Source organism: Drosophila albomicans, chromosome X (assembly GCF_009650485.2).
Source record: "Drosophila albomicans strain 15112-1751.03 chromosome X, ASM965048v2, whole genome shotgun sequence".
In the NCBI taxonomy this organism is placed as follows: domain Eukaryota; kingdom Metazoa; phylum Arthropoda; class Insecta; order Diptera; family Drosophilidae; genus Drosophila; species Drosophila albomicans.
Genome location: NC_047627.2, coordinates 5,993,274 through 6,553,239, shown reverse-complemented (window position 1 = coordinate 6,553,239; position 559,966 = coordinate 5,993,274). Strand labels below are relative to the sequence as shown.

At 37.3% G+C, this 559,966-nt stretch overlaps 31 protein-coding genes and 1 non-coding gene across 53 annotated transcripts; 18 read left to right on the top strand and 14 right to left on the bottom strand.

The window, feature by feature from the left end:
- The first annotated feature begins 63,773 nt into the window (after positions 1-63,773).
- Positions 63,774-102,230, top strand: LOC117578022 (lachesin). Its single transcript, XM_034263121.2, has 9 exons — positions 63,774-64,253; positions 78,104-78,213; positions 78,447-78,632; positions 82,371-82,471; positions 86,485-86,576; positions 88,499-88,627; positions 97,850-97,969; positions 101,004-101,174; positions 101,399-102,230. The coding sequence occupies exons 1-9, from the start codon at positions 64,148-64,150 to the stop codon at positions 102,151-102,153; spliced, it is 1,770 nt and encodes a 589-aa protein (XP_034119012.1). The 5' UTR covers positions 63,774-64,147; the 3' UTR covers positions 102,154-102,230.
- A 13,763-nt stretch (positions 102,231-115,993) lies between these two features.
- LOC117578024 (dynein regulatory complex subunit 4) lies at positions 115,994-123,116 on the top strand. The gene is made up of 5 exons (XM_034263124.2): positions 115,994-116,331; positions 117,535-117,577; positions 121,475-121,639; positions 121,705-122,008; positions 122,067-123,116. Exons 1-5 carry the CDS (start codon positions 116,329-116,331, stop codon positions 122,989-122,991), a joined length of 1,440 nt encoding a protein of 479 aa, XP_034119015.1. The 5' UTR covers positions 115,994-116,328; the 3' UTR covers positions 122,992-123,116.
- A 246-nt stretch (positions 123,117-123,362) lies between these two features.
- Positions 123,363-127,619, bottom strand: LOC117578023 (uncharacterized). The gene is made up of 6 exons (XM_034263122.2): positions 127,239-127,619; positions 126,240-127,174; positions 126,043-126,175; positions 125,794-125,984; positions 125,556-125,737; positions 123,363-125,482 (listed from the first exon to the last, which is right to left on the bottom strand). The coding sequence occupies exons 1-6, from the start codon at positions 127,381-127,383 to the stop codon at positions 125,341-125,343; spliced, it is 1,728 nt and encodes a 575-aa protein (XP_034119013.1). The 5' UTR covers positions 127,384-127,619; the 3' UTR covers positions 123,363-125,340.
- A 4,322-nt stretch (positions 127,620-131,941) lies between these two features.
- LOC117568128 (transcription initiation factor TFIID subunit 12-like) lies at positions 131,942-133,670 on the bottom strand. Its single transcript, XM_034248536.2, has one exon. The coding sequence runs from the start codon at positions 133,657-133,659 to the stop codon at positions 132,598-132,600; it is 1,062 nt and encodes a 353-aa protein (XP_034104427.2). The 5' UTR covers positions 133,660-133,670; the 3' UTR covers positions 131,942-132,597.
- Positions 133,671-133,761: 91 nt separating this feature from the next.
- On the bottom strand, positions 133,762-168,612 carry LOC117578020 (ras-interacting protein RIP3). 2 transcript variants are annotated; one of them, XM_052001886.1, is made up of 11 exons: positions 162,858-163,160; positions 159,612-159,709; positions 158,811-159,233; positions 158,429-158,697; positions 138,332-138,402; positions 137,196-137,514; positions 137,003-137,130; positions 135,469-135,809; positions 135,179-135,397; positions 133,874-133,980; positions 133,762-133,834 (listed from the first exon to the last, which is right to left on the bottom strand). In XM_052001886.1, exons 1-10 carry the CDS (start codon positions 163,012-163,014, stop codon positions 133,879-133,881), a joined length of 2,127 nt encoding a protein of 708 aa, XP_051857846.1. In that variant the 5' UTR covers positions 163,015-163,160; the 3' UTR covers positions 133,762-133,834; positions 133,874-133,878. The 2 variants fall into 2 exon arrangements, with proteins under 2 accessions (XP_051857846.1, XP_051857847.1); XM_052001887.1 differs by lacking the exons at positions 133,762-133,834; positions 133,874-133,980; positions 135,179-135,397; ... (1 more) ...; positions 137,003-137,130; positions 137,196-137,514 and adding exons at positions 138,183-138,281; positions 165,960-166,043; positions 167,770-167,872; positions 168,514-168,612 and having other exon boundaries at positions 138,356-138,402; positions 162,858-163,791.
- Positions 168,613-175,275: 6,663 nt separating this feature from the next.
- Positions 175,276-201,152, top strand: LOC117565933 (uncharacterized). Its single transcript, XM_034245322.2, has 2 exons — positions 175,276-177,303; positions 201,001-201,152. Exons 1-2 carry the CDS (start codon positions 175,714-175,716, stop codon positions 201,082-201,084), a joined length of 1,674 nt encoding a protein of 557 aa, XP_034101213.1. The 5' UTR covers positions 175,276-175,713; the 3' UTR covers positions 201,085-201,152.
- Positions 201,153-208,913: 7,761 nt separating this feature from the next.
- LOC117565923 (inositol-trisphosphate 3-kinase B) lies at positions 208,914-214,747 on the top strand. The gene is made up of 5 exons (XM_034245299.2): positions 208,914-210,177; positions 211,616-211,865; positions 212,646-212,914; positions 212,983-213,093; positions 213,689-214,747. The coding sequence occupies exons 1-5, from the start codon at positions 209,230-209,232 to the stop codon at positions 214,094-214,096; spliced, it is 1,986 nt and encodes a 661-aa protein (XP_034101190.1). The 5' UTR covers positions 208,914-209,229; the 3' UTR covers positions 214,097-214,747.
- A 1,504-nt stretch (positions 214,748-216,251) lies between these two features.
- On the top strand, positions 216,252-275,800 carry LOC117578212 (ras GTPase-activating protein raskol). Of its 6 annotated transcripts, XM_052001883.1 has the most exons (10): positions 216,252-216,684; positions 231,854-231,966; positions 232,183-232,215; positions 232,334-232,520; positions 257,057-257,128; positions 270,627-270,747; positions 270,807-270,934; positions 271,000-274,692; positions 274,762-275,056; positions 275,131-275,800. In XM_052001883.1, the coding sequence occupies exons 1-10, from the start codon at positions 216,606-216,608 to the stop codon at positions 275,369-275,371; spliced, it is 4,962 nt and encodes a 1,653-aa protein (XP_051857843.1). In that variant the 5' UTR covers positions 216,252-216,605; the 3' UTR covers positions 275,372-275,800. The 6 variants fall into 6 exon arrangements, with proteins under 6 accessions (XP_051857843.1, XP_051857844.1, XP_034119469.1 ...); XM_052001884.1 differs by lacking the exon at positions 232,183-232,215; XM_034263578.2 differs by lacking the exon at positions 257,057-257,128 and having other exon boundaries at positions 216,253-216,684.
- Positions 275,801-279,396: 3,596 nt separating this feature from the next.
- LOC117577737 (midnolin homolog) lies at positions 279,397-323,999 on the bottom strand. Its single transcript, XM_034262645.2, has 4 exons — positions 322,306-323,999; positions 303,399-303,486; positions 283,971-286,049; positions 279,397-282,285 (listed from the first exon to the last, which is right to left on the bottom strand). Exons 1-4 carry the CDS (start codon positions 322,788-322,790, stop codon positions 281,503-281,505), a joined length of 3,435 nt encoding a protein of 1,144 aa, XP_034118536.2. The 5' UTR covers positions 322,791-323,999; the 3' UTR covers positions 279,397-281,502.
- An 812-nt stretch (positions 324,000-324,811) lies between these two features.
- LOC117577740 (60S acidic ribosomal protein P2) lies at positions 324,812-326,028 on the top strand. The gene is made up of 3 exons (XM_034262651.2): positions 324,812-324,967; positions 325,158-325,597; positions 325,825-326,028. The coding sequence occupies exon 2, from the start codon at positions 325,159-325,161 to the stop codon at positions 325,501-325,503; it is 345 nt and encodes a 114-aa protein (XP_034118542.1). The 5' UTR covers positions 324,812-324,967; position 325,158; the 3' UTR covers positions 325,504-325,597; positions 325,825-326,028.
- Positions 325,655-325,736, top strand: LOC117578336 (small nucleolar RNA Me28S-Am982). Its single transcript, XR_004573370.1, has one exon. It is a non-coding gene; the product is annotated as a small nucleolar RNA Me28S-Am982 (small nucleolar RNA).
- Positions 326,029-327,069: 1,041 nt separating the features above from the next.
- Positions 327,070-328,403, bottom strand: LOC117577739 (uncharacterized). The gene has a single exon (XM_034262649.2). It carries the CDS (start codon positions 328,288-328,290, stop codon positions 327,172-327,174), a length of 1,119 nt encoding a protein of 372 aa, XP_034118540.1. The 5' UTR covers positions 328,291-328,403; the 3' UTR covers positions 327,070-327,171.
- A 1,463-nt stretch (positions 328,404-329,866) lies between these two features.
- On the bottom strand, positions 329,867-338,985 carry LOC117577738 (protein bric-a-brac 1). Of its 3 annotated transcripts, none has more exons than XM_034262646.2 (2): positions 338,477-338,985; positions 329,867-334,039 (listed from the first exon to the last, which is right to left on the bottom strand). In XM_034262646.2, the coding sequence occupies exon 2, from the start codon at positions 333,855-333,857 to the stop codon at positions 332,052-332,054; it is 1,806 nt and encodes a 601-aa protein (XP_034118537.1). In that variant the 5' UTR covers positions 333,858-334,039; positions 338,477-338,985; the 3' UTR covers positions 329,867-332,051. The 3 variants fall into 3 exon arrangements, with proteins under 3 accessions (XP_034118537.1, XP_034118538.1, XP_034118539.1); XM_034262647.2 differs by lacking the exon at positions 338,477-338,985 and adding an exon at positions 334,798-335,099; XM_034262648.2 differs by lacking the exon at positions 338,477-338,985 and adding an exon at positions 334,597-334,740.
- A 789-nt stretch (positions 338,986-339,774) lies between these two features.
- Positions 339,775-355,998, top strand: LOC117578156 (clathrin heavy chain). Of its 2 annotated transcripts, none has more exons than XR_007954409.1 (8): positions 339,775-339,920; positions 341,295-341,742; positions 348,089-348,296; positions 348,367-352,668; positions 352,745-352,911; positions 354,538-354,624; positions 354,686-355,340; positions 355,620-355,998. XR_007954409.1 is itself a non-coding variant. In XM_052001885.1 (8 exons), the coding sequence occupies exons 2-8, from the start codon at positions 341,701-341,703 to the stop codon at positions 355,633-355,635; spliced, it is 5,061 nt and encodes a 1,686-aa protein (XP_051857845.1). In that variant the 5' UTR covers positions 339,775-339,920; positions 341,295-341,700; the 3' UTR covers positions 355,636-355,998. The 2 variants fall into 2 exon arrangements, 1 of the variants encoding a protein (XP_051857845.1); XM_052001885.1 differs by having other exon boundaries at positions 354,686-354,924.
- Positions 355,999-358,447: 2,449 nt separating this feature from the next.
- LOC117578254 (rho GTPase-activating protein Graf) lies at positions 358,448-436,542 on the top strand. 4 transcript variants are annotated; one of them, XM_052004858.1, is made up of 13 exons: positions 358,448-358,665; positions 360,273-360,809; positions 416,097-416,254; positions 416,340-416,513; positions 430,498-430,713; positions 430,796-430,867; positions 430,953-431,004; positions 431,877-432,190; positions 432,253-432,583; positions 432,650-432,755; positions 432,830-434,362; positions 434,937-435,016; positions 435,086-436,542. In XM_052004858.1, exons 2-13 carry the CDS (start codon positions 360,632-360,634, stop codon positions 435,184-435,186), a joined length of 3,315 nt encoding a protein of 1,104 aa, XP_051860818.1. In that variant the 5' UTR covers positions 358,448-358,665; positions 360,273-360,631; the 3' UTR covers positions 435,187-436,542. The 4 variants fall into 4 exon arrangements, with proteins under 4 accessions (XP_051860818.1, XP_051860816.1, XP_034119565.2 ...); XM_052004856.1 differs by having other exon boundaries at positions 360,143-360,809; XM_034263674.2 differs by having other exon boundaries at positions 359,891-360,809; positions 431,904-432,190.
- A 1,517-nt stretch (positions 436,543-438,059) lies between these two features.
- On the top strand, positions 438,060-443,660 carry LOC117571576 (retinoblastoma family protein). Its single transcript, XM_034253792.2, has 9 exons — positions 438,060-438,778; positions 438,902-439,041; positions 439,122-439,310; positions 439,381-439,720; positions 439,801-440,138; positions 440,227-440,950; positions 441,963-442,172; positions 442,238-442,396; positions 442,468-443,660. Exons 1-9 carry the CDS (start codon positions 438,584-438,586, stop codon positions 442,588-442,590), a joined length of 2,418 nt encoding a protein of 805 aa, XP_034109683.1. The 5' UTR covers positions 438,060-438,583; the 3' UTR covers positions 442,591-443,660.
- Positions 443,661-444,962: 1,302 nt separating this feature from the next.
- LOC117571569 (HEAT repeat-containing protein 6) lies at positions 444,963-448,663 on the bottom strand. Its single transcript, XM_034253781.2, has one exon. It carries the CDS (start codon positions 448,552-448,554, stop codon positions 445,090-445,092), a length of 3,465 nt encoding a protein of 1,154 aa, XP_034109672.1. The 5' UTR covers positions 448,555-448,663; the 3' UTR covers positions 444,963-445,089.
- A 1,249-nt stretch (positions 448,664-449,912) lies between these two features.
- LOC117571621 (monocyte to macrophage differentiation factor) lies at positions 449,913-454,154 on the bottom strand. Of its 3 annotated transcripts, XM_052004871.1 has the most exons (6): positions 453,950-454,154; positions 451,713-451,921; positions 451,466-451,656; positions 451,162-451,381; positions 450,800-451,092; positions 449,913-450,641 (listed from the first exon to the last, which is right to left on the bottom strand). In XM_052004871.1, exons 2-5 carry the CDS (start codon positions 451,881-451,883, stop codon positions 450,805-450,807), a joined length of 870 nt encoding a protein of 289 aa, XP_051860831.1. In that variant the 5' UTR covers positions 451,884-451,921; positions 453,950-454,154; the 3' UTR covers positions 449,913-450,641; positions 450,800-450,804. The 3 variants fall into 3 exon arrangements, with proteins under 3 accessions (XP_051860831.1, XP_034109746.1, XP_034109754.1); XM_034253855.2 differs by having other exon boundaries at positions 449,913-451,092; positions 453,950-454,152; XM_034253863.2 differs by lacking the exon at positions 453,950-454,154 and adding an exon at positions 453,119-453,346 and having other exon boundaries at positions 449,913-451,092.
- A 2,668-nt stretch (positions 454,155-456,822) lies between these two features.
- LOC117571585 (insulin-like growth factor 2 mRNA-binding protein 1) lies at positions 456,823-494,277 on the bottom strand. Of its 5 annotated transcripts, none has more exons than XM_034253812.2 (7): positions 493,702-494,277; positions 483,776-484,911; positions 468,400-468,573; positions 467,387-467,761; positions 466,611-467,319; positions 465,819-465,974; positions 456,823-465,744 (listed from the first exon to the last, which is right to left on the bottom strand). In XM_034253812.2, exons 2-7 carry the CDS (start codon positions 483,886-483,888, stop codon positions 465,334-465,336), a joined length of 1,938 nt encoding a protein of 645 aa, XP_034109703.1. In that variant the 5' UTR covers positions 483,889-484,911; positions 493,702-494,277; the 3' UTR covers positions 456,823-465,333. The 5 variants fall into 5 exon arrangements, with proteins under 5 accessions (XP_034109703.1, XP_034109718.1, XP_051860827.1 ...); XM_034253827.2 differs by lacking the exons at positions 483,776-484,911; positions 493,702-494,277 and adding exons at positions 472,660-472,878; positions 475,146-475,195; XM_052004867.1 differs by lacking the exons at positions 483,776-484,911; positions 493,702-494,277 and adding exons at positions 472,660-472,878; positions 474,743-474,893.
- Positions 494,278-494,538: 261 nt separating this feature from the next.
- Positions 494,539-497,507, top strand: LOC127565595 (uncharacterized). The gene is made up of 2 exons (XM_052004872.1): positions 494,539-494,976; positions 496,929-497,507. The coding sequence occupies exons 1-2, from the start codon at positions 494,799-494,801 to the stop codon at positions 497,201-497,203; spliced, it is 453 nt and encodes a 150-aa protein (XP_051860832.1). The 5' UTR covers positions 494,539-494,798; the 3' UTR covers positions 497,204-497,507.
- Positions 497,508-513,815: 16,308 nt separating this feature from the next.
- LOC117578058 (nuclear RNA export factor 1) lies at positions 513,816-527,914 on the bottom strand. 2 transcript variants are annotated; one of them, XM_034263192.2, is made up of 10 exons: positions 527,385-527,914; positions 527,160-527,314; positions 526,990-527,085; positions 517,729-518,250; positions 517,529-517,638; positions 515,643-515,679; positions 515,371-515,579; positions 515,134-515,311; positions 514,560-515,014; positions 513,816-514,491 (listed from the first exon to the last, which is right to left on the bottom strand). In XM_034263192.2, the coding sequence occupies exons 1-10, from the start codon at positions 527,515-527,517 to the stop codon at positions 514,392-514,394; spliced, it is 1,995 nt and encodes a 664-aa protein (XP_034119083.1). In that variant the 5' UTR covers positions 527,518-527,914; the 3' UTR covers positions 513,816-514,391. The 2 variants fall into 2 exon arrangements, with proteins under 2 accessions (XP_034119083.1, XP_034119085.1); XM_034263194.2 differs by having other exon boundaries at positions 526,990-527,082.
- Positions 520,266-520,883, top strand: LOC117578062 (salivary glue protein Sgs-3). Its single transcript, XM_034263198.2, has 2 exons — positions 520,266-520,467; positions 520,576-520,883. The coding sequence occupies exons 1-2, from the start codon at positions 520,399-520,401 to the stop codon at positions 520,747-520,749; spliced, it is 243 nt and encodes an 80-aa protein (XP_034119089.2). The 5' UTR covers positions 520,266-520,398; the 3' UTR covers positions 520,750-520,883.
- On the top strand, positions 523,118-523,755 carry LOC117578061 (uncharacterized). The gene has a single exon (XM_034263197.2). The coding sequence runs from the start codon at positions 523,205-523,207 to the stop codon at positions 523,604-523,606; it is 402 nt and encodes a 133-aa protein (XP_034119088.1). The 5' UTR covers positions 523,118-523,204; the 3' UTR covers positions 523,607-523,755.
- Positions 523,778-526,178, bottom strand: LOC117578059 (putative sodium-dependent multivitamin transporter). The gene has a single exon (XM_034263195.2). It carries the CDS (start codon positions 525,548-525,550, stop codon positions 523,778-523,780), a length of 1,773 nt encoding a protein of 590 aa, XP_034119086.1. The 5' UTR covers positions 525,551-526,178.
- Positions 527,915-528,224: 310 nt separating the features above from the next.
- Positions 528,225-529,358, top strand: LOC117578060 (probable 6-phosphogluconolactonase). The gene is made up of 3 exons (XM_034263196.2): positions 528,225-528,478; positions 528,615-529,102; positions 529,182-529,358. The coding sequence occupies exons 1-3, from the start codon at positions 528,337-528,339 to the stop codon at positions 529,305-529,307; spliced, it is 756 nt and encodes a 251-aa protein (XP_034119087.1). The 5' UTR covers positions 528,225-528,336; the 3' UTR covers positions 529,308-529,358.
- Positions 529,359-529,689: 331 nt separating this feature from the next.
- Positions 529,690-533,184, top strand: LOC117578057 (zinc finger protein 768). The gene is made up of 4 exons (XM_034263191.2): positions 529,690-530,840; positions 530,905-531,898; positions 531,985-532,586; positions 532,655-533,184. The coding sequence occupies exons 1-4, from the start codon at positions 529,811-529,813 to the stop codon at positions 532,735-532,737; spliced, it is 2,709 nt and encodes a 902-aa protein (XP_034119082.1). The 5' UTR covers positions 529,690-529,810; the 3' UTR covers positions 532,738-533,184.
- Positions 533,185-533,529: 345 nt separating this feature from the next.
- Positions 533,530-536,149, bottom strand: LOC117572307 (protein regulator of cytokinesis 1-like). The gene has a single exon (XM_034255041.2). It carries the CDS (start codon positions 536,050-536,052, stop codon positions 533,890-533,892), a length of 2,163 nt encoding a protein of 720 aa, XP_034110932.1. The 5' UTR covers positions 536,053-536,149; the 3' UTR covers positions 533,530-533,889.
- Positions 536,150-536,502: 353 nt separating this feature from the next.
- On the top strand, positions 536,503-538,740 carry LOC117572317 (protein regulator of cytokinesis 1-like). Its single transcript, XM_034255053.2, has one exon. The coding sequence runs from the start codon at positions 536,608-536,610 to the stop codon at positions 538,600-538,602; it is 1,995 nt and encodes a 664-aa protein (XP_034110944.1). The 5' UTR covers positions 536,503-536,607; the 3' UTR covers positions 538,603-538,740.
- A 397-nt stretch (positions 538,741-539,137) lies between these two features.
- LOC117572325 (uncharacterized) lies at positions 539,138-539,689 on the top strand. The gene is made up of 2 exons (XM_034255063.2): positions 539,138-539,473; positions 539,542-539,689. The coding sequence occupies exons 1-2, from the start codon at positions 539,234-539,236 to the stop codon at positions 539,641-539,643; spliced, it is 342 nt and encodes a 113-aa protein (XP_034110954.2). The 5' UTR covers positions 539,138-539,233; the 3' UTR covers positions 539,644-539,689.
- LOC117572291 (ATP-binding cassette sub-family F member 1) lies at positions 539,683-543,019 on the bottom strand. Its single transcript, XM_034255004.2, has 3 exons — positions 542,703-543,019; positions 541,506-542,625; positions 539,683-541,409 (listed from the first exon to the last, which is right to left on the bottom strand). Exons 2-3 carry the CDS (start codon positions 542,614-542,616, stop codon positions 539,791-539,793), a joined length of 2,730 nt encoding a protein of 909 aa, XP_034110895.1. The 5' UTR covers positions 542,617-542,625; positions 542,703-543,019; the 3' UTR covers positions 539,683-539,790.
- Positions 543,020-543,214: 195 nt separating this feature from the next.
- Positions 543,215-548,952, top strand: LOC117572281 (uncharacterized). Of its 2 annotated transcripts, none has more exons than XM_052008253.1 (3): positions 543,215-544,036; positions 544,106-545,646; positions 547,097-548,952. In XM_052008253.1, exons 2-3 carry the CDS (start codon positions 544,201-544,203, stop codon positions 548,387-548,389), a joined length of 2,739 nt encoding a protein of 912 aa, XP_051864213.1. In that variant the 5' UTR covers positions 543,215-544,036; positions 544,106-544,200; the 3' UTR covers positions 548,390-548,952. The 2 variants fall into 2 exon arrangements, with proteins under 2 accessions (XP_051864213.1, XP_051864215.1); XM_052008255.1 differs by having other exon boundaries at positions 544,097-545,646.
- A 2,683-nt stretch (positions 548,953-551,635) lies between these two features.
- Positions 551,636-559,687, bottom strand: LOC117572301 (DNA-binding protein Ewg). Of its 2 annotated transcripts, XM_034255025.2 has the most exons (7): positions 558,704-559,687; positions 558,402-558,617; positions 556,844-557,371; positions 555,157-555,282; positions 554,952-555,084; positions 554,768-554,889; positions 551,636-552,431 (listed from the first exon to the last, which is right to left on the bottom strand). In XM_034255025.2, the coding sequence occupies exons 1-7, from the start codon at positions 559,391-559,393 to the stop codon at positions 552,234-552,236; spliced, it is 2,013 nt and encodes a 670-aa protein (XP_034110916.1). In that variant the 5' UTR covers positions 559,394-559,687; the 3' UTR covers positions 551,636-552,233. The 2 variants fall into 2 exon arrangements, with proteins under 2 accessions (XP_034110916.1, XP_034110907.1); XM_034255016.2 differs by lacking the exon at positions 551,636-552,431 and having other exon boundaries at positions 553,574-554,889.
- Between the last annotated feature and the right edge of the window lie 279 nt (positions 559,688-559,966).

Here is a 559,966-nt window from a genome sequence, read left to right as displayed (position 1 = left end):
GAAAAGAGAGTACTTGCTGCTGGGGCCTTCGTCTCTTAACTTTACTTTAAGGTTTGGATGAATTTTGACTTTGAAGTGGAAATATGCAAGTTTCGACACTCAAGTTTCAAGCAATAACCAAACTTATAACATATCTCTGAAGGTGTTCAGCTTAATTTGAACAAATAGTGAACTTAACTCAAAATATTGAAATCCCTTGAACTGAAAAGTTAAAAAGTTGAAGCAACTAGCAAAGTGTCTCCTGGTCGCAGTCGAAGTCTTATTGAACGCATGTGCTATAAATATTTATCGTATAATTCGGAATAACTGAGAATAAAGGGAAGACGTATAGGGAAGGGAAGGGAGGGGAAGGGGAAGGGGAGGGCGGGTGACGCATTGAAGTGAACGCATATCTATCATTAATATCGCTGCAGTCAGCTGCTGTTGTGTGCTACGAAAAAGGCTGCTGCAAAAAATATACTACACACACATACACACACACTGCATATGTGAGCAGCCATGAATGAACCTGCACACACACACACAGACACACACATGCAGATCGCTGGCATTGTGTGGCCTTCTCTCTAGTTCAGAGCAGAGCTTGGCTGAGGTTTACTGCAGGCTGCAGCAGCAGACGAAGCAGGCGAAGCAGCCCAACTCTGACTGCTCAACTACTGCCAACTGCAATTAATCATTTTTCTATCATTTTCAGATTTTTTATACATACAAACAGCCGGTGCCAATGGACACATACTACTACTACTACTATAAATGTACATATGCATCTACTACACACACACATTTATACGTCTATATATAGCGCATATAATGTTCGTATATGTTTACGACGACGGGTAAGTTATGATTTTTTGCGCATTTAAGTACTTCTACATACATACATACATACATATATGTATGCAATTTTCCCCCTTTTTTTTGAATTGCATTCAAATATGTTTCACTAGTCTGTGGAATTGAAATTTGCATTTATAAGTATGTACATACATACTTGAACATATACATATCTATGTTATATATCTTATGTAGAATACTGTTTATCGACAGTTTCATTTGTCGCAATTAAAATTTCTAGTTTTCTTATCGCAATGAAAAAGTGGAATTTTTTTTTTTTCTTGAAGTTGGTATTATTAGTTTTTGTTCTTTTTATTTAAATATGTTTCACTACTTTCGTTTGATAAACAAAAATTGTTTGAAGTTAGTATTTCATTTATTTCCTTTTCTACTTTATTTTACTACTACTTTATTTTATTTTTAATTCATTTGCCGTAGTTAGAAGTTTTCTTTGTTAAAAGTGCAGCTTTATTTTTATTTATTTTATTATTATTATTTTTGTAAGTCAGTATTTTAATGATTTTATTCTTAATTTAAATATATTTAACTACTCAATGTTATATGTAAATTTCGTTTGATTGCTTTTGGTCTTAGTTTTCGTGTTTATTTTACATTTATTTTATTGCATTATAATTATTATTATTATTTTATTTTCCACATTAAAATTTTTGAAAGAGTTTTCATTTTGTTATTTTCTCTTGTGTACTGCAAATTAAAAAGTGCATTTGATCTAAATTTATTTTTTATTTGCCGTTCGTAATATTGCTTTAATTTGATTGATTTGTTCTTTTTGTTTCTACAAAAAAAGTGTAAAATTTTTGATGTTTTCAAAAAAGTGGCAATCATTTTGGGTAGCTTCTCACGGTGGGTCACATATCATCATCAACTGATGATTTGATTTGTTTCACTTTTATCTTAAATTCCTATGAAGTGTTGAATATCATCCTTGATCGCTGTTGTTGTATTTCATCGAAGTCGGTTATAGTAGTTGTGTAAGTTGTTGTTGCAATATTTCATCAAAGTTTTGGTCCGCACAACTAGTCGGGGATGTGTGGCAACCCTTGACACCGCAGGAAGCTCGACTGCCGATTTCTCCACACAAAGTATGCCCCTTTTATACTAGACATTGCTTAATCGCAAGTTGGGAATTACAAGCAACACATTTGAAAAGTAATGAAAACTGACTGCAGCTGCGCCTGCTCTGATGACTACTGAATTGTAAGTCAAGTATATTATAATTTATTTATTATTTTTTTTTTTTAATTTTAACATTTTTTAAATACATTATATTTGTTTAAAGAGAAATTAAACGTTTTTTGTCAAATATGAAGGAGTTTCGTAGGTAAAAGCTTTTGTATTAACTAAATAAATTGGCTATGAATTTAATATAACTCTTACTCTTTTAGACAAACTCATTATTTACTCTTTTTAATTTTCGTTTAAAAAATAAAATAGCAAAAAGGCAGTCATTACCAGGAGAACGAATTGATCGCTCCCCAGGCGCATCTCACAAGCGGGTTGTGTGTTTGGTTTTTTATCCTCTAAGCAAGTTTTTGTTTGTTGTTCCAAGTGTAGTAGTTTTTCTTTTCTTGTTGTCCGTACAGCTATGAGCTAACTTCTATAATTTACTTTTCGAACGTGTTTTAATCCTTACTTATAGTAGATATAGTAGACTTTTTTTTTGCATTTCGTATATTTGATTTCTATTCCATACACAACACATCATATACATCATATATATATATATCATATAGTACTTTATATTATTCATAATGCCATTATATTCCATATATTAGTTGTTTGTTTTCCTCTCAAATACATTCATACAACATTATACATTTAATTGCTTAAACCTTGGGTATGCTTCTTTTTTTAGTCGCTCTCAAAGTTCACGTTTTTGTTGTTTTTCTCATTATCCATATGTGTTTTTGTTTGTATTGTTGTTGTTTTGCGTCGCATGTTTTCATTCAATTGTTGTTCCACACCAATTGGTCGGGGACGTGCGGCCAACCCTTTGCGCTGTGAGAAGCTCGACTGCCCATTGTACAGCGATGTCGCAGCGCATTTTATACACACAGTTCGCTGAATAAGTAGTTGGGAATTACAAGCAATAGTATTTCGCGAAAAAAAAGCTGACAAGTTCAGTCAGCTTGCGATGACGCCACGCCAGACGCCAGAGAGCCAAAGTGAGTCAGAGAGCGCCCGCAGAGAACCAGTTTAATGCTCTCCATACCAAGAGAGAGAGAGCCAGAGTGCATGATGCCCACGATGACGTGTTCGCTGTGTTGTGCACGCAAATGGACAGCGGCGGTTGCGCGGGTGCAATTGCTAGCTTGTGCTTTCACTCGCACTCACACGCTCATTGTGCCAATTGCTCTTTGATAAAAGAAAGGAAGAGAAGTGCGCAAAGCATGCTGCGCTGCTCCTTCACAAGGCAGCTGCCATTGATCTTGAATCCACAATTTTTGTTTCTTTCTAATTAGGACATCAGCAATTCAAATTATTTAAATTTGGGCAAATTTCAAGGTGTAATGTTTTTATTGTCCCTGATCTTGCATTTTCAACCTTTTTGTCCTTATAACTTTCTATAACTATATTTTTATTGCTCCCGATCTTCAATGAACAACTTTTTTCCTGCGATATAATGTAAACTTGCAATTCAAGTTTGAGGCTGCATAACGAATTTGCTAACTTTAGTCCTTACGGCTTTTGTGATAATTCTGGCTGTTCAAGCGGACAGGAGGAGAGACGGGCAGACAGAAAGACGGACCGACAGACAGCTGGACAAATAAAGTTGTTGAGGCGCAACTAGTTTGGTTTTTTCGTTTTTATGTGGGGTATTTGCAGGAAAAAAAATTAAAGTTGTATTAAGCAATGATTTCAGGCATGAATTATTTTTGTTGAGCAGAAGAAATTGAGTGGCCAGGTGGGTTAGATTTAGGAGCTTTTAAATAGAAAATGCTGATGCGTAGTCGAGTACACAAGCAGCTGTTTGTTTTGATAACGCCTTTGTGTCCTTTGTCAATGTGTGAATTCGAGTGTGCACACGCAGACACACACACACACACACACACACACACACACACTTGGGCATACACCTACATACAGACAGTTGTCCTGCCATGAGCTATAAGCATTCTGTTGGCCCAAAGCAAAGGACGTGTTGAATTTTGGCAATTGTTTTGCGAGTTTTTGTTTCGTGTTCGTTTCAATTGTCGCTTTCGCACAGTCCAAAGATATATACTTAGTACAAGTTGTACATATCAAAATTGTATATATATTGTATATATCTGTGTGTATATGTGTGTGTGTGCATTACAAATATTTGCATAGTGGAATTTAGTTGTTGTACGAAATGTATCTTTACTTAAGACTTTTCACATCTCCCAACTACAGTTTCAGTTTCAGCTTCAGTTTTGCCTACTCTCTCTTCTCTCTTCTCTTTTCGCTCTCCTCTCTTCCATCTCTTGCTTTCTCTGCTTTGCCATCCAACACTCGAGCGTATGCCTAAACCTAAATAAACGCACACATCTTTCTACGATTTCAGCTACAACAACAACAGAAATCATAATAAGTGAAACAATAGCTACTTACATAAGAGCAGCAAACTAAACGTGGCAAGCTTGAGCATATTTATTTAAAGGCAACAAGCACTTTACTTTACTCATCATTCGCCCAGCATATTAGAGCTCTTGCCTCCACACTAGAGATGCGCTTTTAGCGTGCTTTAATCGCGTGACACGAACTGATGTGGTTCTAAAATCAAACACGATTTCCACTTCTTTTATTGACTCGATAATTTCATATCGTATATCATATTGAAAACCACAAAATAGTATAAATTAAGAAATTATTACCATAGTTTGACTTTCCACGATTATTATTTCTATATACATATATATATATAATATATGACTTGAGGTCAATTGATAGAAAAGCGACATTTTAAAATCGAATGAGCCGAAGGCTTTTATAGTTGGTGCTTTAGTAATTGTGTTAGAGATAATATGCTATTACATTGCACTTTTTGAAAGAGAAAATTGTTGGATTTCCCTCGATTTATTCCTTAAAAAATCTATAATTATAATTTTTGTATAGTTAAGCGCAATTTAAGTTAATACATGAAATGTAAATGTTACTGCCTTGATATTTTCATTTTATTCTGTTCTGAAATGTCAACGTATTTATAGTATTTATAGCTTAACTTTTCCCGAATTTAAAAATTTTTTTTTTATTGTTTATCTCAGTTAAACTCGATTAATATCATATTTAAATTGAGTTTAAGAAAGATTTTGCAATGCAAATGTTTCAATAGTTATTTATTTCTGGAGACTACATTTCTATCACTTTAAATTGGTGTTGTTGGTTATAAATTCAGAAAAGTAAACGCAAAGGCTATCTAATATATGTTTCTATAGTATTAGATTTAGTTTTCCAAAAGAGAATTCTATTAAAATTAGGAGGAGTTTCAGCTGCTGCATCATTTTGTGGTTTTTTTGCTATAGCTTTTTGAAAATGGTACACTATACTTAGAGTTGCTATAGTTATTCATTTCTCGAGATCACATTAATTATGACAGTCAAACATCACTTTAATACGATTTTAACTTGATGTTGTTGATTATAAATTGAGAAAAGGGAACTCAAAGCCGCTTTAATATACACATTTCTATTTATATTTTACAATATCAAATTTAGGTTTACGAAACTGAATTCTATTAGTGGACTTTAGGAGTATAGAGTATATATCGTGAGCCGTAGCTGCAGCATCGTTTTGTGGCGCGTTGTCATCACTATTTGAAAATGGGTCCTTCGCTTACCTTATACTTAGAGTTTCTATAGTTATTCATTTCTCGAAATCACATTAATTATGGCAGTCAAACATCCCTTTAATACGATTTTAACTTGATGTTGTTGATTATAAATTGAGAAAAGCTAACGCAAAGCCGCTTTAATATACAAATTTCTATTTATATTTTACGATATCAGATTTAGGTTTACGAAACTGAATTCTATTAGTGGACTTTATAGTATATTATTATAGTATAGCATATCGTAATCCTTTAACTATCGTGAGCCTTAGCTGCAGCATCGTTTTGTGGCGCGTTGTCATCACTATTTGAAAATGGGTCCTTCGCTTACATTTTACCCAGAGTCGCAGCCGTCGACGATCCCGGCCATTGCAGCTACTTTGCCATTATTATGGCTATAAACTATTATTCTGGCAACTAGCTACAGCTCGCTCTCGCTCTCGCTCTCCCTTTTCCTTACTCTCTCTCTCTCGCTCTCTCGCTTGGCATGATGTTGATATTTTTCTAAATTTAATTGCATTTCTGGTAGCTGGCTGACAGCCGGACAAACGGACAGGCGGACTGTCTGTATCTCAGTCGCTGGCGTGGTGCAGGCCTGACTTGCTCTACTTACTGCCAGTGGCTGTGTGGGCACCGAGCTCTGGGATAGGAACGTCAACGACAACGACAACGGCAGCGACAACGGCAACGGCAACGGCAAGAAGACAACTCAATTTGATGGCAAATCACATCATATGCTTTCCAAACACGTCCTCCACAAACGCAAAAATTTAAGTCACGAAAACAATTTTGTGAATTGTTGGCGGCCAGTCGTCATTTTGGCTTCATCTCCTATCTCTATCTCTATGTTTAGGCCACCCCACTTCGCCTCCCTTTGCCATTCTTCCCATTCATTCAGTCAGTCAGTCAGTCAGCAAGCAGCAGCTAAACTGTTTGTGTCCTTTAAGCAGTCGTTGAGTGGATTACAGTGCTTTATTGTCCTGCTTCTGCCTTTGCCTTTGCCTGCTGACTGCGCTCAATCAGCTCGTTATCTGTCGCCGCGTCGCGTCAATAAATAATGCCAAATTCGTAGCTTCATTTGTTTTGGCTACCCCACAAAAAAAAAAAAAAAAAAAACGAGAATGAAAGAAAATACAAATTCAAAACAATTCGCGTCTTGAATTTGCATTAACTCAGTCGTTGACTCAAACGCAGACCAAACAACAATTCTTGGCTTAGACAGACAAACACGTCCTCTCTCTTGCACTCTTTAATTAGCATGTCCAGTTGTTTCAGGAAGTTTGCTGCCATTTGAAGTCGACAAAGTTTCACAGTACTATGTATAGCATAAAAGTTGTACAAGTTTAGATGCAACTAAGTGAGTTGTTGTCTGCATAAAACAACTTTAAAATAGTCGATTAATCTGAATAAATGTTACTTAGTAGTTGACTTTTGTTAAATTTTATAAATTGCTAACTTGTTTCCAATTATCTGCATTAGATTAATACTTTACTACTACATTTATCATGCAAATTGACTTAGCGGCATCAATTCTCGTTTAACGGCCACTCAAAAAACATACTATGTATAAGAAGAGGCACTTTTCTTAAGCCTATCTGTTTAAAGTGACATTACAATATAACCTAAAAGTCTCAGAAGCTTAGAGCAACACTGCAGCTAAGTCAAATGTTGCCATTATATGATTTCAATAGTTCAAGAGCGATTAGCTCACACATTAGTAATTAATTTTTGTCTGTGATTGATGTGTTTAAGTTAATAGCTCGCTTTCACTTAATGGCTTCATGATATGTGGTATCAAGTTAATGTGGTTTTAAGTTAACAGAATTGTTTAACTTAAGGTCCACTAAAAAAAGAGTAAAATGTCACTTTATGATTGCAACAACTTAAAAGTAGATCGATTTATTTGCAACAATATATTTTATGAAGCTGACTTTCAAAGATTTTTGATCAACTTATATATAGTATCAAATTGCACTTAGCGGCATATGTTATCACACTTAACGGCCACATTAAAACAAAAAAAAAGAATAGCTAGATGTAGTAAAAGGAGCAGCAAAATACTTTGACTTCGCTTAACGGCCTAATTTGTCGTTGCCAGCTGTGGCCGTTAAGCGAGGTTGGTGGCCGTATACACTAATAATAAGTGCTAAATCGATAGCAAACATCGAACTGCAGTTGACCCACATCCACAGTCGAGTAAAGTGGCCTAGAGGCTAAATTATGGTAAATCCTGTCACTTGGCAATACCTTTTTTGTCCACGGACATTTGCCTACTTTACGGGTATTTTACGTCGTTTCGTTTGCGAGACACTTGAACAGACAATTAATTACTGTTAGCTTCTGCTGCTGTTGCTGCTGCTGCTGCTGCTGCTGTGTGGCAGTGGAAGTGGCAACTGGTAAGGCTGCTGGTGACGCCACACCTACCAATTAATTTTGCATTTTTGAAGCGTTGTCGCCGCAGCGGTGAGTGCAGTCCAAGCCAAGCCGAAAGCCAACGCCAACGCCAACGCCAAAGCCCAAACTCAAATTGAAAGGATAATACAAAAAAAGAAAAGAAAAGGAGAGCAAAATATCGAAGACAGCTGCCAAAAAGGGCGTTGCGTCGCCCAGTTAAACTGAAGGGTTGTCCAGGGCACCCACTACTGCGGATGGGGAGGCGAAGGGGATGGGGAAGGGGAAGGGGTTGAGTCAAACTGTCCTCTGGCTGCTCTGGCAATTGAATCAACGTTTTGGCCGCATCGGTCGCATAGCAGAAGGGTTATCATTACTTCCACATAATTTAATTTCGGCAGGCAACGACCATTTGCATTTCAATACCAAAAGTAGTCGAAGTGCTACACACAAGGGGGCAGGCGAGAGGGGGAAGGGGGAGCTTTGCAGTTCTTACTACGACGATTCCGTTGGTCGTTTCACATTTTTCTTACCATTTTTCAAAGTTTTGCCCGGCTGCTCATTGCACAAACTGAATTGAATCACCACATTACGATGCCATACCCTTTTCATCCTCTAGCGGGGGCGGTGTCGTGGGGGGGGGGGAGGTGGCAGAGCATTTCATTTTAAATTTTTTGGCGGCCCAGTTGCTGGAGATGCTGCTGCCAGATTTTCCATCATCATTCATAACAAAAGCAGTTGGCAGTTGCAGCAGACTCAACTCGACTCGACTCAACTCAACTCGACACGACACGACTCAACTCGATTCGACTCGATTCAACTATGGTAACTGCCTCGCCGTTTAACCCCTTCCCCATCCCCTTCCCCTTCTCAACAATGAACTAGTCCGAATTTTTTTTTGTGTGTTGCGACATTTCCGTTTGCATTTGGCAAGCGGAAACGTCAGGCTGCCCATTGGAAAATCAAGCTTGCGGACACGGGACACGGGCACAAAACTCAAACCGAGTTCCACTTTCAGTTCTAGTTGCTGTCCGTTTGTCCGTCCTATTTGTTTGTTTGTTTGTTTGTCTGTTTGTTGTGGTTGTTGTTATCAACACAAAAGGCAATGGTTGGACATTGTTTGGTGTTGATAGCTGCTCATGAATAACAAATGCGCACGGCAGGTGGGTCGATCTATCTTTAACTTTCCCTCTATCTATCTATCTATCTGTTCTATCTTCCTCAAGTGTGTGTGTGTGTGTCTATGAGAAGCGCAGAGAGAGGCTGGAGGAAAGGAGGGAGGAAAGTAAGTGCTCGACCATTCCTAACTTGTTTATAAATTGTCAATTGATTTGTGGCGAACCGAAGCACAAATGGATCAGAGGCAACCAACCAATTTCACTTGCCAAAAAGTGCTAACCAATTAAATCATTTTTATAGCCAAATGCTGTACAAAATAAACCCCACTACCTCCCCGTTCCCCGTTCCCCGTCCCCGTCCCTCGTCTCTTTGTCCGTTGTTTAGTTGGCTGCATTGTGATTTTGATTGATTCGTTGCTTGAGTCTTGACTTTTGCCAGCCAAGCTGCAACGATAGGTCTCAATAATCAACAAAACCAAAATGTCAATTTCAGTTAACTGTGACTCCGAGTGAACAACAGAGAGAGAGAGAGAGAGAGAGAGAGGAAGAAAGAGCTACAGCTATGTGTTAGATAGAGATGGCAGGCAACCGCAGCGAGGTCGCCGTCAATGTCTCATTGAAATGTCAAATGCATTTTACAATTGCCATCATCGTTTCTCGCTTATCTCTCACATCTCTGCTCGTATATCTATCAATTCCATCAACTATTTGCTCTGCATTTTTTCGCTACATTTAAGCATTACTTTGAAGGTAAAGCGAGGTAGTTTCCATGTCGATAAATTACTTCTAAAAGTAGTCAAACCAATTTAAACTTAAATTTACTTGCATTTTTTGTATTACTAGCAATACTACTGATAAAAACATTCAAATTCAATTTAAATTTAATATGAGCATTGTTAAGGACTCCATGGCGTATGAGTAATATCGTGATTCTACATTAAAAGGTACACTTTTGTTTGGCACTTTGGCACTGAGGTCAATAAAAATGATTGCAACTATTGTAAGAATTAAAATAATTAAGGTTAGTTTTACGTATGAGTTATATTTGGTATATTTATCTCAAGTTCGGTAATTTGCTGTAGAAATCATATAAAATATAATATAATACATACATATATAGCTAATGAGAATCATGTTTATTAAAATTGTACTCTTAAAAATATTGTTTGAATACCTTTGAAGATTTTTAGAAAAGTTTCTCTTGAAAATCATTTCTGCTTTGAAGTGAATAAACAAAAATACCTAAATTTGTATTATATTCATTTTAAACATATGAAACGTTTAAGCTTCGAATGTTACTATGCTTAAATACTTTACTATGCGTATACGCAATTTTTACTTCTTAATGCCCGCTACGCATAGAAGGGTATTATAACTTTGTGCTCGCAGAAAATGTGTGAAACAGGCGGAAGGAGGCAAAACTGAACCTACTGTATATAGTGTGAATATTCTTGATCACCGTCAACTTCGAATGTAGAACCTTTGGCATATATGTACATATGTATGATCTTTGGTATATTTTAGTGTTTTGAGAAGTATTTTTGGTATATTTTACACTCTATGTTGTATTTTAAATGTAGCATTATAGTAATATACCAAATATAGCCCTTGGTCTTTGGTATATTTTAATTGTACTACTAAATTAATATACTAAATACAGCCTTTGTATTTTGTTGGTGAATTATTCGGTATATTTTAAAAATGATATCTCACTGCTTTGCTTTTGTATCGAGTATAACAGTCTAATAGTTAGCGCAATAGTAAAGTGAAATAGCCAAGTCAAAAAAAAACAAATTAAAGAACTCTTCAGCTTTTATATTGAACATTTTTTATAATATTCGTTCCATATTGCGTATACGCATTACGCATACGCATTATATAGTAAAGTTAAGAGTAGTTGTCAGGTTTTTAAATTTACAATTTTATAGTTGAAATGCAGCTGCTTTCAATAATGTGAGTGAGTGTTTTAAAGCCATGCATAATGACAATCAAATGCGCCTGATATTGATATGCCAGTGTGTTGTTTAGTCACAGCTCGCATTGGCCGCAACTCTCATTAGCCAGGATTTTCCGCTTCTCCTCCCCTTCCCTCTCCACCCGTTAAAACACTCGCTACACTCGACACGCGCGTTGCCATGACAATAAATGAAATATTTTGAGCCCGTTCGATGTAATAACTCGCGCGATTTGCTGTTTGTCATATTTCATGCCCGTGATTATAAGTCCAGCATGCGGCACGGTGCTCGCAGCTCGTTGTTCGTTGTTCGCTGTTCGCTGCTCGGCGCAATAAGCGTGCTGTGATAGATAAATAGCACATGGGGCAGCCAACAGCAGAGCAAGGAGTGGAAGGTGCAAGAGTAGCAAAAACAGGGGGACGACTCGGGTTAATTCGCATTTCTCGGCAACACTGTGGAATTGCATTGCAAATGCTAAGCCCTGATGGTGCTAAGTGCAAGCTGTGTGCAGCTCTATCTCTCTTGTTCTGTGTGTGTGTGAGTGTGGGTGTATGTGTGTGTGTGTAGACGAATTTGACGCATCGAAGAGCTTCATATTCTTTCAGTTTGATTAGAATTGTGAAGGGCAGCTTTGGCTTTAGCTAACAAATTCAAATTCAAGATCACTTTTCAAGACCTATTCAACCCATTTCAAAAGTAATGAAAATTAAAACATAATATATGTACAATTCAAAGCCAAACATTTCGAATAAAATAAATAAAATCTAGTGTTTGAATTTCTTACTTCATATAAATAATATAAGTAAAACGGATTTTAATAGAAAGTTTTAAGAGAAGTTTTAGGTAAAAATAACATAATATTACGTTAGACAATCATTTTTTTTTAACTAAAATTTTACTTAACTCAGTTAATCTAAAATTCTGCTTTTAAAATATTCCTAGCAGTAGTTTTTAATCAACTTTTTTAATATAGCAGATGGAAATAGAAAGCGTGTTTATACAATTGGTATTGTAAAAATAACAGAAAGTATTTCAAATATACCAAATAACTACTAACTTAATGTAGCACATATAAATAGAAAAGATTTAATCAATTGGTATTGTAAAAATAACATATAGTATGTAGATACACCAAATACAACTTTTTTAATATAGCAGATGTACATATATAGAAATTAACAATTGGTGTTGTACATATAACATATAGTATATAAAATATACCAAACAAAAAGATACAGATGATTACAAATAGTACTAAATATAATTTTTCAAATATTGCAATTATAAAATGCCAAAAGCTTACTAAATTTAATAGCTTCACTGTAAAATATTGATAATTGAAATATTTTCAAAAGATGAAACTTTCTTTTCATTGAGATTGTTTTAAACATGTAATAAGTTAATGACTGGTCGAAGTATTATACTATTATACCTATAAAAACTTTCTTCTTTCCAAGCCAAAGCCTTCGCTATAGTCAACATAACCCACCAAAGGAAAAGGGTATTTTGAAAAGAATCGACAAATCGTCTGAATTGAAATATGAAAAATGTGCGCTCAGCGTTTTGCTGCAATTGTCAAGTGCACTAATAAATTTCATTTTGGCCAGTTGGCAATACAGTGAAGCCTCTTCACACACACACTCACAGACATTCCCGGGGAGAGTCAGACAGCAGCTAACAATAGTTATTGATTATGCAGTGCGAACAGAAAAGAAAAAAAGTAATTACAATTTCTAAATTGCTTATTGAAATGTGCTCTATTCAGAATATTCAGATTTCAAGGTGTTCACTGTACTGGAAGCATCAGTTTTGCTCGGCTTATTAATCGCAGCGGTAAATCACATTCAAACTATTTCAAATTAATTAGTGCGTTTTGCGCAAACAAATAAAAAAGAAAGGAAAAAAAAAATTGGTGATAATTATAAATCATTGAGCACCAGAGGCTTGACATACTTGCAATAAGGAAACATATGCTGACCATCAATAGGCGCAGATGTTTATTATAGTCTAATTGGTTTAAAGTTGTATTCACACTTTGCAGTTTTCCAGTTTTAATTTTGCTAATTTTGTATCTAATTATTTGGTATATCTTTGAGGGAATTTAAATTGGTCTAAGATGATGAACTAAGCTAAGAAATTATGCTTTACATTTGCATTTGCATTTAGTTGTGTAATATGCATGTAAATTTATGATTTTAAGATCTTTTCGAACTTAAAAGATCATTTATTAATCCCAAAACAGTGATTGAAGAACGAAATCTTGCTTAAAGAATTTTCAAAATAGATTTTCTTTTTCTCAGTGCAGATGAAATTACGAAATTTATTGTTGTTTCAATAGTAATACAAGTTATTAAAATTATTTGAATAATTTGTTAAGCTACATTCATAAAGAAACGAAATCCTGAAAAAATATATTTAATAAATACACAATGGAGTGCATAAAATAGAATTTCAATTTTGATTTAATGCTGATAAAAATTGATTGAAAAATTAAAAATTTTGTTATGAAATCAAATGTTTTTTGTATTCATTTTGTTAATGCATATCATGAACATTCAATTTCTTTTTTTGATATGTTAAATGTTGAATAACATTTTGAAAATTGCAGATAGAATTTCTCTCTTTAATCAATTTAAAAAGTAATACACATTTTATTTTATTTATTTTTTATTCGAATTTGATATATATTTTGAGAAGATTATTCCAGAAATCTTAAAAGTAATATTAATAAGTGAGTGAATACAATTTGCATTAGCAAGTTAAGTTAGGATTAGCAGATAAAATGCAGATTTTATTATTTTATAAAGCAAATGATTATTTGAATAGTGATTTCAACTCCAATCTTTTAGCTTTTAAAGCAAGCTTCGAGCTTAGATTCACCAAACAAAAGGATTACGCCGCAAATCCTTAAAACAATGAGTGCATGAAAAACTTTTGAGTGTTTTTTGCAGAAATGACTAACGTTGTAATAAAGTTCTTTAAAAATGCCTAATTTGCTTCAAGTCAAGTTCTGCCTCGAGTGGCGAGTTGAGGAGGAGGAAGAACAGTGGAGGAGGAGGCTCGGCACATGAACTAATGCATATGAAGTGTCGAATTCAATACCAGCATGTAGTTGTAGTAGGTGGCACAGTCTGTGTGGCATCCACATTGCATGTGTGGCAGATAAACTAAATTGTGGATGAGGGGAAGAGAGAGGCGGGCGGTGGTCAGTTGATGTGATGTGCTGGGCTGCAGCTGGTCGAAAAGTTTTCAGAAATTCGAATCATGTAACAAAATACATGATGGCCAAATTCAAAAGATGCTCGGGCACAACATGTCTGCGCCTGTGTGTGCAAGTCTGTGCATGTCTATGCATGCCTATGCATGTCTATGTGCATGTGTGTATTTGTGGGTGGGCGCAACATGTGTTTATAATTATGTTCATACTGTGTGTGCTCACATTTTTGGACCACACACACACGGCACGTGCTCTGAGAGAGTGTGTGTGTGTGTGTACATGTGTGTGTGTGTGTGAGTGTGTGTGTGCATGCAAATTACAGCAACTGCAGCTGCAACCGGCAACAGCAACTGCAACTGCATCAAGCTCAAGGCCTCAAGCTGCAATTGTCAGCGCTTAATTTGAGGTCAGCTGCTAGCTGCTTTTTGGCCAGTTGCTGCCTTTGGCTTTACAGCTAACACACACACACACAGACACACACACACTCGCACATTTGTCTACTATCTTTCGTGCGAGTCGAGTCGCAGTTAAATAAGTTGATTCTTTCAATTTTCAAACTGCGACTGCGACAACAATTTACACGGTTTGTGCCATACGCAAAATGCTTGTCACTTGCAGTTGCAATGCCAACAAAAGCTCGCGTCCCTCGCTCTCCCCTCTCCCCTCTCCCCACATCTCTTCTCCTCTTTTCTGCTGCCCATTCAGCAGCGATTTTGTGCCAACTGTCGCCTGCCTTTGTCTTTTGTGTGCGCGCAGTGACCTGCAAAAATGGCAGACGCTGTTATTTTGGCTCTTGGCCTGCTCGCTTGCACCTGAGCCGCCTCCCATGCCCCCTCTTCTACTCCCTCCCCCCTCGCTTCACTTACCTTTTGTTCAGCCAGCTGGAGGAGAGCATGAGATTTTCCCTGCTGCTGCGGTCAGTGCATGTTGCATATAATTTCATTCATCACACGGCCACCAACAAGAGGAAGCACAAAAAAGTGAACACAAAAAAAAAGAAACCGCTCAAATCTAATCGGCAGCAGTTCAGTTTTTCTTTGCTAGCTTTTTTCCGTTTCTGCTTCTGCTTCCCTTCCTCTCCTCTCTTCTCTTCTGTCTCCTCACATTTTCTTGGCGGTTGCGTTTTTTATAAGCTTCACCCATTCAATACAACTTATTGGGTATATCGACTACAAATAGCTTGAGTTCTACGATGTTTGGTATACAAAAATAACTGCAGTATTTTTGCATATTGAATACTTTGTTGTTATTTAAGAAATAATTTTATATGGCAACTGTTTTGGCTGACAATGCGGTATATTTTGTATTTTATGGTATATTTTAAATGTAGTAGTACTTAATGGTATTATAAAAATGAAATAATATATCGATATACCAAATCTACATCTTAAATAGATGAAAATATACTAGAATATACTAAAGTCTTTCTTCGGTATATTTTTAGTATTTTTCGACGTATTTTGCATTTTTTGTATAACTTAAATGCAATAGTACTTTGAGGAATTTTGTTAATTTAAAATATACCAAATCAATATACTAAAAGCTAAAATATTCCAAAGTTTATCATTGGTATACTTTAGTATTTTTTCGGTTTTTGCTTTTATCTCATAGCTGTAGCTTTTTTACTTGTTAAACTATTATTTTATATTAATGAATTATATATTTCACTTATTATTTGTATTAGCTTATATCATGAATGCACATAGACATGATTGCCAACTACAAATAAGTGCTCTTTTATGTACAGGGTATTTTTTAGTCGTGCCATCAATTTTTAAGTGCAGCATTTTTAGCGCTTTTTCTTTGCGTTTTCTTTCAGAATTTCTGTCGCGTTTGCCATTTAATGCCACTGCAGTTAGGGCAGCTCCCTCTCTATCTCTTCCTCTTCCTCCTCCTCTCCCCCTCCCTCTCTCCACTCATTCTCTGCTGCATCTGCTTTTTGGCCATCTTATTTGAGTTTTTGTTTGCCACTGCCACTGCCTCTGCCACTTGGCCATTTTCATTTTGGCCCACTGTCTGGCTGTCGCTCCGTCTCGAATGTCTGCTGCGCTGCCGACAAGCAAATATTGTCTTTTGCCCAGTCGCATTTTTTAGCTGACATCTTCATCTCCATCTCCATTTCCATTTCCATTTCCATTGCCATTTCCATCCGCAGCGCCCGCTCGATTACGGCAAAAGTATTTTTGTCACGAATTCAATGAACGATTTTTAAGCACAACTTTATTACTTTTGCCCTTTGTGCACAATACTCGCATTTCAGCATTTCAGGCCTTGAGTCCTTCGCGTTTTATTTTTTTTTTTTTTTTTGTGTTGTGTGCAACCCCAAAAATATATATCGCTCGTATCGCTATTGACATTAAGCATTAATTTATAGATTTGTTGCGCTTCGATTGCCTGGTTAACTGCATGACTCATGCGCATACAACTGACGCTCACTGTAGTCGCAACAAAATATATCTATATATCGTATATTCCTCATATTCATGTACAAGAAAATGCACTTTGCTAATGAATCGAAGCGTTTTTCAATGCGCCAAGACCGCGATACACTCAGCGAAACATTTTAGAATTCAACTAGACAAATATTTATAGCATAGTTATTGAACAGACAATTTAGCTTTTTATACCCGCTACCCATAGGGTAGAAGGGTATTATAACTTTGTGCCGACAGGAAATGTATGTAACAGGTAAAAGGAGGCATCTCCGACCCTATAAAGTATATATATTCATGATCAGCGTCAACAGCCGAGACGATCTAGCCATGTCCGTCTGTCCGTCTGTGTGTCTGTGTGTCTGTGTGTCCGTCCGTCTGTCCGTATGAACACCTAGATCTCAGAGACTACGAGAGATAGAGCTATAATTTTTTTTCGACAGCATTTGTTATGTTTGCACGCAGATCAAGTTTGTTTCAAATTTTTGCCACGCCCACTTCCGCCCCCGCAAATCAAAAAAATCGAATACCAAGCGTAATTTTAAAGCTAGAGTTGCAAATTTTGGTATATATAATAATAACTATAGTAGTTATGATTCCTGAAAATTTGGTTGCGATCAGATAAAAATTGTCGAAGTTATAAAAGAAATACTTTTGTATGGGCAAAAACGCCTACTTATAAGGGTCTTAGTTACTTTGGCTGACAATCTGGTATATTGAGCCGTCTATGGTATATTTTGAATGCGGTACTATATTGATATACCAAACATATCATTTGGTATATTTTTAGTATTTTTTAAAGTATTTTCGGTATATTTTCAAAATGATACCGCAATATTTTGCCTTTATTAAAAATGGGTAGCGGGTATCTCACAGTCGAGCACACTCGACTGTAACTTTCTTACTTGTTTTTTATTTCATCAGTTTTTTTTTTATCGAAATGTCATTTAAAAATTATAGATAATTTTTTCAAAAATATTTTCAATTTTGAGAACAGATATTTGTAATAGTCGAAAGAATACGAAATAAAAATGCATTATTTAGAAAATTAAAAACAAATTTGTTTTTTCAAAATATATTATATTAAGTATTCTTTAATTCAAGTTAAATATTTTCTAAATTTCCTTTTCATGTGCTAACATTTTCTTTTAAATTAACCATTTCTTTAAGTGCATCTATTGTTGCTGCTTGTGGCAATTACTTTTTCTTTTATTTTTATTTTTTTCCTACTTTTTTTTTTGGAAGCTGCTTGCACTTTATTTAGTTGGCAATAATGTGGCTAAGATGCTTTGTTAGCCATTTTATTGGCGTTTTTGCCGGCTTGCCGAAGCAGCAGCTGTTTGTTGTTGTTACTATTGTTTGGCTTCAACTGCTTATGAGTCTACAATTGTTTTGGCTTTTGTAACTTCTAATTGTTACGATTGAGAAAATGAGAGAGTGTGGCAGTTAGAGATATCACACAGATTGAGAAAGAGCGTGTCTAATAAGCATTATGCTTTAATCAAACACTTTTGCGGGCATTGAAAGAACTTATTTCAAAATACTTCGCGCGTACTTAGATTTCATCCATGACATCAAAGCAATAAGCAATATTATATATTCTATCGATAGTATTATTGTTAGTATACCAATTGAAATTTAATATATGAGCTCTAAAAGAATGATAGTATTATTTAATATTTGAGTAATAGTCAATCAATGGCAACGCAATAGAATCTTAATATTATAACACTATTATTAGAATGTTCACACAATGTTTGTAGAGTACAGTATTCTCCGAAATATCGGTTACAAAATGTTGAATGTTGGATTATCTTCTTTTACGTTAGTATAAAGAGTTTAGTGCAGAATTATGTAGAATAATGATTATAGAATGGTAGCTTATCTCATTCTCTGATACTATAACGATAGTAGATTGCAGCATTCTCTATTAGTTACCTTCTGTGCCGATAGTATAGTGATAGTTAAGTTCAATTTTATTTAGAATTATGTTGAATGTTTGATTATCTGCTTATCCGATAGTAGAACAATAGAATGTGTGATTACATTATTATCTGCATCGATAGTATACCGATAGCTGAATGCAGTATTTGCAGTATGTTTGATTATCATACTAATTTGATAGTACAAATATCGATAGTAAAGTGCAGTATTCTCTAGAATAAATTTTTGAGAATGTTCGACTATCTTCTTGTACGATAGTGTAACCATAGAATCTTTGACTATTTGTTATCTGGTTCGATAGTATACCGATAGTATTCTCTAGAATCATTAATACTGTAGCGATAGTATAGTGATAGTTAAGTTTAATTTTGTTTAGGCTTATGTTGAATGTTTGAATATCTGCATGTTCGATAGTAGAACAATACGATGAGTGACTGCATTATTATCTGCTTCGATAGTATACCGAAAGCTGAATGCAGTATTTGCAGTATGTTTGATTATCATCCTAATTTGATAGTATAGCGATAGTAGAATGCAGCATTCTCTAGAATAAAGTTTTTAGAATGTTCGACTTTCTTCTTGTACGATAGTATAACCATAGAATCTTTGATTCTTTGTAATCTGGTTCGATAGTATAACGATAGTATTCTCTACAATCTTTAATGGTGTTTAGTTACCTTCTGTGCCGATAGTATAGTGATAGTTAAGTTTAATTTTATTTAGAATTATGTTGAATGTTTGATTATCTGCTTGTCCGATAGTAGGAACAATACAATGTGTGATTACATTATTATCTGCTTCGATACTAGCCCGATAGCTGAATTTGCAGTATGTTTGACTATCATACTGATTTCATAGTATATCGATAGTAGAGTGCAGTATTCTCTAGAATCCCGTTGTCGTTGGGGGAATCACATGCTGATTTGTGTGCCACAAACTACAAAGAAAAAAAGAACAAAACTATTAGGCAAGTTCAGTGAGTCATTTGCCTGGCTTCCATTAAGCCGATGCTAAGTTATTTTCAGCTTTTTTGTAGCTTAGAAGTGTGGTCTGCATCGCAGTAGAGGAGGGCAAAAGGTAGAGGGTAAAGGGGGGTGGGGGCATAGCGATGTCTGCATTGCAACTAAAATGCGGTGAAAATGCGAGGAGCACATTGAAGTTCGTTGGTTCGCTCGCTCGCTCGCTGAGAGCCCGTCAATAAATCATTGTGCAGACAACGGGCTCCGTTGTTAAAAGCACTCTTTCAATATCTATTGATGTATATACCGTGTGTATGTGTATGTGTGTGTGTGTGTGTCTGTCTGTGTATGTGTGTGAGGAGGATGAAGCATATCAATACTTCGCATAGACGGATTGTATTTTCAATATTTGCGCAGCGTAGATCATGCCGACGTCGTCGTCGTCGTCGTTGTCGTCTTCCTTTGCCTTCCCTTGGACCACAGCAGCAGCAACAGCATCACCAGCATCAACAGCAGCAGCAGTTTGAAGAGTACGCAATGGCTTTTGTTGGTTTTGTATTGCAATGATTTAGCAGTTTTTCGTCTGTGTTTACGTTGTGGATGAACAACGAGCCAAGCAGCAGCAGCAGCAGAGAATGAGAGAGAGAGAGAGCGGGTTGGGCAGCAAAAGGGTAGCGAGAAAGGGGAAAGAAGGAAAGAGGGGAAGCCATGGCGACGCTGCGGAGCTGCTGAATAAGAAATCAGTAAATTGTTGTGTTTTAATCGAGCCGCCGCGGCAGCATCGACACAACAGACATCGACATCAACATCGACATCGACACACAATCACAATCACAATGGCAATCGCAATCCCCAATCCCAATCACAATAACAAGCGCTTCTCCCTGCCACAATTGTCTGCAATAAGCCGCAGCCTGGCAGTAGAACGGGGGGAAGGAGGGGAGCTGCTGGCAGGATATGGCAGGAATATGCCAGGATATATGTACGTAGGGAAGCCGTCAGCTACTTGTGTAAATAACTGTCAGCCAATTGTTGTTTAATCGCCGGCTTAGTCATGTTGCGGTGCACTTTTGAGGTTAAGTGCCCAGCCCAGCCCAGCCCCAGCCACGCCCCTTCATCGACAGCACAAAAAAAAAAGAGAGAGGAAAAAAAAGGCAAGCGCAGCAACAGCTAAGCGTTAACAGGCAAACTGCCAGCTATCAGGTTATCAGAGCTATCTATCGGCTTCAAAGCTCTTTAAACTACGCCATCTCTCTCTTTTCTTTTTCTCTCTCTCTTTCTCTCTCTATCTCTCTCTCTCTCTTTATCTCTCTATCTCTATCTCTCTTGGCTAATTAGTTGCACATTTTACATTAATTAATTTTTATAGCATACTTTTTTTCTTTTCGTTTGTTTTTTTTTCGTGCGCTCGCTGCAAACTTTTGTCATAAGAAAGAAACGCCCGCATTTTGCCTATCAAAAGCTGCGGCGTTGGCTGCCATTAGCTGCACGTGCCACTGCCACAAAAACACACACACACACACACTTATAAAGTAAAATAGAAGAAGCAGCAACAGCAGCTCAGCAGCATTATTCGCTGCACTTTCGAATCACTAAATTGTGCTGTCCAGAACAACGCGTAGACGAAGGCAGTAGATAATTAAGCTCGACTAGCAGATACCCTAGCATATTGAATACATAATTATTTTAATTGAGTTTTGGCCTGAAGGAATTTTCTCTAAAATGGATTGTAATGATACTTTATTGCTGTATTGGTTCAATTACATCAATTAAAATCTAAATACAAATTTTATTTGTCGATTAAAATATTGTTATACTTTTAGGGAATATTAAAAAACTTATTGATTATTGAAAAATGTACTCAATTATTGATATTCAAAATAACCTTTTTCACAGCAATCAATTAGTTAGAGTAGTAATTAACTTATCTGTCAACTTAGCTGTCAAGGATTAGGTTAATATTTTAAAAAATTTAGTAAGGAAGGAAGTTTTTAAAGGATTGTAAATATCCTAAAAAATATGGCAACGAAATATTTTGAAATCTCTTTATATACATAGTTTATTATGAATGTTGTATAATGATGTAATATATAATTTTTAAATTTTTTTCAGAAAATTATTTAAAATAGATACTTCAATGTTGTTTTGAAGACTACTTAATGAAGAAGACATTTTATAAGCATTGAACATGTAAGTAAAGAAAATGTATGTATTATCTTACAGACTTAAATCAATTAGTAATATTATATAAACTGCACATTGTTTTTTTAGTTGAATATTTTAAAAATTTGATTGATTTAAAATGTAAATTGATTTATTTATTTGAAGACATCTAAAATTGAGAAGAGATTTATTTAAGAGAGTTTATTTTATGTTGACATTAATTGATATTAGTTATATTAATCTATTACTAAATATTGAATAAGAAATATTTATAAAATAAAATACAATTTCTTATTGAAAAGAAATATTTATAAAATAAAATATAATATCCTATTGAACAGTCAATCAGCTAGAAAGGTAAACAAATAATAGGTTGACTGCATTCAAAAGGAAACAATAATCGAGGGTATCAAAAAATGGCGAAAAAATTGCTGAAAAATGCTTTTGTAAAGAAATTGGTGTGTCTGCGCTTAAGTAAATTCCAGCGTGATGCGGCGTCTTTGATGCTGCTTCAGAGGCTGCTGTTAATGCTGACTAATTGGATTTGGCCTTAGAACTAATAAAAACGTTAGAAAAGTATTTCGTTTTTACTGCAAATTGGCCTAACAATAATTATTTTGCTTGCCAACAACGAACGACAACAAAAGCGAAAGCGAAGCGCTAAAGAATCATAAAAATCGACACAAGACACAAGTAAATGCTGTAAAGCTTTGAAAAAAGTGGAAAAACAACAACTAGGAAAGTTACAGTCGAGTGTGCTCGACTGTGAAATACCCGCTACACATTTTGAATAGAAGCAAACCAGTGCGGTATTATTCTTAATTATAGCAAATTAATATACCACAAAAATACTAAAAAATATACCAAAGACTATATTTGGTATATTCTTATAGTACTACATTCTAAATAATATTAATAAACTAGAGATGCGTGCAAACATAAGAAGTGCGGGTGAAAAAAATAATAAATTATACCAAAGACTATATTTAGTATATTGATATTGTAATATAATAATATAGTAGTAGAAATATACCGTATCAATATTTATCTGCGTGCAAACATAAGAAGTGCTGTCGAAAAAAAAACTAAAATATACAAAAGACTATATTTTGTATATCGATATAGTATTGCATTCAAAATATACTATATCAACAAACTTGATTTGAGAGAAAACATAACAAATGTTGTCGAAAAAATACTAAATTGTACCAAAGACTGTATTTGGTATATTGATATAGTATAACATTAAAAATATACCATATCAACAAGCTTGATTTGAGAGAAAACATAACAAGTGTTGTCAAAAAATACTAAATTGTACCAAAGACTGTATTTGGTATATTGATTAAACATATACCGTATCAGCAATCTTTATCTGCGTGCAAACATAAATAGTGCTGTCGAAAAAATTCTAAAATATAACAAAGACTATATATGGTATATTGATATAGTACTACATTCAAAATATACGGTATCAACATTCTCGATTTGAGAGAACACATAACAAATGTTGTCGAAAAAATACTACCATATCAACAAACTTTATCCGCAAACAAAACAAGTGCTGTCGAAATATGTATCTCAATCTCTAATCTAAGTCAGATGGACAGACCTTTTATCTTATGGGTAGCGGGTATAAAAAATGTCTACGCAACGCATCCTTGAGCTCAAGTTGGAGTTGCTAATGAAGTGAGTTCAGGAAGTAAACTCCATGTAACTCGACTGTGTTGCTGTTGTAATTGCATTTTGCCAGAGACTGAGAGTGAGAGAGTGAGAGAAGGGGCGTGGGAGTTGTTACAGCAGCCACGCCTTGGTCCACATACAAGCGAGGGGCGGGGTTATCCTGTTGGACTGAAGTGGACCTCAGACACAGACGCAGAGGACACAGCTGTCTGGGGGCTGTTGGCACGTCTTATCGACATATATCGATAAAAGAATTAGCTAAATCGTGACTGCCACTTAGAACATGTCGCTGCCATTAATTATGGCTGATGACAGGCCTACACACACACACACACACATACACAGGCACACACACACTTACACATGTATCTGCGCTTTATTGGTGTTGTTGCGTTGTGTAATTTTATTAGCTGCTTCGCTTTCGATTAAGGTCCGATCGCAGTTAATTAAAATCGACTTTTTGCCATTAATGCCCCAAAATCAAATTAGCTCACAAAAAAAAAAAAAAAAAAAAAATAGAAAAGAAAACTTTTGAGCCACATTTGTGATGCGTTGCCACAGCAGCGTTTTTTCGGCAATTAATACAATAAAGAAATTACAACGACAACAAAAAAAAAAAGGAAATGAAAGCGTAACAAAAATTTTGGCAAAACCTAATTTCATATTTGAAATTTGATAGCTTCAAATATTAATGCAACAGTTTCTAGCCAAAAGTCAAAGCAGCCAGCGCTAGTAAATTTACGCTAAGTTATAAATGAATGTATAATCTATGGCTTATAATAAATAAATAAATAAATAATGCAACAGTTTATGCGATAAATCACATGTAATATTAATGCAATTATAAAGAACAATAATAAATAATCAACAAATCAAATTAATGAAAGCAAAACAGTGCCTAAGATATACCAAATAATATTGTATAAAATACTAATATGTACCAAAGGCTATATTTGGTATTTAAGATTGCCAGGGAAAACAGATAAAATCTCTCTCGTTTTTGCCATAGGCAAGTATTTCTTGAATAACTTGGACAACTTTTATCATGAATACCGTAATTATTATTGTGTGTACTATATTTAAAACTACGCTTATATGCTTACATTTTTTTATTTATTAAAAAAAAATTTTTTTTAGTACCATTTTTTTGATGTAATAAATTTAAAGCTATTTATGATCAATTTAAATATTTTCCAATAGTAATAATAATAAAATTGATGTTAAGTTACTTTATAAGAAATTACGTTGATAATATTGATTAACAAAAGTTAGCTAAAAATTTAAGTATGCTAAATATTATATTGATTGCTCTATAATAATAAGCAAGTAATGACCAAATAAATCGACCGCAGAGATGTTAAAATTTCCAAAAGCTGGCGGCAACAATTCCGCAGCAATAACTTATGCATAGCTGATCTATAAGAGTGCTTTATAATAAAGAAAGAAGAAAAAAAAAATGAAAAAATTACTAAAAGTAATAACACTTTTGTTAAAAAATATTCAACTCAAGCCGTCAAATTTCATTTACGCGTAGCCTCGCGGCAAATAAAAAAAAAGAAGAAAAAAAAGCAAAGCAAAAAGTCAAAGCTACAAATTGACACAAATAGCAGACTATATGAATATGTATGTGTGTGTGTGTGTGTTGGAGTGTTTTAGAGGAGGGAGAGGGAGGGAAGGGGATTCCCCTGAAGGGCGCTGGGCCGCAGTTTATCATGTCCGCCAGGAATAATTCAACTTTGCTTATTTCACACTTCAATTTCGTAGGTAAACAAAGTTTTTTTTCCACTGCGCAGAGGGGAAAAGGCGAAGCAGCAAAAGAAAGCACAAACCCAAGCAAAGGGGGGCCAGAGAAGGGAGCGGGGGACGATGCCGAGTTAAATCAACAAAGTTACACTAAAGCCAAAGCCACAGAAGGAGCCGAAGCAGAAGTAGAAGTAGAAGAAGAGGAGAAGAGAGGCGGGGTATGCACAGCTCACCGGACACCCGGGAGGCCACCTTTGCCAGTCAAGTGAAAGCAAACAAATAAAAATGATGAGCAGCAATATTTGTGTGTGTGTGTGTGTGTGCTGGAGTCGGAGTCGAGTCCTTGGGGCGCATTTTGCTGATGTGTTGTTATTGTTATTGTTGACGCTTTTGTTATTGTAAAAAAGTTTCACTCGCTTTCGTTGTTGTGGTTGTTGTTGTTGCTGTGGCAAATTAAGGCGCAAATTGTGGCCAAGTTGTGAAAAATTCGGCAGCAAGTAGCCACCAGGGTAAATGGCAGGACTCAAGCACAGCACAAGGCAAGGCCCATAAGTGGCCCACTCGAAAGTGTCCTTGAGGAGTCGCATAAATATTATTATCATCGCTGAGTGCATGTTTAGTCTCTCTCTCTCTCTCTCTCTGTGTGTGTGTGTGTGTGTGTGTGTGTGTGTGTGTGTGTGTGTGTGTGTGTGTGTGTGTGTGTGTGTGTGTGTTTGTGCTTTGCTTTGACAGCTTAAGGCTGTCTTTTGACCAGGGCATTAGTGCACCTAAGACAGCCAACGTTCTAGCTCTCTCTCTCTCTCTACCACTCTCCCTCTCTCTCTCTCTCTCTTTCTAACTATATCATGCTCTCTCTCTCTTTCACTCTCCCTCTCACTCTTTCGAGTCGATATCCTTTGACAAGTGCGCTGCTAATTGGTCAGCGCCGTTGGCTTTGTTTGCAATTGCAAACACAGCATTTGAACACAGTTCTAAAGCGCTCTAATATCATTAAGTACTCATTATGCCCTGCATATCAACGTGTGATAGAGTGTTCTGACTTGATGACCTTGTATGTAACAGTCTGGTATATTTATTTATTTAAAAAGTTTAAATGAAATTCAAATTAATACTCACACTATTACTAAAGCTCTGGATGCAAAGGCTTAGTTCGGTATATTACTTCGGTATATTTTAGTATATACGGTATTTTAATAAGGTATACTTAATGTTATGAAAATTCTATACATTGTGGTATTAATAATTCAATGAAATAATTCGAGATCATATTATATATTGTTATTTTCCTTTATACACTATATTTTATTTTATTAAAGGAGTTTTCTGATTTCAATAAGGCTTTATAATTGTGAAAATAACTGTCAAATCGTAGTTTTAAGCAAAAGTAGAAAAATTTATTTATATATATATAGATAAAAATTAAACGAGAACTCTCAGTGAAGGGTGCGCTGGGTGAATTCTTGTATAATATGCTATGTCTATTTTACCAAGGAAAATTTGTATTTATTCATTTTTATATAAATTAATCTGTTGTGAAGGTTATAAGTATTCGAGATTGTACATTTGGAAATTATAAATTGTTAAAAAGCAAAAGAGAAGCAGGAACTTAGAAGGCAGATGCGATGAATGCAAAATATGAACAGCTCAATTGTGTGAACATTTTTTGTAGCATACTTATGTGCTGAAATATTTTATCAAATATAATATATTATATTTAGGTGTGTTTTATTAATACTAATTTATTGGATATATTCCTTTAAAATAATTGCATTAAATTCAAGAAGCTTAATATGGTACTACCAAAAAAATGTTGTACACTTACCAATTTTTCATATTAGTTTATTCCTATTCAATTGCTATATCCACTACGCGTAGGCAGAAGAGTATTAAAACGTTGTGCCGATAGAAAATGCATGTAATACATTTTTGGTATATAAACGGTGTATTACTTCGGTATATTTTAGTATATAATATACATTAATTCGGTATATTTTAGTATATGCGGTACCTAATTAACCTTATTAATAGGTATATGTATATATTAAGTATATCAATTGGCTACGATATATGAATTCGGTATATTTTAGTATATATGGTATATTCTTTTGGTATATTTGATTATATACGGCATATTAATTTGGTTAATGAATATAGTATGTATATTAAGTTGGGTATATTTTAGCATATGTAGTATATTAATTTGATATATTTTAGGTATTAAGCTTATGTTAGTATATATGCGATATTAATTAATAGACCGCTTTTGATATGTTTTGCATTCATTAACTCGACTCTTGCTTTCTGACATATTAATAAATTCATTCATTCATTCATTTGAACTGCATTTTGGGCTTCAAACTGTTCGAAGTTAAAAACAATTCAGTAATATATTAAACTTAACACAGAACTACAGACGTTTTGTGTTTTATAGGGATACATACAAAAGTTATGATTCAATTCTAGTAATTTCAAAAACGCAATAATTGTACTGTTATTATAGTAGCAATAAAGTCCATCAATCAGAGCTTAGTACGTTGATGTTGTACGCGTATTAGTTGAATTTACATCGTGTAGCATTACAAGAACGTAACACGCAACTTGCAACACAGTGTTGCCGACTGCGACAAAATAAGCATGGCTAAGTATGTAGCTGAGATTTAAGGGTTGTCAACGTGCACGTGCAGACAAGTAAGGCAACCATAAAGTTGACTACAATAAAACACACATACTTATTAGTACTTTTTATAGGTACAGGCAGTCTGATTTGTAATTCTCAAGGCTCTAAAGTTGGCCCCGGAATGTGGCAGTCGCCTCCTCCGCAGTCCCCTCGACTGCCTCGACTGTCAGACTGGATGCCTGCCTGCTGCCTCTTGGCTGAACAGAAGGGCAGAGCACAACCGAGCAGCTGGGCTCATAAAAAAGCACAATGCCACACACAGCCATGTTGAATTTTTAGAGTTGTGCATAAAAACAAAAATAACAGAAGCAAAAAGAAACCATAGAGCAGAAGTAAGCAGGACGTCGTCGTCGACGTCGTCGTCGTCGACCTCGTCGCAGTCTCGTGAGACAGTTGAATAGTTGGCACAAAAGCGAGCGAGTCGAACTTTTGTCCAAAGCAGCTCGTAAAAATGCCCAAGTGAATAATAATAATCAGCAGTGGGTCTGCCTTCCCCTCCTTCTCTCTTCTCTCTTCTCTTCCCTCTCTCCACTTCCAACACACATGTGGCACATGTGTGTAGCGTGAGTTAAACTGCCCGAGTCCGAGGCTGCAACATGGGGCACGACGAACGTCGAACGATGCCGCGTCTCCTTTTGAAAGTAACAGCAACAAAAACTAAACGAAACTTTTATTGTCTGTGTGAGCGAGCGAAATTCCTTACCAACTAGGAAATAATTAAGCGTAATTGAGTTAAGTTATTTCCGCTTGCCACTTGCCACTTGCCGCTTGCCACTTGCCACTTACAACTTACAACTTGCCTCAAGTGCCTCATAGTTACTCTAGCTAGTTGCCAGCTTTAAGCGATTTGCTTAAAACTCTTTAAATCGATAACAGCCTCGAACCAACAATTCTATTTCAAAGTATTTCTTCTAATGCGTTTTTCGCTTAAATAAATTTGCGACAGGAATTTCTTTTATTACTTTACTATGTTTTTTTTTTTTTAGCATTAACAAATAATCAACAGAAAAGATGGCTAATGAAATTAAACATTTATTTTTATCTATTACATTTAATGTAAGACTTCTAAAGTTTTATGTAATTATTACTGTATTTTATAAAAACTATATGTTTACTAATAATAAAATATAATTTATTATAAACATATATACATATGTATTTTTTGTGGTTTGTGGCTGTTCAAAAGTAAACTGAAAGGAAATACAGGCAAAGGATCTCAACGGTTTTCATTTAAAAACTAGGATATGATTTATTTGATAAACTAACTATCTTCACATTAATAGAATTTCTAAATGAAATGTTTGATTTTATTTTTGTACTCAAAAATATGTTCTATAACAATTTTGCAAATATTTAATCAAACCGAAATTACATTAAATCTTATCATAAATGATAAAATCTCAAATCGAAGCCTTAACTCTTGAATAATTATTGCTTTGTTATTCTTGAAATAAAAATATAAAAACAATCTGAATTCAAGAATACTTACATCAACAATACCTTTGAATTCAAGAATACTTTTGAATTAAGAGGAATAACAGATTAAAGGCTGAAGTCTTGTTTCAAGAACTTTTGAATGTAGATTGCAGTTTTGCTACAATAAAGTCGTATCTATCTCGATATATTATATACAGCTTTCGGAATATTTTAGAATTTTTGGAGTATATTAATTTGATATATTTTTGAAGATTTAGTTTTTGGTACGGGAATGTTTTACTATAACGATATACCACATATATGGCTTTGATTTTTTTTTAGTATTTTTGCGGTATATTAATTCGGTGTAATTTTTATTGATAAAAATGATATATTTTAGTATTTTTTTGGTATATTAATTTGGTTTATTTTTAGAATATAGTTTTATTGAAAATGGGTGGCGAGTAGCTTTCATACTTGCTATAATATCATTTATATCTATGGGTGCACTTTTTTCTTGTTTTTTAATATTAACTATAATATAAAATACTGTGTATTTGTAAAATTTCCAATTTCAGTAGCCTTACATTTCAAAGTGCTTCTGTTATCCGCAGCTGATAAACTGATGAAGCATAAACAAAAGTTGCTACAAAATGATGCAAGGAATATAATAAGAAGAATCATGACGTTGTTGCTCGAAGTGTGTGTGTTTCAGTGTGTGTGTGTGTGTGTGTGTGTGTTTGTGTGTGCTCGGCCTAAAATCCAAGCTCAATGCGCACTTATTAAAAGCTTTTGTATCGTCGAGTATTGTGGCTGTAGCCGCCGCCACTTCCTTCTTCCTTTTGCCTGCTGCTGTTGCTGTTGGCTTGCTTCCGCAGTTGCAGCTGTCAAATTGTACTTTCTTTTGCTGATGTCACAACAATAAGTTGAATGGCATGCTGGAAATGAACTGCAGCGGTAAGGGGAAAGGGAATGAGAGAGATAGAGATAGAGAGATACAACGGGACAACGGAAGCGGAAGCGGCCACAAAGGCGGCAACAGAAAACTTCATTACAGCCTTCGTGCGTTCGTTCATTCGTCTCTCTCAGTCTGTCCGTCTGTCTGTCCGTCTGTCTTTCTGTCTGTCTGTCTGTCTGTCTGACTGCTTGTAACCAAGCATGGCGCGCTTAACTCAAATTGAAAGCGAACAGCGAACAGCGGCTGACATTCAATGCAACTCGAGCGAGAGTTCGTCCTTCGTCGTTTGTGCAATTTATTGTTTTTATGCGTTTGTCGTGCACTTTTTAGTTTTGGCATTGGCATTATTAGATTGCAAACTTTTGCACAGCTCGTGCTGATTGGCACACACACACACACATACCCTCTACTCTTCTCCCCTGCTGTTGTCTCTCACTCGTTTGAAGCACTTTAACGGTCCTCGTTGCGACAACCAATTAAAGAAATTAGCCTTCGATGCGAAGCGACTTTGATAGTCGATTGGGAATAGTTGGGCAGCGATTGAGTTGAGAGAGAGAAGCATCGATTGTGGGGGGAGAGAGAAGTGTAGAGCAGAGAGCGTAGAGCTGTTCTCTCTTTCTCTCTCTCTCTCTCTCTATCTCTCTGTGTGTGTTCCACGTGCTGTTTGTCAAATACATCAACGCTTGTCGGTTGCCTGCTTGACTGCCTGACTGCCAGCACATTGACAAGTTGGCTTTAACACAGTCAGCAAGCAGTCAGGCTGTCCCTTCTCCCCCTCATCCCCCTCTTCCTCCACTTTCTGCCACCTCTTCCGCAGGCGACATGCGACTCTCGACTCTCGAATCTCGACTCGTCGTCGACAGGAGTTTGTTGCCCAGTCAGTAGTCAACCGACTGACTAACAAGCCAAACGCCAATGGCGCCCAGTTGTCAGCCCCTTTCCCCACCCCCTCCCTCTTCAACCACTTCTTCCACTCTGCCTCTGCCACACGTTGCTGCTTGTGGCTCGCTCGCTCGTTCGTTCGTTTCGTCCATTGCTGCTGCCTGTCAATGCAGTCAATGACTACACAAAAGCTATGCGCGTCCTTCATATGTGTCTCTGTGTGTGTGTCGATGTCGGTGTCTATGTGTGTGTGTGTGTGTGTGTGTGTGTGGTAGAAAATCTCTTTTAATTGCCAATCGTGTGGAAAAATGAATTTTCCATCGAATTAGTATTCTGTGGCTGAAATTCATTCATGGAGCACTCATTAGGAAATCCTCTGCTTGCAGCGCTGCCTCCGCCTGTGTCTTTCCCACTTGTTGTTGTTGTTGTTGTTGTTGCTTCTTTCTCTATTTTTTTTGCTGTGGAGTGCTCGCCCACGCAACCGTCGCTACGTTTTCTCTTCCCCTCTCTCTCTCTCGCACTCTTTATGTTATGAGTTGAGTCAACATATTTTGCAACACTTACAGGCTGCTTATGTGCCCCAACCCAACCCAAGCCCCCTCCCCGCCGCTCTCCCCCTCTACTCTGACGCTTTTGGCAGTACTCAAAATCAAAATCAAGGAAGTGACTATAATTTTGGTGTAGCATGTTGTCGGTACGTGTTTCAATATGTCAGCATCCGGTGATGAGTTTGTACGTACACTTGTTTGCCTTTGGCCTCCCATCGACTGCCTGCCCCACACCCACCTCTCTCTTCTCTTCCTCTCCCAGTCATGTTATACACGTGCCTGAATCACCCACCACCCAACCACCCACCACCCCCGTCTGACATTCACACAATGTTTTTTCCTCGTAGATTTTCCATGCTTCCTCCTTTCAGTTCGCTGCTGATTTTTGTTGAGCACTCTTCAGTTATTTTATTGATGTTGTAAATTTCTGGTAATTGAGCTTAATTTTTATACAGTAGTTGGCTCCGTCACCGCCCCCGCCCCCGCCCCCGTCTCTCTCTCCGCCCACAGTTCACACTTTTGTTTTAGATGTTGATTGTTTGACCATCCTTTGAGTAGTCATCTTGTGTGTTCGTGTTCGCTCTCGATGACCATTGAAATTTTTGCTTAGTATCTCGTGTTGAGCTGCAGAGCGAGACGAGAGTTGAGCTGAGCTTATCGAGTGCTTTGTGATTAGATTGAGCAACCTTTTGCATTGGCTCAAGTTTCGCTGTGAATGTGCATGAGTGTGCATGTGTGTGTGTGTGTGTGTGGTTAGTGTGGACAGTAATTGCCAAATTGCCAAATTGCTAAATTACCAAATTGCCATTTTGTAATTGAAATGAAATACTTTGGCTTAGCCAGTTCCAAGCTGCGTGGCAAAGGCAATTTCAATTAGGAACTTTTCACACACAGCGTCGCAGATATGAAATTAAAATTATTTGCAAACAGCTGTGTCTACCCACGCACACACACACACACACACACATCTATACATCTATATATGTATATATGTATGGATATTCTATATGTATTTGGAGAACACAACTGGACCACACACAATGGGCGACGGGACAGCGCTTGCTGCTGTCATTGAAAATGACAACAAGCTGAATAGCAAAAGAGATAAAAAGCAAAGTAGATGTAACGCACTTTTTCAGCTCAACGACTCACAGTTGTTCTCTCTTTCTTAATATGAACATGAAGCGTAAACAGACTGCATAAATTGATAGTAAAAATAGTATTTCAAAATTTGCTGTAAACATGTATTTTATAATTTTATTTATTCTTTATAATTCAATTCGAAACATTAAAATATTTATAGTGAATCCTTAAAAAATGAATGTCATAATTATTTGTAAAATTTGCTGCCAGAAAAATTCACAAAATTCTTTAAATGGTTGCGTCAATCGAACGAAAAGCTCATTTAACGACAAGCATAATAAAGCCATTACCTGTATAATGAAATATATGCTGCATTATCGAAATAGTTCAGTTTTTAATTGAAATTCAGCAGTTGCTTTGATAATTTCTTATAAAATTGAGTCAGAGAAAATGTCGTTCTGAAAATGCTCCAAAAAGTATGCTACAAAAAATTAAGTTTATTGCTTACACAAATTTGATTGCAATTATAAACTACAAAGTTGGTTTACTAGTTCGTGATGTTTAAAAAAATTATGAATAAGTAATAATTTGGCATATAAAAGGCAAAGAAAAAATTTTCCGGTATAATTCGAATTGTAATTATGAATTAATCAAATCAGTTTAAATTGCTCTAACACTTGGTAATAGTACATATTTAAAGAATGTAATGAATTTCTAAAGTTTAAATATTATGCAATGAAATCCAATGCATAAATTAAACTTAGAAAACCGATCGTACTCCAGTTGAGAGTATTTTGCCAACAAGCAGGAAATTATGCAAAAAAAAGGACTTAGAACTGAAGAGTATTTTGCCAAATGACAAATGAAAAAGGCACAAAAAGTAAAAAACAAAAAAAAACACAAAACTTAAAAAAAAGAAAAATAGATAACAAAAAAAGGAGAGAACAAAAAATTGTGCAACTTTTCGACGCCCTCGTCCGCAACTTTGGCAATTCCATTTTCACAATCATGCGTTGAACTCTGAACTTTTGCATGTGTAACTCTGTGAGTGTGTGTGTGTGTGTGAAGCGAGCATTTTGGAAAACTGGTTTTTCCAAAATATGCCAACACACTCGTAAAATGCCCCGGTGCGGGAAAAAACTTTTCCTTTTGCTCTCTTCATCGTCCTCATTGGTCATCGCCATCGCCATCGTCGGTTGCTGGCTGCTGGTTGCTGGCTGCTGGTTGCCCGTTGTCCGTGTTGCCGGTTGTCGGTTGTCGGTCACAGTTGTGTCTGGCACTATTCGTTCATTCAGCATTCAACTGGATTCAGTGTGTCCTTAGCTTGCAGCAGTGTCCTTCATCCTGGTGTTAGTTGCCACCACCACCATGGCGTTGGCATTTGGCGTTTAGTTGCGGCTATTGAATGTGTAAAAATTATTGTAAACTTTTCAGACACACATCACACACATCAATGGTCCGTCCGTCCGTCTGTCCGTCCATCCGCCTGGCCTGAGTTTGAGTTTGAGGGTCACTTCCATTGAGTGTTTATTCTCTACGAGGAGTCGAGGGAGGAGGAGGAGCAACCATTGGCGTGGAAATCAATTAAAAATGCTTGTTGCCCAACTTTGTTTTATGAGGTTTTGTATATTTAATGGCCGAAGAGCAGCGAGACAGTCGGATAGGGAAGGAGTGGAGAAAGTGTGAACAGAGAGAGAGAGAGAGAGAGAGAGAGAGAGAGAGATGTGGAATGCTTACTTTCACTGCTGTTGATGCACTCAGCAAACAGTATATGAATTGTAAATGAAGTTCTTCGCTATTTATGACAGCACAACAAAATATCTAGTTTGTAATTTAGTCCATTGTCATGGAAAATAACCGATATCAGCGGCTTCTAGTTCATTTAACCAAGTGCAGCTGCCATTGAAAATGCCACGAAATTAGTAAACATGTTATGCAACTTTAGTTTAAACAGAATCCACACGAATTACTCAATTATTTAAATATACTACAAGGTCTTAACATATAATAAAAAAGAATTTTTTAATTTGCTTATAATTATTTTATGTATTTTTATTAATTATTTGTTTTCTTTATAGCTGTATATAATCATATTAAATATGTTTAATCATTTTATCGGACTGCAAGAAGTTCAAGAAGAGACAAGCGTACGTCATTTAATTAAAGGATAATCGAGATATGCTCATTCATGTGGAAATACCTCAACAAATTGGAATTGTCAGAGTAAGTATATTTTCAAAATAATATCTAGTAAATTCAAATATGAACGATATAATCGGATGTGGTCGACTGTGAGATACCCGCAACCTATTTTTCATAAAAGCAAAACAATGCTGTAATTTTGTTAAAGTATACCGAATGAACATACCAAAAAGACTGAAATATGCCAAAGGTTATATTTGGTATATATGTATGTATGTATGTTTGGCATATTTTGAATGCAATAGTAGTATATACATATATTTATCGAAATTTTATTTCCAAACAATATCTAGCAGATACAAGTAAAAAAGATACAATCGGATGTGGTCGACTGTGAGATACCCGCTACTTATTTTTAATAAAAGCAAAACAGTACTGCTATTTTGATAGAATATATCAAATTAACATACTAAAAGATTGAAATATACCAAAGGTTGTATTATGTTTATATGTAGGTATGTATATTTGGTATATTTTGAACGTAATAATAGAATATATATGTAAAGCAATTTTGTTTTCAAATAATATCTAACAGATTCAAGTAAGAAAGATACAATCGCTACCCTTTTTTAATAAAAGCAATACAGTTCGATAATTTTCTTCAAATATACCAAATTAATGTACCAAAACTGAACTGTGATAATTTCGTTAAAATATTTTAAATTAATATACCAAAAAAGCAAAAATAAACTGAAGGCTATATTTGCATACATTCCAAATATACCACAGACTACAAAACATACCAAATTGTCAAGCAACCTTCTCTCTTAAGGGTAGCGGGCATAAAAATGTAATCAACCATAGTTGAAAAATATGCAAAAGCACTTTATAATTAATGCCTCATTTATAAATTTGTGTTTTTTGATGGAAGAGTACTGCATCCTATTTCAAATGAATCACAACTTTTCATTCTTATTCTTTTTGCCATTAATCTGATTCAGTTCTTCTGCTCTTCTTCGAATTGCAATTGGATTCGCTTTGTTTTCATTTTACCTTCAATTCAATTCGGCTTCTAGCGTAAATACAACCAACGAAATTTGTTGTTTGTTTCTTGTTTTATTGCAAAGTTGATACTTTGTCGTTTTCTTTTGCTTTTTCTTTATATTGTGTTTTGTTTTTTTTTTTTTGTTAGCCAATTTCGTGTTGACCCTTTTACTTGGATTTCTTTTCGTTTGGCTGATTGGTTTTTGGCCCTGCAGCACATGAGAATGACACAAAGAAATTTGCATATTCGAATAGCTGGTTTCAATCAATTTTAAAGAAAGTGCCACAAAGTTTAATTTGTATATATGCAACATATTTCGCACTTAATGCGAGTTGAAGCAAGGTAAATGGGAATATCAGGAAATTCAAGTAATACTAATATACGTTTTATCATTCGATTTATTAATGAGTGGTTAATTTGCAAATGTTTAGCTGTGGAGAGTTGGCAGCACATTTGTGAAAAGTTGACAGTTCACCTTGGAATAAGTTTGTATTATAATTGTTGTGATTGCTCAATTGTTTGTTACGTTGATAATGTTGATGTAAGTTGGCAGCACCTTTTTAATCAGTTTGCAGTTCACCTTGGACTAAGTTTGTATTATAATAGTTGTGTTTTTATGTTGATGTAAGTTGGCAGCACCTCTTTGATAAGTTGACAGATCTCCTTGAACTTATAGTTGTGTTTTATCAATTGTTGGTTACTTTTAAAATTTTGGAGCAAGTTGACATCACCGATTAAAGCAGTTGATAGTTTCTATAAACTCATTTTCGAATTTTGAAAATTAGATATTAATTTGATTTTGCTCATCTTTAAGTTAGTAACATTTATATGCGTTTATTTTAAGACCCTCCTTTAAAAATAATCCTGGTGTAGCGTTAGTTGTGTGGCCTGAGAGCCGTTTACCGCAGTGGCCCACTGTCATGGGGTGTTTGTTGATGCTGTGCAAAGGGTGCAGTGAGTGGGGTGCAGTGTGCACTCGTGCTCACAATGGCCTCATCAACTAACACACTGACAGAATGCGACGGCACCTCGACTCTCGCATAGAAATTAAAAGTGAAGCACGGACCGCGTCAACACTTAACTCCGTCAGCCTCAACAGCCAACCCCAACTCCAACTCTAAACTCCAACTGCAACTGCAACTCCTAACACCGGCATCAAACTCCCACTTCGAACCCCGCTCAACTCCAACTCCAACTCCAACTTCAACGTCGAACCGCTTGTGTCATTCATGTGCTGGCGCGTCGCACTTCAGTTGAAGGGTTGCTGCCTCTCTTTCCTCTGTTTTTTTTTTTTTTTGCTGTTGCTGTTGCTGTGTGTGATGATGCTGTTGGTGGTGACTGTTGCCGTTGCCACTTGAGGAAAGAGAGAGAGAGAGAGAGAGAGAGGGAAGTAGCGTCCGAAATCCACTTTGAGCTGGCGCTTAAACTTGCCCTTTTGCCTTTGTTTCTTAGTGCTTAAAGCAGCAGCAACAGCATAAGCAACAAGCGAAAACCGCGCTGAAAGTCAAAGGCAGGCAAAAAAAAGAGCACACACAAAAAAGGGGAAGACGAACATGCAACAATGTTGCTCTAATTGAGCCAGAGGAAGCGTCTCCTTGTCGCCATCGAGTGTAACTCCATTCTCATTCTGCTTTTGAGATTTCTTGCCACGTTTTTCACTACTCTCGCATTGAATTAAGCTAAATTATTTCTTTTGCCTGTGTTTTTGTGTTGCGCCATTTGGCGGCCTGGCACCAACTGCATTTGCCTGACTATCTTGCCACCGCCACCGCCACCGCCTCCTCCCCCTCTCTCACTCTCCAGCCTTGCAGTTGCTTAGTCCTTGGCCAAGTCTGCTTCAGTTACTTTGTAATGTGCGCGTCATAAACCCATTTGCAAGTCCTTTGGCATTTTTGCGACAGACGGCCAAAAACATTTATTTAATTGCAGCATTGTTGCTTCTGCTCTTGTTTTTGGTATTGTTGTTATTGTTATTACTATCGCTACTAACCCGTGCAACCCTTTCCCCTCTCTTTCTCTTTGCTTCTCCGCACACAATAAGCAAATGGGCAAATTGTCAGTTTGTCATTGTTTGCATTTAACCTAATTTGCCGAAAAGCAACAGCAGCTTTTTTGCATGGCGAACACGTTTCCAGACATAAATCCAGTCGGCAGCATATACAATTATTATAATACAAACAGCACAAATTTATATAGTAAAAGTATATATATGTATATGAATATATATTTTGTATATTTCACACTGCTGAAAGGGCGACACCAAATTGTGATTGTGAAATGGGTTTGTTGATATTTTAACTCGTTTTGAGTGGCTTCACATTGATAATCAGTTGTTTGTCTCGCTTCGTATTTTGCTTCTTTGTCAATATTAATAAAATACCATTTTTTGTATACAAAAATCAGGCAATAAATGTTACAAGTAAAAACAATATTTACTTTATGTCAAAGCCAACAATCATTGTTGCATATTTGTTTTTATGCATCATTATATAATATATTACTATTTGGACAACTACCATATTCAAAGTCTTGAATATATTATTATTCGTAATAATATTAATATATTTTTATTATTTTTTGTTTGAAAGACACTTCCGTGACTACTTTTTAGAGATTCTTGAGACTCTTCCACGACCTTTCTAAATGATTCTTTTCCAAGTCTTTCAGCTTTTTCCAAGAGACTCTCCTAAGAGATTCTTTCTTGAGACTCTTCCAAATGACTCTTCCAAAAGATTCTCCCAAGAGATTCTTCCTCGGGATTCTTCCTCGAGACTCGTCCAAGAGATTCTTCCAAGAGACTCTTCCTCGAGACTTTTCCTCGAGACTCTTCCAAGAGACTCTTCCAAGAGACTCTTCCAAGAGACTCTTCCAAGAGACTCTTCCAAGGGACTCTTCCAAGGAACTCTTCGAAGAGACTCTTCCAAGGGACTCTTCCAAGGGACTCTTCCAAGAGACTCTTCCAAGGGACTCTTCCAAGAGGCTCTTCCAAGGGACTCTTCCAAGGGACTCTTCGAAGAGACTCTTCCAAGGGACTCTTCCAAGGGACTCTTCCAAGAGACTCTTCCAAGGGACTCTTCCAAGAGACTCTTCCAAGGGACTCTTCCAAGGGACTCTTCCAAGGGACTCTTCGAAGAGACTCTTCCAAGGGACTCTTCCAAGGGACTCTTCCAAGAGACTCTTCCAAGGGACTCTTCCAAGAGGCTCTTCCAAGGGACTCTTCCAAGGGACTCTTCGAAGAGACTCTTCCAAGGGACTCTTCCAAGGGACTCTTCCAAGAGACTCTTCCAAGGGACTCTTCCAAGGGACTCTTCCAAGAGACTCTTCCAAGAGATTCTTCCAAGAGACTCTTTCAAGAGACTCTTCCAAGGGACTCTTCCAAGGGACTCTTCCAAGAGATTCTATGAGACTCCAAAAGATTTTCGCAAGAGACTCTTCTAACTGACCCTTCCAAGAGATTCTTCCAAGAGACTCTTCCAATAGACTCTTCTAACAGACTCTTCCAAGAAACTCTTCCAAGGGACTCTTCCTTGAGATACTTTCTTGAGACTCTTCCAAAAGATTCTCCCAAGAGATTCTTCCTCGACACTCTTCCATGAGACTCTTCCAAGAGACTCTTCCAACAGACTCTTCTAACAGACTCTTCCAACAGATTCTTCTAGGAGAGCCTTATTACAAATTCCCATGATTTATGTTAAACAGCAGAAATTATAAATATTTGTTATATGAACATAGATTAAATTTAGTATTTTGTCCGCAAATGTGAATTCCAAATAAATATTGTATGTATGCAAGTGTCGATGAACTATATACGATATATCTGCAGCTATAGATATACTATATATATATACTATTTGTTATTGGGCATTCAGTGAATGTTTGCCTTTATCTGTCTGTTTGTCTGTCTGTCTGTCTGTCCGTTCCATTGGCTTCATTTAGTCCAGTTCAGTGTTGGGATGCGTCGTGTCAAATTGGCTGCCCAATAACAATAAAAAGGGAAAATATAAACTCGCCACAATACCGTCGCCTCCACTTGCCACTCGTCACTTGCCACTTGCCACAGTGCTGCTTACATTTTATTGCTGTTAATAGAAAATGCTATGCACGGCCTCAGCATCTCTTTGCCCCTTCCCTTGCTCTCTTTGCTTTCGTCACTGCGGTTTTAATATGACAATGGACCACCAACAACAACAAAAACAGCAACAACAGCAACAACAACAATAATAACAAAACAAACAGCAACAACAACAACTACAACTGGGGAGCAACAACAATAAGCGGACACCATTAGCTCGTCAGGCGCGTCGGTTTAAATGAGTACGTGCCTCGGCCCGTCTGCCCTCATTTCCTCATTTCCCTTCCTCCATTTTCCCATTTCCCATTCCCTGTTCTCTCTCTTCCATTGGTGGTCAACATCCCCCTGCGGGCTGCGGGGATCTTGATCCGGTCGCAGTTTCCCTTAGCGCCAATAAAATGCGTTAAGAAAAATAGTTGTAAAACGTTTGATGCATACTAAAATCAGTTGCAATTGATTTGGACCCACAGTCCATCCACAGTCCACAGTGGGGCCATCGTTTGTGTTTTCAATGCGTTTCGCAGCTCATTACACGCCCCTTCCACTGTCTTCCGCTCTTGTCTCCCTCTCTCCCTCTCTCGCTCTCACATAATCTCTGGATGGACTTGTTAACTTGTAAGTCTGTTAATCTCGTAATGCAAAACAACGAAATATAATTTGTATGCACATAATGTTGAGAATGCGGTACATCGAATTTGTGTACTCTTTATAAAGCGTTAGACATGCAATACTCAATTTTATTACTCAACAATTATTCTTTTCATTTCAATATGTGTTCATAAATCATAATTTCTGCTAAAATATATTAGTAAAAGATTCACAAACATTTGAGATGTGCATCTAAATAAAATATATTTTATTCAATCAAAATATTATACAAATTTTTCATTTAGAAATTATTTCTTACTTTATAATACATTTTTAATTTGTATATTTCTATATTTTTATACCCGCTACCCATAGGGTAGAAGGGTATTATAACTTTGTGCCGGCAGGAAATGTATGTAACAGGTAGAAGGAGGCATCTCCGACCCTATAAAGTATATATATTCTTGATCAGCGTCAACAGCCGAGTCGATATAGCCATGTCCGTCTGTCCGTCTGTGTGTCTGTCCGTCTGTGTGTCTGTCCGTCTGTGTGTCTGTCCGTCTGTGTGTCTGTCCGTCTGTCCGTCTGTCCGTCCGTCCGTATGAAACACTGGATCTCAGAGACTATAAGAGATAGAGCTATAATTTTTTTTCGACAGCATTTGTTATGTTTGCACGCAGATCAAGTTTGTTTCAAATTTTTGCCACGCCCACTTCCGCCCCCGCAAATCAAAAAAATCGAATAACAAGCGTAATTTTAAAGCTAGAGTTGCGAATTTTGGTATATGCAATAATTACTGTAATAGTTATGATTCCTGAAAATTTGGTTGCGATCAGAGAAAAATTGTGGAAGTTATTAAAGAAATAATTTTGTATGGGCAAAAACTCCTACTTACTAGGGGTCTGAGTTGCTTTGGCCGACAATCTGGTACATTGTGCCGTGTATGGTATATTTTGAATGCGGTACTATATCGATATACCACATATACCATTTGGTATATTTTTAGTATTTTTTTAGTATTTTCGGTATATTTTGAAAATGATACCGCAATATTTTGCCTTTATTTAAAATGGGTAGCGGGTATCTCACAGTCGAGCACACTCGACTGTAACTTTCTTACTTGTTTAAAACAAATTTAACATTTCAAAGTAGTTCCTAAATGTACATACTTGTGTTTATCTTTTTATTCGTGCTAAATTTGATAATTACATTTGAAATTAGTTTCATTTTTATTTTAAAGTTAATTTCACCATAAAACATAATAACACTATACTTATGCAACAAATTAGTTTTTCAATAAAAATTAATAATTCCATAATATTTCATTTAATATTTTTTTTTTTTAACTTTTATTCATTAACTATAAAATACATGTCATACACGTCATACACGTCAAACATGTCATACATGTCATACACGTGATACACGTCATACATGTAATACACGTCATACACGTCATACACGTCATACATGTCATACATGTCATACACGTCATACACGTCATACACGTCATACATGTCATACATGTCATACATGTCATACACGTCATACATGTCATATTTTCGCGAATTACGTCTATATTATTTATATTACCTCAATTGAAGAGCTGGATATGACATGTATATTATATATATTACCTCAATTGCGTTGATAATTATTTACATTTATTTATTTAAAGAGATACCTACAGGTATCGCTATCCTGTTTATATTATTTATATTACGTGTATTATGTACCTTAATTGCGTTAATAATTATTTACAATTAAAGAGATACCAACAGGTATCGCTATCCCTCTTTCTATTTATAATAAACTTAATACGAGGGTTGGTATTTAAGTTTCTGGCCTAGGTCACTTCTAGCCATATTAGGACCAATTGGCTATTTCTCAAAAAAAAGTTTGGACTTTTATCGATAAAAGCTCCATAGAACTTTTTCATGTGCGACCACGTTTGATATCGATAAACGATTAATCAAAAACTTACCTCGGCAGAAAAATGGAATTAAGTCGAGAACATTTTCGAGCAATAATTTTTCACAACTTTTGACGAGGATTATCACGACAAAAGAGTATCGATGAACTTAAATCTTTGTATGGCGATGAAGCGCCATCCCATAGCCTTATGAAAAACTGAAAACTAGAAGAAATTAGCTTACTTAATACGTAGAATTCTGCAATATAAATATGTGTATTCCTTTTTATTTTTGATATTTGCGCTGCATCGCAATTGCTTCTCCTAGTTTGTCGTTGGTTTATCTTTTACGACTTGGCTAACGATACATCCTTAAGTTGACCAGCAGCTGAGCTGCACCCAGAGGTGCAATTAAAATGAGGCCAGCTTCAGCTCCTCTTGGGGACAAACACTTTTGGTAAGTACTTCGCAACAAGAGTATCGCATGGCTCTTGGCCAAGTTAACCGCAACAAGCTGTAAAACCGCAAACGCTGGCCATAATAAAGTTTTGAGCTTCGCTTTTTCTGCTTTTCTTTATTTTTAATTGCAGGAGTTGACTTAAAGTTGCTTTATTGTAATTAATAAAGTGTCATATTTACGAGGAGGCAAAGCAAAGCTTAAGACACACATGTGATTGCAGCGATTCCAGAGAGAGAGTGGTAGAGAAGGAGAGAGAGTTGCCACAGTTTGCGTAATTACTGCCCCGCCTCCTCCCCTCGCTCGGTTCCTTGCCCTTCGATGTGTTTTTTGTGCAACCAATAATTGGAATTAAAGAAAAGTAAATTATTGATAGCTTATGTTGGCTGATGCCAGCAAGAAAAACGTAAATTCATTTTTAAATATGACAAAACAATGGCAACAACACTGCCAGAGGGGGAGCGATGAGGGGGGGGGGGGGTAATGTTAGAGACGGGCAAAAGGACAAGCTGTCGTTTTGGGTTTGTGTTCGTTGTTCTCTGTTCTCCGTTCTCTCTCTGTGGGCTGTGGCGTCAGTCATTTATGACGAAGCAATGTGCTTGTAATAGTACTCGCTACTAATGAGCCACACACCCACACACACACATCTACACCCTAATACACACACACACACACCGAGTAAGAAGCGCGAAGCAGAGAAAAGCAGCACGGAAAGTGGAGCACAAAAACAAACTCCTACAAGGACGTTTCTTGCGCACAGTGGAGCAAAGCCAATGCGGGGTGAGTGAAAACTAAAAAGTACAAACTATTTATATTCAAAAGTATTTAACATACGTAATTGCAAAATTATGCAAAATAGTCAAACAATTAGTAATCGAAAACTTTGACTTATTATAAAGTTGCTTTAGGTATCTGCTAGAAGAAAAGAAATCTCTTCGATAGTCCTCTAAATATAATAGAGTAATAGACGTAAGTATTTGCAATGCGGAGAACTTAATTAAAATACCTCTTAAAAAATAATTCTTTAAACAATTATAAGTTTTATAAAATAGTTCGATTTATAGATTCAACTAGTTTTGTTGAGTTCTTTAATAGTTGAGAGCAACAAACAATGTGCATCCTTATACCATAGATTGGAGCTATTTATAATATATATATATATATTTTTTTTTTTTTCTGTTACCTTTGGAGCAACTTAATCTAGTTTTTTATTGAAATTTTTTTTTTGGAAATTGTATTCTCTCATATTTTTTTTTGTGTTTTTTTTTTTTTTTTTGCAATGCAGATAACAAAATAGATTGATTCATATGTAGATTGAAATATTTTTTTTTGCTTCTCTTCGTAAAAAAGAATTTTATTCATTGTTATATTTCGAACTTCTTTTTTTCTAAGCAACAATTGGGTTTGCGAATAATTTATTTCCTTATTTTGTGATTTGTAATTCTAACTTAAATATTTCATCTTCAATTTGAAACAAGATTATTAATTGTATTCAATCTATAATATATTTTCAATAATTTTTTTATTTTTATTTAAGCAACTTTTATTTGATTAAGTTTGATTTCCATATCTTCGCCATTTGTGCCACTGTGAAAGGGTCGCTAACTTTATTGCACTGCATGGGTAAATGGTGAAGTGGAGAGCGGTGAGTGGAGAGCGGAGAGTGGAGAGTGGAGAAATGGTAAATGGTAGTAGCTTTTGCGTATGAACATTTGAGCACATTCGTTTCAAATTATTTGCGCATTCGAGCAGCTGTAAACGATTACGTACACGCACACTCAAGCACACACTCACACACACATACAGTGACACACACACACACACACACAGAGATACGCTGGGAGAGGTTGTGTATTGACGTCGCTGTCGCGATTCAGGACGACACAAATACTTATCAGTCCCTCAGTGTGCGGGTGTTTGCAAGTGTGTGTGTGTGTGTGCCAAAATGTTGCCAATTGCCTCAATGTGTATGTGTGTGTGTGTTTGTTGCACATGTCCAAAGTAAAGTCTGCCCCTGGCTGGCACATTATTGAGCCGTCTATGCAACACATTGCCTCACACTTTGGGGTTGCCCCAGCTTGCCATTTTTCTTCTTCTTCTTCTTCCTCCGCTTTTCACTGACTCTGTGTGTGTATGGGTGTATGTGTGTGTGCTGCTGTTTGGTGCTTAAGTTCGACAACTCAATAAAATGTGCTTTATGGTGGAAAAAAAAAGCAGCGAACGAAAAAAATACAAGTGAAAATAAAAACAAAAACAAAAACAGAAGAAAAGCAAAAGGCAGACACAATTTAAGAGAGCGGCAAGGGTGGACAGGGAGGGGTAAGGGGTAAGGGACTTGGGGGGCACAACCCATTCCAAAATGGGGTAAAAGTAAATGTTTGTTGATACACCAAAAGGTCCCGAGCACAGCTGGTTTCACATCGACTCGCAGCCTTGCCACCGTCACCGCCACTTGCCACACAGCCTCTGCCACTTGCCACTTGCCACACTGGCTCTGACTCTCTCTGGTTATGTTTTCTTTACCGCTTTCCCGTGCAGCGGGCAACGGGCAACGAGCCACGGGCAAACTGGCAATGCCGCTGCCAATTGATTTGCCATAATTTAAGTTTTGCGTCTCTTGCCTTTTTTTTTGTTTTGTGGCACGTTCAAGGCTACACGTTGCCACACACACACACACACGCAGACACGGGGCAAGAAACGCTTTGTTTCTACTTACTTTATAAATGAGAAAATCGTTTTATGATAACGGCTAGCACACTGCCACACTTGCCTCATTGTTGCTGCCACTTCAAGAGGCATCTGGTTTTTCGGTTACGGTTTCTCCTCTCATTTTATTTTATTCTACGAGTATTCCCTTTTCTTTCTCCACACCTTTCTCTCTCCCATATTACATATTTGCCAGCACAGCTTTGCTTTAAATTCAATTACAATTTACTCAACCTGCGTTTGGGGTTTTTTTTTTTATTTGTTAAGTCAACATTTTTGCAAATTCCGAATTAAAGATAGCGAACCAATTATTAATTCTTATTGCATTGCAAATTGAGTGAGTCAAAAAGGCAAAATTAAAAATAAAAACATTTCTTTTGCAAGAATTTCTTTGCTAAGAAATATGTTAAATATAACTTCCCAATTTAAATGTAAATGCATTAAATAATAAGTAAGGTTCTTGACAATTTATTAAATTAACTATTAGTCACACAAAAAATATATAAATAATGTTTGGCGCAATGTTTGACTCACAATATTTCAAGCACTTCAAAATTCATTATATTTTCAGTTTTTCTTTACATGCTGCAACAATTTAAAATAAAAAAGATACAAATTAAAGTAATGTTGTTATTAGAATATAAAATAAGAAAGATACTCATTTAATCTAGTTCCAATTTTAATAAGAAAACTGAAAGTTGAAATCGTTTTAACTTAATTGTTTACCACAATATTTTATACTTAAAAATCAATTTAGTCATATTTTAATTAATTTTCTTGTACTGCACTCGATTCGCAATGCGATTTTCGCATATTTGAAATTTGCAATATTTAAATTAAATGAAAGCGTTTTAATATAATTTCCTATACGAAAGTTGCAAATTAAATCTTGATCTTTTTTTTAATAATATTATTTAATTGATTATCACAAAGTTTTGCACTTCAAATTGATTTCAATATTTCTAATTCGTTTTAGTTTATTCGGTTTGAATGAAATATAAGTATTAAATATTTAAATGAAATTGAGTAAAAATGAATATGAATACACTTTGAAACGGTTTCAATTTTCAGTTTTGTTATTGAAATTTAAATAATAATTTCATTATGATGATATTTCATAGTCAATTCAAGCATATTTCTTATTTTGCACTCAGCTGGAACATTTTAAATAAAGAGTGTTACTTAAAAATCAGTTCAAATCAGTTCAGTTACAAAAAACTTTATTTTCTTCAAAAGCAGTCGATTCTTACATTTTTATTGCGGATATAAAAAAGACGCAAATGAAATGTATCATAGTTAAACGTCTAGTTGGATTATGAATTGGTTATTCATCAGTTCATTTATCATCACATTATCTCCTACTATACGTATATTATTATTATTATTATTAATATATTGTAATAACGAATACAATTCCCTATTAAGATATGAGCTAGAGAGACTAAGACTTTCAAGCTTGTCTCTTATTTCGATTTGCACATTATTAACCATTTTTAAATTTGCTGTAATATAAAATGTGATAGATCAAATTTGAATTGAAAAGATTTGCTAGTATATAAAATATGAAAGATACTTAATTAATGAGATATTTAAAATAGCTTTTCTTGGTGCTAAAATTGCTGCAAAATGTTGTTGTTAATTTAAGCGCTGTTAATAAAATGTTAAACGTTGCACCCAGAAAGTTAATGAGAAATCTAAACAAGCAATTGAAATGAATTAAATAAATATTTACTAGGTAGTGGAAGGCTTTAATTAAATTCGAACTTATCAATTGGCAGCAAAAGATGCTTTGCTCGAATTTAAGCTGAAATGTGAATTAATCTGTGCGCTTTTTGTGTTCCGTGTTTTCTCTGTTCTCTTTTATGTGCTCTATTTTCTGTGTATTACTTTGTGATTTGGTTCGAAGCTGTGAAGCTGTGAAACAATCCTCGCATTTGAGGCCAGGCCAGGAAAGCGTCAAAACTACAAACTATGCAAATGTTGTGGCAAGCCAAACAAATGCCACACAGTTGCCCACTCTCCCCCCTCTCTCTCTCTCTCTCTGTCTCGCTCTGTGGCAACGGATTGAAACTGGAGTCGCCGCGTCGCGTAATTAAGGATTCGCGGACACTTTTGTCGTGATAAGCGCACAAGCTGCGATTTGGACACGTCTCTCCAAAAGGTGTCTAACTGTCTGTCTGTGTGTGTGTGCGTCTCTCTCCCTCTCTCTCTCTCTCTCTCTCTCTCTCTCTCTCTTTCGCTCTGTCTACTAAAGTACTTCGATGGCAACGCACAAAAAACTTGTTAGTTTTGCGCCGCTTTTGCTTTTGCCTTTTTTGCTTGTGGCGGCGATAAGAAAACTTGCAACGCGTTGTTGAACTTGCACTTAGCGCTTGCCACGTTGACGTGCCACACACACACACATACTTACAAATACTCTCTTATATATATATATATTGTCGCTTAAAGTCAACTGCTGCGACGCGTTGGCAATTAATCAAAAGGTGCGTGATTATCGCACGCTTCCCGTGCTTCGCTTTAGACGAGAGCCTCAAGATTGTTATTGCTACGTGTGACACACACACAGACAGAGTGTGTGTGAGTGTGTGTGAGAGAGTGTGCGTGTGTGTGTGTGTTACGCTCAAGTGTGAAGCAAGCAAATATTAAAACATATTTTAATCTAGCAAATGCAATGACTACCGCTCTCTCTCTCTCTCTCTCTCGCTCTCTCTCTCGCTCTCTCTTTCTCGCTCTATCTCTCTCTCTCTCTCTCTCTTGCTCTCTCTTTCTCGCTCTATCTCTGTTACTTTCCCTGTGTGCTGCTGGTAAATAATAAATTTATCATTTGTCAGCAGTTAAATGCTTTGGCGTAACGTGCACAACTCCGAGTGTGAGCTGAGAGAGAGCCAACAAACAACACACACACAAACACACACACACACATACACACACACACGGCAAAACACACGCGCACTATTGCAAATTCGACCTCTTTTTCTGGCTAAAAATCAAATCTCAAGAACGAAGCAAAATATTCTTTAGGGAGCTCAAATTTCTCTATAATAGATGTATTGATTATTCCATTTGGCACTTGCAAACACAAAATTAATACTCCACTAATTCGAACTAATAATTTCAAATATTTAACGGATTTGGATGAGATTTTTCACAACTTCAAGCTTAATATTCGCACAGCAAAAAAAAAACGTGCTGAAATCAAGAATAAAATCTTGAATCAAGATGGTTTGTATGTCAAAATTGAACCAAGAAGGTTTATTCAAAAATCAAGATTGGAAAAATACAAATATTCCTCATCTTGAAAATCTGGATTATAATATTGATTCAGGAATTTAAAAATCTTAAGATTAAGTCACTAAAGCAAAATCCTAAATCAAGGTTTGCATTCTACTTTTCAATCTAGAATAAAACATTATTGGATCAAGACTTTTATCCTAAAACACGATGTTTTTCATCTTAAAATGGAAATCTTAATTGAAGATTGTTTCAACCTGTCTCAAAATCTGATTTCAAGATTATTCTTTTTAAGCTCAAAAAAATCGTAAATCAAGATTGTTTCAATCTGGATTTTTTCTCTCTATGTAGTTTGCATATGCAAAGCGCTATGTTTATCAGCTAATATATTCTTTAGTGGTATACAACATTGAAGATTGGTCTATTGTGAATACATTGCACCTTAAAATTATTTCAATCTTCCAACTTTGGCCAGTAAAAGTGGTGAAATTTCCCATGGTGACACGGCACAACACACACGGACCCGGGCGACGAATTAATAATTCATTGCGTATACGACGCGTTGCCCACTAGACACAGCAAACTGTCATATTCGAGCATGACACACACACACACACACACTCTCATACACACACACACACACACACACACACAAGCACACTCAGTCACACATTCAGTCGCAATAAATCGTCAAGTTTATGTTTGAAGTGTTTATTGAATCCATGATATTCGACGCATTGCTGACTGCACGTTGCTCCCCCCTTTCTCTCCCCCTTTTCACCCCTCCTTCCCCCACACACTACCTTCCCCACCCACCCTCTTTTTGGCCATCGAACAGTCATTTTGTCATTTGTGCAAATATTTGCACAACGTTTGTTGTTTGCCTTGGCGTTTGGCCTCAACAGCGATCGGTCATCGCACAATATATATATATATATATATATATGTACATATATATAGCATGTGTATTTTTCTATATTTGTGTTATTGTTGCGACTGTTTTTATAGGCCGTCTTTTGCCAGCGTCGTGTTATTTTTTGTAAATCCTTTCGACGTGTCGTCGAAGTGTCGGAAATGTTAAAATATTTGCACATCGCCTGCCGGCCAAACGGAAGTCACACCTTCCCCTCCCCCCTTCCCCTGCCTTTTCTCCTCCTTCTCCTTCTTTCCTCATTGAGCCTTCGACCAGTCGTGTGCGGCATGTTCCACAGCAAGTTACGTGGGATTTGTTTGGCATTTGGGCGTGCGTGCTTTGCCAGCCAGTCGACTTCTCTGCTCTCTGCTCTCAGCTCACTGCTGTGATATGTCTTTGGCAAATATTGATACAAGCATTTCACACACACACACACACGCTGGCGATAGAGATACGCTGACAGACAGTTGGACAAATAGCAGGACAGACAGACAGACAGAGAGACCGACTGAGAGACAGTTGGACACTTTGGCTGCTTAAGTGTCACTGTTATTATTTGCTCAGGCAAGTGATTGCTGTTTGCTGCCTCCTCCGACTCTTTATCCTCCTTTTCGACTGGTTATGTGGGCATCAGCAACAGTTATCGAATCGATTCGCCGATCGTTCATTGCACAACAATCAGCAGCCAAAGCAGGTGCTCACAAACACTGACAGAAAATGTTGTGCGAGAAGCCGGCATTTTAGTAATCTAAATTTAAGGATTTAAGAGATTGAAAATATGCAAGTATTATTATTATTTAAAGGTTAGTTATAATTAAAACAAGTAAGAAAGCTACAGCCGAGTGTGCTCGACTGTGAGATACGCGCTACCCATTTTGAAAGAAAGCAAAATATTGCGGTATTATTTTCAAAATATACCAAAATACTACAAAATTACTAAAAATATACTAAGTGGTATATTTGGTATATCGATATAGTAACGCATTCAAAATATACCATAGACGGCACAATATACCAGATTGTCAGCCAAAGCCCCTAGTAGGAATCAGGAATCATAACTACTACAGTTATTATTGTATATACCAAAATTCGTAACTCTAGCTTTAAAATTACGCTTGTTATTCGATTTTTATGATTTGCGGTGGCGGAAGTGGGCGTGGGAAAAATTTGAAACAAACTTGATCTGCGTGCAAACATAAAAAATGCTGTCGAAAAAAGATTATAGCTCTATCTCTTATAGTCTCTGAGAGTCTTCATACGGACGGACGGACAGACACACAGACGGACAGACGGACATGGCTAGACCGTCTCGGCTGTTGACGCTGATCAAGAATATATACATATACTTTATAGTGTCGGAGATGCCTCCTTCTACCTGTTACATACATTTCCTGCCGGAAAGCAATTGCAGCGAAGGGGTTCAGCTTAGTATTAATATGCAAGTAATTACAGTTCGTTTTACAGTGGATCACAGCTTATTTCAACCACCACCAAACGTCAACTTTAAATCATTATTCTACCCCAACTAAGAGACACATTGAATTTATTTAATCGGAATTTAGCTTAATGCTTTAACATATTACGTCATTCATTTTCTTACTTGTTGTTTACTACATACAATAATTGAAAATAAAAATACCACAACTTATTTAAACCAACAATTTTGCAATAATTTGTTGTGTTCATTGTGTTCATAATTATTTTTCAAGTTAAAGTCTCTTTTATGCTCTTTACATAGTTTCAATACATCAATAAAAACTCTGAATTAAGCAAATAATATCAATCCATGATTTTGCCGTATAGGTTTTAGAGATAATCAGTAATAATAATAATATGAATAATATAAATATTTAACTAAATCTATTCCCAATTCAATTTGCAACTTTCATTCAATTGCATATTTTCTGCAACATTCTCATTAAAGAAAATTTGCATATAAACTAAGTAACAAGTAAATTTATCTCACTAGGCTTTAATTATTATTATTATTGGACTCTTAAGACGTCTGTCATTATCTCTCTCGTTAACATAGACTGCCCGACACTTTATTTAGCATCGTATTACATATGTATTAACAATTCTTCGTTCTAGTTGTGCTATAGTTTAGTTAATGTTACTATATCGCTAGCCTTGCCTGTTACATCTGTTAACGCAGTTAACTGTTGTTAACTATGCCTATAAAAACAACAAGCTACCAGCCAACAACTATTTTCTCACTTTCAATTAACTCTTATTTGGATTTAACTGAAGTTAAAAGCGGAGCAAAAGCTTATGGAACTTTTGCGCTTAAATGTATGCTACACTTTTTTACGCTGCTGATAAGTTGAACCTAATTGAGGCTGCTTGCAAAAAATGTTTGAATTCTCAGATGCAAAGTTACTATTTTTGGTTACATCAATTCTATCTGTGATAGTTTTTCCACATTATAAATTATTTTACTCATTTGCATTGAATTTGTTTCATATCTTATTAAGGTTTGATTTTCTTAAATAAAGGATTCTTTTTAAGCAGCACCTAGTATAATTTCATATAAGAGGAGATCACAAACTTGTATTTTAAACTAATATCTACTATTACCAACAACAATATTACGTATTTAATGTTATCCAAAATAAATGTAGTAACACTTTTTTATAACTTATAAATCATACTGTTTGAAAAGTCGAACAGTCCACTATGGGGCATTTTCCATTTTAGCTGGCATTTAATATTACGAGTAAACCATAAGAGATTTCTTACTGCAGTTTTTGGTATTATGTTACTATATTCACAAGGAATGTTTCATAGAAAAGTAGGCGTGGCAACACCTCTACCGCCCATAAAAATCTGAAAAAATTGAGCTAAAATGAATGCAGTAGCTTAAAATGTGATCATGATTAATCAATTGAAGAGCTTATTTAAGCAAATTCTGTTGATTATGTAATATGTAACATATGTATATATATATCAATATACTGTTAAATATATGACAGCACATATATTAATTTATTTTGATGTATTTTAGATCGGTCACAATTGCATGTGTTTCCTTCTTCATCTTGAAAACTTTAAGCATAAAAATAATATTGAATAACATAAAACAAAACATAATTTAATAAGTGCTTTTCCACTGAATAAATATAACATTTAGGCTTCATTTATAACACGATCCAAATAAATGTTGAAGTACTTATACCTATACTTACTACACAACTAATTTAACTAGTGTTTTAGTCCAGTGCATGACGTTGGCTTATCGTAAGTATAAATTGCTGTCGAGGTCAGTTGCATATGCAACCACTTGCACACTTTTACTTTCGAGTTGTGAGTGTGTGTGTTCTATGCTGTGGTGTGTGTGTTAGTCAACCACATAACTGAGTTTAGCTTTGCTGCATGCCAACATCTTTTGCTGGTCGCATGCGACGAGTCCATTAAACGAAACTTACTTCATATTGTTAGGCTCAACTCGCGAGTTGTTCTTGTTTTTGTTCTTGTTGTTGTTGTTTCTGTTGTTGTTGCTGTGTGTTTGCGTAGTAAATTAAATGATTTTTCACGCCAGCCGAGTCCAGTCGAGAGGCGAGAGAGTCGAAAGCAAAGCACAGACCACGCCATGCGGTGCTCAGCGTCCGCAACATTTTTATGTGTTTGTTTGCGGCAGGCAACAGGAGCCAGAGAGGACTCAAGCTGCCACACTCCGCACTCCGCACTCCACTCACTGACTCTGCTTTGGCTGCCTTTTTGGCAATGTTTTAACGTTAATTCATGGTCGTATTTTTATGTTGCACTCGTTGCGCGACGCGACTCTCGACGATGCGATGCCACGTCGCCTTTATTGGCCCAGCGGCAGCGCTAAAGTGTTTACTAAATAAGCAGATTTCTTTTGTCTCCACAACGGAGAGTGGAGAGAGGGAGGGAGAAGGGGGAGTGGGAGTGGGATGGATAACGGATCGCAGGTCGCGCGCTAATGGAATGGCTTTTGTATGGCTTACCTTCGGCCGTAGAAACATTCGGCCGGTTGACTTATTTAATTAAATCAGTTTGTGGCTTTAAAGCGACATCCGCTAGCATCCCTTCCCCTCCCTTCGCCCCTCTCCCCGCTCGTTACGCTACCTTATCAAGGCGCGCTAAGCTGAGTTAAGTAGACATTGTGTGCGCTGCGCCTTTCGCTTTTTGTTCTTGGCCCCTAACGAGAGTTTTGTGTTCGCAGAGTGAGGCCAAAGCCAGATTTTGCCTGTCGCACATAAAACTTGCAAATTGCACGGCAAAAATTGATGAAACCAAAATGGAAATGAAACGAAAAGCGCAATGTTAGACGGACGGATGGACGGACGGACGGAGAGATAGCCAAAGACTTGGCGAGGGAAATGTAACTGTAACTGTAACTGTTAACCGAAATGAGCACACGGATGTGGCAGACAAAGGACACGCCACGACATCAGAAGGAGGAGGAGGAGGTGAACAGGGGGAGAGGCAGGGGGAGGGAACACACTCGCTCTCGTATCACAGATATCATAAAAATGCTGCAACTTGCTGCAACAGTTGCCGCTTCGTTGACTGTTAACAAACAACAAGAACAACAACAAAAACGAGACGAGAGAACGAACTTTTGCAACGGATACAAGTACGTGGCATGCAACTTTGTGTGCCCCACAGTGTTGCACGCGTGTCGCCGTGCAACTTGCGCTGTTTACTTTATCAACATGCAAACAAAAAACGCAAAGCGAAAGAGAAAGAGAAAACCAACTAGACGAAAAGTAACATGTCCAAACTTGACAGCGAGGCGCAGTTTGAAGTGCGTGTTAGCTGTCGTATTAAGCATACGCAGCGTTGACTCTCTTCACACGAATATTGACAACCATTTAACATAGTATTAGTTCACTAAAATACAACTTATTCAATAGAGTAAGCTATAATACAAAATATATGCAGTTATATGGGATATACAAAAATGTATAATATGTTATATAATAATAGAATCTAGAATATTGAATACTATAACATTACATAATATAATTTAATAGAATATAGAATTTTTACATTATTAACATAAATTGCAGTTTCCATATTTCAAATATGAATTGTTAATTATATGTAATATAATAATAGAAATTAGAATCTAGAATATTGAATACTATAACATAATTTAATATATTTATACAATTTTTACATTATTTGTTCCAATAGTAAATAGTAATAGTAAACGTAAATTGCAGTTTCCATATTTCAAATCTTATAATTTAATTTTAACTTGCATGTTTAAGCAGTGATATTTCATTGTTATTTAGATATAATATTTATTTGTTATTACATGTAATTTAAAAGAAAAGTACAACATGGTCGTTTATACTAAAGCAAATAATTTACTGACACAAAAAATGAAGTTTGGAAAATATATATTTATTTTAAATTATGTTTCGAAATAATTATATGTATTTTAAAATATTCATATTACATATTTTTGTAATATTTCGATATCTTGAAATATTTGAAAACTATTTAAATTAATTTTTAGATATGCATATTCTATTAGTTTAGTATTTACGTAAATATCTTTAAATATTTAAGAAATAATTAAAATATGTTTGCATATTGTTAGATCAACAGCAGCGATAGTCAGTCGAAGTGAAATCAATAGTTAGCAACAATATTTATTTAAGTTATCAAAACTGTACATTATGAATGAATTATTAAATTATCTACCATAATTTGCTTGTTTGTTAGTAGGATTCAACATCCATTAATTTTCCATTGCAATTACATATTTTATAATTTATTTGTGTATTATTTGCATTGTTATTGAGAATTAACAGCAACTTTCAGTTTTATTTATTTTACGAATTATGTTTGTATTATTTTTATATAAAGTAATTTACATAATTTGGTAAAAATAAGTGAATTTCCATTGCAAAAACAACGAATATTAAGAGAGATAATCAGATTGTTTACGATATTAAGTATACGCACATAGAACTTAATAAATGTAAACTTGTTTTATTAAAGACTTGAATAAATACGATATTAAGTATATTGACTTTTTTAGCTGAACTTTGAAGTCTAGAGATTTTAATAAATACAATATTAAGTATACGAATATAGAACTTATTTAGTGAAAATCGGTATAATTAAAGATATAATTCAATTTTGTAATGTTAAGTAAATTTAATCAAACATTGCAATATTTGTTAAAATGAATATCAAACTTAATTGAAATATTTCAATGCTTAATAAATTTAATCAAACAATATTTGTTAAAATGAATTCAAAATGTATTTGAAATGCACTAATAAATAATAATTCACAGGACAGAAGCTAAGAACTTGCTTGCTTGATAAGATTGTGTGATGTGTTGAACTCGATTCGATGCGATTCGATTTTGGAAGTGCTCAGATAGAAGGGCACACGAAAGCATCTCTAATGTCAATACGCTTTGAATGGGGACAATGAAAATGGGTGTGGCAATAACTTAACGATGCCAGCCCAGCAGCGATGAAATCGAGGAGAAACCGAACACAGAAACAGAAACTGAAACTGGAACTGGAACTCAAACTGAAACTGAACTCAACTAACGTTAGTAGCTGTGGCTGTGGCAACGGCAACGGCCGAGAACTGAACTGTTAACCGAAAAGGAGGCTAAAATAAATCTTGCACAATAAGTTTGGCGATGGCGTCAAAACGCTCAAAGCGACCAGCAGCAACAGCAACAATAACAGCAACAAAGCCAAGTGGAAAAAGAGCAACGCAAATGACACGAGAGAGAGAGAGAGAGAGAGAGAAAGGAAGAGATGAAGGAGGTGAAGCGTCAACTGGCGGCTGCCAGGCAAAAATAGCCTTATCAGTTCCTGTTTCCTGTCGAAAGTTTTCATATTTTTGCGCGTGGGTGCAACAACAACAACAAGAACAATAGTAAAAGTAAACAGCGAGCTGACGACAAAGCAACACACGGAAAGTGTTGCCATTTTTTGTGCAGCTTTTGCCTTCGCATTGCCATCGTCTCCTTCTCTTCCTCTTCCTTCTCCTCCTTCTCCTTCTCCGGTTGCCTTTTGATTTTGCTGAAGCTTTGAACGAGGGAAGCGAGGAGGAGGGGGAACAGTAACCACAATAAAAAGCAGGAAATATTTAAACATTTTTCTTTTAGTTTTGCATGAAACGGCAACAGCAGCATCAGCAGCAGCGACGTTGACGTCGACGTCGACGCCAGCAGCGCAACCATTTTCACACTTATTGTCAGATTTTGCTTTGTGTTTTGCCTTCATCGTTGTCGTTGCTCGTTGTCGTCACCTCGTTGTTGTTGTTGCTGTTGCTGTTGCTGTGAAATGACGCACAGCCCGAGATAACACGTCGCACTGGCAAAAGCTGCAACAATTTTTATGTTGCAGCTGTAAATGTGGTAGCTGCCGCGCCATCGCCATCGTCATCGCTTGGGTAACAGCCAAAACCCAACTCGACAGTCAACGAACCACACACGCAGCATCTAAGAGAGAGAGAGAGGGAGATGGTAGAGAGAGAGAGGGAGAGGGAGAGGAGAGCCATCAACAGCCATGCCACCAGCAGTGGCAACAACCCATGTGGCACATATGTTGCGCATATGCCTGCCAAACGCTCAATTTGTTTTGCCTTTTGTCTGCCTCATGCCCCATGCGTGAGTCTCTCTCTCTCTCTGTCTCTGTATGTGTGTGTGTGTTGATGGCATCCTTAAATTCACAGGATATGTGCATAATTTTGAAGCGGACAATGCGCCTGTCACGTCTGCTTAGTGTCACACTCTCTTTGTCCCTTTCAACCTTCGCTCCTCTTTTTTCTCTCCCCTCTCCCCTCTCTCTTTCTCACCTGTCGATCGTTCAGTTTACGCTGCTGTCAAAGGTCCTGCGGCCCAGCAAGGAATATAGCGAGAAAAAATATACTGCCACTGTCAGCAACTTTATTGGGATGCCAATACCTGTAAGTTGTTGAGAATTATTTAAAGGAATCTATTGGAATTTAATAAGTTACTCATAAGTTGTTCATAGCAAAATATTACTAGCAATATTGTCAGCAATATGGATTCTTTTTTTCTCGTTTTGTGTGAAGCATTCTTCTTTTAATCACTCAAACTTATAGTAGCGAGAAGTTGTAAAGAAATAAAAATAAATTCAACATATATTTTAAATACTCAAGTATATATTAAGAAAGTTACAGTCAAATAATAGACTGACAAATATTGAATTGATAAGGTAATTTAATAATTAATAATATTAGCTAGTTATTGATAATGTTATTCAATAATTATTTATAATATTTACAATTTCTCTGTCTATTTATCATTTGCAAACAAAAACTTAGTAAAGCTTAGAGACGGATGTGGATGGAGATTGCGGAATTGGATGCAGAGTTAAAAGCAAAGTAGGATGTGAAGTTCAATGCAGAGTTGGATACGGAATAGACTAAAGCTGGATGTGATGTTAAAGTCTAATGGATGCAAATAAATGAGAATACAGATTGATACAACCGCAAAAATCTGTGTTAAACTTCGCATCCAGTTTCAGTTGGATGTATATTTGAATGAGTAAATTAATATAGTAGTAGAATGTAAAAGACAAAATTTCTCTTAAACAATCGAATGCGTATAATCACATATATATATATACATATATTATTAATAATCAATAAATTAAATTGATAAAATGTTTGGTTTTCATTTAGCCAAAGTAAGTATTTAACTCAAATTCACACCCTCTTACAATGTTCATCATACCAAGCTGCTGTCATAATCACTGTGAAAAGATGAGAAATTGAAATATTCTACCAGGCCAACAGAAGTGGACAGTAGGTGGCCATGAAGAAAGTCACTTGCTTAGAATCCACATAGGTTCCACAAGTGTGTGAGAGGATCATAGAATTCTCATCTGCTCTTCTCCTGTTAGCGGTTGTTGTTGTAGTCTCTGATATTGTTGTACTTGTTGTTGTAGTTATTGATATTGTTGTAATTTTTGTTGTTGTTGCTGGTCAGTTCGAGATGCCATGAACAGCCAAAAAGTGCTAAGTAAGCAGATGAAATACCAGGCGAACAGAGATTAGCAGTAAGCAAATATATCCAGAACAAATTTATTTTTTAAATTTATGTTGCATACTTTTACTGTCAGCTAAATCAAGAAAATTAATTTTTCATAAATTTGCGTTCTTAATATGTTGCATACTTTTAGGACCAACCAAAATGCCAAATCCAATTAGAGTACTGGGACTTTCGCTAGTAAAATAATGGTGCATACTTTTACCGCCACCGAAAAATGAAATTACATGTGGAATATTGCATACTTTTAGGGTCACATAAGAAAGTCAATTTTTAGCAAACTATTGCATACTTTTACAGCTAACCGAAAATCACATTATTTTTGGTAAGTAGCAAACTATTGCATACTTTTACAGCCAACTAAAAATCAGATTATTTTTGTTACGCACAAAACTATTGCATACTTTTAGGATGGCCAATTTGCAGGTAACATTTACATAAAAAGGAAATACAGCGTATATATCCGCCATATCCTGTCCGATTTTCAAAGGACACATATTGCTAGTATCGCAAGGACGAACTTTATCGATTGCCATCATAAAAATATGGGGTCATCTAAGAATCCAACACTTGAAATTTTTCAGCATGGAGGCCAAGGAAAATATGCGAAAATCATAAATTGTTGGATAAATAGAGAACCACAAGGACGATTTGAATGTCCTTTGGCAGAATGATAGCTCTTATCAAATGACTTTGTTTGAACCATAAACAACAAGGATCAGACAGGATACGGCTGAGATATACGCTATTTTCTGTATTTAAAAAAGTCCTTTTACCTCGGCTCCTGTAAGGACTTTCGTCCTTTTTCGTGTGCCAATCGATTTGTATTGAATAGCCTATTATACATGCCAAAGGACATCATGATCGTCCTTCAAATGGCTGAGATAAAGTGGACTTTTGGAATTTTCGGCCATTTTTCTATGCCAACCCCTTGTAAAAATTGTTGGAAAATTTTATGGAAAGAATTTAAAAGTCCTTTGATGCCAGTCGTTAGTCCTGAGTGTCCTGATCACAAAAAGGTATGTCCTTGGCAGATCCGCAGGATTTTTACCAAATTTACGGCAAGAAAACCAAAAATTTAAATTTTAAATTGGCGCTGAAAACAATTTCATATTTTATTGCATACTTTGAGGGTGCTACAAGAAAACGAACTTTTTTTTTTCAAACTATATTTCGGACATATTCTCTGCAGCATTTTCTAAGGATACAAATTCATTTTTATTTCCTTAGTTTACAAGAAAAAATACACAAGCAATATGTTTACAATAAAACATTTAATTCAAAATCCTTTTTTAATTTGAATTATTAATGATCATGATGATGATTGTAGAGCTTTTGAGTGTGTCCTTTGCCTTCTGTACATTGATAAGGGCAACGGAAAAAGTGAAGATATGCTGTAAAGTCAAAAAACATTTGTAAACAGAATTTAAATCAAAATTATTATGAGTTTGCAACAAGTTTAATAAAAATAGTATTCCAGATTAGTTTTATAGCATTCATTATTGTTACAATATTACAGATTACAAATTAATTTATAATCTAGCGTAAATTTAATAATTTTGTTAACACTTTTGATTTTGCTTAATAAAAGTAAATCATAAACAATAGAACTTCTTCATCATCAGCTTATTTGAGTTATTAGCAAAGTGTATTTAAAGTGTTTTCTACTATTTAAAACTCTTTCTTCGAATCGAATCGACTCGAATCGAAAGAGTTTTCTCATAAATGTTTGCTTCATTCATTTATTCAAATATTTCCGCAGATGATTTATTGTGCATTGTTTGTGCTGAGAATCAACATTTGATATTGTTTCTGTGACATTTCTTGTTCAATTCAATAGTTATAAAGGCGATGGCAAATGTGTCTCTCGTGTGATTTTCTTTTGTATTCTTCAATGTTTTTTAGTTTTTATTATTTTTTTTTGGTTTTGCGTTTTGTTTTCTTGTTTTGTTTTTTTTTTCTTCCAGTTTTTGGTGACTGTGTCACGTAGGGCCTAAAAGTAATTGTGGCAATATGCACTCGGGTTATTGATATATGAATGAGCGAGAAGGCAAACAACTGTTAGTGTGTGTGTGTGTGTGTAGAGTGTGTGTGTGTGTGTGTTTGCTGTACACTCGTACGTATGCTCGATGTCCCCTTGCCATATGAGAGCATTTGACAATAAGTTTCAATTTCTGCCAAGTGCGAGCTGAAGAGTGTGAGGGTGAATCTGTGTGTGTGTGTGAGTGTGTCTCTCTCTGTGTGTGTGTGTGTGTGTGTGTGTGTGTGTGTGTGTGTGTGTGTGTGCTTGTCTGTGTGCACGTGTAATTCGAGTAACACTTATCAAAAGTTTGTTGCTAACACATGCAAATTGAAATGTGTGACTACATACGGCACACCTACACACACACACTCGCACGCACACAGACAGACAAGCATTGGCACATTTGGCACACGTACTGAGTACATGACACAAAAACACACACACACACATACATAGAGAGAGAAGCACCTGCAGCAGCCGCTGAGTCTGGAGACTACGAGTGAAACGCTCTAAAGTGGTGGCTGAGGTAGTCAGAGAGGGGAAGAGGGAAGAGGGAAGAAGGGGACTACTACTAGTCGTCTTCCTTTTGGGAGTACATGGCCTCTAACTTCCGCCTGTTTTAACACCTAACAACCAAAGAAACCAACAACTTGACGCTGTCTCTGCCGCTGTCGTTGTTTCTCCCTCTCGTTGTTGTTGTTCTCATTGTTGTAGTTCTCATTGTTGTTGTTGTTGGCGTTGCATACTTATTATAGCTGCAGCATGTGTTTGTCTCACCTTCTTCTTCTGCTTCTTCAACTTCTTGTTGTTACTTTTTCAAAATCCAAAATTCACCCACAAGCCTTTCTCTCCCCCTCTCCCTCTCCCTCTCTATCTCTCTTTCTCTGTTTACGTGTGCGGATTTCAACATGAGTTTTAGAAACAAAAGTTTTTGATTTCTTTGTTCGCCCTGCGTCTAGTTGTGTGTGTGTGTGTGTGTTTTATTTTTGACAACTTTTTATTTAAAGCATATGCGGCGGCAGTTGTCGTCCTCAGTTGCATCCCCCCTCCTCCCCCCCTGCTCACCCTCTTCACCCTCTATCTCCTCCATTTCAGCGATTTTGTCAGGCATAATTGCAGCTTTTGAGTGTCGAAAAGTTTTTTGAGGGCTTTTTGTGCACTTTGATTCCTTCTTTTTAGGCCAGCTGCAATTAATTCAACCAAGAACAAGAAAAAAAAACAAGCCAGGCTGAAACTAGTGTTATAATTGCATAATTATGCGGCCAAAAAAGTTGTCAACTTGCTGCGCGTAATTGAATTACATTTATTACCAAATTTTGCAGCAAGTTTTGCGCTCTGATTTTTCGTGGGTGCCTCTTCTCGACTTTGACTAAATTCGTAATTTAATATGACTGACATTCGCATCGCTGTCTATGTGTGTGTGTGTGTGTGTGTGTGGGCGATGACAAGTTTAATACGCCAGCGAGAGCGGCATTCAGCAGCAGCGAGATGTCGTCTATCGTCTATTGGATAATTAAGCCACTTTGCGACAGGTTTGACAGCCTTACTTTGAATTGTCAGCAGAGAGACGTTGATACCACATTGGGAAGGAGAGCACAATCTCTCCGTCTCCCTCTCTCTGTCTTTCTTTGGGTTACTTCTCGCACGTTCTGCGCTCAATTTCATTTGAGAAGACAACTTGAGATGCCACTCGATTGGGCCACGGACATGAACATGTTTTTTGGCCCAAACTGAGCGATGACATCGACAACAACGACAACGAGAACCACAAACTTGAAGTTCAATTAAATTTCCACAGTTTTGAGTTCACTTCCGAGTTTAGCACTTTTGCTTATTTTTGGCATTTGTGGTTTCGATTTAGCTCTCAGCGGGAGAGACATTGAAAAATTATGATGCTGATGCTATCGATATGAATTGTTCCTTCCCTCTTCTCTCCCTCCTCGCTCTTGTCATGTTTTTTGTCTGCTGGCTGATTGCAAAATGCAATTCACATTAAAAACTTTCTGTTGGCCAAGTTGCGGGTGCACAGAAAGTTTTTTTTCGGGCTGCGATGATTGACGACTGGACAATTGCAGCTGCAACTGCAAGTTGCAAGTTGCGAGCTGATTACAGCCAAGTGCTGTCAGATTTGAGGAGCAGGGGAGTGGCAGGAGAGAAGGGAGAGGGGGCGGCAGTTAATCAACCACTAAATGGCAGGCTTTCATCTACAGTCTCGTACCTTTTTGGCGTGATGATTAGGCTTCAACTGTGTGCGTGTGTGTGTGAGGAACAGCAAGCAAAAAAAATGAAGAAGCAGCCGAAGACTGACGACGATGATGACGATGTGTATTAGCGACTAGAGCGAAGCAGAAGCAGCAGCAGCAGGCGCCCAACCGCGTTGCTGCTTGCCACAAACCCAGGCCGCCAAATGCCACCACAGCTTGTAGCAATTGTCGTACCATTTGTCAGACGGACACGACGACACTCCTCCCTCGCTGCGGGCTGCGCATGTGCCGAGCGGAGTTCGTTGGCTGCGCCTCGCTGCCCGCTTGCACGAACGATGCGTTCCACCACGTGCTAGGTGTGTGGATGCCATCTGGCACATGGTGGATGGCATTCGCCACGAAAATCCACTTCGACAATTGGCAACGACAATTCGTGTGCTGTGTGTTCGGCATTCGCGTTCGGCTCGCTGCCAGCATCCAGCATCCAACGGCTGACGTTAAAAGTGTTCGAACACGAACCCGACTGCACTTCGTGTGTTGCTTCGGGTTCGCCTTCGCCTTCGGGTTCGGCTGCCAGCTTCATTGCCTGCTGCTGCTGCTGCTGTGTGACGATGCTGAACTGCTTTCAGTTGATCATCAACGTCTCCATCGGCTGGTTGGCTTGACGCTTCACAGCCGACAATATTCACACACACACGCACACACACATACACACTCGAACATTCGCACACACGCAAACACAGTTTTTCGCGCGTGTTTCTTCTTGCGGGAATTGCTTTTTTTTTTGAAAGTGCATTCAAAATATCGAAAATTCAAGAGTGTCTCAATTTTTTTAATGTACTCAATAGTTTTGTGTCAGCATCTTGTGTGCAAATTATATTCAGAAATGTGCTGAAATGTCTCCGCAGCGCAGACAAATCATTTGAAAAACTTTCGAAAAAAACCAAAGAAAATCGAATATAAAAAGAAATTCAAATCAAATCAAATAAATTAATCGCATTAATCAGCAAAGACAAATGCGCATCACATCGAAGCTGCATCTCTATCGTTATTTTCTGCTGCTCATCAATCGCAATGACAAAATGCTGATCGTGCTCCTCTTGATTGTGGCGCTCTTCGAAGGTAACAAATGGTTTTCAAAAACACACTTTTGTTAACTTAACTTTAAAGTGCAGCCAATTTTGGACTAACATTTGTCTTATTGCAAGTTATTATTGAATATTAGGAAGTGTGTGAAAATTTAGTTAAACTAGAATATAAAAAGAATAAGCGTAAAGTTCCAAGAAACATTTCCAATATTCTACCAAAATTATTTCCATGTTAAGTACAATAAATTTCGACTTTAACTTATAATAAATAGTCAAAGTCAAAATATATAGTTCCTAAAAATGTTAGCTTAAAAACGTTTAAATACAATTTTAATATTCATATTGAATTGAATTTTTGCACTTTCTAGTTCTTACAAAAGTTAAAAAGTGTAAAAAGAGAAGATTATAAGCAACTAAAAAGAGATTAGAAAGGGCAACAATTTAATTCTATAAATGTACAAAATTTATAGAAACTTTTTCAACTGTTTCCTGGAAACAAATATATTTATAATAAGTTGTTACAGATCTATTTTTAAACAATTAAATACTTATTAAAAAACGAATGTTTAATTCTATTTTATAGTAAAAATTTCATGAATTAAAAGTTCTCTTTTCTAAATAAAATTAAATATTTAGTGATCAGGAAGAAGTCTTCTAATTAAAACTTAGAAATAATAAATATTTGAATAACATTTGAATTGAAGCTTCAAATAAATAATTTAAAACTGTGAATATTCTACTTGAAATAATTCAACAAATTTCGGCAACCAACAAAAAATTAACTGTGTTTAAAATTCTTTTAATAAACCTAATTCTAAAACATTTTAATTGCTATTTGCTAATTGTTTTAACTTGGAAAATATACAAACAATTATTTCGAATTATGAAAAATTATTTTGAGCCTGTGTTCACAAATTTCCATAAGGAATATTTCACTTTTTAAACAGATTATAAATTTACTTATTCGATGTGCTTTAATGAAAACCATTTCAAGACATTTTAATTGCAATTCGCAAATAGTTTTAACTTGGAAAATATGCAAAAAATTGTGTGTAGAAGTTTTAAATATTATTTTAAAGAAGTGTTTACAAATTATTCAACAAATATTTCGCTTTTTAAGCAGATTATAAATTCAGTTATTCGATTTGTTTGAATAAACATAATTTTAATATATTTTCATAGCTATTTGCAAATAGTTTTAACTTGGAAAATTTGCACAACAAACTTGTTGGGAAGCATGATTAATTATTTTTAACATGTGTCAAGAAAATTCCACAAGAAATATTTCTCATTTTAGACAGATAATAAATTTAGTTAGTTATATTTCTTGTAATAAACATAATTCGAAGACATTTTATCTCGAAAAATATGCGAATAAATTAATTTAGTGGAATATTTATAATATTTGAACTTATTGAAATTGAATCGATATCGAAAAGGTGATAAAAGTGCGCATCGATCATCGTAAACGAAATCGTAAATCGTAAATAAAAAAGGGCGTCGCGAATTGCGATTATTAAATCTTAGTGGAGACGTGTCATGAGTAATGTTAATGCTGCTGATTCAGCTGTTAAATCGAGGCGCATCGAACGACAACTGGATAATGGGCAAATGATAAACTTGTTGTGCAGTTGCCTTTTTTTAATGCAGTTCAGTTCAGTTGAGTTCAGTCTGAAGTCCTCAGTCCTCAGTCCGAAGTCCACAGTTCGGAGTTTCCATTGTTCAGTTTCAGTTTGTCATTTTGCATCGTTGCTATTGGCATTAAACAGTATAAATAACACATAAATAAATAAATAAAATAAGTTAATGGCAAAAACAGAAACAGAAACACAAGAATTCAAGCGGAATTGCAACTCCAACTGCAATTTAATTGACCAGGATTCGATGCTGTTGTTGTTGTTGTCGTTGTTGTTGTTGTTTTTTCCCCTCTGCTTCATCTGCTAACCGAACGATCCCGACTTATAGGCTTCCCAACTGTCTGTCTCTGTCTCTCTCCCTCTCTCTCTCTCTCTGACAACATATGGACAAACCAAATTATCTTTTGATTTAATTGCACAAAAATTCTGTTTTTACCTGATTTTTATTAATGCTTGCGGCTTCTGCTTCACTTTTTATTCTTTTTTTTTTTTTGCTGTTTTCTGCCACCATTCCAACTCGCATTTTATTCGTAATCATAACAAATGAGGTGCCAAATGGTCCACAGTCCAATGCTTGATTATTATTATTTTTCCTACATATTTGTTTTTATTATTCTTGTTTGCTTTTGCTTCTGGTTTTCCTTTTTTTTTTGCAATAAAATTTCTGCGTCGATTTCTCTCGAATTCACATTGAACTGATTAATTTTGTAATATTCTTACTTATAAATTACATATTTATTTTAAAATGTTCGTTGTATCTTGAGTTCAATTTATTTAAAGCTAATTCCTCATTAACTTTGAAGAATAATAATTTACAATTTTCCTTTGACACATGCTATTAATATTATGTTTCTTTCAATTAAGCAATTTTTTAAATTGATCAACAACATTTTCAAACATTCATATTTAGTACTTTAAAATATTTGACACATTCGAAAAGAATTCGAATATAAAATGCAAATATCTTACAGATTGAAGTAAAAGTTAATGTGAATAAAATTTGAAAATTAAATTCTTATTGCGATGTTTTGAAAATAAAGAGTTAAATATACAAGTAAAAAGTTAAAGAAAATAATAATTAAAAATTGTGGTTAAGTGATTGGAATTTTATATAACAAGAAGGAAAATTGTTCATATTTCTTTTTTTTCAAAATCAGTTTTAAATATTTCTTTTTCAATGCAGCAAAACTTAAACTGAGCTAAGAAATTGTCATTTACAAATTACTTTTCTGTTTAAAAGTTTGAGTTTGAATATATAATTTTATATATATATAATTTTTTACATAATATATATGTTATACTTATTCGCAGACTTCAAAATTAAAAGCTTTACTTGTTGGGTGAAATACAATGAATGTTTTCCTATACTTCCAATTGTAAATTGCTTTACTGGATTTTTGAGAGATCTATTGAAATATTTGAATTCATGATTTGATTTTTCTATAGTCGCAATTTAAAAATGTTCCAATATCAATTTAAGAACTGTCTAACAAAAAATAGTCACTTGATTTAGAATGCAATTTTAAATTAAAAAATTTTGAAAGTTTTGAAGTTTAATAAAGTTTTGAAAACAATAATAAAAATATAATTTATAAATTCTTAATAAGTTGAAAACTTGTTTCTAATTTAATTTTAAAGTTTATATTTATATCTTTAATACTAAAATACATATATATTAAAATTTAGTTCTATTTTCAATATAATTTCTACATTTTTAATAATTTGTTTAGTTGTTTTCAACATAATTTTGAAGTGTAAAATATTTCAAATGAACGAATTGTGTTAGTAAAATTTCTTTATCATTCTTTTCAATATTTGTAAAATAGGCTCACTTAGTTATGAATTAAATTTTAAACATTAAATACTTTCAAAATTTTTAAAACAATAAAAAGAATATAATTTATAAATTCTTAATAAGTTGAAAACTTGTTTCTAATTTAATTTTGAAGTTTATATTTATATCTTTAATACTAAAATATATCTATATTAAAAACTGGTTCTATTTCCAATATAATTTATAAATTCTTATTAAGTTACTTGGTTGTTTTTATCATAAGTATTGAACGTTCATTCAAATGAACGAATTGTGAAAAATAAGCTCACTTAGTTATGAATTTAATACTAAAATATATTTATATTTAAATTTAGTTCTATATTCAATATAATTTCTAATTTCTTAGTAAATTGTTCAATTCTTGTCAATAAAATTTTGAAGTTTAATTTTATATATCTAAAATATACCTCTATTTGAAATGAAAGTAAAAATGATGCAACATTCTTTTCAATATTTGAAAAGTGAGCAAAAATATTGATGTAATTGATTTCTAGGATTTTCATGTGGATACTGAGCTGGCTTTATCAATCAGCCATTTTTATTGACTACCTATAGATATGTGCGTGTATGATTTATTTGAATGAAAACACAACAATTTTAATTATATGTGGAATTTTAAGTGACGTCACTCAAGTAATGTTGTTGTTGTTCTTGTAGCTGTGATTGTTGTTGATATTGTTTTCCATATCACTTAACAAAAAGCCATTTAACGCTGTGCACTGTAATCAGCACTTTAATCATGTTCAATTAACTGCTCTTTTAGATATGTAAAAAAAGAGATGCGAATGCGAATGTGAATGTGAATAATTGGCAGACAGACAAGCTGAATAATATGCGATGGGGCAGTGCATAAATATTAAATGTGAGTGTATGAGTGTGCGAGTGTGTGTGTTGTAAATGATATAAAAAGGGCGCTTAAATCTCGGTAAACAATAATTCCCAGTGATAAAAATGCAATGCGCGCGAGTCGCGAGCGTCGAGTGAATGTGAATCTGAATGCGAATGTGAATGCGAATGTGAATGTGAATGCATTAAAAGCATACCCCAAAACGTGCCGCCGATGGCCATGGTCATTGCCGGTTGCAAGTTGTGTGTGTGTGTGTGTGTGTGTGTGTGGCGTGTTGCAAGTTGCCAGTTGGCAGTTGTAATGACCGCTGATAATGATAAACATAAAAGTGAAAATAATTTTCAATTACAGCAACATTAATAACCGATAATAATCCTAAACAAATATTGCAAAATGTGAGTGTGTGATAGTGTGTGTATCTCTCTCTCTCTTTCTCTCTCTCTCTCTCCTCCCCCCTCGCACTCTCTATGTGTGCGTGTGCATATCAATGAAATGCAAATTAATTGCCCAGCATGTGGCAGCAATTGGAAACGTGAACGAGAGCGAGACCATAAATGATAAGCTACTCGCCACACACACACACACACACACACACACTTACCATTAAACAAATACGCAGTGTGCATTCATAAATGTAAGCTAAACCACATGATTGTGCCAAACAGACAGTTAAAACACGCATAGACAACAACAACAACAGTCAAACCTTTGCCACTTTGTACATTCGATGCGCTATCTCTGTCTCTCTCTCGCTCTTTTGGTCCCTTGGGTCTTTCTTAATTGATACGACGAGGGTCATCAACACACACATATACACACACACACACACACACACACACACTCCGCAGCGGTTCTTTAGCTTTTAGAGCTTGCGACCACAGCCCAGCCACAAAAGCGGCAAGCGGCAAGAGGCAAGCGGCAAGCGGCGAGTTGCAACGCGTTGCATCCACATCAGCTGGCGCTTGCCACATATTCTCAGCTGCGGCAGCTTCGTCGGCTGACCGCCACTTTCGCAACCCACATACGAAAAACTGAAAAAATTAAATGAAAATAAATGTACAGCGTATAAAAAAGTTTAGCTAAAAGTGCACGCGAATTCGTTACTAAGTACTTAATTGCACACATTCACACACACACATGCACAGCACACTCTCACACACACACACACACACTCGCAACACTTGTGGGTGTTTACAAAAATGTGCAAAGTCAACGTGACTTTAAATTGCACTTGCGGCATCAACTAAAGCAAAGTTTGCATTACAAGCGACGCAACGTTATTCAAATCAATTAGCTTGATAGGATTCAATTGCACTCATTTAGACAGCTACAATTATTGTTCATTTTAAAAAACACATAAGCAAGAATATCCTATACAATAATCAACACAAATTTAGACAGTTAAAATTATTGTTAGATTCTTTTTTTTCTAAGCTTCAATTCAAATCTTTTTAAGCTAACATATCCTATGCAGTATTTGATTCAAATTATTTCTTGTCTGCAACTTAAACCTATTCTTAATGTACATAATAATAATTATATGCAAATAATCTACTTTTAAACAAAAACCATATTTACTGCACATAATCAGAAATATCCTTTGCAATAATTGAACTAATTTAGCTAGTTAACAAATATTTGAACTTAATAAGCTTTAGCTAGTTAAAATTATTTGTATTTGTTACTGCACATATTTAGAAATATTTGATGTACAATTTAAACTAATTTAGCCATCCAAGACTATTCAATTAATTTTATAAAAGCTCTATAAACAGCAACTAAAAACTTTTCTATCTGCAGTTAATCATACAAAGAAAATATTTTAACTTAATAAGCTAGCTAAAATTATTTGTAGGTTTCATTTCTTAAACAAAAACTTTTTTACTGCAAACAAAAATATCATATAAAATATTTAAACTAATTTAGCCAGCTAGGCTTTATTTTTTAAGCGCTCTTTAAACTGCAACTAAGTTAAAGATAATTATGATAATTATGCGCATTATTTAAATATATTATAATTTAGTTAGCTTCATTTATTTTTAGTTTACGTTTTTTAAAATAAAACCTATTATTTCCAATTTTTGAATAGCTCTTTAAAGATTTTACAATAGTCTAGCTTTTAAGGCCTAAATTTTTGAAATGAATATATTCATAAATATCTTTAAGATTATTTCCCACAACACATTGAATATAATTTTTGATGTACGACTCTTTTAGGTACTTAAGCGTTATTTTTTAATAGTTCTTGAAATTTTTACTAAATTATTTTTTAAGAATATTGTCTTAAATATCTTATAGAATATTTCCAGTAAGCCATTGAATAAAATTTTTAAGGTGCAACGGTACTTAAAATTAGTTTGTTCAAATGCAACTACAATTTTGTCTAATATTTGCATTAATTCTCAATTACACACAATTAATTATTTATGAATTAAAATAATAGTAATAATAATGTTGTGGAAACATATAGTGTCTAAAATAATTCAATGAACTTGTGCTTTATTAGAAATATTTGCTGAAATTTTTTCTAAGAGTATTTATTTGAAATACACAATTGAAAGAAATATGTACTGACAATGTTTTAAGAAAATTTAAAAATTTAAGATATTATTGCATTGTGATCAACATTATAAAATTCTGACTAACTCACAAATTAAACTGCTGCTCTACATTGCGTATACTTAACAGAAGCCTAAGCTAATAATTTCGTTGTTGCGATCATACACGCTCTTTGAGCATTGCTGAAGCATTCGACTGCGTTTGATGCAAACGTTCAACATGTCAGACGACAAAGTGTGTGTCCTTGATTTGTTCGAACTTTCTTTGCAGCGCGCTAACATACAACTTGTTCAAGGCGTTGCAACTGTTCGATGCATGTTCGATCAGTGAGTTGGATCAAACAAACTTCGAGCACTTGCATTGATCGTGTTCGTGTTCGATTCAAACAACAGCGATTTGAAGCGATTGAAATTATGATCAAACATGCACGTTGCAGATGAGTGAGAAAATTCTGAAATTCGAATTGAGTTTTTAATGAGTTAGGATTGGAATTTATAAAAATTAATAATTGAAATGAAAATTTACAGTTTCAAATTTCTAATCAAAGGAAAATATTTGTATTGCTTAAAATTGAATTACGTTATTATTACATTTAATGAACTTAATTGAAAATTTGCAAAAGAAAGAAATTTATATTTATAGAAAATATCAAAAATAACAAACAGTTAAGCTGATATTTTGCAAACACATTTCATGTAACTGATTAGACTAGATGAATTCTATTTTTTTGAATATTTGTAAATTAAATGCGTGTTCGTCTCGCGATGTTGATTTAAGATTGAAGGAAGAATAACACCCGCTTTTGGGAAAGTCAAGGCTCGTTGATATGCGGGGAGTGTGAAAAACTTTGGCAATTAAAAGCAACTCGTCGCTCATTTGCAATGCCTGCCCACTTGCTAGAAAAAGGGCTGCGAACCCATTTCAAAGTGTGAAACAAAAATCAAGACACAATTAATTGCAAGACGTTTGTTAAGGCCCAAGGAAAACCAACAACAACAACAATAACAACAATGGACTTCAATTGAATTTTTCTCTATTTTCTTGGTGTTTTTGTTGCTCTATTTTTTGTATTTTCTTTTTTTTTTGTCTTGTTGGACAGTGTAAATTCAATTGCGAGTGCTACAAGTTGTAGACGACGATTTGTAAAAATGCAAATTCCGCAAAAGTCTCAGTCGCAGTCGCAGTCAAAGTCTCGACTGGCCATTTTGGCCAGCTTGGCGATTTGGCCATTAGGCGCACTTGCCACCAACCGCGGAGGGCGTCGAAAACCACTCGCAGTCATCATTTGTTATTTTCTATTCTCTATTGCCATTTGGCATTTCTTTTTTTTTTTTTTTTGCTGCCCCCACTTTTAGCGCCAACAGACTAAAGACCAACTTGCCTATTCGATTATATGTATGTACATATATATAGTACTTTATATATAATATTGAAACTACAGTCACAAAGTTCACTAAGATTGCATGGTTCATGCCTTTCACTATAAACTTAAAGCATTGCAATTGTAAAGCAAATTCAAATTTAATGATAACCACTCAAGTTTTCAAGACTCACTACTTAAATAAACAAATATATAGCTGCGAACATAAAAATAGCAGCCATTTTTTACTGCCTTTTTTGTAAATCAGTTAATTTATGGTTTTCATATTAAACAATTTTGTATAATTATATTTTATATATGTAATAATGTACAATTTTGTATATTTATACAATATACAATTTGGATTCCTTAATGTAATTCGAAGTTAAATTGGCCTGCTTTATTTTTTAATGTGTCGCTACATTAAATTTCGAAACTGGATTTACAGCTGCAAGTTTCAAAATAATACGAACCACTTTCAAAAAATCTAACGCTAAATAAATTTCACAAAAATGAATTAATCTAACATCCTATTTTATTTATAAAAAACTAGCAGTTGGAATATTTAATACAAAAATCATTTCTTTTATGATCAAGAAAATGAAGTATAAATAAAAATTGCTGCTATTTGAAATCTCGCAAATGTATATGAAATTTATAAATTTAAAAATGTAAAGTTTAACTTACATGTTTCCAAAGCGTAATCCTTTGTAGATTGTTCTTTTTATTGTATCATCTAATTAACAAATTTCTCCATATTTATCTATCACAAATCTGAAAAAGAGTTTCAAAAATGAATTTGAAAAGTTGCTGGGAAACGTGCTGGTATATTTTGCACCCTACGGTATATTTCGAATATAGTACTTCAACGATATACCAAAAATGATATTCCTTATGGTGCATGCAGAGCTATATCAATATACCAATTATACCATTCGGTATATTTTTAGTATTTTTGGTATATTTTTAAAAGTATACTTCACTGTTTTGCTTTAATTCACAATGGGTAGCGGGTATCTCACAGTCGATCACTCTCGGCTGTAGTTTCCTTACTTGCTTAAATTTATTTACAACAAAGAACATTTTATGATGTATATTATTTAATAAAATGTGAACTTTAAAGATGTGCTTTAGTGATTTAGTGTAACTAAATTAATTAATATTACTTTCTTTTCTCACTGTACACTGCTTAGTTAAATTAAACATATATTTTTTTTTGTTTCTTAGCTATATTAAGTTGATTCAAAAAAGTACCATAACAACACATTATTTTACAAAAAATAAATAAATAGTTTCAGTTGCTGGAGTTAGTTTTAATTTGTGTGTTTTAAAAGCGAAATTAAAATTTTTGAAATTTAATATGTTTCCGAAAGGTTTACTTTTTAAAGCGAATTTTATTTTATCTTTTTGCCACTATTTAATTTCAATTTTCATTTACTATCTCAGTGTTGTAAATATACTTATCAAGTTGTACAGGTTATACATTTAACAAATTTAAAAAATAAAAAAAAAATGATAAGCTTTTTGACATAGTTTTATTTAAGTTAAGTTTGCTTTCAAATTGAATTTTTCTTTATCAATTTGTCGCGTAATTTGTTTATTTATTTTGTGCCTTAAAGTGCTTTAAGGTCTCGATTTGGACTTTACTTTATTTCGGTTGTTAATTCAAGTTTTGTTTTTCGGTTGAGCTTTGCTTCCCACTTCTTACCTCCCCCCTCTCTCTGCAGCGTCTCAAATTTGCCATTATCACCTATCATTGGCGCTTTGGCATCGGATTTGTGAGTGTGTGTGTGTGTGTATGTGTGTGTGCGGACCATAAAAAAAGGTGCCATGCAGATTGCAGATTGGCATCTTTGTATCTCTCTCTCTCTGTGTGTGTTTGGTCTACCTTCTACACAAACGAACGAACGAACGACAAACCGAATCGGGCCAAGCCATATATTTTGTTGTCTCACACACACACACACACACACTCGAGACACTTTATTAACACACACATGGAAACACACACACACGTACAGAGAGAGAGACTAGCTTAACTTTTGCCAATGTCCTTAACCATAAATTTGCTTTGGTAAATCCTCATTGTCGTTGTGTGATTTAAACTTTTGGGAGCGACATTTGCCGCACCTTGGCAAAGTGACAAGCCTGCTGCAGTCAGAGCCTTCAATAAGGAAACGCGAGAGAGTGGAGAGGGGAGAGAGGAAAAGTGGCTAAGAAAATTGAAATGGCCGTCGAGTCCCAGCGGAGACGCCAAAATTTATGATAACGTGCGAAAATTGTGAAAAACATGAAACCGGATCGAGGTAGCTGGCCGCTGGCTTAATTGACTCGCGACTTGCAAAGTGCTTAGGCCAGGAAGTAGAAAACAGGCAAAACAGGCAAAACAGGCAAAACAAAACTGAAGCCAGGTTCATTCTCATACACAGAACATGAAAATGGGAAACGCCTGGACTTGCAGCTGAGGGACAAGTTCATTGGAATTGGCACAATGCTGAAGTGAAGTCACCTCTCTCTCTCTCTCCGTCTCTTTCCCACTTGGTTTCTCCCTCTCTTTCGCACTCTCTCTCGCCATCTTTTGGCTGGTTTGGCATCCAGTTGAACAGATTGACAAACAAGCCGCAGCTCAGCCAAGCAGCAACTACATTTGACTGCAGTTTGTTTGGCCACTCTACACTCTCTGTCTATGTGTGTGTGTGTGTGTATTGGTGTACATGTGTATGTGTGTGTGGGTGTCCTTTTCGCATGTCTGAAGAGCTCCTTTTGTCCTGTGTGACTTTGCGTGTGCTGCTGTAATTTGCAGCCAAAGATTTGTAGTTGTTGTCTTGTTGCCTCTCTCTGAACTTTTAGATGTTGTTGATTTTGATACGAAATCTCAACGCCTCTTCCTCACCCAACCCTCCCTCCACCCACCTCATGTTAATGAAAAACTCTGTCGGTCAGTCAGTCAGTCCGTCGCTTGATTACTCGCTTCAAGAACTGCAACAACAACAACAACAACATCTATGCAAATAATTCAGAGCTGCAGCCAAAAGCCACAAACTCAACTCGAAAACTTCCATTTTGACCTCAGCTTCGTACTCCAAACATACTCTATACTATATTTATTTCGTTTTAGGCAAACTGCAAAATAAATGCAACTAGTTTTTATTTTTCGCCAGAGAATTAAGTAATATCCGGTTAACCAATCTGCGACTGCCATCTGCCGAAAATTTTGCTCAAATGCTCAAGTATTTCAGCACTGCAATTTAAGCAGCCCACAGATACTTTATTTCTAAGATACTTTACTCGCAAATTTGTCTCGTGTTAAGTGCTTTAAGTTGGCAATTCAATTATGCCATACAAATATGTATATTACTTTGCTTTCTAGCTAAGTTTTATAATTTAAACAGTTTTCAGCAATTGAACTTTCATTTCTTTTCCACATGTAATTCTTTATATATATTCAATATTTGTAATAAAATGTATTTTATATTATTATTAGTTTATATATTATAAATAAGCCATAAGCTGCAATAAACTGCAATTAAAGCAGCAATCAAATACTTTATTTCCAAAATACTTTACTGGCAAATTTAATTCTTGTTAGGTGCTTTAAATTGACAATTTAATAAAGTTTTGAAAATTATATAACTTTGCTTTTTAAACAAAATAAATGATTTGTTTAAATTATTTGTTTTATATTTAGCTTCAGTAATTGGCAGTAATTGAATTTTATTTGCTCTAGACTTTAACAATAATAACTACAGTATTTCTAATTTCTGAAAATTTGGTTGCAATCAGATAAAAATTTCTATTGAAGTTATAGAGGAAATACTTTTGTGTCTCAGCTGCTTTGGCTGACAATCTGGTATATTTAAACCTCAGTGGTATATTTCAAAAGTTGTCGATATACTATTTGTACGGTATACTTTAGTATTTTCATTATATGTTTTTGGTATACTTTGTACTCTATGGTATATAATATATTGCGAATGTATATACCAAACATGACCTGCGGAATATTTGAATATTTTTGTGGTATTTTGTTTCGTATATTTTTGGAATAATATATTGCGAATGTAGTACTTTATCGATATACCAAACATGATCTGCGGAATATTTTAGTATTTTTGTGGTATATTGTTTGGTATATTTTTGGAATAATACTTTATTTACTTTAATTAAAATTATAGTATATGAAAATTAAACAAAATTGAATTGCTTTACAAACTGTTGAACGCATCTAATTTGTTGAATATTCGAATTAAATAATGAGTATGATAGAGGAATAATTATTTCAAAAACAAAGAACTATTTAAGCACTTATCATGATTACGATTGTTTTCAGTCACTCTCCATAAACTTTGCAAATCGTTTGTCGAACAGTGTAAAAGAAGCAAATGAAAATGAACAGTTCATAACTGTGGCTCGGCAATTGATATCGATATCCTTTTCATGTTCTGCTTTTTTTTTTGTTAACAATAAAATTGAAAAAGCATTGAAAAGTACGAAATAAATCATGCCCTCGGCCAATTGCGTCAATTCAGCACATTCTTTCGCTTGCCACTTGCCACTTGCCCCCCGTTGTGACTCCCCCTTGTCACCCTCCCGCCTTGGCTGTCAGTCTCCGCTGTCAGTTGCTGTTATGGCCATAAGAGTGGAGTACAAGGCGGCTTCAGTCCGTTGCCAGTTGCTGCACACACACACATACTCACACACACACACACATTCAATACAAAAGCAAAAGCGCGTCGCTTGAGTCGTTCTCCGAGTTATGCGACGCAACGCAACGCGAAGCGACGCACTTGCCACTTGCCACCGCTGCTGCTGCTGCCGTTGCTGCTGTTGCTGCTGCCAGCGGCACTGTCTATAAATATTTAAATTTCAAGTTTGGCAAAAGTTTTTTGCATGCATTACCATCCACACAGAGCGAGAGGCGGCGGCTGCTGCTGTTGCTGCTGCTGCTGTTGGGGCACTTTGCTGTGGCAACAACGGGCAACGGCTGCTGTTCGTGCTCGGCTGTCTGGCAGTTGCCTCTCCCGCCTCTCTCTCCTCTCTTGGCTGCTCCCTTTTCACCTTTTTTTTTTGCTTTGCGTGGAGTATGAAAAAGTTTTTTGCAAAACTTGCAAGTGAAATGTTTGATTTTCAATGATTCAATAAATTATTTATATATTTGCGTATGTCGCCCTTCCACTCGCTGTTTCACCGTACCCCTCTCTCTCTCTCTCTCTCTCTCTCCCTCTCTTTACTAGCTCACTCATGAGTGTTGATCTATTCAATTAGCTCACTTTAAAATGCTCTATTCAGCGCTTAACTTGGGCCAAAGCGAGTTGTCGCTTGTTCTAGTTGTTGCTGCTCTAGTTGTTGTTGTTGTTGTTGTTGTACTTCCTCTTCTTCTTCTAGTTGTTGTTGCTCTACTTATTGTTGGAGGTAGCTTTGGCTTTGCTAGTTAGTTGGCAAGCGACGCGTCGCGCACATTTAAAAGCGATAAATCACCGACTTTTTGGCAGCAGTTGAAGTTGCAGTTGCAGCCACTTGCGGTGGCCACACTGCGATATCATTAACTTGCACAACTAACCACACACACACACACAGACACACACACTTGCACACCGCAAAACGCATTCTAATCTCAGCTTTTCCTCCCCGCTTCTCTCTTCCTCAGCGATTGGCGCCTTTCAACCCGAGTTTGTGGAAAGCATTTCGAATGTGTCCGTTGCCGTGGGTCGCGATGCCACCTTCACCTGCCACGTGCGTCACTTGGGTGGCTATCGGGTAAGTAAACAACACACACACACACAAACACTAACGAACACACATACACACACACATAAGAACCACTTAATACACTAAGCAACGCTTTGAGTTTCATTATGATAACAAGCACTAACTAAAAGCTGCTTCACTTTAACTTCACGTCGAGTGAAAGCAAAAGTTAATCACGCCAATTAAACAGCCACAACACAACACAGAACAAAAGCCATTTAATTGTTATTGTTCATCCACAGGTGGGTTGGCTCAAAGCAGACACAAAAGCGATACAGGCGATACACGAGAACGTGATTACGCACAATCCGCGGGTCACAGTCAGCCACCTGGATCAGAACACTTGGAATCTGCACATCAAGGCCGTCTCCGAGGAGGATCGAGGTGGCTACATGTGTCAGCTCAACACGGATCCCATGAAGAGTCAGGTGAGTGCAAAGAGTTAAGAATAGAGCTGAAATTAAGCTAAGCTCAACGAAAAGGGAAACAGTTTAAGTTGAGTGGCAAGTTTACTTCGCTAATTTCATTTGTGTTGTAATCGAACGAATCTAGAATCTTCATTTCATCCTAATATCTTTTAACAATACATTTTTGTTATTTAAATCTTGTTTAAATGAATTTGTTAGCTTTATATAAGAAAAAGAATAAAATAAACTTTATTTTTATTATAATTGTCAGGTTTTTTATATTTCTTTATTTCAGTTTATTTCACAACTTGTTCTCCCGTTTAAGTTCTTTTACATAGTGATCGCACTTTCGTCTCGTGCTCGACCGATACACCTATCGATCGGGCTTCTAACTCGATATATATTTAATCGATTAATTCTTAATGATACAATATTTACATTATGGAGAATTCAACGAAGTGCCTTACCAAAAAAAAATGTTGCAACTCAAATACCAACTAAAATTTTTGGTTTTGTCCCAAAAGCCATCGAATGTTAAGCTAAAAATTGATCAACAATTGTTGTTGACGCTCTCAAGAGCGTGTCACCAAAATTGTTTGAGGTTGCATTAAAAATGAGATGGAAATTAGTTGAATTCTTGCATTATCTAAACTATTGAGACATCAACACAATTGACTCGACTAAAAAGGAAGAATTCAAAGCAAAAATCAAATTGAAAACTATCAAAGACAGTAAAACAACCAGGTTAATATTGCGTATACGCAACGTTGATACAGCAAGCGTTATTTATTGTAAATAATTTGGAAATGTGATTTAATTCAGCCTCCTTAAAATTTTGAAATTAACGTTGTTGGATTCTATTAAGAATTAGACAAAACAAAACTAAGAACAGCTGAAATCACTCAAAAATTTGGTTGATCTTTTCTTAATTAATTTTCGCTAATTTAAAGCTAAACCGCACCTCATTAATATTACTATTACTATACTGATAAAATATAATTTGAGTAAACTACTACATCAATTTAATTATAATTATCCACTCTGATGCAAATGTGTAATAAATACTGCTCTAAGAATGAGCAAAAAGACGTGCGCTTTGAACTCAAAATAATTGCTACTCAAAAAGTGTTTAAATGTGAAAAAGAGCAACTAAAAATTTGCACTGCTTAAGCGTTATTAATATTGGCTTATAAAAGTGTCCGTCGACTTGAATTCACTTAATTAGCAACATTCACAAGCCAAGCTACAAAACTCAGCCTCATGACTTGCCAAGCTACACTGGCGCCATCTATATAAAGTAAACATCAACAAGCTAAGCTGCAAAACTCAGCCTCATTACTTGCGAAGCCGAGCTGGCGCCATCTATTGCTCGCGGATGTGAGGCAACTTGTTAATTGCATTTAACATGGAAACTACTTAGAAGGAAAGTGCGATAAATACGAGAACGCATAGGTGAACACCTATGAAATCAACAATGTGAACAAGTAGCTGATATTAAATTTGCACTGAGTGGCAATAGCAAACAGTTTACTGCTATTTGAAGGCTATTTAGTAGCATTTCAGTGCTCATTTGGCATGCAGCATGCGAGTTCAATGCGAGAGTTGGTTTTGCTTGGCATTTGAGCTGTACTTAGCATAAGTAGCACAAGAACAACGACGGCGAAAGGTTGCAAGGTTGCCATGAATAATGTGAAGCAGCAGCACAGCTAAGAAGACAATGAAAATGTTTATAAATATTTTGTGCTTGTGCTCTTGAAAGCAATTTCCCAAAGTGTCCAGGAAAATTTCATGCAGCATTTGCTTTGTTTTGTTGTCGGTCAAAAACAACAGCAAGCAAAAAAAAAAGAAGTAAAAATGGGGAATGCAACGCACTTGTCGTCGTCGCACTTATTGTACGTTTGTTGCCCCTCCTTCCCTACTCACTACCCTACTTTTCCCCCCTCACTTCTCTCGCTATCCGTTGCTAACTTTGCTTTGGAGTGCTGTTGCCCTTGTCTGCGTAAAGTGAAAGAAAGCGCAGCAAATCGAAAGCGAAAACTATGGCAAATAAGGCGAAAACGCACACACATACATACATGTGTGTGTGTGTGTGTGTGGCGGACGCACGTACACTCATGTGTCCAGCCAAGTGAAGTTTATGGCGCCAATAAAATGTATTTCATGCTTCCTTAATTTTTATTTTTACTTTAACGCTTCTCACAAGGACAACAGGCAGCAGCAGGGGAGGGGGGCTGAGGGGGGGCAGCTGGCACTGCAATGCATAGCATAAAGAGTGAGCGAAAAGGGGGCAAAAGAGGGGAAGGGAGAGAGAGGAAGGGAGCAAAAGCGAGTGCTGCAAACGCAGTTGTAGCCCAATTGTCTTATGCTTTGTTTTGCTTTCATTCGTGTGTTTGTGTGTGTGTGTATGAGTTTACTTGTCTTTTTCTTTATTTTGTTGTCTGTGTGTGTGTGTGTGTTTCTATTACCATTGCTTGCCCCCTCCACTCCCCGCTCTCTCCCTCTCTTCTTCTCTTCTACTGCTGTCACACAGTCCTAAACTATTTAGCGTTATTTCATTTGCTTCGCTTTCTACATGTGTAAGTGTGTGTGTGTCTCTCTCTCTCTCTCTGTATCTGTGTGTGTGTGAACAGTGCTTACTGCTTGCTGCTTTATGACCTCGCCTGCATAATCAGCAAATTTTCGCTGAGTGTATAGTAAATTTTAGCTAACCGGCCGCATTTACTGATGACTGTTTTATTTGCCATTTTCCCGCTCGTTACTCTTCCTCTTCCCCCACTTCTTCTTCTTCTTCTTCGTGTTATATGGCAACATTTATACCTGATCTGCACTTGCAACAACATTTTCTTATACTTTAAATAGTATTTCAATGATATCATAAGTGTTTCACTTACCACAACACAGAAAATTGAATTTTAGCTCGTTTTTTATAATTCTGAAATTTGTTGTTTACACTTCTGACATTTGCCATACTTTACTTTATGTTTATACTGCAAAAACAAAGAATTATAAGATAAACAATGATTAATCAAATTTGCTGCACAAAGAACTAAAAAAACAAATTAACAGTTCCACAAATATTTATAATCTGTGAAAGATTAAAATTGAGACGCATTTTATTGAAGTTATTTGTTTATGACTTTTGCTTTGTGAAATTTCGCTTATAGTAATAATAATAAAATAGCTTTTAGATATTATTTGTAAACAATTATGTTGGCATTAATGAAAACATCTCAACAATATAAATTATAGATGATAATTCTGTTTAATTCCTGAGTTGTTGTTAAATATTATCAAATTATTATTATTTTATTGAAATAACGAATACAATTACAAGTATAAAACTATTTCTGCTTAACTACTAAGATATTCATTTTGAGTATTGAAAACTTTTTAAGAACAAAATTTGATTTTTTGGCACCTAAATTCGTTTTTCAAATAGGCCTCAATATTCAAATGTTGTACTACAATTAAATAAATGATCAATTATCAACATATGAGGAAGCTTACTTAGTTTAACTAACGTCTTTTAATAGAGTGCTTTCTGATATTAAATTGTTTACTTTGAAGTTTATACATGAACCTGCATTAATTAGGTTTTTGTATAAATAGTTTTTCCTCTGCAAAATCTTTAATTATGTTTCTTTATATTTCGCTGCTTAGTTTTAAGTGGATCAGAACTAAAATGATGTTGCAACACATTCACGTTGCAAAATGTATTTCACTTCTACTCTAATAAAGTATTAAATTCTTTGCTTTCAGATTGGTTTCTTGGATGTCGTCATACCGCCAGATTTTATTAGCGAGGACACTTCATCCGATGTCATTGTGCCCGAGGGCAGTTCAGTGCGTTTAACATGTCGGTGAGTGTACGAAAGACACGCCTACATATTATTTATGTATTATTGAGTGCAGAGTCAAAGTTAGTTCGTTAAAGAGTGCTTTAAAATGTTGAGCATTCAATTGAGTTGAACACAAATTTGAATCAGTTTTAAAGCTGAAAAATGTTTAATGAACTGTTCAAAATGCCAATTTGAATATAAGTATTGATAACTAATATTAGAAGTGCATTAATATTAACATCGATATTATTAGTCGCGAATAAATAGTCAAAGCAGAACGACGTGTTTTATTTTACGCTTTCGCCAAGACTTCGTCCAAATTTAATATTACAAAGTATAAATAGAGAACCACATTATAAAAAATATCAATTTTTATTTATAATTTCAATGAAAGAATCTCCAAAAAGTTGAGATGATATAATAATATTTATAAATAGAAGGAATCTCCAAAAAGTGAAGTTAAGTGCAGATAAATTTATGTTCGCAAAGCAACTCTCAGGCTCAACTTAACTTTAACACCAAATCGAACTCAGTGAAAACTGACTACAAAATACGCATACGCAATGTGAGCCTCGTAACAAAAGCATTTACTATAATTATAGTACAAGCTTGAATGCAGTCAGCCCGTGTTTTCATTCTCAACATGCCCAACTCGAATTCTAAAACTGGTTTTCGCTTCTACTCGTAACTATTAGTTGATTTACACAGCGTGGATTTGTATGTTTTTGGGTTTTGAGTTCATTTAGAAGCTAATACGCGTGCTGTGGTCCTTTTAACTGGGCAGCCAACAACGAGGGGGAGGGGCAAAAACAACAGCAGCAGACGATGGACGGACGAATGAACGAATGAACTGAACTCTCCACCCGCATCATCATCATCATTTAATAATGTCAGCAAATTAAGCGACACTTCATTTCTCTTGATTTGGGTCGGCGCTTTCCATCTGCCCTTTTGCCTGGCCACACAAACACAAATACACAAACACACACACATACATACAAAAACACTCACACACACACACACACACACACACACAAAGAGAGCGAGTCCAACAGTTGTCACATGCGATTCGAGACGCAGACGTTATTTCTCATCCCTATCTCTACTCTCTCTCTCTTTCTTTCTCTCTCTGTCTTTCTCTCACTCCCACTCGAAGTGTTGGCAACGAGATTACAGGGTATCTATTGGCTTGGCTTAACGCGCCGTTTGCTCTCTTGGTTATTTGCAGCGGTTTTTTGCTTTTAGCTAACTGCGACAACGACTCGCCATTCGTTGATTTATGAACTTGACCACGACCACGAAGTAATTTTAACGATTTAACCGCAGAATGATGGAACCAAAGCGATAAACGCTAGTTTCTCTCTCTCCCTCTCTCTCTCTCTCTCACCATACACATACATGTGTGTGTGTGCGTGGAAAGCTATTAGAGACATCGTCTGCAATTTTTTCCATTTTAATACCACTTAGGGCAAAGTCCCATAAAACGAATTCAACTTTAAGCAGACGCGTGTATAGCAAAAAAACGACTGCTCTGGTCACACTTGCCCAGACACAACCACATTGTTTAAACGTTTTTCTTTTTCTTTTGCACTGTTTCTGTTACTGTTTTTGTTTTGCACATCTGGAAGCTGATGCTGAATGCGGTTTCAATGCCAATTTGTTAATTTCATTTGTTAATAGCCAAGCACACACACATGTGTGTGTGTGTGTGTGTGTGAGCCATGTGTGTGTGTGCTCTTGCCAACAAATGGAAATTGTTTTGGCTTTACATTTTATGGGCTTTAAATGGCAATGTTTTTTCAATCCTTCATAAAGAGACAAAAATATGGCTTTTGTCTATTACGTTTACAATTTCGCGTCATCTTTAAAGATATTTATTTTCGATTTTGTAAAGAGCATTAAAGTCTTTCAGCTCACTGTTATTGTATTGTTATAATTATGATTAGTATCAAATTCAGTATTATTATGCCAAGGCCATTTAAATTCTTTAGTTTAGAATACTTTCGAGTATACCAAAAAGTTTGGTTTACATTTTTTTTTTAATTGAAAGGAATTTGCCTTAAAATTGATTAAATTATTGGAATTGAAAAAAAAAAACACCTCTTTAAATATATGGGAGTATATAAAAATATAAATACAGCTGCTAAATTTAAAAAAGCCAACATTTTTATATCTTTCTTTTTTGTAACAAACACTCCAAAATTTATATATATAATTTTTTCTATACTTCTTAATGTAATAAGAGTTTAATTGAGAGTTTGCGATAAAATTTTTTTTGTGACATTTTTGTAAGCGGAAAAGTGTTTAATTTCGCAGTTGTATAAAAAACATTTAAAAATACTTAACAAATAATCTTAGCGCTTTAATTGGAGCTAAGACTGATATTGAAATTTTTTTCCATTTAAAAAATTAGCAAATATATATTTTATCGTAGCACAGAAAAAGTTCTTGAAATACATCTTAGTTCTCAATATATCATAGTTTTAATCCAGAGCAATAAGAAAAGGCTTTACTAATTTTTAAAATTTATTCACTTTATGTTTTTTTTACTTTCGAAAGTTTCCCAAATACATCTGTAAAATTCACAATAACACCAATTTTTATATCTATCTTTTTTTTTATAATTTGTTTAGGCGAAAAAATGGTTGAACGTGGTTTTAATTATAACCTTGCAGCTTTATATCTTCAAAGGGCGATTTATTTTAATTAAAATTTCTTTATTTAAAGAGATATTTCTTTACTCGTATTATAATCCTTACATAGTAGAAAAACTGCAGTAAACTGTAGTAGAACTGTCAAAGTTCTTTTTATCTTCTTGATTTTTGACACTTGTAAAATTTCTATTCATATTTCTATCATTAAGTGTTTTTATTCGTAAAAAAGAGACAGCAATGTATATAACAATATTAAATTCAATAAATTAACTTCAAAATGAACTTAATGTTGCCACTTTATTGCAGTAAGTGAAAGCAATTGTCAAAAATATTGCAATTTAGCATCAACAATAACAGTTCAACTTTTCAGCAGCTGCCTCTCGAAATTCTCGCCTAAATATATTTAATGCATTATGATTGCAGTAATTTAATTGGCAATGCAAATACATTTGAAATCATGCGTGTGCGCAATTTAATAACAAGTTGTAAAGCGGAAACGCATGGCCAACGCGTCGTATGCTTAATAATGCTTATTAGAATTACTTGCGACAAAACACATCTTTTGATGCATGTGCAAGTTTGCATGTGAATGCAGCTGTTTTTCATGAATAAACATGTTACTGAGAGAGAGTGAGAGAGTGAGAGGCAAACAATCAGCCAGGCTAGAAGACAAGGCAAAGTCGTTTAGTTTTGCTTTTGCTTTTGGTTTCGGTCTTAAACCAACTCTTAGCAACTCTGCTCGTGACTGGTGCCCAGGCGGTCGCTATTGTGTTGAACTCTGAATGTCTCAGGCTCTGCTCTACATATATATAAATATATATATATATATATATATATATATATATCTATGTGTGTGGGCGACTTTCTTTTACTTGGCTATTTTGCATCTGTTTGCGGCATCATAAAAATTTACCACACCCGTGTCTGCGCTGTTTAACTGCTGCCTCAACATGGCTCTATGGGTGTTGCCCCCCCTCCCCCTTCTCCACTCTCTACTCTACACCCCTCTCTAAAAAGACGACGCCATTCAAGAGAATCTCAGCCACAGACGGCGTCGTGTCTACATTACAAGAACTTGGCCAAAAACGCACACACACACATATACATACATACACACACACGCACACACACACACGCACACACACACACACACACACACACACACACACACACACACACACACACACACACACAATGGCCAACGCGGCGTATTAAATGCAATAGACAAAACTCGGCTTCGTTTTCAATTTTCCATTGCCTACTTTTGGGGGCATTTAAAGGCGCCTCGATGATGTTACGACTTTTCTACTTTCTGCTACTAATTTCGCACATTTCAATTAATTATAATTTGTATTTCTTTTTGTTGTGCTTTTTAAACAGCGCACGCGGCTATCCAGAGCCAATTGTCACTTGGCGACGCGAGGATGGCGGCGAAATCGTGCTTAAGGACAATCAAGGCACCAAGACGCTGGGTAAGTGATTATTCATTAAAATTAATATGAGAAATTTATATGAAATGCATTAAGCTATAGTCTAAACATGTGTGCACATAACAAGCATTGCAAATGTTGATCAATGGCTAAGTTTATATTCGGTTTATTAATATCGTAATACATTCAAAATACTATATAGAGTGATTTACCATCTCTGATATGTTTGGCACTCTATATCAATATACCAAATATCGGTATGTTTTAGCGTATATAAAAAGATTCGAAAAAAATGAAAAAAAAAAGAATGGAAGAAAGTGTTGCAAGCAAACATTTAAGTGAGTGAGGTCAGCTTTAATCAACAGCTACCTGCGATTAATGTTAAAATTCATTAATCATCTGAGCACTGTTGCTAATAAAATGCTAATAATAGTGTAGAATGATCACTGCAGCTAATAAGGAACTCAACAAATTAAGAAGTAGTCTATTAAATATATATTATATTCCTAATTTCGGATTATGAGTTGAATGCAAAATAAATAAATAAGTTACTAAAGTAAATAAATAAATTACTAAACAAATAAATACTTAATAACGAATCAATATACAGTATATTCCAGTTATAGCGACTTTCAAGAGACCGACGATTTTGCATCGTTATACCCCGAAGGAGCAAAACTAATTTTATTGTTGTTCTTTTTTATGGTTGCCATGTTCGTAATAGGTTTTTAATATAAAACAAATTCATTTTTAACCCTTTCATGCTCAAATTAAAATGGGGACATATAGAAAATATTATTTCCATAAATGATTAAAAGGAACCCCAAGTATCTTTCATTCCGATTTTCGATACTCTAAGACCCATGGTATGTCCTTACTGTAATATTGCCTTTTAGGCAACATTTCTCCATCCATAAACATAAATAAATACGAAAATGTAAATGTTAAATGTAAAGTCAATGTTGCATATATGCAACAGTGGGCATGAAAGGGTTAAACAAAACGAACAAATTTATATATATAATTTAATAGCATGGTTTTTCCATATTATGCATGTTCCTTAGCGTAAGCTAAGGCGTCAGCTAAAACTAACAGAGAGTAGTGAGAATGTAAGAACCTTCGTTAGGCTCCTACGAACACAAGCAAGAGTGCCGATCACTGATAAATGCATACATTTCTAACAGCGTCGTTTGATACTTAAATTTGTTGGCATTTGTTGCACTACTAAGCTTTTTTAGTAGCTTTATTTGCACGTCTATTGTTCGTAAATAAAACACGCGAATTTCAAATTAATTGTTTATTATTGGTACATATGTAAGTATATGTAACCACCACTTTAGACAATTTGGCTGTGACTTGAGTAGGTACAAGTTTCGCCACCGACACGATTACAAGCGTTTTTACAATTGAAGAGTCAAACAAGAGTAACAAACAATAAGCCGATCGAACTGCAAGCGATCGCTAACAGAGAGCATACAGCGCTGCTGGCAGACGCTGTCACAGCATTGCATTAACATGCGATGTCTGCTGCTCCCGACAGCATTATTTCCCCGAATTTTGTTCTTTCGTCGCAATATCCGGTTGAATTGTGAAAAATTTCGTCGCTAAAAGCGGAGACGTACTAGGCAAAGGCCCTTTCATTTAAGGTTGTATGGGGACCAACCAAGCCATCGAGTTTTCGTCGCAATAACCGGACGGACACTAAAAGCAGAGTCGTTATAACCGGATTCCACTGTACTTAATAACGAATCAATATATTATAAATGAATTCCGAAAGAAACAAGTGAATTACTAAATAAATATATAATAAATAATAATTCAAACTCTAATAATATGAGCAATCTATGAATTGTGCGCTAATTAAGAAGTCGAAACAATTTATGAATTAACTCATTTTGAAGCATGTTGCTAAGCAATTAATGTACTCACATGCTTTCCTTTGTTGTTTGTTTTATTCTATGCAGTTTCCTCGTACCGCGGTGAAGTGCTGAAGCTGACGAAAATCTCACGCAACGAGATGGGTTCGTATCTGTGCATCGCCTCGAATGGAGTGCCCCCATCGGTTTCAAAGCGCATCTCGCTGAGCATACACTGTAAGTACAACAACAACAACAAAGAGTGGAGTATAGTTTATAGTATTGTGGAGTGAAGCCGCAAACTCGTTGCATTAGTTAAGCCAGAGATAGGGAATGAGTCGAGATGATGGACAGACAGATGAACAGAGCTTGGCACCGGGAAATGGGTGGCATTAATTAGAGAGCTGTGGTTGGTCAACTTCAGCTAGCCGCTTTTTTTTTTGTTGTACGGTGTATGAGTGTGTGTGTCTAGTATATACATATCATTAGTCAGTTGTCGCCACAGCTCAGAGGTGGGTAAAGGGAGGGGGAGGGGCAACCTCAACCTCAGAGCAAGCGAACCTCAAAAACTGAAGCTCGAGCTCAACTCTCAGTTTTGAAGCTGGCCAAGCTTCGTGGTGTTTATCTAGTTTAGTGTGCTGGCTTCCCTTTCTCTCTCTCTCTCTTTCACTCACTGTTGCTGTCTCTGTCTGCAGTTTTAGCCACAGTTATCAACTGCACACACACACACAGAGATTCACAGACAGAGGCGCCCTCAGCTATGCTGCGAAAAAAGGCAAACTCAAAACACGCCATAGAATAGCGAGTGTGGAGAGGAGAGGGGAAGGTGTGGTAGCTGTGTGTGTGTGTGTGTGTGTGTGTGTGTGTGTGTGTGTGTGGCGCTAACTCGATTGTCGTGTTGTCGTTGTTGTAATCCGTTTAAATCCAGTCACTGATACTGGGCATTACCTGCTGCCTTGTGCATTGTGTTGTTGCTGTCTCTCACCTCTAAGCGAGCTTCCCTTTCTCTCTCTTCCTCTTTCTGCCACGCTGAGTTTTTTGTCAAACCTGTCTGCAGCACGTGCCTCTGTTTGGCTGTTGGCTGCGCTGCCAGCATGTGGCAGTTCACTCAATCATCACGACATCAGCAGCAGCAACAGCAACAACAGCAACAGAAGCAACAACAGCAGCAACTGCGCTTGTTTGAACACGTTGCAGGCAACGCAGTTCTGTCTGTAATAAACTGTTCGCCACTTTACTCCCCTCTCCACTTCTTTCTCTTCTCTATTCACCTTTCTCCACTCCTCATCTCTTCTTTGACCTTGCTTATTTCAGCTGCGAGCTCTTGCTCTTATTTTTAGCTGACAAAAATCACGCTTTTTAACATTTTGACATTTTGTTAATGTGGCCTTTAAGTGTCTGTGATTCTCCTCGTTTTTTTTTTTTTGGGCTTTAAGTTGTTTTGGTAAGCCATCACTATCTTTACATTGCCAGTTGTTACCTTTACTTTACTTCACTTTCCTTTCCTTTCCTTTCTTCAACCACATTTCATATTCGCTGTTGCAACTTATTCACAAATTTGTTTGTTGCCTCGTTGTGAAGTGCAAAACAAAGTTTGCGTACAGCTTGCGACGAGTTATCTGTATATATTTTTGTCACTGGCCTTGCCTCGTTTTGTGGCATCTTTCGAGTACGTGCTGCGTGTTGCACTGATAAAGTACGCCCTGCAACCGGTAACCAGCAACCGGCAACGAAACTGATGCTGAAACCGACACCGACAACGACACCGGCAATGACAGCAACAGCAACAGCAACATCGACAAGCAGACAGACAGACTCGAGAAATATAGACTGAGAAACATACTGAGAAACAGTCAGAGAATAGAGGAAGAGACAGACGGAGAGACAACTCGCATCCCGCTTGCGCGTTTCCGCGCCATTTGCTCAAGTTTCCTGCCTTGTTAGCCACCTTCCTGCACATGGCTAATTAAGAACGCTGCGATTGCTGCGTTGTTGCCGCTTCGCAGGAAACCAAACCAGGACGCGCTACAAACAATTAGGCCACAATTAGCTGCTGACTACCAACTGGCAACTGCTCAATGCTCAATGCTCACTATAAGCCTCAGCTTCTCTCTCTCTACCTCTACCTCTACCTCTACCTCTACCTCTACCTCTACCTCTACCTCTACCTCTTCCACACACACTCATTTCTTGCTGCCACTTGAAATCGCTGTAAACATGCTTTCATATTGCCAACGTTCAGCTAAGCTCTTCACTCACAATACCTTTTATTTACTTCTTGCATTTTTAATGCGGTTCAATTGTTCTCAATTATAACAAGTAAGAAAGTTACAGTCGAGTGTGCTCGACTGTGAGATACCCGCTACCCATTTTGAATAAAAGCAAAATATTGCGGTATTTTTTTTTAAATATACCAAAAATACTAAAAATATACAGAGCGGTATATTTGGTATATCGATATGATACCACATTCAAAATATACCATAGACGGCACAATATACCAGATTGTCGGCCAAAGCAACTCAGACCCCTAGAAAGTAGGCGTGTTTGCCCATACAAAAGTATTTATTTAATAGCTTCCACAATTTTTATCTGATCGCAATCAAATTTTCAGGAGTCACAACCACTATTATTGTTATTGTATAACAGCTCTAGCTTTAAAATAACGCTTGCTTTTGATTTGCGGGGGCGGAAGTGGGCGTGGAAAAAATTTGAAACAAACTTTATCTGCGTGCAAACATAACAAACGCTGTCGAAAATAAATTGTAGCTGTATCTCTTATAGTCTCTGAGATGTAAGTGTTCGTACGGACAGACGGACAGACAGACACACAGACGGACAGACGGACATGGCTTGATCGGCTCGGCTGTTGACGCTGATCAAGAATATATATACTTTATAGTCAAAGTCTTTTGAATATATTCTGTTTTTCATTTGGTTTTGAAATATATATTACTCATTTTAAATATTTTTAATTTTTTTTATTATTTGCCTATTATAACATATACTTTTTAATATTCCCTATTTCTACCCGCTGCTTAAAGAGTAGAATTTTAACTTTGTGTCTCCAGGAAATGTATGGAACAGACAAAAGAAGTTATCACCGACCCCATAATGTATATATAATCTTGATCAACAGCCGATCGATGTCTGTCTGTCTGTCTGTCTATCCGTATGAACACCTAGATCTCAGAGACAACACTTGTTATATTTGCAAGCAGATCAAGTTTGTTTCAAATGGCACGCTAACTTTCGGCTAAAAAACAAATAATAAACAAAAATTTTGAAGTGTCTCAAATTTTGGTATAGACAATAATAACTATATTAATCATGATTCTTGAGAATTTGATTGCGATCCGATACAAATTGTAGAAATTATTTAAGTTATACTTCTGAATGGCAAATTATGCCTACTTCAATCGGTTCTTAGCTATTTTTGTAGTATATTACTTGGTATATTGTAAGAATAATACCGCAATGTTTTACTGTTATTGAAAGTGGGTAGCAGGTATCTTAGAGTCGAGCACACTCGAATTTGAATTTATTTAATATAGATATTTTCCTCCTTTTTGATGCTCTTTTAAGTTTAAGTAACTTTGTATTTACTATAAATTACAAAAAATTGAAAATGGTAATTGGTGAATTTTCAGCAACACCCAAATGTTGAAGTTGTTTTTTTCTATCTAATTAGTTGAACCCACTGCGTATACGTAATTTGAAAACATAGGAATTATAATTTGTTGAAGTAAGCTATAACATTTTTAGCAACTTTAACTTTATTTAACAATGCCTATACAAAATAATCTAAATCGAAATCGAGAGAAAAAAAGTCATGCGTTGAGTTGAATTTGAATTTAAGGTAAACTACCTTAAAATGAACAGAGAGAGAGACAATGCGTAAGCTCGTTGTTGGTTCCGAATATTGCATTTTGCAGTGGGCAAATCGAACGCAAATAAATGCGACAAATCGCTAAAAATCACGTACGCCTAAGAGAACAACAACAGCAACTCCAACAACAACAACATAACAGACCCCAAGTGAGAAAGCAGACTAAGAGTAGAAATAGAACCGAAATCACTATCAGAAATGCACAAATGATACTAACACACACACACACACACACACACCTAACACACACATACACAGTGGCATCAATTTTCAATTTTTCATTTTTACCTTCTCGTTTTAGTTTTTGCTGTGTATTTTTTGCTTTAACCCCCATATGAATATTGTGCAGATGCCTTCAATCTATGTTGAGCTACGCTTCTAAGCCATAACACAGAACACAGAAAACAGACCGAAAAAAAAACGAGTAGAAAAAAGCACACACAGAAAATGAAGGAAAAACAAGGCAAGTGTGTGAAAGAAGGGGTAGAAAGGGGAAGGGGGCAAAGACAGGTTGGGTCTATTTGCGATGCCAATGAGGTGAAAAATACACGTCATTGGGTTTTTGTACTGGACTTTCTCTGTCTCTCTTACCTTTTAAACTCGCCGCTCAACAATGGCCTCCCAAATGTGATGAGGTGTCTCTGTATCCCTCTCCCTCTCTCTGTCTCCCTCTCTCTCTCTCTCCCTCTCTGTGTGTCTGTGTTGTAATTGTAGTTGCAGCTGGTGCTGTGCTCATTCATACTGCTGCTGCGACGACGTCATTAGTGCATATTTGTGGCTTTGTTTGCCACAAGTGAGTGGAGCACGAAACGGCCAAGCGGGGGAAAGGGCGGGGGGCGTGGTTGCTCGGCCAAGGCACATGCTCGGAATAATCATGGCAACATTTTAAATCGCAAGCGAAAGTGTTTGCCAGCCCCAATCCAACTGCCCAAAACTGCACTGCACTCTACCCCAAAAAAAACTTCCACTGCGTATACGTAATGTGTCCACATGTGTATGCGAGTGCATGAGTGTGTGTGTGTGTGTGTGTGTCTACATGCAGATTGAAAATAGACGCAGTCAACCAGCACTCATTAATTGGTCAAGCTGGCAGCAGGCAGACGCTTCTCTTCTCGAGTGCCACATGACAGGGGAGATTTTTATACTTGAGCGAAGTCCAGCAACGTCAGCTTCCCTCCCTCCCTCCTTCTCCTCCTCATCTTGCTGCTGTTGCTGCAACTTCAACTGCTGCTGCTGCTGCTACAGTTCCCAAGTGCGTGACTTACATGTCAATTTACAGCAGCAATTTACCAAATGACACGAGCTGCACTTCTTCTTCTTCTTCTTCTTCTATTCGTTGTTGTTTTCGCAGCATAATTACGGAATTAATCTGTGAAGTAAACAAAAAGTTGCAATGCAGTTATGTTATTATTATTAGTTATAATATAATAAGTATATATTATTTGTATATAACTTAATATGTAAAAAGACCATAATATAGTGTGCTCGACTGTGAGATAAAAGCAAAACAGTAAGGTATTATTCTTAAAATTTACCAAATTACTATACCATAAAAATACTACAAAAATACCAAATTACTATACCACAAAAATACTACAAATATACCAATTTGCTATACCACCAAAATACTACAAATAAACCAAATTACTATACCATAAAAATACTACAAATATACCAAATTACTATACCACAAAAATACTACAAATATACCAATTTGCTATACCACAAAAATACTACAAATATACCAAATTACTATACCACAAAAATACTACAAATATACCAAATTACTATACCACAAAAATATTACAAAAATACCAATTTGCTATACCACAAAAATACTACAAATATACCAAATTACTATACCATAAAAATACTACAAATATACCAAATTACTATACCACAAAAATACTACAAATATACCAAGGTTTATATTTAGTATATTGATATTATACTACATTTAGAATACCACATTTAGAGTACAAAATATACGAGATTGTCAGCCAAAGCAACCAAGAGCAGTAGTAAGAAGGCTATGGCTATGGCTGGATCTATGGCTGATCAAGAGTCTATATACTTTATAGAGTCGGGGATTTCTTCTTCAGCCTGTTACACAGTTATAATACCCTATAGGTAGCGAATCATTAAAAGAGCAGTTGTGAGTTAGCAAATGTTTAATAAACAACGAATATTTTATGCACACGAAAAACTATTAGTCTGGGCAGTGACAAAATTCATTAATAAACATTAAATTCTGGCGAATAAAAAACGATATGTTGCTTTCGTTCGAGAGTTTAAGATTCAACTGAATGTAAATAGAGTGTATCGATAAACTATCGGATAAGTATATAGATTTGTAAATGTAATTAACATAATTATGTTAAGCATCGGTACTAAAAGCTGATTAAAGCTTATACAAGCTTACCTAAGTTTATTTGAATATTGCTTGTTAATTTTCAGATTAAGCAGCGACTAACGCAGCACGTGTCATTAGCTCATGATTAAACGGTTAGTCGTGAGCTAAGGACTATAAAAGCTGCTTAAAGCTTATTCAAGTTATGTCAATTCCGCAGTTTAAATACAATTTATTTTGATTGAATTCAGCTTGTTGATTAATCAACAATTTAAACAGCACTCAGCGCAGCTTGTGTCATTACCTCTTAAATGTAAACAGTTGTGCTTGATTCAGATTAGATATGATTACAAGATTAATCGTGATTGATCGACAATAAAAGCAGTTTAAAGCTTATTAAAGTTTATGCAACTCCGCATTTTAAATGAAATGTATTTAAATTGTAGATTGCTTGTTGATTAATCAACAATATAAGCAGCAACGAACGCAGCTCGTGTCATTAGCTCATACCTTCGAACAGTTGTGCTTAATTGTGATTAGATATGATTAAAAGATTAATCGTGATTGATCGACAATAAAAGCAGTTTAAAGCTTATTAAAGTTAAGGCAACTCCGCATTTTAAATGAAATGTATTTAAATTGTAGATTGCTTGTTGATTAATCAACAATATAAGCAGCAACGAACGCAGCTCGTGTCATTAGCTCATACCTTCGAACAGTTGTGCTTAATTGTGATTAGATATGATTAAAAGATTAATCGTGATTGATCGACAATAAAAGCAGTTTAAAGCTTATTAAAGTTAAGGCAACTCCGCATTTTAAATGAAATGTATTTAATTTGTAGATTGCTTGTTGATTAATCAACAATTTAAGCAGCACCGAACGCAGCTCGTGTCATTAGCTTATACCTTCGAACAGTTGTGCTTAATTGTGATCATAGACTTGCACTCATAGACTTGAACTCACACAGGCTGATCGCTCTTTACACGTGTTTATCTTCGCAGGTGTGTCTGTGTCTCTATGTGTGTATGTGTTTGCCCAGCCAAAAGTTGTTCTTGCCAGCAAAATACATAGAGAAGAAGAGAGTGAGAGAGAGATAGTTGAGCTTAAGTCCATATGTGAGCAAATAGATAGTTGATAGATAAGACATATGCACTCGGCCATGGAAATCAATTAAAATCCAACGAACTTACAAAACTGGCAAGTGTGTGAGAGTGTGTGAGTGAGTGTGAGTGTAAGTGAGTGTGTGCAATCTGCACGCAAACAGACACACCTCAACACACACACACACACAGATGCAGAGAGGCAGACAGTTGAGGTCATTGTTGCAACCTGCTGCTGCTGCTGTTGCAATTGCTGCAATGCTGCTGCTGCATTGACTATCAATGCAATGTTGACTCGCACTAACGCTTACACACACACGCACACACTCTCACATGGACGGACAGACCTCAGCTGGCTGTGGGGTTAGCCATGTTGCAAGCAACGGCCTGTGGCGGCTTTGGCAGTTTTACAAAACCACCAATTTTGGTTATAGCTCGGTGGACGTCTGCTAGACACTACACACACTGGACTCTCCTTCCTCTCCTTCCTCTCCTGTCCCCCTCCCCCCTTCTCCCCTCTACCACGCTCCTGCTCTCACTCTAAGTGACAATAAACACGCACATGAATTGCAAAAGAGTTGCCATTGCGCTCCACAGAGAGACGTGCGCTGCATTTGCATTGCATTTTGATGACCACACCGAGTTATGCTACACCCAATTGGCCTTCTATCTACACACACACACACACACCGCACATACAGCTAAGTGTGTGTGTTGCCATGTGTGCACAAGTAGATGCTTAATACTGCAACTGCTTTTATTTAAAGTTGCACAATTTGAGCAGCACTCGCCTCGTTCAGTCGCCCATTGTTGTCGCACTCGTTCGCTTCGTTCTCTTCACTTCGCTCTCCGTTCGTCGACTTCTTTATCAACTATGCCGAACAAAAACCAAACAATTGCAATTGTATGCCACAACAATGGCTAGTTGAGCATTGATCGAGCCATGACAACAAAGCCAAAGTGCCACAACAATGGCCACAACTGTAACGAGTATCTAAACATAACAATGCTACTCGCCGCAATCGCTATCAGTGCGCTTCAACTAGTTAACTGACGAAAAACTAATAGTTACTCTAGTTTTTATCCCTGCTACCGGTTTTCATAAACTTGTTTGTAGCTTTAGCAATTACAGCGAGGAAATTTACTACTCGCTACAATTGTTCTTACTAATACCTTCAAATGTTCTCGTTATTTTGGTTACCCATAAAATTATTTATTTTTTGTTTAGAACTTTTACAAATTTTATAAAGTAGTGATGATAAATCGAATAAATACGAAAATATTTTTGAATACTAGTTAAATTTGTTAGACACTCGTTACAAAGCCTAAAAACACATCGCTATATTTTCTCTCGTTTTTTTACTTAAAAAAAAAAATGTTTTATAAATTGTAAGAATTTCATATATTAGCACTAGATAGCAATCCGCTGCATTTGTTGAAAAAACATCTCGCTACATTTGTGTTCGTTACTTTTGTTGACTAAGTAGTAATTAATAGTCTATTGGTTATAAGCCAGTTGACTATTCATCACCTCGCTAGATTTGCTTATTTGTAATAAATATTACTCCTGCTTAATTGCATAATATTAAAATGTATAAGAATATGTTGGCTACTCGCTACATTTGGTCTCGCTAATATACTTCAAAACATATCGCTATATTTGTACTCGTTGTATATGTAATTTCTTTATAAATTTTTACAAAGCTTAAAAGAATAGTTACTCGCTATATTTAGTTTCTGAAATGTATTTTTAAGTTTTGAGATTGCACTCGTCATTCGTCACTCGTTCCTCTTCTAATTAGTTCTTTACTATTATGACTTTAATGTCTACTCGTCACTTCGTTTGTTGCAAATCAATGTCAATTAAATTAGGCTAGTCAGCGTGCACTTCAATGCAAGGTATGTTTGGACCGTGTGACGAGTGCCGTGTGAGGAATGAGGAATGAGGAGTAACGAGTAAAGAGGTTGAGGATGTAGCATGCGTATTAAAAATGGTTTTATAATATGCTGCACTGCTGCGACAACATACGAGCATACAATGACTTTCTGTTCTCTCTCTTTCTCTCTCTATGTCACTCTCTCACTCGCTCTGTCTCTTACTCTCTATCTGCTTTCAGTCCACCCGGTCATCCAAGTGCCGAATCAATTAGTCGGAGCACCGCTTGGCACTGATGTTCAAATCGAGTGTCACGTTGAGGCCTCGCCCAAATCAATTAACTACTGGATTAAGGATACCGGTGAGTATAGCACATGCACATACTATATACACATATATACATATATATCGTATCCGTAACAAGTTCCAGCTGTGTGTGTGTGTGTGTGTGCGTGAATTCTACTCGTCGGCAGCTTTGGTCAAGCGCAAAGCATCACGACTTTTACATTTTATAGACATCTGGCAACACAAATACCATATATCAATCGAGTCTGTGTGTGTATGTATGTGTTTGTCTGCTGTGACATTGTCATTAGTCAGTTTTCGGATCGTCACGTTTAAGAGACACGACACACACACACACACATACATGCACACATGCACAGCCCATTGAACTTTGCGCTGCAAAGTAGGCTATCAAAAATTATTTACACTCACTTGCAGCAGTTGCCTTGCAGCAGTGAAACAACACGAACAAATTCTTAGCCTCTTTATGACATTCTCTTAAGAAATGGCAACTTGATTTGATTAACTTAATTATGCATTGCAATTGAAAGCAAACGAATTCAAGAACAAAATAGTTTGCAAATATTCTTAAATACATTTCTGAACATATTTACAAAGTTGCTGTAAAAATTCTTTTTTTTTTAAATGATTAACTTCATTTTGCCTTAAATTGAAAGCCAACGATTAGAACAACGAAATTATTGGTGGTATTACATTTTTCAAATACTTTTTGCGTCAAATATTAAAAAAAAAATATTTTCAAATACACTTTACTGAACCATATTATAAACTTAAGTTTGCAAGGCAATAAAATTAAATGCTAACGAGGGAAGTTATCAAAAATATTAGGAGATATTTTTAAATAGTCTTTCCTTAGATTGTGAGCAATTAGTTGAAAATACTTTTCGCGTAATGCATTTGCTTTTCTAAATTAACGAAGTGAATTTCAAATACATAAATGAATAACGAAAGACACGTAAAATTTGTTAAGAAAAATGTTCAAAAATTCTTTGCTTAAAGTAGTGAAAAGTATTGTCTACAACTTGATACTCAAATTGTTATAAACTAGTTTCTAATGCTGTTTGCTTAAACCGTTTATTTTGTAAGTTAATAAAATAAAAGTAGCTGCATAATCAGTGCGACAAAATTGCTTAAGACTTGGAATAAAACAGCTTTCACTATCCGAGCACTTAATTTGCTTTGAATCAAACATTGTTGTTGCTGCTTAGCTGCGTTGCACGCTTCTTGTTATAAATCTATTACATTTGCACAATACCCGTAAATATGTGTAACTATATAGTAGACATATCCTTGTGTGCGTGTGTGTGTGTGTGTGTGTGTGGAGTCATAAACAGTCGCGGCTACTGTGGCTGTTGTTTTCTCAATCATTAAGCATCAAATGTATTGCATGCTCATAAGTAGCGACAGTTGCCATCAATGTGCGACAACAGTGCGCTGCAAAAGTATACGAACACATACATATATTCATGCGTATGTGTGTGTCATGGCCAAGTGTGTCTCTGTGTCGTCTCTTTGTATTCAATGAAAAGGACCGTCAGTCTGTCCGTCTCTCAATCTGTCCGTCTGTCCGTCTGTGTGTCTTGGTGTTAATGTTGCGGTTGTCTTGGCTGCTCTCCCTCTCTTGCCACTTGCCGCTTGCCTCTTGCTTCGTGCCACTCTTGCCAGGGATTTTATCGACTGCATTATGCACATTGGGGAGCTTAATCTGTGCATTGGCACCATGCCCTGCCCCCTTCTCTCTCTCCCTCACTCTCTCAGTTGCCTCTGCTCGGCATCCATAAATCATATGCAATCCATTGACTTTTGTTAGGGGCTCTTTAATATACGCAATGAATTAATTTATAATTGACTTTTGCCATTCAACGAAGCGTTGTTCAATTGAATTCTAGCGCATTCTACACCATTGGACTTATTAACTATCCCATATACTATATTTAATTGAGCTGATGTGCGAAGCGGAGCTCAGTTTGAAATCAATTCAAGTCATTTGCTTTGAGCCAACTAATTTGTCTGTTTAACACAGTTTCTATGCATCTGGTTTATTGTGAGACAATTTCAATGCAAAATCATTAAGTGATTATTAATAGTAAATATGTATATCTCATATTTAGGACATTTTCATATTTCTCATCAATTCATAGAAAAAATATATCACGCATTTTTAATATTTTCATACTTTCCATCCATTTATAGTAAATGTTGTATTTGAGAGAATAAATTTATCATTTGTCCAACCTTTTTTTAAATTCTTTGTAATTTTTTTTAAATTTCTGTTTTGCGGTGGCAAAATTAAATTAAAAATTAAATTTAAATATGAAAACATGCTAAGCTAATTACAAGAAAGAAAGCTGAAGTAGAGTGTGGTCGACTATGAGATACCCGATACCCATTGTGAATTAAAGCAAAACAGTCCCGTATTATTAATAAAATATACTAAATAATATACCGAATGCTATATTTGGTATATTAGTATAGCACTACATTCAAAATATACCGTTCAGTGCAAAATATACTAGATTGTCAGCCAAAGCAACAAAGATGCGTAGTAAGAAGACGTTTTTGTCCATACAAAAGTATTTCTTAAACAACTTTTACAACTTTTTATCTGATCGCAGCAATATTTTGAAACAGCTACAGTATAAAAGTAGTGAATTCTTTTAGTTCTTTGTATGGCAAAGAAGCCTTTAATGCAATAGGGTCTTAGTTCTTTTGGTATATTTTGCACTCTATGGTATATTCTGAATATAATGCTATATTAATATAACAAATAAATTAATAGGTATATTTTAGTATTTCTATGGTATATATTACTATGATTGTAGGATATGGACAGTATATTTTTAGTATATTTGTTGAATATGGTTTCATTGAAGATGGAAATTGGATAGACATATTGCTTAGACATATTTCTAATATATATTTTTCAGCCCATTCCACTATTTGTATTGCTGACTTTTTCCTTACATTCTGCCTAAGACAAAGTCATAAAATAACAAAAAAAGAATCCTAAAGAAAAACCCACCTTGGTGGCTTAATGGAAAATACAATTTACAATTTACGATTTACGATTTTTGGTTGTCAATCAACAGGTGAAATGATTGTGTCCTCGAACAAATATTACGTGCAGGAGAATTCGCAGTCGATGTACGAGACGAAAATGTCGATGTTTGTGCGCAAATTTCAGAAGGACGATGTCGGCTCCTATCGCTGCATAGCGAAAAACTCGCTCGGTGAAGTTGACAGCAGTATCCGGTTGTACGGTAAGTTTGAACAGACGATGGCGGGGGGCGTGGCAGAGGCGTGTTTTATGGACAATAAACGCGAGGGGGGTTTTTTTTTTTATTTGGTTTGGTTTGTTGCTCGTCGGATGTGGGCGACTTTTTGGGCGATAGGTATTTGCACCTTTGTTTCAATTACTGTTACTGTTACCCGTTACCGTTAGCGTAAGCGTTACATTTCCGCCGTTTCTCTCGTTTCACGACAGAAATCCCCGGACCAAATCGTAAAAATCCCGCAAATACTAAAGGAAGCAATGGCGGTGGTGGAGGTGGCGGTGGCAATGGCGGTGGCGGTGGTGGCAACACAGCCGACACGGATGCCAATGACATTTTAAAAGTGAAACAACAAGTCAAAGTTACATACCAGCCGGACGATGAGGAGCTCTACGGTTCAGCGGAGGATTTCGAGGATGGCGAATTTGCCGCCGGTTTGCCGCCCTTATCGCCGCACCATTATTACACCAGCGGTGGCAATAAGCCGCCAACACATAAGCCCAACAACGGGGCAGGCGGTGGCGGTGGTGGCCATCAGCACCAGCATCAGCATCAGCACCACCATCATCCACAGCAAAATCAACTGGGTGGCGGTGCTGCTGGTGGAGCTGCTGGTGCTGGTGGCGGTGGCGGTGGCTCCTCGAGCAGCATCGAATTGGCTTTTGGCAACAACAACAACAACGCAGGCAATACACGTAAGCCGCCCTATTACGGAGGCGGTGGAGGAGGCGGAGGAGGAGGAGGAGCTGGCAACACCGAAGTGCGCGGCCCTTTGGACAACAACGAGCTGGGCTCGGGAGGTGCGACGACGATACGACAACTCTACTATCGACGAGCAGGGTTGTCGCTCTCGCTCTCGTTCTCGCTCTCGTTGTCGCTCTCAATCGCGCTCGCGACGTCGAGTCGACGACAGCCGCTCTTAATGGGTTTGTCCGGCTTAGTTGTTGGCACGCTCAGTCTGTTATAATAGATGCTGGCAGCAGTGCACTAGGCACACACACACACTCACAGTAGGTGCAAATGTTAAAGTAAACAAAAAAAAAGAAATGTTTTTTTTTTTTTTTTTTTTTTTTTTTTTGTGGCTTGCCACAACAAAGTGTGTGCAACATGCGTTCAACTGCGGATTCATTTACTCCTGAATCCCGAATTAATCCCCTTGTTCTAGTTTACTGTACCAAATTTGCAAGTTCTTTAACTAAATGTAAGCTCATAATTTTAACCCCCTCCCCCATAGATATATAAATATATGTTCTGTATGTGTTGGCAACATCTGCATTAAGTTTACAGAATTTATAAGAAAACAAAACCCAAAAATTATAATATATAATACCAAAAAAAGAAAATAATAACGAGTTGTATTACAAGATATATAACTACATATAAAGTGCGCTATCTGTATACTTCAAAATGCATATACATACATATATGTACATAAACACATACATACATATGTTGTATGTATATGTGTGTATTCACCTAACTGTAAGCGAATCCCAAGCATAAATATTGTTTTTTTTTGTTTTTCTCGCCGTTTTTTGTGGTGTCAACTTGAAAAGGCCTCAACGAACAAACTCTAGATTAAGACTAGTTACAAACTGTATTCATGGTCTTGTTAATAATAGTTTAGCGTGTTTACAATGTATAATCATTTGGAATTTAAAAAACACACACAAACAAACAAGAAAACTGGATAATAAACGAATAATTGAATTACAACAACAAAATATTATAAATAATAATCAAAAGAGCATAGTGAATTTTCCATAACAATTTCCATCAAAAAAAGGGGTTTCTTACACTTCAGATTAATAATCTCGCTAATCATTTGATTATTTTGCATTATTAATGACATTTCGCTGCGCTTGATTTGCTGTTCCAAGATAAGCAAACTCATTAAAAAGCATCCATCATTTGCACCTTTTCGTTTTTTTTTTTCAACCTTTTCACGATTTCTATTTCTACAATTGTCAAAAAAAAAAAATCAGCATCAAGTTAATTTCCTAACTCGATTTATTTTTAAACCTCAACTCAAGGACAACGAAAATGAAGTGTGTGAAAGAAAATACGAAAAAAGGGAAAGTCAATTAATAGAAAAGTGTCGAAACTTTTGATTTGACTTTTTATTTTCCGAATTTGATTGACATCAATCAAAGCTGGCTGGACTTTAAGGCAGGAAATAAAGCGGATTTACTTCAATAAATATGCCCAAACAAAACGAATTTCAACTTTAGTGCAAAGGGGGCAAAAGAATGTTGGGCAAACGCGCATAATTTATGCAAATTAAATGTCATATTTCTGCAGCACAAACACACACACACACACACTTGCTTGTACTTTGTAGTCAGCTCTTCCTCTCTCGCTCTCTCTTAGTTGCTTTGACTGCCTCATTGTTCCCAACTCTCACTCTCTCGCTCTCGCTCTCTCTTTCGTTGTCGCTGCTTATCTTGTCGCGTCGCTGCAGATCTGCTTCGCTGCCGACTGCAGCTCATTTTTCAGCGAAGCGGACAGCTCAACAAGCAACTAGTGTGCGTGTGCGTGTGTGTGTAAGCTCAAGAAGCTTTCATCATGCCTGCAAGCAAGGCAGCAGACGTTCAAGATGAAGAAGAAGAGGCAGAAGAAGTAGTGGAAGACGAAGCACAAGCCAAAAGCACGCTTCAACAACTTGAGCCATTTACTCGCTGCCCGTTTCGCCCGTTTACACCCGTTTCGCCCGCTTTGCCCGTTTGCCAGCGCATGCATATGCAAAAGGTTAAAAACTTTGCCCAAAATGCAGTTGTTGGCTGAGCTGCTAAGAACTGAGCCACTGTCTGGCCGAAAAGTGAAAGAGGAGAAGGGGCGGGGGAAAACATCTTTTGGCAGTTTTTCGTTGCGGCTACAGCTGAGAGAGACAGAGAGGAAGAGAGAGAGAGAGACGGAGTAGAATAAAGCCAAAGGCACTGGCGACTGCCTGTGCTGCCTGCTTTCATAGAGCTGTCAGTCCGTTAGTTTTGGCTTGGCATAAGATCTCACTCACACTACTCCACACACATGTGTGAGTGCATGTGTTTGTGTGTGGTGACTGAATTTGGTTTGATGAATTGCTTGGCTGCCAGTAAACGACACGCACACGCACACACACACACATGCAGACACTTTTTAATGAAATAAAAACTTTTTGGCAAAGTGAATTTTACTGTTTCGTCGACAAGACGCCCCGATGACAACACAACTTGCAACTCTACTACTAACTCTCACACACGCACAGCTGTTTGTGTTATGTCAGTCGTCAGCAGGCGACTTGTACTTGTATGTGTGTGTGTGTGTAAGTGTATGCATACAAAACCGCCGAAAGCTGCCACTGATGATGATAATAAGACGCTGACAACCGCAGCAACAACAACATCAACATCAAAACATGCCCCGTTTTTTGTTGGAATCTTTGCACACACCAACAGCAGCAACAACAACAACAATATAAACAAAAACAAGTAGCACAACTCGCGCACACATTGACACAAGTGTTTCAAATTACAAGCAACACACGCAGGGCGTCCATCAACAACAACAACAATAACAACTACTCGCTGTTGTAGTACAATGTGTAGTGCAGCTTTTCGCCTCATGCCCAAAAGTATGCAACACTTTTTGTCACTCCCACTGCTGCTGCTGTTTCTGCTGCTGCCTAGAAGTATGCAGCACTTTTTGTCGCTCCCTCAGCTGCTTGTCTGCTGCCACTTTGCTGCTTGTAAACGCGCGTCTTTTGTTATCATTGTGTGCGTGTGTGTGGGGCAAAGCACAAATATAATATGTGAATAGGTTTGAATACATGTGTGAGCCACACACAATACTATCTATACACAAGTGCCTATCTCTCTCCCTCTTTGTCTGTCTGTCTGTCTGTGGTTGTTGTACTTATGATTTTGCCTGGGCGGTTGCTTAAGTTGTTCCGGTTTTGTAATGAAGTTTGCTGTGTGTGTGTGTGTGTGTGTGTGTTCGAGTACTCAGTGCTCAGTACTCAGTACTTTTTGCCATTTATACGCCCTGTTTACGCATGTGTGTGTGTGCTGTAAGAAAAGGCCGCTTAATTGCTCTATTTGGTACTTTTAAATTGTATTTTAATTTCGAATTTCCTTGCAGACATTTATGCCTTGTGCGTTGTGTCTTGTCTTCAACTTTGTGTCTTTCGTTTTTTGAGTGTTCTTTTCTTTTTACTTTTCTTCTACTTTTTGTGTGCTTCATCTTGGTTTTCTTTTCTTTTTTGTTTTTTTTTTGTTGCTTTTGTTAAATTACTGCGGTTTATTGTTTTATGCGCTCACAAACTTGTATCTATTTAAATTTTGGTGTGTGGCAACATGTTTATTTTATAACCTTAAGGCAAAACAGTAGCAGCAGCAACAGCAACAGCAACATCAACGGCATCAAGCGGATGAATGACAGCAAGAGAGAGAGAGAGAGAGAGAGGAGAGGAAGCAAGCGGCAGGCAACAAGCGGCATGCGGCAAGCATCATGTTTGGCGGAAGTTTAATTGAATGCGTCACTTGCTGCCGCTCAATCTTGTATGTGTTAAGCAAGTGTGTGTGTGTGTGTGTGTGTGTGTGTGTGTGTGTGTGGTGTCCGCTTGTTATGTGCAGCCAGTTAGCCGCATAACATTTGCCGCACACTTACAGAGTTCGCTTAAAAACAAATGGCAATCAACTTGAATTTGTAACTCACGGGGACGACAAAAGGGGGGAGAAAAAAACATACAACTGGCATTTTGCATATTTGTTTGTGAAATTTACTCAACTTTTTTGATTTAATAATAAAATATACTCTCTTTCTCTTTCTCTGTATTTGTGTGCTTGTGTGTGTGTGTGTGTCGCCTTGAAAGTTTTGCCCTCAACAAAAGCAAGCAAAAAAAAAGGAGGTGGAAGAAAAACTTGCTGCCAGTTGCAGAGCAGAGCAAAGCAAAGCAAAGAGTGCTGTAATCTTATCGTCAGCTTGCTTGCTACAACACACACACACACACACGTACACACACACATACACCACAGACTATACAAATTAAATAAAGACATATAAAATTACAAGCAGCTCAGCAGCTCAAAACAAAATCTCGACACAAATTTTAATTCAAATTCAAATTCAATTACGCCGAAGCTTCTTCAGGTTTTTGCTTTTTGTATTACAATATGTTGCACTACGCATTTAATTGTCCAGTTGCTGCATATCTATCTATGTCTCTCCCTCTCTCTCTGTCTGTCTGTCTCTGTTTGCATTTGCAACTTGACATTTGAGACAGAGTTGTGTCACCTCGTTTAACAATTCTCGTTGCCATTTTCGGCGCATTTCTGTCGAGCATGTCTCAATAGAATTTAATTTCATTTCAATTTCATTTGCAAACTATAAATGATTTCAACTCAAATATTTTCTATCGCACTTGCCACACTTCTCCATCTCTTTATCTCTCTCTCTCTCTCTCTGTTTGTGTGTTTATTTACTTACTTATTTACATCTTGCTGCATTTCAATTAAGAACTTCTTTGTTTTGTCGGCTATGACAATAAACACAGCCAGCTCCAGAAATTGGTCATGTTCTCTCAATTTGCGTATCTTAAGGCGCAGCAAAAGCAACGCCTAAAAGTATGCAATTGTTTTTTTCTTTTCCTCAAACACTTTTCAATGTGCAGCAAAAGAATCGTAAGAATCGTAATCAATTTTGTAAAAAACAACAACAATATAGTATATATAAAATAGTTAAAGTAAATTAAACATAAAGTATTTAACAAGGTTGTTCGCAATGAAAATAATGTTAAACGGTTTGTACATCTTATAAACTTAAAACTTAAATCGTCGAGAACTATGCTTCAAAGAGTGTGTAATGAATGTGTTTTTGTTTTTTTTTTTTTTTTGTTTGTTTGTTGTTAGTGACAACGACTAAATTATGTATACATTTAAATGTAGTATATAAAACATATAGACGAAACTTTAAGGAGTTGCCAAACAATAATATTATGTGCCATTAAAGAAAACAAAACAAGTTCGGCCCAATGTCGAATTTTGTACTTCGATTTCAATCTAAAGAAATCTAACTTACAACAAAATTTCCTTCTAAAGAACTGAAATTGAAGCTACGCAAAATGGAAACTAAAATGTATACATGATGTATGTAATGTATCTAGCTAAATTGAGTAATAACTATCTGGTCAAAGATACAGATAACTATCTATAGATGTGTAGGCTCTAAGTATTATATAATGAATGTAAAATCAAAGGCGATTTGAATGTTACACACGACGAAATATGTTAAATATACTATGAAAATTGAATTGAACAAATTGAAAATAAACAGAGAACGCTATAGACAAGTGCTTCAAGTACTATAAAGAGAAATATATGCAGAAAATTTCCCAAAAACAAAAAAGAAAAGTATTTTCTGGTCATTCAGCTTAATCAAAATTTAATTTGTATATAGGGCAATCAACAGAAAGTTCGACAGAAAGTATAAAAAAAAAATAATGCAACTTGATAATATATTTATGTATGTACATATATATATATATAAAAGGGCGTAATCAATTAATTATTATTATATATAAAATAAATACTTATAGCATAAGCAAATGTATTTGGCAATTACAGTTTTATCGCTGAATACGTTGCGAGCATTAAAAACAAAAATAAAACCTAAAAAAAAAACAACAATTCAGAGTTCAACAAAAGAACATAAAATATAAACAACGGACATTAAAAACAAAAAACAAAAAAAAAGAAACAAAATAATTATACGATTATAATTGAAAAACAATACACGAAAAGCAAGCACAAAGAACATAATATACATGTATTAAATCAAATATATATATACATATATATATCTTATATATACATAATTGCATAGATATATACGAGCATATATACACACACACACAGACATATAGAGTACTACAACAACAATAAAGAAAGTATGACAAACACACACACAACAAACTAACGAACGAACGAACGAACAACAACAACAACAACGGCGCATAAGAAATTCTACAAATAAAGGACAAATATATTTATTACATTTAATTGCATTAATTATTTCCCCAAAGGTGCAAACCAACAACATCATCATCATCAGCATTAGCATCGCAGCATAACAACAATGATTGATAAGCGGGCGACATTGTCTCTTGTCTCTTTTATTTACGATATCAATCAATTAAATTTTCATTTATTTCGCTGAAGCTGGGCAACTTTTCTGTCAAACTGCTTAAAAGCTAGCCGAAAGAATATTTCAAACACAGCACGAACAAGTAAGAAAGTTACAGTCGAGTGTGCTCGACTGCGAGATACCCGCTACCCATTTTTAATAAAAGCAAAATATATACCGAAAATACTAAAAAAATACTAAAAATATACAAAATGGTATGTTTGCTATATCTATATAGTATATCATTCAAAATATACCATAGACAACTAAGACCCCTAGTAAGTAGGCGTTTTTGCCCATACAAAAGTATTTCTTTAATAACTTCCACAATTTTTATCTGATCGTAACCAAATTTTCAGGAATCATAAATACTATTGTTATTATTGTCTATACCAAAATTCGCAGCTCTAAAGTTAAGCTTGTTATTCGATTTTTTTTTATTTACGGGTCGGAGGTGGGCGTGGCAAAAATTTGAAACAAAATTGATCTGCGTGCAAACATAACAAATGCTGTCGAAAAAAAATTATAGTTCTATCTCTTCTAGTCTCTGAGATCCAGTGTTTCATACGGACTGACAGACGGACATGGCTATATCGTCTCGGCTGTTGACGCTGATCAAGAATATATATACTTTATAGGGTCGGAGATGCCTCCTTCTACCTGTTACATACATTTCCTGCCGGCACAAAGTTATAATACCCTTCTACCTTATGGGTAGCGGGTATAAAAATGTGGTGGAATATTATATATGACAAAATATATCTCAGATTTGTGCAATAATACCTCAAAAAAATATTATATATAATTTGTCCACAGAGAGAACAAAATTTAGATTGAAATCCTAAAAATAAGAAAGAAAATATGTAGAAGGGTATTACCGATGAAAACATTAAAAAAGCAAAACACAAAATTATTTTAAATGATCGTACATTGAATTAATGAAATAGCAGGCGCTTCAAAAATATCAACTGAGCTTGTTCATCATATCATTTAGGTGTTAGAAAACTTTTTGCGCTAGCTCACTTTCTACCAAAAACATCGACGAGTCGACGGTTCTGAGGACAAAGGTAAAAATCGTACAGCGAAAATGCTATCGAAAATTTGGAAGGGCGCTATAATTAATAGATCAATCTTGAATGGAATAACGTAATAGAGAAAATGAATTAAAAAAAAATAAAAATGTAGGCCATTTAAATATATAATTTTCCAAATAAAAGGTAGTTTAAAAATTTGCATAATAAATTTTCACACATTATTTTGCACACTTCATTATAATAATTCAATAGTTATTTTAATTTTTAAGCCTAGCCCTATTTGAAACCTCTAATTTAAAAATTGAAGCATAACTTTGATTTTGAAATAACGTTTTTAGAAATTCTATATTATACAAATTAAAACATACCTTTTATTTAAATATATTTATTCAAGAAGTCTACTGAAGTTCTGTTTTTTTTTTCTAAAAAAGAATCTTACTAATGTTAAAAAATCCCTTTCTAACGTTACTCATAATTTAAAGCAAAAATCACTTAATAATTATAAAGAAAAGGAAATCACAAACTTTAAGATATTTTAGCTTGTGACCTTTGCAATTCATATAATAAGTGTAGCACTCAAAAAAAGCAAGGAACAACTACTTCGCATCGCTTGGGTTGGTAAGTAAATATGCAAAAGTCAAACTTTGAATTGAGTAACAGCAAAAAACAAAAAGAAACAAAAAACAATAGTACAAAAAAAGAGAAATAACCTTAAAAATATCATCAAAAAAATCTGTGCCAAAGACTGTCAACGTTTGCCACACGAAATGCAACACTGTGAGACAGAGAGAGAGAGAGAGAGGGAAACAGAGAGCAGAAACAGAGAAACCCGTTAGTCCGCTAGTCCAAGCAGCTGCGCAAATTTAACTCTCAAACACAACAGGAAGTCCGTTTCTGAGCAAAGCGGAAACTGTTCTGAAAATAACACAGCAAATAACTTCTGCAACCGCATTCAGCACACTTGTCTCTGGCTTCACACAAACACGCAGAGACCAATACTCCTACACTCACACACACACACAAACATACATTCAGTGCAGTTAAAGTCCTTTCATATAGGCAGAGCTAAGCAACGCAATCAGAGTTACAACTGGCAAATAAAGATGAAACTTATGCTGGTCTAAAGTTCGAAATACTTGCACTCAAAGCAGATTTCACTAATAAGGTGGATCAAAAAAGAAATTCAGAATATTAATCGAAATTTTCTGCATGTTTATGTGCTGTAATTACTTAGTAGGGATCAGCATATAAGCATAATACTATACATTTTATAGTATAAACTGAATATTATTACTAAAACTACATATATAGTAATATACGAATTGACATACCATTGCTTTTTCTAATTGAAGACAAGGCTTTTTATGTTCTTCTTATGTTCCTCAATACTTTTTACGATCCTCTTAAACGTTTCTTTCTTATGTTCCTCAATCCTTTTACGTTACTCTTAAACGTTTTTATTATGTAGATCACAAATCAATAACTTAATTAGAATATCACCTGCAACTAGTTTAAAATTATTTAATTATTAGAGAAGTCAAATGGGAAATAGACTCAAAGTGGAGTATTTGAATAAAATAATGTAAAAATTGTCTTCAGCTTAGACTACTTCGACTACTAGATTAATAAAAATTGAATACAATAAAGCATTATATAGATAAAAGATTCCATTTTAAATATACGAAATTTTGATAAATAAAAGCTTCGAAGTGGAGACTTCAGTTTTTAAATAATTACAATAATTTATAGAAAATACCTTATGTGTGGACTATTCAATAAGTTCATATAATGTAGGAAATATTTAAAGTATAAGTAAGTCAGGGTTTTATTATAAGATTAATAATGGAGTGCAAGTCATTTAATTTACTGTTTCTACTGGGAAAATATAAGGTAAACATTTCGAACATACAACAAGCTTAAGTTACAAACTACACGAAAAAAATATTTAATTAAAAGCTATGCAAATGTTGCTGGAAAATAAAACAAGCGTCATTCTGACTAAACTAATTTAAATAAAGTAATGTCACAAATGAAATTTATATTCAATTGTATTAACCCTTAACTGCATTTTTCTATTGGCGTTTTTGGAAAATATGAAAAGTTTCATGAAATATATATATGGGTAATTCTCTGACGGATGTCTTTTCAGTGAACAAGAAAAACATAACCTGAAACAATTTTAAAAATAAGAAAAGCTTACTCTTATAGCTCTAGATTCGTACTTTAATTAGAGCTTGGAATGGCTTTGGAATTTTCTTTCTGTTTTGTTTTCTGTTCTGGTAATTGCACAAATTAACAAATTCGTACTTAAAACCAAAAAGTGAACGAATTTATACATTTTATCGTAAAACGGAACAAGTTTCTAAAATTAATCTTAGCTCTAAAAATAGTGTTAATCCAAAGCTTTAAGAATAACCTTCACTTATTTCTAAAATTGTTTTAGTTTATGTTTTTTTTTTTACCACCAGAGAATTACCCATATGAAGATAAACGTTCGACTAATAACTTATAAAACTTTAGGACAGGTTTAAAGTATTAAATTTTTTGCATAAATATAATAATGTAAATTAACTAAAAGTAAGTCATTACGTTTGCTACTTTCTAATGGCAAATGTAACACAAATTCGAAAATTCTAAAAACATAATTATGAAATTCGAACCAGATAGCTTCTTGCTAAAATTTACTTTTTACCCAACAGTCTATTTTGCTAATTAGAAGTATTTAACAAATGTTGGGTAAATCAGATAGTGAAATAAATTGAATGTAAAGCATATTTCGCAGAATCTTAAATCCTAATTAACTAAATACTTGTTGCCACTTAAATTACTTGCTTTGCTTTTTTTTCTAGGAGCGTTTATAATTTCCACGGTAAATAAAACAAGTGCCACCTGCAGCGTTTTAAGCCAGAATTATGCAGAGTTTAAAGATAGTAGAAAAGACAGAGAAAAAATAAAGGCAGACAAATGCGGCGCGGCTAACTCAATCAACATATTTAAAAGGCGAGTCTAGCTTTGTGCTTTGCATTAACTGAAATCAGCGTACTTAGTTTCACTTTCAATCAGTGGCAGGAAACAGAAAGTCGAAGCTAAAGCTGAAGCCACGTGACCCTTGGCAGCCGTTGCCTTTCGCTGTTCGCTGTTACCGTTAACAGTTAGCCGTGCAATGGGCCATGGCTAACAACAACAGCAACAACAACAACAACAACAAGCGTAGCATCTGCCAATACAAAATTATGCGGTATACCGTAAACGTAACGCCTTCTCTTCAGAGTCTCGAATCTTTTGGCCGCGGGGCATTTCAGCGCAAGCAAGTAAGAAAGCTAGAGTCGAGTGTGCTCGACTGTGAGATACCAGCTAGACATTTGGAATAAAACCAATTAAAAAAAATACCAATAAAATATATATACCAAAAAAATACTAAAATATGCCGAAGACCATACATTTGAAATATATACCGTATACATGAAAATATACTGAAAATATATTACAAAATACTGAAATATACTGAAGATCATATTGGTATATCATCGAAGTGCTAGAGTGAAATGTACCAAAAATGTATCAACCAAATACTAAATTATAATGCATATTTGGTGTATCTATAAAATACTACGGTTAGAATATACCAAAATACAAATACTGAAATATACCATCTGCTATATTTGGTATATTGACATTGTACTGCATTTTAAATATATCTTATATGTGGAAAAAATACTAAAATATACCAAAGGTCATATTGGTATATCGAAATTTGAAATATACAAAACATATATAACAAATATACTAAATTATACAGAAGGCCATATTTGGTATATCGATAGTGTGCTACATTTGAACCATGCTATGGAGTAAAAAACATTGCAAAAATATATGTAAAATATACTAAAATATACCAAAGGTCATATTGATAGATCGAAATTTGAAATATACATAATATACAAAACATATATAACAAATATACTAAAATATATCGAAGGCTATATTTGGTATATCGATATTGTGCTACATTTGAACCATGCTATGGAGTAAAAAATATATCAAAAATATATGTAAAATATACCAAACTATACAAAAGGTCATATTGATAGATCGAAATTTGAAGTATACCAGTATATACATATATATACAAAACATACATTTATGTCAAATATACAAAAATATACCGAAGGCCATATTTGGTATATCGTTATTGTGCTAAATTTAAAATACACCAGATTGTCAGCCAAAGTAAACATTACAAGTGTTGTCGAAAAACAATTATAGTTTTATAGTCTGAAAGATCTAGGTGTTTAAGCGAACGGACAGACAGACAGGAATATATACGAGTATACTTTATGGGGTCGGAGATGCTTCTTTCTGACTGTTTTACACATTTCCTGCCGGCTCTGAGCTAAAATACCCTTCTACCTTCTATGGGCGACGGGTATAAAAAGGGTTGAAAACTTGCCTTCGCCCCAAAAATTGACTTTTAATGAAAACAATTGAAAATTCTGCGCCACAGCACAGCTTCGATGCTGCGGTTATTAATTTCAATTAAAGCATTTAACCGGCAAGCACAAACAGCCAAACAGCCCCGGCAGAATATCCTTTTTATTTGCCGGGGCCTGGCTTCGCCTGTCTCTTCGTCTGTTTACACAACCGCCAAGAAAGCAGCGCATAATAATTTTGCCAACAACCACGCCCCCCGCCCCCCTCGGATGGGCCTCTTCTACAGCCTCTTCTCCACCTGCTACACGCTCAATTGCTCTTGCCCCAGTGCCACGTGAATTAAGGCGTGAAATATTCGCGCCAAACTTTCGCATTTAAAGTTCGCCGCCGTTCGCTTTAACAATTTGATTAAATAGATATTCTAGAGAATATTCCTGGGGACACAACCTGATTTAATTAATTAAAGCCGCTTCGCCTCGATGATGGCATAAATTATGATATTCAACATAAAGCAGTTAAATATAAAAAGCAAAGCGAAGGGGAGCACAATAATGACTGCAATTTGTTGTTAGATTTGCTGTCTGAAATGCGAAAAATGCATACGAAATGTGCAGCCAAAAAGCCAAAAGAAAAGCAGAGGCAAAGGCAAAGGCAAAGACTATTTAAGCGCCAGTTGTGTTGTGTGTGGCAAGTGTGAGGAAGTGGGGCAAAGTCGCCAACGCCAGTCGACAGTGCCACACACAGCAGAGATATTTATGCGACTCGACCCGCTTCGCTTTGCTTTGCCTTGGCAATTTTATCGGCCAGCCGTTAACTTCTTAAACGAGTATTTCAATTTCGTCCTGTTTTGCCCTGTTTCCTGGCCACTCTTCTGTTTGTTATACCCTCTAACTAGCTTGAAAGAGGGGTATGATTGCTGGCAAACTGATATTTAAATAGCAACACTCACCAAGCTTTAAGCAATCGTTTCTTATATTAGTTTCAATAATACATGAACGTAATATAAAAATACAACAAAAGTTCAAATTTTCGAAGATAGTTTTTGAATTTGTTTAACGCATTTGAATAGCAATACATTTCTTGTAATATATTGAAAACTTGCATTTGTCAATTTTAAATTATTTATAGGATAATAGAAAACTGCTTGGAAAATGCAGCAAAACTTGCAATTTACCTTTACGAGGGTAAGCAGATAAAAAGTCGGCCTAACAAAGAAAACATTTTTTTAAAATTTCGTAAGTATTTTATTCGATTAGTGTTTTCTATCAGCTGATTACTGTGAAAGTTTCATGCGGTTTTATCAACACTCGTACCTTCATATCAAAACTTACGAAGTTCTGCCAAATTCGTTCTTTTAGAATTTGGAATAATGAATTTCAAATATGTACATATAATGAAATATTTTAGATTACATCGCTTTTTTAAGAATTTTAAAATGTTCATTTGAAACTTAAATTATTACAAGCGAAAGTAAGAAGATTTTCACATAGCTTTTAAATAGTTATTTAAGAAAAACTTTTGTATGGCAAAAAACGCCAAATTAACTCGGGCTGAAAATTTGGCCTTCAGCAAATTTAAGTATTATTGTGGTATTTAGTATAATTTTACTTGTTTCAGATTGGTAAAAAAGTAAATAAAATAAATTCAGTGCTACATATAAAGTAAGTAATTCTCTCATCATTATAATATTCTATCAATAACGTAAAAACAAAAATAAAAGCTTGAAACTTATGGGTTTGAGAATACTCTTAGATTAATATCAATAACATTCTATTATCTATAGCTACCTAATAATATCATTAATAACATTCTATCGACAATTTTGAAATCTAAAAAAAACAAATTATTCAAAATTATTTTATGAAACTGATTTACATAAAAATGAACTAGCTGCAACTACCAAAAAATATGATTGATATTATTGATTATCATAAAAGAATCTACTACTTGCAATTACTATAAGAATCCCACTTAATAATATTCTAATAGTAGTATTAATATACAACTATTCATAGCTTTCAAAACTGACGAGTTGCACTTGCAATCAAACTTGCTACAGGGTTGCAAGTTGCCGCCTGTTGATGAAGATGGAGCATAAGTAGCATAGCCTGAAACTGACACAAAACTAAGTACTCAAAAAGAGGGGAGAAAAAAACTCAGTAATCCAATAATAAGTCGAATGTGAAGCACAAATTTCAGAATTCACACAAACACCGAATAAACAAATTGAATATAACACACCAAAAAAAAAACAGAGGATAAAATTCGCTGATAGCAGCTCAGCGGTTGCTTGGCAAAACAGCTGACTAAATAATCGCTTGGTAACGCATGTGGTTGCCCCAAGCAACCGATGCAACCGGCAACCAGCAACCGGCAACCGGCAACGTGCAACCGGCAACGTGCAACGAGCTTAATCAATAACAAACCACACGCATAGACGAAGAGACGTAGAAATTGGAAGACGCGAGAGAAGTTTTGGGAAGAAAGAACTCCATCGTAAATAGTTATCAACAAACACAATGGTAAGTTGTCTTTTTTTCATTTTTGTCGAAGATCTGTTGCGTTGAGCAAATAAGCAGCTTAAGCTGCAGCTGCTGTTGCAATAAAGACCGTTCACATTGTCGTTGTTGTGATAAGAGAGCGAAGCGAGAGTGCGAGAGTGTGTGTGTGGCAGAGGCAACTAACTGGACCCTTGCAACAACTCCTTCCATCGCTTTCTGGCATATTCAATTTTTCATGCCAAGCCAGGCTGTTGTTGTGCAGCAGCAGCAGCAGCATGCTGTGTGTATATATTTACATTTATAGGTATATACTTATATATATATATAGTATATCGGCGATGAAATGTATGCTCGCCGCGTGCTGCAGCGTGCCACACGCTGCATGCCGCATGCCTACGCTTGTTAAATTGCAAAAGAATTGTGCAGCAAGCATAAAAAAAAACGAAACGCGACACCCCCCGCTGCTGTTGCTTTTGTCCGCGTTTTTCGACAATTTGTATACGCACATATATATATAAATATACTATATATACTATATATATATACTATTATTATTTATGAAAATTTTACGCCTTTTACGCCGAGACACACACAGACGCAGCGAGGCCAGAGCACAGTAGCCGCCGCGGCTTCGAAAATTTTTGAATAATTTGCAGTCATAAAATATGCAATAAGCCAACAGCTGTTGTGAAATTGTTTTGAAAGCCGCGCCATCACATTATTTAAAACGGGCAAAGGCAACAGCCACGGCAACAGCAACAGCAATGGCAACAGCAACAGCAACGACAGCAGCAGCATCGTTGTTGCCACAACCAACGAGCGAGTGAGTCTCCAACTCTCTCTGGCTTTTATCGCTGGAGAGACTCGCGGACTCTCGACTCCAACTCCAACTCCAACTCCGTCTCCAACTGCGACTCTGATTTCCTGCGTTGCATTTTCGCAGTGTGAAAAACTGCGAGGACAACTTGAAATCGAATTAAGCCTTAGGCATGCAAGCATTTTACACTACTTGAAATATGCGAAAGACACACACACACACACACAAAAGTGGTTAGCATAATTATGCAGAAACAAGTGCGAACAATATTCGCATTAAACGCTGCAATCAAATTGAGCGCGACTTTACACACACAAACACTGATTCTTTACACAAATAATATATGAAAAACATTCATTATCGGCATATTTTTAAAATGCTTTTGTTTCGACTTTACTTTTTCACAGCCGCCAAAGGGTAAAAAAGGCAAGAAGGGCAAAAAAATGCCAGGTGAGTGTTAAGCAAATGATTATTATTATAATATATATTTTATGATGCTATGGGGGAACTCTTGAGAATATACAAGCAAAGAAAAAGAGAGCTTAGCTTTAATATTTTTAATCAAATATTTATAAACGATCATAATTTATTTTTATTTATTATTTGAACATTACTAAAAGAGTATTTAAAGTGAAAATGAGAATTTAGTGAACGTTTTCAAAAAAGGATGAGACAAAGAGGACCACTTAGACTTTTCTTTAGATATAAGAAATATAACATAAAATTTGTAGTGAAAACTATTTTCATATATATGTACATTTAATATAAATGAAAAATGTTTACAATTTAAAAGATATACTTTAACAACATAGTTTTGGAACTTAAATATGAACGATTACTGATAATCATCTAATGCTTGATTGACAAAATAATATAGTAAGTTGTTTCTTTTTAAATGACTGATGATGCATTAACTGTGCGATTGATAATTGAAGAGTGAAATTTATTTATTTAGCTAACTGCTAAAACTGCATTTTAAAATGTGACAAATTAGAGAATATCTTTACTTACTTATTTTTAACATTTAGAAGACTCTTTTAATATATTGTAATTGCAAATTAAATTTAACAAGCAAAACCTGTTTTGTATCACAAAATAAAAATGAACTCCGACCAATGTTATTCATCTCTACTTAAACAGATTATATGCAAGAAAATAATGTAAGGAAGCGAGTGAAAGTATTTACGAAAATCCCATTTAACTTATTTAAAACAGCAATTCAGTATTCTAAATGAAATTGTTTCTAAAATACTAAGTCTCAGTAGTAACATCGTAATAAACTAGAACATTAGCCATCGAAACCTGTATGAATTGAATGACTGACTGAAATGATTCATAATTGAGATGAAAGAGATTTCGATATTTAAACATGAACATTTGAGAACATTGAGATTGTCTTAGAATCACCTGCTTTTAGAACTTTAAGCAATGTGCTAATTGGAATCAAGCTTTAAATATATCAAGAAGTGTTTGGATTGAATGACTGATTAATATTATTGATGACAAAGGATTAACTAAAATAATTAAAACTGCATTTCACTAATACATATTTTCACATACGAGTATACATTTTAATTAAAACTGTTTTAGTATCAGTTGCTTTTAGAACTTTATATTATGAATTCACAGAATTCAATATATTATAATACTGATTGACTATGACTTTGATAACTAAAAGGATTATATAATAAACCATAATTAGTTTAACTATGTTTATTATGATGAATTTAGTAAATAATCATATAGCGAAAAAAGGGAATGCAATTTAAAGTTACTTCCCTGATGAGATCAACTTTACGCCAACCGAAAGCAAATGCACACACAATTCACAATTGGGCAGATAAAATGATTGCATCGATAATTTGTGTTTGCTGTGCAATTATTTTGCAGTGAAATTCAATACTTATTATTTAAATTGTTGACCAATCGATTATTCGTGTCAACTGCGGCAAACATTGAAGGCGAAGGCGAAGGCAAAGCTCAAATTCTATTGAAATACTAAGACTGTATTTAATTAGTAATTATTTTATAGACAGCTCGCAACGTATACGTAATTAATTTGTGTGGTGCACGTTGCAAGTAGCAAGTTGCAACAAATGCAGTCCGTCCGTCTATCGTGTCAGTTGGTTAGGAAAACAATTTGTCAAATAATGATAATCTGAGGCTTGGTCAGCACTCGGAGTAGCTGTAAAAGAAGCAAAAGTGTGGCAAGTGTTGTGCCTGCCACATGCTGCTCACTGCTTGCTGCGCTCTCGCATACAATTTAATTGTGCAACGGGCAGCTCTCTATGCTCTGCACTTGATGCTGCAACAACAACAACAACAACAAAACAAGTAAAAAAGCTATAGTCGAGAGTGCTCGACTGTTTAGATACGCGCTACGTAAAAAAATATATTAAATTAATATACCGCAAGAATACTAAAATATACCAAAGGCTATATAGTATACTGTTGATGTACCACATTCGAAATATACTATAAAAGTCAAAATATACCGAAAATTGTTATAAAAATACTAAAATACTACGAATGATATACAACAAAAATATTGAAAATATTCCGAATGTTATAATTAGTACATCGATATAGTTCTCCATATGAAATATACCATAGAGGTCAAAATATACCAACAATATATCACAAAAATACTAAAATATATCGAATTCTACATTTGGTATATCGATATAGTGCTACATTTCAAATATACCATGGACCTCAAAATATACCGAACATATATCGCAAAACTTCTAAATTATACCGAATGATGTATCACAAAAAACAAAAATATACCAAATTATATATACGTCAAGATGTACCAGATCGTCAGCTAAAGCAAATATTTCAAGTGGTGCCGAAAAAAAAATGATAAAGATATCTCTGAGATCCAGTATTTCATACGGATGGACAGACAAACAGAAATATATATATTCTTTATGGGGTCGGAGATGTCTTCTTATGCCTGTTATATGCATTTCCTGGATGCACAAAATTATAAAACCCTTCTTCCCTATGGGTAGCGGGTATAAAAACGAAATGTCCACTTAATTTCCACGAGCTTGGGCCTCTAACGCACATAATTGTTTCTCCTATGGCCAAAGTCCACTTTTGCCTGTCGCTATAAATGCTGTCCGTTGGAAAAAAGAGTGACTGAGAGGGGGGACAAGGGTATGGGTATGGAAAGGAGGTGCAAGGCAGAGTAGCAGCCGGCCAACGATGCCAATTACACAAACCAATTACAGCAGAGGCGCACATATGCCGATGCGAATGCGAATGCGGACAAGCGAGTGCACTCCTAAAATACAAAAACACACACACACAGAATCGAGGCGAAGGACAGAAAGGCAACCAACATTTCTTATTAAATTTTCATAATAGCAGTTGAGAATGCACAAAAACTTAAAGTGAGCTGGCAAACACACAGTTTGCCTATTAAGACAAAACAGTTTGTGAAAAAAAATGTAAAATGCGTCGATGAAATCAGAAACTATAAAAGATTGAGACACCGAACTTTATCAGTAACAAAATTCTAAAGGCACACGATTTTATTTTCTTCTTAATATGTTGGAAAAATGAATTAATATTTAGATGTACAATGCTGAACTTTGATTTAAGTGTAATTTGTATAACTTTCTACTTGACGAGTTGAAATATTACCTTTAAATTTCAATACCAATATAGTAGATTATTTTACCCATTATTTTACCCCAAATTTTATGGCAATCGGACCAAAAATATTAAATAATGACCAAAAATTCGTACTTTATAAAATGTAAGCTAAAGCAGATATTACATTTATACCCCAGATTTAATAATAGTTGGACCACAAATTAATCCGATTTAAAATAGGTCTGTAAAATAGAAGGGTATGTCACAGATAAAACTTAACTATTTAGTAGATATAAATTTAGTAGATATTGTAGAAAACAAATCTTAAAGGAAAGTTTCGTAGATTTCGTAGATAGTAAAACCACACTAAGCAAAGGGTCTATCATAGCCAAAACTTAATTATTTAGCAGACGACTCAAATGGAACATTTTATATGAATGCTTTAAATTTTGTAAGGATCGGATCATAAATTTAGTAGATATTGTAGAAAACAAATCATAAAGGGAAGTTTCGTAGATTTACAGTAAAATCACAATAAGCAAAAGGTCTATCACAGCCAAAACTTAATTATTTAGCAGACGGCTCAAAAGTGGCATTTTTTTATAATGATCGGACCAAAAATAATAAATATATGCAAATTCTAAAGGAGGGAATTTAAAATAAACCCACAAAAAATCAAAGGGTCTATCTCAGCCCAAACTTGACTGTAACTTTCTCTCATATTTTGATTTTGTGTTGCAGTGCTCATCGATGGCGTGGACACCTCATCGATGACACGCGATCAGCTGGAGGCGTTTGCGCTGCGCCTCAAAGCGGAAATGGATCGGGAGCGCGAGGAGCGCAATTACTTTCAGTTGGAGCGTGACAAGATACGTACCTTTTGGGAGATAACACGCCAGCAGCAGGGTAAATAATACACGAATGATTGCAATCACTTCAATTGATTTATGTTCCTTATGTTCGCTGTGCAGAGGAGTCCAAGTATGAGCTGCAGCAGAAGGATAAGGAGATTGAGGCCACGCAGGATCTCGCGGACATTGATACCAAGCACATTATGCAGCAGATGAAGCATTTGCAGTTCGAGAATCACAGCAAACTCGGCGAAGTGCGTGCCGAGGCGATGACACAGCTGAAAGTGGCACAGGAGCATCATGTGCTGCAGGAGATGGAGCTGCAGAATGACAAGCGGCAGCTGCGTCGCATTGTGCGCGAACGCATCGAGATGAGCGACATGCAACACCGTCAGCTGGAGGCGCATTTCAATCAGCAGCTGCTGTGAGTACAATCCAACTTCTTCTTCCATTATCGATGATTGTTTCTTTCGTTCTTCTAGTGAGCAGCGTTTGTTGTTCGAAAGCGAGCGCAAGGATAACGATCGCCTGCATGAGGAGAAGATGAAGGAGCAGCGCACCAAGCTCGAGCTGTTCTTCAACTCGCAAATGTTCGAGGTGGAGGAGCGCAAGAATCAACAGATCAAGGATCTTCAGGATCATCACGATCTCGCGTTCAACGACATGAAGAACTACTACAACGACATTACGCTCAACAACCTCGCTCTCATTGGCAGCATGAAGGAGCAGATCGAGCTGTTGCGTCGGCAGGCCGATCGCAGTGATCGCATCGCTGCCGAGGCGAGTGCAGAGACACGTCGCCTTAAGGAGCCGCTGGAGCAGGCGAAGACACAGATGAAGGAGCTGCAACGCAAGCTGGAGTTCTACGATCGCGACAAGCTGCAGCTGGGCCGACTGAAGAAGAGCAACGTCACACTTGAGAAGAAGGTGAAGAGTCTGATGTGGGAGTCCGAGACGCTGCTGTTGCGCAACGATGCGCTCGTCGGAGAGCGTGCGACGCTTAAGGCACGCTTCAACGAGGTGATCGTGGAGCTGCAGCAGAAGACGGGCCTGAAGAATGTGCTGCTCGAGCGCAAGATCGCGGCCCTAATGCGTGAGGATGAGAAACGCAGCATTGTGTTGCGCAAAACGATGGCCAGCTGTGCTCCCGAGTTTGCCAACAAGCTCGAAGATGTGGAGAAGACAGTTAGCGATGTGGTCGATACGAAGAATCAAACGATCATCGATCTGCGCTACGAACTGGCCAAGGCATGGAAGGCGCACGACGATCTCCTCGAGACATACGAGTGCAAGCTGAAGCAATATGGAATTCCGACCGATGAGCTCGGCTTCGATCCGATTCGTGATCGCGACAATCAGCAGCTGTATATCTGTGGACCCGCTGGCATCGTGACCCAGAATAAATGATCGAAAAATCCAAAAATATAGATACAAGTTGTTTCGCGCGATCAATTTTCGTTTTAAATTAATTTCAGTTTATTCAATTCTTGATGTCGTGTATATAAATATCAATAAAAAAAAAAGAAAGCGTATACCAAACATGTTTGTCTATGATTTCTCAACTTAATTTCACTCGAATTTCAATTTTCTAGAATTCAGTTGACAACGGAAAATCGGCAGCTTTCTCATTATAATGCTAAGTACTTGCAGTTTATAGTTTTGCAATTAAACATTTTATGCTATTTATGTTTTGTTAACAAACTGAAGTTAGGTGCAATTTGTTTAGGTTTGTAGTTGTTTTTGTTTTTTCTTCAATTTTTTCTATATTCTTGAATTAGTTTATTTTTGTTTTGTTTTTTTTTTTTGTTCAGTTTTGTTGTGGCTTGTTTTCGTTTTCACTTATTTTTCAAATAGATATCACAAAGTTTTGCTGCTGTATTTCATTTTTTTTTTTTGTATTTTTTTCTATATAGGTTTAGTTTATGTTTTAGTTTTACAAAACATTCTTTGAGCCTGTTTTCTTATTTGTTTAATTGTTTTTTTCGTTTAACAGTTCAGTTTGATGAATTCGTGCGTTTGACTTGTTTTTTCTTTTAGTTAAATAACGAATGAAGTAATTGCTTTAGGGTTTCTCTTTTCTTTTCATTATTTTCCAGCTACGAGTATATTTACATTATATGTAGTTAATACTATAAGAATACATGTGTGTGTGTTGTGTATGTGAGTATATATGTGTGTGTGTGTGTGTGTACTTTTAACTGTTGCGCTTGAGAGTGAAAAATGTTTGAGAGATGTTTTTTGTGTTTTTGTTGTATTCAAATTTTGCTCTTGAGTCTAGGTACTTTTTGGTTACGCTTTTCGTTTTACAATTATTTCGAAAATGATTTGCATTTTTTTAGTCGAACTTATAATTAATTAAATGTTTATCAGTTGCTTTTGAGTTTGCTCTAATTGTATTTTTTTCTTTCAGTTTCGTTTTCGTATTTGTTTTTGTTTCTCATTTTTTGTTTCACATTTGAAAACAAAGAATTCAAAGCGATCACAACGGTTTACTTCAAAGATCACAGAAAAACTGCCCCTAGAAATATTTTTGTTTTACTATATTATTTTCCTCTTTCTTTTGGAATTTGTTTAAGTTGCATTCGGTTTCCAAATTTGTTGTATATAAAATGTAAACATACTTAATTCATGTAGTCGAATTTAGTTCTCTTGCTGTCATCATTATTATTGTTCGGTTTTTAGAATCTTATATTTGTATAAGTCTGAATGTGAATATAGATGTGTATGTGTGTGTGTGTGTGTGTGTGTATGGCACATTGGAGGATTTCTTAGCCGTATATAAATTTTTCATATTGCTTGCAAATATATTTTCCCTTTTTGTTTTAGATTTAGTTTTGAGTTTTAAAAATGTCACAGTTTTCGGTTTTTGGGCAGTTTTCACTTGAATATGTTTCAACACAAAACTTAAATATTAAAAACGTAATCATATTTTGATGTCGTTTCTTCGTGTGTTAACTTATCATTTAGTTTGGACTATTTGTGTTTCTTTTTATATTTCTTTCATATATAGTTTTTTCTATTTGAATATTTTGTTTATCTAAATGCGTTGCGTTGCTTTGCTTTGCTTTTGTTTTTAGTTATTTTTTCAGTACTTTTTCGACCAAATTTCTTGTGTTTTGTTTTTTTCATTTTTTTCTTGTTTTTGTTTTTTGTTTGATTCATTTCTATGTTAAAGTTAAAATTAGGGATTGACTAACATTTTGTTTGTAAGGCAATTGAGTTTTTTTTATGTTATCAGATTTAACTTGGTATTGTTTTTCATCCAAATTTAATTTAGATTCAGTTCGTTCGTTTTATTTTTGTATTCGTTTTGAAATTGCAAATAAATGTGTATTAACTACGTTAAATACCAATTCAATTCAATTCAAATGCAATACAATTATAAATAAATTCAATTCAAAGGCGTACAAATATGGTACAGATCAGTAAACACAGTGAAAATCTTTTTCGATTCACTGCGGCGCTTCAAAAAAACTTGAAGTTTGAATTAATACTTGAATATGCTGTTGTTTGCTTCGCATGTGTGTGTGTGTGGGTGTTCATGTGTGTGTGTGTGTGTATGTCGTAGTGTGTGTTAATAGGTGTAATACTTATGTTTTAGTTAATATATGTATATGTTTCTATAATTATTAAGCATCATTGGCGCTAATTCTGTGTGTGCAAAAAGGCGCACGAGCACCAATCAATGTGAGAGAGAAAGATAGTTATCATGGGATGTGAGAAAGAGAGCGTGCGTATAAATTGGCTGCTTTGAAATTAGACGAATTTGCCAGTGGCAAATGCATTGATTACTTTTGGCATTTCCTCGCACATGCCGCATAGCTCCAAAATGTGCTCGTTGAGTTGCTTGGAGTAGCTCATGGAGCCAGAAGTTTGCCGCAGACTGATGATGATAAATCTACAGAGCAAATGAAAGAGAGAAAAAATCAAATTAAAGACATTGCAAAACGAATTAGAATATGCTTAAATACTTGGCATTTGGATTGCGATTCTCGCGATATGCGTTGAGACGCTGACACAGTCCGTTGGAGTTATTTTGCGGATTGCCACGTGTGGCACAAGGCACCACAACCAGAAACACATCGTAGACATGATCCAAGTCCAGCTCCGCATCATCGATGACATCAGTCAGCGTTTGCTTGATTTTAGCAATCTACAATTGAAGTGTTTAAGCACTAGGTGTTTATAGAGATATCAAATCGTTCATACGTTTTGCGAAAAACAATAATATTTGGCCTGATCGCATGTCATCGAGGCGGTCCAAGGCACCGTCTTCAGTTTGCCACTTTTATCATACCACATGCGCACATTCACCTGCGATTCGCTTTTGTAATAGGCAAATGCCAAGGCCACAATAGCGTCCAGATAACTGATTGCACGCCAGCGTCCATTAAGATATTCTATAGCGTATGTATAAGACATCAGTGAATGAAATCAGTTTCGATAAGCTTGACTTACTGTCTCTGTAGCACTTCTCGAGATTGAGTGTAATATGAAAACGGCAGTCGATAGCTTTGTTCTTGCCAAAGGAATACTTGTAGAGCTTTGCCATAAACGTGGGCGGTTTGATGCTTATCACGCCTCTGCGCAACTAGATCAAAAAAGTATAATTTAATTATATAATTGATTTAATATTTAATGTTAAGAGTACTCACATATTTCTTGCGCTTGACCATGCGCACTTCTTGCAACAGCAGACGCAGTGGCGCCACATTGGCCGCCGCCAGCTTGGACTCTACGTAAAACAGTTCGGTAAACTTGCGCCGCTCGGGGGCATGCAACTGCAACGAGTTGAGGAAACGCGGCCAGCTCTGCAGCAAGTGCTCGTAGCTCATCTTGGAGAGCAGCATGCCGATGAGCACCGGCTCAACGAGCAATGGTCGCGGTATCTGTTCGAAGGGGATCTGCAAACGCTTCACAATCGGCACAACATCCTTGGCCTTGGTGGCCACACGCACCTGCGCCACGCCCACAATATAATCTTTGATCACGTGCAGCGGCTGCAGGTAATCGGGCCAGGCAATCACCTCGTTGGGCGGCGTGAAGATCAAACGCAATGCGGCCATTACATCCTCATCGAACTTCTCATCGGTGTAGTGACAATGATACATCAGATCTCGGTGCGAGCTACGCTCGCAATCGTTGTGGAAATACATCTGCAGCAGCCGATCGACGGGTTGGATTTTGTACCATTCAATGATTGCCTTGCGTATGGTGCGATTGAACGGCGTATTGCGTTGCAAGATCTTTTGCACACGTCTCGCATACTTGCTCAACTGCAACAGATCCGCATCCTTGGTCACCATCATGGGAAACTCTTCACGGGCCGCAGTGCGCTGGCAGTCGTCATTGCAGGTGGATAGATAGACGGTGAGCACGAGCAGCGCTTCATCGCGACGCGGCAAATAGTCGGTATTCTTGTGGTGCAACAACGAGGCGAGGCAATCAGTCAGTTCCTTGGCTTTAACTTGTTCGCACAGCTGCTGCAAGTCGAGCACATAATTCTCGACGTTCAGATCGAGGCTGTTGCAGCACTTAAAGACGGGCTCATCGAGGGCGCCAATGTAGCAGAAGCGTTGCAATTTCTCAACTGTTTAGGGAAGATTCTAATTAATAAACTAATAATAACAATAATAAGCTAAAGTTTAACTTACGTGCGTTGAGAGCATTTTTAACTGGTATTGCGTTCTCTTTTACAGCGGCGGCAGTGACTTCATTTAATTTAACTTTAGCCTCTTCATCGGGTTTTGTTGTTGTTGTTGTTGTTGTTGCTGTCGCTGCTGCTGCTGCTGTTGACATTTTGTGGCGAGCTCAAGAGCTCCACTGTCCGGCCCTGCCCTGCAATCGAATTATGCACGCACTTCGTTGTATGCCTCGTATGTTGCACTTAGTTCACTGCACTTTCCTTTACCGCAAAACAAAATCACAATTAAACAATTAGCAAATGCAATTTGCTATGTGAAAAGAATTTAACAACAATTTGTATTTAGTGCAAGTGATGCGAACTGCGTCAGTCATCGCTGCTGCTGCTGCTGACATACTACTGCTGCTATCGATAGACGCGCTAGTGGCGGCTTGCGATAGTTCGATAATTGCGTTGGCCGCATGCACTGAGCACATGCGCACTTGCGCGTGACAGGTTGCGATGAACAAGAAGAAGAAGACGAGCACGTGTAGCCGCCATATTTGAATTTTAAAACAAAAGCAAGCAGTGCATGCAAAAGTTGATGAACTTATTTTGAGTTGTTGGTCACTTTGGAGAAATAAATAAATAAATAAAATGCTTATTTGCTGAAATTTAAATGTAAATATAAAACTTTATAATTCTTAATACGCATAAATCTTTAAAATAACTAAAATAACCAGTCAATCAAATTAACCTGTATTTTTATGCTTTATTATATTAATTTGCCGAAGGAAAGAAAATAAATACTCGAGTATTTTCAAGTTAATATACTTCGTATCATACTTACCATAATAAAACAAGTACAATTCATAGACGGAAATCAGAAGACATTTTTGATTGAAAGATAAGAGTTTGTATTTTTATATAAGTTCTCAGAATTTGAGCTGTGTTATTGCCGTTCTTGTTATAACCATTTCTGGGCTTTAGAATTATTAATATTAAATGTAGTTTTAAAGTGAAGTGTAAACGATTTGCTCTTTGCTTAATTATGCATTACATTTTTGTTTTTTACCATCGCCATTATTATAAAGCAAATATATGTAGATTTTTTTCAATAGCAACCGATTCATACGTATATAAAGTTGCTTCAGATTTTTTTTTATTTTTTTTTCGTTTTTCTTTTTTTATTATTATATAGTTTTTTGTTTGTGTAATAAAGTAACAAAAAAAAAAAAAACAGTGTTGTGATTACATCAGTTTACGTTGTTTTTGTTTCTGGTTACATTCTTGTTTAGTTTTTGTCTTTGTTTTTTTTTTTGTATTTTTGAAATGATGTCCGTTAATCGGAACTCGGAAAGTATTCTGGCTTAGCGTTTTTTTTGAAGCATGTCACATGCCTTTGATGGTCAGACCCGCCAAATTCACATTACCTACGGTTGCATATATGCATACTAGTATTAAAGATTTCGATCCATAGCGGATGCCCTTGAATTGTTTATTTGTTTTGATTTTCATATTGTGTGTTTTATTATTATTATTATTAATTATTATCGAAATGACTGTAAATGTGTGTATGTGTGTGTGTGAGTGTATTTGTGTATTATATTTATTAATTATTATTATAAAGTAGTATTATTTTAAGAGGCGTATGCAAATATTTATTGCTAGAATTATTATTGCCAGGTTCGATAAGAAAATAACTTTTTAGATACTCGTACTTATTAATCGATTTCTTCAATTATTGGCGTTATGTTTTCTTATATATGCTTTTTGTTTTTGTTTTTGTAATATACATTATATAATTGATGTATGCTTTTCATTGTTATACCTAATTATTTATTTATTTATTGTTATGCTTGAATATTTTAACATTCTGTTGTGTAAAGTAAAATTTGTTGACTAGATTATTCACTAGCGCTTTCTTTTGTTATTCGTATTAATTATTAAGTAATTTGTTATATTATTTGTAATGTTTTTCTGCCGTTTGTTGTTTTTGTTTAATACTTTTTGTTTCTTTGCTTGAACATGCTACAATTGGCATTTGTTATAAACGTTTTTCATTTGATTTCCTTTGTTATTTTATTATAATAATTATACTAGCTACAGGTTAATAATAATAATAATAATAACAACTGACAAAAAATAACATTTACAATGCACTTGCTAATTAGATCTGTGTTGATTTGTATGGTTGTTTGTTTTTGTTTGTTTTTTTTTTCGTTATTATTGCTTAATCTTTTTACTAATTAGTTGAACTTTTCACCGACACTTGCTATCGCTTGTTATTGCTTTCCATTGGCATCAATCCATTATCAACATACAATATCTATCCTATATAACGTATACCCTGTACCCTGTAATGGACTAAAAATTGGGGTTGGGTTGACTAACAGTTAAAATAGTATAACAATATTATACATATGTAGCTCTAGTTCAGCATCGAAAGTCAGAATCAGAATCAGAATCACATAAACCATAAGTTGTTACAGTCAGTAGGATTAAGTTTTTTTTTTTTCTTCTTAGGGGTACAGGGTATTTTTTTGTTTCTTCTTTTATTTTAGCTAGCTTCAGACCAGTTGTTTGCAATTGAAATTGCAGCGAAAGTGTTTTTCGGAACGGGCCTCGTTGTTGTTTTTTATTTTTGTTGCAGAAATAGACGTATCAGGCTCCATATTTTGTATATTATGTTTGTATTGATCGGCTTAATTATATACTTTTCTTTTGTTCTTTGTTTTTTTGTTGAGTCCATAAAGCTATTTCCGTCTATCCCATCGCCAGTCTAATTGCAATTGTTATTATTTTATTTCGCTTAGCTTCACTAAATTGTCTTTAATAAAATGTTGTGTATTTAATCTATTATAGTATATGGTTTTTCTTATTTTTGTATATAATTTATAATCATAATATATTTGAATGCACTACGTGTGTGTGTATGTGTGTGTGTTTATGTGTATTTTGTTATATTTTATAATTATTTCTTGCGGTTTATCAATATTTATTTTTATATTACGCCATACTACGAACTTTGAAGCTGCTGCTGATTGGGATGATCAAAATTGCTTGATTTCTTTATTTTATTTTTTTTTGTATTTTATTATTGGGGGAAAGGGAGTTGAGAATTGAGTCGAGAATTCTCGACTATTTGTGGCGAACGCACTTCCTAACTGTGTTGGCCGTTAACGAGGACGGATTAACTACAAAAAAATGCAAATGTTATTCTTAAGGTAATTTGTTTTCGAATAAAAAAATGTATCATTCTCTGCGTGTGTGTTTGTTTGTAACTAATTTCAATCACCAATTATGATGATGATGTTGTTTTGCAAATGCGACGTGCATTCTATTTTCTATTGTAGGCACGATTTCTCAAGCACCAGTTAGCATTACGGAAAGTATTAGATGAAGTATGAGGCGGAAGAAATAGCGGAGAGACAGCAATAGTTTCGGCAAAAGAGAGAGAAGATATAGAGTGAGCGAGTGAGCGATAGCGAGAGCGAGAGCGAGAGAATCAGGCAACAGCTCAATCGTAACTGAAGATTGAGGAAACCGGCCTGATTTTGCTACTTTGCATGAATCAACTCTGTTATACTGTTATACGTACTGCAATAACGGTTAAACTGTTATACATATGCAAGTGTTTAAGTATTTATGTAAGTAGTACATTATGTTAAATGTTTCTTTCTGTTTTTCGGTTTTTTAAGGCAAACGCAAACGCATTTTAATTGTGAATACATAAGTGACCATCAATCAATCAATCAATCAATCAATCAATGTGGCGTGCACTCTTTCTGGTCTACACAAAATGTTGGAGCTCAGTTAGTTGTATACGATATACATATAATATATATGTTCCTATGTACATCGGCTGAATCATATGTATATCAATATATTATATTGCCAACTCGCTCAGTTTGTTTTGTTTTTTTAACTAAATGTTTTACATTACATTTTATGCTCGTTATTCATTTTAATTGTAATTTAATTGTAATTATTTTTAAATATATATGTATATATATTTGTTTATATGTATATTTTACTTTACGTGAAATCACAGTCCGTATGTGAAAAGACTTTATGTACTTGAATGATAAATCATATACATACCATATATGCAATACATGTATGTATGTGTGTGTGTGTGTGTGTGTTGTATACATAACATACAACCATACCAAATACTTTAGCACATATTTCGTAACTAACATACATACATATGTATATACGTAGTTTGTGTCTAATTAATATCATTATCATTATATATGCATAAGTATGTCTCAAGGCTGACTGACAAAATCTCTTAACAAAATTGTATGTGTGTGTGTGTGTTTTGAGCGATGTGTGTGTGTGTGTGTGTGAGGCAATTATGTATTCATTATATTTTTGTTGTTTTTTCGATTTTTGCATATATGTAAATTGCTGCATTTTATGTTTAACAATCCAATTTCATATTATTATTATTATTACTTTTTATTACGCATGTATTTAAAATATATAAACTTTATTTCTTCTTCTCGTTCATCTTCTTTTTGTTGTTGTTGTTGTTGTTGTTGTTAATAAAAGGCATTTGTTTCTTAGAAAAAAAAAACATTCTTGATTTCTTTTTTTTGTTTTTTTTTGTTTTTGCTTGTTAAGTTCAAATTGATTTTTAACTACATAATAATGTTGTATGTCCTATATAAGATTTGATTCAAATTGTTCATTGTTCATTAGCTAAAATTGTTGTTATTTGATGAATTTGTTTTTGGTTGTTGTTGTTGTTCTTGTCGCTGTTCGCCCTCCAAGCTTAATATTAATTTCTTTATATTTATCAATTATATTTAGCTAATTTAATAAAAAAGCTTCGTTTCAAATTTTTTTTTCTTTATGTTTTCTTTGCTTGTTGTATTTGCTTTTGGTTTAAGTTGATATGAGCATTCACATAAGTTTTATGTTTTTAATATAATTTCTCGTCTTTTTTTTGTCGCTTTTCATTAAGTTTTTTGGTAATTTTGCATGTGTGTGTGTGTGTGTTGAAAGCATATTCAGCGAAAGCGCATTTGAAACAAGTCAAAATCAAAATTGTATTGAATAGTTAGGATCTAATATTGTCATCAAAAATGGTAGGGAGACAGCGGAAAAGAGGGATAGAGGATAGAGCGATAGAACAATAGACTAGCGTCTGGCCTTGTGATGCGTTAGCGAGAAAGAGATGGTTAGAGTCAGCGAGCGAGCGAAAGAATGTGAGGTTACGAAATGTTTTCTTTTGTGTGGTAAGGAAACTTTTCTTACTCACTGTTGTTGTTTCAGTTGTTGTCTTGTTCTTGTTGTTCTTGTTGTTGTTAGTTTTCTACATAGTGTAGTTAAAAATGTATGTATTCATAAGCGCCATTTTGTGTGTCAGCTGTGTCAGATTAGAACGCCATGCTAGTGCGTCTGCCACCCATGCAACCACCGCCCATACCACCGCCTCCTCCTCCACCTCCTCCAGACATGCTTCGCATTGTGCTGTGCGACACACTGCGTCCCATGCGCGCCTCACTGCCACGCCTCTCACGCGCCCGCCTCAACAGATCCGAAGTGCTTGGCCGGCGGCTGTTGCTCGCCGCACTCGCTGTGGAGCCGCGTCTGCGGCATGCCACAATGTCCGATGTGGAGGAGCGTCGAATGCCGGCAGCCACATCGCCAGGCGTTGCTGCCACACTGCTGCCACCTGCCCCACCCACGGCCGTGCCACCACCGCCAACCAACGCCATGTGTGGCGAGAGAAAGTACGGCGAGAGCTGCGAGCAAGAGTCACGAGTGTTCGGCAGCAGTTGAGTGCTGGAGTTGCGACGCGGCGTGAATGGCGATTGTGTGTAGTCGAGCAGCAGATTCATTCTCTCCGGATCGTGATCGGGATCGGGATCGTTGTCGACGCCTTCGATGCGCAAATGCGGCGGTATGCGACGTGCGGCTGTGCCACCACGCGATGTTGTTGCACCTCCTCCTGCTGATGCGCCACCTACGTCGAGGGATGAGGAACGCGATTGCGATTGCGAGGCAGAGGCCGAGGCCGAGGCAGATTTGTGGCCACTTGTGGCACGCAGGCCGCTGTATAAGGACTTGATGTGAAAGTCAAAGGACTTGAAGTTGAGCAGCGAGCGACGCTTGAGCACCTTTGTGGTTGCTGCTGTTGCTGTGGCTGTTGCTGTTCCGGTTGTTGTGTTGTTGTGGGCAGTGTCTGGGGCATCTTGGGCGGTGGCAATGGCGGTGACTGTGACTGTGGCAATGTCATTGTTGTTAAGCGTATCGAATTGTAGCTGCTGTTGCTCAGTGTTTGTTGTTGCTGTCACTGTTGATGCTGTTGCTGCTGTTGTTGTTGTTGCAGCTGTTGCAGCTGTTGTTGCTGTTATCATAGCATGTTGCTGCTGTGGCAACTGTGACTGCTGCTGCTGCTGCTGCTGCACCTCATGCTTGCTTATTGTTGTTGTCATAGTATTGCTACTTAGGCTAGTTTTACTGCTAATCACTTTCAAAAATTTATTATCATTATCTAAGGACTCCTTTCGTCACTGAATAACACAGAAACCCTGCTTGGCCGCCTCCTTGGCATCCGCCTCCTCAATGAACGCCTCCTCCTCGTGCTTCGGCGAATCGGCGCCGCAGGGTCCGCCGCCACTCAGGCTAAGCGGACCCTGCGGGCAGGCTGATTGTCACCGAAGCGCCAGTGTCGATATCATTGGCGGACGCACTGGTTTATTCTCTAAGATCCGCTCCAGCTCCAGCATCACGCTCGACGATAGTCGCGGCAAAAGCTAATCAAAAATTGATTGCGCATTAATTATTACTCTTAATATACAGTCGATAATGTCGAGAATTGCAACCAATTTAGATAACAAGAGTAATGTTCAGTTAAATTGATTTAGGTTTTTTCATCTTATTACATAACTGCCTTGCTCATAACTGCACATATTAGATTATTGCATCATATTGAATTCAAAAATTAACTGTCAAATTACTTAACGAGTGAGCAAATTACCTGCAAAGCTTATTTCATTTTTTTGTTAAGAGTGGTCAAAATTGCACTTAGAAGCATTGCTCATAAGTTCATATTTCAGATTAGTTGCAGTTTAATAGCATAGCAAATACATTTCTCAATAAGCAAACTTATTGCATAGCTCATTTCATTTTTCGTTAAGATTTGAAGAAAATGCACTTAAACGCATTACTCATAACTGCCTCATTTTAAAATCGAAAATTTGTAACTGCTAGTGATACTTTTTTACTTAGCAACATATTACATTAAGTTTATTTCATTTGTCGTTACGATTTCAAAAAGTTGCACTTAAACGCATTACTCATAACTGGATGTATTGGATTATTGACTCATTTTTAAATCGAAAATTTGTAACTGCTTTCGATACTTTTCTAGAACATTAAGTTTCTTTAATCTTTCGTTACGATTTGAAAAGTTGCATTTAAATGCATTACTCATAACGGCACATTAAGGATTTTTGCTTATTGTTTTTAATCGTGAATTTGCAGTGTAATAAAAACTGCTTTAAGAAGCAATACTTGTCAACATATTTTAGAGTTGATATATTATTTTAATGAAGCATTGCAGTTAAACGCATTACTTATAAGTGCACATTCGGGATTTTTATATACTTCTTGAGTCGAACAATTATAAGTTTCATATGAAATGTTTTCAGTTAAGGGCAGAGCAGCATAACGGTGACACCTACGCATAATTGCAGTTAAATGCATTGCTCCTAACTGCAAATCAAAGAATTTGGCAGTTAAACGCACAAAATGTTACATGTAAACTTTTCAATTTAATAAATATATTGTTGGGTTGGTTTTATTTGTATTTTAAGTGCACTTAATCGCAAAAAAAAAGTTTAGCTTACGTAGAAATAAAAATGAACCTAAACATATTAGTATTTGAATTGGCAATTATCGACACTAGACTGTATTCTATATCTAAGTATATATAGAGTATTCATAGGCTACCTGCAGCGATTGTAGACTCTGATGCAGTTGCTCCGCCGATGTGGCGCCCAGCAGAAGGCACTGAACGGGCTCATGCTTCAGCGACCAGGCAATGCTCAGCTGTGTGGGGCTGCAGCCAAGCTTCTCGGCCAGCGCAGCCAGATCACGCAAGCGATCACAATGCCGTCGTCCCTCCTCAATCCGATCCTTGCCCCAGCTGCCCTGCGGCGACAAAGCAGCCTGCCACAAAAGCCAAAAAGTCACATATGTAGATGAAATACCAAATTTGATAATACAATTTGTTGGCTTACATTGCGATTGATCTCGTCCTCGGTCCAGGAGAAGCTCTTCGTTTTGAACGATCCCTTGGGCAGAAAGAGCTTGTCCCCATTCTGTGTATCGCTCAGGGCCATCGAGAGTGGTCCCCAGGCCATCAATCCAACGCCAATCTTGTTGTACATCTCCGGCAAATACAGCTCGCACTTCTCGCGGCAGAACATGTGATACTCCGACTGCTCCACGATCGGTGTAATGCAGTTGAACTGCCGGCAATTGGTGTACGCCTCCATGATCTCCACCTGCGACCATCTCGCAGTGCCCCAGTACATGGCCCAGCCCTGTTGGATAACGTAGCTCATGGCGCGCACCACTTCTGCGGAGAGATATGAAAAAAGATGTGAAACATAAAATACAAGATATAACACATCATTTTATATTAAGGATACACGACTCTCAAGAAATGTTTCTTTTTATGTTGGCATATATTTCTTTTACTTTATATGATTTCGCACGCGAAACTTTGCCAGAGAATTATCTAAATTATGTTTTTTTCTTGTTATATTATATTGTAATTATTCTTCATCATTCGTATATTATATTATAACATAAACTGAACAGTTTTTAAAATAAGTAAGGGTTATTTCTATGGCTCTAAATGAGCACTATATTTAGGGTATAGATTGATCTTAGGAACCTTTTTCTGTTTTCCGATAAGATATATAAATTCATTTATTTATTGGTTTGCTTACGAACTCGTGCATTTTTGCAATTATCTTAAAACAGAAAAATAGTTCCAAGATCATTCTTAGTTCTAATTAAAGTGCTAATCCAAAGTTATAATATTAATCTTTACTCAAATAAAATAAAAAAAATGTTTTGGCTTATATTTCGTTCACTTCTCGAAATTTTGCCAGAATATTGTATTAATTTTATTTATCATATTATTTTAAATACACAGATATATGAATGTTTTCATGTCTTAGTCTATATCATAGAACTAAGCTAATATAATATATATACGATTTAAGTAAGATACTAGTTTAATTATTACATAAAATCTATTATATTTAGGATAATTGTATTTATATTTTTTTCCGCAATATATTTTTAACTGAATTTCGAATTTAGTTGTTTAAATATATAAAATATCTAAATAAGTTTTACGTATGTAGTTGTTTAATATGTTATACAGATTTGTGATTTCTCAAAACTAGGTATTACTTTCATACACAGATAGAAAAAACTGAAAATGAATAAAATATTGATTTAAGATTTTTTTGATCTTAAAAAGAATAATCTTGAAATAAGATTTTTAGCTTGAAACAATCTTCAATTAAGATGTTTATGCTAAATTTGCATTTTAAGATTAAAAAAATATTATTTTTGGATTAAAACCTTGATTCAAGCTAGTTTCATTTTAGATTGAAAAGAAGATTGCACATCTTGCTTTAAGAACTTTTAAAAACAAAATGAATTTGATTCCTGATTCTTATAATGTTGGAATTCCCTTTCTTTGTGTTTATAGACATATGTAGAAATACACATTCAAAATTAAAGTCTACACACCTTCCATGGGACACATGGGATCCGCCTTATGGATGATCACAATATCGATGTAGTTCAACTGCAGACGCTGCAAACTAGCTCGCACGCACTCGATGATGTGTTTGCGTGAAAGACCGCGCTCCTCTGACCTGAGTATAAATAAATACATAATCTTTATTTCATCTATATAATATATAGATAGATTTGTGCTCACTTGGTGCTCCAGTAAACCTTCGTGGTGATCACATAGGTGGTGCGCTTCCATCCGGTGCGCTGCAGTATTTTGCCAATCTCCGTCTCGGAATGCGCCTCAGAGATGTCAAAGAGATTGATGCCGCTATCGATGGCCAGCTTGAGTATGGCCTCGGCCTGATCATCGCTGACGCCCGGCGAGAAAACCGGCCAGGTGCCGAGGCCCACATTCGATATGCGCAGACCGCTCTTGCCGAGATTCTTGTACCTCAGTCCCGGTGTCGGTGTCGAGCCGTGCCGCAGCGGCAGCGCCGGATTGGAGCCGAGGCTTATCGAGCGGCCTGCAGGCGGTAACGGGAACAGTAACGGTAACGGTAACGGTGACGGTTGGCGGGCAAACAACGACAGTCCAACATATTGATATCAGTAGCGTCAGGGTTGGGTTGGATTTTTCATTCCATATATTGTTTTTTTTTCGATTTTGTTTGGATTTTCGGTAAGCATGCAATCGGGAAACAATTATTCAGTTCTGTTGTTAACGATTTCCATGACCAAGAACTTTGAAGTCTTTTTTGTATTTGTATTCCGGTCAGAAAAACGTGCAATAAACAACAAACAACGAAATCAAAATAATAAATGAGCAAAACAACCGCGGTAAACATTTTAAGCTACAAGTTTACCAACAACTAAATAAAAGAAATTTAAAAATTACCATTTAAATTTGAACTTTCTTCTTAGTGAAATTCATTTAAAATACTTTTGAAACTTTGGAATGTTTGAATCAAAACTAAATTCTCAATAAAATTGAATTCTTAAATAAAAGCAATAAGCATGCAATTGGTCATCAAAAACATGCAGGAGAATTGTCATTGGATGTTCATAGTTGACGAATTTCCAAATTAGGAGATTGTGTTACTTTTTTCATTGGAAATTTCATTTGAGGTGAGTCGAGAAAGTCGTATGAGGAATGTGTCGAGTTCGTTGTATAGCATAGTTTTGTATGTTTGTTTTTGTTTGCTTTGTATGCTTTATGTGATTATAGAAAAAGCTATGGAATATATATAGTATGTATATATAGAAAACAAGCCAAGCAATCGAAGAGTATTAACTAAAAGAACAAAAAATGATAAGGTTATATAATAGTGAGAAATTCGATACCGAAATCAAGATGACCGCCCGTACCACTGAACTCCTCCATGCAGTCGAGTGACGCTATCGGAGCCCGGCACCTGTAAAATAAATCAATTTCACCAGATTACTACAGATATAACCACTATATTATTAGCTTATGTAATAAATGGGGAAAGAACAAGGCATTAGAGTAGTAAATATGAAATAAGGTTGTATAGAATTTAATCATTTATATTACTATCGACAAATATTAATCGATAATCACATCGATAGTTTTGAATTAGGTTTTATTACAAAAATGTGTGTGGAACTTTAACTATTTCGTTCTGAAGATAATAACCATTAAGGATGGTTTATAGCTTTCCTTGCATTTGGGTCCGATAAACAGTAATAATGATGTGTTATCGATAACATATCGATACGTATTAAAAAAAAACAGGTACTAATTATGAAAACTTCTTTCATAAACTATGTCACAATCAGTGAGATAAATCAATAAGTTATCGATAACAAAATGCAAATGCTTGGATATCGATAACATTTAAATTACTCAATAGTCTGTTTGCGGTAAACATTGGCACTAAATACTATGGCTATTTCATGTAATTTTATGAGTTATCGATAACAGCAATGTATGTTTTCGATAATGTTAAAATTATTCAGTAATCATATAAGCTAACGATTACCTTCACTCAATACATGCTCTACTTTACGTTAGCACTGTCGCAATCAGTTCGATAACTCTATAAGTTATCGATAACTTTATTTATATTGATAACACCAAAATAATTCATTAATATGGTATATGTACATATATATAATATGTGGTAACGATTGCTGCAAACAAGCTACAAAATCAGTTGAAAACATTACTCGATAATTAATCGATTAATCGGAGTGTATCGCTGAGCGTGGCCTGTGGCTCAAGCCGTCGTTACCTGTATATTGTCACCGGGTTGGAGTCGTCGCTCGCATTGTCCATGTTGTTGTTGCTATCGTTGGCATTCGCGTGCGTCGTCGATGTGGCAGCGACGCCGCCAACGGCGCCAACCAATGCCGCATTGTTGGTCACCGTGGCGCCCATGACAAAATTCAGACCACCTGGCAATGCCAATGTGCCATTGTTCAGGCTCAACATGGTCTCTGTGGCAGCAGCGGCGTTTGTGTCAACAGTCGATGCCCCTGCGGCGGCAACGGATGCCGATGGCGCCTCAGCTGCATTGTTGGTCGGATAGTTGTTGTGTGCACCGCTTGTGGCATTCACTTCGGGCAGCGGCAGCGGCAGGGTCAGAGGCAGAGGCAGGGGCATGGACTCCACATGGCCGAGGAGCAGCGGGGTGCTGGCATTTGGGGCATCCACGATGCTTTGTTGCAGTTGCAGCTGCTGCTGCTGCTGCTGTTGCGTATAATCTGTTGCAGCACTCGAGTGTGGGGCAGTGGCTGTTGCAGTTGCAGTTCCAGTTGCAGTGGCAGTTGCATTGGTTGAATTGGGCGTTGCATTGGCTGCTGCCTGGCTGCTGCCATCGCTATTGAGACTGCATACCATGGACATCTTTGAGCAGAAGGATTCAACTTGAAGGACACGACTTTGGCTCTAAGCAGTTGATAACATTTTTATTTGCTGATTGATTTTTTTTTGTTTTTGTTTATTTTTTCTTATTTTTCTTTAGATTAATTGCATTATTTGTTACACTAAAATTTGACTAATAATCACAATTTGAATGTTGTTCACAGCTAGCTTTCAGCTAGTGCTGCTACTTTAAGGCAAGTCCAGTCAAAAATTTGTTGCTTTGGGGATACTAAAATCATATTTCACAGTTACGTATTGATTAACACCAACACAAACACACATACAGTTATTGTATGTTTATGTGTGTGTGTGCATTATTAATTGCTTTATTTATTTACAGAGTTTTCTTTCTCTCTTTCTTGTTTTTTTTTTGGGTTGTCTTTTCAATTTATTCGTTCGAAATACTGCGACAAGTTCGCGTTGCCGCATGCCACACACGTGCCACAAACACACACACACACACACATACACACAACGGGGCAACAATCAATTCACAATTGTGTGCGCACTGCGACAATGCAAACAAAAAGCACCAAAAAAAAAAGGAGAAACACAATATCAATAAACGAAATACGAGCACAATACTCCATCTTATACATATATATCCAATACAATACCCTGTAAATTTTGTAAAATTATATTCGATGAGGTCGAGCACTAAATCACTGGGTATGCTGTAGTCGTGTTAAATGTCTGAAATAATGGCACATCTTTGATCTTAAGAATGTGAACAAAAGGTTCATTCGATTGTCGAAATATGATTACTACATATTTCCATACAATACCCTGTAATATACTTAAATGGAATGCCAATAATTCCAGCATATCCACTAAAATACAAGGTATGTTGTAGTTGTGTTAAATGCCTTAGACAATGGCCCAATTTTGATCATAAGAAGGAAAAAAGCACATTAACAATTGACGAATTATGATCGCTATATGTACTCCATGGTATACCCTGTAATATAGCCAAATGACAAACCAATAATGCCCACAGGTCTACTAATTTACGGGGTATGCAGCAGTCGAGTTAAATAGCTAAAATAATATCATATATTTGATGTTAAGAATGCTTATAGAAGCACAAGCTAATGACGATATCAATAAACAAAATACGTTCGCTATATATATAATATATACTCCAAAAAATACCCTGTAACTTCTTCAATGAAACTGGCATAAAAATAACATAAAGAATATGATGCAGTTGAGTTAAGAGAATAAAATAATGGCTCAACTCTTTAGAACTCAAGCAAAAGGCAGACAAATAATTACAATATCAATAAACGAAATACGACAAATTTATATCCTCTAAATTGCAATACCCTGTAACTTATCAAAAGAAATAATATCAATAATTCGATAAATTCTAAGAAAAATACAGAAAATAATGACAATATCAAAATAAATTACAATGAAAGTTAATTATCCCCCATATTATACCCTGTATTATTCTCAAATGAAATGTCTTTATTTCGAGAAAGTTTCATTAAATCACAGGGTATGCTTTCGTTGAGCTAAATATACGTACATAAATATGATACACCCAAAAATCATTGCATATATAATTTTTTATCTTTCCAAGCTGAATTTTGCATAATGCTTTTTGAATAGGGTATTTCGCAAGTCGTTGAAAGCGTCGATCTTGAAGTTTGGGAAATTCCCCCAACTCGCGTTTTAGCCATTGTAATTGTGGCATTTGAATGGAAAACAATGGGTAACTGTAAACAGAGCCGCAACCACATCCAGGAACACAACACAACTTTCGACTATAACAAAAGCGGGCTTCAAGTAATGGGGTCAAAGTTCATGACACCCAACAACCCAGCACAACAACAACCAGAAACAGCAACATAAACTGTGAACTCAAGCCACGTCTGAGACGTGTGTCAAGTGAACAACAACAGTAAATGGGTGTATCAAACATTTGAATTACACAGTCCAACAAAGCAAATCAAACTAATTAGACTAAGTAGTTAAAATGACCGCAAAAAAAAGAGGAAAATAAATATTATATAGCATATGCTGCATACACATAAAAATATAATAACTGCGTAAAGTGTTTTATTTTCCTTTTTTCCTCCCATTTTTTTTTTTTTTTTTTTTTTTTGGAGAGGATTTTTGTGTGCTGTTCATTTTTTTTTTTTGTTTTTTTTTTTTTTTTTTTTTGAGGGTGAGGAGGAAACGTGTAAAACGTGACCTGAAAGCAAAGATTACCAAAGCTGGGGGCGACAAAAAAGGAGAAAAAAAAAGTAGAAAAAAGTAGAAAAAAAATAGGGAGCTCAGGGTTAGCCATATGCCACCTCAAACTCACGTGGCGAACGATGGTCACGCAACACAAATACAAACAGAGAACTCAAAATGAACATAGGAAAAAGCAGGCCCGAAATGCAAATTATTTGTGTGTGCCCGGTAAGCGCAAAACATTATATGACCCAGGCCCAGGCGCAGCATTGACTTTGGCTAAAATCCAATGACTACAATTTTTTTTTTCTATTTTTTTTTTCTGTTTTTCTGTTGTTGCCGACGGGACTTCCGAGCATGACCTTCGGACCGGCCTGGCCAGGCCCAAAACTCTAAAAACGTGCTGGCAACACGAACTCTCGCCCAGCAAAAGAAAAACTAAGTACATAATACTCGCAAAAAAAAAAAAACACTGAAAAACTAGGCTGATATTACCCACATTACTCGCTATTTATCGATTTTGTAGCAGGAGCCAGAACCACAGTCAGAGCGTCGTCAGGAAGTGCATTAAGTTTACCCACACTGGATTATGATCGGCGATAAGTTTATTATACAAAATAACACCGATTTAGTTTGACCCTTGACAACCTTTCACCAGCCATTTGGCATTGCTTGAACTCGTTTTTTATCCCCCTCCCCATTCCGCAAGCCCAGGACTACACAAAACTGTTTCAGTTCAAAGTTGACGCACTTTACAACACTTTAAATATTAAATGAATTTCGCATGAACTGGTTTGAAGTGTTTAAAGTTTCTTCGAGTTTAAAAGCTATGCTAGCCGACTGCAGCTATTCTGTCAGCATATTTTCCAACACTTCAACAAACTTACTATGCATTCATTTCTAGTTCATTATGCAACACTTTAAATACTAAATGATATTTGTATGAAGTTTAAAAGCAATTTTTGCAAATAAGAAGTGAACTAAACTTTAACACATTTTCCAACACTCTTTAAATTTTGAAATTCCTCAATTTTAATGCTTTTTACAACACTTTAAAGTGTTTAGAGTGTGTTATTTGTAGTGAAAAATTATTCCACCTAAACATTTATTTTGAGATTTACATTTTTGTCACCATTTTGACACATTTTACAACACTTTAAGTATTACGTAAAATGCAGATGATCATGTCATAATTGTATCTCATGCAGTTGAAATCTAAACTCTAACCAACAAATATATTTTCAGAAATTATGGTACATTTTCCAACACTGTCTTAGAAGTTGATGTCTAATGCATTTATTTTTAAGACACTTGCCTTAAAAAGAAAGCCAAATTTAAATATTCTGTGTATTAAAAACTAAAGTTAAGCTCAAATTTCATTTTTCGTTTCAGATTTCATTAGATAAATAAGTGCATTTTACAACACTGACAGCTATACTAGAGTAAAACTTGTGCTGCGTGTTTGTAAAGCCAAGTGCCATAAATAATTGAAAGTTAGCTGCACTTAAGCTGTCACAAAATGCAACTTAAATTAGTTTTAAAATGAAGAGTGCCTGCATTAGACAACACTGGATCATGAGAAAAGTGCTTAAAAACAACAACAACAAAAATACAAAACTTATTATGCATAGTTTAACTGGTGTCTGCTTTCAGTTCAGTTCAGCTCATTCAGAACTCACACACACACAAAAATGTTGTGGAAAACTTGAGCGTGCAGCATTATACAACACTGGCTGGCTGGCAGGCAGGCAGGCGTTTGGAAAGCGCTTAAAAGCAAACGAAATTTGCATATCAACTTCTCAACTAACACATACATACATTCAACATGTATGTTATGTTGATGCCATTGAAATATGTTTTTCTTTTTTCTTTTTTTTTTTGGGTTGTGTGTGTTTTTGTTGCTGAAACTTTGCAGCTGCTGAAACATATAAAACCCATTGAGCTCTCTCTCATTCTGTGGCGAACACGATTTTTATTGCAGTTAAGCACAACTTCTGACCACTTTTGTGTGCACCCCAACGGCAGTTTAAAATAATCATAAAAATAAATAAGGAATACAGTATATAGTATATATAATATACTGAGTTTTCTACACTTTGGCTAGTACATTTATTTAAATTTATTTCTAAAATAATCATAAGAGTAAATAAAAAATATAGTATATAATATACTGAGTTTTCAACACGTTTGCTAGTATTTTAATTGTTGGGGTAATAAATTACCAAAAATGTATAGTTTATAACTGGTTATCAACTTCTGATTACTTTCGTCTGGAATAATAATAGTATATATAATATACTGAGAAAATAAATTAAGAATGAATGTATATGGTATATATAATATACTGGGTTTTCTAACCAACATGTTAGTATTTTTTTCCGGTAATAAATTACTAAAAAATGTTAGCTGAATATCAACTTCTGACAACTTTTGTGCGTAGCTTAAAATAATCATACAAATAAATAAGGAATACAGTAGTATACATAATATACTGAGTTTTCAACACGTTTTCTAGTAGTTTTTTGGGGTAATAAATTACCAAAAATTCATAGTTTATAACTGGATATCAACTTCTGATCACTTTTGTGTGCACATCAACAGCAGTTTAAAATAATCACAAAACTAATTATGGAATGCAGTATATAGTATATATATATACTGAGAAAATAAATTAAGAATGAGTGTATATGGTATATATAATATATTGAGGTTTCAACATGTTGGCTAGTATTTTTTCCCCATGTAATAAATTACTAAAAAATTTTAGCTGAATATCAACTTCTGACCACTTTTGTGTGTAGCTTAAAATAATCATAAAAATAAATAAAAAATGCAGTAGTATACATAATATACTGAGTTTTCAACTTCTGACCACTTTTGTGTGGACATCAACAGCAGTTTAAGAGAATCATAAAACTAATTAAGAAATGCAGTATATAGCATATGTTATATAATATACTGAGAAAATAAATTAAGAATGAATGTTTATGGTATATATAATATACTGAGCTTTCAACATGTTGGCTAGTATTTTTTCGGGTAATAAATTGCTAAACTAAATTTAGCTGAATATCAAAATCTGACCACTTTTGTGTGTAGCTTAAAATAATCATAAAAATAGATACAGAAAGTACATATATATTATATACAATATACTGAGTTTTCAACTCGTTTACTAGTATTTTCCTTTTTTTTTTTTTGGTAATAAATTACCAAAAATGTATAGTTTATAGCCGAGTGTCAGCAGCTCGGGCAGCAAAATCACTGATACGCTGTGCAGTGTAAGTAATTATGTGCTGTCGAGCTGTCAAGTGTAATAAATGCCTCCTAGAATAAAGGCTTTTGTGTGTGTGTGTGTGTGTGAGTGCTTGCATGTGTGTATTATATATATAATTTATAGATTAGCTGCATTGTGTAATTTGTCCATTATATGCAATTATTTTCAGATTAAATCCTTTTGTAGCTGGCGCCCCAAAAAGTATGCTACAGAAAAAGGCAAATTGCCGATTAACGATTGCGGCTGCCAGATTTGTCGCCTGACTGCAAGTGTGTCAGTGTGTTACAAGTGTGAGTGTATTAGTGTGTGTGTTTGTGTGTTTGTATTGGCACTATTTAGACAAGTTCATTTATTGATTTTATTTAGCACTTAAATTGTCTCATTGGCGATTATCTGTTTAGCTCTGACCTTAAATGCACAAAGAGAGAGAGAGAGAGAAAGAGAGAGAGTCACTGTATGTTTGTGTGTGTGTGTGTGTGTACATAAAAGGCTGAGGGTAAGAGCATGCTGTTTTTGTTTGTTTGCTAGCTTATTACAACTGACCCGCAAAAGTCCGCTGAATTACATAAAAGCTGCTGCTTCTGCTTCTGCTGCTGCTGTTGTTTCTCTTTTGCTGCTGCTGCTGCTGCTGCCCTCGGCCCTTGATCTTAATAACAAGTATGGCACTTGCCTCCCTACTCTTGACTCGCCTGCAGCTGGCGCGCAGCTGCTGCTGTTGCTGCTGCTGTTATCCTTGCAGCCTAAAAACAACAAATAAATGCAATTTTATGTCTATGCACTTCGTTGCAGCTGCAGCTGCCAGCGTCTGTCGCTGTCGCTGTCGCACTCACACTTCGCCTTGACTGGATGCTGTAAATAGCGCGCACACACACACATACACATATCACGTATACGACTGAGTGTGTGTCGCTTTCTCTGTGTATATGCTTAAGTACTACGTATGCCATATTACGACACTCTCTTCGCGCATTCTTTGCAAATGTGCAGCATTAATTTCGTGTGCCATTGTATGGATTATAGATTCATAGAATCACGGTTTCACACGTTCTTTACCCTTCCCCTTACCCTCTCCGCCCGAAATGTCACGGACAGCTTGGGGAATGGTAGAGCTGTCCCAAGGGGAAAGCAGCTTAGACGCAGCACGTAGCTACCAACTGTGGTATAAATAATAAAATAAATACTATACACACAAACACACACACACACGAGACTCTTACTGTTTGAACGTTAACGGGCCTAACACAAGGTTTACTGGTCGATATGCCGCATTTTCCTATTTATTAGGCTGACCTACAGCCACACACACACACACATACATATATGGACAGTCATATATTTGCCGTGAACTTGTCAACAAATTGTCGACAATGTCTGTGGCAAACGTGAAGCGGTTAAGTGGACAGCGTTTTTGCATAAAGATTTCTTTTATTTAGCAACACTTTAACACTTTAGCTACAAACAACAGCAGTTGCATGTGAATTTATCAACATAAACATTACGAATTGCTGCTAAATTATTAACACTATAATTAGTTGCTGAGCTGAGCTGAGCTGAAGCACAGTCTGAATTATAATGAACAAATTATTTTGAACCTTTGTCAATTATAATTTAAGAAGTAGTCATAAATATAATTACAAATTATTAAGGAAATACATTTTAAAAATATATTTTATATACCATACATATACGTTCTTTATTTATTTTTATGATTATTTAAAAAGTTGCTAAAATCAATCTTTAGCTCGCAATAAATCTAAATAATCTTTACTTTCATTTCAAAATTGTTTCAGTTTATTTATTTTTTTCAGAGAATGTTTAGTTTAGTTTGTCTTTCTCTCAAACCAAAAAGCTAAATAATTATCCCTAGATGGATTGTAAACGAAGTAAGAAGTAAGCTTTACTTCATTTAATATAAAATAAGTGTATTCAGTAATTAGCAATAATATTGCATATATAGTACAAATGGTTAACAGCTCAGGGAATTTTCACACTACATTTAAACTGAGATAAATGGCTGTGATAAATTGTCATTACAACTTAATTTGCTGTTCATATCGATTATTGAATTTGCATGTTTAGAAACTATTCTAAGCAAAATATATTTGCTCAGGTGGATGGAATTATATAGTGAATTATATGTATATTGATTTATATGCTTTAGGCTGTAATTTCGTAATAATAAAATAATAATGCCAAAAAACAAATTTCAATTATATTTGTTATATCACTTTTACTTTATCATCAATGAATTCGTTATTTATAGTTTACTAAACTATTTTTTGAATGCATTTTAGCATCGAGAAAGAGACGTATAGAGTATTATTTGAAAAATAGCTTAACAGTTCTTTATTGTGCAAAAAGCACATCACATAATGAGTTGTTTCATCCGAACTATGACTTAATATATCAATGTTATATTGATTTATTTGAAGAGAGTAATCATTGCAAACCTCCGCGCAAAATTATCGTTACTATTGTATAAAAAGAAAACAATCGCAATTCATATTTTTCTTTTAGTTTAGTCAACTGTCTTTTGGACTTAATTTTAGCATTTATAAAGTATGGTATATATGATCTTAGTATTTTATTTAATATCACGTAGATATATATTGAAAAAAACCTTAAGAGTTGTGTATTTCATCAATTCAAAAAAGGCTCAACTTAGCGCACTCTGTAAGTCTTGTGATTACCTTCTCAATTTATATTCATCATTCTATATTCAACATAACATGATTTAATGCATAATGCATTTTTAAAGAGCAATCATTGCAAACCTTCTTTAATTTATCAACAGAAATTCTTAAAGCGATTTTTAACTTCATTCATAACCTGCTTAAAGTTTTAAGCAAGTGGACAGCACCATATTACAACGCATTGGCAGCGCTGTTGCCACAATTGCTTGTCAATTGGCAGCATTGTAATGTATGCAGTAATTAGCAAGTGGACAGCCCCATATTACAACGCATTGGCAGCGCTGTTGCCACAATTGCTTGTCAATTGGCAGCACTGTAATGCATGCAGTCATTAGCAAGTGGACAGCACCATATGACAACGAATTGGCAGCCCCGTTGCCACAATTCTTTGTCAATTGGCAGCACTGTAATGTATGCAGTAATTAGCAAGTGGACAGCGCCGAATTGCATCGAATTGGCAGCGCTGTTGCCACAATTGTTTGTCAATTGGCAGCACTGTAATGTATGCAGTTATTAGCAAGTGGACAGCGCCAAAATGCAACCTATTGGCAGCGGTGTTGCCACAGTTGTTTGTCAATTGGCAGCACTGTAATGCATGCAATCATTAGAAAGTGGACAGCACCATATTACAACGCATTGGCAGCGCTGTTGCCACAATTCTTTGTCGATTGGCAGCATTGAAATGCATGCCGTCATTAGCAAGTGGACAGCCCCATATTACAACGCGTTGGCAGCACCATTGCGGCAATTGGCTGCATTGAAATTAAATTGACTTGTCGCACTCGCTGCTCTGCGCTCCTCTCTCAATCAATTACAAATGTGTGTGTGTGCACAAATTGTGATGGAAATTGAAAGCAAATGATTAAGCTGCAATTACTTTAGAGACTCGCGCCATCGAATAAATTCAGTTGTACTATGAGCAAGGGAGTATTATAGCAATCGATAAACAAAAGCCCATTGAAGGCCTTCTGCAAAGTGCAGCTGTGTGAATTTACATTGAGTTAGTTTTCCTTATATTTTTTAGTGTTTTTTTGTTTTTTTTTTTTTTTTTTTTGTTCGTTGTTGATCGCGACACGCATATTTACGTGTGTGCGTCCACTGAATTTCGTTCGTCGTTGTTGTGGCACATTGTCGTGTGGCATGCAACATTTGAAATATTCCAACAAACGCTTGTCATGTTGCCAAGTAGTAAGTATAGGAGTATGACCAAAAGGATCAAATAACACGCGCCTAAGGCGCGCACGACAATCTAGACAGACAGATAGACACAATATGGGTAACAATAAAACAAGAACTGTATATAAACTCATTATAAACTCGATTATAAATGTAACTACTCATATAATCAAACTAATCCGATTCAACGCGATTCGATACACGAATTCTTTTTTTGTTTTCTGTTTCTGTTTTTTTTTTACTTATTCAATGCCAATGCCAATACCCAATAGTTGAGAGCAAACATTTCATGTGGGGTATGTTCGACTTTAGAGAAACATTTTTTAACATCTGAAAATTATTCCATCGGAGAGAAGAATTATAGAAAATATTCATATAATCTTGAGTTATGAAATATTCTTTGTTAACAACAATTCGGCAAATGACATCAAGTTATTACTAATTAATTTGTAACTATGAAATAAGTAAATGAATGAATTAAAATAAGCCTGATCATAGCAATCAAAAATTGTATTCTTTATTCCACGAAAAATAATAATAATAATATAAAAATGCATACCCCATTGACGTTGCTTTGTGTAGCTAAAAGTAAGGTCAGCTTAGCTCAAGTTTAACATCAAATTCTCAACGGATTTCCAAAAATAAATAACACATAAATTTGTAAATAGATCAGCTATAAAATAAATATAATTGGCTGACATTTTTGTTGCTGAGCAAGTTATTGAAGAAAGTGGAAAAAAGCATAAAGCGTTCATGAAAAGTTGATGAATTTGATGTGCAGCAAAACTTCATTCTTAGTTTGCCACAAAACCAAAAAAAGAAAGGAAAGCAAAGGAAAAGAACTCCATGAGATGAGCAGAAAGAAAACTGGAGCTAAGCCGGCTTACATTTGCAGGCGCTGGGAAGAAGATAAAGTTTATATAATAAGCAGACGTTCGGGCCAACAAAAAGACATTTGAATAGTTGGCGAATACTTGTGAATACCATTTGAATAATTGAATGAATACTGTACAACTTTTCCGCAAGAAAGAGAGAGAGAGAGAGGGAGAGAGAGAGGAAGAAGAGAATGAAAACAATGGGACACGAAACGAAATGAAACGCAGTGCAACAACGAAAATAAACATAAACATAAATAACAAGAGAATGCTGCAAAATGTAATACGGATGTTGCAACGTCCAACGTGCAACGTGCCACATGCGGCACAGGCGCATAACTTTTCCCACTCTGAGAAACACAACACAACACACAAAACACAAATATACGTAATTCTTTCAGCTTTGTTGTTTTGTTGTCTCCAATCTTGGTGCCAAGAAAAAAAAAAACAAAATCACAGTAAAAAAAACGAGACACGAGAAAAAAAATATTGGTATTTGCATTGATTTTCTTTTCTTTTTCTTTCTTTTTGTGTAGGATCATGAATATCCTTGATGATATTTTTCGTTGTTCAATTCACAGCCGGTTAAAAGTGGCAAAAACACGCAGCGAAGAGAAGACGCGACAGATCGTTTGGAAGCAGCTGCTTGTCGCCATGTGACAATAAATATATATATATAGAGCTATATAGCTAATATATATCTTGGATGTATATACTTTTGGCTATCAATGCGCTATCAAATAGAGGTCAAAATGTACGCACAACACGCCTCTGTGTGTGTGTGTGTGTGATTTATGATGAATTAAATATTGCTGCATTGTGCAGCAAAATGTAAATGTAAATAAATAAGCAAGACACTCAATCAGCTGCGACACTTGGGATATTGGATTGGATATATAGGAGATGGATGTTATAAACATACATAACACTAAGATGTGTTTGTGTGTGTGTGTGTGTGTGTGTCCATATACTTATGTTAAACACTATGCTACGATTTACGAATTTACGAATTTACGAATTTATGAAATTTGTTTTGTTCGTTGTTTAAAATTAGTATTTAAATGTTTTGTTCTTTTTGATGTTGTCGTTTCTTATGTTTTATTTATTTATTATTTTTGTTGTTATATTTTTTTGTTGTTTATTTGTTGTTGTTGTTGTTATTATTGCCGCTTTTGCCGCGCGACGTGGCACCGTCCGTTTTGGTTTTTGCGCTGCGTCTGACACGCGAAACACGTAACACCGCAATGAAGTCGACAGACGAAAGACAAAATATTTTGGCCCGCAAAGCCGAAAACAGCAAAAGCGAAAATGGCAAATACGTTCAACGTTCAACGTTGACAGAGGCAGCAGGCAAGCAAGCACAGCAAAGCAAAGCAAAGCAAAGCAAGAGCAGCAGCAGCAGTAAAAAGGCCAGAAAGCAGAGCACACACACACACACAGCGCCAAGGGAGACACGGTTAGTGCAAAAAAAAAAAATGGAAATGGAAATGTAAGAATAAAAAAAAAAACGAAAAAACAGAATCAACGAACTAAACTGTAAAAACTGGCGGCATCGCTCTCAGCACGTGTTATTTGTGCCAAAAGAGAAGGAAAATAAATAAATAAAATAAAAGCGAGACAGCAGCAAGCTGTGTGCAGGCAAGTGCAAGAGAGAGAGAGAGAGAGAGAGAGAGGGAGAGAGAGAGAGCGTTAAAGAGAACACAGGCGCAAAGAGAGAGAGAAGGACTGAGACTGAGAGAGAGAGAGAGCTTTTTGGGCGGCCGCTCTCTGTTTTTGTGGTGAATTTTGAGTGGCACACACGTGTTCCAGTTTTCAAGCGCAACAACAGCAAACCGCAGTGCAAGCGGTGCTCCTAGCCAACCCCCTAAAGAGAACCCCCTCACCTCCTCTTTCATTCCTGCCCTGCCACCCCCTGAGTTGCACCATGCCAAATTCCCTGTACTAAAGTACAACTGTGCGGCTGTTGTTTCTATGTTTTTGCTTCTTTTTTCGTTTTTGCCCAAAAATGTGCCTTCATAAGGGAAATGGAAATACACACCAACACACACACACAGCGACATGTGTGTACATATGTATTTATGTCTGTGTTCATACACAATTTGTGTCGAGCGCAAGTGGCCACAGTTTTTCTTTCATTTCTTGTTTGCTGCTTCTACTTCTCTCGGCATCGTTTTCCTTTTGCTTTTTGTTTTTTTTTTTTTTTTTTGGTGGCTCAAGCAAAGCGCAAGCTTAGTTTTTCAGCTGGTTTTTATTGTTGCCTCGTGTGTGTGCTTTTGTAACCACACACACACACACAAACACACACACAGTCAAGTGCACCATGACACACATGCAAACACACACAGAAGGATATTCATATCAAAAAATTGTGAATGCGATGCGATGCCCAAAAATAGCAAAGCATAATACTTGCACACTTCAGTTGTTTCAGTCACTCAGACGAAGATCGTTTGCTTTGTGTCACAGAAATTTGCAAACAATTAACTCAAATTACAAAGCACCTCAATCAATAACAGGCGACACATGTCGTATGCGCAATTTTTGTGCCGCTTGCGTAAGGAAAACGTCAAAATATTCAAGTTTTTCGTTTTCAGTGCTCACGAATATTCAGAGCAAATCGATTCCAACGATTTCATATTCGAGACGTATACTTAATTTTGTAAGTACATATATTACGTATACGCACTCGAAAACTATTTGCTTATCAACTGCCTTAAAATTAATTAATCAACATTTCGTTTTAAGAATTAATATGTTAAGATTTGATTTTAAGTACCACGAGTAGTATACGTAATTGAGTTTTAGTTACACATTAAGTATACGTATGACTCAAATTTGGAGTTTGAATATTATTTACTAATAAGCTGACTTCAAATACCATTATGAGCATTAAAAATTCCTATGCTATAGATATACCATACCTCAGGTCGTATACGTAATTGAGCTTCTATTAAACATTAAGTATACGTATGATGTTGATTTTGAATTTAAGCAATATTTGCTAATCAACAGATACTACGTATAACATTATCAGCATGTTGATTCAAGAATTTTGCTACTAACATAATGAGTACGACGTGTCGTATACGCAATTAAACTGCACTTAAACATTAAGTATACGTATACTTCGGATTTGGAGCTCGAGCACTATTAGCTAAGAATTTGTTTGCTTTAGATATAGCATTCCTCGTGTCGTATACGTAATTACATATATTTCACAAAAATCAAGTATACGTTCACGGTTGGAATGTAAGCGTAATAAAATAAAACTAATAGAATATTTCATTATCAATATTTGCTGCTTAAGAATTCTTTATCAAAGTTTAATATTTTACAACACGTGTCGTATACGCAATTGCATTGCACTGAAAAATTAAGTATACGTACGCTAAAGATTTTCAAATCGAATGTTATTTAACAATAAACAGACTTTAAATAACACTATCATCATGTATTAAAAATTCGCAATAAAACAAATTATCATGGTTATTGTGTCGTATACATAATTAAAAATTAATTATACGTTTACTAAAATTTTGGAATTCGTTAATTATTTACAATTAAAGAATTGAATCCATTCAGATGAATTATAAGCTGTATTATTAAAGTCAATATTGCATATTACGTATACGTAACTTCATTTCACTAAAAATTAAGTATACGTATTTTGTAAATTTTGAGCTGGCAATGGAATAAATAACTTAATATTTCGACACAAGAATTTTTTAAAACAATAACAAAGATTTCTTGTTGCACATATGACGTATACGTAATTCCATTACATATCAAATTAAGTATACGTAAGAATTAAATTTTGACGTCGAACATTATTTCTAACTCATCTGAATTCTTTACCAAAACAATAACTTTTGATTTAATGTTTAGCATACGCTACACGTCGTATACTTAACCTTATAAAATTCATTTTTTTTATGAATTTTATATCATATCTAATAATTCGAATTCAAAGTGAATAGCAATTATTGAACTTACTTGATATCAACTTCTAACACTCAAATCATTGAACAATTCCAATTTAATTGCAACTTTAGGCGAACTGCGATAAATGCCCACTGCAAAAAGTGCAATTGCAAATTTCACAGGCACAGTAACGAGGGCATTCATCAACGTTCATCAGTTTGCAAATTCACACATTAATAATTAAGGCGGCGTGAGAAATAAACACATTTGCATGTCAAATTATATGGCAGTAAAAATATCAATGCAACTTGATTGCAACGCCGCGAAAAAAAGTTGAAAACGAGAGATTTTGTGTAAAACTAAAATATAATTAATGCAAATAAAATTAAAATGATTACCTCTAAATTACTTATTAATATATTTAAAACATTTGGTGCAACAAAAGAGAGCTTAAATTATAATACTAGTAATTTGAAGAGATAATAATTATGCTATAATATTTTAATTATAATTATTAGAAATTCCATAATTACTTTTTAGTCTTCTAATTTTGAGTTCGTTTTTTAGATATTCCTTAAATACTTTACAGTTCTCTAATTTTGAGTTCATTTTTTTAATGTAGAAAATCTTTTGGTCACGTAATTATTAGTATTTCTCTATATGAATAATCAAAATATTAATTTGGAATCTAATGTAATTCATTTAATCTTAGTCATGCACGATATTCAAACTTTCGTTGTAATTTCTTTCATTATCGCTCTCTACATTATTCTACATTATTCGTTATTGCATTTAGTAAATTGCAATACTGTTTTTGAATGGTCCTAACTTCAAGGTGTTTATCTAACCGAATTGACCAAATTATTAAATTGGAGTTAAAATTTAAGATTATAATTATAATATTTATTAATATTTTCATTTGTACACTTGAAATGCATTTCAGTAATGTTCAATCTTTTCTTTGAATGCAGAAGTTATTGCAAGTATTTTGTTTTATGTGAATGGGTAAAATTTGTTACTTATAATTATTAAACCTAATCCTTTTCTAAATCAATTAGAGTAAACTATATTACTCATTATTTTTATTCCTCTCCTTCAATGTGTATTGAAATTATGAGTAATTCCTTGATAACTTCAAATTTACATTCTCCTTATTTAATATATAAATATGTATTTAAATTATAACCAATTTATTTCATACATTCTATATATTTCTTGAATGCAGGGTATCTGGCAGTTGGGCGCTCATTTCCATGCTCAATTGAGAAAGTCTGCAAAAGCTAGGCCAGAAAGTCGAACCACGAATGATTCGTGCTCATGCTTAATGCAAACAAATGCGACACAAAATGCAGAGCGTTGTGTGTTGTTTGATTTGCATTGTGTGACATTCGATTTGGAAGGTGCATGTCTCGGCTAATTAAGCATACGACATGTATGCCGCAAAGCCTTTCGGTCACACTGCACAAACAGTAGTAGAAAAGAACACCACACTAGAAAAGCTGGCTGACCAAAAGCTTCAAACACACACACACACACATGCATCTAGAAGCACGCCCCATTGAAATGACGCAGTCGAGGAAAAGCTCTCACCACACACACACACACACACACACACACACACACACACACACACACACACACAGAGCTCCTCTCTCTCTCCTGTGGCAAAGCGATTGCGCGTCCAAGCTAAAACTTAAGAGAAAAACAAGAAACGTTGTCGTGTGTTTTCCCATGTTTTCTCGATTAATTTATGCTCCTGTGTGCCATTAAGAATTTTATGTTTTTTCTCGAGACGCGAGCTGAAGAGAGACAGTGAGAGAAAGAGAGACAGAGAGAGAGACGATGCGATGCCGCTAATGATTCGCGCATTCGGGCAACGCGCTGCTTTTGGCTCCCCGCGGAGCCTATAAATAAATGAAAAGCGCAAAATGCGTTGCAAACACTGCCGCTAAGTGGATATCGAATTTTATCAGAGATCATCATAAATACACTTCACGATATGCTTATTAATGGGCTCACTCACTTGCCATCAAGTGGCCATTGATGATAGCGTCGAAGCGTCAACGAAAAATTCAACCAACGATGTTTTAATAGTTTCCAATGCAAAGCTTTTTCCTCTGACATCGAAGCTTACAACTGCATTTTTTTCGAAAGAGAAACTTTAATTGATAAGAAATGCGTTGACAACAAAATCATCTTCTCTAACTTAACTGACCTAATTGCAAAGTGAAACTTTTAAAGTTTCAATTTAGTCACTAAATAAGAACTCATTATTTTAGTGATATTTTACTATGATTTTGTCAACATCAAGTAAATAAATAAGTAAATAGTTTAATGAGTATTTAAATAAGTAAATGTAATAATTTCAGTTTCAATTTATTATTAGAATAATAGTCACAGCAACATTGTGCTTCAGACTCATTTCACTAATAATATTCTTCTGAATGCTGCCTCAAAATTTCACAACGATCGGATAATAAAGTTTAAAAATTTGTCAACAGCAAATTTTTAATTGTTTATTTGTTTTCGCCTGCAATTCTTTGTTTTATTATTTTGTCTATTTTCTTTTCTATGTCTTTCTTTCACTATAGTCAAATTAATTGCTTAAGAAATGAGAAAATAAATAAAATATATTTAAACAACTCAAAGCTAGAGTTGAGCGTGCTCAGCTCTGAGATACCCGTTAACCATCGTAAATAAAAGCAAAAGAGTGCTGTATTCATTTCAAAATATACTAAATTAATATACCACAAAAATACTAAAAATATACTGAAGGTCGTATTCGGCATATGCGGTATTATTCTTATAATATATCGCATGTATACCGAAAAAATACTAAAAATATACCAAAGGCCATATTTGGTATATGAATATTGTACTTCATTCAAAGCAAAAAAATGCGGTATTATTCTCAAAATATACCACATTAATATACCGCGAAAGTAATTAAATATACTAAAAACTATATTTGGTATATTTATATAATACGTCATTAAAATCAAAACAGTGCGGTATTATTCTGAAAATATACCGAACTAATATACTAAAATGATTCCAAATATTGATAAAATATAGACCAGATTGTCAGCCAAAGCAACTAACTAGGAAGTAGACGTTTTTCGACATAATTTCTTTCAAATTGAGGGGGCGGGAGTGGGCGTGGACAGAATTTGAAACAAATTTGATGTGCGTGAAACGTGTCCCAAAACATTTTAGGTCTATCTCTTATAGTCTCTGAGATTTAGGTGTTCAAACGGACGGACGGACAGACAGACAGACTATGTGTATAAACTTTATTAGCTCGGAGATGCCTTCATCTGTCTGTTACACACATTTCCTGCAGGCACAAACTTATAATACCCTTCTACGCTATGGATAGCGGGTATAAAAATAAATTTAATTGTTGCTTATATGCAACATTGTCTTTAATATTTAATATTTTCGCTTTGCTTTTGTTTTTGTTTGCTTAGTCAACAGTTCTTTTGTCTGCATTTTGGCATTGATAAATTGTTAAAAAGTTTTAGTCTTTCAATTCAATTTATTAAATGTATTTAATTAATTTTTGTTTGTTTATTTATTATTATTTTTATTTTAAATTCATTTCTTTAAAACATTTTCTCATTTTCTCACAGAATTCAAATATATTAATCATTAGCTTTAGCTTCAATGTTGCTAAACTAAGTTTGCAATTTTGTTATATGTATATATAAATCAGATTTTAAAATATATGTATATCAAAAATTAGCTGTAGCTTCATTGTTGAATATAAATAAATCTGATTTTAGAATATATGTATATATAGCATTAGCTTCAGCTTCATTGCTGTATATAAATAATTCCGCCTTTAAAATATACCATATATCAAGCATGAGATTGATATTCATTGTTGTTAAACCAAGTTTGCAATTTAGTCCTTTATATAAATTTGCTTTTAGAATATATATCAAGCATTATCTTTAGCGAAACCAAGTTTGCAATTTTGTTGTATATATAAATCTGATTTTAGAATATATTATATATCAAACATTAGCTTCAGCTTCATTGTTGAATATAAATAAATCTGATTTTAGAATATATAGTATATCAAACATTAGCTTCAACTTCAATGTTGTTAAACCAAGTTTGCAATTTAGATCTTTATATAAATCTGCTTTTAGAATATATATCAAACATTAGCTTCAGCTTCATTGTTGAATATAAATAAATCTGCTTTTAGAATATATTATATATCAAACATTAGCTTCAGCTTCAATGTTGTTAAAGCAAGTTTGCAATTTTGTTGTCTGTATATAGATAAATCTGATGTTTGTTGCTATTTGCTTGCAATAGATTGTGCTGACACTTTTTATAGGGGGGGAGCAAGGGCAATAAAAATGCAAAACAGTCGCAACGAGTGCGTATACGTAATATATCGATTGCTGTACTCACATGATGCGATGGTAGGCATCCGACTGGGTCTGGGCACATGTCACGGACTGCTCGGACTCCGTAGAATCATCGCGCAGCGTCGCAACGCCTAACGGTAAAATGGGTATTATAGCAGCTGTCGCAGCTGCCGCTGTTGCCGGGGGTCCCGCCAATGTCGCCGTGTAACCAGCTGCCGCTGACGATGATGGCGGCGTGCCGTTAAAGTTTCCCGTCTGCGTTTGCGTTTGCGTCTGCGTTTGCGATGGCGATGGTGTGGTGCTTAAGGCCTCCTAAACAACATGTTACAAATGTTAGAGAGCAAAGCGGAAAGTGTAATAAATTGACAGCTGTAAAAACAAAAATGGGCAATTTCAAGAGTTAAAGAGAAAGCATATTTGAACACCTTGAATTCGGCGGATTCCTGAATGGAGAAACGCTTGCGTTCGTAATGGATTTCCCGCTCGATCGAGCGACTCCGAAACGCTGGAGGCAACGAACGATCCGGCGGCGTTTGCAACTTCGGTGTGTCCGGTGTGTGAACTCGCTGCTGTTGCTGCTGCTGTTGTTGTTGGTGATGCAGTCCTGCCACACTCTGTTGCAACTGCAGCTGCTGGCGTTGCTGATGCTGCTGCGAAGTTGTCGGTGGACTTTTCTCCTGCTGCTGTTGTTGCTGCTGTTGCTGCTGTTGTTGCTGCTGCTGCTGTTGCTGTTGGTGATGCTGATGCAATTGCTGCTGCTGCTGACGCTGTTGATTCTGCTCCTCGCGCTTTTGCTGGCGCCGTATCTCAAAGTCCAGCAAACGCGCCTCTCGTTGCTCCTTGTCGCGCTGTTTACATGCAATTGTTGCAAAGTGCATTTTTTGTTTACTACTACAAATTCGTGAGCTCAACGGCCATTATTTAATTCGATACTTATACTTATGCAGTAAGTCATCATTATCATATACTTTTTTGACGCGATTGCGATTGCGATTTGCTTTAATTGAATTGGCATTTGATTAGAATTGGAATTTTCTTTTTTTCTTTTGGTAATTTTTTTTTTTTTTGTGGGGCTGAAGACGCGTCTGCTTGCACACACACACACGCACACATGAACACACACAGAACACGGCACTCGCAGCAGTTGTTGTAGTAGTAGTAGTAGTGGTAGTAGATGGTAGTGGAAGAAGAAGAAGAAGAAGTTGACTGCACACTGACACACTCACCTTGTAATTGATGGCGTCCTGTTCTTCCTTTTTGGCCTCACGCTCGTTGCGCTGTCGATCGCGTTGCTTTTCCTCGTCGGTTTGCGATGTTTTGCTGTCTGCATAGCGAGAAAGAGAAAGAAGAGTGGGCGAGAGAGAGAGAGAGAAGAAATGTTGCCAACAAATATTTGATTAATTCCAATTGCAGTTTTTTATATTCTCAGTATTTTCTTGTTGGCATGCAGCGAAAACAAATGTCAAAAGCAAGAGAAATTGGTTTTTGTTTTTTTCTTTTGTAGTTAAATCATAAAATATATATTTTATATATAGAGAACATTCGATAGTTTATGATCTAAAGAAGTAGAGTAAACATTTTCAAGTTTGTTCTTTCCTTATTTTAGAGTTTGTTTGTAGGACAGTTCAACATGCTGACAACTCGATAACACATTCCATTTCTATGCACAGGCAACAGGAAATGAAACGAAACAAACGAACGAACGAACAACTAACAAACAACAAAACCGAAAACCAAAACTGAAAACTTCAAATATACTTGTATATGGTGTATAGAAAGCAAAAAGTTCTACGCTCCAACATAATGTAGAGAAGGCTTCGCTAATTACAAAACTCTTTTAGTTTTCGCTACATATTTCCCTAAGGCATTCAAAGCTACAAAGATCTAGACTAAGTATTAAATATGCTACTAAATCTAATATTCCGTTTTCCATTTGCAATTAGCTGGCTCCGCCAAGTTTATATTCGATTTTGTCTTTGTCCCTAGATAGTTGCATTTTGTATATTTTGTTGTAATTATTACTCATACGTAGTGTGTGCACTTTCATTCAATTAATGCGTATTGTGTGTTCAATTATTGTGTCGAACTTTATTATTCATGTTCTACATTGTTGTTAAATGTAATATGCAAAAGTGCTCAAAGGCTATGCGTCTACTAATCAACTAATCTAATAATCTTCGAACCTGAAAGTTTGCAAGTTTTATTAGTATTTATTTAATTAAAAGCACATGAAGCAACAGCTTAAAGCATCTAATTGCTGATTTAAAGCTTCTAGCATGGCAAACTATCAAAAAAAATTCTGTTTTCCAAGTTCAAGTTTATAATTATCCAAGTGCGTTGCTAATTTTTTTAAATATTCTAACAATTTAATGATTACTTTTAATTTCAATGTAATATAAATTGCTGCATGAAGCGGCAAAGAGCTTATCACAGACATTGTTGTAATATGTGTCCTTATACTCAATTAACTGACAATCTCCAGTATTACTAAATATTGCTAAATAATACAACACAATTGGTCTAAATTAGTCAAAATAAATATTAATCAAATTTTATTAGTGACTTAATTATATAAAAAGCTTCTGAAAGCTCACTGCAGCTTTAAAAACTTCTAATTTATAAATATATGCATAAAAAAACTTTTTGAAAGCTCCAGCAGCTTTCTGTTTATTTAACATAACCACTCAAAATATATATCACGAATTAAACGATTTACATTAGTATTTTTACAGCATAACTTTAGCTAAATTGCGACTCTTTTCAGCATAGTTAATTAAAAAGAAAGCTGCTTAAAGCACTTAGCTAAACTTTGAAGCAATACTAGTTATGACATATTCTAAAAAAATATATATTGAAGTTCTACAAATGTAGTTTGGCTTGTGGCCCTTTTCATCGCACATAATTAATCGTAAGCTGCTAAAAGCTTTCAACTAGTCTAATTTTTAAATGCTAAACCAACAAACGGATACAACACAAATAAAATGTATTTATTCTTTTAAAAAAAAGTGCTACATATAAGCTTTAAATATTTTGTGCCCCTTTACATAACAGTTAATCAATAAGCTGTTGAAAGCTTTAAACTAGTCTAATTGTGTTCAGAATCTTTAAAATGCTAAACCAGCTGGTGAAAATGGCTTAAAAAGAAGTGCCACAGATAAGCCTTAAACCATTTGTTTCATCAATTCATCGCAGCAAATTAATCAGTAAACTGCTTAAACCTTTCATCAACTCTAATGTTATTTAGAAGCTTTAAAGTGCTAAACCAACTAATCAATTTTTGTTCTCAATTTATATCAATTTATTCCAGTTAATTAATCATTAAGCTGTTGAAAGCTTTTAGCTAGTCTAATTTTATTTATAAGCTTTAAAATGCTAAACCAGCTAAATGAAAATGGCTTAAAAAGAAATCTAGCTTTAAAATTAAGTGCCACAGATAAACCTTAAACATTTTGTTCATCAATTTTATTCAATTTTATCAATGCATTGCAACAAATTAATCAGAAAGCTGCTTAAAGCTTTCATCAACTCTAATGTTATTTAGAAGCTTTAAAGTGCTAAACCAACTAATCAATACAACTACAAAATCGCTTTTGAAATCTCCAAAAAGAAGTGCCATAGATAAGCTGCAAATATTTTGTAACCCCTTTCAGCCAGTGTCATTATCGGTTAGAAATCGAACATGAATGAAAGCTAAACTAGGCAAACTGACTGGCGGACATTAAAGCTTGTTATGCACTCAACCTCGCACACACAGAATACAAACACACACACGCACACACACATACACAGAGAGTATGCACCTTTCAGCCAGTGTCATTGCAGTGCAATTAGCATGTGGACAGTGAGCGGCAAAAATAAGGTGACATCTGTGCAAATGCTTTGACAGCATTTGAGTGTGTGTGCCATAATTGTATTAAGTACATGTGTGTGTGTGTGTGTGTGTGTTTGAGTACCGTAATAAGTATAACCTCCAAGAGGGGAGAATCAGTTAATTGAGATGCGAGGGGAGTGTGCGGGGTGAGGCAGGTGTTCAAGAAGAAGAAGAAGAAGGCAGAAGGCAGACACGTTATTCTACTTATGGACTTGTGTTGTTATTTTTTAGTGCTTACAATTATTTTTGTGTTTGGCAAAGCGAAAACGGAAGAAGACGAACACAAACAAAAATGGGAAAAGAAGACAAGAAAAGAGAAAAAGAAAAGAGGAAGGGGAGGTGGGGAAAACCGAAAGCGCTGTTTTTACAACCACATAACGGAACAATCTAATATATATTTAATAGAATAATAATCATAATAATAATCATAAGAAACAATAAACTATGCGATAAATTTCAAGTTCAAGCAGCTACAATAGAGCGAGTGAGAGAGAGAGAGAGAGCAAGAGCGAGAGCGAGGCAGCAAGCGCAAGCGAGCGAGCGAGACAGAGAGAGAGCGAGAGAGAGCGAGCAAAGTGAGTGAGACAGACTTACTCCTTACCTCTAGATGTGTCAGTTGGTTTTGTTGTTGATGATATTGTTGTTGTTGTTGTTGTTATAGTAGGAGATGTTGTTGTTGTTGTTGATGTAGTTGGCAATACTTGTAGTTGTTGTTGTTGTTGTTGTGGGTGTGTCGATTGTATGAGATTTTTGAGCATTTACATTTTTGCAACCTTTGAAGTGCGTGTGTTGCGTGTGGCCAAGCAGACGAAACTTTTCTTTTACTTTTTCTTATTCTGTTTTTTTTTTCTCTTTTTGTTTTTTGCTTTTCCTTACTCGGTTTTCTTTTGTTTTGTCGGTTTCTTGAGGGTTTTTTCTTTTGCGTTTTTTTTCTTTTATTTTGCTTTTATTATTTATTTATGCTTCCGCTGCTGCTTTGCATTTTTGGGTTTGTTTTTTTGCTTTTTGCTTTTTGCTTTTTGCTTTGCTTTGTTTTGTTTACATTGCTTTCTCAACAGCGGCGACGGCGTTTAACGGCGAAATTAGCAGCGTGTGAGTGTGTGTGTGAGTGGTTTGGTGTCAATGTGTGTGTCTGTGTGTGTGGTGGAGGAGGGGGTGGGGGGGCACAACAAAATGTCGAATAAATGGCCCCTGCGGCATGTGATGTGCAATGTGTGCTTGCCTCGAGGTCGAGCAAACACACTCAATCTACAAATTCCTCTTGCAGCAGCGTCTAACTATATATCTTTGTCTCTGTGTGTGTGTGAGTGTGTTGGTGTGTGTTCGTGTGTGTGAGTGTCACTTTGTGTGTGTGTGTGTGTGCTATGGGCATGTGTGTGCGTTTCTCTGGCTACGAATCATGTTCAATGATGCACATACATTTATATATATATAAAGATTTTGATACGATCTTGATCCAGTCTGAGATTAAGAAACTATATACTATATAGATATATATGCATGTATGTACGATGTCGATTAGAACATTAGCTGAGCTGTGGCGTTTACGTTACGTGGTCGGTGGGCGTGGTCGGTGGTCGGTGGTCGGTGGGCGTGGTGAAGGTGGCGTGTCAGGATTTAACGTGGTTTAAACGACATAATATCAAAGAAAAGATAAGAAACAACGAAATTGTGAATGATTATTAATAAATTTCGTTTTCGTTATGTTTTTTTTTTGTCTATTATTTCATTTTTTTTGCGCTTAACTTTTGGTCAATCGTAAACCAGTTAATCAAATCATTTAACTCAATAACAGTTTATTTAACTTTTTTTTGTTGTACAATATTTTTATACACTTGCAGAACAGTTTATAAATTAAGCTAAAGTTCCGAAATTTTAAATATCAAAAATTCACTAATTATATACTCGCAATATTTGCTACAAATTATATATATTTACTTTGAAAACATTTCCCAACAATTTCCGCAAAATCTGACGATTAATTTATAAAGTAAATTAAACTTCATAAAAATATAAAAATTTTAAGATCTTTAACTATTTTTTTTGGGGGAGATTATGAGCAAAAATATGAATTTCAGTATTTTATTTAGTATTTTAAAATATTGAAATTTCTAAATTTACTCAATAGCTTATTAACATTCTTCATTCATGAATTTCAACTTGGAAAGAAACTTTGCTATTGTTTTGTTGTAGTATTTTTGTTAGTGGTATTTAGTATATTTGGTATATTTACTAGGTACCACATTTAGCATATGCAAAGGAATGCTAGTTTAGAATTTAGAGATTGCCCAATATAAATGAAATTTGGTATTTTATTTAGTATTTTAAAATACTAAAATTTTCAGATTTGTTGAATAGCTAATTATATAGTAAACTTGGAAAGAAGTATTGAAATTGAATTGTTGTAGGATTTTTACTAGCAGTATATATTTAATATTCAGTATATTTGGTATTTTTTCTAAGTTAATAAACTAGTGAATTCAAAGGAATAATAGTTATAAGCTTCGAAATTTTTCACATCAGATGAAGTGTAATATGAATTTAAGTATTTTTTGTAGTATTTTAAAATACTGAAATTTTCAAACTATTTTGGTATTTTAGCTTTAGTGTAAGGAAACTTTGATAATGCATTGTTGTGGTATTTTTACGAGCAGTATTTAATATTGGGTATATTTCATAATTAGTATATTTGGTATTTTTACTAGACATCAACTAGCGTATACAGAAGACTACTACTATCTGCAAGGGTATTAAATAGTCGGCAAGCCGGCAATGTTTAAAAATTCGAATGATGTCCATAGCTTAAAAGTAGATACCAACTATACATATATAAATGAATGCAATAGGGAAAGGAGTTTTCTCAAAAAAAAACGAAAAAAATAACAAACGAAAAATGTGAAATCGAAGAAGAAGAAGAAGAAGAAGACAACTAAAAACCTAACTCTGTTCCTAGTTACGTATTTGAAACTCAGTATGATCCAAAGGCGTACCTGATCAGTTTTCTCTTCTCAAAGAATTGGTCTGTAAAATTCATAAGCTACATACATACAACATACGTAATATATATATAGAAATAGAGAGGTTTACAATATATATAATACCTAAGGGAATCAGGGAATTTCAGTTTCTTATATTTTGTTTTTTTTTTTTGTTAAATCAAAATAGAAAACTTAAGAATTTGATGGCATTGTGTCTCAGATACGTTGAAGAATACATAGTTGATATTTAAGATACATATATAGTATATTTTGCTGGTATATTATAGAGTATATATATATTAATTGTACATCTATAGTATAGAGTATAGTTTACGATTATACGATTCAGGTTCACTCAGTTACATCATACGTACATACGTATACAAAACGCAAGAATATATATATAGTATAGTTTAGTATAGTATAGTATAGTATAGTATAGTAGTAGTAGTTATAGTATTATAGTAATCGAACTGTAAACAGAGCAAGAGACTGGGTACATTTAGAGACTTGCCGTTAGAAGAAGGAAAACTCAAAAAAGAACAAAACCCAAAATCGAATCAAACTTAACTCAAAAAAAAAAAAGGAGAACTAAGTAACCAAAAATAAATGGGAAAAAATAATGCTTGTAGTACATATATATTTCATATGTGGAAGAAAAGAAATGAAGTAAAGAAATGTTGCAACACCCAGACGAAAACAGAAAACCCGTACATGCAACTCACTTGAGGAACCGCCGCCAGCGCCAGGTGGCGGATAGGAAAACCAAAATTGATGTGCCAGTTTGAAGTGGCCCAAAGATGGGCTTGCTGCCATGCAGAACGCGGGGGAGAGAAAGAGAAAAAAAGAGACAAAGAAATACATATAAATGAACAACATTTCGAATATACTAAATATACTTAAGAATACAAAGCAAACCCAATCCTAACCTTAGACAACTGCGGAAGCAAATACATTTCACACATTTTCTTTGTCTTTAGTTTGCCTTGTGATTTTCTTTAGTATTTTGCTCGAAACTAAATTCGTTTCATTGCAAAATAGTTGTTGACATTTATTGTCAACATTTGGCAAACACATTTTGATTTATTGATGTGCTAAATTATTATATACAACTATAAATTATCGAAATATTTCAAATGCATTCATCACAAAAGTAAATTCGTTTCTATACAAAATAGTTGCTGACATTTATTCACTTCGATGGAATAAACCTAAAAGCTTTGTATTATTATTGAAATTGTACTTAAAGGCATATAAATTGATTAAAAATTGCAAACTAGATTATGTAGTATTCAAAACTAATTCAAATCTTCAACATTCTATCAAATTTTTCTAGTGACTTAATTATTAAGAAAGCTTTTGGAAGCTCGCTACAGATTTAAGTTTTCAGCTATACAAAATTTCCAACTAGATTGCGTATATTTTTTTTTTTCTTGGTAATTATTTCTAATTTGTTTGGTTACGAACAAACAAACCTAATTTAATCGAAACATTTCAATAATATATAATACATTTTATTGATTAAAATCTAAAATTTATATAATATTTTATTATTATATTATCATATTCTATTGTTGTATTGTTATTTTATTTCAAACTAGATTATATAGTATTCAAAACTAATTTAAATCTTCAACATTCTATCAAATTTTTCTAGTGACTTAATTATTAAGAAAGCTTCTGAAAGCTCGCTACAGATTTAAGTTTTCAGCTATACAAAACTTCAAACTAGATTGCATATATTTTTTTTTTCTTAGTAATTATTTCTAATTTCTTTGGTTACGAACAAACAAACCTAATTTAATCCAAACATAAAAGCTGAAATTTATATTTTGTTATTATATTATCATATTTGTATTGTTATTTTATTTCAAACTAGATTATATAGTATTCGAAACTAATTAAAATCTTCAACATTCTATCAAATTTTTCTAGTGACTTTAATTATTAAGAAAGCTTCTGAAAGCTCGTTACAGATCTCAAACTAGATTGTATTTTTTTATTGGTAATTATTTCTAATTTGTTTGGTAGCGAATAAACAAACCTAATTTAATCGAAACATTTCAATAATATATAATATATTTTATTGATTAAATTATGAAATTTAAATTTTATTATTATATTGTCATATATGTAATATTGTATTGATATTTTATATTATTATTGTGTTATATTATTTATATGTATATTATATTATTACAAACGTATTTTTATTTTATTTCTTTCGCGTTGCTTTGCGGTTTAATACACAACTTTTGTAGACAGTTTAATCATTGAGAACAATTTGCATATTTTAATTACTTTTAAAAAGTTGAGAACCTCCCCAAAAACTATTTTATTGTGTGAGTGAACTTTTTGCAAACTGAATTCGAGCACAACATTACAATTCTTAAATTAAGGAAGTGCAACTGTTATTATGATGGAATACTATATAGTATATAATATGTAGGTGGTTTAGTTTGGGGATAGCACGTGACTTTCTGGGTTACCGGCTTTGGAGAAACTTTCTTTCTGTGGTCCTTGTTGAGTACTCACCAAATGGGCTAAAAGCGTGTATTTGTTTTTTTATTTTATCTTATTTGTTATTTTTTGTTCCAACTTTTGTTATTTTTGCTCAGTTTTCACTTTTCTCGCTTTGCTGTTTGGGTTATTTAAATTTTTCTTTGATTAAAAGTTTTCTGCTTCTGTGCTTATTGGGAATGGATCGAAGTTATGTGCTTGCAAATGTGTGTGTTTGTGTGAGTGAATGTGTGTGAGAGTCTCTGCGTATGTGTGTGTGTGTGTGTGCAGCTTTGCGTTGATTATAAAAGTTGAAATTGTTGAAACAGGAATTACACACACAGCAGCAAAATGCAACTAAGTTAATTAAAAGCACACACTCACACATACATACATACACTCAGACCCACTCTCACACACACACACACGCACTGACATAGTCACACACACACGCATACGCACATACACTTTCACACACAGCCTATGCAATGATAAGGAAGCAATTTGATGAGCTTTCTTTGCTTGCTCCACTTGCTTTTCTTACACATTTCTTTATCTTTATGTTTTTTTTTTTTTTTTGTTGCTTTGTGTCCTTTTGCAATTTGTAATTGATGAGCGCAATATGTCAAAATCAGATTTGTAACAAAATTTTTGTCGTTTGCAAAAGAAGAAGCAGCAGACAGACAATGGAGAAGAAGGAGGAGTAAGCGTGAAATGCGTGTAATTTAATATTGTGAATATTGTGATATGGAATTGAAATTGGAATACGCGGAATAATACACGAGACACTGCTGACGGAGAGGCAGCAAAAACAACGGGCAGCAAAGGCAGCGAGCCAGCAGCCGTTTGCCGTTAGCCGTTTATCGCGGACTCGAGGAGGGTTTCTGCAAGTGCCGACCGAAGCCAAAGTATCATACGCCAACGCCAACGCTAACGCTGACGCTGACGTTGACGCCAACGACGGCAGCATCAAATGTTTGTCGTTCGGCCTTCGCCAAATGCAAAAAAAAAAAAAAAAAACAAGAGGCGCCAGCTTACAAAAGTTCTTGCTCTCCTTAGTGTTGTTGTTGTTGCAGTTGCTGTTGCCGCTGCGCTGCTTTCGTATTTTGTTACACTGCAGTTTGCACCATAAGTGCGAGAGCGCACTAACTAAACGGCTCTCGCACTTTTTGCACTCTCCTAGGCGTTCGCTCTCTCACACTGTCTTTGCTCTCGCAGTGGGCTCTCTCTCACTCGGTCGGCGGTTATTAACGTCGCTTTTCTTTCATTTTGGCATTAACGATACACGAAACCAAAATAATAAGGTGCAAAACACACACACACTAGCACACCAGCACACACGCACGCATGCAGAAGAAGGTGGAAAGAGAAGAAACAACTAATTGCACATTATACACTCACTCACTCACTCTATGCACATTTTGTTTATCTATTTACACTGGCCAGCACAACATAACAACAACAAAAAATGTAGGCTGACATCATCAGCAGCAAAGGACCAAACTAAAAAGAATTCCCCCCCAGCACACACATAAATTTCCCACCCAGTTGAAAAAGTCCTGCACGCATGTGAGTGACTGCAGCAGATCTTGCAAAAGCTTATCGTGTATTTAGTATATACTAAAGGCAGATGCAGTGATTGATTTGCACCGACACTTTGGTCACTCCGAAATTGCAATTGAAATTTATGCGAAATTTGGCATCTTTAATTGTTATATAAGATTTAATTCATTAACATATGTATATATGTAATTGGTATGCTGAATATTTTGTGTGTAATTTTAGTATATTATTTCAACTCTAGATTATCGAGTGTTATATGATTTAACTGCATTTCTGCATGCGAATTTTTGCAATGAAATGCGATTCGATTGTGCAGCTAGCCATGATATAAAACTATTTATTCAAGGACTCACGCCTCTCACAGCTGGCAACAACCGACACACAAACGTACATACATATATATTTATATATATATATATATATATATATACTTGTACTATATAGATAGGCAGGCACACACATTGTATCTGATTAGCAAAGGGCGTCAGTTAAATTGTAACGCTTACAAGTACTACATACATATGTACAATATATTATCATTATAAATAATTAAAACGTGACACAGTCCATTGATAGTAGTAGAGCACTTGATTAATTTTAAAATGCGAGCACAGAAAATAATTTCATAGAAAAAAATAGACACTGTTTAATGTAATTTCTTCAAGTTTAAAGTTGTAATATATATAAATATATATTTATATATATATATATATACAGATATCCATTTGTGGCATTAAGTTTAGGCATTTACCATTGACTACACACGAGTAGCCAGAACCGGAACAAGCTAAACCAGGGCACGTTTTGGATGCGTGTGAAGTGCGACTTGTTGTCGGGGACTTGCAATGTGTGTGACGACTGTGGCTGCTGGACTTGATTGCGCGACTGGTGCTGCTCCCACATCGCCATCGCCATCGCCTCGTTGCTACATATATATGCAGCACACATTGTCTCATAATGGATGCCTGATTACAACCGAGCAACGAGCGCCCCAACCAAACACACATGGTTAAAACTCTAACGAGCCACGAAGGAGCCAACAACATCGACTCTCCCTTTGCTCCCGAACAGATAAAAGCGAGAGAGAACTAGAGACCGAAGCAGTAAGCGAGAGAAAAAAAAGCGAGAGCGCCTCCCATCACGTCTGCGTGAGAAAAATAGGGAATTCGGCTAAATGACCCAGCAGGAAATGTGAAGTGTGCATGAATCCTGATTCGGGTTTGTTCTCATTTCGCATTTGCTGCTCATCCTCAGCTCATCTCTGCTGTGTCCCAAATGTCATCTGTATTATTACCGGTTAAATGTCTCAACTGTCAGTGGGTCATTTATTCACTGCAAATGCATTAATTCTCAGAATATTACCACAACTCATTTGCATTATTTATTATTCAATGCGTTGTTTTTTTCAGCAGTAAAAGTCGAAGCATGTTTGGCGCTAAAATCTCCATTTAAATTCACTGCGTGTGCTTTCGATTTTAATGATTCAACTATCGAACGCTTTTTACAACTTCCCTGGTAAACAAATAATTATAAATATAATTGTACTATTATTCAAAAAGCACAAGCTAAAAACAGAAATGTTAAAGCTCAAATATAAATCTATTTAAAAAAATAATGCAATGCTAACAAATATTCATATCGATACTGCTGCGTATGCGTAATAATGTGCACATCGATACCACAAAGCTCAGCATAGTGCGCACATATCGATAGTTCAGCACGAGTCTGGTATCGTTTTGCCACCACTTTTCAACAGCTGTATTGATGCATGCGACAATAATAATAATAATAGGCTGCTTTGTGATTATGTTGTTAGTGAATTAAATTTAATTCGTTATTATTAATTTTGTAACTCATACTAGATTTATATATTGCATCGTATTTTATGGGCAGTTGTTAAAATTGCAATAACGATTTCGATATATACTTTTTTTGACTGTCGCCCTGCCACCACAACAAGCCCTACGCAATTGCAGTCGCTGCGCCGTCGCTGTCGTAACGGTACAATGCCTGTCATCTTGATGTGCTCTCTCACTCACGCCCACGCCCTTCAAACAAACACAATGGCTGAATGTAAACTGCATTTGTTGATTATTCTGCAAGATCTCAAAGAACAACATAAATTCCAGTATCTCCCATTTAAATGGATTCTTGTATAATCTGCATTCTTGTTTTTAAACAAGTAACATATATTTAAGTATAAATTTATTTTTATTTTTTATTTACCAGACTACCACATACAAATCAAATACAATTTAAGGGTAAATAATAGTAGACTAAAGTGTGTATAAACATTGCAAACAATTGTTGTTGAGTTTGCATTTGGCAGTTGAGTGCGAAGTGTGCGCGTCCAATGAATTAATGTTAATACATATTTAACTACCCGAAAAATGCGCGCCCAAAATAAACAAGATGTTAGCACTGTCTGTGTGTGAGAATGTGCGAGAGCTTCTCATGCACATACAAACATATGTACATACATACGTAAATATGTTTGTAGTCTAACTCACTCTCTCTCGTGTGTAGAATAACAAAGCCAGCCTAGATTACTAACTAGCAAAGCCCCCCAACGAAGAGCAAGAGAGTGACAGAAAGAGAGAGAGAGGCGTGGAGAGGAGAGCAGCTTAAACAGCAGCAACAGCACCAACAGCGACGGCGGGCAAGCCTCCAACGAGCCGTAGTAGCCGCCACTCCACCCCCTCTCTGTGCAAAAATAAACACGATGTGTGAGAATTTGAGTCAGTTTTTAGTTGAAGTCGAAACGAAAAAAATAAATAAAAAGAAAAAAAGAAAACAGTCGCTTGCGCACAGTGAAACGCGAAACAAGCGCTGCCAACGTCGTCGTCTCGACTCGACTCGACTCGTCTCGTTCTCTTGTCCGTTTTGTTTTTTTTTTTTTTTTTGCTTTTCGTCAACGTGTTTGCGTCGCGACCGTTACACGAAAAAACAACAAAGTAGCGAAAATAATAATAATAAAAAAAAAAAAAAAAAAAAAACACAAATACAAATTGAAAGAGAAATAAAAGCAGATTAAAGAGTTCAAATGTAATTTGCATGTGGTATTAAACAGCTGCTCACACACACACACACATACACAAAACAATAAGAGCGATTGACAGACATTTAAGTGTTTAAGCTTTTTGCAATTGATCCAATGTCAGCAGCAACAACAGGGTTGCAACACTTGTCTAAATTGCTGCGTTTGCGCTGCCTCTGTCAACCCTAAAAAACAACAACAACAAACCGATAACAGCGCGTGCGTGCGTCGACGTCGTCTATGGCGTCTGCGCATGCGCGAGAGAGCAAGAGAGCAAGTACAATAATAACAATAAATTTTTGCAAATTAAGCTGCGGCTAATAACACTAAGTGTGCCCCGCCCCTGCAAATTGAAAGTTTTGCTTTAACCAGTTGGAGTTATTTCGGTCACTGGGCCACTGTGCACACACACACACACACATGCACATACAAATCGTTGTAAGAGCAAAGCGCCAAAGAGAAACAGAAGACAAGAGAGCGCAAGATAGAGAGAGTGCTGTGCTGATTATCCTTCAGTAGTTGCCATCTCATCAATTGCATTGACGTAATGCCAGACACACAGACACAGAGTCACACACAAACGCACACACACATGCGAAAACAATCGTGTAAAGAATTTAGTGTCTATTGCAGGTGTGTAGCCTAAAGTGGTTTCAATTTCGCAACTAGCTGCATTGGTGCGCGGGGGATGGTGTGGGGAAGGGGTGTGTGCTATCAACTGCTTAACGTCATATCAGCGTCAGTGGCGACGTCAGTCAAAAATTGCATTTTTTGTTTTGTTGTTTGTTTTGTTTTTATTTTTTAATTATTGTTTGTTATTTATGCCGCTTGATGGGCGGTAATTTTTGCTGTCAACCATGTGTGCATGACTGATCATGATGGCATACTGTAAGTATCGCTCTCTCTCTCTCTCTCTCTCTCTCTCTCTCCCCCTCTCTTTCGCTGTCTCTCTTTCTCTCTGTCTGTGGCCACTGGCCGCTGTTGCGTCTGCGTCATGCTGTCGACGTCGGCCACACTGACGTCATAGCGACAATGGCGCGAACAAAGTGCGATCGCCTTGGTGGCTGTGACTGCGGCTGCTCATTGCACAGTGGGCCAACGCATCGTGAACATGCAATAAAATTATATTTACAATTATAAATTATAAAATATTCTATCAATATTTTATTTAATCAACAAAATAAATTACATTTTATTTGATATATTTAATAAAATAATTGTATTGCTTTGTCGCGAAAATTTTGACCAGATTTTAATAATATTTTGATATTTGTAAAGTGTTTTCCGTTAGAGTTCAAAAGCTTTTGGGATACAATTGATTGAATAATTACTGATCCATATTAACTGAGAATATTGAATTGACATCTCATTATCAATCATTGTAAAATTCAAAAGAGAACAACTAAGTTGCCTTTTGATTCATTTCAAATTCATTCACATCTTATTCACAGTTGTTTCTCAGCGCTTGCGAAACAATAATAAGTGCAATTGTAACTGGAATAATGTGAAAGCATCTGTGATAAGTGCTTATGTATATACTACTTTCAATATGTAAATATATAAATCATTTAAATACATTGACGTCAACAGAGCAACAGGCGCCTGACAGAAATTTCGTTTCTTTGTTATTATTATTTTTTTTTTTTTTTTTGTATGACTAAACAACTTATTTTTAAGCTAGAAGTTCTCGAAACTATCAACGTAAGAATGAATAACTCACAAAAGTGGATGCTAAAATTATTGCCATACAGTGAATTATGATGACAAGGGCAATTGTAAATGAAACAAAAAAATTCAATGATAAACACAATCGTGAATTTCACAGAATTCGAAATTGACGTATTCATGACATTCATGGAGTTCAAGATAAATGAATACATCTAGTCAGAGGTACAAAGGTAATTTAATTTTTTTAACAGTCACCGAAATTGACGTAACCCGCGTAGTGACGTACATTTACTTAAAAACTTCTCAGGCTGCTGAATTGTGTTTAAAGTTTATTAGTAATGAGTTTCTTTTTAATAGTGCAATATTTTTACTGTATAAATAGTAATGAATACTTTCAATTTATTAACTAAACATTCTTTTTAAATAAATTGAAATTATTTAAAAGTACAATTAATAAATTGGAGTGCACTTATTATTTTGTTCACAATTGTTTGGAACTGATCAACGAGCTTATCACTGCCTCAGCATAGTGGGGTTCTAAAATACACGCCTGCTATTGCGTATCGCTCACCTGCAAAAAAAAATATACTTAATTAAAGCACTTGCAATAATGTAATTCGTATAAATGCAATTTGATGGCGCTTATCGCGATTGCCGCTTTATAAATTATCTGATTAATTAAAAGTAGAAATACCAAAAAAGAAACAATTTTGGTGACTGATTAATAACAATAAATAAAATGTAGATAATTAATGCAAAAATTTGCCTTTCAATTGACATAAAATCGACACTGATGTGAACATAATATATTTTTATATACTTCTGATCTGTGATTATTCGTTCAAAAGAATTTAAAATTTAACAACTTTTATTTTTTCTGGTTTGATTTGATTTAAATCGTTATTATTATTTGCGGTTGATGCAAAAATAAATCATATGACGCCAGCAGATTTGCTCCACTGTGCGGTCAGCATACATAGAATACATGACGTCTGTCAGTCGCTCTCGCTGTCACCGTGTGTGTGTGAGTGCGTGTATGTGTGTGTGTGTGCTTAAATGCAATTACGCGCTCAAGTTAAGAAAAACTAGCAAAGCAATTGGAGCGCAGCTACATAAACGAAATACGAGTGTATAAATAAATAAATAAGCCAACGTTGTGCGTGTGTTAGTTTAGTGAGTGTGTGTGCGTGTGTGTGTACGTGCGGGATCATTGCACATTGCGTCAACGTTTCAAGATCACACACAATAATTCCAATTCCACAATTTTTTTTTTACGCTACGCGCAGCGTCAGCAGAGTGCGAGAGACGCCGCAGCCGCGGCGGTAGGCGGGCAATGAGCAATTACGAAAATTCAATAGAACAACAACAACAACGACAACAAAAGCAGCGCCATCATCATCAACAGCCACCTTCACCACCGCAAGCAATAATAAAAAGACCAGCAAAAAGAACGACGACAGCAGCAGAAGCAGCAGCATCACTCACTGCTAGCGTCGCGGCCAGCGTCGCCGTCTGCGTCGCTGTCGCAGCTGGAGACCGAGTTTACAGCCAAAGCGACAGTTAAGCGACGGTAGCGGCAGGTGTCATTTGAATTGTGAAAAGTGCGCGGACGCGTTTTGTTGAAGAAACAACAAAAACAGAATAAAACAACAAAATAAATATAGCACGCAAGTTTTGTGAACGGCAACGGCGACGTCGACGCCGACTGCGCGATGAGTGCGCGACGCGAAAAAGTCGAAAACGCAAACGAAACGCAGCAAAATAGAAATGTAAACGCAAACGCAAGCGAAACTGATTTCATGCTCAAGATAATGACGGCGACGCCGGCGTCGCCAGCGCAGCGCGCATCAGCAGCAGCAGCGACGCTGACAACGGTTAACGCTCAAAATAAATGCGCGACCGCAGCGCCAACGACTTTTAGTTATCAGAGAGCACCGAAGCGTGGCGCACGCCTCAAAGAGACAACAAGAGAAGCAGAAGCAGATCAAGAAGAACCAAAAGAAGAACAAGAAGAAGACGAAGCAGCAGCAGCAACAACAACAAAAGCTTGCGAACGTCAGCGTCAACTGGCAGAGCACAAGGCGCAATTGCGCGCTGCCTTCTTTAAGGATTTCAACGAACATCAGCAGCAGCATCAACCACAACAACAACAACAACAGAGCGAAAACGCAAGCCAAACTAAAGCTGATACACGCACACAAAAGCTGATTGCCAAGTTTCAAACCATGATTGTGCAGCAGTCGCAACAGCAATTAAAACCAATAACCACAACAACAACAACAACACTAAACAGTGCTGCCAACTCCGATGAGGGTTGCAATGCCGGCGGCTTGAGTCCCTGCAGCAGCGACAACGAATGCGATGCGCAATCGCCGAATGCGATCGGCATCGGCACCAACAAGCCGAAGGTGACACGAAGCGCCAGCAGCGATTCGGCACTCGGCTTGGAAGTGGACGAAGTAGAAGTGTCGCCGCCGACAGCGCCGCAGCAGCGACGCATGACTTTAACCGTTACCGATTTGCCGTTGCGCCCGGCTTTATTACCGCTAGCGGAGCCAACCGCTTTGCCCGATTCACCGCTCAACTCACCCACAACACAAATCGCAATCGCAACTGGAATAATCACAACAACAACCACAGCGGGGGGAGTGCCAAGCAAAGTGCTGCTGGAGGAACGTGTGGTGGCAGCGCAGTCGCGTCGCGAGTCCACACAGAGCTGCCTGAGTGAATTGGGTGGCGTTGGTGGGGGCGTGGTAAGCGGGGTGCGGTATGTGCGCACACCATCGGTCGTCGTTTCGGATTATTCAGATGATATAACCGCATGTGGGATTAGCATGGAGGAAATGGAGTATTTTCGCCTGCAACGCTCACGCGGTCAGCGTCGCTGTTCGCTGGAAGCGAGTGCTGCCGCCGCGGGCGCCGGCAGCGGCGTCGGCGCCAAGGATGAAGCTCAGTCGGATGTGAGCGCAGCGAGCAGCTGCAGCAATCTGTATTACTGCGGCTCAACGATTTCCGCCCTCGATGGCGGCGAATGCATTGTGAACGGCGTTCGTGTTGCTCTCGCACGCAAATCGAGTCACAGCAGCAGCGGCGGTGACTACGAAGAAGAGGATGAAGAAGAAGTGGAAGTGGAAGAGGACGACGTTGACTGCGATGAGTTGGCCGCAGCGCTGGCAGAGGTGGAGGTGGAGGTGGTGGAGAGAGAACGTGAGAGAGTAAGGCAACTGGAAGTGGAAAGGGAAAAGGAGAGACAGCTGAGCGAGCTTTTGGCTGCCACGCAGCTTGGCGAAGGCTTGAAGAAGGTAGGCGGCAGCGACGTCAGCAGCGGTAGCAGCAGTGGCAGCGGCAGCGACAGCAAGTCACAAATTATATAGGAAATCTCAATTAAGCTTAAAAGACAAAGACACAGAGCCGTGTGTATTATTACAATTACTATTATTAATATACGTATTTTTTTTTTTTGTTGTTTAATTTAAACTACGTCTAGATTATACAAGTACTATATACATATATATATATATATATACCTTATATCTGCCACATTCTTTACTTAATTTTTATTTTTATTTTTTTTTTGTGTTTTGTGGAAATTGTGCTGTGAGGCTAATTAATTTGTGCGCTTATCTTATCGCCAAATGAGATTCCGTTATGCCGCAAGGCAAACAGCAGACCAACCTGCCTTGCCACCCCCCTTCCCCCCTTCCCCTCTCCATCCCTCTTTGTATCTTATGACTCGGCGGGCGACGACAAAAAAATGATGATGTGGAAATTGGGTGGTGCTGATAAAACGGTGCTGTGTGTTATCTATCAGCGAGCTTATCTCAGTGATTAACCGTATATTGTATTATAGATATATATACTATATTGTATATATACCCCATATATACCATACACTATATACGAGAGCCAACTATTTGTTAGGTAAATAAAACACAACTGGCATTGCATATAAACAATAAAAAAAAAAACAAAATCATAATATAAATATTTATCACACACCATTGTGCAACAGAGACTCGTCTCGTCTCTTCCCCCTCCCCATATTTATGTATATAGCGGTATATTACGACTACGCACATTCCGCTTATCGTTTGATACCAGACGATATATACGTATGTGTGTATTTGGTATATGTTATATACTATTCTCTATGGCGTCTGGTATCTGTATCGCACCATTTTTGTTATTGTATTTTTATGTAATGCTCTCCCCAGTTCTTTTTTAATGGGCCCCGGGGAATTACTATTTCATAGTACGTGCATAAACAGCAAATTCACAAATTGCAACTTACGCACGAAATTTGTTTTAGGAATTCCAAACATAAAAACCATATAGAAATCGCTCAGAACTCGGTTTTACGAGTTCAATTGCAATTATTTGCTTTGGCTATAAATCAAAAATGGTTCAAATTATTTCAAAAGCTAACGCATCATGCTATATCTAAAGCTCAGTAAAGCTGGTTATATTAGAATTTTGAAATATTGAAAAAAAGATTAGATATATTTTAACTATCTATAATACTAACGGAATTCCCTAGCTTTGATTTATGAATAATAATAATAGATTGTTTAGTTTGGCTAATCTATTAAAGAATTTTGAAATATTGAAAAATAAAAAAAGATTAGATATATTTCATTTGATGCATTTCTAGAAGGAAAGTTTTATAATATTTATGGAATCCCCTATAATAATAATAATAGATTGTTTAGTTCAGATAATCTATTTAATAGCTGCATTTCAAGAATTTTAAAGTATTGAAAATGAATAAAAAATTAGCTATGTATATTTATTTTAACGCATTTCTCGAAGGTTCAATGCATAGAAAAGTTGTATAATTCTCTAATGGAATTCGCTTTGATTAATTTATGAATAATAATAATAATAATAGATAATTTAGTTGAGGTAATCTATTTTAAAGCTATATTTCAAGAATTTGGAAATATAATAATATAATATTAATATATTGTTTAGTTCAGCTAATTTAAAAGTATATTTAACGAATTTTGAAATATTGAAATCTAAAAAAGATAAGATATATTTTATCTTAAAGAAAAGTTGTATAATTCTCATGAAATTCCGTAGCATTGATAATAATAGATTGTTTAGTTGAGCTAATCTTTTTTAAAGCTATATTTAAGGTATTTTAAAATATTGAAAAATAAAAAAAGATTAGATATATAGGATATTATAATAATATAGTATAATACTAACGGAACTCCCTATCAATGATTTATGAATAATAATGTTAGATTGTTTAGTTGAGATAATCTATTTTAAAGCTATATATTTAATGCCTTTTTAGCAGTCTTTAGCAAAATTTATTATTTTTAGTCATGACAGTAAAGCTTTAAGCTTGTTTAGTTTTATGATATATGCCTAACATTAAATAATTGTTATAGACTTTGCTTTACTATTCTCCATATCAATATAGTATATGATTTATTAGATAATATCCATAATAGAAAATAAAGGGAACTAAATAATTAAACACAAATTTCGTTAGTAAAACTATTTGAAAATATTTCAAACTATTCAATTCTATTTCATAGGAATCTTTATATAGCTCAGTGATAATATTCGAGAGTTCCATAAGATATATGATTTATGATATGATATGAGTATATGATTTTTTACATAATAATATCCATAATAGAAAATAAAGGAAACTAAGTAATTTAACACATATTTCGTTAGTAAAAAATTTTTGAAAATATTTCCAACTATTCAATTCTATTCCCTTGGAATCTTTATATAGCTCAGTGATAATATTCGACAGTTCCATACTATACTATATAGTATAAACAATGAGTAACTGAGTAATTTGCTGTAGTTTACGCCTTTTCCCTTGGCAATTTCATCATTTTGACGTGTTAGAACTCGGAACACGTTTCTTTTGAGCGCTGCGTGTCGCTGGCTTAGAAAGCAAATCAATTTTGAAAGCGCATTCCTTAAGCCATATAGAATAGTATTATATGTTAGTATAGTACACTTAAAGTGTGTGGCATAGTAAACTATATCTATGAGAGAGCTGCGAGTGAACTAGTTACGCTTATCACAATCCAATGTCATATATTATATCTTTGGCTCGCTTTGCTTGTTACGAGTATTTTTTGATATTGTATTTCTGTCATATATTTATGCCATATGCCATAGAATGAATATTATTATTATTATTCTTTGGTTGGAAAACTTGAACGATAAGATAGAAAAGAGTTTTCCGCGTTTTCAATCGAAATGGAAAATTTCCCAGTAATGCGATTTAGCATGAAATTCTTTCATGATCATCTGTTGTTCGTTGTTGTTGTTTACGATCTCATCAAGTGGTCTGATTTATGATCCAACTGTGATATCAGTGTCTGCATCTTTTATTTCCTGGTATCCTAAGAAAGAGAGAGGGAGAAGGAGCAAGAGAGAGAGAGAGAGAGGGAGAGGGGAGGGAGGGAGATGATCGCGACGCTTTTTGCATTCCATTTTGGAGAAGCTGTCTCGAGATTGCGGCGTGGGTTTCATAGAAAACTCATACGACGATTACTTAAGATAACGCTTGTTGTCTCTCTCTCTCTCTCTCGCTTCCCCCCCTCTCTCTCTCTCTCTCGCTCACGCGCGCGCTTTGCTTGTGTGGGTGTCGCGACGTTCGTTGTGACGTCACTGGAGCTTATGACTTGAGGCTCCGGTCATTAATAATGGCAAATCTTGGGTCTGACTTGCCGGGCCCAAGGCCATAAAACTTTACAACAACACAACCCAAATAAAAACACACAACAACAACAGCAACAACAACAGCAAAACAATAAACAACAGCAATAACAACAACACGAAAAACAATAACATGTCCGATAAACAAATTTCACACAACGAAATTCAAATACTCTTGGATTATTCGCATTTTCAAATCTTTTATATTTTCACAACTTTTTCATTCTTTAGCGTCATCAAGCTTAAAGTTGTTATTTAATATTGTTTATAAGAAAATATTTATCTGCTGCTTTGAACTTTGCTCGTATTTTAAAGCGCAACAGTTGACAAAGAAAACTGATATCAGAAAATACACAATTATGACAAAATAAATATGTGTGTATATAGCTGATATATCTTCAACTTTACTGAGAATTACAATATCTTTGTTGTGGTTTGTTTACTTTACTTTGATATTTACAAATTTCATAATATATCTTTTTTTTTATATATCTACGATTCCTCTTACAATTTTTAAGAAAAATACTTTTTTAAAGTTGTTCAAACTTTTTATATTGTTTCATAATATATTTTTTATATAATTTTTTTACAAAAAAATACTTATTTAAAGTTGTTAAAACTTTAAATATTGTTTTGTAATATATTTTTTTATACATTCACGATTATTTCTTTACAAAGTTTTTCAAATTTTCAACCAAAATGCCAGTTGAAAGATTCTTTAACTTCGCAAAAAAGTTTTATTAACAATTATATAGTATATTATAATGTAGTAAAATATATCTTAATTTATTTTGTTTTTTATTGACGCTATAACTAATGAAGTAAATTCTTGATTTTCTAAACAAAAATTTGCTGAACCAATCTATAAATAAAAATATATAAATTTATTTCTAAAAATAACAAAAGGAAAAACAATGAAAAACATATTTTATATAATTAAATAATATATATTTTTTATCACTTTCAAACTTTAACATAAATTTACTAAGCCAATCTATAAATAAATTAATTTGTTTCTAAAAAATACCAAAAAAATAAATAATACAAATAAATAAACTAATTTTGGAGCTTCTAAACTTTGCGCACCCAAATTTATAAATAAAAATATATAAAAATTTCTTTCCAAATAAAAAATATATAAATTAATTTCTAAAATCTAACATGAAAAAATAATCTATATCTTATTTTATAAGGAAATTAAGTTATCTATAATAAATTGATAAGTTTCATTCGAAATAATTTCGCCGGTTTTTTCATTATTTCAATAGAAATTTGATAAATTTACGATATACAAAAATATATATATTAGATTTCATTTAACACTTAATTGGCAAGGAAATTAAATTAAACAAGTTGATTATGAAGCTTATCAGCAAAAAAAAATTGATAAGTTTCAGGCGAAATAATTTACAAATTGAAACTTGATAAAAGCATATAAAAAATATATATGTGTGTCTATACTATTTATTAGATTTCTAAATATATAAATTAGATTTCTAACAATAGCTTGCATCTTACACTTAATTTATGAGGAAATGAAATTAAACAAGTTTATCATGAAATTTGTCAAGAATGAATTGATAAAGAAATAATTGCGAAATGAAAATTTGATAAATCTACGAGTATATGGAAATATATATATTTGATTCTTTATATATATTATAAAGTTAATGATTACAATCAAAATATTGAAATTGGATTTCAATTAAAGAAATTGAATTATCCAAGTTTATGATGAAATTCAAGAAAGAATGAAACTAAAATTTGATAAATCTAGAAGTAAATAAATATATATTATTAGATTTTTAACATTTTATAAAGTTAATAACTACAAATAAAATATATATATTAGATTTTAATATTTAAAGAAAATAAAGTAAATGAGTTTCGGATGAATTGAGACTTAAAGTAAAACTTGATAAATTTGCAAATGTATAAAAATATATATATTATGGATATCCAACACTTACAAATCTTTAAGTATACGACAAAATTAAAAAAAATATATTCTTTTTATTATATAACATTTCAAAAAGTTAATAATTGCAAACAAAATATATCAATTGGATTTCAATATTTAAAGTAAATAAGTTTAGAATGAAGTTCCTCAAAAAGCAAATTAAAATTTTATAAATCTACACATCTAAAAAAATATATATATATATTCGATTTTTCACATTTTATGAAATTAATAACTACAAACAAAATTTAGAAATTAGATTATCCTTAATAATTCTATAAGTGTATAACAAAATATCGAAAACTAAAATTCTTATTATTATTTTACATTTCATTAAGTTAATAATTACAAACAAAAAATTTTAAAAATTGGATTTTTATCAAGAGTTTTCATCTCACACAGTTTTTAAGGCAATTAAATCAAATAAGTTTATGATAAAGTTCGAAAAATAATGAAACTAAAATTTTATAAATTTTGCAAGTATATTAAAATATATACAGAATTGATTTCTAACACTCAATAAATCTAGAAGTTATAACAAAATTTCGAAATTCGATTTCTATCAAGAGTTTTTACGGAAATGAAATTAAATAAGTTCATAAAGAATGAAACTAAAATTTCAAAATTCGATTTCTATCAACAGTTTTTAAGGAAATTAAATTAAATAAGTTTATAATGAATGAAACTAAAATTTCGAAATTCGATTTCTATCAACAGTTTTTAAGGAAATTAAATTATATAAGTTTATGATGAAGTTCATAAAGAATGAAACTAAAATTTCGAAATTAGAATTCTGTCAACAGTTTTTAAGGAAATTAAATTATATAAGTTTATTATGAACTTCATAAAAAATGAAACTAAAACAAATTTTCGAAATTCGATTTCTATCAGCAGCACACTTATAGTAATTAATCGTGTTAACTTAAGAGCAATATACAAGTCTCTGATTAGGCAGATCTTGAAATGAATTAGACGAAGTATTATATATAGATTTATTGATGTCTGATAAATGGAACTACTTTATATTATCTATGGCTGCATCTTTCACGTTTTGAAAATTTGCTGCTTGACGTTAATCGTTGATGACGATGATGACGATGACGATGATGATTCGCATAATGTTTGAAGCATTACGAGTTGTATTATGATTGAATGGTGTGTTGTCTACTCATTGTTGTTGTTGTCTACTCATTGTTGTTGTTGTTGTTGTTGTCTCGTTTATATGACAGATTGTCGCGGCCATCCATCCATCCATTCTTCCATCCGTCAGTTGTTGTGCAGCTCATAGAGTTGTGACAGCAATTCTTGCCGTCTTGCTCTCTCTCTCTCTCTGGCTCATATCTAATCAGCAGCCAGCGTCGCTGCCGTCGCTTTTGCTGCCGCGCTGTTCGCTGTTCGCAGTCGACGTCGACTTCGACGTCAACGTCGCTGCCAGCGGCGATTGACGCCAGTTGGGGGTGGAATTATGACGCCTGCAAATGGCGCGAGAAATCGATTGAGTCGAATGGATCAGACTCCATCTCTCTCTCTCACTCTCTCTCGCTCTCCCACAGTCACGGCTTTAGACAACAATAGACTGCGTCGGCGTCGGCGTCAGCGGCGACTGCGACTGCGACGCCGGCGGCAACTTCCGTTGACGTCATGCGACCCATCAACGGCCACCGTGTGATCGTCAAAGCAATTACATGATCGAGCGGGCGTCGCTTGTAAGCCACAAAAAAACCAACAAATATATAAATAAAAAAAATATATACATAAGTACATATATATAATTATATATATAAACCGCAAGTCAAGAGTAGCATAAGGCAAACAGCAACAGGAAAAAAAGAAAGAACTGTGTTGGGTATTCACGAAGCGCGATTTGCGTCATTTGCTCTTGTCGCTTTTTAGTTGTTGTTGTTGTTAATGTTGTTGTTGCTGTTGTTGGTGTTGCTGTTGCTGCTGCTGTTGTTGCTGTTGTTGTGATACCCAACCTCCAGAGCATTGCGACTAACTCGAGCTGCATGTGCAACAATCACTCAAAAAAAAAAAAATAACTTCACTGACCTTTGCTATTAATATTCGACGCTTCTCGGCATATTGTATAATTATAATTATATTCAATTAACTATTTTTTTCATTGACGCACTCTTCTGTATTATTAATTTTTTTTTAAATAACCTTTTCTCACTTGACGCAATCCTTAGTGTTATTATTTTTTTTTTAAACAACCACATTTTCAACTGACGCAATCTTTATCGTTATTTTTGTAATTTTTTTTTAAGCAATTCTTAGTATCAATATATTTTTTTTTTAAACACTCAATCTTCTCTGCTATTATTATTTTTTTTTAAATAACTTTTTCTCAATTGACGCAATCCTTAGTGTTATTATTTTTTTTTTAAGCAACCACATTTTCTATTGACGCAATCTTCATCGTTATTTTTGTAATTTTTTTAAGCAATTCTTAGTATTAATATATTTTTTTTAAACACTCAATCTTCTCTGCTATTATTATTATTTTTTTTAATAACCTTTTCTCACTTGACGCAATCCTCAGTGTTATTTTTGTAATTATTTTTTCTTTTAAAGCAATTCTTAGTACTAATAATAATAATAATATTTTGTATATAACCTTTTTTCTATTGACGCACTTTTAAGAGTTTTTTTTTTAACACAGCGTTATAATTTTGTCTTTAAATAACCTTTTCTCACTTGACGCAATCTTTAGTGTTATTAATTTTTTTTAAACAACCACATTTTCTATTGACGCAATCTTCATCATTATTTTTGTAACTATTTTTTTGTTTAAAGCAATTCTTTGTATTAATATATTTTTTTTAAATCACCACTTCTTTATTGACGCAATCTTAACTTTTTTTTTAAACATACAATCTTCAGTATTATTATTATTATTTTTTTTAAAATAATCTTTTCTCATTTGACGCAATTATGAATTTATTTTTAAATGACCACTTTTTCCATTGACGCAATATTCAGTGTTATTTTTGTAACTATTTTTTCTTTGAAAGCCCATTTTTAGTACTAATATAATTTATTTAAATAAAACCACTTTTTCTATTGACGCAATCCTAAGTGTTATTTTCAGTATTTATAATTTTCAGCCGCATTCTGCATATTGCATTTAGATTTTTGTAAATATTCGTCGTGGTTTATATTCTTATTAAACGTAACTAAATTTCCCTTTTTTATATATATTTATTACTTAACCACATTTCACTCTATTTTTTATTTACGTTGTTTATTTTTATTGATGTGGAACTGAAAATAGTTATTGTTTAATCAAATTTTCTATATTTTTCATGTAAATATTGACACTTCACTTATTGTTAGATCGGTTTATAAATAATTTACTCTTTGAGTACTTTTAATGAGTGATTTTATTGATAGATGTCTGCTATGTCAATATTAGTTATTTATTTATGTAATATTCAAACATGCTTTGAAGTTTAATTAAAGTTACTGCATTTAGCTACATAGCTTAGATCTTACTTTAAGAATTAATTGATTTAATGGTTGTTTAGCTTATTTTTCAAATCTCATTCCTTGGTTCAAAAGCTTTCTGCTGAATTATCTGCTTCCCAGGGGAAAGGAACAATTCAGCTGTTTGTATTATTTCATTGTTTTGTTAATGATTCAAAGCTTTACTTTATTATTTCTTTTATTCTATGTTCTTTATGTTGTAGTTTCTTTAATTTGAGGATTAAATTAGCGTATTTCTTAAATCTCATTGCTTGGTTTAAATGCTTTCTGCTGAATTATCTGCTTCCCAGGGGAAAGGAACAATTCAGCTGTTTGTATTATTTCATTGCTTTGCTAATGATTCAATGCTTTATTTAATTTATTATTTCTTTTATTCTGTGTTCTTTATGTTGTAGTTTCTTAAATTTGATGATTAAATTAAAGGCTTACTTGTACTTTAGAGCATTTTGTCGTCAGCTAGACAACGATGTCTCGTTACGAATTTTGTTTTGTTTTTTTTTTCGTTCTGCAATATTCAGTAAATCAAAGTCGAGTGCTTTTCGCTGCTGTTGCAGTTGCAGTTGCAGTAGCACTTCAAGTGGCAGTTGCAGTTGCAGTTTGTTGTTGTTGCTGCCGACGGCAGATCAAATGCAATCCGAGTGCTAAACGTGGAGTGTAGAGGAGTTGTTTTTGTGGCAACGTCTGCCTCCTTTGGGAGTTTGCGTGCCGATTGCCAGCAGCATTATTGTCATTCTTGCGGCCGCCTTGTTGCAAGCAGCAACAGCAGCAGCAGCAACAAAGTGGCAAAGCAACCAACTATGCCACTCTTGTTGCAGTTGCACTCGCTGCTCCGATTGCCTTAAAGGTTATGTCGCCTGTCGTGCGACACCCAAACACGACAACAACTCGCACACTCGCTCTCTGCTGCACTAAGGTAGGTGCATGCAACACACATACCCGCTATCTGCCACAGCTCTGTCTGTGGTTTGAATGCGCCATACACTGCAAAACACTTATTGCTGTTGGCCAAAGCAACTACTCCAAAGGTAGTAACTGTCAACAGAAGGAACTGAGAAAAGTAACTGTTAAATGCGTAACAGATATAATAGTAATGATTACAAAAGTAATTGTTAATGGAGGAACTGTTACAGAGGTGACTATTATAAAAATAATAGTTACAGAAGTAACTTTTTAAAGAGTTACTTTTCAAAAGTAACTGCTTCTCAAGTAACTGTTAAAAAAGTAACTGTTCAATAAGTAACAGATATAATAGTAACGATTACAAAAGTAATTGAGGTAACTATTTTAAAAATATTAGTAACAGAAGTAACTTTTACGTAACTAGTTGTTACATCGTAGCTGTTACAAAGTATCGACTACATAAATAACTGTTCAAAGTAACTGTTTCTTATGTAACTGTTAAAAAGTAACTGCTTCTTTAGTAACTGTTAAAAAAATAACTGCTACATAAGAAACTGCTGCAAAAGAAACTGTTAAGCAGTTTAATAGTAACGATTATAAAAGTAATCATTAAAGGAGGAACTATTACTGAGGTGACTATTATAAAAATAATAATAATAGTTACAGAAGTAACTTTTTAAAGAGTTACTTTTTAAAAGTAACTGCTTCTTAAGTAACTGTTAAAAAAGTAACTGATACATAAGAAACTGTTGCAAAAGTAATTTGAATACGTTACAGATATAATAGTAACGCTTATAAAAGTAATTGTTAAAAAATGAACTGTTACTAAGGTAACTATTTTAAAAATAGTAGTAACAGGAGTCCATTTTTCATAAGTAGTTGTTAAATGGTAACTCTTAATAAGTAACTGATACGTAAATAACTGTTAAAGTGTAACTACTACTTTTGTAACTGCTACATAAGAAACTGTTGGAAAAGTTGCTGTTAAATGCGTAAAAGACGCATTAGTAACGGTTACAAATGTAATTGTTAAAGAAGTAACTGCTACAGAGGAAACTGTTATAGAAGTTAAGGGTACATAAGTGACCTTAAGTAAAAGTAACAGTTACAGAAGTAACTTTTAGACAAGTAATTGTTAAAAAGTAACAGTTACAAAAGTAACTGCTAACTATTACATAAGTACCTGTTACACAAGTAACTGCCACCTAAGTAACTGTTACAAAAGTAACTGTTAAGAAATTGTTGCAAAAGTAGCTGTTGAATACGTTACAGATATAATAGTAACGATTATAAAAGTAATTGTTAAAGAAGGAACTGTAACTAGGGTAACTATTTTAAAAATAGTAGTAACAGAAGTCCCTTTTTCATAAGTAGTTGTTAAATTGTAACACTTAAAAAGTAACTAATACGTAAATAACTGTTGAAAAGTAACTGATTCATAAGTAACTGTTAAAAAAGTAACTGCCACATAAGAAACTGATGCAAAAGTAACTGTTGAATACGTAACAGATATAATAGTAATGATTATAAAAGCAATTGTTAATGGAGGAACTGTTACAGAGGTGACTATTATAAAAATAATAGTAATAATAGTAGTAATAGTAACTGATATAGAGGAAACGGTTATGAATGTTTTGGGTACATAAGTGAACTTTTATGAAAGTAACAGTTACAGAAGTAACTTTTAGACAAGTATTTGTTAAAGAGTAATAGCTTTAAAAGTAACTGCTACATAAGTAATTACTACATACGTAACTGTTACACAAGTCACTGCTTAAGTAACTGTTAAAAACGTGTCTCTTATAAATATAACTGTTACAAAGGTAACTATTTGAAAAATAAAAGCTTCAAGAATACTGTACAAGAAAAGTAACAGTTACAGAAGTAACTATTAAAAAATGAATTCTAAAAGAGTAGTTATTACAAAAGTAACATAGGTAACCGTTCCAAAAATAACTGTTTTAGAAGGAATTTTTACAAAAGTAATTGCTACATAAGTAATACTAAGTAACTGCTACATGAGCAACTGTCACAGAAGTAATTGTTAAAATAAAAAGCAGATAAAAGAAGTCACTATTAATAAAGTGAAACATTCAATACAATACATTTCAATTCAAATGAAAGCAGTAGCTGTGGCAAACGTAACTGCGAATTAATTTTAATAGAAGTAACACCTACAAAAGTAGCTGTTAAATGAAGTACCTGTTGCGAAAGTAATTATTACATAAGTCACAGTTATAGAAGCAACTTTTATAGAAGTAAATGCTACTGCAATAATTCTTAAAGGAGCAACAATTAAAATTGTATTGCTAATGTAATAATTAGTAACTGTTACTGCTATAATTATAACTGGAGACTATCATCACAGTTTTTCAGCTATAACTACTTCTAAACTGACTGCTGCTATTGTAATTTAGCTATCAACCTTTTAATGATTGACATTTCTTGCAATGTCCACCACACATAAAGTAGATAAGTAAGTGTTACAACAGTAACTTAACGATAAAATACGAGTATATAAGTGTGTGTGTGTGTGTGTGTGTGTGTAACTAGCGCCCACTGTCAATGTTATTTATGTGCTAACGCCATATAAACTCTGCAGTAAGCTTTTCGTGCCATAAAACTCAATGATTGATCTGTGATCATTGAGCAAACAATAGCAGTTACTTAGGCGTAACTTGTTTTTCTCGCAGTGTAAACGGGAAATTATGGCGACAACATTTTGTGGCATGTCGCAAACAAACACTGCGACAGGCGGGCAAACTTAGGGGGCAAGGGAAATGCAACACAGGAAATGCAACGTGTTCCTCAGTTTCAAAGAGATCTTTTGCCAGTTGGGCGCCAGTTGAGTGGGGACACAATATTTGTTAGAATCGACATGGGAAACAAGACCACATTGAATTACTCTTTCTTTCTTTGAAATACAATTGTTATTTATTTACAATAAATACTATATTTTCTAGAATATCATGTAATTTTTAAAATTGTGGGCATTTAATAGTGAATGAAGAATTAAAGATAGATAGATCATCATAATGAATGAAGAATTAAATATAATATTATATTAATGAAATATAAATAGAGTCGTAAATTTAAGTCACTTATTAAAAACTTCTAATAATTTCTTTTAATTCCTTAAACTTAAAAAAAAGACCAAGACATATTTATTTTATATATTTTGAAACGGAATTTGTCTTTATTTAAATTTCTTAAAACTATTTTCATTCCAACGAAATATTCACAATTTCTTTCATTTTCTTTAAGACTTGCAGAATTATAGAAATTTTCGATTTTTTTGTTTTTTTTTTAAATCCACAAAACTATTTTCGAATAAAATATTCCCATTTTTTTATTTTCTTTAATATTTTCAGAATTAAAACTTTAAAATCCTCAAATCTATTTTCCAATAAAATATTCTTTAAGATTGAATATTTTCTTAAATTGAAATTCAAGTATTTGTCTTTCTCAAATCCCTGAAATCCATTTTCGTGTCATCTCTTAAAACTAAGTATAGTTTTTTATATTTTTTAAAGTCTAATTGAAGGCCTCAATGAACTTAAAAATGTTTTGAATTTGTATAATTTTTTATAATTATATATATTATATATATTATATTTTCTTAATTTTCTAATTTAAGGCCGCAATGAACCTTAAAATGTTTTGTTTTAATTCCAACTCTTCGGAATGAAATATATTTATTAAATTCTGTTCTTTTTTTCCTTTTTGTTTGATACTAAATTGTTTATTTCAATAGCACATAAATCTTGCTTCATGATAAGTGCTTCAACATTATTAATTTTCTATGTTTGACTTGGAAAGAAAGAGTATCTGAAAGAAGCGCTGTAACTGCAACAAGATCCCTCTTCGTGCCTGAGCGTAGTTTTGTGGCACGGCCTCGAGAGTTTGTGTTTAGAAAAGTGGAAGAGACGCAGAATAATTTGATAGAACAGATAATTGAGAAGCCTTGTACGCATTGTACGACGATACACGTAATGTTCTACTACGTACGTGTATTGGGAACAAGTTCAGAAATAGCCAAAAAAAAAAAAAAAAAAAAAAAAGTTGAAAAGGAATGAAATAAAAGCGTGGAGATAAGATAGCAAACGTATCTGATTCGAATGGAGAACAAGAGTGGCTTCGATTGCCCCGCCAAGTGTACTCGCAATTTAGATAGATACCCCAATATGTCGTATCTATTGGTAATAGATCAATTTCCTCAACCCAAAAATAAATAAATAAAAAATGTTGTATACATTTTGTTTTTGCGAGTCGACAGTCGATATCTATGACAGCTATGAGCTATGTGCCCCAACTCTTGCTCTCTCTTTTCCCCCTCTCTCTCTCTCTCTCTCTCTCTCTCTCTCGCCCCACACTCTCTGCTATGTCTGCAGCTTATCGGGCTGCCCCATCTGCCTGACTTCATAAAACACTTAAACGAAGTCTGTGTGTGCCATGGGGCAGACTCTGAAGCCAGGCGTCAAGTGGGCAATTAATAGCGTACAAATATTGTGACAGCCGCCAGAGCCTGTCATAAAGTTGCTGGCCTGTGCCTGTGCCTGACTTGGCCTAGCCTAGCCTCGCTTCGCTTTGCTTGGCCTGGCCTGGCTGATCGCCAGCTCAAGATTAGGCCAAAGCCAATTTGCATTTGGCAAACGGAACTTTGTCTGTGTCTCTGCAATACTATAGTACAGTATAATGTCGATAATGACACCTGTATTTCATTTGCAACTGCAAAAATAGAAGAACAAGCTGAATTTAACTTAAATGCATTGCATCTATTTGCACATTTCCAATTATTGAATCATTCTTAAGGCATTCAAAGATCAGAATATGTTGTAGTTGGTCGTAAGAGGTTTTTGTATATGTATATTGTCGATAACGATACCTGTATTTCATTTGCATCTGCAATAATAGAAATAAAACTAAATTTAACTTAAATGCATTGCTTCTAAGTGCACATATCCAATTATTGAATCATTCTTAAGGCTTTCGAAGATTAGATGTTGTAGTTTGTCGTAAATTGTTTTTGTATATTTGTATTGTCATTTGCAACTATAACAATGTCATAAAAATAAGCTTTTAACTTAAATGCATTGCATATATGTAAGTGTACATTTCAAATTATTAAATCATTCCTGAAGCATTCGATGATATTTTATTGTAGAAGTTTTTGTATATGTATATTGTCGATAATGACATCTGTATTTCATTTGCATCTGCAATAATAGAAAAAAAACTGAATTTAACTTAAATGCATTGCATCTAAGTGCACATTTCGAATTATTAAATCATTCTGGAAGCATTCGAAGATTTTGTTATTGTTGATCGTAAGATGATTTTTCCAGCGCTAAATATTTGAAGTCTTACACTTAAACGCATTGCACTTAATTGCAAATTTGGAAATCTTTCGCAATTTATGTTTATTATACTTATGTTAATTGCCATGGCTTACATATAATAGCACTCTTGAAATTTTGAGGCATTTATAATAGCACTCTTGAAATTTGTTGGCATTTATTTATATTTCTTGAGCGCTGTTAAATGAAATTCATTGCATTTAAGTGCAAATTTGTAATTATTGCATCCTATTAGAAGCCATAGCTTCCTAATTTTGCATGAAATATGACAATAATAAATATTAAATTATCTAATTTTTGCATAAGAAACGTTTCATTTAAGCGCATTGCATTTCATTACACATTTAAAAATATCAATAAAATGCTTACTCTTGTAACTTAACTTATCGGCAAATAATGTACAAAAGAACCCAAAAATTGATTTTCTTACTCAATACGCAGTACAAAAGTTACGTGTGCAATTAGCGACACATTACTGTATATCTATGTATGTATGTTCGTCCCTGTCACACATTATGCAAATCAAATGCAGACCGGCAATTTGCCTTGTCGCAATTAGCAGCCTTGTTTTGAGGATCGAACGTGTGAGGTGAGATTAACAAAAAGAAAAACAACAACAATAACAACAACAACAAACGCAAGAGGATTGCGCTCTTTGCTGTTTGTTGTGTGTGGACAGTTTAGTTTTGTCGCTTGGCTTTTCATGTTTCAATCAGCGCCATTATTCCATCATGTTGTCTTCGTCTGCTTGTTGCTCTTGTTGTTGTTGTTGATTTATGCTGCCTAAGATTAACGATGTCGTGACGACGTCGCGCAAAAGCAAAACAAAAGACAAAGACAGCAGGCAAAACAAACACAGACGCACACACACAGTGCAAAAGCACAAAGCAATAGCAAAAAGGTAGCCAGCACTTCGGCTGTGATTGGAGCTTCGTTTTTTTTTTTTTTTTTTTTTTTTTTTGGCGACGACTCCTCGTTACTTCGGGCACTTCGGCTCCTCGGCCTCGGGCAACGACATCGGCAGCGAAAAGCTTGGAGCTTTGCTTGGCGCTGTCGGCGTCGCGCGTTGTTCAGTCGATCGTGCGCTGTGCCAAAGTCAACAAGCAGTGTTCGGCTAGCCACGCGAACGCGTCATCGTTGTGTCTTCGCTGTCGTTGTTCTTCGGGTTCCCCTCCCAAAAACTCCCGCCCCGTCACGCAAAGCCTGCATTTGCAACGCAGCACACACAAAAAAAAAAACAATTCGTTATTAAGCACTCTTTTTTTTTATTGTGGTCCCGCAGCATAATTGCTTGGTGTGAAATTGCAAAAACAAAAAAAAAAGAATAAAAAAAAGAAACAGCAGCAGCCGCAAACAGTGAGTATCAAAAATAAATAGTCAAAGTTATCGGTAAAGTTTTGTTTTTGTTTTGCTTTCATTGGTGTTGTTGTTATTGTTGTTGTTTGGTTTTCTTTGCGTTGCGGCACCAAATTGATTTTGTTGATTTTGCGACGCGGCTTGTTAATTAAAACTTACCATTTTTTTGCGCTGTTGTTTTTCATTTTTGTTTGTTGTTGTTGTTGTTGGTGTTGTGTTTTTTTGTTTTTGCGCCGCAAACGCCAATACTTTTTCACATCCATTAGATACTCTGTCAAACAGGCCGAGATACTTTTTACGGCCATCTATTACTTGGCATTCAAAAGACGCATTTTATAGCATTCAATGCCTATTTTCGTTGCTGTTGCTGTTTCTGCTGCCTTTTTACTTAAGTGCACTTGCAAGTCCATAAAACAGTTTTATATGCAAAAGATACTTTATTTATTTATGTTATTTTGTTTTTGCTTCTCTTGCGAGTAGCATTTACAATTCATAAAACTAAAACAGTTGCATTTAAATGCAATTGAAATGCTTTCAATATGGCAAATTTCATTGCGAAATTGACAGTTTTGTATGCGAAAGATACTTTGTTGACACCCGTCAGATACTTAATTTAATGACATTTTCTAAGTGCTTTTTATTGCATTCTCGCATAACACTTGCCAGCCACTTGGTAATTAATACGAAGAGGCGTGACAGCAAGAGGTTTTTTAACTGCATCTAGTCTCAGTGATTCAAATATTGTGCATAGAATTATGCAGCTCACAGATACTTTTCACTACTACGATTATTTACTTATCTGCGTATCTAATGATTGCATTCAAAAGCTAAGCAAACGATTTAGAGCTAATAAGATACTTTGCATTGTTGCGAAGATAGATAGCAATAAATGATACTCATCTTAAGCTTAAAGATACTTTGTTTGTTTTAAAATTTATTCATTTTTGTTATAGGTTTCATTTATGAAATACATTTTACATTAGTCGTTATTAGATGTACCTAAGTCATTTTATGTCTTTAATAATTTGAAAGATGTATCTTTAGTTGTTTCTGCTAATTCTTTCCTGATAATATGTTCTAAAATTTTTGTATCTATATTATAAATACCTCAATCTCACTAGACTTCAAATATTGCAGCCTCCTTGCTCTTACCGTTTTAAGAGATCATTCACTCAGTATAAACAACTTGATATGTAAAACTTATTTTAGAAATATACCATTATAAATCTTCTATTTTATCTATGTTAAGCTTTGCAGCCTCCTTGCTCTTACCATTTGAAAGTTCAGTGAGTAGATCAGTAAGTCAGGAATAACTGCTTTAAATGCGAAATATTAGAAATATATTATAATTAGAATCATACAATATATTAGAAACATACTATTATAAATGTACTATTTTGTCTTGTGCTAAAGTTGGCAGCCTCCTAGCTTCTACCGCTTGAGCTATGCATTAACAGATTAATCAGGACAAATAACTTGCTATGAAAAGTTAAATTCAATCTTAATCCTTTTCACTATATCTTACTTTATATATTCAATTTATTTTGTATCAGCCTCCTTGCTCTTACCATTTGAAAGTTCAGTCAATAGATCAATCAGTCAGGAAAAAAAACTTTATATATATAGATTAATATACAATTACAAATCTACTACTCCATTTTTGATGATGAGTTAAAATTTCAGCCTCCTAGCTCTTACCTTTTCAGTAGTACATCGACTGATCAGTTAGGACACATAGTTTGCGATGTGAAGATCAATTCAATTAAATAGTAGATACCCAATTTGCTATGTATCTAAGTTAGCTAGCTTAATCTGCAACATTCACTGCCTCCCAGCTCTTACCGTTTTTAACTTTTCATATATTATATATTATTGCGCTATTGATTCATTGACTGAATCTTTATTTTCAAAACTTCTATATCTATATTCGATTTATTTTGTGTCTAACTATAATCAACTTGTTCCGCCAGCCTCTTAGCTCTTACATTTTCTTGATAAGCATAGATAGTTGAGTCGTAATTATAAATATAGATTATATCTTTATCTTTTAGTCTCTTATCTGCTTGCGAAGTACAATTTACAGCCACCTAGCTTTAGATATAATAATCTTATATTGATTGATTGAATCTTCATCTTTTAAAACTTCTTACTCTATATTTAATTTATTTTGTGTCTAACTTTAATCAAGTTGATACGTAAGCCTCCTAGCTCTTACCTTTTTAAGCTAAGCGTAGATAGTTGAGTTGTAGTTATGTGTATACATAGCTTGTATCAGGGAGTGATCTTAAATTCTTAGTCTCTAGTCTTCTTTAGAAGTACAATTTGCAGCCTCCCAGCTCTTACCGCTTTGGTAACTTTGCATACATTAATCTTATATTCTAGCGCTATAGTTTCATTGACTCAATCTTCATCTTTTACAACTTTTTACTCTATATTCAATTTATATTATGTCTATATTAATCAATTTGCATCCGCAAGCATCCTAGATCTTACCTTCTAAAGTTAAGTGTCGATAGTTCAGTCCTAGTTATCTGAATCTCTTAGTCTTTAGTCTGCTTTTGAAGTGCAATTTTCAGCCTCCTAGCTCGTACTTTTTAAACCAAGCGTTGATAGTTCAGCTCAACTATTTCATACTCTAAGACAATCTGCACTTTTTAGATGTTTTATTAATTTTCTTTTACCTTTCGTTAGTCGCTGTCAATACACATCTTTCATCTTTCTATATAAAGTAGTTATATATACTCCACTCTTGAAGCTGCGTGTGGCAAATGCCTCGACTTGCAGACTTAAGATACTTATAGCTCAATAAGATACATTTCTAAGTGCACGATACAGGTTTGCGATGCATTTTGTTGTTGTTGTTGTTGTTACGAGGCAAACGCAAACGTTTTGACCCTTGCCAACTTGGCCAACTAACCAACTACCATAAACAGAGAGGCTGCTGTGGAAGAGTTGCAGACTTGCAGAGTTGCAGTTGCGCATTTATGGCAGCTTATCCAGACAGCGAGGTGGATACAGTGGGCAGCAGCAGCAGCGGCAGTTGCCACATTAATCATCGCAACGGCGGCGATAAACTTTGACATGGCTGCGTGCAACAGCAGCTGAAGCGGCGTCCAAATGAAGCGATCTTCATAAATCAAAATGCAAAAAAAACAGAGTAGAAGAAGAAGATGGAGGTGGAGACTAGCCTAGAGCCACAGAGATGCCACAAGTCTTGTGGGTTGCACGTTGCACGTTGCAAGCTGTGAGCTGCCTGCTGCTGCTGGCGGCGGCGTCATTTGATTTATCGGCCTGGCCAGCGGTCGCCAACAAGTTAATTGAAAACGAGGCGTGACAGTGAAATTTGCCGCCGCACAAAATAAATACACATATGCACATACATATATGAGACTCCCTCCAGAGAAGAGCAAAGAGGGGGGAGGAGGGAGGAGGAATGAGTCTGCACTTTACTGGTTAGCCGTTCAATTTTCCCCATTTTCCAAATGCGCCACTAAACTGACAGATTTGGCCATAATAAAAAACGAAAAATTGAATTGAAGCGAACGCAACGCGCAGCCGGGAAAATAAGTTGCCAACTTTAATTTATTGTGACATAACGGTATAATCTGACATAAATTATTGATAAGACGACCGACCATAAAAGTACAAGACAGTTGGCTTAACCACCACCAACAACAACAACAACAACGACATCAATTACAACAACTGCAATAAGAAACCAAACTCAAATTTATTGCCAAACCCGACTTCGAGTTGCTCTTACAAATCTTACAAATTGATCGTACGATCATTTATATTTCTTTGATTATTTATTTCGTTTTCTTTAAGCTGATTGATTGATTATTTAATTATTTATTTTGTATTCTTTAAGCTTATACTACAAGTATTTATATTGTTTTATAAGTTCCTCTTTCAAATCTTACAAATTGATCGTTTGAATGAATATTTATTCAGTATTCTACTTTTACTGAAAGTATTTATATTATTATATATTTTTGATTATTTATTTTGTATTCTTTAAGTTTATACTAAAAGTATTTATATATTTATTTAATATCCATTGTGTTTATAGTTAAAACTAAAGCCACGATCACTTCGTTATAAGTTTATCATACAATTTCTATGTTTTGAGTTAATTAATAACAATGAAATCTACTCTTAGAATTCATAAATAGACTAAAAAAAAAACATACGTGATCAGTTTTGATCTTCAGACATCTCGACATTATAAAAGTGGAAACAGAAATTAAAATTTCTAAAATTCCTTTATCAAATTAATCTACACTTCACAATGAAATAGAAGTTCAAATATCTACAACTCTTTTAGCAACATAAACAATGTGATCTACATTCCGATCTACAATCCCAAAAAAGATTAAAAAAATCATTTATAAATCGAAGTTTAAATAGAAATGTAAATTCATAAATGCATTTAGCAATTCAAGAAATGATAAATGATAAATGATAAAAAAATTTAAGCCACATTTTAAATAGAAATTGCAATTCCTACAATTCTTTTAGCTACTCGAATGATTAACAAATTGATCTCTAGAATTTCCAAATAATCTACTCCTGAAACTTTAGTTCTACTCTGCAACAAGTTCTTAAAAAAAAGGAAACAAAAAAGTACAAGTCGAATCGCCATCAGATCGCCTCAGTATCTTTTCAATTCAATCCCACAAAAAACTGATCGCACTGTCTAAATTTAAATTTAGTCTCGTTTATCAAAAGTCGAAGATCATTCAAGAACTTCAAATAGAAATTTAAATTCTTAAAATTCTTTTAGCTACTCGAACAAATAACAAATTGATCTCTAGAAATGCAAAATGATCTACTCTAAAAACTTTAGTTCGACTCTGCAACAAATTCTTAAAAAAAAAGTATAAATCGAATCACCAACGGATCGCCCCAGACTCTTTTCCATTAAATTCCACAAAAAAGTGATCGCAGTAACTAAATTTAAATTGTACTCGTTTATCAAAGTCAGCTAAGAAATAGGCTTAAAGCGCACTTGAGCTGACTCGAAGATCATTCAAAGTGTGCTTGCACAGATTTGCAGCTAAAAACAAATTAGTTTAATTTGCAATTTAGATTAAAGATCAGCTTAGCAAATGATTTACGATCTACGCTAAGAATAAGCAAATGCAATTACGATCGTTATGTGATCAGAGTGAAGTGATGAGCTCGATTGAATTGTGTGGTTCATCTTATGGTCAGAGTATGAGAGCAACAACGAATCTTTTGCAGTTCACTTACATATAAATCATTCGACTAACAACAACAACAACAACTGACTCCGTCCGTCTGTCTGTCCGTCCGTCTGTCCGTCCGTCCGTCTGCAACGAGTTGCGCTGCTGGCAAAGTATCTTTTGGATCTATTATTTGACTTTTATGTGCGCATAAATGCGGCGATATGACGACGACTGCAAACGATGCCAACATTCAGCATTCAAACAAACAAAAAACAACAACAACAGCAAATAAACGCCTGGCCAAGGAGTTTGCAGCCAGTTTGGTTGCCAGCTTGGACGAGTTTTCGCAGCCAACTTGCAACTTGCAACTTGCAGCAACGCGGCAACTGCAACTGCAACTGGATACTGACTGTGGTCAACAGTTGTTGCAACTTCTGCATCTGAGGACTTCGCATTGCACTTTCATGTTAATTAACAAGAAACTTTTATCAGCTGCGATTACAGCCCATGGCAGCACTCTATATAGTATAGTCTAGTATATATTATAGCCACGCCCCCCCGCCCCGCTGAATAGCGATAAGCTGCGACAGACAACAAATTGTGGGCCATCAATTTGAGGCAGTTTAACAAGACGACAGTCCTACTGATAGATGCTAAGATTGCGATAAACACAAGAAATGCATTCACTCAAAAAGAGATAGAGGTAACGAGAGAGAGAGAGAGAGAGAGAGAGAGAGAATGAGAGAATGAGATAGTGAGAGTGTAAAATCGCATAGACACTTTCATATGGAAGAAAAGAACTAACATAAATAAAGCTTCCTTCATATTCTTTGATAGCTTCTCATACAGAAGCTTCTCTTAGGCGGACAAATGATTGGCAGCGTGAAAAAGAGATAGAGACAAAGAGAGATAGAGACAGAGAGAGACGAAGAAGAATAGAAACGTTGAAGGCAGTCTCATAAGTGTGAAGGAAAGAAACTAATTAAAGCTTGACGCACATTCTTTAAAAGCTTCTCACACAAAAACTTCTTTGAAGTTGCCAAAAGTTAAACAGCCATTATTTTAAGAGCTTTTACCTAAACTTGAAACCATCGAAAAATTTTAATTTTATTTTAAATGTATTACTGATGATTAGATTATTAAATAATTAGTCGACTTCCTGTGTATATTATAGATACATTTTCTTTTATATAACGTTTTTCAATATTTAAATAATTTAAAAAAAAATTTTAAAATTATAAAAAAAAAATAAAATTATTTACAAACTAGTTTACAAAATAGTAGAATACCATTTTTTTGTGGAATATATGTAGTTATTCCTTAGTTTCATTTTTCAGAGTCGTGATATATTTAGGCTTAGTGCTTTATAAGATAATTGCATAGACGCTTAAAAAAATATACTGAAATTATTTACAGCATTCAGATAAATAGTTTATTAAGGTTCAATTTAAATTTTTCTTGGCTAGCGTCTTAAATACATATTTATGCTAGATTTATAATTAAAATTTAAGTGTATGTACATTAAAGTTTAGTTAGGCAAAAATGAAGGCAATTTTATTAATTTATTATTATTTATAAAATAAATTAAGTATTATATATTTTTATTTATTTTGTTATTTTAAGTGTAGCTATTAATTTTATTTTATTTTATATTTATTTATTTTATATTTATTTATTTATTTAATTATTTCAAATGAGCCTTAGAATTAAATGCTATAACGTAGCTAGAGCAATTTAGACAACTAAACAAATTAAAAATAAAATAAATTAAAAATTCTATATAAATTATAATATTATAATTAAACAAAATTAAGGTAGTTATTTGAAATTTAAATTTATATATTTTAATCTTAAGACAATAATATTTTATACGATAATATTATATTATTATGAAAACACGAAACAGCTAAGACTTGCATCAATTTTCTGCCGTTAGTCGTTGCCAGAGCTTTTTGCCGCTGCTTTTTGCGTTTGAGCTTTTTTTACCGTTGTCGTTGTCTCCGCTGTGATAACAGAAATACTAATGCTATGCATCTCTTTCTCTCCTTGCAGGTATGTTTGCAAAATAAGAAGAAGTCGCACGCTACAAATACGAAAGACTTAAGCAAAAAACTTGCAATAAATAAGAAAAACTAAAAAATACGAAAAGAAAGAAAGAGACGGAGGCATGGCATTGTTCCCCTCCTCGTCGCGTCCGCGCACGCTCATGGAGCAGCTGTTGGCACGCAAAATTGAGGCAGCTGCTTCCGCTGCCGGTGGAGGCAGCAGCACTTCCGGTGTTGCCACCGCCACTTCCGGTGCAAGTGCGCTGGGCACACTGGTCGCCGCGAGCACAACTGTTGCGGCAGGTGGCGCTGCCTCAATTGTGAGCCGACTGCGACGCACCGATTCACTCGATTCAACGAGCAGCCTCGGCTCGTTGGCATTCGGCGAGGACGTTTGTCGCTGCGACGATTGCTTGCTGGGCATCGTCGATTTGTACGTGATAAGTGCAGCCGAAGCGGCCAAAAAGAAGGTAGGTGAAGGCGAAAAGCTTGCGCATGGTTTGCAACCCGACTAAAATCGATCGAAAGCTTTTTGTGTGTGTGTGTGTGTGTCAGAGATAGGCAGAGCGAAGCGCTGACAGTTGACAGCTTTGACCAAGTCTCCCAGCTGCTGTTGTTGTGCTTGGTTCTCAGCTGCTCAGCTTCGGCTTCAGTCTCAGCCTCAGCTTCAGCTTTATTTAGCTGTTGTCACATTGAATTATTGGACTGTTGGACCGGTCCGAAAGCTGCTCTTTCTGTTGTTGTTGTTGGTGTTGCCAATTGACGTCACAGGCGTGTTATGATGCGACGTTGACGCGCGCGAGAGCGAGAGCAAGAGAGCGCGCCATTGAGCGCAGCTCATGCGTAAAGTGATAAAAATTAAATACATACATATTGGCGAGATGTGAAGCAAGGGAAAGTTCTGATGCAAATATACAAAATAAAACGAGCGAGCGAGAGAGAGAGAGAGAGAGGGAGAGAGTCAGTGTAACAACACAAAGATGCAAGATAACAAAGCAAACGCATCATTCAAAAGTGATAAATCGCTGTTTGCAGCTTTGCTCACAGCTTTGCTCACAGCTTCCCACATTCCACTAGAACATTCCTGAGCACACGATACTCTCTCGCTCTCTCTCTCTCTCGCGCACACGCCTTATCCTTTAGCACACGCGTTCTCGCACATGCACGCTTTGTGCTCTCTTCCAGCATACGTCACAGACAGCATGAGCTTTGCACTGTTAATGGAAGCTTCCCATGTCCATTGTCTTGTTCGTGTGTCGTGTGTCTGTCTGGCACTTGCCCTTCCATCTAATACTTGCACAGACACACACACGCACATGCAAGCAAGTACTCTCTCACTTTGCGCTCTCTCACGTGCTCGTACTCGCACTTGCACTCACACTTGCTCTCGCGCTCCATTCACACTCTCATTCTTTCTCTGTCGCTCTGTTTGACTGTTATCAGCTAGAGTCGTCTACACACATAGTATTGTTGTTGCTGTTGCCGTGTTCGTAGTTAGTAGGACTCCAAAAATATACAAAAACAACATTGCTGTGCGCTTCACTACCCATTGACGACTGCGCTGTCGCTGCTGCTGCTGTTGCTGCTGCTGCTCAGTTTTGGTGGCGGCTCTGACTCTGTCTCTGTGTGTCTGTGTCCCCCCAGACCAGTTGAGCTTTCGCAGCGATCGCGTGCGGCTGGGCTACGTCTCTGTCTCTGTCTCTGTTTACGTCGCAGTCAACGTTTTAGTTTAGTTCTTTGCTTTACTGTTTGTTGTTGTTGTTGGTGTTTGTTTTTCCTTGTTCGTTATATTCTTCTGTGAAGCCAATGCGAGGCACGCGTCGCTGCCGCCAACAACAGCTGCAAAAGCCAAAACCACGAAAACGAAACCGTAACCGAAACACAAACAGAAACAGAAACAGTAAACATAACAATAACAATAACAGTAATAATAATAACGAGAACATCAACAAACAAGAATAACATTAAGCAGAGACAAGCTGAACAAAAAAAAAGTTTTTAATTTCAATTTTCGTTTCGCGAGTCGTCGTGTTGTTTTTTTTTCGTATTTTTTTTCGGTATTTTGTCTGCTTATTTTAATTATTGTTTTTTTTTTTTGTGTGTGCAGCACTTGTGTATGTAAAACAAAAAAAAAAAAAAAAAAAAAAAAAACCGAAAACCGCAACAACAAATAAGTATTACTTGTTGTTGCTTGTTTGACATGAAAGCTCGATGACAATTTCTACTCGTTGCAAGTTGCGCAGTTGTTGTTGTTGTTGTTGCTGCTGCTGCTGTGTAAAAAGTGTTAATTGAAGCACGCGCCGCACAAAGTAAAGGGCAGAGTGGGCGTTAAACAGCGGCGAGAGGGGTTGGGGAGAGTGGAGAGTGGAGCTGTTTTTGCCTGCCCTCTGCCGCAGTCGACGTCGCTGTCGCTGCTTCCTCTGCAACTGAAATTGAATTCAAGTTTATGTAAACATTTTAACGTCGACGTCAATGGAGAATGCTACGCACTTTGCAAGCGCCCACAGAAGCGCGCCTCTCTCTCTCTCTCTCTCTCTCTCTCTCTCTCGCTCGCGCTCTGGTTGTGTAGAGTGGAGGGGGGGTTGAGGGGTGCTTATATAATAGTTTTTTGTTTGACCGACGCTCCGCATGTTTTATTAAACAATTTCGTTTGCATCAATTTGGCAATTGAAGCTCATTTAGCGCCAACGTCCCAAAAATGGCAACCCCACGCCCGTTCCCCCTCGTTCCCCTCTTCGACCGCTCCAACCCCCGCCATCATCTACATACTCCTCCACTGTTTGCGCCATAATTGGCATCAATCGTTCAATACACATCCGTTGTAGCCGCCGTTTCATTCCCCATCCCCCTCACCTCCCACCACCCAATGGCGATCCATCTTCTTCTCTCCTCCCCCCACACCTCCCCCCCCACCATTATCTCTCTCTCTTCTCCTCGCTTCTAGCGCAATTTGTGCGTCAATGGCAACCAAAATAGCAAAAAAAAAAAAAAAAAGTGTTTACTTTATTAATTTTAAGCTTTCGGCAGTTAAGAAACAAAAAAAATATACACACACACACAACGTTGCTATTTTTTTTTTTTTTTTTTTATTTTTTTTTGCGCTGTTCATTGTTATGCGGCGTGAATGCCGCACATTAAGCGCAGTCCGGCAAAGATTTGTCGATCCCAGAGGAGGAAGGGGAGAGGGGGGAGGGGAGGGGATTAGGGGATCGGCGGGTGGATCGTTAGAGTTAGCTTGGGCGTCACAATTACGTAGCTTATAGCTCCTCTTGCCTATATTTATATAGACACAACTACGCTAGATACAGATACAGATACAGATACACTTGTTGTATCTATATCTACATATATCTACACATAACTATATCTATATCCGTGTATCTATAGCGACGTCTATCGAGCTTCATTTCGCTGTCGTCGTCGTTGATTCTACAAAATTGTTTTTATTAGATAACGAAACGAGCAAATTGGTTTTTAAGCGAACCCACATTGAATACTAAAAAAAGAATATGGAAGAACTGGTTGGGGAGCGGCGAAGACAGTGTGTAATTTAAGGATCAATGTAGAGAGGAAAAAGAGGGAGACAGAGAGAGGGAAAGACAGAAGAATCATCAGGAGAAGAAAAGCAAAGAAGGAGCTTAGGATAAAACATTATACAAGAAAATATTGAGTAGTAGTAAGGAAGTAAAAGAGATTTGAAAAAGGTAACCAGAGAAAGAGAAAGAGAGAGTGAGAGAGAGAGAGTTAAGCTATAGAAGGATACACAGAGAGAGAGAGAGAGAACGATCAGTTAAAGAGAATATAGATAAGAAGAAAGATAGAGAGAGTGAAGGTAAAGAATGAGAGATATTAAGAGAGATCAACAATTAAGGAGAATGTAGAAGAAAAAAATGGAAGTAGGGAGAGAGAGAAAGAGAGATCAACAGCTCAGGAGCATATAGAAAAGAGGAATGATAAAAAGTGAAGGTAGCGAAGAAAGAGACAGAGCTAGATCGATGGTTGAGAAGAAAGAAGAAGAAGATTATAACTCCAGAGAACTTGCTTGATCATAATGCAATGGGAGCTCAGCTCAAAAAAGTTGATGCTACTTAACGTTAAGAAGAGATCAATATACGGATATTTGAAGATAATGTATGAGTGAAGAAAGTAGAAAGAGCTTTGGAGAATTTGCGGATGCTTTTGGGAAAGCATTAGACAAATAAATAGAAAGAGTTGGGGATTGAATGATGAGAAATATTACTTTTCATCCAAAAAAAAATTAAAAGACAAAAGAGATTGAAATAGCAAAAGAGAGAGAGTAGGGCAGAAGTAATAGGGACAGAACAGAGAAGGAAAACATTGATATAGTATATATTTGGAATAAAAGGATATGTCGTAGTAGTGTAAAGCGATAAAAAGAACAGAAGAATGTTAAAGAAATGGCGCTAAAGCAGAAGCTACTAGGTACAAGAGAAGATGAGACAGGAGAAGAATTAGAAGAAGTCATAGAAGAGGGACTTAAAAGAAAGAAAAGATAGACCGATATAGAGAGATACATATAGAGAGAGTGAGAGAAAGAGAGAGAGAGAGAGAGAGTGAGCAAGAGACAGAGAAAGAGAGATAGAGAGAGAGAGAGATCCAGAGCGAGAGAGATGTAGTAAACGAAAGCAAGCGAAGTCGAGAGAACGCGTCCCTTTATCAGCTTCCAGTGCACACGCTTCAGATTCAGTTCCGATCGCCGTCCGACTACGCTCTATATATGCTATATATGTACACTTCTCTGAACATATATATTGCACATTGTATATACGTATAGAGTCTAAAAATATAGCTAATCTGCAGGCACGTCAATGTTTATGCGGATGTGATTATGTCCGATCTGTTGCCTCGCTTCCTCCCCCAACCTCCCTCTCTCTCTCTCGCAGTCTTTGTCTGCCTGTTGCTCTCTCTTTCGCTGCATCTCCTGCTGTGCTCTCTCTCTCTCTCTCGCTCACTCTCTTCTATCTCTATCTCCATCTCCATTTGCAGCTCTCGATGCGATTGCTGCTGCAGCTGCTTTGTATCTGCTCGCTTCCATATCGATCGGCCTACTTATAGTCGCCATACTGTGGCCTATATGCGACCACACACACACACACACACATACGCACACAAAAGGTGCCACATGTGAATGTGTGTGTGTGTGTGTGTTGACGTTCCAAGGTTCCCCAGGTTGTTGTTGTTGCTGTGGTTGTTGTTTCGTTATCGCAGCTCGCAACTTTTGCAAATGACGTCAAATGTTTCACACAACGAAGAAGAGCAAAACGGCGAGAGTGTGACAGAGAGAGAGAGAGCGAGAGAGGGAGGGAGACAGAGAGAGGAAGAGGTGTAACTGGATAGCACGCTTTGCCATTCTTGATACTTTTTGTTGTTGTTATCGTCGCTGTTGTCGTTGTCATTACCATTTCCATTATTATCATAATGCGGTTTGTTGTTTTGGACTCGCATTTGATTTCTAGGTTCGGTTCGGTTCGGTTCGTCTTTTGGGTTCGGTTCTGCCTTCCCTCCCTCTCTCTCTCTCGCTTTTGTTCTCGTTCTCGTTCGGAATTCAAATCTAATTCATTTGCGGTTGCGCTTCCACAACACATTCGAAGAGTCCACAGCGAATGTAATTATCTATGGTGCTTTTGGTGTGTCAACCAAACAAAAACCAAGGCGTTGTTGCTCCATTCTTCACTCTTCTCGCTCTCCTCCTGCTTCTCGCCTCTCGTCGCGTCTTGTTTGACCGCAGATGGAGCTGCCAAGATGCCAACACGCTCCAACAATGCCTACTTAGATGCGTGCGCTTGGTTTTGTTTTTCGTTTTCCATTAAATTTAATCAATTTTGATTGATGTGTGCGCCAAGCAAGCAACCATGCAAGCAACCAAGCCAACAACCAGCAACCAGCATCACCAACAGCAACTTACAACCTGCAACCTGCAGCAGCAACAGCCCCAAAAAAACAAGTTGCACTTGCGGCAGCAACTTTAGCAATTGGGCAACAACGAATTGCTGATGTCCTCAATTGATTCGATTGCCAAACAATTTGCGAATCTATTGAGAACTATTCCGAAAGGGTTGCAAAAGAATTGTTGCGATTCTTATTTAAAAATTAAGAAGAAAGGGAAAAAGAGAAAGAGAGAGTTGGTAAAAAATTGTTTACTTTTATCTAAGATATCTAAATGAAATGTTTGAAGTTGTTTCCGAAATGAAATTAATCCTTAACCTTCATAACTTTCCCTCCCTTTGAACAATAATACAAAAGATTTATTACAATCGAGTAATAAATTTAATTTGAATTTAATTTACCGCAAAATTCAAGAATGGAGCTATTTTGCTAATCTTTAAACAAAAGTCAGTTCAGAACACACTAGAGTCTACACCAAAAACATTTCATTAAAAGAAATCTCGCCTAGAAACTTGATAATAGAGAGATAGAAGCTAAAGTATTGTAAGTAACCCACTTTTGAGTAGAATTTCATTGATCGCTACTTAGCAGAAAAGAAAATACAACTTATGATCAGCCTGGACGAACTAAGAAACAATATTTTGTTGAGCAAACATCTCACTTGATTTATTTATAATCTTTATCCAATTTAAGGACGACTTAAGAAACCCAACAGCTCTCTAGAATTTCTATAAATTTATTATACAACAAATTGTTTTGCACTTTAAAACGTTTCAGGCGTTGTTTAAACAAAAGCGCTACATTATAAATAGACCTTGGAATTTCCATATTTCGTAAGAATTAAGATCGGTTATTTAGATGATACCAGGTGTCTTTCAATGAAATTTCATGAAATTTAATAAGCTTCGCATATTTAAAAATTGTATACATGTTTTTTTGTATCAATAAATTTTTAATATGACAATAAGCTAAATGTGAGGTCTAGATATTAAACAATCTTTGAATAACTAGGTTTATAAAATACTCTAAATAGTGGAGTACTCATTATGTTTTATGAGCTGATCTATAGGCGGTGAAATGGTACTTTTAAAAAGCGTCTAACTCTGAAGAAACTGCACAAATGCAAAGTTGAATATCGATCGTTATGAAACAAACTATGCAAAACTATATTGATCGTTGTGATTCATCTAAATTATAAACTGTGTCATGCTTTTTTCAAAAAACTGTTTACCTAGGCTAAAGATTCGCTGATCAAACTAACTATGAAAAAATTGCCATCATCAGTTTACTAATCGAAAAGCTTACTATCGATTCCAAGCAAACTATACAAATCTATATTCATCGTTGTAATTTATCAACGTCTATAAATCCCTCTTCATTACTAACTGTGGGATACTTCTTTAAAAAGAAAATGGGTTACCTAGGCTAAAAAAACTGTAGATATAAAAGCAAATCCATCAACTATCGATAGTTTTCAAACAAACTGTATAAAACTATTTTCATTGCTGTGATTCATCGAAGTCTATGAATCAGAGCTCTTCTTAAAAAAAACTGTTTACCAAGGCTAAAGATTCGCTGATCAAACTAGCTATTAAAAAACTGTGATTATACAAAGCGAAGCTATCGACGTCAACAGTTTACTATCGCATTAGCTATCGATAGTTTTGACACAAACTATTAAAAGCTATTTTCATCATTGTGAATCATCAACGTCTATGAATCACTCCTCATTATAAACTTTGGGATGCTTCTTTATAAAAAAAAAACTGTAGATATACAAAGTAAAGCTATCACCATCAGCAGCTGACTATCGCATTAGCTATCGATAGTTTTGACACAAGCTATTAAAAGTTATTTTCATCATTGTGAATCATCAACGTCTATGAATCACTCTGTATTATCGATCCTTAGAAAAAAAACAAGCAGCAACAACAGCTAAGCAACAACTTAAACTTCAACTCAAACTGCGGCGGATAATTGCAATCGTAGTTTCGTTTTTGTTTTTTTTTTTAGGGTAGCTGACAAGTCGGTTACGTCAACTGTCGCTGTCGACATCGCGCTGTGATTGAAACGTCAAACTATTTTGTGTTTTTTTTTTTCTTTTTGTGCTGTGGTGAATCGTTTCGTGTGGTTCTCAATTGTGACTTAGGCGCGAACGAGTTCGCAAATGCGCAGAAATCAATCAAATACAAACAAAATCGAATGCAGCATTGAAAGTGACAACAACAACAGCGACAACAACGACAACGACATTTGTTTTTTGTGGCAACTGCAGAGCGTCTAATGCGTAAGCGGACGTCAAGTGGACGCCCCTCACCCTCCACCTCACATGTCCTGTAAAATGTCAGTGTGCGCTCTCACGCAGCCGCCCGTGCCACGTGCCACACGCAACAACAACAGCAATAGCAACAATAACACGAACGCCAACAACACTTCAGGAGCAGCTGCCACATCAGGTGTCGCTGCCACAACGCCACCAACAACACCGCCAACACCACCGCCGTCGCCACAAGTGCGCATCTACGAGGACTTTGACAGGATGAGCGCCAAGGAAGTGTACTACAACGAGGCGGGCAAAAAGGTCACCGTGAAGCTGCTGCATTTCCCCGACCTCCTGCCCGAGGACATTGCCAAGCTGCGCTTGGACGATGGCGACGATGCCGACGACGCTGACGATGACGATGGCGACAGCATTCGCAGCGGCGGTCACAACAAATCGTCGTCGTCGCATCACGTCGACAGCGAGGATGCGGGCAGCGAGGCTGAGACAGCTGCCGTTGATGTGAGCGGCGGAGGTTCAGGTGGCGGAGGCAGCGGAGCTACCAAGAAGATCTTTCGCCGCAAACTCTCGGGCAACAATATGCAGCCGAGGAAGTGCAGTCTGGCTTTTGCCCAGGCGCATGGCATTAAGCAGCGGGCGGAGAAGAAACTCTCGATGCCCACCATCAGCATTACGGCCAATGCGGGGGAGCACATCAGCCTCTCGTCGGCGCTCGCCGGTCGCAAGCTATCCCAACAGCTGTCGCAACCGTTGTCCATGTCACTGGCGACGCCGCCGCGTCGCTCGCACTCACCGCTGGGCCAGAGTCTATGTCCCGGCTACATTCAATACTCCAAGTCGCTGCTGGAGGTGCCGATGCCTCGCGATTACGGCTATGCCAGCAGCGATGATCTGAGCTCCGAGTGGGACTCCGATGTGTCCACATCGGCCGCCCCATCGTCGTCGTCCGCAACGGTCTCGGGTGGCTCAGCCTCGCCCACAGGCAGCACGAAGAAGGTAAGCTGCTGCCGCTACTTAATATCGGCAGCCTCTCAGCTAGTACCGGCGGAAAGTTGTCGGCCTCTCAGCTACTACTGAGAGTTAATACCGACCGCAAGCTCTTAGCCACTATCGAGTGATAGTACCAGCAACAGAGTTTACTCTACCACCGAGAGCTTATAACGGCAGCTAACTGATAGCCCTTTAGTTACTACCGACTATTAGCTGTCAGCCCCTCAGCTACTACCAGATGCTCCTTTCGAGTAATAGTACCGTCTGCTAATTGACAGCCTTTCAGCCACTACCAGATGCTAATACCGGCTCCAAGCAGGTAGCCTCTCAGCTACTACCGAATGATAGTACAACAGCCTTTCAGCTACTACCGAGACCTAATACCAGCAGCTAGCTGGCAGCCTTTTATATCAGCTACTACCGAGTGCTGCAATCTGACAGCCTTTCTTCTACTAGCAACTGCTACCAGTTGCTGCAAGCTGCCAACCTCTCAGCTACTACCAAATGATAGTCCCAACTGCAAACTAGCAACCTTTCAGTTTATACTGGCTGCAACAAGCTGGTTTTCTAGCGGCCTCTAAGCAACTACCGGGTGCTACCGGACTTAATCGAGTGTCTAAGCTGTCAGCTTTGCATGCGGTTTTATTTAGTATCTTTCACTGTTCAGTAGCTGTCTATGTTATGTGGTTTGAGTTTACGCCATGCGGTTGCTAGACTTCATAGTATTGGATATCAGTGTGGTTTTAAAAAAATGTTTTCTAACTAACTAACTTGTAGTTGCTACCCGAAATCAATTCTACATAAGTCGGAAATAACTTTGATAAAAGATAATTTCTGGATTTCGAATATTATTTAGCATCAATCGTTAGTAAAATTTATCCGAACTGCATTGGAAACTTTCCCCAAAGATAGCAGCTAGTTCCTGATGTTGTTGGGTTAATGCCTTCGGGTATTATTCAAGGCCAACGCAAAGTGTATCCAGTGTTCAACAACTCTCAACGTTTAAGTAATTTTTATTTATTTTTTTTTTTTTTTGTTGGTGCTAACCGATGCTAATCGGTATTAATGCCGGCGCTATTCGGCATTTTCCCAGATCCAGACGCACACGCTGATAAGGCGTTCGTTGACGTCACAAAAAAGTGTTCGCTCGATCTGAAAGTCATAAACTTTAATAGTCTTGAATATTGTTTTTATACCCGCTACCCATAGGGTAGAAGGGTATTATTTTTTTGTATTTTTGTGTGTGTTGTTTAATGGGCCGTGACCAGGCAGCGAGCGAGCAAGCCTATGCGGCAAATTCCGCGTGACCTCAAAACGGGATCGCCGTTTCAATTAATTTTACAGCGTAGAGGAAGTGACTTATTTATGTATTTTCATATATTGTATTCTTTACTAGTTTATGAAGCGGATAATTTAATGACTCGTTTTTGTTTGCTCCCCCTAGAGCTCCGGCTGGCGTAAGATACGCAATATTGTGCAGTGGACGCCCTTCTTTCAGACGTACAAGAAGCAGCGTTATCCGTGGGTCCAGCTAGCCGGACATCAGGGCAACTTCAAAGCGGGTCCCGAACCGGGCACCGTACTCAAGAAGCTCTGCCCCAAGGAGGAGGAATGCTTTCAGGTGCTCATGCAGGATGTGCTGCGTCCGTATGTGCCCGTCTACAAGGGCCAGGTGACCAGCGAGGATGGTGAACGTAAGTATGCCGCTTTAACTATCGTTTGTGCTATCGATAAACGTGCGATAGTTTGCTGTCAAACCATCCCTTTTTATTAGTAGTATTCCCTACTACTAAATTTTGTATAAGAATTTCAAAATATACTTTTAAAACTAGTTAATTATTGATATAACTATTGGTTAACTATCGATATCTGACGATAATAAGCTGTCAAAACATCGACATTACTTGTTAGGAACAAATTTGATATACATAAAACATTAAAGATACATTGAATTAAAGCGAGGATGACGAACGTAAGTGTCGCACTTTAACTATTGTTTCTACTATCGATAAAGAGCGATAGTTTGCTGTCAAATCACGGCTTATTATTAGTAGAGTTCCCTACTACTAAATATTGCATAAGAATTTAAAAATTTACTTTTAAATAGTTATCAACATAACTATTGCTTAACTATCGATAAAAGACAGTAAACGATAGTAAGCTGTCAAGACGTCGATAATTATCAAATGTGCTAGAGAAAAATTCAATGTACATTCAAATAGATACATTATTATTAATGTAGTTAGAATTAAATTATTTTCTTGCTATTTCTTTCATTTCAATCGTTTTATACTTATTTACTTTCAATAGTACAGTGCAACCCAACAATCGATACTTTCATTTATAGCTTGATCGAACTCATTAGCTTAAACTTTCTGTGTTTTATATTATAGTTATATCATATAATTAGAGTAAAAAAGCATTATACTTTCAAGTTTTTTTTTAAATATTTTCATTTCTCCCCTCTTTTGCAGTCTATTTGCAGTTACAGGATCTACTTAGCGACTATGTGCAGCCCTGCGTGATGGACTGCAAGGTGGGCGTGCGCACCTATCTCGAGGAGGAGCTATCAAAGGCCAAGGAGAAGCCCAAGCTGCGCAAGGATATGTACGACAAAATGATACAGATCGACGCCCTGGCTCCCAATGCCGAAGAGCACGCTGCCAAGGCGGTAACGAAGCCACGCTACATGGTTTGGCGTGAGACCATCTCAAGCACAGCCACGCTGGGCTTTCGCATTGAGGTGGGGCATTTCAATTCCTATTGATTTATATATTTAAATTACTCATTTTTGACATTTGTGGATTGCAGGGCATCAAGAAGAGCGACGGCACCAGTTCCAAAGATTTTAAAACGACCAAGTCACGCGAACAAATCAAATTGGCCTTCTCCGAGTTCCTCAGCGGCCATCCACATATTCTGGTGAGTTCTTATAGATGTAACATTACATTTACAGACATTAATATACGCAGAAACAAAAGTTCTAAAATCAAGAATTTTGGTGTCAATTTTGGTTTTGTGCGTCAAGAATATGAAAATCCTAACGTTACTATTTATTAGCCCAAGTTCAATTTATTAAGAAGGAAAAAGACCAAAAATCTTATTATATTTTATTGTTTGCTACTTTTTATTTATTTTTTTAAATTTAGAATTTTTGGTCTTATTTTGAAAATGTCTTTTTTTAGACTAATGTTCCTAGTTTCAAGAATATGTTCTTTTAGAACGAACGTTCTTAATTTTAGAACTTAGTTTTTTTTGCAGTGTATATATGCGGATATATACAGCGGATACAATGCAGAATTCTGTACTTAATGTGCCCATAAAACAAACTAAAATAAAGACTAATTCTTGTTTATTCATTAAGAATTCAATTCTGTATAATTTTCCCTGCATTGAATCGATCATGAATCTTTCCCCTATGCGATTAGCTTTAGCCTAAACAATTACAACATAAACAATATCGATTGTTTCTATTATTGTATCTAATTTATTGCCTCCTTCTATCTCCCTGTTGCAGCCACGTTATATACAACGATTGCGGGCCATTCGCGCCACCTTGGCCGTATCGGAGTTCTTTCAGACACACGAGGTGATCGGCAGCTCGCTGCTCTTTGTGCACGATCAGACGCATGCGAGCGTTTGGCTAATTGATTTCGCCAAGACGGTGGCATTGCCCGAGCAGCTGCACATCGATCACTACTCGGCCTGGAAGGTGGGCAATCATGAGGATGGCTATTTGATTGGCATCAACAATCTCATTGACATATTCGTCGAGCTGCAGGCGGCCATCGAATCGGAGCCATCGACAATCGCATCTGGTTCGGGATCGGGATCGGGATCTGGTTCAGGATCAGCATCGGGTTCAGGTTCGGTATCGCCGGCGCCACCTTCCAGTGGCCAAGATGAGGAGGCCACCAAATTGTGAATTGAAATACTAATAATAATACTACTACTTCTACTATGATTTACCATACAAACAAAAAAACGATTATACTAAAACGTTCCATGGGGCTGTGCCCCACAACGAACATTTTCTAGCACATTCCCCCAATATTCCCACCCCCTATGTCCCTAAACTAAATCTCCTATCTCCGCCCAACATCACAGCAGAAAGTAAATGAATTAATCAATTTTTTTCCCAAAAGAAATCTTAGTCTAGTAGTTGGCATACATACAATTTTTTTTTGTTTTTTTTTCTCTTAACTGCATACTTTTAACCCGTTAAGTTTAAAATCAAAGACTGAACAACAATATGCGTATACCCTATACATTTATATATAGCATATATATATAACATACATACATATACATATATAGTAAATTTTGATGTGCTGTTGCATTGCTGTTGTAGTGTAATTTATTTAATGCAAATTTTTGTTTTCCCACATTTTACGCTGCACAAAGGCAAATTGTAAAAGTAGACAAGAAACCGACAAAATGATTAACAAATCAGTTGCAGCAAACGCAATTTCTCTACTACTTATAAATAATGTTATTAATATTATGTTTATTTTGATTATCTACTAATAACAATATACTAATAATGTGCACTATTAAACTCATGTAAACCGTTTAACAAAAACAATCGTCTTTTATTTCCTCAAATTCAATTCAAAGTGCGCGCTCAACTTTTTGTATTTGGCAGCCCTAAAAGTAGGCAATATAGTAAAGACGGCGCAGGCTTTTAAAGTTGATCACTTTTTACATGGCATACTTTTGTCCGCTCCCACAGAAAATACCATATTGCTGGTATTTATGGTATATTGGCAGCACTTGCGCGAGTTGGCACTTAGTGCATTTTCTGCTGCGATGTGCAGCGGTCACACTGTCTGCTAATTTAGTTAATGTTTTGTTGTTGCGCGGTTTGCACGTCGCGCGTCGTCGTCTCTGTTAAACGCGCGCACGCATCGAAACTGTTATTTTTTTTTTGTTTTTCAAATGTTTGTTGTTGCATTTCTCAAAGCAACTCGACGCGCGCGCTCCTGTTGATGTGCATTTGAAAACTCGTGTTCGTGTTCGTTTTTTTTTTTTGGTTTTTAAACTGTGCAACGTATTTTTCATCGGGTATGTGTATATTACTGTGAGTGTGTTTGTTGTTGCTGGACTGCGCGCCGATGTCGCGCATTTGTTGTATCTTTAAATAAATAATACACCCAAAAAAAAAAAAGGCATACGCGACTGCAGTATATATGCATGTATGTTTGTGTGTGTGTGTGAATAGCAGCGGCGTCTGTGACTGCTAAAAAAGTTTCTGGTTTCGTTGCTGCGACAACAACAGCAGCAGCAACAATAAATAAAACTTCAATATGCGCCGACCGGCCTTCGACGCAGAATATTAACAATATATCTATGCATGGTATATATGTAGATGTGTGTGTGTGTGTGTGTGCATGTGTATATACAGTAATAACAACAACTACAACAACAGCGGGCAGCAACTGTCACGCATCGTCTGCTGAGCATTGGGTGGCTGCTGGTGGGAGGATGGGAAGGGGGGAGTCGGTGTCAGTGTCGTAGTCGAAAATCTGAGTATAAGCATCTCGCTCTCACATTCGAATCGCCTGCGGCCTGCGCTCAGCTGTTAAGAAGAGCGCCAACAACAAGAACAACAACAACAACAGTAAAGGCTAAAATAGCTAAAATAATCACGCGTGAGAGTGTGTGAGAGGGGGAGGGGAGGCACAAAGAGAGAGCAAAGCAGAGTAGCAGCATCATTGAAGCATGGAGTTGTGCGTAAAGAAACCGAAACAGCAAATAAAACAAAAGCAGCAAAATCAAATAAAACGAAAATCGTTTCATTTTTTTTTTTGTGTCTGTCTCCTTCATCTTCATCATCTTGTGTGTCGGCTGCTGCCACTTCTTCTTCTTCTGGTGTTTTGAACGCTTTGCTCTTGAAACGCGCTTTTGTTGTAGTTGTTGTTGCTGTTGTCGAGCTTTTAATCGATGCCAAAACCGAAAGGGTGCAACAACAACAACAAGAATGAATTAAAACAGAAACGTAGATTTTGATTTGTTTGTGTTAATCGGTTTTCTTTTTTTTTGGTCGTTGTTTAAGACAAGTGCAATAAAAACAAATTCGTTAACTTGGCCAGCAGCAGCAATAATAATAGCACCACAAAACGGATTCAACAAAATCAATATTCAAATTAAGTAGAAAGCAACAACATCCACAACAACAACAACAACAAGAACAGCAGCAAAAACAACAACAACAACAAGGGCAGCATTCGACAACTTGTCGATAAGCCGATAGATAACGAGGCGGCAAAAACCTAGCTGCAGAAAGAGAGAGCGACAGCGAGCATCTGGAATAAAGAGAGCGAGAGAGCGCACCCAAAAGAGAGCGAGTGTATGAGAGCGGGCGCAGCAGCAGCAGCATCCCAAAAGGAAAGGCGCAAAACCACCCACAAAACAACAACAGCACCAACAACAAGATGGGACGACGCACGTATTTGAATCGCGCCTATGCAATTTCCTACCCCAGTCGAGTCGAGGGCTGGCTTGATGTCTGTGGTAAGTGTGAATGTGTGCGAAATGCCAAACTTCTCTTCTATCTTAAGTTAATACCGAAATAGAGTGGAATAGAATTGGTGGATGGTGGATAAATAGAAAAGTAAATATTATTATTGAGATCTTATACATCTTGTTGGGGGATGTTTATATATTATAGTAATTAGTAGTACTAAATGTTGATACTAAGTTGCAGTGATCAAATATCTTGTTGGGGGGTGTTTATATACTATTATGTTTCAATAAAAGCAGACATGTCAAAAATATAATACAGTACAAATTGATGAATGATAAATAAACTTCTATAGTAGAGTAGGAAATGCTTGCGATAAAAATACTGTGATGAACATCTTAGGCTACTTTTATATATAATATTTCATATTATATTTCAATTTTAATTTAACTTGAAACATATTTTGAATCAGCAGACAGTTTATTCACAAAATAATACAATCTTTCAACTCATACACAAAGTTGCGCTTATCAATTGTGACCGAATTACTCGTATTAAGTCATTTCAAATATACTATAAATTAAATATTGTGCATGCTCAAATCTTCACAATTCTAATGAAATCAAGTTTAGTCACCAAACCTAAATTTATATTGAGGCAACTAAATCTAGACTTTCTATCACAACACTTTGTCAAAGTTTCTCGTTTAACAACTAAACTCTCTATAACAAAAAAACATGCATATAACAAATATATATTTGAAGAATACACACACTGACCTATATAAGTATCCTGATTAAACTAGTTTGAGAGTTTTTTTTTTTTAGCAAATTCTGTCAACAACTTGTTAATCAACACAATTTGCTTGACGAAATTAGAAAGGGAACTCGAAACATATTAAATACAAAATTGTGTGTGTTAAAAAGCTTAAATCAAGATTTAAGAGGAATTAGTTTCTGTAAGGTATAGAATATATTTATTAGCAGAGGGAACTTAAAAGTGTTTAAATGTAAATTGTGGATAAAGTTAAAAAGATTTTGGAAATTCTTTTCTTAATGATAATAAAGTATAAAAAGTATATTATTAGAGAGAAAGAATTGTAAAAACAAATTGTGAATTAGGTTGAAATAAGGATTTAAAGGAGATTTACTTCCGAAGTATAAATTTAAGAAATTAAATAATGTATGAGTTGTATTATTAGAAGAAACGAATTTTAAAAACAAATTGTGAATTAGGTTGAAATGAAAATTTAAAAGAGAAGTATAAAAGTGTGGATAAAGTTTAAAAGAAGATTTAGGAAATTATTTTCTTAAAGAAAGTAATGTATAAGTTGTATTTTTAGAAGAAACGATTTTTAAAACAAATTCTGAATTAGGCTTAAATAAAAATTGTAAAAAAACTTATTTGTAAAGTTTAAAATATATTATGAGAGCTCGAAAGAAAGAAATAAATAATAATGGCGAAGCATAAATCAAGATCTAATAGCAAGCTAATTTCCCCAAGGATTACTCTCAAGAACTATTTCGATTTTTTCTAAGACCTCTTCAACCCTGGTCACACATCGCTTAGTGTGTATACATGCATGTCTCTTTTAGCTGTGTGTGTGTGTGTTGAGAGGGTGGCTGATGATGATGCTGTTGCGGATGCGGATGCTGCGATGCTCTGATGACCTGTCTGTCTCGCTTCCCACCTGTGCAAATGCCGGTTTTTGGTTTTTGGCCTGGGAAAACTCAACAGGGTTGCCTCTCAGTCAGTGCCAACAACAGCAAATTTGGGCAGGTTGTCATTGTTTGTTATGTTGTTGTTGCTGTTGCTGCTGATGGCCGTTTTCCGTTATCTGCACGTATTAGCATTTTTACCTGTCGCTCATCCGTTTCATTTTTATTGTAGTTGTATTTGTAGTTGTAGTTGTAGTTTTGAGGGGTTGTTCATCGTTGCCCGCAAGGCAAAAGATATGTGAACACACACACATAGAGAAAACCTCGACCAACCCACTGACAGGCGACAAAAGCAACGCTCACGAATTTTGTCTAATGACCTGCGAGTTTTTCCCCTTAAAATCTCAACAATTAGCTGTTTTTATGATCACTCAAATGTGTAATATTTATGGATGCTCAAGCGTTGTTATATCATTGAATTTATTTGTTTTTTTTTTTTTCATAAATAAATAAGTTTAAATTGAAAGCGGTAATTTGCATCCGTTAATGGATTCTTTTCATAGTCGTTTTTTATCTTTATAACTTGTTTTCACGTCTATTGATGGATGAGAAGAATCGGTGAACGACACAAAAGTTTACATAATAATAATAGAAAGATATCGAGAGGAGGCAGCAGCATAAAATAATAGGCACTTTGTGCTATTCAAGTACTCGAGTGTCTAAAAATATGTGTATAGATTAATTTGAAAATGAATGGGAAGCAAGAGCAATGGCTTTTTCAAATATGTACTATATATATATAGATAAAGCATCTGAACAATCTGCTTGAAATGTTGAGAATTTCAAGCGAAATACATTTGTTTGGCTAAATTTAAATTGAATACAAGGAAGAAATAAGCAGATATATATAATTTGGCATTTGTATCAAATTAATAAGCTGACTTCAGAGATTGATTGTTAAACATTTGTCGCCTGGCAGCAGTCGTGACGGTGACGATGTCGGTGTCGGTGACGTTGAGGTTGAGGAAAAGGCTTCAAGGCAATGAGTCGAAGCTCTCTTATGGCCATATTCGCATATCATTCGTTGTTGTTCGTTATGGTATTAACTTTATTGTGTGTGCGCTGTTCACAGCGGAAGGAAGGTGTGTTTAGCTCTCAGTGTGTGTGTGTGTGTGTGTGCAGGTTGGTGTGTCAAGGTCATTTGTGACATTCTAACAGCCTTTTCGCTTAGCCTTGCCTTTTGCCACCTACGCACGCAACTGAAAGAGAGAGAGCACCGCACAGGTTTCGGCCATTTGGTTCATTTGGCCAATGGCCCCTGCTGAGCAGCTGCTGCTTCTGCTTCTGCTTTAGCTTCAGCTGTTGTCGTTCCTCTTATTGTTGTTCCTTTAGTTGTTGTTGTTGTTGCTGAATGCCCGCTGGCTTGACATCATTTTGCTGTCATGTTTCGCCCCGTTCATGTTGCTTTTGCTGCTTTCGCTTTGCATGTCACTTGACCGTCTTGGTTAACACGTCTTCGTTTTGGTCTTGGCTTCTTCATATGGTTCTTTACGTCTTGGGCACTAACTTGGCTCTAACTTTCAGGCCGTTTTGCCATTTCTATTACCCTCTCTAGTTTAACCTTATGCAGGGTAGTTTAGCATTTCATTTAATTAAACGTAAAACGAATTGAAATTACTTAGTTGTCTTTGAAAACTTTATTAGTTCGATTTATGCAAACTGAATGTTTCTAAAATAGTTTCAACTTTTTTCACTTTCTATGAAATGCGTTAATTCCAAATTGATTTGAACTCTTGATTAAACATTTGTAGTTAAAATGCACAAAATGTGAATTTAAATTTCAAATGTTATTAATTGATGAACAAACAGAAAACTAACCAAATGAGCCTTGCATAACACACACATAGAAATTATTATTCAAATTACGAATAACAAGCTAATGAATCAATTAACTTGGCAGTTACACGAAATGAGCATTTATAACTTAAACTTCCAACTTAATTAAAATATTCGTCGACTGACGTTTAATTAAAAATGCAGCTGGTTAATTAAAACAAACATTAAATAGTTTTCTATAGGCAAGATTGTTCGATATTATATGATTTTCTTCATGATTTCTTACAATTTTATTATTATATTTCTTTTTATCTTATGATTTTTTCAAATTTTTGTTTTTTTATTAAAGTATTGATTTATTTATTATTATTATTATTATTATTATTATTATTATTATTATTATTATTATTATTATTATTATTATTATTATTATTATTATTATTATTATTATTATTTTTATTATTTATTTTTGTTCTCACTTTCTTCTTTTGTATAGAATGTATTCATTTTTTATGACCTAATTTTAAGAAAGTGTTTAGACTTTTTACAGGGTATGGTCAAGTCGCCTATATTCAACTCGTCAGCTAATTCTAACTCGTTTTTAGTTTTTTTCTCTTCATTTCTAAGCCCGTCAAAAACTTAGCCAAATGCGCGTTAAAGGAAGACAACGAGACAGAGAGAGAGAGAGCGAGGGAGATGAAGATAGGGAAAGAGAGAGCGAGAAATCGTAAATCTGAACGAAGCGTCGATTGGCGATGGCGTCATTAACGACGAGACGCAGTTGGTGTTGTTGTTGTTGTTCTTGTTGTTGTTGTCGTGGCACAGTTTGGCCAGCAAACTGCAGCACAACTCGCGGTTGTCGTCGCTTTTGTTACCGTTTGTTTTGTTTTTGTATACTCTATATTTGTATGTGCTTCGATTTTGTGTGTGCTTTTGTTTATGGGTTAAACGGCAGCCGGGCCGCATCAGCGCCACCTGTCGGTAGAAAGTTCAATGTGCTCGCTCTTTAAGGTTAAAAGCTGCTTGCTCTATGTGAATTGCGGGATATGTGGATATCGTTATCGAGATGTGGATCGCAATGTGGATGCAATTGATCGCTAGAAAGTGAAACAACAGCGGGAAATTAAAGCATTGCAGAATTCGGACACACACTTGTTGTAGTTGTTGTTGTTGCTGCTTTTGTTTTTGTTGTATTTGTATTTTCTATTTTCAAGTATCGGCAACAGCGGCCCGCGCCCCATCGCAAATGTTGCCCAGCAACTTTCTATGAAAAAATTCACTTTTTCCTCAAGTGTTTGGGACGCAACGCAACGCAACGCGACTCAAGACGCGACGTGTTGCAAGCCAGCAGGCTTTTGTGGTTAAGCCTATTTCCTTGGCACTCCACTTCCCCTGGCAAATCGAACGTGGAATGGATTAACACGTCTCAAGTTTTTCCTATTCCTACAGCCAAAGAGGAAAAGCAACATTGAAAAGCAAAAAAAGGAAAATTTAATAAAAACTAAAAAAAAAAGAAGTATGCATAAAACCTGTTGACCATTGAAATTATAGCCGCCATATGCCAAACAAGATATGCAGCAGCAAAAAAAAAAGTGCAAAAAGAAAAAAAGAAAGAGCGCAGAGTAATATGAGCAAGTGCATTACAACATCTACAACGATAAAAACAAAAACTATTGATCTGTAAATCTGTAGATTGAAAACTGAAAGTCAACGCAGATTAAATAGTTATTGATCTCAGTGGAAGAACTGGAAATACAACTGCGTAGATTATATATTATATTATAGAGTGCATAGATCAAGTTGAATGAAAATAATTATAGTTTATAATGCTTATCTCTTTACGACAGTTGTTAGCATACTTAGGTATTATCATTCCAATTTTTAATAGGTTTCAAAAGTTACCAAAATATTCTTATCTGCAAAACTAATTAGGCTACGCAGATAAGACATTTAATAGAGAGCGAGAGACAACGACAAGAAATTACAAATACACAATGATCCCAATACACACACACACACACACACAATAATGAGAGATTACATTGGAAATGTAAAAAAGGTAGCGAAGAAAAACATTAACTTACATTCTGTAACTGTAATTTTCTAGATATAACAACAACTGAAAACTGTTTAATAATCGCAACGCAAAAAAACTAGTAAGAAAGCTGCAATCAAGTGTGCTCGACTGTGAGATACCCGCTAACCATTTTTAATGTAAGCAGAACAGTGCTGAAAATATACCGAATTAATATACCACAAAAATACTAAAACATACCAAAAGATTTATTTGGTAAATTAATATAGTATTGCAATCAAAATATACCATAGGGTGTAAAATATACCATATGATAGCCGAAGCAAGTAATGCTCCATTGCAGTAGGAGTTTTTCCTAATACAAAAGAGTTTCGTAAATAACTTTGACAATTTCTGATAGCAACCAAATTTGTAGAACTCATTTAGACTATAGTTATTATTCTATGTACCAAGATTCGAGACTGTAGCATCAAAACTACGCTTTCTATACGATTTTTGTCGTTTTGCGGAGACGGAAGTGGGCGTGGCATAAATTTGAAACAAACTTAATCTGTGTGCAAACATATCAAATACTGTCGATCAAAAATTTTTTTCTCTGTCTCTAATAGCCTCTGAGATCTTGCTGTTCATACAGACGGACGGACAGACAGACAGACGCTGATCAAGAATATGTATGCCTTCTTCTGCCTGTTACATACATTACACAAAGTTAGATTACATTAAACTACTTTGCTTTATCTTCTCTTTTTTTTGTATTATTTGTCTGCGTTCTCAATGCGACGGCAGATTTCTAATGTATGACAGCATTGGCCAACATTATTATTGCATCTGCCGTCGAGCTAATAATAAAATATGCGAATAACTCTTTGCTTAAAGTAGTTCACACAAATTTGCAAATTGCATTCAACTGCGCATTTGCGTGTCTTCTGGGAAATATTACAAAACTGCATTGCGTATACGCCCTGGAAAACAAAAATTAAAAAATAACAAGAAAAACGCACGCGCAATCGAGGAAAAGACACACACAAACAACAAAAAAAAAATGCTAAAATACTTTGCACACACATGCGTTTCTTAAGTTTTGATGAATTTCGCAATAGTCGAGACAAAAACTAGGAGCGAGAAAAAAAGTGGAGTAAGAGTTGTCGTGTCTAGATGCCATAAAAGCATGATTGACGACAAGATATGCTGTCAAAGTTCTAACGTAGTTGTGATCGATGAATTAATTCATTTAAATCAGCAATTTGGAGAAAGAGAGAGCTCAAATTAATGACAGCTTCTATGTAATTTGAATCGATTATGGAACATTAAATATTTATTCAGAAAAAAGTGGCTTTCTATTATATATTTATTTTATAATATTTACATATTATATTTCGCAATATGATGCAACATTTTAGCAAGGAAATAAAAAATAAAAAAATACATTTTTAGAATACTTTATTTAATTATATTTTGACAATGAATTAAATTAAATAAATAACCAAGAAATTTCGAAAACATTTTTCTGTATTACATTTAGAAATCATATTTCGCAATGCATTTCAACATTTTGAAAATAAATTAGTTTAATAAAATAAATCAAACTATCGAGAAAATGTCAAGATAATATATTTCATTATATTTCGCCACATGTTTCAGTATTTTGCAAATTAATTAATATAATATAATAAAAAATTCAAAAATATTTATAAATTTACCCTATTTTCAAAATATTATTGTAAAAAATACAGTAGAAAAAAGTGAATAATCACGACATTAATTTTATTATATTTCACATATGTTTCAAACCTTTGGCAAAAAATATTAAATTAAATAAGGAAATATGAAATTTCGATTTTATTTTATTGTTTTATTTTTAGATATTATATTTCAAAATATGTTTTGCAAATAAATATAATAAATTAGAACATTACAAATTAAAAAACCAAGAAAATTTTCAAACATTTTATTATATTATTTTTTAATTTTTCGCCACTTGCTTAAAAATTGTGGAAAAAATAAATATAATATATGAGAAAATTAAATAGCATTATAGTTATTTATTCTATTTTCAAATATGGTTCATGTAAATAAATAAAATAGTGTAGAAAATTAAATAAATAATCATGACATTTTCGACACATTTTATTTTATTATTGTTCGCCACTTGCTTCAACATTTTGAAAATAAATAAATATTATATAAGAGAACATTAAATAAATATATTTATAGACTATATTTGGCAAATATGTTGCATGACTGTTTATAAATAAAAAAGTATAATATAGAAGCAAAAATTAATCAAATAATCATAATAACTTAAACAAACTCTGTTTTGGCTTTGGATTCGAGCACAGGGTATAAATAAAAAGGCAGCGCGGGAAAAAAATGAAATCTATAAATGAATTGACAAATAAAATGCGGCTCCAGCACGCCAATGAGTGCCACGCCCCATCCCCCCGTTCGCCCCCTTTTCTGCTGTTGTCTTGGCCCGGTTCGCTTCAGTTTGCTTTTTGCTTTGATTTGGCTCTAAGCTTATTACATGATGCGAAATTCAAGTTATGCTATAATTCTGCATTGTTTGTCTTGAAAGGGGAGCAGCGACAACTGGAGAAGCAAATAGAGAGAGAAAGAGAGAGATAGAGATAGAGAAAGATCGTTTTGAGTTTGTTTTGAATTGTTTGTGCTTTGTTTGTTTGTTTAGTATTTGCGCTGATTTTTTTTCTCATTTTTTTTGTTGTTGTATCGTTACGTTTCGCATATTTCCCATAAACCTAATTAAATGCGTTGCTCTTGTTGTTGCTGTAATTATTATTGACGATGTTGTTGTTGTGGTTGTTGTTGCTGCATTTACGCAACTATTTGTGTTAGCCTGCATGTTTATGCATGTAGCGACAGACAAACAGAGAGACAGACAGACAGATGGACGGACGGACGGACAGACAGACAGATAGTCAGACATATGTTTGTACTTATGTTCGGTCTGCTTGCTTGGCATATGGCCCGAATCCCGTCTATAAACTTCTCTTCTTCTGCTTCTCCACCAAAAACTGTTGCTCGTCTGTCAATTTTCAAGTTTTTCACCCACACACAGAGATCGCAACGATCGGGGAGCGATCGTGTCTATAGGGTTTTATGCTCAATTGGGTGGCGTTTTCTTTTTGCCGTTTGCCTTTTGCTTCTATTTCATTTCTCATTTTTGGGCATTGTGTCTGGGGCAGCTGTGCGATGCGGAAGTTGCAACGTTGCAAGCAGCAAGCATTGTTTGTGTCACTCTTCGTATTGCTGCATGCCGCATGTTGTGGCGCCTCCTGTGACAACAAAATCAACACACATTTCTGTTGCCCTCATATCAAACGAATCACGTTCGCTACAAGATGTCATATGTATCTATGTAGTTAAATGATCTGTTGTATAATTTCTGTCGAGAATACGTATTTCCTTGAAAGCATTTTATTTAAATTGATTTCAAAAAATACTCAATCATTACTCGATTTAAAGAGGTTCTGATATAATATTCTTAATATAATTTTACTTACATCGATTATCTTTAAATAGAAAAGCCCAAGTTAGACTATACTCTTGTTTTTTAAAACTTAAACGCTCTTAATTGTACATTCCTCATACAGTGTTCTGATTATCATTATCATCTTAATCATTATCGCTATCAACCGATCGCAGCTGTATGATAGAGTTCACAAGTTGATTGGCTTGAAGCTATTATTTATTAAATTACCATAGATGAAGTAGTCTTTAAAAGCTAATTAACTAATTAACTGGCTGCGACAATAAAAGCTATTAAATAATCTTCCATTAAAAATAAATATTTATGCTGATTGAGAATAAATGTTTATTGTCGTTTCGAGTTTACCTTCAAATCGATCTTTTTTCCCCATTCTTTAATTTTTAAAATAAATTTTCCTTCGATTTGATTTTACATTAATATAAATTCTGATTTCTTTAGCTATTATCCTAATATATAAGTTGTTCTAATAATCATCATCGACTATAGGAGCTATTAAGTACTTTAAATCTTTATTCAAAATTAAAATTGTTTATTCTCGTTTCGAGTTAAATCGGAGATATATTTTTCTCATTCTTTTATTTTTTAAATAAATAAATTTCAAATTAATTTCCTCTCGATTTGGTGTTACATTATTCTTGGGGATTCCAATTGTCATCAGCATGAAATCCAATTTAATTGTCCCACAAACTTTTCGTAGGGTATCAAGAGTTCCGGCTTTGTCCATAAAAAGAAGCTCTAGTTGTTCGCTGGATTTTTTATTTTGTTTTTGGTTTTATATGACAAGCAAATAAAAACAACTTGGCCGAAGCACAGCACAAAGTTACGGACAATGAGAAAAGCGTGAAACAAGAGAAAAGTAGAGAACAAGACAAAAAAAAAAACAGAACTGAAAACCGAACTGAACAAACTTTGCGCGTCGATCGTCACTACAAATGTTATTTCTCTCTCTCTCTCTGCCCCTGCCCCAAGAACTAGCATTGCCACTGCCACTGCCACCGCTTTCCGTCAACCGCAACAGGGCCACACGCACACTCACACACTCAGCCACACCCTCCTACACACTCACACCCACACACACACACACACAGGCACGATCGCAACACCAACACTTTCGTACACATGACGCATCGCATAAATTATTTTAAATTACTTTTAATTGACAATGTTTTTTTTTTGTGTTTTTGGAGTGTGTGTTTTGTTCTGGGTGCTTTAACATTTAATAATAATTTGAGTTTTGGTGTCGCTTCTCGGTTTGCTTTAATGAATCCTGAAGGAGTCAAGCAAAGAGCAGCGATCACTCGATGAGATCGCAATTGGAGCTAATTTAGGAGCTTGTGGATAAATTTAGAAAGGCGAGAAAAACGAGCAACGAAATGTTATAATTAAATCAATAGATATTTGGGAAAAATCTATCATGATCGTTGTATGATCATGTTCTAATTCAGGAAAAGATTTATCAGTTATGTCACGATCATGTTCTAATTCAAGAAAAGGATTATTAGTTATACCACGATCATATTCTAATTCAATTAGAAATAAAAAGAACTTTGAAACTTTTGCAATTATTATCAAAATATTGTCAAGATCTATACAATTGGAAACATTTTACTTAACATAGTTAAAGTAAATAACTAAAGACTTCTAAAAGATCTGTCAGTTATATCACGATCACGTTCTAATTCAAGAAAAGGATTATTAGTTATACCACGATCATATTCTAATTCAATTAGAAATAAAAACAACGTTGAAACTTTTGCAATTATTATCAAAATATTGTCAAGATCTATACAATTGGAAACATTTTTTTTTAACATAGTTAAAGTAAATAACTAAAGACTTCTAAAAGATCTAACAGTTATATCACGATCATATTCTAATTCAATTAGAAATAAAAACTTTTGCAATTATTATCAAAATATTGTGAAGATCCAAAGTTAATAACTAAAGACTTCTAAAAGATCTATCAGCTATAAAACGATTATATTCTAATTCAGCGAAAGATCTTTCAGTTATATAACGATCATATTCTAATTCAATTAGAAACAAAAAAAGCGTAGAAACATTTACAACAGAATTAATTTTTGTTTAATTTTGTTAATTTCAAAACTGATTTGGCAATTTAAAGTAAATATATAAAGTCTTCTACAATGAAATTCAGATTTAAGATATATGTAGAAATAAAATTTAAAATATGACTCTCCGAAATTCAGATTTAAAATAGATTTAGATATCAAATTTAAATTTGAATTTTCTCTAACTATCTAAAATTCACACGTAAGATAGATGTTCTAAAAAAAAAAGTGTAATTGGAATATCTTCTAACTCACTCTCATATCTCATAATACAAAACAATTAATAGAATCGTTCAAAGATTACATTCTTTTAATGCAGATTACTATAAAGTTCTGTGTACTTAGCTAAATCTGGACTATAAATATTCATCGTTATTGGGAGGATCAGTTTGATTTCTTTGCAGTTCCAAACGAATAATTATAGAAACGTGCTAAAGTCGAAGAATGAAATTTATTTTTAAGCTTTTAACAGCAAAAATAAACAGAACAACAGATTTGAAAGCCATAAATCGTTCTTCGGTCTCTATTCCAAAGAACTGAACAATGCAATAAATTGTATGAATATATTCCCAACAATCAGTCGCCAGCTAGGAATATTTCATAATTAATAGAATAAAAGTGCTTTTGAGTTGAAGGTACATTTAATTAGCATCGAGGTAAAGCTTTAATCAATTAAAGCGCATGCAAAGCACGGAATGTGCGAACACGAGCAAGTCATCGATTCAGACTTTCGTATCGTCTCAGCTCAGCTCTATCAAATTCCAGTTTCAAGAGTAACAGAAATTCCTATAAATAGATTGCAGGGGGTCTCCAATTTGCACTCTTTCTGGCCAACTTGACTGCATGTTTAAATGGTTACATAATCTCAATGGGGTAAATTTTAGTGAATGCATTGCGAATAGTTGTTATCTTGAGAGTGGATGTTATGTAAAATATATAATATATAGATCTATGAAAAGTTTAGTTCTTATAGGGTATATTTGAAATGTTAAGTGGGGTAATTTGTTATTGAAAGTGTTGAAGATTTTGGTTCGTAATACAATTATTATGCGGTATATTTTATAATATATTTTTAATCCTTGAAGAAGTTTTTCGTGAGAAGTACAATTATTACAGGGTATACTTAAAACATGTTTGATTTTTTGTTATAGAAAGTGTAGAAAATTTAGGTTGGTAATACAATTATCATTGGGTAGATCTTTAATATGGAAATGCTGTAATGTTGTTATTGTATTTTTGAGTAATTGTTAAAGAAAGTGTAGAAGATTTAGATTCGTAATACATTTATTATATAGTATATTTTTTATGCGTGTAGAAGTTTTACGTTAGAAATACAATTATTACAGGGTATACTTAAAACTGTTTGATTTTTTGTTGTAGAAATTGGAGAATATTGAAGTTCGTATGTATATTTCTTCGTTTTTAGTACAATTATTACAGGGTATACATGAAATGTTAAACCTCTTTCTTGTTATAGAAATCGTTGAGCGTAAAATCTACAGTTTAAACATCAATTATTTCTATAAGATTGAAAAAGCCAGATTTTTTCTTATAGAAGTCATAGAAGAATATACATTTTACATACAAATAATTTCTTAATGTTTAGATAAGTGGAAACTTCATATTGTGGAATTTGACATTTTCAAAATTTGTATGTTGTGGGGGAATTCTAATTTATTTAAAGAAGACGACTTAAAATCATAATGCAAGTATTAGAGGGTATATTTTGTTTTATACCATATGAATAAGTGAATTACTCTCTCGCTTCAGTGTTGTACGAATCGAATTACAGGGTATATTTTTTGTATATTGTCTTATATTATATTAACAAGTGAATTACTCTCTCGCTTCACTGTTGATTTTGATCAACAATGATCGTGGATCATGTCAGCTCGCAATACACTTTTTACAGGGTATATGCAATGGTCGATAACATTCAGTGAACTGCGTTCCACACGTTGGTCAGCAAAGCGCGCACATGACACTGGTAACCGATCTTCAGAGTTCTCAGTTCTTTGCCCCGTTGCAACGGCAATAAATAATCGCGCCGCGAATTGTTGAAATTCTCACGAAGAAGCCGGCGAACGAGACGAGAACGTTGTTATCGCCCCAAACTGAATGATTACAGGCGCGGACGGACCGGACAGACAGTGTTGGAAAGTGTGGCGAATGTGTGAGTGAGAATCGATAAGTGATCGAAATGCTCTAAGAGAGGGGAATCCTAGTGACGTAACAAACAGCTGTTGTCAGCGAGTGACGCAAAACAAAAGCAAAGCGAAGCGAAGGAAAAAAAAAACAAAATGCGCAGCGCCGCTGCTTGGCAGGTGGGCAAACTAAAGACAACTCACCGCTGAGCGTTCTCGCTGCTGTTTTTGCAGAAGCTCGGCCAGGCATTAAACAACAACAACAACAAAAAGCGCTGACAAAGTGCATTGAACTCGAAAGCGAGAAATTCTTATGCAAAAACAACAACAGCAGGAACAACACAAAAAAAAAAAAAAAAAAACGGCCAACGAACATTTCAAAATTAACGCAAAGTTGCTGAGCCACGATGCCCGCTGCTAGCACTCGACGTCAGTGGCAGCGACTGCGACTGCGGCAGAGACAGAAGCAGCGGCAGCGTCACGTTGTGGTCGCTCTTCACAATTACATACAATATTTATATGTTAAATGGCCAGACGGGCGCCGGGCTTAAACACTCGTCGTCGTCGTCGTCGTCTTCGTCTGTGATGATAGAGCAAGCATTCAACAAGTGCCTGCTGCCTCCCCTCCCCTCCCCGCCTCTGCCTTACTTGCAGCTCCCCCACAACTTTGGCTTAAGTTTTTAATTTTTTGTAGTTTACTTTTTTGTTGCTTTTTCGGGGTCGTGTTGGGTCGACGTCTCTTCTCGTCTCGTCTCTCACAACATCTCTCTCATCATGTGTACATCATCAAATTAAAACAGTCTTCATTTTTTTGTATTGTTGTTGTGCTTCTTATTTATTTATTTATCTTGTTGTTGTTACTGTTGCTTGTTGCGCTCTTCACATTGTTATCGCATACGTTGACGGCGACGTTGACGTCGACGCCGACAGCGACGCAGACGGAACCGAAGTGAAACGAACTTTGAGAACTTTTTTTTTTTTTTTTTTGCTGGGGCACGCAACGCAAAGCAAGGCGATGGGATTAAATTATTGAATCAGATGCGGGCAAGAGAAGTGGCAGTTACTTAGTTCAACTTCGTTGCCCATTGTTATATCTCTGCTGCTGCTGCTGCAGCTGCTTCTTCCTCCTCTTCTAGTGCTTCTCTTCTCTAATGCATATCATTTCCATTTCCACATTTGCACAAAACGTCAAATGCCGTTTGCAGACTCTGTCTGATCTCTTTCTCTCTCGTGTTGCCAGCTGAATGCATTTCTCAGTTTCTTTTTTTGGCCGTTAGATACCACATTACTTTTAATTAGCAGTGTATTAGTTATGATTATTATGCGTATTTATTATTCACCTCGATGCTCTGCAATTATCAGCAATTGTTTATTATTAAATAAATTACAATTTCAGTTCGAGTTTAGTTCATTTTAAAAATAGCAGCTTTAACACCTGTATTGCAGTGTGACCGTCAGCGAGTTAGCTGAAATACATGCGGCTATTTGCCAGCTGGTCACACATTACGCAGTATGTTGGTATATTTTTCTGAAATAAGTATAAAGAGAGGCGCGTTGATTTAAATATTTTGTTAGCTGCAGATTTCTTCAAATATTTCAAACGAAATTCAAATTTGTTCACTTCAATATTTTTATACCGTAAACTATTTATTTTAATTCATCCCCAACACACACATAGTTACTTTCTTTTGCTTTACACGTCGCGTTGCGCGCGCGCATCAAATTCATTTTCAAAGCACCGCCTAAAAGCATGCAATGAAATTGTTCGCAACACAGTTCGTTAGCTGCTTCAAGCTGCTGATAGGTGGCGCCAACGTGCAACAAGCTATAAAATGACAAATTGTGTGTTTGAAGAAATTGAATTATGATGTCATAAATAAAAGCCATTGCTGACATATTTATTTCTAATTTAAGTGAATTGAAGTTAATGCATCGACTTATATACTTATTAATTGTGCTTTTGCAGAAACTGAAGGTGAATTAACACGTCTTATCAAAACGCTGCCCTGGGGACCGCTCTACTGTGTGCTGCAACAGGATGATCAAACATTTACCGCCTACTGCAGCGAAGAGATATCGGTAAGTGACTTCACTTTCAATATACTATATAGTAGAGCTAATCAATAAATAACCGCTCATTGTACAAAATGTAAATGTGCTTCTCTTTCTCCCTCTCTGTTTCTATTTGTGTTTGTCTTTTTGCTCACACATTCTATTGCACTCACTAATCAAAATGGAAACTAATAAAATCACAAATATAATAAAAAAAAAAACTCACTCGCTACTAAACATAAGATATTCCCGGCAACGCCAAAAAAGGAGCTAGAGGTGGGTTTTTTAAATGTGCTCTAACCAAAATGTAAATCGTAGTGCTTTTATTATAGGTGTATTTTGAAATGTTATTACTATTCGAAACTTGACGTAATCTCTTCTCTCATATTCTCAGCTGGGCGATGTGTGCTATGAGGATATACCGCGGGTGCGACTCGATCGGGTGCGACGTCCAGCCAAAGCGCTGTGGGATGGACCGCCAACGTTGGCGGAGGAGAACGAGGATTCGGACACGTGTCTGGGCAGTGGCATGAATGGACTCAATGACATCGTGCTGAACACAACACTCTACAATGATCTAGGTAAGTGCCACTCTATCGTACATCCAATACACATCATTTTATGTAAGGGGTCGTTTCGTCTCTCTTTTAATTGCATTGACCTACGAGCTCTCTACGTAGCTCATCGGTAATTGCAGTTCGTGTGTTACTTTTGGGGCCGACGATCATATCAAAGCAAGCAAGTGTGTGTCTGTGTCTGTTTGTGTGTGTAACTGCCCTTTCCCGTCATGCCTCACACCTCAGCTATACACAGAGATAGTGCCCTCTCTTTTTTTCGCTACTACTGTGAGAAGTCACTCAGGAAATTTGTTTGTATCGTCGTCACGCATGCCAGCACATTGGGCACAATAGCAGCGCAGTACACAGCACAGCACAGACAACAATCCCCATCCGGGGTGGGGGCGGAGGCGGCAGGGAAGTGAAGTGCAGGCAGAGTGACTCTGGCGGAAGAGCAACAACGATACCAGCCATACAACACTCCATTCAGACAACAGACAACAGACAATATTCGTAGTATAGTAGACACAACAGACACACGACAACAATGGCGAACTCGTTAATGACAATCTACGCGCGATTGAACAACATTGTGAAGTGCAGCAAACGCGCGCGCGTTTTAGAGGAGAACAAAGCCAGCTTCCAAATCGATATTATTGTTTATCGATTAGACATTTTTATGTGCATACCATGTGAATGGATGTGGATGCTTGTTGTTGCCCTTTAAGTGGCCGCAGAGCTGCTCGCAGGAAGTTGTTATCGTTTGGCCCATTGTATGCACTTAATTGACTATCGGGTATTTATCGATTAGCAATTAGAAATAACGAAGTGCATTGTTTATCGATTACCGATATCTTAAGTGCATTTTACTGGCTTTGAATAGTCATTTTAACACAAAATTTATGCTACTTAAGTCGCATCGATAGGCTCTATCGATTTGATTTGCTTATCGATAACATTTTTGATGATAATTGAATTTGCTACGAGCTGTGAATAGTTGCTTTTACCCAAATTTGTGTTACGTAAGTCTTATCGATAGCCAATTAATTATGTCGTTACCGTTAATCGGTTTTCTCGTTAATTGCCAGCTTTCAAAAAGTAATTAATATTCAATTTGAGTTGCAACTACTTTTCAAGCTCTTAGCTTGCCTTGGCGCTGCATCGTGTGAGAACCTATCGTTATCGAGCGTGTTTATCGTTTCATGTTATTTCGAAATGCGTTTTTCTTTGCATCTTTACACAAAGTTTCCTTGTTAAGTTTTTTGTTTCATTCATTCATTCAATTATTGGTCACTGATTCGATGTTGATGTATTGCAGTTGTTGTTATTGTTGTTGTTGCTGTTGTGCGTGTTGCTTGATTTTAATGTTGCTGTTAATGTTGTTAATGGCTGCGTATCAAGGCTGCTTTTGGACCAGAGCAGGCCAAGCCGCGTTAAGCCAATTCAAAGCTAAATAATCACTGAAGCGAGCGAGCGAACGCTGCAGCTGCAGCGCTGCGCAGGCGTCGCTGCTCGACACCAAAACTAAAATGCAATTAAAACTGCGATTAGCTCAAGTTTGCTGCTGCTGCTTCTTCTTTTCGCTGCCTGCTGCCTGCTGCTTGTTCTTCTTATTTTTGTGCTTGGCGCAGCAAATGTAAACAAGACGAAGGCGCAAACACTTGCAACGCTTCATGCGTTTGCCTTATGCTACTTTGTTTCCACTTCCAAACTGTTCCATCAATGAACCGAGAACGCACGCAAAAGCAAGAGTGAGAGCGAGAGAGAGAGCTATAGCTGCTGAGAATGAGAATGGGAAAGAGCGGACAAGGCGAGAGCACGAGAGCGCAACGTGTCTCATTTCCGTTGCGTTTCATTTCATTGCAAGTCATCGCACAGTGGAGCAGGATGGAGAAGAACTGTGTTCACATTTTTAATATTTTGACTAGGGGACTTCCTTCATATTACGAACTTCATGTGCAGCTTATCACATATATTATTGCTAGTAACACTTTTGATGCTCTCTAAGAGCAAAGGAAATTATGTTCAAATAATATTTTTATTGATATAAAAAATATATGCTGTTCACTAATATTTCTTAAAATTCCCTCAAGTGCTTTATCTAATTTAAACATGTTGAAATAATATTTATGGAGACTGCGTGTGCATTCAATGTCTATTAGGTCAAATTTAATCAAAAAATAGAAAATGTAAGCAATTTGATTTTTATTCAATACAGTTTTTAAATTATTCAAAATTCTTTAATATTGTCATAATACACATAGTTATTTACAGTTGGTATTTAGTTTTCTGTTATAAAGAGATTTTGATTTTGATATTAGTATAATACAATATTTGAAAAAATGAATCTTTATATTCTTGTATTGTATGTATTATTTAAAGTGATTTTTGATAGCTCGAAAATCTTTACATTTATTTATATCCTAATTAAAATCAATTTGATTTTTTGAAGTAGTATTTCATAGAAATTTTACATATACTAAAGTTAGATTTATCTGCTTCAAATGTATTATTTAGAATGATTTTATATATTAATTAAAATCAATTTGACTTTTTTGCAGTTCTATTTCATAGAAACTTTTTACATATACTGAAATTAGATTTATCTGCTTCAAATGTATTATTTAGAGTGATTTTTGATCGCTCGAAAATCTTTACATTTATTTATATCTTAATTCAAATCAATTTGATTTTTTTGCTATAATATTTCATAGAAACTTTTTACATATACTGAAATGAGATTTATCTGGTTCAAATGTATTATTTAGAGTGATTTTTGATCGCTCGAAAATCTTTACATTTATTTATATCTTAATTCAAATCAATTTGATTTTTTTGCTATAATATTTTACATATACTGAAATTAGATTTATCTGTTTTAAATGTGCTATATATGCTACTGTAATTAGTAGATTCTGGCCACATAAAAATTGTCAGACTATGACATTCAACTTTTGTGCGCCGTGCAAATCGACTGTGGACCACTGTGCTGAGCACTGTTTCTCGCAGCTTTGTCGCTGTGTCTGTGGCTGTTGTTGCGTTTCGGTTCGGTTCGATTCGATTCGTTTCAGTCCACTTTAAGCTTCCGGCGCAGGCGGTTGGGTTCGGGTTCGTTTTGCTCGTTCGTTAGCACTCGCGCTTCGGTACGTTTTCTTCATCCACATGCAGATGGATTTTCTTGTCATTTTTTTTCTAGTTTTTTTTTCCTTTTTTTTTTGTCTAAAAAGATGTATTTTTTTTTTTGTAATATGTTTTTTGTTGAGTCGTTGTGCGTTTTACAGCTGAGTGGCGGCTGACTGAGCAAACGTGTTGCAAGTGTTTGTGTGTGTGTTTTATTGTTTATGCGTTTTTCATCTCCGATTTGCAAACAGAGTGAGCGAGAGAGCAAGAGAGAGAGACAGACAACATTTTGTGTGTGCTAGGTTTTATGCAAAATAAATACAATTTTCGTGAAGTGAATGAAAAATGATCAAGTGAAAATATTTTGTAAAACTATGCGCACCGTTGAGCGTTGCGAATGCGAATGCGAAATGAAAAAATGTTCTATAAATAATTGCAAAAACAACAACATGAAATAAACAGACGACGCACACAACGCACCAACAACAACAACCGCGAAAAATAAAACACAAAATATAAAAGCAAGCAAAAATCGGCCGTTAAAACTGGGAGGAAAAACTACAACAAGCATCAGCATCATAATCATGGCTAGAGCAAACACACACACACACACACACATGATCATCGTGATTATCATCATCATGATCAGGGGCTATAAATTTAGCAAAAAGAAGAAATGAAAAGGAAAAAAAAACAACAGCAGCACAAAATTTTGTATTCTCTTCTGTTTCAGGAAAAAATTCGTAATTTCGAAAATGAAAAAAGAAAAAACGCCTACAAAAATGCGCGTTTCAGGCGCGTTTTTCTAGCTGTTCATTGTTGTTGATCGCGTTTCAAGTCAAAGTGAAAGAAAGAAAAACTGCAAAAGTGTGTAATGAGAAAGAGGGAAAAGAAAGAAATGTAAACTAAATTAGGGAAATGAGCGCTTGACACCAATTCCAACGGGGCGGCGGCGGAACGCAACAGGGCCAAAAAGGTTCAGCTTTAGAAAGAAAGAGAGAGAGAGAAGAGAAGTGTGCAAAGGGAGGAGGGGGGGACTTCTTGTGGTAAAGCGCCCAAAAGGCGGCCAAGAGACACCGGAAAGTCAACGTTTGCCTGTTGTTACTGTTGTTATTATTGTGGTTGTTATTACTGTAAACCGTTTACGGCCATAATCGCATCCGGATCAGCTTTTGGTTAAAGTGTCTTTTGCATGTGACACGACGACGACGGCAGCACTTGGATCGCGGTCAACAGAGCGGGAGGGGAGGAAGGGAGGGGGGATCACCATCTATGGCCTATGTAAATCAGAATTCAACTGCGTGTTTTGCTTTGCAAACTGTGTCAGCCAACTCAAAGTAGAGCCAAGAGAAAAGCTACGAAATAAAATAAAAAAAATAAAATAGCTAAAGCTTCAGCACCAAAACAAAGCAAAAAAAAAAAAAAAGGAGAAGAAGAAGAGACGCTACTGCAAATGCCGCCAATTGACACCAATTAAATAATTTGATGCACATGACCCACATTTTATTTATATTAAGCGCCAAGAACAACTTCTACAACGCGACAATAAAATCTAAATATACAATTTGTATTTGTATATCTCTTTTTTTTTATTTTTGGTAAATAAAACTGCATAAATACGCAATTCGCGAGTTGTTGCTGTGAACAACTTTCTTTTTGCGGCTGCATAAATAATTGAAATAGTTGTGTGTAGTTTTTTTGTTGTGTTTGAAAAACAGCATCGAATCATTAATCAAATGCAGCACCACCCAACCACAACAGTTTGGCGACTGCATTGCCCCACAGCGCCACCAGATTGTGCCAAACAAGAGACAACAAACAAACACGACAACAACAACAACAACAACAACTTCGACAACCGCAGCACAAATTACAGGCAGTTCAAAAAGTTGTTGCACACTCTTTACTCTTTACTCTTTTACGCCTCATATGATTCAGTCAAAATTCCAATTAGTTTTCTCAGGAAAAAGTTCCGATTATCATTTTTCTTATGCGTTAGTCAACTGTTTCACTTTTAGGTCTTGACTAAGCTCATCTGCTGATAATACTTAAATCTCATCTATTTGCCTACTACTTACATGTGTAGTTCATTTGTACGTAGTGTCAATTATGCTGTTTGAAACTTCTATTTGTTTCACAAATATATATAATATTTTATTACTATACATAGCAATCAATTGTTTATGTTAAATAAAAATTGTTCATAAAGAGACATTTTTCTATATATAACAAACATTTTTTTATTGCACAAAATAAAAGTAAACTTGATACTTAACTTTTGTCTATTTGCCTACTACTTACGTGTGTAGTTCATTTGTAAGTAGTGTCAATTATGCTGTTTGAAATTTCTATTTGTTTCACAAATATATATTTTTCTATACATAACATAGCAATCAATTGTTTGTGTTAAATAAAAGTTGTTCACAAAGAAACATTTTCTTATAAAATAAAAGTTAACTTTATACTTAACTTTTATCTATTTGCATACTACTTACGTGTGTAGTTCATTTGTACGTAGTGTCAATTATGCTGTTTGAAATTTCTATTTGTTTCACAAATATATATTTTTTATACATAGCAATCAATTGTTTGTGTTAAATAAAAGTTGTTCACAAAGAAACATTTTCTTATGAAATAAAAGTTAACTTGATATCTAACTTTTATCTTTTTGCCTACTAGTTACGTGTGTAGTCCATTTCTAAGTAGTGTCAATTATGCTGAGTTTTTATGTGTGAAACTTCTATTTAGTTCCCAAAGAAAACATTTGTCTATATATAGCAAGCAATAAGTTTTTGAAAAATAAAAGTTCTTCATGAAATTTATATTTTCTGCGAATTCTTTAAAGAATTTATGTGCGTAAAATATTCCACATTTTTTCATAAATTGCTTATAACTAAATGATTTTCTTAATTTATCTACAGTGGGCAATAAATTATGCCTAGACATAACAGAGCTTCTATAGTTTGTACTGCAAAATTCTGTCTATGTTGAAGATCTCTTGTAGAATATTAATCTGATAAGCAATTGTTTCCTTAGCAATATTTTTGGAAGAATTATTATACATTTTGTATAATTAAATGCTTTCTACCCAATAATTTGGCTACAAATAAAGAAATTCCTGAAATCAAATAGTGTAAACAATTTTCTAATTGAAACTTTTTCTGTAACTTTAATGCAGTTAAAAATGTTATTTAAGTAAAAAAGTTGTTATAGAAAACATATTTCCTGAAAATTGTGGCTTTAGCAATTGGCTGAGTGCATTCCTTAATAAAGTTATGAACTCAGTCTATAAATTATCTCTGATAAATTCCTAAAGTAAATTTATATTGCTTTAATTGAAATTGCATTATAAAATTCTATATTAGTTGAAAACTTTTGTCAAATTGTTGTCTTGACATTTTAAAAACAAAATATTTATATTTTCTTCTTACTTAAATTTATTTTACATTGAAAATTCTTTCTTAGTTGAAGATTTGTTTTAAATTGTTGCCTTTCTTCATACTTCAATTTTGTTTTTGCATTAAAAAATTCTCTTTCATTTTAAGACTCCTTTTAAATTTCATGCCTTAGCTTTAGATTCTTCTTACATAAATTTGTTTACTTCGATAATTCTCTCTAACATTTTATGCACATAAGATATTATAAATTCCGAACCTTTCCCTTGTTCGATTGAGTGATCGTATGCTGCCCTTTCGAATTGGTTTTTATTTTGTATTTTTTGGTGACTATAACTCATCATCAAGTATTATAAAATATGCAGATCTGACTCAATTCGCTATTGTGCTCTGTGTGTTGTTACGAATCGTTGGATGATGTTGATTTGTTTTATGTTTCGATGAAAGCATTTTGCAGCAGCTCGTCAAACACGACACAAATGCCGCTCCATTTATGCATAGATAGATCTCTTGTCTCTTATCTCAACTGCCATCAATCAGCAGAGGCTGCAAATTTTGCCACAAAGTCGTAATATCCGCTATGAAATACTCTTCCCTATTTCAAGTGTGTGCTAGTATGTGTGTGTGTTGGCTTTTTACAATGCAAACGCAAAACTCCAATCGAAACAATAGACGCTCCCTTTGTTAGGTGTTGCGGGTTGCTGTTGCTGCTGCGACCGTTGCCATTGTTGATGATGAATGCCATTGTTGTTGTTGTAGTTGTTGTTGTCCGCTGTCTGAGTTTCGCCTTGTTGTGGGTGAAATTGTCAGCCCAAAAAAAGTAGGAAAAAAGTAGCGTGTTTTATTATTTATTTGTGGAGTAGTCTCAGTCTATTAGCTGTGTAATTATACCCGCTACCCATAGGGTAGAAAGGTATTTTAACTTTGTGCCTCCATGAAATGTATTTAACACACAGAAGGAGGCATCTCCGACCCCATAAAGTATATACATAAATTCTTGATCAGCTTCATATATACAGTCATGTTCGTTCTGAAGATAGATTCGCGATTTTGAGTACATTCAATAATAACTATAATCTTTATGATTGTAGAGATTTGGCTTTATAGAAATTGTTTAAGAAATTCTTTTGTTTGGAGAAAAAGGCTACATATTTGCATTGACTGACAATCTGGTATATTTTGAGTATATCAATATACTAAATATGACATTTGTTACATTTTCTAATATTTTTGCGAAATATTAATTTGGTGTCCTTGAAACTAATACCGCACTGTTAGTCAACTGAGTTCCTCAATATGCTGAATAAAGTATTTTGTATACATTTTTTTTATAGTATTTTTGAGGTATTTTTGGTATATTTACTGTTAGTAGTACTATACTGAATAAATCCATTGGTATATTTTAGTATTTTTGTTGTATATTTATTCGGTATATTTAAAATTAATACCGCACTGTTAGAAGTAATATATCAATATACTAAAATATAGTCTTTTTTAGGATTTTTTGGGTTTATTCATTTGGTATATTAGAAATTAATACCGCACTGTCAGTAGTATTATTTTGGGTTTATTAATCTGGTATATTGGAAATTAATACCGCACTGTCAGTAGTACTATATCAATATACTGCATATAACATTTGGTATATTTTAGTATTTTTGTGGTATATTAATTTGATATATTTAGAACTAATACCGCACTGATAGTAGTACTATACTGGTATAGTATATTTTAGTATTTTTGCGGTATATTAATTTGGTATATTGGAAATTAATATCGCACTGTTAGTAGTACTGTATCAATATACTGGATATAACATTTGGTATATTTTAGTATTTTTGCAGTATATTAATTTGGAATATTTAAAATGAATACCGCACTGTTTTGCTTTTATACAAAATGAATAGCAGGTATCTCACAGTCGATCACTCTCTAAGTAGCTTGTTCATGCACCAAAATGCACATTTGCCATAAATTTGAACTTCTTCTCTCGCTGTCAGCTGGAACAGCAGTTGGCAAGTTAGATGCGAAATGTATCTGCAACTGTTTTGCTGTGTTGATTAAAAGTGAATTTCCTCTGCCGTTGTATCCGTTACTTTGAAGTTGTCGTTGTTGTCAATTGAACCATTTGAGGCAACGACAACAATTAACAGCAGCAACAGCAGCAGCCACATTCAGTAATTCATATGTCATAAATATCTGTCAGTCACTCGGTATACATTTGCATCTGTAGTTGTGTGTGTGTGTGCATGTAAATTGCCCGTTCGCACTTTGCACAAAAACAAAAAAAAAACTGCGCGATGTCGTCATCGTCGCCTCCATCATCATCATCATCATCGCGGCCCCTGTTGAGCGAGCCGTCGATCTACATATGGCAATTGTTTCCAATTCCAATTTCAGCGCAAGATAGAGACAGAGAGAGAGAGAGAGAGAGATGGCCAATTATATAATAGATATACACGTCGTATACTTACTTACTCACCCGCCTCACTTGTCTCTCTATTTTGATCTGCGCGAAGAAAGTGTAAAAGATACTATGCGACTATTATTTATTAGCTCAACTCGGCCAATTAAATTGAAATCTAGCATTATCCAGCTGCTACGACTTGACATGAATACATTTCAATGCAAAAAAAAAAAGTTCTAGCAAAAAAGGTTGATGACTTTGCTTCATTTTCATTTGGTAATTTTGATGTCGCTTTTGTTGTGCCATGACTCAAGTTGATTGCATCATTTTGAGGCGAAGGATTAAGCTGATGAATGTCTGCTCTGCATCAAATATGAGATGTGATTACATAGTTTAAATATGCCACACATTCCTCCAGCTAATTAATTGCCTGTCAACGTTGACATCTTGTTTCTAGGCAAACTAGTTCGATTAGTTCTATATTATATATCAGACTTGCACGCAAAGGAATGTTATAGTGGAATTTCTTGTTATACATTGTTTTATTTTCAAGCTAAGCTCAAAGTTTGCTAATTTTATGAGAGGAAAAAGTCCTAAGTTTAAACTTAATACTATAATATTTAATATTATTTAAAAAACGAGAGGATTTTAAGTCATTTCATCTATAGTCAAATAATTTGTATAATCTAAAAAATGAGAAACTTTTAAGTCCATCGTATTATGTTTTTTCAGCTAGCAATTAACGATACGATATTTGATTATTTCCAACTGAAAAACATAATTTGTATATTTCAAAATGCTCTCATTTTTTAGGTTATACTATTATGAATGTCTCAAAAATATTTTGAGGCTTTGATGGTTAACAACAGCTTATGATTTTTTCAAGTGAAGAATCTGTATTAAGAAATGAACTACTTAGTAATTAACTTTTATTATTTTTTTCACATGCAAACTCAAATATTTCTTATATCTTTACGTTTGTTTTGTTATGTTTGTAGAGGTTGTACACTTAAAAAATAAAAAGGTAATAAAAAACCTTTAACTATGTTTGCAAATTATTAAAAAGTCTTAAGACTAAACTTAAGGTGCAAAACAAAATTTAGGATCTCTTCATAATTTGTTGATATCTAAAAGACTTTGTAGTTAATCTGGGCTACTTTATATCTCATATTTTGAAGCATTTTTTGATGTCTGCAGCAATTCTATACTTAAGCAATAGAAGAGAATAATAAAAGAGAACTAAAGTCTTGAGACTAAACTCATGAGATTTTCAATTTGTTAAACGAACTTTAAGGTATATTCAATATAGAATGAAATGTAGCTAACGCTTTTTAAGATTTGTGATAAATTGTCTTACCTCTGCGCTACTTTTATTATAATAACTTTAGTCATAAGGAAATTCCATTGAACTCGTAACCCTGAAATCAAGGTATAGAACAATCTACAAAATGTTATTGATGAATTTCCTTTAACATAAAGATCAGCTGTCTTCTTGACAAAGATCGACAGTTCCTTAAAGCAGATACAGATATAGATATAGATCTGAAGTTGGCCACAATTTAATTGAGCTGCTGCAGTTCGCGCCCTTAGCTCTGGCTGTGTGTAAACACAACGTCCATTGTGTGGCCATTGTTTATATAGAATTCCGACGTGGAATTATTTTGTATGTGTGAGAGCTAGAGATGGGGTTAGAGATGGGGGCCATCGGGAGAGGGTTTGAGAGGATTGCCATGGCCACTACACTATTTAGTTTTGTGATTTGTTTACACGAATGTTTATCGCACCTTGAGATGCGTTTGAAATCATTTCCAAAAATAAAAATCTCAACAAAATTTTGTTGTACAGCGAATCGCGCTGTTCGCCTCATGTTGCTTGGCTGCTGCTGCTGGGCAACAGACCAAAATTCGAATAAATTTTTAGCGAAAACAAAATGAAAAATCAGGAAAAATAATCGCGTAAACAAGGCGAACTATAAAAACAAAAACAGCAATAATTTCACAGGCGAACAGAGAGAGAGAGATAGAGAATGAGAGAAGCGCATAAAACAGTTAAATTGCTTTATGTGCCCATTTCGACATCAGACAAAGACCCCGTTGGGGAGCTACTTAGGGGCCTGCTAAGACATTGCTCCCTCCCCCCTCTTCTGCTCCCTTTTCTTAGTTTTTTTCGCCCTGCTAAATAATTTACATAATATGCAACACATGTTGACACGAATAACGAGCCAAAAAGTGGGCGGCAAGGCGAAAAAAGGCGGTCGAAGCGGCCGCTTGAAAGACTCGGCAAATGAGTTCCCCCCCCCCCCCCCCCCCCTTGTCCCCTCCCCTTCTACCACTTCCCCTCATTATGCCCCCTCATCAGTGGTAAAGCTATTTCACTTGCGACAGAGTGAAGATAGCCAACTAACAATCGTCCGCTCTTCCTCCACTCTTCCACCTTCTCCTCCTCCTCCTCCTCCTTCTCCTCAAACTGCTCAGCGTGTGAAAAATTGCGTTTGCCAAGTGTTGAGTGCTGAGTGGAAAGTGTGGCTCATTTCCAGCCGCAGTTTCAAGTCTGCGAATGATAATGAAGCACCAAGACAGAGACAGAGAGAGGGAGAGAGAGAGAGACAGAGACCGACCCCCAAGCCACTTAATTGGGGAAGAGTTCATTCAGCGCATAGCTAGAAAAAAAACCTAAACTGAACCCAACAAAAAGGTGAACAACATTCTAGCAGAGCACAAAAAAAGACTAAATTAAATGAGAGTAGAGCTGAAGAAAGCCTTGTAGGAAATGGGAAAAAAGAAAAGTCGGACAGAAAATATCAATCAAAATTAATAAAAAAGAAAAATGAGCTTAACAAAATGATTAAGCAGCATTTCAACTTTTTTAAAAGTGAGATAAAGTTTCAATCTCTTTAGACACAAGTTGAAAGTGAGGCAAAGTTAGCGAATATGTTAGAAGAGATCTATGTTAAAGGCTCTTTCAGAGCATAAGATTACAGTTCAAAGTTAGCGAATATGCTAGGAAATTTTGAAGCATCAGATTCCAATTCTGGTATTTGTAATAATAAAGTTGAATTAAAATAGAAAAATAATTCAATTTATGAGAGTAGAGCTGAGAAAGCTTTGTAAAAAATAGAAAAATATGAATGAGAACAGAAGTCTGACAGAAAATATCAATCAAAAATAATAAAAAAGAAAAATGAGCTTAACAAAATTTTTAAGCAGCATTTCAACCTCTTCAGACACAAGTTGAAAGTGAGGCAAAGTTAGCAACTATTAAAGAGGCATTAAAAAGGCTCTTTCGGGGCAACAGATTCCAGTTCTGGCATTTGTAGTAAAAATCTTGAATTGAAATTAAGAAAAGTTGCCAAGTTGCTTGCGGGAAGCTGCAAAGAAATTCAGTTTGAGATCAGTAAAGAGAGAAAGTGAGTGAGTTTGAGCTTCGTAAAGTCAAAGCAGCAGCAAGTCTTGATTTTATTAATGTTGAACTAATTAAAAGCAAGAAATATGTTAGTTTATTAATTCGTTTTATTAGGAGTAAAAACTGAAATTTTAATTCGCCTAACCTAACCCAAAATATAAAGCAATGTAGGATACAACATAAAGTGATTGAGTTTACATTAAAAGAAATTTTTGGTAAAGCAAAAAGTAAATGTCAAATTAGCTGTTGTTTTGGCTAACAATCTGGTATTATTTTACTCTATGGTATATTTTGAATGTAATATAATATACCAAATATAACCTTTGGTACATTTGAATAGGTTCACTGTATATTTGGTATATTTTAGGAATAATACCGCACTGTTTTACTTTTATTAGCGGGTATCACTCGATTGTAGCTTTCTTGCTTGTTTATTATTAATTTGGGAAGAAATGTGAAAGATTACTGTATTGAAATTGAAAATTTCTTAAGCTTCAATTAAGGCCATTCAAAACTAAGCTCATATTTTATTCTAATACATATTATAGAATAGAATAACTCATATAGAAAATCTTCTTCAGCTGAAGATTTAAAATGGAAAACCTATTTTAGATTTCACATTTGTTAAACTTCAGTTTAATCTAAATGTTGTTTTCATATGCAAACATTGGCATGTGCTCCACATAATCGATTATCAAAATCATTCACAAGCTGATCAAATAAAAACGATATCGTCCATTGTGTTGATCTGTTTTTGAGTCGTGAGGCAAGCGAAGAATACAAAAGTCAACTAGCTGGCGTGTAAAACGGATTAAAATCCGAATCTGTAGTCACATCTGCATATGTATTTGTATCTGTATCTGTCGCTGTTTTTTTTTTTTTTTGAATGGCAACTGTTTACAGATTAAACTGATGATGATGATGAGATCGAGGGGCAGACACGAAATGACAGCGAGAAATTCTCAAGAGTTATTTCGCTGCTGCTGTGATGATGATTATTGCGAGCCCATTGAAATTCATGGCGAGTTCTCAGTTTCTGTTGCTGCCATGAAAAGACAATTGGAGAATTCTCTTGTGTCTCTCTAAATGGGCTGTCCCCGAAAAAAGAACCGCAAATATCCGTCTACCCAAAAAAAAAAAAAAAAAAAGAGTGAAGAAAAAGAAGAAGAGGTGAAAAAAAACAACTGACGACCGGACGAACTACAATAAACAACAATTTTCACTTTTTATTGTTGTTGTCATTTGCTTTCTTGGCTTGGTTGTTAATTTAATTTGACTGTGGCCAACGAACGATCAACGACCACAACAATTGAACCTCCCCCCTCTCTACCTCTCTTAGTCTCTCTTGACGCCCACTGCCACGCCCCGTTGGCTGTTTAGTTTTTCAGTTGACGTTTCGAGCTGTTGTTGTGTTTGCATTGTTCTGAATGAATCACACACAAAAGGCAACACGTTTATGGCTATCTGTTCCCCCCTTCCCCACCCACTTCTCGATCTCCCCCTCCCCTCCCCCCGCTGTATGTGCCCCCTTTTGACTGATTCATTCACGTACTTCAGCCATGTACGATTCGCTGTCGCTGTTGCTGTTTCTCTGCCCCATTCATTTCTCATTCTGTGTCTGTCATGCCTCTCTCTCTTTTTCTCTCACTCGCTCCTTCTCTCTCCCTCTGACTGACTTTATGTGTGTCGCAATTATCGCCGCAATCATCGTGGTCCATTTTGATCAAGGAGAAGCTCACAAATAAACTGGGCTCAGCATATCGCATTGCCACATAATAGAAATCTCCCCCCATCTCTCTCTCTCTCTCTCTCTCTCTCTCTTCGATCTGCCCCTTTGCCCCATTGTGGCTGTGGCGCCGCCGCAATGCCAACGACCTCAGGGAGGCCTCCAGAACCCTGCGAATACGTTTTGCTGTGCTTGCATAACGCTCATCGCATCACATTCATAGAATGGCCAATTGTTTTTTTTTTTCTGCTTTTTTAACTGCGTTTTCCGCGCTGCCAGCGTCAGCTGCGACTGCGACAGCGACGCGACTGCAAAGCTCGTCTCATTCGTTTGGCTTTTGCATCTTTTGTTCTACGGCGACAATACGAACGAAAAATTTCCCACGTCCCATGCGAAGAAAGCCGCGAATGTGCAGCGCAATGCTTGAATGCCTATAGCGAGGGTCGATCGTTAAGTTTTATTACACAGAAGCAGCTTTGACAGCTTTTAAGAGTTTAGCATTTATCATCGCAATTCTCTCTCATAGACAGCAAACTTAAGAAGCTTTATTAATACGTTTTAAGAGCTGTTAAAAACTCAACATTGAAAACTGAACTCATTAATTGTATTAAATACAAGAAGTTTTTAAAAATGTTGAGAGTTTAAACCAATACATTCGAATTCATATTTTTTTAAGATTTTTGAGATTTTTAATAAATCAACTCTCAAAAAACTTTAGACTAAATGACAGCTTTAATAAGCTTTAAAGCTATTGAAAGCTTAGCGCAACTGAGTTATCGTTTGATTTATTAATTGCATTAAATAAACGAATCTTTTTAATAATTTTAAGAGTTTAAACAATGAAACTTGCTAAATTGTTTAGACTTGGTGACAGCTTTAACAACCTTCAAAGCTGTTGGAAGCTTAGCGCAACTGAGTTAACGTTTGACTTATTAATTTCATTAAGTAAACGAATCTTTTAATGATTTTAAGAGTTCAAACAATGAAACTTGCAAAGTTCTTTAGACTTGGTGACAGCTTTAACAACCTTCAAAGCTGTTGAAAGCTCGGCCTTAGAGTTGAGTTAGCTTATATTTATTTTCAAAGCATTCAATGCTTAATGTACATTGAAAAAAAAACAACCATTATAGATTTTGCAGTTCAGTTTTTCTACAATACTCTGAACTGCAGTTTTAAGAGCAACTTCAATAATACGCTTTAAAGCTGTTAAAAGCTCAGCTTAAGACTATAGTGTGTTTATAATATCAGTTTCAAGGTATTCATGTTGCTTACATTTTGAAGTATATTGAAAATATGAACCTTCCACAATAATAATGCACTTAGAAGCTGTTGAAAGCTCATGCGTACACCATTAATGCTTCTGCTATTAATCCATCCTCATTTACTCCACTGTATTGAGTTCTAAGAAACTCTTGAAAGCTAATCTCTTGGTCGTAGTCTTTTATTCTGCTAGCCACTTTGTCAGCTCTTTAGTGTCATAAAAAAGAAATGAACTGTTACAATGAAGCTGGCTGTTCAACTGTGCGACGACGAGTAACTATTTATTGTTAATAACAAATATAAACAAGAAGATTATCGCATGTTAAGCGTATAATTCTTCAAGCGTTTCTCCTTGTGCTGTTGTCTGCGCAAATAATGCTTGGAGAAGTTAAAGCTCATTAACATCATCCAGTCGCCAATGCAATGCAATAATGGAACGAAAAATGAACAAACTCACGCAGTTTCGCATTAGCCAGTCAATCAGCGTGTAATTACAATTATCTTTACCGTATATAAACATTGTTTGTTTGATCATTTCCTTGATTACACTCTCGCACATTACGAAGTCGAGAATTAACGCGAAATTCGGTTGAACAAAAAGCACAACAAAAACTAAAAAGAAATGATGATTAACCTACAACGGCGAATTCATGGCAATTAGCACGTGTGAACTTTAGAATCTTTATGCGTAATCCTGATCGTGCTTTGATATAGATCTGTTCATGCAGCTCTCGTTGTCAACTGTTTTTGCCAGTACAGTGTTCATTCGATATAGCTGAGCTTTGAAGTAGTCAAAGTCGTGACTAAGTTAGCCTAAAAAGTTGTTATTTTCAAATTAAAATTAAATAGTTTTAAAAAATATATATAGCTTTCAAATTCTTCCCCTACTATTAACATAGTATATATATGGGTAATTCTTTGGCAGATTTTAAAATAACATAAACTGAAACCATTTAAAAATTAAGAAAAGATTGTTTTTATAACTCTAGATTAACACTATATTTAGAGTTAAGATTGATAGGGATTAAATATTAAAAAAAAAAAATAATAATTCTAAAATCATTCTTATCTTTAGATAGATAGATTGTAAATAAATAAAGAATATAAAACAAAAATTCTTAGCTCCAATTAAAATGCTATAAGATTCATGTTATTTCTTCATCTTAAAGAAAGGTTTTTGTGTATTTATTCAACATTTTCGCCAAAGAATTACCTATACATAAATTCTTCAATTTTGGAATTTTCTATTTAATTGGTCAATGTTTATTTTTCATTTTTAAATGGTAAATCTAACAAAATGTGTATGTTTGCTTCTTAAAACAAACATTTAATTACAATATTCACATAAAATATTTAAATAGTCATTCCAATATAAATACAAAGTGTAGAATTTGAAAGCTGTAAGTAAATAAAAGAAAATATTATACATTATATTTCTCGGAAGTAAATGAAACGAAATATTATGATATATTACAAAATATTTTGTTATATTTTGTTGCATTTATGTTATATTATAAAATATTATGTTATATTTTGTTTCATTTACTAATTTAAAATAGTACAGCTTTAAAATTCTACATTTTCTATTTATGTTGAAATGAATATTTAAATATTTTATGTAAATATTCTTGAATATTTATGTAATCGTATGTTCCATCAACATTTTACTGAGTGCACATTTTGGAGTGCTTTGAAATTTGAATTTCTTATGGCTGCATAGACATTCGGAATATTATGCGCCACCCTCGCCATATAGCTTGTATAATACTTTGAGATCCCATGCATGAGTTGTTGCTGTCTACGACGGCAGAGGCAGCGGTTGAGGCAGAGACGTCGCGTTGCTGCGACGTGCAAAAATGCAGCGCTGCCAAATTATTCATTACTTGGCAGCCCACGCTCTTGATCCCTGTTGATGTTGTAGTTGTTATTTCTGTTGCTGTTATTTCTCTTGTTGTTGTTGTTGCTGTTGTCTTGTTGTTATTTCTGTTGCTGTTGTTGTTATTGTTGTTGTTACTTCGTTGCCATATTGCTGCATTAATCTGCATCAAGTTGGCTGCAATTCGATGCGATGATTGAAGCTCTATGCGCTGTAGCTTTATTTGGCGCATCCGCTGTTGCAGTCGGTGTCGCTTTGTTGTTGTACTGCTCTGTCTCTGCTTCTTCCTCACACACACATACACACACTCACGTTGACCATATGTGCTCGACGTATATCAAATTCTGTCCATTTGTGGCCATCGACTCGCACTTCCGTTGCGTTGTCACCGTCTTCAAAGTCCTGAACTGCGTTTACAGGTGCGACGCTGTCGCTGCCGCTGCCGCAGCTGGCGTTGACTGCGACGTCGCTGTTGGTGTTACGCTTGGTTGCGTTAGGCGACAGCAGCAGCAAAGACTGAGAACAGCTGCGTGCTGCGTTTGTTTTTTTATTTTGCTGCTGCTGGAGAAAGTAAAGCGACTGAGACGACGGCGAAATTTATGTTTATCGCTATAACCATAACTATATATGCATATACATACACGTGTGTGTGTCTGTGTGTGTGTGTGTAGTCATCTTAGTAGACCTCATGCGAGCAGTTTTCTTTTTTTGGGCTCACGCAGCTGAAAACAAAAGCAGCAAAAACACAAAAAAAAAAAGAAAAAAAAATTGAGAAGTGGCAACGAAGAAAAACTCAAAATGATTATGGAAAAGTGTTCATGGCAAAACGCACGCAACTTTGTGGCACCGCAAACATCGGAGCCAAATAGGAAAATTCATTAGCCACAAGAGCAACACGACAATGGAAAAGCTGCACAGCTCGAATAGAAAAGAAAATGGAAAATGGAAAATGCGGCCTAGAATTTACATTTTCAGCGCATAATTTGCTATGCGTGAAAGCACCGCTAATGAAATATTTCATATGCATAATCCGTCTACCTCGATAACTATAGTTGTGCGGGTGGTTTATCGATAACTAGCTGCTGTTGTGTATCGCTTGTAGTCATGAAGTTAAATTGCGAACTTCTTTATGGAATTTACATGTCGAGATAATCCAAACAATGTTGTGTTAATTACAATCATTCATTTTTCTTGCTATCGAAATACTAAATACTATCGATAAATGTGTTCATAGTATTTATTATCGATTTATATTAATAAGCTGAGTTAAGTATGTCATATTTTCATTGTTTTTATGAATTACTGTGAAATAATCAATCGCTACAGGCGTTAAATTGATCGATACGCTATTTAAAGTTATCGATTAATGTATCGATAGTATTTTCTAATGATTTTTTTTACATGTCGAGATAATCCAAACAATGTTGTATTAATAACAATCATAGTTTTTCTTGCTATCGAAATACTAAATACTATCGAAAAATGTGTTCATAGTATTTGTTATCGATTTATATTAATAAGCTGAGTTAAGTATGTCATATTTTCATTGTTTTTATGAATTACTGTGAAATAATCAATCGCTGCAGGCGTCAAATTGATCGATATGCTAATTAAAGTTATCGATTAATATATCGATAGTATTTTCTAATGATTTCTGTTGTTGTATTGTATTACTTATGTCATACATGCTTTATTTGAGGCATATTCATAATTAACTACAAAATAAGTATTCGATACAACTGACAATCGATCATTTATCGATATGCGATAAACGATTGCTGCAAAAATGTTAATGACACTAACGCTTGTGGTGTTTCACACCTTTTGCCAATTCCTCGTTACCTAATTTTCCATTTTAATGGCTGACACAGCGATTCGCAATCGATTTTGGAGCTAAACGAAAAGTCGCTAATTGCAATTGTGAAAAAAGCAAAGCAAAGCACAGTCAAAGAACGCAGTGTCTCGCAACACTGAGGAAATGTTTCGTTTCATTACCATTTCATTCCGTTCCGTATCGTTTCCTTGCGCCAAGAGTCAACGAGCGTAAAATTGTACAAGTTAAAAGGAAAATTGTTTAAACAAACGATGACGCTAACACTTTATTTTTGTGCGTTACTTTTTTTTTTGGCAGGCGCAGACGTTGCGCAGTCGCGTGAAAACCAACAACAACAACAATAACTGCTTTAAGAATTAGTTAACCATTTGCCACAACAACAACAACAGCGAAGAAAGAACGCGGGTGGTGAAAAGTTGAGGACAAGGGGTTGTAATTTTTTTGGGTTTTAGGTTTTTAGGGACTGTGTGACAGCGCGTCAGGGTCAAACCTTAGGGCAACCAGCACGCCATGACCATAAATCTTAATTGCCGACGCAGGCAAGCGAAACCAGACGCTGGCGCCTCAGTCGCAGTCGCTGTTGCTGTCGCTGCGTCGTTGGCAGCGTATTTTTTGGGCGGCAGTCAGTCAGTCAGGCAGTTATTCAGCCAGTTGGCCACTCGGTCGGTTGGACGACGGGTGTCGCGCTTTAAAACGCACTCGTCACTCGCTACTCGTTACTCGTTACTCGCCACTCGTTCGGGACTAATTCGTTGCGAATTTTGCAGAGCAAGTGAATGGAAAGCAATGCCGTGAACTTTAAGAAAATACAAGCAACAAAAACCAAATAACAAAATCCTAAACAAAAACAAAAAAAAAAACACTAAAAAACAATAAACAAAATACCAAAAATACACCACCAAAAACAAAAACAAAAGCAAGAAAGAAAAACCAACTACAAAAAGGAAACCAAAACTGTGAACTAATAAAGAACAAAAAAAAAAAACAACATGAACTGCGGAGCACTGCGCACAGTCAACGACGACGCGCAGCTGCCGACGTCGCAGCAGCAGCGCAGCAAGCAGCAACTGCAGATGGAAACGCAACGGAAAATGAACTCAATGCCGCGCACTCCAACACAGCAGCAGCAGCAGCAACAGCAGCTGGCGACGTCGACGTCGACGCCGACGCAGTGTCGCGCTGTTGCCTTGGAGCAGCCGCTGCGACGCAGCACAATGCCGCGTGGGCGTGGCCTCGCCTCCTGTCTGCGCGGCGAACGCGACGACGCACCAACGCCGCCCATACACGAAGTCCACTGCGAGCTGCAGCAGCTGCAGTTGCTCCAGCAGCAGCACCAACAACAGCACCAGCAGCAACAACAGCTGCTCATCCAGCTGCAGCAACAACACCAACAACTGCAGCACCACCAACAACAGCAACAACAACAACACGATCAACTGCAACTATGCAGCGGAGGCAGCAGCAGCAACGGCAGCGCCATCGTGTCTGCCACAGCAGCACTCGAGGCAGCGAGCGGCAGGAGTAAGTTGATCATGGCTAAATGGAGAAGAGAGAAGCTTAACTTCACACTCTATTGCTGCTAGATAGATAGTGTTCTAAATTACATATTCAATGTGATGAAAAGGAATTCCAATTGAGATTAGTATTAACTTTAAAGTAAGCTAATTATATATAAAGGAGGATAAATCCATGGGAAAAGACGGCCTCAATTACTACTAGATATTTAGAATAAACAAAATACTCTTAACTTTGATGAGAAAGAGAATTCGAATTGTTAGATTGAAATTAGTATTAGTCATATTGCATTTAAAGAAATAGGTGCTTAGCTTAGGTACTACGATCACACTTACTACACATTAAGGAAAGATGAAAACAGAACAATTGTATTCAAGTTGATAAAAAGAAATTCCAATGAAAATTTAAATCAGTATTAACTTTAAAGTAAGCTAATTATATACTTAGGTGGATAAATCCATGGCAAAGGAGAAGCTTCGCTTAATGCACTTAATTGTTGTTAGATATTTAGTATAGAAAAATAGTCTTAACTTTGATGAAAAGGAATTCCAATTGAGATTGAAATTAGTGCTAACTTTAAAGAAAGCTAATTATATACTTAGGTGGATAAATCCATGATAAAAGAGAAGCTTCGCTTAACGCCCTCAATTTACTACTAGATATTTAGAATAAACATGATACTCTTAACTTTGATGAGAAAGATAATTCGAATTGTTGGATTGCATTTAGTATTAGACATATTGCATTTCAAGAAGTAGAAGCTTAGCTTAGGTACTACGATCACACTTACTACACATTAAGGAAAGAAGTAACAGAAAGATTCGATTCAAGTTGATGAAAAGAAATTCCAATTGAGATTGAAGCTAGTGCTAACTTTAAATAAAGCTAATTATATACTTAGGTGGATTAAATCCATGTGAAAAGAGAAGCTTCGGTTAACGCCCTCAATGTACTACTAGATATTTAGAGTAAACAAAATACTCTTAACTTTGATGAGAAAGATAATTCGAATTGTTGGATTGAAATTGCATTTAAAGAAATGGGAGCTTAGCTTAGGTACTACAATCTTTTTGTTACTACACATTAAGGAAAGAAGAAACAAAAAGATTCGATTCAAGTTGATGAAAAGGAATTCCATTTGAGTTTAAAATCAGTATTAATTTTAAAGTAAGCTAATTATATACTTAGGTGGATAAATCCATCGGAAAAGAGAAGCTTCGCTTAACGCTCTCAATTTACTACTACATATTTAGTATAGAAAAATACTTTTAACTTTGATAAAAGTTCAAAATTAAATTCGAATTGTGGGATTGAAATTAGTGATATATCAAATAAAGAGCACAATTTCAGGAAAAATTAGATCCGTAACTTACCAAACTCACAATAACTAAACATTTAGGATAACAAAAAGTATTCAGTATTACAGAACGATTCGATTCAAGTTGATAAATGGGACTTACAATTAAGAGATTGATATCAGTAGTCTATTAAATGCAACTAATTATATACCTAAAGGAATATATCCTTGAGAAAAGAGAAGCTTAGCTTAAAACATTCAATTCCTGCTAAATATTTAGTATATGAAAAATACTCTAAATTTGAATATTATTTCAAGGGAATTTAGAATTCATATTGAATTTAAAGAAAAGAGAAGCTTAGTTTACTACAAACACACTAGGCATTTGGAATAACAAAAAGTATTCTACATTACCGAAAGATTCGATTCAAGTTGATAAAAGAGAATTCCAATCGAGAAATTGAATTCAGTATTATATTAGAGATAGCTAATTATTTACTTAAAGCGATGGTAAAAGTGAAGCTTAGCTTAACAAACTCAATTCCTGCTAGATATTTAGTAAATGCTTCAACAATCATAGAATAAATAATTGTTAAATAGCAGACAGATTTGTTTCAAACTAATTGAAATATAAAATGTAAACTTGTGGGATTGAAATCAAGTTTATATTTATAGTATATAATATTTATATAATTCTACCCGGATTTCGAATAATTTCTCTCTAAAGAATATAGTAAAAAGTAAATATTTGGATCTCTAGGAATACTTTCACTTCAGCTAATTAACTTATGGTAAATGCATAAATAGGATTACAGAAAGTATAAGCATTTAGCATAAGTTAATTAGCTAAGCTCACGTGAATATATCTATAAGGAGGAAAATATGTGTTTCACAAATTCTTCTGAATTACTTTTGGACATTTACAATCTGTTTAATCAACTTAAATCAACTAAGCAATGCTTAGAATTAATAAATATTTGAAATTCATTCAAGCTGCAAAAAACCAGAAAAGGGACTTTTAGCTTGTGGATTAAAGTTGTCAATTATTATTATACTATTACACAGCATTGCTCTTTAATATTGAATAGCTAATGTGCTTAAATGTATAAATATTAAATAGTTGAGCAAGCTTAGCTTCAGCAATAAGCAGTAATTTAAATACCAGACAGATTTGATTAAAGACGATGAAAATGCAAAATGAAATACTAAATTTTTAATTAAAATCAAAACAAATTAAGTATTTACTTGTAATTGAGTTCCTTTTTATTTAAGCATTTACGTGTAAGTGAAAAGCTTTCAAATTTGTATCCAAGTGTTAGAATTCTTTTTAATTCAAGTTAATTAACTATTTTCTAATATAATAAGTTAATTAACTTGAATCAAAAAGAATCTTTAAATTAAAATTTCAAAGCTGTTGAATTAAAAGTAAATGCTTAAATAAAAAAGAAAATCCGATTTGCAAATCATTTAGTTAAAAGCACATTAAAGCATTCATTTGACACAAGAGAACTTTAGCTTGAACTTGAAGTTTATCTATTCGAAGTATGCATATATTGTGCAAAGTATAAGTATAAGCATAAGTATCCATATATACATATTCAGATATGTATTTTGAAAGTGACAAACTTGAGGTGGAATTTGGTGGAATTTCAAGATAAGCAAAACTCTTATCGATTGAGCATCGCGCGAACTAAATATTTCCCACTCTTTGCAATCATGATAAAGCGTGAAGCGAGGGAAGCGAGAGAGGAAGTGTATAGTATATAGTTAATGTATCATATGCGATGATACGCACTTCATGATGCCAATGACATCATCATCATCATCAGAGAGAATGAGACCGTGAACTGTGTGATGTGGAAAGGGAATTGGAAGTGAAGTCGGTGAGGCAATATTGCTTTGATGTCATTAGCAGCGGCCTCAGAGTGCAGTGTTTACAGTTGTGCGAATAAGTGCACAAAATAGAAGAAGAAGAGTGAGTGCATGATGCCTAATGCGTAACGGTGATGTGCGCTGACTTTGCAACATTTCGTGGCAAGCATAATCCGTTGTAAGACACCGCTGAGTAAAACCGATTCGAGAATGAACTATGTGTGGACACATTCTGACTGTGAATGATTGAATAATGATTTACCTATGTGTGTGCGGTTGTGAGTGTGTGTGTGCAAACCGGTTTTCGAGTCTTCCACAAAACCCTTTCACTCACACGCTTCAACTGCAACTTCTTCCGCCACAATCGATGAAGATGGGGCAACAATGGAGCTTGTGTCCCATTCTATGTGAAGGCTATTCAATGTGCGTTCACACGTGCCGTTTACACTTCCCCGCATCTCTGTCCGCTACATCTGCAAAATGTATCTGTATCTCTGTATCTGTATCTGTATCTGCAGCTGAAGCGAGGCGTCTTTGTCATTTGACGACACAATTTTATGCTGAGCTGAATTGGCGCATTTTGTTGCCTCGTCGCCTCTCGTTGCTTTTCATATTTTTTTTTTGCATTAATTGAAATGAATTCATAACAAGTTGTGGCAGCACAAAGGTCAAGCAAGCAAATGTAAATGGGTCGGGTTATTGTTATTGCTTCTGTTTTGTTTGTGTTTCTGTTTGGACTGCAACAATTGCCAATTGTCATGCACTGCTGATAATGCCTCAATATATGTATATAATGTATCACTTTCAAGCACATAACTAACGCTCTCTCTATGTATTTCTCTCTCTCTCATTACAGGTGAGTACAAATCGAAGACATTGCCTCGCATACACTTTGATACGGCGCTAAACGATACGTCATTAAATGAAGGTAAACAATTTCATAGGCGAGAGAGTTTTTCAGTTGAGAAACCTTGCGCACACACATTACTAAACTTTATTATCTACTACACTCGATATCCCCCAGAAATGGGTCTGGGCTATTGCAAAGTGCGCTTAAATCAATATTGTACATATCTACATTGGGAGTTAGTTTTTTGTAAGCCATGTCCCCAATCAACCGACAGACAACCTTGTCAATAGTGGCAACATAATAATAGCATGTTTTTTACACGTTATGTACATGGATATAGATCACGATTTGCTGTCTAACAACATGCATATATGATAGCAACTTTATGGATCTCACTTGCAAGTTTTCCATTTCACATTTCACAGTAAATCAGTTTGAGATGTGTTTACAATAATTGCAAAACTGTCGCTTTTTTTGCAACAACAGCAAATTAACAATATTATAATACAGCGTCTAGACATTTATATGCACTTATGGACGACAATTATTTATGTGTGTAATCATTTATCAATTATATTTCATACAAGATTCTTTGAAGATCTTCACCACATTTATACTCTAAAATTCGAAATTGTTATATGAACATTTTTATACCCGCTACATAAAAGATTGAAAGGTTATATAAGGCATTAGAATCACAATAGTTCCAATTCGTTAATGTAAATACAGTTTCTATAACTAAAAAGATAATTTCTATGTCTGACTCACTTGACACACCGCAAACAGCTTAAACTTTGAACAGCAAAGCCTCCGATTTCGTTGCATACTTTTCTGCATACTTGTAAATTTTAGCGTAGCATACTTTTAAGCTGCTGGAGTTGCCATTGAAGTATCGATTTTATCGATAAGACGATTGCAAGTAATGATGAATATATCAATATTATAAATGATTTTCATAGCATACATCAAATTTATTTACTTCATTAAATCATTTAAATTCAAATCACTCAAAATACACTCACGATCGCAGCATACATAGTGAGAACGGAAACATTTGTATCTGTTGGTATTAAAATACCAGTCGCGCCTTTGTGGTATTTTCCGAGCTGCTGCCACTTTTAAACTTTGCTTCATATCAAAATTATGGCGTTTATCGTTTTAAATTTGTTATTTTTGGCGACCATCTGATAAGTGGATATAAATTAATAAGTGATGAGAAGAAAATACTTTAGACGACATCTAGATTTTGAGAAAAATCTGAACTAACTTGCTTTTTTAAATGAAGCGCCTTTTTACATGCAATTTGAAAATATACCAATATGTCAATGTGAAGTGTAACCAGGCTGCATTTTCTGTTTTAGTATATACTATCCATCATTTATAAAATATATGTACATGTATTGCTCTTGGTCACATCATGTCAAATAAAACAACAGCTTTTTCAAAAAGTTTGAAAATCGAAAAGATTAATGAATGAATATTGATTCATTCATCAATCAATTAATAATAAATGAATTTGACTGCAATGAAAACATCGACGCTTGCCGTAAAATGTCAATGTTTAAAAAATGCAAATGCGAATGGAATGGGAAATGCAAATGGAAATGGAAATGTCTTGTTTAAGCCTCATAAATAAGTCGCACAGTTCCGCAAAAGGCAGCGCAAAGAAGGGATTGCAGAAGTGGGGGGGAGGGGCTAGCGAAACGTGTGTGGTGTGCGACACACACGTAAAGCGCAAAAGTCACGCACTTCCGTTGAGCGAGCAGCAGCAAAAGCAGCAGCAAGCAAACAACAAACTGGAGTTGGGGGAGTCGCTTGCTTAATGTATGTATGCCTCTAATTTGCTTATTATGCGCTGCCTCTCTGTACTTAAGAGCCAACACCACACACACATGCATATACAATGTATACCCAGATGTGCGTGTGTGTGTGTACCTGCGCTCAATTAGATCAATTACGAGCCACATTGCCACTCACGCCCTTATGCCTTATGGCTCTTGTTCGGCGTCTCCTTCTCCCATTACATTCTTCCACTTGTACTAGTTGTGTTCTTGTTGCTATTCTCCTTTTCCACTTCAGCTACATGTTCGTCTTCTTCTTCTGTTGTTCTTTCGATTCGGTTGCTTACAATGCGCTGCGCTTCGAATAATCGGGCATATTGTTTTACCCTTGATAAATTTCATTTGACACGCTGCGCGACGTTTGTCAGGTTTGCTGATTTTGTTCTTATTTCTCTTTATAAATTTTTTCTGTTTCTTCTTTTGTCAAACTTAGCGCATGTTTGTTCATGTCGTTGTCTCTGATATTCGCTTGTCATGGACACGTACAAACATGCATAAGCTAAACTGTCGGTTCTAAACAATACAATAGAATTACTGACCAGCGGGGAGTTGACATAGTTGAGATAATGTTCCGCCACTGATCGTAGAGCTGCCAGAAATTGGAAGCGTATCGTGACGGTTCGTGTGTGATTGTGCTCATTAAAGCATAACAGCACGACGACAAATCTGTATAGAATATAGAAATGTATATAAGTTTAATACTTAAGTTATTAAACGAGAAAATATGCAGACACTGTCTAGACAAATTTTCAAATATTTTAAAATGTCACGAATATATTTTTTAAAATTATCTACACATTTGTTCAAACATTGTTTATGCATTTTGTTCAACTGCAGCGTATTCGTTTGCTTGCTTGGCTGAGTCGTGACTCGACTCCCAGGCTTCTCACTCACACTTGCTTGCTCCTTCACTCAGTCTCACACAGACACACACTCGCCAGTCGGACAATTCGGTTGCTTTGTCAACGCGCATGGGCAGCACTGTTTCTATTCGCAGCCCCGCTTGGCTGCAATGCACATGCTCTCACTCAATTGCAACCAGGGCTACAACATCTGGCTAACAAATGTGTAAAGTTCTATTCAGTGACAAGCTTTACACGATGCAAAAAAATAATGTAAAATGCTCTGCAATATTGTCTTAACAATTACTAAATGATTATTTATTGAATTTATTATTTTATTAGTTGCTTCAAACTGAAAGTCTTGCTTTCCGCTCGCCAATTGGTTCAGCATTGAGCTGTTTTGCATCCCTCGCTTGAGCTGGCGTCGATCGTACAAGCGCTCTCCTCTCTGTCTCTCTCTCTTTCTGTGCGACTCTCATTGAGTTTATCGTGGCTGCGTCGGCGGCAGCAGCGTCAGTTGTGTGAGAAACGCGTTAGTGTGTGGAAGTGAAGCGGGAAGAATACGACAAATACTACGCGACGACCACAAACAAGAAGAAGAAGAACGCCTCAATGCGTTTTTCTGTTTTGTGTTCTTTTTTTTTTCTTAATTTTTTGTATTGCGTTTTCGATATTGTTGTAATTGCATCTTCCTTTTCCGTTTGTCGCGTTACTTTTTAACTAACTGCATCTAAGATATTGTTTTAAAGTGTGTGTTGTTTTTTTTTTAATCCAAAATTTGTTAATGGTGTGAATTGATCCCAGAAATTTGTAGGGAACGTAATAAAAGTGTACATACACATGCATACAGCAATAACATTGATGTGTGTATGAGTGTCGCAGTGGTTGCATGCATCGAAACGCAGCGAATGTGATGCAAAGTCGCGATAAAATAACTGAAAACAACAACGACAACAACAGCAATTGCAATTGCAAACTGCAACTGGCGACAACGACGCGTGAAAAAACTAAGAAAACAGAAGAAAATAAAATAAAACGTTGGCTCGCAAACGCGGAAATGCACTTGAGCGCATAATTTTTATAAGCCAAGCGACACCACAAGAAACAGAAACAACAGCAGCAACAACAACAACAACAATAATAAAAACAAAAGCAGCAACAACTACAAAAATATACTACAGAAAGAGAAATAAAGAAATTGCTTGTCAGCAAATTGCAGCAGCAGCAACAGAAGTACAAGAAGCCACAACAAATATACAAACCACACACACACACAACACACATACATTTAAATACCTGCACACACAGACACGCTGTGTGCTCTCTTCCTGTGACGCGGGCGTCTGTCTGTCGCTGTCCTTGTCACACTGCAGTGTGTTAGTGCGCGCGCGCGCCTTTGCCTATGCGAGTGTGTGTGTGAGCGAGAAAGGGAGTGCGTGCGTGCATTAAACGAGAGAGCAAAAGCAAACAAAAAAGAGAGTACAAGCAGTGAGCGCGTGTGTGTTTGTGTGTGATGATGAGCGAGGCGCCTGAGCAGCAGACGCAGTAAACGCAAAATAGCACAATTAAAACGAAGCGCGCAAAATGTTGCAGGCGCATAGCGACGCCAGCAGCACAACAACAACTACGACAACAGCATTAACAAAGAGCCAAAGCAGCGCGGACAGCAGCAACAGCGATTGCGTCGCGTCAGTAGCAACGCCAGAGGAGAAGTCGCAACGTCGACGCTCCACGTTCTATGTGCCGCTGGTCATAGAGGACGACGAAAACGATCACAATTCGAATCACGAGCATCAGCAGCAGCAGCAACCACAACTGACGTCACACGGCGGCAGCAACAGCAGCCTAAGCAGCGGCAGCAAGTCTGCCTCGCTGAAAAGCGGGGGCGGTCTAGGAGGAGGAGGAGGCGTCTCCAAAGTGAGTGCCTTGTTTGGTGGCAGCAAAATGTCGCCACCTTGCGGCTTCAATTGGAGCATCAGCGGCAGCGAGGCAGCCGCGCAATATTCCGATTCCGATGATGAGGAACAACAGCAGCATCAGCAGCAACAATTGCAGCTGCAACAACAGCAGCAACGCCAGGTGGCTGCTGCAACGCCCGCTGCCAAGCTGAAACGTTACGGCATTGTGTTGAACGTGATCAGTTTAAACGGCAGCAGCGGCCACGAAGATGCCAGCATAGAACCAACAACTGTTGTCGATGTCGCCTCGGATAGCAGCAGCAACAAAAGCAGCAGCAACGCGAGGTGCGCACCTCGCACACACTTTAATGAAGATAACGATATTGTTATGGCCACGCCGCCTAAACAGCAGGCGCTCTCCCTCTCGCCCGCTCACTCGCGACAGACGTCAGCGGCGACGTCGACATCGACGTCGACGTCAACGGTGACTGCGAATGGGGGAGACGACGATGATGACTCAGAGATAAGCCGCATGCAGACAAACACCTCCACGCCCATCAAACTAATGAAATCGCGTTCGCGCACAAATATTCTCGCCGTGCCGTTGCCCAGTGTCGAGCGCGGTCTGGCCACGGCAACAACTCCGGCAACAGCAGCCGCAACATCGTCGCCAACATCGCGCACAACAACAACACTGATCACGCTGCGCGCCAAGTCGAAAACATTGCCGCAGAATCTGTCGCCATCGGTGGCATTGCGTGAGGCAGCAGCCCTCGATGACAGTGCCACAACCGCAGCGGCAACTGCAACTAACAATTACTTGAACAACAACAACAACATCAATAATAGCAGCAAGCAACGTCAGCTGTTCGGAGGTAGTCAGAGTAATTTCGGAACTAGTTCCAGTTCCAGTTCGCCATACAAATTGCAGAGCAGCGCCTCGGCTGCTTCGATCATTACGCACAGTTTTCCGCCTAAGAATTTATTCCTGCTGAAATCGACACCGAAACTGGCAGCGGATGCTGTTGCTGCCACAACGTCACCAAAGTCCTCGCACGTGCCACAAACACCCGCTGCTGCTGCTGCTGCTGCCAACATTGTCTCGCCGCCAAAGAAATCGCTGAGCTTTATACGACGTGCGCATTCCACAAAATTATCGCGCAGCAATTCGCTGCTGAAAACAATTGGTGGCGGAGGAGCTGCCACTGCTGGTCAATCAATGCAACACGTTGGCATGCAGTCCTCACACCACCACCAGCAACTGCAACAGCAGCAACATCATCACTACTCCGCCTTATCCGCGTCGAGTAGCTGCGCCAGCGACACCGGGAGTTGGGGCAAGCATTTCTATCAGAGCTACGATGTTTGCCCCTTGGGCCTGGACGAGTTGAGCGCCTATTTTCAGACGGATCACTGCGAGGAACTGATCTGTGAACGTTTCATGATCAAGGATTTGATGCTGCACTCGACAAGTGAAGCGGCAGCTGCAACGGCAGCTGAGGCATCCACACTGTCAACGGATAAGCAGCCGGGAGGCGATACAACAGCAACGGAAGATGATGCGGGACATCATTCTGGTAGGTTGAAACTGTCTTGACTATCGATTGGGAGGGGAAGTAAATGTTCCTCTTGAATTACCGGGAAAAACAATGCAGGGACTGCATATTGCCTTCTACATCATTCTGATCAATTTGAACCCTCGATCCTCTACTGACTATTGACCTAAAATTAAGGGAATTGCAGTAGGACATGTCAGCTAAAGTATCCGAAGAGTAAATGTTCCTCATGAATTACCTTCTACATCATTCTGATCAATTTGAACCCTCGATCCTCTACTGACTATTGGCCTAATATTAGGGGAATTGCAGTAGGACTTATCGACCAAAGAGTCCGAAGAGTAAATGTCACTCTTGAATTGCGGAGAAAACAAAGCAGGAATGCATATTGCCTTCTAGATCGTTCTGGTCAATTTGAATCCCCGATCCTCTACTGACTCTCAGCCTAAAATTAGGGGAATTGCAGTAGGACTCGTCAGCTAAAGTATCCGAAGAGTAAATGTTCCTTCTCATCATTCTGATCAATTTGAACCCTCGATCTTCAACTGACTATTGACCTAAAATTAGGGGAATTGCTGTAGGACTTATCTACCAAAGTATCCGAAGAGTAAATGTCACTCTTGAATTACGGGGAAAACAAAGCGAGGCTGTGTTTTTTGTCTTCTACGTCGTCGCGTGCTTTTGAACACGTCCCGTTTGAAAGAACGTGACACGGCTCGTTGGGTTCTCGTTTTTTACTTCCTGTTACGCATCGATCGATCGTCGTTGTCGTCGTCGTCGTCGTCCTCTTTTTGACGGTGGTTGAAATTCGCCTCACGGACAGAAATGTCTTTCTTCTTTCCCCCTTTTTGGCCTTGCCTCGCTGCGTTTTTCGCTCCCTTTTCGCTTCGATCGTGCGCATTATTGAACGGCAAAACAACGCCACACTGGAATGGGTGAAACAAAAAAAATAGAAAGAAAGAAAACGTAACGAAACGATACGGATACGAAATGAAAGACAATGATAAGATAAGAGAACATTAATTCTCTTCCCCCCCCCCACCTCTTGGGTCTCCGCCCCATCACGAAAGTTTTTATGTTCTCGTGTCGATCGACTATCGACAAAAGTACTTCACACGTTTCCCTTTTCCTCCCCTTCCCCCTCTCGTTGAGTTGATGTTGTGCTAAGCCTTCCTGTTCTGTTATTTTACCTTTGGCCAGCTACACACTCTCTTTATTTACACTTGGCGAATGCCTCCCTCTCCCTCATTCGTTCTCACTCTCTCGCTTCTTTGCTGATATTCAATGTTCGATTGTGCGTCGTTTCTTTACTTCATTTTATGCATGTGTGCACGCGTTTGTGTGTGTGTGAGTGTGTGTAGCCCAATTGTGCGGCTCAATTGTAGACCATTTTGATGGCGTTGGCCCTGAGAAGGCAGCCAAGCGTCGCACAATGGGCGTCAACTGCCGCGAACGCCACGAAAAAAAAAAGAAACGAAAGAAAAACAAATAAATAGTTTTGGTGAATGTACGAATATTTCTACATAAAGTATTTGTTATTGTTTAATCGCCCCTTCGCGTATACAAATGTAATTCCCATAATTTTTGTTGATTACTTTACCAAGAAAAACAAAATTCCATTTAAATTTCATTATTACTAATTTTACTTTGAATCTAACAGGCAGACATTTAATTTGAGCTCGATTCTAACGATTTTTTGAACTTATCTCAATTCGTAGTTTTTGAATGGCATAAAATATTACTGCATTTGCAGTTGACTGCATTTCAATTGTTACGATCGCTTGACGCTTAAATATCGTTTGTTAATTATCGCATGCAATTAACTAACAGCTGCCGATAACTGGGTAACTAGAGAGAAAAACAAACTGCAAAGCAATTATAAATATTATGCGATATTTCTTTTTTGCATGCAAAACTATCGAGATAGCTGAGACTATTCATCTTTGCAATACACATGCACAAAGTATATGCATGTGTGCGTACGTGTGTGTGTGTATTTAGACCACTTATGCCATTGTTCCGTCTCCAATGTCTGCTGCTGCTGCTGCTTGGTTTTCGGTCTCTTTGGCTACAATTTCAATTTCATTGCGCGTTGCTTGTTATTATTGTTTGCTGTTGTTGTTGTTGTTGCCGTTGTTGGTTTCTTTTTTCCGCTGTTTTTATTATGATTCACACACACGCACATGCACACACACACACTGACACCCGCACCAAAAACCAGTTTGGGAATTGAAACAACGACGTCGAGTCTCAAAACACACTCACACACACGCAGTGAAACGTTCGCGCAGGCAAAGCATCCAAAAGAGAGAGAGAGTGTGCAAGAGAGCGCGAGAGCGCAGAAAACGGCAAACAAACGTTTTGACTCACAAATTGTTGGTATTTTTCGTGCACATTTTGCTAGTCGCTTTCTGAGTGCTTGTGTCTGAGAGGGAGAGAGAGAGCAGGAGAGCGAGACACGGTCAGTGTTAGTTGCATTTGTTGGGTGCATTTTATTTGAAATTTGATAAGGCGAAAAACGAAAAAGGTTTTGTAACAGCGACTCAACACGACTCCAACTACAATTCCGACTCAGCTGGACGATTCTCGATAAAGCAGCAGAAAAACAAAAACAAAAACAAACACACAAGAAAACTGATAGATAGAAAAAGACACATGAGCAAACATTTGCTGGAAATGTGTTTTGAAATTCTATAATCGTCTCCTCTCACTCACACACTCTCGCTGTGTGCATAAGTATTTGTTTTATTGATCTATGATGAGTTCTCTGGGTACTCGCTTATCTCGCTTATCGTTCGGATCAATGCCTCCGGCACATTCATATAGTCTATTGACATTTTTGGTTATAATCCCCTCCTCTTGATCGACGCCATTGTCCGGCTCTGCCCTGTTTCCATCCATTTATCAGTTGTCGAGTTGACGGATCGTGTGAGAGATGCATAGAAAATAAATTTGTTTAACGCGCTGTTAATTGAGTTGACCTTATCGCCAGATAGAGACAGACATATGAGTAGAAACAGAAAGAGAGAGAGAGAGAGAGCGGCGAAACCAATCGAAATTGTCTACGATTTCCAATTTCAAATCATTAAATCGGCTTTTTATCGCTTTCACTGCCCCCCCACCAACCAACCAACCAAGCAAACGAAGCAACCAACTATCTAACTAACCCCTGACAACTGACAACTCTGACCACTGGCCTTACCCGGATTGATCGCAGATGAAAGCCAAAGAGACTCGGATGAAATCATCGTGTACTGCGTCTCTGGCATTATTCAGATCAGATGTGTTGGAGGTCGCTGCCTCCTCAGTTGGCACATCATCACATCACATCACATCACAACGCATCTCATCTTTTGACCAAATGTGTTACGAGACGCTCCCCTTTGACGGTTGTAATAGGCCCTGGCCTCGCCATATCTGGCACTTGATCGCGATCTCGAAAATAGAATTGGCAACATAGAAAAAAAAACAAAAACAACAACAAAAAATTAGAGACTAATCCATAAAAATATCACAAAATATGTCGTACAGCCGACAAAATGTATGAAAACGATGTCGTTTCACGCTGTTGCTTTATCATAAGTAAACGCTGAGAATTTGGGTTCTTATAATATAAACATTTCACTTTCTTGATAACATTCGAAAGACAATTTATGAGAGGATGGGAATATGTGTGTTTATTGAACTCGTATTTGAAGAGCCTATCAAATGGATCCATCATAGGAACGATAAATAAGCGACAGCGCTCAGCTGATAACAAGTTTTTTGGATTGGACAAGTTTACTAACCCAACGCAGTTCAGAATTAATAAGTTCATTTTTCAATTGCATCGAAATTTATGGAGAGCAAAGAAATATTAAGAAAAGAGATAGTAGAGAAAGAGATAATCGATTTGAAAGTGTTCTATTATAAAAAAAAGAATTTCAATTTTATATAATTCATTAAATAACCTTCATCTTTAAGAATTATTAAGTTTATTTTTCAATTGCATAGAAATTTATGAAGAAGACAGAAGAAAAAAAGATAATAGATTTGGAAGTGTTCTTTTGTAAAAAAAAAAAATTTTAATTTTATATAATTCATTAAATAATCGTAATCTTTAAGAATGCATTTTTCATTCATTTTTCAATTGAATCGGAATTTATGGAGAGCAAAAAAATATGAAATAGAGAGATACTAGAGATAAAGATTGAAAGTGATTTATTATAAAAAAGAATTTCAATTTTACAAAATTTCATAAAATAATTTTCATCTTTAAGAATTAATAAGTTAATTATTCAATTGTGATTGAGAGTAAAAAATATGAAGAGAGAAGAGAAAAAGATAATCGATTTTAAAGTGTTCATATAATAGAAAAGTATATCAATTTTATTTATTATATTAAATAATCTTCATCTTTAATAATTATTCTATCAATCTTTCAATTGCATAGCAATTTATGAAGAAGATAGATAGTATAGAAAAAGATAATCAAAGTGAATGTGTTCATATAATAGAAAAGAATTTCCATTTTATTTATTACATTTTATAATCTTCATCTTGAAGTCGTAATATCTGGAAAGCATTTCCATTTTATTTATTACATTAAATAATCTTCATCTTGAAGTCGTAATATCTTGAATCATCTAACGCAGCTGCTGTGCAATTTAGTTGAAATGAAGCTTGTTATTCCATGCAGTCCGCAATGACTGATAATAAAGATAACTAACTACACGTTATTCCGGAACTTGCTCTGTAATTATGTGCCAACCCCACAGAGAGACTCGGAGCAAACTCTCCTCTTAACCTGATCCATATAATCAACAACAAACTAGATGTGAATGTGGATGATGTTGACGCTTTCGCTTTGTGTGCTTTTTGTGGGGTGTGTCGTTGTCGTCTTTGCTCTTTGCATTTCTATTAGCTCAGCTCGAAGCGTAGGCGTGGGTGGGATGCCTTATATATATCTATATATCTGTATATAACGAGGTTGTAATCATAATATGCGCCATTTTTGTAAGTCACTGTTGTTTCTTGTGGCTTTTGTGGCTGCTGCGCCTATTTAGGGCTGGCCAAGAAGATGTTTCAACGGGTTTTGATCTTGTATAGAAAACATTTTTTATAAATAGAAGTTGACAACAACAAACACATGACACAATTTCTTACTGGGGGTCTCGTTTGGTCTTTCCTTTTGGCCTTTTTGGTTTTGATGACAAATCGCAGTGTTTGCATCTGGGCAACTGGAAATGAATCAACGATGCGGAAGATGCCCCCAAAAGCATTCATGAAAAATAAAAAAAAAAAGAATATGAATAAATCTCTTTCAATTCAGCTGGAGAATAAATGATGTTTGCTCTTCTTGATGAATCAGATACAAAAGATAAAACACAAAATAAGAAAAGGAAAACAAAAAGAAGGGCTTTAGCTCTCTGATGAGTGGCTAATCAGCTTGGCAGCCAACAACATGGCCAAGATAGACAACTAGCTAGCTAGCTGGGTGGGCTGGGCAAGGTCGTTGTGTGTGAGGGCGGCAAATGCCACAAGCAACATTGAGAGAATAGAGCAATGAAGTTGACGGAGACGGAGAAGGAGGGGAAACCAGTTTGCAGCGGAACACAAAGAACAAGCGAGAGAAGGAAGAAGCGAGAAGTGAAGCATCTTACCTTTTTCGGGGCAGCAGATGACGACGTTTTGTGTGGATGATGGTGATGAATCATGCGGCGGCGAGTACCTGCCTCATTGAGGGGCGGGGTAGCTGCCGCAAATGCCGCAACGGCAACGGCAACGAGAACAACAACCGGGGCAGGTGATGTGCAGCAGCTGCTGTTGCTGCTCCTTTCCCTTCTTTGTGGCACTCGAGAGAGTGGCAGGCAACAACAGTCACAGCAGCAGCAGCAGCAACCGGTTTTGATCTGATGCGGGTCTTAACTGGGCTTTGCATTTTCGCTTTTGTCTCTCCCTCTCTCTCTCTCTGTCTCTTTTTCTCGCTCCTTGTCTGTGGTAAACCAACAAATTGAAATCCCGAAAAACGACATCAAATTCCAGCAAAGGTTGCCAAAGGTCATGCCAAACAAATCTTTCATTCCGTTCCGTTCCGTTCCGTTCGAAGCAATCTTCAACGATATATCTTTCTAACCGGATATTGCTAATACCTTCTAATACTTTAAGCCGATTCTAACTGCTTTTTACTGCGTTCCGTTCTCAGTTCAATTGAGCGAAATTGACCAGCAAATCGTTGAACGTCATCTTTGGGAATGCAAAAACAACAACAAAAAAACTGAAACTAAAAAAGAAAAACAGAAATATCATCACGTCGAAACAAAGACAGGTTTCAAAAGACAAGTTTCGAAATGATGATTTAATCAAGCGGTCAAGTAAAACAATTAATTCTCGCTACTCCTCATCATCGCTTTCTTCGTTCCCCTCCTTTACCTTCCCCCTTGGCCGATTCAGCTAATTGGGTTTATTAATAGAAAGAAGAATACAATAAAATTACTGAATAATGAATGCAGTGTTGCCACTTTGCCACTTTTGAAGGATGCAGTTTGCAATGTTGTTTTCGTTATCGAGTTGCTGTGATTCACAATTTAGAAGTGACTGAAGTATTTAAAAAACTTGGGGGGAAAGCTACTATATAAATATTGTGGTATTATGTTTCTGTGTTCCTATTTAGTTTAACTTTAATTCAGTGAATAGAATGGAATGGTAATAGTAAATAACTATTTCAAATTAATAAAGTTTAAGTTGCGAAAGTGTGTTTTTAGGAAACTATTTTTGAATAGTTTGGAGTGTCTATTTAATTAAATCGAACTAAAATAAGTAAGAAATTTACAGTCGAGTGCGCCTGACTGTGAGATACCCGATCGCAGTTTCAATAGAGCCATATTCTAAAAATATAACGAGTTAATATACCACATGCATATACTTTAAAATATACTTAATGAAAATACATAAAATATACCAAATGAATATACATAAAAATATACTTAAATATTCCTAAAGTGTATCGATCTAATACTTCATTTATCATAGAGTATAAAATATACCAGTTTTGGTATATCGATATAGTACTTCATTTAAAATATACTATAAAGTACAGAATATACCAGATTTTTAGCCAAAGCAACTAAGACCCGACAACAGCAGCCGCATTTTTGCCATACAACATTATTTCTTAAATAACTTTTATAAAGATAAATGTTTGTCATTAACAGAATATATAAATTTGAATTCTTTGCATTAAAATAATGATATTTTTCATTCTTATGATATATTTTCAAACTTTTTACTTGGCAACGTTGAATTCTATATTAGAATTATGATGGTATAAAGTTGTTCAGAACAAATAAACAAATATTGAATAGTTTATTTTAAGAATTCCTAATATTATTATTCCTATAAGTTCCAATTTCTTCACATTCCCTTAACTAATCCATACTTTAATTTTGCTCTCCTTGCAGATACTTCATATGAGAAGGCCTGTCGCCGCGGCTCCGCACCCACAACGCCCATTCTGGGCAGCAAACAGCATCAGCCGGAACATAATGCGGCCTCCCGCTTCACCAACTTCTTTAGCAAGAGGTAAGGTTCCTAAATGTGTTTCTAATATAACCTCGCTAATGAATATTTTCAATTCGCAGAACGAATCCCCTGAAGCGCACAAAATCGGTGACCAAATTGGAGCGCACCAAGCGCGGCTCGGGCGGATTACGCGGCTCGCGTTCACACGAGAGTCTGTTGTCCAGTCATGCGGTGATGTCCACCATAGGTGAGTAGAGCACATGACTTAAAAGACATTTCCCTTGACTAACTTCTCACTCGTTCCTTTCTTAGATCTGTCGTGCAGCGGCGCTGTGGGCGTGGCACCCGTGCACCAATCGGTGCTGGGGCGTCGACACTGCTTCCAGGTGCGCGGAGGTCCGCGAGGTGAACGCTATTATTCATGCGGTTCGCGGCAAGAACGCGATCTGTGGATCTACTCGCTGCGCAAGTCGATAGCACCGAATGCGGAGCACACACGACGCACCGACAACTCGCTGAAGTTGTGGGTCTATGAGGCGAAGAATCTGCCTGCGAAGAAGAAATACTTTTGCGAACTGCAGCTGGACAAAACCCTCTACGGCCGGACGAGCGTGAAACTCCAGACGGATTTGCTGTTTTGGGGTGAATACTTTGATTTCCCCGACATACCCGAGATCAATGTGATCACGGTGAATGTGTTTCGTGAGGTGGACAAGAAGAAGAAACGCGACAAATATCAATTCGTTGGCTCCGTGAAGATCCCCGTACACGAAGTGACGTCCCGTCTCATCTGCGAGGATTGGTATCCGATAATGAGCGAGAAGGCAAGCGACAGTCTCGGTCGCGGTGGCCTAAGCGGTGGCACTGGCAGCGGCAAGGACAAGGAACGCGAAGTGTTGCCCACGCTGCGGATCAAGTGTCGCTTCCAGAGCACCGACATATTGCCCATCAATGTGTACGGCAACTTTCTGGGCTACCTCAAGGAGAACTACAAACGGGTGTGCGAAACCCTCGAGCCGGTGATTGGCGTCAAGGCCAAGGAGGACATTGGCCAGGCCTTAGTGTTGCTGATGCATGCCCAGGGATTAGCTGGCGCTTTCCTCACCGATGTGGTTGCGCTCGATCTGTTGCGGGTGGGCGATCAACGGTTGACGTTTCGCGGCAACTCGCTGGCCACCAAGAGCATGGAGGCGTTCCTCAAGCTGACGGGCGAACAGTATTTGCAGGACACACTCTCCGCTCCGATCAACGAGTTGATTCAATCGGAACGCGACTGCGAAGTGGATCCCACGAAGACGAGCGGCTCGTCGGCGGGTTCACTGCAACGGCAGCAGGCGGCATTGCGGGGCGCTGTCCGCAATGCGTGGCAATGCATTTACGAGTCGCACAAACATTTCCCGCCGCAGTTGCGCGCCTGCTTTGCCACGTTCCGCGAGCGGTTGCAGCAACTAGGTCGCCAGGATATGGCCGACAATCTGATCTCGGCGAGCATCTTTTTGCGCTTCCTCTGCCCGGCGATACTGTCGCCATCGCTGTTCAACATCACCAGCGAGCTGCCGTCGGCGCGTGCCACACGCAATCTGACGCTGGTGGCAAAGACGCTGCAAACGTTGGCGAATTTCACACGATTCCAGGGCAAGGAGAACTTTATGGAGTTTCTCAACGATTTCCTCGAACAGGAGGCGTCGCGCATGCAGCAATTCCTCGAGTACATCTCGACACGTCCGGAGCACGCAACACCCGATTCCATACTCGACTGGGCCGGCTACATCGATCAGGGCAAACAGTTGTCAATACTGCACAGTTTGCTCAGCGAGAGTCTGGCCAAGTTGCCGGAGGCGCGTCAGCATGAACTCGATCCGTTGCAGCACATCCTTGACGACATCAGTCGGGCCAAGGAGCTGTCATCGGGTGGTCATGCCCTCGGCTCTGGCTATCTGCCCACTGTGATGTCCACGCACTCGATTGCCAGCGAGAATCAGGAGAATCGTCAGCCTTCCGATGGCATGCATCAGTCGATGTCCGGCATGGGAATGGGACACGGACACGGCCATGGCCTGGGTCATGGAATGGGCATTGGCATGGCGCCCAGCAGTTCGACCACATCGTTGCATCCACAACAGCAGCAGCAGCAGCAGCAACAACAACAGCAGCAACAGCTGGCGCAGCCACAGCATGCGGTGGTCAGCAAACCGGTGCCCGCCGAGCGTGGCATTATGCGTGGCGTCCTCACGCCCAGCGCCCTCGAGAAGAACATCTTTCGGTACAATGATCCCACGGTGAATGCTCGTCTGCAGCAGCAGCAGCAACTCGATGTGCATCACCAGCAGCAGCAACAGTTGCTCTCGAATTCACAGAGCTCGATTGCGGCAGCAGCAACTGGAGGCAGCGGTGGCTACATGAGTTCCCCGGTGCTGCAGCATGCGCAGTCGCAGAGTTCGATGGCCTCTTCGTCGCTGAACGGCAGCAGCAGCAATCTGCTGATGCAGCCACATCCCGCCCAGCAACAGCAGCAGCAGCAACATTGTCCGCCCGCGCCACAAACAAGCGCTGCCAGCACGATGGAGCGCATGGAGCGTTTGGAGCGACTCGGACAGCAGAGCTATCAGTATGTGGTCAATGGCAATGGCAATGGTGGCAGCAATGACTACGAATCCTCGACAGCGGGATCGCGTGCACGCACCTTGCCACGCAACAACAACAACAACGCGACGACGACGAATGGCAACAGCAATGCGAACAACAACAATGCGTGCAACAACAGCATACAGAGCGGCAGCTACGATGACATGCATGGCGAGTTCATACAGATCTCTGGCCTCGACACGAGCAGCGCCTTTGTCCGCAAATCCCCCACGCCCCTGATGAAGGCAAGTGGCGGGGGAGGGGGCGCAGCAGCAGCAGGTGCTGGCACGCGGGGCGGCAACAGCACACGGATCAATCGTCACAATCTGAACCTGAATCTGGGCATACCGGATCACTCGGGGCACAATTATGCGACGCGTGCACCGCTCAATCCCAACTCGAATATGCCCAAGAATCTGGAGGATCTCGACGATCTGTTCAAGTATGCCGAGGAGCACGAAGTGATTGCTGCCGATGCACAGCTGCCAGCTGGTGGCAGCAACAATCATGTTGTCGCGCAGAGCAGCAAGCAACAGTTGTCCGCAAAGAGCAGCCACTGCAGCTCGGGCTACCAAAGCATTTCCACCAATCCCTCGCCCGCACAATCCTCCAGTCCCGTCGAGGGTCAACAACAGCAGCAACCACAACAACAACAACAGCAGCAACAGCAACTGAAGCTAGGCGCACCGCTCGCCTTTAAGAATCCATCGTATCAGCTGCAGAGCAGCAACTGCAGTGGCATGCCACAGCAGACGCCGTCCTCCTCCTCAGCGGGCAGCAGTCGCGGTCCGGCGACGCCGCAACAGTTTGGCGGACGTGCGAAACCCTTGGGCGCCGGTCTGGTTGCAGCCCGTGCCGCGTTCCTCAACAGCGGCGGCACCTTGGACGCAGCCACGCTGACGCCCAGCTCCTCGGACGAACAGCTCTCGGCGGACAATTATTACAGCTATGCGGCGGCAGCGGCAGCGGGCGCCAATGTCACCGGCGGCAAACTGGAGGCGCAGCGTTCGCTCAGCGGCGGCAGCAGCTCCTCGAACTCCAATTCGGGTAAACCGCATGCTTACGGGCGCTTGAATGGACCGCTGAAGCGTGAGGATGTCTACGGCAGTACAGTGAACAATGGGGGTGGCATAAATGTGGTGGGCTACGCAATGTCCACATCGCATCATCTTCACCAGCAGCAACAGCAGCAGCAGCAGCTGACACATCATCAACACCTTCAGCAGCAGCAGCAACAACAGCAGCTGCAGCTGGAGCACAAGCAATATGGCAGCAGTGGGGCAAGCAGCACTGGTGGCGCCTCCACGACGGCGGTGGCACAGCGTCGCCTCAGTCTCGACTCGGCGCGCACGCTCTCGGACAGCAGCACCGACACTGAGGGTAAGTCTCAACTATATAGTTAATTATTCTGATCTTATCTAATCTCGGATGGATAACTTTGTCTTTTAGGTCATTGCAATCAGCTGCAGGAGGGCAAACGACGGCGACAATTGCGCAGCAGCGGCGGCGGCGGCGGCGCCTCGGAATCGGGTCTGGGCAAGGGCTACGATCAGAATGGCGAGATACAGCTGCTGCAGGAGACGCTCGACACGCTGCGTCACACGCTCGATCGCGACGAGGCCGAGTTGCGTGATTCCAGCGATGAGCTGTTCGCCTTGCAGCGTCCTGGCGGCGCTGCCAATGGCAATGGCATCGGCAATCTTAGCCAGCAATCGGAGTCAACCATGCGCAGCATTATTGACAGGTAAGTGTTTAGTTTTCTCTCTCTCTCTAGCTCATGTATTGATTTGTGTATCTTTTCGCATTTGCTTGACCCAGACTCATCACCATGGAGGAAGAGCTGCGACGCGAGCAGCTGAAAATGTCATTGGCCCTGTCGCATAAGCAGCGTGTCATCGAGGAGCAGGGACAACAGATTGCAGCGCTAGACGCAGCCAACAGTCGACTGCTGAGCGCCTTGACTGCCCTGCGACAGCGCTACGAGACGCAACAGCAGCAGCAGCAGCAACAACAGCAGCAGCAACAGCATCAAGCACCAAAGAACCAGAAGCCACAGTGAGCGGTTGGACGGACGGACAAACGGGCAAACAGGAGTTGAAAGCAGCTCCTTTGTGCCTCACACACACACACACACATCAACAAATACACACGTTGTAGAGACGCCGCCGTGTCGTCGATTTATTGATATAAGATCATTTTTTGTTTATTTTTTTTTGTGTCCAATTTTTTTTCCTATGCTACATAAATTATGATACATGTTTAATATATATACACATATATATATATATATATAAAGAATAATAATAATACATACATACATATGATAATGATATACAAATTTCTCAAGCTATGTTTAAAAACAAATACAAAATTGCAACTGTTGCTGCAGCGGCGGCAACAGCAGAAGCTTATGATTGTAAACTGAAGAAATCATGATGATGAAACAGATGCAGAACAAGTTAAGTTAATGAATAAAATTATAACCAAAGTTAGAAAAACCCTCGTTTTTAAATTTACTAGCGTAAAATTGTTAAACATTGTAAGTGTATATATTTCTAACTTATTGTTGCCGCTTTTAAGTATGCAAACGTAAAAACTTAGCATTTGACAAAAACATCCTGAAAGTATGCAACAAAATATTACGGTTTGCCACTAAGCGAAGACTGCATACTTATGCATGTATGTGTGTGTAGGTGCCAGATAAATTTTTAAAATTTTAGTGCATCTACTTGCTGTTCAATTATGTTCGCCTGGTACTTCAGCTGCTTCAAGTAGTAAAGTGCTAGAGATTTTCGTTGCACAAATGCCGCTGTTGTTGTTGTAATACATGTTGTTGTTTTTGTTGTTGTAATATTGGCTGCTGTTGTTGTAGCCATTCATGTTGTTGTTGTTGGCCGTTTTGAGACTCCATGAACGGCTGAAAAGTGCCACCTCAGCAGGTGAAATACCAGGCGAACATAAATCAGTAGCGAGCTGACAGTCACTTTTTGGCGCCATCTATGTGCCATTGTCCGAAAAACGCTTCGCATTGGCGCCCCCCAAAGTATGCAACACAAAATTATTTTGCTGCACATTGCTATACAAATTACAAAAATTATCCTAGCTCAGCCAAATCTTGCCGCATTTTGACCGGTCCGGTTGCATTCGATTCGTGGGATCGAAATCTACCGATTGGCATTAAAAAAATATGGGGTCATCTAAGAATCCAACACTTGTAATTTTTCAGTCCGTGGGACGTAGGAAGATGGACAATATTGCAAATTACAGGATAACTCGAGAACCACAAGGACGATTGGAATGTCCTTTGGCATGATGATAGGCCTTACTAAGATGCACTGTTTGACATAGAATTTGCAAGGATCCGACAGGATATGGCTGAGATAAACACTATTTTCTGTATATAAAAATGTCCTTTTATTTCGGCTCCTGTAAGGATTTTCGTCCTCGGACTTTTACCAATCAGTTTATATTGAATAGAGCTACCTTTGTGCCAAAGGACATCCGAATCGTCCTTGAAATGGCGGAGTTACTGCGGAAAATATGAATTCTTGGCAATTTTTGCATGGTACCCCCTTGCAAAAATTTTCGATAATTTTTTTTGTTTGATCCTGCAAATCCTTGAATGTCCAATGATATTTTGGACATGTAAGAGCATAAAAATATAGATCCTTTCAAAATCCGCTCAGGTCCTGTCGATCCTTTAACAAAAACAAGCTTTAACTCGGCCATTTCTTTCAGCTTTTGTTCAAGAATTATTGCGTTCGGTTTGTAAAGTTGAATTTCAACAATTGTGGTTATCTTAAAGATATAAATCTAAGTCGAATGATTGAATGAAATAACATACTTTTCAGCTGCCACCCATAAATATAATTTGTGGAACGTATTTGGAATAATAAAATGCAGTATACTTTCAAGTCTGAAAAAGTTGACAACAAAAGACCATTGTATTTTGTGTTTTGAATTAATGTTTATTGATGAATAGTTTTATTTGCATTGTTTGTTTTCTTTGGGTTTTTGCCTACTATTTTTTGAATGCCATTTGCCATTTTAGTTTTTACATGCAACCGAAGGACATTCTTTCATTTCGGCAATTATTTATGTCATCTTCTTTTTTATTTCCATTTTATTTTGGGTTTTTTTTTACACACAACAATCAAAATTCTATGCATTTTCGGCATTTTTCTTGTCAAAATGTATATTTTCATTTTGTTAAATATTCATAAAATTATGCAGCTAATTGAGTTGTATATATATATATATATATATATATATATATGTGATTTTTGTTTATGGGGCATCGGTTTTGTGTTTTACATAAAATAAAGATTGTGCATCAAGTGCCTACACTGACTGCTGTCTAGCATTGCACCAACATAACTTGCATGCTTTCGGGCTCGAACTGAAAAAACAATTTCATGAATATTATTGCAAAATGTTCTTTGTTCGATTTCATTTGATGGCGATTGCTTCGAAATGTTTTGCAGAGTTCAGAACACGCCAGGTTTGGAGTGTTTTTATTTTTATTTCAATGATGTATTTCGAGTATCTGATAGTGCATCAAATACTCTTGTGTGTTTTTGTTATCGGTTCTTACATAAATACGCTTAGCTCTAAACAATATTTATTTATAATTATAAATATTCGCCTCGTCAATCAATTATCAATCAACCAAATCAAAAAATCGCTGCAATTGTCGCTAATAGATCTGAATGCGTTTCATTGTCAGTTTTGGGATTACACTGTGGATAATTTGTATGTGTGTGTGTGTATATTTATGTGTATATCATATTCAGAATATATGTATAGACTATATTATGTATGTATATGCCTCATAAAATTTTGCTAAGTTCCCAAATCTTGGCGAACCCCACTTAAATCTATTATTATTTTAGTATTTTATTATTTTTCATTTTCCATTTTCCATTTCTTCTTTTTTTTATAATTTGCAAATTTCGTGGGTAAGCTGGAAAAAATTGTATATTGTATTATTATATGTATTATCTGTGACTATTCCAACATACACAATCTCATCTATTTCACACAATTATAAAAAAAAAACATATTCGTGTCGTAGAATTTGGTGAAACTGTTGCGAAAGTGAAATTCGAAACAGTCAACATTCTAATTCTTATTTTCATCAATATTATTTGTTGTTGTTTTTTTTTTTTTGTTGTTTGTAGCTTGGCCAAGTTGCTTGTTCAAGGGCATCTAATAATTTCGCTAATAATTTAGTGTTTTGTCAATTGTCAAGTTTTTTTTGTTTTTTTGTTAAATTTGTATACTTAAATTTGTCAAATCTTTACATCGATTTCGATTGCGATTTCGATTTCAACGAAAAAGACTCCAAAATATCTCAATTCAAAAAATATGCATTGTTCTTCGTTATATACTTAATTTGTTTTTGGGCATTAATAAATTTCAACTATTAAAAATAAATGCAAACAATTTAATTTAATTTAAATATAATTAATTTCGATACGTTTGTTTGTTTTAGGTTTTTCTTTTTCCTTTTTTTTCAAGTGTAAATTTCAATTTGTTTTCATTTCGTATTCAGCAAATGTTGCGCATATGTGTTTGGAGAGGTTTTTCATTTTGTTTTTTTATGTTTGTTTGTTTTGCAAAAATTGAGAAATTTAGTGTGTAAATATTTGAACTATATAGTAGTAAGTATATATATGTATATATGTATGTACGTATAATAATATAAATATCATTTGTGGTTTGTTTTTGTACTTTGTTAGAAATTCACGCAGATATGCTGAGAAATTATCCAACCGAGTCCTTGTCGCCTCTTTTAAACAAACCGCCCAATTGAGGAAACAAAATGCCAATCCAATTACCATTTACCCAAAAGCAATCAATCAATCAATCAATCAATGAATCAATCAGCCCCAGCCTAACTATAGCCAATACTTTTGCACATCTCTATCTTATCGAATCGATTATCGATAGTCTTCTTATCGAACTTAAATGTATTTTTGTAACATTTTCTTAATCGTTTTTTGTTTTTCGTTTTTTTTTTGTTTGTTCGTAATCCCGAAGAAAAACAAATAATAACTTTATATAAATTGCACATGATTTTTGTTGTTTGTTTGTTTTTGTTGTTAACTTACAATCTATAATAATAGTATGTATATTGTATGTATATGAGAATAACTAGGACCATGGATCATACTATCGGAGCTGTAATAATTGGTCAAGTTGTCGCCTTACGTGTGTATATTCGAGTGTGTGTGTGTGTGTGTGTTAAGGTATTTTTTACAATGCTAAGTATTTGCAATTGGCACATAATTACCAACAAAGTCGAATCGAAAGAGATAAGAACACGTACAGATATCATTTCTTTACATTTCATGTTGTTGTTGTTCTAGTTGTAGTTTATTGCACAGACGATCGTGCGATTAACAGCGCCTTAACAGCGTGTTAACAGTGCATTAACAGTGGCGAGAAGAAAACAAAAATGAAAAATGCAGCTTTTTTTTTTTAACTAAACCATTAACTAAGTATTTGTTGGTGTTTTTTTTTATTGAAATCAAAACCAAGATAATTGCAAGCAATCAAATTAAATCAACATAATCGTAATGATAAAAATGTTAACTTTTAACTAAAGAACTAATTGCATTTTGTTGTTTCTAGTTGTTGTTGTTGTTGTTATTACAAATATTCATACTTAATTCATTAGATTATTAAAAAAAAAAAAATTTGGGTGAGAACACAAAGAGAACGAATTAAATGTTTATACGAGCGCTTTTCGCAGCTTAGAATTAATTTAATAGTGCGTTGAATTTCAGCCTAATTACGGCTTAAAACAAATTAAAAAAAAACACTCTGCATATAGAATAATTATTACAAATATTATGAATAAAGAAACACAATGTTGGTGATGGATGTTTTACAACTATAATTACAATTACAATAATTACGATCAATAGTAATAATAATAGTAGTTAAAGTAGTAGTAAATAGGTGTAATGACCACAAATAAAATATGTATATATATATAAGAAAAAAAAAACGTTAGGCAAAAACAAATATATGTATATAAAAAGAGACGACGATTTTCTATTAAGGCAAATTAGAGGTTAACAGCGCGCAACGCTGCTCAAAAAAGAGTTAACATAACATAAAGCTGCTAAAGGTTGCAATTCAATTTCAATTTCCATTTCAATTTCAATGCAATCGACGCCAGTGCGCATGTGTGTGTGTGTGTGTGTTGGATGTGTGTGTGTCTAAATTTAAACTCTACTTTGCTAAACTTTTCTTCTTGCTTATAATCTTAATTCTTTCCTTCGATTTCTTCTTTCAATTGTTCATCATATTTTCATATTCAATTTCATCGCCGGTTTTTGGCTTACATAAAAATTACATGCGAAAAAAAATATTCATTAATTTATATATATATATAATGCTATTATAGTATTGGGTTACATCTTCTTTCATTTTGTTCAGCTTAAAATTAGCAATTAGCAGTTTTGCATAGAAATATTTTTGTTTTCTTTTCTTTTATAATGTAATATTTATAGTATTTTTTGCATTATTTGTTTTGTTTCATTGTTTTGTTTTTTTTTTTTTTTGTTTTCTTTTGTTTTCACTTGATTCCATCTTGGGGCTCTGCCTCGATTTTGTTGTGGCTGCCACAAAACAAAGAAAGTACAATAATAATAATAATAATTATGATAAGTAGTATAAGTAGTTAAAAAAAAAATCAATTTCACTAAATTAAGTTTAGAAACATGAAATAATCTGACCACACAGTGGGGAAAAGGGGAAAGGAGGAGGAGGAGGAGGGGTAGAGCTTAGCCGGCTGATTATTGTTGTGAATTGTGTTAATTATTGTTGTTGTTGTTGCTTAAAATTAATTTAACAGCTCAACGGTTCTCGCTTTCTACCTCACGCTCGCTCTATCTCTCTGTCTCTCTTTTTCTCCCCCGCACCCCCTTCGATCCTTCACTTATCTCTCCTTTAGCTCCACGCTGTTGTTTCAAACAATGCTGGGCGGAGGGAGGGATGGGGGGTTGCACACTGTGGGCGTGGCAGTTGCATGTTAAGTGGAAGCAAACAATTCGCATACAAAATATTTGTTAGAAGAAATACAAAATATATAAACAGATTTGTTGTTGTGGTTGCTGTTGTTGTTGTTGTTGTAGTAAATGCTGTCGATAGAAATGAGTGGGCGGAGGGGCGTGACGCTTAGGCAGCTGTATCGACCTCCTCGACAATGTGGTTGGGCGACACTTCGCTGGGTGGTGCGGTGGTTGTTGTTGTGGTTGCTGTCGCTGTGGCTGCCGCTGTTGCTGCTGCTGCAGTCGTTGTTGCTGTTGCTGTTGTGGCTGCTGCTGCCGTGGCTGCGGCTGCTGCTGCTGTTGCAGTTGCTGCTGCAGCAGAGGTGTTGCTGCTGCTTGTCGCCGTCGTCGTTGTTGTTGCCTTAACGCTGACTGCATTGAATTGCGGCGTCGCTGTTGCTGCTGCTGCAGTTGCAGTTGCAGCTGTTGCTGCCGCCTCGGGCGCAGTTGCATCGCCAGCTGCTGCTGCTGCTGTTGCATATGGCGAGCTCTTGAGCTTGCGTGCCTCACGCTTCTGCTTGCGCTGTTGCATGACCAGACGCAGCTGGTCGAGCTTTGACTTTGTCTTCAGATTCGCCATCTCTGCCACACACTTCTGGCACATGTCGCCACCGTTGTTGCTGCTGTTGCTGTTGCTGCTGCCATCGCTGCTGCGATAACGGCACATGCAACCGTTGTTGGTGGCCAGCGTTGAGCTGGCATTGTTGCTTGCATCTGTGCAACACTTGGATGCTGTCGCTGCCGTCGCCCCCTTTCCATTGGTCGCTGCTTGCGTGTAGTGTCCGTTGCATTCACCGTAGACGCAGCTTCCTCCGCCAGCGGCGGACAATGCTGCTGCTGCCGCTGCCTGTTGCTGTTGCTGCTGGGCGCGACTGTTGCACTTGGCACAGTTGTGGTGCTTGCTCGAGTACTGCAACGACAGAGAGAGAAAGAAAAGAGATGTGTTAGAGAAAGAGTCTTAAAGAGCAACTTGAGTAACAAACAAACGGGGAAGAAGCACATGAAGTAGGATCAAGGTGAGAAGGTATTAGTAAAGGAAATCTGTTAAAAGTATGGCAACAATTAAGCAAGGCAAAAGAGATCCTCAAAAGAAGAAATATGCAATATGTAAATGGGGAGCAAGATGAAGTTGGAGTGAGGTAAAGAACACGTCAAAGGAAAGAGGTGTTCCTTAAGCAGAATGTAGTAAGGAACTAAGGTAGTAAGGGGTAAGGTAACAAGGTATTATAGTAGTAAGGTTCTAGGGTACTATGAGGTTAAGTTACTAATGTACTAAGGTACTAAGAATGTAAGATACTACGTAGTAAGGTAGTACGACAGTGAGGTACTAAGGTTTTAGGGTACTAAGAGACTAAGGTACTAATGTACTAAGGAACTAAGGTACTACCCAGAAAGACAGTAAAGTACTGTGATATTAAGGTAGTAGGTGGTTAGGTAGCATGGTAGTATAGTATGGTAGAAAGGTACTAAGGAGCCAAAAGGCTAAGGTACTAAGGAACTAAGGTCCTACGTAGTAAGGTAGTAAGGTAGTAAGTAAGTAGTAAGGCGGTAATACATTTCTGTATAAAGGTAGAAAGATAGTGAAGTACTAAGGTAGTAGTAAAGTACTAAGGTCGTAAGGTTCTATGGTAGTGAGGTACTAGAGTAGTAAGTATAAGGATACTAAGGTACTAAGAACTCTAGTAAGATACTAAGGAATTGAGGTTAGAAAGTAGTATGGTAAGAAAGTAGTAAGATAGTAAGATACTAAAGTGGTAAGGAAGTAAGGAAGTAAGGTTGTAAGGAAGTAAGGTAGTAAGAAAGTAAGGTAGTAAGGAAGTAAGGTAGTAAGGAAGTAAGGTAGTAAGGAAGTAAGGTAGTAAGGAAGTAAGGTAGTAAGGAAGTAAGGTGGGAAGTAAGGTAGTAGTGTAGTAAGTTACTAAGGTAGTAAAATTGTGAGGTACTAATAAGTTGTAGGGTACCTACAGCAGAAAGGTACTAAGGTAGTCAGAGTGTTAAATACTAAGGTAGTGAGATAATAGTGTAGTAAGGCACTAATGCCGTAAGGTACTATGGCAGTGTAGTACTAAAGTACTAAGTATTCTACTATGAGTAGAAGGGTGTTCAGGTACTAAGGTAGTGAGGTAAGAATGTAGTAAGGTAGGAAGATACCAAAGTAGTAAGACAGTGCGGTAGTAAAGTAGTAAGTAGTTGAGTACTAAGGTAGAAAAGTAGTAGGGTAGTAAAGTACTAAATTAGTAAGTAAACTACTAACGTAGTGAGGTAGTAGTGCAGTAAGGTATCAAGATGCTAAGGTAGCAAGGAAGGTAGTAAAGTACTAACAAGTACTGAACAAGTAAGACACTATGGCAATTAAACTAGGCGAAAAGTACTAAGAACGCAAGTCAGCAAGTAAGAAGACAGGAAAACTTAAAACATAGAAGAACGGAAGACTGGAAGCAACAACAGAAGTATAACAAGAAACATGGAAAAATTAGAGAGCATATAATAGAAACAATAGCAAAAGCGGGAAGAGTAATAAAGATGGGTAGCTAGCAAAGATCTTTTTTCTAATAACTTGCCCCCTCGATTTGGGATTGCAATTGTTAAACTTACCAGCTTGTTGCGTGATGTGTGATGCATGCCACCAGCAGCTGCAGCTGACGATGCGCCCGCTGCCAAGGCAGCGAGGCCATTTCTGCTGCTGTTCGTCGAGGAATTCGCAGAGCTGCTCGACGAGTTGGAGACGCTGTTGCTGTTGCTGCTGCTGCCGCTGCTCGACGAACCCGGCGCCTCGAAGCTGATGCGTGCACCGCGACTGTATTGCGGTGTGGCACTCAACAGATCGTTGAGTATGTGAATGACCGTGGAAATGTCGCGCTTGGGACGTCCAAAGCGATCCTGCAACGCGGGATTCAGAGTACCCGAGAAGGTGCCCGAATAGATGCCCTTGCCGTGGTTCTTCATCGACTCAATCACGGCGCCAGAGCTGCTCTTGCGGGGCGCATCGTCGCCACCCGAGCTAGAGCCAACGCTGCCAGCGTTGCCGGCACCAACACCGACGCTGCCGCCGCCGGATAAATCGATCTTGTTGGTGAAGACCTCCTTGGAGAGTTTGCGCAACGTTTGCGTTAAATTGCGCGACGCTTCGGCCAGCGTGCGTGTATCGGAGACAGCAAGAGAACCGGCATCATCCAGTTCCGATGACGACGACGACGAGGAGGATGAAGACGTTGACGTTGTGGAGGAGCTGCTTGTGTTCGAGGTGGAAGTGGTGGCGGCTGATGTCAACTCTTGGGGCTTCCGAGCAGCAGCTGCAGCGGCGGCAGCGGCTGCAGCAGCAGCTGCATGATGATAGTGATGGTGATGATGATGATGGTGGTGATGATGACGATGCTTCGAGCGTGTCACTGTGATCGGATTGTTGACCGTCTTGTGCAGCGAGCTGCTCCCCATCGATGATGACGACGACGACGAGTTCGAGGCGCGCGTCAAGACGCCCGAGTTATTGGCGAGTGGCGCCACAGTGTTGCTTGATGTTGGTGGCGTTGCTGTTGATGTTGCTGATGTTGTCGCTGGCGTCGAGTTGAGCAGTCGCTTGCAGAGGCATGAGGTAAGCTTGGCCGCAATCGGATCCTGTTGGCAGCTGCCACCGCTGCTGTTGCAACTGTTGCTGTGGTTTGTTGGCGCTGCTGCTGCGGCAGCTGTGGAGGAACTAGCTGTCGATGTTGCTGCTGCTGCTGCCGCTGCTGTTGACCCATTTGCTGCTGCTGCTGTTGCTGCTGTGCCCATGTGCAAGTTCTTGATGGCCGTCGTTTTGATGGGACTCGACACGAGATTCGAGAGCGATTTGATGGGCGATTGCTCCAACAGTGATTTAACGCCACCAACCGCAGGTGTCCCACTTGCGGCTGTCATTGCTGTTGCTGTTGTGGCTGCTGTTGTTGTTGTACTGGCAGCTGCTGCAGCTGCGGCGGCGGCAGCGGCTGCGGCAGCAGCGGCACGGGGAGCCTGCGTCAACGCAATGCTCTTCACAATGTTTTGGAGGCTCTCGTAGTCGCGTTTGCTGAGGAACGAGCTCAGATCGGAGCTCTTGATGGCATGTCCATGGCCATGACTACGACTCGAGCTGGAGGAGCCAGAAGAGTTGGAGGAGCTAGAGCTGGAGCTGTTGCGTGTGGCGCTGCCAGAGCTGCCGGCGGCCACAGCCGAGGCGTTGTGGTGATGATGATGATGATGGTGGTGATGACTGTGACTGTGCTGCAAACTCGGATGCTGTTGGCTGTGCACATGTCCGTTGCCCAGACGCAACGATGATCCACTCGACGATGACGACGACGACGACGATCCGCGATGACTCGATGAGGAGCGTGTGCGCATGTGGGAGCCTGATGGCGCAACAGCAGACGCTGAGGCGGCGGAGGCAGAGGCGGAGGAGATGGAAGAGGCGCTGACATTAGTCAGGCTCGAGCACGCGTTGCCACTTGTGGCAGCCGGCGGCAGGGCAGCGGTGGCAGCTGCAGCTGTGCCGCCACCGGCGGGATTCACGGTGCTCAACTGCAGCTGGATGAGCATCATGTGATCGCCGAGACGCATGCTCAGATTGAGCGGCGTCTTACCGCTGAGGAAGTCGTTCACCTGCGAATCGTTGAGCGATTCCAACGCTTGCATCACCGTGTTCTCCGGTCGCTGGGCCTGCAAAAGGAATAAGAGAGAAAGGAATGCGGTTAGATAGGGGAATTAATAACGAATAAGGGATTAATGTCATAGGTTAATAGAGATTTCCTTTCTTTTTCCCTGTATCGCTGTTATTTCCTTACCCTCTAAGAGAGAAAGGAATGAGATTAGATAGGAGAGCTACTAGTGAACAAGAGATCAATGTGAGAGGATAATCTGTAGTATAGTTTAAGAGAATTCCTATTAGACAGCTGCTTTCTTTTCCCTCTCTCACTTTTTCTTCTACCCTCGAAGAGACAAAAGAATGTGATCACATAGGTTAAATCACAGTTTAGGAGTATTCCTATTTGAGAGCTGCTTTCTCTTGCCCTTTCTTAGGAATCTGATTAGATAGGTGAATGTAATCTGTTCCGCAGTTTCGGAGTATTCCTATTTAAGTATTTTCTTTTTCCTCTCCCTATCTTTTTCTCTTACTCTCTAGGAGAGAAAGGAATGTGATTAGAATTACTAGTGAACAAGAGATCAATGTAATAGGATAATCTGTAATATGGTTCCTATTACATTATTCCTATTCTATTTCTCCCTCTCTCGCTACCACAAGTCACCTCATCTTATGCTTCAGACATCTTTCATCTATCTTCCCAACTATTTGGGTTTGCTTTGTTCATTCCTTACTCAGCTCATTCCCTGTTTTCCCCGCGCACTTTTCCCGGATACAATCCCTCCCCCTAGCTACCCCACTAGCCCCCTCGACCCAGTCTACAACTAATAACAAAAAAAAAAACCCGCCCAACGCCCAACCCAGCGATTTGTTTTCGGTACGTGATTCAATGCGTCGCCTTTGTGTTGTGATAAAAAAGCAGCTACTGTGGCGCAGCAGCAGCAGCAGTAGAGCCGCAACAATGTGGAAATTACGTCAGATGCAATTACTATCCAAAACAATGTACAGAGATAAAAGATAGTCAGCAAGACACGAGACAACAAAAGGGGGAAAACTAAAGCTACAGATATTGAACAGAAGAAAGTTGAGTGGGAAGAAGAATGTAGAGAAAAGTGTGTGGATAATAAAAAGTAAAGAGAAGGGTTTGGAGAGAAAATAGTGGAGACGTCATTGGTGGGGAAGACAATGGAGGGTAGATTGTAGATAGTAGAGGGTGGAGAATGGAGAATGGAAAGAGTTGTGTGGATAGGTTGTGTAAAGAAGATTCTAGAGAAGATAGAGAAGAGAAGAGAATGGAGAGGAGAGGAGACAGTGGAGAGAAGAGAGTGGAGAGAAGAGAATGGAGAGAAGAGGAGACAGTGGAGAGAAGAAAGTGGAGAGGAGAGAGTGGAGAGAAGATAATGGAGAGAAGAAAGTGGAGAGAAGAGAGTGGAGACGTCAACAAAGTGTATATTATAGATAGTGGAGAGATTTGAGTCGATAAGGATTGAAGAGAAGGTGGTGGAGATCAGGAGAATGTGTAGAGAAAAGTAGAATGTGAAGAGGAGAAAATCGGGGAAAGAGTACGAAGAAAAAACAATAAAGGGAAAATAGTGCGGAGAAGAGAGTGGAGAGAAGCATGTGGAGAAATGTACTCGAGAAAAAATAAAGAATGAAGAGTGAATAATAGAGCGACACTAGTGCAAATAAATTAAGAAAATAGTGTGATTAAAGATAAGAAGAAGAGAGTGGAGAAAACATAATAGTAAAGTGATGTCTCCGAAAATCTGTTACAAAGACTTGCATAAAGTGGTGCTACCCCCTTTGAGCTTACACACACAGGGTATCGGAAGCAAACAATAACTGCCAGTGAAGCTCGAATTGTATTTTAAAGGTCTGGGTTAATTAATCATTTTCATTGCAAGACGCGCACAAAGACGCAACTGCTCAATCGCTCTCCCTCGCTCCCTCTTCCACACTCTCTCTCTCTCTCTGTCCCTATCTTCCTTACACCCGTTTCCCCCCTGAGTGCCATGCAAGTGTTAATTTTTATTGCCCGCTGACACACTGACCCAATAATATTTTTCAAATTTTTCAGCGAGTTTATGCAACGCAACAACAAAAGGGGGCGGGGGGACAGCAGGTGTCGCTTTCCCTTTGAGCCCGCTGGGGACAGAGGTGAGTGAGGAGAGGGGGGCGGGCGGTGTCAAACGTTATGCAACATGCCCCGACTCTTCTTCTCCGTCGTCGTTTTCTTTCTTTGCCTAGCAACAAATTCGTTTTCTTGTTTTGTTAATTTAACTTGGCTCTGAGGCCTATTGCTTGTCGTCTTTGTTGTGTTGTGTCTTCAATGTTGTCTGCGTTGTTGTTGCTGTCTTGTTGTTATTGTTGTTGCTGTCTTGTTGTTATTGTTGTTGCTGTCTTGTTGTTATTGTTGTTGTTAAGTGTACCAAGGTCAACTGACGTCGCTGCGATTTGTCGCCAGCGGCGCACGCAAATTACGTCATGCCACACTGCGTCAACTTCAGAGTCGAAATCGAAAATTTTTAATTTAAACGCAACAACAACAACAACGATGACAACAGCTGCTTTAACAACAACAACAACAACAACAACAACAGAAATGAAAACAAAGGCGGCCAATTCAGTAATTTATTAGCTGTGTGCAAAAAAATATTGTTTGGCTTTCGGCTTTAGTTGCATCTCTCTCCCTCTCTCTATCTGTCTCTCTCTCTCTCTCTCTCGTCACTTGATCATCTGCTACTCTAACGTCTCTCGCTTCGCTTCCTTCTCTCTACACACCATCTCAATTTTGTTAGTTGCTAACAGCATTTCTGCAGCTCTCTCTCCCTCTCTCCTTCACCTCCAACTAAACACGCGTGTTGTCTCGCTCGCACCGACACCGGTTTACAACGGAAAAGCCGCTGCGCGTCCCACTGAGCTCGTTACGCGTTTACAATAGCAACAACTGCAAACTGTTGCGATGGTGAAGAAGAAGCAGAACAGCAGCAACAACAACAATAACTGCTAAACTTATTGCTAATAAAGTGCGAAAGCGCAATGTCACGCTCTCTCTTTCTTTCTTTCTTTCATTTATCATTCTCTTCTCTTCTCAACTAATTCGTCTACATTTCATTTTAGTTCTTCAAAGCATCTTGAGATGTGTTTCTTTATCGACAAAACAAGCTGAGATATCATCTCAAACTTTACTCTTATATAATCAGCTCTTTCTTTATTTATAATTGCTCTGCACTCTTTTCTACATATCTTTGCTCTCTCTCTCTCTCTCTCTCTCTCCCCTCGATATATGCATTATAGACTGCTAGTCAAAAAGGTCACAATATCGCTGTTAAGGTTAAGGCTGTGATTCATGAACAGCATGTTTTCATATGATAATTATCCATGATGTTGAATAGTGGTGTTGGAGACAAAAGATTAGATACCAGATATTACTACCTACCTACATAGTTGCATATATTATTCGTATCTATAAGAAACTCTCCAGCGACAGTTTGACATTAATTGCAGCTAATTTAATGATTTCACAAACAGTGATAATTGCAATTGTTTTGTATTTTTTCACTATAAACGATTTATGCAAAACGGCATTTCATAAATAATTGCATTAGTAGATTTACACACATACAAAGACAATTTTAATGCATATTCAAATTGTTGTTACAGTTTGAAGCACAGTTGTGGAGCCACTGCAAGTAGTTTAAGTAGTGCGTTCGCTTTACAAAGGCGGCGCCACTTCACGAAATGAAAAATCATATAACAAAGCACGACAAAAGTGTGTGCCCAATGTGCATATGAATGTGTATGTGTGTGTGTGTGCGTGTGCGTGTGTTGACCATGAAAATATTATTTTTTTATTGCGTAGCTTTTAAACAGTTTTGAAGCTAACACACACTTCAAGTCAGTGCACAACAACTAACGTTTTGTTGCGATCGTCGTCGTCAGTTGTGTTGAGCAAATTGAATTGGTACCACAAAACTGATAACAATACTCTCAGTTCCCCTCCCCACCCCTTTTAGGCTGGCGAGCCACCCACTCTTTAACTTATTAGTTGGCACTTTATAGTGCAAAAACAACAACAACAGCAACAACAACAACAACAGCGAAAAAAGGGGCAAGCACAACAAAGAAGAAGGCAGCTGGCGCCATCGATCGTCAGTCGCAGTGTTTTGTTTGCCTTCGTTATCTAAGCAGCGACGTCGCTGCCGCTGCTGGCGTCGCTGCTGTATCTCTCTCTCTCTTTCTCTGTTGCTTTTGTGGTGGACTGCCGTTAGCTTTGCACTTGCTCAAACATGCCAGCCACAGTTTGAGCAGCACTGGCCTGCCGGTAATGTGTGCTCGAATGCGTAACCGGTTTACTACTTGGCTTTGGCTTGGCTTGTGTTGGCTTTCCACTCAGCCAAGTCAAGTCAAGTCAAGTCAGTCAGTCAATTGGCTTGGTGTCGTAGAAATGATTGTAATTATAAATTATAATTGCAATTGCAACATGCGCGGCATGTGCCGCATGCGGCAAGCGGTTGTCTTGTTGCATGTGAGGGGGGGAAAAAGCGGCATTTACAGCTGTTTCATTTCCAAGTGTTTCACGCAGCTCAATGCTTCGGTTAATAGCTTTTGTGCTAGCAGGTTTCAGCTGCACATCTTTTTGTTCAGTTTTATTATAATCCCGTTTCAAATTCCATTAAATATCAATTCTAAGTCTATTGGCTTAGCTGTATTTCATGTTTCACTTCCATTTCGTACCAGTTTCTTTTGTTTCTGTTCTTCATGTTCAATTCTATTTGCATCTCATTTTGTTTGAGGCTGTGAGTCTAAATAAAATATCAATTTAAGACTCTTCATGTTTCATTACCATTTCGTACCAGTTTCATTTGTTTTTATGCTTAATGTTTCAATACTATTTGCATCCCATTTCATTCGCATTTTGTTTCAGGCTGCGAGCCTAAATAAAGTATATCAAATCTAAATCTTTTTATGTTTCACTTCCATTTCGTACCAGTTTCATGTTTCAATTCTATTTGCATCCCATTTCATTCCCATTTTGTTTCAGGCTGCGAGTCCAAATAAAGTATATCAAATCTAAATCTTTTCATGTTTCACTTCCATTTCGTACCACTTTCATGTTTCAATTCTATTTGCATCCCATTTCATTCCCATTTTGTTTCAGGCTGCGAGTCCAAATAAAATATATCAATTCTACGTCTATTTATGTTTCATTTCCATTTCGTACCAATTTCATATGTTTCAGTTCTATTTCAATTTTATTTGCATTGCGTTTCATTTCCAATTCGTTTCCTTGCAAGAAAGCACTCTAAAGTTAACACTTGCTTTAAATCTAAATCTAAGCAATTGGCTTGGCTGTGTGTCATGTTCCACTTCCATTTCGTATCACTTAGTCATCACATTATCAACGGAGAGTAAACAAAAAATCACAGCAATTTGCTAGATAACTGTTTTGCATTAAAATGCAGCCCTTGAACGGAATTTCCAGTCGAAGGGGAATTTTTTTGTTGCTTATTTTTATTATTATTATTTTTTTTTTTGTACGAAAATAACTAAAACCTGCTTGGCGATTCGCTTAAAGTTTAAACAATAGCGCCGTGTCATTATATCGAACTTAAGTAAGTGCATAAGTACGACGTAACTTACAAAGGAAACTAGACTGGAAATAACTGCGCATTTGGCAAAGCCGAATAAGAAATGCTCTTCAGGTTAAGTCATACAAATTTGCAACAAATCAATCAAGAAATTATGCAATTAATTTCTATTTCAAATTATAATTTATATTATTAAGTTGGATTCTAACTTTTGTAAAAAGAATTCTTTTATATGATTCTGAATTCTAATCAGAATAACGTATTTTATGATTTCATTAGCAATACAAAAAGTGCTCAAAATTCCATATTCAATTCTCTTACTCATGCCAAAAGCAATTAAACTGAAAAAAAACTAATAATAGCAATTTGTAAAAGGCACAAGCCAAACAAAAGTGACTTTGTCACATTCGAATTCAAGCGAAAAAGATACAACGACTAATCATAAACAAATATATATAAAGTGAAGTTCTAGATTGCTGATTCATTTCGTTTGAAAGTGTCTATTAGACAACACTTAGCCAATGAACAAATAAAGTAAAAGAAGTATGCAAATAGATTTCAAAGTTCCAACACCAATAATGTTATCATCATCGATATTGTAAAGAATTTCTTGTGCTACCGCAAGTGAAGAAAGTTCTTGCAGATAAAGAGTAATAAATATAATCAGTTGATGTCAAGTATTTTATGAGTCATGCGCTAAAAAATATCTCGTGTAGAATTCCCAGTTATTTAACATAATATAAGTGTCGAAATGCGAGTCTTTAGTTAAGATTAGTTAAGCCAAAGCAATTTCCATTCATAAATGACAAAGTATTGCAGAAATCTAAAGTTGCAGTTAGTTATCTAGTAAAGCAACTCCCAAAGCAACCCCGTCATAATAATTATCAATGGAAGTCTCAAAGTATTTCTCATGCTATTTCACACACGAATGCTATAAAAAGAAACGTGTTTTATTTCCCTTTACACTCTATATAGTAGACGCAGTCAACCTCTATCGAGTAACCCCGTCCCCCCACTCTATTCCATTCCATTCCATACCATACCATTCTATGAGTATAAAGTGAAGTAAGCTGCAGTGATAAACCGGATTCACGGAAATTGTTGGAACATTGCGTTTCCGTTGCGGCGCATGCCATCATCTTCATCAAGTAGTTAACTTTGTTGACAACGCAGAGACTGAGAGAGCGAGAGAGAGACAGTCAAGTGTGAGCGAGAGAGCAAGTTGTTCTTGTCGTGATGTTGATGATGATGATGCTCAGATGCTGAGTGTTTGTGTGTGGCCACCTCAAGCATTGATAACGTAAACGTATTGCGCAATTCAGCAAGCGTCAAGCTGACAAAAGTCATCAAGACATCAAGTTGTCAACCTGTCAATTTGTCATATTTCGCCGATAAGCATCAATTCACACATAAAGAATTCCGCTCAGGTAGCTGCAACAAGAATATACCCTACAACCTGCACTGGAAAAAAGACAAAATTCCAAGATCAAGAATATTCGTCTTAAAAATTGAGCTCTTGAAATCTTGAATCTAGAAAATTTGTTTTTCTTTTTTTTGAAGAATTTGTTTCTTGAAGTGGTCTAAAAACAAATTCATAAAACTCAGTACATTAGTTTAAAAAAACGGCAAAATAAGACCAAAAATTCTAGATTTTAGGTTTGAAAAATTCTTTAATCTATTGAAAGATATCAAGATTTGAGTGTTTTCATAGCTCAGTTAGTCGTTCTCAATTGCACTCTAAGAAAGGAGATCCAGAGTTCAAATGCTTCTCGAATCGATGATTCGTAAGTAAAGTGATCAACATAAAACTGAATGCTCAATCAAAAACTACAACATAATAAATAAGTAGTATACAAAAAAAAATCAATCTAATATAATATAATATATTTGTGATCTTCTAATAAGATTTATGGTCTATATATTTCTTTCTTCCTATTAATAAGAATTTGGGGATTATATTAAATGTTTCTTGAAATCGAGATGTGTTTTCTAACATTAGGATTTTTAGGTTCTTGACGAACTTCTGAGACCAAAACTCTTGATTTTAAAACTTCACTTTTTTGTTGGGTAGCCTTAACACAATTTTTTTTAAATTTGAAGAATTTCAAGATTTTTTTCTTCTTATTAAAAATAATTAAAATGTTCTTGATATCAACATTAGGATTCTAATTTTCACTAAGATCAAAATCTTGACTTTAGAACTTCTTTTTTCCTGAGTAGCCTTAACATTTATGTATTTCTATTTCACGATTTTTGCTGAAATTTGTAGAATTTCAAGATTTTTTTCTTCTTATTAAATGTTCTTCAAATCTAAATTGGTTTTCTAACATGGGGATTTTAATTTTCGCTGTCTCAGTAGCCTTAACATTTATGTATTTCTGTTTCACGATTTGTTCTGAAATATTGAGAATTTCAAGCAGTTCATCCATTTTATATCTATAGCTGAAAAGAATCTGTTGTTGATGTCAATATTGTCATCGACTGCTCATCAGTTGTCGCTGTCGCCTCTAGGGTATTTTGCAACAAAGAACTAGCTTGGCCATTAACCTGTTTTGGATCTCTTGTCTTGAATAGCGTTTTTTTTTTTTGTATTGGTTATAAAGCGGACTTCCTTGGCGCTTTCTTCATATGCCAATATTGTGTGTTTTTATAGTATTTTCTGCTGAAATGTGTTGTTGCGCTTTTTGGCCAACATACAAAGGACACATAAATTCGATTGGCCACACCTACGACCGACGTCGTCGTCGTCGTCGCCGTCGTTGTTGCTGTTGCCACTGCGTTGGTTTTTTGGCTTTTTATGAGTGCCGTTCGTCGACTGTTGACTGCTTGGTTGTTGCTGCTTGCTGCTTTGTCTGCAGTTGTATCTCTGTCTCTCTCTATCTCTGTCTCTCTGGAGCATCGTCATCACTTTCCTTCTGCAGCGCGCTCTCATCATTGTCATAATTATTATTATTATTATCATCATCATTGCTTGTGTGCTGATCATTGTCAAAAATTTGCCCTTTGTCTCAGCAGCAGCTGCTTTTGTCGTTGTTTTCCTTTTACTCCTTCTCTTCTTTTGTGAGATACAAAAATATAATTTGCATAAATCTATGCGTATTCCCACACACGCATAAATTACGCATACGCACAGTGCAACAGCAACAGGCAACAGGCAAAAGCAAAAGTAATTAATTTGACAAGCGATGCCAGCGCATCATTTAAAACACATAAATAATAAATGTGCATAAGAAGAGAGCAGAGGCGAAGGGGTAGCGAAACAGAGACAAAACACTTGCTTCAGTCGGTCATGGTGCATGCCACCAGCAATTTAAAGACAACACAACACACACCCCCTTTGATTGTTGCTTGATTGCACTTCAACAATATGCCAAAAATAAAATGCAAAATGCAAGATTCAAAACGAAATTGAAATTGAAATGATGACAAAACAAAGAACGAAGAACGAAGAACCAAACGTTGTTCACACAGCGGGTGCGAAATTTACATGCGGTCAAGTGAACTTGCTGAATCACCTGTTGTTTCAGGTGTTTCATTCCAGACGTTTCACCTGTTATTCTTACTATTAATAGTGCTTCATTCAATTTGTTACTAACAGTAACAGTTGAAAATACAGTGGTAATAGAAAATATTCCACTAGTTCCAATTCCAATTGTTCTGTATTCCAATTCCATTTCGTTTCTTTACACAGCCAACCACTACTCCATAGTGTTCCATTCCATTCGATACTATCCGAAACAGTTCAAAATTCATTGGTAATAAAAATTACACCACTAGTTCCAATTCCACTTCGGTTCTTTGCATACCCAACCACTACACTGTAGTGTTCCATTCCATTCGATACTATCCGAAACAGTTGAAATTTATTGGTAGTAGTAAATACTCCATTAGTTCCAATTCCATTTGTACCTTGTTCCAATTCCATTTCGTTTCTTTGCGCACCCAACCATTCCATTCCATTCGATACTATCCGAAACAGTTGAAAATTCATTGGTAGTAGTAAATACTCCACTAGTTCCAATTCCAATCGTTCCGTGTTCCAATTCCACTTCGTTTCTTTGATCACCCAGCCACTACTAGTCATCAAAAAAGTCTACTATATCACGCCCACATCTCATCAAAACATGCCACCACAATATGACAAATATCTCGCCAACAATGCCATGTCGAGCGTTGCCAAAGTGTTTGCTTAAGCGTCTCGACTGCATTCACAATAAGCTCTACAAAATATGATTATTTTTAATAGCGGCTGAAACAATTTTTTGACATTTTTTGGCCGCCGCCTCAGTCATCGTCATCGTCGTTGTCGGCGACATTTAAGTTGACAAGCAGAATGACTCGGAGACTGAGCATCTTGAGAGATAAAATTGGAACAATATGCAAATATATATCGCAGCAAACAAATTGAATATTTGTGTGTGTGTGTGTGTGTGTATGCAAATGGAATGAAATGAAATGAAATGGAATAGAATTGAATTAAGTGGATTGCGAGTGTATAAGTTGTGTTGTGTATTTATAAGACAAAAGAGTCATAAACACTTTTACTTTTTGCTTAGGCAACGATAACCACAAAAGCTGTCAGAATGCGAGAGAGCGGGATCAGAGATGCTTATGATGATGATGATGCTGACCCACAGCGGTCACCTTGTCATCGTTGTCGTTGTTGTTGTGTGTAATTACTCAGTTTGTCAATAAATCAAGTCAAGTTGTCAACCTGTCAGTTGTTAACACACATTTCAGTCGGTGGAAAACCGAGAGCGGAACGATGGAATCGGCACCTGTCCAATTTTTGCAAGCAGGCGGCAGCTACCGAAATCATTTCATTCCTTATTGGAGTAGCCGCAACATGGCGCTAATTAGGAGCAACAACATGACAGCCCCAAAAAAAATTACAAAGTGACTCAGCAGCAGTCGCACTTCAACCCCACTCGAAACAGTCAAATCGAAACAGAGAGAACACAACTCAGATCAGAACAGATCAACGATCACAGATGATGATCATCATACAACAAAACAAAAAGTGAATGTTCACATTAGGACAACGCACAGGTAGAAGCAATGAGAAGCGAAAAGAAGAGCAGCAAAAAGTTCTCTCCACACCCCAAAAAAAAAGCAATGAATAAAGCGATCGGATTCTGACAGTCAACAAAACGAATATAATATCTTATAATAATATGCTAAAGTAAAGTCAAAAATATATCATATAATAATTTGTTAAAGTATAGTATTTTCTTTTACAATACAATTTTATTCCTTATATTTTTATTACCACAGAACACAAGACAGAAATGTGTATAACAAAATAATCAACAAAATTCCTGTCGGGTTCTCACCTTTCTGCAACATTGGCAATTGGCACCTGACATTGAACTCTCCTTCTCATTCTTCTTCTTCTCCCCACACTCTCTGATGCATTATTCAATTATTTAATTGTTCAATACTCTACATATCGAATGACAACCTTAACTCATCATATTTTCTGATCTCCTGCTTTGCTGCAGAGTATTTTGTGTATCGCATATTTTATATACACAAAATTCTTGGTAATTGTTTTCAAATTTTTACATATTGCACAAAAGACGCAAATTGTTAATTGGCTATTTAAACATTTGTGCAAATGTGTGTATGCATCTCGTATACGTATTTTTTTGTTGAGTCTTTCTTTTTTTTTTTTTTTTGCATTTAATGATTAATGAGGAGACAAAGACAAAGATATGCTTAATAGTAAAAGATAGAGAAAAATGCAGGTGAACATAATTTAGGAAATTAGGAGATGAAGTTTAAGCTGAATTTGTCGCACATTGTTAACAGGAATTGAAAAAATAATGCATGTAAATTGAACTAGTTACTATCTAAGATATTGATCGTAGTTCAATAAAGAAATCGCTTAAGGTTAAGAGTAGGAAAGATGTATAATGAATAGCATTAGCTCTCCACTATAATTTATGGTAAGAAGAACCCAGTCAAAGGAAAACTAAGGAAATTCCTATAGAAATGGTGTGTAAAGAGCTTAAAGTAAAAGTAAAGGAAAAAGTAATGAAAGGTATTGCATAAAGAAAAACCTTTGAATCTAAATTCAGAAAACAAGACAAAGCAAGACAAATATAAAGTCAGTGTTGGAAATGTAATGAAAAGGTAATGAAAAGATATTGTAAAGCTCATCGAAATCTTAAGTACACAATTATGCTACAAGGCATTAAAAACTAACCCAACTGAATAATACTCACAATAAAGAAAAACTTTTGAATCTAAATTCAGAAATCAAGTTAAAACAAAGACATAGACAGACGGAAACGTAATGAAGGGTAATGAATAGGTAATAAAAATGTATTCCAAAGCTAATCGAAAGCTTAAATGAAGAATTATGATACAATGGATTAAAAACTAAGCTAGCTGAATAATAATGAAAATAAGAAATAAAGAAAAGTCTACGAATCTAAATTCAGAAATCAAGTTAGAAGCAAGACAAAGATATAAACAGTGCTGGTAATGTAAGGAAATGAAGTAATGAAGAGTAAATGAAAATGTATTCCAAAACTAATCGAAATGACAAAATTAAGCTACAAGACATTTAAAACTAACCCAGCTGAATAATCAAGAAAATAAAGAATAAAGCAAAACCTATGAATACAATTTCAGAAACAAAGTTGGATGTTAACTACCTGCAAGATAAAGATATAGTGAGATATAGTCAAGTGCTGGAAATATAGGACAGCAAGCAAACCCGAATTCTAAAGATTCTTGCGCTAATCTTTGTGGAGAATACAAAGAGAATTGTTTCGTAGTTGTTCGTTGTCGTTGTCGTTGTTTTGTTTTATCAACACAAATTTGCAAATTGTTATTTTAACATTTTTGTCAGGGGCACAGCACATTTAACGGCAATTGAGTGAGTTGTTGTTGTTGTCATGGTTGTTGTTGTTGTTGTTGCTGTTAATGTTATTGGTATTACTGTTCTTGCTGTTGTTGTTGTTGTTGTGACAACAAAAAAGCTTTTGTTTGGTGATTCGAACAGCAGCCAGAAGCCAAATGCAAATAAAGACGAAAAACGTTTGAACCAAATAAAAACAATAATAATAATTATTACTGCACATTGTTGTTGTTGCTGTCGTTGTTGTTGTTGTTGCTGTTCTTCTTTGCTTTGCGTTGTTTTTATGGATTTTCGTGCACGCCAAAATATTTCTTTGTTCGCCTCACGAAAATTGCATGAAATTTTATACAACCAAGCAACACACACCTAAAACTGAGCGAGCGAGAGAGAGAGAACGAGAGAGGGAGCGTGAGAGAGAGAGAGAGAGAACGAGAGAGGCGGCAACATTGTTGCTGCATCGCAAAAACAGGCAAAACATGCCACACACAGTTGCAACTGGAGCTGCCAAACTTGTATACGAGCATGTGGAACGTTTGGAATTGGAACAGCTTTTCGAAACGCAAACGCAAACGCAAAACACCAAACACACATTTTTCAACATGTTCAGCAAAAAAAATTCCAATTCCCCAACAACTTTTGCGTAAATTTATTGCTCTCAACTGAACTTTAAACAAAAATTCTACTAAATTTATTGTCTTTCAGCAGTTTTTTTTTTTAGTATTTATAAAGTTGCTGACTTGGGTGTTAAATTAGTATATTTGTGAAAGAGTTCAAAAGTTTTTTTTTTATTATTCATTAAGTTGCTGTTTTTGGTATTTAAGTTTAGAAGATTTTTTAGTATTTATCAAGTTGCTGACTCTTATAGTTTTTTGTTAGTTAGTTAGTATATTTGTGAAATAGTTCTGAAGTTTTTTTGGAGAATTCTTAGTTTCTGACTTTGGTATTTTTATAGCAAATTTAGTATATTTGTGAAAACGTTCAAAGTTTTTTTTTAGTATACAAATTAGTATCAAGAATCAAGAAGTTTCTTAATATCCTTAAAGTTGCTGACTTTGCTATTTTTTGTATAGTATGTAGTATATTTAGTATATTTGTGAAAGAGAAGTTTTTAATTATTCAAATATTTTTGTAGCAAATTTAGTATATTTGTGTAAGAATTAAGAAACATTTTCTAGAATTTGCTGATTTTGGTATTTTAGTATATTTTTGAGAGTATTCTTAAAGTATTTCTGTAGCAAAATTAGTTTGTTTGTGCAAAAATTATGAAGTTGTTTACAAATATTTTTAAAGTTACTGACTTTGGTATTTTGTGTAGCCCATTTAGTATATTTGTCAAAGAACAATTATAAATAGACAACAAAAGAATCTCATTATAATTATATGGTGATATATTTATACCCAAATATAAATAAAAACAATTTATTTTTGTTGTCAAGCACATTTTTTACTCGAAGCTCAACGCAACGAAATTGAAATGCAGAAAAGACGCTCGATCAAAGTGCTGATCCTATCAATGATCATATTTGGAGCAAAGTCAAATTGCTTGACGAATCATTTCGCAACAAGTGTCCCTCACTTGTATTGTATTGTGTTGTGTTGTGTCTAGACTCTCATGAGACGGCACGTTGAACCAATTTCAGATTCACAAGAAAACTGTCAACGCGACACATGAAGCATAAATGTTTAACAAAAAAAAAAAAAAACAGTTGAAAAACGACAGCAAAAAAAAAGTGTAGAAAAAAAAACAATAAGAAAGAGTAGAAATAACAGAGACAAGAAAAAAACAGAGAAGACAAAACATGTCTCGAAGAAATAGACAGCAAAAAATAAAACGAAACAGATCATGAGATATGGGGCAAATATTGATAAAACTCAGAAAGACAGAGAGAGAGACAGAGGTGGCAACAATAGCAACAACAAATTGTGTCAACAGATAATGTGGCTAATAGCAAATGAACAACGCGGGGCGTGGCAACTTGTTGCGCATCTCTAACGCCGCTTCATCATCATCTTCCAGTTTGTTGCGGGGCACATGTTGCAATGTTGCTAGCTGCCACACACACACACACACACACACAACGGTAAATGAAAACGGTGCGCGGCAACCAAAAGTGGAGCACAAAGCGCTAAAAAGAACGGCAAAATGGGAAAGAGGCCAATGGCAATAGCAACAGCAACAACAGCAAAAGTCGATGGAAAATGCAAACAACGTTTGCCACAAAATGTGGCAGATACAACATACATATAATAGTGTTGCACATTACACAACACAACAGCACAGCACAGCAATAAACAGTTCTATGCACATTTAAATCGCCAATTAAATGCGCCTAATTACGCTTCATACATATTTTGTGCAATTACTCAGCCAATTAAATGGCAAATTTCAAAATTACTAAATAAATACATTTATCACATTTTGCATTGCTTACATATAGAATATATTTTCATATTTTCAAATGCTGCTCATTAATGAAATTGCAAAAGTTAAACAGCAATTCTGTATAGATTAAAATATATTGCTGGGAAAAGGATTTGTTGCAAAAATTGCTGAAAATTGACTAATTGGAAAATTGCAAAATTAATAAACATCAACTTTTTGATATATTTTCAAGTTTTTCCAATTGCAATCGAATTTTAGTTGATTTGGCTGATAATATAGTATATTTTGGACTCTATAGTATATTTTGTAGTATTTTAGTATTTTGATACATTTTTAGAATATTTTATATTTTATTGAAAATTTCAATTGAAATCCGGGTTTCGTTGAATCTGGTATATTTTGTAAAAACAAATATAGTATATTTGAGTATCATTTGGTATATTCTTTAGTATATTTTTAGAATAAGCTAGTAAGTATCTCACAATCGAGCCTGAAGCTTTCTTGCTTGTTGTTTATAGTTTTCAATTTTAGTAAAAATTACTGAAATTAACTGACTCAATTTTACATAAGATATATTTTCATATATTTTGAAAAGTTTCTATTGCGATTTGCTTACTATAAAATGAGGTTAAGCCACGTTGCAATTCATGAATAAGCTACACAACGTGCTAAAGTTAATCATCAATTGAATATCGATTAAAAATCTCTACAGATTTTTGAGAAAGGTTTTACATTTTACTGGGCAAAGGTTTTCTTCAAAAATTACTGAAATTAAGTGGCTGACAAATTTCCAATTTACATAAAATATATTTTCATATTGGCTTTCAATAAAATAAGGTTAGTCTTATTAATGAATTACCCAAAAGTGCGATTAATTTTAGCAAAAATCTGTTAGAAAATCTTAGAGACTTGTTTAAATAGTTGCTGAAATTAAGTTGTTACTCTCTCGAAAATATTGCTAAACTTAGTCTTAACTCTTTCTAAGTCTAAATTCTTTTTAAGAAAAATAAATTCTATTAATTTTAGAAGTCTCATATCTTGAAAAAAGTTGTTTCCTTTTAAAGCTACCCTCGAAGCATATCTATTATTAAAGTGACACAATCTTTGTGCTACGAATATCGAATATCGAATATTGATTGTGATTTTGATGTTGATTTCTTTCAACTGCGATTCTGTGATTTGTCTGATTACTGTGGTTGTTATTGTTTTTTGTTGTTGTTGTTGTTGTTGTTGTTGTCATTAATAATCGAAGTCGTTGTGTGTTTTTGGGGCTGACAAAGTTATTTGGCATTAATTAAATTTTAATTTATTTACATATTTATTTTATTACACACACATTTTTTTTGTCTTGGTTTTTGGTCATTTGGCAGTGCGAGATCTGAGAAACTGAAACTTAAACTGGTTGCCTCTCATCAAGACACTCGACTCGAATCTCGAGACTCTCTTCGCCACTTGGACAGCGGCACTCAGCTCCTGCTACCTCTACTTCTCTCTCTGTCTCTTTCACTCTCTGTCCCTCCTCTCTACCTCTCTCTCTCTCTCTCGCATGCTCTGGAACTGGAAATTTAAAATGCAAGCCGCTGCGTTGTTGTTGCTATTTATTTTATTTTTTTGTTTTTGTTTTTGTGGTGATTTTTGGCATTTAATTTATGCAACATTTTTGAACAAAAATCGAAATGAAGCCAAAATGAAATCTGTATTTTTTTTTTTTTTTTTTTTGGTGGCCGCCGCTTTGGCATGACAATCAATCGTTTGTCTGATCAACTAACCCATCCCTGAAACCCCTCCTCCACCTTCTCCACTCCACACTCTTCCTCTTTACGCTCTGTATTACTTCTACGCATCTCTCTATCTCCCTCACACTCTTGGTTGTCTTCAACTCGATTGCGAGTTTTGCATTGAAAACATTTTTATTTTTTTCGGCTTTTCGCTTTTCTCTGCTGCCTTTTGAAGGTTTCTTCAGGCGTGTGTGTGTGCGTACGTGTGTGTGTGTGTGTGTGTGTGCGTATGTTTTGATGAGAAAGTTTTGGTTGGCTTGAAATTCATACGACGACGACAAACGTCAAATCTAAAGGTCAAGTTTGCATTTGTATGCGGGCAACTGCAAAGGAGACGAAGCAAGAGGTGAAGCAAAGAAGAAAAAAAAAACCAAAATGGGGCGTAGGCAATAAATGCGCTTAGCAACGCAATGTTTGAGTGTGTTTCAAATATAAAGTTGATCGATTAATCGATAGCTAAACTGAAACTCGAAACTCATCTAATCGCATTATCGATTATTAACTAAATTACTAGTACTAGCAATTGTTTAATACACAATAATATTGCATCAGCTAACCAACTATATAATATAGACAGGTTAATCGAATAATCGAAACGCAATTGAAGGGCAAGTTTTTGTGGAGAGTGTTGTTTCGCCAGCCCTGACATTGAACCCCAATGAACTGAATACAACACATGCAAATGCGTTTGCACATATCGATATATATACTATATGAAATTGTATCGTGTCAGTCAGTCACTTATGTATATAAATGTATAACATTTATTTAATCCGCATTGCGTATGAGTTAGGGAGGCGACTTACCAATAAACCAGTTTCCACATTTGGTATTAAAATGATCTTGGAACCATCCATTAAATTGTGATCTCTCAGCGTGCCATCCTGTAGTTCTCTGTAATAAATAAATGGAAGAGAGTGACAATGATTATTAGTAAGCGTATTAGACAAAGAAAATATAAATATACTTGCAATATAAATAATTTCTCTTATTAACTTTCATTGTTCACAGTAAGAAGAATCATCGATACATCAACAACAAAAAAAAAGGAAGAAAGCTACAGTCGAGTGTACTCGACTGTGAGATACCCGCTACCCATTTTGAATAAAAGCAATATATTTTGCGGTATTATTCTCAAAATATACTGAATATACTACAAAAATACTAAAAATATATTTTGGGATATTATTATTAAAATATACCAAATATACTAAAACACTAAGAATATACCAAATGGTGTATTTGGTATATCGATATGGTACCGCATTCAAAATATACCATAGACGGCACAATATACCAGATTATCAGCCACATAAACTAAGAACCCTAGTAAATAGGCGTTTTTTCCCATACAAAAGTATTTCTTTAATAACTTCCACAATTTTTATCTGATCGCAATCAAATTTTCAGGAATCATAACTACTGTAGGTATTACTATATATATACCAAAATTCTAGCTTTCTTCGATTTTTTTGATTTGCGGGGGCGGCAGTGGGCGTGGCAAAAATTTGAAACAAACTTAATCTGCGTGTAAACATAAGAAATGCTGTCAAAAAAAATTATAGCTCTATCTCTTATAGTCTCTGAGATCTAGGTGTTCATACGGACAGACGGACATGGCTATATCGTCTCGGCTGTTGACGCTGATCAAGAATATATATTCTTTATAGGGTCGGAAATGCCTCCTCTACCTGTTACATACATTTCCTGCCGGCACAAAGTTATAATACCCTTCTACCCTATGGGTAGGGTAGCGGGTATAAAAAAGACACACACACTTTGCAGAACTATAATTTATACAATAAGAGTCATCATATAGATGTCTCAAATAGACTTATTGTTCCTTTTCTGTGTTTTTTTAATGTTTATTTTGCTTTAATTTGAATTTAAAATAAAAACCCCAAAAATAAATCAAGTTGAAGTGAACTGAAATTCGATGCACAGCGATCAACAAAAGGCGCACGCCGCATGTTCCCGTCTTTTTATTTGTTTCTCTACTTTTTTTTTATTTTGTTTTGTTTTGTTTTGTGGTTATATTGTACTCGAAAGAACAACAAACAAACACTTGACTTGTTGTACAGTCATCCAACAACAACAACATTATCATCATCATCATCATCATCAGCAACAGGAGCAGCAGCATTTCTCGATTTTTTTGTTTATTTCAATGGGTTATGGATAATACAATTAAAAATTTGATACAATATTGTGTTTTTGTTTCTCAGCTCAACAAATGAAATGCAAGCTAAAGAAATGCCGTTAAGCCAGCATTTCAAGCATCGACAACAGTGGCCAGAGATCTTTTGATAAGTGAAACAAAGAAAATTTTGATAACTGAGTAGAATATGATAGCTGAAAAATATAAATGTGGAATTTTCTGTTGTTTATATCGTTATTATTAACCGATTCGCTTAATCGTCAGAAATACTTTAGCTTGCTTTAGAAAATTTCAGAAAGCAATGATTAGGTGAACCGCCTCTTAATTATATCTGCTGTTTATTGGCTCCGATCAGCACTTTGCATGCGTAATGCAATTTTTGGCGACATTTCGAAAGAAATGAAGAAAACGATGAAACAACGAAGCAATCGAAATTTGCACGCGCATAAAAATCAAATCGATGCGTTTTTTGCCACTTCCAACAAAAAAAAGAAAACGAAGTTGTATTCTTTATTTTATAACGCTATACATATAGCAATATATGACGTATACATATATACATATACATATATATGTACATATAGAAGACAATGACTCCAATTTGCACGAAAGTTGCGAAAACGTGGAGGTGGCTAAAGGAGCTGCAACTTGAGATCGGGGCATTAGCCAGAGAGGCGTGCTCTCTGTTTTGTTTTTGCTTTTTTCTGCAAGTCTTGCTTCACTGTTATCGATAGTTATCGCGTGAAAGCTGCGCTTATCGTTTTAATTGCATCTGCTTCTAAGAAAATATGTTTATAAAGAAATTCTTGTAGTTTTCCCATTCTCATATTCTCCCTTTCTCCTCTTTCTCTATTTCTTCAATATTTAGTTAATTTCTTGCAGTCTCTTCTTCAGTGTACAGTTCCGAATTCTTGCGCAAGAGTTTAGCTTGCTTTATGCTACATTCTTTTTGCCTTCTTCGTCGTATAATAAACGATCAAAAGATTTGCTGATCTGTACGAAAAACACAACACAGAAATTGTAAAGCGATGACAGCAGCACAAAAACCAACCCATAAGGGAGGGGTAAGAATTAATTGGCAATTTATACGCGCAATAAGTAAAATACAAAATTTAAAAGTTCAAGCACTTTACAGGTTTAGTCCAGAACTCTTCTCTCTCTCTCTCTCTCTCTGTCTCGCTCTTTGCCTTCACCAACGAAAAGGGGAGTTTCAATTTCAATTTTTCGCTTTGGCTTTGGGTTTCTTTAGTGGAATTCGATTTACTAACTTCACCTGTCTCGACTGTTAATACCCTGTAGCTGAGCATAATAGAGAAAACAAGATAAACATACTATAGGGTATTTTCTCGTTTGTCATTCCATTTGTTTCACTTATTGTTGCTCTCTTTTTGTTTTTTTTTTTTTTTTTATTTTTGGGTTTTGGGTTAACACGAGCAACAAAAAGTCAAAAGTTAAACGCTGTTGACACTTTTTCTGTTTAATTAAAATATTTGTTGTTGTAATTTTGTTGTTGTTTTTTTTTTTGGGGCATTGCATTGTGCAGGTGTTAAATGCGACAACAACAGTAACAACGTCTGCTGCTCCTGTTGCTTTATTTATTTATTTCGCTTTGTTGTTGTTTCATTTGTTGACTCAGGCAGTGAGAGCAGAAGAACAACCATTGGCAGCAACAATAATAAGTTCTACATACGAAATTGTTGCTACAATTAACAATACGCCAAGATCAACAAACAATATAAAGAACAGACTAAATTTAACGACAGACGACGGTCAATAAACAGATGAACCACTGTGCACACTGGCCGAGTGCAATAGCATGCAGTTGCCTGCGAAATTTGGCAAGATTGAAAGCAATTTCTGGTTGTGAAGTTTGGCAACGTTGCAAAGAATAAACGATTCTAAGTTTTCTTTTTGAACTTTTTGCATTGCAGTTAAGCTAAAATTTGGCAAGAGAAAACAATATTTCATTATAAAATTGCCCATTATAAAAGAGCATTCTGCGAAGTTTGGCAACGCTGCACAGCATAAATTATTTCTCTATAGGAATTTCATATATTTTTTGTATGTTTTAAGTAACCATTTGATTGCCTTTTAGTATCACAAAGTACAGTTGCCTCGCCCGCAAAAAAAAAAAAAATAAGAGTCAATTGTTTTGGCCCTCGAAAAGTTATAGACAGTGTTGTTGTTTCCGTGCATATAGCATATAATCAATTTTTTGGGTAAGGGAAAGCGGGTCGCTGCATTTGTTTTGGCTAGCAACGTTTGCGGCCATTAAGAGGGAGCCATAACAAGAACTTATGTATAATTAATCGACAACGAACGAATGAAAAATCGTTAAGAACACACAAGAGCTGAAAATTTTAGAGCGTTACTTTGTAATTCCCATGCAACTACACACAGTGGAAAAAAAGAGGAGAAAATTAAAATATAAAATATATACAAGAAAAACAACAACAACAACAACAACAACACACGGGGCCAGTGCAGTGTGAAGGAAGTCATAAGGGGGAGTGAAGTTGAGAGTGGGAGTGGGGGGTGAGGTTGTAAATACGAACAAAGAGGCCAACAAAAGCTGCAGTAACGACAGCGACGTCGGCAGCGAAGCGTCGCAACATAAATTACTTAACTTTATGCTGCGGCCAGACAACAAAACGAAAGGGAGGCAGCAGGCAGGCAACAGCAGCACAAGCCGCGTGTGGCACGCACACAAGCACACACACATAGGCAGACAGACACGAAGCGAGTAAAAGGAAAAGCGTCGCTGTTGCAGTCGACGTCAACGTCGACGTCGCCGTCACTTTGATTGCATCAGTTGACTGCTTGCTTGCTGGTTATGCTGCGGCGAGAGAGTAAACGAGCGAAAGAGAGACAGACAGAGAGAGAGCGTCGAGAGAGTTGCGGCGAATTGCCGTCGATGCGGTAACCCAGACAACAACAACAACGATGACGACGAAACGAAACGAAGCGAAGGCAACGAATGAACGTTAAATGACTGCATGCATGATTGATGAATTGATAAGATTTTGGTGTGTTGCTTTTTTCATTTTTTTTGCTTTTTTTTGTTACGCGCACACGAAACCAACAAACCAAAAAAAAAAAAATAATAAAAGAAAAAAGAAGCAGCAACAATATTTGGGTCAGCCCGCAGCCGCAAGAGGCGTGGCAAACGTAACACGCACACACACACAGACACAGACACACGCAGAGTGTAATTTTCATTCATTGGCACTTACGTAAATTGCTTGCGGCATGTTGCACAAGCGCAAGTAGCATGTTGCCGGCAGCAAGCAGCATGGCCAGCAATAATGTCGTCACGCTACGTAACGCATAACGTAATGGACAAAAGAAAGCTGACTGCTCTGGCATAGCAACAAAAACGAACACACACTACACACATACATACATACATAATATACACGCACTCAATACACATACAGAGATCCACACACGCACACACATACAGCGAGCAGCAGCAGGTGCCCAAAACTCACCACGCACAGTGGCGTCGTCGGCATCGCAGCAGCGCAGCCAACGGCAGTCTGGACTTAAAGTTACTTAAGCTTTAAAAAGCTTAAAGGCAGCATAAAATACACACACACACATACAGCGAGGTGTGGCGTCTGCACGTGTGTGTGTGTGCTTAGGCTTTGTCTGCGGGGGTGTCTGCGTGTGCGTCGTCTTCCTCAGCACACACCTCGCGCGCTGCTTTTACGCAATAGACAGACGATGCTAACACGAACGCCGACGTCGTTGTCGTCGTCGTCGTCGTTGCCAGCAGCGAGGCCCAGGTCCAGGGCCCGGCGAATCGCCCAGACAGTCAGACCCCCGCGCCTCCCCCTCCACCCAACAGTCTTGCACCACCATCATCAGCCCGCATTTAAAGTAAAATGTACGCCAGTGGCTGTGCAACTGTCAGTCAGCTGGCGATTTATGCTGGTCGAGCAGTGCTGCTCAAACTGCGCCATGTGGAGTGTGAAGTGCACACGCACATTTTGTGAGGTTATGTGCGACAGCAAACAACAGCAGCGACAGCAGCAACATGCAGCCAACTAAATAAATTGATCTCGCCACGCTCTCTCATTCACTCTTGCTCTCTCCTTTGCTACACCTTTTCTTTTTGTCTGTTTCTTTTTTTTCTCTCTCTCTTTTCTTTAATGGCCTTTGGCTTGGTTTTTGTTTGTTGCGCTGTTTAAACATTTTCCAGCCAAAGGCGAAGCATAAAATTCCACCACCTTGCACACAGCGTGCGAAAGAGAATATGCATACATGTGTGTGTGAGTGTGTGTGTGGCGTAAATTATCATGTTAAGTGCGTTGTTGCCTCGGCCACAGGACGAGGGACAATAACTGAAGGAAGGCAGTGCATAAGCAGGATACAAGCAATTGAAAGAAGAAGCAGTAGCAATATAAGAAAATCACACACACACACACACAGACGTAGACATAGGCAATAAGCAATGAAGCTGCCAAGTGAGAAATTCCACCACCAGCAGCAGTAAAAAGGAAGCAACCACCAAAGGCCTCTAGTCTCTGGTTTGGTTGTCGTCATAAAAACCGGAAAAGCATCGCTCAACACAGTGCTGCTCAAACTGTATCACATAAAAGCCCTCTGCGTTGACGTCGTCCAAATGTCTGGCTCAACCAGTGTATAAGTAAGAAGGGGTGGAGACAGAGGGGGGAGTGGGCTTGCCTAACATAACTGGGGAGAGAGCGACTGACTGTCAAACTCAAGGGCAACTGTACACACAGAGCGACATTGTTATGCCTCCCCCATCTCTCCCCCCTCATTCTCATCCACATCCACAAACCCACCCACAGTAAGTAAAGTGCCAGCAGATGAAGACATCAAGAGCAAGACAGAGAGATGGTAGTAACCGTGTATGAGACAGAGAGAGAGAGAGAGCAATGGGGACAAAGCTGCAAAAGTAGGTCTGTAAATACCAGAGATTTAGGCATTATAGTTTAAAGGTTTGCTAAACGGAGAAAGAGAGAGAGTATGAAAATATCAATAGTGACTGCAAAACTATATAAGAGATTAAAGATAGTGCTTACTGAATATTTAAATATAAATTATATTTATAAGACGAAAGTTTCATAAAATATATTCATCAAATTTAATGAAAAACATGTCAAAAAATCTCCAAAGTGCTTGCTGAATATTCCAACTATAAATAATATCTAAAATACTATAAAAGTTTCATAGAGCATCTTAAAAAAAAGTCAAAAAATAGTTTCTCTTCAAATATAAAATAATCTCCAAAGTGCTTGCTGAATGTGCAAATATAAATAATATTTAAAATACTATAAAAGATTCATAGAATATCTTCAAAAAATGTTCGAATATTAGAAAATAAATAATCTTTAAAGTTCCATTGTTAATGAAATCATTTAAAACATCAAGTAATAGTTTTTGCTGAATACCCAAAAGGAATGTTGAAAATATCATCAGAAATCTTTGAAAGTGTAAAATAAATCTCGAAATTCTAGTTAAACATTTCCAACATTAAAAACTTAAGCTCATAAAAAATTATATTACTGCGTAGTTGTTATTCTAATCCAAAAGACTTGTAACTACGACATTAGATCAGGAATTTAATTCCAAAATACGTAAATTCATGTGATAAACATAATATTACTATAACTTTGAAACTTTAGCCCCTTAAATATGAAGTCAACTCTTTGTGTATAACAAAGACAAGGCTATAAAGTTAGTTGATAAGATATATGTTATATGGGAAAGACTCGTAAGACTCTGTTGATAAGCAGACAACATGATGATGGAACACATGAACTTGCTGAGCATAGTTGAGAGTCTAAGAAAGATTTCTACATATATCTTTTCACCTTTGATATTATTATAAATTATACTTTGTAACTATGAATTAGGAAGAACTTCTACATTATTTTTCATTTTATAATTTTCCTTTTGATATTATTTTCTATTATACTTTACTCAACTATATTTTGAAGTACATTCAATATCTTGAATGTGGAAAGGATTTTTATATTATTTAAATATATCATTTGACCTTTGATATTATTTGAAATTATACTTTATAAATATATTCAACTATATTTTGTAGTACATTGAATATCATGAATGTATAAACCTTCTTATATGCATCTCTTATTTCTTTCTTTTACAAAACTATCAAGTGAACCTCTATTATTATTTATCGTACGATCTGTTCTTCTGTTCCCCACAGTTTTTTCTATTTGTTCAACTCTTTTTGCAATTTGTTTTCGCATTTTCGCTTGTTTTTCTTTCTTTGCTGTTGCTGTTGTTCTGTCGTCACGCGTTCTGCGATTGCATAATGAAAAGTTGTATCATTTCCAATTCGTCCACCCCACCGCAACACCACCGCCTTCTTCTACACACACACACACTTACACACTCACGCACACTTTCGCAGCTCGCAATCAGAAACAAAATGTACACGGAAGTGTTAAGCGCATACACATAGTTCAAAATTTGTTTTCTAATCTGGTTTTTTTTGATATATTTTTGATATCACACAAACACACACACACGCAGAAAGATAGAGAAATCTGGTTTGATTTTTGTTGGTTAATTGAATTGTGTGTTTTATGTGTATTGATATTTGTTTTTTTTTTGCATTTTTTTGTCTACTTTTCACTTTTATTTTTGGCTTTATTTATTTTGTGCTTTTCCTTCTGTTTTTTATTTATATTTTGTTTTGCTGTTGTATTTTTATCAGTGCGAAGAGCACGCGTTCACACAACAACAACAACAACAACAACAAAAGGCAGCAAAAATTCGCGATTAGACCAAAAGGCATGTGTTATTTTTATACACACTTTAGATTATACACATAAAACATATGTTGAATAGTGAAGAGTAAAAAGAAGAAAACGAAAATAGCAAGTCGATAATCAAATACGCTAACCGAATCCAAATTGAAAAGAATTCAAATTATAATTATTCTTTTGTATAACTAAATAACATCTACAACATTTCATTCCATTCTCTATTATCACATTTGCCATTGGAAAAGTTAAGAGGAGTGCAAGCAAAATACAACTCGAATTATTTTTGTTCAATTGTTGAAAATTGAGTTGAGAGAGCGAAGTGAAGAGCGAATCTTCTCAGTTAGCAGGAAACAATTGAGTTTAAGTAAATATTTGTCACACAAAAAGTGCAGATATCTGCTAAAAATAGCGATACTTGGGATAGCTATTAAAACTAGAACTATTTCAATATAATATTAAAAAATATATGATTAAATAAATTCGAAATTAAACGAAATTTATGCTAGACTAGAGACACTCTTGAGATAGCAATAGTTATTAGAACTGAGATCTTTTCCAGTATAAATATAATAAGCAAGTATAATCGAGCTACCCATTTTTAAAAAGGGAAAACAGATCGGCATTATTCAAAATATACACCAAATTAATATACCTCAAAAATACAAAAATATTCCAAAGGCTATAATTGGTATATTGAGACACTACTACATTCAAAATATACCACAGAGAGTAAATATACCAGATTGGCAAGCAAAGCAACTAAAAAACCCGTAGTCAGTAAGTTTTTTTCCCATAGAAAAGAATTTCTTCGCTAACTTCTACATTTTGTATCTGATCACAACCAAATCAGGAATCTTACATACTATAGTTATTATTATATGTACAAAATTCGCGACTCTAGCTTCAAAATTACGTTTGTTACTCGATTATATAAACATAACAAGTGCTGTCGAAAATAAATAATATCTCTATCTCGTATAGTCTCTGAGATCTAGGTGCTCATACAGACGGACGGACAGACGGACATAACTATATTGTGTGATCAAGAATATATATTCTTTAAAGGTTGGATATGCCTATTATACACATTTTCTGGAAGTTATAATAATCTTCTGCCCAATGGGTAAATAAATTCGAAATTAAATAAAATTCATGCTAGACAAACATATAGATTATCTGGCAAATAGCTAAAGCTATAGCTATAGATAGCTACACCATGATAAATACTATATATCTTTTGCTATATAGATTTGTGCATTTGTATCTTTGGCAATCATTCGGCAATTGAGGCTCGTCTGTATGCTGAGCATGTGTTTTTTAGATACACACACACACACACAGAGAGACGCATACAGTTTGCTTTTTTGGGGCTGTCGCACACCCTTAAGTTGCTTGCTGGTGGCATTAATAATTCATACCTATTGTTAGCCATGTGGTTGGGTAGATTAGTTAAGAGTTGTTGGCCAGCAAACCTAGCTGAGAGCCGAGAGCAGATACACACAGCTCAAAAGGCTGTGCAACCCTCTTTAAAGCCCAAAGAGCTGCCCACAACCACCGCACACACACACACACACACACACACGTACACTTCTAAACACACCCACACACACATACTTACACACACACATTCAACCACACTCGCAGGCTTATAAAAAAAAAAGGCAGCAAACTGATGCAAGGGGCCATCTTAACTGGACAGCGCGCCCTTCTGGTGGGTGGCAACCCTGGCAGAGTTGCCAGAGGCCCCCAAAAGCAAGCTTTAATAGGCAGTGTCGAAAGGGCGCAGCGTTGAAATTGAAGCCGCAGCAGAGAGTGCAAGTAATTGGGGATGGGGATGGGGGTGGGATGATTGGGGGGTTGCTTTTGGGGTAGGCAAGCTTAAGTTTAAGCTTTTCACTTGGGGTTGCTTCATGCAGTCGACTGCGGCAGCGGCAGCGACGTCGCTGTTATCGCTGATGACTTTCATTAATTTCCGGCAGCGTTAACTTTAGCCATATGGTCAGAGAACTTTGTGCAATTGTTGCTGGCTGTCAGTTTTTGGGGATGTTGCAACTTGCAGGAGAGGAGGAGTGAAGGAAGGGAAGGGCAGGGCAACCACCACCCTGGGTAATGAAAAAGCTCGTGGTCGAAAAGGGTTGCATAGAAAATCGATGCGAAACAGCTGAAAAAACATCAACAGCAGCAAAAGCGATTTGCATATGCCTGTTGCCCCCCTTCCCCTTCCCCTTCCTTCCCTACGCCTCTCTACTCGTCACACACTGACGTCGACTAGCATCCACAACAAAGACAAATTAAACAAAGAAATCAACAGAGCTGCGGGTTGCGGGGGCGGGGACGGAGAAGGGGAGAAACAGCAGCAGCAGCAACAGCAACAGCAATAGCAGCAGCAGCCAAGCAGCAACAAACAACAATGAGAAATCACAGCAAAAGCAACTAAAAATAGCAAACACCTACGTTGCCCCCCCTTCCACCCATCACTCTATACACTCTACGCTGCCCACAGCAGAGCAGCAGCAGCAGCAGAGGCAGAGGCAGCAGCTCACCATAGCGTGCACCCACCATAGGCAGGCATGCCCTCTATACATGGCCAACAAGGCGACCACCTAACAACGAAAATAAAAGCGACAACAACAACATCGAGAGCAGCGCAGCGACGCAGACTCTGCTTCTAATTTCGAGCTATTGATTCAGCGACGCGAGCAGCGCAGCCGCCGTCGCCGTCACCATATAATCAACAACATTGACAGGCAGCACTGGCGTTGGCACTGGCACTGGGCATCACTGGCGCAGCAGCCAGCCACCGGAAGGCGTTTCGCGAAAGGGCAAACATTGAAATGCAAATAGACAGACAGCAAAAGCAATAGCAATAGCAAAAGCAACAACAACAACAACTACAAGAGTTGGCATTTGTGCGCGCGCACACACACAAACGCAACAAAAGCCCCACAAAGGCACACACACCCACACACACCATGCCGACGCGTATTAGAGTCGTCACAGTGTTAGTATTAGTGGAGAGCATGCTTGCATACGTAAAGAGAGCGGTACTCTCTCGCTCTCACGCTCTCTATACACAAAGCAAACACAATTGCCGGCCGGCCCCGAGACGCAGATCGGCAGCGTAATATGCATGGGCAGCTTTACTGCGAGCGAGTGTGTGTGTGTGTGTGATATGTGGTGGGGGAATGCATAGGCCTGGCCTGTGCTGCTGGCGTCGCAATCGTTGTTGCTGGATGACGTTATTGATGTCGTAAGTTAGACATTTTTGTTTTTGCATTGAGAAGGCGTTAGGCGTCGGCGTCGGCGTCGCCATGCAGCGCTGCTTGCTTAATTTAGCCAAAGCTAAAAGCACAAAAATAATTAAGAAACAACAACAGCAGCAGCAGCAAAGTAAACATACGTATGTACATATGTATGTATATGGGCAGCAATTGAAAGTTAGAAGCAGACAAACTGCTGCTGCATAGCGTGAGCGTATGCATGTGTGTATAAGTTGGTTTACCCCCACCTTGCGTTGCACTGGAAATTGGCGCTGAATGAACGCCCCCATGCTGCAAGCAAACGAGTAAACACACACAGACTACACAGCGAGATCGACTTGCTGTTGCTCTACACCGCTACAAAGTTAATAAGCTGCTCTCTCTCTCTCTCTCTGACACACTCATAGAGATGCAAACAAATGCAATTAGGAAATGCGAGTCGCTAGATGGCGCCACTGCTGCTCTTTACTTTGGTCACTTCGATCATACACAACACAGGGTTAAATTGTGTCAACTCTATCATATACCCTGCTTCTTATTGGACAGCATGAATGCAATTTTCAATTGAAATGAATAAGTGAATGAATGCATGAATGAACGGCATCTTTCTAAACGAGTTCACACATGCAGTTATTCCATTTGCATTTGCATTTGCATTTTAATGCTATTGCTTTTGCCTTTGCCTTTGCATTTGCATAGCATTGAGTGTCCACCATCTTGGCTTCGTTGCTCTCTCTCGTTGCCTTTACCTTTGCCTTTGCGTACTGTCTCTGTCTCTCTCTCTCTCTGTCTCTCTAACGGCACTAGTCTAGTATGCAAGTGTGTGTGCACTGCTTGCACACACATTGACTTTAAGCTGTTGGCAATTGTCGTCGCGCTCTTTGTTGCCGAAAATAACAAGACCAACAACAATAAAGAGGCATTTTTGCATGTTCAATTATCTCAACACTGTAAATATTTATTGAGCATGCGATGGTGGTGGTGGGGTGCACTGGGGGAGATCTGCACAGCTTAAATATCTGTGCGCTGTGGTGCATTGACACCTATGGGAAAGAAGAGAGACGCAACCACCACGCAGATGATAAAGAAGAAGAAGAAGAAGCAGCACCAACAACAGCAGCTGTCGTCGCCTCTCTACAGATGCAAGTTTATGCGTGTGTGTCTGTGTCTGTGTGCGTGTGTATAAATAGATAATGTTCGATATTTGTGTGCAATTTTGGGGGCATAATTAAGGCAAACTGTCTGTCTGCATAAATGTATCTCTCTGGCATATAGAGAAACACGCAAACGTGCCATTAGCATTCGATTTGCCAACAACTACTAGCCAGATTTATTTTTGTATCAGCCATCTGTCTGTATCTGTATCTTTGGGTTTAGCTGTCGACACGCTGAGTTTTGTTAGTTTGTTGTAGTTGCTACAAAATACAGACTACACATAGACCATGGGCTATTTTTAGCCGATTTTCGGCCAAACAACACACAAAGTTGCAAAGTTTGCAACAATTTCAATTCTAACTGCAGGCTGACGCTTCCTCTTCTTCGACTTCCACTACTTTAGCTGCTTCTTCATGTTCTTCATGTCTTCTTCAGCTGGCGCCATCGCAGCCAAGGGCCAAGCGAAAAGAGTGAAGAGCGCAAGCAACAAAATGGCAGCCAAGGGCCATAAGCTTTCCCTCTCCCTCTCTCTCTCTCTCTCTGTCCATCGCTCTGCAGCACACTTGTGGGGCTTGGAAATTGGCCGGGCGCATAGTTAAAAAGGGCTGGCGAGGTGAAGCACAGGTTGCTACTCTCTCTCTTCATGTCTCTTAAACTTTCCCAGCTGCAACTAAACGAGTTTTGCTCTCACACTATGTCCATTCATTCAAACGACACTCTCACAAAAATTCACCTCTCTCTCGCTTGGTTGTGCAAGCAGCGCAGCGCAGCGCACAAAGGGCAAGACGACGTCGGCGTCGCATCTTGTGTAACCTGATCTCTATACACACACATACACTCACACATACACACGCGATGCGAGTGTGAGCGAGAGCGATAGATGCAAACAATAAGCCAGAACAAAGCGCTGTCCACAATATTTCAAACAAGATCTCTGAGACACCGGCCCAAGGGGAAGGGAGGGGGGTGTGCTGCCTAATCAACTACAGCAACAACAACAACTTCGACTACAACTACAATAGCTACAACAAGTAAAAACTGCGCAGCAAAAGCAACAAATTATTTTTATTTGTTTTTTTGTGTTCTATTGTGGCGACGTAGCGAAAACACATTTCGATCAAGCACTATCGAGCACTGTTATCGTTATCGTTATCGCTATTGGATATACCTCGACATTCTTCAACTAATGAAGAAGTGTTCATATTATACAATTGATGCACAGTTTGAATAATCTTGGTAATAAAATATTTCAGTGTAATTAATATTTAATACAAATTTATAGTCAAAATATTCTAAACACATTTAACAAATTTTCGATTAAATTATTATTATTAATGCTGTTTGAAAAAGAGCATTTGAATATTCGCCTTAGCCCAATAAGATATTGCTGTGCAATTGTATTTTAAGCATTATTTGATTTTTTTTTTTTTTTTGTAAATTGGAGGTGCTGTGAGTATAAATTACAAGGTCTTACACTGTGTGGGGAAAACATCAACAACAACAACAAAACTATCACTACACGCTTCAACAAGCAGACAGAGTAAGCAGCGTTAGACAGCGAGAGAGAGAGAGAGAGAGCGAAGGGAAGCCAGCAGCGACGGAGGCTGCGATTGAGCGGCAGACCCAAGGCCCAGGGCCTCCAAGCAACGTGACAAGCCCCAAAAAAGATGAAAAAAAAAAACAAAAAAAAAAATGAAACGAACGAGCGGAGACAGAAAAACAAAACTAAACTAAAACGCGGCAAAACTCAACACGGGCCCAAAGAGAAACTCAACACACACACACGCACACACACACCCAAAGAGACACGCGAGCAGCAAAACACAACACACTGGAAACTCAACACATGCAAACAAAGTCGATGACGTTGACGTCGCTGCCGCTGTCGCTTGTATTGCGTTGCGTTGCCGTTAGCGTGTTGACCGTGACGACGACGACGCTGTCAAACTTTTTGTTTTTATTTTTTTCTATTTCAAATTAAAATAGAAATAGAAACGGCAATAAAAACAAAGCAAAGCAAAAAGTGCAACTAAAATTAATACGAAAAACTGTTGATGAACGCGCTGAAAAGAGCAAGAAGAAGAAGTAGTAGAAGACGGCGAAGCAACAGAGAAAGCATAAGTAGAAGATGAGACAACATGTGTCTTGGCTTTGGGCTTCGCTTTTAGCTTATGTCATAGCTGCTAATGCCGCTCTCGCAGTCGCAGTCGCTGTCGACGTCGCTGCTTGCGTCAGCATCGCTCTCATCGCCAAGCACACCTTAAAGCCACAGCAAAGGGATTGGCGATGGGGAGGGAGGGGGTTGATGGTGTTGGCGAGTGGTTGCCATGCTACTGATATGCGCAATAATCTAAAGAATACACACACACACACACACACACACGTTGCGATGTGTGTGATCATGAGGTGAGTGAGGAAAGAGGGGAGGGGGAGGGGGAGTTGGCGTAAGCACAACAACACTTCCAATTGGAAGTGATGCAAAAGCAATGCGCAGATAAGCGTCAAACAGTTTTGACAAATTAAACATAAACACAGCGAACGACGTCACTGGCGCCTCAGCTGACAACTTGCTCGACTATCAAATACCCTGTACCACAAAGTCGAGCTCTCTCTTTGCGTTTTATTTGGTCACTCTTTGTTTTTCTTTAAATTAGAATAACTTAAGGAAATACAATCAACTTTAAATACATCTAAATCAAAATACTTTAATAAATATCTCCGTATACTGTTTCTTTTATTTATTTCTAATACAAATATATAATATAAAATACTGATTTTATTAATTATAATTTAAATACATCTAAATCAAAATACTTTACTAAACATCTTCGTATACTGATTTTTTTTCTAATATAAATCAGTATTTTATAAATTATAAATTAAATACATCTACATCAAGTACTTTATTAAATATTTCCGTATACGTTTTTTTTATTTATTTATAATACAAATCAGTATCAGTAAATTAAATCAAAATACTTTACTAAACATCTTCGTTTACTTTTTTTTTTTTTTTGATTTCTAATACAAATCAGTATTTTATAATGAATATCCATTCCTTTATTCGTATTTTGGATCTATAATTAAATTTGTTTATCTAGCTAAAAGATGCGTCATTGCGCTATAAATAAAATTACTCATCAATCAGCAATTTCATCATGATTTATAAAATTCATTTGCAAGCAAAAGAATAAACCAATTTACTCTTCATTTTAGCAGTTTTTCTCAAGTTCAAGAGATTATAATCATATAAACTTGCAATTATCTTGCAATCTATAAAACACATTCAGTTATGCAAAGTTGCGTTTGCACTTTTTCAATTAGCTGATGTTTGTGGCTTAGCGTGTGGCATTAACACTTGGCGAGGAAAGTTGCAACTTTCAAGTTGAATGAATTTAAGGGCAGCAAACTTTCTGCGCTGGACAGCTCAATATAAAAAAAAGGGAAAAGGGTTGCACAGAGACAACTCGAGACGCGATTGTCGAGGAGGTTTTTGTGGTTTCATGCGGGAATGGTGTCAATAGAGTTGCTTCTTCTTTCCTCCACTTTTTTTTTGTTGGTGGTGGTGTCTTCTGCGGTGGTTGTTGCTTCCTCAGTTTTCAACTGCGTTTTTCTTGAGCATTCTCGCCTGCGACACACGAGTGGATGTTGGCTTTTCCACAACCCGCGAACGCAAAAACGAAAAGTAATATTCATTTATGCAAGTTGCAAACGATTTTCATTCAACTCCCAAGCTTTTTAGGCTGCTGGTGGTTGCTTGGCCACGTTATCAGCAACCGTGTGTGTGTGTGGGGGAGGTGTGTATATGTGTGTGTGGAGGGTGGGGGATTGGCATCTGCGGGTTAAACAACATCTGACATTTGGGTGGTCGTAGAACTTTTAGCAAACAAAGGAGAGAGCGAGCTCGGCTCTGCCGCAAACGCAGCATCATCATCAGCAGCGGCGACGCCGATAAGCGCAACAACAACAAGAACAACATTTTTTGATTGCAGCAGCCGCCCCAAGAACAAAGAGCAAGCAGCACAGCAAGCAGTGCAACAACAACAGCAACAACTACAACAAAAATCTGCACATGGCGCAACACAGAACACAAAACAAAGCGCAGCCAACTTCAAGTGCAAAGGAGTGTACATGAGTGTGTGAATGACATTGCTGTTGTTGGTGTTCTTGTTGTTGTTGCTGTCACAAAACAGATGCAGAAAAAAGAGGAAACCGAATCCGAAACAACAACAACATCAGGAGCAGCAGCAGCAGCAGCAAAGAGCATGCAAAATTCTTATCAGTCAAGTTTCGACTTGGTTCTGTTTTTTTTTTTATTTCTTCTTTGCTTTGCTCTCAGCTTCTTCCTCTTCTTTGGGCAAAGTGAAAGGCACGTCCCTGGAGCAGCAGCAACAACAAAGCAAATCCCACTGTCGCTGCCTCAGTCGACTGCGCTGCTTAGTACAGTTGGTCAAGCAGTGCAAAGAGTTGTCGAGGCGAATGCACGCAGCAACAAAAAAAACACAAAAAACAAAAAAACAACAACACAATATTCACTTTAGTATGCACAGGGAAACCCTTCAACTGCATTTTCATTTTCCTCGCTGCAAAAATAAAACAACAAAAAAAAACGACACCATGTGAGTGTGTTTCTCTGTGTGTTGTTTACTGTTAACCTGCAACACACACACAAGCGCACTCTCTCAGAAACTGTTTGTGTGTGTGTGTGAGAGGGAGAGAGAGCGCGTGCAAAGGGCTAAATAAAGCCAAGCCAAGCCAGGCATTTTTTTTGCTCTTTTGCTTTTTCTTTTACTTCTACTGCTACTTCTTTATTTGCTTTGTGTTCATGTGTGTATGTGTGTGTGTGTGTGTATTGCGCTCTCGCTCAGCCGCTTTTGTTTGTTTGCTGCTGCTGCACCGGCAATGCAACTAGTTGTATGTCGTCGTCAACGTCGCCGCGAGCAGCGCTGCCCGCTGCTTGTTGTTTTTTTTTTTTTTGTTTTGCACGTTATAAAATGACATCAAAATAATGCTGTTCTTTTTCAGTTTTTGCTTTGATTTTTATTTCTTTGCATTTTGTGTTTTATATCCTGCTTACCTATTTTATTTTTTTTTTTGGAGGTTATCTTTGCAATAAATGAGAGCAAAGCATAGTGACAACATTAAAGCGCACACACTCACACACATGCAAGTAGCTGGCAACAAAGCCGCGTATAACAACAAAGGCAAAACGATAATATAAAACGATAATCAAAAGCATTTAACTAAACAAAGCTCTAAACGAAAAAGCACAATAAATGCCACACATACACACAAACACATACGCACAGCAAGCGTGTGTGTATGTGTGTTTTTAGTGCTGTAGATCGAGACACGTTTGAAATCTAGCAATTAGCATTAATCGAATGTTATCGAGTGCGTGCAAACTTTGCCTTTCGACCGCCATATTGCCAGCTGTCTCTCTCTCTCTCTCTCTCTCTCTCTCTCTCTCTCTGTCTCTCTCCTTCAACTGGAGAGCACGTGTATTTTTCCCACTGACGCAATTGTTGCATATGCTAATCAGTTAACACTTGCCCCGCCCCCTCCCTCCGCTAACGGGCCTCCTGAAGCATCAGCATTTATCGCAAATCGGTGCAAACCATGTGAAAATGTGAAGCGACAAAATCAAACGTGTGTTGCATCACTTTGACGTTTGTTGTGGGCTGGTCACTCTAGTTGAGCAGTGTAATCAGCGGAAGCAATTAATACGGTCACTCTAATTGTTAAGTGCAACAGCAAACAGTTTCAATTACGATGATCGCTCTAATTGCCGAACCAACAAACAAACTCACTCGCAGCTAGCAAAAGTCATTAATACGGTCACTCTAATTATGAACAGCCTAAGAGAAGTCTCATTTTCTATTTTAATAGTTTTACCATCAATGAAGAACAGCGGCTAGGCATTTAACAATGAATGTTTTGCAATTTTCTTATCGTTTTGGCAATAAATCTCACGATTACTTTTAATCCTAAGTTGGTCACTCTAAAATTTTTTTTTAATTTTCCAATTGTTTTGTTTACCAAAGCTTTTACTTATTTGGTGATCACATCAATATTCTTATTTGTTTGTGAATTCTAGGAAATTAAATTCCATCCATTTTCTTGATTCCCTATTTTCTTTTATTCTTATTGAATTGAAATTATGGAATTTACTCTACTCCATTTCCTTTTCTTCCTCTAAAATTCACTGTGCAAGCAGTGCACCTGAATGCAAGCAGTGCAATAAGCATATCAACTGCTTCTTGATCCTTGCTTTGCTTCTCCTATTGTTTCTTTTCTTATTCTTTTTTCTTCGATTCTTTGTAGTCTTGCTTATTGAATTATTTTCGAATAAAATGTTTTGTTTACTTACTTCTCACGATGCAGCAAACAAATGCGATCCTTGGCCACTTTCAGCTTCTTGGCGATGATCTTCTTCAGACTCTCAACAGTGATGTGCGGCTCAACGCTGACACCGAAGCTGCCGCCGGTTGTTGTGTTGATATTGAGGTTAATCATCGTGCTGTTGCTGTTGTTGTTGTTCGCTGTGCCCAGCACAACGGTTGTGGAACTGTTGTTGTTAAGCAGCGCACTTGTTGTGGCCGCCACGCCAAAACGTTGCAAGATATTGGGCCGAGCATTGTTGTTGCTGCTGCCGCTGCTGCAGTTGTTGTTGTTGCCACCATTTGTGGCACTTGCAGCACTATTGTTGGTGTTGCCATTGGCAGTGGTGTTGTTGTTGTTGCTGCTGCCGTTGCCAGTTGTTGTTGTTGTAGTGCTGGTGTTGCTGCCACACCCAGTGGCAGCATTTGTTGCCTCATTGTCGGCCGCAGCATTCGTTGTTGACTTATCCATCATTTGCAATAATTCCGTAGAGTATCCAGTAGTCGTATGTATTTCTTTTTCGTTGAAATTTTAAGGTTGATTTGAATTTGACACAGAAAAAAAAATATCACACGCTCTCAGCACATGAAAAAAATGCGTTTGAAAAATCGCGTAACGTTCGAACGCGTTGCAGCGACTGCGACTGCGACGTTAGCGGCAACTGCGGCGTTTGGTTCAATCGATTTTGTATACACACCACACCTTGTGCACACACAAACAGACTCAGCACATATGGCAATCAAATACACACGCACACGCACCGAATAAGCAGCGCTGCTTCTTAGAAGTTTTTGTCTACGCTGCTGCTGCTGCTGCTGCCAAAGTTCGACACACGCAAAGTCAGTCAGTCAGTCAGTCGAGACAGATACGACGACGACGCTGGCGCTGACGTCGACTATGGTGGATGATGATGTTAGTGGGGGGTGTGCGTGTTGGGGGTGGGGGGAGCACGGAGAGAGAGTAAAGTGCCGAACGCAATAACCGAACCGAAGCGCAACGAGCCGACGACGCGTGGTAGGTTTGCTTGCTTCTTTTATTTGTACGTTTTCTTCGTCTTCGCTTCGATTGCGAAACAGTTTACAGTTTCACACGCACTGCTTGATATTTATGCTCGCGCTCTCTCGCTCTCGCTCACTCCTTTCTGATCGCAAGTAACTGCTGCTTCGCCGTTTTCTTCTTGGTTATGTTTGGTGTGCTCCGCTTTTATTTGATTTGATGCTGCTGCTGCTTTGCCCAGGTACGCATGTATTATTGTTGTTGTATTTGTGTGTATTGATCTTAGGAATTTGGTTGTTTTTTATGCGTTTGTGCACGCAACACGCGGCAACAAAAAAAATTGATATAATAAAGTCCAAAAACAATTTCGGTTATTTATTTATGAATTTTGTTGTTTGTACTTGTTACACACACGCGCGAACACACACACACACAGTTTGATGTTTGGTGGTGGACGAAGAGTCAAATTGTAAGCGGCAAAGACGTTGGTGACGACGATGACGACGACGACGACGACGACGGTGGCAGCGGCCAAACAAAAGTGTAAAAAAAAAGAGTACCCAACACACACAGCAAAGCAAAGGCAGGCGACAACGCACACAACAGTTACAAATCTCAAAAATATCGCGCACCCGAGCGTCACACACGTCCGCCTCGTCCGGCTTTGGTTTTGCTTCTGACCTAGCGACAGACAGCGTGACCGCAAGTGGCGTTTCTCAAAATATACGTAATATGCTCTTTGAAGTACTCATAATATACTAAATATTCAACCATAGTAATCTTTGGCCTGGCAACACTTTGCTAGGTGTTGAACAATTGTTGAGAAATCGCGTGTAAAAAGGCGCATCTTTTTAAAAATGGTTTTTACAAAACGTCTTCAGTCGATGGACGTTGCATCTCAAACTACCTTTATTTATTATTATTACTTATCTCAATAATTTCTTAGTACGAACACTTATTAATTAATGCGACAGTCACTTTACTATATTTTGATACTAACAATACAACAATATTTAGATATTAAATAAGACGTCTCGTAAATAACTAAATTTTATTTAATACATTTGATGAAATCAGTGTGAATGTTATTTTTGTGTATTATCATTTGAAAACTTTTCCATCTGCGTAAAGGCGTGATGAATTTGGATGTCAGCATCCAGATATCACCAGCAATATAAACTAATATTAAAGAATCGTCAAATTAGACATAATTAAAAGTATACAACATAATATAAATAAACTCATTTTTTGTATAAATGAAGACTACGTTAATAGTTGTGTAATAAGCACTTTTGTAATTTGTCAGTATTTTAATACCAAAAACTATGTGAGCCACCATTGACTTCACATAGCGAATACCTACGATTTGAAAACGCGCGCCACAAACACAACAGAATCTGTGCGTTAACATAACAGCCGTGGAACAGTTTTGCACAGTGTTGACAGCAGTCGCGTGAAAAATACAACACTGCGACTAAAGCGCCATCTACTTCAAACCACAGGGTTGCATGCGAGTCGACTGTCATTTTTGACATGCGGAAGTGACTTGCCTGCGTCAAAGCCGAGCAGCGTTCTTTTCGTTTAAAGGTCTCCTAGGCGAAAGTTGTGTTTTTCTGTGCATATTCACGTTTCGTGTCAAAAACTAAAGACTTAAAGTAAGTGTTTACCCGCAAAAAATAGAACAAATTGTGCAGCAAATTAATGTGATATTATTGTGCAAGAAATTGAATGAAAAGCTACAGCGATGCCAATAATATTTGCAGATTATTGCTTGCCACGAACAACTTGTGAACAATTGTTTTGATTAACTTGGTGTATTTTTTTGTTTTGTGTTGATTATTTTAGCATGCGTTACGTGGCTGCATATCTGTTGGCTGTCCTCGGTGGACAAGAGAGCCCCGCCAATGCTGATTTGGAGAAGATCCTCAGCTCCGTCGGTATTGAGGCTGATGCCGAGCGTCTCACCCGCGTGATCAAGGAGCTCAAAGGCAAGAGCATCGATGATCTGATCAAGGAGGGTCGCGAGAAGCTCTCGTCCATGCCCGTTGGTGGCGGTGTTGCTGCTGCTGCTCCCGCTGGTGGCGCCCCAGCTGCTGCTGCCGGTGGCGACAAGAAGGAAGCCAAGAAGGAGGAGAAGAAGGAGGAATCCGAGTCTGAGGATGACGATATGGGTTTCGCTCTCTTCGAATAAGCTTCCTGCACACACAAAAACAACAACAGAGCGTGTACTATATATATGCTAAACATATGCAGAGCAGCAACCAACATCAACAGCTAAAATCGTGGTACGTCTATAAAAACAAGTTCTTTTTTCCTCCCAACAATGGAATCGATGGCAAATGTTCTTGTGATGAACCAAACTTTCACCATCTTTCGACTGAACACATTACGTTGATGCTTTACAAGTTTTCACTGATAATACCATTTGCCATCACACTTCCTCCTGTTGCATTTTGGTTATCCCGCCAATCGACATTATACTAATGTATTTATCTCTTTTTCACCTTTGCAGGACAGCGGCCAGCGGAATCAACATCTTCATCTGCATTGCACAGAGGCGCACATTGCCATGAGTTCCTGTTCAAAATTTCTTTTTTTTTACCCTCCAACATTGACAAAATATACAAGAAAAAAGAAACAACAAAAATGAAACATTTATTTCTATGAAATAAAAAATCTGCAGTGTTTACGCTTATATACGTAACAAAAAAAACAAGTGTAGTGTCTTTTTTTTTTATTTTTTTCCGTAAAACCAAAAAATATGTATTTTTTTTCTCTAGTTTTTCTAATAAAACTAACTGTGATTTCGTATTAAAAATGAGATTTTTAGAGATGGAAATGGCGCAAAGTTCTGACACATTTTATTGGCTGAACAGTGTAGAAATATGACGCACGCTTTTCAATTAATCGCCACAGTGTAAACTGTGTTCAGTGCACACACATACATACATTTCTATAAGTGTGTGTGCTGCAGCGGAGCTTTTGCACGTGTTTCCAGCATTAGCGGCGTGTGAGAGAGATAGCTATCTATACGCATGATATGCATTTGAATGTGTTAAGGAGCAAATGCAGCAGAAATAGTTTATGGGAAAGACTTTGAAAACATCTTAAACTGATTAAGATTAATTTTGCTGCGGAAACAGCTAAAAATCCGGCTTATCTGATGCTGCATATTGCTTGTTTTGATGACAAATAGTCGAAGCACAGATTGTTTACCTCAAGAAAGAGATAGACATAGTCGACAACAAGAACGAAAGCGAAAGAGACAGACGATCAATGATCTTTTTGTTGAATTTTGTTTTCGCCTCAACATTAAATTGAATCAAAGCTGCTTGCTAATCATTAGCTTTTATTAATAAGCAATACTGTGAGACTTATTATTATTAATAATTATTTTAATTGTTTAATTTTTTGTTAGATTAAGATTCAGAAGATCGAATTTAATGTGATATAATAATAGAAAGGCTGATAAGCAGGAAATTTCTGCTATTAAATTACTACCTTCAAAATAAAAGGATATTTAGTTGTAAAAACATTTGATAATGAGATAAGACTAATAAAATGTTGTCTTTGGATTTCAATCTAAGATATTTTTATTTAAGAAATAGAGATCTCAAATATTCAGGCACTGAAAAGTCGAAAGATAGGTACTTAAAACACAATATAGATTGTCTAGCAAATCATTTGGCAACAATGATAATACAACAATTGTTCAATTACGCTAAAATGTATCTCAAAAAGAAAGAATGCAATTACGTAACTCTCAAGTTATCGAATACTTTCGATATGTATTATTAGCTAAACTAAGCGTAGGCATTAACAATTAACAAACAGTACACAAAACGAATTGTTTCTGAGACTAAGACTTCTTGTCGTCCTCGTCCACAATGTAATCCTCTTGCTGCTCGTACATCGTCCTCTCATCGTAATCCTGTCCTGACATCGACGTCGCTGCCAGCGCATAATCCTCTTCCACTCGTTGATGCTTCTTGCGTTCCGGTGTCTGTTTGCGTTCACGTCTCTTGGCCAGAAACGCCTCGAACTTGTGCTGCGATGCTGCTGTTTCCGTCACGGCGATTTGACGCATCAGCTCAGTGGAGGAGGGCGGAGGAGTTGACGAAGCTGTGGTGGACTGATGCTGCTCCCAAGCCTGCTTCGATTTGCGCATCTTGCCGAGTATCTTGTCCATGATGAGACGATGATCCAGTCCGAGGACATCGTGCCGCATTTCTGGCGTCGTCGTCGTGGTCGTTGCTGCTGCTTGGCCATAGAACTCTTGACGCGCCGTCTGTGCCACATCGTAATGGGGACTATCCAGTTGCTGCTGCGCTGCCGTCTCGTCCTCTTCCACGACGGGTTGCAAATTCAGCGTCCGCAAGATGCCCTCCACTTGATTGATGTTGCTGCCACTGCGATCACGTACAAATTTAATACGCGGCACTTCGCCCATCAGTCGCAGCTGCGACAATTCATGCCGCAACTGGCCGCTGCAACGTTGCAGCTCCGTCTCCAGTGTGGCATCATTGCCCATCCAATAAACGTTGACGCAACTGAAGTCGCCGGTGATCTTGACGCGTGTCACCTGCAGGCCACGTCCTAGAATGTTTTCGGCTGCCTCTCCCGTGGCCAAGAGATCGGTGATGTGCGTCATAAACAGTTTGTTCAAGACGGCAATGCGGCGTGTGTTTTGCTTGCTGCCGTTGCTGTTGCTCTTGCCAAACTGCGATGCCTGGAACACAACGCTGGGCGGTTGATAGCCCGTGGCGTGGGAGGAGGTGCCACCGCTGCTGTTTGCATCGTGGCTGGGATACCAACGTTTTTTGGTGCCCGAGACGCGACTGCCAAAGAGTTTGCCAAGGATTTTGCTTTGCCGTGTGGCGTTCACGCTGCCGGTCGATGATTTGCTGCGTTGCCAGCTGAGTGCGGCTTGTTGCAGGGGCAGTGTCAGTGGCAGTGGCAGCAGGCGATTACGCAACATTTTGCATTTGCCACACTGTTTGTGTATTTGTTTTGTGTTTATATTATTATATTATATTTGTTATGCTTTTGCAAGAAGCAGATTCTTTGCTGGTTTGAAAATACCGAATTTTATTCGTACTTTTTAATATTTTATACCAAAGTTAGGGTCACATTGTGCTATCAATGGTGGGATGGAAATATCGATTAATTCCGAGATTTTATTTAAATTTTGTTTTTGAATTCAATATTCCGTGCTCTCAAATAATATATTTTGTTTTGTTTTATTTACACATTTGAAATAATTTAGCACTGCTTAATAATTACGATTCGATTGCAGCGCTGTTAACAGTACTCGATAAAAATATACCAAAAGTTGTAGTAACAGCGCTGACCATCGAAATGTGGTTATCTGTTAAGCTGCTGTTAGCGCCAATGTTAAGAGTGCGGGTTTGAAAATTTAAAATTTCAAAATACTGCAATAAAATGTTGTCAATTTTTATTTAAAATACCATTCGTTTAGTTTTGCATTTTATATTTTATACATAATTTTAACTGTTCTTTTTTTTTTATTTGCATCATAACATAATTCGCGTTTGCTGGCTTATACGTGTTTTTGCTTAAATTATTATTTAATGTATACATTATACATATGTCTGTATATATATATATATTTATGTAATTTAATTATAGTATGTATATAATATATATGATTTTTTACCATTTTTCAAATTTTGTGTTTGATACATAATACTTGCATTTGATTTTAATGTGTGATAACTGCTTTTTCGCAATTTGTTTTAAGTTTTTAGTAGATTTCAACGTATTTTCTTTTTTAAAGTTATTTTTTACAATTCGCTGCCTAAAAAAAATTCTTTTGCTCTTTTGTTTGTTTTTTTTTTTTGTTAATAAAAATAGATACATTTCTTTAATAGCAAGCTGCAGCACAACTTTTCTTTTTTGTTTTTTTATATTTTGTATTTTGTTTTCATTTCGTCGCATATCTTACAATTGATTTTTAAAAAATATATATATATATGTATGTATATATTGATTTATTTTAGATTTGCTTGCTATGGGGCTTTGTTTTCTGTGACTATTGTAACAACGTTCGGTTTATAATAAATTACAATTTATTAGTTTTATTTGCGATTTGGTTTCTTTTGTTTTGTTTTTGTTTTTGTGTGTAAAATAAGCGTTATTCGCTATTGTTTATTGCAGTGCACTTTTTATGCTTCATTTACTTTCTCCTCCTTTCTCTGTGTTCTCTCTTTCTCTTTCTCTGTTTGTATGTGATTTGTGTTCTCTATGTATATATGGCTTACTATTTATTTATGCTCAATGTATACGAGGTATTTGTTTATTTAACTTTTTTTTTGTTTTGCTTTGAAAAAAATGTATGTTCATGTATATATATATATATTTCTATATATTTAAGTTGCAGGCTATATTTTACTGACGACTTTCCGAGAGATCATAACGAAAGTTAACTGCGCAATATCATGTTCTAAATTTGAAATCCACCAAATCCTTTACTTACTTATCTCAAATGAGGTTAGGATTTTTCCCAAAAAAAAAAAAGAAAAAATTTATAGTTTATAATATATACTAAGAGTATGGCAAACATTTAATTGAGACTGAGTGTTTTTTTGCTTGTATAAATTGTAAAAAAAAGAAATTACAAAAATGTATTCTTTTTTTAAATAAGTATAAAAAAAACGTTTTGTTAAATTGCTTAAATAAAATGAGTCTTAAATGTGAATATATATATATATATATTAAACGAACTTAGTTACAAATAAAAAAAAGTCTTTTCCAAGTCTTTACACAGCTTAAATGCACATTCTGAAGCTCCCAACAGCATAATTAATCATAATTCGTTTGCGAAACAAAAATTGTTATGTGTAAATTGTGAAAATGGAGACTTTCAAATCAATATCAAGATTGTGTGTGTGTGTATGAGTGTCTCTCTTAAGCGCTAGTGATTGTTGTGTTCTGGTTTTCATTTTGTCGCATTTTTGTCGATTTCGTTCGGTGGTGTTCCCATTTACAAAAACGCCAAAAAAACCCAAAAAATTCGAGATAATGTTACAATTTGTTAAGGTGGCTAAATAAAATGTTTTGTTTGTTTTTACAATTGAATGAATTAATTTCTAAAATGGGAACACAATTTTTTTCGTTAGTAATTACAATTATGACTTTTTTTGTTCTTCTTGATGATTTGCAGACTTTGTTTAACATTAAAATGATAAAGAGTGCGACGTAAAATATATATATATAGAGTTTATTACAGGCGATTCTTTTGTGTTTTATTATTATTGTTATTGTACTGTCTGTTAACTGCACAAAATGTTATTTGTATGTTAAATTTTTGCTTACTTTTATGATGTAATCAATTTAAAATACGTTTTAAATGAGCGTTATCCTCTCTCTTTCTTTTCAAGGGGAAAGGGGCTTGGGTAGGTAGGATTTTTGATGGGCACTACATGAAAAAAGCCATGTATTATAATACAAATGTAAAACTAATACTAAATCTTAGAAGCAAATACGTACAATTAGGGGAAGGTCTTTTTCTTGAGGGGAGTGGAGTGGAGTGGGCTTTTAGGTCTAAAGTTTTGCATAGAGCTGACTAAAGGCAAAACATTCAACTTACAAAATAATATATCTGTATATAATATATATATATATACGGTTTATGTGTGTGTGTGTTTCCTTGATCTGTATAGCTTATAGTTGTATAGTTATTTTATTCATGTGTTTGTGTGTGTGTTTTGCGCTTCCACGCGCAATTTGTTGCTTTTGAAGCATTGCAAAAGGAGACAGCGACGAACCGCATTGAAAATGTTTGCAAATGTGCTTTGAAATACATATATAGCGCATAATTTTTTAGTTTGAAACTCAAGTGACTAATTGGAAGAGCTTATTGAAAGAGGAAATTGATTATAATTTTCTATAAACTCTGCTTTGAAAGCAACTAAAATTGCCAACGAAATTGAATACTCTAAATATTAAAAAATATTTGAAATGTCTAATTGAAAAGATTAATTTGCAGCGTGGCACTTGAAGCCTAACGTTAACATAGAAATAGAATGATGAAGAGATTCATTGAAATCCAAAGATCGAAAATAACATCGAAATAGAATAAAATCATTGAAGATAGTGGAAAACGCCAAGAAAAATGAAGCTGGCTTGAAATTTTAGCTTTTAAGCTTGTTTGTAATCCAGTTATGAGGCTTTAGGCTTTCAAGCTTTACATCTTGTTTCAACAACAGCTTTAAAGCTTGTTTAAAATCTAGCCTTAAAGCTGATTTTAAGGCAAACTTCAAAACTAGTTTGAATGCAAGCTATAAAGCTAGTCTAAAATCAAGCTTTAAAGCGAAGCTATTTTACAATCAAGTTTTTAGGCTTAAAAGCTTGTTTCAAAGCACGTTTTAAAGATAACTAGTTTACAATCAAGCTTTAAAGCAAAGTTCGCTTCAAAGCACGTTTAAAAGAAATCAAGTTTACAATCAAGCTTTAAAGCAAATGTTAGTTCACAATAAAGCTAGTTTACAATCAAGCTGTAAAGCACATTTTAAATTATGCTTAAAAGCTCGCTTAAAAGCTGGTTTACAAGAAAGCTAGCTTACAAGCTGGCTTAAAAACAAACTTAAAAGTAAGCTTAAAAGCGGCGCAAAGAATTTGTTCAACTTGTGTTGCCTCCGTGATGATTCACTCTCTCGTTTCGTTCGCTCTTGTCTCGTTTCACATATGCATTAGGTGGAAGCGAAGCCAACCTCGCGGTTAGATTATGTGCGCCTGCTGCTGCTGTTCGCTCAACTTGAAGGCGGCCGCATCGCTGAGCAAATGAAATGGCACGCCCGCCGCTGTTGCCACCTCAAGACCGGACGGCGATGCTGCCACAGCTGCTGCCATCGCTGCTGCTGCTGCCGCCGCTGTTGGACTGCCACCAGCTGCTGCTGCTGCTGATGTGGCGCCACCGCCGGCTGCATTGCTTAAACGTTTCAATTGCATCACATCCAGCGGCATGTTGTGATGGAGTTGTTGTTGAGGCAAATGATGCGCTCCGGCTGTTGATAGACTGCCCAACGTGGTGGCTGCTGCCATTGTGGCTGCTGCTGCCGCTGCAGCTGCCGCCGCCGCCGCTGCTGATGCCGAGTTGCCGCCCGAATTTGTGGTGGTTATGGTGCTGCCGGCATGGGAGGCGCCACGGCCACGCTTGCGCTTGGGCAGAATGCCCTTGCGGGCCATGTAGAAGCGTATGGTGGAGACGGGTATGTTGAACATGTTGCTGACCGTCTGAAAGGTTTCACCCTTCGAGACGCATTTGGCGGCCTGGGCCAACGATGCCTCCGAGCGTCGCACCCGCTTATACGATGTGTAGCCCTCGATGGAGCTGTGCAACAGCGAGGATCCCGATGTGTTCGCCGATGTCTCCAGATCGGTGTCCATCGCTGACAGCGAGAGGGCATTCAGTTGCGATGAATTGTGGATGCCGGCAAAGCCGCTGCTATCGTTATCCTCATCGTGGGCGGCCACATAGTTGTGATCATCCTCGATGGTCGAATCGAGATGATGTTGCAGCTGCAGTTGTTGCTGTTGCTGATGTTGTTGTTGCAGTTGTTGCTGCTGCTGGTGTTGTTGTTGCTGCAACAGTTGCACGCTCAGCTTGTTGTCCTCGTAGTGTTCACTGTACGCATTCCAATTGTTGCTCGCATCATCCGCTGAATCGTCTTCTGTGGGCGCATTTGAATTGTTTGACGCTGCCGCCGAGGAACCTGCATTTGTCTGTTGTTGTTGTTGCTGCTGCTGCTGTTGTTGGTGTTGTTGCAACTGTTGTTGCTGTTGCAACAGTTGCAGCTGAAGCGCATCTTTGCCATTGGTTTGCTGTCGTTGCTGCTGCTGTTGTCGTTGCTGCTCCTTGAACAACTGTTGCTGCTGTTGCTTGGCTGTTGTGGTGCTTGTCGTCGTCGTCGATGTCGTTGAATTGGTTGCCGTATCCTCTGTTTCTGTGCTGTCCAACTGCAACTGTTGCACCGTCTGATGCTCTTGCTTGAGCGTTGTTGCCGTTATTGTTGCTGGTGCTCCTCCTGCTGTGGCTGCTGCCGCTGCCCCTGTTGCTGCTCCTCCTGATGTTACGGATGATGTGGCGCCCGCCGTTGTCGTTGTCTCTGCCGTCGCCAGATCCTGTCGCATCTGCTGCAATTGCTTATAGTTGATGGCCGCCTCCGAGCCGTAGAGACCACGAATGCGCAACTGTTCGGCACAACGCAACAACTGTCCCAATCCCGCCTGCGTCACATTCACCTCGCCCTTGTACATGAAATCGACGAGCGCCTGAATCTCCCACAGCTTGATTTCGCTGGGCAATATGATCACCGGATGCTTGCATGGATTCTCCGCGAGTATGGCCTCAAAGTATGTGGAGCAGGCGGCCAACACAAGGCGATGACAGTGCACCTGATGGCCCTCACAGGCCAGCGTCACATCCACGAATCTCTGGCCGGCCAACAGCTGGGGAAACGCCGCTCCAATGCTGCCCAGGTGACTGTTCCATCGCACGCAAAACTCTTGTGTCGCGGCGCTCATTGTGAACGACGCCAAGCGAGTCGATGATCAATGATTCAATCGTTCGTTCAATCCTCGCCAGGCTGGGAAAACCAGGAAATACCAAATTGGAAATAGGATGCGTGACTCCAACCTTCAATTCGCAATGTCAATGGAAGTCGCTGGAAGCTCGTGATGGAAGCACAAGATGGCAACTCGTCTAACTGGAAAGCAGAGAATGTGAATATTAGTGAATGGATTCACGGAATGTTCAAGTTAATTGGAGAATAAATGTTGAAACAAAAATGCAGTCCGTTAAATTAAGTATTTATCTCTTTTTAAAATAATTTATTCAAATTGTCGATCATTTAATCATTTTAAAAATTGTGAATCTTTCCATATAAATCATTTTTACATATTTTTTATATCAAAACGCAATTCATTTGATTCAAACACTCAATCGAGCACCGATTGTCTCAAGATCACTAAAATATTATTTTATTCACACTACACTTGACCGGACTAACTTTATTCATTTTCATGAGTATTAAATAAAACTTATTTAACTCATTTATTAACCTACTCCCATTATTCACACAATTCTCAAAAATAAAATACTTTTTGAAACATTCACTCGATCATCAACTCATTCACAAAAAAAAACCCGACAAGGACATCGATCTATTAATTTCTATAATTAATTATTCAACTGCGTTACAGAAAAATGCCATACAACAAAAAAAAAAATCCCTTCACACGCAAAAAAAAAGGGAACAATTACCACAAAAATTTCCTTTGTTGTTGTTCTTGTGATTTGTCGGCTGATTCCTTGGTTTTTGTTCCCAAATGCGAAACAACAACAAAGCGAGCGCCAAATGCAAATATTGCAAATGGAGACTCCAATTTTGGAATAAAGAAATGAGCTTTCACGATATTGTAATTACAATTAAAATTGATTCTCTTAAACAATAAATAAACTAACGTTTTATAGATGCTGCTGCGATTTGTATCACACACACACACACACACACATTCGCGCACATACACCGAAAATATAGTTAATAATTTGTTAACCGATAAGAGAATTTGGTTAAATATGCGAGATTCTCTTGCAACGCTTCGCTTCTTTTTTTCTTTTTGTGCAAATGTGACAGTCGCGCGTTGCGCAAAAATTTTATTTTGTACAGACTCCTGTCTGTGCTTAAAAATGTAGTTTGTGCTTCTTCCTTTTTGGTATCTCTGTTCGCTGTGCATGTGTGTGTGTCCCTCTGTGCATGTCGCTTGTCTGTGTGTCTCTGTATGTGTGTGTGTTCGGTGTGCTTGCTTGTTCTTGTCTTGGGTCTTTTCGTTTTCTTATTTTTCTTATTTTTTTTTTTTTTTTTGCATTAAACAAACGCCAAAAGACAAAGAATTATACTGAAAAAGTAAAGTAATAAAAATCAAGCATAACAACAACCGACGACGACGACGACGTCGACGACAGCAGCAACAGCAACAGCAACGACGACGACGACGATGGTGAAGACAGCCGAAGCGAGCCAGCCAGGAAAGCACACAGGCTGCCTGACGCTAATTGTTGTTGTTGTTGTTGCTGCTGTTGTTATTGTGCTGCTTCGGCTGCTGCGGTTAGCAGAAGCAGCAGCAGCAGCAGTAGTCAGTGTGTTGGTGCGGGAGAGAGGAACAGAAATATGTTGCGGCTGCTGTTTGGCTGCAGAGCAGAGCAATTTTGAGCACTTTACTTTAGCATTTTGCAAAGGAAGCAGCGAGCAAAGCAGGAACAACAAAAAACAAGGGAGCATGTTACGCACACACACACAAAGCATAAAAGCAAAAGTCTTCGCGTTGTATCTCGCTGTGTGTGTGTGTGAGAGAGCGAGAGCGCGCGTATGCGCAATAAGGCAAGGAAATGGAGCAAAGGAAGTTAAATAAAGCGGCATAGTGGGACGAACACAGACAAATACAAATAAATGCATAGTTATACTATATGATAAAAATTACTATTTAAATTTATTTCTTCACATATTGAGCTATTCTTCTATTTTATTTTAATGATTAATTTCCGTAATTTGTGGTACACTTTCATTAATGGTCACGGTAGATTGCATAGTGGAACAAAATAGAAAAAAAAGTAAAAATAATAATTTACAATCAATTAGATGTGCAATTTTATGCGCGCTGCATAATTATGATTATTTTAATTGAATCATGCTAGCAACATAACCGGTTCAAAACGAGTTATCAAATGAACTACAACAACAAGAAATGTGTTCACTGTAATTGCACCTGTTTGTTGTGCCATTTTCTACGCCGCGACAAGGGATATGAAATAGTATGCTAAACAACATAAAAATGCAGAACGCAGCAAGTCGCAGCAATCAAGAAGAAGCAGAGTGCATGGCGCAGCATGTGGCCACAAACATCCCAATTGGAAATTTGCACAACCAATAAAGCAACAAAAATTGTTCTAAGAAATTTTAGCTAACATGAAATACAATTAAGCAAAGTCGTTTTTGTTTTCTATTACTGTTCCTTAATTCCTGTATTGTGTGAAAATTTGCAATTGATGCAAGCCAACTAAAAGAGCGAGCCTTCTCGACTATGGAATACCGGCTAAGCAACAGTACAAAATAGCATTCAGATAAAATACCCTTCTACGCCATTTGTTGTAGCGGGTATAAAAACAAACTCCTTGTTCTTGGCGGGCAAGAGCAAGAAGAGCGTGCGTTGAGCACAAAATATGAGAACAGCCCTCGTGAGTTGGTTCGCGCTCTCTTTCGTTCTCGCTGCGGCACAAGGAGACGACAAACCAAACAAGCCAACGCAATAAAAACAACAAATTTTCCAGTAAAAGGAAACAACAATAAAAAAAAAGAATTATACATATACACACATACATTCATACATATATTTATGTATGCATGTGTGTGCTATTGAGAAGACGACGCCGATGCGGCAACACAAAGGAGACTGTAACACAAAAATAGCATTAAAAGCGTGAGCAAAACAACAACAATGCGCAAAAAGTTTGAAAGCAAAAACAAAAAAATAATAAATAACCGCAGAGCAGAAAACGAAGTTGTAATATTTGCAGCAGCACCATTTTAATACATTTTTGGGGGTTGCAAAACTTGTTTTAATTTTGCCGTTTGTACAAACACGCACACACACACACCTATCCATACAGACATTTCTATAATTGTTCGTACATTGTTTTTGCTAAGGATTAGAAGTATCTACAAATGCCAGTTACAAATTTCAACAGTGTGACCACGGAACCGTTAAAATATACCAACCGGTTCAAATATATGTAAATATACTAAGGTTTAAATAAGCGGTTATATTATTGACTTCAAAACGTATTTAAAAACATACATACATAATTGAAGAAAATTTGAGTATAAAAGTAAACAATGAAATAAAAAAAAAAAATTAAAAATTAAATGGCCTCGCCGCATTTTAATGTACAATTTGGCATCCTTTTCAGTTTCGCTTTTGTGATCTCTACACAGCTGTAAAAACAATCATCAATGGCAGCGACAGCAAACGAAAGCAAAAGCAATGCGCCATCAAAACTAGTGCAGCACACATACGCTCACTCACACACGCACATGTATGTATGTAAGCTGCTGGAACATGTGTTGTCGGCAAAAACAAATACAAAAAGCTGCCACTGCAGGAGACCAATGAAAAGTAAAACCAAAATCCAATTGTCTGGGACAAAAGCAAACTCTATCGATAACTTCTGATCTCGCATATAGCGAGCAGCTTTTAAACGACGTTAACAAAGACGTTAAATTCAATTTTTGCAACTGTGAAATTTAGAAGCATATCTCGTTATTTAATTTATTTCAAATTATTTATAAATTATTAGTAATTGTGTACCATATGCATTTAATTTAATATGTAATTGCACAGATCGATTATTTGTTTGCCAGGAACCCGATTCATGCTATTTATGCGACTGTATTTGTTGTTGCCACAAAACGAAAAGACAAAAAAAAAAAACAACAATAAAAAGAAGCATGCAAAAACGCTGCAGGAGACCTTAACGTGCGCGTGTGGAAAGAGAGCAATGCGACCGTTTGCGCGCGCTGTCTCACCTTCTCCCGCTCGCACTCACGTTACACTGCCGGGCTGTACTGTTGTGTGTCTGCGTTTGTTAAAGGAGCAGCGACCATGTCGAAATAACAAACAAAAAGCAGCAGCAGCAACAAAAAGGAAGCACGCACACAAACAGACAGCATGTGAGCTTGTGTGCGTATGTGTGAGCTGTGCGTGCTGTGTGGGCAAAATAAATCGCAAGAAAATAAAAAAAAAGAGACGAAACTAAATAAATAAGAAGCCGGGAGGACAGAAAGAGTGTGCGAGAGCGAGCGAGAGCGCGCTTCAGCAGCGTCGCGTCAGGCGAAAATTATGCATTATTTTCGCTTGTTGAAAATGAAGTTGGCAATTTGTTTTTTTTTTTTTTTCATTTCGTTTCGTTTTGGAGACAAAGGCATCATCAATTAAACAACAAAATAAACCGACATGCACTGCAAAATATTTATGCGATTTATTTATTTGTGGCACCATCGACATTGTTTATATTTAGTTGCAAGGATGTACATACACACACACGCATACATACGTATTGGAGGCATATTTAATTACATTGTTATTACCTTGCGTCGTGTGTTGAATGCGTTGGGCGCGTGTTTCAGGTCCCCCTTCTTCACCTTCTCCCTCAAACAGACACCTTCTTTTTCACGTTGTCCTTCCGCTCTCTTCGTTTTTATTTGATTGTTTAACAATAATCTTAGACTAAAGGCTTTACACACAAACACACACACGGACAAGGCTTACGAACACAATGTGTATTGATTTTTCGCAATGTTAATGTTTAATAAAGCCATCAGCACATATACACATTCACACACACACACATAGGCAGCAAACAAAACTTTTTTGAATATGTTTTGTACGCGACGCGCAACGCGCGTGTTTTTTTATTTGAAATATCAACGATTCTTTTGGAATATCGTTGAAAATGCTAGGTTGTTCATTTGCATTGCCCATTAACATAAAATAATACGCCTTTTACGCGTTTACCGCGAGCACGGTTTACACATCTAAAATCGATGTTCAAATTGTGTGTTTAAATTGGATTTTTTTAGTATAATTTACTTTGCGCACTGCCAACTTTATGCTAACTCGGCTTGACGTGCAATGTGACCACAAGTTCAATTTGAAAAAGTTCCTGTTTATGTCACAGAATATACCGAATAATACCATATTAACAATTCCTGACATGAGCTTATTTGCACAAATATGCGCACGTATAGCTCTTACTTTTTTTTTGCCAAAAATTGCCTAGTCAAATCTAACAATTCAAACGCTCTTCTCAAACTAAAAAAGTAAATGACGAGATTAAATGCGAATCGATAAACTGAATTTAAAATTATACCGGATGGTCACACTATTGCCGTGAGCGCGTTGATCCCTTCACCTTGGTGGCTGGCTGTTAAATGAGGAGCAATAATACGCTTCTTGTTAAATATATAATTTTATAAAAAATATTGTAGTTTTCTATTAAATTATTGTACTAATACCTAAATTAAGAAGTTAGTGAATTATCAACCTACTACACGGACTAAACATAAGTAAATACTCAAGTTCTTCTCTGTTATGGCAACTAGATACATTCGATATTTGTATTAAGAACCGATACATTTTTAACAGCAAGTAACCAGTGTGCACATATCTGGTATATCTTCTATATTAATATTGTTTAATAACTCGGTATACTATTTGAAACAACTTAGAAAATGTTTAACAAACTCTTGGTTTTTTCCTAATACTTGACTTTTTACAAAAATTAGAAATATTCATAGTTTGGATATTCAAGTGTTGCCATTCCAAGCAAGGAGTATATTTCGGTATATGTGCAAGTTCAACTTGTGGTCACACTGCCGACGTCGTCTCATTCAATATTTTTTTTTCGATGTAATTTTTGCTCTTTCGTGTATTTTTTAACGAATAAGAATAATGTGTTAAGAGTTCAATGTGAATCGTATCGTCGTGTGTTCGTGCAGACGTGCAATTGTTTAAAACTACAGCAATAAACTGGTACGCTTCCGCCTCCCACAAAACTACAATCGAAAATTCTTAACTTTTTTGCCGTCTTTTTTTGTATGGTTTTCAAATTGAAAATTACACTTTAATTGCAATAAGCAAAAAGCGCACAATGCGTATTGTCTACTAAAAACGAAACTGCAAAATACACGGCTAACTAACAAAGGGAAAGACAATAACTACAGTTATATTTTTTTTTTACGCTTTTATAACAAAAGTCAAAAGTGTTTTAGTGGGCGGTGTTTTTCATGTTGAACATTTTTCTTTTTTGTTTATGTGGCATACGTGTTTAAAGCAATTGCCCAGTGCGGTTTTTTTTTGTTGATGGGGAGGGGGTCTTTTAAGCTGAAATTTGGCACTTGAGTCATGTGTGTGTGATAGTAGTGCTGCGTGGCAAAAATCAATGCAAAAAGTGTTTTTTCTTTCTTTTTTTTGGTAAAATACATAAGTACAACGCAAAGCAATTTTTTCACTGCTACACGTACATATGTCATTGCAAGTGTGTGTGTGTGTTCAAGTATGAGTGTGTTGGAGCGCAACTCAACATGGCTGACAGTGTGGTGGGCTAGAGCCTATGTATGTATGATGAAGAAGCAGTGTTGACTCAAATTTATTAGTGAGGGGGGATCCAGTAAAAAAATGCAACAAATACGGATAAATTTGTAGACTAACAAAGTTTATTGTAATAAAGGCTCTGTATTAATTAATTTAGTTTCATGTGTGTGTGGTCACACTTGCACGGCGCGCATTTTGACATTTCGATATTTGACTTTGTCATGCACCAATACAATAGCACACACACCGATAGCAGCAATCTGTGGTGTGGTGTATTTCAGTTTGGAACAAACCCACCATAGGGGCTCTGTCACTGTCTCTCGCTATCGTCGTACTTATTGTTATTGTTGTTGGCTGCTGTCAGTGTTGTCGCCCGTGTCGATTCATTAATATATAGAAATCTTTTTTGTTTCTTTTTTTATTTGTTTGTATTTGCGGATTGTGAACAGTGCACAAGATGATGTGAAACATTCAAGTGACTACAAAATTGTATATAAGATAATATTAAATTAATAAAGAAAAAAAAAACACGAAATAAAAGTAGTTAACAAGGAAGTTTTCTGTGTGTGTATGAGAGTGTATGTGGATGTGTGACTTATGGGGGAAAAACATTGAGAGGCGGTGACGGTGGCTTTCTAGTATAATTAATAATAATAGAGGCAATGCTAGAAATATATAAATAATACACAATTTTGTTTCTTTGTATTATTTACAAAAATTATTATTTTAACTAAAAACAATACGTTAAAAAAGAAGGAAAAACAAAAACAAAATAAATACAACAACAAATTCTTGATTTTACTTTCTCTGCAGTTTTTGGTGTAAAATCTACAAGCAAAGCGCGTAACGAAAATTGCTAAATATCCGAACCGAAACAAATCTAACAAAACAGTAACCGCAACAACAACGAACCTACGATAAAAAAAAAACAAAAGTCGACGTAAACGTTGACGTAGAAATTAACAAAAAAAACAGTATTCGTTTATTCACTCTCCCGGTTTTACGTACGCTCTTATCAAACAACAATCAAATAAAAGTGCGTGTGTAATCCGACCAACAAGAAGCAGAAGAAGGAAAAGCAGCAGACTCCATCAGAAGAAGAAGCGGCAACAGCAGCAACAACTCCTCAACTTCAGCGAAAGAGTGAGAGAGAGAAAGCTTAGTTTGTGTTTGTGTGTGTGCGACAGAGTGAGAGAGTGCACCACAATAGCCAGTCAAGATGACGCAACCGCTGCCCATACGCTTTCAAGAGCATTTACAGGTGAGTTAAATGGGTGTGAAAGGGATGCACAGAATGCTGCGGAAGACGGGGGGACAATTATTTGTCTATTTAATTTGAGTGCGCGAGAACAGAACAGAAAAAAAACAAAGAAAATCCAATTCCAGTCCTCCTCATAGGCACTCTGTCAAACCAAACCACTTGTTGTTGTGCCTACCATATGGACAATGTACGCAATAAAAGAACAACAACAGCGAGAACTACAGAAATGCAGCCCATTCTTATAAGAAAACTCGCTGTGCACTGTGGGTCAAGAGTTCATGAAAAGTCGCGATTATTTGTTTCGTGTAAATCTGTTTCATTTCATTTCACACTCTAAAACTGTAAAATAAAGGATTCTTAATTTTTAATACAACAAGATCGAAATTACTTTAGAATATCTTGAGCGTCTTAGTTTTTCCAATTTCGAAATATTTTTTCGTCCAAAATTAGGGGCTTTTATTTCTCACATGAAAAAATACAATTTCGTTCCCAAGTTTTTCTATTTTGACTTCTATTTATTTTAACTGAAAATGTATTGCAAAAATAAATTGACAAAAAATCTGAGAAATTCTGGCATTAAATATGTGTCTTGCGGAAAATGATATTTAAACCACTGTAAGGTATGCGTAAATAACGATTCTTGGTAAAAAATAAAAAAAAACAAAAATGAAACTAGTCGAAACGAAGATACTCGGTTCGGTTTCGATTATTCAGGCTTACGAAAATGTCGAATGAGTCACTCGGAAACAAGCCGGCGGTAGACGCCTTCATTGCTGTCAGTATTTTTTTTCTTTTGTTTTTGTTTTTTTTTATTTTTTTTTGTTGTTCGCTCTCACGCTCTCTCCCCACTGTTTATCACTGTATATGAGAGTATGTGTGTTTGTTTGCTGGGTCTTGGATTTCGCTTTGGTATTTTTTTTTTGTGCGCTGATAAACAACATGTCGAACTGAAACGGCAGCAGAGTTGCTCCAATTGTCAGAAATTTGCTCTCTTTCTATCCCATACTTTGGTGCTATCTATTCATCTAGCTGTGTAATTACTGCATGCATATAAATATGCATATGTTTCGCTATGTGTGTGTGTGTTGAAAATCAAAGAGCATGCAAACGCTGCCGTCGCGGCTGCCGGTGACAAATGCCGGCTCATGCACACTTACATTCAAACAATACCCATGCACTTGCACACACACATACACCTGCACGTATTGAAGTTAACGTTTGCGTTTGTATATGTGTGTGTGTTGCCAAACCGGTTTCACAGTAATGACGAAAGCTTTTGGGTTTTTTCCTTCTTTTTTCTTTTCTACTCGATTTTTTTGTTGTTGTGCAAAGGAAATGCAGCAATGTTTTTCTTAATGTATTCTATGCAAATTGTTTGTTATACATTTGTTTGCATACATATATATGTACATATATAAATGTTTGTATGTATGCGTGATTTTGATGTGCAGCAGAGTGAGGCAGGTGGAAGTTCATTGGCTGAGCAACATGTTACGTTTATTCCCCACATCCACTCCCACTCTTACTATGCGCTGTGGTGAAATCACACGCACACACATACACAAGCTGGCGTGTATTCACCACGTTTTAGCATGTTGTAACTTAAGCTTAGCCGACTGCATGCTTTTGTTGTTGTCGCTTCGTTTTGATTGAATAAATCAAAGATGCTTCGTCTCCTTCTTTTCTTGCTTGCTTTTTATTTTAAACCGTTCTCGCTTTTTCCTCTGATTGGTGTAGGAGATGATCCACAAGCATTTACAGTTACTATGTGCGTGTACACACATACACATAAGTGAAGCTGCTACCCATATTATTATCGCCGTTCGTTGTAGTTGTCGTTGTCGTTGTCGTTGTTTTGCTCTTGCTGTTAATTTTACTTGTATCCATGTCAGCAAGTCAGTCGGCTGCAACGACGCGTTGGGGCGGTTCAAGTTTTATGAGGCGTCGCTTTATCTTATCTTTGGTCTCATTTCCACTATAGTATTTGTATGTGGCCACTAGAGAAATATTCCAGCTTGCCAATCGATATATCGAAAACAATTATTATTTTTTCTTTTATTGAAATAAAATAAAACATTTTAACATTTATTTATTTCAAAATTAAAAATGTATCCCTAAAATGTGTTTTTAAAATTAAAATTCAACATATTTCAATGTTGTATTTACTCTTTTTCATATTTAAAATACAACTACAAATTGTAGCTATGTACAGCTGTGACCATTGAAATAGCAGTGCGACAGAGAAAAGACTATGTAACCGTTTTTTTTGGTTATTCCTTTTTGTTAGTTGATCGCTAGCACATTGTTTTTGTAAAATGAAGCATAAAGATAAGAAAACATCAAAAACCCCGTTAGATTTGATCAGTTTTTCTGAAATTTTGATATTTTTACCCAAGTGCACTACTTTTGGGCTGAACATTAGAATAGCAGTTTTTTCTTTTCTTCCACTAAAAAAGCCGAAATTGTTTTTAATTTTATGAAAAGTGAGTTTAATTTGGTTTATTATTGTAGTTTATACGACAATACACTATAACTATAAAAAAAATTTAATTTTAGTGTGTAAAGGACCTAACTGGTCCAATGTAGAGAGGAGGTCCTTTCTTGAGCTTAGGAAGGAGCAAAATTGTATAAAAAAGTTCTGTGTCGCCTAAAATGTTTTACCAAAATGGTTTTCAATGACATAAATTATAAATCAATGCCAGAAAACCGTGGTGGGATGCGAAAAACCACAATTTTAGAGGACCGATGCATAGTGCTCTTCAGCTAAACTAATCCTTTTGCATCCTGTAGGGATATTAAAGCAGGGCTGAGTTGGGGAATCAGTGAAGTGGCTATTGGCCGAAGACTGGTGGATACAAATTTGAATATCCGAAGCCCAGAAAATATGTTAATATCCACATTCGGAAAAATATTGAATTATCCAAAATGAAAAATATGTTTAATTATCGCAAATTAAATATATTAAGCTGTTATAAAAAAATTTTGTCTCGAAGTTGTGTTTATAATAATATTTTTCAACTTTAAATGTGTAGGTCGTCTGCACTGCTATTTCAATGGTCACAGCTGTACTTTCATTTATTATTATTTATTTGCTCGATCTATGTATGCGTTCTTTTTGAAGCTTTCACTTCTCCCTCACTCACAACACATTCCATCCATATGTTCAAGTTGTGAGACACCCTACTCCAAAATATGGTCCACTTAGCCGTACGGCCCAAGTGCCAAGCGGGGCGTATAGACTAAATTTGATTATGGATGGATGGATGGAACACACAGTCCAACGTCTTTTATGTGTGTCGTCGACAGCGTCGTTGGACTAAGTGCGAGATGACCATATGTTAATTTGTAATTGACATAAATAAAATGTGAAAACACGAGAGAGCGCGAAAGAGAAAGAGGAGAAGCATAAAATAAAATTGAAGAAAATCCCACCTTGAGTACACTTTGATACAAAAAGTTAGCCCAGTGTGTGTGTGTGTTTTTTTTTGTCGCCCTGCGTAAGGGCAATTTTGATCAATAATATCCCCCACCATTTGAATGCGTACAACAAATTTTGCGATGACACGCCAAAAAAAAAAAAGTTGACAATAAATCGATAACTACTACAAATAGTACATATATCTAGGAAAACATTGCGCTCGGAGGAACGCCCCCTCAAAAGTTTTTTTTTGTTTATTGATAATTGGGCGTATGTTTTTTTTTTGTTTCCGAACTGAGTGATTATCGTTGTAGTAAATCAATGCAGTTGATAACTGCACGATATCTCGCTGACTTATCGCACTTATATAAAGCCTATATATTTATATAGTTTTGTATTTGTATGATGCATCGATTGTTTAGCCAAAAACCCCTTTTCCCTTTCTCTTTCTCTATGACTCTGGATATTGATGATTCATCGGTTTTGCCTAGTAATTATATTTTACAGGCATGCCCATTTAAATAACAACACTTTCACTCACTCTTTTTAGTACACACATATACTTGAATAATTATAGAAATGTTTTCCATATTTGTTCTCTTATTTTTTATGGTTTTTTTTTTCATTCAGTGTTTTTTTTATGGGGTGTATGTGCCAGGCACAGCATTTACTTAACTGATAACTGTCACATATTTCTTGCTCTCTTTTCTTATCATCCCCGGGAAGCAGAGAACTGTTAAAAAAAAAATGAAAGAATGACAAATAGCGTCAAGTAATTTTTGACAAATTAAAAGGGAAAATAATTTAACAATTTTATGAAATTAAATGTGTAGAAATTAAGTAAAATTTTCAAAAATTTTATGAAATTTAAACTTTATAAAGTTAGATTCAAAAAATGTTCATTATTTTTTTTATGAAATATATAAGAAATAAAGTTAGATTAATGGAAAAAGTATTTAAAAATTTGTATGAAATTAAATATATAGAAATAAAGTTAAATTAAATGAAAGTTTTCTTTATTTACTTTTCGATTACTAACGAAAACGAATTGACTTCAAAATTAATGCGTAAATATGAATAAATACATAAATTTGCAAATTTATTCTACTATATTATGCATATAATACAAGTTGAACAAGCTGCAATTATTGCTCAATTTGTTCATTCATTTTTAGCTCTCTTATCGTTATCGTTGTTGCTTTCGTTGTCGTTGTCGTTGTCGCTCTTGTTGTTAATTTTAGTATAGCTTAATAATTAAATTTAAAATGGCAAAACGCCATTTTGAGCTTTTTATTTGCTGATGATGAAAAATTCCTCAAAATGTTTTTGTTGTATTTATTTTTATGAACTTTTCTCTTTGTTTTCGTTCTTTGTGTTTATCAAGTGCAATGCATTGAAACAATTACAAACACACACACTCATTTGTATAATAGAAACACAAGAAAAAAAAAGGAATTCAAATTGAAGAGAGTGCCAAAGAGCAAGAGAGAAAGAGAGCGAGAGAGAGAGAGGGAGAGAATGTTTGTGCTTAATCGAATGCGAAACCTTGAACTTTTCTCATTTGTTTACCAAAAGCGATCAATCTTTGTGGGGGGAACAGACGCCTTGACAATTGCGTTTTATATTTGTTGAAGAAGATTGAGCGATGGGTGAGGGAGGGGGTGGTGAGGGAGGAGTGTAAATTAGGGCTGTTAAATTGATAATGCAACGACGCTAATCTGATCTTAAACAACTCGTCTAGACAACCGACTAGACAAAAAAAAAAAAAACGATCTAGAGATGTAAAATAAAAAAACAATGCGGAATACAATTGGAAAAGCATTTCAATATTTTTTTAACTGAAACAGTTTGTTGTGGAAAGTTAGTTTTTAAAGGATTTATTGTATTGTTGTCAATAATTCATGCACCATAAAGTTGAGCAGATGTCTCCTGTGAACTTATGGAATTATTGTGAAGAAACTGATTAAATGGAGTAGCTTGGTAAACTCTTAAAAGTTTATTCAATGCTAAGCAAACTTCAGACTATTTAATGAATTGAAGAACTGTTAACTCACTATTGTAATGCCACATTTAATCTCTATAATCTTGCCTTTTAATTTGAATTAATTATATGAAAACTGTTCAATAAACCTTTTAGTCTCTTTTTATCCCCCAAACCAAAAGGTCTCGTATATTCTGTATACGCTTCTTAACGTTGAAATCTATTCTTTAAAAAACTTAAGACTTCTTCAAAAATTTACTAGACTATTCTTTCCCCCAAGCCAAAGGGTCTCGCATATTACGTATACGTAACACAACTGTGATGTTAGAAGACTCTTTAAAGAAATGCAATCAAACTCGAGCTGTTCACCAACCTATTAGACCCTTTTTACCACACAAGCCTAAGGGTCTCCCATATTACGTATACGTGACATAGCTTTGCTTTAAGGAAGTATTTCAAACTCTTTTCTAACTTACTAGACTCTTCATGCCCCCAACCCAAAGGGTCTCGTATATTACGTGGACCTTACAAAACTTTGATACTGGCATGCTCTTTAAAAAGAGGACAGTCAAACTCAAAAGACCTGTTCATTAACCTATTAGACTCTTTTTACACTCAAAACCAAAGGGTGTTGCATATTCTGTATACACTTCTTAGCGTTGACATTTTCTAATATAAGCAGACTCTTTCAAAAACACATTCAAAGGGTCTCGCATAGTGCATAGAATCAAACTTTTTATTAACCAGTTTGACTCTTTTTACCCCCAAAGCAAAGGGTCTCGTGACATAGCATAGCATAACATAAAAACAACACAATTAAACTCGAAAGACTTGCTGACCAACCTATTAGACTCTTTTAGCACTCAAAAGCAAAGGGTCTTGCATATTACGTATTCGCAACATAATTAATGAGGTACATTTTCTAATATTTTTGCATTCCTTGACAGCTCACAAATGTTGGCATCAATCCGAACTCGTTCTCGTTCAGCACGCTCACAATGGAGTCGGACAAGTTCATCTGTGTGCGGGAGAAGAGCAACGATACCGCCCAGGTGGTCATCATTGATATGAACGACTCATCGAATCCAACGCGACGTCCCATTTCCGCCGATTCGGCCATCATGAATCCGGCCAGCAAGGTGATTGCGCTCAAAGGTAAAAGAAAGCTTTAAAACTAAATGATAAAAGTATGCAAACTAATGGAAATTCCTTTACCTTGTGACAGCGCAAAAGACGCTGCAGATCTTCAACATTGAGATGAAGTCGAAGATGAAGGCGCACACGATGAACGAGGATGTGGTGTTCTGGAAATGGATATCCCTCAATACGCTCGCTCTGGTGACCGAGACGAGCGTGTTCCATTGGTCGATGGAGGGTGATTCGATGCCACAGAAAATGTTCGATCGCCACTCATCGCTCAACGGCTGTCAGATCATCAACTATCGCTGCAATGCATCGCAACAATGGCTCCTTCTCGTTGGCATCTCGGCGCTGCCAAGTCGCGTCGCTGGCGCCATGCAACTGTATTCGGTGGAGCGTAAAGTGTCGCAAGCGATTGAGGGACATGCCGCTAGCTTTGCCACCTTCAAGATCGAGGGCAACAAGGAGCCGACGACGCTGTTCTGTTTCGCTGTGCGCACCGCCACCGGCGGTAAGTTGCACATCATTGAGGTGGGCACACCGCCAAATGGCAATCAACCGTTCCCGAAGAAGGCAGTCGATGTATTCTTTCCGCCGGAGGCGCAAAATGATTTCCCCGTGGCAATGCAAGTTTCCGCCAAGTACGATACAATCTATTTGATAACCAAATATGGATACATACATCTGTACGACATGGAGACGGCCACGTGCATCTACATGAATCGCATATCGGCCGATACGATTTTTGTGACGGCACCGCACGAGGCCAGCGGCGGCATCATTGGCGTCAATCGCAAGGGTCAGGTTCTGTCCGTAACCGTCGATGAGGAGCAAATCATCCCGTACATCAATACCGTGCTGCAAAATCCCGATTTGGCATTGCGTATGGCGGTGCGCAACAATCTCGCCGGCGCCGAGGATCTCTTTGTGCGTAAATTCAACAAGCTCTTCACCGCCGGCCAATACGCCGAGGCGGCCAAAGTCGCAGCGTTGGCTCCGAAGGCCATTCTGCGGACCCCGCAGACGATTCAACGTTTCCAGCAGGTGCAAACGCCGGCTGGCTCGACGACGCCACCGTTGCTCCAATACTTTGGCATCCTTCTCGATCAGGGCAAACTGAACAAGTTCGAATCGCTCGAGTTGTGTCGTCCCGTCTTGTTGCAGGGCAAGAAGCAATTGTGCGAGAAATGGCTGAAGGAGGAGAAACTCGAGTGCAGCGAAGAGTTGGGTGATTTGGTCAAGACATCCGATTTGACGCTCGCCCTCTCGATCTATTTGCGCGCCAATGTGCCCAACAAGGTGATACAATGCTTTGCCGAGACCGGACAATTCCAGAAGATTGTGCTGTACGCCAAGAAGGTGAACTACACGCCCGATTACATTTTCCTGTTGCGCTCCGTGATGCGCAGCAATCCCGAACAGGGCGCCGGATTCGCTTCGATGCTCGTCGCCGAGGAGGAACCGCTGGCGGACATCAATCAGATTGTCGACATTTTCATGGAACACTCGATGGTGCAACAGTGCACCGCATTCCTCCTCGACGCCCTCAAGCACAATCGTCCCGCCGAGGGAGCGCTGCAGACGCGTCTGCTCGAAATGAACTTGATGTCGGCCCCACAAGTGGCGGATGCCATCTTGGGCAACGCCATGTTCACGCACTACGATCGGGCGCACATCGCTCAGCTGTGCGAGAAGGCCGGACTCTTGCAGCGTGCCCTCGAGCACTATACGGATCTGTATGACATTAAGCGGGCGGTGGTCCATACGCATATGCTCAATGCCGAGTGGTTGGTCAGTTTCTTTGGCACACTGTCGGTGGAGGATTCCCTCGAGTGTTTGAAGGCCATGTTGACGGCGAATTTGCGTCAGAATTTGCAGATTTGTGTGCAGATCGCCACCAAATATCACGAGCAATTGACCACAAAGGCGTTGATTGATTTGTTTGAGAGCTTCAAGAGCTACGACGGTTTGTTCTATTTCCTGAGCAGCATTGTCAACTTCTCCCAGGATCCCGAAGTGCATTTCAAGTACATTCAGGCCGCCTGCAAGACCAATCAAATCAAGGAGGTGGAACGCATCTGTCGCGAATCCAATTGCTATAACCCGGAGCGTGTCAAGAACTTCTTGAAGGAGGCCAAACTGACCGATCAGCTCCCCTTGATTATTGTCTGCGATCGCTTCGATTTCGTGCACGATTTAGTGCTCTATTTGTATCGCAACAATCTGCAGAAATACATTGAGATCTATGTCCAGAAGGTGAATCCATCGCGTCTGCCCGTCGTCGTTGGCGGTCTGCTCGATGTCGATTGCAGCGAGGACATTATCAAGAACCTCATCCTGGTGGTCAAGGGACAATTCTCGACAGACGAACTGGTCGAGGAGGTGGAGAAACGCAATCGCTTGAAATTGCTGCTGCCCTGGCTGGAGTCGCGTGTCCACGAGGGTTGCGTCGAACCCGCCACGCACAATGCGCTGGCCAAGATCTACATCGATTCGAACAACAATCCCGAGCGTTTCCTCAAGGAGAATCAATACTACGACAGCCGTGTTGTCGGTCGCTATTGCGAGAAGCGTGATCCCCACTTGGCGTGCGTTGCCTACGAGCGCGGTCAATGCGATCGCGAGTTGATTGCCGTCTGCAATGAGAATTCGCTGTTCAAGAGCGAGGCACGCTATCTGGTCGGACGTCGTGATGCCGAACTCTGGGCCGAGGTGCTATCGGAGGCCAATCCCTACAAGCGTCAGTTGATCGATCAGGTGGTGCAGACCGCACTCTCGGAGACTCAAGATCCCGATGACATTTCGGTCACTGTTAAGGCATTCATGACCGCCGATTTGCCCAACGAATTGATCGAGCTGCTGGAGAAGATCATCCTGGATTCGTCCGTTTTCAGTGATCATCGCAATCTACAGAATCTGCTGATCTTGACCGCCATCAAGGCGGATCGCACACGCGTCATGGACTACATTAATCGATTGGATAACTACGATGCACCGGATATTGCCAACATTGCTATCAGCAATCAGTTGTACGAAGAGGCTTTTGCCATTTTCAAGAAATTCGATGTAAACACTTCGGCCATCCAAGTGCTGATCGATCAGGTGAACAATTTGGAGCGTGCCAACGAGTTTGCCGAGCGTTGCAATGAGCCAGCCGTTTGGTCTCAGCTTGCCAAGGCGCAGCTGCAACAGGGTCTGGTCAAGGAGGCCATCGATTCGTACATCAAGGCCGATGATCCCAGCGCCTACATGGATGTCGTCGATGTTGCTAGCAAAGTGGAGTCATGGGATGATCTGGTGCGTTATCTGCAGATGGCACGCAAGAAGGCCCGCGAATCGTACATTGAGAGTGAACTGATCTATGCGTATGCACGCACCGGACGTCTGGCCGATCTGGAGGAGTTCATCTCGGGACCGAATCATGCGGACATCCAGAAGATCGGTGATCGTTGCTTCAGCGATGGAATGTACGATGCCGCCAAGCTGTTGTACAACAATGTCAGCAATTTCGCCCGACTCGCCATCACGTTGGTCTATCTGAAGGAGTTCCAAGGCGCCGTCGATTCTGCCCGCAAGGCCAACTCGACGCGCACCTGGAAGGAAGTGTGCTTCGCCTGTGTCGATGCCGAGGAATTCCGTTTGGCGCAAATGTGTGGACTGCACATTGTGGTGCATGCCGATGAGCTCGAGGATTTGATCAATTACTATCAGAATCGTGGATACTTTGAGGAGTTGATCGCGTTGCTCGAGTCCGCCTTGGGATTGGAGCGTGCTCACATGGGCATGTTCAGTGAGCTGGCAATATTGTATTCGAAATTCAAGCCATCGAAGATGCGCGAACATTTGGAATTGTTCTGGTCGCGTGTGAATATCCCGAAGGTGTTGCGTGCCGCCGAATCGGCGCATTTGTGGTCCGAATTGGTCTTCCTCTATGACAAGTATGAGGAGTACGATAACGCGGTGCTCGCGATGATGGCACATCCCACGGAGGCATGGCGTGAGGGACACTTCAAGGACATCATCACCAAGGTGGCCAACATTGAGCTCTACTACAAGGCAATTGAATTCTATTTGGACTTTAAGCCGCTGCTCTTGAACGACATGCTGCTGGTGTTGGCTCCACGCATGGATCACACACGTGCCGTCAGCTATTTCTCAAAGACCGGCTATCTGCCGCTGGTGAAACCATATCTCCGCTCGGTGCAGTCGCTCAACAATAAGGCAATCAACGAGGCCCTCAACGGGCTGCTGATCGATGAGGAGGACTACCAGGGGCTGCGCAATTCGATCGATGGTTTCGACAACTTTGACACCATTGCGCTGGCGCAGAAGCTCGAGAAGCACGAGCTCACCGAATTCCGTCGCATTGCGGCCTATCTCTACAAGGGTGAGTTTGTTTGCCTTGCCTACTTCTTTTATTATTCAATCATTTCAAATATTAATCTTCATTCTGTTTTTGGTAGGCAACAATCGCTGGAAGCAGAGCGTTGAGCTGTGCAAAAAGGATAAACTGTACAAGGACGCCATGGAGTATGCTGCCGAGTCGGGCAAACAAGAGATTGCCGAGGAGCTCTTGGGTTGGTTCCTGGAACGCAATGCGCACGATTGCTTTGCGGCATGTCTATATCAGGTGCGTGACTATTTTGGGTAGCAGATGTGGAGATTTTAGTAGAAGATGTGGAGACATTATTAGAAGACGTGAAGACTATAGTAGAAGATGTGATGAACTTAGAAGATGTGGAGACCTTAGAAGATGTGAAGACCTTAATAGACGATGTGAAGTATTTAGTAGACGACGTGAAGCCTTTAGTAGATGTGGAGTCTTTAGTATATGTGGAAACTTTAGTAGATGTGGAGACTTTAATACAATACGTGGAAACCTTAGAAGAAGGCGTGAAGATGTAAAGACTAGTAGATGTGTAAACTAAAGTAAAGGATGTGGAGACTTAAGTAGAAGATGTGGAGACATTAATAGAAGACTTTAGTAGATGTGGAGACTTTAATAGTAGATGTGAAGACTTTAGTAAAAGATGTGAAGTCTTTAAAATAAGTTGTAGAGACTTTAGTACAAGAAATGAAGACTTCATTAGAGACTTGTAGAATATGTACCTTAAAATAAGATGCAAAGACTTTAGCAAAGTTGCCTGAGACTGAGATTGAGTTAAATGATGTTACACTCTAGATTTTCGAGTTCACACTTTACACTTCTCGATTCTAAGCATAAGCAAAAAATCGTTTAATTTAGACCTCATATTAGGATAACTTTTTTGGCACTGCAAATTCAACATCAAAGTTAAGCAAGCTGATTTTATGTTAATTTCATCGCAATTTCATATTTGTGGATTGCAAGTGCTCTAAGAATTGTGGCAAAACAACATTCTATTTTGGCATTGAAAGCTTATTTTCAATGTTGTATTTTGCGATATTTTGCAAATGTTCTCAAGGAATTGATTTGAGCTAAAATTCAATTTAACATATACTATACAACTAATTTAAAACAAAAAATAACTTAAAAAGCAAAAAGACTTGATTAATGACATTTTTAAATATATACAACTTAATGGAAATTAATTAGGCAGCAATTAGATTGAATGACATTTTTAAATTAATAAGAATATTAGCTGAGCTCATTTTATACCAGCTACCCATAAGATAGAAGGGTATTATATCTTTGTGCCTGCAGAAAATGTATGTAACAGGCAGAAGGAGTCTCCGATCCCATAAAATATATATACATATATTATTGATCATTAACTACAATATTTAAGATTGCTGAATTTTGTTGCGATCAGACAATCATTGAAGAAGTCATTCAAGAAATACTTTTGTATTGCAAAAACCGCATACTACAATCGGATCTTAATTGCCTTGGCTGACAGCCTGATATATTTTTTACTTTATGGTATATTTAAAATATGGTACTATATAAATATACCAAATATAGCTTTCGGTATACTTTTGGTAATATTTCTCAGAGCTTTCTTGTTGTTTTTCGTTTACTAACGCGTCTTGAATTTCTTTTGATTTTCATAGAATATTTAGTTTCTGACCGTGAACTTTGAAAAATAGTAAAAACTACAAGCGATCGCTAGCACTGTGATTTCAAAGTTCACAACTGTATGGAGGTGCTCAAAAATATGTGTTAGATTAAAATAAGGCAGAAAGTTAGTCCACTATCTTTAGATATATTTACAACTATTAAAAATATCAACATTAAGTAGATGAAAATCTCACTCCGATTTGCTTTCGCTTTTAGTGCTACGATTTGCTGCGTCCCGATGTGATCCTGGAACTGGCATGGAAACACAAAATCATGGACTTTGCCATGCCCTACTTGATACAGGTAAGAAGGAATGAGAAGAAGAATATAGCAAAGAAGTCGATGAATTTTATTTGTTTTGCAGGTGCTGCGCGAGTACACCACGAAGGTGGATAAACTGGAGCTGAATGAGGCGCAGCGTGAGAAGGAGGATGATACCACGGAGCATAAAAACATAATACAAATGGAGCCACAGCTGATGATAACAGCTGGGCCAGCAATGGGCATACCACCACAATATGCAACAAATTATCCACCTGGCGCTGCGGCAGCGGCAGCAGCGGCTGCGGCAGCGGCAGGACGCAACATGGGCTATCCCTATATGTAGGCACACACTCCAACCAACCAACCAACTAAACAACCCAACCAACAACACATACAGAATCATACAACAATTGTAGCTGTAACAACTATAACAACAACATCAACAACAACAACAGCAGCAGCAAAACACTACAAAACAACAACAATTGAGAATGCCCACAACAACAACAATTCACTAATTCTATTTGCATGAGCGCCAAAAACAACAAATAACAACAACAACAATTAAGAGAGTGCTAAATAAACGACCAACTACAACAACAACAACACTGAGAGCACGCGTAGTGAATATAATCTATATATATATATATCTAGTTATATATTTATTTGTTGAGTCACATACAACATACACAACAACAACAACAACAACAACATACACACAACATTATAATGATTAATAATATAATAACAATTCGGTTAGTTTGCTTGATTTTGTTTGTCAACTTTTGAAAGTTTTTGCTCGATATTCATTTAATGCTAATGCTTAATGCCTAAAATATATATGAAACCAACAACGAATTGTAAAACCGTTTCAAAAGTTGATTTATTGAATATATATATTAAAAAAAAAACAATACCAATTAATAATGCCAGCTCTTTCTAATACATGCTTTGTTTTTCGCTTTCTCCCTCTCTCACTCTCTCTTACTCGCTCGTTCGTTCGTTCCTAACCCAACCAACAACAACAACAACAGCTACAAAAGCAACTAAGCGAACAACAACAACAACAGCGCGAACTCAACAACAGCAACAACAACAACATGAAGCAGATAAACAATATATAGAAAGCGACAACAACAACAACAAAAACTAGTGTTCAACAAAAAGAGAAAGAATGGTCGTAGTTTATTATTATTATTAAAATTATTACATTTTAAGCATAAAACACAACAAGAAAACACATAAAACAAACATTTATATATATATATTTATTAATATATATATATATGCATAAATATAAATACAAATTAAATAAATAAAATTTATTAATTCATCAAGAAAATCAAACGGAAGCAAGAAAACATGGAAATGTGTTTATGTTTGAGACGCAACAACAACAACAACAACACAAAATAAAGTAAACATTTTTTGAAATTAGCAAAAAGAAAATATATTACAAATAATTATTAAAAGAAAAAAAAACAAAAAAACAAAAGCAGGCACAGTTAGCGTTTGAAATTGAAATTTTGTGGAACTCGTAACTTTTTGTTGTTGCCAGTTGCCAAACAACATCCACACAACATAAGCACACACACCATCCACACACACACACATACACACACAATACACTAATTACTGCTGCTGAAAAAAAAGAAAAAAGAAAACAAAATTTATTTAATGAAATTGTAATTGTTTGTATAAAAAAAAAACGACACAAAAACAACTCACGAAACATTCTACAACTTAAAGTAAAGATTTTAACTTAAAGCAAATTATATAAAAACAAAAAATACACAAAAACAATGAAAAAATCGAGAAAAAATAAGACGCGAGAGAAATGATAACAAAAAAAAATTGCAAATCCATTAACGTAGCACGTTAAAAAGTAATTAAAATTATTATATATAAAATATAAATGCAACGTTAATACATAATAATTTTAAATTTAGAAATTTTTTGCGTTCCACAACATATGATCCACGATCCACACACACAAACACACACACATACTGACACTGACTAGTAAACTTTCCAATTCGCATAACGAATCAACCAGAAGACGATGATGACGAAGAAGATGATGAAGATGAAAAGAGGATGATGATAATGAAGATGATGAAATCAATTGAAGCAAAATTGAATTCGAACTATAATTATATGCTAACGGTATATAAAACATATATAGAAAATATTCAAAAACATGCCACTGCAAGCATATATCTATTATGATTATTATTATTACTATTATAATTTTTTTTTTGTATGTGATTTCATTTAAATTACATTTTTTCCACTTCATACGTAAAAACTCGTTAACTCTATTAACTAATTCCTCACTCAATTACAATTGAAATCAAAAAAGCAAATTACATTCAAAATACGTATTTTCTTCTCAACAACTTTTTTTTTGTATTTTTTTTTTGTTTGGTCTAATAATTTTTTTATTTGTATGTTTGCATGTCGAATGTATGATTTCATTTTGATTATCGTTGCGAAGCGATGGAATAATGATTATATTAAAGAATAAATATATATATATATATAAATATATATATACTGATCATTATTGTACTATTATGATTATTATTATTCTATTATTATTGTCTATTAATATTATTTTGAGTAATTGCTATTATTATATACATATTGAAAATATACAAAATATAAATTACATTTAAAACTAGCATTTTTTCTATGGGCTGTTGAGGGGTTTTCTCATTCCGTTACTAAATGAATTTATTTTAGCATAAATTTAAATATTTTCTGAGATTGATGGGTTAAACGTCTTCTGAAACTGTTATAATTGGCATTTTGTGCATTTAATTTTCTTTAGCAGTAAATTGCGATACAACATATAGTTGAATTCCACTGTCCTTCGAAAGTTGAGTAACGGCATTATCTCTACTTTCCGGCACAAATGGCTCAACAAGTTCCAATGAACACATTCGCTTTCGTAAGAGACGCCATCTATGGGTAGGTGGCACAATCTCGTAATATGCTAAATGTAATCGTAACAGTGCGCTAACACCGCTTGAACAGCAAACGGTTAAAATAAAAGTCGCAATGCTTATAAAGGAAAAATGAAAGACAAGCGTTGTATATTTAATAAATTTATTATTTATTTCTTTCTACAGGCAAATTTTCTTAATAAAACCTTTTTATATTTATTTATTTTTATATTGTTGTTTATATTTATTTTATATTTATTTAAAACGACTGCAATATTGTTGGGTTTTAGTATATTTCAAATTCGTGAAGTATATTTTAAACTTTACACATGCGGTCACGCTGTTAGCAACTCTGAAATGCGGCTGTTAAGCGGCGACAGCTTCCCAAGTTCGTATCGAGATTTTGAAAAAAATATACAATTTTTGTAAGGCGCTGGATAATTTAATATAAAATCTAATATTGCATAAAATATTTGCAATAAATACGAAAATATTTTACATAACCGTTGACAGCTGCATAACAGTAACATAGCAGCAATTTAACAGGAGAGCAACAGCGACAATTTGACGTCACAAATGGCGTTTATACTAAGCCATATAACTTAATTAAGGTTTGTAATTGCAATGTTACTTATATAAAAATGTTAAAGGATAAGTTATAAGGGCTAAGGGACAACCCTTTAATCGCAGCTGGATTCTCGCACAAATAAAATACAATATTTTCGTGATTGAGTAGAGCGCGGGCTTCAAATTGAAATTGTGCATATGTGACGTCATGAAAGTGCTTTTGATGGCACACTCAGAGCACACTGGCTTTTACATAGGTGATGATACCTTCTGCGGAGAGTCTCGACTGTTGTTATTTTTGTTGTGGGTTTTGTGTGTTGCTGTCGGTTTTGTCTTGTTGGATTTTTGCCGTGAACGGACTTCGACGTACGCGAGCGAGCGAGCGAACGACCGACGGCCGACGAGAGAATTGCATTTTGTTGTTTTTTTTTCGTGTGTGTTTTTGGTGCCGCGGTATTGCGTTTGAAAAATATACGCGTATTTTAGTTGATCGCGCGTATCAAAATGGCAGCAGCAGCAGCAGCCGCCACAATAGCCGCCGCAGCAGCTGAAATTATGCAATGAAGTGTGTAATTTTATTGTTTCAACCATCTTTACATTTTTCTCTCTTTTTTTTTTTTTAAATTTTAACACACATGTGTGTGAACAAAAAATGAAATACAAAAAAATTTAAAGTTCATGATGCGACATGAGAGAGATTGCTATGCGTGAGTGTGAGAGTGTGTGCGTGTGTACGTGCGAACGTTTGTGTGTGTTTTAAATTTGCAAAAAAAAAAGTAAAGAGTTGAAATCATAATAAAATAGAAATATAAACAACGCAAATATGCAGTGCAATCTAAGAGTGTGTGAATGAGTGTGTGTATATGTGACTGTGTGTATGGGAGAGTGTGTGTGCCGAACTGAACGAGCCTTTGTAGTTGATGTCGCGCAACCAGTTTTTTTTTACGTACATATTCAACAAGTTTCTGCTAAAAGCGACTGCACAGTGTGTTTGTGTGAGTGTTGAGAGTGTTTGTTGTTTGGTTGTGTGCGTGTGTGTGAGCGAAATTTGATTTTTAGCAAATGAAATTAGTTGCAGCAGCGCAAACGGAAACCAAAGTCAGCAAAAAATTGCAAAGTAGCCGCAAAAGCAGCAAAATAAAGCAGCAGCAACAACAACAATAACAATGAAAGCAGGGCAGTGGAATTTCGCCGTTTAATAATTGCAAAAATTCTTAATCGCAACGCAATGCACACAAAAAACGCTATGTTAATGTTAGCGCTTCTTCTTTAACATTTTCGTCGTCTGCTGCAGCTTCCAGCAGTGCGTGTGCGAGCGAGACAGCAAGTGAAAGAGAGCAAGGGAGAGCACAACTGCTCTTGCTCTTGCGTTTGCTCTCGTTGTTATTGTTGTTGTTTTTTTTCTTTGCTGCTTTTGCTTTTGGCTGCTCTGCAAAAAGATTGAAAATATGCAATTGAAAAACAAAGTTAGTACAACACAAGTAATTATTTTTGTTATGTGTTTTTATATGTATTTGTGCGCTTTGCCTTTTCCAAACTGCAGTCGTTTATTAATGTTAAGTGTTATTGTTATTGTTTAATGTTTGCCTCTCATGCGATTTGCATACAATTCAAATGTGTTCGTGTGTGTTTTATTTATTTACATTTTTTTTTTTGCTGGTTCATTTATAATTGTTGTTCATCAGCTTTAATACATATTGTATATATATTTATTTGCTTAATTTTTTTAGTTGTGCAAGTTAATTAAAATGTTTTTTCCTCTTTTCCCACTATTTTGTTTGTTTTTGCAGTGCCGCATCAAATTTTTTTTTGTTGCATTTCGTTTTCGTTTGACAACCGACAACAAATAAATAAATAATTAATGAAATAAAGTAGAATAAAATAAAAAGTGCAAGTGTTTTATAAAAAAATAAATAAATTGTGCGAAATATAAATGAATAAATGCGCAAAGAAAAAAGAAGAAATCTTTTTAAAATACGCATCATTTATTTGTTATTTGCTTTTCTGATCAATTTTTGGTTTTGCTTTAAAAAAATATGAAGCAGACGCAACACAAAATTAATAATAATTACAATAATAATAACAATATTAATAATATTAATTACAATACAACAACTAATGAGCCGCAATCAGCGAATACTAATAAAAAGAAATGCAATTATAACGCAACAGCAGCAGCAGCAGCAACAACAACAGCAACAACAGCTACTAACAACAACTACAACAACACAACGGCAACAACTACAACAGCAACAGGAATCGCAACAACAGCTGCAGCTGCAAAAAGCAAATTGAAAAACAAACACATTTACTTTGTGCGTCGTCGCTTTCGACGCAACAGCAGCAATAATAACAACAACCAAAACAACAACAACAACAATAATAATAATATCAACAATAATAATAATCATAAAATTAAGCATAAAACAAATTTCAGCAGCGCAGCAACAACTAAAACAATACCAACAACAAATACCGCAGCAGCAGCAACAACAACAACAACAGCAGCAAAAAACGGGAGGAAAGCGAAAATGGGCGGCGGCAAAGATATTCGCCGCGGCCTGGAGCCATTGGAATTTGAGGAATGCATTGTCGATAGTCCCGAGTTTCGTGATAATTTGAATCGTCACGAAAAGGAATTGGATCACACTAGTCATCAGATCAAGCGCATTATCAAAGAGGTGAAAGATCTAATGAGTGCCGCTAAAGGTGAGTACACGCATCTTACTCTTACTCTGTCCCTCCCATTCACAATGCCACCCTTATAGTTCACATTGTATGCGCGCGCCTTGTCTAACATTCGTCAAAAAGGGGGCGCGCACGCATGCGTGTGAACAACAGTATACTCAACACTCTTTGTGTGTTTGTTTGAGTGTGCGTGTCACGCTGCCTGTCAAGGTCAACTGGTAAACCCAACAAATACAATTTCTAAGCAGCAGAGCAAAGCGCACACACACAGAGAGGGAGAGAGAGAGAGTGAGCGCGTAAAGAGAGAGCACAGAGAGCAAAGGCAAAGAGAATGAGCAAGCGCAACGGGCATAGAATTAAATGTAAGCAAAAGCAGGCAGGCAGCATTGTTCTTGTTTTTGGCTCTTGTTCTTTTCTTATTGTCGCCAAGTACAGCAGCGCAGCCATTGCACAGATGCAGTTATGTGAGTGTGTGTGTGTGTCAGTGTTTGTGCCTGTTTATATCGTTTTAGCAATCATTAGTCAAGTAGCTATTGTTATTGTTGCTGTGTTCGACAAGCAACGGCAACAGGTGCATGCAGCTGCTCACACACACACACACACACAAACACACACATTCAAATTGTCTGCGTTGCATTCACTGTTAGATTCATTACAAGCCTTATTTTTTTTTTGCTCAATGCAAATGCCTTTAATAAGTCGCCATTGTGACAGCCTACAGTGTGCAGTTGCAATGCTGATTATACCCTGTAAAGTAGTGCAAATTGCACTGAGACTTGCCTAATCATGCAGCCAGTGTTTGATCAGCATCAGCCAGCTGCCTGTTTCACATTTGTAGAGATAGTTACGACTACATCGTAATCATCAATGAAATTTCATAATATGAGATTTGAAATTGTTGTATTTACAATTGATTTGACTTAATCGATAGTTGTCGATAAGAGATGTTGTAAATTTTAAACAAGATTTGTTTTATAACAAAAGCTAATTATTTTTTATTGTATTTAGTTATAATTGATTTAGCTTTATCGATAAATATCGATATTATATCGGATTTTTTAAATATAAATATATTTGAATTGGTTTTAAACAACCGAATATATTTTGCAAATTGTAAACATTTTGGAATATATTTATGTGTCTGCAGATTGAAATAAATTAAATCGTTATTCGATATTTAATCGATACGAAGGCAAATTGAATGCGACGAACAAGATAGTTTGGAAAACGTTTCGCAACGATCGCCAGCTATGGCGGCGTTTCATTAATTTATGGCCCACTGACCACACCCAAGTCAAGTTCAAGTTGATCAATGACAGGCGAACTAACTAAATGTGATCGCGCGATTCACGTACATACGTATTTCGTTATGTACGTATGCGTGTGTGTGTATATCGATAGTCAGGGCGGCAATCTTATCGCCTATCAGAATCGTATGGAATTGAGACGGGGAGCGAACGTGTTCGACTCGATAGATAAGCACTTGACCATTTAGTTAACTTAACCTTGACGCGATTAATTATGTAAGCATATGTATTAAACTTGGGACGTTGTGTGCGTGTTTTGTCAACCGATTTGGATGCAGATCGAGATTCAGTTACCGATTTGGATTTCAACTTCCATTTCAATTTCAATAAGGCAAGCAGTCTCATTGTGAGCAGGCCATAAATAGTTGCTAGAAACAAGCGTCGAAACTTGTAATTTTAATATATTAGCAAGTACAGCAACTGACTGACTGAATGACTGACTGACTGACTCACTGATGTATTGATTGATGACAAGCACGGACAAGGTTAATGCTTACTTGATTGACTAACTGAAAGGTTGACTAACAGATCGAGTGACTGACTCTCAGAGTGTCTGACTCTCAGAGTGACTAACTTTATGATGGTCTGACTGACTAACACTGTGATGATTGACGATTGATTGATGACAAGAGCAGACCGACTTTCTGCTTGACTGACTAACGCAAAGACTGACTTACACTCTGACTGAAAGACTGCCAGCTTGACTGACTGACTAAAAGACTGCCAGCTTGACTGACTGACCGTCTAATTGTCGATCTGTCTGACTGACTGACTGATGTATTGATTGAGGGCAAGCACAGAAAAGGTCAATGGTTGTGTGTGACCAAGTGAAAGACTGACTCACTGAGTGACTGACGTTATGACTGCTTGACTGACTAACTCAGTGATGATTGATGATTGATTGATGACAAGCACTGACTGACTGCTTGACTGACTAACGCATAGACTGACTTACACTCTGATTGACTGAATGCCAGCTTGACTGACTGACCGTCTAATTGTCGATCTGTCTGACTGACTGATGCATTGATTGATGGCAAGCATTGACAGCCGCAAATTGAGTGCAACAAAAGCTGTAAACAAATCAAATGGTTTTTTTTCGCCCAAGGCGCGCTTTCAAAGTCAACACTCTGCTGATCGGTGGGAAGTGTCAAAAGGGGCGTTGCAGGGGCGGAGAGCAGAGAAAGAAACCGGCGAGGGAAAACAAAAAAAAAAAACTGTTCGCATCCCACATTTGTGAATGCCATTGAGCGCAGTCACCAAACCAAGTCAAAAAACCAAAAAAACCAAAGAAATATAAAAATGAAAAACGTGTAGCGCCATCATTGTCAAAATCATAGTCCAAGTCCAAGTTTGTAATGCTCACACACTCAGCATTCAACACTCAACATTCAATATTCACACTCACAGTCGAACACACTGACATTCACACATGCATTCGTTGTGCTTATTCAGTTTATTCACAGCGGTACTCGTTTCGTAGCTTTTGGGCTTTGTCAGATTCATTAGCTGCATAAGGTTTGTCACCTTTTCCATGTTTGTCACTGGCAAATAGACGGACAACTAGACACCAACTGTTCGATTGAGCTATCAAAACGACCTAAAGATACCCTGCAAAAAGTGAAGACAACTATTTGATGGTTAAGTTTTATGTTTATCAAACTAGATCGATTTGAAAGTTGAGTTTTTGATTAGTATTATTATTGGTAGTCATTTGGTAGTTATTACTACTACTAAATATACCCTGTAAATATGAATAGTTGTACGTTTTTGAGTCGAATTTCGATCATCTATCGTGAATGTCTTACTAAGCTTATAGGGTATCTTTATATGTATAGTTTATAGCACATAGATAGAGGGTACAATCAAAGAATTGTACTTGTTGTTTGTTCTGTCAACACTTTGCGAAGCATTCATGTACACTCGAATCAATATAAATACGACTACGAATACGAACATAAATACGAAATTGAGTACAAAATACGAATTCGAATACAAATACTTGTTCTGAGGAGCTCTCTATCGTCTCGCTGTCTCCCTCTTTATATAGGTCAATGTGACAACAAATTTTTGATAGAGAACTAAAGCAACACCAACAACAACAACTCCCGAGTTATCAAAGTGCGCGAGGCCAGTTTCAAATGCAAATGCCCAAAAAAAAAAAAAAAATGCTAGCCTAAACGACCTTCAGAGTGGGACAGACAAAAAGACTTGAGCGAGAGAGTGAGAAACACAAACAATCATCTATATTATATTAAAGTCTGATTAGGCGTGGCCATTAAATCTTTAGTCGTAGTCTTAAAAATCCAGTTCTCGAAAGTGTTCTAGTTGCTTTTTTTTCCTCCCCGATTTGCATAAGAATCGTCTGAACAAAATTTCAGTTTCATTCCATTCATATATTTGTTTTTTTTTTTTTTTATGTGTATGTATATCTTTAACGATCTCTGAAGTATGTGTATAGTATCTCATCTGGGCACATAACAAATATCTAATCTATCTTGAGCGTCGCTTTGGCATTCCTCAGCTATCTACGAATCCATGAATTATTGTTTGTCTAGCTTACACAAATTCCTATAGCTATCATCTATAGATACCGCATTTTTTCTCTTTTATCTCATGCATCTCTCTCAGCTGCAGATAAGATTTATCTTTATTTTATTTTATTTAGTTTTTTTTTTGCGAGGCGCATGTTTGCCATTATTTTAACTCGTTTTTAAGTATCCAATATCCAAGGAGCAATATCAATCGATACAAAGCAAAAAAATAAAAAAAAACATCAAATATATGTATATCGAATAAATGTCAATGTGTCTGGCATACCAAAACAGAGCAGAGACATGCAGAGAAAGCAAAGCGCACGACTCCAAGATACCATAGAAAAAGTGTATTTAGAGTGTTTTTATTAGTGAAACGAAATATTGTTAGATATCATCTATGCTGTATAGATTTGAGTTGATACCTTTTAGTATTTGCCAGTTTTTTCTAATATAGAATATCTCAACATTTAGAGATACTTAAAGGAAATCATTATTTAACTAATCTAATGACTTGAAGAGCATAAAAAATACACTATATTGATTTTGGTTACTGACATTCAACATTCTTCGTTTTGCCTGTAAATTACTTATTTACAGGATATCTACTGACTTAAGAAACTATACCAAAAACTTGCTTGCTTTCTTCGTTTTGTTATCTACTCATTTTCAGGGTAAAAAGTAAAACCAAAATGAAAAATAAAATCTACTTTATATAAATTTAATTTGTTGTCTTTTCGCATTCCTCGTTTTAGATACAGAGTATCTAAAATCTGAAGGAGATAAATAACCCCCCCCCCCCCAAAAAAAAAAAAATCGATTCTTTATAGATTTAGTTTGCTGTTCTTCAGCATCCCTCAACAACTTATTTACAGGGTATCTAAAAACTTAAGGAGCGAAATCAAAAACCCAAAAAAAAAAACATTTTTTACGCTGACGCTGTAGCAATTCAATCTGAATGTAAACAGCATACACATATTTGCTTGTGTGTGTGTATGTGTGTGTGTTTGTGTGTGTGCTGTATGCAAAATGTTAACGGCTTTTCAGCGAGGTTGTGCATAAAATTTGATCGCCTTTGGTTGTTTGAAATGCGATCAATCTTTCGGCCAGCAACAATTCTTTGCTCCCTTTCCATGTGTCTGTGTGTGTGCGAGTGTGTGTGTGTGTGTGTGTGTGTGTGTGTGTGTGTGTGTGTGTGTGTGTGTGTGTGTGTGTGTGTGTGTGTGTGTGTGTGTGTGTGTGTGTGTGTGTGTGTGTGTGTGTGTGTGTGTGTGCGTGTATCCGGCGTTGTTCTTGTCGAGCTGAAAAAACTAAACAACGCATCGTCTTTACGTTTGAATTTGGTATGAATCATTTTGATTTGATTTTGTTTTATTTTATTTCTCTTTGTTTTGCTTTGGTTTTTTGGCTTTCGTCTTGCGGCTGCTTCATAAATCGTTTGCCGCCGCCGCCGCCTCTTCCACCTTCTTCTTCCTCTTCTTCTTGTTGTTGTCGCTGTCATTCGCTTTTGCCGCATGGTCAAGAGGAAACCAGTTTTGTGTGTTTCTTCTTCTCTGTAGCTGAAACTGCGGCTTATCAGCCACATACCTCATCTCTCACCTCGCGCTCTTTCGCATAGAAGACAGGCAAGAAAGGTTGCGTGGAGAGTCGAACCGACTGTTAGATACTCATTACCTTTGTTTATGTTTGATTTGGAAAACTATGAAATTGACATTTAGATAAGAAGAGACTTTCAATGTTTTATATTATTTGTGGTCACAGTTTTGCATTTTACACTTGCCTATAATACCCTGTAAATAAGCCTTTTGTTGAGTGAAAAGAAAAGACAGGGCAAAAGATACAGAATGATCGATTAGCGGCGCGTTAGTTACTTTAGATAAGCCATTGGAGAAGTGGCGGTGCCTGTTGATTGACAGGCCCCACCTGCCCCACCACCACCATCACCATCACCAAGAGCAGCAAGAGCAGCCAGTAGCAGCCAAAAGCAACAGCGGGCCAAGAGCGGGCCATCAGCTATAGCAGAGCAGACGTACGCCTTTTGGGGCCCAGCCCCAACATCAACATACATTTCACATATCTATCAATGACGCACCCGACCGCACTCTCTCGCTCTCACTCTCTCTCTCTTTCTTTCGTTCTCTAGTAGTTTAATGTGCCCCCATGGATACCATAAATAAATACTTATACATATCGTTTACGTAGCTAATCAGCGCATTAGGCGATTAACTAATACGAGATTCTTTCCCCCCCCTGTCCGAATTTCACTCTTCTCTATCTCTTTCGTTGGTTTCTTTCGCTGCAATTCGCTTTTGGTATTTCTGTATTGTGAGATCTGAAAACTGATTTGTCAAGTGTGGTTTGGTTTGGTTTGGTGATTTCTTCGAAACAATAACCAGAACAGTGCTACGATGATGATGACGACGACAACGATGTCAGATGAATGCCCAGTATACCATATAAATGCCTGATCAGCATTTATAAAAAAAACCCAACTGAATGCATAAACAAATTCTTTGCTTTCAGTTCTAGATATCTTACTTTGTTGATCGAACTACAAATAGTTGATTTTTTTGTATTACTTATTCTTTTTTTTGCATTTTTTGCGCTGTAAGAATTTTTTGAATATCTGTCATTGTTTTAGTCATCTTTAATCTTATTTCATTTATGTTATTCACTTGACAAGTTTTTTCTACAAATTTGAAATCATATTTTGAGAGAAACTTTTAAAAAAGTTTGAGATATCTTACTTTGTTGATCGAACTACAAATAGTTCTATTTTTTTGCGTTTAAATATCAGTCATTATTTTAGACATCTTTAGTCTTATTTTTTTTTAAATTGAAAATTATGTTTTGAGTGAAACTTAAAAAAAAAAGTTGTCTACAAAATGATGTTAACTATTCTTATATACATACAAAAAAAATAAAATAACTTTTATCAAAATACTTTAAACTCAATTTTTATAGAGCAACAGTTCTTCGGTTTGCTGTCAGCACTTTCTTAGCTGTCATTACTTTTATTTATTTTCTTTTTCTTTTTTAATTTTAATTTTTATTTTGGTTTTATTTTCCTGTTGTACTTATTTAGTAATTTATGCCAGATTTTTGTATTTATTTATGAAGTTTCTACCCACACCTGACATCTAGATTCTTTCTTTTTGCCCAGCTTTTTTGTATTGTTGTTGTTGAGAAAAAAGCTTGAATTTATCATGCCTTTTGTTGTTGTTTTATTATAATAATTATTTGTGACATTGTTGTCGTTGATGTTGTTGTTTTTGTTGTTGTTGGGAGCAGAGCTATTTAAAGTGTGCGACAGACACGCAAAGCGAGCGATTGTTTGCTTCGTTTGCTCTGCCGTCTGGCCTTTTCAATTGGTTAATTTTCAAGGTGCGAGTTCGACTTGTGAGTTCGAGTTCGAGTTCGAGTACCCGTTGTATTTATTCATTTATTTGTATTTAGTTTTGCTCATTGAAACATTTTCGATCTTGCTTTATTTTCGCTGTATTTTTTTTTGCCAGAAGAGTGTCAATAGAAAGTTGCTTAATGGCTATCAACTGTTATCGATAAGTGGGATTGAGAGTGATTGTGGTTTAATGATGAGCAAGTTTTATTTAAAAGACAAGTGATAAATTGTTGGCCAGCGCAAAAGTTGCTGATCGATTTTTTATCGATAAATTTACAAGAAGAAGAAATTACAAGAAAATGTGGTTTATCGATTGGTTTGAACTTGAAAGCCACAATAAATTCGCTTCACACTTATCGATATTGCGGTTTATCGATCGGTTTGAATAAAATAAAAATTTGCAATATAGTTGCTTCACTCTTATCGATCTTGCGACTTATCGATTGGTTTAAATAAAACTTGAAAGTCACAGACTTATCGATATTTCTGCTTATCGATTGGTTTGAATATAAGTCGAAGGTTGCAATAAAGCTTCTCACTTATCGATATTACGATTTATCGATTGGTTGGAATACAACTCAAAAGTCGCTTCGCACTTGTTGATATTTTAGCTTATCGATTAGTTTGAATATCAATTGAAAGCTGCAATAAAGTCGCTTCACACTTATCGATATTTCGATTTATCGATTGGTTTGAATAAAACTCAAAAGTCGATTTAAACTTATCGATATTTCTGCTTATTTAATGGTTTGAATAAAACTTGCAAGGCTCAATATAGTCGCCACACACTTATCGATATTGCGGCTTATCGATCGGTTGCAAGGCGCTGAAGAGCGGCTTCAGAAAGCACGAAAGCAACGCAAAGCCGTTGAAATTCTGCGCCAACAGCCGTAAAGCCAAGTTAAATATTTACCCAAACGATTTGATCTACATGCTCGAAAAGTATATAAATGCGAAAGTGTGTGTGTGTGTGAGTGTGTGAGTGTACATATTTAATTTTTACACTTATCGAATTTCGCACTTGCAGACTCGGGTATAACACTTGAGCTTAAAGTTTCATTCGCCTTACGGCAGCATTATTTATGATTCTGTCATAACCGAAACAGAAAGAAAACAGCGAAAACAAACTTTACTCCAATGACAGGTAGACGCAAAAGAGCTTTTTGGCTAACGAAAATTGTCGCAGTTTGTTGTTCTTTTGTTTATAACAAATATAAAACTAAGTACATATACTAAATGGCCAAGAATGTCAAGAAAAGCCAAATAATTATTGTACATAATAGGAATAGGCAAAAAAACAAAAAGGGGGAAAAAAACAAAATTATACACTATACTCATTTGCAGATAAGATAAATACAATCACCCAAGTGCCTAGACACCACTAAAATTGGCTAAAATGAATTCCATTGAAAGTGAACTAAAGTTTGACCAGCAGTGAACGAAGCTCCAAAGAATTTGTTGTTTCTGCGAAGCGATAAATGTATTTTTTTTGTTGTTCACTTTTGAACTTCTCCCCTACGAAGTGTTAAACTAACGATGAGATTTCAAGATTGCTCTTGTACTTAGTTCTTTCATTAAACAGTAGCAAAAATAATTTAATTAAATATAAGAATTTCTTAAAAGTGTTTATGATCACAAAAAATGCAGTAAAGTATTACAGTATTAATTAAATAAATATGATATTAATATTTTTTTTTTTTTTTTTTTTTTTTCGTTTAATTTTTTTATTTACAATCTGTCTTAAGACAATAAGAAAATTTTATGACTAATATTTACATAACAAGAATAGCAGATTTCCAGTGAAACCTGCTATTAAATATAACATCTTGTTTACTTAAGATATTAATATGAAGTAAAATATATAAAATACTAACTAGTATAATATTTAAAGAACGAAGTACAAGATCAAGTACATAGTCTCTTCATTAAATTAAAATACAAAAATAGAATATAAAATAAAAAACAAAATACTAACTATTTAAAGATGGCTCTCGTGCTTAATTCTTTAATAAAAGTTAAAGTTAAAGTTCAAGTATTTCTGATAAAAATAAAAACTTGAAGTATGCATTTATTAGTTACATTAAAATACAAAAATATTGTATTAAATAAAATACAAAATACTAACTTTGAAGAATACTAACGTATTTAATTTTATTACTAAACATTAGTGAAAATATTTTAATTTAAAAAGTATTTATCATCACAAACAAGCATTAAAGCATTACATTACTAATTAATCAGAATACAAAAATATAAAATACTTACAATTTAAATACTAAATAAAATACAAAATACCGACTATTTAAATACTGAATACTTGAAGAACTAAGTACAAGTTAGTTCTTTCATTAAAACGTAATAAAAATATTTGTAATTAAGAAAAAATATGAATAACAAAATTAAAATACAAAGAAATATTATAAAATATAATACAATAATACCATTTAAAAAGCAAAATTATGAATAGTATTTATGATCACAAAGAAGCCATAAAACATTGCATTATTAATGAAATTAAAATGCAAAAATTATAAATTCAAGTTTCACTCTCTTTCCCTTTGGCTAATCTTGTGTGTTAATCACACGTGTGTTAAAGCTTGGGCAATTACATAAATGTTTTAATGTCGCTTACAATTTGCAATTTGTATATATACATATATATGTATACATAAACAAATATGCATATATAATTTGTGGTCTGGGTTATGTGATCGATGGCTGTCGCAGTGTCAACCCAAGCGAAAATTGCTGACAATTATTTATTTTGTTATGTTTTGTTGTGTTTTGTTTTGTTTTAATGTGAATGACCCGACGACTTTCCCGACTCTCGACTGCGACTGCGACTGCGACGTCTCGTAAAATGTTGAAAAATGTTGAGGGAATTAAATAATAACTATGATATGATCGTGATTTTTGTTTGGCGCATTTTAGCGTTAACTTTCTATGGCAAAAGAAAACGCAGACGAAACTCATTCTTAGACAGTCAAATCAAATGACTTGTATGTATATTTTTTTTTTTGTTTTCGTCAAACTGGCTGCGAAAATGTGCAAAGAAAATGCAACATGGAAAATTGATTTTTCTTTCATTCGATGCGACAGTCGCTACGCATCATCATCGTCATCATCATCATCGAAAGCCATATTATTCAAAAAATCAATTTTACAGCGCAGCGCAAAATACAAAAGAGAGAGAGAAGAAGAAGAGAAGATTGTGAGTGTGATTGACTTGGGGATACGCTGTATACAAATTTAGTAGAAATGTAAATAAAGAAAAAGTGTAGGAAACAAATTAGTTAAATATTCGAGTTTTAGTTAGTTCACTTTTCTCAAATGTTTACTTATTTTGCCAATTAATAATCAAAGAATTTATAATGCACTTTAAGATTGTTATCAATAAAAGTTGATAAGTCTGTTGTTAGCCACGTTTGCTGCTTTCTTTGCCGACATAAAAACAAAGCCAAAGACTCTATAAAGAAAAGAGCTAATCATAAAAATCGAGAGGAGGCGACAATAGCAACAACTTGGCTTAATGTGAAAGTGACAAATGTTTTGGAAACAGCTGGTGCGAAAGAGAGGGAAATAGAGGGGAAGATGAAGAAAGAGAGAGAGAGAGAGGGGGAAAGAGAGATGAGCCTAGTCGGGGCATAGTTTAGCTTCACCTGCTACGTGATGAACGCCGCTGACGATCATAATGCTTGATAATGATCGCGATAATGAAGAAGCTGCTGCTGCTGATCATGATCGAGATCATGACGATGACGATGATGCTGTTGTTGTTGTTGTTTTCTTTTATAGTTTTTTTGTGGCTGGCTGCTGCGTTAGTCACCAATATGCGAGCTGATGATCATCAACTGTGTGTGGAGACCCAAAACAGCCTTTGGCTCATAAATATTAAAAGCCAAATAACAAGAAAACCATATGACTCCTCCACAACCGAACAATGAACAGACACAGCAACAGCAAGAAAGAATGAGCAAGATAGAGAATGACAGAAAGAGAGAGAAAGAGAGAGAGAAGTATAGTGAGAGAGAGAAAACAGACAATTCGAATGATAAAACCTTTAAGCGATGTCAATAACACCGAAAACCCTTTGGCTTTGGCCTTTGGCTGTGGTTTGCGGCTTTGCGCCTTGTCCTTGATGTGTTAGCCGTGCCCCATGCCCCATGCCACATGCCGCATGCCACAAGCCGCGTGGTATGCGAGCGACGCCTTAAGCCGATTTGTTGCAATTAAAACGCATAAAATATTTGTTTATTATCGGTGACCCAAACGACATTCGGGGCGTGGACAACAGTTGAGCATTAGCTCCCCACGCTACTTCACCTCTTCAACTCTCCCTCCTCCCTCTCTTCCTCCCTTTTGCCACGCCCACACGTCTCATTATGTTGGGTCAGTTGTTGAGATCGGCAGACCACATTGGCGAGGTTGGCTCAAGAAGTTCACTCAAAGCGAGAGTTGAACGAAAAGTTTAAACAGCAAAAAAATAAATATTTTAAGAGTTTTTTAGTATTCCAAGAATTTTGTAATACACTTAAAACATATATTTGTGGATAGGTAATTAATATGATAATGATATTTATTATTTCATTTAATGAATCTTTTTCAATTTATTCGAGATAAGCGATCAAAAAATTCAACTAATATTGTTGGAATTTTCCATGTCAATTTTTAAGAGAGAGCTAATCAAAAAGTTGAAGTAATAAAAAAGAAAAAGGAAGTTGAGCATTATTATTTAAATTTTCTATTTTAGTTCCAAGGAAATGATTAGCTGGATAGATTATTTTTAGTAAAAAGATTTTTGTTATTACATTGAATAATTCCTTCACAAGTTATTCACTAAAAATACTTAAATTTTTTAGTATTTTTATGAGAACGATTTTGTTCTGCAATTAAATTAAATTTTCATGTTGTTACCACTTACAATTGGTATAAAGATTCTTATTGTTATAGGAAATATTATTATTATTGGATTTAATAATTCTTGCGATCTTTGCTAGAAATAATAGAAATAATAATGTTGTTCGAACGATTATTATTAGTATAAAAGATTCGCATTCTTCCATTACAACAAGGTATCTTGAATGAAAATCTATCGTGATATACTCATTTGGTTTAGTGTGTGCTTGTGTTTTTGTGGATTGTCGTATCGACTTATTTGTTATTATTCTTTTCGTTTTCGTTTTGGTTTAGTTTACACACTTGGGCATTTAGCCGCAATTTCAATGACCTCGAGCCGCAACAGCAATTAGAGCGAGCATGTTGCAAAGTCCAATCAACTCGCCGAATAAGCCAAACAACAACCGACTAACTAACTAAGTAACTCAGTTTGTTTTCTTCAATTTGGAAAATAACAATTTAATTCAACAGTTTTGCCTCTGCTATGCGAATGATACGATGACATTTGGCCACCGACCACACAAAATGATTGTAATAGACAAAGAGAGAGAGAGAGACAGACAGACAGACAGCTAATTATGACAAACAAAACGGATTGTGTCTGTTACAACTGTCAGTTGGTTTGTCAGTCACTTTAGTTTTAGCTGGAAAAGAAGCGAGGCAAAGGGTTAACAGCTACAGCAGACACACTCAACAACAATAACAATAACAAGAACGACAAAAACAAAAACAACAGCAACTGTTATTGCAATGCTACTATTTAACCGACTTGATAATACCCTGGACAAGTGTCATAACAGCTGGCGATATCACTATGAAACAGCTGCTTTATTATCAATAATTGATTATTCACTAGCAGATATCCTAGGCTTAAAACGAAAAGAATTTAATGAATTTTGTCAGGTATGGTTTGTAAATAGGGTTGTCAACTTGTTTTTTTTTTCTCAAGATTAGGTTAGAAAAATTTCTGTTATTTCTTTTTTTTCTTTACAATTCTTTACATTTCTTTCAAATTCAATTTAATTAATTTTAGTGGTTTGTAAATAGGGTTGTCAACTTGTTTTTTTTTCTCAAAATCAGGTTAGAAAAATTTCTGTTATTTCTTTTTTTTCTTTACAATTCTTTACATTTCTTTCAAATTCAATTTAATTAATTTTAGTGGTTAGACGTTAAATTCTATATATAGTGTTCTATATTTCTTTACAATTCATATATTTGAACTTGCTTAACTTAAAAAAGACTTAAGACATTTTATTCAGAGCTTGATATATCAAAAATTATATTTGAAGCTCAAATAAGTAAGCAGATTTGTTTATATAAGTGTTTTTTTTCTAATAAATTCTTATTTTTTTTGCAAAAATAAAAACAATAATGTAGAAAAAACACAGTATAACGTAGTTTTTAACAGCATACTTGGTAACTCTATTTAAAAATGGCTGCTAGAGTAGGTTAAAGATTATATTTAAAGTTCAAATAAGTAAGCAGCTATGTTTATCAGCTTAATAGTTGTTTTATTTTGAATTAATTTTCATTTTTGAGTAAAAAACTATAATATAGAAAAGCACAGTATAACGTAGTTTTAACAACATAGATGACAACCCTATACATATGACTGTCAAAGTTCGTCATGCCCGCTATCGTGATTTATAGAGTAAATCTATAAAGAAAGATGCACAACAAAAAAACATACAAAAAATGTTAAAACAATTTTCTTGTAAACAGCGAACAACATTTCCGCATAAGCAACAGCAGGAGTGCGACAGAGAGAAAGAAAGAGAGTGACAGAGAGATAGAGAAAAGAAGAGTGAGGAAGATAGTTAGACACAACATTGGAGCTGAGACAGATCTCTGGGAATTTGTGCTGACAACAACAGAAACTTTGCCATGTTGTAAGTTGTAAGTTGTAAGCAACAACAAACAACAACGTTTTGTTGTCTTTGTAGAATTATTGTTGCCAGCTATATTGTTGTTGTTATTGTTGTTGTCGTACTCTATTGTTATTGCGTATTGTTATTTTGGCATTAATGTTGCACATTCGTCGTGGTATTTGCCGAATTTGTGAATTACGCCCAAGCAAATTGCCTGGAGCGAAATGAAATAATTTTTATTTTCATTAAAATAATAAGTAATAATATCAAATATTTGTGTGTGTGTGTGTGAGTGTGTGTGTTTGAACAACAGATGCGTGCAGTTCGTGCCAATGAATGAATGTTTCAGCACTTGAAACTGAAACACACACAGAAATATGTATATATGAAAGAACAGAGAACAAGTGAACTGAACAAAACCGTATTGGAAAACGTATACAAAAATCATTTGTAAAAACAACAAAACATGCATTCCAAATATGCCGATAAAGGGCGCTGACGCAAATGCAATCGAAATCGAATATTCCAATTTTTATAAATAAATTACAATTTTTATTTGCCTTTTTGCTTCTTTCACTTTAATGATTATGCAAAAGCAGCTGAAAACTGCTGAAAAACTGAAAAATTGTGGGCAAGCATAACACAACAACAAAACAACACACAACAATTCATTACAACATTTTTGTACAATTGAAAACAAAAAAAAAACGATATTGCAACAAATGATCTATAAACAGATTGTTACCAAACTCTCGCACACATTTTGTATACAATTTTCATCTTTCGGGGGATTCCTGCAGCAATTGAATGAAGAAGATTCAGTTAGCTTATATCAATGGAAATTGTTTAGAATTGTGTTCATTGAGATTTCGAATCTCAAAAGAAAACAAGTTACAGGCATAAGCTTTTATTGCTACCTTTTCGAGTGAATTTCCCTTTTGCAGATATCATTTCATTCCATTTCCAACTGTGGGTTTTCCCTCGACTTGAAGCGAATCAGCTGATTTCATTGAACTGTTTAGTTATTTATTATTTTGCAGCTACTTGAAAATCGTTCAATGATACTCTGGCTATTTTTGAGCGGCGTTCACAAGCTATCACAATGATTGTCATTGACGCAACGAGTTGATTATTTGATAGCCCAGCAAGCAAGCAAGAAAGTTGATAGATCCATAACGTCATAAAGATTAATATTATATTAATGAAGTGCTCAATGAAGTGATTAGTTCAATATTTTGTACTTCTATTTCTTGGTATTCATTTCAATTGCTCTGCATATCGATCTTCAATCTTTGTTGAAGGCCAAACGATAGTTTTGCACTGCATGTATTATTATACAGTTTATCGATACACGCGACATCGATAACAGAGTGTTTATAATTAAATGGCTGAGTGCACAACAGTGCAAATGCAGAACGAGCTGCCTTGGCACTTGTTGAATGACGTCCAATAATAATAATAAGAAATAACATTTACTTATGTTAGAAGTGCAGCGGGTATGCTCGACTAGCAGTTACGCTGTACATGACATTCGATAGTATGCAAACTGCGGTAAATCGATAACAAGAAAATACAGTTTTTTTCTTTCTCTCTTTTGCTTGCTCTGCAAAGTTTAGCATGGCTTTGGTCGGCATTTACTTTGGTGGCTCTAGGGTATAAATATAATTAGTTTTATTGCCGGTTTGCGCTAATGTTTTCACCGCCCACTGAGCAACTGTCTGGCTGACGGAGCACAAGTGTGGTGCTTGCTTTATATATATACTATACAATACATGAATGTGGCATACGCAAATGCATTTCGCCATTTCAGACTTATGGTGGTCACAGTCACTACAACTGGACATTCTATAGTTTGCCATGCACAACCAACTGTATACAATATGTTGCTCAGAGTTCTTCAGAACTAAGTATAGAAATATGCCTTGAGTGCAGATAGAGTGACTAAGAACTCTAATCTTTGTTGTATTAGCAATTGAAATGAAATTACAGCGTAAAGTGTACGATAAGCAGATCAGAAAACACTCATCAAAATGCGGAAAGATTTATTAAAAAAAAAAAATTGAAAACAAAAAAATAATAAAATAAATAACAAAATAGTAAAATATAATAAAATAAAAAAAAATAATAAAAAAATAAAAAAAAAAAAAAAAAAATAAAAAAATAAAAAAAATAATAAACAAATAAAAAAATATTAAAAAATAAAAAAAATAATAAAAAAATATTAAAAAATAAAAAAAATAATAAAAAAATAATAAAATATAATAAAGAAAATGTAAAAATAAAAAATAATAAAATATAATATAAAAAATACCTACATTTTGATGGATTAACAATAAAATATTAAAATACTAAAGGAAATTACACTGAAAATAGTTGATAAACAGGTCAGCAAACATTTATAAAAATGAGTAAATAATTGTTGATCTTGTGGTTATAAAAAGTAAACAAAGATTGCTTGAGAAGTAAATATTATTTATTAAAATGAAAATATTAGTAATAGTAATTAAAATGAAATTACATTGAAAATGATTGAAAAACAGGAAAGCAAACATTCATACAAAATATGTTCAAAGTGTTTATTTTTAACTACAAGTTCAACAAGTAATTTTATAAAATGTAAGCGTAGTAAGCGTAGTAGAAATAAACTTACACTAAAAAAGGTCAGCGACCACAAAAAAATCGTATAAAAATATTTTCAAATAATATAGTATATTCTTTTTATAAAAACCAATCAAACCAAATGAAAATTATAATAAAAATGCTTCGCTCAATGCAAAAAATAAAAAAACATCCTCGGCTGCGCCTTAGAATATTTTTCTCGAGTTCAGAACTGACGCTGACAATACAAAGTTAAGAACAGTTAAGTAGTATTATGGTATATACTGTATAGAAATGGTATATACTCAAGATATATTGTACACATATTTATAAGGAAAAGCATACACAGCCAGCCTCTCTTGTTTGCGTCTGCATGTGTATTTTGTCGCGTTTTTATTTACTATATCTCAGCTTGTTTTCATCACGAACTCTGCATTCACAGTGCGGCATGTGTGTGTGTGAGTGTGTGTATGCATGTGTGTGTGTCTGATAATCGCAAGTGCAGTTGCTTACACACAACACAACACAACTTAATACACACGTCACAGTCTCGCAGCATCGACGTGGGTGCGCCAACTTTACCGCTTCCCTCTTCTCTTTACTTCCTCCCAGCGCCAGCCCAGCCTTCTATGCCACACCACACACACACACACACACGTTGACACACACACTTACACACACATTTAGCCTCCCTTTGCCACAGAGTTGTACCTCAATACGTGCCATTGCACAAAATGCAAAGTTTTCACCGCTTTTTTCATAATTCTCCCCTCGCCGCTCTCTCTCTCTCTCTCTCTCTCTCCCTCTCTTGTATTGTATTGTATTATTATATTTGTACTTGTTGATGTCTGCGCATTGGAATCACGGATTTATCATCGTTGTGTTACTTATTAACGTGTGTGCTACTTGCTTCCTTCTCTGCCCCCTCTTGGTTACACTGCAAGAAAACTGATAATCGAAAATGAAGTTAGAAGTATTTTAGTTCAAGATGTTTCAGAAAATGTATGAGAAATTGGCTTTTATCTCTGTGCTATCTGCTTATCATCCAATCTTCTTGGACTTTGTTGTCTTATCACTCACTTACTTAACGACTTTACGACTGTAGTCAACATTGTTTCATGATGATTCACTTCTTTAGTCTGTATTTTCTGCTACAAATAGTTATTATCCACAGCGATGTGTTTGCAATAGTTATAAATAATAAACCATAAAGCCCTTGAGGTTTTTGCAATTTATCGTCCTTTTTTGTCGCTATCTTATGGAATTTCTCCATGACAGCTAAAGTTCTTTGTTTCGCAATTTGTGTCATCAATTATAGATAGCACAATCTGAAAGAAATTTATATTTAAATGCGGTTAGCGGTTACTTTATTACTCATCGACCACTTCTAGCGCTAATTATCGATAGTAATAGCTGTAATCGATGGCTGTATTTGCACAAAAGTTGTGAAAACTTTGTACTATCGCAAACTATCGATATTAATAGCTGTAATCGATGGCTGTCTTAGCACAAAAATTGTGGAAACTTTGCAGTATCGCAAATTATCGATAGTAATAGCTGTAATCGATGGCTGTCTTAGCACAAAAATTGTGAAAACTTTGCAGATATTAATTTTATTACTAATCACACAGTTCTATCGCAAACTATCGATAGTAATAGCTTTTATCGAGGGCTGTCTTTGCACAAAAGTTGTGAAAACTTTACAGTATTGCAAACTATCGATAGTAGTAGCTGTAATCGATGGTTGTCTTTGCACAAAAGTTGTGAAAACTTTGCACAGATATTAATTGCTAATGTCGAAAGTGAAATAAATTGAACTGCGAGCACAACAAAAAAAAAAAAAACTGTGTTCACTTCAACACATGAAAAATTGCACAAAACTGAAGGAAATCGTAGAAAACTCAAGAAAAACGAAAGGTGTGGAAAATGTACAGGGGAACAAAAAACAACGAAAAAGTTTGTTTAAAAAAGTTTGGAAAGTGCTGAATGAACATGAGGGAAATGCACAAGAACAACAACAACAACAACAAGAGCAACAAGAGCAACGGCACGTTCAAGCAAAAGCCGCAGGGAAATTGACGTCATTAGGGAAAATCATTGACACACACACAACACACAAACAATCACACACACATGCAAATAAAACAAAGTACATTTCCTCAAGTGCTTTAACAATTAGCACTTAATTTAAGTAACGCTGCCAATGTGAATGGTGTTTAGTTGTTAGGCAGCAGCGGCCTTCGCCTTCTCCTTCAATGGTATCAAAAAAACAAAAACAAAAAAAAAAAGAACTACAAAATAATCTCATCAACAACAACAACAGGTAGCAGCAACTTATTCAATGGCCAAATATCCGTTCTATAAAAGCAACAACAATAATTAAACACAAACAATTTTGTTACACTTTTTTTTTGGGGATTTTTGGCTTTTGTGTTAAATTAGTGCAAAAGAAGGCAAAGTCAAATACATAAATGCTTTAAACAAACAACGCGATAACAACAAGCAAAAAAAAAACGACAAGAAGAACATGAATTTCCCCTCCCTCCCAACATTTCTTTATATGCAGAGAGACTTATAAAAAGGCATCCAAAATAAAGCAAAACACTGAACAAAATTGAAACAAATTTTTACGTTTGTTTTTTATAGATATTTCATTTTGTTTTGTTCACGAAGAAAAAATTTCCCTAACAAACGGAAAAAGTGATTGATAGACTCGATAAATACCCTATAATACATAGAAAGAAAACAAATTTTGAAGAGAAATTTGAAATGTTCAATTTTAGAATGATTTTTGAAAAATAAGCTCAAGTTTTAAATTATACTTATAAGCTGTTAAATTTATATATTTTAAGCAATCATATTCGCAAACGTTTACATTTTCTTATCAAAGCGCTTTGGCAATATACCCCTTGTGCTTTTTATAGGGTATGAGAACTAAGATGAGAATATCTAAACTAAATTTAAATATGCGGCTAGCAAAGCGAGCTGGCTGCGTATTGCATGCATGTGTTTTGACTCAAATTTGGCGCAAAATGTGTGGCAACAACAACAACAACAACAAGAACAAGAGCAGCAGTAGCGAGAAGAAGAACGCACGAGCTGCTGTCGTTTAACCAGCAGCCGCGTCTCCGTGTCTGCCCCAGAAGGCAGCAGCAGCAGCAGCAACATCATGAAGAGCAGCAGTGTTTGCCTTTTGACCAAATGGTTTTTCACCAGACGTAAAATTCTTTGCATACCCTGTAAGATACAACTTTAGGGTATGCTACATTTGCACTGCTTTAAGCTTCTAATTTGTACAATTGTCAAATCAATCAAGCAATCACTTTTTAAACTGTTAAATTAGCTACTCTCAGTTATTACTACTTAACTATTTTTTAACAGAGTATCTGCTAGTCGATCACAATCTTTCAGCACACCTCACACGCTACAAAAGATTTTTCCAATGTGTGCACAAAGTGTTCAGCGATATATAGATGACGATGATATGCCCAAGCAGCTTCGTTTCTTTCGCTTTTCCGCCACACATTTTCTTTTCCCTGTGCTTGATTTTCGTCTTTTTAGTGTGTTTGGCGGCATTCTTTTTATCAGACATTTTGGGCCAAAATACAAAAACGTACAAAATATCTATGCATTTTGTGTTCGCTATTGTTCCACAACTTGTCAGCTCTTTTCCTCTTGGCAACCCAAAGAAAGCGAGAGAGAGAGAGAGGGAGAGAAAAAGGGGGGACAACGGGTACTTGATGTTTTCTCCCAGGTGGCCCCGACTATTGGGAAGAGTTGTGTTGTTGTTGTTGTTGTTCTTAATGCTATTTTTAAGACCGAAAAACCAATTAAACAGTTTGCCACATTTATTGTTTTTCTCCTTCTCGTTTTCTTCATCTTCTCCTCTTTCTCTGCGATTAAATGCACAATATAACGATTAAAGGGTATCGTTCAAATTCTTGTACTACATGATGCTGTACATTCTGCTTTTATTGCTTTACAACATTCTGTAATCCATATATTTAGAATGTTCAAATCGCTCGGACTTGCGCAAGTGCAAATACGAAAAGAAATTGCCAAGCTATGATTAATAGAGCAATGTTTGCCCTCAGTTGAATTGTTAGATTATATTTTCAATTGATGATTAAATAGAGAATAGTCTGCTTGAGAGACAGCGCTATCTAGCACTCAATGTTGATAAGAGCATAAACTATGGTGAACTACTGTTTAAAAGGTTCTTTTTTGTTCGTAACTATTGAAACTAACAATAGGAAGTGCTGCAAACTATCAAAAGTAAAAGCTTAAATCCAAATAAAGTGCACAAGCGCTTAATACACGAAAAGTTGTCTGAAACTATCGATAGTAAGTACTGCAGACTATCGAAAATAAAGACTCCTAATTCCAAATAGAATAAACTACTATTTTAAAGATGTTTGAAGCTCTTGAAACTATTGACGAAATTCTTCAAACTATCGATAGTAATTCGTAAAACTAGCGATGAAGTGCTATTAACTACCAAATATTTTGCTTTGCATTGCGAATATAATGAAGACTCTTGAAACTATTGCAGCTATCAATAATATTAATTGCAAGACTTCTAATTTCAAATAGAATAAACTACTATATAAAAGATAAACTATCGATAGTAATTCATAAATCTAGCGATGAAGTGCTATTAACTATCGAATCTTTAGCTAACCATTGCAAATGTAGTGAAGACTCTTAAAACGATTGCAACTATCAATAATAATAATTATAATTCCGAATAGAATAAGTTACTATTTAAAGTACTATTTATGGAAGCTCTTGAAACAAAATTCTTCAAACTAGTAATTTATAAAACTAGCGATGAAGTGGTATTAACTATCGAATCCTTAGTTTACCATTGCAAATATAGTGAAGACTCTTGAAACTATTGTAACGATTTACATACAGTTGCAAACTATCAAAAGTAATTAGTGAAACTATCGATGAAGAGCTGTAAACTATCGATAGTAATGGCTTTGAATTGAAAACTATTTGGAAACAAAACGTCAGATGTGCCCCTAGCATAAGACCTAATAATAACAAATAGTTGCTATGATTTTTAATACTGCTACATTTGGTTCGCTGAGCACAGCAACAACACGATAACGCCGACAACAGCAGCAACAACAGCTGGAAGAACGATCACAAAAGATTGCCCTAGTTTGGGCATGACGCTGATGTCACGGCATTAGACAAAAATGCCCATGACTTTTATTGTATAAAAATAGAGATTATTAAATATGCGCACGACGACGCGAGGGAGAGACAAAAACACAACACAACACGGCACACAAACATAAACACTCAAAAACACTCACTTGAATACTCGCAATTTGTGAAGAAAAAAAAAAGTGAGAGTTACCCGATGCAGTTGAAATAATCTAACCGGATGATTAATGTGTGTCTTTAATCTTGGGGATTGAAATGGAACTGTATTAGGTAAATCCTTGGCTAGCAATTGCATGGGCGTATTTCACTTTGGTCAGCTCTATATATATATATATATGTGTGTGTGTGTGTGTGTCACATTCAATCTTGGCCAAATAAAGCCAAAACTCAATTAACTAACCACAAATCGAGTTGGCAAAGAGAAAAGATACAATACATTTTTGGATTTTCATCTTTATTTTCGTTTTCTCAGTCTTCTGTTTGTCGCTCACATTTGTGATAATGTCATCGTTTCGGCCACGTTTGGTCTGGCCAACACAAAATTGTTAACTATTAACCTACTAACTGCTTAGCATAAGCCAAAGGCAAACATAGCACAACACTATGTGTCTTTTGTTGTGGGTTGAAGTTCTATAAATATCATATGTATATGATAACCAAGATGATAATATCGGAATTTATGAGCGCAAACGAAAAGTATTTTAATGTTTACATTTTTATTATAGCTTTGTCTTGGAATTTATTTAGTATTTTAGTATATTCAGTATTTCAGTATATTTGTTTAGTATGAAGCAAAACCACCATTTAATCAACTGAATTTCAATTGAATCTACTGATTTGAAGTTTATTTAGTATTTTAGTATATTTATTTAGTATGATGCAAGACCACCGTTTAATAAACGAAATTTTTTATTGAAGCAACTGAATGTTAGTATATTTAGTATTCTAGTATATTTATTTAGTGCGAAACAAGACGAACGTTCCATAATCGAAATTTCTACTGAATAAACTGAATTTTAGTATATTTAATATTTCAGTATATTTAGTATTTCAGTATATTTAGTATTTCAGTATATTTAGAATTTCAGTATATTTATTTAGTATGAAGCAAACCACCATATAATAAACTAAATTTCTATTGAAACTGCTAAATTTTGGTATATTCAGTATACTTATTTAGTATGAAGCAAGATCACAAGCTGCGCCCATTGCATTGAAAACAGTTTCAATCTCAGTTTCAGTCGGTTTCAAGTCAGTCTAGGAAGTCGTAAATCTTGTGCCTTTGCGATTCGATCAGCTCTTCAGCTGCTGAATACGAAATTCAGACAGAAAAGTGCATAAAACCCAAATAACAATTGTGGTGAAATCTAGTTAACACGACGCGACACGTTTTTCGGGAGGTGGGGGGTAGCAGGAACAACCTTCGACCAAAATAATTGCAAATGAAATTGAAAAAGTAAAAGTGCTAAGCAAACATACACAAAGAGTCAGTCAACAGTTGTCGAAGAGGGGGAAATGGAAATCCATTCAAGAAGAAAATCAGTGGCAATTTAGCATTCAAAGCGGGCCTTAAGGTTCGTTTCACAGTTGCATTCATGTGCAAATTAACTTTCAATTAGTTACAACAACAACCACAACAAGCGAAACTATAACAGAATTTTGTATGAGCCGCGTCGTTGCCGTTGGGCATACCAACAAAAAACAAAAAAACGAAAAAAAATTGGAATAAATCGAAGTAAAAATACAAAACAAAAAACCTCACTTAACCACACCAAACGAAACGAAACGAAACGAAACCTCAACCTGCTGCTGCTGCGCTCTTCCCCCTGTTGCAGAATACAAAAACAAAAAAATCGAGAAAAAAAAGCAATACCCAAACAACGTTCAACTGCTGCACGACAAGTGCGCCAAGTGGCAAGTCCAACTCGCAGTCGCAGTTGAAGTCGAACTGGAAGTCGGAGTTGAAGCACAGCAACGAAAAAAAAAAAAAAAACGAAAAAAAACACCCGAAGCGATTGTGAATATTGCGGCAAATTTGGGTCATTTTCAAAGGTTGATCGAGCGGCAGCGTCGTCAATTGACTACAACAACAACAACAACAGCAACTAAAAACAACAAGTACACGGAATTTCTATAAACGAATTCATGAATGCTCTTTGTAGATTGAAAACCATTTTTTGGGTGTAAAAGGCTTATAAAATCTTGGTTGTACGGCTTATATCTTATACAAATCTTTGTGATCCTTGAGTCCTTTTACTATGAATGTGAAATTTATTAAAATCAATCTATTTACCATGTTAAAGAATTGAAGATTGTTAAACAACAAATTTTGGATCCGTATATTTAACATGTTAAAGAATTACGAAATGGGATTCCTTGGATTTCACAAAGTTTAATGAGTTTGGAATTTATTAAAATCAATATCCTTATTATGTTGCAGATCTTAAGATTGTTAAAAACGAAATTTAAGAGTCTTATGAATGAATGTTAATGTTAGAAGTTCACTGAGTCCTTTTGCTATGAATCAATCACTTATTATAATCCATTAAGAAACTTGAGAGGTTTCGAAGTTGTATTAGAACGCATCATGAATTTATTAAATTCAATGTATTGCCTATGTTGATGAATATTGCTCAAAAAAGAAACATTTAAGTCCTCTGACTTCAATCTCCTACGTATTAAACCCACTATACTGAATATTACTAAAAGAAAACCCAGTAATTCTCTGCTTCCTTTCATTTATTATAATCAAACTATTTACTATGTTGAATAACTGAATATTTGCCATAAAATAGTGACTGTAACGAGTTCCTAATTAATGTTGATTTCAGCAACTTTCCTGCCAATTATCGTAGCGTAGTTTTATAGCGCACATTAGTATTAGTATTTGTTTGCTTAGCCGTTAATTGGTAATATTTCGCTAAAAACAATTATCGATATGCATCATACGAAAATGATAGACTAAACAAGCTGTAACTTGGCTTTACGATTGCTGTTGCTTGATTATAGTATTGTAAACGCCTCATATTTCCATTAATTTGCCGCTAATACCACTTGAAAGACGATAAATATTTGGAAATTGTATATGAGAGTAATATAATATGAGAGATTTGTTGTAAGCCAAGTTGATTAAGAAGTTATTATAACCTGTTTAGCAAGTGTAACAAACACGACAAAACCGAAGCAACAACAACAACAACAAAAAAAAAAAAGCTGAAAGAAAAACGGCTGAAAATCAACAGCGCGACTCGACGACGTTGCAAACAATTGTAAGTTGTTATTGTTGTTTGTTGTTGTTGTTGATGTTGGGTTGTGAGTCATTCGAATGTTACCAAGTGAGAAAAAGAGTGAAGACAGAGAGAGAGAGAGTGATCGAGAGAGAGAGAGAGACCATGAAAATAGCCATCGATCGATGACAATGAACGCGCCATAAATTTGTAATTTCTTACTTTCTTTTGATCGGTTTCTGACTCGATCTTCGCCCCCTTCCAGTATTTCTTTTCTCTCTCTCTCTCTCTCTCTGGTAATTTCGCTGCCGTTTCATTCCGCTTCGTTCCGCAGTTTAAAGCGGGGCGTTTTCTTGTTATTTTGTTTTCGCTTGCTCCTCTATCTTTTGGGAGTTTTTATTTTATTTCATTTTTTTGTTGGATTGTTTGGTTGGTGGACAATGCGATAAGACTCGCTAGATAAGTAAATACTACATACTTGTAAATATATATTTATGACTCTGACTCTGACCCTGAAGCCATGGCAGACATATTGTGCATATCGTCATGCTTACTAATTTCTTTTCGTTTTCAATTTTTCGAATTTTTGCTACATTCTATAAACGCCGCTCGATTTCTATATAGAGGGGGCCACACAATATCAGCAGTTAGCACTTGGCAATTATTTGTATAACATCCGGTGACACAACACACTCAAACTCACACACTCGCACGCACACACACATATAAGGCATATCAATTGTATTTTATTTTATATAAATTTTTGCGATTATCAACAGACCAAAAAAAAAAAAAATACAAAAAAAAAAGAGAAACAACATAAAACAATGCAAATGACAATATAAAATTGAGAGAGCAAACAATAAAAAAAACACGATGAATTGCTGCAGTATAAATACTCTAACTGATTTACATTTAGTATTTTTTTATACCGCATTAAATTATATTGTATTTTTTTACTATAATTATTCTAATTTACCTAAAAAGCAAATACAGCTCAACTTGAATCTGAGTCATTTAATGTATCTTACAAAATTCATCATCAAATTGAAATACCTTCCCCCTTCAAGAGTATAACAAATTTGTCTGGCTTGAGCAAAAAAAAGTGCTATAAGTATTATGTGTATAAAAACGGCTTTGTCAAGGTCGTTGTGTTTAGGATTATCTGCTAGAAAGAGCAAGAAAGTTCGTTAGAACGCAGAGAGAGGAAGAGAGAGAGAGAGCGCAGCAAACAGCAAACGGGATTATATTGACAAATTAACGCTCATTGAGTCATGCTTAAAGTCACTAAATTTGTCGCTTGAACGAGTTGAACACAAACACTCACAAATTAAGTAAAGCACGACAAATTGCTTTTAATAGCATTTCCGTAAGAATCGCCCAAAATGTCGCCTAAACTTGAATTGAATTGAGATTTTTTTTTATGTATTAGCTAATTTTGTATATTTTCCATTCGCTATTGCATTAATTGTTTCCTTTTGTTAATGAAACTTTCGGAAATTTTAGCTACTGCACTTTCTGTATTTTTTTTTTGTTAAATCGGTTCAGAACTTTCTCTACAATGATTCTTAAAAAAAAATATAGTTGTCCATGATAAGTTGTTTTTCCAAACTATGCCATTCATTAACAACTATGACTAGTGAATTATTCTGTGTCAATTGGATTGAGAAAATTCCCAGCTGGCAGTTGACAATGACCACAAATTTATTTCCATCGCTGCATGATTTTTTAATTCAATACTTTACTAAACTGTTATTTCTTCTTTTTCTTGCAGGTAAGCAATGGAACTTTTACTATGCTAAAGACTAGACTAACTGTGAGTAAATAAATTGAAGGGGAAACATCTATTTTTTTTTGTGTTTATTGTGGTTACAAAGTGAATCTCTATACGATAAATCGCCGACTCTTCTCCATATTTATTTTGTCTTCAGGTTTGTCAGCTTCTCTTCCAATAGTATTTCATCTGTAACTGTTGCAATTATTGTTTAGTGCCTTTGATGTTGGTTGTTTATTTGTTTCTTCCTGACATTTGACTGACTTTTGTTATTGAGACTTTTGGGTTGCAACAGCAATAACAACAACAACAACAACAATAACAAGTAATTAGCATGCCACATGTCCGCCCCAGCTCACTGAGTATCTCAGTGTGTGTGTGTGTGTGTGTGTGTATGTCTATTTGTGTATTTTGTATCTTGTATCTATTGCTGCGCCAAATGGTACTACAAAAGATCAACAGGTTGTCAGTCAAGTGCCAGCCATAGCTCCGCTCTGTCTCAGCTTATTTTCTTGTTTTAGACCGCGCTATCTCTTTCTCTATCGCTATCTTGCTCGCTCTTTGGTTGCCGTCTCTTTCGGCTATGGTTGTCTGCTTGCTGAATTACAGCTTTTAATTAACTCAAAGTTTAATTGCATAAACAAAATGCTGCTATTTATAATAGTACCAAAATCGCGCAGTTTTGCTCTAGGCGAACATAGAAGAACGACTCGTAGCTACCCTGTTAATGTTAGAATGGCTTGGTTTAAGCTAAACTGAATAATAAACAAATAATAATGCCAATAAATAAGATAGAAAATAATAAAATAAATAAAAAAAAAAAATTAAATCATGAAATGAAATTCAATAAGAAAACAAATAAAAAAGGGGAAGTAAACTAAATTAAATGGAACGAAATGAAATGAAACTAATTTAAACGAAATGAAGTTAACGAAGAAAATAATTAAGCGAAATGAAATGAAACAAGAAAAGAATGGAAGAGATATGAATAGAAAAGAAAACAAATGTAAAATATAAAATAAGTAAAATAATAAATAATCAAAATAAAATAAAAATATATAAAAAAAAGTTAAATAAAATAAAGAAAATATAAAATAAAATGAAATAAGAAAGGAAAAAAAGGTAAAATAATGAGAATAACAAATAGAAAAAATAAAATAAAAAATAATATATCTAAATCAAGTTTAAAAAATAAAAATAATGTATTTGTGTTTTAGCTATAAACAAAAAAATAATAATAAAAAAGTAAAGACAAAATAAAATAAAATTAATTAAATTAAAGAAGAAAACTAATGAAAAGTGAAAAAGTGAAATAAAAAAAGAGTAAGATTGTAAATAAAAGAAATAAAATAAAATATTAAAATATATATAAAACAAATATAATAAAATAAACAAAATTATTTGTAAAGTAGCCATAAATAAAGTTCCCTCAGTAAATGACTTTCTATTACACAGTGCACACACAATGAATACCCTTTTAGTATACCCTATAAAGCAGATATGACAACTCTTTCTCCTTGTCGTCGCTTTGTTGACTTTATCAGCGCTTCGCAGTGCGTGCAAGTTGTGACTGTTTGTTAGTGTTGTTCTTATTTGTTTGTTTGTTTATTTATCTGCGTAATGCGACGCGCTGTCGTAACAGAAACAGAAACAGAGAAAGAAAGAGAGGGAGAGAAGCAGACGAGGGGAAATTCCGACGATTCCAATGCAATTGATTGACCAGCAAAGCGCCAGCAATCAGCAAAGTACAAAGAAGAACAGCAGAAAACGAGTAAATTGTAGTGAAAAAAAGGGATTACTTGGGTGCAAAGGTTGAGGTTAAATGGTTTTGGGCGAGAGCAGCGAGAGATTAGCTTATCTCTGACTTTTTTTTTTTTTTTAAACAATATTTACCCGCTGCAGGGTATCAATTAGTCGTGCCTTTTTGCTGCTCGCTGTTTGCTGCTGATAAGCCAAGGCAAATGTGAAATGTAAAATGCAAATATAAAATGCAATCGCAATCGCTGTTATGATGACTAAGCCGCCAGTGTTGAGTGCAATCTATTTATGGGAAACAACAAACAAAAAAAATATGTATACGACCCATTTGATGCGACACTAGATACCCTAAGTAAACATGAGCGAAGAGGCTAGCCGACTAACTAGGCCAGCTGCTGCTTCTGCTGTTGTTGGAATGCGCATTGTGCCAAATGGTCAATGCACTGCCTGAGCCAGAGTCTCCCTCCCCCCACACTCCTCCCCCTCCCTCTCCACCCTGTTTGATAGTCACAATACAAAATGAAGCAGACATTATTGCGCGTTCTTCGCATGCAAATGAAGGCGACTGCAGACGCAGGCAAAGAGAGAGATAGAGAAAGGGAGAGAGAGAGACAGAGTGTAAGATGTTGCAGTTGCCATGCCAATCTCCGGTTCCAGACAGCAGACATTACGAATTATAGATAGATAGATACATATATATATATCATATATGTGCGTCTGCTCAGTTGGAGTTATTTGCGAGCAAAGCAAAGAATTTAAGATATAAAGAGCTCAAGTTGCAGACAACAATTGCAAAAAATCCAGCGAAATAAAGGATTTTATCTTATTTTTTTAAGAGCATTATATAACCGAGATTTTATAAGGCATGGCTCATCTCAATGCAATTAGGAATTGTATTCGTTTTTTCATAAAATAAGTATTAACTTCAATATGGAATTAAAATAAGTATGAAAGCTACAGACGATTGTGCTCGACTGTGAGATACCTGCTATCCATTGTGAATAAAAACAAAATTGTGCGGTATTAATTTTAAATTATACCAACTTATTATATCTACTAAAAATAAACCAAAGACTCATGTATAACGCTACCCATTTTGAATAAAAACATTTTTAAAATATACCAAATTAATATACCTCAAATATACCAAAGCCTCATGTATAACGCTACCCATTTTGAATAATAGCATTTTTAAAATATACCAAATTAATATACCTCAAATATACCAAAGCCTCATGTATAACGCTACCCGTTTTGAATAAAAGCATTTTTAAAATATACCGAATTAATATACCTCAAATATACTAAAAAATATACCAAAGACTCTGTTCGGTATATTAATAAAGTGCTACTATAGTGCTAACAGGTGCTTAAAAATACTACAAAATATACCAAAGGCTATATTTGGTATATCGATAAAATACTCTTATAGTACTAACAAATTCTGTCGGAAGAAAATTATATCTCTTTTTCATATAGTCTCTGAGATCTAGGACGGACAGACAGACAATCGTCTCGATTGTTGAAGCTGATCAAGAATATATATAATTTATGGGGTCCAAGATGTCAACATACATTTCCTGGAGGCACAAATTTATAATAAAAACTTTAACTCCTTTTTTTGTAGTCTTATTTTATTTGAGTTAATATTAAAATATTTTTATAAAGTGCAATTAATGTCGATAATTACATATCGTTATATTTTTATTGGGAAATTGAATCACTTTGCCTATTTCAAGCATTGTTTTTGCATTTATATACTCAACCATTTCATCAGCAATACTTGCAAAATAAGTTTGCACTTCTTGGATTATGTATCTGGACTGGGAATAACCTCTGACGAGTTGTTTCGGTATTTCCGGCTGTGGCTTTGATAAAACACTACAAAGAAATCACAGTTTCATTTCAACATTTCATTTCATGTTTATTTCTTCTTCGCTCGCATCCTTAATCTTCATCTATAAGAATTTAAGTCTTGCTCAGAATAAGTTCTTAAGAATGAAGTAATGAAGTAATTTACGAACTTCTTTTTGTTGCTAAACTATAATTGTTCAACTATACTTTGACAAAGGTTTGCCTAAAAGTTTACCTTAAAGCTGCATTGCTAAAATTCCGACATTAAATTTGAAATTTGTGGAATTTATCATTATGCATTAATTGCAAATTTAAATTCATTCTAGTTTGCAATTTTATTTAATTGCCAGACCTTCAAACAAAATTGTTTTAAATGATTGTAGCTAATTGTTAATTGTCTGTTTGGCAAGGGTATTTCAGTGCAACTTGAATACGTATTATATATACTATACGTATTAAAATGTGTAGTGTATCAGTGGAGTTGTTGGATTTTTAAGAGTGTGTTTAACCCAGTTCGAAGTGATATTGCTGAATGAACTTTGCATTTTTATTGCTTGTGGTTTTTTTTGGTTTTTGGTTTTTGGTTTTGGAGTCGAACTTAATGCTTGCAGATGAGAAATGTTTCTTTAGCGGTTGCATTGATTGCCACACTTTCGAGTGCAGTCTCAGTGTCGCTCCCTCCAGCGGCTGTTGTTGCTGCTGCAACACTTGATTTGGGTCTCTTGACTTGGCTGATTGAGTGTCTGTCTTGAGAGTGTTTTTTTTTACGCAATTTCGTGTTTTTTAATTGATTTTCGCCGTTGCCAGTTGCATTTGTTTTCCTGCTTCGAAATTACCAGCTCATTTAGTCTCTCGGTTTGTGTCTATTGCGCATGTTGGTGGATGTGCAACACGCTGCGTGCAACATGTTGCAAGCAGGCACAAGGTGCCTTGGCCCGGCCGCAACATATTTGCCGGCAATTTTCGTGGCAAGGCAATTTAAAGTTCAATGTACAACAACAATTGCCAACTGCGTTTTGTGGCTTAAACCGTCTTTCTCTTCTTCTTCTTCTTCGTCTTCGTCCCGTACTATGAAATGTATCTGTATCTGCAGCTGATGTATCTTTTCTTTGTATATGTGTATCTCTAGCTGTGTGTGTGTGTGTGTGTGTTTGTAGCCGTTTTTATGAGCCGACGCCGAGTGTCGTGTGAGCTGCAATTGGTAATTAAAATGCAACAGCAACAACGAACAGCGAACAACGAACAATAGAAAACATTGGCCCAGGCTTGCATTTCAGTTTCCCACACGACGTCAATAAAAGGGCGGGGCACGGGACACGGGACGGGGCGGGACAGCCAAAAGGGGGGCGCAAGCAAAGTAGGCAAGTGCACTGCAAGAAACCAAATTTGATTTAAGCGAGTGGTGGCAAGCAAAGCAAACAACTCTTTAGAACAACATTTACTTTAGACAACAACATTAAAGCATACTTAAATATGTCTTATTATATAATATATGTATATAGAATATAGTATTTCTTTTGAAATTTAAAGTTTCTTTTAATAGCTTGACTTGAATTCAATATTTTTTTTATTTTATTAAGAGGATTTGTTTATGAGATTTTATATAATAGGTCTCAGATTTTTAGTATTCGATTTGAAAATTATAGTTTTCTAAATGCCTTGACTTAAATTCAATATTATTTTATTAAAATAAAGTCACTTAAAATTACAATATAAAAATATTCCTAATTGCAATAAGGAATTGTATTCGTTATTTCAATAAAATGATGATAATCATAAAAATTTAAAAAGTAAATTTATCAAATTCTTGTTGAAAGTTTGTATTGCTTTAATTTTAATACAATTAAAGATATTTTTGTCAAAGATAATTCATGTCAGCTCATGGTCAACTTAAAAAATAAAGGATTTTGCATTTAGAAAACATAGTTTTCACTAGATGCTAATAAAATGATATAATTTGTTTTCCATATGAGGTAAGAATATATCGGATCTTATGCATTTTTTGTATAATCTTGTCTTGAAGGAAATGCCTAGAAAAATTAAAAGATATATTTCAATTGCGACTAAAATTTTCTTTTATTATAACAACGACATGGTTACCTCTAAGCAACTTTACTACTGAAGTCGTTCTGTGGATTATTATATTTTTTTATTATTAATAATATTTATTATTATATTATATTATTAGTATTATTATTATATATTAATTAAATGCAGTTGCATCTTTAGCTGAAGTTCAGTTGCTCGAATTTGCTGCTTTGAAAGTAGAATGCAAAAAAGATGCTCAGTGTAATCTCACGCACCCACATAATGTAATCAAAGCTGTGTGTGTGTGTGTGTGTGTGTGTGAGTGAGCGATGAGTGTGTTTGCGGTATGTGTGTGTGTTTATGCTCCTCACCTCATCTGAGCAACTCGTCGTTCCCTGTTAATAGCAATTGCCATGCAAAAATGAGCAATTAATTTTGCAAGTTGTCTGTCTCATTCGCTTTGTCCGCTTCTGTCTGCGTGTCTTCATCATTATGAACAGGCACAGGGACAGTCTGAGTTGGGGTGGAGTGGAGTGGAGGGGTAACGGCGACAGCGGCTGTTATTTAGGTGGGGGACACAACAAACCAAGGGACGGTCAACGGGCTTGTGTAAACTATACTACAAAAAACAAAAAAAAAATGCCGAAACCTTGAGCAATGTCAAAAAAAAAGTATAATTATGCCACAAGTTGAAGCTGAACTGCAATTTAGTTGAGATTTATAGTTAAGTTTTTAAGTTTTTTTAACTAGCTTGTATTTTGTCTGTGTTTGAAGAGGGAACAAAAAAAAACACAAAAAAACTCCCTTACTTTGCTTCACTTATCTGCTCTCAGAGACCCTCAGAAACCTGCTCGAACTTCTTAAGCAAATACGTTTTGAACCTGCTTATTCAAATACAACGAAACTCCCCTAAATGAGCAATAAAACCTGTTTGCTTATCTTATCGCCATTCAGGACAGATTTCCGATGTCAGGATAATGCCATAAAAGTTCCCAGAAACTCGATTCGTTTTATTTGTGGTTATGGCTTATCTGTTAAAGAAGTCGGATTTCTTTCAACTGATTTCTAAAAATCGCGCAAATAATAAACACTCATTAAGAGGGGGGAATGGAAGTTGTGTGCGTTTGTGTGTGTGTTTGTGTTTAACAATTGCTGCAAACTAATGTTTTTCGCTTTTTGTTTTGCTCTTCGCTTCTTTGTCTTCTTCCTTTTGGGCATGATTACGCTCTAATTGAGCCATAAACCTTGGGCTCTGTGTCTGTCTCGACTTCTATTCATTTTGTTCTTTCGACACTTTTCGGGAAGGCCGCAAAAGGCACAAAAGAATTGAAGAATTAAAAACCCAACAAAAACAACAACGAAAAGAACAAAAATCAATTTGTTAAAATGAGCACACAAAATGCAATCGAAATAATTATGATAATAAGCGCAAAAAAAAAAAAACACTAAAAGAAACAAAATCAAAGTCGAATGTGAAAGATATATAAGAGAAACATCACAAATTAAAGCTGCAAAATCAAGATTGACGGGCTATAAGTTGCTCTGTAAATTTATAGTCCAGATAATTATATTTTGCAAATAGTAAAATTCATTTGTTAGCTGAATGAATATACTTAAAAATACGATGTTTCAGAGCTCCCTAAAATAATGTTTCACAGCGGAAATGTAGCACATAAATACAACTGTTAACTATCAAGTGATGCCCAATTAAATACAAATTTTATTGCCCAGTTCTACATCAAAGTAAAAATTGCAAAGATACAAATTGTAGGAAAGCAATCAAGTAAAAAATCTCAGAAGTGCGTTATATTATAATATAGTATAATATGTTACAATAAAATATTAACCAGTAAGAAAACAGCAGTCAAGTGTGCTCGACTGTGAGACTAATTTTCAATAAAACTATAATCTACAAATATATACCGAAAAAATACTAAAATATACCAAAGACTATAAGAGGTATCTCGATATTGTACTACATTCCAAGTATACAATTGAATACATGACCATAATCTACAAATATACCAAAAATACTGAAATATACATAAAAAAAAATTCCCAAATACACCGAAGGGTATATTATATTTTTAATTAAATTATAATCTACAAATATATACCGAAAAGGTACTAAAATATATCAAAAACTATATTTGGTATATAGATACTGTACTATATGCCAAATATACAATTGAATACATAACCATAATCTACAAAACTACCAAAAATACTGAAATTTACATAAAAATACTGAAAGACACCGAAGGTTATATTATATTTTCAATAAAACTATAAACTACAAATATATACCGAAAAAATACTAAAATATACCAAAGACTATAAGAGGGGTATCGATATTGTACTAAATTCCAAGTATACAATTGTATACAGAACCATAATCTACAAATATACCAAAAATACTGACATATATGTACATAAAAAATACTCAAATACATCAAAGGGTATATTAGGTATCTATATTGTAGATATATGAAAATATACCAAATCGCAACCAATTAATCATAAATACTGTAATTATTATTATATGTACCAAAAATTTGAGTATTTCATTCAACATATTATAATACTTCATATATATTATAATTATAATACTTTATATAGATATTAAATTACTAAAGTTTCTTTACTACAATATTTTATTTGACATGTAGTAATGTTATAACTTTAAAGATTTATTTACTAAATTTGTCTTTATCGACTTAAAACAAATAAAAAAAGTATAGAGGTCTTCTAGCTATACAGGGTATAAAGAAGCAGACAAATAAAGTAGCAGTTAGACAGCTGCAGTTGCAAACAGAGATGCAGATAGAGATAGACGGTACAAGTGTGCATTAAAGACAGAGATAGCAGAGATAAAAGTGTGTGGCCAGACAGAGAGAAAAGTGAGAGAGAGAGAGAGAGAGGTCGAATGACGCGTTTGGCATTAGAGCTGCTAATGATTATAATGAGGTTTTTGGCGGTGGCGTCTCCCCGAGCTGAAAATGCGCCGAGCGATGAGATGAGATGAGATCTAATGAGCTGAGTAGTTGGAATTGAATTGAGTCGAAGTCGAGAGATGGTGATGAGACGCATCGCCAACGTCGAGACTATGAGACGACGCTACAACGTTGCCATTTGAGGCAACTACTTATGCGTGTCATGTGGCAATTTTGAATGAAAATGGCCGACTAATTGCCAAGTGAAATAGTCGTAGCAGAGACACACAGCAAAAATACAAAAAAAAAGAAAAGAAAAGAAAAGAAAAGAAAAAGACGAAAGCCAAATGAGCAACAATAACAAAATAAACTAAAGAAGAAAAAAACTGAAAAAAAAGTATCTGCAAGATGCGTGCAACAATATGCGATGCGATACGAGACGACACGCTGCAGCAGTCGTGGTCTGTGTGTGTGTGTGTGTGGGGCAAGAGGCCAGCAAGCTGGTCAAAGAGCGAGGCGTGGCAAAAAGGGGGGAGAGGGGAAAAGGGGAACGGGGCCAGTGCGGTCATGTGTGCAAATGTCAAAGTGTCATTGGGAGGCAGCCAAAGTTGAGCTGAGCCAACACGTTGCGGCGCGTCGCTGTTGCAGCTACAAGTAAGCAAACAAAGAAGGAGTGTGCTCGACTAGAAACACCCAACATAAGTTATATATACTACAAATTGAGGCTAAAATTGCAGTAAATAAATATTTAAATCAATAAGAAAATTGAAGTGGAACATTAAGAAATTAATAGTCACAAATTTGGTAGAGTTATCAGAGATATCTTCAGATACATATTTAAATGGTACACTGAAAAAAATGTACCGGAAAAATCAAACTGAATTAGGCACAAAGTGGCGTCAATATTTTATCCCTGATTTTCGATGATTATATTAAAATTTGGTAATGAACATTTTATATATTCATGAATTTAATGGCTTAAATCAAAATTTAGTATATTTGGTATATTTTTGTCATTTTAATACTCAAACAGTATCAATTGAACAATTTAATGCTGAGTGTTGAATACTTGAAAATGCGTTCATAAACCAATTAATAATACGATAAATTCTGTAGGTTCAAAAATTGTTGTTGCCTAAAAAAAAATCTAGTATTTTTGGTATATTTTAGTCAGTATTATTTTAACAATTTAGTGGTGAATACTTATTTAAAAAACTGTTCTTAAATTACGACGAAAATACTTGACTTTTTCAATAAGTTTTTTATGTTTTCTATATTCAGTTTGCCAGTTAATTAGCATACTCTTCTCAGACTATCGCTGCCGGGTATAACAACCACGCTGAGAAAGCCGATGGGCGAATAAAAAGCGCAAGTTAATTTTATGCGACTCGCATTGTGTTCCCCCCTCTTGACTATCTTGGCTTCCCCTCGCTGCTCTCGCACCTTTTTGTTATTTTTTAGTAACATTTTTTAAGGTTTTTTTTTCGGTTTGTTATTTTGCGGCTGGCTTTTTGTTTAATATTCAAATTAGACGCTAAAAAGCAACGGTCATGCGAGTCATACAACAACAACAACAACAACAAACTACAGCAACAACAACAATTAGCCATAAACTTGTGTGTAATATTTTCACTTTTATTTGTTGTTGCTTTTGGTGCGCTTAGAAGCGTTGACAATTTTTATTGTTGTCATTTTTTCTCTATTATTTTTGTTTTTATTCGCCTGTCAGTTTTTCTTTTATACATGTAGAAAATTTCACTTTTAGCCGACAGTCGCATCAGCGATTAGTTCAACAGAGACTTGAGAGTGTCTGATAAAGATGGCAAAAGAAATTGCAAGGATTATGAAAGCAAGCAAAAGAAAGAAAAATTTGATAAAGTATTTGAACAAACAGAAAGTGGAAAAGCATTTGAAATACTACGATTTTCTTTTCGTTATTGATGTCTCTCTATAGCAACAATCTTTTTGCTATGCTCTTGATGAGTGCATCACTAGACGAAGGCAATGGATTATTAGTTATTGGATTCACATAGTGATGAACATTCCAGACTTGGGCAGACGATCAAAACTGTTTGACAAATCGCAATATGTTGGGGGATACAGTTTGAGACAATAACAATAAGAAATATATGTATATAGTTATAGTTATAGCAGTGCTCTTTACACAGAGAAAAATGGGCATTTAAAATAAAGTTCAGTCTAAGAATTTAAAGTAAATATTTCAAACAAAATTGCTGACTAAAGTTTGAAATAAATTTATAGTTTCATATTTCTATTTAAATAAAGGAATTTATTGTTTTTTATTGGTATTTTATTCGAATCTAAAGTAAATATTTTAAACAAAATTGCCAACTAAAGTTTGAAATAAAAATCAGAGTTTCACATTTCTATTTAAATAAAAGAATTCATAGTTAAACATTTCTATATTATTCAATAGAATAATCACACTTCATTATTAGCCGCGGTTGATGATTAATCAGCAATCCAAAACTTATATCGATAACGATTATTAAGAATAATTTAAGTATTGCATAAAATGCTTTGCAAATAAAACCAAAACGGAAATAAATTTGGTAATCGATGATTCAATAAATAAAGAGAAATAAAAATAATGCATGAACTAAGCTTATTTAAATAATCATAAAAATAATGATGATTAAATAAGTGAATGCAAATAAATACAAATTAAAATAATCCAGAAAGTAATGCAATACAAATAAAAATAATGATTAAATAAGTAAATGCAAGAAATAACCTATTAAATAAAAGAAAAATAATGATTATATAAGTAAATTTAAAAAAATAACATATTAAAGTAAATAATAAATAATAAATGAATCAAACTAATGTTTAAATTGTAATCAGGAAATAATACATTTGTTTTTGGGTGATTCATTAAAAGTGATTGCATTTTTCTCACTGTGTATCGCACACCTATATTGGCCAAGTGAGAGTGAGAGGGAGAAAGAGAGAGAGAGAGAGGGGAGCAGTCGAGTTGTGTGAAACTTGCGCCGTTTCAAAGCTCGTCTCCCGCTTTTTTTTTGTTGTTATCAGTTTGTAATCGAAAACGATTTTCCACATTGGCGCACATTTTGAGGCAGGCAACTGGCCGCTTCATTGGTTGCCAACCCAGTTGAAAGGAGGAGGAGGAGAAGGCAGGTGAGGGACGAGGGGCGAGACGTCTATAGCATTGGCTTTGACATTCGCCTGAAAATGAAAACGCAGCTCGAGGCGATCGACGCGACGCGACGCTTGATTTCGCTTTGCCGGTTGCAGCAGCAACAGTTGCTGTTGTTGTTGTTGTTGCTGTTGCTGTGTTGCTGCTGCTTTTTTACGCAATGTGGCAATGTCAATGGCTGCTGTGCGGCAGTTGTTGCAACAGCAGTTGCAACGTTGCGTACGTTCGTTGAACGAGCTTGGGTCAATGGCAGCAACAGTTGTTGTCAATGTTGCTGCTGTGATTGTTGTTGTCGTTGTTGTTGTTGTTGTTCGAGTTGCTGTTGCTTTGGCAACACACCGTTAGAGTCGTTGGCCATTTTGCCATGCATGACCTAATCCGCACTCCATTATTTGCCATAATTGTCATCAGTTTTATTGCAATACGCTGCTCGTGCCGCTTCATCGTCTAACCAAAGGGGGAATATATAGTATGACACATTTTAATTGAGTTGAGACAATAACCAACTGCAGAGCAGAGTGAGGTGTGTGTGTGCTCGACCTACGCCCAACTGTCTAAGTGCTCGCATAATGTAAGCATATAGAAGTGCACTTCGCTTCGTCACCAGCAACAACAAACAGCTAAAGCAGACACACATTTCATCATCATCATCGTCATCGTCATCGTCTTTGTCAGCAAATGAAGCATTGCTGCTGTATATATTTAATTTCTCCACTTCTTTTTACTGCTGCTTCTGCTCTTGCTTCTTCTTCTGTCTCTGTCTCTGTCTAACTGTGATCTGCCTACACACTCATCTTCAACCTACAGTTCAATTCCAGTCTCTCCTCCATAACGGAAACCGGCAATATAATAATACTTACACACAACACAGTTCAAAAGCTAATAACAAACGCTGCTGTTGCTGCTGCTCTCACTGCTGCACACTGAACTCTCAATGCTCTTCTCTTACCGCAAATCGTATTTGCATATATGCAAAAGAATGAAAGAACTTTGCAATCAATTATTTACAACTTTCTCAGCCAGCTGGCAGTATTAGCAAAAAAGGTAATATAAGAAAGTTCAGCTCGATCAGAATTGAGTTTCTCAGTCACACGTGGCTGCAAATAGTGGAGGGACTTTGACTTTTGCTAAACTAAAAGCCGACTTAGAATTATTGTCTTGCACTTTCTCAACCGCATGACAGTTTAACATACAGTTTAGTTTACAGTGGCAAACAGGGTTGCCGACTTTTTTAAAGCAGAGTAAGATCTGAGAAGAACAAACAAAAAGCAACTTCATATGCTTTTATCTATAGTAGTATCGATTAGTATCGATTATTAGTATTTTTTGGTATATGGTATATTTTATATTTTTATCATTAACTTTATATACTATTGTGTCTGGTATCAAGAGTAGTATATCAATACTCCAAAAATATACCAAATTTTGTATTTTTCCAATATATGGTGTATTTTTATTATCAACTTTATATACTACTGTGTCTGGTATCTAGAGTAGAATATCGATACACCAAATAAAGCTTTTGGTATATTTTAGTATTTTCCCAATATATGGTATATTTTCATTATCTACTTACTATTGTGTCTGTTGTCTAGAGTAGTATATCGATACATTATACGGTATATTTTAGTATTTTTTCGGTATATGGTATATTTTTATCACACATTTGAGAATACTCGACTTGCGCAACCTAAAAATTGATGATATTTTTCTAAAAACGGAAGAACTAAAGTTGAGTTTTTTTTTCAAATAGTTTTGTAAATGTTTTTTACTATTGGCAGTATAACATTAAGATCTTCTATTCATATTTGTTTTCATTTTATTTATATTTATAATGTACTTCATTTTTGTAATTTATGTTTGTTGATGTTTGTTAGCTATCTTGGTGACAATCGAAAGATGAGAAATTTCTATTGTTATTGTCAATTGAGTCTGTTTAGTTCTTTCTGATTCAATAATGTTATCATCATGCCCAATCCTGAAGCATAGAGTATACAATAGGTGCCTTTGCCTTTGCCTGTGCCTTTGGTTGCTGTCAGCAGTTGACAGTCAGTTGACAGCAGCGCTGAATGACTTCTCGCTCTAGCTCCCTATGGAGCTTACCTTTAGCTCTCTTTCTCGCTCATTTTCTGTGTGTCACTCTGGGCTGTCAGTAAGTCTGACACTGATGACGAGATGCCGGCAAACGGAACAGAAAGTGGATCAGCAACAACAGCAAAGAAGTCTCAAGGGAGGAGGCAAGCGGCTTCTTGCTTCTTGCTACTTGCTGCTTTCTGCTTGCCACTTGCCTTGGGTGCATGGCAATTACAAAAATTAAGTAGCCGCCAAGTCGAGCAATGTATTTATCCGGAACCAATAAATAACACGTATACGCCCCATCTACATACGTATAAAACTACGCACAGCACAGCACATTATATAGAGATCATCATATAGATATCGATATAGATATATGTATATATACTTGTATATTTCGCTGTGCCACTTTGCCGCTTGATTCAATACGATTCGATTCGGTTACCAATCAAGCTAAAGCATGCTGCTCCACATTTTCTTTCTTTTTATTGTAATTGCTATTGATATTAACAAATTTATACAGTATATATTACGCTATGACGTCACACGCATGTGCTATCTCTATCTTACATAATAACCATATCATAATTCCCATTAGCAAGTCCCCAAAAACCAAAAGCGAAAAACGAAAAAAATTACTCAGTTATAGTTGCTAATGATTTATGCGTCTAATCAAAGAAATTTGATTTTTATTTCATATGTTCTTTGATCTTTTTTTTTGCCACGAAACGTTTAGCCCAGCTACACAATATAATGTTATATATATTAATATAGCTGCTGCTCTTGAGCACTATGGGGGGGATATTGAAATGGTTTTGGAAATCGATTTGATAGTATATGAAATGTTATTTCATTTGTGCAAACAAATTACTCAAAATAAGCTAAATTTGTGATTGCAATATATGAATAGAAAATAAACATAAATGGAGTGTTGTAAATGTCGTATTTAATGCTGGTTTTATAAGCAAACATTACAAAATTTGGCAAAACAGTGCGGTGTGATCATAATAATATACCAAATTAATATACCGAAGGTTATACTTAGTATATCGATATACCACTACATGCAAAATGCAAAATTATCATCTGTAAGCAATACAGTGCGGTATTATTCTAAAAAATATACCGAATTTATATACCAAAGATTATATTTGATATGTCAATACACTGCTACACTCGAAATATACCATAGAATGCCAAATATACCAACCGAAACTTTGAGAACTTGAAAAATGTACAATCCCAACATACCGAAACAATATCAAAAATATACCAAAAGTTATATTTGGTATATCTATATACTGCTACATTCGAAATATACCATAGTGTGCAAAATATACCAACCGAAAATTTGAGAACTTGCAAAAATAAACAATCCCAACATACCGAAACAATACCAAAAGTTATATTTGGTATACCGATATACAACTACATTCAAAATATACCATAGAGTACAAAATATACCAACCGAGCTTGAAAAACTTTTATAATATAAAAATCTCGGTTAATAAGTTTACCGAATTGTGCACTTTATAGTAATCTTGTTTTATCACCTGCATAAACTTGGTAACAATTTTCGATTGCTCTTTGACCAAACTGTGCGATTCTCTAATGGCCAATTTCGAATCTCTTCGTCTCGGTATCTTTCAATTAGATCCTCAACTGCATGTTGCATAGTGTTTTCCCCACCCCCCTCTCTCTGTCTCTCTCTCTCTCGCTCTCTTTCACTTTTTCTTTCGCCTTTTCGTTCTCGTTGTCGTTTCTTTTTTGGCTTGGCTTGGCCTTTGTCGGTCGCAAGTTCTTGTGGCACCAACAACAACAACAACATCGTCGTGCCGTACTTAATTACGCCTAATTAGCTATGCCTTCCCTACACTCGCCCAATAAACGAAGCATCCCCATACTATATAGTACTATATGCCTCCCCCCCACCCCCTCGAAACCCCGAACGAATTTGCTTGGCCTGGAATGGAGGTAGCCGAAACCAATTAGAGCAGAGCTTAACAATTTTCATCAATTGTAAGCGGGTTGTGTGTTCGCAGCGCTTGACGCTTAATAGGTAAATCCAATTAAAAGTTCTTAAAAAATGAGCGAGAAAAAAAAACACAGAAGCAGCAGCAGCAGCAGCTGCAATGAAAAGTTCATTAAATTTGGCTGCACTACAAGATAGATAATGTAATGTAACACACAGCAGAGAGAGAGAGAGAGAGGGAGAGAGAAAGATTGTCTGATGAACCCGAAAAAATAATAATCAAAAAATGAGAAAAACAAAAAAAAAACAAGAATTACCGCTAATGTAAGTAGATTACAAAAGAACCGTTGATTCGTTAGTGCTCTAACTTAATAAAAAGAGGAGAAAAAAATATGAAATGTGAAATGTAATTAGAATTACAATTATAATTGTGTTTTTCATAACGATGATTAAATCACCAGCAGCAGAAGTTCAACTTTGCAGATGCCGACAGCAGATCTCAGGCACTTTGCTGGGGAGGAGAAAATTAGGCAACTTAAGCAAAATGATTAAGTTGATATATTGTAGAAGAAATTTAGTTAAATTGTTTAAAAATGAAAACTAATTACAATTTTCTCTCTTGCTTTAATATCTGCTGTAGTAGCTACTTTTAGGATATATTTATAACTATTCCTGTTGACCTCAACAACAAATTTTCTAGTTAAATTTCATTTTCTTCGCCTACACTTGACAAATACTGTTCTGCTGTTGTAAATAAATTCAAAAGCAAAATTTAGTTTCATTTCAGTAAATACAAAATGTCCAACATAATTACAGTTACTTCTCCAATCATAATATTTTCTTTAATACTCACTCGTAGGCTTTAAAATACATAAATTGGTCCATCACAGTAAAAATTGTCTCGCCCATTATAATAACTTTTGTAATGTGCAATATCATGTTATATTTATAACTATTATAAACACTAGATATTAACTGATTCGTCAATTATTTGTTAAAGTTGCGGTTGACTTTGAGTGCAGAAATTAGCTGCATTTTATTAAATACATAACTTTGTTAATGAAATTAGAGTTTCCTATCGTTTTAGGTTACAGTCTACAACTAATGTTGTTAAGACTAAAGTTGCATTTTCTTAATTACTTAAATTTTTCAAGAATTTTTCAATTTCTTATGCTAACTATTAGTGCTTTGATTCACTTAACATCTTCGCATCTTTTCGCTTTGCAATTTGAACTCATTGATCATTGATCTATTGCGTCTGTTTTGCTCTATTAGCTGAAATATGTAGCTTCACATTTTTGGTTTGGGAATTTAGAGAAAAAGAGAGAGAAAGATAGAGCGAGAGAGCAAGTGGGCAACGACCAGAGCAGACACATTGAATTCTATCTAATTTTTGGTGTCAATTTACACGCGTCAATCAAACACACAAACACAGTAACAACAACAAACATAAATAAAAAAAAAAAGCAAACAAACAGAAATCAAATGTAGGCTACAAATTTACAAGCGCCGTCAACACACACACACACACACATTGAAAAAAAAGATAGAGACAGAGAGTTGAACATATTAAATACCGGGAGCAATGACATATGGACATCATGCTGGCTCTGACACATAGTCCAACCTCCCCCTGCCCCCCCACTCCACCCCCGTCTCCGTCACTTTGGAGCAGTGCCCAATACGATCTATCCATTCTATCTGTCCATTTGTCTGAACTGTCTTAACTGTCGGCTCTTTCACTCTGCGCCTAGCCAAAGAAGTGACAAGTTATTTTCGTTTATTATTTTGACATGTTGTGCACTTGTGATTTACACACACACACACACACACATATGTACGTATGTGTATGTGTATGTAGAGATGCCGGCAAACGGAATCTAAAGATAGTCTTCGCTTGGCCGAAACATTCAAGCGAAATATCTTAAACAGAAGTTCAATGAAACTTTACAATTGTTGTTGTTGTTCTTTTTTGTTGCTGTTGCTGTCACATTTTATAGTTGTTGTTTGCTGGAGAGTGTGGGCTTTTAAAATCGAGGCGTGTGCTTAGAATTATGAGTACTTCGCAGCCATAAAGTGCGCTTTGCAATTGTTGTGCGAGTATTCAAAAAGCAGCACTCAAAGCAAACGCTTCTCACACTGTGAGAGAGTGTGCTTCACAAATATTTGATTGGATTTACAATGTCAAGTGGATTTAGTTGCGGTTGCAGCACAACCCCAAAAATAAATGGGAGTTCAATGCACAAGAAGCAAAATGCATCATTTAACAGCTTTAGTTCAGCTCAACTTAAATAAAATAAGTAAGAAGAAGAGATACTCATTTTAAAGAAAAGCAAATCAATTTGGTATGGTCTTAAAATATACCAAATATGCCATAGTACCAACTATCGATGAACTAAATGGTAAATTTTAAATTCTTAAAAAATACCAAATAATATACCGTAAAAATACTAAAATATACTGAATGTCACATTTGGTATATCGATGAATATTCTAAATTTTGTGTAAAAGCAGCCCATTCCAATATTAATCTTCAAATATACCAAATAATATACCACAAAAAGTGAAATATACCGAAGGCCATATTTGGTATATCGATCATCTACTTTCTAAATTTTGAATAACAGCAAAAGCGTGCCATATTATTATTAAAATATACCGAATATACCACAAAATACCATAATATACCCGGTACATACTATATCGATTGAGTAGTATATTCGAAATATACTATTGAGGTTAAAATATACCATATTATCAGCTAAAGCAGTTAAGATCCAATTGAAGTAGGCACAAACGTTGATACAATCATAATAAAAATTGCTATGCCATTTCATAATTCAAGCGTGTGAAGCGATTTTTGCAATCTTTAATATCAAGTTCATTAGTATCGATATCATATAATTTTTTTTTTTGCAGTTTTTCCCCTATATCATTCACGCGAAATCATTTGAATAATTTCTTGGCCAATTTGAATTGACGTGCAGCGAGAAAAAAAAGGTTTCGATAAACAAGGATTTTTTCGCTTGCTCTTGCTGCGTCTTCAGCTCAATTTCTACAATTCTTTTTTGCTGCGTTGCTTTTGCTTTTTCTTTTTTTTTTTGCTGCGTCCATTCAACAACAAAAATTTCAGGTTAATTTCTGCTTTTTCTGTTGCTGTTGTTGTTGCTGTTGCTGTTGTTGATGCTGTGTTCAGCTCGTTGCGCTGCGCGTGTTGTGCATTTTTCATAATCACTTTGGCAGCACCGGCAACGCCCCTTTTTGCATTAAGGTACCGCTAAAGTTATTGTGTTGCTTGCTGCTCGCATTCTGACACCCTGCAGTCGAATAGCTTTCCGATAGGGATAACAGACTGCAAGGGAATCCTTTTGGATAATGAAAATATATATATTGGAAAAGTATAGAACAGCAATGCTTAAAAATATTACAATTCCCCAAATATGAAGTGATTGTCCAATAAAATACTTTAAAGCTTAGTAAACTTGGTATAAGTAAATGTGCTCAATAAATTAATATCTATCACAAATTTGCTAAAAAACAAAAAAATAATAACTAGATATTTATTCATTTAAAATATTTGCACAAACAAATTTGATAAACTTCGAAGAAATTTATCCACAAATTAATTTTCTCTTCTTTTCTTTATTTGCTTGCAAAAATAATCCTCAATGCAATAGTTTGAAGCTCATCATCTTCGCTAATATTCCTAAATTAATTTGTATTTCGACTGCATATTCTATTTATTTATTACACTAACTAAAAGAAGGCCAACTAGCAACTAAGGCCATCAACTCTGCCTATTCTAAAACATTAAAAATGTATAAGATTTACTTTAATAAATGCAGGATAAATCTATTTAACTTAAACCTAAACAATTTGAATTAGTGTCATGCTTATAAAGTGAAAGTTTATCATCGTTTCTATGAGCAAATATTTTTAATGAACTAGATTCTGAACTCTTTTTGGATTCTATATAGCAATCGTAGTTTTCATATATTCATAATAAGTCAAATAAAAAATGAGATAAATTCAGCGAAAATATATACAGCAAAAAGTTAAAGTTTACGTTGAACATAATAAATGAATATAGATACAATAAAATATGAATTGAAAAGAAATGAGTCGAGTAGCATTTAGTTATTAAAATACTCCTTGCAGGGTATCAACTAGTCGTATACGTAACATATTCTGCGCTTTATGCTTTTTTTTTAAGGTTCGCTCTCTTATTTTCTTCTTTTATGACGTTGTTGTTGTTGTTGTTGCATGATGCATTGTGTGCAACACGAATGCGAGTGTGTATGTGTATGCGTGTGTGTGTGTGTGTGTGTGTGTGTTAGTGTGCATTCCATAAAACGCCGCGTGGCGCGTTTGACAAATGACAATGACGGTTGACGTTGGACTTGGCTGACGTTGCAGAAAGTTGGGCTTAGCCCGAGGGCGGGTTGCACTTTCGCAACGACTACGCAGCAACAGCTGAAGCAGCAGCAACAGCAGCAGCAGAGGCTGGCTAACGGTTTATCAGACGACGTCGACAGAGACGGCGACGACGACGACGACGCAGCGATGCGTTAAGCAGCCGCAAATAACAACAACACAACAAAATAAACCTAAAGGAGCCGAGAAAGCAAAGCAAAAAAAAAAACCAAAAAAAAAAACAAGTAAAGCAAAGAAATGAAAATCAACAACAAATAAGCAAAGTGCGCGTAATGCACAGTAAAAAAGGGTAATGAAGGAGGAAGAGAGGAGGAAAGAGGCAAGCGGTAACTTCAACTACACAACTTCAACTTCAAACTCAACTCAAACATCAACTTCAGCTTCAGATTCAGCTTCAACTTGAGCTTCAGCTTTGAAAGCTGTGCGCCACTTGACTAATACAATTAGCTCGACTACACACACAAACACACATACAGGTGTGTGTCTAATTGGCCAACACACACAAACACACACGCACACTCGACAGCGACAGTCAACAGCATGGGATGATTAATCAGTTTCATAACGCTAAGTGCAAACTATAATCAAATGTGCAACACAATCACAATCGCAGTCGCAAAGGCAATTAAATTACATTTAAATATACCCTAGAAATACAAGCTAAACGGGTAGCTAGGCTAGATCGTTTTTGTATTTTGGGTCTACTCTGTGGAAGATTGTTAGATTTCGTTGAAATATTGGTTTAAACTTGAATTTTATGCATGCATTACTCGCTTAACAGCAACTTTTCACTTAGTGGCAACAAATTTTCTTACATAACAATGCATATAGCATAAAAAACTTAATATTAACGCGTGGCACAAACAAAATTTTATACACTCATAACTCATTTAATGGCGACTTTTCGCTTAGCGCCACCATTGCATTTAGTGGCAAATTCACTTTGCTGCAAACAAAGTATTGTGAGTTCACTTCTTTTCTCGTGCTAGTCGAGGCAGTTAAGCGAGGTATTAATCAGGGGATTGTGCATGTTTGCTTTTGTCAACTTTATGCGCCATCATTAATGAACAGACATAAAAAACATGAAACTGAGGAAGCATTTATGGGGGAAGCGTATAAATAAAGAAATATATATTTTATTGTAGTTTCACTTAATTGCTTGAAACTTGATTTGGGAAGCATTTAAAAAAATAATAAAAATAAATTAAGCAATTACTATGTTTATAAATACATTGTCAACAAAATGTAAAGTAATTGCAATTAATTTCTTAAAGAGTTATTTATATAGCAATTAATACTTCATAGACATATCGAAAAAATTCTTTCTTAGTCCATGCCAACAAGGTGTAACAAAGTAATTGATATCAACTCAAAAACTTGAGTTATTTAAATAGCAGGTACTTAAAAAATACCGAAAAAATACTAAACTATACCATACGCTATATTTGGTATATCAATGTAGTATTATATTCCAAAAACAAACTGTTTAAAAAATACCAAAAACAAAAATACTAAACTCTACCATAAGTTGTATTTGGTATATGAATGTAGTATTATATTTCAAAATCAAACTTTTACTTAAAAATAACAAAAAAAATACTAAACTATACCATAAGTTGTATTTAGAATATGAATGTAGTATTGCATTCCAAAAACAAACTGTTACTTAAAAAATACTAAACTACATCATAAGTTGGATTTTGTTTATCAATGTAGTATTACATTCCAAAAACAAACTGTAACTCAAAAAATTCCGAAAAATACTAAACTATAGCATACGCTGTATTTGGTATATCAATGTAGTATTATATTCCAAAAACAAACTGTTACTTAAAAATACCAAAAAAAAAATACTAAACTCTACCATAAGTTGCATTTGGTATATGAATGTAGTATTATATTATATTTCAAAATCAAACTATTACTTAAAAATAACAAAAAAAAATACTAAACTATACCGTAAGTTGTATTTGGTATATGAGTGTAGTATTGCATTCCAAAAACAAACTGCAAAGGAATTTCTACTATACCTAATAGCTTTGAATTTGAACTTCTAGTTCGTAGTCCTAAGGACTTGCATTTTATATGCTATAAACAGGCAAACCTTGACTTCAGCATTGTCACTAGCCATAATGTCAGCCTTTTGCATTGAAGAAGGGCAGCAAAAAGCAGGAAAATGCAACTTAGTTAATGCATTGGCGCATTCCAACTGAAGTTGGAGCTGAAGCTAAAGTTGTTTGGCCTAATTAGACAGCAGTCTCGCTCTTCGTCGCAGCTTATCGCCATTTACTTGCCAAGTGTCCCATCAAATGGGTCGTATGCGTAATATATCCAGGAATATGTAGCTTCGCAATAGCATTTAGCTTCAGCAGAGTCTGACATCAATAATACCCTGTAATCAAGCAGTGTCGTAAAAAAGCAAAGAGTAATTTGCCAATGGGCGATAACGAGAATGCAATATAATGCTGGTAACGATGATACCCTGTAATACGACGATGAGGAGTATCGATTGCGTAAACATTCTGTTAATTAGTTGTTTTGTTACATCAGCTATAAATGGTTAATTAAATATTATTGTTGATATGCGAGCGAATCGATAACAATTACGTTGATTGTTGCTGTTGCTGTCGTTGTTGTTGTTGTTGTTGTGATAGCTCGCCAAGCTAATCGATTGCAATATATGATTACGATTACTAAATATATACGAATGCGCGATTACAAATACGACTCTTATTACGATCGGACTTTCTCCCAAAGAGAATCTCAACTGACCAGAAATACAAAAGTGTGTGTATGTGTGTGTGTGTGTGTAATAAATGCGCTGAAATTAATGGGCAGAGGCAATAAATGCATAAAACAAAAACAAAAAAACGAGGAAGAAGGAAATCAAGGAATATATATTTTTTAATTTCTTTCAACTTTGCTTTTCTTTTATTATTATTATTGGGGAAACACTCAAAGAAACCAATTACTCGTATACAAAAAAAAAAAGAAATAAAATAAATTTGTAATTTTGTTATTGATTTATCCATTTTACAAATCATTTTGTAATCACAATTATAGCGAATCGTTCAGAGGGTAACAAATTGCATTTCGTTTATATGGGCGTGTTGTTTAAATAAATAATAATTTCACTGTATGATTTGCGTAATTTAAACCGAAATTATGCAATTAATCAGAGCCAGAACCTGGCAACAGCCAAGCTCAGTTCAGTTGAACGCGATCCACGACTCATCCATCCATGTCCAACGCTGTCTGATGTCATAAAACTTCCATAAACGAAGCGAACAGAGCCACAGTCAGAAGCGTGCATACAAAAAAAAGTAAAAGAAGAGAGAGAGAGAGAGAGAAAAGAGCGAGCCAGCAAAACAAAAAACCCGCCAACAAAAATATATAAGCAAAATGTAGGCCAAAATAAGAGAAATGACCTTAGCCATGTCGAAAGATTTGTACCATGCCAAAAAAAGCAAGCAGAAACAACAACAACAACAACAACAACAACAGCTGCACATAATAACAACAACAAATAACAGACACAACGCCAACACCAATGCGCCAGCTGCGCATGCGCGCCGACTGCGACGTTGGCTGAGACTGAGACTGCGACAGCAACTGATTTCTTCGACGAGTTCTTGGCAACCTTTGCATACCCTATGAAAGCCTGTCAATATGGGGTAGATGCAAGCTTAAGAATGCTTTTAAGGACTATGAAATTTATTTTCCTTTATTTTATTTGAAGTCGATCACTTTTGAAGCTTAAAATTTAGTTAATATCTTTACAGAATCGTATAGTTAGAATAGTTTGAATATTAAATTAAAGACTGCAAATCTCTAAAAAAAGAATTAAATTAAATTAAAGTTCCTGATTTTACTACTACTATTTTAATATATGAATTTCGTAACTATTCAAAATAGCAAAGTTTGTATATTTTTCTGTTTCTTGAATAATGTTTGCTTAAGGTAAAAACTGTTTCAAAACTTATATATTTACTTTAGTTGTCTTCTAATGTACTGAAACTTAAATTAGAATATGTTTAGTTTGTGTTTGAAGAAAATATTATCGTTAAATTTTGAAATTCTGAAGTAGAACCTAAAAACCCACCTTAAGCATCAGTTATTTTATACAAAAAATATATATAAAAGTGATGCTATTCTTAATTTCGTAGCTGCACTTTTTATTTTTAAAAATATTTCAATTTTTCGCTTATTTTTTCATAATTTTCTTAAGAAAATATAATATGAAATGTTCTTATCTAGCTTATACATTTTATATTTATTTATTTTGTGCTTTACATTTCTAAAAGTTATAATATGAAATTTCGATTTATTTGTTAATTCATGCTTTATTTTCACTTAAAACTTAAGATACAAATTTCGTTATTTATATTATTATTATTCATTATTAAATACATTTCCTATTTAAACTATTTTAGTTACTTTGTGAGCAAATCTTAAAACAGTCAAAGCTAAAATATTTCGAAAATCTGGCATTTACGTGTTTAAAATAATTAGAGAAAAAAATACATTTTTCTACTCATTATTTCAAGTGTGTTTTGCACATATTTCACAAATACATTTATCGTAACTACATCTATACATCGTAGTATATATCTAATGCCTTACTATATAAGCAGACAGTTACATCCAGTTTAAGTTGTTCGTAAGCAGATTAGCTCGTAGCTAAAAGCAAATTGATGGCATGAGAAGCGTTGAGATAAGCTGACAACTTGACAACTTTGTTGTTAGTACACGATGCGACGACAATTTGACAACTAAATATATATATCTGCCTCGACAGATCTGTCACGACTAGATGCTATATATAAGCACTACCCTCAATTAAGCACGAATTCAACTTTTAAATAACATTTCAACTGTTATTGATTTAACTATTAATCGTTTTAGTAAAGTGAAATGGAAAATGGAAACAAAATTTGTTTTATATACCCAATTTAAGGCACACAGGGTATTACCAAGTCGTGCATTGTTGTCCAAACCTAACTTATTTTATTTGGTTTCTTTTGCTTGGCAAAAGAATCTTTGCGTTGTTTTTTTACTGAGTTTTTTCTTCTTCTTTGGGATGCTGTCGTTGCGTATGCTAAAATCTGGATTCCAACTTAAGGCTGGAAGTAAATATATGTGGGATGTGTGTAAGTGTGTGAGTGTGTGTGTGTGTCTGACCTAATTTAAAAGTCAGAGCTTGAGTTGGAGTTAGAGTTGTGGAGTCTGAGTCTGAGTTCTGAGCTTCTCTGGAATTCAACGTGCCGAAGAGAAAGACGAAAAGAAAGAGCAGAAAAGAGAAGCGAAATAATCAATTAAGTAATCTTTTAGAAACATTGCAACAATTTCGACAATTAAAAGTATTCATAACATCGATTATATATCAACCAGGAAAAAAGAATGCCTCTAAAAAGTTCAACATGAAGTATTTTTACATGCTTATAAAATCGAATCGAATTGAATTGAATCGAATAGCCACTTAGCATACGCATGTCAAATGAATAATTAACGTATCATCAAATGGTTTTGACTTACGAAATTCGTTACCAACAAATTAGTATCCACAAAATGTATTGTATATAGTATATGGGATTCTGAGTAATCGCTAACAAATGTAAAAGTATCATTTCGAAAATGCGCTGACGCATTTAAGCGCAAATATTTTGAGAGTCATGCCAACGATTATACATAGTTAATAGATCGATCGCTGAATTTGGCAGTCAGTCAGCAATCAATCTGATCAACAATTTTCTTGGAAGCGAGGAATGTAATTAATTGGATTTTTCTTCTTCGACTTCGCTATAAATTTAGCATTAATCTGCTTAATTAATTTCTCCATCATCTGCCTTTCTATCAATAGACAAGCTATGTATTTGGAATAGTCAGTCTTACCTAATGTTTATCTCATAACTCTCCGCTCTATTTGCACTTTCCAAACTGTCATCGCTACCTTTCTAGTTAAATACTAGATGTTTGCCATAAAAGTCAAGTCTATCTATCTATATATATGTATATATATTTATATGTCTAAAAAGCATGACAATCGCAACGCTTCACTGAGCGAAGCACAACAACAAAAATTAGAGAGCTGCCAACAACAGTTGTTTAAATACAACATGTAATTGTTGTTGCTGTTCTATTATTGTTGTTACTTTTTTGCGGTTAACAATGAAATGTGCATATTTACAGTTGTAATTTGCAACGACCTTGAATTGATTTACACGATAATGCAATGCCATTGGCTGTACTTGCGATACCGATGCCGATAACGATTACGATTACGATAATAGAGCGGGAGATCAACAATAACAACAAACGTTTAAAATGATAATCTCTATGAAAACATAATCTAATATATTTAATGTTTATAAATAATGCATGAAGAATCTCCAAAACAATACAAATTCGAAATCGTTTTTGTTTTTGTTTTTGGCTTTTTTTTTGGTTTTTGTTATTATCGTAAATGTTCCGAGCGATAAAACTTTCACCTACAAATCGGCCACAAAATGAATTGGTATAAGAAAGTTTAGAAGTTTTCAAAAGCCAGCGATAGATTTATAGATAAAAGACACGAAAGAAGAGTAAAGCAAAGCAGCATATGGTGTAAAGAAGCAAAAGGGGGAACAAAAAAACAAGACACAAAACAAAAACCAGCAGCTATTCTGAGCTTTGCAGCCCACTCATTTTGGTTTATGGCTTATTAAACTTTTTTTTATGCTTTTTAATCAAAAGACAAGCTATTAAAAAATTGGTATGCTCGTCAAATCGCTGAGACCTGAGACATAACATTGCTGGATTTATGGATTAGTGTTTGTGTGTTTGTGTGTGGCTTATCAACGCGTTTAATGACCCATTCAAGTAGCTGCCTCTTCCGATAATAAAACTTTGTTCGACTCTGTGTGATAAGCACAATCCTGCATAACGATCAGCTTCATTTGCGAAAGAGGATAAGAAGTGATCATGCATGAAAAGCAAAAGCAAAAAACCAAAAATATCACAATTATTAAGATGGGAAAGAGAAAAGCGCTAAACGCAGCGATGCTGCGAGTAATTAGAGAAAGTGAAAGTCGATAGCAAATAATCAACAGGAATATGATAATGATGCAGCGGAGGAACAGCTCAATGAAGGAGTTATTAAGGCACAACGCAATTCACATACATAAAACAAACAAAGAAAGCTGAAAAGTGCGAAAAAAATTCCTTAGTGGAATGTTGAGGAAAGAGGCGAAGTTAATGAGACAGTAAAATAGTTAATTCTTAGAAGTAATAATAGAAAAATAATATGTACACTTTATTGCCACTTTATCTTATGTTAAAGTATTTCGTTTTGCTCTATTGCAACTTTATTTTATTTGAACGTATTTAGTTTTATTTTATCTATTTTTGATGACTAGAAACTTTGTTGTATTTTTTTTATGATTAAAACTTTTGCATTTATGATAATAATAAAATAAATATGTGCTTTAAATTAAAAGAAAAAAGTAAAACAGAATAAATTAATATGATATAAGAATTTTGAAAGAAATCAAGTAAGAAAGCTACAGTCAAGTGTGCTCGACTGTGAGATACCATTTACCCATTTTGAACAAAAGCAAAACAGGACGGTATTAGTTTAAAAATATACCAAATAATATACCACAAAATACTAACATACCAAATGTCATATATAGTAGTATATCGATGCAGTACTATATTCAAAATATACCATAGAGGTTGAAAGAAATTCCTAATTGCCAGCCAAAACTAGGATCCGATTGCAGTATTTTTTGAGTATCTACAATTTTTAACCTCGATGGCATTTCTATTCTCAGGAATCATAAATACCAAAGTTATACTTGTTTAGATCAAAATTCTCTTATTTTAAAATTACGCTTGTTATTCGATTTTTGTCAATTTTCGGGGGCGGGAGTGGGCGTGGAAAAAATTTTAAACAAACTCGATCTGCTTGCGAACATAACAAATGCTGATGAGAAAATTATAGCTCTATTTCTTATAGTTTCTGAGATCTAGGTGTTCATACGGACAGACGGACAGACAGACAGACAGAGAGACGGACATGGCTATATCGTCTCGTCTGTTAACGCTGGTCAAGAATATATATACTTTATAGGGTCGGAAATGCTTCCTTCGGCAATGTTATAATACTCTTCTACGTTTAGCCGGTATAAAAAGTATAGAGACTAAATTCGCTTTAATCAGATAAATATCGTATAAGAATAAAGCATTTATCCATTATAATTTGCCCCCGAAATGCACTCACACTTATCGTTCATCTTTCCTATTTTGTTTTCAGTACTTTCCACACGCATGAAACAGTTGGCCATTCTGCTAAATGATTTCAACTTTGAGTGCATTGGCACCGCACAAACCGACGACGAGAACGTCATCTGTGAGAGCTTAAAGCGCTTCGGTGCCATCATTGGCACCATTGAAGATGAACGCGAAAAAATGGTAAGCAATCAGCTTAGCTTAGCTCAGCGCTATTATAAAGATATAAACTAAAGTATAATCATGTATTTTTTGTATTTCCCTTTAGCTTACGCTTGCCGATAAGCATATTATTGAATCGCTGGAGGACTTTCGCAAGAAACAAATCGGTGGTGTTAAGGAGAATAAAAAGAAGTTTGATAAAAAGACAGAGAAATTCTGTCAATCGCAGGAGCGTTTCCTCAATATGTCAACCAAAAAGCCAGAGAATACGATACAAGAGGTGAGTGCAATAAGAAATTCGAACAAATATTTACACGGAAAAAGAAAAGCGCAGGAGGAAATCATACAGGAAGAAAAGCGGCAAGCAAAATCATTGAACTTTACTCGTAAATCTTCTGCAAATTTCATCATACCCTGAACAACAACAACAACAACAGCAAAAATACTTCCAGACAAATTGCAATCAAATGGCGCTCAAACTTTTCTTTTTGCCAAAAATTGCTATTGAAGTTGTGCCAAAAATAATAAAAACCAACCAGCCCTTTTCCCTCCTTCCTTGTTCGTTGTTCGTTGTTCGTCTGGGATTTGCAGCCAGTCACGACTGCAGTACACGCCCAAAAAAGAACCTCAAGCCATCAGAGGACAAGCCAAGGATTCACTTGCCCTGAGTAGTTTTTCCTTTTGCTGGCATTTTTCATTGCGAGTCACAAATAGAGCGGGAGAGAGAGAGCGGGAGAGATAGAGTGGGAGGGAGAAGTCGACAAAGTTCCATGACCTACGTTAAACTGCATCAATATTAAGCAGCAGTTTGGCTGCACATACAGTAAACACTCGATAGCAGCAACAAAAGGAAATTTCGGCATTTTTGTACAAACTAAGCTAAGTCTTTTTAATTCACTTCCAACTTCTTTCAAATATTTCTTAACATATTTCATAATATATTTTCCTATTCTTTTTAAATTTGAAGATGGTAAAACATTTTAATTTCTTGTTTATGGCATTGGTATTTTAGTTCAATTCATTGTTTTTCTATTTTTTTAAATTGTAAAATGTTTTAAAACATATGTGTACTTTATTCAATTTTAATCTGAAGATATTCAAACAATTTTTATTTTATATTCACCAAATGCTTATAACATTTGCATTTTAGTTAGAGCTGAACACTGTGGAATAATTCTTAAAATATTCGATATAATTTACAGCAGAAATACTAAAATATACCAATAGTCATATTTAGTGTATCTATAAAGTACTACATTCAAAATATACCAAACTGTCAAATATACTAAATTGTCAGACAAAGCAGACAAAGACCCGATTGCATTAAGCGTAATTTGGCATACAGAAAGTATTTCTTAAATAACTTGAACAATTTTTATCCGAGGGCAATCAGGAATTATAAATACTATAGAGATTACTCACGACTTCAACTGAAAAATTTCGCTTGTTAAGCGATTTTTGTCAATTTATTGATAGTATACAAATTATATTCAATTGAATTAAAAATTGCTTGCTGCATAAATTTATATTTGGTTTAGAGTTGAATTCGTATAAATCATTAAATTCTTTCTCATATTTATATAGTATTTGCTTATTCATATTTAATTTAACTTATACAATTTAAATCTAAAGTTATTCAATCAAGCAACATATGTTATTTAAGGCTTGCTTTAATTGGTCTTAGTAAATACTCTAAATTATAAATCTAGTTACCAAAGCAATTTTCTGCACTAAAGTATCAACTTGTAATGTTCGTCTGTAAGCAGGCTTCACTGTGCCTGGGCACACATAACTGCATACATATACACAATGTGTGGCATGCAAGCGTTGCATTTGCAGCTATTTACTCAATTCCCTGACTCCTGCTCCTGCTCCTGCTCCTGCTCCGACTCCTTCTGGGCTGCCCAAAGCTGCACGCTTCGTTTGCTAGCCAACTTTAACTGGCACAGCACATAATCTCCTCTCTCTCTCTCTCTCTCTCTCGCTCTCTCGATGTGTGTGTGTGGGTGTGTCTGTGTTTGTTTATAGTTGCAAGTGTATGGAAGTGTGTGTGTTCTTGCCACACAAGCTACATGCATAATAAAAAAGTTTTCCGTACTCCTTTTTTTTCGGCATCCCTGACCTGTGTGCCTTATCCTCAATGAATTGCAGTTAGCATTCCATGACTACGACACGAGTCCAAGCCCAAGCCCAAGCCCAAAACACACGGACCAGGCCTAGACCAGGTCAGGCCAGGCATGCGCGCACCGAGCCGCCATTTTGTGGCCAACACGTTTCCGGTCATGCATTTTAAAGTTGTGCATAAATACACTTGGCATAGTAAGCCAAACGAGCAGAAGCGACGAGCGTGCTCGACTCCCAAATGCGCTGCAAAACTTCATTAAATATGCACTTGCAGTTACAGTTGCTGTGTGCAAAGAGAAATCTCTGCTTACAGTGGAAACTTCATTAAAATCGAGATTTTAGTGTAATTCCAAAAATTTGGTTCTTAAGACATTTAAAAAAAATGGAATATCCAATGAAACTTTTCCACGAATACTACTTTAAAGTCAATTGAATAAAAATCTATACTAAAAGAAGCCGAAATTAAAATCAAATTAAAAATGATTCTATTTAAATATCACTTATTTAAATGTCTGTTTGATAAATATAATTTCCAAACGATTTTCCCTTAATACTTTAAAGTAAGTTAATATCAAAATTTTTTCTTCATTCAAAAAATGTCTCTTGATTTCCATAAACATTTTTCTAGTAATACTGGAAAATCAACGCTAAAAGAGGGAGAATAGAGGAGAAGGATCAAGATTCTTCGGTAATTCAAAATAATTTAAAATGAAACTCTGTTATTTAAAGCCGTTAAAAAAATAGAATTGTCAAATGAAATTTTTCATTACCACTTTAAAGATAAACAAACGAAAGTCCAGACAAAAAATTACAAACATCACTCCCAAAAAAAAAATATGATTTATGAAGAAAGTCTACGATTAAAGTAGATAAAATCAAGATTCTTTGATAATTCAAAACGATTCCAATTAAATATCAAATATTTAATGTATTTAAAAAAAAATTTAAATTTTAAAAATAAATAAACTTTCAAATTTAAACAATCAGAAATCTAAGCCAAAAATTGAAAAATTCTTCCTTGGAAATATCAACTACCAAAAGAAATGAAAGTAACTCATCAAAGTCAAACAAACGAAGATTTCTATGCTATAAACGTAAAATGAAGATGCTTTAATCATACAAAACTGATTCACATTAAAAGTGAATTATTGAAATATCTCAAAGATATTTTCGAGTAATACTACAAAGTCGAAATGCATACGAAATGCCCTTCAAAAGTATTTACTATGCTCTCTGCAATTCAGAATGCAATGCTGATAAGTCTGAGTCTGCTGTGAGAGATGCATTTGCAAATTGAGGTTGAGTTTACATTGGTCAATCTGACAATTTGACCCCAAATCAATAATTTTTCGGGGAAGGCGGTCAATAAACTGCAACTTTTTGTGCATTTCGCATTTCCCCATTTTTTCATTTTCTCGCTCTCTCTCTCTCTCTCTCTCTCTCTCTCTCGCCTCGTGTGACGCAAATGCTTTTGAACTTTGTTAAGTAAACACGGGTTAGCTTGTCTGTGGAAATGCGGCCAGTGTAAACAGGCGTTGCTGCTGCTGCCTCCCCATTGAGAACCGTAAACTAATGATGCATGATTGAGAACGGGAAAACAGGAGAACAGAGAGTGAGAGAGAGAGAGAGAGAAGGAAGCCAAAGCCAAAGCCAAAACTGACGAACTTAGCTAGTTTTTCGCTCTAATTGCATATAAATGTAATTGCCGTACAATTGGCACGCGTTCTTGGAAAAAATAGTCAAATGCAGATGCACAGATAAAGATATAAAGATGCGAAAGATACAAAGATACACAGACACAGATTGTGAGTAAAAACATGGAATTAGGTCGATTTTTTTTTTTTTTTTTTGAGACGTTCGCTGATGAATATGATGATGATTATGGGTTATTAATGGGGCAGAGTCTATCATTAGAATCAATGAACTCGCTCGATGCTGACGAAGATGCTGACTTGTTGTTGTTGTTGTTGTTCTTGTTGTTTACCCAACAAAGTGACCCTGGCACAAGGCGTGCTATGCAAATTGTGTTCGTAATTGTGCGTCCATGTGTGTGTTCTAATTGTAATTGTGCTAGTAATTGAAATTGCTGGCTTTTAAAGGCAACACAAAAACACAAGACTTTGCATTTCCAGTCTCACAAAATGATCGAAAAAGGACACAATTAGTTAAGCAAGCATCCTCATTGGTCACTTGATGTCTAATTGATGGCATGTAATGCCAATAAATCGATTTGATGGCATCGCAGTCAAGTTATTTGGTCACCCAACTCTCCTCCATTGACCAGCACAGTGTCACATTATTAATAATGCAACTAACTGACTGACTGATTGCCACTTTGAGTGCGTGTGTGCGTTTCTATACGTATGTGTGTGTGTGTGTGTGTGTGTGTGTGTGTGTGTGTGTGGTCATTAAGCATTTATAAGCCTTCCGCTGTAAAAACGGGTCAAGCCACAAATTGAAATCAATCAAATGTCTTTTTCCGGCTACTCAATTGCCCACAGCAGCAGCGGTAGAAAAAGTAAAAGAAGCAGACACTTCACTCTTCACCCCAGATGAAGTTTGCAGTAACTACACTGCAAGAAATTTATTTCCAAGTTTTGGAAAGTTGTTTTTTTGGAATTTTCATTCATATTTTATACGAGTTTGTCGGAAATTTGATAACGAATTCTCTTTTTAATTGAAAACAATTATAAAAGAAGTTTATTGAAAAAGTATTAATTACTAAATTTTATTTAAACAACAAAAAGCAGAAATAATTTGATTAACAGATAAAAATAAGTATTACTTATTGAATTTAATTTAAATAAAAAAAAAACACAAATAATTCTTATAGTTCAAGTTTTTTTTTTCAATATCAAAAATATTTATTAAATTTAATTTTCATAATAACAATTAAAAATAAAAATTGAAGCTCATACTTAAAAATGAAATTTGCGTTTTATAGTAACAATTAAAAATACATATTAAAGCTAATATTTTCACACATTAATTTGATATTCGTAATAAAAATCGAAAAGGCAAATTTTACTTGATTTTTACAAATTCAATTTGATTATCGTAATAAAAATTAAACTTAATTTTATTGGAATAATGAGAAGTTAAATGTTATAAAAGAACGAGTTTAACAGAAAGAAGAGAAAACAAGTAAGAATGAGTGTGCTCGACTGTTTGATACCCGCTACCCATTTGGAATAAAAGCAAAAAAGTACGGTATTATTCATAAATACTAACTAATAAACCTCAGAAATATTTAAATATAACGAAGGGCATATTTAGTATATAGATAAAGTTGTAATTCTGAACATATCTGTGAAGCGGGTGTAAGGAGTCCGTGAAAATTGAAATCAAAATGAATTGACTTAGATTTTTAAAAATGTTGAGTCAATTTTTCAATTGTAAATACTAGATGAGTTTATCTACTAAATAATTCTTATTATAGGCAATTTTTGTATTTTTGTTATTTCTGAGTGCTCTCTTAGTTTCTCAGTCTCATCTTTAATTATAATAATAATTATTTATTAATAAAAGTTATTTATTTCTTTCGTATTACCAATTCAATTTTATTTTTTTTCGGATGTATGCTGGCACAGATAAATTTATTTTAAAAAATGAATATATTTAAATCTCAATTTGTAAATTTCATTTTTTTCGCTCAGTGTATGGCGTATTATCTCCCACTCGCGCGCTCTCTCTCTTTCGCTTCATCTCTCTCTGTCTCTCTCGCAGTCTCCGCAGTTTCGCTCGTCACTCGTGTGTGCTGCAATGTGCGGCAGGCAGCAGCTGTATTATTGATTTTTCTTGCGTTTGGCATGCGTGTCACGTAGCTTCCGCCCCCTCACTCCCACCCCCCCCTCTCTGCCACCACTCTTCGCCATGCACCTGTGTGTGTGTTTGTGTTTTGTTGCCATCCTCCTCGTGGTGTGTTGTGTATCCTGGCGCACACTCTGTGTGTGTGTGTGTGTTGGCGGTTTCCATGCCGGCCGGCTGACTGGCCGACCAACCGCCTCCACTGTCTGCCTCCCCCCCGCGCAGACTGCCTCTCCCCCTCCCCCAAAAAACATGCTGCATAAGCACCACAATTTGTTATCAGTCACGCGTCGTTTTCGTTGTCGTTGTCGTTGTCGGTTTCCCGTTGCAACACGCTCTTTTCCCCTCCTCCCTGCTCCCGCTACATCTACTACTACACTCACATTGTTTTGCCTTTAAGCTTCAAATATTTTTCTTCCTTTTGCTTCGCTCGTTTTGTCGATTTTTTGTCCCCGCCGTCTGCTAATGCGCTTTCCCAGCAGCACGGTTCAACATGTTAAGCCTATTAGAAGCCACCGGCTGAGCCAGACTCCCAGCTCTCTATCTCTCTCTCTCTCGCAAAAGGCTTAAACAGTTATGGGCTTTGGGCATTTCGCCTTGCACTTTTCCCCTCTGCTCTCTTCTGCTTCTGCTTACACTTTTGCACACTAAAAATGCTTTGGGGCGGCAGCGAGATAAAAGCTTCAAAACTTGCCGCAAAAAGGAAATGTTGTTACCATGATAAACTGTAGTTTCTAGTTTGCAAAACGAAGAAGAATAAGAAAAAAAAACATTCTTTATACACATATTTTTTATTATTATCATTCAACGAAGGTAGTTGAGCAACGCAGCTTAAATCCTGGGGCAAAAACCTTTTCAACACTTGATTAAGTCTAGCGCACAAAAGCAGAAGAAGAATAGGAAATATTATACAAAAGGAAGTCACACAATAATTGCATTAAGTTTCAAGATGCTTTTCATTTTAATTGGACATAATAGCATTTTAGTTTAAGGATGAGCTTAATACTTATTCAAGATTGTAATATTTGAGTTTGCAAATTTTTTCAATACTAATTCAAGATTATAGTATTTTAGTCTAAAGATGATTTTATATACTAATTCAGGATTATAGTATTTTAGTTTAAAGATAATTTTAATACTAATTCAAGATTATAGTAGATTAGTTTAAATATGATTTTTATACTAATTGAAGATTATAGTATATTAGTTTAAAGATGATTTTAATACTAATTCAAGATTATAGTATGTTAGTTTGAAGATAATTTTCATAGTAATTTAAAGTTAAAGTATTTTAGTTTGAGAATGATTTTTATACTAATTGAAGATTATAGAATATTAGTTTAAAGATGATTTTAATACTAATTCAAGATTATTGTATTTTAGTTTAAAGATGATTTTAATACTTATTCAAGATTTTAGTATTTGAGTATGAAAACTTTTTTAATACCAATTCAAGATTCTAGTATTTTAGTTTAAAGATGATTTTCATAGTAAATTAAGGTTATAGTATTTTAGTTTGAGAATGATTTTTATACTAATTCAAGATTGTAGTACATTAGTTTAAAGATAATTTTCATAGTAATCTCACACATTATAACAATATTTTAGTTAAGGTTAAGGTCATAATAATGCGAGTCTATAACGAATTTCATAATAGCATCATTTGTCGAAAAATTAACCCTATATATCAATAATAATCAGACAGAACTGGATTTTATTTGTGGTTAGCAAATAAATACACACATTTATGGAGAGCATATAATAACAACTTTCTTCTAAGTGTTTGACCATTGAATTAGTGAAAATATTCTTTAACTGATTTATAGCAAATGTTGATAACGTTCTTAAAGAAATGTTTTACTTTTAAACTAAATTTAGCTACATGTGTTGTTCAACGTTCTTAAAGCAATGATTGAGCATTAAATCAAGTCTTGCTCTGTTTTCAACATTCTTAAAGCAATGTTTTAATATTAAATCGTGAATTTTTCAACAAGTTCCAACACATTTTTATATATACTCTATAGTGTTTACTTATATTCATGACCATCTGAATGAACTACTCTAATCTCTGTAGATGATTGGCTAAGCTTTCAAGCGCAATTGACTTTCAGCGAGGCAAAAGGATAATTGCTTGACTGCAGCTTTAAGTCGTTTTGCAGCATCAATCTTTCCCCTTGGGTGGCCGTAAGTTCTTGTCATCTCCCCGCCCCTTTCCCCCTTTCCCCCTCTTACTTACTCGTTAAGGTAATGCGCTTTATGGGTGTGCAAATGTGTGTGTGTGTGTCTGTGCGTGTGTTGCTGCCTTATCAAATTTACTGTTGCAGTTTTCTTCTTGTCTTCTCTGTCGGCTTTTGTGTTTCGAGGGTGTGAAAAGGCGCCCCCAAAGTGTCAGCTGGGTGCTGGTGAAGGGGGAGGAGGGATGTAGTAGTCGAAAGGGGGTTGCTCTTGCTTTATTTGCAAAAGTATCATTTTCTTAAGCTGCTGCAAGGTGTTGCAAGCACTGAGGGATGCCAACATTTTCCTTGGCAATTTCCGTTTTGTTTTCCTGCCGTTGTTTTTTTCGTTCGTTTTGTTCGTCTCGTTTTCTATTCTTTGCCTGCGCCAAATTAAAATGGAAATTGATGGCAAAACGAGCTGAAGAAGAAGCTCAAGAAGACGTGGCAAAAAAAAAAAGGACTACCTACCTTTTGTGGCAGGCATTCATCCAGCCCGTCAGTCAGTCAGTCAGTCAGAGATGGAGAGAGGCAGGAAGGGAGGGGGTGGAAAGGCAAACACCCACACGACATTGGCACGCGTTGGCCGTTGGCTAATTTTAACACACGACGCGTTCAGCAGGAAAGAAGGCATGAAGGATGCAGGACAAACAGCGGGGGGAAATGTGAACAGCAGCATCTCATGTACATATCTGTCTCTCCAACTGTAACGGCATCTATGTATCTATAGTATTATCTATATTTAGTTACAAGACCGGCAACACGGCAAATACAACAACAACAACAACGTTGATTTCGATGCCGGCCGCCAAAATGTGGGCAGCAAATAAAAGTGCGGCCCACGCAAAATGCCAAAAACGATGCGTTTCCACTGAGTGGGCAAATGCGGGGGCCGTTAACTGGAAGGGGTCAAAGGTAGCGCAGCTGTGACGCTGCTCACAAAATCACACACACACACACACACACAAAGCTTTCTTCCACACAGCAAACCGGCTGGCAACCCTGCAAAAGGGAGCTGAGCTTTTAATGCTGTGCTAGGGCAAAGTAAATAACTATCGACTGGCAAAAATTCAATTCTTAAACAAAATTCTTAGAATTTTCATTTGAATTAAACCACGAGTTTTTAAATACAATTTCAAAAATTATTCAATTTTGCAAAATTTCAAATAGGTCTTATTTTTTTCATGTTAATAAATAACACAGAAAACAATAATTGTTTTATTAAGGTCCCTGTTCAAAAAGAAGTTCATAATTATGCATTATTTACTTATATATAGTTACAATTTCTTGAACATGTTTCAAAAGGTCAATTTCGTTTTGAAATTTTGTTCAACTCTGAAGAATTTAAAATTGATCACAACTTGTTTTGTTAGGCTTTGAGATTCACATTTCATATATGTATATAGCGTTAAACTTTTCCAAAAAGATTTATTTACAAATATATCTTTTAAATTGAATTGAACTTTTCAAAAAGAAAAGATGTATTTACAAATATAGGAAGTTCATAAAATCATTAAAAAAAAATTGTAATGCAAAGATGTGAAAAAATATTAAAACTATGATATTAATGCTTAGTTGCCATTCCCGATCAATTTGAATGCTATCGATAGCTGCAGTTAATCGCCAGTGTTGTTCGTTACACGATGTGGCAACACTGGCAAGCTGCATGAGGAAGAGAACGCGCGTTAGGAGCGAAAGCTCGATGTGCTAGTTTAAAAGCGCTTAAAAGTAGGCTATTTTTTTTCTGTTGTATTCTGCAGCTGATGCGCACCTCTGTGTATGTGTGTGTGTAAGCTTCTGCGCGTGCCTTTGTGTGTGTGTGATGGTTGCTGTTTGTTATTGTTGACACAAACGACCCTTAAATGTCGTTTGTTGCAGTTACTACAACTTGTGGCAACAACAAGAGTGCCACAGTGTGTGAGTAGCATGTAATTTGCCACTTTTATGCCGCACACACAGACACATACAGTCACACACACAAGTCTGCTTTGTGGATGGCTCAATACGATTGATTGGTTTAGAGCTTGCATTGGCCGTGACATGGCATAGATATGTATGTAGATAATACCCCCAGTTATTATATATAGGATAAGGATACAGGATAAGCTCGCATATGCAGTAATTGCCTAGTAACTGAAGCACACAGCTGTAACTATATTTGTGTGTAGTTCAGTTCGTTCCAGCTTGAGCTCTAGCTGTAGACGTAGACGAAGCTGCTTCACAACATCCCCTATGGCAAACGCTCGGCGACCCATTTGCATCTCTTTATTGTTATTTCCGCCTGCGATACGCCACAGGCGATACACGAGTCCCAAATATCCTGCCCACAAAAGTAGGCCACACAAATTGTGTTAACTCTGTCAACTTCTTAAATTACGCGCATTCCAAAAACTGCATAAGAAACTTGTACATATTGTGTTTGAAAAAAAAAAAGAAACAATTTATTCAAGCTTCGTAAAAATATGATATTAACAATCTTTTGCTTTTGCAATTCATTTTATTACTCCATTTGTCATAAAATGTTTAGTTAACTGATCAAAATCTTCCAACAAATTGTCAGTTAACCAATCGTTAAGGAATTATAGTTTTAGCTGAGTAAAAATACGAAATTATTGATGTAATCGTCATTAATTTGATTAGCTCATTATTTGCCATTACATTCAGTTAACTGAGGAATCAACTAATCAGTTTATTATTGGAGTTATAGATTAGTAAAAAAGAAAAAAAAATACTAATATCAAGGAAATTAATACCATCCTTTATTTTTGCTAATATTTTTCTGATTGTCAGTAGCTCACTATCTTTAACTACTATTGCTGAGAATGTTTCATCGAAAAATTGTTTTTTACTTCAGACAATACGAAATATGATTTGTATTGCAAATTTATGTAATTTGCTATTTATGTATTTCGCTCAGATTGTTGTCTATACTAATTACGATTGTGTTGTTGTCATTGCTAGTATGTAGAATTGACTTTAAATTCAAATGTGCTGATAGTAAATACTTTGACATGCCGATTCAATTGTGAAATTCATGCGAATCAGATGAGAAGTGCGTAAGTGCCGCTTGGGTTAAATCGAGTGTAGAGTATTGCGAGGCACAAGCACAAGGAAGCTAGGAAAAGCGCAGGCGCTCTCCCACGCACTTGAGGACACAGCTGCCGCTGTTGCTATAATAGGAGCTGTAGCTGCTGGTGTAGGTGTTGCTGCTGTTGCTGCTGCTGTTGCTGGTGCTGCTCTTGGAGTTGCTGCTGTCGTTTCAGTTACGTCGTGGCCTTTTTTGGCAACCAAATGCGAAGCAATAGCAACAACACAAACAACAGCAACATTTGCGCAGCATTTTAATATGCGCGTCGCGCACTCAGCTGCCTCTCTATGTGTGTGTGTGCGTATGCGTGTGCGTGTGTGTAGCAAATGGCAAGAGTGCGTGGAAAACAACTAAAAACTAAATCAAATCGACACGCAGCAACAGCAGCTAAAGCAAATATTTTCCAAACAGCTCCACAAACTACAAACAAAACAAAATAAAATTTGACAAAAATTTCGCCATTAACTGAAAGCCGAAAAATGAAATGTGCAATATGAATATTAAAAGTGCCGCCTAAAAGTAGGCAATGCAAAAGAAATTGAGTGCGGCCTGAAATTTTGTTGTTGGTGTTGCGTGCGTGTTTCGTCTTCGCTTTCGCCTTCGCCTTCGCCTTCGCTTTCGTCTTCGTCTTCGCCTCGCGTCGCGACGCGAACTCATCACCTGTTCTCAGTGCTGCTGCTTCTTCTTCTTGTTATTACTGTTGTTGTTGCTGTTGCTGTTGCTGTTGCCGTTGTTTTTGTTATTGTCGTGTTTGCTTGGTGCTCTATGTGTTTGTGGTTAGTTTGTGTGCTAAATGTTTGCACTCCACATGAATTGAAAGTTTTTCAGCGTGTGTGTGTTTATTCGATTAATTAATCAAATTAAAACTGTGTGTGTGCACAAATAATATACAATGCATCAATATTTGACTACTCTTACACTGTTGCAATTCTCCAATTAAAGTTGCAAGTTTTCGCTTCAACTTTGTTCAACTCTTGCTGCAGACAGTTCATGCAAAATTAATTGAAATACAGCACAACATAGCATAGAAAATGCAGTGCGCTGCTGCGGTTTGCATTTGTGGTAAGTGCACCCCTGTGGCTTCTTCCCCCCCTCCCCGTCCCCTTCACTGCTCTCCACTCTCCCCTCTTTTGTGATAACGTTGCCAAGCCCGGGCCAAGCTCCTTTCAAATTGCTTATCACACTGCTATTCATGTGTGTACGTCTCTGTGTGTGTGTGTGAGTGTGTGCTGCAACTAACAGGTGTTTTGTGTGCAACTCACACACGCTCACACTCACACACTTGTACACTGTGTGTATGCAAAAACTTGACCTTCTGCAACAGCTCCAGAAAGTAGGCTATGACAGTGGCAAGTAAGTAAGAAGCAAATTGCAACAAACTGTGGCCAATGCCACAAATCTGTGCTACCGCAAATATAAATTGTTTTACCTTGTACATTTTGCATTCGACATTTTCCGAGAAAATCTCGATGATTTCCACAAAACCATTTGCATACTTTAGCCGCATTCGTAGCAATTTCCATGGAAATGCTTCGAATTTGAATGCTAAAATTGAATTGGCATTTACAGAGTTTACAGTATGAAGTTTACACAATAAATATCTCAACGGAAATTCAACTGCAATTATGCTCTCTGCTCACAGATTGCAGGCCAAATATCAAAGTTCAATCGCATTCGAAATTTTGCGCACTCCACGTACAACATACGTCATAAGTATGTGTGCGAGAGTTGTTACAGCATGGATGTGAAATATGTGAAATATGTGAAATATGTGTGGAGCTATTTTTAAACACATTTACTACAAGTTTGTGGAAGTTTCAATAGTTTGTGAAAGAATATCAGTGACATTTTCTATAGAACACATTAAGTATGCAAGCAAGGAATAAATATTTACTGCATTTCAAATTTATAAAACAAAGTTTCCCACAAAACACTCAAAAAAAAATACTAAACAAATGCAGTCTTCATAAATTAAGAATAAATAAATAATAATAATCAATAAATACTCAAATTATACCGATAAAGTGCAGTTTCTATTGTGGAAAATGTATTTAAAAATTGCACAAATAAATAGAAAGCAAATGCACTTTAAAGAACAAAATAAAAATACTAAACAATTGAAATCTTCGCAAAATTAAAAGAAAAACACTTTAAAATAGAATACTACTCAATATACTGAAATAAAACCATTAAATTGCAATCTGCGTTGTGCAAAATTGAAAACAAAAATGCACAAACGAATAAAAAGAAATGCACTTCAAAGAATAAAACATATTCGAAATACTTATAAATTGCAGTCTTTTAAATAACTTATAAAAAAATACTTTAATACTGCCTGAATATACCAAATTAATACAAAAAAAAAAGTTCTAAGAATTGCTGTGAAAATCTTTCACATGAATTTTCTATTATTATATTTTATTAATATACGTTTCTGATTAAGTTATAGTAACTAAAGTCAGCTAAATTACAGAGTTGACAAAAATCAAATCAATTCAAGTGAATTTCGGCAATTACTAAAGTTTACTGGCGACCCTCGAAAAGTCGCCAGACGCCAAAAATATGTATGCAGATAAATCAAAAGGAAGCTGCAAATGCTAAATGTCATTTGATACGTGACAATGCGGCGCAAATTTCCACAGCATACTTTTCGGGGCAGAAGAAAGAGAGACGTCCAGCATTTGTTATTGTTGCCTGTAAACCGAATTTAGCCAACAACGAGTGTGTGTGTGTGCGTGTGTGAGAGGTAGAGTGTGTGCGTAGGCGTAATTAAAAGGTATTCACACTCAAACACTCAAGCGACCAAAGGTCAAAGGTGCAATCGCTTCAAATTGTTGTCTGCCACATCGCCGATTCGACTTTGCTTTATTTGCTGCCTCCTCCCTCCTTGATGATGATGTTGTTTCCGCTTTCCACTTGCCACTTGCCACCGCTTTTCCGATTTACGCCTTTTCCGATTTGCCGATTTCGCCGATTTACCGAATTTTCCACTCACACATTCACATTCGCATTCGCATTCACTTCACTTGCAGGCCGATGCCAGTTTGGGCATGCACGAGCGTGAGTACATACAGGAATCACTGAGCTATGTGCTGCGCATTCAGGAAGTGCAGGAACGCATCAAATTTGAATTTGTCGAAATACTGCTGGCCTTCATATCCGGCTGGCTGGTCTTCTATCACACCGCCCACGAGCAGGCCGAGGATCATCGCGACTATCTGCAGGATCTGAGGCACAAGGTGCAAAAGGTAAACCCACAACAACAAATCAATCTTCCCCTTTTTGTTTACATCTTTCTAATTTCTTGCCACATTTTTTTTTTTTGCGTAGACTCGCGAAAATTTCGAGGAGGCTCGCGAAAAGGTCACCGAACTGAAAACCAAGTACATGGAAAAGCGCACGGTAAAAATAATTTCCATCGTCAACACACTTTGACAACTTTTCCCGCTACTTTTTGTTTAATTTTTCTCCATTTTCCATTTCACAGAAGTCCGAAGAGATTTTCACCAAACGCGGTTATCTGTTTTTGATGGAAAAGAGTAAGTTTCGCATTTGAAGTTGAATTTGTTTTTGCTTGAACTGTTTTTGTCACTTTGTTTGGTTGTTATTGTTAACAACGGCGAGGGTTTAACGACGAGTTGGCAAAGAGAGAAAGCACTTAATAACAGTTCCATAAAAAAGAATTTAAAAAGAAAAGAATTTCAAATTAAAATTATTTAAAGCTACAACATTCAAACGTCATAATATACTAAATCTTACATTTAGTATTTCACTTTTATTGCCAACTTGCTGTTGAACGCCAGCTAAAGTAAATATTACAAAATGTTTGTCTGAACTACACCAAGCTTAACCTTAATCTAACAATAAATGTTTTGCTCTTTCCTCCCCGCCACCCCCCCAAAAAAAAAAAAAAAACACCTTCCTTGCTGCGTACCACGAAACAACACAAAAAACAAACCCCATCTTCAATCCTAAAATCCTATCCTAACTATTCTGCATAATTTGTACAATTTTCCGCACTAACAAACTTGGCACAATTCTTGTTGGGTCCTAACACTTACTTATATATATTGTGTGTATTTTTGTTTCTTCCTTTTGATTTATTATATATCTCTCTCTCTTTATACCTTTAAACCTATTTCTATCAATTCTACCATTTCCCCTCCGATAAAAACAAAACAAAACCCAACTGAACTACGTATTTTGTGGGCCGATCTCTCTACTCTCTCTCTGTGTGTGTGTGTGTGCGCTTTTTGGTGTCGAACTGCAAAACTGTGACTCTGCAACAACCAAAAAACCAAAACCCAACAAAAAAACAATCACACGTCAATCATCACTTCAACACACACAACAACAACCACAACAACAACAACATGAAAACAAAAAACAAAAAACAACTGAAACTCTCTAGGTTCCCTTCTGAAAATCTCACTTCTAGAGCCTTTCAAAGCAACATGGACAAAATACTATTGCACATTCAAGAAACAGAAGCGCGAATTCACAATGCTTCAGTTCAATCAGATGAATCACAGCTTCACACGGCCCGAGGCCCGTGAGGACGAGAAGTTGACACTGTTCTCGTGCCAGCGACGGGCCTCCGAGTTTGAGAAGCGTTTCTGCTTTGATCTAACATTCAAGGAGAAACCCGGCATTGTCTACACGTTTCAGGCGCTTAGCGAAAAGGATCATCGCTCCTGGCTAAGCGCCATGGATGGCACGGAACCGGTAAGCCCCATTAACTTCACGACAATCAATCATTCAATCAATCTAATATCGATCTTTTACAGACCTATCTGGCACCTGGCAAGATGAAGGCGAGCGAAGCGTATCAATTGGATGAAACTGGCTTCATGTTTGTGCGTCGCTGCATTCAGGTGCTGGAGGGACGCGGTCTCGAGGACGAAGGCATTTATCGCAAGAGTGGCGTTGGCACCAAAATCAACAAACTCCTCGCGCTCGGCATGGAGCGCAAAGAGACGGAGGATGTGTTCACCGATGACAAGTATCGGGATCTCATGGAGAGCAACACAATTGCCAGTGCCCTCAAAATGTATTTACGTAATCTAAACGAGCCGCTGATGACATATCACTATCACAGCGGCTTCATCGAGGCAGCCAGTAAGTCACAATCAATCAGTCAATCAATCAATCAATCATTGTTCATAATAATACTTATTATTACAGAAAAAGAGAGCCTCAATCAGCGCGTGAATGAGGTGCACAAGCTGGTCTATAAGCTGCCGCAGCCCAACTTTGAAATGCTGGACATGGTCATCAGGCATTTAACAGAGTGAGTCAATCAATCAATCAATCAATCAATCAATCAATCAGTACTTTAACTAATAACTCCTCTTTGATTGACAGAGTCTCGCGCAAGTACGAGAAGAACAAGATGTCTGTGTTCAATCTGGGCGTGGTATTCGGTCCAACGCTGCTGCGTCCGCTGGAGGAGACGGTGGCCGCCATACTGGACATCAAGTTCAACAACATTGTCATCAACATACTCATCGAGAACTATGAGCGAATCTTCAAGAACGATCCAAGCAGCGCTGTCAGCGCCTCCTCGCTACCCACAACTGCGGGAAATCTGCACACCAGCAGCACCAGTCCGCCCACTCGCATGCCACGCGCCTCCCAAGTGGGCAAAGCGGCATCCACAGGCGGCGGAGGAGGTGGTGGAGGAGTCCTTAGTGCTTCACTCTCCACGGGCGGCGGTGGGAGCGTGGGACGCAGTTCGATGTATTCGCCGCAGCAGAAAGTGTATCGCGTGGTCACCAAATCCAATTACACGGAGCCCACAATGTCGTCCAGCTTGCAGAATATTCCAAATGGCATGATCTATGCCCATGGCCCGGCCAGTGCGAGCAGCAGCACGCCACCTGGCGGCGGCGGCGGTGTAACAAACACCACCAATGGCGGCGGTGCCACAAATGGTGCACCACGATCCGCCCAGCAAATGGGCAGCATGAAGAACCTGCATGCGATGACCCAGAGCGACATCAGCGGACGACGCAGCGGGACAGATGCGGCCGCCGCTGTCTATGGCATTCTAGGCGCTGGCGCTGGGGCCAATAATACGAATGGTGGCAGCGGTGGCGGTGGAGGAGGAGGAGGCAACACCACGAACGCAGCGCTTCAGGCGCATCATGCCACACCGGCGACGGCGACGAGTCGACATGTGGCCGCTGACTATCTGATGGCCACCGCCACGCCGGTGGCACAGTCCGCCTCGAGTAGTCACATCTATACGAATGCGGGCAGCAATCGGCACAGCCTGAACAACGTCTCCCCGCCCACGGCCGCCATGCGCAAGGAGCGACTGCTGCAGAACTCGGGCAGCAGCAGCGCCATTGTCAGCGGTCCGCAACAGCATCCGCCGGTGCAGCGCAGTCACTTTGGCTACGGCCAGGCGAAGCATTATTCACCTGTGGCCGCCGCCTCCACGTCTAGCTCCAATGAGAGTGTCTGCGATTCGTTGTCCTCCAACAATGGCTTAGGCGGCGGCGGCGGTGGAGGAGGAGGTGGCGGAGGCGGAGGTGTTGCTGCTGGTGGAAATGGTGCCAGTGGTGGCCACTTGACCTCAAGTGGCGGCAACGGAGGCGGAGGTGGCGGTGGCGGTGGCAGCAATGCGAATGTAACGCGTCTGCTGAATGCGCGCAGCTCGATTGATTATCCGCCCATCACATCGCAAACATCGTCGCTATCGACGCTGCTGGGCTCCACGTGCGACGACATTGTGACGGCGACGGCGGCGCCATCGATGATCGGCGGCGCCGGTGGCATGGGCAGCCTCAGTGGCAGCGGCTCCACCAACGAGAGCGCCGACTATGCGCCAACCAAAATGCATCGCAATCGCGACATCATCCAAATCAAGCGCGATCTCAACGCGGGCACAGCGTAAGTTAAAGAGAAAACTGATTGAGGCTGATTGAGTGATTGACCGTATGATTGACAGAACTTAAGGCTAATGAACGATGGATTGAAACTCTTTAATTAAATTAAGTGTATGATTGAAAGAACTTACGAACGATTGATTCAAACACTAATGAAATTGTCTGTATGATTGAAAGACTCCGTGTGTAAATTATTGATTGAAACCTTACAAACTCGTATGGTTGAAAGGCTTAATGATTGAATGTGTATATGAATTATAGACGAATTGATTGAAGAATTGAGTAATTGCAAATTTAAATATGGTAACTAATTAATTAAAACAAAGAAATTAACTTCTTAGTCTTAGTAAGTGATAATAATTAGCAGCCTTGTCAATCAGTCAATCATTTTCAGTTAATTGACTGAACAATTGAGTGATTGCTTTATTAAATATGCTAAGTAATTAGTTCAAAATAGAGTAAACTTATTAGTTTCAGTAATTGCTAATAATTAGCAGTCTTGTCAATCAGTCAATCATTTTTAGCGCAGCCAACTTAACTACAGCGTTAACATAACCTATAACTTCTATATTTTACAGGCGAGTGAGAACTTTATACGCGTGCATGGGTGAAAGCGAGGGCGAGCTATCCTTTGAGCCAAATCAGATCATAACGAACGGTAAGTGATTCAAATATCTCTTAATTATCCAATTAACTAAAATTTACTTTACTTTTTTGTTGTTTGCAGTTCGCTTTTCACATGAGCCTGGCTGGCTGCAGGGAACGCTAAACGGGAAGACGGGACTTATACCGGAGAATTACGTGGAGCATTTGAAGCCATACCACTAAATACCACTAAAATATATTCCCCACTTTATACCCTTCTTATCCCCTCTCTTACACACACTCTTTGTAATATTCCCCGTAGTCGTTTCTTCCTGTCGAGCGCGTTTAGTACTGTAAGCATATTAGCCTAGGGCGCTAGGTATAGTTCCAAAATCGAAAGAATTCGAACAAGAAGAAGAAGAGTACGGAAACTGTGTAAAATTGTATAAAAGTGAAAAAGCTGAAAGAGCAGAAGCAAGAGAACGCAACAAGTAGAAAGAAGAAGAAAGCAAGAGCAACATGGCTAATACTTGAAATGGGTATCTAGTTATGGATAGATATGAAGATATATATGATATATATGTATATATAAAGATATACATATATTCTATTCTATTATTATATATTATTATATTAAATTTAACGCTAACTAGTAAGCATTAATGTGAAGTGTTAAGTCTAAGCCATAAAAGCCACCAGTTTACTTTAGTATGTACTGCAACCACACAAGAACAACTACAACAAAAACAACAACAACAACAACAATTCAAATCAAATCAAATCATGGAAATATAACAACAACAACAACAACTAGCAGAAGGGGAGCACACAGGATATGGAACACCCTGAATGTGTGCATCTTCCTCTCTCTCCCACACCGACCACGCCCACACCAACGCCCACGCCACCCAGCTCCGCAAACAACATTTTTAGTTAGTTTTCAAACATGGAATGAAGAAATTGTTAAACAAAATCATGCAATGAGAAATGGGAAGGAAGGAAAGGAAAGAAGACGCATAGAGAAAATGGCGACATCGCGGAGAGAGATTAAAGTAAACAATATACACAACTATAAACTATATAAATATATATATAAACTATATATTTACTTACTATACTTATACTATATATACATGCATATATATATACACTGAGAAGAAGCAGAAGAAAAAAAGAAAGAAGGAAAGAAAGAAAGGAACCCAAGTAAAACGGCAAAAGTTAATTAATTTATTGTTGTACGCTTGTATTTGTTGCTTAATTATAAACAAACAATTTTTTTTTTATTTGTATACCTTTTAAATGTATATAATATAAATAATTAATGGAAAACAACATACACACACACACATACACAAAACACACACACACATTGAATTGTACATTGATACACACACACACACACACACATACACACAGGCATGCTTTGAGCAGCATTTTGAACACTACAGAAGAATTACATAAATCCATTTTGTAAAGTAAACCTACAACAACAAACACACACACACACATTTACAATTTAAATGTAAATCAAAAAAAAAGCATATGCATTTACAATTTTTGTAAACAAATAAAACAACTAAATATGAGCGAGAAAAACAATTTTAAATTCAACATTTCAATTGGTTTTGTACCGCAGCAAACAAAATACCATAAACTATTTTATATAGCAAAAATACGCATAAATACATACTAATATGGGTAGTTCATATATAGTAGAACTACCCATATTTACCTATACATACATATATGTATATAGCACACATAGACATACATACATTCATACGTATGTATGTACAAATATATACATGAGTGTGTAAGCAGTACTCCTAAAGTCGTCCATTTATAAGCAATCCACACACATTCCACTTGCTTCTTACCATCCACAAGAACAACAACTACTACTATGTCTACTAATACTAATACTACAAGAACTGCAAGCATCTACATGTGTGTGTGTGTACATGACATGTATAGAGTTAGCATATTAAATGGAACCTTCCCAATGCACAGGTTAAAGCTACTATCGGAAGCTTCAAGCAAAACTAACCATATCAAAAAAGCACAACGACGGCCCGCAGCATTATGAAAACCCACCAGAAAACAAAAAAAAAAAAACACAAAACAAAGTAAAGCAAAATAGTAATAAATATCAAAATACACTGCATACATACATATTTGACAAAGGATATAAACTAGGCATTCCATTGAACACATACAGAAACTATATACATACATACTTACAAACATATACAAACAGACACACACAGGTTTATTTTGACAAAAATATTTTTGTTAACATGTTGCCAAAAATGAATGAACAACCTGCAAAACAAATTAATAATAATAATAATGATATAATAAAAGCATATTTATAAAACTACACTACTGCATATGCAATTCATATGTACAACAAACATATGAATTTGAATTGTTTTATGGAGGTGGAGAAATATGGAGCTCTATTCAAAAGCTGTTTTATTGGCGGGATCTGATTACTAGCTAAATTTCTTAAATAAGCGTTTAAACGCCGTAAAGTATACCAATGTACGAAAATGTTTCCAAAACTGGTCGAAATGGCGCTATATTTTCGAAATACCAAATAAAATACTACTAGTATTTTCAGTAATTTCCTTCGAAAAAGTACACTACTCTGTTCATGGTCTCACCGTTTTGCTTCTACTATTTGAAAATGTAATTCGTTGAAAAACTGTAAATGTTACATTATGTTCGGCCTGTAAACATGAAAAAATAATGATGTTTGCAAATGTTTCTTCTCTTTCAAGCTGGTAAACGCCAGTCAGCAGTAACATGACTTGCACTCATTGTTTTATCGACCGACAGCTGTTCGCATCAGAGCTGCCGCCATTTGCAGTGCACAGCTGTCGCTGTGACAAATAGAACGTTGCCAGATGTGGCGACAGCATGCCGCCCACTAAAATGCATATTTTCCAATATATATGCAAATTGTGTTTTATCAAATAAAGCATATTAAAATTTGGAATGCAAAATTGTTATTGCAGTTTGTTGTGCAATTTAATGGGCATAACATTTGGCGCCAAAATAAATTTCCCCGCACTTGACAAACGTGAAACGGTGTGGCAACACCGTAACTTCCCGCCTTTTTATCAGTGGAAAGACACAAGAAACACAATTAATTAAAACGTCGCAGTGGCTGCCATGCATGCTTCTTTCCTGTGAAACAACAACACAAGCGTTTAGTGCAAATTAGCAAAAATAGTAAAATAAAAAACGCAGTTAAGTGCAGAAATTAACAATAATTGAGCAAAAAATTGCGCTGTGCACAAGTGAAAAGTTCAGTTGTCGTCGACGTTTCGCCTTGTTTCTCATCGTCGCCGTCGCCACCGTCGTCGTTGTTGTTGTTGTTGTTGCTGTAATCGCGCGCTCATTCGTCGAGCTGCTGCTACAAAAACCGCGGCCGCGCCCGCCGCCGCCGCTGCTGCTGACAGCGGCAACAAAAAAAAGGAAAAAAATACACCACAAAATTCTAGCCAAAATAATATAGTGAATACGTTGCATCTTCTTCTTCGTCGTCGTCGCCGTCGTGTTGTTGCTGCACTCATTGCATTTTGCATACAAGACAAACAAAAACCACACACACACACACACACACACAGGCACAATGAGCAACGATGTGCAGCAGGAGCAAGAGCTGGGCGCTGAGGTGGTAACAAGCGCCAGCAACTCCATCGACGATGCCCACGAGAGTATGCGCAGCAAATTTGAGAATCTATGCCGTGATCTCAACATGGATCGCCAGACCGAGGACGAGGCCTTCAAAATGCTCAACGAAGTGCTGCAGCACTATTCGCTGGAGGTGCGTACGTAATACACACACACACGTATATAGATGTACATTAATAGAGATGCACATGTGCGTGTGCGTGTGTCTGTGTGTGTGTGAGTGCATTGCCTAATTTTAAATGACTTTGTTTCACAGGGCGAGATCTTGCATTGGTTCTGCTGTGCTCTCTTCGCGGCCTGCCGTCAGTCGACCACGCCCACTGTGGGCGGCCAGGACGCCGTGGTCATGGGCAACTGTGTGCCATTGAACAACCTGCTGCGCAGCTGTCAAATGAGGCAAGTAATCTATGAACTAATATACCACATTTAGTTGTACTACAACTTTTCTTCGTTGTTCGTTGTTCGTGGTTCTGCAGCATCTATGAGTTCAAGAACAAGATCAAACTGTGGTGCGACATGGCGAATCTGCCGCAGGATTTCATACAGCAAATCAAGGAGCTGGAGCGCAAATTTAGCATCACATTCACGCTCTACAAGAAGTACAGAGTCATCTACGAGCAGGTCTTTCACTGTCCGCCCAACGAGAAGAAGCACTCGAAGTACAGGTGCATTTTTTATACTTTGCAACTTGTTTGCATACAGAATCTCATTCTCCCTTCTCTTTTGTGTGAACAGCTTGAAGTGCTCGTATATTAAGCTGGATGACATTTGTTGGCGTCTGTTTCTGTGCGCCAAGAATCAGAAGCCAACAACGACGCTCGATTTGGTCACATCATACAATCTGATGATGTGCTGCATTGATCTCATCTTTGCCAATGTGCTGGCCGAGAAACGCACCGATCTCATCAATCCCAAGTTTGAGGGGCTGCCACCCAACTGGAATTCACCCGATTTTGACGAATCCCAGGCACGCCAGCACTGCATACTCAAGTACTTCTGCGAGATGACCGACGAGGCCAAGGCCATGAAGGCCACCGTCTTCAGCAAGATAATGCACAGCTTCTTCCAGACCAACGTAAGCATAATGAAGCGAAGCACTCCCTAACTTGATTTCAAAGTAAACTAATACGCTTCTTCTCTCTTCCGTTTGTTCAGACTGTGTTTGGCAAGAAGGACACGCTGCTGGGCCTGGTGGCCAATGAGAACTTTGAGCGCAATCTCAAATCGCTGAACTTTAGCTACGAGCAATATGTGCTAAGTGTTGGCGAATTCGATGAGCGCATTTTGGCCGCCTATCCCTTGGAGGCGGGCGAGCATAGTAATCTAAATGAGCAGGCATTGCGTCCGCCCGTTACGCCATTGACACGCAAACAGGACTTGCCCGCCCAGCCGGTGATGTTGGAGCAGAAATTCGAGCCGGTCGCCAATGCGACCAACAATGTGAAAAAGCTGAGCGCCATCAGTCGCATCACTGAACCGACTGACTTTGTCAAGTAAGTTCTCAGATAATCAGAGAAATTCGAAAGTGTTCTTCAGGCTAATACACTTCTTCTCTTTGTGTTTTTGTCTTGGAATTTGCAGAAAAGCTGGCGAGGAGGCCATCAGCAAGATGCTGCACATTGTCGGTCAAAAGGAGCAGGCTTTTTTGGCCGCATATCCGATGCGCAGCGAGGCCGAGAATCGCTTTCGTTTGGCCAAATCGATGTACTTCTATCTGATGGATCACATATTGCGCGCCGAGATCAAGCAGAAGCCAGAGATTATGCACAAGATCTCATTGGACATCTTCAATGTGACATTGCTGGCGTGCTGCGTCGAACTGGTGCTCGAGGCCTACAACACCGAGGAGCTGAAGTTTCCCTGGATTCTGAACTGTTTCAGTATTAACGCCTTTCAATTTACCAAAATCATTGAGATTGTGGTGCGCCATGGCAGCCACGAGGGCTGGCTAACGCGCAGCCTGGTCAAGCATCTCAATTCGATTGAGGAGACCTGCCTCGAGCGTTTGGCGTGGCAACGTCCCTCGCCCGCCTGGGAGATCTTTGGCAATCCGGCGACACCGCTGCCCACCTGCAACGAGGTGAACAGGGACAAGGCGGCGGGACCATTGCAGATCTTTTTGCGCAAGGTCTATCTGCTGGGCTGGCTGCGTATCTCGAAGCTCTGTCATGAGCTCAACCTGACCGAGAGAAAGCCCGACAAGATCTGGACCATATTCGAGCATTCGATCACCCACAAGACTCACCTAATGCAGGATCGCCATCTCGACCAACTCATCATGTGTGCAATATATATTTATATTAGAGTGAGTACATATATATATCTGTATTATATAATCCCCCCACGCACGCACTATCGTGCAAAACTATCGCTACATCTCGTTCTGACTAGTGCTGACTCACTCATTCTCATTATGCACTGCTTGCTGCACTGCTTGAACTATTCGAAATCAATGCATTGATTCCCATTCGCATTTCATCTATTGTTACTTTGCTATAAATTGATTTCTTGCAAACTAGCATATTCATAAATTTTAATATACTTTGATTTATTCTAGATAGTATGCAATTTTCCATAACATTTAAAAGATCATTCATTTTCTATATTATATGCCAAAGATAATTCATCATCTATCAGAACGTTGGCCTAAAATTTACCTGATTTATATAGCACTATTCTAGGTGTCTTTGCACTCTTTCTTCGTTAATGCAAAGCGCAGCAATTACTTAAAATTATATTAAACCGTATATAAAAAGAGAAACATACTTTCATCAGCGATTTGTGATTCATTGCAATTACATTTCTTTTGCTGTTCAGCAGCCTTTTTTTTCATTTTCTTTTTGTGATTGCTCAGCAATCTCGTCTGGAGACAGCGACAAAACATTATGTGCATTTTGCTTAATCATCGCTAAAGTAGGCGTGACATGTAAAATGACAGTTTGGAAAAGTTTGTTTAAGCAAACTTAACAACTTTGTAGTTTTTATAGACAGTGACTTGTTTTAGAAATAAGAGAAGTCACTCATTTTAATTTCGATTTATTGTAGGATTTAAGTATTATCATCATATTTTTAGGATCTCATTATTTGCATTTTAAACATATCTGTAACTGTTGCACTATATGAAGTGCAATCTAAACTGCATGATAGATTCATTTTGTTAACGAAACATTTTATTTTTGTTACAAATATTTAAACTGCACTTTAGATTCATTTTTTTTTGCAACACTCTTTGTGTTTTCTAGAGAGTTCTACAAGATATATTTCTAACTATTATATTTCAAATTGTAATTATAATTTTGATTTGTTTTGCATGACAGGTTACGAAAATGCTGGAGCCCAAATTCAGTGACATTATGCGCGCCTATCGCAATCAGCCGCAGGCGGTCAATAGTGTCTATCGTGAGGTGCTGATCCGGACCAGCGAGGGCGGCGAGCCCGAATGGAAGGATATTATACATTTTTACAATTATACTTATGTGCCCGAGATGACCAAGTTCTGCATCAAATATCTGGACGAGAAAGCGGACGTAAGTCACGAACCGAATAAATGCAAATTTGTAAATCATATTTGAATTGTTTTTTTGTTTTGCAGAATGTGAATCTGCTGCTATCGCCGCATCCGATTGAGCGCACCGTGCTGCCGAAGAAGGTGACCAACAATCATTCGCTCTTCGTCACAAATATGCCCAAGAGCGAGAAGCAACATTCGCCCGACGAGATGGTCTACATCATCAACTGTAGTCCAGCCAAGGTAAGACACTCACACACTCTCCACACTCGAAATGTTCTTCTAAACTTAATATGCGGCTTTCATCTTTGCAGCAATTGGAGACTATGAACAAAATAGCAGCTACAGGCAAGCGTATGCTGTGCTTTGGCGACGATACCCATTTGAGTGTTGCTGAGCCCAAGCGAGCCTTGCGCGATCTCCAGTCACAACGCTGAATGCCACAATAGCACAACAGCAACGCAGCAGCAACAACAATAACAACAACAACAAAACTAGACAAAATACATTACATACAAATTAGGCCAGAAGAAAGGAAAAAGGATGAAGTAGGCGAAGTGGATCGGATCGGATCGAATAGGAGATGAGCATGCAAGCATGGGGCTGATGGGGGAAAAGACTCAACGGGGGGGGGCGAGCGACGAGGGGTGGGCAAATGATATGATTAGATAGTGCAATGAGACCTCGCACCTGTCTGCTGAACAACGTCAGGCGACACCGTGTGGATGGATGCGCGGAAAAAAAGGCACACAAAAACAAACTAATGTGGCAAATGCAACGACGAAGACGACGACGACGCGACGGCGGCACATGCAATCTTATATTTTTATGGACAGCGGCGAGCGCTTACATTTTACTTATTGTTTAACTCTCTTTTGTTTTATTAGTATCCCTATTTTTTTTAATTTTTTTTTTTTTTTTTTGTAATAACTTTTACTATGCCATTTTAATTTTACTAGAACTGCAACAACAACTAATAACCAACAAACAAACAAACAATAACAAGTAGATGTCGATTAACCCTTTCTGGAACGCAATATTTTTTATACAAGCATATTTTTAAATTGCAACTCCATGCATAATTGATTATAAACAAAGCATACATATTATCCATGTGTGTGTCTCGAAACCCCTTACTAAAACCTAGCGTATAGCATTGATTTGAAAACATTTGTTTGCTCGAGAAGCAAACAACAAACCAAGAAAAAGAAAAAGAACGGAGAAAAAAATGACATGTAAAATACGCGCACAACTTTCACATGACAACAAATGCGATGAAAGTTGATCCCCAACAAAATCAACAAAAACAAATATAAACAAAATCACAATCAATCAGCTTAGTCGTAAGCCTGCAATAACAAACAAGCAAACATAAAAAGAAAACACAAAAAACAAAACAAAAAAACACTAACAACAACAATTAGAACAAGTAGTAGAGCCAACTATACAATTGTATAAATAGTTTATGCCTCTAATAAACAAAATTCTATAAACAATTTTAGCATAATTCAAGGTCTATAACTTGAACATGTTTTCAGAATTTAATTTAGCCTTAGAAAAACAAACAAAAAAATAGTTCCAAGATGATCGAGGAGCGGAAAAAGTGATTTCTCTGGACACCAAAAGCTGGACTTCAACCTCTTCTGTGTCTGCTCCTTTTTGGATTTCTATCTTTAATAATAATAATAATATGATTGTACATACTTTGTAACCTTGATAATATGTTTTATAACTAGTTTAATTATATTCAAAAACAAAAGTAACGCCTTTGTTGCTTTTTAGTGCAACGAATGCGTTGCTTTATTTTCAATTTCGTCAATGATTGCTGTTTATACACTATTAATATATCTATTATTCTATCTACTTTAATTTATATAAATAATATACATTAATAAATAATATCAACATTTTATATTTGGCCTATTTTCGTCAAAGGACATCTTTATTATAACCATAACTCGGCAGGATCTGGAGAGATTTCGAAAGGATCTGCATTTTTGTATTCACACGTGTTATAACTATCGATTGCCATTCAAGGATTTGCAGGATCAAACAAAAAAAATTATCGAAAATTTCTACAAGGGGGTACCACATAAAAATAGTCAAAAATTCATAATTTCCACTGTAACTCCGTCATTTCAAGGACGACTCGAATGTCCTTTGACACATGGGTGGCTCTATTCAATACAAACAGATTGACAAACTAAAAAGGACGAAAATCCTTACAGGACCCAAGATAAAAGGACTTTTTTGTATACAGAAAAATGCATATATCTCAGCCATATCCGGTCGGATCCTTGCAAATCCTGTGTCAAACGATGAGTCTTGGGAAGGCCTATCATCATGCCAAAGGACATTCAAATTGTCCTTGTGGTTCTCGAGTTATCCTGGAATTTGAGATTCTGGCTCGTTTCTTTTGGTCCTCGGACTGAAAAATTACAAGTGTTGGCTTCTTAGATGACCCCATATTTTTTGAATACCAATCGATGGAATTCGCTTCCACGAATCGAATGCAACGAGTCCTGTCAAAATGCGTAAGGATATGGCCGAGCTAGGACGATTTTTCTGATTCTTAAATGGTACAGCAGGGAGCTGCAAATCATTTTTTGTAGCATACTTTTAGGGCGCATCAAACTAAATACTAGTTATCGCAACATACCATAGATGGCGCTATCAAGTGACTTTCTGTACATCTGCTTGCTGTTGATTTCTGTTCGCCCGGTATTTCACTGGCTGACTGGGAACTTTTTGTCATCCGCAGCTGTTTTTTTGTATTGTGAATACAATAAAATTAAAACAAAAGTTTCTGTTAAATTGTAATAGTATTTATTAATATAAATATTTAAAGCACAAAGTGCATTTAGTAAGTTACAAAATTGCATTCATATGACAAAAGTAAAGGCCATAAACTGGTGAGGATTAGATGCGATCGGGGGCTAACTCTCGAGACGCAGTGCAGCAACGAGGAATGTGAGTGCGTTGCGCTGTTCCCCAGTCAGCGCATTGGCAGCAAAGCGCTGCTGCAGCATGGATCCACAATTGAAGAGCGCCGTCGCCTGCTCGGGCAGAATGCGATAGGCGACACGTCGCCAGGTGCCACTGATTGCCTCCAGCTGGGATTCCATGGCCTGGCGACAGGTGAGCAGATCGTCGGGCCGAGCACGCGCCAACATATGCGCCATGGCCAGGCACAGCTGCTGCTGCAGTCCATCCCGATGATTGTACTCGACGAATGTGTCCAGTGCATTGGATCGCTCGGTGGCCGCCACTAGAGCGGCCCACATGCTGGCATAGTGCTGGCCAAAGTCCGCACGATGCTCGATCTGCAGGAGAACAGCGGTGGCATTGATGCGCACCTTGAAGTTGGCATGCTGCACAATCAGCTGGCCGAGCGTGGTGAAGAGTGTGCCCGCCAAGCTGCCGCTCGAGGCGAACAGCGAACGATTGCGCACCAGATTTCCCAGCGCATAGCAGGCATTCCACTTGACCTTGGCGCTGCCAGCGGCGCGCACACAATCCAGCAGCTTGCTCATGGCGCGCAGCATCAGCTCGTGCTCGGCGCTGGGCAGCAGCCGGAGCAGATTGCCGAGCGCACGCACCGCATTGGCGCGCACCTTGTCGTGATCGCTGCACGCGGCGACGGCGGCCTCGATCAGCCGCATGAGCAGCGACTGCGAGATGTGCTCCTCCTGCTCCAGTTGAGCGTGATCCTCCTCCTCCTCCTTCTCATGTTTTTCCTTCTTCTGCTGTGCTGTCTCCTGCTGCTGCTCTATCTCTTGCTCTTCCTCCGCCTCCTCTTCCTGCAGTTCTATGTCCAGCTCCACTTCCTCCTCGAGCTGCTGTTGCTGCCTCTGCTCCTTTGCCTTCTCCTCCTGCCGTTGCTTCTCCTCCTGCCGCTTCTTCGCCTCCAAGCTGGGCGCCACAAGCGCATCGCTGATGTTACCCAGCGCCCAGGCCGCCTTTATGCGCACCGCCAGCTGCGGATCGCCAATCAGCCGCAGCGCCAGCTCCGCCGCATGCTCCACAAACACCAGATCCGCCCGCAACGTTGGCTGCAGCACATAGACGGCCAGGGCACGCAGCGCCGCTGCCCGCACCAAAGGATCCGCGGCATCGTCGCTGCTGCAGCCGAGCAGAAAGGCGAGCAGAGCGTTGCGTTGTGGCTGCGGCAGACGCTCGAAGCTGCAGACGCCCATGTTGGACAGCGCATCGCAGAGGGCGCACTTCAGGGTGGCGCTGCTCGCGGCCAAGTAGGCCACATAGATGGACTGAAGCAGGCGCTGCCAGAAGAGCAGATGCTGCTGCAGCTGTAGCTGTTCCTCCTCCGTCTGCTGTTGCTCCTGCGCCTGGCGCGCCATCTGAAAGCCGACGGCGTCCAGGCAACGTGCCCCATACAGACGCACATCCAGCGAGGGATCCGCAAGAGCGGCGCTCAACACGGCGGCGAGACGGGCGAGATGATCGCGCAGCAGAGCAAAATGTGTGGCCATCGCCAGGATGACCTGCAGACACTCGAGACGCAGAGGCGCCGCGCTGCCCGGACAGTCTAGATAGCGGAGCACCAGTCGCAGTAGCCACGAGTTGCGCGGTATGCTCGGCTGTGTCGCTGGATTGGGCAGCTGCTCCTGTTCCTCTTGCTCCTCCTCCGCCTCCTCCTCGGAATCGCATAGCTGCTCAAATTCAGGCGCAGCTCGAACGTTGTGTCGTTGTCTCTCCACGACTGCTTTGCGTTCACTTAACGGCAAACCGACGGCGCAGGCAATCTCCTGGGTCAACCGTGTGGTGGCCACCAGCATCTCCATGACGAGCAGTGCCGACACCTTCACGCCAGTGTCCATGTGCCGTGCCAGCTTCTTCACATGCGGCACAAACTCGTACACGAAACCCATTTGCAGCTGATCGAAGGGCGTCGCCTGGACCAACACCGCCAAACACTTGAGGCACTGCGTCAACACTGGCGGCGCAAACTCTCGCTGCAGTATGCCCGTCAATTGGCCATAGGCAGCGAGCACGCTGCTCGCCAAGCTCAAGGCAAACGGCGTATAATTGCTGGGCGCTGTCGTGTCGTTTGCCTGGCTAAGGAACGGCTTGGAGCCGTAGTAAAGCTGCGCGGCCAGCTGCAGCGCCAAGGCACGACAACGCACATTGCCATCGTTGGCGCCCAGCTGCAGCAGATGATCCGCATCGCTGGCGCTGTTGCTGGGAAACAACGCATGCCAATATCCATAGAGCAGACGTCGTGGCAGCTGTTTGGTCACCGCACCCAGCAGCTGGAGCGCCGCCAAGCGCAGCTTCACCTGACACTGACGCTGCTGCTTCACGCCCGCCGACTGCGCGCCGGCAGCGTTATCTGAATTGGAATTGGAGTCACCATTGCTGGCCGCTGTGGAGCCCTGCAGCAGCAGCTGCTGCAGTCGCTCCTCCTGCGCTCCTCCGCTCGTGATGGGTTGCACTGGTTCCGTTCGCTGCTTGGCCAGCGAGCGCATCTTGCGCGACTTCACACGCCGTCCGGCAGCAGCGTTGCTCTGACTGCTCGCCGCCTGCAACTCCTCCGCATCCTGGCCATAGGCAGCCAACGATTGCTGCGCCGGCTGCACACGATGTGGCAGCTGCAATGTCGCTGACGTATCCAAGCGACGCATGTAGCTCAGTGCCAGACCCAGCAGCTCCGGTGCCTGCTGCTGTGCATACTCCGCATGCAGTGCGGCAATCTTCTGCAGCACCAGCAGCGAATGGGCCACGAGTAGCGTCTGTTGCTCCTGCAGTCCGGCAGTTGACAATTGGCTCGCCTGCAGCAGCCAGCTGCCTGCGTAGTGTGCATGCAGCAGTGTGCTGGCCAGCTGACTGCACAGCTGCAACTCCGCCGGCTGCAGTTCCGTCAATGCGCCCAGCACGGCATCCTGGCAGAGCAGCAGCAGCAACGCTGCCTCCATGCTGCTGGGCAGCGGTATGGCAGCCAATTGTGGCAGCTGAGCACGCGCCACGCCCACTGGCAGCGCATCCAGCAGTGGCAGTAGACAACGCAACGTCTCCACGTCGTTGGTGTTTTGTTGTGTCAGCCGCTGCAGCAGCCAGTCACGCAGCGATTGCGTCTCATCGCCCAGCAGCTGCCGGCGACTGTGGAGTAGCTCATGCAACCACTGCAGCCACAGGCTGATCAGTTGCAATGACTCACCATCGGCATTGGCACTCTTCTGCCCTTCCCCGGCGACTTCCGTTAACAGCTGCGTCAGCTGCGCTGCTCGTTGAACGCCATATGGCGGCGTGGGCGTCTGGCTGTCGATGTCGCGCAGAAATTGCAGCTGGCGCTCATGATGCACTTGGTCCGCTGGTCGAGCGCTGCGCAGTCGCGTATTTACTGTTTGTAATAGCGCCTCATAGGCTCGCCTCTCCTTGTCCATATGATGAACACACTTTTTTCTTTGATCAAATTTACTTTTCTAAACGCGGTTTCATTTAACACCAGTGCAGTGTCAGCGTGTGACCACTATCAATTAAACTCTGAAATGCCAAAGAATATACCCATATATACCGCAATATTTGTTTCGCTGCTAATAATTTGCTTATCGATAAATGCAACAGTCAGTGAATAAACAAAATTATCATAGCTAGGCTACTTTAACATAAAATTTAGTTTATTTTAAACAAGTATTGATTAGAATGCAAGTAATTACTTTCAATAATCGTCGCTGTTAATTGTTATCGGTGATAACATTTTGCTTACAGCATCGCGGCTAAAATCATTTCACAACACTGAACTAAAGCAGTTTCCGCATTCGTTGTGGCGCGATTTTCAAAATCAACACAAGCTGCATGGTATTGAATACATCGTAGGAATATGGAGTTTCTTTATTAAGTTTGCAACAAAACTTTTAGTAAAACTAAGTATTGTATATAGCAAGATAGTTGGTAAAAATTAATATATATTCTTTGTATAGATTCTTTAAGGTATAACATTGTTTAAGTAGCTGCCGTTACCCGACATTAACTGCAGTTCTAGAAGCAAGTTAATAGAGTCAATAATATCATCAGTCCAATAATTAAGTAGTATATTTTCCGCAAATGTTAAGAAAAAGAGTTTAAGCCGGGTTACGTCAGCTAATAGGATGTCAATTAAATATTCATCAACATAACCATATGAAATATGTTTTATATAGAGAAATAGTTGATCATTTCATATGCCTATATGTATACTTTTGTATAATTTCTGCTCAGCACAAATTCATTGTATAATCATTCATCCATATCGTAATCTCGCGAAGCAGCCGTCCAATAAATTCTGTTTTGTTTCGTATTTGTTTTTTCCATCACGAACCAAAGCAATTTGTTAGATCGTATAACATTCATAATCATCGTCATTATCATCATTAGGTCTGCATAATTAATTCCTGAGCATTTGCACAATTAGTAAAGTAACAACTTGCATCGAACATATTCTTGGCTCGTGATTACTTCTACAATTATACATTAATAAAGTATTCATATTTATAAATGTTACATCTCTATAACTAGGTGTATATAATGTTCATTTAGGCGGGCTTCTAGTGTTTGGAAAGGCGTCGAATTACACATCATTACATTTTCTTTTTACACGCTTTTACTCGTTTTTTTCATTGTACAATTTATCGAAAGTCTTAGGAAAAAACACATTGCCAAATGTGAGCACGTCATAAGTATTATAAAATTATTACACTATTAAGTAAACTATGGTAATATACAAATATATATATATATATATACGGTTGGCTTTGGATCAGCATGAATAACTATATCCATATACCAAATCCAAGTATATGAGCTGAGAATTAATGGTTTCCTATTTGTTTTCTGTTTTTTGTTTTTTTTTTTTTTTTGAATCTTTGGCAAGACCGCAGATATTGATCACAAGAAATGTTTATGTCTAATTATTAAAGTCTCCAAATAATCTTTCCTTAAGTTGAGAAAACATTTAATAAAAGTCCAAAGTCTTTTTTGTATACGTTTTGAGACTTTTGTTTTAAATTCTACCTTGCATTGTATTTTTGTGGAATACAGACTTTTGCTGACTTTTTTTGTAACTCTTTTGAGAAAGACCAGAAGAAATCGTTTAAAATATTTTGGAAAAATTATTAGACTTTTTCTCGAATTCCTAAAAAGAAAGATTACAAAAAAAGTAAAGACTTTGGACTAATATTATTACAAAAGTTCTATAGCTACCACTACCCTTGGCTTACAAACTAACAAATTGTCTAATAAACTACAACTAGTTGGTAGATAAATCCGTTTTCTGAATAACTCAAACAACATATACAATATATATAGTACATATATAGAAATAAATTCGATAAATGAAATACACTATATTCTACTTGCATTTGTTCTTTACAAAATTTGGCTAATCTTGGAGTAGTAGTGACGTCTCCTCATCATCATCATCGTCATCGTCATCGTCGTGGGTGGTAAGGAAGGAATACAATTCTGACATACGTTGGCTGACTCGAAATATGCTCTAAAATCAATATTTGTGGGTGGAGATGGTGGTGGTGGTTTTAACCGTAGTTAAGTACACAATAACGACAACGTCAAAAGAAAAAGAAAAAAAAAAGAAGAACAAACCGGAAATTTGTTCCGAGTTTGAGTTGGGAGAGTCACAACGACGAGCTATACTTAGACTAGTTTGTGTAATTGCTGCTGGCGTCACTGGGATATAGGTTAACGAGAATCGCATAGTAATGACAGCCGGCTGCGAGCACCACGAACAGATGCCAAATGGCATGGGCCATGGGAATGAGGCCGTCTGACTTGAAGAACACGATGCCCAAAATGTAGAAGGCTCCGCCGTATTTCAACTGGATCATGCCATTGAAATCGTGTCCGGTGAACATCACGACAAGCGCCGGTCCCAATCCCATTACTATATAAAAGAATGTCTCCAGGCACTTGTAACGCTCATGATAAAGCTGAAGCAGAATGAGATGGAACAAGTTGAAACCATGATGATGAATATGAATTGCCTGCTGATTATTTACCTGCTGATAGGCAATGCCAATGGCAGCCATCAACCAAATGATCCATTCCATGCAAAAGAGTATGGCCGAATGATTCGTATTCTCGAGCGTCAGCCAGGGAAAATACGAGCCGGCAATAAAGACATAGATCATGGCTCGATCGCAGCGATGCAAGACATTCTTCAGGCCCTGATAAGTGTGCCAGCCAAATGCCGGCCAAGTCTTGTATTGCTTGGGCGGTCTACCAAAAAGAAGAAAGAAAGAAAGAAAGAAATGCAAATATAATTAATGAAAAAGTCTATAAAATACCAGCTGTGTGACTTACTTGTGCTCGGCACAGTAGCAGGAGCAGTGAAAGAATGTGGAGATGGTGAAGAGCATACAGAGCGCAGTGCCATAAACCCAAGAGACCAGATACTGGCCAGCGCTATTGGAGCGTTCAAACAGCTTGATGACCGCAAACACAGCGGGCACTATCCAAATGCCATGCGTAATCACATTCGCCAGCTGTTCGATCTATATATACGAAGTGAATTATGTTTACTTTCTATCGAAATGTGAGGAACACTCACCTCTGTTGGTTGATAGGCACAGCCTGGCTTGGCTTTTGCATTCTTCCATTGAATGTTGCGCAGCTGATGCTTGAGCTTAATGTTCGACTGTATGATGGAGGTCCACACATGCCGGAACAGATGATCCAGGAATGAGTATCGATTTTGTATGTCCTGCACCAAGGTGTTCATCGTATCAGGCGGCAGCGGCGGCCTCCGCACAAGCGAAACTGTTTAAGGGGAATGGGCTCGCATTAAATATGCATACTGTGTGATCAATCGATTCCATTCGGCTCGATTCGATTGATTGCTTCAATAAACAAGCCAACGAGAGCAGCTACCTAGTCAACCGTTGATTAAGTAGCTGTCCAAACAGAACACGACAACCCGAACCCGTCCGAACCTGAACCTGAACCCTGAATCCAAAACTCGTTGCCCCATTTACGATGAGCAACAAATTGTTTATTGGGCCTGCTGTTTCTCATTTTTATCACTCTTGATTACTTTGATTGGCCGCCTTATCAGCCAAAAGCGCGGGGCGCGCTGTCAATGCGAATCCGGATTAGTTTAGACATTATGTTAGATTGCGTATACGCCGCGTAGTCCGCTGCCCGTGCTGAACACTGTGTTTTAGTCAGTCTACGCTTTTGCTACCTCTCGTCTGTCTCTAATCTAAGCACTTAATTGATTTGTTTACAAGTGGTTATATATATAAGCATTGCTATATATAAATACCATCGAAATCATATGGTCGATCGGTTCTTTTGAGTCGCTACCAAAAGTGCGATTAGAGTATTGTGGGTCTAAAGCTGATTAACTAATCTAAAGCAGATTATAGTTTAACTAGATGCATATTTTCCCCCGGTTCTCCTCAGTTTTTATTTAATGCAGCATTTAGACTTTGTTTTTGCTTATCATTCTGCACTGCTTTACGTGTAAAATAGTTCAACTAGTCGCAAGCAGTACAATGTGGTAAGCAAGCAGTATTTGCGAAGCAGTGCATCATAAGCAGCCACAGCGCTGCATCATCTCAATGCACTTCTGAATCTTAAGTTGAGCTCATCCTGCACATTTGTGAACATAACAGGGTAGTTTTTTTTTTTTTTTTTTAAATAAATTTGCAATTCAGTCGTACAATGACTTTCTTTCAGTCGAGTCTACTTCCCACAATCTTCACAGTCTATAGCAATTTTGATATGCATTCTTGAGAAACACACACACATACATATGAATACGAGCATGCAAGCAATAAGCATGCAATCAGCATTGTTGTTATTGTTGATGCTGTCTTTGGTTATCAAGCCAACTAGCGCGACTTAATAAAGGCACAAAGTCCAATCGCAGCTAAATGCCTGCAAGCCATGTATCGAGAGTTCAGATTAAATGCACACACATGCACACACACGCACACACATAGCATCACTCACAAAGGCGCCGCTTGGTCCAAGGTCAGTCGCTTGTCAGTGGCAGTGGCCTCCCAGTTAGAATAGTGTTAGACAACAACAGCAGCAGCAATAACAACTCTCGGTACTAGCGTGGGCATCACTGATTCCTCTTTCCCCTTCCTGCTGTTGACGACGTTGTTTTGCACTGCTGTCTGCTGTCTTTTGTGTATGTGTTGTTGTACACTTGTAACACAACACACACTGTTAATTCAGAGCTGCACTTGTGTGAGCTGCTCAGTTCGACAAGCAGTCTATGAATTATGCATGCTCACCCACCCACAGATATTTCTGTGTGTGTGTGTCTGTCTCTGTGTCTATGTACACTTGTGTAGTGGCTGTTTGCTTATTGACCGGCTGCGCCTGCCTAACATCTGCCACCGAAATGCCACCCACCCCCAAATTGAAATTCATTTCTTTAACAAGCATGCTAATCTCTATATAAATAGACAGCGCACGTTATTGTTGTTGTTGTTGTTGCTGCAGACAACAAAGGTGGAGCAAAGACGCGGCGAGACGACACAAAATACGTCACCATTGTTTACATGACAACGCTTGATGATAGCTCTTAATTCAATTTGTTTAGCGGCGTCCACAATATTTGTTATGCCTTCACACACACCCACACATGTATCGAGTTACATCTACACACACCCGCACACAAACACAATCACAATCACACGAGAACGCTTCCTTCCGCATTTTACACTTGTACTTGTGAACACTTGCTGTTGCCTTCATATATATGTAACAATCATCATTTAGGAAGCGCGCGCAATTATAATCGGAATTACAAGTTGAATGCATTGAGCTTACTGTATGTTGGCGATGTTACGGACAGCGCTGTTTGTTGAGCCTTCCGAGCTCGGTACGTTATGCTGCGACTGTCGTTCTTGCTGTTTTGCTTGCCGTAAATACATTTATGCTTTTATGCTTTCTCCTCGACGCGACTAAGAGAGGCTATCGATGATGGCGAAGCACTTCGATAACGATTTAATCAGTGCTCAATATCGTCAATTAACATTACAACTCAACATCACAAGTACATTACATTAGCGATAGTTCAACTATTGCTATCGCATTGTACAGTTGTAACGACCGAAATTCAATTGATTATGTCACACTTAATTAAAACAATTAACTTTGAAATTTGTTGTAATTTGATATCGCAATCAGCATTATCCTTGCGCCTAAATTCGCAACACTTATGAGTCAAATGTTAACAGTTTTCACAATTCCCATACTAATTTCCCAAAAGGGAAATGTTACAAATTCACTTTTGTGCTGCTGTTAAGATTAACATTACAATGTTATTATATAACACTATTTATCGATAGCACAGCGATGAGCTTTGCAGTACCGTTTTATCCCATCCCAAGTTGCGCGCCATATTTAAAGACAAGTTTATACGAAAAATCATTTATTGAGTAAATTTCTTTTCGATTTTATTTTCATTTTTTTTTCACATGTTCACAAAAATTGTAGTTGGGTTTTTTTTTTGGTTTTTTAAACATCTTGTAGCTGCGTTTTTTGTTACTAGCAGATGTTGGGTTAATCAATTTTGAATTTATGCACGAGTTTTTTTTTCTTTTCTCTTGTTGCATTTTAATTTTGTGTGTAAGCGTGTTGAATTGTTTGTTAATTACTTTTTTGTTTTGTGTATTGTATTCATGTTGATTTTGTTAGTTTTTCACATTTTGCGCTAGCGTTTAACATTCAATTACACCGAAAAGGAGAAAATTTAGCATACATTAGTTACCATATAGGACTGACTGACCATTTATTTGTATTGTAGTATGCTTTATTTTTATTGTTTGTTTAGGTGCAGGTCTTGCAAATAAATTATTACATTTTTTGGGCTTGTGAATATTTGATTTGTTTTTGTTTTTTTTTTAAGTATTTTTTTTTATTCATTAAATTCTTAGTTTGCTTTGAATCTAAACTATGACACAACTGACACCGAGAAAGCTTCCATATGGATTTTAATTTAATTTCTTTGCTTATTTTGTTTTTTAGTAATTCATTTTTTTTGGTTTCATTAAATTTTTAATGGCAGAAAGTACAAAACATACACTGAGTTGCTTGATATAGTAGTAGGTATGTGTGTGTGTGTGTATGTTTGTATAGGAATATACCGTTGTATGTAGTAGTAGTAGTAGTATGTGTGTGTGTTTGTTTGTATGGAGAAGTGTCTCCATATAAGATCTGATTCTGATTCTGCATTGGGATTTGCATCTGAAACTGGATCTGCGCTTTTGTTTTTGGTTTTTGTTTTTTTGTTTTTGTTTTTTGTTCACGTTCACAATTAAAACAATTATATATGTATGTATGTATTTAAATATGACATTTTCTCATAAAGTTTTCATTATTATTATTCGTATTTATAATTTCTCATTTCATTCTTTGTATAGGAAACAACAAAAATGGACGCAAAATTATTGTTATTTGTTAGTTAATATATGTAGTATGTATGTATGTATGTAGTATGCATGTAGTAGTATGTTTAAATTTTCATTTTTTTGCCTTTGTTTTTTTATCGTTTATTTAACTATATAGGAATATGCAAAACGTACACTTAATATAATTAGTATTGTTACTAGTATATAAATGCAGCTCTAAAACTGGTTTTATGCCATCTTTTTTTTTGTTATTTACTTCAATTCGATTTTCTTTGGTTTTTCCCATTTAGTTTTCTTCATCTTCATCTTACTGTCTGTCGCCCATTCAAATACATTTAATAACATTTCTATAGAAATATTCAAAGCTGAGGTAGTTAATTCATTTAATTTTTTTTCGTTTTTTCTTTTTTTGGTTTTTTTGTGTTTTTAATCATATTTTAGTTAGTTATCGTATGTATCGTATATATGTAGTATGCATGTATGTATGTCTTCTATATAAATGTACTCGTACTTACACGCATTTTTCTTTAAGTGTATTTGATTCTAATGTCATTATTTTCATCTATGTTTTTGGGTTAAATTCAAGTTTTGCTTTGATTTGATTTGAATTTCGTTTTTTGGGCTCGTGGGATAGTTTGGTTCCTATACTATATATGATATATATAGGAGATACATACAAATCATGCAACATTTTTTATTGGCCTTGGTTTTTATTTGATTTTCTTCTTCATTTTTTTTTCAATACGTTGGCATCATTTGGAGTTTTGATTGCTTGTTCGTTCTTCTTTTTAGTGTCGCAACCGAAGCGAAATGGATTTTGGATTGCATCGATAAATAAAAAACAAACTGAGCTGCTGAACCACAAACAAAAAAAAAAAGGGGGAAAAAGAATAATAATAATAAGAAATCAGAAATCAATACCAATTGAAATAATAAGAACAAATTTGTTTTTTTGTTTTTTTTTTTTTTTTTTTTTGTTTTTTTAATAAAATTTTACTGTTTTTTTTGTATGTTTATAATATTTATAGATATTTAGCGCTGTAATGTAGATACAATGTACAATGTAGAGGACAATTTTTAGTCGTCCAGTCCACATTAGCATGTAGAATATTATTATTTACTTGTATGTAGATTAATTAATGAACTTAACATTTACATGTAGACGACGACGACGACGCAAAAAAAAACGTTAAACTACAGAATAGGTACTTTAAAAATAATTAAAGTAAATAAAAATATATATTGTAAGTGTTACTCGCATTATTATAATAATTATCAATATTATTATCATTATCATGGTTTTTTATGCAACTTCTTTTTGTGTTTTGTTTTTGTTTTTTGTTATCATATTAAATTATAGATTTCTCTCATCGATTCAATATGTATTTTATATATATATAAATGATTTCCTACGTTGCTCGCCATTTAAAATGCTATTTCCTCTGATGTGCTGTGTGTGAGTGTGTGTGTGTGTGTGTGTGTGCGGGGGGTGTGTTTAATTAAGGGGTAGGTGAAGGAGGGTGAACGGGTCCAATAAACGATTTTAATTATAAACTACTATCACACAGGCAAATCGTTTATTGGAAGTTGTTTTGTTTGTTTTTTTCAACGGTTTTTTAAGGGTTGTTTTTTCTTTGGGGTGGGCGGGGGATGGGGTGGAATGGGGGAGGGGTGTGTGTGTGTGTGTATCGAAATGGCGTTGGCATCAAATGAACTTTGCAATTTAAGGAATCAAACCAATTTTAAATTATTGAAATATTTTTATGCATAAAGTATCGAATCATAATTAACATATCGTATATGGGGGAGGCGATGATAGTGTGTGTGTATTTTGTTTTTTTTTTGTGTGTGAAGAATGAATGTATTTTTTTTTGTTTTTTTTTTTTGTATTTTATTTTAGTTTTTTTTGGGATTTCTTCAAATGCAATAAACATAACGGTAACTAAATATATGTTGTAGCTCAGTCTCCAGTTGATTACCGTATGAATTTATTACAATTCGAAAAAAACATATATATATATAAATGTTTATATACGTAATAATTATTAATTTAAATACAGTATTATATATTGTTTCGAATGAAAAAGAAAAATTAAAAAAAAAAGAAAGAAATGCAAAATATACATACAAAAAAAAATGTGTAAAGGCAAAACTGATGTTATTTGTTTTGTTTCATTTTCATGGAGTGTTTCAATTCCATTTCGTTTCGTTGCACACGGTCTTACTGTTATTGTGAATCTCTCGTATCGTAAAATAATTTATTCGCATTTGTTTAGCCAATTATTTATGCTTTTGTTTTGTTTTGTTTTTTGCTGAAATGTTGGATTTTTGTTGCAATACACGTATACTTATATAGGGGGACATGCGAGAGTATGTGTAGATGTATCTGTGTGTGTGTGTGTTTACTATAATCGCATATTTGCATGTATGTATGTTGTATGGGCATTTTTTTGCTTGCTTTTGATTTTTTTTTTTATAATTTTTTTTTTTTTGTAATTTTCTTTTTAGTACATGTAAACTCTTAGGGCTGACAATATAGATTTCAGTTATCTGGTTTTTCGTATTTTCTTTCATTTTCATTTTCATTTTGTTTTGTATGCGCTTAAATGCTAAAAATATATATTTGTATGTATATTTAATTCATACCATTTGAATAGTTTTCTCATTGTTGTTGTTGTTTGTTGTAATTGTTATTGTTGTTGTTTTGTTTTGTTTCTTTTATTGTGTTGTTTCATTTCATTTTTCATTTTTTCTTGACATGCATGTTTCATGCCATGTTTCATGTATTTCATGTTTCAATTTCATTTTTAGTACAGTTGTGTCGTATCCGAGGAGTTTTGTTTTAACTGTTATTCTGTTCTGTTCGGTTCGGTTCTGTTCTGCTTTAGGTTAACTGATCTGATCTAATCTGTTCTAATCTGTTGCTCTATAACATTGACCTATATCTCTCTATGTCCGGTTATTTTTATATATTTTTATTTTTATTTTTGTTTTTGTTCTTGTTTTTATTTCATTTCCATTTCATTCCATTTGATGTGCTGCTGTTTCTGCTCTTTGCTGAACTGACTTGATTGTTTGCGTCCAAATTTTCTTCATATTTTGTTAAAAAAAAAAAGAAAAAGTATTAAAACTGAACCCCCATTTATTTTATTTTTATTTTCAATTTTCATCTTGACTTTTTACTTGCGTTTTCTTGACTTTCCGGCGCGCTGATTAAGAGTTTTCTTTTGAATACCTTTTGTTCACATATTTTTCCACCTCATATTCAATTTTTGTTTTTTTGGTATTAAGTGAGGTGACGGCTTCTTTGCTTAATTGTCTGGGCTATTTGTCTGCTGTTAATTTGCTCGGCTCTTTCAACTTGCTCGGCGTGTCGTTAAGCCTACGTTTAAAACTCGCTTTATATCGTTATCGTTATCGTTATCGTATTATTGTGATCATCGTTAACTATCGCTAACCATCGTATAAAAAGTGTTTCAACTGTTTCCCTCGTTGCTTCCTTCCCCCAACTTTTACACTCGCCTTAACAATTGAACAATTCAAAACAATTTCATTTGTTTCGCCTTCTCTTTTTTAATTTTTGTATTTTTATGAAAATCCCTAAATTCTTTGTTTTTTTTTTTTAAGTTTTTAGTTTTTGTTTTTCTCACTTTATATAATCGAAGACACACAAAAAAAAAACCGAAAACAAAAAGAAAAATAAATATTGATTTGTACTCACGATGTTTGTACCGCTAAAAACGTTATGTAAATATGTAAATATATGTATATAAAAAAATATGCCCTTTTAAAAAGTATACTCCTCCCTCCCATACCTCTCTCTCTCTCTCTCTCTCTTTGCCTTTCTGCAACGTTTCTCCCTTCGTTCGCCTTTCTCTTATAATTTTCGCCTTTATCATATTTGTTTTTCATTTCTTAAAAATTTCTTTGTTTTAAATCGATTATTTTTATCTTTCAAAGAGTATAAATTTTCATTATTTTTATAGGTTTACGTTAAGAAATTATATGAAAAAAATTTATATATACCATATATATGAATAAATTAAATAGTAATTTGTAATAGCAAAGCAATTGTTGTAGTTCTTGTTCTTGTTGTTGTTGTGGTAGTTGTTGTTGTTGTTGTTCTAGTTTTTGCTGTCAAATCAAATGTCAAAGTACTTTGAAGTCTGGTGTGTGTGTGTGTGTGTTTGGGTGTGTGTGTGTGTGTATGTATATCCAAAGCATTTTTATAAAATTAAAATAAATTTTTTTTTTTAAGTTTTTGTCATTTTTTTTTGTTGTTTTGTTTTTGTTTTGTTTTAGTAATAGTTTAAATAGTTGTTAAATTTTAAAACGAGTTTATCACACCTTAAACGTTATCAGTACTTGGCACAACTTACAACACAAAAAAGTACTTTTAGAAAAATTAAATTTTAACTTTGCTTCGCTTTCGCTCACGTTCGTTCCTTGCTTCTTCTTGCTGTCCTTCATTCCATGTTTTGTTTGTTTGTTTGTGTGCAAAATTAAAAACCCGATCGTCCTCTGTCGTTGTCTCTGTCTCTGTGTGTGTTCGTGAATGTGTGTGTGTGTGTGTGTGTAGTTCAAATAATGGCCAAAAATATACATAGATATGGAGAAGGTTGGGTAAATGATAGAAGAATGCAATTTGAATCAAGTTCAGAATTGATAAGCCATGTTCCTGAGCTATCGATAACTGCCTATCGATTGTGGCCGATCGTTGCCACCTGGTTCAGAGTTGTCCCCCCCTCACATCCTTTCGTCTGCCTCAAGCTCAACCTCAACCTCAAGTTAAAATTTAATTTTCTTCTACCCTTTCATTTTCTCTTTTATCCACATTTGCTGCTCCGGCTCCTTCGCCTACTTCTCTCCCTTTTTTCTTTATTTCTGTCGCTCCGCCTGCGTTTCAATAACGATATAAGAATATACAAGAATCTTAAATTAAAAAAAAAAATTTTCTTTCTCATTTAATTCGTATGCTTTTTTCATTTTGGGCAAATGATGAAGAGATTTTGAGTGCCAGAAGTTCTTCATGAAGAACTCCCAGCAGATTTAATAGAGATTGACCGAGACAGACTGAAGACAACAAATCTGAAATTTTTGGAGAACATTTTCGAAGGATCGAGATTTTCTTTTTTCCTACTCACCAAAGCAAATAATCTTACGTACTTTGAGCAATTAAACAAAGAAAAAAAAAAAAAAAAAAAAAAAAAACTAAGGAATCCCTCAATGTGCTGACAAAAAGATGAATGAAAATTGTCGTTGTTCAATCTTCTTCTTTTTTGCCACACGGACATTCGGACATGCTTGCTGATAATAATGATAATACACCTTCGACTCTATGTAGTAGTAGACCAACGAAGAACAATCACAAAGACAATCTTTGAAACATATCTTCCATATTATTATATCATAATTACTCAATCACACGCATCGCCAGAGATCGTAACTCTCACTCTCACTTTCGCTTTCTCTCTCTATCTCTCTCTGTCTCTGGGATTAGTATAATCTTATACTTATATATAATCAACATAAAATAGCCTCTAAATACTAAAAAATAATTTCTTTGCTGCTCTCTCGTTCTACTTCGCTATCACTATCTCTATCTATCTCTCGCTGTCGTTTTCAACGCGCACGCTCTTCACTCACTGTGGTCTCTTTTTCTCATTCTCTTTCTCTATCTCTTTCTTTTTTTTCCTTTTTGTCTTCATCGTTTCGTTTATGATTATTATTTATGTATAATATATATTCCTTAATAGTTTGTTTTGGTAAACCCCCCTTAAACAGAGCAATTTAGTTAGTTAACTCAACCACGCTGCTCCTCGCTCTCTTTTTCTCTTTCTCTCTCACTCTTTTCTTGCCTTCTACTTTTTACTTTCTCTTGCTTCAGCATTTGGAATTTTATGCAAAATAAAAACAATGCAAGTTCAAAAACATTGCCAATGTTTTTGCTAGATTACATTTTTGGAATTTTTTATAAAAATTCGTTTTACTTTTTTTTTTTTTGTTTTGTTTGTGTCGATTTTTGTTTGGATTTTTTTTTTCATTTCGTATATATATAAATAAAATGCTTAGGCATCGTCACCAAGAAGCATGCATCCATATCATCGTATCATCATCATCATCATCGTATAGTATAGGTCATTTAATAGGTCTGTCTATATAGTATATATATATATATATATATATATAAGGTATATGCTCTTTGTATTGACAACTTTGGACATTTGTTTTCCTCTCTCCCTCTTTTGTTTTGTATTAAATGATTAAAAATTATATACATATATAATATATATATACACATATGTATATATAGAATATGTATGCATTTATGTTTGAGGAACAACAAAAGAAAACATCGTTTATCATATGTATAACAATAACAACAAGTTACGCTTTTTGGAATTTCCAACACATATACACATACACATATATCATATATATAAATATTGTATATATACACACACATATACATATATATGCCCCTATGTACTATACACCTCTCCTGGCTTACATACACATAATATATATAGGAAATACCAAAACTTTAACAATTTCTCTCTTCAGCTTGCGATGTGAGTTCTTCTTCTTCTTCTGGCTGTTCTGGTTCTTCTTGTTGTTGTTGTTGTCTGTTTCTGGGTCGAGTCTGTTGTTGTTGTTGTTGTTTGTTGTTGATGGAACTGTTTACCCTTTATATATATATTATATATATATTCTGTTATACCTGCGCGTCCGATCTTCACTTTGTGTGCTATGCTTTTCTCGCTTGATTTATTGATATGCCTTTTTTTAGTTGTAGTTGTTGTTCCTAGTTCATTTTTGTTGTAGTTGCTGTGTTTTTGTAGTTGTAGTTGTTGTTGTTATTTTTAGTATGTTGTCCTTCAGGTTGTTTACATTTTGTTTTTCTTTTCTTTTCTTTTACTTAAAAACTATCATAATTATCATTATGATTCTTTTTTATTTTTATGAATTTCCTTCTTCATTTAGTTGTAGATTTTGTTTTCATTTGTTTTTCTTTTTCTTTTTGTTTTATGTTGTTTCGCTTTAGCTCACACTTTACATATTCGTTAGGTTTTAACATTTGTTTTTTGTTTTCTTTTCTTTTTTTTTAGTTTAGTTTAGTTTTGTTTTGTTTTGTTGGTTTTGTCATAGAAGATAATGCACTTACATTGAGGTATTTTAATTACTTGTTCAATCTTCATCAATAGATCTTTTACACATGTGTTTATCGTATCGTAGTATCGTATTGTTTGTATGTCATCAAAATATCTTTGTCCTAAACTGCCATAAAAAAGCCTATCTTCATTTTTTGTTCTCTTGTTCTGCTGTTCTTTCTGAATTGGATTGTTTTTGATTTTGTTTTTGTTTTCTACCCGAAAGTTCAAATTTTTGCATTTTTTTTTGTGGCCGAAATGTTGATTTTTTATGGTTGTGGTATAACAGTTGCAAGTGTTATACGAACTGTACTATTTCTACGACTAACTAAAGTAAGGCAAAAAAGAAACAAAAAAGCAAAATAATTAAATGTATGCATGTATTGTATATAACTCTATAATCGTATGTAATATGTATGTATGTATTTATAAAACAAACAAAATAAATGTGTTATAATTATTAAAAAAAAAAATTAACTCTTCACGTTAAACTCTATATATATATTGGTAACAAAATTGGGCTATTGTCTTGGTATTGATTGGTTTTGTTGTTGCTTGTTTGATTGTTTGTTGCTCCGATTCAGTTACTTCAGTTTCGCTATGGATATATGTATATAAAAAACTGTTATACACTAGTTGAGAAACTAAGTAAGGTAGTTGAGTGTGTTGTGTAGTGTGTAGTGTAGTGGTGTGTGTGTGTGTGTATATAGTAGTGAATTATAACAGTTTCGTTTTGCCTATATGTAACACTTGTCGCTCGCTTTGACTCGTTATATAAAAAAATTAACATTTCAGCACCGTTATTTTTGTTTTCGTTTCAAGGCAAACACATTACAATGCTCTCTCTCTCTCTCGCTTCATTCCTTCTCTATCTCTCTCTCTCTCTGACTTTCTACTACTCAAACAATATAACAATTCATCTTCTCGCAGGAAATCTCAATTCTCGAAAACTATTATACAGCTCTGTACACTTAAGATTGCTTGATTGGCATTAGGTTTGAGAGACACAACTTAACTAGGAATATATATTGTATATATATACTCGGGGTGTTTGTTTCTGTGTGTGTATGTGAGAGTCGAGTACTGTTATACGGTTATAAAAAACTGCTTCTTCTTCTTCTTTTTCTGCTTCTGCTTACCGAGTACAGCATACACATAATATATATATACGTAAACTCCCTATTTGGTTTTTGTTTCGACCTTCTAAATTTGTATTCCTTCTTATGTGTTTTATGTAAGATTATTTTCATTATGATTTTGTTTGTTGTTTTGTTTTTAAGTTTTTGTTTACACTTGTTGTGTTGTTGGTTTAGTTTTTAGTAATTGTTGTTGTCGAGGTGGGCTGTAATTTGACACCTGCTTAAAATTTCGCTTCGTTTCGTTTCTTTGTTTTGTTTTTTGTTTAGTTTTGTAGTTGTTGTTGTTGAACACACGACAAAATATAATAGATAATATGATAGATAGATTGTAGTTGTAGATAGTAGTAGTAGTAGAGTAATAATTCTAATTATATAAACAAAACATACAGTGTTTTTTTTCTTTCTTTCTTTTCAGTTGTCCTCCTCTCATCTTTTTCTTTCTCTTTTTTTCATTTCGTTTCCAAAATTTGTTCCATATTATAACAAACAAAAAATTAAAAGAAACATTAAAAAACACACACACAAACCAACGGATTGGTTGTTGCTTTTCATTTCGCTTTTTCCACTTTGTTGTTGTTGTTGTTGCTGTGTTTTGTTGTTGTTGTTGTTGTTATTCTTTCTTTCTTTCTTTTCACTTAATGTACGCTTACTAAAAGAGTTTTAATAAAAAAAAAATAAAATTCATAAAAAATTTAATTTTATATTTCTATATATAAAAAACGAATTTTCTGCATTTTACGGCTTAATTTTTGTATTTGTTTTTTGTAGATTTTTGTATATTTTTTTTTGTTGTTGTTGTTTGTTGTTTTCATATTTTCCTTTCATTTTGTAGTGTTTTGATGTTTTCCAAATATTTGTTGTTGTTGTTGTTGTTGCTGCAGGGGCTGCTCTACAGCTTCAAAATTTGTTGTTGTTGTTGTTGTGGTTTTTCAGTTACTCTTCGTTCGTTTTCTGCCGGCATTCTTGCAGTTTTCCTCAACTCTAGCTGAATAAATAAACAGGGTTGCATGTGTGCGTGTGTGTGTGTTGGTGTGTGTCTGTGTTTGTGTTGATAGTTGATAGTTGTGTGGATCAAACGCTAACGCCAAGCCAGACTCCTCTCAGTTATGCGCAACTGTCATACGGCAATAGTTAAACTGTTATACACATGCTGTTGCTTGTTGTTTTTGTTGTTGTGTTGACACTGCAGACTTAGAGGAAGCATCTTGGTTGCTGCTGTTGTTGTTGATATTGTTGTTGTTGTTGTTGAAAGAGATGAATGCAAAAAATGAAATTGGCTTGACATATCCGAATGTGAGTTGACATTGAATTAGTTGTAGCTATTGCAACTGTTATAATTATTATTATTATTGTTTTAATTATTGTAAATATTGTTGTTGTTGTTGTTATTGTAGTAGTTGTTGCTGCTGCTGTTGTAGTTATAGTTGTTGTTATTGTTGTTGTTGTTGGGTTGCTCCATCTGCTTGGCCCACTCCCCCTCTAACCCCGGCAACAGTTGCTGCTGCTGCTGCTTACTGCTGTGAGCTCGCCAGCTGCTGCTGTGCGGCTGCTGGCGCGGCATTGCCGGGAGGTGGCGATGGCTGCTGCGGTTGCTGCTGCTGCTGCTGCTGCAATTGATGTGAAGACGCTGTCGACGACGCCTGCTGCTGCTGATGATGCGCAGGTGGCGCCGACGACGACGCCGCCGACGATTGATGATGCGATTGCAGCGGCAGCGGCTGCTGCTGCGACGGCGACTGTTGCTGTTGTTGTTGTGGCTGTTGTTGCTGTTGCTGCTGTTGAGTCCCACTTGGTGAGGCACCGGCTAAGGTCTGTTGTTGTTGTTGCTGTTGCAATTGTTGTTCTTTGGCAGCTTTCTGTTTTTTGGTCACTGGAGGTGGATTCGTCGATAGCATCATGGCGCGAATTCGACGCTGTGCGGACTGAAAAGTGAATGTTAAATCAATTAGTAGTGATGATATTTAAATAAATCAAAGTAGAGCTCTTAACAACTCACCTGAACGCTGTAGAATGCTCCAATGATGTGTACAGGTGTTTCCTCATCGCCGCCAGAAGGTGGCGCCAGCGCATGCTCTGGCAGCTTAATGACGCTACCCGTGACACGTTGCAGCTCACGCACATTTTGACCGCCCTTGCCAATAATGCGTCCAACCTAAGGGGAGACAAATGTGAAGGCGTATCAGTAAAGATTGTCGATTCGAATCGATAGCATTCGTTGCAACATCGATAGTAATTGAGATAGTATTAGCGAGTGCTTAAGATAGTATCGATAAAAATTGATATACATAGTATTTGCAATATTACCAATTACTATTCAGACAGTTTTCGTGATATTTTCGATATTATTAGCGAAAGTCTTCGCGATAGTATCAATACTAATTGAGATGTATTCACGATAGTACCGATAGTAATTGAGATAATATAAACGATACAATCGATAGTAAGTGATAGTATTAGTGAACGTATCAGTAGTAATTCAGATAGTATTAGCGATAGTATTCGTGATATTATCGAAAGTGATTGGAATAGTATATTCAATATTACCGATAAAGATTAGGATAGTAAAAGCTCTAGTTATCGGTAGTAAGCGAGATATAGTATCAATAGAAATGAAGATAGTATTCGTGATAGTATCGATAGTAATTAATATTGTATAAGCGATACAATCGATATGGTGCTAGATATAGTATCAGCAATAATATTGTTTGTAATTGTAAATTGACAACTTCTTCAGATTTCTCTTGCATAAGCAAGAGTATGAAGTATAAAGTTGAAGAGTTCTACACACCTGAGAGCTGGCAACAAGAAGCTCGACAGTTAGGCGAACATCATCGGTGCCGCACATGAAGCCCTCCTCGCGCATCTTTTCGAATATCATGTATTGCGCCTTCCACTGACCCTCCGGTGTCCCAACAATCGTCACCTTGCGCTCCGTTTGTTGGTCCAGCGGCTTGTCGGCATCGAGGGGCGCAATTTTGAGGGATGCACTCGAGAAACGCATAATGCTGCGTATGTGGGAGCCCTTGGTGCCAATGATGGCGCCAACAGCGTTATTCGGTATATAGAGATAGGTGGTCTCCTGCATGTCGTTGGGGAACGCCGGCGGCACCACACTGGCCGGTGTCTTGGACATGGCAAAGCCTTGACACGAGGGGAACGGCATGCTCGTGTTGAAGACCATGCCATTGCCCGGTGTCGACATCATTGCCATGGGATGCAGGCCGGGGAACATGAGGCTCTGTGGAGCCATGGCCTGCAGATCGTTTTCATAGCTTTGGCGCAGTTTGGTACTGATTTGGTTTTCCGCTCTCGACATGTTCTCAATCAATCCCTTCACCGTGATGATGCGCTCCAGATTGTAGCTGTTGATGTCGTTGATCGAGCTAACGGTGATCTTTGTGTCCGTGTCCTGCATGATGCGTTTAATAGTGTTGCCGCTCTTGCCGATAATGCGACCAATCAGATTATTATGGGCAAGGATCTTCAAGCAGATCTCACTGAAAGAAAGACACGCCAAAAATTAATATCATAACGAATCGCATCACATTCCAAACTAACTCTTACCCCTTATTCGTGGAGAGCGCCTCCTGTTGCATCACCTCCAAGATGCGCTTGCAGGCATTGGTGCAGTTCTCCGGATTGCCATAGATCGTGATGGACTTCTCGAGGGAGCCAACGTTCTCCTTGCGATGCACATCGACACGGGCGCGACTCTGTTGTGTAATGGTGCGAATGGTGGTGCCCTGACGTCCAATGATCGCACCAACCATCTCGCTCTGTACGAGAATGCGCAGCGGGAAGTCCGCCTGGCGTCCGGGTCCCGGCATTCCCGGATACGGATTGCGCTGATTGCGTTGGCTGCGACGTTGATTCTTATCCAATTGCTCCGCATGCAGTTTACTGCCCTCAAATTCGACGCCGTTCAAACCACCAGCAGCTCTATACGAATAATTACGGAATAATACATTGATGATATTATATCGAATGATTTATCGATTTATCGAACAAATATACATTGTACATGTGTGTAGGTGTGTGTGTGTGTGCAAGTCGATCGAGAAGGAGGAGAGAGATATGTATAAAGAGCGCCAGAGAGAGGTAGAGAGAGAGAGAGCACATTGAGATCGGTGGTTTCAGACATTGTTACACAACAACAAGCAGAAATAAATCGTGTATATAGTTCTTTTTTTTTTGTATTTTTGGGTGGATTAGGGTTGTCGCTGTCTCGAAACAAACGCCCTAAAATTAAATATTAAAGTCAACACACAAGCCCCGACCACAGAGTCCCGCCCTCTCCCATTTCCCCACTCAACAACAAAGTCAAGTCATACACACGGAGAGAGAGCGAAGAGAGAGAGTGAAAGAATGCTGGAAAAGCAGCGATAGTCAAACTATCGATAGTTTTCTAGTCTTAATAAATGATTTATATATATATATATTTCGTATATATATTCGCACTTGACACTAAATCTTTCGAGCTAATTTTTCGTTGTTCGCAAATCTAGTGTCAAGTGTTGTTATCGAGTGTGATCGATAGTAATCTATATAATTGGTTGGTTTTGGTTGGTTGTATATACCTTTGCGCCTGCTCAGGATTTTCGAATGTTATATGTACTGTTTGAGTATTTTGATCCTTACTAGAAATAGCCTCACATTGTTTGACGATGCCATAGGGCTTCAGTAGCGGTTCGATGTCTTCGAAACGTGTTTGCAGCGGTATGCCGCTTATTAAGATTTTGGATGTCGTAACACTGTGAAGAAAATAGCGTAAAAACACACACGAAAAACAAAACAAAACAAAAGAAACAAAAAAAAAACACAGACAAAAGAGAAATGAACAACAGCAACAAAAAAATAACACAAAACAGAGAAAGAAAAAAAAAAAACATTGAAAAGTGAAAGAAACGGAAATAAAAATGAAATAATAAATTATACGAAAGTGAAATAATAATAATTATGATAAAAATAAAAGAAATGAAATAAGGAGTAAACAAGAGCAGTATGTCAGTAAAGAGAGAGACTCAACAGCGCAACTAACATCTATGAAGTGAGCATCTATGAGTGACAGAGATAGCGTGATATATGAGAGCGAGCGAGAGCAACCGCAAGGATGCTATTACAGCAACTATTTGTTGTTTATTTAATAAGAGGCAGGAGTTTAAATGACAATGCAACGGTACTTTCCAGAGCGAGACTACATGTATGAATATTAAGAGATGGAGAGAGAGAGAGAATAAGAGTGAGAGCCAGAGCGATAGAGAGTGAGAGTAAAAGACAGCAGTATTTACTTTAATTGTTATGACATTTGAAATTCGAATATGTATTTCCCTTTACGGTGTTGCCAGACATTTAAACTAACCCTAAACCCACAGCTTAGAGTTGCCAACTGCGCTACAAAATGCACAGTTAAGTTGGCTGCGCATCCCCAGGGAGCGCAAAAGAGGAGAGAAATATGAATACCCCCTTGTTGTTATTGTTGTTGTTGATGATAAGTGCGCTTGTTTCTTATTGTTTGCGAGTAACCCACAATTTGGGAAAAGTATTTTGCGATTAGGAGAACAAATAAGCTAAAGAGAAAGCACTAGATTTACAGTAATGATGCATAACTAAACGCTAACTACAAAGGTGCTAACTAGACTATCGGAACGATCCAACCGAAATGCGTGGAAGGGGAAAAGAGTTTTGTCTGATAACATCCTGTTGCCATAACGGGGAAACAGCAGCAACAACAACAAACGCGTTTTTGGCGAGCTGCAAAAGCAGACGACGAAGCAGAAACAACAGCAGAAGCAGACATAGCATACATAAGCAAAAGATGTGTGCAAAATGTTGAAGCTGCCGCTTTTGCCACGCCGTCGACTGGAATGTTGCACATTTAATATCGTGTTTATTTTTCTTGGAAGTAATTTCACTCCAGTCGCCGCCAAGCTAAAGCCAACGCCAAAGACGTCGACGACGACAAAACAAGAACAAACTCGCATACAAAAAAAAAAAAAAACAGAAACATAGCGAAACTGGGAGAGAGACAGAAAGAGAGAGAGAGTAGAGTAGGTGTTGACTAGACAGCCAGAGGCTGCGGCGAGCAAAATCAAACCGAAGTTTTAATACCCTTTAATTGCTTAACAACACAATTACAGCTTAATTAAGTTGAAAGCACGACTCAAAGCTTTTATCGGCAAGCTTCAGTTTTGTTTTTAATGAATGAAAGCGACCAGCGCATAAGAGAGACGGCACAACAAGACAGTAATGAGCAACAGTGAGAGAAGCAAGAAACAACAACACAACACGACACAACAACAGTTGCCGGTGCGCCAACTCCTTCAGCAGCCGCATTCCATCTTCATTTTGCTCTCTTGATGCGCTGCTCTCTTCACTCTCTTTTAGTGTTCGGCGATTGTTGTTGCAGTTTATGCCATATTTGTTTGCGTCCGTGTCTGGGTTTATTATACACACACACACACATGCATACATATAGACGCGTATAGCACATGTACATAATATGCACACATATGTAAGTATGTATGCATGTTGTATGTTTGTAGTGTTTTTGCTCATTTTTCCAGGAATTGAAGTCGAAACGACAACGTAGCAAAGTATTTGCTGCCGCTGCTCTTTTTGTTTTTATCGACTTGGTGGTTTGTGAGATTTTTAAATTTGAGTAGCCGCCGCAACAAAGCTTTGGGCGCATGTTGTTGCTTCTGTGCTTCTTCTCATTCTTCTTACTCTGCTTATCTTGCATTTTTGTGGGCAAGATGAGAGCAAAGATTTAGAGTAACCACATGTGAGAATGTTGATATGAAATGCCTCCCAAACTGTTTGCGCACAGTTGCAAAAGCACTGCGCATGCGTCACACACATCAAATACACTTACAAGCACACATATCTTGTACATACATATTTATGTATTGAGCGGGGTGTGCTCGTTGTTGTCCAGCCTCACAATGTGCAAATGTCAAGTGATGCTGCAGTTCGTTGACGTCTCGCCTACTGCACCAATAAGCATTCGCACTATGTATATACAAATGTACATATGTATGTACATATGTATACAATGTAGATACTACGCGCTCTGGCTCTCTTATTCTCCTAACGCGTACAAGAGAGAGAGAGAGCTTATGGTAGTGTGAGTAGAAGAGCGCACCAAGCAAGCAGCGACATTTTGTATGTTTGTATTTCATTTGACATGTGACTGACGCTGGCGCCTGTCTCACAGCTCTACTAAGCAAATGACCTCTGCTTTGGCACACGCACACGGACACTTACATTCTCGCACACATACACACAGACACCTGAGCCTCTGTCTGTTGTTGTTATCAATGCACACGCTGCGCGTCCATGTGAATGTGTACGTTTGTATGTGTACGCAATCAATATACTACATGCGCACGACAGCGACGTCGCCGTCTGTGCTGCTTTTGTGTTTTCTTTTAAATGAACACACACATAACTTTATCGCATAAAGCGAAGCATGTAAAAAGGCGGCGACACACACATACATATGTATGTATGTATGTTTGAACATGCACTCGCAAGTGAACGATGCAACATGTGCATATGTGTGTGTGCGTGAGCCGCTTTGTTTGCTTGTTTCCTTTTTGTTGTTTTTGAAATTTTTATGAATGAAAAAGTCAGAAATCTGTTGCTGCGTCGTCGTCGTCTGCTGCTGTTGATGTTGTTTTTGTTATGGCTGCATTTGTTTTCGTTTTTTTTCTTCTTTTCGCCTTGTTTTTCTTGTGTTGTGTTGTATTGGCTGCAATTTCTTGCACACATACACATACACATACAGACCAGTGAGGTCATGACGCATACTTGTGCGTGTGTCAGCAGAGGAGTGTGTGGAGTGACATGGAGTGTAGTGAAGTGGAATGGAATGAAGTGAAGTGAAGTGCAGTGGAGTGAGTGCGTGTGTGTGGGTTTTTGTCCGTTCTATTTCCATAGCATTCCACAAGTTGCTTTGGGCGTCTCACAACCATGTCGCTGTCGACTGCAAGCCTTTTTTTTCTGCATTCTGTCGCCATCTACGTTTCGTTTGTAGTTGTTTATTTGCAGCGCTTATCTATTGCCCACGTTCCACCATCCCACCACTGCTTTGGCCAACCAGTAGAAGAATTTGTCTCTCTGTGTGTGTGTGTGTGAATGCTTATGCATAGAAACTTGTTTCAATAGCGCATTTGTTGCTGCTGTTGATTTGACCTAAATTGGCCGGCAAAAAGAATTTGCACAAACACACACGCATACACACACACACACACACATACATATATATTTAACCCCCTCTTCTACCCCTCCTCCAACTTATACAAAATAGGTCGCATTTGTTGTTGTTGGTGGCGCAGAAGAATTGAATTGGTGGGCGTGGCTATATTGACAACACAAGCCATAGTAATGAGAAAGCAATGTGTGCAAACAACGAACGAAAAACAATGAAAATGCACGCATTTCAAATTCAATTGTTATCGATAACAGCAAAACGATAAATCACACACCACTCGCCGATCAACGATGGTAGGCTTAGCATAGGTTTAAATTACATCGTCGAGATATAAATACATACATACATACATATGTTGTGTTTGTGCGCATATCGATGGGTGGACTGATTAACTGAGAGTGCAATGAAGTTATTTATTACGTACAATATTTGTGCGATATGTTATGGTATTTACCAACACTGACGACACACACACACACACGCATGTATCGCATTGTCTTCTTGCAGGACAAGGCAAGGCGTGAGTAGAGTGACGATGTAGGGGTAGGAGGAGTGTGGAGAGTGGAGTCGAGGAGAGACCGAGATAACAAAATAAAAATAATAAACACACAAAACAAAAACTCACCGCTCAATGTAAAAACGTGGAATTTTCGTATTTTGTTGTTGCTGTTGTTGTTGTTGCAGATGGTGATTGTAATAATGGTGATTATTATTGTTGATATTTATTCTGTTGCTATTGTTGTTGTGGTGATGGTTGTTGGGTAATTGATAATTACTACTGGTGTGCATTTTTAGTTTGTTTTTATTTGCACTAAGTTTGTGTTTTTTGTTGTTGTTGCTGCTGCTGTTGTTTTTCGAATATTTGTTTAATTGCGTTTGTGTGTGTGTGTGTGTGCAAAACACTTCAAATGAATAAAAAGGCAAAAAAGCGCTCTCACTTTTGCTATTTGTTGTTGTTGCCAAGTACTAATAAAAACCAAAGAGACCCATTCAGAGAGAGACACACACATACAAATATGACGAACGGGAGTGAGAGAGAAGGCGAACGACACAAGAGAGCGGGTGCACGTTAAGTAGAACTACAAATACAATTTGATACGTCGCCGTCATGACGTCGACTCGCTGCTGCTGCTCACCGAGCAGCGCCGTTAGCTTACACACATGCATACGCAAACGCATACTCATACACACACCCGCAGGCAGTGTTGCCAATTCCGCTTTTTTCCCCCTTTTGAATGTGGTTTGTTTAATTTTTTTTGCTGATGATCGATTGAGAGAGAAATTTGGAAACTGCGATAAGCGCAAGTTTTATTTGTGATGTTTATGCAAATAAAATTTTAACGATTTCTGCCGATCTTATCGGTTTATCAAATGCTTGGCTTAATTTCCGTCAAAATCAGCTTTTTCACTTGCCAAAAGTTGGCAACACTGTCGGTTATGTCGGTAATCACACGCAGCAAAAAAAAAAAAAATCAGAAAAGGCAAAAAAAATGTAACAGAATTTGTGAACTGATATGATTATGATTTTATTTCATTTGTTCGTAGTTCATTCGTTTGCTGTTCGTTCGATGTGGTTGTTGTTGTGTGATCTTTTAGCGCTGTTTGCTGTTTTCCTGCTGCTTCTTTTTTTTTTTTTTTTAGTCACGCGTATGGGCTTTGATTCGCATTTGCTGTAGTTATGGGGGAGAACGAGAGGTAAAGTGTATGCATACACACACACACACACATTGAAAACTTGACGCTGACTCACACGCACACAAAGGCCGCGCAATTGCTGCATGCATGTGCAGCTAATAAAAGAAAATTATCGATATCAGCAAACAAACATGGCACGATAGGCCACGTTTTTCACGTATGTTTGAAATTAGTAAAATTTGATTAAACTATTTCCAGTTGGCACACGTATGCATGTGTGCGAGTTTGTGTATGTGGGATATGTGTCTGACTAATTAGCAAGAAACGCAGTTTCTCATATACACACATACACACATGCACTTGCACATATGCTGGTATGATACCGCTCTCCCCCCTTTCTAACCGGACACCAAGAATGTCACACAAAAATTCGGCTGCCCAAAGAGAGAGAGCGCGCGAGAACTTGCAATGCCAGTGCAGAGCAGCTCTGTCTCTGTGGCTATACAGATCAACTCAACAATTGTATACACTCCTCTCGCTCGCACGCACACGCACACAGACTCCACGACAGCGATTAACGAACTACACAAGTCAGAGTGAAGCAAAGTAGGTCAGTTTACTTGCTGCTGCTGCTGCTTGTTGCTTTTTTTTTTGGGGCTGGGCGCAACTAGTCTAAAGAAAGCCAAGCCTGTCTGTCTATGTATGTGTGTATATCCTGCTTAAATTGATTTTTATTGTCATGCGTTGCCGTTGGCTTGATTTAAGCGCATTTTATTTCAATAATTGTCAACGTCGCAGTCGCTGCAATTGTTCCAGGGAGGCAAAAAAGAAAAAAAGCTATCACACACACACGAACGCACACTATGACGCCGGTACAACAACATGCATTTGTAAGTCACATTTAGTTGATTTGCCTCTCACTCACACACACACACACTCACTAACATATGCCCCGCTGTGTCTGTGTGTCTACTTAGATAATGGAAACATTGAAACTACGCAAAACTATGAGCAAAAAAAAAACCATGAAGAAGTACTCTTTCTTTTAGGGCTTTCCAACACTCATCACTCACTTTTTACACAGTTGTGTCGTGTTGTTGTTGATGTTGTTACTACTCTAATGTGAATATCACTTGAAGCTTTAAGCTAATTTCACAAAGAACGCAGCACAATTTTGTTGTTTTTTGTTTTCTTAATATTTCTTTAAATTTATATTTTATTTTTGTGCGCCCACGACGGCCAGCGACCGAATGACTATTAGAAAAAAAAAACAAAAAGAAAAAAAAAAAACCACTGACACACACACAAACACAGGCGCACACAAACACACACACGCACTGACGACACCAACACCAACAAGACAGCAGCGGCAGGCGTAAAATATTTTATAATTTTTGCTGTTGCTTTGCGCCGTTGAATTATTATTTGTTGTTGTTGTTGCTGTATTTGTTTCTATTGTTGTTGTTGTTGTTGTACCAACTACGTCGCGTATCTCGGAAAAAGACGACCGCAAAATGCAAAGAGCATTTAACTACTGAAACTAAAACAGAAACGGCAAAGAGAGCAAGGCGCAAAGCAAGCAAAGCAACGTCGCCGAATGGACAAAGCGACGACGACGACAGACACAACGGGACCGGGAACAGGCACAGGGACGGAGTGGGACGGTGGAGCACACAGACGGTCGCTCGCTCGGTCGCGAAGTTAAAGCAAAAACGCAAGTGCCAGTCAAGCAGTGCTGCACAATTCGCCTTTTTCCCGTCAAATCTCGCCTTTTTTTGATGATCGCTATGTTGAGGGCACGAGAATTGCTTATATTGATGTCTTTATGTTTAGTTACACTGTTGCTAGTGTTTATCTAAAGTTTAATTATTAAATATGTTTAATATAAATTCTTTAGATTTTTTGTTATTTTAAGCAGCTAAAAGTTGGCAGCACTGTGCGTTGGAGCACCGTTGTCGGAGAGAATGCGAGTGAGCAAAAGAGTGAGAAAAAGAGCGAGAGAGGGAGCCAGCCGGCTACGCGGCTGCAAAGCGACAATAAATGCCAAAGTCGTCGTCGTTACTGTTGTTGTTTATGAAGCAAAAGCAACGCAAAGGCACAAATACACACACATGCACACATGCATGTACATGATTAGCACGCAACACTTGTGAAAAAAGCGAAAACGAGGCAGCAACACAGCAGCGGCAGAGCAGCAAGTAGGAGAAGTGCCAATATGCGTTACGTTCAAGTTGTCTTCGGTGTTGCCAGATGGATGATGGCAACAGTTGGCAGCCGTCTGGCAACACTTGCCCTACGACAAGTGTGAGCGCTACATTTTTGAAATTCGTAATCCAATTAAACTACAAAACATACATTCGTATGTAAGTATGTAGTGTATTTCTTGCATACGAAGATGAATGAAGCAGAAATTGACGCGGGCTTGACAACTCTGTTGATGGCTGTCAAGTGTAGCGCGACAAAAGCTCCAAAGAGAAACAACAATAGCATCGACGCTGGCGCGCCGTCGCCTCTCTGGCTCTTACGCACTGCTCCCCACAGCGTGCGCTGTTCTCTTTTCAAATTGTTGCGCTTTTTTCTCACACGCATAGGCACAAGTATACACAATACATATGCAGATCTCCCGCAAGTCAACTGCAAGTTTTTCTTGTTGTTGTTGTTACTTCCCACCCTGCTCTTTAAAAAGTGCAACAACTCGCTCTTTCTCTCTCTCTCTCGCTCAGTTTTTCTCAGCGATTACGTCACGCATTCGCATTGCATGCGTGCGCTAAGACGTGTATGATTGTGTGTGTGTGTGTGTGTAAGCGAGAGAGAGCATATGCATGAGCAGTCAGAGGCCTCGTCTCAACTATTTGTTATTTCCGGTCATTTATTGTTTTATTTTTGTTTTGTTTACGCGCGCTGCCGACGTCGACGTCAACGTGGCTGCCGCAAACATTTGAAGCAGTCGCTGCTACGCTGCTGGCGCCGGCTAATTTCTTCTTATTGCGTGCGTATGTATGCGATTGCTATATAGTATATGTACATATTTATTTATGTACATATACATATGTATATATGTATGTATGTGTGTGACCGCAAAAACCGGGCAAAAATAAAAAATGCTACAACTAAGTAAATAAAAGAAAAGCGGTAAAAACAGTTGTAAGCAGGCTGTCGGCAACCGCTGCTTAAGGTTAATAAAAAATTTCGACTTCATTTCGGTAGTTCAATGGCCTCAATAAAAAAAAAAAAGTAGCAACAGTCGCTGCTCGCGACGTCGGCGTCGTTGTCGCTGCTTACAGCCAGCCGGCCGGCTTGATCGTAAATTGCTGATAACGCGCAGCAGCTGGCAGCGCAGTCGCCGTCGTCGTCGCTGTTGCCGCACGTGTGCTTTCGTCAAAGAAAAAGCTCCACTTTGTCATAGAAGCGCCATAAGAAAAACAACAACAACAACAATAGAGCGAGCAGTGTTGCCGTGTTGCCTGCATAAAATGTAAAATTGCAAGTGTGTGTGCGCTCTCTCTCTCGCTCTCCTGCGCTCTCATACGGTCTTGTTGATCTCTCAGCAATGCAGCTGTCGCCGCGCAGCAGCGAAATGAAAGAAGGAAGCGCACACACAACACACAACAACAATGACCCCCCTCCCACCACCGAAAAAAAGCCAAAAATGAAAGAGGGTGAGAGTGAGGGTGAGAGGCATAAAATACAGTTGTTTTATGCACACACACAACCCTTTCTTTCTTTCGTTTGAGTGAAATGCTTTCTTCCCTTATCAGGCCATGGCGATGGCGATGGCAATGGCCAAAAAGTGGCCGCTACCTGTGCGTGTCGAGCACACAAGGACCAAAAGGACCAAGCATCAAAAGAGGGGTTGCGAATTGTCAAAAAAAAAAACCAAAAAAAAAAATTGCAGCTGCTGTTAACGCGCTGCAAGGAGGAAGAAAGTGTTCGACGTCGTTCGCTCAACCGGTGAAATAACGGTTGACGCGTTTCGCAGAAGAAAGTCGAAAAGTCGCGGTTGCGGTACTTTGCTATTTCTGCACTTTTATTCTACGCTGATAATTCTTATGCGATCATCATCATCGCTGCACGTGTCGCGACAGTTGGTCGACAAGCGCGCCAAATAGTAAAAAAGAAAACAAAGGGTGCGATCAAGGGGAGACAGAAAAAGACAAATGCTGTCAAGTTGGGGCTTAAAATGCAATTGAACAGTTATGGCAAAAGCGTCAAGAAGAGCTTTTGCTTCATTTATGAACTCAAAGACAAATAAAATAATAATACAATATTCCATCTCAGTCCCTAACAAAATATTGAAAAGCGCATTAAAGCACCTCAATTTGAGCTAGAGCAATTGAACAGTTATGGCAAAAGCTTCAAGAAAAGCTTTTGCTTCATTTATGAACTCAATGACAATATTCCATCTCAGTCCCTAACAAAATATTTAAAAACGCATTAAAGCACCTCAATCTGAGCTAGAGCAATTGAACAGTTATGGGAAAAGCTTCACGAAGAGCTTTTGCTTCATTTATGAACTCAAAGACAATATTCCATCTCAGTCCCTAACAAAATATTTAAAAGCGCATTAAAGCACCTCAATTTGAGCTAGAGCATCACTACATCGATGACATATTGAGAACCACAGCTTAGTGGAGCTTTTGCTGTACATTCGCAATGTGAACATTATGCATAATGCTAGTCGAACGCCCCTTCTCTCTCTTTTTCGCTTGCTTCTCGTGTTCCTTTAGTTTTTGGCCATGAGATTTTGAAATTTCAACTGAGCTGAGAGAGCACACAACTCAGTTCGTTCCCTTGCCATCTCTTTAGCTCTATGTATCTGCCTCTCGCTCCCTCTTTGACAGCATTCTTGAAAAACTAAGCCAGCAGTAACACGAATCTCATCATCATCGTTGTGCCACAACCTCTGTGTATGTGTTTGTGTGTGTTTGTGTTTGTTGTGTGTCGTTGAATTCTTGGAAATTTCTAATGAACACAAACACAAAAAGGAGCACACAAAAATGTAGAGAACAAAAACAAAAAAGAAAAAAAAAAACGAAAAAGAAAAAAAAAAAAAACGAAACCGAAATAATGTGGATCAAACGCACGCTAAATGAGTACAAACAAGCGGAACGTGAGAAGAGAAGCCCATGAGAAGCGAGTAAGGTACACACAACTCACACACACACACACACACACACACATACAGAATGGATTTCTTAGATAGATGGTGGATGGATGAGGGCAGCGGAACGCTGCGGGGAGAGCACGCCGCTTGCATGGATACATAGAAGAGCGTTTTAGATTTAGTGTTAAGCTTTTCAGCAGGAAGCGCTTTAAGCTGATGCTTAAAGAGCAGCTTTTTAGTGGGCTCTAACTTGAAACAGCTTTTAGAGCTTAGATGGAGCTTTGGATCTAAATCACATTTATGATGATGTTAGAAATAGATTTTAGAGGAAGCTATAGATCTAAATCACCTTCAGCTTTTAGAGCTTAAATGGAGCTTTAGATCTAAATCACATTTATGATGATATTAGAAATAGATTTTAGAGGAAGCTTTAGATCTAAATAGATTTTAACTTGTAAGCTTTGAGACGCTATCATAATTTGAATCTAATATGAAGAAACAGCTTTTAAGATAGCTTTAGAGCAACGCCACTTAAAAAAGCTGTAAACTCTTAAGGAAGTTAAGCTCGTCAGATTACAATCTATTTACAGCTTTAGGCATTCACTGAAGCAGCTTAGGAAATGAAGAAGTCTCAAGTTTTGGCGGGAATTGAAATTAGCGAGCTTAAAGCTTGAATAGTCGATCGATCGAGAGTTAGGGCAGGGCAGGGCAGTGCAAGCTTTGCTTTTGCTCTGGTTTTACCTGCTTCAGCTGCTCACCCGCCTGGCCTAGAGCCGAGGCTCTACCTGACTTTGCTCTTCACTCTGCTGCTGCTGCTGACGGAATTTGCATCCTGTGTTTGGAGGAAGCCCAGCAAAACCCGAAAACTCGTCGTCCTTCTGTTCTTCCGCCTGCGCCGCCAGCCACGCCCCCGCCAACGCCTGCGCTCCTCCCTCGAGTGATCAAAAAAAGTTTTGCCCTTGGCGTGAGCTTCCTTTTTTTTTCTGTTTTCTTTTTTTGTGTGCTTTGCTGCGATTTCATTCAAATGTCGCATTTGATTTAGCGAAATATTGTTGTTGTTTTTACAATAAAAGTCTAAACGAGTTTGAAGCACGGGGGAAGAAGCTGTGTTGTGTGTCGCTCTCAATGGAGCATAGTAGAAACACTCTTCGCACAAGGTCAGCGCTGAGTACAAGGCACAGCTGCGACGACAACGATGCGTATGCGTGATGTACGCACAACAAACCCCACACACAACAAACAGCTGCCCAACTAATTTGACTGTCAATCAAACGAAGCGAGAGAAAAGGAGAGGAGAGGAGAGGGGAGGGGAGGAAAGAAAAGCAGAAAGTAGGTTGATAATCGATGGGAATCAAATAGAGGAAGGCGCTCTGTGCAAAGGATTAGAGATAAAAAGATACACACAACTAGTTGTGACTGGCAAAAAGACAAGCAGAAGGAGCAGAAGCAAGGACTTGGGTAGAGCCAGCGGCGATTAGGGCCTTAGAAACAGAGCAGCAAGAACTCTTCTCTCTCTGTCTCTCACTCTCTTGGCTGCGCGACAAATTGGGCAAAGGACACTTCAGAAGGAAGGAGCAGGAGCAGGAGCTTGTGTGTGATCCGAGAAGCGCGAGAGAACAGCAGCAACAAATCCTTTTGCGTATAATTAAAAAATACAAAAACGCACACGGAAATGTGAGAAACTCGTTTGTTGCGCACAGCCACAAGGAAATCGAGGGAAAACAGCTCTCTAAGTATCTAAGGCTGCCACCAGACGAAACCTGAAACACACACACACACACACACACTGTGTGTAGATCACTCGCTTAGGTCGAACTCTTTTCTAAGCATCTTCCTCCCGATGCTGCCGCGGCATGTTTTCTTTGCCGGATTAAACGAATGCTACAGAAAAAGATTTCACATTTCAGATTTCAATTTGTGCCTTAGACTCGTTCCACACAGTCACAGCCTCAGCCACAGCATCAGCCACATCCTCGGCATCGTCTTCGTCTCAGGTTGTGAGATTCCTTTGGCTGCTTTGCGTTTCCTTTTTTTTTTCTCTCATTTTTTTTTTCTTCTAGAAATTAGTAAAGTATTTTTTGTTGTCCCCCTTGTTTTGTGCTCTCTGCTCCCCCCTCTACGCTCTGACGGCGCCGGCGTCGCGACTGCAACGTCAACGTCAACGTCGACTGCGACGCTTAGCCGCTTAGCCGTTGTTGCAACAAGCGGCTTAACACGGTTTCATAGCGCGTTTCCTCTTCTACCTCACAAAGTTTGCTTGCTACCTGAGCCAAAGCTCAACATATTTGTTTGTTGGGGCAGCACAAAAGCTCCTTGGTGAACTTTGAAAGCTGCTTGCGAAATTGAAAAGATCAATTCAGTGATATTGCGAAGCACTGAGACTTAAATCCTTAGAACTAATATAAAATAACTTTAGTTCGTTCTACTCAATAAACAAGAACTTTAGAGAACTTTAGTTATACTTCCTAAGCAGGAGAATTGAATCAAATAGGGGAATATACATAGATAAAAAAGATATATAAACAAAAGACTTCAATCATAAATCCCTAACAAAGTACAACTTTAGTTTTAATCCCTAAGCAGGAGATTCAACTCGAATTAAATAGAGGAAGAACTAGAATTAGAGATAAACAATAAATAGAAGACTTCAATGTTATATACCTAACATAGGATAACTTTAGTTTTACTCCCTAAGCAGTAGACTCGACTCGACTCGACTTATATAAGATAATGAATAAGTGATAGAACCTTACTAATTCAAAGCGATTTTAATATGTTCTACTCTCTAAATCTACATCGTTTACATCTTTATCCCAAAAATCATCTATAGAATCTTACTGATATAAGAGGTCCGAAGTTTTTACTACTCTCTAAGCAATAAGACTCAAATCCATATACCTCAAGTCAGCTATAAAACCCTACTAATCAAGGAGGATTTCAGATTGATTCGCTCTTAAAGTATTAGACTTAAGTCCTAACCATTACTAACCTTACTTTAGATGCATCTACTCCTTACGGTTGGGACTCAAATCCTTATTCCTTAAATTAGATATAGTTTCATACTAATATTGGATTGTTATACTCTCAAAGCATCAGACTTAAAGTCCTATGTAGCTTAGGTCTAGAACGGTATTTGAATCCTTATTCCTATAGAACTTTACTTATATAGAGAGGAGAGCCTCAGCTAACTGGGAGGGCCTTAACTAGCTAGGAGGGTCTTAGCTAACTAGGAGAGCCTTAGTTAGGTTTAACACACTCCCTTAACATGAGTTTTAGAAGCTATAGAAACTTTTGGCTGCAGGGTTAGACTATGATGTCTAAACGAATATAAGCCAAAACTGCGATTTCCTTTCAGAGTTGTTGGGCAACAGTGACATGATACGATCTCGCGTATCTCATCTTCTAAAGAGGCAGCAGGCCGGCAACTAGGGCTAGGGACTGAGTCCTGAGTCACACGCAGTGTTGTGTTGAGTGCGGCAGCCAAGTATATCAATTTTGTTGGGGTTGCGCCTACCCAAGCAGGCCAACCCTCCTCTGGCAATGCCAAGGAAAAGGCGCTCACTAGGTAGGAACTCGAGAGGCACAGGTAAGGCTGGTTGCAGTTCTATTTTTTTTCCTCTTTTTCTTTGGTAGTAGTAGCTGGTAGTTTGCTAGCTGTGACAATGATAATAACTTGGCCCCCTTCTCTCTAAATTTGTTGGCTGTGATCTCAGTGTTTACTTACACCACTTGAGCTTAACTCGAGCGGCGAGTTGATGAGGGTCGTGAAAGAATGTCGTCAGTGAGTTGGGTTAACGCTTTTCTAGCTAGCAGCTCCTCAGGTCTCTGAGAGCGTTTTTTTTTTTTTTTTTTTTTTTGGTTTCTTCCTTTTGAAAACCAACGGCAGCTTCTGCTGTGATATGCCCAATTTATCACAGGAAATTAGCTGCTATTTAGCAGCGTTGTAGGTTTGCCAAAAATACAAAAAAAAAATAAAGAAAAAGAATGGAAAAAAAGGGTTTCGGGTGGAATAGGGTTGCGGGAGATAGATATACATCCATCTCCCATCTCCTCTGAAGTCTCTGAAGGAGAGGCGAGGTGAGGCGGGTGTGCGAGGAGGCAAGCTTCTTGTTATTTGGCGTGATAATTTGTGCAATTGTGGATTGCAGATACACAACCCAACCCTACTTCTACACTACACCGATCGAACCTCCTTCTTCTCTGTTCTATTCTGTTCGGTTTTTTTTTTTTTGCTTCTTTTCTTTTTGTGGGATGAAAAAGGGTCGACAAGGAGACCGCGTGAGCTTAGTTTTTCTGATCTCGTTTAGGCGAAGGTTAGGCTGAAAACTAGCATTGTCAGCACGTGAATAGGGCGTATCGAAAATGCTAAAATGCTATAGCGCCATTTTGAAAGATTTCGTCTCAGGCAATTCAACTAATTGACCACCTTGGGGGCGGCCACAACATGATTTGCCAGTTCAAGTTTTGAACTCTCGTTCTACATGAGAATATAATTAGTTAAAGCTAGACTAGGCGTTGTACAACAACCTTCAATTAATCAACAATTAATCAGGTTTAACAAATAATGCGCATATAAATCGAGTAAAGCAAATTTGCAGGGACAATTTCTAGGAATCTCTCTTGAATTTGTTTTGGGGGACACTTCAGAATAAATGCTACAAAGCACTAACAACAACTACAGCAACTACATAAAGGGGGGTTGAGTCTGGAAGGGTGGAAAAAAAAGAGGCGCTACGAGAGTAAACTACATTTATATCGAGATAGGAGGAGACGACACATTTTATGCATGGAAATAATGATGAATCGAGCTAATTACAAAGAAGGGGAAATTTTTTGTTTTTTGTTTTTTGGGTTGCGTTTCTTTTCTCGATATTATGATGTAAGTTGTTTCATTTTTCTTTGTATGTCTGAGAGGATAATACTATATATACATCGTATGTATATAGGTATATATGCATATGAGGATAAAGATCAATTAAAGGGAAAGTTGGATGATAAATACCTTGAGGTGCCAGCACCTTCCAATTGCTGCCGGTCTAATGGCGGATCGAAGATTTGCTCGCGATCCTCTTTTGATAATTCCAAATCGGCGAATTGATCCAGTTCGGAAGCCATCTTTCGAAATATAACTGTACCTTCTTCTTCTGCTTGTTGTATTAGCTTTTGTAGCTTTTGTGCTTTTCCTTGTGAGCTTTTAGCTTGTGTGTGTCTTCTTTGCTGTTGCTGTTGTTGTGGCGCGTATTTTCAAAACTTTTTCGATCAACTTTTTGTTTGCTTGCAATTTTGGCTTTGTTTCACTTTCGTCTTTTGCTTGTTGTTGTTGTTACTTTGAGAGGGGACAGGGGGAGCACAATTTGTAGATATATATATATGTATATATATAAATTTAACTTTTCTTTACGGTAAGTTCGTGCAAAAAAAATAGATGCTTTCTTCTATATATATATATCATATATATCGTGTATTTATCAATAATAACAATTTCGCTTGCGGTCTTTTTTCTTCTTTTTCTTTTTCTTTGCTACTCTCTTCTACTTCGTTAACTTTCAACAAATTTGAAATTGAATTGGAAATGGAAATCGAATCAAAACACTTTTGGGCGACACACACACTTTAGAATTTTGAGCGAGGTTTTTTTTTTCCGCAGATTTTCCTGTCGTTGTTGTTGTTGATGATGTTTTCGGGGCGTGGAATGTTTAAAAAAAAATTGAATTTTTTGTTACAGGACGTTGTTTGATGTGCTTTTCTATTTTCGATACTTTTTTCATTCGCTCAATTTGCGCTTTGAGTCATGTCCTTTCACCTTTCACGTTTTCGCGTCGTTACCGAGAAAATATCGTATGAAATGTAAAACCAAAAAAAAAAAAAAAACGAATTTTGTGCAATTGATGAATTGATTATTGTTGATGTTGTTGTTGTTGTTGAATTTGTTGCATTGCTTTGTTGGTTTTTCTTTTTCTTTTATTTTCGTGGTGTTGGGTGTTGATTATTTTTTGTTGCCCGCGCGCGCGTTTTCAAAAACGTTTTTTCCGTTGAATTTCGAGAGAAAAAAAAATGAGTTGTTGCTGTGTGGCACGATGCGATGCGAAATGAAAAATGCGGTAAATGTGTCAAATTTGGCCCAAAAAGGATGAAAACCTGCAAAACACAAGAAGAAAAAAATACATATGAGCAGGCGTTTTCAATATGTTTGCTAAAGAGAGATAGAAAGAGTTAAACGCACACACTCACACACACACACAAACACACAGGCAAGTATGTAAAGTATTGGGAGCATCCCATTGGGACCACCCCAAACACATTGTTAGGCGCCATTTGCAGTCGGCGTCAGCAGCAACAGCTGTTGCTGCAGCGATCGCCGGCCGGCGACATGTTGCTAAGCAAAACATACAAGCGACAACAACAGCAACAGCAAAAGCAACAACACAAGAAAAGAAGCTCTCTTCGTTTTGTTGTTGAGTGGGCGCGCGCACGCTGCTTTGGCATTAGAAGAGATTAATAATGCGTAGCGAGTGTGAAGAGAGAGAGAGAGAGCGCGGACAGAGGGCTCCAACAACTCAAGAGAGTGGGAGAGCGCATTTTGTTCTTGTTGTTGCTGCTGCTGCGCTGCTGCCATCGTCGTCGTCATGTTGACTTTGATCTTGGCCTGTGCGTTCGTCTGTGTGTGTGTGTGTGCGTTGGTGTTGCTTTTTCGGCAATTGTTTTTGTTGTTGTTGTTTTTTTGTTTGCGGTGTGGTGAATAAAGTAGGCGAAAAAAGGCACACACAATACAAAAAAAAAGAAAACTATATAGTATATTCATTTCGCAAAAGCGGCCCAAAAATGGAGAAAATTCTCAATGCTGCCAACTTGTTGTAGTTGTTGTTGTTGTTGCTCTCTTGTTGCTTGATAATTTATTATTTTTGTTTGTTGTTAAGCATATGTTTCGCTCTTTAGCATTGTCTTCTGTATGCGTATGCGTATGTGTGCGTGTAAACGTGCGTTTGTGTGTGTGTTTGCAGTTGTTGTCGCTGCTTATGCTTTTTTTGTGTGTTGTGTTGTTGTAAATTCGGTGCGCAGATGATGTCAGAGTGCCTTTTAAATTTTTGTTTTTGCGCGCGTGTGTTGTTTTTGTTATTGTCTTTGTTTTTTGTTTTTTGCGTGCGTTTTTGCTAACTTTGCTGCTGCTTTCAATTGTTAATTATGTAAAACAAGAAAATGTTCAATGTTGCAACCATGAATGATGTCTTGCACAAAGAAAATGCTGCACACACACACATACACATAAAGTTGCGGGGCGGCAAACACGCACACGCACACACGCACACAAGTCAAGAAAATATGCCACGAAAAAAGAGATGACAAAAAAAAACACAGCGGCGACGACATTCAAAAAGCAAAAGCTGTTGTGCCAATTCACCCCCCTCCCCTTGCCGACCCTTGCACGCTTTCGCTCTCTCTTCACTCCACCCACCAACGCTCCACCCCCCTCCACCGATCACTCACTAGAGCAGCGCAACACAGCGACAACTAGTCACAAACTGCGCTGTTTTTGTTCTTGTTGTAGTTTTGTAGCTGTTATTGTTGTTGTTGCTGTTGCTAATTATTTGACGACGTCGATTAAACGCAATACGAACAAAAACAACAACAACAACAAGTTGCTCCTCCTTTCATTCAGTTCAGTTCATTTCGTTTTTCTACATTTGAATTATACATTTTTGGCAATTGTAAAAACATCGCAGCTACCGTACGTACAATGCATGAATGTGTGTGACTATGTGTGTGCGTGCGTTTGTATGAGTGTGTTTGTGTGTGTGTTATTGGCTTTGAATGATTTCGCTTGTCTATTTTATGTTCGGTTTTGTGGGGGATTTCATTTGATTTTTTCCTTTTCTTTTGCTTGTATTTTTTTTTTTTTTTTGTTGGCGCGCTCTTTTTGCTTTTGTATTCTTTGCTTTTCGTTCGATGATTTCTTTGCTTACGTTTTTTTTCTTAGTTTTTTTTTTTTTTTTTTGGGAACGAACGAACGTATGAAGAAAGAAGTAATAACAACAGATCAAGATCACTTTTGTGGTGCTTTGTTTTTGGCAGAGAAAAAACGAAAAAAAAAAAATAACAAAACTATTTACGAACAAACACAACAAGAGAGTCGAAATAAACAAGAGCAACAACAAACAGTTGAAGAAACGAGACGAGACGACGAAGACGAAGACGACGGGACACGTTTTTGTTATTTGTTTTTAGTGCATATTTTGAACTTTTCGATTTAGTTGTATTTTTTGTGTGTTTTGTGCTTTTTGCCGAAAATCTTTTGCCAATAATAAAAATTTGCTTTTATTTTTATGATTGCTTTTTTTTTTTTTTGCTTTTTTTGTGTGTGTGGCGACCTTCTTGCTGCTGCGGCGTTCCAAATACAAATGACGGAACCAAATTGTGTTTCCAAATACAAAAATGAACGAAGTGCATGAGGTATTCTCGCGACGTTGGCAGCGACAGAGCGGCAGAGCGTCAAAGGCTGGCAGCGTCAGCGGCAGCGCAGAGCAGAGACGAGCATGTGATGGCCAGAGAGGGAGAGAGAGAGACAGAGAGAGTGAAAGAGAGAGCGAGAGCGAAGCGGAGTGCGTAACATTTATCACTTAACAGTTCCACTCAACGTACGTTTTTTTTTCCATCCATTTTTCGGGGGCCGCCAACGCTCTGCTCGTTTGCCTTAGCCGAAATTCCTATACACACAAACGCAAGCACAAGCACACACACACACACACGCGCACGACAGGCAGCGACAGCAGCAGCAGCGGCAGCGACAGAGGCAGCGACAGCATGGAGCGCGACCGCAGCTAAAAGCGAAAGACAAGCACAATACAAAAGCAATGTGCGATGTTTTCATGTATTGCCCCTCTCTGTCTCGCTCTTACGATACGTTAGTGTACGTCTGTGTGTGTGTGTCTTTTGCCGAAAATTTTTAATGAGTGTGAGTGGAATAAGAAATGAGCGCCGCCAAAATACAAAAAAAAACAAGCACACACATAACGAGTGACTTCTTAAGATTTCAATTGAGCACAGCGCAAAAGCTTTGGCTTTATATGTATTTGCGCTCTTTGCTGATAAAAGCAACGATTACACTCAACTACATTTTGGCAATACGTGTTGGTGTTGGTGTTGGTATTGTTGTTCTTGTGCTAAGATCGCGCAGTTTAGTGTTTAGCTCAAAACTCGAAAGCGACTCAAATGAGTTGAGCGAGAGTGAGCGAAAGAGAAACAACGAAGGGCCGCAGTTTGGCAAATGGCAAGGGGAGCTTTGGCTACGTTCAAAGGCACTCTTGTGTGTGTGTGTGAGTTTGAGAGCAGATGCCAGGATAATGCCGCAGTCGCTGTCGCTGTTGTTGCGCAGCGTCGCAGTCGCTGTCGACGCTAGCGTTGCCAAAAAATTGAAAGCGGCTGCGACGACGACGACGACGACGGCGGCGCTTAGGCGTTAAAAGGAAGAAGGAAGCAGCACAAAGGAAGTGAACTGCGGAGCTTGCCGTGGGCTTTGAGCGAAGGCAAACAGAAGCGAAACTCACACACACACACATACATACATGTTTGGAGATACTCCACATACAAGCATAACTATATAAGAACCTAAAAAACAAACACATACGAAAATACATTGTAGTTTAGTTACCTAAGCAGATACCCTATAAACATTTCCAAACTGCACAATTAAACAGCTAACAATGAGTTAATATAAAAAAAAGACAAACTTGAAGGCGCCAAATTTTAAAGCTTTAACTTGAGTCTATTCGAAATGAAAATAAAAATAAAATCAACTTTTGATTTTATTGTACTATTAGTTATTTCAATTGTTGTTGATAATTACAGTTAATATTATTATCACTATAGACAGAGCAATTTAAAATCGAAACTTAATTGAAAACGTATTGCGTATCAAAATAATGAATTTACTTCTATGTATGCAGTTATCACTGGATGAAATGATTATGAATATATTTTAGAAAAGTTATTTTGAAGTGTTGCTAAAGCAAATATTTACAATAAATGTATTAATAACGAATATTCAGGCTCATCCTTACAAGTGAATAAGAAATTCATTTGCTATAAATGAAGCGTTTAAACTATTTTCAAATATAACTTCATTTCAGATTCTCCAAATTGAATAACAAAGGAAGATAACTACTAAAGTAGAGTGTGAAATTTAAGCTTTTGATTTCTAGCTTGGAAATCTGTGTAAATATTTAACTATAAATTTACCAGTTTCAAAGATTTAACATTTTGTAGTATTCATATAAAATAAAGCGTTGGTTGAAATAGTTCCTAGGTGAAAAAAATCAATAAGTTGCTAGATTTGAATTCAATGCAATTTTGCAGCATTTGAAGCTGTCAACTCGACGTAACCTCAATAAAAGCGACACCTAACCTATAAAAAAAAAAAATAAACGCGAAGCACGTGTGTGTATTTAATTTGATTGTTGCCGTTGATGAAGTGCAATAGCGTCCTGTGGCTTAGCCATATGCTGCAAGTTCGTGTTCGTGTTCGTGGCAAAAAACAAGCTAGACAAGCAAAGCAAGCCATCAATATGTCAAAGCGAAGCTCTAATTGCATGCCAAAGCGAGTGGGAGTGGGGAGGGGGAGGGGGAGGGGGAGGGGAAGACAGCTGTCAGCTTTTGCGGTGAGAATCAAAACAACACTTGAAGAGCGCGTGCGAAATGCACGAAAGAAGAAGAAGAAAAGACACACTTGTTGCGCTCGCTGCAGCTGCAATCGCTTGCTGTCTCGCTCGCACTCGCTGGCCCAGGTGGCCAAAGCATGCGAAGGGGACAACAAAGAAAGGCGAGTGAGAGAGCAACGCACGCGTCGCAATCAAAACAAAATCAGCTTGGCCAGGGGAGAGCGGGGTAACTGCAAGGGTTGCTGTTCTTGTTGTTGTTGTTGTTAGTGCGACTGCAATTGCAGTTGTTGAAGGTGACATTAATTGACGTTTAATGACGTCAACAGACGAGTGGCGAGACGAGGCGAGGCGAAGCAAGACATGGCGAAGGGTGGTTGCGACGCTGCGATTGCGAGTGTGAGTGCGAGCGAGAGCGAGAGAGTGCGAAGCTTTTGGACAAGCCAATTAAAGTGGAAAAGCTTTGCATGCCTTTTTATTGCGCCACACACAAAAAGTGCATCCTTTTTGTGCTTCTCGTTGTTGTTGTTGCTGTTGTATCAAAATAGGGCACGCATCCGGCCGCAAGGGGGTGAAAGGTTAAAGTCACAGTCACACACTGCCACATGGGGTTGCAACATGCTGCAAGCAAGCAATCAAGCAGTGCGTGCAACGCTGCTGCAGCAGCCAAAGTGGCAGGGTCAAGGGGTTAGAGGTCATCACAACAACACTGGAGGGTGCTTTGTGGGCGTGCAACACTTTTCAATTTGCATGCCAATGAGCGTTGAGTTCACAGCGAGAGCGCCCCTTCGCTTGTTGCAGCAACTGCAGCCCAAAAAGGGTTAGTACTAAGTCTGTATGTGTGTGTTAGTGTGGTAGCACAACAAGTGCAACACAAAAATGGCGCGCGCAGCAACAGCAACTGCAACGACAACAGCAACCCTGCAAAGTATGCAATAAAACGCACACACAACCTGACCCCACTCTCACTCCCACTCCCGCCTAGCCAAACGAAACACAGCAACTGCGTTTGTCCGAGTGAGAGCGAGCGAGAGTGCACAAGAGAGCCGACAATAGGACTTTGCCATTTCAATTGGATGCTTGCAAATGCAAATGTATGTGTGTGTGTGTGTGTGGCTGAGCAGTGCAATGCAAAGTGCACTGAGAGCGGTGGGCAAAATGGCGACGGCGACGGTGACGGCGACAACAAAACAGCAGCAATTAGCATAGATACAGATCAGTGTGGTGAAAGCACAAGGGGGGTGAGGGGATTGTCTTGATATGTAGCAATAAACAGGTGTTGCTAAGGCTGATGCAACATTAAGTTAGCTGCTGGCCATTTAAGAGAGTGACGATTTGAATAGCCTTTTGCCGGCTGCGGATTGGAAAATGGCAGCGTCAACACTAACGAATGCTTCTACGATAAAGCGAAAACCGCTTGGAGCTGTAAATCAGATCAACAGGCGAGCCGTAAAGTAAGTAATTGAGGCGAGCAAGTGGCGCCATCTAGCAACAGAAGTAAAGCACAGGTTGGCGCAATCTAATGGCAGCATAGCAAAAAAGAACATAAGCACAAGACAAAAGCGTAGCACAATAGATCTGACGGAGCATTAGCAAAAGAGGGTGAGCGTGACAGTGTGAAGTGCTGTCTAGCACTAAGTCTAAATGCACACAATTGAGGCGCTGAGAGCGGATGGCAAGATGGCGCCAGCAGCAGAAGTAAAGCACAGCTTAGAGCAATAGATAGGAGAGCATTACCATAAAAAAAGAGAGGCTTGCTGAAATAAGTGCGTGTGGAGTGTGAAGTGCAGTCTGCACTATTATTCAGAAAGAGAGCAGCTGTCAAGATAGCGCCAGCAGCTGAAGTAAAGCACAGCTTGGTGCAATCTGATGGCAGCATAGTAAAATCGAACATAAGCACAAGACAAAAGCTTAGCACAATAGATCTGACGGCCTTTGAAAAGAGCATTAGCTGAAGAGAGTGAGCGTGACAGTGTGAAGTGCAGTCCAGCATTAAGTGTAAGTGCACACAATTGTGGCGCTGAGAGCGGATGGCAAGATGGCGCCAGCAGCAGAAGTAAAGCACAGCTTAGAACAATAGATTAGAGAGCATTACCATAAAGGAAAGAGAGGCTTGCTGGAATAAGTGCGTGTGGGGGTGTAAAGTGCAGTCTGCACTATTATTGAGAAAGAGAGCAGCTGCCAAGATGGCGGCAGCTGCAGCAGCACTAGTAAAATAGGCAAGCAAAGCTTCAAAGCAATAGATCAGCAGACAGTTAGTGCGCGAGTGAGCGAGAGCGAGAGAGCGGAGTGAATTGCGTGCGTTGTGTGAATTATTGAAAACGTTGTCGCGCCGCGAGTTATGTGTGTGAGAAGCAGCAACAAACAAACAATTAAAGACAACAAAATGGCAAAAAAAAGAAGACGCTTGTTTCAAGCAGATGCCGATTAAACCCGTGTGTGTCTATTGTGCGTGTGTGTGGCGTGTGAATAAAAGGGGACACAAGCCGCCAGCAGGACGAGAACGAGAACGAGGAGGAAGAGGAAGGGGCCAAAGGCCGGGAAGCAGAAACAGGACCAGTTGGCAACCCGCCACAAAGCTGGCAGCAAAGCAGCGACGACGGCAGCAGAAAACAGGACATTAAACAATTGAAAACGAAATGGCATGAAGAAAGCAAACAGCAAACGGCAAAGACGAAGCACACACACACACACACACACATATGTACAGGCGCAGATACACAGACAGCACACACACACATACGCGAGGCAGACAAGTAATTCAATAAGCGCAAACGGGCCACAGCCAAGGCGAACAGGAGATGGAGATGTGGAAGAGGGAAGGGGAAGGGGAAGCTGATAGAACTAGTATGTACCATATTATATAATTTAACTGTGCGAGCGAGAGGCAAAGAGAACGCGCGCCGCAGACACAGCGAGTGAGAGGGAAAGAGAGAGAGAGGATGGCTCTAAGCTTATTACGGGAGCATGCAAAGGACGCGGAACGAACGCGTCGCGCTCAAGGACAACGAGCGTTTCCAAAAAAGTTTTCGTATTTAATTTTTTCAGTTTTTTTTCTACTTATTGTTGTTGTTGTTGTTGCGGTACAGTTACGCTGCCAGCTGCAACTTTGGCTAAGCTTTTTTCTGCTTCTTGGTTTTTTTTCGCCACTGATCTCATTAGTGCAGCTAAGGGGGGGAGGAGAGGAAGGGGGCAACGAGGGAGCCGAAGTGTGTCTGCAGTCAGCTCATTTCCGCGTCTGTGGAATGCGTTGCCCCAAGCGCAACGTAATCTAATTTTACGCTCCCTCACTCTTGCTCTCTCTCTCTTTCTCACTTGTCCTATCACTCACTCTCTCTCTCGCACTTGCACTCGCACTTACTCTCACTTTTCTTGGCGTCTTCCACAGATTTTGCGGCTGTTGAACTTTCGAATTGATTTGAAAACATTTTGCGCGCTTTTCGTTGCGCCCCCTGCGATGCCCCCCGACGAAGCTGAGGTGGCGAGGAGCGAAGAGAGCGTGCCACACTCTTGAGAATGCATTAAATTTAGCCATGCAACAGACAGAAACACAGACACAGCAGTAATGTGGATTACACAGACGATATTTCTTTGCAGCGTCTTTCATTCATGCCACACGTTAGCTGCCCCAGCCCCTGCCCCCTCCTCTACCCCCACCCATTTGCCCCGTCGACATTTAAAATAGACGCCATTCCCGCCGATTCGAAAATAGGCAATGCTGCAACACAATGTTGCAAGCACTGTGGCATGTGGTATGTGGCAGTGAGACTGAGACTATAAGCTTGAATAACATTGCAAGTTCCATTTTGGACTTTTCAAGTCTGAAGTAGACTGTTTGATACCCGGTATCGTTCGCTGAAGAGCGGGTATGTTCATTTGGTGGCCAAAAGAGGAGAAATCTCTAGTACAAATCTGATAAATAGCTTATCAAGCATGCAGATTTCTGAGGGGAAAAATAATGCCAGAGGCAATAAAAAGCACATAAGGAATTTATTTGAATGCAGATGAAAACCATGACATCAATTGGATACAGAGAACAACGCAAACTATGCGAAAATGAGCTTTATACTTATCAAGTATAGAAAGCTCTGCATAACTAAAAAGACTGATCAATCAATAGCAAAATAGCAAAGAATCACAATCGAAAGAAACCCTTTATAATATTAAAAGTTGTTCATTAATCACTTAATCAAACGATTGATTCCAAAAGTTTGCCACTTCTAACTGAACTGTAATTGAACTATAATTGCCTATGCCTAAGCGTGTTATATATACTTACAGATTCGTTGCAAGTTGAGTGATTGACTGCAGATGATTGATGGCGAATGGATTTGTCTATTTGCGTTCAATAATTGCAGACTCCAGTTGGATCCCAGATGAGCTTATCGATGTCAGTGTCGGTGTCGGTGATGTGATTGAAGATCTGTGCTGAAAATGATTGAGCGATGAGTTGTTGATTGATGCCAGCAGCTCACGCTCCCACTTTCACGCGCTCTCTCTCTCTCTCTCCCCTCCCTCACGCTCTTTTTTGTTCAGTCTCTCTTTCTTTCTATGTCTCTCTCTCTCTGTCTCATTCAGTTTGAAGATGTGTCTCTGGCTTGATTGATGCGTTTGATTGATCGGGACACTATAGATTTTTTGCATCGGTTGCTTGCGGCTTGATCGAAATTCGTATGTCGGCTATAGAGTTCATCGAGTGCATGTGAATTGGGGAATTTAAATGAAGTGCCAAAAGGAAAACGAAAATTATAAATAAGGGAAAATAATTGGAAATGGTATTTGAAATAGTTTTGTGGAAAACGACAAAAAAATGTATGTATGTGAGAGTTTTGTGCTGAGAATTGCTCGGACTTTGTTGTGTTTTTTTTTTTCAAATACGTTTTTGGATTTTTATGTTGGCAAGAAATTTTTTTTGTTTTGTTTGTTTGTTGTGGTTGTTGTTGTGGTAGAAACAATTGAAACTGACAATCGGACGACTAAAAATCCGAAACGAGCAAAACCAACTAAAAAAAAAGGCCGTCCAGTGTTGTAAAGTGTCGTTGAACATCGAGAAGCGGAGCAAAGCAGGCGCCTTTAATTTGATTGATTTTCGAGGCGCCAAACACAAACGCCGAAAAAAAAGGGGGAAGAAAACATGAAAAATGAGGAGGAAAACTGTTTGGGAAATTCGTTTTCATTTCGATTTTTTTTTTTGTTTTTTTTTGTGGCGAACTTATCGATTTTCTTCTTTTTGTTTTTTGCGTAGGTGACAAAAAAAAGAAAACACAGACGAAGAGGAGTCAGCAGCAGAGAGCGATAGAGAGAGAGAGAGAGAGCGGGCACAGTGCGTGAGAGCGGGCGAGCGAGTGGGAGAGAGAAGGAGAGAGCGAGCGAGCGATGCTGGGCTGTGGGCGAGAGCGAGACAGCAGGCAGCTGCGTGTTGTGCGTAAGGCGGCGGCGTCGCTGCCAGCGTCGACGCCAGCAGCGACAGCGGACAATCAGAGGAAGAAGGAGAGAAGAGTGAGGGAGAAGTGTAGCAAGAGCGATAGAGAGAGAGAGGGAGAGAGCGGAGAAGGTGAGGCGCAAAGGAAACTGGAAAATATTTGGAATTTTCGCTGTTTTGCTTACAATTTTAGAAATACATGTATCCAAAGTGTGCGTTGCGCGTTATCGCTGTTATCGGCGTTATCGGTCGCTGTTATCGGTTTGCTATTCCTTGCTTTTCTTTCTTTTTTTTTTTTTTTGCACTGTATGTATCGATGTGTGTTTGTTTTTGCTTTTCTTTACTTTTCTTTTCGTTTCCCACCAGACACAATAAAAAACAACAAAATTGCACCGAGTCGCGAGTTCGGTAGCTTTTTTTTTTATTTCGTATTTTCCTTTGCGCGTTTGCTTTGGCTTTTCTTTTGCTTTTGCTTCGGGTTTTCCTTCTATTCTTTTTTCTTTTTTTTTGTATTTTTTGTTGGTTCTGGATACGGATGCGAGAGCTGAACTGAGAGACGAACGAACGAACGAACGCGCAGCACGGCGACGAGTAAACTGGCAACGGCGGCGGACGCTGAAAACGTTTCAATGAAAATTTCTGTGGAAAATCCACACGCAGCCGGCGGTTGTTGGCGTCGCCGCCGACGCCGACGTTGGCAGAGACGCCTTTGCCTTTTTCCTATCCACAAAAGCAGTGAAAGTAATAGTTTTGTTCTTCTTCTTCTACTTCTTCTTGTTGTTGTTTTTGCGGCGGCGTCAAACCAAAATGGCTGACGCGCGTTTGCATGTGTTCTGTGTGTCTGTGCGTGTGTGTGTGTGTGTGTGTACGGCGTCTATCCGACAGTTTATCCGCCGTTGTCGCGCAATCGAAGTTCAAGTCGAAGAGCAGCCGTTGCTCTGCTTCTGCTTCTCTGCTTCTTCCACTTCTTCCTAGTCTCTCTCTCTCTCCCTATTCCTATTCCTATTTCTATTCCTATTCCTATTCCACTCCCACTCGAAACTCCCGCTACTTTTGCTCACTGCACTGCTTCTGCTTCTGCTTCGGCTTCTGTTTCTGCTTTTTCTAACTGTTCTCGCTTAGGCACACGCACACTGTCCGCCAACTGTTTTCGCATACCCAACACTCTAATGAAATATGTTATCTTCTGAATTTCCTTAACTCCACATTCGAAATACATTCTTCCCTTTTTATTTGAAATATACAATATTTTATTATCGTTTTTATGAGCTATTGAATTGCGTTTTGTTTTCAAGTTTCTTTTTTGGATGTTTAACACAATCAATCATTTTACTTGAGCCACTCATTATATAATTTGTACTGTCTTATAAACGAAATGCTTTTCAATTGAATTATATAATTTGTCTTATCTAATAATTTGTGTTATCAATTGAATTATATTTGCCATGTGATTTTTGATTATTTACAACTAATAACTATAATTGAAGGGACTTAAGAACCTCGGTTTTTCATATAATAACTCTTGGGTATTAGAGAAATAAATGATTATTTTATAAATGTGATTTTTATATTGACAATTTTCGTAAGTTCTTCACAACATTTGTAAGAGTCGTTTTTATTTTAGCATTTTTGGAATTCTTAATACCAATAATATCTATCAATCTTTTACGTATGTTTGTTGATAAATCAACTAAACCATTAGTTACAAAAATAGGTAAAAGGATGGTCGATAAACTAATTGCTTTTGGTATTAAATATTCAAAAAACTTATTTATTATACTATATGTATGTAATTTTGTTATCTCATAATGTAATAAAAGTTAAATCTGTAAGCTATGTTAATTGTAATTGTAAATTAATTTAATATTGTAGCTGTATATAAATAAAAATAGATAGTAATATGTTTGTAATTAAGCTATAAATGTATTCCATTTATATTTAAGTAGCTTATAATTAAATTAACTTAATAGAAAGCAAATTATTATTACTATAATTGATTGAAATTTTCCAATTATCATTTCATTTTCATTTAAATATTTAAAAAGTGCATTGGTATTTTATAACTGGCTAATTGATATTTAAAGTAACTGGATTGAAAAGTGAAGTGCGCATACTGACAGTGGACACTGTGTCGACCTGTGTGCTGGCTCCTCCATTGAAGAAGAAACGTTCCAAACGGATAACCGAATATTTTCCATGTGAATGGTTTGCGGCATTTGCCCACAACGACGGCGACGGCGACGGCGACGCTGACTGCGCAGTTGACATTGACGTCGCGACGCAGCAATTTACACGACGAACAGAGAGACAGAGAGAGAGAGAGGAAGAAGAAGATGAAGAAGGGCAGTGTTGTGGATGAGAGGATGAGGGTGAGGGTGAGAGAAGCAAGCGAACGCGTGAAAAGCGAATTTTCATTTCATGTTTTGTCACGAAGCGAATGGAGAAGAACAGCAAAGGAAAAAAGAAAAAAACCCAAAATCAACGGAAAATGCGAGGAAAACTCACGTTGGCATTGACAACAAGGGTGGCTAAGTCGACTTCGACGTCGCTGTCGCCGTCGCAGTCGCAGTCAACGTCAGCAGCAGCTGTAGGCAGCAGCAACGCTCTCTGAGCGTAGAAAAGACGGAAAATTCAGCTGCCTACGTCTGTATGTGTGTGTGTGTGTGTTTGTGTGTGTGTTTGAGTTTTCCTTTGGTGTTTTGTTGCCTTTTCCTGGCTTCGACGCCGCTGACTGTTGAGTTTTCTCAATTTGCTTCACACACACAGACACACAGACACAGAGAATCCACAATGATTTGAAGCAATACTCTAACCTCAGACCGAGGGTCAATCGAAATGCCAGCTCGATTAAAGGCCACACTTCGGATAAGAAAAGAGATTGGAAAAAGCAAACTACATTCGAAATTCAATTCTATACAAACATAGAAATATGTGCGATGGTCGAAAATGAAATGAATTTACTATAAGACTAGATAAAAAGAGAGATAATAATAAGGCATGAAGTGGAAGCTGATAACACTTCTTATAAGAAAAGATAATACAAGAAACTGCATCTTTAAGAAGTACATTTCAAGAACGAAGAAAAGTTAAATGAATAAGTTGTATTTTTGAAATCATAAGTAAAGATAACGATTATATCTATATGTTGTGTATTAATTGCAACTTAAAAAAAAGGACATAAAAAAGATAAAAGTGGAATTAATTCTATAAAAATAATAAATATGATAGAGAAGAAATTGCATTGATAAAAACAATCTGAATATTTGAAAGTATAAGAAAAGTTAAGGATTAATCTATATTTTAAGAATTCATTGAAATATCAAAAACTGACAAATAAAAAAGGAGAAATTAATTCCATATTCCAAGCTTACTCAATAAATTAGTGCAATATAATCAGAAAGAATATGAAAGAGAGGTTGTATTGATAAAAACAATATGTATGTTTGAAAGTATAAAAAAAGACAAAGATTAAATTTATATTTTATCAAATTCATTGCCACATAAAAAACTGACAAAAAAAAAATAAAGGAGAAATTAATTCTATATAAATTGTCTACTCAATAAATTAGTGCAATATAATCAGAGTTTTAAATAAAAGATGGAATATGAAAGAGAAGTTGTATTGAAAGTATAAATAAAGATAAAGGTCAAATCTTTATGCCATTTATTTAGCTAAAAAATATATTTATTCTATATAAATTTCTTACTCAAAACTTGTTATGCAAATATAATCAGAGTTTTAAATAAGAGATTAAATAAGATAGTGAAGGAGATGCATTAGTGAAACAAATATTTCTTGGATGTCATGAAGAAAAGTTGAAAAACTTAAAAATAAGTATTTTATGCAAAAAGTCGTTACAGCTATTTGATTTTACTCGTCAAATAATGGTATTTTTTATTATATATTTTTTGGTGTTCCTATATATTATTTGATCGTATAAGGACATCAAGTGTTCGGTGCGCTGAAAATGTTGAGCTATTTCGATACTCGAGAATTTACATTTACCTGTGCTCAGCTTCCACAGCTGTGGCAATTTCTCAATGTGCCAGCTGCAGTAGCTTTTGCTTTTACTTTGGCTTTGGCTTTCGATTTAGCTTTAGCTTTGCGCTTTGGCGTTGTGACTGACATTTCATTTGCCTGACTGTTTGACCGGGCAAAATGCGAGTGGCTAACGGTAAATGGCAGCCATATTGTAGCCGACGAATGCGAATTAGCTTCTCAGCCTTGCATTCGTCGTGTCTTCTTCATCTTCGTTTTCTTCTTTCTCTGGCGGTCAGTTGAGTGCGATTTTAATTGAGTTACTCAGCCATATGCTTAAGATTTTATCTGACAATCAACAGAAGCTGCCAAAGCTTGCAAGCTTTAACAATAGCAAACACTTTTAGCCGAGCTTAAGCTCGTCTTTGTTCAGGGTTTAGTTGAGTAAATATAGAATCAATATGAAGCAAACGGAATTTTGTGTTGTTGCTTGAAGTTTAGAATTCACAGAAAATATTGATTGCACAATTTAAACGAATTTTAAAAAAATGTAGATATGTAATTGCAAAATTTCAATTCATTAAAGTAATACACTGAAAGTAAAGATAAAATTCTAAAATCAAGAACATTCGCCTTAAATATTGAATTCTTGAAATAAGACCACTTTAAGAATAAATTCTTAAAATGCCAAATTTTCAAAATAAGACAACAAAAATTCAGATTTTGGTTAAACAATTTGGGTTAAATATAACATTATACTTTATTTGATCTTATAATAAAATTTTTTGGGTTAAATATAAAATATTATTTCATTTAATCTTTTTTGGGTTAAAACTACAAAAAATTGGGTCTTATATTAAATGTTCTTGAAATCAAGATGTGTTTTCTGACATTAAGACTTTCATGTTCTTAGTATTAAGTCCAAAATCTAGACTTCAAAACCTTTTTTTTCTGTCTAATAATTTACTTTCTGAATATTCAATCTTTTATTTAATTTAATTCTAGACTAAGTTCTAAATTGTTGATAGACTAGTTAATCTAGCAACAGTTTAGAATTCTTCAATTTGTATTGTTTTTTTATTTTAATGCTTTTAAACAGAGCTAATATTTCGGCTAATACTTAAATTGAAATAGTTTATTTTACTGCACTTTGAAGTTATCCTAATTTTTGATTAAAATACCTTTTCCACCGAATTCATGTTTCTGATTAGATGTTAAGGTTAAGGTTATTTCCTTACAGTTCTGCTTGGATTGCACTGCCTCAGCTTCAGTCCCTCTCCCTCTCTCTTTCTGTCTCTGTCTCTTCCACTACTTCAACTCTTATTTCTAGCTTGCTACTTTAGCGCTTTGCCTTTTACTTTCTCTGCTTAACTACGTTGTCTATGACCTTGCAACGGTTTCGACTTCGTCTTTGCTGTTTTCGGCAGCTTCCTTTGATTTCTGTTTTCCCATTGTGAAGGCCTTGCAACGCACCCTGTCGAAAACGTGCTAGACGCAATTCAGGGATTGAGAACGCGTCCCGTTTTTGGAAATTTCGGTAGTTTTTCAACCCCAGTGAAAAGCGCTTGGCAAATTCTGTACTCTGTATGCATGTGTGTGTGTCTGATGATGGGGGAAACTAGGAAACGTTGATGCGTTGCGTATGCGAGGAATGCCACAGCCGGCGCTTTACCCTGGCTAAGGTCCTGGGACAGCAGGACAACAGGGCAACCCACAACGGAATCAGACGTGCAACACGAAGCCAGGCAACGCAACATCCACCCCCGAGGGAGGAAGGCAGTGCGTAGTTGGCTTGGTTTGGCTGTTGGCTGTTGGCGATTAGCACTGCGTATCCTTGGATCGTCAAGCTACCTAAGTGCGCTCTACCTTCGGTCCCACCTCCCCGGCTAGTCTAGCCACCACTCCACCACCACCACCACCACCAACAACAGCCGAGTGCTTTGAGTGTCCCGCGTCACGCGTTCTGTATTTTTTTGCCTTTCCTTTTCTTTTTTGTTAGCTGCTGCCTGTTGCCATCTCGCTTGCGCAGGATCAGCGTCAAATGATAAACGGGTAACGTTTCGGGCACACCGAACTCTTCCCTTACCCTACCCACCCCTCTGAACTCTTCCCTTCCCAACTGTGCAGCGTTTTCCCTGCTCAGCTCGACTCTGCTTTAGTTTGCGGCGAACGTATTGTGTTGTGCGAGCCTTTGCTTTCGCTTTTTATTATTATTATTTCATTAGATTGCAACCCTCGTCGTCTCATTGTAACAGCGACTGTGCGTGCTCTTTGTCCCGTATCTGGTATCCCGTTGTCCTACGTCCTGCGTCCTGCGTCCTGCGTCCTGCGTCCTGTGTTCTGTGTCCCGTGCCAAGCATAGAGAGAGAGAGAGAGCGAGAGAGAGAGAAGTGCGTAAAAAATGTTTGCCAACATTTTTCACCGAATTTCAACTTGCCATCCACTTCCATTACCAACGACAGACGCACTCGCTCAACAGCCTCCCTTCCTCTGGCATTGTGCAGCCTCCTCATCGGTAATGTCGCTAGCAGACGCTGACGTCATGGATGCTCAATTGATGCTATTGCAGGAAAGGCATCAGGACGGTTGCAACTAACAAATGGGGGAGAAAGAATGGCGAGAAAGGAGAGGGAACGGAAACAGGCATTTCGAAGGTATCGGATTAAATAATCCTAATCCAGCTCTAGTCTACACTTAAACTCTACTTTCTCTGTTTTCTATCTTTAAATGTTTCTCTCAGATACAAGTCAATTTTCTTTTTATCTCTCCCTTACTCCCGCTTTATCTTTTTATCTTTCTTTCTGGATTTGTGTGTCTCACTTTCCTATTGCTGAGGAAGAATGGAGATAAAGTATGGGGAACGGAAACAAGCATTTAGGAGGTGCAAAGTCGAAGGGATCGGATTAGTTAAGCTATTCCTCTCTTTTAAATCATGCTAATCCAACTCTAGTCTACACTCAAATCCCACTCCTTACTTTCTCTTAGTTGGAAATCTATTTTCTTTCCATCTCCCCCTCCCAACTCTTTATCACGTTTTTTCAGGTTTTTATTTCTCACTTTCTTTTCGGACGCAACTTTTGTCTCCCTCTTGCTCTTCCTCAAGCAAAGGGAGAAAAGTTCATTTGTCAGCCTCACTAACTGTCTTCAGCTGTTATCGCTATCGCTGGCGTTATCGATTAACGGTGATCGTCTGTGACCTGAATGCGTTTTTAATTCCCTTAACTGGAATTCAAGTTATGAGTTTGCTGTTGCTTTCGGGCTGATTGGATGATGCTAATCTCATGCAACAGACGCCAGGACGCCACGACTCCGCCACAACACTCTGACACCACAGATGACAGCGAAGAGACAGAGACAGAGAGAGAGAAAGAGAGATAGAGCGAGGGGGATCCTGTTAGATGCTACCGAAAGCCGAAAGGGTTAGCGAGACAAGCGTGTGGCATGCAACACAGTCGTCGTATCAAATGCAAAGTTATCCAGAGATGGCGCAAGTGGGTGAGCGAGAGAGAGAGAGATAAAGAAAGGGAGAAGGAGAAGGACTGCACGTTTACTTATCAGGTTGAGGATCAAGAGGATCGTTTCCACTGATGTCAGCTGCACCTGCAACGCGAACGTCGCACGAGCCACAACACTCCACATGGAGGGGAGTTGAGGGGGGACCGAAGACCGGGGAGCAAGCGGAGGGCAACCCCTTGAGCTGTTAACGGTTAACGGTAACGCGGCTCATTTTCAACTGTTATTTGTTTTCGGGTCACTTTTATGAGGCGACGAAACGAGGAAAACGAGCAGCAAAAAGGAGAGCGACGACGCGAAGGGGAAGGGAAAGGGGGAGCAAAAGGTGAAGAGGAAGAGGAATATAGACAAGAAAGAAGGCGACGAAATGAGAGCAGATCGAAGTGGAAAGAAATAGGGAGTAGAGAGGAAAAAAGCTTATTCAAAACATTAAAGTCAAGGGGGAAACTTCAAAAAGAAATCTAGAATAGAGAGGTTCCAGAGTAAGGGATATACATAATTCTAGAAAGAGTTGAAAAAGTAAGGGATTTAATTAGATAAGCGGAAGCAAAGTATTTAAAATAGACTGAACAGTTGGCTGAAGACTCACGAAGCTTAGGAAATAAAATAAAGAGAAAAAAGAAATGGGAAAAAGAAGCAGCTAAGAAATGAAATGCAAACAAGTGGGACATAAGAGACAGAAGAATTTTGGCAGAAATAACTTGAAACCGAAAGTCAAAGGAGAATGCAAACCTAGAAAGGAGAGAGTAACTTTTATTTGAGCACAGATTGAAGGGCGTGAAAAGCAGGAGAAATTGTATTACAACTGAAGTTAAAGAGGGCAACAAAAATCGCGAAAAGTGATATGGAAAAAAGTAGGAAAGCGACCGAAGAACTGGGGAAGTGGAAGTGGAAGTGGCAAGCGAATGCGGTGCATGCAACGCACTGCGAATTCGAATGCGATGCTCGTGGACGATGCTTGGGGCATGCAACTTGATCCCTGCGCCAGGTTGCTCATAATTATCATATCAAGTCGAGTGAATTGAAGCGAGCATACCACAGTGGCAAGCGGCGAGGAGCAAGGGGCAAGCAGATGAAGCTGCAGCTTCGCACAAAATAAAAAAAAACAAAGCAAATAAAATAAATACAGCAAAGAAAAGAAAAGATGAGAAAAGATGAGAAAAGTGCAGCGAGCAAGAGGCAACCCCTTTTGCAATGCGCGTTGCAGCTTCGAAGCTTCCAGCTTCGAGGTTGCAGCTTGCAGGCAACGTTGCAGCCTCCTTGAGCGCGTGCCACGCAAGGCCAGAGGCCAATTTATGCAGCACGAGGATGCAGCACACAAGGTTGCAAAGCGACGACGACGACGACGACGACGAGCGATGCAATCTGATCTCTGTCCTCGCTTGCGTTGCGCTTTTGTCTGCAGCAAGAAGTGGCAAGTGTGTGTGTTGAATGCATCTTAATCAGCGCTTAATGTGTTGTGATTGTGGCAGCTGCCCCGGCTTGTGGCACGCGCCGCATCTGCACTTTCTTGCCCCCTGCATCCTGCGTCCTGCGTCCTGAAAACATCTTCTCGCTCGTTTGTTTTTGCACTTCGGGTTATTGCCACAAAACCACGCCCCATTGCGCAATTATCGCCAGCGGGGGCAGCCACAAGGTGCACAAGGGGCACGGCTGAGTGACAGTTGCCACTTGACTCTGCTTAAAAGCAGCGCCATAATTAATGTGATAAAGCAATTGGCTTCTTTTCTTTTTTGCTTTTTTTTTTTCTTCGAACTTGCAACGCATTATTATGCAACCTCGACACTGCAACAGCGGCAAAGAGAGTAGGAAGCGGAGAGAGAGAGGAGAGGCAACCAAGTGCTGTGCTAATTACAATGATCAGTGATCAAATGGAGTGTCGACGCCACTCGAATTACACGTAATGTCTTCATGTTGTGGCATCCACAGAAATTGTGGCATCTCCTGGCATCCGCTCTCTGACTCTTTCTTTGAGTAAGTTGATCACAGGAAGTGACAAAAATAAAGAACATTTTGAGACAGACGGACAACATTCCAGACTCGACGCAGTTTCAAATTATTCAAATTCCATTAGAAAATATAGTTTACTTAATTGATGCTATTACAAAGTTTCTCAACAAAAAAATAAGTGTTTAAAAGCCATAATCAAATAAATGCTAAATTGAATTAAGGTACTTCTTTTGCCTTACTACCCAAAATTTAGACTCCTCTGGGTTTCAGGCCACAAAAACATAAAAATCGCCAAATACGCACCCAAATTTCCCCTTATCCTCACTCATAATTATAATATGTATAACGGACATAAACAAGAGAATCTTCTTATAGCAAAACTTAATAGATTCCCTGATACAACCGTATGGTATCGACTTACTAACAATAATACTTCAAGCACCAACTATTTCATTAGGAAAATGAATCAAGCCGAAATTCCAAGAAGTCCTCAAGTAAAATATATAAGAATCAGACTAGGACACACTCTGACAACTCACGATCATTTACCTAAGGGTAAAAACACATCCTTAACTTCTTCAAAGCAGCAAATAAAAAACTTTGAATATAACTAACATTATAACTTGTTTATATTAGATATATAGTTAATTAATCATTATAGTTACATAACTTTTGCAAAAATTAGTAGCCAAAGCAGCCAGCGCTAGTAAATTTCCGCTAGGCTAAATAAATAAATAAATAAAAAATATTAAACAAATTCTATAGATTGCTTAAATGTATAAATTTGGTTAAACTTCAGGGAAAATTTAAAATAGATTTAGCTAAAACCGCTGGTCGAAGGAGTTTAACGATCCCTTCATTACCAAAACTTTGTAAGTCTCACTGGTTCGTTCTATCTCGGATCTCTTGTCTGGAATCCCCAGTATAGGGTTTATCAAGATAGGATTGAGTCGGTGCAGAAACAATTCTTGTTATTTGCTCTTCGTAGTTTAAATTGGAATCCTAATATTAGATTACCACCTTATCGCAGTAGACTTTTATTACTAAATCTTCCTTTCTGATCGTAGAACTATGCAAGGTGCTGTTTTCATACAGAGACTAATTAATGGTGAAATAGACTCCTTGGTGCTGTTAAGTCAAATTAGTTTTGCAGTTCCGGTCAGGATCACTAGGAATTTTCTTCCTCTTTCCATTTCTCGTAGAACTACTAACTTTGCTTGCCATAATCCCTTCCGTATTCTGTGTGTGAACTATAATAATCTCAATAACGTAGTTTGCTCTAGTAAATCTATTCCTCTGCTCAAAACCTTATTATTAGCATATTTATCGAGTATTTAATTGTTTTTCATCTTCTTATACAAATATCCTAACATATTTGAAGTTAACTTAATTAGCTGTCCAGCGTCTCTTAATATTTATTCGCGGTTGTCGATTAAATCTAAAAACAGCTTAAGATGAAAGTTGCAATTTCCTTAACTAATATTAGTCAGTTCAATTTTGTACTAAAGTTTACTATAATCAATAGTAAATGGAAGTTAAGGACCGAATCAGAAAAATATGAAATAATTTAAATGGTATACAAAACAATTATGAATTCCACAGCTCGATTGTGATCACAATGGCGCGCTATTATCATTTAAATATACCAAATTAACATACCAAGAAATACTAAAATACACTGAAATATATATTTGGTATATTGATATAACAAGAGCAGAACAAAAGTTGTAAATGCTATATAAAAATTGTATAATTATTATCATTTCAATATATCAAATTAACATATCATAGCATAAACAAAAATACTAAATTACACCGAAATATACAGTATGTCAAGAAACTCTTTACACACTGAAAAAACACATATTTTTTGACTTTGCATGCAAAAATAACGCCTTTAGTTATTATTTTTCAATATTTTTTTAATGCAGATCTATTATTTAGCAAATTTCAAATTAGTATGTACAAAAATAAAAACAATACAACGAAAGGGAACATTTTAAATCAACAAAATATGAGTTTACACATTTTTGACACTGTCAAGAAAGTGTTTACACGCTTTATTTTTCGATTCTGTTTTGTCCTATTTTTCGAAAAAACTGTACTTTATTGTTATTTATGCTTCTGCACTATTCGCTAATTTTGCATTCCTTTTCATTCAATTGCGAAATTTTGCTACGCACTTGTCAAAAAGCTGATTTTTAAATTATTTAACATGACTGGAGCTAGATTGACTTATGAAATTACCCAATTAACTTATTATAGTCACCAAATTGGAAAATCTGTAGCTTAGCTAGTGGAGCTACTTGGGGTATCGCGAAAAATAATTTATAATGCTCCAAATCGAGCCGAAAATGAAGAAAACCGGGAAGCAAAGTGTGGAAATGGTCGAAAAATGGATATTGACGAGCGAGCATACCGCCTTAAAATGGGCAAGGTCCGTCAAAACCCCCAAATTTTGATCAGAACCCATGCCAAGGAGTTGGAAGAAGGGTGTGACATGGTCAATTCACAAGAAACCGTCCGGCAACTAATTCTGCGGACTTCAAGCATTATGTTGCCAAGAAATCCCCGACATCTAAGCCACACCTTTGACAAGTTGTACAGGAGGTATAGGGCAAGAATCCCTGCAAGCGTTGCGAGGACGTGGTGGACTCCATGCCACGTAGCTGTGAGGCTCTAATAGCCAATAAAGGCTACCCAACAAATTATAAGGTCGTATTCAACTAGAAATTTAGAAGGATTAAGTTATTTATAAGATTTTTTGAAATTTATTACATTTTTGTTTTTTCACTGCTATTTCAATGTTCTTCATAATACGGACATTTTCATATATTAATATCCACATTCGGAAAAATATTGAATTATCCAAAATGAAAAATATGTTTAATTATCGCAAATTAAATATATTAAGCTGTTATAAAAAAATTTTGTCTCGAAGTTGTGTTTATAATAATATTTTTCAACTTTAAATGTGTATGTCGTCTGCACTGCTATTTCAATGGTCACAGCTGTATGTATATATGGTATTTGGTATATTGAGATTACAAGAGCCGATTAAAAGTTATAACTGCTATTTAAAGATTGTGCAATTAAATAAACTTTATTATTAGTTTCTTTCCGAAGCAGCACAAAAAAAGTGAAGTAATGTAAATAAAATATACTAAATAAGGATAAATAATTATACAAGTTGAATGCTATTTACTATATAAAGATATATAATTATACAAGTTGAGTGTTCTTCATTTTGTTTGAGCAATTATTCAATCGAAAAATGTAAAGTATCCCTTGCCTGTATCCTTTGCAATGAAATCGCAACAGTTTCAAGAATTTATTGGTTTTTGATGAGGCTCAAGGATGCGTGTGTGTGTGTGCGTGTGTCCTTTGTCCTTTTTCGGCCCGCTGAGTGTTAATGGCCACTTAATTACGAGAACTTTTAATTGTTGCCGAGGCGATTGACAATTGCAAACAAGCTAGAGCGAGAGGCACAGTATACGAGAAGGAGATAGAGAGGGAGAGTGAGAGTGAGAGGGAGAGGGAGAGGGAGAGGGAGGGCAGACTCCAGAGATGGCAGGACATCTGCAGGACGACGCGAAGCAAGGACTTTGAGGGGCCACCCAGGAGACGAGCACCGCGGGCGCTCATGCTCATTAACGCCAGGAATTAACGAGCATTTAGTTGGACAACAAACGAGAACGACGATCGAGCCGACAACGCGCTGCTCGCTGCTCGCTGCTGCAGTGTGTGGCATGTTGCATGTTGCATGTCTGGCGGTCATAAAAAATTCATATTTAAAATGCATAACAATGAGAGAGGGGCCCGAAAAAAAACGAAACGAAACGAGACGAAGAAAAGAGTAAAATACTCATAAGATGCGAACAAAAAGCGAACGACACGCAAAGCTTAGAAGCCGTTAGAGCACGAAGAAGAAGACGAAGTGGGGGAGAGACGAAGAGGAAGAGAGTGAGAGTGAGGGAGGAAGAAAGAGAGAGAGAGAGAGAGAAAAGACAAAAAACGGAGTTAGAAAGAGAGCAAAGAGGAGGAGAAGGAGCAGAAGAACGAAAGAGAGCGAGAGTGGAGAAAATTGCATTGCATACAAAGCTGTATTGAGGCAGGGAAAGAGACAAGGCGATGTGCAAAAACGGTGAAAAATAGAGAGAGGGAGAGAGAGAGAGAGAGAGAGAGAGGGAGGGAGTGTGTGTGCACCTTTCGCGAAATTAAGCTGGCATTTTTAGTGGACACGCGGCACGCGCGGCTCTCTCTCCAGTTGTCCTGCCGCTGTCCTGTCGTCCTGCGTTGATCCTGCCACAGCCAGAGGCATTGGCACTGCTTATCCTTAATTTCGTTTACTTTTTGCCGTTTGCCGTTGCCCCGTTGTCTCCTGTTGTCTCCTGTTGTTCGTTCGCTGCGCTGCCCTTTTGCTTTTGGGACAGGTGCAAAAAACTCGAGAAACTCTTGTTGGTTTTTTTTTTGTTGCTTTTCGGGCTGCCATCGCCGGCGTCTCCCTCCCTCGCCTCGCCTGGCATTAATTCGCTTCTTTATTTTTCGGTAATTGCCGAAAATGTTCCGAATGAACGAGCGAATCCTCGTCGCGTCCTCGTCCTCGTCGTCGTCGTCGCTCGTGCTCTGATCCTGCGACAGCCGGATTATGGCACCATGCAATGCGATGCGATGCGATGCACTACACTGCATTGCAATGCCATGGCCTCTGTCCTGTCCCTGTCCCTGTCCTGTCGCTGATGTCCTGCTGCTGATCCTTAGCGCTTGATTGCGATTTCACGTTCCCATTTAACATTTTACCCATTTTACCATCACGTTGCGCGACTCTTGCGACTCGCATTTTTTGTAGGGCTCGACAGCCGTGCGATCATTGACTCTTGTCAGGCAATGCCCCCGACAAAGCTCGCCCCCCCTCCTCCTCCTCCTCCTTCTCTCTTCCTCTTCCACTCGCATTCTCTCTCTCTCTCACACAATCTCAAATACTTGTTGCCTGTCTGACTGTTTGACCGACTCGAAAAGTGCGAAAAAGCGAATGACTTCAAAGTTGCCACTAAGTGTCCACTTCAACTTATAGAAGACTTAAAAGATTTCACATTCTTGATCTCCCTGAAAGGTATAAATATAAGTAATCAAGAAGTTATATTTAATAGCAGGTTTCACTGGAAATCTGTTATTCCTGTTATGTAAATATTAGTCATAAAATTTACTTATTGTCTTAAGACAGATTGTAAATAAAAATTAAAAAAGGGTCCACTTAATATTTACTTAATATTGCATCTAAGACTCTGATTTCTCTCTAACCAGAAAAGGCAATCAAATGCACAACTGAGTCAGGGAATACGTCAAATAAACTGTGAATAAGATTACATAAGAAATGACAAAATCTAGTTATATTCACTAAGAAAGCTACAGTTGAGTGTACTCGACTGTGAGATACCCTCTACCCATTTTGAATAAAAGCAATATATTTTGCGATATTATTCTCAAAATATACCGAATATACTGCAAAAATGCTACAAATATACCAACTGGTATATGTGGTATATCGATATAGTACCGCATTAAAAATATACCAGATTATCAGACCCCTAGTAAGTAGGCGTTTTTGCCCATACAAAAGTATTTCTTTAGTAACTTCGACAATTTTTATCTGATCGCAACCAAATTTTCAGGAATCACAACTACTATTGTTATTATTGTAAAAGCTTAAAAATTACGCTTGCTATTCAATTTTTTGATTTGCGGGGGCGGAAGTGGGCGTGGCAAATATTTGAAACAAACTTGATCTGCGTGCAAACATAACAAATGCTGTCGAAAAAAAATTATAGCTCTATCTCTTATAGATTCTGAGATCTAGGTGTTCATACGGACAGACGGACAGACGGACATGGCTAGATCTTCTCGGCTATTGATGCTGATCAAGAATATATATACTTTATAGGGTCGGAGATGCCGCCTTCTAGCTGTTACATACATTTCCTGCTACCCTATTGGTAGCGGGTATAAAAAGCAAAGCTGAAATAACAAATTTGAAAAAGAATATGGTATAATATTGTATTTTATTTCATAGCATCTAAGTATTATGTATATATTTAAAATACATTAAATATATTCAAATTACGTTTTACAGCACTATATTTTGTTTTTGCTAAATATGTATTTATAGTTTTTATGAAAGTATAAAGACTACAATTTAAATTAAATTATTTTAGTGTTTTTTATTCAGTGTAAGTACTTAATCTATTAACTTATTTCCAAACTTTTCAATTTATTTAAAAAATAATATAACTTTTTTTTTAAGTGTAGTTCCATTTATAATTACTATTATTACTTTATAGTCATATAGAATATTTATTATATTGCAATTAATTGCATGTATTGCTTTTCATTCAAAGTTCAAGCTTAGAATATCTATTAACTCTAATTTGATGAGTTTATTTATTTTGCAATTCACAATTTAATTGACTGCTGTAAATGCTGTATTATAAATTTGGAAGAAATGTTGATTTTATCTGTGAGTTTTATTGGCTCGCTTGTGATTATTTGCGTTTTTCCGTTGCATTTCCTCAACGAGACAAATCAATGTGACCTCATTCTAACCTCAAAGTGTGCGCAAGCTTTTGGCACATAATGAACCGCGACAATAATTAATAATTCATTGCGCTGGAATAACACCCTGCGCTTACCGACCCCGCCCACCGCACACCTCTTTTCACTAACACCAACACATGCATGCATAATGTTCATTTTGCCATTAGAATTTGTTATTGCGTCTCTGTGTATGTGTGTGTGTGTATGTGTGTGTGAGTGGCCCCAAATAATGGCGATGACATCGTTGGCGTTCGCAATTTCAATCATTTTATTTGCACAAACGTAAAAATCAAAGATACGCAACAACAACAAGAACAACAGTAAAAGCGGCGACAGAAGGCAGTTTGGCACGCGTTTTGTTGCTCTCTCTCACCAACACACACACACACAATCGCACACATAGCCAAAGCGTCGCGACGCGTCGTGTCGGCAAAGCAGATGTCGCCCCATTCGTACATGTACGTACGTGTTTGTGTGTGTGTGTGTGTTATGCGGGACAGCAGATGCGCAACAAATTTAAATGTTAAAATACAAAATATAAAGCAAAAGCAAAAAAGAAAATGAAAATGAAACACAACAACAAGAGCAACGCAGTGCCGCGAAATTCATTAAGCCTAGCAACAACAATCGCGGTGTTGGGAGGCCGCGCCAGCATACGATTGGGCGTGTAAGAGAGTCCGAAAAGAGAATACTACAGCGAGAGCTCAAGCCGCAGTGTGAGTGCGAATGTGTGTGTGTGAGTGACTGAGCAAAAGCACACACACACACACACACAGGCGGGCTTTGTGCTTGTGCGCTCTCATGCTTTGATGCTTTAGCATTGGGCGGCCTACTACTATTCCTACTACGTTTTTACGCAAACAGAGCTGTAGCCATTTTGTAGCAGTCACAGCAACAGAAACAACAACAACAACAGCGTGGTGGCCCAATCGGCAAACGCAAGCGACAGCAGAGTGCAATTTTGCAAGCACAGCAAAAACAAGAACAAAAGCAAAAGCAAAGGCAATGGCAAAAAGCACGTGCATTGCACGCCTCCCTGTCGCACCGCATTTGAAAGGCTTTCGTGTGAGCAAGATAGATGCTGTCCGCTTGTGGGAGTGTGGGTGTGTGCGTGTAAGAGTGTGAGAGTGAGTGCAGCTTAACGACCCTTGGTTGGCTGACGCTTAATCTCTACACACACACACACACACACACACACATACGCAAATGCATGTATGTATGTATGTATGTAAATAAAAACGTGCATGTTGCGTAGTGAAATTCTAGGAAGCAATTCTACCGTTATTTACAACGAGCTTGACTCGTTTTCTGATCAGTTTGGTTTTTTTTTTCTCCTCTTTTTTGGCAGCTGAAATGAAACCCGAAAATGCTGTTGCCAACAATAATACGATTTTGTTTGTCGGCGGCTAATTATGAATAACAAAAGCGGGCCAACGCTTCTTGGTGGTCATCTCAAGAAAAGCCCTTTTTCGGCCCGGCCCGGCCCATAACAAAAAATTCGCAAACAAAGTGTCCATTGTTGACAGATCTGCGGGCAGCAACTTGGCAGCTGCTGTTGTCGCCAGGACGCCAGAAGCCTGGGATGCTGGGCGACGGCTGCTTCACACCCTGGACAGGCCTAAGACTAGTTGTCGACCGGCTGACCAGTTCATCACTTGACCAGTTTGTTGACTACCTCTGTCCTATGAGCAGCTGTGATGTGTGTGGCAAACAAAACTAGAAAAGCTTTGTCCATTGTCTGGCCCATTCTTTTGTTCCATTCATTGCCGCTCGCATACCTATGATTTGGGTGTAATTCTTTTGAATATCACATTTCTGTCTTCAATCCCAAACTGAACTTTCACATAGCAGCAAATTTTTTTATTTGATTTATTTTTGAAATTTAACTAACAAAAGCCAGTGTAAACGCCATCTATTGGGGATTTTGTGACTTGCTGATCAACAAACTCTCTTCGTTAAGCAGGTGCATGTCTCCACTAAAAATATATAAGTGGTTGCCAAGCTCGCTAGGCAAGCAGGGAACTGCACACAAAGCAGTTTGCAGAGGATGCATCAAAAGAATAATGCATACTTTTAGGCCGTTTGATTAAAACGACTTAAATCTTTTTCAAAACAAACATTGCATACTTTTAAGTCTAACATTAAAATGGTGACGTCTGACACCGTACGCAACAAATTGTATACTTTTAGGATGCCCCTCAAAGAGATATTTAAGCAAATTTATTGCATACTTTTATTGTCGTCTAGAAAATTGATCGTAATTCCGCAATATCCTGTCGCATAATGTCCGGATATGCTTCGTTCGAATTGCAAAGACAAACTATATCTATCTGCACCAAAAAAAAATGGGCTTATCTAAAAACTAACTTTGTCTAAAATATTGCTAGAAATCAAGACGAAAGCAGAAAATCCTCGTTATCTCAAAAACCGAACAAACGATTGGCATGTCCTTTGGCACGAGGATAGCCTTATCCAACCAAAGTCGATTGCCCAAAGTTTCAACAAGATCCATCAAAGGACTTTCGAGTTATTGCCAAATTTTTTTGAACATGGAAATACGTTTAAGGACTTTTGTCCTTATTGTCGTTGTTTCCATAATTGTGTGCCAAAAGTTACCATTCTGCACAAAGGCATCTGTCTAATCCATTAAACGGCTGAGCTATGCCGAATTTTGTGATGAATGCTTTGCAAAATTTATCGGAATAATCATTGCATACTTTTAGGTTGGCACTAAAAACTATTAAATTCACTTGCTGCTCAGTTATGTTCGCCTGGTATTTCATCTGCTGATTTGACACTTTTTGGACATTCGCGACATCTTCCAGGGCGAATCAAAATTACAACTAAAACGCCAATTCTATGTGAATTAGTGCACATTTTAAGCGCCAACAGCTGAAACTATTGAAATTGAATTAAAACATCATTTGATTACATTTAGCATGTATTTTGACGCGATTTATTATTATGAAAATGTTAAGTCTAATTACGTTTACAAACTAATTATGTTTTGTGGCCTGCATATTGATATTTGCTAATCGTTGCCGTAGTTTAGACATTTCAAAAACAAAAAAAAATCTAATATATAGAAATTTACAGTTAATTGTGTTTGGATAATTCAACGCTATCTTACAAGTTTATATGTGTTTTTGGGTGTGGGACTAAGTATGTGTTGAATTTATACGCTCACGCAAAAGCACTGGTGAATATTATTGGATACACTTGAATTTTGTGTGTACAACGAAACAGAATTTTGCATTAACATCTATATGAATTTTAAAATACACCAAGAGACACCGTGCTTTGCCAGAGCGCCTTTACACAGCAAGCGATACAACAAGTTTAAAAGGAAAAAGAACATATTGGTAATGAATGGGCTTAGGATTATATCAAAGAATTGATTAATCCGGCTAACGTATTGTGTTGATTGTTGGGATTTAAAAAAAAAAAATGTATTACTTTTGTTGGTGTTGAAGAATTTGTTTATGGTGTTTGCTAGTTGTGATTGAGAAGGTGTCTACTTAATAAAGGCCTCGGGTGGTATTTTGTTTTCCTTAAAGAGTTTCTCGAACACAAAACCGGCATAATTGAAATCCCAATTGGTTTCCTCGAGACATCTGCAAAAATCAATAAATCAATTAAATAGTATTCAGCTTTCTATATAGATCGGTGTTGTGCTACTCACTTGCGACTCCAGTCGAGGTTCATTTGGCTCTGTGTGCTCATCTGTTGCACCATTTGCATTTTGGTTGCATCGTCGAGTTGGGCGGGATTGACACTTGTCGCTGTCGCAGTCGGTGGAATTGTCGGTGGTGGCAACAGTGCCACAGCTGCTGTTGGTGGCTGACCTTGCTGCAAACGATTCTGCAGCGAAGTTTCGCCCACAGCTGCTGCAACTGCAACGTTGCTGGGCATTGGTGCGCCCGGTGCAGGCTGATGCTGGCTGCGCTTAAATTCACGCAACTGCTCGGGTGTGGCGCTGGTTATAAAGATGGTCTCGTTGCGAATGCAGAAGCCCGTGTTCTGTGGCACCAGCACGAATGTGCGCACAAAGTGCCGCAACTCGTAAAACGTCGAGGTGTCCGTGTCGCCAGTAAACTCTTTAAACAGACCTGTTACAGTGAACACCATCATTTGGGGCTGCAAAAAGAAGACAATTGCAAGAGTTAGTAAATATATTTTAGAAGTGAGGCGAAAGCTGAACTAAAATGATAACGTTGACCACCTGTAACATTATCTCCTTAACTATCATCACTTACATTGTATATGGTCAGATCCACAGAGAAGGTGCGACGCTCGTGGACTGTGCGTGGCCATTCGTCGAGGGCGGATACGCAAGCGAGACGACCACTCTTCAGGAACTTTGTGCGTGGATCGTCCCGTTCGTTACTTATAATGCGACGTAGATTACGATTGAACTTCCGGAAGTTGTTCAGTCTGCAAAGCAATGCGATCAATATCTCGATTGGAGAAGTAATCGGAAGTTAAAGACTTACCTGCCGCCCTGACTCATCGGAGGCATGGACATGGAGAGCAGGGCGTGCTCATGATAGGCATCGAGCAGCGGCTGTCGGTTGCCGGAATCAAAGATGTTAAAGTACTGCTCCAAAAATTGTCGAACCAACTCAGCGCCCGCGCTGTCGCATAGAAACGATGCCTTGGCCGGTGGCATGACGCCGCTCGATTCGCTCAACTCAAAGCCATCCTTAAAGGCACATCCGATTAATATTAGTTAAAATTGGAATGTAGATGAGGATAATATACTTACCAGCTTTACTAGTTTGGGAAACTTTCGTCTTACTTCGCTGTAAATAGTTTTCAGTTGAAGGATATTGCGCCCGTTTTTAGTCGTGGCATTAGTATCGAGTTTAAAATATACAAAGGCATCGCATCGACATCGTAACGATAACGATAACGAAATCGATAAATCGCTTTGACCGTTTTGTACATTGCAATTTCGTACACTTTCACCTGTCGCTTCGCGTCAAACTCTTTGCACATATATTATTTCATATGTGTCGCAAATAAATTATTTACTTTACTTTCTCAACATGTGTTGTGCAGGCAATTGCATTTGGTTTTCATTTAAATGCGCTTTGTTGAACGGCGCGCAAGCTTTATTGACTATACATTTGAAAGTGAGCCAAACTTTTGAACAGTTTTCTATTGTTTTTTTTTTTCATCTTTTTTTAATTTATTTACAAACTTTTGTTTTTTGTATCTTTTTTTTGCTATTTTCTTGTTTTTATATATATTTCTTTTTTCGTTGAGCACTCCAAACGTCGCCGCACAAAAGCTCGTTGCTGCAGCACCATCGTCAAGTCATAAAGTCGTTAAATACTAATTTATAGCTTATTTGTTATCGTTTATCGTTATCGTACTTTTTTTTTGTAGTTTGCACGCTGCAACCGCAGATAGACAGAACATTCGCCAAGTTAAACAAAAGGCTTGCAACAAAACGCAGACTCGTCGTTTAGCTATAGAAAATAAGGCCGCCAACGCCAGCATGTCTGTCAGTGTATGTTGTTCTTTTTTTTTTGTAGTGGTGATCGACGTCAGTCATGTGGTCTGAAAGTCCTTGCCGCCGCCGTCGTCATAATTGTGGGCGTGTGTGTTTAAGTGTATTGTTATGCGTAAGTGCGTAAGAGGAAGATAGCTTGCTTGGCGTGCGCACCCAATTTTCATCAGACAAAATAGCCAACAACAATAACAATGACGCTGCGACAACAGCAGGAGCAACAACAACAACAGCAATAGCAACACAACAACACAGCACACTTTACAGGTGTTCATCGTAATTTGGGCGCAGCGGCTCCCACCACAACAAGATGGCGATCGGCCGCCTATACTATACGTGTATGCGTTTGTGTGTGTGCAATGCGTACGTGTGCGTTGCGCGCAAGCATGCATTTATCGCGTTTCACGTGGTTTTGCTTTCGATTTCTGTTTTGTCGATATATATCTCAAACCTCTTTAAAGATTTGCTCGTTATTTGTCGCATTCACAACACAACTCGAGCAACAACAACGGCAACAGTGAGCGGAGAGGGAGAGAGGAAAGCGGGCAGCTCAACCAACGCTATTTGCTGCATGTTCGTGTCTTCATAACGGGCTTGCAAACGCTCCGTTCAAATTTTTGAGTACTCGTGTGTTAGTCCGTTAGTCGCTGGCAGTGCTGCCATATCGCTGCAATTAGAGTGCGTTGTGTGGAGTTTGCTTCTTTTGTAAATGTTTTTTTTTTCTTTTCTTTTTTTATCCATTGAGATATTTTTTCTCTTATTTTCTTTTTTCGCTTTTTTTTCAGAACTGTCTAAAGCTTGGCTCTACTTGTGGTTTGCCTCAAGTGTGACAAGTGTTTCTTTTTCTACAAGGCTAACAAATGCATTTGCCTTGGGCGAAAAAAATCTGTATCAAGAATCAGAAAGCGACAGATCGCGTTCGAAATTGCAACGCGGTTCGTTCAAACAACGCATTTCTTAATAAGAAAACAGAAATGTTGAAATGGAATATGAGAACATGGCACGTGGATCCTTAAAAGTTATGAGACAAACACACAACTCTTAGCTCGGTTCCCGCGTAGTTTGCATTGCTTGGGCTGCCACATCCTTGCAAGGAAAGAGTATGTTTTGAATTAAGAAATCACACTATAGTATACCTGACAAATTGCTGTGGATCCTTATAGCGCAAACGGCAAGGATTATTGCGCAAAACCAGCTCCACAATCGGCAAGTAACGAAAGACCAGCAGATGGGCCAGCGATTGCAACTGTTGTCACAAAAGGAAAATAATTAATAAGAAGGATATGCTTAAGTATCATATCAATATGAACTATACTAAGATATAACGTGAACTCACCTTATTGTCGCCCAGATAAAGTATCTTGAGATTTGGCAAACGCTTGTCGGCGCCCTTGAATGCCTCCATGGTGCTCATTTGATTATCGTTCAGATTGATTGCCTCCAAATCGGGAATATTTTCGCATATTATGTCCAGGGCGCATGACATCACATTGCTACGAAAGAGCGGACAAAACAGTGGCTTCATATCGGGATCGGCGTGGAATTTGGACAAATCCAAGGCCTTGGTCTGCACATTGTATCGCTTGGCCATCACAACCTTCATCTTGGCCTTGAACTCATCGTCAATGGTGACCAATGGAATACCGTTGCGCACACGCGGCATCAAACGGAATCCATCCGGCAACTGGGCGTGCCTGCCCAGCTGTTGTATGCGCTCGGCCACCTCAAAGTCATCCGTAAAGAAAAGGACGCAGCTGCGCTCCACTCGCCAATATTGCGGGATGAAGACGTGCGGTGACATTGCTGCCAGCAAGGCGCGCAACAGCGTCTCCTTGTCGTAGATCTGGCCATTGTGTATCTGAGATAGAGACGAGAGAGAGAGAGGGGATAGAAAGCAAAACTAGTTAATTAATTGCTGCTTAATTAACGCAAATCACCGATTGTTTATCTGTCAATTGAGCGTTTCATATAGATAACGTTCATGAGAACGGAACGCACGTGCTCCACTTTCGATTATAATTATTATTAGAACAAAATTATACTTTATTTATAACTTTAGCGAAATAAGTTTGCAAATTGTTATAGTAATATGGAACTTTAATTGTATTTGCATTAAGATGTAAGCTAAAATTGTTGTATTCATGTAATTTGATGAAAACCAACAAATACGAATTATATTTATTTATTATCCTAAGACGAGACGATTGTAATTAAACAAAATATGCAATTCCATGAGTTTTTCTTTATTATACTGAAGTTAGATCACTTCTTTAGATATCGCTCTTGCGATAGTAAAACGATACTATCGATATTTCAGTATTCAGGGTGTCTACGCTACACATTAGTTATACTATAATTGAAATTTTATGGGTATTGGGGCGCTGGTTGCACTCTTGTTTGCTCGTTCCACATTTCGCAGTGCTGTTTGCTCATTGGATGTTGTTATTGTTGTATTTTATTTGGTATTTTTATGTTTTTTCTTTTTTTTTTGTTTCGCAGTTGCTGTTCTCATTATACGTTTTGTTCATGGCGCTGGCTAGCTATATAGCTCGTTACGTGCTCCACACTCGCAGTCGGGCAATTACTCAATATTTGCATACCAATTCTGCGATTTTTGACTCAACTCGCATTTGGGTTCGCATTCGGTTTCAAGTGCGCGTCCCTGTCTGCATAGTCTGGGGCCTCTTTGTGTTTTAATTACTTTTGGGTGCGCGCTCTCCGCTTATCTTCAAGTGTCTATGATTTAATTATGAGCATTTTGATTATGATTATGACGCACACACAACAAACAACACAACACACACACAGTCAGCACCCAAATTGTGGGCGTTTCCTTAAGCTCATATTTTCAATAGCATTTCCTGTCTGCTGTGAAGGTCAACGATATCGATAACTGGCTTATCGGCATCGCCAATTGCAGAGAGATAAACAAACAAACAAAATAGAATTGAATAGTATAAAATATAGTATCTAATACTATGTGCTGGCAACTGATTGTTCCGCCGTGCTCAATAGATAAAACTAAAAGTGACGAAGTCTCGTCATCCAAAACCCAAGCACCCCAAATTAGTCATCCACCCTTCATAACCCCCTCCATGCACCCTCTCTCCCCTCCCCCGTTGTGCTGGACATACTGCGCATTAAATGCGATAAGTGTATTTATTATATGAAGCACTAGAACACACTATATCTATGTCTATGTCTGTGTATGTGTGTGTGTGTGTTTTGTTATTTATTATTTAGCACTAATTAGGATATCGATATCGATAACGCACTCAACTGCAAACTAGGCTTAGCCCAGCTTAGTGTCAATTGCTTTGCTCGATAACGATATCGATAACGTCGCGTGGGGTGCTTTTAGTCTGAAAATATAATTTGAGCTAATTGCCGTCTTAGGTGCTACGGCTACGGCTACATAAATACACCAGTTACTTATTTATACTTATAGCTGATATCGACACTCGCTCGTTCTATTGCTGGGAAAATACGGAAAAATAACACTCACAGATCAAATACTCCACACACCGTTAACTGTGTGTAATCAGAGCTATGAAAAGACGATGACGATGCCGATGTCGATGTCGGTGAGTGTGGAGTATGCTAGAGAGGGTGATGGAAGGGAGGTGTAGTGGGTGGGTGTATGTTGCAAGAATAATGCGAATAGTAGACGGATGCCGCCTTTTTGTATTGTATACACAACAATGGGCAAGACACAAAAAAGAAACAACAAAGTTTATCATATGAATGATGACGCCGACGCATCAACAGCGACGACAACGTCGACTGCGACAGCGACTGCGACGCTGCGTCGCGTCGCGAAGTGGAGCTAGGTGGCTAACAAGCGCGCACCGGCAAACGCAACGGCATTCGACGGCAGCCGTGCGAGGTTCAAGCAACAAAACAACAGCCAACCCAAAGCCACCCACAGCCACAGCCACAGCAAATAGCAACACAGCAACACAGAAACCGAAACCGAAAGTAGCAAAGCAGAGACGAAAGAGCAAAAATGGGCAGCTGTTGCTCCAAGGATTTGGATGATAAGCGCTCCTGGAGCCCCGAGGAGACCAAAAATGGCGTAAGTATAGCAAAGGCAAGCCAACAGAGAACAGCTAAAGTGAAAGAGACCTTGACATTGTTATGCTAATCCGAATGTTGGATACCCTTTCTTTTACTTTGGACGCAGAGCACCACATCGACAATTATAGCACAGCCCATGGATGATGTGGGAAGCACGGGTGTTTTTACCTTGACACGCACCACAGCGAACACAACCACAACAACAACAACGAAAGCAGGCACAACGACGACAACAACAACAGAAACAGCAACAACAGCTGATTCTCCTGCCCAGGATTAGCTGAGTAGCTAGCAAAATATTTTTGTAATTACTACCTTTTTTTTGGTTTTGTTAAATTTATATATATATATGTGTGTATATAAGTGTGCATAAGTATATATTATAATCTATATATATATATAAATTTTATTTAATTATTTTTTTTTTTTTTTGGTTTTGGAGTACAAAACATTTGTGACATGTGTGTTTGCATGACAAGAGGAAGAAACGAGTGCAAACGTGAAGAATGCTTCTCTCTCGCTCTCGCACTCGCGTGTGTGTTTCTGTGAATTAGTTATTGCTGCCTCCCAACCATCGAGTACTTAATTGTTATTAATATAAAGTTCACGTTAGTGCACAAATGGCCATTTAAAGAGTTCTCGAAATACAATTGTTGAATAAACCTTGTGTGATTCGTCAACCTTTATTTTTGTTACTTTTGTCTACACAAATAAACAAACCCAAACCCAAGCGTAGACAAAACTTTGCCGGTTTTGCGATAAGAGAGCGAGAGAGCTCACTTGTAGCCACTCACAGCAACACAGTATCTTTCTCTCTCCTCCCACTCTTCCCACCCATCTGATCGAGCTGCACACGCATTCGCACATTGCGAAGCGATGACATCAGGGCAAGGCAAAAGGCGATGCCGTTCGTTGCATACTTAGCAAAAGAAGAAGAGGAAGCAGAGCAACAAGAAATGATAGTGAGAGTGCGAGTGCGAGTGAGAACACAAACGGGAGTTAGCAATGTGCTTATTTAGAATAGCGTGTGTAACAGGAAGCAAAAGACACACGCACGGACACACACACGCACACGCTGATGACTCAGTGGTGAAAAGGTGAAAAGAGCATTGGAGCAAAGAGAGTGAATTAGGTGACTCAAGATGCTCGATGCTCATTGATTGCACCGCGCGTGTGCGCTATAATAAATTTAATGCACTCCACTGCACCTGCTTTACTTCATAACAATAACAATAACAGTAATAATAACAATGGCAGCAAATGCAATACGAAAGTAAGCGACTACTGGATGCTCTATGCCAATCAAAAATAGTATTGCAGCCTCTTGTTGTAGTTTACAATGTGTAGAGAGTATGTTGAAAATCCAAGTGCATTTCAATACTACATTTTAACATATTCGCCATTGATTTCACAAATATTTGCATATTATAACAATTATCCAATGGGATGCGAAACATGTATTGCCATGCAAAACAAGTCAATTGAAATATACAAATGCATTCGATTGGCGGTCATTTGAATCTGTGCCTGGAATCGATAAACTTGCTTGCGGCGACTTTTCTTCCGCTTTACAGCAATTACAAACAACAACAAAGCCAAAGTTAGCTTAATTAATAAGCAATTTATACAAATTCAAATAATTCCAAAACCCTCAGTACACAAACTTAACTTTTCAATGAAAGCTTAAAATTTCATAAGCTTTAACGTTTACACTTGTCTGCCTGTCACCCGACACACCCTGTGACGCTGCATTGCCCAAGAGACGGTGCTCTGCTGTCAACAAGTTGGCGCCTCTGATCTCATTTTAATTCGAGTCTACGCCAGAGCCAATACTCCTGAAATTCTTTCATGACGTGACCAATGTCAAAGTTTAGTTCAAAGACTACTTCGCCATGTATATTTCCAGTTCCATAAAGGAAGCAGCACAACAAGATCGACAGCGTTGCCACCTGGTGTCATGGAAGTCGTAACGTATCGATTAAGATGGGAGCAGCAGTTAAAACTTCAGCCTAAATGCAGGCAACACTTATTTAAAGTTTATCAGCAACGCGTTGAAGAACTGATTAGTTTAATCAATTTCGCTACATATAGAAGAACAAGTAAACTAGCACAATTGCCAAGATAAACACACAAAGAAAGATAGAGAGAAAGAGGCGACAACAGAGAGACACTCCCTTTCTCTGTCTGATGTATTTGAAGCAAATGCAAAAAAAGCAAAAAAAAAAGGGGGGGGAGAAGACTACGCCGAAGAAGCAACATGTGTCGCTCACCATACTGAGTATAGTATGTATGTATGTATGTAGATAAAATAATTTGAGCATGCACAGACGACGATCGACCCTAAAGTCAACAACAAATGACGACGTGCTTTGGACATTATTGTTGTTGTGGTGACCACTGCCTGCAGATCGCACAAGCTCCGTCTTTCTTTTCCCCCATTCGCATTCCCATTTCCATTCACTCTCCCGGGGTTAATTTTGAGGGAGACGACGACGCAGATAGAAAACTGAACAGAACTGAAATTGGAACGCCGCCCGTCTCGTTGTCGTTTTGTCGACACACCCCTGGGAGACTCGGCCTGCTATCGGGGGGTTCGACGATCGCAACAGCAACAGCAAAAAAAAGAATAACAAAAAATTCTACGCTGTTGTCAGTGCAAACGCGACTCTTCAAGCAAACAGACGACTCACAATTTTCCACGGGCCAAACGACCGATTTCAATTGTAACAACGATCATGAAGTTCACTGTTGTACTGCTCCTCGCGCTCCTCGTGGCGCTGATTGCTCAACTTAGCGCAGCGTTGCCCATGACCAACGATGCCGAGTTGGTGGCTTTGGACTCCAACGAGGAAAAGTCGAGTGACGGCAGAGCTTCAGCGGGACAACGTCAGGAGACGGCACACATGGTTATCGCGCCACGAAAACTGGAGGAGGAACCGGTGGAGCCCCGTTCGGCTATGTTCGATACCATTGTGGAGGAGCTGCATGCGGCGGGCGTGCAGACTGCGGACAAGCGACAGCTGGAGACGCTCAGCTACAAGGACTTGACACGATTGCTGGCCCTGTGGCATCTAACGCAGCGACGCACCTATTACGAGGCTGACGAGAATCGTGTGCCGCCCACAACATCCGATTAGGGATTTCGTGATCGTCGACGTCGACGTCTCCCAGCAAACTTTTAAATTTTACTCATTGTTTAGTTTACAATTTTATTTGCTAAGCACTTAAAAAAAAAAAAAACTGGTTGGTGTTCCCAATAAAAAGGCAAAGCAAAAACGTGAATCGATTCCCCTCACATCACCGCATATTTATGCAATATCCTTTGGCGGCAGCTCCTCGGAGCTGGCGGTGCTGCTGGTGTTCGTGACAATGACGCGCGGCATTTGCTTGCGTTGCAAACGTTTCGCCAGCGGTGGCACAAAGAGATCATGCTTGATGAGCGTACAGTCCGCATCCTGATAGATCGGTCGATTGTCATCCCATTTGAGCCAGGCAAAGCAATAGGACAACAGCCAGCCGCCCACAAAGGCGATGGCAAAACCCAAGGCTGCATACCACATGTAGCTAATGCGATACAGGTAAAAATACGATTCCGTCTCAGGTTCGGCGCGTGTCGAGTTCGTCAGCAGCACATCGATGGCGTAGCTGCGTTGTATGGGACACCCCTCGGTAGTCATGTCCAGGCTGGGTATGGGCGGCTTCGGCTGTCCGAAACCAATCCAAAAGGAGAAGGCCAACGACAGCAGCAGGGCGGCAAGGGCTCCCTTTTGGTTCGCCGACGTCGAATACATGCCCAGCGTAAAGAGGCCTAACAGCGGACCACCAATGATGCCAAAGATGGAGAGCGCCGCCTGTAACAAACCGCCAATGGAGCCGGCCAAGAAGGCCATGCCGACGCACAGGGCACCATAGAAGACCGACAGCAACTTGGAATACCAGAGCGTCTGGCGGTCCGTGAGGGTTCGTCCAGCGCAACAGCGCACCAGGGGCTTCAGGTAATCCTCCAGCGTCACAGCCGACAGTGAGCTTATTGCCGAACTAATCGTCGAAAGGCTGGCGCAAAAAATACCCGAAACAAAGAGACCCGATAGTCCAGTGTATTCGCCCATGGTGTCCAGCACAAAGAGCGGCATCACTTGATCCCGGGAGTTAACGCGTCCCTCCAGCAGCGGATCGCATTCGCGATAATACCAATAGATGCACAGTCCGGACAAGCAGGTGCTCAGACTGAGCAGACAAAGGATGGGCAGACACCACCAGAGGGCCGCACGCGCTGACCGTAGATTCCTTACGGCAAGCAGTCGCTGCACCTGGGTTTGATTGACACCATAGATCGCTAGGTAGGTGGCACATCCGCCTAGGACTTGGGTGAACCACGTATGCCGCTCGGTGGGATCTACGCTGAAGTTGCCAAAGTCAATGCGCCCATTGTCCACCGCTGTGCGCCATATGACATCCAAGCTGCCCGCCTTGATCCACGCAGCAATGATCACGCAAAAGATGGAGGCAAACATGAGCAGCGACTGATAGATGTCCGTCATAAGCACCGCCTTCATGCCACCCATTGTCGCATAAATGGTGCAAACGACGCCCACAATTATCACCGAAAAAATCTGACTCAAACCCGTGACGGCCTCCAGGGCCAAAGCTGGCGCATAAACCACAATGCCCATGTAGAGTATCATTTGCAGGGAGAAGGCCAACGATGCAGCCAGTCGAGTGGCATAGCCAAAACGTTGCTCCAGATACTCGTAAACACTCGCCGTCTTCAGACGATAGAATACCGGCAGTATGAGGTAGGCGGCAATGGGCGTGGACACCACATAAGAGACGTTAATGATGGCAAACATGGTGCCATACTGATAGATCTCCATGGAGACGCCGAGTATGGTGATGGCGGACATGAAGCTGGCCATTAAACTGAATGCCACCGGTGTGACGCCCATGGAGCGATCGGCCAGCAAATATTCCGTTGTGGTGCTCTGTTTGCTGCCCACAAAGCGATAGTAAAGCCCGATCAGTATGGAGATGATCAGGACAATCGCCAGTATGACATAATCCCAGGCACCAAGCGTAGCCATGTTAAAGCTCTGATCTGATCTGATCTGATGCGGCAACCTTCCAAAGATCTAGTGGATTCCCGATCCCTTGGGTGGCGCGACGCGTACTGCACGGTGCGTTTTTAGTTTTAACTTGGCCTTTAATCGACAGACAAACAGTTGTTGATATTTGATAGTTGATAAGCGGTCGCGATAAAACTCTTGAGTCTTGAGATTCTCTTAGCTATTGCTGTTGCTGCTAGCTGGCTTGCGGGCTTGCTGGCTAAAAAAGCTGGCCGGAGCTCGCGCGTCTTTAACGTTTGCCGGCCGTCAATGAAATGGGCCCAAATACGGTACGTATTACGCGCCTGCCATAAACACAGAACCGACCACAGCACTCTGGGCCCAAAGGCCGTCTTATTGTGTATTGTGTAGTATGTATTTTTGTTTTTCTTTTTATTGCTCCATTGGGCCGCCGCTGTGAGAGATAGCAGAGCTCGGCGACAGCACTTGCGGGACACATGCTGTGTGGAGACGTCGCCAAAACGACGATGCGACGCGGGCGACAACAGTGGGCACATGGAACCTGTACGGTGACTTAGCAGACTCCGATACACCGATAATGTGACAGAAAGATTGTTGCTTCGCCTAACCTACATATATCACGTGACATAAAGTAGTTGCTACAACACCTAAAGTCCTCTGATCATGTGATACCAAAGTTTGCAGCTACGGCACTTCGACAGCTTTATTAGAGCGCTAAACGCTGTTAGCAGCTAACTGTTAACAGAGACACCCTACCATAAACATCCACTGTAGACATCAATTTCAGCTCAATTTAGATTAAAACTATTTTCATCTTGAGGTCTCTCGACACTAATTCATAGACAAAGATACAAGCTAACAACACTGTTTGCATGGCAAAAATGTTTACGATTCATAAACACAACAGCAGGCGAGCGATTCGTCCAGACACTATTTTGTGCCCTTGAGCGGCGGCACAATCATATTGAAGTGTTTGTAATGATCATATATTTATCAAGAACACTACACTAAGAGCCACATTTGGGTCTGTTTACTTTGCTGCTTATCGAGGGTATTTGTAGTTTGGTTTGCCAAATTTTCAACATAACGGCCGAGATTCTATTAACTTAATTACGAAGTGCTCTCTCTCTATAAAGCATATACATTTATAGCAAGTCTTGAGAGGTGACAATATGTTATAAAAAACGTGCCAGCAATGCGAAAAGTCCAAAAAATACCCATATATGCAAGGCATTCTTGTCAAGTTGTATAATGCTTTGCTATGGCATCAATTTGCGAAGTAAACTAGCGAAATTCCCAAACACGTATAGTTCGATAATCTTTGAATTAGCGATAAATTGATAAGCGATAGGGAAACGAGCGTTAAGTGAATCAGTACATTCAAGTAAATCTAATCTATCCAAAGATATGATATATCACGATGATCAAACACTTACCGTAACTTGATACCAGCCAACGGCATTCCGCATCAGCTTGCTGAACTTGCCACGAGGAATTGGTGAACCACGTCGCCTGGAACTGGGCCGATCCTGCTGCAAGAATTGAACGATACGAGATGATGATGAGTTCGCAAACAAAAGCTACAATAAATGTATGTAACACTTACCTTTACTGTGGTGGTCATTTCACTCATGTCATCGTCCTCATCCCAACGTCGCACGTCCTGCATACGCAACTTCACATCGCTCTTATGGGGAAACTGTGATGTCTTAAAGCTGACGCGTCGCTTGTTCCGATCCTTTCGCCGCTGATGATCGTCATCTAAAAACAAAAACACAAACATACAAATGTGTTTGCTAAAAACGTAAATCGGCAACTCTGGGTAGCTTACCACCAAAGTCTTTTAGAGCCGAGAAACGAGATCCTCCTCCGCCACCATTGTTGCCACCTCCATTTCCATTCCCATTGCCACCATTATTATTGTTGTATCTTTGGCCACCGCCGCCACCGCCACGCTTAGGCATTGCTCAGTTCAACGCAGAAACGCAGAAGAATATGTAAATTAGCGAAATACGCTTGTAGTATGGTCGTCCACCAATTCACACAACACAAATAACAAGGTTTTTCTTTATCGCGTGCACACACACGTTGCAATTGTTGTGATGTTGTATTGGTAGTTGTTGTTGCTGCCTTCTTTTTTTTTTTTTGTTCGCGCAAAATTTGTGTATTCCGAGTGCCCGAGTTTTGTTTAGATTTTATGCAACCGACTAAATGAGCACTTAATTGACACACACAACCAAACACACGAACACTGGTTGCACTTACAACAATTCGTTGTTAATTTTCTTAAAGAGCGCGAGAATTTGCAACGCAATTTCACAAAATTATCAAAGTGTTGGTTGACAGTCTGTGATGTGTGATGTCGTGTGCTGTTTTCCAACACACATACGTATACTCACAAGCAACTCTGAACTCTCTGTGTTTCGCACACTGACCAAAATAAATGGCAACGCCAAAATTATATACACGAGCAATAGTCGAATACACTTTGAAATTAAAAATCGTACAACACACGACAGCTAGGCTTGCTTGAAGATCAGACTGTTCAAAGTGATGCCACAATAATGTGGTGAACTGAGTTTACACACGTTTTGGAAATATATCGTATTTTATGTTTTGCTTTTGTGTGGTCTGGTATATTTTAGTATATTTTCGAAATTTTGTTTTTGGTCACACGCCGAGACAGATATTAAATAAAACAGCTTTAAGAAAGCTTTGTGTTTAGAAACGAAGTAACATAGCCGGCGATATCAGTTGTTGTTTTTATATTTGAAAGTCATAAAATGTCAGCATATCCGGACTGTGCATTCCATTTGAGAGTTGCCGAAACAGAGGATGAGCTGGTGCAGAATCTCAGTCAAGTGATCAAGGTATATGCAGAAACCGCATTCCACCGGAACGGAACATTTCGCCTTGGTGTTTCAGGTGAGGAGATTGCGAATTAATCTGCCGACGCGTGTTTGGCTTGTGTGTGTGAGTGAGGTGACCTTAGATCACGTCTTGCCATTGACAAAGTCGAGTATTAAGTGGTGAATTGTTTGTTTCTCCCTCTCGCTAACAGGTGGCTCTCTAGTGCAGCTGTTAACGCGCGCCCTTGTTGCCCTTCAGTTGGACACAAGCGCTTGGAAATTTTTCTTCTGTGATGAACGCTATGTGCCCCATGACCACAATGATTCCACATTTAATGCGTATAAGACACATATGCTGACCAAATTGCCCAGCATACTGGAAAGTCAATTTGTGAAAGCGAATACATCGTTGCCTCTGGACAAATGTGCTCAGGACTATGAGACGGAGTTGAAACGTATATTCGGCAGTGCGAGCCCTGAGTTTGATTTGCTGTTGCTGGGCATGGGACCGGATGGACACACGTGTTCTCTGTTCCCAGAGCAACCAGAAAGCTTAGCGGAAAAGCAGCGTCTGGTCATTCCCATCAGTGATTCACCAAAACCGCCACCACAACGCATAACATTCACGCTGCCACTGCTCAACAATGCCAGGCAATTGGTCTTTGTGGTCACGGGTGCCAGCAAATCGGCTGTTGTCAAGGTTAGTACACAGAGAGATCGTTTTGCAATGTAATATGTAAGAAATATAATGCTTGATTTTTGTTTTGTGTTGTTTGCAGCGCGTGTTTGAGGAGCGCGATAAAGAGTTGCCTTCTTCATGGATAGAACCTGTCAATGGAGAGCTGACATTAATTGCGGACGCCGCTGCGGCTGCGTCATTAACGTCTAGACAAATCAAGTGCTGATTAGCAATAAATGTAAACAATAATCGTAGTGAATAAAGCACAATTTTCAAATGCGCGCCTTTCCCTATATGTATGTATGTATGTAGCAATTCTCCCACATTACACTGGCGTTGCCACTATATTATGTAAATGTAAAAAGCCGCAGACGGACAATAAAGGAAAATTTCCAGACAATACACAATTGAGAAATGCAGCTAAATTTTGAACCACGCCATTATTGCTCTTAATACAATGTAGGTGCAAATAGAGAATTTTGTATTAACTCATTGTAGCTGTCGTTCAAATTTTCAAAAACACGCGCCCATCATGTGCAGCAGTGCAGTCCAACTGCGTTGGCGCTGCCACTGCGTCGCTACGCAACCAGCGTTGTCGGATCAGGGCAAAACTTCAGCTTCAAGTGAAAATGTAAGCGAAACACAGGAAACCAAGTAAAACAAAAAGAAAACAACATAATAAAGAAAAACAGATTGGAAAAACACGCCAGGCAGTCAGGCAATGGCAAAATGAGCAAATCACCCGCAATGCCCGACAACATGATGACTCAATACGGCGGCGACTTTGATGCAGAGCGCGTGTGTCGCGTTTGCCTGCGAGAAGTGGGCGACTTCTACTTCATCTACGATGAGGCGCCCGTGGAGCAGGGCGCCAACATTGCCCAGATCCTCAACGAGTGCACGCGATACACGTGCGAGCGTTACGACAAGTTGCCGCATCACATGTGTGACACCTGCATCAAGGCGGCCTGTCAAGCGTATCGCTTTAAGCGCGACGCCGAGAAATCGTATCGCTCCTTGGTCGCGATGCTGGGCAGGACGCCAGCATTGAAGCCGAACAGCAGCGAGGTTTGCACACAGACCGAACAGCTGGCCATGCTGCAGTGCGGCATGTGTAGCGAACAGTTCTTGAATGCGCTCGAGTTGCGTTTGCATCGCAAGCGACAGCATAAACAACAGCAACTGGAGCAGCTGCAGTGTCAGGTGTGTGCGGCACAGTTCCAGCAGTTCCGCCAGCTGCGCACACATCTCATCGAGCAGCACAATCAGCCGTCCACATCGCCGCTGCTGCGACGGCGACCGCGTCTCGAGTGTGGCGACTGCAAGCGCGTCTTCAGTCGACGCGATCATCTGCAGCGCCACATGCGCACAGTGCACAAGGAACGCGATGGTGTCGACGAGATGGAGGGGGAGCAGTCAATGGACACTCCATGGCCGGCCATTGATGAGGCCACCATGCAGAGCGGCGATGAGTTGGAATCGGCCGCTGTGCTGCTCAACAACTGCGCCGCTGACGATGAGGAGGAGCAGGGTCAGGAGCGGGATCAACAGAGTGCGTATCAGAGTCACACGAATCCCATATCGAGCAACGAGGAGGCGGATGACGACGACGAACTTGAGGCGGAGGCCAAGCAAACGCTGTGGCTGCAAATCAAGCCAGAGCCGGAGCTGGAGCAACTGGATGCGGATGACAAGCGTCGCAAAAAGCCGCATAGCAAGCAGCAGAAAGAGGAGGAGCTGGAGGAGGCGCATGTGAAAGGTGAGCAGTAATTTAAGTGCAAAGTAAAGTCAGCTAATTGATGTGGTTGCTTTTGGTCGATCAGAGGAAGAGGAGCTGCTGCCAATTAAGCAGGAGCGTCAGCGCATGGATAGCGTGCGACAGCTGGAGGAGGGGGAGGAGGATGAGGAGAACGCGGAGCACTTCGAGGAAGCGCTGCACAGCTCCGAAGAGGAGGAGGAGGAGGCGGATGACGAGGAAGAGGTAGAGGCAGAGGAGGAAGAGCAGGAAGAGGAAGAGGCCGATGAAAGCGACTTGGAGGAGCTGGACGATGAGGAGAAGCCACCTGCAAGCGCCGAGACAAAAGTGCAAATTGTGCGCGAATATCTGCAGCAGGCAGGCACAGCAACTGGAACAGGAACCCAATCGACAACTGGTGGAAAACAGCGACGTCGACGCCGCAACAAGCAAACAATCGATGCACAACCAAATCCCGAGAATCGCTGCGACATCTGTCAGCGCACGTTCTCACGCCACTGCCATCTGTTGCGCCACAAGCTGTCGCATCTGGAGAAGAAGCCGCACAGCTGTCCCCACTGCCCAAAGGCCTTTGCACGCAGCGATCATCTGAAGGCGCATGTCCAGAGTCTGCACGGCAGCAAGGAGCACAAGTGTGTGCTATGCGAGGCGGCCTTCACACGCTCCGATGCGCTCGAGCGGCACAAGCTGAGCAAGCACAATGGCGAGGGACTCGATGCGAGCAGCGAACTGAAGCTGCAGCTCAGCGAACACACCTGCGAATACTGCGCGAAGCGTTTCTCGAGCAAAACCTATTTGCGGAAGCACACGCTGCTCCACACCGAGTTCCTCTATGCGTGCAAGAGCTGCGACGAGACGTTTAAGGAGCGGCAGCAGTTGCGGTGCCACGAGAAGACGCACACCGGCCAGCGGAACTTCCTCTGCTGCATCTGCGGCGACAGCTTTGCGCGCAACGATTATCTGCGCGTCCACATGCGACGCCACAACGGGGAGAAGCCCTACAAGTGTCGCTACTGCATCAAGGCGTTTCCGCGTGCCACCGATCTCAAGGTGCACGAACGGTGAGTGAGGATTTCCTTTAACTTCTTTCTGAGTCTCTTCTTGGGAACTGTCTCAAATCATTCTCTTTTCTTACCATGCCTTGCAGCTACCACACTGGCACCAAACCCAATCTGTGCAACACATGCGGCAAGAGTTTCCATCGCGCCTACAATCTGACCATACACATGCGCACACACACCGGCGAACGTCCGTACAAGTGCGATCAGTGCCCCAAGAGCTTCAGCCAGAGCAACGATCTCAAGGCGCACATCCGACGCCACACCGGCGAGCGGTATAAGTGTCCGCATTGCGATGCCTACTTCCTGCAATTGTATCACATGCGCAACCATTGCCTCAGTGCCCACAACAAGCACATCGAGACGAAGACGGGGCGCCTGCAACGCACCGGTCTGCTCGATGAGCCAACGCACTCGCATCTGACCACCGTTGTGATGCCGCCAGCGGCGCCGACGACGACCACAACAACTGCGGCGGCGGTGGCGGCAACGACAACGATGGCTGTGACATTGCCTGCGGCGGCCACGCCCCTTGTGCACTCGCCTGTCGCCTACAATACATCGTCGCCGGTGGCAACAGTGCAGGATGGATTTGTGAGCACCGCCAGCAATGCGGCAGCGACAGCAACGACGACGTCGACGACGACGCCGACACCTTTTGGCGCCTTCAACATAACGCCAGTTGTGATGGGTAAAGTGCATGCGCTCTCGCTCTCTTTCGTGTCCCCTACTATAGCAGCTATCTCTTTCCGTTTGCAGCGCATCTCATGTATAACCATGGCGGACAACACGACAGCCAGCAGAGCAATGCCAGCGGCAGCGAACGTGCAACGGGCAAATAGCCAACGATGCCATCGCAACGATTATCTATTACTTATTGTACAGTGGAAATCGCCTGAGCGGCACAACCAACCAACAATCTATATATTCCCAGTCCGTCTGACGACTTCCTTGCTTATATTACAATTGGGCTGATCACATTAAGTGTATCTCTTTCAAATGAAAACTCTCCTCTGCAAGGATTTATTGGAATCTGCGGCATGCCGCAGTTAGCTTTACCAGTGAAAGAATTGCTCGAATTATTGTTAATATTATGCATTTTGTGGCATAAGTAATTATATGTACTAACTAGCCCCTAACAGTATATATAATCTATAACGTTAAGAATTGTTTAATACTTTTGTATTTCTGCAAATTGATTATTAATGAAAGCAACTGATATTTGTAATTAAAACTACGACTACAAAAATATTTTGTAAATACACATGAAAATACATATGAAAATGGTGCAATGAATTCCACGTCTTTTTCTTTCCTCATATTTAAATTCCAGCATTACAAGGAAAAGGAATCCAAAATTATTTTCAAAATATATATATAATGATAGTCTTTTGTATACCTTATCTAAATTCCATCAGCATGGTTTAATTAAAAACAAAGAATCATCCAATATGTATTATATATATATTACTTAAAATATACCACACATATTATAATAATAAACTGAATAAATAAGCACAGAATGATTTTATTTTGCAAATCAACTTTTTTGTTATACATATTCATTTCTTAACGTAAGTTAACAGATTAAATTCAAAGTGAGAAAACTTAAATGAAAGCAGCAACTTAATTGTCAAATTATACGATTTTAGTTTCAAGTAAAAATAATATAAAAAAAGTTTGTTTTCAATAAATCTCTCTTAAACTAGCTTAGTATTCATTGTGTCTTAACACAAATTGCTTAAACATATTATTATTTCTATAAGAGCTGATCGTGAATACTTATTTTAAAAGGGAAATGAACGCAACATTAGTGTTGGGATTAAATTGAAACTGTTGGGCAAGAAAGATAATATGTGATTGATAAATGTAATATCAACAAATTTAATACAATAATACAACATCAATATCACAACAACATTTACGTATTAAGCGAACAAAAAAATTCATTTAAATTAAGTGAATCTCAAATGAAATCAGCTCTCGTTCCCCTCTTACTTTGCTTGCCACATGCGGCTGAGTCGTGGCTCCGGGAGTTGCAACTGATGCTTCTCTGCCTCGATCTGCTTCTCTGGCTTTGTTGCCTCCGTCTTGGCCAGCTTCAGATTGTGCTTGTTCTTGTTGGTGGCATTGTTGTTGCATCTCCTGGGCAGTTGCAGCTGCTTGCGGGCACGCAGCGCGTGTGGCAACTCGGAGGAGCGCATCGCAGGCGCAAACATCTTGTAGTTGCCAATATCCTCATGACCACCTGTGGCCACATTGCTGCTCTCATCCGTTGTATAGTCATCATCATCAGCATCGTCGTTCTCTTTCTCGCTCTGAACTCTGGCTGGCAATTTACTGGCTGCAGAAGCTTTCTTGTGCTGTTTTGTGGCATGCCCCATGCTGCGCCTGCCCAATCCCGAGCTGCGTCGCATTGTCTGCTCCATCACGCGCACCTTCATCAGCGGCGACTTCGTTGTCTTCTGCTGGGCAGCCAAGATACGCTGACTCGGCTTCCGCAATGCTGGCGACGCTCGATGATGCACCGTGTTCAACGCTCCCATCAGGCTCCGTTTTGCCGTAGGCGTCTCCTGCTTGCTGTTGGCATCCCCATTAGCCAGCTTGCGCTTGTGCAGATTACCAGTGGTTTTTGAGGCCGAATTCGTTATAGAAGCCAGCTTCCAGTTGGACGGAGTTTTACGCAACGATTGCGTGGATGCCGACAAGGCGGACATGTTCTTGTGGCCGAGGGGAGTGCGAGAAGCAACAGCCCCTGGAGTTGGAGGAGGTAACATCTTAGTGCTGGTCACCTGTTGCTTGCGGGCCGAGCTCTGCTGCTCCTTAGCCTGGCGCAGACGCACCCACTCGTTGGCCATGTGCTCCAGTATGTTCTCGCCATGGACGAGGAATGGAGAGCGAGTTCGCAACTCGTACGCTTGCACCAGATCGCTAATCTGCTGCTCAATCTTTGGCAGCTTGCTGCTAATTGCCTTCCGTTCGCGCTCCTCCTTCAGCAGCTGACCACCGCGATTGTTGAACCGATTCGGCTCATTTGCCTTGGCCTCCAAGGCCACCATGCGTGTCCAAATCTCTGCGCGACTCGCGAACAACTCAAATATCTCCTTGTTGTCATTATAGAAGCTCTTCAGATCATCCAGCTCCAACTCGTGCAACTCCAAAAGATCCTCATTGTACCAATCGTTGTAGTAGTTCGAGAAGCGCTTCCTCTCCTGCTCCGATTTGAGAGTCAAGTCCCACCACTTGCTGATCTCTAAGCGCAGCTGCTCAATGAACGTCTTCAGGTTCTGGCGACGCAGCTTCTGACACCGCTGCAGCTCTGCACTGAGCACATCATACGTTATCTGCGAATACTTAGTCGCCTTGCGCACTCGCTGCATCGTCACCTCATCCGTCTCCTGCAGACGTTCCCAGAGTACCTCAACCTTCTCGCGCATATCGTCGATGCGCTCGTGCAACTCCACCACCTGGGCCGCCATCTCGGCCCGCATGACGCGCAGCTTCTCTAGCATCTTCGGAGTCAGGCATTGATTCGCCTGACTCAACAGACGCTCATCTGCAGCAGTCAGTGGCAACAGCTGCAGCACCTTCATGTCCGCCTTGATCTCACTGCGCAACTTAAACAGCTCCTCCATGCGACGCGTCTTCTCCGCCCTCAACCGTTCCAAATGTTCTGCAAATGCGCACATTTCCTGCGGCTTTGGCAACGGATCTGCAAGCAAAGGCAGGGGCTGTTCCCCCAGCTCCTCGCACAGTTCCTCCTGCTGCAACAGCAGTTCACAGATCTCGTTGCGACGTGCTTGTAGTTCCTCTCGCAGATGCTCAATGCTCTTGTCCAGCTTCTGCTCCCACACTATTAGCGGCATATCCTCCGGCCTCTCTCCAATGTCCACGTTCCTGTGCATTAGACGATTGATCTCAGATGCCTCTACTTTGAGTGCATCAATGGCGTCGAGTATGCACTTCTCCTTCTCGTCTGATTCTGTCAATAAGTCCATATAAAAGTTACGCACGCGCTCCTCTAACTTCAATATCAACTCTTGGCAATATTCCTCGTCAAACATTTGCGACCACTTTTTGTTTAAAAGATCAACATCCTTGCTGGTGGCTGCGAGTATTGCTGCCTTCACTTGCAACATTGCCTCGTCCATTTTCATGAATTTATTTAAAACTTTTTCTTATTTTATGTATTTATTTTGATTTTTACTTGAGAAATGTGCTTACAAAAAAAAGGGACGCTATTTTCAATCGAACATTTCGGTAAATTTGAAACAGCGTGTAGCGTTGCCACATTTTGAGCCTGGCTGTAGCTGTTAAGTGTGGCCTGCCACACTTCGCAATGGTCCTCAATGTTAAGTGTGGAGCCAACTTTTGCTTAACAGAAACGGTTAGCTGAATAGTTTTCGTCGCGGCAATATGACATTAAAAGTATTAACGTGCATTAAAACCCATTTAAACTGTTAATAGAATTTATGTTAGGAATCGGAATGTAACTAATTGTCGCGTCTGTTATGTGTTCTTATATACGGTACTCCAACACTTGCTCCTCTGCACACAGCACACGTTCCTCTTAAGCAAGTTGGCAGCACTGCGCCATGTTTAAAATTTACCGAAATGTTCAAGTGAAGGAAAACTGCGTCACTTTGCGCATTCTCAATTAAAAATCAGAATAAACAAATAAAATAAGAATAAAGTGAAAATAACTAGCAACGATGGACGAGGAAATGTTGCAAGTGAAGGCAGCAATACTCGCAGCCACCAGCAAGGATGTTGATCTTTTAAACAAAAAGTGGTTGCAAATGTTTGACACTGAATATTACCAAAAGTTGATATGGAAGTTAGAGGAGCGCGTGCGTAACTTTTATATGGACTTATTGACAGAATCAGACGAGAAGGAGAAGTGCATACTCGACGCCATTGATGCACTCAAAGTAGAGGCATCTGAGATCAATCGTCTAATGCACAGGAACGTGGACATTGGAGAAAAGCCGGAGGATATGCCGCTAATAGTGTGGGAGCAGAAGCTGGACAAGAGCATTGAGCATCTGCGAGAGGAACTACAAGCACGTCGCAACGAGATCTGTGAACTGCTGTTGCAGCAGGAGGAACTGTGCGAGGAGCTGGGGGAACAGCCCCTGCCTTTGCTTGCAGATCCGTTGCCAAAGCCGCAGGAAATGTGCGCATTTGCAGAACATTTGGAACGGTTGAGGGCGGAGAAGACGCGTCGCATGGAGGAGCTGTTTAAGTTGCGCAGTGAGATCAAGGCGGACATGAAGGTGCTGCAGCTGTTGCCACTGACTGCTGCAGATGAGCGTCTGTTGAGTCAGGCGAATCAATGCCTGACTCCGAAGATGCTAGAGAAGCTGCGCGTCATGCGGGCCGAGATGGCGGCCCAGGTGGTGGAGTTGCACGAGCGCATCGACGATATGCGCGAGAAGGTTGAGGTACTCTGGGAACGTCTGCAGGAGACGGATGAGGTGACGATGCAGCGAGTGCGCAAGGCGACTAAGTATTCGCAGATAACGTATGATGTGCTCAGTGCAGAGCTGCAGCGGTGTCAGAAGCTGCGTCGCCAGAACCTGAAGACGTTCATTGAGCAGCTGCGCTTAGAGATCAGCAAGTGGTGGGACTTGACTCTCAAATCGGAGCAGGAGAGGAAGCGCTTCTCGAACTACTACAACGATTGGTACAATGAGGATCTTTTGGAGTTGCACGAGTTGGAGCTGGATGATCTGAAGAGCTTCTATAATGACAACAAGGAGATATTTGAGTTGTTCGCGAGTCGCGCAGAGATTTGGACACGCATGGTGGCCTTGGAGGCCAAGGCAAATGAGCCGAATCGGTTCAACAATCGAGGTGGTCAGCTGCTGAAGGAGGAGCGCGAGCGAAAGGCAATTAGCAGCAAGCTGCCAAAGATTGAGCAGCAGATTAGCGAGCTGGTGCAAGCGTACGAGTTGCGAACTCGCTCTCCATTCCTCGTCCATGGCGAGAACATACTGGAGCACATGGCCAACGAGTGGGTGCGTCTGCGCCAGGCTAAGGAGCAGCAGAGCTCGGCCCGCAAGCAACAGGTGACCAGCACTAAGATGTTACCTCCTCCAAATTCGGGGGCTGTTCCTCCTCGCACTCCCCTCGGCCACAAGAACATGTCCGCCTTGTCGGCATCCACGCAATCGTTGCGTAATACTCCGTCCAATTGGAAGCTGGCTTCCATGTCGAATTCGGCCTCAAAGACCACTGGCAATTTACACAAGCGCAAGCTGCCCAATGGGGATGCCAACAGTAAGCAGGAGACGCCGCATGCTAAGCGCAACCTACTGAAGGCATTGACCCCGATGAAGAAAGCAGCTGTGCATCACAAGTCGAATCAGCATCTGCTGACGGCGCCATCACCACGTCAACAGCAACAGCTGCAAACGACACAAAAAGCAGGCAAATCGCCGATGAAGAAGGTGCGGGTGCTGAAGGATACGATTCGACGCAGCTCGGGGATGGGCAGAAGGAGTGTGGGGCATGCTACAAAGAAGACGCGCAACAAGGCGACGATACCTGAGATTAGGATAAGGGCACCATCGGGGGATGAGAACGATGGCTTCGAGACGGATGAGAATGACACGTATGATTCGTTTGAAAAGTCCATTGAGCCGGCGGCACGTTCTTCCATGATGCCACAGAAGATGATTACTTCGACGTTTTTGAAACATTGAATGCTGTGAGAGCTGTTGCGCTTATAGAGATGCTTTTATTTTTTACTGAAATTACTTAATTGTGTGCTTTATTAAGAGTATTATTTTGCTGTTGTGTAACTTAAATGAATACAATTACATGCCACATTTTTTTTATATTATGATTTAAGCAACAATCGTTTGGTTTGAAATTTAATGTTTGTAACTGCCGTCATTAGAGAATATAATCGAAAAAATCGATAATCGATAAAAGTCAACTTCTGCGCTGCATTGTAGTGCTTCCATAATTGAATATACTTTTATTTCTCTTTAATAAGCACACATATATTACTTTCATAAAGTAATTTGAGAACAGCAGTGTACATTTATTATTTTATAAATAACTGCATTTGTAACTCACACGTTTAACAACTAAAATACAATAGTATTATATTGTTGGCCTGCAATTTAAATGCTGTTATAATCGCGCGCCATTTTGCGCATATGGATGGATAACATAGCTCTGCCAACTCCTGCGAATATAACATAACCGATAACGACCGATAACCTGTTGTGTGATTGCACTGTTTACGCGCTTTTTTCCTATTATTGAGAAGTTTGTGTTGATTGCAGTCGCCGCAGCAGCATATTTATTTGCAACAAATTAGTTACAATGAATACACCATTTGAATCACGAACACTCGTTAATGGCGGTCTGCTTAAGCAGTTTACGGGCCAGTCGGTGAGCATAATGGTGCGTGTGGAAAGCGTGGCGGGCACAAATTTGATGGCGTGCAGCACCGATAATCACAAGTTGCGCATTAGTTTGCCGAGCGAATTGAGTGCGGCACAAGGCGCCTGGGTGGAGGTGATTGGTGTCTCCAGCAGCGGTGACACCATACGCGCCAAGGAGGTAAGGCTGCTACTGTTCTCTCCGTCACCCGAAATGGAATAATAAAGCTTCGTCAATGTTTGTTGCAGGTTATTGAATTTGGCGGCGAGAATATCGATTTCGATGTGGACAGCTACAATGCGATGACGCAGCTGCTCAACAATGTGAAGCTCTTCTATCGCTATGGCTAAGCAACAAAACTAGGCTAGATATTACTATAAACACACTGGTTGCTCTTTTCATCTTTTGTATTTCCCATGTATAAACAAGAATAAATGTATCATTCAATAATAGCAAAACGGTGGCTAACTAATATGTAAAGCATAATGAATCTCTGGCTACTGCAGCACAGCGGCATTGGCCACCACACTGGGATTGTTGACCACCTCGCCGAGCGAGTCGAGCACCTCCTTGCGATAGTCATCGAACTCGCCATCGATCTCGTTGATGGTCTGATCCTCAATCACATACAATGTGCAGCCGGTTTCACGTATCAAACGCTCGTCGTGGGACACAATGATGACGCCGCCCTCATACTCATTGATCGCCTCGGCGAGTGCATCAATTGACTCAATATCCAGATTATTCGTCGGCTCATCCAATATCAAAACATCGGGTGCACTCAAGCACAGCTCGGCAAGCGCCACACGCGCCTTTTGGCCACCGGATAGATCCTTCATCTTGATGGTGTGCGCATGACTGACAAGACCAAACGAGCCCAACGCCTTGCGCGCTTTCTCGTGCGGCAAATTGAACAAACGCTGCAAATACTCAGCCGCCGATTCCTCTGCTGTCAGATGCTCGCCCGAATGCTGATCGAAGCGTCCCACATGCAAGCGATGATTCTTGCGCTGTTCACCCTGTTGCGGCTCCAGTTCGCCCAGCAGCAGCTTGAGGAACGTCGACTTGCCCACACCATTGGGACCCACGATGGCCACACGACTGGTCAGATCAATGCCAAAGTCCGCTTTGATGAACAACGGTTTCTGGCCATCGAAGGCGAACGTGATGTTGTGCACACCCAGAATTGGGGGCTGCAGCTGCGATGGCTCCGGGAAACGGAACTTCACAATATACTCTTTGGGGCGGGCCAACAATTCCTGTGGTCCCTCGTCCTCGTCCTGCTTCTGTTGCTTCGACTTGTTCTTCTCCTGTTTGCGTGTGAGCGACTCCTTTTGCTTCTTCTCCGCCGCCTTCTTCGACTGGCCGTGGGCCTTAAGTTCGCGCAGACGCTTCTCCTGCTTCTCGTATTCCTTGATCATCTCGCGACGCTTCTGCACAAACATCTTCTTGAACATGGAGTAGTTGCCCTTGTAGTATTGCAGTTTCTTCTGGTCCAAATGGATGATCTCGTTGCACACATTGTCGAGGAAACTCTGGTCGTGAGACACGATGAGCAACGTTTTCTTCCAGCCCTGCAAATAGTTGTCCAGCCAAATGACCGCATTCAAATCCAAGTGATTTGTCGGCTCGTCAAGCATCAACAGCGTCGGCTCCAAGTAGAGAGCACGGGCCAAAGAGACACGCATACGCCAGCCACCGGAGAACTTGTTCGTGGGACGATCCTGCATCTCTTTGCTGAACCCAAGACCGGCTAAGATGCGGCGAGCACGCGCCTCTGCCGAATACGCACCTATGGCTTTTAGTTCGGCAAAGGTGTCGTTGAGTTCCTCTTGCACCGTCAGATCGCCGCCAGCGAATTGTTTCTCCAGCTCTTCGCTCTTTTTGAGCAACTCGGTGCGTTTAACATCTGCATCCAAGATGGTATCGATGGCCGTCTTGTCGGTGGCTACCACTTCCTGTTCACACAACAGCACATCGATGTTGGGCGGTATGGCGAAGGCACGTGTGGCAATGTGGCGCAACAGCGTCGTTTTGCCGTGTCCATTGGGGCCAACAAGGCCATAGCGACGTCCATGCGCGATCAGCAGATTGGCATTCACGAAGAGATCGTTGCCTGGCGGAGGAGAAGACAGAATTAGAATAGGGAACATGGTAGTAAATCAATTGCTATGGTTACAAATCGATAGAGTTTCATTTGTATGTCACTTACCCTTGGCGGATATGGTGAAGTTCTCGATCTTAATGTCCACCGCATGCTCCAGAGCTGCCTGTTGTCCGGCACTCTTTTGCACCTGCGACATGGTGAAATTGCTATCGAGATCCGAGTGACCAGCGCCGCCTTTTTTGGTCATCAGATCCATTTGACGCTCGTATTCGAGTTGTTTCTTTTGCTTCTTCTTCTCCTTGTGCGTCAACTTCTTTTCCTTGGCTTCGACAGATTCCTCCGACTTGGGCTCCGGCTCCTGTTCCGCCTCTGCTTCCGGCTCGTCCTTAAGCTGCAGCTCTTCCAACTGCTCCTCCAGCTTTGGCTCTGGTTTCGTTTCCACTGGCTGCTCCTCTTGCGCCGATGTCGGTTCCTCTTCCGCTTCCACCTCTGCTTCCTCTGGTTCCTCGTTGTCGCTCAATTCGTATTTGTTCTTCTGCTGCTTCTGTTGCTTCTGCTTGGATTTCTTTGCTGCCGGCTTGGGCTGCTCCTCTTCCTCTTCCTCCTCCTCTGCTGCATCGTCTTCCTCTTCGTCGTCGCTTAAGGCAAACTTATTCTTCTGTTGCTGCTGCTTCTTTTTGGACTTTTTCGATGCCGGCTTGGCAACCACCGGCTCATCCAGCTCCTCATCATCGTCCAGCTGTTTGTTGTTGTCGTCGTCATCATCATCATCACTGAAACCTTCGTCCTGCTTCTTCTTATTGTTCTTTTTACTCTTCTTGCCCTGCTGCTGCTGTTTCTTGGGCACACTCTTTGGCGTCTCCTCTTCATCGGATTCATCGGCCACGGGCTTCTTTTGCTGTTGCTGATCTTCGTCATCGCTCCAATCATCATTGTTGCGCTTACCTTTCTTGTTACCCTTTTTATTGGCAGCCGCCTTCTTTGGCTTCGCTTTGCCGTCGAAGTCATCGGCCACTTTGCTGCTGGTCAAAGATTCATTGTCGCTGGAGTCGTTGTTGCCACCGCCACGCTTTCCCTTTTTGCCTTGCTGCTGCTTCTTGGACGCCGTTGCTTGCTGCTGCTTCTTCTTGTCGCTGACATTCACTTTCTCCGCATCCAATTGCAGTTCGTCGTCGTCATCAAAGCGTTCCTTCTTTTTGCCTTTCGCTTTCGACATGTTTGGAGTCTGATTGGAATCGAATTAGGGTATCGCACAATTAGTCTGACAAGAATATAATAAATTTCTTGTTGTACACAAATTACTTTAATTTAGTGCAGTATGTTGGTGTTGAATGACGACGATAATGTCGCTGCTGCTGGCTGCGACGGCGGCTTTCACGTGCACAGCTGGCAAATGTGCCAAAATGTGGAGCTGGCCGACCAAGAAGAAGAAGCACAGCGTGCGAGCGCAAGCACACGATGATCGCCTCAGTATGTGTGTGTCCGTGTATGTGCGTATCGTGCATGCATGCGTGCCTCTGTGTGTGTGTGTGCACTCAAAATACTATTATCGGAATTGTGATGTCATCATTGGTTCCGAACTAGTTCACAACAGCTGCTTGCAACGAATCAATATCGCCTGAACACGTTTTCACCTGACTCAATTTCTCTACTTCAACTATTGCTTGACAGCTCACGCAAACGTACATATTGTTTATTATCATTTTTTTTATGTATGCACAATGTGTTTGTGTCTCCCGTTTGTGTTGTAGCTCGCACAGCTGTGGCGTATTGACGCCAAGCGGAACTAGTTGGAACTAGTTGTTCAGCGATAAACGGTGAGCGCACAGCTATCGATGGTAAATATCGATAGATGACAAAAAAAATTTTTTTTGCCACAAATGTCGCCGAGCTACATAATTGTTTAATAAACAATTAATCACTAATATAAACAAAATAGTGCAAATTGTGTCAGTGTATGTGTGAGCTATTCAATGTAATTGGCAAGACTGTTCGTATTGAATGGCCTGCAATTGCGCTACGTGCTGTGCCCACAGAGTAACAATAACAAAAACAACAACGAAAACAATAACAGCAACACAAACAACAACAACAACAACTGCTGCTGAACTAGAGCCACAACGCAAAGGAGATTGAGATTCGCAACGCAATCAAAAAAAAAAAAAAAAAAAATCACACACACACATACAAAACAAAAAAAATAGAAAAAAAAACAACAGAAAAAATTCCATAAAGCGGAAAATAACATACGCTGCGTGAGAGTGTTGTGAAGGTGCCAAGGGGGGAGGGGGCTGCCGCGAACATAGCCCAAAGGTGGTTAACAGTAGCAGCAGCAGCAACAAAAACAACAACAGCAAGAAGAGTACGATACTACGAGCAAGACCTTGAAAACTTTAAAAGAAATAGCAACAAAATACGCTCAAAATATTAACAAAAAACGCAAACAGAGCTGAGCGCAGCACGTCGAGAGTGTGAAGAGCGGAGAGTGGAGAGAGGCCGCCAAGTTATGGAGAGTGACAATTTTCCGCAGCGCGCCAATTAAACATAGAAAAAAGTAAAACAAAACAACAGCGAGAGAGAGAAAAGGAAATGCATTGTGGAGAAAAGCGAATTCGATATCGAATTCGTCGGCAAGCGTGAGCAAGAGACAAGCAAACGATTTACAACAATAATAATAATAATAATAATCATAACAGCAGCAGCAGCAGTAGCAGCACATCACTACACTCACACACACAAAGAATCATACACACACATACACTCACACACACGCCAGACAACAACAAATAACGTGCGCGATATGGCAGCAATAGTCGCCCCTGCCGCTGCCTCAGCCAGCAGCGGCGTCGCAGTTATGACAGCAGGCGTCTCAGATGCGGCGTCATCGGAGCCCAATGGCGACGCCAATGGCGCCTCAAATGGTCGCGAGGCGCGCAACCTGGCCGAGAAGCAGCGACGCGACAAACTGAACGCCAGCATCCAGGAGCTGGCCACCATGGTGCCACATGCCGCGGAGTCGACGCGGCGCCTCGACAAGACCGCTGTGCTCCGGCTGGCGACGCATGGACTGCGAATGGAGTATGTGTTTGGCAAGTCGGCGACACGACGGCGTCGCAAACACAATCTCAAGATGCTGCCATCGACGCACGAGACGCCACAGCTGACGGACACACTGATGCAGTTGCTCGACAGTTTTCTGCTCACGCTCACATGCAATGGCCAAATTGTGCTCGTCTCGGGCAGCGTGGAACAGTTGCTGGGCCACTGCCAGTCGGATTTGTATGGACAGAATCTGTTGCAGATTACGCATCCCGATGATCAGGCGTTGTTACGTCAACAGCTCATACCACGTGACATCGAGACGCTTTTCTACCAGCAACAGCAGCAGCAGCAACAACAACAACCACAGCAGCGACAACGACAGCAGCAGCAGCAGCAGCATCAACGGCGGCACAAGCAGCGACGTCAAAAGTCAAGGCATTCGCAATCGCATTCCACATCGGCCAGCGACGAGGAGGAGCACGAGGAGGATGAGGACGAAGCTAACGACGACGACGACGACGTGGAGCTCGAGGAACAGCAATATGACAACGACGATGGTGATGGTGATGACGATGATGTGGAGCTCATGGATAACATCGATGCCCACATGCCACATCGCAGTCGAACGCGAACCCGCACGCCCAGCCCCGAGACCCTCGCCCATTGGGCGGCCATCGATGAGCGTCTGCGCGCCGATCGTCGCTGCTTCAATGTGCGCCTCTCGCGGGCCGCAACGCGAGCGGAGTCGACGCGTCAGTACGAATGGGTGAAGATCGATGGCTGCTTTCGTCGCAGCGATTCATCGGTGACGGGTGGCGCCGCTGCCAATTATCCAATCGTCTCGCAACTGATAAGGCGATCGCGTAATAACAATATGCTCGCTGTTGCCGCCGCCGCCGCCGCCGCAGCGGCTGCTGCAGCCTCATCTGATAACTCGTCGTCGTCATCGTCCCCGTCGCTGCCGCCTCCCTGCCTGCCACAACACGATGCCATCGCGCAGGCCGCGCTCCATGGCATCAGTGGCAACGACATCGTCCTGGTGGCCATGGGTCGCATCATGCGCGAGAGTTCGACGAACCTCAGCCTCCTGTGCCGCCAGCCGGAGCCGTATCAGCTGGAGTATCGGACGCGGCATCTCATCGACGGCAGCATCATCGACTGTGATCAGCGCATTGGCATCGTTGCCGGCTATATGAAGGATGAGGTTAGTTACATTTCACTCTGGCCATCAGAACATCAGAATTCTTCATTAGTATCCATCATTGTATTGCTATTATAATTATTATTATTATGGTTAATATTAGTTTTTAAATTCTATTTTTTTTTATTACTAATTAGCATAATGTTTCTTTTTTATCCATATTGGATTATTGTGTTTATTATTTATTCATATTTATTTTATTATTATTATTATTATTATTATTATTATTATTATGGTTAATATTAGTTTTTAAATTCTTCTTTTTTTATTACTAATTAGCATAATGTTTCTTTTTTATCCATATTGCATTATTGTGTTTATTATTTATTCATATTATTTATTTTATCCACATTATTATTGTTCTGCTCAACTTTTTTATTATGATTATGCATTTTGTTTCACTATTCATTAATTATTCTTAAAATTATCATTTTCATTAGTTTTTAAATTATATTTTTTTTTATTACTAATTAGCATTGTTTCTTTTTATCGTATTATTATTATTATTATTTTAGTTTTATATTAAATTTTTTGTGGTGACAATATTTTTTACTATTGATTAATTAATTTTCCTCAAACTTATTATCATTATCTTTATTATTTTTATTATTATTATTATTATTATTATTATTATTATTATTTTCTTATCACTATTATTATTATCATTATTACTATTATCATTATCATTATTATTATCATCATTAGTATTTTATTTGCATTCGATTAGCACTTAAGACCGTGTATAAGTTTAGAACATTATTATTCATGTATCATGTATCTTATCAATTATCATATCTCTGGTTATTATCGTTATATTATTGTTTTACTATGTGTAGGTTTTCGCTGACATTATAAATATTCTCTTCAGAACTGATTCAAACAAAGTTCTTCATTGCATTAGCATTTGTATTAATATTTTTATTTGAATTGCAAAATATTTTGGTTTATTAACTTACTGCTGTTATTAGATAAGCATTAGTACTATGATATTTATTAATATTATTATTAATATTTATAAAGTTTGAGCATTGTTATTAGAATACCTTTCGCCGGTATGTTTATCAGCAATGTTTAGCATTGTTATCAGCAAATTATCAATTTAACGTTCGAATTGCATAACAACTATGTGAATACTTCAATCAATTTAATTATGCGAACTGTGATTAGTCTTTTTTTTTGTTTTTGTTAACATCTTAGTTGTTGTTATTATAATTGTATATGTTTTGATTTGATTTTGGTTTATGTAATCATTCGATTATCTGAGAGAGGTTTTCCGCGATTGGAATGTTATGAAAATTGAAGCGTGACAAATTGCAATTTCACAACAAGTGATTAATTTATTGATAGAACTATATGCTAAAGATAATCGCTGTTATTTAATGTCGTATAATAGATATGTTGTCATGTGTGCTAATCGAAGGGGATTTTTCGTTTATTGTTTCTGCTTTGACAGGTGCGCAACCTGAGCCCCTTCAGCTTCATGCATCTGGACGATGTGCGCTGGGTGATTGTGGCACTGCGACAAATGTACGACTGCAACAGCGACTATGGGGAGAGTTGCTATCGACTGCTGTCGAGGAACGGACACTTTATCTACCTGCATTCGAAGGGATTCCTCGAGATTGACAAGAGCAGCAACAAGGTGCATTCGTTTCTGTGCGTCAACACGCTGCTGGACGAGCAGGCCGGCAAGCGGAAGGTGCAGGAGATGAAGAACAAATTCTCGACAATCATCAAGGCCGACATACCCACGCAGACGAGTCCCGATTTGCCCGCCTCGCGGGCTCCTCAGCAGCTCGAACGGATTGTGCTCTATCTCATTGAGAATCTGCAAAAGACAGCAAACAACGGTAGCAATGGCATCGACGACAACATCGATGCCATGGACGATGGCTGCTGCAGTTCGCCAGCATCGACGCTGACCCTGGAGGAGCAGGCGCCATCGCCAGCGGCACAGTTGGCTTTGGTGCCGCCAGCGCCTGGGCATGTGAAGCATTCGATATCGAAGTCGGTGGATGTGGTGAATGTGACATCCGCACGCAATTTGCAGTACCAGCAAAAGCAGCAGCAGCAGCAGCAACAGTTGCAACAACAGCAGAAGCAGCAGCAGCAACAACAGCAGCAGCAACAACAGAAGGTGCAGCAACAACAGTCTGTTATAAGGCAGCTGAGCTGTAGCGAGAGCTCCACATTGTCGCCGGCAAGTGCGAGCAGCGTGGATACGACTCTCGACGACGGCAACAACAGCAATGCATCCCCGCCACCAGCCACAGGAACAGCAGCCACAGCAACGGCAGCAACCACAGTTGTGGCGCCGCGAGTCAGCGTATTGAAGCGACTGATGTCAACGCCCATCAAGTCAGGTGGAACATCAGCAGCTGGAACGCAAGGTCGAGCAGCGACAGCGGCAGCGGCAGGAGGAGGAACGGGAAAGGGAACGGGAACACAGCTGAAGGCGGCGCTGTCGAGCACGTTGCGCAGCTTGGACACACAGCTGGTGACGATGGGCGAGGAGGCGCGCACGTTATTCCAACAACAGTTGCGGCAACGCGATGCCATGCTGCCCAGGTTCGAGCAGCAAATGGATGCCATTATGCTGGAGCATGAGGTGCAGAAGCAGTTGCTGGTGAACATAACCAGCGAGTATGAGACGCAGGTTTCGGTGATAACAAACAACAAGCAGAAACAGAAACAGTCCAGTGAGAGCAACAGTAACAGTAGCAACAGCGGCAGCAACAGCAATTAGTGTGGTTACTGCTGGCCAGTGTTGCGAAACGCCAACGTTTTTGCCTTTCGGATTAGCTACAATACAATACTACAACACAACACTATTTATTTAATGTACGTCGACACATAGCTCAGTATTCAGTGCACGGCTGAAGCTTTGTCCCCTCCTTAAATCTTCCTTTCCCTTAAACCTTACTCGAACTACCTCCCGTGTTTTTGTGCGTTGATCAACACTTAGACCACACTTAAGACCCAGTGCAAAAAGAGTACAAAGAAAACACACACACACATACATACATTGTTTTTAAGCCCAAGCTACTCATTAAGAGAGCGAGACAGAGACACAAATTGAAAGATAGAGAGAGAGATTCTAGTTTTAAATAAATAAACATTGTGCAACACTGAGCGCGACTGAGCAATACGCATAACAATTACCACATTTTGCAAGCAACACACATTTGTGTACACACAATTAATTAATACTCAATTGATAGCTGTAATAAGACTAGCGGAAAAGTCTACATACCCAGGCACTGGAGTTTTCCCTACCCCCCTCGAACACACACCTACACACACACACACCTACACACACACCTACACACACACCTACACACACACCTACACACACACACACACTGAGCACTGAGCTATTAAGATCGAATCCACTTTGTTTATCTTTGCTTTGAGCTACTCGCACCTATCTCGTTGCCTTTCCTTCCAGTCACCAGTCTCTTCACCAATTTCCTTACTTATAGCTTTCGAACTTCCCCCCTTTCCCCTTCCCCCGCTTCGATTACGGTTGCGGTTTTTTTGTGGTTTGCCTTAGCAGTTAGCACCTTTTTGTTTCATAGCGAAATCTATTGTCTTTCTTCAATTGTTTGTTTTCTTGTCAATGTGTAGCTATTTTTAACCACATTATTATTATTATTATCTATTATTTTTATTAGATTTTTGTTTGTTTTTCTCTTTTTTTTTTGTGTAGCATAGCTTTTGTTTTGGTTTTTCCCCAACAATAAATACGAGTATAGATTATAACATAATCACTTTTTTTTTCGTTTCGTTCGTTCGTTTTTCTAGTGTGTAATTTTAATTTGTAATGCCTAATTTAAGCAAATTTGTAAAATTCTTTTATGTTCTTTTGTAACTTAACAAGTAACTTTCTTTCAACGAGTTGTACTCTTAAAACACTTTTGGGTTATATCGCTACAGATATACATACGTATACATATACATACTATATATAATGATATATATATTCTAATAGATACATCTAATGTGTATATATTTATATAGTACATTTTGTGTTCTTTTTGCGTTGTTGTCTATATCTTTTGTACAATCTAATTTATGAAACAAATTTCAACAAAATAAATACGAAAACATAAATTAAACAAACAAACATTAACAATAACAAATGCAAAAACAAAATTAATAATAACTATACAAATAATAATAATTATTTTATTAAATATAATCATAACGATAATAATGCGTTACAAATGTTTAGCAATTAAATAACTAGCATGTAAACTAATTAATAAACAAATCGAAAACAACAATAATTATTAATGAAAATAAACAAGCAAAAAATACGGCTCGATTTACTCGATTTTCCCATGATGGTGGCTTTTATACTCGCTATCCATAAAGTAAAAGGTTTTTAAAAGTTTGTGTCTCCAGGAAATATATGTTACAGACAAAAGAAAGTATCTCCGACCCTTTAAAGTATTATATATTCGAATAGTAAGGCTGGAATCGAATTGTGGTACGGACAATAATAACTAAACTTTCTCCTATTCCTAAGAATTTAATTGCGATAGGATAAAAATTCTAGAAGTTATTTAAGAAATACTTTTGTATGGCAAATAACGTCAACTACAATCGAATCTCAGCTGCTTTGATTGACAATATGGTATGTTATGAGTTCTATGGTATATTTTAAATGTAGTACTTCAACGATATATCAAATATGGCAATCAGTATATTTTAGTATGTTATGGTATATTTTAAGAATATCGGATTGTTTTGTTTTTTTCATAATGGCATATTTTAAATTTGTATATTACTTCAACAATATACCAAATATGATATTCAGTATATTTTTAGTATGTTACGGTATATTTTAAGAATACCGGATTTTTTGCTTTTTTAAACGGTATATTTTAAATATGTATAGTACTTCAACAATATACCAAATATGACCTTCGGTATATTTTAGTATTTTTATGATATTATTGGGTATATTTTAAGAATAATACCAGACTATTTTGCTTTTACGGGTAGCGGGTATCTCACAGTCAAGCACACTCGACTGTAGCTTTCTTACTTGTTCTTTATCGGGATTGTCTTTCAATCCCATACTTAAAGAAATCCTACCCATCGTTGTTATCGTAAATAAACAATCCCATCCATTGAACTTAACTTGACTTGAAATTTCCTGATGTCCATAGAAATTTTCTTATCAGCGCTTTTGGGGTTAAAATATTGAAGTAGAAAGTCTGGAATTAAATTTTTTGTTTACAGTTTATTTATTATAATTAATAATTAAATTTAAAGTGAATTCTTGTTTACATTGCATGGTATTTTCTTCTTTTTTTCTGGTTGTCGTCGTCGTTCTTTTGGCCTAAGGTGAAATTTGTTTTGTGTTTTTTGTTTTTATTCAGTATTGTTAAATATATAATATATATTTAGTTTAACGTTATCGACTAGATGTGATGCAAATGCAAATTTATTATATAGCGTGTCTCACGTGTGACTGTGTGTGTGTATGTGTGTGATGTTGTGTTCCTTTGTGTGTGTTTAACATACATACAAGTAACTCTGCATAATTCCTATATATAGTTAATACAATATAAGTATATATATATATATGTATATATTTATATAGCTATGAGTACGTGCAGAAACGTTAAATGCGGCACCAAAATGAGGTGCCGAAAAATCGAAGAGCTTTTCTCTTACATATTTATATATTAATTATTTGTTTACGCTTAAGGATCCATTTTAATTGAACTATTTATAAAGACGACAAAAATTTCATTTAAAAATTAGTTACACCACTAAATTAAATTACGAAAAAAAAGGAATTGCATTTTTTGTTGCTGTCCGAAAACGTTTTCCATCAATTATTATTATGCTATGCGAAGACGTCTTTAAACTTAAAACAAATAAAAAAAAATGTTACAATAAATAATATATATATTTTGTAATATATATATATTCGACTGGATATTTGTTGACTAGAATTGTTAATGATTTCTTCTGCTATTTTGTTATCTTTTTGTTTTTGGTATTCTTTCTTTTTGTTTTGTTTTTTTTTGTATATAGACTCGATCGATATACAAATAACTCGGAGCAACACATAACGAAGAGAGAATCAAATGAGAATTGCTTTAGCTTTGATTTTGCTTATTAGTTTTTTGTTGTAGCAAAACACCTTTCAGGTACTTATAAAATATTTTCGTTTATGCGTCGTGTATGTCGAGAGTATTTCTTTTTCATTTTTGTTTTTTGTTTTTTAGATGCGTAATCGTTACATATAATTATATCAAAAAATGTATTAATACTATGAGTGTGTGTGTGTGTTGGTGAGTGTTATCAAGCATTTACATTGCGTGATAGATGCTTGGGAGATCATCAATTTATATGTGTATGTGTGTATTTATGCATGGTATATATATATATATAGATTCCAATTGTGACTATTGCTCCATCCATCCATCGTCTTCCCTCACTACCAGTCGCGTATCCAGCTGCATAATGGCGTCCACTGCTTACTCCATTATGTCCTCGTCCTGGAGCTCGTATATGTATTCGATAGTTCCAGAACCAGAGCTGGTGCCACTGGCAGCGCCCAGTTGCTTCTATTGCTCCATTATTATTGTATCCTCGGCCTTCACATTGCCGGAGTTGATCGCCTCCATGGCCTTGCTCAGCAGCGTCGCATCCTTCAGACTGACGACCTGCACCAGCTGCGGCTCCTGGCCAGGTCCACCCTGGATCATCATCTGATGCATGCCCGGCGACACTGTGATCGTCTCCAGCTGATCGCCATTCTCCACCTGAAAGTGCACATAATAACACTTTTATTAGTTTCTATATTTAAAGATCGAAAAGTTAAGTTAAGATTGAAATATTCCATTTACTTTTGTGTGTTTCGGGTTGAAGGTGGAAATCAAGCTTGTACTTACAGTAACTGAGGCATAAGAATGTTTGAAATGATATAAAACAGATCGCGAGACCTTGAAAATAAATAGTTGAACTTCTGCTAAGAAAAAAATAAATGAGAGTTAAATTATATATGTATTTAAAAACAAAATTTGAAATTATAAAATCACAACAACAAAAGATTTATTCAATAGTTTTGTTTGGTTTGTTTTGCTTTGTTTTGTTTTTCTTTAGTTTTGGATCCATCGTTTGACACGTAATTAAAATTTGCTCTAGAACAACTACAATAAAAATAATTACAATCATAATCATAATAATAATAAACATAATCAGTAATAAAAACATTAAACACAATAATAATAATAAGCAAAATAATAATTGTAATCAACATAAAAAATAATTGTATGCACTTCAATTTCTTCTGGCCACACGACTTTACACAATATTCACAAATCTTTTTCTTTTTTTGTTTTTTTATTTTTGGTGTGTGTTTCAATGGCAAATGTGGGCGGCGGTTCTTTAATATTATTTTTTAATTCACTTTCGGGTTAGTTTTTTCTTTTTACTTGCTACATTTTGAATGCAAATTGGCTACGTTGGACGAGAGTTTAACAAGATGACTATATGATTTCATTTATCGATGATTTATATGCTACTTTTTTCTCACTTTACAAAGCTGTTCCCAATAAAGTTTTGGGAATTCGTAAAATTTCAAATAAAACTTGAATTTCTATTCAAGTGGCAAATGTGCGAAATTTTCATTCCTGTTTGCCTTAGAAATTAAAATCTTCAATTAAGCTACATTCAATCAATTGCATAACATTTTCCATAGATTGCACAAAAAAAGTTTCATTTTTGTTTTGTTTTGTTTGAATTAAAATTAACGTTAATTTTTGGCTTGTGTTGCATGGTTTTAACTATGTTAATCGATTTTACAAAACTAAAATTAACGAAAAAAAATATGGTAAAACTAAAAATAAAAGCATAAATGTAATAATATAACTACATAATTAACTAAGAAATTCCATAATTGATGTTTTTGTTTTTGACGATTGCTAGGAACATGATACAAATTTGATTTGATTTTGTTTAGTTTTATGCGTGTGTGTGTTTTGGTTTTGGCTTCAATTATCAACAAATTATAGAAAATATTCTTATTTTTTTTTCTTTTTGGTTTGCGCTTAGTGTAAATTCAGTTAAAGGGGTTTTTTGGGGTGTGGGCAAGGGGCAAGGGGCAAGGGGCGTGGTTAGTAGTTTTTTTTTTTATTAATTTGTGTACAATTAATTTGATTTGTTGTTTTTTAACTTTTTGTTTTTGGTTTGTTTGTTGGCATTCACATTCCTTTGTGCGCTTGTGTGTGTGCGTTTCTATATGTACATGCATGTATGGCAAGTGTGTGCGTGCGTGTGTGTGTGTGTGTGTTTGTTTTGTGCTTGCAGCGCCGCTTTGACTAGATTGGTTAGCTTGCTTTGGAGCCTTTGAGGACTGCAGCTTGGCAGTCGCTTTTTGTATGTGAGGGGAGAGTGAGGGGGTATGTTAGAGAGTGGGGGAGAAGGGGGCGTGGTCTGGGTGCTACTCCAAGTGTTCCACTTTAATGGTTTTTGCCGGCAGTTGCGCCTGCGCGCTGCTCGTCGTCAGACTCGCGCTGTCCACACAGCGTATGGATGCCGGCGATGCGGCTGCGGCAGCTGCAGCAACATCGCTGCTGCTCTTGCCGCATGGCGACAACTTGCTGCTGCTTGGCTGCTTGCGACGCTTTTGCGCTACAGCCGCGCGACGACGCGTTGTCGTCGTCGGTGTTGTTGGCGGTGTTGCAGCCACAACTGGCAACAAGCGCTTGATAGTGTTGTTATTGTTATTGTTGTTGATGTTGTTGTTAGTGAGCATGCTATTGTTATTGTTGTTAAACGTGTTGCTGCTGCTGCTGCTGTTGCCACTGCCACTGGCGGCCCAAAAGAGATGCGTCATTGGCGGCGCTTGCAGCGTTATCGCAGCAGCAGCTGCCGGCTGCGCTGTTGCAGCTGCAGCACTTGCAACAGTTGTTGCTGCCGACGCAGTGCGACGATTCAACATTCCGCTGGCATTGAGCACCGAAATGCCAAGCAACGAGGCTGCATTATTACTACTACTATTGCTACTGCTACAATTGTTGTTGTTGTGGTTGTTGCTGTGGTTGCCGCTGTTGTTGCGTGTGTTGTGGTTGTTGTTGTTGCTGCTGTTGTTATCTACCTGCATGGGCGCCAGACAGACGGTGCTGCCATCGCTGTTCTGAATGTGCTGCATGTTCGCCATCACCGATTGATACATCGAAACGGGCACCGAAATGACATTGCTCACGGACACCGGATATCCTAAAGGGGATGCAAAATTATATCAACATTTCTATTGCAAGCAATTGGAGTGCAGTGCTTACCCTGGCCATCCTCGGTGGTAATAAAGATCTGTCCATCTTGCGCCTCGGTCAGATCAACCATATTCTCATGCCCATTCACATCGGTCAGACTCTGCACCGTTTGAATTGTGGCGCCGCCTTCGCCTTGATGTAGCTAAAGGTACAAATTGACAAATTGATTAACTTTAACGTTCGATTACTTTATAAATCACTCCATTTCACTTACCGTTGCCACGCCCTGCACTTGGGCGGTGGTGCCGTCGGGCAGCGTAATGATGGGATTATTGGGATCCACCTGGATGAGGGAAACGGTGCCATCAGCATTCTGCGACAGCACGGTCTGTGTCGTATACTGTTGAGTAGAATGTTTAATAAATATTAATGCACAGCTTTCTCTTTATGGGGTGAAACTTTGAAAGACGTTTGAGACAACAGAAATACAACAGAACAAAAACAAAAAAAAAAAAACGTTTGGAAAATTAATATAAAAAAAATGCAAAAAAAATGTTAACAAGAACATGCAAATTGTATTTTTTGTTGTTGTTGTGTGTGTGTTGGTGTGTGTGAGTATTTACATGTGCAGAGTGTGAAATGTTTGGGAACGCATGAAATGAAAACCATAGTTAAAAGCAGCTGCAAAACGAGAAAACATCAATATAACCAAAAAAAAAAAATCACAATAATTGGAAGAAAAAAATAATGTATTAAAATAATATTATAATCACATATATATATATATATTTGTCAATATCAATTGCAACGAGTGCGGTTAACAAGGCAAAATCATATAAGGAACAGTTTTTTCTTTTCTTTCACAACATAATCAAATAAATAAAAGTCAAACAATATCATAACAAAAACTTAAGCGTGAACATAATAAAAAACAGTTTGCAACCTTATCACAGTTGTTTGGCTAGTTGTCTTGTTTAAGAAGTTATTTGATAATAATTTAAAAAAGGAAAACGAATTCAGATCTGCGTTTTATTCAAACTGAGCTATCGAGTAGAAAAATCAACTGAAATATAAAGTCTTGATGATTTTTAAGACGATTAACAATTTTGAATTACTAATTAATAACTCAAGCTATAGCTGCATCATTAAACTATGCTCTATTCAGTGTAAAATGGAATATTATAAACATTTTCCATAATATACTAAATACTACTGGAATACTATTAACATTTTCCATTATATACTGAATAGAGCAAAGGGCTCTGAAGGAATTGTTTTTTTTACACATAAATAAATGTAGATCTTAAATTGGTTTCAAAGACTTCTTCCTGATTCTCCTTATTCTAAATCTAGTTTCAACTATAGCCAAAAACTGTTTAACTTAGTAATAAATGATATCATTAATCTGCGGTCAGTTTTGGCTAGTTCTCTTTTTCCTAAAGGAATAATAATAAAAAAAAAAAAAAATGATTTGCACTTACTATTTAATAACACGAATTAGCTCAAGCTTTGTTCTTTTAAGTATATATTGGAATACAATAAAAATGTTCTATTCTATACTTCATTCAGTATATAAAGGAAACATATAACCATTTTCCAATATATACAGAATAGAGTGAAGTTTAATGATCTATCAAATGCCACTAATGGAATTGTTTTGTAGCGCATAATAAGATCTATATCATCAAGACCAATTTTGCAAAGACTTCTTGCTGTTCTATTCTCTCTGTAACTTAAATTGTAACTTTAACAAAAAACAGATTACTAACTAAGCAAACAAATTGTATCTTCAATCTACGATCTAGTATGCTAACTGGATTCTCAACTCGAACAAGACAACTCAATAATAATAGAGCCAAGTGGAAAGTTGCAAGCATGCTGTGATAATAGGAATTCTGGATTCGAGGAGGATTTGAGCTTGGTTGCGTTTTAGTTACAAGTTCTGAGAGATTAGTACGAACATCAACGTCGCTGAGCGTAATGGGCTCGATGCAAACTTGGGCATTGGCAATCTGTTGGGCGGTGACTGTTTGGGCAGCATTCGATTGTTGTTGTTGTTGCTGCTGTTGTTGTTGTTGCTGCTGCTGTTGCTGCTGTTGAGCGACGGCAGCCGCTGCCGCTGATGCACTTACAGCTGCTGCTGTCGTCGGCACCGCCGTCGCCGTTGCCGTTCCACTCGCCGTTGTCAGCTGTATCGTCTGTGGTTGCCCCTGTGTCACTGCCTGTATGTGCACCGTATTGCTGCCATGATGATGATGATGCTGTTGCTGTTGTTGCTGATGATGTTGCTGCTGCTGCTGTTGATGTTGCTGCTGTGCTGGCGCCTGGCATATTTCGATTTTCGTCGAGGCCGGCAGCGTTGCCGTTGTGGTCACATGCTGATTGTTCGTGCTCTGGATTATTGTCGGTGCCGGCGTATTCGTTTGGGCCGTGTGCGTGGTGATCACTGTGCCGGCGCTGTTGATCTTGACCACATTCACCTGCTGTGGCTGTTTTCGAGATTAACCATGTCAGACAGTGTTGCGTTAGTGTGAGTGAATGTTAGTTGTGTGTTGGATGGGTGTGAGTGTGTTAAAGTGTGTGTTTCGTATGAGAATATGAGAAAGACAATCCCAGATAGAAACATTATGTTAGACTTGGTGACTTGACTCTCTCTCTCTCTCGAGATATACCCATAAACCATTAATATTAAGAGTGAACAACACGATGCTTTTGTGATTGCCCCCAAATAGATTAAATTACTTTTGTTTTCTCATTCATAATATAGTACGAACTTTGAAGTATTTTGCACAACAATAATAACTATTTTATATATAACAATTATTTCTCTACAATACTAAGCCAAAGGACTTTGCAGTAAGTGCTTTAGATATACATGTATGTTAGTGTTCAATGATATCTAACCTACTTAAATATATAAATAATTCTTCGGCTATTACGATAACTATTATAAACAATATTTCCTCGTATTTCATTGTTTAAATTTTAACTGTTTAAATAGAAAACATTAAATTAATCCGAACTACGTTCTTTTCTATAATGTCTTTATATATTATTTTTTATGATACTCATAATCATCAAATATATAAACGTTCTTTTAATCTATATTCCCGAAATGTTTTACAACAAATGTAGTTATAAACAGTTAAATTTTAAAGTTATGTTTATACATTTTCTTATCGCAAGAATTTACAAAATTGAGACTATTTTCAAGTGTGAAACTTTATATTAAAAGTAAGAAAACAAAAGTAATTTAAACCAATTCTTATGAAATTTGTAGAACCCATGTACAATGCAATTTCGGTGATGTGCAACAACATTTGCAGTCTCTATCGTTAATATATTATTCGCAATATGGAATACAAAAGACAAATTGAACATAGTTTTTCTAGTAACCGAGATGTTGTTGCTTATACAGACAGACAGCTATATTTCCTAAATGAGTGCGCAGAATGATTCTGCGACAAACTCATGATAAAACCCTTCTCCAACTCTTAGGCTAGATGAGTCTGGACTCACCTGACTGTTGGTGCTCACCGCCGGCGTCACGGTTTGCACGGTCTGTATGGTGGGCGTATTCGATAGCTGCTCCATGTCCTCGTCCTCGTCGCCCGACTGCGATATCAGAGCGTTGACCTTATCCTCGTCGTCGGCGAATGTGGGCAAGAGATCCTCGCGTCCATGGTATTTGTAGCAATTGATGACAATCTTGCGCAGCGCATGCGTCCAGCTGATCTGTGATTTGTTGATGGTTGAAGGATGATTGTTAGTAAAGGATGTTCAATATTTTGGGGCGGCTGTTGAACACCCACCCCACCCACCTTCTGCTTGTCGTCCTCGGAGCGGGCATCCATGCGGACATTCGCCCACGGCAACTCCTTGGGCCACCACGGCGGACGCGTTGACTCTCTGCCCCAGCCGGGTTTGCCGCGTCCCGTCGAGTACTTCAGCATCAGCGGTATGAAGGCGCGCAGTTGCGCCTGCGTCATCTTCTCGACCGGCGTGGGAATGCCATCGATCACCAGGCCAGGCAGCTCGAACAGCGACGGATCCTCTTGGGGTGGCGGCGGCGCCTGTTGGGCCAACGCATTGTCCAGTTCGTCCATCACAATGTTCTTCAGATTGCGCAGCACATCCTCCAGCGGCTTAGCACCGAACACCTTGTAGCTCGTATTCGGTTTGCCCGGCGTCGCCACCAGCACAACAGCCTGTTTGCCCACACGACCGGTGAACTCGTAGATGATGCCGCGCAGCTTGCGTAGCAGGCGATTCTGTTGACGCTTGCGCACCGATGGATTCGTTTCGAAGCAATGCGGACGCTTGCGCTTTTTCGAGCTCGCAATGGCTGCAGCGGCGGCCACGCCCACCGGACCAGCAGCGGCTAGTTGATTGGCCACATCATCGTTGACCGCAATGGTATTGAGATCGCCATCGTATAAGCTGCCATCGCTGCTGATCAGCTCGTCGTCATCGTCATCGGTTGCCAGACTCTGGATGTCATCGTCGAGCATCTCGATTTTGTAGGTGGTGCCATTGCTTTGATTGCCGCCTGATGAGGATTGCGCCTGGGTGCCGCTGCTCGTTGTCGTGATCGTGGTGACATTGAGACCGCCGCTGTTGGAGCTGTTGTTGCTGCCACCGCCGACGGTGTTCACAACGGTTGCATTATTGGCTGTGCCAACACCGCCGCCGCCGCCGCTTGTGGTGACGACGACATTGCCACCGCTGCGTTGGCTGCCGGCCGGCGCCACAACCAGCCGATAGCTTGTGGTGGCCAGCTTGCTGACTTCGGCTCCTACTCCTGCGGCTTAAGTGCGTCCTTTTATTGGCAGTGCTGCTGCTGCTACGGCTGCTGCTGATCCAGGTGGGTGTCGTTGTCGGTGGAGCTGACTGTGCGGCTTTGACTGTAATTCTTAAGGTTGCTGTGCAATTCAACGCCTCCGAGTACTCCTTACGCTACGTGCATGCGCTATTCTTAGTGTCCTTGGGGAGCTGAGGAAGATTAATGTGCGGAATCTATATTATTAATTTGCCATTTGAATTTTTCTTTTATCTTAACTAATTTCAAAGTTATCCAGCCGAAC

Bases quoted from the DNA above. Each gene is read 5' to 3' on its own strand.
- LOC117578022 (XM_034263121.2), top strand. From the start codon at position 64,148: ATGCGCATCACATCGAAGCTGCATCTCTATCGTTATTTTCTGCTGCTC. The intron at 78,633-82,370 runs GTGAGTGCAAAG...CTTTGCTTTCAG, and splicing joins CGGATCCCATGAAGAGTCAG to ATTGGTTTCTTGGATGTCGT. The intron at 86,577-88,498 runs GTAAGTGATTAT...TATTCTATGCAG, and splicing joins TCAAGGCACCAAGACGCTGG to TTTCCTCGTACCGCGGTGAA.
- LOC117578024 (XM_034263124.2), top strand. The intron at 117,578-121,474 runs GTGAGTGTTAAG...TTTGTGTTGCAG, and splicing joins GAAGGGCAAAAAAATGCCAG to TGCTCATCGATGGCGTGGAC. The intron at 122,009-122,066 runs GTGAGTACAATC...TCGTTCTTCTAG, and splicing joins CATTTCAATCAGCAGCTGCT to TGAGCAGCGTTTGTTGTTCG.
- LOC117578023 (XM_034263122.2), bottom strand. From the start codon at position 127,383: ATGTCAACAGCAGCAGCAGCAGCGACAGCAACAACAACAACAACAACA. The intron at 125,985-126,042 runs GTAAGTCAAGCT...CATACGCTATAG, and splicing joins CGAGAAGTGCTACAGAGACA to AATATCTTAATGGACGCTGG. The intron at 125,483-125,555 runs GTATTTAAGCAT...TTTGCTCTGTAG, and splicing joins AATCGCAATCCAAATGCCAA to ATTTATCATCATCAGTCTGC.
- LOC117568128 (XM_034248536.2), bottom strand. From the start codon at position 133,659: ATGACAACAACAATAAGCAAGCATGAGGTGCAGCAGCAGCAGCAGCAG.
- LOC117578020 (XM_052001886.1), bottom strand. From the start codon at position 163,014: ATGCTCAAAAATCTCATACAATCGACACACCCACAACAACAACAACAA. The intron at 159,710-162,857 runs GTAAGGAGTAAG...CTCGCTATGCAG, and splicing joins ACCAACTGACACATCTAGAG to ACAGCAAAACATCGCAAACC. The intron at 135,398-135,468 runs GTAAGCCAACAA...CTTTTGTGGCAG, and splicing joins AGGACGAGATCAATCGCAAT to GCTGCTTTGTCGCCGCAGGG.
- LOC117565933 (XM_034245322.2), top strand. From the start codon at position 175,714: ATGAGTGCGCGACGCGAAAAAGTCGAAAACGCAAACGAAACGCAGCAA. The intron at 177,304-201,000 runs GTAGGCGGCAGC...CTCTCCTTGCAG, and splicing joins TTGGCGAAGGCTTGAAGAAG to GTATGTTTGCAAAATAAGAA.
- LOC117565923 (XM_034245299.2), top strand. From the start codon at position 209,230: ATGTCCTGTAAAATGTCAGTGTGCGCTCTCACGCAGCCGCCCGTGCCA. The intron at 210,178-211,615 runs GTAAGCTGCTGC...TGCTCCCCCTAG, and splicing joins CCACAGGCAGCACGAAGAAG to AGCTCCGGCTGGCGTAAGAT. The intron at 211,866-212,645 runs GTAAGTATGCCG...CCTCTTTTGCAG, and splicing joins GACCAGCGAGGATGGTGAAC to TCTATTTGCAGTTACAGGAT.
- LOC117578212 (XM_034263576.2), top strand. From the start codon at position 261,318: ATGTTGCAGGCGCATAGCGACGCCAGCAGCACAACAACAACTACGACA. The intron at 270,748-270,806 runs GTAAGGTTCCTA...TTCAATTCGCAG, and splicing joins ACCAACTTCTTTAGCAAGAG to AACGAATCCCCTGAAGCGCA. The intron at 270,935-270,999 runs GTGAGTAGAGCA...TTCCTTTCTTAG, and splicing joins TGCGGTGATGTCCACCATAG to ATCTGTCGTGCAGCGGCGCT.
- LOC117577737 (XM_034262645.2), bottom strand. From the start codon at position 322,790: ATGATGGATAAGTCAACAACGAATGCTGCGGCCGACAATGAGGCAACA. The intron at 303,487-322,305 runs GTAAGTAAACAA...TATTTATTACAG, and splicing joins TGTTTGCTGCATCGTGAGAA to AGAACTACAGGATGGCACGC. The intron at 286,050-303,398 runs GTAAGTCGCCTC...TTCCTTTTGCAG, and splicing joins ATGTGGAAACTGGTTTATTG to GCCCAGCGACCGGAGAACAC.
- LOC117577740 (XM_034262651.2), top strand. From the start codon at position 325,159: ATGCGTTACGTGGCTGCATATCTGTTGGCTGTCCTCGGTGGACAAGAG.
- LOC117577739 (XM_034262649.2), bottom strand. From the start codon at position 328,290: ATGTTGCGTAATCGCCTGCTGCCACTGCCACTGACACTGCCCCTGCAA.
- LOC117577738 (XM_034262646.2), bottom strand. From the start codon at position 333,857: ATGAGCGCCGCGACACAAGAGTTTTGCGTGCGATGGAACAGTCACCTG.
- LOC117578156 (XM_052001885.1), top strand. From the start codon at position 341,701: ATGACGCAACCGCTGCCCATACGCTTTCAAGAGCATTTACAG. The intron at 341,743-348,088 runs GTGAGTTAAATG...ATTCCTTGACAG, and splicing joins GCTTTCAAGAGCATTTACAG to CTCACAAATGTTGGCATCAA. The intron at 354,625-354,685 runs GTAAGAAGGAAT...TTTGTTTTGCAG, and splicing joins CCATGCCCTACTTGATACAG to GTGCTGCGCGAGTACACCAC.
- LOC117578254 (XM_052004850.1), top strand. From the start codon at position 360,137: ATGAAGCAGACGCAACACAAAATTAATAATAATTACAATAATAATAAC. The intron at 432,756-432,829 runs GTGAGTCAATCA...TTTGATTGACAG, and splicing joins GTCATCAGGCATTTAACAGA to AGTCTCGCGCAAGTACGAGA. The intron at 434,363-434,936 runs GTAAGTTAAAGA...TATATTTTACAG, and splicing joins GATCTCAACGCGGGCACAGC to GCGAGTGAGAACTTTATACG.
- LOC117571576 (XM_034253792.2), top strand. From the start codon at position 438,584: ATGAGCAACGATGTGCAGCAGGAGCAAGAGCTGGGCGCTGAGGTGGTA. The intron at 440,139-440,226 runs GTAAGTTCTCAG...TGGAATTTGCAG, and splicing joins GAACCGACTGACTTTGTCAA to AAAAGCTGGCGAGGAGGCCA. The intron at 442,173-442,237 runs GTAAGTCACGAA...TTTGTTTTGCAG, and splicing joins ATCTGGACGAGAAAGCGGAC to AATGTGAATCTGCTGCTATC.
- LOC117571569 (XM_034253781.2), bottom strand. From the start codon at position 448,554: ATGGACAAGGAGAGGCGAGCCTATGAGGCGCTATTACAAACAGTAAAT.
- LOC117571621 (XM_052004871.1), bottom strand. From the start codon at position 451,883: ATGAACACCTTGGTGCAGGACATACAAAATCGATACTCATTCCTGGAT. The intron at 451,382-451,465 runs GTAAGTCACACA...TCTTTTTGGTAG, and splicing joins TGCTACTGTGCCGAGCACAA to ACCGCCCAAGCAATACAAGA. The intron at 451,093-451,161 runs GTAAATAATCAG...ATTCTGCTTCAG, and splicing joins TTGGCATTGCCTATCAGCAG to CTTTATCATGAGCGTTACAA.
- LOC117571585 (XM_034253827.2), bottom strand. From the start codon at position 472,823: ATGCACACCAGTAGTAATTATCAATTACCCAACAACCATCACCACAAC. The intron at 468,574-472,659 runs GTGAGTTTTTGT...TTTTCTTCACAG, and splicing joins CCACGTTTTTACATTGAGCG to TGTTACGACATCCAAAATCT. The intron at 467,762-468,399 runs GTATATACAACC...TTATTCGTATAG, and splicing joins AATCCTGAGCAGGCGCAAAG to AGCTGCTGGTGGTTTGAACG.
- LOC127565595 (XM_052004872.1), top strand. From the start codon at position 494,799: ATGCTGGGCTGTGGGCGAGAGCGAGACAGCAGGCAGCTGCGTGTTGTG. The intron at 494,977-496,928 runs GTGAGGCGCAAA...TGATATTTAAAG, and splicing joins AGAGGGAGAGAGCGGAGAAG to TAACTGGATTGAAAAGTGAA.
- LOC117578062 (XM_034263198.2), top strand. From the start codon at position 520,399: ATGGGCAGCTGTTGCTCCAAGGATTTGGATGATAAGCGCTCCTGGAGC. The intron at 520,468-520,575 runs GTAAGTATAGCA...CTTTGGACGCAG, and splicing joins CCGAGGAGACCAAAAATGGC to AGCACCACATCGACAATTAT.
- LOC117578061 (XM_034263197.2), top strand. From the start codon at position 523,205: ATGAAGTTCACTGTTGTACTGCTCCTCGCGCTCCTCGTGGCGCTGATT.
- LOC117578059 (XM_034263195.2), bottom strand. From the start codon at position 525,550: ATGGCTACGCTTGGTGCCTGGGATTATGTCATACTGGCGATTGTCCTG.
- LOC117578058 (XM_034263192.2), bottom strand. From the start codon at position 527,517: ATGCCTAAGCGTGGCGGTGGCGGCGGTGGCCAAAGATACAACAATAAT. The intron at 527,086-527,159 runs GTAAGTGTTACA...CAATTCTTGCAG, and splicing joins AAATGACCACCACAGTAAAG to CAGGATCGGCCCAGTTCCAG. The intron at 515,312-515,370 runs GTAAGTCTTTAA...ATTGCTTTGCAG, and splicing joins CCGATGAGTCAGGGCGGCAG to ACTGAACAACTTCCGGAAGT.
- LOC117578060 (XM_034263196.2), top strand. From the start codon at position 528,337: ATGTCAGCATATCCGGACTGTGCATTCCATTTGAGAGTTGCCGAAACA. The intron at 528,479-528,614 runs GTGAGGAGATTG...TCTCGCTAACAG, and splicing joins ATTTCGCCTTGGTGTTTCAG to GTGGCTCTCTAGTGCAGCTG. The intron at 529,103-529,181 runs GTTAGTACACAG...TGTTGTTTGCAG, and splicing joins GCAAATCGGCTGTTGTCAAG to CGCGTGTTTGAGGAGCGCGA.
- LOC117578057 (XM_034263191.2), top strand. From the start codon at position 529,811: ATGAGCAAATCACCCGCAATGCCCGACAACATGATGACTCAATACGGC. The intron at 530,841-530,904 runs GTGAGCAGTAAT...TTGGTCGATCAG, and splicing joins GGAGGAGGCGCATGTGAAAG to AGGAAGAGGAGCTGCTGCCA. The intron at 532,587-532,654 runs GTAAAGTGCATG...TTCCGTTTGCAG, and splicing joins CATAACGCCAGTTGTGATGG to CGCATCTCATGTATAACCAT.
- LOC117572307 (XM_034255041.2), bottom strand. From the start codon at position 536,052: ATGAAAATGGACGAGGCAATGTTGCAAGTGAAGGCAGCAATACTCGCA.
- LOC117572317 (XM_034255053.2), top strand. From the start codon at position 536,608: ATGGACGAGGAAATGTTGCAAGTGAAGGCAGCAATACTCGCAGCCACC.
- LOC117572325 (XM_034255063.2), top strand. From the start codon at position 539,234: ATGAATACACCATTTGAATCACGAACACTCGTTAATGGCGGTCTGCTT. The intron at 539,474-539,541 runs GTAAGGCTGCTA...TGTTTGTTGCAG, and splicing joins ACACCATACGCGCCAAGGAG to GTTATTGAATTTGGCGGCGA.
- LOC117572291 (XM_034255004.2), bottom strand. From the start codon at position 542,616: ATGTCGAAAGCGAAAGGCAAAAAGAAGGAACGCTTTGATGACGACGAC. The intron at 541,410-541,505 runs GTAAGTGACATA...CTCCTCCGCCAG, and splicing joins CTTCACCATATCCGCCAAGG to GCAACGATCTCTTCGTGAAT.
- LOC117572281 (XM_052008253.1), top strand. From the start codon at position 544,201: ATGGCAGCAATAGTCGCCCCTGCCGCTGCCTCAGCCAGCAGCGGCGTC. The intron at 545,647-547,096 runs GTTAGTTACATT...CTGCTTTGACAG, and splicing joins CCGGCTATATGAAGGATGAG to GTGCGCAACCTGAGCCCCTT.
- LOC117572301 (XM_034255016.2), bottom strand. From the start codon at position 559,393: ATGCTCGACGATGACATCCAGAGTCTGGCAACCGATGACGATGACGAC. The intron at 558,618-558,703 runs GTGGGTGGGGTG...AACAAATCACAG, and splicing joins CCGAGGACGACAAGCAGAAG to ATCAGCTGGACGCATGCGCT. The intron at 555,085-555,156 runs GTAAGTGAAATG...TTGTACCTTTAG, and splicing joins AAGTGCAGGGCGTGGCAACG to CTACATCAAGGCGAAGGCGG.